Source organism: Dermochelys coriacea, chromosome 2 (assembly GCF_009764565.3).
Source record: "Dermochelys coriacea isolate rDerCor1 chromosome 2, rDerCor1.pri.v4, whole genome shotgun sequence".
Classification (NCBI taxonomy): domain Eukaryota; kingdom Metazoa; phylum Chordata; order Testudines; family Dermochelyidae; genus Dermochelys; species Dermochelys coriacea.
The window spans coordinates 260,795,595-261,372,310 of NC_050069.1; the positions used below are offsets into that span (position 1 = coordinate 260,795,595).

General features: G+C 44.0%; 1 protein-coding gene and 1 long non-coding RNA gene across 3 annotated transcripts; both read right to left on the reverse strand.

The window, feature by feature from the left end:
• Positions 1-40,215: 40,215 nt before the first annotated feature.
• CRHR2 (corticotropin releasing hormone receptor 2) lies at positions 40,216-293,292 on the reverse strand. Of its 2 annotated transcripts, XM_038390646.2 has the most exons (13): positions 293,169-293,292; positions 267,902-267,995; positions 218,863-218,982; positions 150,219-150,304; positions 135,785-135,891; positions 114,946-115,063; positions 112,635-112,788; positions 108,067-108,127; positions 102,694-102,766; positions 72,710-72,795; positions 67,647-67,782; positions 61,750-61,791; positions 40,216-41,343 (listed from the first exon to the last, which is right to left on the reverse strand). In XM_038390646.2, exons 1-13 carry the CDS (start codon positions 293,271-293,273, stop codon positions 41,203-41,205), a joined length of 1,323 nt encoding a protein of 440 aa, XP_038246574.1. In that variant the 5' UTR covers positions 293,274-293,292; the 3' UTR covers positions 40,216-41,202. The 2 variants fall into 2 exon arrangements, with proteins under 2 accessions (XP_038246574.1, XP_038246575.1); XM_038390647.2 differs by lacking the exons at positions 267,902-267,995; positions 293,169-293,292 and adding an exon at positions 219,124-219,398.
• A 72,819-nt stretch (positions 293,293-366,111) lies between these two features.
• LOC119851690 lies at positions 366,112-380,259 on the reverse strand. The gene is made up of 3 exons (XR_005291332.2): positions 380,125-380,259; positions 369,221-369,340; positions 366,112-367,587 (listed from the first exon to the last, which is right to left on the reverse strand). It is a non-coding gene; the product is annotated as an uncharacterized LOC119851690 (long non-coding RNA).
• Positions 380,260-576,716: the final 196,457 nt, after the last annotated feature.

The window sequence follows — 576,716 nt, forward strand, 5'->3', positions numbered from 1 at the left end:
GAAAAGATACAAGCAACAAAAGCTTGCTCATTATTTAATGAGTTTATATTGGAGTACATAACCACAGTGAAGAATGAAAGGGGAAACAGCTGTTATTATAAAGTCTATGGAGGCCACACCCTACCTGCAAATATCAGAATCATTCCATACTTTAATGCAGTCCCCTTAGTGAAATGGGGAAATGAGAAGAGAGGAAAGTGATGAAGGCACTAGGCTGGGACTCAAGAGATTTGGGCTCAGTTCTGTACAAACCCCTTGTGTGACCGTGGGAATGTCACTTCGGCCCAGCTCCTCAAAGGTATTTAAGCTCCTAATGCCCATTCAAATCAATGGAAGTTAGGCACTTGAATCACTCTGGGGACCTGAGTCTTCATCTCTTCATGTTTCAGTTCCCTAATCTGTAAAATGGAGCTAATCACTCTGTCCTACTTTGATACTGGGTCATGAAGCTACATCCATAAATAACTGGGAGATGCTCAGATACTGTGGTGATATAAACCATATAATTATAAAGAGAGGAACTGTAAATGCATGCCTCATTTTCACTGGAAGCCTTGTACTGAACTGAATTAAAGGCAGACTAAAAAGGTTTGGTAAAAATCAGTACCATCTCTTTTGCTCCATTTTAAATTTCACCATTCAGAGTCTGAGTGATGTTAAAAAGTGCTGCTGCTTTCAGTCTGGATTAACCACTTTTTTTGCAGGGGATATTTTTTTATAGAGGTGGAAGAATTCTAAAGGAAAATGGTCTTTGGTAGTGTAATAATATCTAACAGTATGGCTGCAAGGAAAAGGTCTTTTGGGCTAATGTATATTGGAGCCAACATAGGCCCTGATTCTGCAACGCTGTTAAGTCCACGCTAAGCAGGTGCGTAAGTGGCACTGACTTTAATGCTTATGTGCTTTTCTGAATCAGGAATGGAAAGAAAGACTTTGAATAAAATTAAGTGTGACAAGTTAATTCTGGTGTCTGTGCATTTATACATAATAATAATAGCTATACATAGTAACTGTATTCTAGCCGTAGTTAGCAGTGATGCTAAACAACAGGAAATCATTAAAAGCTATTTCTGCATATATCTACATCGGTAAATAGTTTTATTTAGGTATGCATTTATTTTGCTATTTCAGGAAATATTTTTCCTTCATGCAAATGAATTCTACTTGGTCTGGAAAGAGCCAGGTAACTGTACTCATCCCATGGCAGTGTTGGGTCTGACTTTGTAGTACAACAAAAGAGGCTACAGGTGTGCAACTAAGACTGTAGGACACATTGTATATGATATTGTATTATTTTCAAATTTGTATAATTAAAGACTGTCTCATAATACATCCACACAAGGGGGCAAAATTAAGATATCGCATACAACTAACTTTTGTTCCATAGTACTTAACTTTGCAACCTTAACATATTTGTTTGGCAAGAAACAGGATTATTTTATTACATTTAATTTGCTGCATAAAGGGATCAGTGTTCAGCCCTGAGTAAGTGGGTCGTTGGGCTACCCCAGGTGCAGACCAGAGAGCTAATTTCAACCCTTTTCCATGGAACAACTTACTCCATTCTGTGCACCTGCCCACACTCGGGGCGGTATATGAGGACACCGTAAAATGGATCCAGATCCCCCTCCCTGCCCGCTTGCAGTCTTTGGATGCAGCAGGGAGAACAGCACTCCGAGCATGTGTCAGCTGGGAGGGTGCTTCCCAGCACAGGCAGACAGACACGGGCTAGTTCTGCATGTGCTAGCATGCTAAAAATAGTAGAGTGGCTGCCATGGCACACGTGGCAGCTCAAGTTAGCCACCCTATTACAATCCTGCCCAACCCCCTGGGTACGTACTTGGATGTCTAGACCGTGCCACTGCGGCTATTCTGCTACTTTTAGGCACTAGCTAGAGTGTATATGTCTACCCAAGCTGGTAATGACACCTCCCACCTGCTGTGTAGAGTACCCATAAAGGGGGAGCTTGCGGTCCTGCTCTCCCCATTGCATCCTGAGTCACAATCAAAGAAGAGAAGAGCAAGAAAATAAGGCAGGACATTACTCCCCAGGTGTGACTTTGACAGCCTAGTCAAAGGTAAGCAGAGTGGTGGTGGAATACCTGAAGGACAATGGAAACTAGACTACAGCTGGCTCAGTGATAAATTCTCTATGTATCTCTGCGAGAGTTATAATAATCAAGACACAAAAACATTACAGTGTGAAAGAAAAATTGCATTATTAACATCAGAACATCAGAATGACCATACTGGGTCAGACCAAAGGTCCATCCAGCCCAGTATCCTGTCTGCCGACACTGGCCAATGCCAGGTGCCTCAGAGGGAGTGAACCTAACAGGTAATGATCAAGTGATCTCTCTCCTGCCATCCAGCTTCACCCTCTGACAAACAGAGGCTAGGGACACCATTCCTTACCCATCCTGGCTAATAGCCATTAATGGACTTAAACTCCATGAATTTATCTAGTTCTCTTTTAAACCCTGTTATAGTCCTAGCCTTCACAACCTCCTCAGGCAAGGAGTTCCACAGGTTGACTGTGCGCTGTGTGAAGAAGAACTTCCTTTTATTTGTTTTAAACCTGCTGCCCATTAATTTAATTTGGTGGCCCCTAGTTCTTATATTGTGGGAACAAGTAAATAACTTTTCCTTATTCACTTTCTTCGCACCACTCATGATTTTATATACCTCTATCATATCCCCCCTTAGTCTCCTCTTTTCCAAGCTGAAGAGTCCTAGCCTCTTTAATCTCTCCTCATATGGGACCCGTTCCAAACCCCTAATCATTTTAGTTGCCCTTTTCCGAACCTTTTCTAATGCCAGTATATCTTTTTTGAGATGAGGGGACCACATCTGTACGCATTATTCAGCATGTGGGCATACCATGGATTTATACAAGGGCAATAAGATATTCTCCGTTTTATTCTCTATCCCTTTTTTCATGATTCCTAACATCCTGTTCACTTTTTTGACTGCCGCTACACACTGTGTGGACGTCTTCAGAGAACTATCCACGATGACTCCAAGATTTCTTTCCTAATTAGTTGTAGCTAAATTAGCCTCCATCATATTGTATGTATAGTTGGGGTTATTTTTTTACAATGTGCATTACTTTACATTTATCCACATCAAATTTCATTTGCCATTTTGTTGCCCAATCACTTAGTTTTGTGAGATCTTTCTGAAGTTCTTCAAAGTCTGCTTTGGTCTTAACTATCTTGAGCAGTTTAGTATCATCTGCAAATTTTGCCACCTCACTGTTTACCCCTTTCTCCAGATCATTTATGAATAAGTTGAATAAGATTGGTCCTAGGACTGACCCTTGGGGAACACCACTAGTTACCCCTCTCCATTCTGAAAATTTACCATTTATTCCTACCTTTTGTTCCCTGTCTTTTAACCAGTTCTCAATCCATGAAAGGATCTTCTCTCTTATCCCATGACAACTTAATTTACTTAAGAGCCTTTGGTGAGGGACCTTGTGAAAGGCTTTCTGGAAATCTAAGTACACTCTGTCCACTGGATCCCCCTTGTCCTTGTTGACCCCCTCAAAGAACTCGAATAGATTAGTAAGACATGATCTCATTTTACAGAAACCATGTCGGCTTTTGCGCAACAATTTATGTTCTTCTATGTGTCTGACAATTTTATTCTTTACTATTGTTTCAGCTAATTTCCCCAGTACTGACATTAGACTTACTGGCCTGTAATTGCCGGAATCACCTCTAGAGCCGTTCTTAAATATTGGCGTTACATTAGCTATCTTCCAGTCACTGGGTACAGTAGCTGATTTAAAGGACAGGTTACAAACTGTAGTTAATAGTTCTTTCACATTTGAGTTCTTTCAGAACTCTTGGGTGAATGCCATCTGGTCTCGGCATGTCTTTTTAATTCGTCATGTCTTTCTTAGCATAATTTACGAGTGGTAACAATTTTACAGGTGCTTTTAATTTAATCTTAATGGAAAAGCAGTAGGCATAGAAAACCAATAGTTGTAAAAATATCAATGAGCTCAAAGGGAATAATCTCGTATTAGTTTTCATTGCTGACAATAATTTCTATGAGCATGGGAGCTTGACCATGCCATTTTCTGGTGTCATTGCAATCTCTGTCCAGGAATGAGACTGCAGAGTGTCAAGCCCTACTGTCTTATGTGAATAATATCAGTGAGATTGTCGGTGTTAATTCTTTCATGATTCTGTGTAATTTGTCTACTCATTTATATTCCCAACCGCCCCCTCCCCCCACTGCAGAATTGTGAAATGGATCACACATGACCCAGTCTCATTTCTATTTTAAGCCTGTGGTAGGCCAGGTTTTCAAATGCACTTGCTTCTGCTTGCTCCACTGTGCTGACTCTGGCCTGCTCTACACTACACAGTTAGATCAATGTAAGGCAGCTTATGTCGACCTAGTTATGTCAGTGTACACACTACAGCCTTGTCCCGCTGATATAAGTGCCCTACTACACCGACATAATATGCCTCCACAAGAGGCATAGGGCTTATGTCAGTGAAGTTAGGGTGGTGCAGTGTTTGGGTAGACATGGCTTTCCTTACATGGGCAGTTAGCTGTCTTGTCAGTTTCAAATTGGAATTGACAAGTAATCAAAGTGCCTGGCTCCCAGCTCCCCAGCTGGGCTTTCTCAAGGCTCCATCCCAAGCTGGGCTGCCACCCAGGCTCCTGGCTTGTGCTGCCACTCAAACTCCCCACTGGGAGCCAAGCTGCACCAAGGCTTATGGCTGGGAGCCCAGCTGCACTCCTGGCTCTTGGCTCCCCGCTCCCTGTTGGAAGCATGGCAGCCAACCAGACTGTGCATTGATCTCCCCTTTGGGAGCTTGGCTGCCCCCAGGAGTTATCGATTCCCCGCCGGGAGCACGGCAGCTGACTGGACTCTGGGCGTAGATCTCCCTGCCAGGAGTCTGGCTGCCCCCCGCCCCCCAGGCTCTCAGCTGGAAGCGGGGAGGTGAGAACTCTGGGCAGCTTCCCTCACTCCCAGCAGGGGGCAAGAAGCCCCGGGCAGCTCCCCCGCCCAGGGAATGACATAAGGTTGTAGTTTGGACATGTCCTTAGTCAGCACCAATGTGGAATAAGAAACAACTCTATAGAACATTTCCCCAGCCACAGTCCCTTTCTGGGCTATAGAAATCTTCATTAGGAAATGAAGGGAAGAAAATAAGTAGGTTTGGCAGAATTCAATGTTTATATTTTTATAATTTTGACCGATAATATTGATGTTTATTTTAAGCATTTTTTATTTTTACTGATTTTCTCATTTGCACAAAACTATGGATTAACCATTTTTTTGAATTTTATCAATCAAAATGTTCACAGTTGTGGGACATTATGGGGACCAGTCAGACAATGGAGAGGGTCAGATACTTATTTAGTGACAGTAGACATGGAGATTCAAAAAGTTAAAGCTTTTTAAACCTTTAAAACACAAATTGTCATCATGGGATGTCAAAACCCAGAAAGCAAACTGCCCTGACCAAGTCCCATATCAGCCATTCCATTATTTTGCCCAGGATCGATGTCAGTCTGACAGGCCTAAAATTACAGATCATGCCATTTCCCCCTTTTTTTTCTTAATTTAATTGATTTTTATTTAAAAAAAATGTTAAAAGTACTAAACGGTGAACAACACATAGCTTGTATGTTTCCAAATACTACATGCTTCAGAACTCACCAGTAGAATTATACAATTGTGCTTTACAGCTCGCCAAAGTGGTGAGAACAGACAATACTGCATAGAAATACCATGATAGGATGGGGGCGACTGTAATAAAATAGGAAAGAGGTACATGGATAGGGAGAGGAGGGAAGGAGGGGACCCAGGAGGGCTGAGAGGGAAAAACAAGGCAAGATTAGGTGGAGTGGAGGTCTGGCATTCTTTGAGCCTCTCAACTTTTTTCTATCCAAATGTATCTAGAAAAGGGGTCCAAATTTCCGCAAATTCATGTGATTGATCTCTCCAGCAATAAGCTATTCTCCGGCTGCTAACTCACACAGGCCCACTGCTCTAGTTGACGTGTAAACCTACTCTTCCAGTCTTTGTAAAATTTTATGCTTGGTGATCACTGTAGTAGCCCTGGAGATCTAAAGCTTTTGTGGTAGAGCTAAACTCAGCTTAGCAGGTAACATCCTAGGGTACACTTTTTGGCAGAGGTTGGGCTGTTGAAGTCAAGCACCATTTTAATTCTTGTATCCAGCTCTGTCCACTTGACAGCTACTTGACTGCTGGACCATCCCATGGCATATTCATTAGGGTCCCTTTTTCGTTCCATTTACCCTTTGTAAATATAGCTGTCCACAATGCACCGCTCCCAATGCCGCGGCAAGTGCCACAGATGTGGACATGCCAGTGCGCTTGCAGCTGTCAGTGTGGACAGACTGCAGCGCTTTCCCTACTGTGCTCTACAAAGGCTGGTTTAACTCAAAGCTCTTTACATTTCCAAGTGTAGCCATGCCCTAGCTCTTAGTGATAGACTCAAGGAGTTCTAGTTATTTAGCTTAACAAAGAGAATGTTAAGGGGTGGCTTGATTATAGTCTATGTGTACTTAAATGGGGAACAAATACTTGATAATGAGCTCTTCAATCTAGCAAAGAAAGGTCTAACATGATCCAATAGCTTGAAGCTAGCCAAATTCAGATTGGAAATAAGGCATGAATTTTTAACAGTGAGCGTAATTAGCCATTGGAACAACTTAACAAGGGTCGTGGTTGATTCAACATCACTGACCATTTTAAAATCAAGATTGGATGATTTTTGAGTGCCGTCTTAGAAATCAATGGCTATTAGACAGGAGGGCAAGGATAGTGCCCCTATTCTCTGCTTGCCAGAAGCTGGGAATGGGCAACAGGGGATGGATCGCTTGGTGATTACTTGTTCTGTTCATTCCCTCTGGGGCACCTGGCATTGGCCACTGTCGAAAGACAGGATACTGGGTTAGATGGACCTTTGGTCTGACCCAATATGGACATTTGTATGTTTTATATTCTAAAGTATATGTGCTAGGAATTATTTTGGGGAAGTTCTATGCCCTGTGTCATAGAGGAGGTCAGACTAGATGACCACAATGGCCCCTTCTGGTCTTGGATTCTGTGAAACTATGAATCTACTCACCTGAACAGGGAACTAAATTTCCTATTTCTAAGTCACTGACAATGCAGAAGAAAATGATCTTGAATGCTTATGGATCAATGTCCTAAAGCAAAAGTAAAAGATGGAGTGCTACCAAGTCACACTAGGGAAGAAGATGATTGGATATTGGGAAAAACTTTTTCACTAGGAGGGTGGTGAAGCACTGGAATGGGTTACCTAGGGAGATGGTGGAATCTCCTTCCTTAGAAGTTTTTAAGGTCAGGCTTGACAAAGCCCTGACTGGGATGATTTAGTTGGGGATTGGTCCTGCTTTGAGCAGGGGGTTGGACTAGAAACCTCCTGAGGTCTCTTCCAGCCCTGATATTCTATGAGTCTATGACTGGCTCCTTAAGCACCTATCTATAATGTTTAGGGGGGGAAAGATCATGGGGGACTTCAATGTGAATAACATATGCTGGAGGTCGTGTGCTTCCAGTACTAAAACATCCTCGGAATTCCTAAATATTGTTGATGACAACTTCATAACTCAAAAAGGGTTGTATCCAACAGGGGGAAGTCTACATTAGTCCTTGTCTTCACCAATAAAGAGGAACTTATCACAGAACTAAAAGTTATTGGTAGCTTAGCTACAAGTGCCTTGATCACATTTGTTGTGTGCAACAGACTAAAGTCAAAATCAGTGCTATATACACTTGGTGTTTTAAAAGAATCACTTTCACGCTGGAACAACTATGAGATAAGTCAGAATTTAAACAAACAAATGTGAATGATGATAGGGAATTGTTTAAGAACATTTTACTACATGCCCAAAAAGTCACAATTCTACTTATCAAGAAAGAAGGCCACGCTGGTTAAAAAACAACCAGCCTTAGAGAGGAAATAAAGGCAGCTACCAATAAATAAATAAATAAATAAATAAATAAATAACAAATAGAAGAAAAGAGGGGGTTGATAATAATTGCGATGGGCTGTACCAGGCCCCTTGAAACCCCCGGTGGGAGGCCTTGCAGTCCTACCACATCCTGCCCCAGAAAAGGAGCAGTGAAAATGGGTCTTGCAGGACTGCCTAGACAGGCTGAAGGGAAGCAGCCAATCAGAACACAGCAGGCTCAAATAAAAGGAGCTGCCAGGGCTGAGCAGGGCAGTTGCTGGATGGGATCAGAAGGGTGAGGAAGACTCCACTGGAATGCTGAGAAGCTCTCCGGGCACAGAGGCCTGGGAGAGAAGTTGAGAAACTCTCCAGGCAAGGAGGCCTGGGAGATATCTGACTCAAACATGGAACAGACAGAGAATTCAAGAAGGTAGTGGGGTGGAGTGGGAAGCAGCCCAAGGAGTGCAGCAGCAGATATTAGAGACAGCAGGATGTAGCTGCTATTTGTAGGGTCCTTGGGTTTGGACCTGGAATAGTGGGTCCAAGTTCCCCCACAAGAGGCTGGGGAAGTGGCCTAAGTCCCAATAAGGGGATAAGACTCAGTACCAAAAGTTCAAAAAAGGGGCTAGAATTTACACAGGAACAGAGATTAACTGAAGACCCTGGAGATAGCCAATCATTTGTTGGACTTGGTTATCCCAGAAGGGGTTCCTTCATGTATTAGACTATGTGTGACATAGCCAGAGGACTGAGTCACTGAAGACCCACCTGACAAGGTCAACAGGAAAAGAAAAGAGTACAGGTTTACACCCCACTGACAGGAGACACTGATGAGAGGTGAGTGTACACTGTCACCGTAATGAATATAAATTACAAGCTAGGAATTGTAGAAAATTGATAAGGGAAGAAAAAAAAGCCACAAAGAGAAGTCTATGGCTAGACTAAAAAGCGTTTTAAATATATTAGGGAAAAAAGAATCCTAGTAGTGGTATTGATCCATTATAGATGGAAATAATAGAATCGTCAATAATAACGCAGAAAAGGCAGAAGTGTTCCATAAATATTTCTGTTCTGTATTTGAGAAAAAAGATGAAGTAGTAATATCATATGAAAGACTTTCCATTCAAATAGTAACTCAGGAGAGTGTTAAACAGCAGCAAACTAAAGTTGACATTTTAAAATTGGCAGGTCCAGATAACTTGCATCCAAGTGTTTTAAAAGAGCTGTCTGAGGAGCTTGCTGGACCATTAATATTGATTTTCCATAAGTCTTGGAAAACTGGGAAGTTCCAGAACACTGGGAAAAAAGCTAATGTTTTGCCAATCTGGAAGCTGGCAACTCCAGACAGCTACCAATTGGTCACTAACCAATTTGGAGTGGGAAAGTCGACCATTGGAATCGTGTTGATGCAAATTTGCAGGGCCATTAATCGCATCCTGCTCAGAAGAACCGTGACTCCGGATAACATGAATGACATTGTGGCTGGCTTTGCACAAATGGGTTTTCCTAACTGCGGAGGAACGATAGATGGGACACATATTCCAATTCTGGCATCAGCCCACCTAGCCTCTGAGTACATTAATTGGAAGGGCTATTTCTTTATGGTTCTCCAGGTGCTTGTGGATCACCATGGGCGTTTCATTGACATTAAGGCAGGCTGGCCTGGAAAGGTGCATGACGCACGCATCTTTCAGAACACTGGCCTGTTCAGGAAGCTGAAAGCCGGGACTTTTTTCCCAGACCAGAAGATCACTGTAGGGGAAGTCGAAATGCCCATTGTGATTCTTGGAGACCCCGCTTACCCTTTAATGCCGTGGCTTATGAAACCATACACCAGGAGCTTTGACAGCAGCAAGGAGCGGTTCAACAACAGGCTGAGCCAGTGCAGAATGACTGTGGAGTGTGCTTTTGGCCATTTAAAGGGCTGCTAGTGCTCTCTGTCTGGGAAGCTGGACCTGGCTGATAACAGCATCCCCGTGGTTATATCTGCATGCTGTACCCTCCATAACATTTGTGAAAGGAAGGGTGAAAGATTCACTCAGGCATGGAACTCAGAGGTTCAACACCTGGAGGCTGAATTTGAACAGCCAGAGAGCAGAGCTATTAGAGGGGCCCAGCATGGGACCTGCAAGGATTAGGGTGCCTTGAGGGAGCAATTTGAGGCTGAAAGCCACCAGTAACATCTGGTGTCCTGTATGGGAGTGAAGTGCAGTGGTTCCAATGTTAGTAGGAATCTGTGTTTGCTACGTATGATACACTGACTTGCAGTGCCTGTTGCTTTCCTGGGCATAAGGTATCTTTTACATTATGCAATAATAAAGCATGCTTTCAAAGCAAAAAAAATCCATTTCATGAAAAGAAAATGCATTTATTGAAAAGAAACACAACTGCTTGGGAAACACAAAGGGCAAGAGGGTGGGGAGGGGAACGGTACAACCACAGGTTTGCGTATGTCCTGTTATCATACTCAGCCTTTCTGTCTGGAGTGCTGTGCAATGAGTGCTGCACTTCAGGGTGGCTATACTGCATGGTGATGGGGCTTGAGTGCAGTGGGTAAGTGTTGTAGTTTTCAGGGCTAGGTGGTGAAGCTACAGGTGTTGGAGGCAGCTGGTGGTGGTAAGAACCCGGATGTTGGGGAAAGTGAGTTGGCGGTGACATGGGGGCACAAGGGAAAGAGTTTTGGGACAAGGGCTGCGGGGACGGGGTAGTGCTCCGCCTGCATGGCTACGAGCACCTGGATTGAGTCCGCTTGATGCTCCATGATGCTTATCAGCCGCTCCGTGCTTTGGTGCCGGCGATCTGCATTCTGCTGGCGGACCCTCCTTTCACTCTCGTGCCACTCCTGCACTTTTTGATTTTCATTAAGGGAGTGCTGCATGACTTCATGCAGCATGTCCTCTTTGCTTCTATATGGCCTCTTCCTGATTCTTTGCAGCCTCTCGGCCAGTGATAACACGGACGGCTGAGATCTCAAGGTTGCATCTGTAAAGGCAAAACACAACACTTAACAGAGGCAGCATTGTTCACACCAGACAGAGCAATGATTCCTTTATACTTAAGAGCAAGCACAGTCTACACAATAGCATAATTTGCCTGTCCCAAAGCGAGCACACATAACCCACAGGAGCCCCAAAATGGTGAGTAAGCACAGGGTCAAGGGGGACTGATTGTTTCACAGCTCCTTCACTTTAACCCTGCAGTGTAGTGCATCCTGGTCATGGCCCCTTTCCATACTGTCCTCTGGGTCTCTGTGCCTTGGGGAGAGCCAACAGCAACAGGGGGCCCCTATACTGAACACTGTCCCCACATTTTCCACAGGAGTTTGTCCTGAAAGATATCTCGCTGCTGAAGGTGACCTGGGAAGCAAGGGAGGGTCTTCTACTACAATGAGGCTTCCGTCCTGGCCCATATGCAGCTTGCCTATGTGCAGCAATGGTCCCCCCGCCCCTCCCGGCATAGTGGAGCGGACAAGTGAGCCTTACTGGGACAAGGACCACATTGGCTCTCCCGAGAAACCTGCACAAGAGCATTGCCCAGGTTCTGGCTGAGACCTTTGAAGAGATCACTGAAGCCGATTACCGCGATGTGAGAGAGCACATCAACGTCCAATTCCGCACCTAGGCATGCATGCAGCCCGCACCGAATAACTTACTTCCTAAAATAAAAGACGCTTACCGGGCACCTCCTCTGGTGTTTGTCCTTCCCCAAGCACCGGCTGCCGCGATTTTGCTACCTTCCTCCTGGCTTGAGAACAGCTCCTGGCTGCATCCATCTAGGGATGCCGGGGTGTTTTCCTCTGCCTCAGCACCCTCGCTCCTACTTTGCTCCTCCTCTTCCTTCTGCCTTGTTGTACTGGGCTCTGAAGTGTCCATGGTGGTACTCGGCGTGGAGGTGGGGTCACCCCCAAATATTGCGTCCAGCTCTTTGTAGAAACGGCAGGTCGTGGGGGCAGCACCGGAGCGGTTGTTTGCCTCGCAGGCTTTGCAGTAGGCATTCCGCAGCTCCTTCACTTTAACCCTGCACTGCAGTGCATCCTGGTCATGGCCCCTTTCCATCATGTCCCTTGATATCTGCTCGAAGGTATCGTAATTCGCACAGCTGGGACTGGACAGGTTCCTCCCCCCAAACACTGATGAGGTCCAGTACCTTGCCATTGCTCCATACTCTGGATTGCCTGGCGTGTGGAGGCATGGTTGTCACACCCCAATGCCCCCCCCCCACCCACCAGGGAGTCTCCAGGGAAGGCAGATCAGCACTGTATGTGGCTAACACTGTTGCAAGCACCGCAAAGCATCTTGGGGAGGGCTAAAAGTGTGTGAGTGAAAGTTTCCTTTACAAGAGGCCGAGAGGGGGGGGAGAGCAGAGAATGGGTTAACTCAACACTGCAGCTAACAAGCTCAGTCCAGAGATAAGAAGCTAACTTCAGCCCAAGGCCAGTGGCTACCTGCCAAGACAGAAGGGGGAAAGTCCAAACCCCCCACCAGCCGTAAGAAGAGAAAAACTAAGTGGAGCAGAACTGCAAAGATAACAGCAGGAACAGTGAGAGCTGGAGCCATTACAGCGAAGGCCAATAGAAGGGAAAACAAAGTCTCCAGAGCCAGGGATGTTTTGGGAAACTGAGAAGGACACAGCAAGCCAGTTTGGACTTATGTTACACCCAGGCCTGGCCAGTCTTGGGTAGCATATGTGAGTATGAAAGTGGGTTAGGGCTTGGGGCATTAACACTTTCTTTCTTCCCCTGAGTGATGTGGGAGCGTTCCCAGCACTCTCTGCTGTTATTTTATTACTTTATTGATAAAGCTTTAAAATTTAGACACTTGATGTGCCTTGTCATCTCCTCCCCAAAAAAGATCCTGTGGCCCCAGCCTGATCAACTGTGGCCCAGGCCGATTGGTAACAAAAAATCTGTCACATGGTCACCTGGAAAGATTCACTGAGAGCACTCCACGCCTGGGGGCGCATCAAATGTTATTCCACTCGCCGAGGTGGAATACCAGCAGTGCTGTAGCCGCGGAGACAGAGCGCTTTATGTGCTTTGCCAGTGTGGATGCATCGTGAGTTAGAGCGCACTGGGCTGCGTTAATGCGCTCTAACTCACAAGTGTAGCCATGCCCTAAGTCTACACGAGGGGTGTAGCTCCCCGTGCTGGTGAACTGTCTACATTGGCACTTTACAGCTCTGCAACTTGCTGAGCTATGGTGGGTGTTTTTTCATCCCCTGAGGGAGAAAATTGCAGTGCTGTAAATTTCCAGTGTAGACAAGCCCTAAGACAAGGGCATCCATTCTCTAGCCCTATATTTGCAATTCAGATCTCATCAGGTTAATCTACCTAGAGTTTCAATTAAGGGTTGATGGTAGAAATGAACTTTTTTTTTTACCAGTATAATGTAATTAATTATCAGTTAATGGGCAGCATCCATTTTGAAGTCAGCCATTTGAATAACCTAAATATTCCATTGTCTCTCTCAAAGACTTAGTGTTATTCAGAATGACAAAAGCTGTGTATTGTAACTCTGAGAGGGTCCCTAGTTAATGACGCTTCTTATTATCTGCTCTTGTAGATTGTCATTATTTCTTGAAACTGGCAATTCATTCTAAAGAAAGGAAAGCGGAAATACTTGATAAAGTGGATGCTGAATACATAAAATATATTATTGCGGAGCTCATGCTAGTCATTGGTGTAGTGCTGCTGCCGTGAAGAGAAAAATCAAGCTTCATTCAAATGGAGTAAAATGGTTTTCAGGAAGGAAAATGTTGCCATATAACATGGCATGATATCCTGTCATCCATTATGTAAAACTGCCACAGAAGCCACAGGAATCTGGAGTCACAACAGCTTTAGCTACCGTTTCAGAGTAGCAGCCCTGTTAGTCTGTACTCGCAAAAAGAAAAGGAGTACTTGTGGCACCTTAGAGACTAACAAATTTATTTGAGCATAAGCTTTCATGAGGTACAGCTCACTTCATCGGATGCATTCAGTGGATCCTCTGAATGCATAATGCATCCGATGAAGTGAGCTGTAGCTCACGAAAGCTTATGCTCAAATAAATTTGTTAGTCTCTAAGGTGCCACAAGTACTCCTTTTCTTTTAGCTACCGTTGTTCTTATGCGGTCGTGTGGGAGACTTTGTACAGAGAGATCTTGGCAGAGCAGCAAAATGCGTGGACCACTACCAGTAATTGGAATAGCAATTATCATGCTTATTGCCAAAAGCAGCTAAGTCAGTAGGTCTTAGAAGGCTCTGCAAAGGCCTTAGCATAACTAAGTAAGCAGCTGGGGGGTGGCGGAGGGGAGCCTGACCCTCTGTCCTTCCTGATAAAACAGGATGCTTACCCATATTTGCCCTTTGGGATGTGTTTGTCAGGGCCCTCAAAACATGCAAGTTCTGGAAAAACACACAAACAACCAAAAAAACACCCCCACAAAAAACACACCCCCCCAAATAAAACCCCCTCATCTATCTAATTCATGGTTTAAGAAAAAACTTCTTGCTTAACCTTTGAAACTTGCTTAACTTTGAAATGGCTTGCTTTACAAGTAGTTTTTTAGATTTACATGTTATTATTACACTAACCTGAATCAATTCTTGATTTAGTCCTAAGTAGAGCACAGGATCTGGTCCAAGAGGTGAATATAGCTGGACCGCTTGGTAATAGTGACCATAATATAATTAACTTTAACATCCCTGTGATGGGGAAAACACCACAGTGGCCCAACACTGTAGTAGTTAATTTCAGAAAGGGGAACTACTCAAAAATGAGGTTAGTTAAACAGAAATTAAAAGGTACAGCATCACAAGTAAAATCCCTGCAAGCTGCATGGCAACTTTTTAAAGACACCATAATAGAGGCTCAACTTAAATGTATACCCCAAATTAAAAAACACAGCAAGAGAACCAAAAAAGTGCCACCATAAACAACAAAGTAAAAGAAGCAGTGAGATACAAAAAGACCTCCTTTAAAAAGTGGAAGTGAAATCCTAGTGAGGAAAATAGAAAGGAGCATAAACTCTGGCAAATGAAGTGTAAAAATATAATTAGGAAGGCCAAAAAAGAATTTGAAGTACAGCTAGCCAAAGACTCAAAAAGTAATAGCAATTTTTTTTTAAAGTACATCAGAAGCTGGAAGCCTGCTAAACAACCAGTGGGGCCACTGGACAATCAAGTTGCTAAAAGAGCACTCAAGGACCATAAGGCCATTGCGGAGAAACTAAATGAATTCTTTGCATCAGTCTTCATGGCTGAGAAAGTGAGGGAGATTCCCAAACCTGAGCCATTCTTTTTAGGTGACAAATCTGAGGAATTGTCCCAGATTGAGGTGTCATTAGAGGAGGTTTTGGAACAAATTGATAAACTAAACAGTAATAAGTCACCAGGACCAGACGGCATTCACCCAAGAGTTCTGTAGGAACTCAGATGTGAAACTGTAGAACTACTAACTGTAGTCTTTCAGAGTAGCAGCCGTGTTAGTCTGTATTCGCAAAAAGAAAAGGAGTACTTGTGGCACCTTAGAGACTAACAAATTTATTAGAGCATAAGCTTTCGTGAGCTACAGCTCACTTCATCGGATGCATTTGGTGGAAAATACAGAGGGGAGATTGATATGCACACACAGAGAACATGAAACAATGGGTTTATCATACACACTGTGAGGCGAGTGATCACTTAAGATGAGCCATCACCAGCAGCAGGGGGGGGGGAAGGAGGAAAACCTTTCATGGTGACAAGCAAGGTAGGCTATTTTCAGCAGTTAACAAGAATATCTGAGGAACAGTGTGGGGTGGGGTGGGGGGAGAAATAACATGGGGAAATAGTTTTACTTTGTGTAATGACTCATCCATTCCCAGTCTCTATTCAAGCCTAAATTAATTGTATCCAGTTTGCAAATGAATTCCAATTCAGCAGTCTCTCATTGGAGTCTGTTTTTGAAGTTTTTTTGTTGAAGGATAGCCACTCTCAAGTCTGTAAGCGAGTGACCAGAGAGATTGAAGTGTTCTCCAACTGGTTTTTGAATGTTATAATTCTTGACGTCTGATTTGTGTCCATTCATTCTTTTACGTAGAGACTGTCCAGTTTGGCCAATGTACATGGCAGAGGGGCATTGCTGGCACATGATGGCATATATCACATTGGTAGATGTGCAGGTGAATGAGCCTCTGATAGTGTGGCTGATATGATTAGGCCCTATGATGGTATCCCCTGAATAGATATGTGGACAGAGTTGGCAACGGGCTTTGTTGCAAGGATAGGTTCCTGGGTTAGTGGTTCTGTTGTGTGGTGTGTGGTTGCTGGTGAGTATTTGCTTCAGATTGGGGGGCTGTCTGTAAGCAAGGACTGGCCTGTCTCCCAAGATCTGTGAGAGTGATGGGTCGTCCTTCAGGATGGGTTGTAGATCCTTGATGATGCGTTGGAGAGGTTTTAGTTGGGGGCTGAAGGTGATGGCTAGTGGCGTTCTGTTATTTTCTTTGTTGGGCCTGTCCTATAGTAGGTGACTTCTGGGTACTCTTCTGGCTCTGTCAATCTGTTTCTTCACTTCAGCAGGTGCGTATTGTAGTTGTAGGAATGCATGACAGAGCTCTTGTAGGTGTTTGTCTCTGAGGGGTTGGAGCAAATGCGGTTATATCGTAGAGCTTGGCTGTAGACAATGGATCGTGTGGTATGAGCTGGATGAAAGCTAGAGGCATGTAGGTAGGAATAGCGGTCAGTAGGTTTCCGATATAGGGTGGTGTTTATGTGACCATCGCTTATTAGCACCGTAGTGTCCAGGAAGTGGATCTCTTGTGTGGACTGGTCCAGGCTGAGGTTGATGGTGGGATGGAAATTGTTGCAATCATGGTGGAATTCCTCAAGGGCTTCTTTTCCATGGGTCCAGATGATGAAGATGTCATCAATGTAGTGCAAGTAGAGTAGGGGCATTAGGGGACGAGAGCTGAGGAAGCGTTGTTCTAAGTCAGCCATAAAAATGTTGGCATACTGTGGGGCCATGCGGGTACCCAGTGCAGTGCCGCTGATTGGAAGGTATACATTGTCCCCAAATGTGAAATAGTTATGGGTGAGGACAAAGTCACGAAGTTCAGCCACCAGGTTAGCCGTGACAGTATCGGGGATACTGTTCCTGACGGCTTGTAGTCCATCTTTGTGTGGAATGTTGGTGTAGAGGCTTCTACATCCATAGTGGCTAGGATGGTGTTTTTAGGAAGATCACCGATGAATTGTAGTTTCCTCAGGAAGTCAGTGGTGTCTCGAAGATAGCTGGGAGTGCTGGTAACATAGGGCCTGAGGAGGGAGTCTACATAGCCAGACAATCCTGCTGTCAGGGTACCAATGCCTGAGATGATGGGGTGTCCAGGATTTCCAGGTTTATGGATCTTGGGTAGCAGATAGAATACCCCAGGTTGGGGTTCTATATATGCCATCATGTGCCAGCAATGCCCCTTGCCATGTACATTGGTCAAACTGGACAGTCTCTATGTAAAAGAATAAATGGACACAAATCAGACATCAAGAATTATAACATTCAAAAACCAGTTGGAGAACACTTCAATCTCTCTGGTCACTTGACTACAGACCTGAGAGTGGCCATTCTTCAACAAAAAAACTTCAAAAACAGACGCCAACGAGAGATTGCTGAATTGGCATTAATTTGCAAACTGGATACAATTAACTTAGGCTTGAATAGAGACTGGGAATGGATGAATCATTACACAAAGTAAAACTATTTCCCCATGTTATTTCTCCCCCCACCCCACCCCACACTGTTCCTCAGATATTCTTGTTAACTGCTGGAAATAGCCTACCCTGCTTGTCACCATGAAAGGTTTTCCTCCTCCCCCCCCCCCCGCTGCTGGTGATGGCTTATCTTAAGTGATCACTCGCCTTATAGTGTGTATGATAAACCCATTGTTTCATGTTCTCTGTGTGTGTATATAAATCTCCCCTCTGTATTTTCCACCAAATGCATCCGATGAAGTGAGCTGTAGCTCACGAAAGCTTATGCTCAAATAAATTTGTTAGTCTCTAAGGTGCCACAAGTACTCCTTTTCTTTTAACTGTAGTCTGTAACCTATCATTTAAATCAGCTTCTGTACCAGATGACTGGAGGCTAGTTAATGTCACACCAATTTTTAAACAGGGCTCCAGAGGTGATCCTGGCAATTACAGGCTGGTAGGCTGGACTTCAGTACCAGGCAAACTGGTTGAAACTATAGTAAAAAAACAAAATTGTCAGACACATAGATGAGCATGATATGTTGGGGAATGCTCAACATGGTTTTTGTAAAGGGAACTCATGCGTCACTAATCTACTAGAATTCTTTGAGGGGGTCAGCAAGCATGTGGACAAGGGGGATTAAGTGGACATAGTGTACTTAGATTTTCAGAAAGCCTTTGACAAGGTCCCTCACCAAAGGCTATTAAGCAAAGTAAGGTCCTTTAATAGATCGATAATTGGTTAAAAGCTAGGAAACAAAGGGTAAGAATAAATGGTCAGTTTTCAGAATGGAGAGAGGTAAATAGTGGTGTCCCCCTGGGGTCTGCACTGGGCCCAGTACTATTCAATATATTCATAAATGATCTAGAAAAAGGGGTAAACAGTGAGGTGACAAAATTTGCGAACGATACAAAATTGCTCAAGATAGTTAAAAAAAGAAAAGGAGTACTTGTGGCACCTTAGAGACTAACAAATTTATTAGACCATAAGCTTTCGTGAGCTACAGCTCAATTCATCCCTGGCAGACCCCGAAGGACTACAAAAGGATCTCTCAAAACAGGGTGACTGAGCAACAAAATGGCAGGTGAAATTCAATGTTGATAAATGCAAAGTAATGCACATTGAAAAACATAATCCCAACTATACACATAAAATAATGGGTTCTAAATTAGCTGTTACCACACAAGAAAGAGATCTTGGAGTCATTGTGGATAATTCTCTGAAAACATCCATTCAATGGGCATCGTCAGCGTCAAAAAAGCAAACAGAATGTTGGGAATCATTAAGAAAGGGATAGATAAGAAAACCAAAAATATCATATTGCCTCTATATAAATCCATGGTACACCCACACCTTGAATACTGCATGCAGATGTGGTTGCCCCATCTCAAAAAAGATATATTGGAATTGGAAAAGGTTCAGAAAAGGGCAACAAAAATGATTAGGGGTATGGAACGGCTGCCGTATGAGGAGAGATTAATAAGACTGGGACTTTTCAGCTTGGAAAAGTGGAGACTGGGCGGGGGGGATATGATAGAGGTCTGTAAAATCATGATGGGTGTGGAGAAAGTAAATAAAGAAGTGTTATTTACTCCTTCTCATAACACAAGAACTAGGGGTCATCAAACGAAATTAATAGGCAGCAGGTTTAAAACCAAAAAAAGGAAGTATTTTTTCACACAACACACAGTCAACCCGTGGAACTCCTTGCCAGAGGATGTTGTGAAGGTCAAGACTATAACAGGATTCAAAAAAGAACTAGATAAATTCATGGAGGATAGCCATTGATTTGCCTATTAGTCAGGATACGCAGGGATGGTGTCCCTAGCCTCTGTTTGCCAGAAGCTGGGAATGGACGATGGGATGGATCAATGCTGATTACCTGTTCTGTTCATTCCCTCTGGAGCACCTGGCACTGTCCACTGTCAGAGGACAGGATTCCGGGCTAGATGGACCTTTGGTCTTACCCAGTATGGATTTTCTTATGTTCTTAAATAAGGGGAGTCGTATGGAGTGGTCTTCAGGAACACTTCATGGACATATTTTAGGGTCCCCAACAGCAGCTGAAAGACTGGCCAATTGGACGACTGTTGTACCACTTGAAAATCACTCCAGATTTTGATCATTATTGATTTCGGAGGTGTTTTACTAACCAGTTGCAGATGTGTGCAAATGCTTGAGACAAAATAAAGTGCAGCTTTAAGTGAATGTACTCTTGCAGTCTTCTGTTTGTGCCAGCCACCTATTGGTCGAACTGCTGTGTCTCCACTGATTTATCTCCTGCCACCATCTCGCTGAGAGTAATAGCTACCGAGAGCTTTGGCTTTTAAGAACCATAGTAACAACTTGAGGGGCAGCCAAAGTTAAAAGGCAATTACAGTGCTTAGAGAGGTTTCAAATGGGAGTTGGACCGTGTGCTCACACAAAGCAGTAGTCCTCCCGATCCTGGCATCCCTGAGTGGGCTACCTGGTCGCGGCATGCAGGAGTCAGTAAGTGCACTCCCCTGCCATGCAACAGTGACACATTTTCCTATACTCAATTCTTTTGTAGTGAAGTCAAGTCACACTTTCAGCTCCCTTACTTGTGAAAGCAAAATAATGGTACTTATTATTTTATTATTTAGGAGCCAGGACCCCATTGTGCAAGGTGCTGTACAAACACAGAACAAAAAAGATGGTCCTTGACGCATGGTACTAACAATCTAAATATAAGACAAGAGGCAGATGGATACATACAGAGGGGGGATTATTGATTCTTCTGCATAGGTAGCACCACGGTTCCCCAGTCATGGATCAGAGCCCAGTGTGCTAAATGCGGTACAAACACAGAACAAACTACACTGTAGATATTGCTGCACTGACTCATTAGTCTCATCAGGTAAAATTTTCAATGGGATTTAGGCTCCTAAGTCACTTATGAAAATATTACCCATTATGTTGCCTTCTCCATACAAGAGCTATATCAGCAAGCAGATCAACTGGAATTGACTTTTCCCCCCCCACTCTCTTCCGTGCCAGTCATTTTAAGGACAGTATTTTCTGTCTGCAGAGCTTTTTTGGATGACAAAAGTAAATGCAGCAATCCATTTTACACTGAGAGAAGAGGGAAGTGCTGGAAGCCTCATTGCTTCAGATACTTACAAGCCTATGGGATAAATCATTAGAAAATGTACTGTAGGGAACAAACATTCATTGGCAGCCAGATAGACTTAGATGACTTAGTAAGTCGTTTTCAACTCTGATGGCTAAGAAAGAATGGAAGAAATGTACAGAGTACTATGATCCTCATACAGGCCTAGAATTAACCTTTGCAATGGAAGACAGACAATTGTTTCCCAAGGCTACATACTGCACATCTCCATTAAGAGCCATAGAAATCATAGGTGTTTAAATTAGCAGCAGCAGGACTCTTCTATTATTACCTAAATGCCATCAAACTGTGAAAGATACAAGGAGAAACTATTATATACACAAAAGATGTAGACTTCACACTCTGCCATTAGCATTTAGAACTGATACTGGGTTTGTATATTCAAGAGAGCTTCAGCACGGATGAATGAATTCTCCCAACACCCCTGCTGAGGCAGAGAAGTATTATCATTCCCATTTGACACAGGGAGAAACCGCAACACAGCTATTAAATGACATCTGAGCAGCAGATTCAGGATTAGAACACAGGACCTGCCATTCACCTCCATGCAGCCAGGATTTCACTCCTTCCTGCCCTCCCTTTGGTCATCATTACTGACTTCCAGCTCATACCAACAGCTACCACAGTTTAAGATCCAGTGCAGGGCCTTATAGTCAATTCACACATCCATCTTCTGCAGATACAATTCTGCACCTCTGCAGATGCTTAGACTCTAACAACCTGATTTGAGGACACATTCAGTTGGTTTGGTGTCTAAATGGTGCCATTCACAATTAACTGAACGCACAAAATTGCTCCTACAAAAGGGCAGGCCCCATTGAAAAATCAAGCCTTAAATCTAGTAATCTAAACTGAAAGATAGACAGGAAAGAAGGGGTCTCTGTCTAGACTTGAGCGATACAGGCCTCCATAGATGGGGCTTCCAAGTCAAATGGCTTTGAGGAGAGATGAAACCAGTCCTCCACTCTCTACAAGAGCTTCCCACAGAATGTTGAATCAAGTTCAGAGGAGCGCCCATGGAAAAATTTAGCAGGTAATTGGCACCCACCGGCAGCCAAGCTCCCCTCCCCCCAAACCTCCCACCCGCCGGCAGTCCTGCCGATCAACTCCTCCCCCTCCCTCCCAGAACCTCCCACCCACCGTGGATCAGCTGTTCCACGGCATGCAGGAGGCGCTGGAAAGGAGGGGGAGGAGCAGGGCTGGGGCACGCTCGGCAGAGGGGGTGGAAAGAGGCGGGAAAGAGGCAGGCCAGGGGTGGAGCGTGGGGTGGGAAGAGATGGGACTGGGTGGAGGCCTGGGGGAAGGGTTGGAGTGGGGGCAGGGCAGAGGGGTGAAGCAGGGGTGGAAAGAGGTGGAGCGGGGATACGGGCTTGGCAGAAGGGGTGGGAGCAGGGCCTGGGGCAGAGGGGTGGGTTCGAGTACCCCCCGGGTAGAGTCAGCACCTATGAATGGAATGATCAACCATAAGGTTAAAGTTCGTCCGTGCAGGAGACAGAGCGTTCTCAGGGGCTGCTCAGAGACAGTGCAATGAACTTTGGTAGTAACTAAGGACCGTCCTAAACCTCACCACCTTCCACTCCAAGGGCAGGGTGGATCTTTGACCTTGCCTTCTCTAACCTGAATACACATCACGATGTGTGTGTATTATGAAAAAAAAATTCCCAGACCCCACTCCCATGTACACTTTTCTCCACCGGAGGAGTGGATGAGAGAACAAACACATGACGGATATTAGTCATCGCTTAATGCACAACTAGGAGGCACTTCACTACTACACTGATGAGTGTGGTATAAGAACCTATGCAGAAGAGCTGTTAAAACATAGCACAGAAATCTGCACAAAACACAGATTTCTGATCCCATCCGAGAGACAGACCACAGGGATGCCACGTGTTATTTACGTTCTGAAAAACACTTTCCAAGAAAGCTGTCATCTAAAGACTAATTTTGGAACTGGGATCACTGGGCCCTGTCCAAATCCCATTGAAGCCAATGAGTATCTTTCCATTGACTTCAGCGGGCATTTCCATCAAGCCCATAGGACCAGCGTTTCAAAGGTATATAGGCGCCTAAAGATGCAGATAGGCAGCTTGTGTGATTTAAAAATACTTAAGTGAGTTAAGCACCTAAGTCCCATTGATTTTCAGGTGCTTTTGAAGATTCCACTAGGTGCCTATCTGCAAGTTTAGGCTCCTAAATGTCTTTGAAAATCGAGCTCTCAGTGCATGGAGGATGAATTGGGTCTGAATGGTTGTTTGGTTAACATTGTATTAGGTAGTCACCTGTTGTAATGGTTATTCATCTGTAAAGCACCTTCCACTTCTATAGTGCTTGTACTAAATAGTTGTCAGTAAAAAACCCCCCCACCAAATTGAATGGCCACCATCTTGGTTGCCACTGTGGATTGATCTGGGGACCTCAAAGATCATTATTATTTGTATTACAATTTTCCTATTGAGATAAGTCCCACATGGTGCTAGGTGCTGTACAAACATAGTGAGAGACAGTCTCTGCCCTAGAGAGCTTCCTATATAGATAGACAAGACAAATTGCAGGAAGGGGAACAGAGAAACTGAGCGGGGAAGACACTTGGCCAGAATAGTATCCCGGTCTCCTGAGTCCCAGTCCAGTGCTCAATCCACTAGACCACGCTGCCTGTCCTGAAGCGCTGAAAGCATAAGCCTCTAGCAGGGCTGGCTGGAACAAGTCGAGAGTAGGTGAGAGCTGTTTTACTTCTGCCTTGGAATGAAACCAAGACCCTTAGAACTGATTTCTGAAAAAACATCCGAGAGGGAAACCCAGCCCAGAATGGCCAATAACCTAGTGGTTAGGACACGCACCTGCTTTGTAGCAGGGACTTGAATTTGGGTCTGCCACGAGTGTCCTACCCACTGGGCTGGTGGCCATTCTCATCCCCTACTCCCCCAACCGTCACCAGAAATTCCATCCTGGAGCAGAGAACCAGTTTCAACACACTGGCATTTTCAGAAGAAAAAAGACTCTCGCTGACAAATTCCTGACCTGCTGTATCCTCGACAGAGTGAGCTAAAGGACTACCACCCTTAAAGGCAGAGGCCTGACTCCTGTCTGCCAAGGGTCAGGCCTACAGTGGCCATGTGTTATGCACAGTGGGCTACGCAATCAGACAGGCGTTCCAGCAATAGGCATTATTAACAGGTTTCACTGTTTCACTTTGATGGCTTAAGATGCTATTTAGCCTGGGCCTGCCTACCACTCAGCTCATTAAAAAGTGACGTCCTCTTCAATTACTGCAGATTTCAGATGCAATTTGCTACCCCGTTAACCACCGCCTAAGTGATCAGTAAAATGCCATTAAAAGTCGGAGAAAACCATAGAACCCGACTCTGCCATCAGCTTTACTGGCTGTCATTTTCCATCCACAGAATACTTTGTCACTCTGCAACCCGAGTCACAGGAAAATTAATCAGCTCACCCTTCAATGTAACTCATACGCCGCATGTAGCCACGCAGGAGCCATGTGATTATAGGGTCAATGGGTTCCCGGGGTCAGCGGAGTGCAGGCTGGCTTGGTCATTAGTGGCTGGGAAACTCATTAAAGTTTTATGCACGTTTAAAAAAAAACAAACGCTTTTGCCTCTTACAGTTTGATGTGAGTATGGCCCAACTCCCAGGCAATTATACTGATCAGAAACATTTTCTTCCTGCCACACGAATTAGCAGGTGGAGAAACTTGAGAAGCAAGTGTAGGCACCAGCCATATTAAGCAGCTGGTGTATGTTTTTCAACGACATATGTTTAGTAATCGATGCGTAGTTGGCAGATACATTTAGTTTCTTTCCTTTGTTCTTTTCTACAGTTTCCCCTCAGGAACTTGTTAAATTCTGATTTTTCTATGTTAAATATGGACAAGAACTAGAATAGGGATGACTGAGCCAGGCTGGTGCCTGCCTATCGTCTATCTATCTATGTATCTAAATTATTATAGCATAGCATCTGAGCTCTTTTAACATATTTATCCTCACCAGGCCGCTCCAAGGAAGGATAGCACTATTATCCCCATTTTATGGATGGGCAACTGAGGCCCAGAGTGACTTAGGGCCAGATTTTCAAAGGCATTTAGGTACCCAAGGCTGGAGACAGGCAGCTAGTGGGATTATCAAAAGCACCCAGGTGCCTAACTTCCATTGATTTCAATGGGGTCAAGTCCCTGCTTCATCACAAATGTCGTATGTGACCGTGGGCCAGTCCAAACTCCAAAGCTAATGGCCTAACCCCTGGACCATCCTTTCTCTTAATGCAAACCTAGTGGGGCTTATGGGAGCCCAGTCAGTGGTGCAAAAGTTGACTTCTGCAGACCTGTTGCCGGTCTTTAGCCAGACCTTCAAATGATAGAAAGTGACTTACTGACGCCAATGGCGCTATGTTTCTTTTCACCACCTGAGGAGCTGGCCCCAATCTTTGTGAATATACGTTTAACACTTCTGCCAGGTGGAGACGGAAGCAACCAGGACCAGGTTCAATATCTAGGGGTTCCTTTTCAACAATGCAACACAGAATCAGCTCGAGCCCCCACCCGGTAACCTGAGAAAATTACACACCACCCCTGGGTGCCTCTGAAAGGCAATACTTGCCCAGTGGTAAGCACAGAGTCTGAGTGTAGAAAAGGCACTTTTAATGAAAGGAGGGAAATCACCTGAATAATTAGGGAAAATGCCACAGGTAGGATTCATAAATCAAACACTGTGAGCAGGACACCCACCCCAAAGTGCGTGGGGCAGTGTCTTCTGCTTCACGTTCTTGAGTTCTACAACCAAAAGGTTCTTTTCTGTGCCCACCTCTGCTCCTTCACCATACCCCACTTACAGTGGTTGTCCTTGGTCCATGAGGACCCAGGGTTCAGATATGCATCTGTGAGTTCACCTCCCACCCAGGGAAGAAGGCCCCTGGCTTGCTCCACCATCTGAGCACTTGCTCTGGCTGGCCGCCCAGGCAGTCACTATTCCTCTCTGCTGGCCGCCCCACCAGCCGCTGTTCCTCCCTGCCTGGCCGCCCTGCCAGCCGCTGCCCCTCTCCTCCTGGCCGCCCCCCCAGCCGCTGCTCCTCCTCACCTGGCTGCCCCCCCAGCCACTGCTCCTCCCCACCTGGCCACCCCACCAGCCGCTGCTCCTCTCCTCCTGGCTGCCCCGCCAACGGCTGCTGGCTGCCCTGCCAGCCTCTGGTCCTCCCTGCCTGACTGTCCCGCCAGCTGCTGCTGGCTTAAATCCATTACCAACATGGGATCCTGTCCCACAATCTGATCTGATTTGCTCTTCATGGCTGCATGAAGCCACAGTGAAGACAGTGGGAAAGCATAGAGGCACAGGGGGTCTGAAGCACATAGATTGTGGGATCAAGACCCAAGGCCATTACTTTAACCAAGAGGACAAAGGCTCCCTATCTCATTGCCAGCCCCTGAGCTGTCCAGTCAGCAGTAAATGTGTTGCTAGGAAGCACACACTGAGAGCAGAGAGGGTCACTATATCTTTTATTAAGGGACTCTCAGCAGACAAGATGATGTGGCAGAAAGACTCAGTCAAACTTTCTAAAGACTGATTCCCAGTTGTGTAAATCAGCATCAGTTTACAGATGCTGATGGCTGACCAAACAGTGAGCTCAAATGCTGGCAGGCCGCGTGGGAATTCCAGGCCAGATATCTGGTGGAAATCAGCATTTTCCATCAGCAGAGGAGCCGGGTCCGAATTCCCATGCTGTTTGCCAGCATTCAGGCTGGCTGTGCAAACCCACGCTTCCATCATCTGCACACGCTGTTAAATACATCTCCCCAAGTCCTACTTTACAAAAATTAAATAAATAAAAACATCCTACACCACAAGGAGCCAGAAGCTGTGCACGGTAGCTTCTGTTTGACATAAGCTTGCATTATTTATTTAATTGCTAAGGATTTGGCAGGTTTTCGAGATGACAGATATTTTCAAGTGAGAGCATAGGAGATAAACATTTTTACTTAATGTGAGTTTTAAAAAGAGCACAAGGGAAGTACCACAGCAAGGATACAGAACACAAAGTGCATCTGTAAGTATTGCATTAAAGAATATCTAGGCGCTTATATATAAATATTATAATATAATGAATTATTAATATAATTAATAATAGTATATTATATATTAAATTATTATAATATTCATATATATTAATTAGGTCAGTATCATTACCCCCCCATTTTAAAGATTTGATTTTACCAAAAAGAAACATTTTGATCAACCCAACACTAATTTTCCCTTCCAGAATTTCGTTTTGCGGCCAGTTTAGAAGAAAAAAAATGGTATTTCGTTTCAAAACAATTAAAAACAGTTACAGAAGTTCCTGTGAAACAGAACATCAGAATCCCGTCCAGCTCTAGTGCGAACCTTCTCGCTTTCAGGCAATGGCAAAGAGTGGGAACATAATGGGGTCCAGAACTTGAAGCTCCATTAAGGACATTTGTGCACTTCTGTTAAGCATGGAGATGTGACATATATTCCTTCAGCTAGTCTAGAAAAGGGAAACTTTGTTTCTTCATTTCTAGTTTCCAGCATGCAGTGCTACACAGCTCCTGCTGCTGTGCTCTGCCTGACAGAACCAGTGACTATTCCCCTGTTTCCAGGTCCCAGTTATAGGGCACTGAAGGAACCAAAATAATAATTATCCTCTTACAAGTCCCACTCAGTACAATCCTCTGCATTCTCCGGTTCTACTCCCAAGCACATTTCTCGCATGTTTCTGTGTGGGTATCAATGAAATGAACAAAGCTCTCAACAATCTTCAGCCTGTCTTTTGAAACCTCATCATACCTTAACACCAAGGCATTTGTTCTGCTCAGGAGAGGTCTGGAGTGCAGTCAGATGTAAGCAGAATCTGAATGAACTATCCCCTGACAGCTAGTTCGGGAATGGGAGAGACTTCACAAGCAAACTGTATTTATATGAACACACCTACTCTGCATGGGTATATAGCAGACAGGAGTTGTGTTGCTCCAAGTGATCAGCTTTGGCTGGTGTTGGGTTACAAATCACCTTAGTATGGAATGCAGGGGTAGTGAAATGTTGTTATCTTCATTGTATGACTAAAGGGGAGCAGACCTGTGCTGAGCTTGTCCTGATTGAGGAGTCACCCTCAGCTAAAAGGAACTCACTAAGCCAGGGGCTCGAATGCCAGATTCCTGTGAAAGTAAGAGGGGTCAGGACAGATATCCCAGCCAGGAGGTATGGACTTTCCCTAAGGATCCCTGGTCTGGTTTAGCCTGTTCCTCACCACTGTTCAAAGACTGAGCTAAATAGGCTTCGTAAGGAGCCTTTTGTTATGTTAAAGTGCTCAAATGAGAGCTGAAACAACTTGTGGTGGGCAGTGGTTCTACCCAGTCTGCAAAGAGCTGACAATCACTAAGAGACTGATGTGCGGAGGTGGCAGCAGAAGGTGACTGACAGTCGGCCGGCGAATGAGCGGCTAGCACAGTGGCGAGCAGAATGAGCTGCTGGTGAGACGGCCAGTGGAGAGGAACCGCGGCTGGTGGGGCAGCCAGTGGAGAGGAGCAGCGGTTGGAGAGGCGGCCAGCGGAGAGGACCTCCGTTGGAGAGGCAGTCAGCAGAGAGGAACAGCCGCTGGCTGGGTGGCCAGCCAGAGCAAGTGCTCAGATGGCAGAGCAGACCAGGTGCCGTCTTCCCCGGATGGAAGGTGAACTCACACAGATGCACCTCTGAACCCTGGGTCCTCATGGACCAAGGACAACCACTGTGAGTGGGGTGTGGTGAGGGAGCAGAGAGGGGCACAGAAGAGGAACTGTTGGTTGTAGAACTCAAGAACATGAGGCAGAAGGCACCTCCCCATGCACTTTGGGGTGGGTTTCCTGTTCACAGTTTTAAGATTATGAATCCTGCTTATGGCATTTTCCCTAATTAGTCGGGTGACTTCCCTCCTCTCATTAAAAGCTTCTTTTCTACACTCAGACTCTGTGCTTGCGAGAGGGGAAGTATTGCCTCTGAGAGGCACCCAGGGGTGGTGTGTAATTTTCCCAGGTTACTGGGTGGGGGCTCGAGCTGGTTCTATGTTGTATTGTTGAAAAGGAACCCCTAGATATTGAACCCGGCCCTGGTTGCTGCTGGCTCCACCTGGCAGAAGGGTTACACAAACATAACAGAAAAGTTATTAGCTTTCTTAACCCTGTCAAAAATAGTCTGCTATACTTTTCTTGTGATCCTCCCTATACATTCACTTTGAATTGCATTTGAGAGGTATGTCATGTTTGCAGCACCGGCCTTAATAGCTTGCAGATGATCTCACAGCACACTCTCATACCTTGCAAACAATTCAAGGAAACCCCCATAATTACATTCCTAGGACTGTCTAATTTTACAGTTTGCAAGGGAAGATGAGGAATTTGGTTGGAAAAGCAAAGAAGTGAAACAAAACAAGAAGACGAGTTGAATTGTTCAACCAAGATAGCTGGCATAACTTCCTGTTAGGAGTTTGCCAAAGAACCACAATTTTAATACTTGTCTTCCTTTGAGTTTGCTTGGTGAAAAGCACTCTTGTGCATGTAGGTATCCATGATGGAAATCATGGCTGACTGGAAGAATTTGCCCACCAAGCTCTTTACAAATTAATTCCTAGGTTTGGAAAGGTGCTGTAGCGGGTGAATGATCACACTATTATCTCTGTGAAACTCTGGAGGAAATCAGGTGAATAGCCAGTCCCAAAACAGCTCTGTAAAACTCAGAGTGCTAGTTCAGGGGAAACTAATGAGCCACCGTTCAGGAATGCAGATGAGGTCAATGAAGGCGAGGTCACACGAAGGCAGTAGTTACAAAGACGGGCCTCAGGATGGAAGAAAAGAGAAAGAAGTAAAAAATTTAAAAAATAGAAGGCTCTTTCTGGGCCTGAGACCACTGGAACTGTTTGAACTACCCTTTGCACAGCCTTGCCTCTGCACTCCTGCTTGCTAACTCTTCTCTCGCTCACTGGAGGTGTTCTAACCCTACCTGCAGCATTTCTCAGCTCCAATTAAAAGCTCCAAGGGTAACTGAAGTCTACGGTCATCTGAGGGCTTCTCTAGCAGCTGCTCCAAGCCTAGAGGAAAGATTTCATGCCTTTTGAGTGCAAACTTCTATATTGTTGTTTGACTTCTATATTGGGGGGGGCAAGGGGTGCGGGGTGATGCTCGGCACGGAGGCTTCTGAATGCAGGGAGGGAGGCTGGGTGGGGTAGGGATTCAAGTGTGGAGGAGGCTTGACAGAGGGGTCCTGGTTGATGGGGGGGTCAGTGGGGAAGGTTTTGGCTTTGTGTGTGTAGGGTCTGAACGCAAGGGAGTTGGGCAGACGCTGGGGGAAGTGACCCCTCCCCGCTGTGGTGGAGGTGAGATGGGGGCAGGAAGCAGGGGAGAGGTGCAGAGCTTCCTGCAACCAGGGAAGTTCCTGGGAGTGGGTCTGACCTGGCCCCAGTCCCGTTCCTCCGCCTAGCAGTTGAGCCAGGTGCAGAATTCCAGTTCCCCCAGAAGTAATTTACCCCGTCACTCACCTGGGCTGCACACTGCACAGACACCTGGGAAACAGCTCAGCCACCTGGCTCTCCTAGGGCACTGCTTGCCTGTCCTCCCGTTTCACAGCCCATGAGGGGAAACTGACCAGCGGGCACAGAGCACCTCGCATCACTGCTGGCCCTGCTCCCGCCACGTTCCTCCATGGGGAGGAAGCCGGGCTAAGGGAGAAATCTGGGTGCCCCCCTCTATGCATCACCTCTGTGATGTACCCAGTTTGGGGGGGCAATGCTCATGCTCCCTCCTTGATGGGGAAGGAAGCGTGGCCATCCTGCCCTTTCTGCTTCCTTCAGTTCGGGGGCCTTCCTCTTGATCCAGAGAGGTTTCTGAGGGTATGTTACAGTCCCCAGCTGTGCCTGACCCACAAAGGGTAGGAGTTGTGCCAATCCCAGTTGGACAGCTTTCGCTCAAGCTGCAGCAGCTCCTGCTTTGAGCTCCAGCGGTTCCTGAGTCAGTAGTCCCCCGGGTGTCAGCCGAGATGGTGGCTGTCATATCCATACAGATTTCGTGGCTTGTGGGCGCCTGGCTCTCTTTGCAAGGAATCAGCCCTTCCCTTGCTTGGACAAGTGCGAGGCGCACCCACCCCACCACACAGGCATGTACCCACACTTTCAGCCAGTTCTGAGTAGGAGCACCTTCTGTGGCTTTTTACTAGCCTAGGGGCTTCCCTGTCAGTGTCTCTGCATGTCCCATGTACTCTCACCTTGCCCACTCCACCATCCTACCATTTCCTGCATGGTTTCACCTCTTGCACCTCTGCTCATAACTGCACTGGGGTGCTGAATGCTTTAGGGCAATTTACAGCAGCCTTCAACTATCTGAAGGGGGATTCCAAAGAGGATGGAGCTCGGCTTTCTCAGTGGTGGCAGATGATGGAACAAGAAGCAACGGTCTCAGGTTGCAGTGGGAGAGGTCTAGGTTGGATATTAAGAAAAACTATTTCACTAGGAGGGTGGTGAAGCACTGGAATGGGTTACCTAGGGAGGTGGTGGAATCTCCATCCTTAGAGGTTTTTAAGGCCTGACTTGACAAAGCCTTGGCTGGGATGATTTAGTTGATCCTGCTTTGAGCAGGGGGTTGGACTAGATGACCTCCTGAGGTCTCTTCCAACCCTGATATTCTATGATCCCTTTATTTTCTGATTCTGTATCAGAGGGAAAATGCTGCCAACCTCCAGAGCCAGCTACAGTAATCTGTAACCCTGCCTGGCAAGTTGGAGGGGGTGAGAGAGGGATGAGGACAGCAAGGAGAAGAGGATAAAGTATGTGTGTGTGTGTGGGGGAAATAGGAGAAAGAGGAGAGATGAGGCAAGGGAGCGGAAGCACATGGAGGGAGGACAAGATGGGGTAAAGGGTAGGGAAAGCAGTCTCAAGACCATTTATGACAACTGGACAATATGTACCCCAAGAGGCTAGCAAATCCATTACCACCAGGAACTTGATAGCACTAGCGGGGATAGACCTCAGACCCTTCCCTCAAAAGCACAGCCCCTCACCACTTGAATGGAAAAACAACACCCCTCCCTTCTGTGTTAACAGTACAGAGTCTATGACACACAGCAGAGCAGTTCTGATAATATATAGCAAAGGGCAGCTGTTCACATATACACAAACTAATGAATGACCGTGCAGTCTCCCTGCAGACCACTGCATGAAGGCAAATTGCCATTATAAAGCACACACTGCAGTTCAGAGCATGGAACATGTCCATGGTATTCACGGGTGGACCTGGAAGGGATTTCTTGGTGCTAAGCTCAAGGTCGATAGATAGAACTCAGCTGAAAACAAGCTTAGGAATTGGGATTTGATAGCTACTTTGTATGCTTGGAAGGGAGGACACCACCATGCAGCCCAATGAAGCTCTGCCCTAGGACATGCTTCTACGTCATGGGACAGCATCTCTCTGACCCCTTACGTTCTCTTGCTTTTGTTCAGTCATTCATTGCAGCTGCATTCTAGTCATTACCAGTAACCACCACTAGGGGTCAGATTTTGACCTCTTTCACTATTCAAGGGGGCATGCGGCTTATTTTGTCTTATACTGTATTGAAAATGCTCAGGATTTAACCAAAGGGAGCCTCATTATTTCAGGCAGCGTCATATGGGGGAAAGGAAACTCTCTCCCTCTTTTGTTCCTATATTGATTTTCTCCTGAAGCGATGCTCTCAGGTGATGTTGAGATTTGAACCTCAGCTCAGTTTAGGGCAAACAAATTCAGTGTTGAGTCTCCCAACAATTCCTTGAGATACCCTCCTCCACGAAAGGATTGGTGGATGCCAATCTAACGATAAACCAGGGAGGTGGCTTCAGAGGCTGCGTTTGTTGGCTGCCCTGGGACAGTAAACATCTCTGCATTGATCTCTGAAGCTATCAGAGACTCCTACGTGTGGCATCTCACTGGTCCTTGACACTTGCTTTTCTCCATCAGGTCTGGATGAGAATTACAGACCGATCACTGTTATAAATTAAGGAAGAACCAGGCAGTTATAGTTGTGCCTAGCGGGGACATTCGGTAGAACCCGAATACGGGTTTTTTGTTGCTGTTGTTCGTTAATGGCTGGCAATCATAGAAGAAAGACCTACATTTTACTTTGAAAACTGCCTAACAGCTCAGAAAGTGGTAAAAAAACACGTTAATTGCCCTTGGAAACATGCCCATGGTAAACTTTGAAAACGTAGAAGTCTTTTTTTTTTTTAAACTAGCTGAACAGCCAGGCAAAGTAAATCTACCAAAGTAAGCTCCCACATAACGCAAAACTCTGGGCCAGACCCTCAGCTGGTGTCAGCTGGTGTAGCTGCATAAATATAACTTTGGGAAGATAAGACCTGATTCTGCTTAGAAGAAAGGCAATAGCAAAGCACCAGTAGACTTCAATGGTTGCAGACCTAGGCCCACTGAAATTAACCAATGCAATTTTCAGAGCTATAATTTGACAGGGTGCAGGGAATTTGAGACAACTGAACTTGTAGTGTGCTTCCCTTTCCCTGGTTTCTCTGTCTGCCTTCCCCCTCTTTCGGTGGCAACCGCCATTATCTGAGGCCTGTGTAAGATAACAAAGCCCCCATCACCCCCATAATATCTGAGCATCTCACTGTCTTTAATGGATTTATCCTCACTCTACCTGTGGGAGTAGGGATGGGCTAGTCTCCCCCCAACCCCCTGTTTTATAGATGGGGAGGTGAGGCACAGAGCAGTTAAGTCCTAGACAAATTGGAAGATTGGGCCAAAAGAAATCTAATGAGGTTCAATAAGGATAAATGCAGGGTCCTGCACTTAGGATGGAAGAATCCAATGCACCGCTACAGACTAGGGACCGAATGGCTCGGCAGCAGTTCTGCGGAAAAGGACCTAGGGGTGACAGTGGACGAGAAGCTGGATATGAGTCAGCAGTGTGCCCTTGTTGCCAAGAAGGCCAATGGCATTTTGGGTTGTATAAGTAGGGGCATAGCGAGCAGATCGAGGGACGTGATCGTTCCCCTCTATTCGACACTGGTGAGGCCTCATCTGGAGTACTGTGTCCAGTTTTGGGCCCCACACTACAGGAAGGATGTGGATAAATTGGAAAGAGTACAACGAAGGGCAACAAAAATGATTAGGGGTCTAGAGCACATGACTTATGAGGAGAGGCTGAGGGAGCTGGGATTGTTTAGTCTGCAGAAGAGAAGAATGAGGGGGGATTTGATAGCTGCTTTCAACTACCTGAAAGGGGGTTTCAAAGAGGATGGCTCTAGACTGTTCTCAATGGTAGCAGATGACAGAACGAGGAGTAATGGTCTCAAGTTGCAATGGGGGAGGTTTAGATTGGATATTAGGAAAAACTTTTTCACTAAGAGGGTGGTGAAACACTGGAATGCGTTACCTAGGGAGGTGGTAGAATCTCCTTCCTTAGAGGTTTTTAAGGTCAGGCTTGACAAAGCCCTGGCTGGGATGATTTAACTGGGACTTGGTCCTGCTTTGAGCAGGGGGTTGGACTAGATGACCTTCTGGGTTCCCTTCCAACCCTGATATTCTATGATTCTATGATTCTAAGTGACTTACCCACTCTCACACAGGAAGCTTATGGCAAAGCTAGGACTTGTACCCAGGCCTCCATGGTAGCACAGTCACCACTGGACCATCCGTCTTCACTAATGAAGTGAAAGAACATGTCCCACGTAAAACGACTGCTAGTATTGCTAGATAATGCAGCTACTCTCCCCATCCTTGCACTTCAGCACGACAGGATATTCCCAACCTCCTCCAACTGGCTCCAGTGCCAGATTAGTACCATTAATGAGCTGTGTTATGGTAGCGCCTACAGATCTCAAGTAAGATTGGGGCTTCATTGAGCTAGGTGCTGTACAGACCCATGGTAAGAACTGATCCCTGCCCAAAGCATTTACACTCTCAAGAGGCCAGGCAGACAAAGGGTGGGGGAAAGGCAACATGGTGCTTTAGAAAGCAACCTGGTCTTTTTCTAGAAAATGACAATTACAGAGCTGATTTCTAGAAAGGGGGAAGCAGACTCAATAAAATGAGTTCTAAAGGTGGCGTAGGTCAAACTCCCCCTGTAACACAGCCACCTTGCTGCATCACCCCAGCCCCATCCAAGTCCTTGAGGTCTGACTGCTCCATGCAATGCACAGCTGGAGCATGATGCCAACAGTGACAGCTGCTACCGTGGCTCCACTGGGGTTACTTCCATACGCACTGCACTGCATCAGCCACAGTTCATTTGGGACCCATCAGGTATGTCCACACTGCAATTAAACAGCCACTACCGGCCTGTACCCCTTGACTCAGGCTCTGCCTGCTGGGCTGTTTACATGCTGTGTAGACGTTCAGGCTTGGGCTGGATTCTAGGCTGTGAGACCCTGCGAGGGGGCAATGCCCCATAGCAGCCACAATTAAACAGCTCCATCGCCCCAGCCCTGCGAGCCCTGGCCAGCAGGTGTTTAATTGCAATGTAGACAAACCGTTGCTGCCAATGGAATCTTCCGTGCTCCAGAGCTCACTGACTTTGCATCTGGCTCAATGGGAGCTGCTGGTTAACAATTGTTTTTCCTTTCCGGCTCAGCTGCTGGGATGAACTGGTAGATTAAGAAGGATTTGCTCTGTAATAAAGACAGCAGTCAAATGCCTGCCTCTTTAGCTATCTAATCCCTTCATGGTAAAAAGGCAATGCTGGGGGAGATCTTAAATCCGCACGTAACATTTAGACCACTTCAAAACAAGGGAGGGCAGGGCAGCACAGAAATGGCCTCATGGGCACTGCTACTAGCTGAACACTTTGGCTTGCAAAGTATTATTAATTATTATTATTATAGATCAGTGGTTTGTAATAAGGACAGTAAATCAAAGCTACACAGGGCTCCAGGAAGGAAACTCTTCTTGAAGACTTGCATTGTTGGTGCCAGAGATTTGATTCATTCCTAAGGATGGCTGAGACCTAGACTGTCACTTGGAGTAACCACTCCCCTTACACCGCTGCTTGGATTCATTACTTCCTGCCATGTGTGTGGGGAGGGGGTGGGGGGGGAGTGAACAGGGCTTTGGCTTGCTGTCCAGAGTAGCAGAGCCAATGTTGTGTGGAGTGGCAATAATGGATCACTGATGCAGGCTGGCAGTGAGTTACTACCTCACCTGGGATTGAGGGGGAAGCAGGAGAGGACCTGAGGCACGAAACTCTGCAGTGCTACTCCTGGGAGAGGCAACTTACACACCAGCCTTTGCCTAAAGTCAGCATCTCATCCTAACTGAATAACGGGGCTGTGTTTTTCTCCAGCACCTGCCAAAGGGCATCGGCAAGCTAAGTGGGGAATGGCTACCTCCCTTTGATAAGTGGGGAAACTGAGGCATGGAGCAGTCAGGTGATTAGCCCACGGTCACGTGGCATGCCTGTGCCAGAGTTGGGAATAGAACCCAGCTCTGCTAACTCCCTGTGCTCTGCATCAGCCACTAGACAATGACCCGGGACACATTCCACTGACTTTTGTTGTAGGGCAAATACATTCTTTGTTCCCACAACTACATATTGTTTTAGGAGAAACCTCAATTCCAGTCAGACTCAGGCAGTGACCGAAACTGCACAGTCCGCAGAAGAAAGCCTCCATTTGTCTATATGGCAACCAGCTCATTAAGCTAATAAATCACAGCTTAGATTCCAGGGGTCGATGCAAGTGTCGACTTGCCCGCTCCTGAGCTGCCTCGGTACATTTCTGCTCATTCTCTCCGCATACAGAACACATTCAGTCTGGATTAGTATTCATTATCTGTACACAACACCTACCCATGGCGCAGAGACATGCTTGCCTAGGGTCACACAGGAAGCTGGGAACCCAACCTAGATTTCCAAGGTCCCAGTTCAGTGCCTTAATCTATAAAACATCCCATCCTCTCTGACCACACCAACATCCATTTTATCATTATTTGTATTGCCATAGTGCCTAGGGGCCGCAACCATGGACCAGGTCCCCTCAGCGCTAGGTGCTGGACAAACAACAAAGACACAGTCCCTGCCCCAAGGAGCTTATATTCTAAATATGAGCCAGACAACAGGTGGATATAGATAGACCGAGGGGGGAGCATGAGGAAACAATGAGACAATACTGATCAGCGTAACGGCATACCTTTTCTAGAGCAGTGGTCTCCAAACTGGGGTGTGTGAGATGATTCCAGGGGGTGTACAGCAGCAGGAGCGCTGCCGGACGGCACTCCACCTTTTTTTTTCTTCAGGGGCAGCTCTGCACGTCCACAGCTGGAGTTCCCCTCTGGCAGCCAGCCTGCGGCAGGTCTTCCATTCTTCTTCCATCGACCGTGCGTCTGCAGTAGGTCTTCCGGTCTGCACCCTGGGTGTGTGCGAGCCGGAAAGTTTGGAGACCACTGTTCTAGAGCTGCTATATTCCACTCCCTATTTCTACTGCAGCTTTCATCCGGGGATCTCGTCGGCTTGCTAATCAAAATGAGCAGATCTAACCACACGGTTTAGGCACTAATTGTTCTTTGTTTCTGGTGCTGGCAAGGAGTTCAGATGTTTTGGCTTCTGTGATGTCAATAATTACAAAACCAATTTGGGGCCTCATCCAGCGCCCACTGAATTTACTGAGAATCTTTCTTTCCATTGACTTTATAGGGCTTTGCATCAGGTCCTTCATAGCAAATGTCTTTTAGCTGACTGGCCAGGGAAAGACCCTCAACTGATGTAAATGGGCCTAGTTCCATTCGCTTCAATAGAGCCGGGCTAATTTATATCAGCTGAGGATCTGCTGGAGGTGGCAGAAATCTTGCCCTTGTCCTCTTTTTGTCAGATTATTGGCATTTATGCTCATGAAGACGTTTGCAGAGCTATGGTCCCCTGTGCCTTCATTGTATACGACACCCACTCCACATACTCTAGTAAAATGCCACCATCAAGACTTCTCTTCCTGCTCTTTGAGGAACTCTCGAAAATCTTGCTCTTAAGAAGGCAGCTGGCAGGGAAGCAAGACCTAGTCAGGTGGCATCGCTTTGGATAAATGTAACTCTGCCTTCAGGGCTCAGCGGGTGGGAATGGCTGACAGGTGCAGAAATCTTTCATGGGAAATCAAACCAAGGAACAGTGCCTTTGTATTTGCACGGTAAACCCAAAATAAATACAAATAAATAAACCTTTTCCCAGTTTGTATTACCTGTATGTGCTTAGCTTTAACTTGAAACAATTCTATGCTGAAGGTTTGCAAATCCATGCTCTGTACTGGCATTGGTACTAGCAGTGATGTTTTGCAAACATCCTCCTTGCATTTCATCCCGATAAAATCTTTCTGGGTATAACATTCTCACCCACTGTCAGGCCCCTTGACACTGCCAGCGTGGGCCAAAGGGGTCTAGTGTAACTGAAAATCAAGCCCCCGTTAGTAGTCTGTGGAGATGTATTGAAATCCATGGGACTAGCCTGTGAAGAGCATGCTGCTGCGGCTTTGCCAGTCTGGGACCCCAGCTAGCTAGATTAAAGCAGCCATGGGTCCATCCATACGAGCAGCAATTGCACTGCCTGATTGCAGCCCAGATACATCCAGAAAGCAACCCGAAAATTCATAAATCCTTTCTCAATGGCAAACCTATTGTTTCCTTCCACTGCTGCACCACAGAAACAAAATAGAGTTGATCTTTTCAGTATCTCCCCCTCTGCAGAGAAATGACACAAACTATTTGTCCCCTCAATAAATGATCCTAAAAGGCAACTGCGTGTTGTCATAATCTTGACACAGGAAATCAGATCAACTAGGTAATTCTCAGAATGGGAACCGCCACAACACATTGGACCTGATTCGGCAGCCTTTACTCAGGGTGAGTCGTGGTTACTGCTAGTAATTCGACCTGTCCCACTGGACTCAGTGGGATTATTACAAAAGTCTGACTATGAGGGACAAATATTCTGCTGGTGTAAGTGGGCAAAACTCTGTTGAAATCAATGGGCTTGCATCCCTTTGCTCCTGCAGATACTTTGGCCCAGCGTGAGTAAGGGCTGCAGAAAGGGGCATGTACCTATACATACATTGTACAATAAGGGAGTAGTTCTAGAAGTGTACTGTGACACTGGTAACAATATACTAGGGTTACTAACAGTAAACATTGCATTTACACTCATCTGAGCCCATATTTGGCTCCAAATGTTAAACCCTTTTGAAGGCCACATGGATGGTTTTGATGACACACTCATAATTATTGGGCAAACCTCTAACAGTTCAGCTCAAAGAAGCACCTACGAGACTTTCAGCTGGGTTTTACAGATCCTGGAAGTTCCGAAAGTTTGGATAAGCATCTGTACATTTGGGTGCTTATTTCAGCAGAACTGTTAGGGGTTTGTCTGGTCTCAATTCTTTGGAAAGCCAGACTACTTGAAATAGCCATTTACCTCATTGAAACTCCCCATGAAAATGGGACCATTTCACAGATTCATAGAATCACAGAATATCAGGGTTGGAAGGGACCTCAGAAGGTCATCTAGTCCAACCCCCTGCTCAAAACAAGACCAATCCCCCAACTTCTGTGTTTGGAAGGAGATGAAAAACCTAATTGACCTTGAATAGCTTTGCTTTTTGTTGCAAATATCTTGCACACCTCTGTGCTTTATAGCCTCAGAGGGACTGTAAGGATACGATCTAATTAGCCCCCACCACAAAGTGGGCGAGTACTTTCTCCAATCAGACACTCCCAGGAAGCAATTTCTTCTTGGCGCACACAGCTCATTCCCTGAAATGAATCTAAAAATTCAAGGTGAGGGCAAGTCATACCATTTTAATGGGCTAAAATGGTCCCAGCCTTTACCCACAACATGTTAGAACGTTCAAGGAGTCAGGCTCACTATAGAGGAGATGCCAGTTGGAAGAGAGCAGAGAGGTTTGTGGGCTTAGAGACCGAATTCAGCAGGGAAGTCTTTGGAGCTCCACAAACCCAAGAAGGAAAAACGCAACTTCCCTCCACGAAACCCCTGGCAGCTGTGTTGCTGCTAACCTGAACAGAACAAGTCACCCAGATGCTGGGGGAGATTCTTTTTTCTAGGGAGAGAAAGGATATTTTATAACCTGCTTTCTTCTTCACTACTGAAATTGAGTGTGATGAAAGGAACTGTGCACAGCAGTGGGATGTCATCTAGGCTCTGTTCTTCAGGGATCGGATGCAAAGAGAATACCCTGAGAATGGAGGAATTTCTTGTTCCTTTGAAGGGCCCTTTTGCGGTATGTTCTTTTCAAGTGGGTTCTCTTTGTCCAAGAGGTTTTGTTGTTTTCCATTTCCCATGCTTAGGTATCAAACGCTCTCACTAACACCCAGACCCCATTTCCTCTTCCTCCCCAACCTAAAAAGCCATCTTGATCAATAGAAACCAACCCAGAATAGTGTTTATTTTTGAAAATATACAGTATTTCTGAACATCACATAAAAAGCCTAGTAGATACGTTTGCTCTAGTTCAAAACGCAAAATAGAAACTCTTCGTGCAGCACTTTGCACATTCCTCGTAATTCAAATATCATCCCCGTCACCATCAGCGTTATGAATTTTTACACAGCTTCCCTTTTATTTTATTATTTTGAAACCCAAGCAATACAGCTGAGCAAATCGTCAGTTGTCCTTTCCATGCCACCAGGTAAAACAAAGAGGTCCGGTGGCTGCTTACACAGTTTCAAAACTATTCGGCTAAGCAGAGATGAAACACAGTAATTTATAGAGAGATCCAGAGATATGGCTGAGTTTGTCCGTTTCAAAACCTCGTGAACAAGGCTGGGTGCCAGCAGGACAAATAGCTGGCTGTTAAATAGACCAGTGATTCCCTAACCCAGCAGAGGGAGCAGTGGGGAAGATACACACATCCCGATCCCCCCAAACACCTGCCAGATCCCCTTTTGCCTGCTCCCTTGCTCACTAGGCAAGACTTTTACCAAGCTCAAAGAAGGAGACAGACAGACAATCTACAGAACAAACCTGTTGAAATCATTAGGAGCTGAAGTGTGGAATGAGGCGGGCAATTTGTCAAAACAGTCTCTTTAACCTCAATCCTTAAAGAAAAACTAAATTGATTGTTCCTTCCACCAGGTTTTTCCCCTTTGTCATTAGATGCTGAAAATCTCCGAATGGAGCTACCAGTTTTAAATCCCATTGTTCGTAAACCTGCTCCCCTCTCCTCCCCCCTGTGCTCCTTTTTTGCCGGTTGCCTTAAAGCAGCCTCATATATAAATGGACAAATGTCCACCAAGACACAAGGGAGCGTCTCGCTGCAAGAAGAGCACAGTGCCAAGTAAAGGAGAAAAGACAGACAAAAAGGGGAAGAGGGAAAAACTCTGAAGGTGGCTGGATGTCTGTGTGGTCAAACTGCTGCCGTCTGTTTGATGCTGTGGAAGCTGATTCTCGTTGGGGAGGTGGGAATCGACATAGCCCGAGCCACGCGCACCCGCAGGGCATGGTGGTCCTGCCAGCGATGCCAGCGTTTTCTCGCAGCCGAGCGGACCTGAGGGGAGAGAGGGAAGGGTGTGAGTATTCAGAAGGAACCCACTTCTCCTGTGAAGAGAATGCTGTCAACTTGAAATCAAGTCAATTTCGGAAAAGGGAGGTCTGAGTTCTGCAATGACCCACAGTCTCCTTTGCTAATGTTGGGGGCTTTATGGTCTAGCTTATGTGCGTCTACAGCCCCAATTACCGCAATACTAGAGCACCTCATAATTAAGGCCCCCATTTTGTCATGGGGATTTTTAGTACAAGTGACAGACAGGTCACAGGCAATAAAGAAAAATTCACAGAAGCCTGTGACCTGTTTGTGACCTATACTAAAAATAACTGTGACAAAATTGGGAGGGAGAAGGCTCTAGCACCCATCCCTGCTGCTGGGGCTCTGGGGTCCCCTGCCACCCGCAATGGCTGGGCAGTTGTGGGGACCCCGGCTGGGAGTTCCCAGGGTCCCCCAGCCGCCCATGACTTGGAGCTGCGGGGTCCCTCTGCCGCCTGTGGCTTAGCGCTCCGGGAGCCCCTGCTGCCTGCAGCAGCTGGGAGTTGCGGGACACAGGAGAGCCCACTGCCTGCAGTGGCTCAGAGCTCCAGGGGATCCCCGCCCTTGGGGATACTCTGCAGCTCCCAGCTGCTGCAGTCGGCGGGGGGCTCCGAGCCACAGTGGGTGGCAGGGGACACCACAGCACTGTAGGCTGAAGTCACGGAGGTCTCTGGAATTCACGGATTCCATGACTTCTGCAACCTGCATGACCAAATTGTAACCAGAAGCAGGGCTATACTGCAATGAAAAACCCATGGCTGGCCTGTGCCAGCTGGCTCAGGCTCATGGGGATGTTTCACTGCAATGTAGGCTTCTGGGCTCAGGATGGGGCCCGGGTTCTAGGATTCTGTGAGGTGGGAGGGCCCCAGAGCCTGGGCTCTAGCCCAAGCCCGGAAGTCTCCCCAGCAATGAAACAGCCCCACAGCCCGAATCGGCTGGCACGGGCCAGCCACGTGTGTCTAGCTGCTGTGTAGACGTACCCTTTGAGTCTCTTTATGCCGCTCCAGCCATTTTATCGGGTGTAAAGTGGCAACAAGGGTCTCATCCCTGGGTTCGATTCCTGTCTTCGCCACACACTTCTTGTGTGGCCTTGGGCAACGAGTGAGTGTCTCTGTGCCTCATCTCGCCCTCTGTTAAAGGGCTGATAATGCTTCCCTTTCCCCCACCCTTTGTCTGGTCTATTTCGAATGCAGGCTCTTCACAACAGAGGCTGTCTCTTACTCTGTGTGTGCACTGGCACAATGGGGCCTCGGTTTCTTTTGAAGACTTCAGGCGCCGCGCTAATACAAAATCATAATACTTGTATGTAACAATCATAGCCAAATGTCTTCAGACCACAGTGTGATTCTGAAGTTGATGTGTCCCTGTAAGCTGCTGCCCACTCCCAAATTTGCACATACTATAAATTGGGTGCTACCCACGTTCCCTGTTTTCCTAGTCCGATTTCCATACCATCATAAAAAGAGACTTGAATTATGAAATGGTGATTTTTACCCATATAAAATAGACTATTGACCCCTCCCTGGGGATGGAGTAGGTCTTCTGCAGTTATGTCAGAAGCAGGCTGATAATGCTCAGTTGTTAGTTGATTCATCGGTTCTTTTTATTGACCGTGTCTCGTACAAAAAGAAACCACTGGCCCATGGGAGCGGCAGAAAGACAGATGCTGATGTGTGCAACAGAGATGCAGAGTGGTGAGAAAGTCAAGTCACAGCCTGGGGGCTTGTATGCCTCTGATGTTGCCCATAGGCAGCCCAAGGTGGTTCAGTATAGAGCAGAGAAGGGATATGTTTTTAGGTGAACACACACAATAATGATATGAGCATCACCGTCATGGGAGGTTTTAAGAACAGGTTGGACAAACACCTGTCAGGGATGGTCTAGGTTTCCTTGGTCCTGCCTCAGTGCAGAGAGCTGGATTTGATGACCTCTCAAGGTCCCTTCCATTTCTATAATAACACAAGGATAGCACACATGCTGTGGGTCACACAGAATCTAAGGGGTAATGGGGCAGTTGGAACTATCCTGTACTGAACGTGGGCTTTCCCCTTCCTTCCTTTTGCAGCACATTCAAGATCTCCCATTGCATATTCCACGCTCACACATAGACAAAATATCACCAGATGCTGAGATTTCATTAGGGAAGTGTTTCCTCCCACAGTGAAATCCACCCCTGTGCAAGAGGCCAACAAAAGGTCTAGGTCCTACTTAAGCCCACCTAATCAGTGAATTTCACACACTCACCCACCCCGTGATACAGAAGGACACTTGTGTGGCTGTACTATGTAGCCTGATAATTATCTCGCAGACAGCTTGACAGTCCTGACATAACTAATGAATCCCAGGTGCTTGCAGAGCAGCACTCTAGTGGGTCATGGAAATGATGAGTTATTTCATGGCCCCTGTATGCTTCTGAGCAATCTGTTTTGACCATCTGGATAATGAAGCCAGATTAGGTTTATCAATTGAGCTTCAAGCCAATCAAGTCAAATAGAGTGACCTGGAGATAAAGACGTGAATCTGAACACGCAGTGGTTTGCACGCGTTCACGAGGCCACTCTTTGCTCTAGAAGTGTGAGACAGGACAACGGGCAATAACAGCAGTGCTGAGCTGTACAGCTGAAGCTGCCATTACGGGCCATACGTGTGTAAATATGCTGCACGTTTAAGGAGATGAGCCGACACACATTTGGCAGTGCCACTCTGAATCCGACGACGCTAAGTGTGGGTTAGAGTCACAAGGAAAAGTAGACATGGTGCTGCTGAGCATCACCAGGCCTAACTTTTAGGCACCTGAAAAATCACTGGGATTCACAACACCTGAGCTCCCTCTACCATGAATGGGGAGAGACGGGCACCTCAGAATGGGATTCATAAAAGCCAACACATTAGGTGAGGAGCCACCTCAGTTGGCCAATGGGCGATGCCAAGGGGAGGGATACATGATAAGCCCCACCCCTCCCAGAGATAGGCACCTAAAGCCTGGGCTGCCAGGAGGCACCTCCCTGAGCTTGGGATTCTCAACTGCAAACTCTCTTGGCATTAGGCACCTATGTCATTGTAGCAGGAGGTGATGGTGCCACTGTCCACCTTCTTACTTTCATCCCAGTGGTTACGGTGGGAGACACCTGGGTCAAGCCCCCCCTCACCTGAGGGGAAGCACAGGTGTGAGTTGGGGTCTGCCACCTCTCAGAGGGGCGCTCTCACCCCTGGGCTACGGGATATCCTGATGTGGGGCTGCCCCAGTCTCTCCTGTTGAAGCGGTTCCACCCTGGATTATTAAAAAAAGTCACTGGAGCAGGAGCACTGGATGCTGGGCCAGCCAGCTCCCAGGGCAGAGCTCTAACCAGGAGCCTATGGAATCGCTCTCTCAAACTCTCCCCGCTTCATCATTTTTACAGTGCTGAACATCAGAACACCCCAGGGCCCAGTGGGTAGAGCATACACTGGAGAGGTGACAGATCCCTGTTCAGACCCCTTCTTCTCAGGCAATGGTGGGACTTGAACTGGGGTCTCCCACATGCCAGCTGAGTGCTGTAACCACTGTGCTGAAAGTTCTAAGGTGGATGCCCTCATAACCTCTTCCTCTGGCTGTTTTGTGTAAGCTCACCCTCTAGGGCAGGGGTCCCAAACACGTGGCCTGGGTTATTTCCTGCAGCCCGCCAAGCTGCCTGGCAAGCTCCCTGAGTCCTCCCAACCCCCCTGGGTTATTTCCTGTGGCCCACCAGACTCCCCATCCCCTGCTCCCCCCCCGCAGTGCACCACGTCCCTACTCCTCTGCCTACCTGCAGGCGCTTCCTGCCACCAAACAGCTGTTTGGCGGTGCTTAGTGCTTTCCAGGAGGGAGGGGGGAGGAACGGGGAGCTGTGTGCTCAGGGCAGGAGGCGGAGAAGAGGTGGGGCAAGGACAGGGGTTTGGGAAAGGGGTTGGAATGGGGGCAGGGAAGGGGTGGGAAGAGGCAGGGCAGGGGCGAGGCCTCATGGAAGGGGTGAAGTGGGGGTGGGGCCGGGGCAGCGTGCGGGGGAGGGTCAGTGATGCGGCCTTTGGGCCAATGTACTAGTCCTCATGTGGCCCTCGTGGTGATTCGAGTTTGAGAGCCCTCTCTAGGGGCCTGATCCAGGAGGTGAGGTCTGACCACTTTTATGGGCTCAGGTCCCACAGAAGAATTAGGTGAGGAACATCTGTCTTCCCTCAGTTTGTGCACGGTACTAGAGCTCAGGCGTCCAGCTGTCTGGCATGAGGTTGCTGTGTGCATACTTGGAGGTGAAACATAGGCACCTAGGGAACTTTTACTGCAAAAGTCTAGGTGCCACACGAGTTTATTCACCTATGGCATTTGGGGGCAGCCGAGTGGGGGCTTTGTGCATCCCAGTGGAGCCTGTTTCTGGGATTTAGATACTTAAAGTGGCAGTTAGGTGCCTCAATCCTATTGTGCCTCTAGCCCGATGTGTCTAAAGCCCAAGCAGAAAAGTGTAATTCTAAATTTACCTCTCCTCACTATGCTCAGAACTGAAACTCTGGCAAGCACTCAGCTAAAACTGAACTTTTGTATGGAGCATTTCAGGGGAAAAATAGCTGAGGCAGGTACAGCAGCATGTTAAAAAAAACAACGAATACAGCCCATAGTGAAAGAACAATAGAAAAATAGCATCGACATTTAAAAGTAATCTGCTTGACATCTGAATTGATCTCTTCATGACAGATGCTGTGCCTCTCTATTTAGCATTTCGGGAGTCAATCATCAGCTCCTAGCAACAGCATTAGTATATCAATGACCTGACATTCACAACATTAGCCTATCACAGCACATGGAGGCATACAGACACAGACACCAGCGTCAATGGTTGAAGTGCACACAAACAGCCGGAGAAATAAAAATTACCACCTTTGTCCCTATAAATGTCAATCACTTGAGATAACAGAGGTTGTCTGTGCTATTAGATCACAGAGTCCAGTTCTCCAGGCTGCAACTGTTTGGTCAAACCATTTGTTGCAAACAATATATTCATGTGATTTGGCCCTTTCTACCCTTTGCAAATTGTGAACTGATCATGCCCTTCCTGAATTTGTTCATTCCTTGGAATTGTTTGTCAAATACTATTTATCAAACACATTTGGGCCTATGGGTTATCATGGGTTGTTCTTTGTGAGTATTCCACTATTCAGTTTGTAGAATCTGGGCTGTGGGATTGGTCACAGAAGTCACCTGGTTATGGTTTTGGATTCCTGATTGAATGAACTAGCCCAAACCTTTGCATACTATGGACCACATCTTATTGGAGAGACTTCTGTGGACACCTCCATTCCCACTACCAGCCATAAGGACCATCACGGAAGGGAAAGAGAGAGGGATAAAACCTGCAATACTCTCCCCTGACCATAGTAGTCGGCTAATTTCTTACAGCCATCAAGTAGAAGTGTGGGCTAAAAAAAAGTGGAAGCAGAAGAGTGTAGCTGCCTTCCAATTCTGTTTTGGGAGGATGTTTCATGTGTCATAGGCAGAATGAAAGAAAACTAGATATGTTTGTACCATCCTTGACACTATGGGGACCCAATCACTTGGGCCTCTAGGTGCGAGGGCAAAACCCATAAATAATAATAAAGTTGGAAAAGAGGTGGGAAGGGCTTTGGGTTGAAGACATGAAGCTTTAACATGATCTGGTGGAAAAGAGGGAGCACATGGATGCATCCAAAGAAGGGGCAGCTTGGTGAGATCAATGGGAAATGATCTTGGATAGAAGGGAGGTGATATAGGTGTTGGATAGATAAGAAAGGAACAGGCTGCAGTAGTTAAGATGGAATGACAACAGTAATGACCATTGTACCTGATTGTATATGATCCCGGACTGTTCAACATTGCTTTGCTAGTGGCTAGGTGGATACAGCTTCTAGACTCAGAGTGCCTGGTCTACAGGCCACTGAAGTAAATGGAAAGGCTCACACTGATTTCAATGGGCTTTGGCTCTGGCCAAGAGTTATCACAATGTTTCCATAAAAACAAGTCCAAGTGATGAATTCACTAACAAGTTCCATCTGCCTTCTGCATGGAATGAGCTCATGCTATGTTCCAGTTCTCAGCATTGTGCTATGAACTGAGATAACTGAATTTACAACTTGGATTTTTGGTAACAAATGGATTTGGGGGATGATTCCTGGAGAAGCTGGGTGGAAGTTCCATTAAATTCACCCTGTAATCTAGGGGAGAGGACAAAGTATGCAGCAGCATCAAGTCTCTGACTTTTTTCATCATTCACTCTGTGCACCAAAGAGGTTCAGAAGAGAGTCTGACAGTTATGCAGGAAGATCCCCTAGGTTAGAATCAAAGCTATTAACTTTCAGTTAGCGTCTCTTTCATCTCCCCTGGCACCCAACCAGATTGCCGCTTTATTTGCACGGACTGCAGCTGCAGCAGTCTGGGTGTTAGGCGGGCTCTTTTTGCCAGTATACTGTCTGTCTGTCTAAGTCCCTCACCATTGTATCTGAGGACCTACAGGAATTAGAAAAACAAGCAGGTCTTTGATTCTGGATTCTTGGTTTATGCTCAAAATTTCAAGTTTGGCTTAAAAAAACCCATTAAAATTATAATTACTTGAAATAGTCCCCTGCAGCATTACAATCTCAAACAGACACCACCTGCAGTAAATGAGACTCCCTGTCAACTGACCAGTCACGTTCACTTGTTCCAAACCATGTAAAGGGCAAAAAGTACACTAATTGCGCAAACAAGGAAAAGTGCAATTAGATTTGAAACATTCACTAGCTCTTGTCGATGAACATACACCTCTGTGGCTTCCCCGGAATCAGTTGTCCTGGGGGCTACCCAAGTCTTCTATTTGATAGTGCAGATCACTGCTGTTATGATGAAAGACAAACTTACAAGTCATCAAAGCCAATGGGTGTGCCACGCATACTGATTCAGGCTCAACAGTGGGAGCAATTAAGTCTGTTCATGTCGTAAAGATATATTGCTGCAAACAATGGAGGACTACTGCCCAAGGCAATAGGCCACATTACCGGTCAGAGCTAAGTGGATTGTGGGGCTTCCTTGGTTACAAAAGTTTAAACCAAGAACAGACCTGACTCATATTATTGATTTTTCATCTTATGGAAACAACTCTACAGGGTTAACGACTCAAGCCAGTGGGGCAACCTTATCGATAGATAACTGGGGCAGCCAGTTTATTCCAAACATCATCTCTATTTAAAGGAGCCCCCAATTAGATATTGCCATTGGTAAATAGCTCCACATACACAATAAATGTTGTAAGAGAAGTAACTAAATTTAATAAAAGTCAAAGCTCCTACATGAATCGATGCAGTTGATTATTTAATCTTATGAAAAGCAGCTCACATGGCCATTTTTTCATATCTGCAGAAGGTGTGACCCAAGAATTTTATGTCACATAATTCTTTCCTTTTTTTCTAATATTTTTTTCCAGTTCATCATATTACAATTAATCATTTTTCAGGAAACTAGCCTTTTGGTACCAATTTAGCAAATCCCGGTAATGAAAGGATGGGTGTTTGCCACTAATCAGACTGGACCTCTGGGGTTTATTTTCTAAGATAACTGCAGCAATGTATCTCTATGCATGAAAATCTTCATGAAGACAGTGTGGGTTTTGCATAGTTTTAAGGACACACAGCACACGGTGCAGACATCAGGACAAACCCAGCGCCCCCGCAACTGGAGCATGGAATGTCTAGCAGACAGCAGGACCAGCCCACGTCCACAAATGGGGGCCAAAAGCATAGGGAGCCTACTCCAGGCACTGACACCTCCTTTGGGCCACAAAGCTCCTTCCACCCTAGTACAGTTTGGAGCCACAGCGTCAAGGGTTGGGGCTCCACTAGTCACAACATCCCGGTCTAGGGGAGAGGCAGGATCTAGGGTATGTCTACACAGCAAATGAAGTTGTGATTGCAGCACAGGTAGCTACACTTGTGTTAGCTTTAATCTAGCTAGCGCGAGTAACAGTAGTAGAGAATATGTAGTGGCGTGGACACTGAGTATGTATCCAGCGTCCCTAGCGGGCTTGTACTAGGACAGATAAGATGGGGTAGTGTGGGCTCACTACCACTGTTCCTCACAGGGGCTAGATTTAAAGTTGGCATGGGTGTTCTTACTCACGCTGCAGTCATGCCTTCATTTGAAGGAGAGATTACTGCAGCCCTGAGGCTGTGCTGCTACCCTGGGGCCTGAAAGGGAAGATTTTGTCCCTCGCATGACCTTGCACTAAAGGGTAATCTCCAGTAGTAGTGCTTACATTCTCTTTGTAGGCCACCAGCTATCGGGCAATGAAACCAGTACTAGATACACAATTAAACCTCCACCACAGAGTCACATTCATTCAGCGGTTCTGAGGCACTCCCAATTCATGTCCCTCAGGTTCAGAATGAATATGTTTTGATAGATGGCCAGGTGGATGACTAACTATTTAGATGGTGATTCATAGCTGGCTGCTATAATGAACAGGCCTCCAAGCTGATAAATTCACTATAGGCTACTTTTAGCATAATAGAGTGTGCGGAGACAGACAGTGCCAGGGCTAAAAGGGGAAGATACTCTGAATCTAAAAATTGGACAAATTTATCCTTTATCCAAATTTGTACCTAATTCCAAGGCCAATGAGATTAGCCATTCCAACCCTCCCTGATTACCCTTCTTTGCTAACTCACCTGTTATCTATCTGTCTAATGATGTAATTTCTGAATCTGGTGCTATCAATTTATTAAGCCATCTATTCTATGGCACTCTACTGAAACCATCACTACTTTATGAGGATGGCATTGTTATTCTCCCAGGAGAGCTGGTGACACCCCTCCAAAGGGTTCCAGAATTTGTGGGATCGTGTTTCTCAATCCTTCCGACAACTCCTCTGATGGCTTTCTGAGACATTATAAACCCCTTAAACGCATGCATACATGTACTTGCATCTACAAGAGACATTATCCTTCCCCCTCTCCATCTTAGCAGGTTCTCTTGTCTCCATCAGGCCAACTAATGAGGCAGCCCGGTCAGAGGTGGAAAACTCATTTGGAGTCTGATCAATAGTTGCCCAGAGAGATTTTTCTCTTCCTGTGCTGTGGATTTGGGGGAGTCTAAGTTATTGTCTTCTCCTCTACCATCACATCCATGAGGTCTAGGTGAGTGGAACGGATCGGAGTAGTGGGCAGGCAGATACATTCAGAATATGATACATTCAGAGCAGAGTTTCTCTCCCTTTTCTGATTTTTCGACTTTCATTTGGGAGAAGACTGACTGTATTCGAGGTGGTCAGGCTGACACCATGTAGACAATGTTGGAGAAGAAGAGGGCAAAAGCTCAGCCTTATTATAGTAGGGTTTTATCTAGCCTCACTTAATGAGGCAGAAAATATTCTGGGAATTCAGTGTCTAATTGCTTGTGAAGGGACCCAAATACCTCAAGGATGAAAAAAGAACTCCAGGAAGGCACTGGGGACAATGTTTTGAAAGTCAACAGAATTTAAGCTTGTAAGTCACTGAAGTGCTTTTGACAGTTTTGTCCTGGGTTCTTTGTGGGTTTCCCTTCTTGCTTCCTTTTGAGGAGGCAAGACATCAGCTGTCTTTAATTAGCAGTACTTAGATAACCATATAAGAAAATACACAGACAGCATCATTTAACTTTGACAGTTTCGCCAAGTATTGTCGGGGTTTCAGAACTCCCTTTTTTATGGAAGATCATGGAGACAACAATTATGAGACTGTTCTGGTTGCATCTGGAGTCTATGAAGCTCCTGGATCCTTACTAGCTAGATTCGAGACCAGGCTATGACTTGGAGAGGAGTATGACATTTTTGTTTGATGATCCATTTGTAGAAGATGGATGCCAGAAAAAGCATCCACACTGATATTATCAGATTTATCAGCAGCCCTTGAAACCAGTTACTGGGAGTAGTTTAGCCCACTTGCTTACAGTTCCTCATTGAGGGGGGTGTGTGGTGTCCCCTCTGGCAGAGCCTAGAGGGCCGTATTGGGTATATTATTTTCTTCCCCAAGGACTCTCAAATGTGGGATAGAGCAGGATTCAGTCTTGTCACCTCTCCCATTCAATATGTAGGCAAGGCCTCCAGGAGATTACAAACACCTGTCAGGGATAGTCTAGATAATACGTAGTTCTGCCTCAGTGCAGCAGACTGGACTAGATGACCTATCAAGGTCCCTTCCAGTCCTACATTTCTATGCTTCACCTGCCCCAGGTGTAATGCCATCCCTTTCTATCTATCCAGCCAAGTCTTCATACCACTCTTCTCACCATGGTATACCTTTTCTAGTGTGGTTTACTGTCTCAAGACCTAATGGAGTCCTTGGGTACCTAGGTATGGCATATAGAAAGTAGTGTCCTTTTCCCTTTGCAGGTAGCCAGGAAATCAACTATCCTTTGGAACCCCCATGTGCATGGGGCCCATTGGTGCAGCGTGGCGGTGCCTGTGCCACATGACTGCACCCAGTCAGTGTGCTGTATAGCCTTCTCCGTCTATGGGGCCCATTGGTACAGTGTGATGGCGGCCTGCATGCAGCATGGTAGCACTTGTACAGCGTGGCCTGTAGGGGTGGGTGGGAAGCCTGGGGTGGATTGAAAAGCTGTTTCTCAGTGCACACTCTTCTATTTCAGGGCATCAACGGATCCCAGCTCTTGAACACAGTGTTTGCCATCCAAGCCTTCATGGAGGTAATGTTTCCTGTCATGCCAGCCTGCTGGGCTGCCCCCCACGGGACGTGGGTCTCAGACAGGCACAATCCTGCACTTTCCTCAGTGCCATGGCTCTTGGGGGCCCAGCTCCTATAGTGTATACTCAACAGCAACACTAGAGACAGGCTTCTTCAGCCTCAGGTGTCAAGACCAGACGGAACTGTGACGATCATCGAGTCTGACCCCCTGCATAGCACAGGCCAGAGAATGTCACCCTGAGCTCCCTGCACTGAGCCGGTAACTGGTGGCGCAGACTGAGTGAAGCTTTTAGAGAGAGACCTGCAGGCTTGCGATCCCAAAGGGCTCCGAATGTACGCTAAGAACTAGTCCAAAGCCATGACTGGTAACGTCACAGGGGGTCAACAAGCATGTGGACAAGGGGGATCCAGTGGATATAGTCTACTGAGATTTTCAGAAAGCTTTGGAAAAGGTCCCTCACCAAAGGCTCTTAAGCAAAGTAAGCAGTCATCAGCTCTCATCTTACGCTGCATCCACCTGAGGATGCTTATTTCAGCAGTGTAATATAGTTGCTCTTCTCTCTCCTTCATTGGCCAGCATTCCAACCCGTACATCATGGCTGGCCTAATTATGATCTTATACACTTTGCTCTTTAGTTTACTTGGCTTATCCTTATCGCAGAGAATTCCTTTCAACCCATACCATTTATACCAAGAGCTCTCCATGCGGCTCTTAACATCTGCATTTATATTTCCATCGTGACTCAATGCTGAAGCAAGGCATTGAAACTGTTGCAGAGTTTAAGACTCTGTTTCTTAAGGTCTTCCTTTCTGGAAGTTATGTTTTAGTCAAACACCAGTTATTGCGCTCAACACTGGGGTAACTGGGTGAAATTCTATGGTCTGTGTTATACAGGGGATCAAAGTAGATAATCTAATGGTCCTGTCTGATTTTAAAATCTATGAAACTATATATACATACATACACACACTCAATAAGTATAAAATATAGTGGAAGCATGCACCTGCCAGTATACCAAAATACATAGGTATAGAGAAGTCAAACACATCCCTGGGAAGTACAAGATGCCCACAGCTCCATCAATTAAAAAAATCAGAAATAATAAAGCTCTTTTAATTAAAGTACACTCAAATCTACCCTATAGAAGTGTTGCATGGAGAAGCAGTTCTCTCCAGAACAACCTCCTGCCAATCTGCCTACACATGCGGCAGTGACGTTTTAATTAAACAAACACGTTATATAAAATTAAATGTGCTGTTGTGACCTGTCAGTCAACTTAGAAGAGTCTTTCTGGAACATCTTGATCCATATTGTGATTGACAAATATAAAAGTTTGCAATCAAGGTTGATTGTTGCTAAGTGGTTTGTAACGTAAGTGCAGGCATCTGTGCATGCTGTGTCATTCTTCCTACACTCACAGCTTCTCAAAGGATGCATCAGACCTGCTTATCAGTTTAAAAAACTAATTTAAACACGCAGGGCTGAATCCAATTCACAGATATCAAGTACTGTTTGCATTGAAGTCTGCAGGTAGAATTCAGCTCCATGCACCACTTAACATCCTCCTGAAGTGCTGTTTTCAGGATTTAAGTGGTATTTAGGCCTTGTGCTGGGGTGAATTTGCACCTACATATTTGAGAGCAGCCTGCTAATTGAGGTTTGAAATAGCAGGCTTGAAATCCCACAAAAATGGGTTGTTTTAAGGGCCCCATCCCTGTGCCACCTGATTTCAGTCAGGTTTGAAATATCACAGGGTCATCTTTTCTCATGCTCTTTCCATCCCAGGGGAGGCCAGGATATGCAGAAAGCTACACAACTATGTGTTAAAAATACATTACCCAAACGCTTATGAACTACAACAGAACTTTGGATTCAGTTGGTCTAGTATTTTGGGTACAGGTTTGGGTGAGAGCTTGTTCTGTTTGAACTGCTTAACAGTTCTGTTTAGCCATCCCTAGTGCTGATGCATAGACATTTAACAATCCAACTTAGTCGCAATCTGTCAAGCCATGGCAAAATGAAGTTCTTACAAATTGTAAGCAGGGGAGAAAGGAAGGGGAGAGGCCCAGTGGGTGAGGCGTGGCGGGGCATGTGTCTGGGGTTGAAGAGACTAAGGTTCAATTCCCAGTGCTGTCATAGACTCCTTGTGAGATCTTGGGAAAGTCATTTAGATTCTTTGGCCCAGATCTTCCAAGGTACTTAGGTGCCTAAATCCCACTGAAATGCATACGTGTGCCTCTATACCTTGAGGGCAGGAGCTCTTCCCTATCGGCCATGGCCTTGTGGGGATAAGTACATTAAAGATTGTGAGATGCTTGGGTACTACAGTAAAGGGGCCCAGATGAATAGATAAGATAATTAGCCATATTTGGCCTATTTCTTGCTCTCAGATACATGGGGCTAGATCCCTATTAACGGGGCTATGCTAATTTACACCAGCGGGGGGATCTGACCCATGGACTCAATTCTCACTGTAGTCAATGAAACTACACCTGCCACAACTGGCCCTACTGTTGTCGGTGCAATGGTAGTTCTGTTCTTGGGGCACTGTCCCACTCTAAAACATGAGGAAATGGAGAAGTAAAAATAGACTTCCTTCATCTAATTCTAGGCCCTATTGACAGATAGTAATTTAATAGCCTAGCTCTTCCATATGAAGGATCTATATACACTACTGTCTACCCTAAGTACTGACAAATCATGAGTCAACCCACCCCCTCTGCAAACTATGAGTTTTTAGAAAAATAATGAAGTTGGGGTTCTTTTTATAGGCCTTCTGCTCTCTGAGCCGTTAGGCTATGCTTTTTCACATTTTCAAGTTTTTCTCCACAACCACAAGGGCTGGAAACTTTTTTTTAAAAGAAAGCTGAGATTCTTATGTATTCACATGACTCCAGTAGCTGGGGCTTTAAGAAAAGCACCAAATATTACATGAATTAGCAACACAGCATATGAAGAAGCTGCTGTAGTGCCCTGACTGGTGTAGTGAACATTCCTCTATGGAGGAATATAGCAGCAGTATGATGGTGGCAGAAGATGACTTGAAAGGGACCAGGGAAAAAGTTATCTTCCTAGTGACATGGGTTAGCTGCTGACCCCGCGCCCCCAACATGAGCAGAGGGGGCCAAAAGAGTGCTGCAAACAGGGTGGGGGAGGATGGAAAGGGGAAGCAGTGGCTGTGTGTTAAGCTCCCCCCCTCACACGCCGTCTGTGCAAACATCTGGGGGATGTGGCATGTCAGGAGGAGGGCGGAGTTAGGAAGCTTTCTCAAGAAGGAAGTGGTAATAAAGACAGGTCCTATTTGTGATGCTCTAAGTTACTGCTCAGGAGACACTAAACTCTAAGACGCAAGGACATAGTTGCTTAACCCAACTGTAACTACAAGATTTTAGCCTGCCTGGCAAAGGCTGTTATCCAGGCCTTAGGCTAGAGATGATTTCCTGCCACTTGCCTTTGCTCTTGTAACTTACAACAGAACTTGCTTTTCTTAAGAGGCTTTTGGATTCTGGCTGTTATTTGGACAACACTAGCGGGCTCTTCTTGGAGGCAAAGGAAATTAATTTCTGGCCTCTGGTCAGAAGCAGAAGGGGGGCACAAGGTACTAGATCACTCAGTCCCAGAGAGCTCCTAAAAGTAGGGTGACCACCTAGCAACTGTGAAAAAACAGGACAGAGGGTGGGGACTAATAGGCACCTACATAAGATAAAGTCCCAAAAAACGGGACTGTCCCTATAAAAATGGGACATCTAGTCACCCTACCTAAGAGGCAACCTGTAATGAGCAAGGTGCACTGGAAAACCTCATTGCCTGAAGAAGTGGCCATATGGATCACCAAAAGCTGCACTGCACTTGAGTCCATTTTATTTTCCATAAGGATTTACAGTTGATGCACTTGTTATTCTTATAGTTTGTGGTAGAGTAGTGCCACAGTGTTAGGTGCTGTACAAACACAGAGTAAGAGACAGTCCCTACCCCAAAAGGCTGATAGTTTAAATTGACAAGACAGACAGGGAGAGAGAAAGGAAGTATCCATTATTAGGATCCATAGTTTCCCAACATTATGCCGTTTAAGCTTAACATCTATTAATATAGCAAAATGAACAGAAGGCTGAATTGAAATGTCATTTTAACTGGCTTTTTAAACTTAAATTTGAACAAAGAATGAGTCTGGAGAGAAGAGATGAGCAAAAATAAGCATCACTTAAACTTCCTTTTCTAGCAAACTTTTGCTAAACTACCCACAGGATTATCTGGGCAGAAGATTGCCACAAAGCATAGAAAGGCTCAGCTCTGAGAAACAAAGCCCCAATCTACCTTTGATGATGCTAGTGTAAATCTGCAGTAATTTTATTACAGTCAACAGTGTTACTCCAGATTGACTCCAGAGTAACGAAGGCAGAACTTGCCCCCAGATGAATAAGGCACTAAGAGATACGCCTTTCTTTGAAAGCAGTGAGACCATCCTCCAAACAGGCACAAAAGGACCCTCATCTTAAAGTCTTTCTCAAAAAAAAATCCCAAACACTCTCTGAATTTGGAAATGTTGCAGCTGATGTTTGAAAGGAGAGAGTGGAGAGACTGCATTCTCTGAGCCTTTTCTCTATGATCTTTCCAGGTGTGCCTGTGGAATGAAAAAACAGCTAGAAGAGCTGTGAAAATTATCAGGAATGCGTACAGCAGGGAGAGAGATGGATAATACAAGTAATTGCATAAAGTCCTACTGGTGAGGAAGGAACATCTAGCTGCAGGCACTCTGGAGAGTACTACAGGAGCAAAGCAATATCCAGTACTTGTAAAGCAGACAGGATTTAGGAGTGATTAAACTTGGGATAAAATATTTTCGGGTGAAGAATCTAAGATTCAATGCTCTAGACATGAAAGAGAGCAACAGACACCACCATATCCACTTCAGCATCCAGCTTTGTATTCAAATACATAACACATCTAGCCTGATAAATCTCTTTTCTGCTGGCAAGTTTCACAGATGACAGATTGTCAACACATCAGGGACTTCATTCATGTTCATCTCCAGTCCATATTGCTTGATAATTGCTACAGACAGTCAGTAGCTCATCAGTGCTCCATGAGGACAGAGGAACAGATCAGAACACAGAATCGCAAGAGCTTTAAAGCAATGATTTTTCCATACTCCTGTCATTTCTAAAAGTGGGCTTGGCCATCTAAGGGATGGACTGTTTGTTGGATACAATAAGGCTCCCAATACCATAGTACCTGGGCAAGAATGGGCACATACGACCTTCTGAGATGTGATACTGTAAGTCCCATCTGTCACAGAAAGCAAAAAGACAGGTTTCAGAGTAGCAGCCGTGTTAGTCTGTATTCGCAAAAAGAAAAGGAGTACTTGTGGCACCTTAGAGACTAACAAATTTATTAGAGCATAAGCTTTCGTGAGCTACAGCATCCGATGAAGTGAGCTGTAGCTCACGAAAGCTTATGCTCTAATAAATTTGTTAGTCTCTAAGGTGCCACAAGTACTCCTTTTCTTTTTGAGAAAGCAAAAACAGACCAGCCAAGTAGCTGGTAATCCAGCAGGGAACAAAGTGACATTTAAAAAGGCTTAGGGCTTGTTTGTAGGGGAAATTGACTGCATTAACTATTCTGGAATAGCTTTTGGCAGGGACACATGATTCTGGAAAAAAAAGTTGATTTTACTTTAGAATAATTACTCCACTTTGGAAATGCACTAATTATTCTGGAATTAAGTGACTTTTATTCCAGAATAGACTGTCCACATGGGAAGCTATTCCAAAATAGCCTTTGCAGAATAGTTGATTCCACAATAGTTTTCCTGGTCAATTCCTCTATATAAACAAGCTTAGATATAGCAATTGAGAATGAGGTTTAATGCAGAGGTCACTGAAAAGAGAGGTGGGTGCAGCAATATCACAAGATTAATGAAGGATGTAATTAATATCAATCAAATGAGCAACCGGTGAGGGGGTGTTTTTGGTCTCAGTAAACTGGTGTAGCTCCACTAGTTTGAATGGAGTTCCTTTGAGCTACACTGTGGTAAATATGACACACTAAATATGTGGATGAGGTCAGAAGAATGCAAACAATATTTCTGTATTTCCATTCTTATGTCATTATTTTTGTTCACGTGCACTGAGAAATATGACATTTCTATAGTAGACACATGAATAATGTTGATATCAAGGTGTGGCCAATACAGTGAAGCAGTATGTGATATTATTTTCGGTCACTGTTTAGACATGGAAGGAATTAATCATAAGCATATATATATATATATATATATACACACAGCCAAAAAAAATGCATTACGGAGGGAATAGTCTAACATATGAAAAATTAGCATACTTTTGAATAGCTGACTATCTTTTGGCAATGATTAGGACAACCTGCTACAGCATTGCGATTCAAACTGTCCCAACTGCACTGCAGCTTTTGAAAGCCTAAACCTATCAAACAGCCTTACCAATAATGTTTTTCTAGATCTGGATTTAAATAATGGACAATACAAATTCAGAAAGCAGGTATAATAGCTATCATTTAAAAGAAGCACTCTTAAGGAGAGTTCAAAGAACTGAAACACGCATTATGCAGTCAAGATGGCAAGATGGGATGCATGTTGAATTTCAAACACGACTGGAATGAAATCTATCAGACTGGATTATGGAACAATATATTACGTATCTGGTTTTACATTATATATTCTTCCATCCTTTCCCTTCCTTCATCCTCTTATCTATACTTACGATATATAGGGCTAAATTATGCTCTCAGAGGTATACACAAGGTTCCCCTTGATCCCAAATCAACAAGAGTCTTACTTATGTCTTAGGGCACAATTCTAGTCATAGCAGGAGATGCTGTGGGATGTTATACAATTCTTACTGCTGCTACAGGATGAATGCAGTATCCATAAGTGTCAACAAGCACCTAACATGCTAGTGCTTGAGTATCCTAATAAAGGAGCGTGGTTTCCCAAAAGGTGGGAAGATTGCAGGGATGCCTACCACAACAAAGTCTCCTCAGGTTAGGATTTGCCTGCCCTGTATTAAAACAGATACGGTATGAGCTTAACTGGCTCATAGAGGACATCTGCAGGTCAATCTTGCCTGCCCAGTTTCAGAGTCACCAAGCGCCACTGAGCTCCACCCTTTCACATATTCCATGAGGAACAAGTTCACCCGTGATTCTTTTTATGAGCACAAATAATTTCAGGAAGAGGCTGGAATAAACAATGTGCAAAGAGATGATTTTGTCTTCCTTGTCAACAGGGGAGTTCTTTGCCTAGCTTGTGATTGTACATATTCCCCAGCTAACTTAGATACATGAATGTAAAACTGCATTCATTTGCCTTTCTAATACCAATCACCATATCTTTGGGCTCATCTCACCATTAACTCCCCCCCCCCCCCGAAAATAAAGCTGAACCAATGGCTCAGAGCAGCAGCCACTTGGGTAAGGAAAACTGATTATCTACAAGAGGAGGTAAAAAAGAAAGAAAGAAAAGGATCAAGGATGAGCTGACTTGCACAGAATTAAGTAATTTAATAGAATGGAAGAGAATCAGCACTCACAGGTGGATTGAAAGTGCAGGGCATCAATGGATTTGTGATCCTACCTGACTCACAGTGGGTCCTTTCAGCAACGAATGGATTATGCTCTGCCACACACTGAATGGTATTTTTTCCCCATCTGGGACATTCTTTTAATAGTTCAAGTGGAATTCACTTCAAGTTTATAGAAGCCTGAACTATTTTTCATTTTATTGGGTAATGCTAAGCACAAATGAAAGGCGAATGCTTGCACCAAGAGGAATAAGGGGTGTGAGAAGATCTGTTGTATGACATGCCTGCCAGTGAAGGGAAAGCATATCACACACTGGCTTGACAACTCAGGCCCTCCCACAGCCCAGGTGGCATGGCACAGCTGAAACACTAGCTTTCTGATAAGCCTTTCTCTTCACAAAGAGGCACTGCTGAATCCCTACTGCAAAATGCTGCAACTGATGTGGCATGCTTTAGTACTTCCATGCAATATAATCAAAAAGAGGCTCTTGAGAACTAGTGGCAAATATTAACACTTATAGTCATTCTTGCTCGTATCTAGGCTGCTTGGAACCTTCTGTTTCAAATGAAAAGTTTGCATTTGTCATATAATAATTCCTCGCCCTTATGCAGTCATTTCATGTTTCAATCTCAAAGCACTTTACAGCGTGGAAGTCAGTATCATTATCTAACCTGGTCTATGTTACATCTCACAAAGAAACAGTTAGGAAGCCTACTGGGGATTAGGCAGTCAAAACCAAGGCACACAGGAGACATAAAAAGACACAGAAACCCAGATAGGGACCCTAGTACTGATGAACCATAGTTGGGAGAAACACAGACCTGAAAAGCACACCAGATCTGGCAATAAACAGCTATCAAGACATACAGAGAAGAATATGGCAGCTCTTCTAGGGGCCAGGTCATCTTTGGTGTAAGCCCATTGAAATGAGTGGAGTTACAGGAGGAGTGAATTTGGCTCAGGGTCTGGAAAAAGGTCTTGGAACCCTGCTATAGCGAAGATGCATCTTTGTCCATGCGATATTGCTCCCACCCCAAGAAAACTGAAATATCCCCAGAATAATCTGCTAAAACAAACTACAGCAAGGACTGCCTACCTGCTCCTGGTCAAGGCCATAGGGTGGAAAGCTAGTTGGATACACAAGGCAATGGTAACATAGTGCACCAGTCAATGAGAGTCTGAGGTGTTTAATGAAATCAATAGGCCAGATTCCAGCCCATGTTCATTACTGCGGTGATGAGAACACTGTGGCCCCCTGGAGAATTTGCCCTGTGCAGTAGCAGCATAAAATTGTCATATATGGCCACAAAGTGATCAAAGGATATACTTTTATGCACAATTCAAAATTAATCTGTGGAACTCATTGCCACAGGATGTCACTGAGTCCAAAAACTTAGCTGGATTCAACAAAGGATTACACATGAATAAGAATAATGAGATCATCCACCATTAGAATAAGCAGGATAAGAAAAACATGGAGAAGGGATATAAATCCTCATACTTCAGGAACTAAGTCAGCCACTAACTGATAGGAGTTAGTAAGAAACTTCCTGTACGGGCAGCTTATTCCAGAATTGTGCTTTATGGGTTGCCACCTTGCTCCCCATGCTGCTTTCCTTCCCCATCTTTCTCTGAAGCATCTGGTACGGATCACTCAGAGACAGAATACTGAATAAGAAAGACCACTAGACCAGTTCAATAGGGCAATTCCTATGTGAAATGTGCTGTCATGTACTGTGGATTCTTAACCAATGCGTGGCACAAAAGATATTGAATCACAATTGAATAAACAAACAATCATCTATTGAACAAGCTCAGAAGTCATACACTGAATTAAATGCAATGAATTATTCAAGTGAAGAACAAAAATCATCATCTATAGGTACGTCAGCATTGCATTAACATGTCAACCTCTGTTTGGTAAAGGCATTGTAAGCAAAGGGCAAACATGTAGCGGGTTGTAAAGGTCAGAAGCACATCAATGGAGATGTCTTCAAGAGTACCAAAGGTGATGTGAATGCAAGGCAGTGCAAATGCATTTCATTTCCCTAAAGTCAGACACTCAAGCAGCTTACACTTTATGATAATTAATTGCACTAACAGCGTAGGATGCTACTTACCTCGCCATTCAAGAAGCAGTAAAATACTGACACAAAGAAACCCTGGAAAAAATGAAGGGAATCATTATTAGATCATTATTTGAACAAAGCATGGTGACACATGTTGAAAAGTGGGTTTAGATGTGTCCTAGAGTTGTACTGCCACAACGGCTGACAGAAACTTACCACCCATCTCTGTTTTCTGTTACTGCTCTTAGAGGAAGATGGCGGCAGTTTGTTACACTTCCTTGGGGTCTGCTTCTGCAGCCACAGTCATGTCGAAGAGCACTTACCAGAGTGGCCCCATTGCTACTTAGTAGAGTATGGGACCCATAGAGGTAAAGACGTAGGGTTGGAGTCTGCCACCCTCAGGGTATGTCTCTACTGCAAATAAAGATGTGATTCCTGAATGGGTGGGCACATTGGTGCAAACTAGCAACTCAACATCACTCACGGCTGGGCAATAGAATTCGATTTCCATGCAGCCATGGTAAGGAAAAGGGTATGCGGGGTTGGCTTCTTACGCATAACATGTGGGAATGGTTTCAAACTGCAGTGCCATCCTTTCCCATAGCAAGCAATGGGTTGGGTTTCACATTTAAAAGGAGGGGCTGTGGTTTTCGGATGCAACACACACTTCTCTCCACCCCACCGCGTGGCTATTCTCCGGGATGATCCCTTTTAGCCAAGCGCAAACAGCCCTACATGAATGGGGTACAGAGAAGGGCTACTAGGATGATCCGAGGAATGAAAAACTTGTCTTATGAAAGGAGACTCAAGGAGCTTGGCTTGTTTAGCCTAACCAAAAGAAGGTTGAGGAGAGATATGATTGCTCTCTATAAATATATCAGAGGGATAAATACCAGTGAGAGAGAGGAATTATTTAAGATCAGTACCAATGTGGACACAAGAACAAATGAATATAAACTGGCCATCAGGAAGTTTAGACTTGAAATTAGATGAAGGTTTCTAACCATCAGTGGAGTGAAGTTCTAGAACAGCCTTCCAAGGGAAGCAGTGGGGGCAAAAGCCCTGTCTGGCTTCAAGATTAAACTCGGTAAGTTTATGGAGGAGATGGTATGATGGGATAACATGATTTTGGCAATTAATTGATCTTTAACTATTCATGGTAAATAGGCCCAGTGGCCTGTGATGGGATGTTAGATGGATGGGATCTGAGTTACTACAGAGAATTCTTTCCTGGTTATCTGGCTGGTGAATCTTGTCCACATGCTCAGGGTTCAGCTGATCGCCATATTTGGGGTCGGGAAGGAATTTTCCTCCAGGGCAGATTGGAAGAGGCCCTGGAGGTTTTTTGCCTTTCTCTGAAGCATGGGGCATGGGTCACTTGCTGGAGGATTCTCTGCACCTTGAAGTCTTTAAACCATGATTTGAGGACTTCAATAGCTCAGACATAGGTGAGAGGTTTATTGCAGGAGTGGGTGGGTGAGATTCTATGGCCTGCATTGTGCAGGAGGTCAGACTAGATGATCATTATGGTCCCTTCTGACCTTAATGTCTATGAGTCTATGAGTACATACCCATGCTCACAGGTGGGCTTGTACTGGGCCAGCTAGCCTGTCCTGCAGCCCATAGCACCATGTTTTCACTACTGTTATTGTGTGTGGTAGCTAGATTGGGGCTAGCACAGGTATGTCCACCTGTGCTGCAATCACACCTTCATTTGCTATACAGACATACCCATGTTTGTGTTCAGTGGTGCTTTACTCTGCAAGTAGACCAACTGATTTTGGTGGGATTATGCTGGGAATAATGTACTACTCCATTAAATCAGGGTGGTAAAATATCACCCTTAATAAATAAGAATGCATTAAAGATAGCTGATCTAGATACACAGGATGAATTCCTTGCCCAGCTGAAATCAATGGCAAATCTTCCATTGACTTCAATGAGCCCAGGATTTCACCCATAGTTATGTAATCATTGACATTACAAATGGAAAACGCCTATTAGATCACCTGCAATCGCAGCATGAAGTTCACTGATGCAGGACAGAGCAGATAATATCCATTTTCTAACGGAGTATTTTAAATAGATTCATAGATACTAAGGTCAGAAGGGACCATTCTGATCATCTAGTCTGACCCCCTGCACAACGCAGGCCACAGAATCTCACCCACCTACTCCTGCGAAAAACCTCACCTATGTCTGAGCTATCGAAGTCCTCAAATCGTGGTTTAAAGACTTCAAGAAGCAGAGAATCCTCCATCAAGTGACCCATGCCCCATGCTACAGAGGAAGACGAAAAACCTCCAGGGCCTCTTCCAATCTGCCCTGGAGGAAAATTCCTTCCCGACCCCAAATATGGCAATCAGCTAAACCCTGAGCATATGGGCAAGATTCACCAGCCAGATACTACAGAAAATTCTTTCCTGGGTAACTCAGATCCCACCCATCTAATAACCCATCACAGGGGATTAGGCCTATTTACCATGAATAGTTAAAGATCAATTAATTACCAAAATCACGTTATCCAATCATACCATCTCCTCCATAAACTTACTGAGTTTAATCTTAAAGCCAGATAGATCTTTTGCCCCCACTGCTTCCCTTGGAAGGCTATTCCAAAACTTCACTCCTCTGATGGTTAGAAACCTTCGTCTAATTTCAAGTCTTAAACTTCCTGGTGGCCAGTTTATATCCATTTGTTCTTGTGTCCACATTGGTACTGAGCTTAAATAATTCCTCTCCCTCTCCGATATTTATCCCTCTGATATATTTATAGAGAGCAATCATATCTCCCCACAACCTTCTTTTAGTTAGGCTAAACGAGCCCAGCTCCTTGAGTCTCCTTTCATAAGACAAGGTTTCCATTCCTCGGATCATCCTAGTAGCCCTTCTCTGTACCTGCTCCAGTTTGAATTCATCCTTTTTAAACTTGGGAGACCAGAACTGCACATAGTATTCTAGGTGAGGTCTCACCAGTGCCTTGTATAACGGTACTAAAACCTCCTTATCCCTACTGGAAATAGCTCTCCTGATGCATCCCAAAACCGCATTAGCTTTTTTCACAGCCATATCACATTGGCAGCTCATAGTCATCCTATGATCAACCAATACTCCAAGATCCTTCTGCTCCTCCATTACTTCTAATTGATGCGTCCCCAGCTTATAACTAAAATTCTTGTTATTAATCCCTAAATGCATAACCTTACACTTCTCACTATTAAATTTCATCCTATTACTATTAGTCCATTTTACAAGGTCATCCAGATCCTCCTGTATGATATCCCGGTCCTTCTCTAAATCTCCCAGCTTTGTATCATCTGCAAACTTTATTAGCACACTCCCACTTTTTGTGCCAAGGTCAGTATTTAAAAGATTAAAAAAGATTGGTCCCAAAACTGATCCTTGAGGAACTCCACTGGTAACCTCCCTCCAGCCGGACAGTTCGCCTTTCAGTAGGGCCCATTGTAGTCTCCCCTTTAACCAATTCCTTATCCACCTTTCAATTTTCATATTGATCCCTATCTTTTCCAATTTAACTAATAATTCCCCATGTGGCACGGTATGAAACGCCTTACTGAAATCTAGGTAAATTAGATCCACTGCATTTCCTTTGTCTAAAAAATCTGTTACTTTCTCAAAGAAGGAGATCAGGTTGGTTTGGCATGATCTATCTTTTGTAAAACCATGTTGTACTTTGTCCCATTTACCATTGACTTCAATGTCCTTAACTACTTTCTCCTTCAAAATTTTTTCCAAGACCTTGCATACTACATATGTCAAACTAACAGGCCTGTAGTTACCCAGATCGCTTTTTTTTCCTTTCTTAAAAATACGAACTATGTTAGCAATTCTCCAATCATACGGTACAACCCCTGAGTTTACAGATTCATTAAAAATTCTTGCTAATGGGCTTGCAATTTCGGGTGCCAATTCCTTTAATATTCTTGGATGAAGATTATCTGGGCCCCCCGATTTAGTCCCATTAAGCTGTTTCAGTTTCGCTTCTACCTCAGATATGGTAATATCTACCTCCATATCCCCATTCCCATTTGTCACGCTACCATTATCCCTAAGATCCTCTTTAGCCTTATTAAAGACTGAGGCAAAGTATTTGTTTAGATATTGGGCCATGCCTAGATTATCCTTAACCTCCACTCCGTCCTCAGTGTTTAGCGGCCCCACGTCTTCTTTCTTTGTTTTCTTCTTATTTATATAGCTATAGAACCTTTTACTATTGGTTTTAATTCCCTTTGCAAGGTCCAACTCTACTTGACTTTTAGCCTGTCTCACTTTATCCCTACATGTTCTGACCTCAATAAGGTAGCTTTCCTTGCTGATCCCTCCCATCTTCCACTCCCTGAATGCTTTCTGCTTTTTCTTAATCACCTCTCTGAGATGCTTGGTCATCCAGCTTGGTCTACAACTCCTGCCTATGAATTTTTCCCCTTTTACTGTCTCAGCTACTATTGTTATTTATTGGTACTGTGGTAGCACCTAGGAGCCTCAGCCATGGACCAGGACCCCAACGCATGGGCCCTATACAAACACAGAACAAAGGCGTTGGTTACAGTCCCAACGAGCCTGTGACGGTTGCTCTCTTTCCACGAGAGCATCATGTTACTAAGAGTCCCATTCTGACCACAAAGGGAATGCGATGCCCAACTGATTGTAGGGCAACGGCTTACTTCTGTTGAAACCATTGACTTCAGTGTGCGCAGAATCAGATCCTTGCTCTACAAAGTGATAGAGAGAAATATACTATCTATTGCAACAATTGAGTTTTACTTTAAGCAATGGGGTGTACTACCTCATATCATAACACAGATCTACTTCCCAGCTGTTCTCTCTTTCACATACCCCACTGCAGCCTTATCATCATAAACCAACCATTTCTTCTGCAGGCAACGAGCATGACCAGGTAAAATATGCAATTTATTTTACACAGTGAAAAATGTAGTAAGTCTTATTGCTTAGGAACAAAATCTCTCCTTTAATAGTTTAAAAGGGCTGTTTTTCTTCTTTGCTTTTGTGCTTCTGTTACTGGAGTGACACTTCGGGCTTCAAATACAAATATGAAATCATTATCCATATCCGAAAGCTTTTAGAACCCACAGTCATAGACCCTGCCTTTCAACAGTAGTTCCCAATCACTGGTACGCATATCGGCACTGGTGTTCTTGGCTGCATCCCTGCTTTAGGGACTGATCCCATGGAAGTCGGTGGCAATACTGAACTTAGGCCCCTATTCAGGAAGGTGAATAACAAATGTCTAAAGTTTAAGCACGTGCATAGCTCCAGTGAAGTGCTTAAAATGAGGCATGCGCTGAAGTGCCTTCCTGAATCGAGGGTTCAATGATGAGTCTGTGTGCGGGACCAGGTGTGCTGTTACTACTTCTGCTCATTGCCCATTCAAACATGATCCTGTTCCCATCACAGCCACAGCAAAACTCCCACAGACTTCAGTGACAGGAAAACACAGTCTTCAGGGGTGCATGCTCCAATCAGCAACAAAGTTTGGGACAGACCAAGTTCCACTGCAGATAAGACCATGCGCCATTGCACAAGAGGTGGGGCAGGACTCCGGTTGGTACAACCAAGCTCTTGATCAAGTGAACTCATGCTTACTTAACAGGGGGTCTCTGCCACATGCAACATACTATATACAACCATGCATCATTAAAACAAACAAGCATTAAAAAAAATGACTAATTATATGTATTACAATGGCACCTGGTAGCCCCAGGCATGGAGCAAGGCCTCATTGCAGTAGGCACTGTATAAACACAAAAGCAAAAGACAGCTCCTGCAGCAATGAGTTTACATTCTAAGCCAACCTGTTTAAAGAGTTACTTCTACTAAGAGGTTCTCATTGCCCCAAGCCTCACAGCCAAGAGCATTGGGGATCCCTTTAGCAGTGCCCAATACTTGTGATTAAGTGTTCTTCCTACCTGAAAAGACTGCAAGAAGGAATTGAAGTAGATGAAGACTATCTGGGAAATGTCGTCTTCACCGGGGTTGACAAAGAAAAGCATGTAGGTAATACCCAGAAGAGGCAGAAGGACTAACGTAGCCTTGACTGCCTTCCTGTAGGGTGTAAGCAGAGAGGAAAAGTTATTAGGAGAGGAAAACCGGGCTGAGTTATGTAACCCTCAGAGAACCACTCACCCACAGGGAATTACAATGAAGAACTGGAGAGAGGAGGCCTGAGACCAGCATAAACCAGGCATGACTCCACAGTGCTTACTGGAGTCACACTGGTGCTAAACTGGTGTGAGATCAGTATCATCATTCTATCTTTTCCCAACAGACACTCCTAGACAACTCCCCCTCCTAGAAGTTATTCCCATCTTCTCCAACCCTCACCATGAAGGCCCTCCCCAAATCATTAGCACTCCCTTAACATCCCAGATTCTCCTCCCCAAGCCAGTTCCCCCTGTCTCTACTCTGCCACCAGGCCACCTCCATATTTTTCCTCCACACCAGTTCCTGCCTTAGACATGCACACTAGGCTGCTCTCCCGTACTGGTTTCCCACCAGGGAGAGCAATGGTGAAGATCGATGAGGCATTTTGGCAGCTGGGAGTGGTTTGTATTGGGATTCTCTCCACACCTGCTCTTCCTAGTGGTGGTGGGAAACCCGCATTGATACTGGTGCTTCTATTTACCTTCTCAGTGCTGGAAAATGAATTGAAAGGCCCAACAGACAAGTACATGCTACTCTACATGTTTCATGTTTACTACTACATTTACTAGGTAGGCGTTGCAAGTTCAATGGGGTTCAACGTTGCTAGTGATTAAAGATGGGCCTGGATTGACATCTGGATTGAAACTACTTTGAAGTTCAGAGGAATTGCTGGGAGGAGTGGTTTGGATCCAGTCCCATATTTTTAGCTATGTGTATTTTTAGGAGAGATTCCTAAACAGAGTCTAAGAACTGACTGGAATACACCACTGTGATATTTAAGAAAGCTGGCAGTAAACTGTGAAATGATTTGTGGTGGTGAGATTTTGTTACATGATCAAATTACAGTCTATTCCAGCAACTTTGCACTGTGATTAGTGTCATTTCCAGTCTGCTAGTTAATTAAGCAACAAGAAATTACTGATTTATAATTATAACATTAAGGGAGATTAAGAAGCATAAATTTAACAGCCAGATTGGATTTGCACTGCTGATATGCGACTGTCTCTTCCTGTCAGACTTCAGGAGTAAGATGCTGTATTTAAACAACTGTATTGGTGACTATTGCTGGCTATGCCTTGAAACAAGCCTTTTGATTCATTCTGGGATCACTAAACCACTCAAATAAAATGCGAGTTTCATTCAGTTGTTTGGGAGGTGCTGCTGAAAAGATGAAAATAACTGGCAGTCCTCACTTCATGTGATTGGCTGCATGCTCTGGGTTTGGGAAGTGTGCCCTGTACACCGCTGGACAGGTACAGCTGAATACAGGCAGCACGATGGAACATAAACGGGAGAATGCCACCCTGGTATGCCCGGGCACAACTTCAGCGATGTTAACAGAGCTGCCCCTGGCTGCACACTATCTTACATAGCTCCTGTCAGCCCGGTATGCGAGCACCTCACAGTCATTAATGTATGTATCCTCAGAGCACCCCTATGTGATAGGGAGCTGGAGTTTTCCCCCCTAACAGCGGGGGGACTGAGGCACGGAGAGATTAAGTGATTTGCCCACTTGCACGGCACAGCCAGGAAGCCCCAGTCCAGCGCCTTCACCACAAGACCATTTTTCCTCTCACCTCCTCTAAGACAGGGCAGGATTTGTCCCCCATATCCCTAACATTCTTGAAATAAGGATTAAAAGCATCCTTCTACTCTTTGATTTCAGGAACATTTGGGCTAAACTGGGGAAAGCTAGATAACAATGGATTAAAAATATGGGTTAACATCTAATCTTGCCCTGGGATTTCAATTGATATGAACAGATGATGGATTATTGTCTGCCAGGAGACAGGTAAAATCCTTCTATTTGCAGTTGTGAATTAAACTAGCACTTAACCAGCATGGGATTCCTATGTGTCTTTAAGGTCCTCAAAAATGAACTGAAGATAAACAGAAGGCAAAAGTATAATACTGTAAGAGGAGGACAGGCAGATGGCATGCTCCTTCACCGCAAGGAATGCTTGTCATTATGTACAAGAAAAAAAAATGAGAAGAAAATAAAGAATAACCCATGGCCATTTCTCAGTGAAAAGGAAGGGAAATAATAGAAATCCCTGCATGTAACAGGGTGCTGAGCCCCTACTCTGATCTGGCACGCAAGGAGTTAACTGTCTATTCCAATTACTGGCAGTGCGGTGTGAACAGAGAGTAGCAGGGGGCAGGGAGAATGGGAAAGAACAACTGCCACCGCAGGAGGTTATGAAATACCATGTGGCTTTTCTGTCTGCTGCTGCTGCTAACCAATGTGACTCAAACTCCTGGCCACAAGCACCTGGGAGAGGTGCTCTGTGAAAGGCTTTTGATCATGCTGGCCATCCCTGCCAGCTAACACTGCATTCTGAACCCAGCGCCACACTGCAGTGACACACAGATCAGCTGGAAACATTCATTACCTCCATTGCTTTCTCTCTCTAGACACTCTCTGACTCACTTTCTCAGTCGCACTAGCAAGAAGCCTGAGCACAGCTAATACCCTTTCTGGTTTAGCGAGTGATTTCCTTCCAGTACAGGCAGCTCACGTGCTCATTCAGTATCCTACCACTGGTACCTTGTGCTCCTGCCTGTTTGTTCTATTCACCAGTTGCTTATCATCTTATACTTTGATTGTAAGTACTTTGGGACAGGGGCTGTTTCTTTGGTGTATGTTTGTACAACATCTAGCACAATACAGCTACCACCATTACCAATAAACAGTACGAATATGGTGTATTCTCAAGTTTAAGCGACTATTGGGGCAATACTATTAGATATTACTTGTACTGCAGTAGCATGTAGGAGTTCCAGTCATGGAGCAGGACCCCCCTGGGTGCTGTACAAACACAGAAGAAAAAGACAGTCCCTGCCCCCGAAGTTCCAAGTGTAAGAAAAGAGACAACAGGCGTATAATAATAATAGTACCTATCTCTTACACAGTGCTTGTCACCAGTAAATCTCAACCTGCTTTACAAGGCAATATCATTCTCTCTATTTTACAGATGGGGAAACTGAGGCACAAAGCGGCAAGGTGACTTGTCCAAGGTCACCCAGCAAGGCCAGGCATAGCACCCAGGTCTCTTGAATCTCAGTCCAGTTCTTTCTCTACACAGACAGGGAGCACAAGGAAACAATGCTGGTCAGCATGCTAGGCAGTGGTCTCAACCCGCAGCTGCCAAACCATTTAAAAAGGGCAGTTTCTTTTATGATATTACTACTGTTAAGTTTAAAAGATTAGCTGAAACATGAAGGACCCCCAGTGCACTGCATGAGGCTTGCATGAAATTTTTTATTCAGCATGTGCAGAAGCAGCTTTGCCGCTTCATGAAAACAGTTTGTGACAAAAATCTGACCATCACTACCTGTGCAGGGATAAAGCCAACTCCTCTTATTCAAGCTGTCTGGGAATGTTTTCACATGCCCCACCATTCACCCCGGGGAGAGCAAGGAGCTGAGATCTCAGTCTTTTCCCCCTGTTGGTTTTGGAACCATTGCATGAGGCTTGAGCAGGGAGAACGGAATTTTTTTCTACCATGGGCTTCATTTCTCAGTGAATGTGCAGAGGGGAATCGAAGCAAGAGCATCAGGCTAGTGGATTAACCTCACAGCTTACCCTGAAACCATGTTTCAAGGACCAAAGCAAAAGGCAAGCAGTGGACCAGACACCAAAACCACGTTACGCAGGCAAAACATCCTTTCAAAACACAAGCAGGCCAGTTTACAGATTTCAGGGTTCAGCGCTCAGCTTGGGAGCCTGAGATTTCACACAGTAGTGACAGATGATTTGGGGAGTCCCAGTTGTGCCTGCCATAAAACCCATGCGGAGCTTGAGGGACCTGCATAACCATACAAGATCTCACTCTGTACTCTAAAGGCCCAGTCTTGCAAGGCGTTCAAGTCAGCATTTCCTGCAAGATGCTTACAGCCTCTACATTGCTCCTTGTATTTGGATGTACAGTAATCTGTGGGCATGAACAGAATCATTTCTGTGTCTACAAACTTGATCTCTGGGCTCAAGAATATGACCCAATCCTATACTCAAATGCCTACTGCCTTCGCTGGGAATTTAAGAATGCAGAAAAGGGATCTGAATTTGTGCCTGCACATCAACTATTTATTTGGCAGTCGAAGTATTATTACATGCACCCACAAAATTGTATGCATGAGCGGAGAGGCAATTTGTTACAGGTTGTGCATTTCTATACTCATCAGTCAACTAAGATACATCAATATGCTAGTCATCAGTGCAGTGGATTACAGAAAAATGTAATTTGTATAGCTATTGTAATATATTTTGAAACAGGTAGTTAAATGCTCTCCTCCCAAGAACCAATCATATTTTACTGGAGAGGAAAAAGTGGCCTTCTTGATGTATCACATTTTACACCAGACTGACCTAGCTAGTGACATTGGGCCAAATTCTGAAATAGGTACCTTTGCATATGTACAGTAGAGGCACATGAGCATCCTGAAGCATGTAGACAGGTTAGGAGATTCAACAGTGCATATCAATCTGCACATAAATCCCAACTGTGTGTATCTGATTTCATCCATGTACCTAAATGAAATGGGTGCAAGAATGTATGCAAATTTCTGTAGATGCATTTAAAAAAACCCCCTGAAAATAACTTGCCCCATGAACAATGATATTGTGCCCTAGAAGGGCATGCCTAAAGTATAAGGAGATACAGTTACCAAGCTGAGGTGTACAATCCTAAAATACAAAGGCAGAACAACATCAGGGCAAGCGGTGGAGTATGCAGTGTCTAATTAATAAAAGCCCGCAGTGCACATACTGCATAGAGGAGGTCAGAACATTTCTTATAACAACTGTGAAAAGCACTGGCCAACTTACCTGTATTGTATTGTTTCTGAAGTGGTTGAAGCTCTCAGTTTTGTCATTAAAATCCTAACGATGTTAAACAGAAATACAAAATTTATCTGGAAAAGGGAAAGAAAAGATCAATGAGCTAAAACTGGAGTTAAAAAATGAGATATACAGAGAAGAGACATCAATAGTCATATACAGTAAGCCTGATCCCACTGACTTCAATTGGGCCAGGATTTCCCCCATAATATCAGTGCGCATGGAGTCTAGTCACTTTTGAACAGCAGAAGCAGGTGCCATCTCAAAAGAAGTTTGTGAAACAGTCTGTGAGACCATGAATTCTTCCTGAGGCCGTGCTGGTCCAACCCTCCCATCCCACCCCCAACAAATAGAACCCAGATGAGATGCCAGGAACTAGTCAGAAATCTGGATGGAGGCTACAGAGCTATTTTCTAAGCCTGTAAACTCCTCCCTCCCTTCACAAACCTGCTTTCTGCTGGAGTATCATGTTTGAGCTCGTTGCGGATTTGGAAACACCTAGAAATCAGGCCTGATAAACATTTTTATGCATGTTAAGGAACTGGAAGCACTGCAGAATTTGGACTCAGAGTAAGAGACCAAGGACAATGCTGCAGTGACCTCATACAGGAAGTATCTGAAAAGTAAAATATTAAACAACAAATCTTCCCAAAATATCAGCGTAAAGCGTTTATAGTGCTCCACTTTAGAAAGTTTTCAGCCAGCCACAAAATACATTTTTCCTGATTTCGATCTCACTTATACAAGCTTGACACTGGTTCAACTCCAGTGGATTCGCTCCTCATTGACAATGGTTATTACTGTGGTAGCTAGAAACCCCAGTGATGGACCAGGACCCCATTGTGGTAGGTGCTATACATTTACAGAACAAAAAGGGATCCTCTGAAGCATCAGAGATAGTCACAGCTGGAGATGGGGCACTGGGTGGGGTGGTCTGATGATCTGAGATGTTATTGAAAATTCTCTCTCTCTCTTGCAGGTATTTGGCTGGTTTTTTTCTTGCTCACATGCTCAGGGTCAAACTGATCGCCATGTGTGGGGTCAGTAAGGAATTTTCCTCCAGCTCAAATTGGCAGTGACCATGGTGGTGGTGGTGGGGATTCACCTTCCTCTACAGCATGGGGCACAGGCTGCTTGCCAGGATCATCTGGGTCTACCTTACTTAATCAATTCAATTACCATTGAAGGGGCCTCAGGTATTGGCAACCTGTGCCCCTCCTGTTCCCTGTATGTGGCACACACTTGTTTAGTCTCCTGCAGGGTGTACTGCTTGGGTCTAATTTTGGTTGTTGGATTTAGTGGGTGGGTGGTGTTGGTGGCCTGTGAAATATAGGAGATAAAAATGCATGATCTGGCGGTCTCTTCTGGCCGTAAACTCTATGACTATGACAGTCCCTGCCCCAGACAGCCTTTGACTCAAATATTAGACAAGAGACAACAGATGGATACAGACAGACAGACGAGGGAGCACAAGGAAACAATGAGATGGTCCTGGTCAGCATCATGGGCAGTAATCTCAGCACACCAGCTACCTAATCGTTGCCAAGTGTTTTGTAGGCGTCGCAGCAAAGGAGAGGTTTATGAAGGGATGTGAAGGATGATGAAGTAGTTTTGTGGATGTTTATGAGTCCAGTAACATCAATAGGAGCTATAGGTGCTCGGCACCTTTGAAAAATCTGGCTACTTCCTTACTGGGCATTTACTTAGGTGCCTAAATATGGATTTGGGTGTCTAACCTCAGGCACCTACATTTGTACTTTTTGGCCTGTGACTAGCCTAAAGTCAGACAGCCAGTCAGTGGCAGAGTTGGAAACAGAACACAGGATTAGCGGCTCCCATCCCCTGCTCTAGCCACTAGAAATTCCTGTCTTCCTAAACCATGTGTGGGGTGGCAGAGTGTGGTGAGAACAGAATTCTTACGCGTCTTTCTGCTGGCAGCAACGTTCAGTTTGTAGTGGCTGGGGGAGGCAATGATGAAATGACAGCTCAGCAAGACCACACAGGCCTTATAAGACTCTTCTTAGATAGTGACCATAATGAGATCATGGGCAGGACAATAATCAGATTAAGTGTGTCCTCAGGAGCATACCACATGGATTTATGTTTTCCAAAGGCAATTGGACACTAAAGTCTTTGTCTTTTAGGCACTGGCATGCAATGGGGGTGGCTAAGAGACACCCACCCTCGCCACTCCAGTGGGAGCTCAGGAAGGTGCTGTCTTAGAAGCACAATGTTTCTCAGGTATGCAAGGGAAGTGCAACCCACGGTTATCACTCATGCTCAGTCAGTTGTCCAGCATGTGTGTAAAGGGAGAGAGATGAGGCTTTGGCCCTGCCTCCGCCATGCTCCTTTTGGGGTGGCTAGTTCTGCCAGTTTTGGTAGCAATGAGCGATGTAGTTAGTGGCAGAGAATCTCATGTTTGTTTGCTAGCAGCTTGGTCCCAGTTTGCCTTCTTGAGTCTTGGATTGGGTGTCACACCTAAAGAGAAAAGGAGTACTTGTGGCACCTTAGAGACTAACAAATTTATTTGAGCATAAGCTTTCGTGAGCTACAGCTCACTTCATGCATCCAATGAAGTGAGCTGTAGCTCACGAAAGCTTATGCTCAAATAAATTTGTTAGTCTCTAAGGTGCCACAAGTACTCCTTTTCTTTTTGCGAATACAGACTAACACGGCTGCTACTCTGACACCTAAAGAGGTCTCTCTGGAAACCTGACTCTCGTTCTCTTGTTCCACGCATCACACTACATCACGGAGATGGGTTCTGCACATTTTTTACACTGGCACAAGAATAAGGACTAGGATTTCACTCGGCCCCTGAATATGGTTGTGGAAGTGGTGAGGTTTTCTGTGCCCACACACAAGAGGCAGCACAAATCTGCCCACACACAAGAGCATCTTGATGATGTGAATTTATGAGCTTTTTTATCCCTAAGGAATTATGTGGTCATGAACATCAAGAATTTAGGATTCAAGTCAAATTAGAGAGTTGATCTTTATGACCAGTTTGAAGCCAGTTTTACCCTCCAAAAATTAAAGATCTAGTTAATCTGTTCACTTTAAGTGTTCACATAATAGCTAGATAAGCCCTAGCATGATCAGTGAGGTCACTTGTGTCACCTGTTCATCTTAACCTTCCCAAAGGTCTAACTCTGCTAACATTATCCCATGGAAAATTCATGTCTGAATACCCAAGAGTAGCATTTTGCTATCTCCCATAATACTCACTTAATGTGCATCATCCATGAGGCTACCAGTCTTTTCAATGTCAGTTACCTCCTGCACAATTTGTTATGAACAGCGTCACATTTGCCCCAAACACACTTGTCACGCTATATTCCTTGAAATGTGCCACCCAGCATGGGAAAAAGGGATGTGTTTCAAGAACATCTTTAAACCAGCAACTCAGCTGTCATGCTCATTAAGAGCTAGCAGTGAATCACAGACATACTCCATTTGTGGATTGCAAAATGCCAAAAGCCTTAAAACTCTGCACACGGGAACGTTGCTGTAGGTAACAAAGGGATACGTTCCTTATAAGATCCACAGATAGATCTCAGACATCTTGAGTCAAATGCACAGCAGCACTATTGAAGTGCTGGTGTTACAGAGAACCCTGAAAGAGACTGACAGATTGCAAGCAACTATGCGAGCGTGTGAACTCAATCCCTCTCTGTCTTCTCTGAAAAGCAGCCCACCCTTCTGCTAACTTCCACCTAGTGATCCCACCTTCCCCCTCAGATGTCTGACTCTCCCCCAAGTGTTGAGACAAAGCTCCAGTAAAAATTAATTAGTCTATGATGCCTGTGTTGAAGTAATTAGAGCAGACTAATTAATCTTCAGAGGTGAGTTTTTAACAGTGATGTAATTAACTTTGGAGCAGGGATGTGGTGGAGTCTCCATTGCTTGGAGTCTTTACATCAAGACTGGCCGTCTTGCTAAAAGGTATGCTCTGCTTCAGCCACAAGCAATTTGGCTGGATGCAGGAATTACTGCCAGAAGCTGGGAATGGATAACAGGGGATGGATCACTCGATAATTGCTGTGCTCTGTTCACTCCCTCTGCAGCAAGTAGCATGGGTCACTGTCAGAAGACAGGATACTGGGTTAGACAGACCATTGGTCTGATCCAGTATGGCTGTTCTTATGTTCTAAATTCTATGGTCAGTGACAGGCAGGACGTCAGACTAGATAATAATGCTATGCTTTTCATTCAGAGCTCTCAATGCGCTTTACAAAGGAGGTCTGTATTATTATCTCCATTTAATAGATGAGGATACTGAGGCACGGAGTAGTGACATGACTTGCCCAAGCTCATCCAGCAGCAGAGCCACGAACAGAACCCAGATCTCATGAGTCTCTGGCCAGCATGCTAGCCCCTTGGCCACACAATATATTCACATTGAAAGTCACTGACGCTTAGGCTCCAAAGTACCTAAGTCACTTTTTAAAATGGGACTTAGCCTCACAGGGTATGTCTACACTGCATTGCAAGCCCAGATCTGTGGGATCCAGGCTTGTGGACTCAGAGTTTCCAAGCCTGGGTTTAAGCGTCCACACTCCATTGAAAACCTGGTTTTACAATTGCTGGACCTAGTGGTCTCTGCTGTGCTACCACTCAATCTCAGCAGGACTTGGGCTCTGACCCACCCCCTAGCAAGGCCCTAGGACCTGGGTCCCGAGTGCTTGCTGAACCGAGTCAGACTGATTTGTATGTTGATGGAAGCAGGCTCAAACCTGAGTCAGAGCCCAGGCTTAGTGTGCAGTGTAGACATACCCTAGGGTTCTTTTGAAAATATTACCATTAGTGCACAGATACCACAATGATAGGACATACATAAGAACCATACATAAGACAGATTCTTCCAGTCCCACTGTTTGCATAAGCATTATTCTCTAGTGGTCTAAGATACTTACTCAGTCCCTGATCAGGCAAAATTCCCTTGACATCAAAGGAAGTTTGCCGGAGCAAAACTGCAACAGTTGAAGGATTTGACCCTCGTTTTTAGTCAGTGAAGCAGAACAATATCAGAGGAAAAGGAAGAGGTGAGGTACTGGTAGGAGGCAGCCCCATACCAGTCGATGCTTTTAAGTCTATACCAAAGGTCCCTGAGAAACAGAATTTCTGAGAAATTCTGATATTGGGATGAAAAGTCAAAATATCGAAACCTTCTGAGGAATGAAAAAGTTCCAATGAATTTCAATCAGCCAACATCAACATGTTTAATTTAGACCTTTGTTTTTAACTGAAGCAAAATGTTTTATTTTTATTTGCCTACTCCGAACAAAGTGCTTTGTTTCATTTCAAGTTGATATTAATTGCTGCATTCACCTGACCTGCCTTGGTCCCCCATAGGAGTTGTAATTTCGGGTCCCTTGTGCCTTCATTCTTTCCAATGGATCCATTTCCTTGGATGGACTATATCTCCCTTGATGCATGGTGGAATCTCCTCAAAAGGAAGAGATTGTGGGAATTCTGACACGAATTTGTCTACAACCTTTTATTTGATATGCAAAGCTCTCCCCCCTTCCTCTGATTAAAAGTGTGTATTTCTGTCAGGTCATGCCATATGCCAAATAGAGGCAACTGTTTTTTTGTGTAGAAAATGTAGGGGAAAAATTTTTGGGGGGGAATGTCCTGCAAAAGATTTTGGTTTGTTTTTTTTTAATGAAAAAGCAAAACTGAAAACCCTCAGATTTTTTTATTTTGTCGTTTTTACCTTTCTTTCTTCCCCTTTCCTCCTCCTTTTTCATTGGCAAAATGGTAACAAGGAGATAGGAAGGGAAGGAAAAAGGGGAGGAAGGATTTACAGACACCTACATGGCAACTGAACAGTTGTATTATAGATGGGCAAAACATTTCCATCAAAAACATTTTATCAATTAAAAATACATAAAAATAACCTTTAGCCAAAACCAAAAATATTTTGTGCTCCATTTTGCTTGGTCTGGTCTAGTTTTCAGTGTTCAAAGCAAATCCCACCTCTCTCATATTACCTCTTCCCCCAACCACTTATGTGTCATCAAAGACATCAGACTTGATGCCCCACTTGTCTTGTCCAAGGCCTTTATCCTGTGACATTACTCCCCCAATACTCATTTGTCTGAGCCGGCCAGGATCTGTTCCATCCCACTCCTTCTGTGACTGGGAGGAGCCAGGTTAGCATAAGGAGGATGATTTTCTGGCTAGGGAAGCAGGCTGTTACTCAGGAGCTCAAGGTCCAGTTCCCAGCTCTGCCACAAATATTCTGTGTGTCCTTGAGCAACTCACTTCAACTCTCAGTGCCTAATTTCCACATTTGTACACTGGAGCTATTTCTTTTCTCTTATCATTTATCTGTCTTGTTTTTTTAGATTGTAGGCTCTTTGAAGCTGGGGACTGTCTTTCCTTCACGTCTATACAGTGCCTAGCACAATGGGGCTCTGACCTCAGGTGCGGTCTCTAGACACTACTATGCTGAAAATAAATAATTATTAGTATTCAACAATCGTCTTAGCAAACTGGCAGGTTCATCAAGGGGTGCCGGTGCTCCAACTTTGCGGACATCAGCTCTTGCCACCTTGTATTCGGTGGAGGAGTCCTGCGTATCAGTTTGGAGTCGGTTTAGGTTGGACATTAGGAAAAACTTCCTAATTGTCAGGGTGGTTAAGCACTGGAATAAATTGCCCAGGGGGGCTGTGGAATCTGTCATTGGAGATTTTTAAGAACAAGTTAGACAAACACTGTCAGGGATGGTTTAGATAATACTTAGTCCTGCCATGTGTGCAGGGGACTGAACTAACTGATTTCTGGAGGTCCCTTCCAGTCCTATGATTCTATGAAATGCAATACCAAATTACGAATCCTGCATCACTACCCAAGCACAGTTAGTAGCTTGAGATCTCATAACTCATTCATGGTCCTTCTTCTTACGATCCTATTTGGAAGTTCTGAAATGAATTGTGAGGAATTCTACTGTGTAACCAAATTAGAGTTGGCACAGAATACAAATCAGCCCCAATATTAACTTTCACAAATCAAAGAAAACAAACCTGCCACAGAGGATATAATCTCTAGTGGGTGTTGACTGGGGTGGGCATGTTTCTTTCCCTATTGGTAAAAGATTAACAATGTATGCCTGCCTGTAGCATTTCGCATCTCTAACCCTGATCTGCTATAGCCACAAATCAAAATGTCTCACACAAGGGGGGCAAGGTGGGTGAGGTAATACCTTTGATTGGATCAACTTCTGTTGGTGAGAGAGACAAGCTTTCGAGCCACACAGAGCTCTTCTTTGGCTATATGGCTTGTCTCTCTCACCAACAGAAGCTGATCCAATCAAATATATTACCTCACCCACCTTGTCTCTCTAATGTCCTGGGATCAACATGGCTACAACCAACTGAACCACACAATGTGGTGGGGGAATGATACTGCCTCTTATGTAGGCCATTTTATACATAAGTGTTTTAAAGTTTAGTACTGTCAATGTAAGGCTTTGTGATAAGCTGGAAAAACAAGGAATGAGCATGGTGGGAATTCTTTTCAGAAATGCCCCACAACAGTGATATAGTGGCTGTCTGATATTCTACTTCACTCACATAGAAGGCCGTACGTGCCTGGGTGATGCTTGAAACCTCCCCAAAAACAACGGCTTCCAAACACAAAGTCACTCTGCCCCAAAAAGGGGCAAGGAGGCAAAAGAGGCAAGGAGAGAGAAAACACATTTCATTCAGCACATCAGAGTCTCATAAAAACAACACAATAAGGCAAGCGTAGTGAGTAGTGACAAAATGTACAAAGTGCTTATATACAAAGGCAAGTAGTCTAAATACTAAGATGGGGGAACCAGAGTGCCTGGCATTAAATGAGGATTTTGATATAATAGGCACCATGGAAACTTGAAGGAATGAGGATAACCAATGGGACATGGTAATACCAGAGTATGAAATGTATGGGAATGAAAGTAGGTCACGCTGGTGCTGGAATGGCACTGTATGTAAAAGAAAGCATAGAGTCAAATGAGGTAAAAATCTTAAATGCAACAAACTGCACCATAGAATTTCTATGGGAAGAAATTCCATTTGAGAATAAAAAGAGTCTAGGAGTAGGAATATACTACTGAACACTTGACCAGCATGGTGACAATGACTGTGAAATGCTCACGGAGATCAGAGGGGCCACAAAAGCAGAAAGCACAATAATAATGGGTGATTCCAAGTACCCTCATATTGACTGGGTAAATGTCACCTCAGGCCATAATACAGAGATTAAATTTCTAGACACCAATAATGACTGCATCTTGGTGCAGCTAGTCCTGGAATCCACAAGGGGAGAGGGAATTCCTGATTTAGTCCTTAGTGGAGCACAGGGATCTGGTCCAAGAGGTGAATATAGCTGGACCGCTTGGTAATAGCAACTATAATGTATTCAATTTATCACCCATGTAGGGGGGAAAATACATTTAACTTTAAAAAAGGAAGTATGCAAAAATGAGGATGTTTGTTTGATGGAAATTAGAAGGAGCGATCAGAAGGGTTAAATATCTGTAAGCAGCATGGGGACTATTTAAAAACACCATAAGAGAGGCTCAAACTAAATGTATATCCCAAATCAGAAGACCAAAAGAATGCCACTATGGCTAAACGGTGGAATAATGGATGCCCTGAGAGGCAGCAAAAAGGCATTTTTTAAAATTTGGAAGTCAAAATCTAGAGAGGATAATTCAAAGGAGCACAAAATCTGGCAGGTTAAATATAATAAGGCAGGCCAAGAAAGAATTTCTTGAAAGAAAGAAAGAAAGAAAGAAAGAAAGAAAGAAAGAAAGAAAGAAAGAAAGAAAGAAAGAAGCAACTTGCTAAAGACACAGAAACCAACGGTAAGAATAGTGTGAAGTACATCAGAAGCAGGAAGCCTGACAAACAGGTAGTGGGATCACTGGACAACGGAGGTGCTAAAGGAGCTCTTCTTCTTAGTGAATACACAACGTGTCTCAAGTGGCATGTGACCAGGATTCATCACCAACTTTGGTCTGCTGGTTGGATCATTAGCTTCCCTGACCCGGGCTGGGTACTGACAGGGAGCACGACATGAACGCTGATCCATGCCCCTGAAAGGAGCTCTCAAAGAAGACAAGACATTGCAGAGAAGCTAAATTCTGAATTCTTTGCATCAGTCTTCACTGCAGAGAATGGGGGGGACATTCCCACATCAGAGCTATTCTTTTTGGGTGACAAGTCTGTAATACTGTCTCACATTGATGTGTCAATAGAAGAGGTTTTACACCAAACTGATAAATTAAACTGTAATGTTGCCAGGACCAGATGGTATTGACCCAAGAGTGCTGAAGGAACTCAAATATCAAACTACTAACTGTAATATAAAGAAAAGGAGTACTTGTGGGCACCTTAGAGACTAACAAATTTATTTGAGCATAAGCTTTTGTGAGCTACAGTTCACTTCATCGGATGCATTCATTTCCACTGAATGCATCCGATGAAGTGAGCTGTAGCTCACGAAAGCTTATGCTCAAATAAATTTGTTAGTCTCTAAGGTGCCCACAAGTACTCCTTTTCTTTTTGCGAATACAGACTAACACAGCTGCTACTCTGAAACCTAACTGTAGTATGCAATCTATGGTTGAAACAAGCCTCTGCACCAGATGATTGGATGGTAGTGAATACAGTAAAAGGTTTTTTATCCAGCATGTTAAGGGACTGGGGGGTGCCGGTAAGTGAAAAATTCCAGTTAACTGAGAGGGAGGGAGTTGGGGTGCAGGAGGGGGTGCATGGCTGGGGAGTTGCAGGGCTGGGGAGTGAATTTGGGTGCAGGAGGAGGCTCGAGGCAGGGGGTTGTGGTGTGGGAGGGGGCTCGGGGTGCTGGATCTGGGGGATCCTTAATTGCTAAGACAAACAAGTTTGTTTACCCTTATGGGAGATAATCCTGCCGCTTCTTATTTACAATGTCACCTGAAAGTGAGGACAGGCATTCACAAGGCATGTTTGTAGCTGACATTGCAAGGTATTTATGTGCCAGATATGCTAAATATTCATATGCTCCTTCATGCTTTAGCCACCATTCCAGAGGACATGCTGATGGTGCTCATTAAAAAAAAATGTGTTAATTAAATTTGTGACTCAACTCCTTGGGGGAGAATTGTATGTCTCCTGCTCTGTTTTACCCACATTCTGTCATATATTTCATGTTATAGCAGTCTCGGATGATGACCCAGCACATGTTGTTTGTTTTAAGAACACTTTCACTGCAAATCTGACAAAACGCAAAGAAGGTACCAATATGAGATTTCAAAAGATAGCTGCAGCACTCAACCCAAGGTTAAAGAATCTGAAGAGCCTTCCAAAATCTGAGAGGGACGAGGTGTGGCGAATGCTTTCAGAGTCTTAAAAGATCAACACCCGATAAGGAAACTACAAAACCTGAAGCACCAAAAAAGAAATCCTGATGGCATCTGACTTCAATGATGAAAATGAATATGCACTGGTCCACACAGCTTTGGATCATTATTGAGCAGAACCTGTTATCAGCCTGTCCTCTGGAATGGTGGTAGAAGCATGAAGGGAAATATGACTCTTTAATGTCGCTGGCATGTAGCCGGTGTTGCTAGATATTTACAACAGTGCCATGTGAGCGCCTGTTCTTTCAGATGACATTGTAAACAAGATGTTCTCCCACACTGAAATGTACTTGTGGCCTAAGACATACAGACGCCACGCTCACCAGTGGAGATAGAACCTGGAGATAGAACCGCCCACTGCCATGTGAACTATAGGAATAAATCCATCAACTATGGATATATAGTGGGCTTTATTCCAGCCAGCAGGAGACATAACAACACATTCAAAGCCAATATATTACTTTTGCAACTCACCTACCTCGTGTAACATACCAGATCCCCTTATGGCCCTTTGTAAATAATAACAGTGACAGAGCTTTCAACTTCCCTAAGGTAAAAAATGATTTAGTGTAAGATTTCTGAAGAAGAATTATTTCTTTGCAGTGCCTATACATTCCAGTAATATTATAATTGCATGGGTTTCCCCTCTAGCCTCTCGATTGTCTATTTGGTGTAGATATCCATTCTGGTGCATTGTCATTGAATCAGTTATGTTTCCAAACCCCCAAGCTCCTTTCTACCCAGGAATAATTATTATAGATAACTTAATTGCAAAAATGTTTCCTTGAAACCCTTTGGGGTGAAATCAATATTTAGATATTATGCACACAGTTTAATGTCTTTTCCTAGTTCATAGCAGGATCTCCAGCTGTTTCTCTGTCCCAGGAGTATTGGTGTCATATGTTTTAATACAAAACTTGTTTGGTGACTTGACACAAATTTGCTGCTTTGTGATAAGTAGTATTGGAAATATATGTTATTAATACATGTTTTATTTATTGCTGCAAATCAGCTATTACTCGGAGGCACTTGGAGATTCTTGAGGGGAGGCACAGTAGAAGTTTAATAAAAATTAATCAAATGGTCTTGCCAAAAATTTAAGAGGAAGGGAGGGAGAAGGACAGAGGAGCTTTAAAGACTTGAAGCAGCTGCCGTGGATCAGAGAGAAAAAAGCACAGTGATTCAAATGACGTAGAGTTGCAGCCCATGGCTGTGTAAGCGGTTCTGTTCTGCACAAAATCTGCTTCTCCAAACTTTGTGGTCTGATGTATGTGGTGCCAAACAATTAAGCAATCTGTGTCTGAAAGCAAGTGACAGTGGAGCTCCTGGGATAGAGTGGCAGCTCCGCATATCACTATGAACCTGCGAAGGAGTTTAGATATTCAACTTGTGTGTAAAAGGCAGAGATTCACTTAACTCAGATGGGTCTCCAGGAGCCATTTTGTGCATACTGAAGTTTAGGCATCCATAAATCTAGGTACTTCCCCATTTTTTAATTTCAATGGGACTGACCCTCAGAAGTAAGGTCTGAGCCCTAAGGTAAGGCAAGACATAATAAAGGATGCCCGCCAATACCAGGGGTCAGAAGGACAACGGTTAACAGTAACTTCAGGCAGTTGCTTGGGTTAGTGTTGCACATGCGTTGCACTTGGAAAGGAAGGGAGGGTTGGGGCACCTCTTGGGATGCTGAACAGGACTTATTGCAGTAAGATTCAATCCATATCTTGTAGTAACATCTCGGGGCCATCATTAACTCTTCTGGCCAAAGTTCTCCTTTTTGCACAGCGCTATTGTTAACCTTGATTTGTCTTGAACTCCCTTGGGAAGGGGTTTCTTGGACTGAGCATCAGTTGAGCCAATAAAAGGAAAAGTCTCTCATAGTCGTGCTAAATCATCTCTCCACATCCTCACTAGCTTCTACATCTCACTGTATTTTTTCTCTGTGAATGTGCTTTCCTGTCCACATCCACTCTCCTATTTCCCAGGCTCATGATGTTAAATTGTCCGATAGGGCCCACAATGAATAGGTCCCCACAGTGGTCTGGTTTGGAACTCCACCTCCCATTTCAACTTCCCCTTTGAATTAGATGCTAAACTCAAAATAACATTGTTTGTCAAGTAACAGAGCAATGCCCCTCTGCCATGTACATTGGTCAAACTGGACAGTTTCTACGTAAAAGAATAAATGGACACAAATCAGACGTCAAGAATTATAACATTCAAAAACCAGTCAGAGAACACTTCAGTCTCTCTGGTCACTCGATTACAGACCTAAGAGTGGCAATTCTTCAACAAAAAAACCTTCAAAACCAGACTCCAACGAGAGACTGCTGAATTGGAATTAATTTGCAAACTGGATACAATTAACTTAGGCTTGAATAGAGACTGGGAGTGGATGGGTCATTACACAAAGTAAAACTATTTCCCCATGTTATTTCCCCCCCCCCCCCCCACACACACACACTGTTCCTCAGACATTCTTGTCAACTGCTGGAAATGGCCCACCTTGATTATCACTACAAAAGGTTTTCTCCCCCCCACCCCGCTGGTAATAGCTCATCTTCAGTGATCACTCTCCTTACAGTGTATATGATAACACCCATTGTTTCATGTTCTCTATGTATATAAATCTCCCCACTGTATTTTCCACTGAATGCATCCGATGAAGTGAGCTGTAGCTCACGAAAGCTTATGCTCAAATAAATTTGTTAATCTCTAAGGAGCCACAAGTCCTCCTTTTCTTTTTGCGAATCCTTGGTGGGAAATTCACATTTAAGGTATGTCTTCACTGCACAGTTAACCTGAGTGATCGGCGCCTTGGTCTGAGCACTCTGGTTAGCCTAGCCCAGGTGTGAGCATCGCCCCAGCAGGGCCCCACTGTGTTTACCATTTCTGAACTTACCTATGGTCATCTGGGGCATATCCCAGGGTTCTTTGTGCTGAGACACTCTAGGATTCTTTATCAGTCAATTGTCACAGTTGCATTTGAACTTGCCTATCCTTTGGGAGGAATTGTGAGAAGGGATTAGATGACTATCAGCATTTGAGGAATATTTGCCTGTGTCCTCACTGCAAGTGGGTGGGTTCCAGCCTGAGTTAAACTGGAGGCCAGGTTCTAACCTATACTCCCTGCCAAATCAGCTAGCTTGACTTAAAGCAGCTCCAAACATGTCTCAGAGGTTTTTCTGTGTGAGTACTACAGGGGTTTGGGGTAAGAACCTGTGTAGGTGTGCAGTGAAGACATTTTCTTAGACCTGGCTAACTCTGCCCCTGGTTCTGCTAATGGAGCAGCTGTGACCCATCTTTAAAGTACAAAACTTGTCAGCTCTGACTCACTATTCTACCTGACTTAATGATTCCATTTGTACTTGGCATAGATGCTACATATAAAACAGAGGGGGGCCTATAAAATGCAGGCTCTAGAACAACAAGATCTCTGGAATATGAAGAGGATGGTTCTGATTAGAATTCCAACAGTGAGGTGTTGTGTTGTTTAAAACCATCTATAGGAGAAGAGAACAAGGTTCCTACCAAGAACTAATTTAGAAAACTCCAATTGAAGGCTTCTGTGATGCAGATTCTTGTCTACATCGGAGGATCCCTTTCTGGAAGTCACTTGGTGACTCCTTCGTCAGTATCTCTGGCAATAGGGAATGGGAGAACCAGGGTTATTTCAGACAATTCCCCCACTCCCTACTAGAACCTTTGTCCAGTTTTAGAATCATCATTGAACTAAAACTTTTGGAGGTTCTGAAATTTTTTTAAATTCACTTCCTGATTCCATCCAGGATCAGACAGAAGGTACTTAAATAGCATGAGGCTTTTTGGTGAGATTTAATGGTGAGGGAGAAGCACCAGAAATTTTGCAAGAAAGTTTGTTTGCATGAGAATTTGAGCTTATTGGCGGAGTCTCAAATAAATAAATAAATAAATAAACAAATAAATAAATAAATAAATAAATAAAATAAGTTTAGTTAAGTCTCTGACCTTCTGGATGATTGTCTGAACATATATTCCAAAATTTTAAAACATGCTTTTCCCTCTTCTCTTAATTTTAATATTATGGTTTTAAAAATTCCATCAAACCTTTCAGAGTAGCAGCCGCGTTAGTCTGTATTTGCAAAAAGAAAAGGAGTACTTGTGGCACCTTAGAGACTAACAAATTTATTTGAGCATAAGCTTTCATGAGCTACAGCTCACTTCATCAATCAAACCTGCCACTACAGCTTTACCCAGATGCACATACAGCATCTACTTCCAGGCACCAAGATCAAGCAAAACATCCAACCTATGTTACACCTGTCTCTGGTACTTCTATGGCTCATATTACCACAGTATCTGAGCGCCTCACAATCTTTAATGTATTTATCCTCACAAAATCGCTGTGAGGCAGATAAGTGCCATTACCTCCATTTTACAGATGGGAACTGAGGCAGAGGGAAGCTAAGTAATGGATGAAAGCAAGTCTGTGGAGGAACTGGGTTCTGCTGGTCACACAATGGTAACTGGTTATGTGAATTCAAAACTACTCCAAATCTTTTGAAGGTTCATAATTTCTTAGTGTATAGCATGTCTGTCGATGCCACGCAGTTTTGTAATTTAACCCCATTAGACAAGCCGCAGAATATTCCTTGGTATTATTACAACCATCAGCTCTGTTTTGCTTACCTGGCTTTAGCTCTATCTTCAGTCAGGGTTTATCTGGTCTGATTAATCTAAGAGATTTCATTGTATTTTGTGTTCTCTCCTACAAACAGTGACCTATTTCGGATCACCGTTAAACAGTGCTGTACTAACCCTAAAAACTAGTAAAGAAATAAGCTCATTGGATCATTATTTTTCACAGTGCTGAAATGCTATAGATTGTGGCCAGAAAGGACCACTATGATCTTGTCTGACCCGCATAACAAACCACAGAATTTCACTCAGTGATTCCTGAACAAACCCAGTTACTTAGAGTTGAGCTACAGTGTTTCTTTTAGAAAGACATCTGGGCTGCTCAATTTAAAGATTCCAGATGATGGAGGATTTGCTACACTGCTCTGTACATCGATTAAACAGTCTATTTAATGTTGCTCTTGTCTTCTTACGTTATGACAAAGAGAGATTGCACACAGTAATTGATAGATCCGTAAGTCATTAAGACCACTTGAAAATGGATTTAAATTATCTCAAGCAAACCATGGAGAACAAGGATCAAATTCCATATTGCTGTACGCAAACCTGCCTCCATAAACGTAATAACACTTAGCTCATCTCTAGTGCTTGGCATTCATAGATCTCAGAGCACTTTACAAAGGAAAGTCTGTAGCATTAACCCCATTTTACAAATGGGGAAACTGAGGCACTGAACAGTGACGTAACTTGCCCAAAGCCAAACAGATGATCAGTGGCATAGCTGGGACTAGAACCCAGGTCTCCCTATATACTTACACCAGTGGTGAATTTATCCCTGTGAATTATTTTCAATTAGGTCCAAAATGCACAGGCAAGGAAATTGCTAAATTCTCAATCATAAAAAAACCTGTTAAAGCTAAAGCATGTTTTGAACAGTCTAAATGTTATAAACTAAGCAGCAGGGGAGCCCTGAGGTCTAGTGGTTTAAAATACTGAAAGTTAACAAACTCTTAGCTCCCAGAAATATTGCAGTTTCAATATTTCAAATCTGGGTCCAGGGGTTAGTTTACACCATCAGATGCTGAATCAATTAAATCCACTGCTCATTTACTAACTGTTAGCCATGTGTTTATTACAATATTCTTGTAACCTTTTGATGGTTCGCCTCTGAGATGGATTGCTTGGAAGGCACGATATCAAATAAAGTCTTACTACTTCTCAGGAAACTGATGTTGAAATGTGATGCGTTAGCATGGACTCTCAACCCTTCACCTCCTGTGCCATCCCCCCAGACAGAGACATTAGATTAAAACCAGACTAGGCTAGTCTGAGCAACAATAATGGGATTAGTATACACATTCCAACTGAAAATATTTAACAGGACCCTATTTTACAGCACCACAAGAAATTGAATGTCAAAGTATCGAACACTTTTTGCAGGGCTGCGTCTCTTTTGATATTTTGCCAGGACTGGAATGCATCAAGGGACAAAAAAGAAATATAAAATATGATGAACTACAATTTCTCTCTCATAATTTACTAGATGAAGAGATAGGCTATGGGGCACAGGATACAGGATATGCATTTTATATTCACGGGTTCCTTTGGCTTTGAGATCCAAACAAAAAACAAAGAGCAAAGAGTAATCTGGACCCCATCTTCCAAATTTTAATTTATGAAAACATTTCTATTGCTTCCAAAACTACAAAAAAGCATTTAAACAAGCATGATTCATGCACCATTCAGAACCATAAAAAGCAAAGGAGTACTTGTGGCACCTTAGAGACTAACAAATTTATTTGAGCATAAGCTTTCGTGAGCTACAGCTCACTTCATCGGATGATTCAGTGGAAAATACAGTGGGGAGATTTATATACATAGAGAACATAAAACAATGGGTGTTACCATACAGACTGTAACCAGAGTGATCATTTAAGGTGAGCTATTACCAGCAGGAGAGCGGGAGGAGGGGGGAACCTTTTGTAGTGATAATCAAGATGGGCCATTTCCAGCAGTTGACAAGAATGTCTGAGGAACATGGGGGGTGGGTGGGGGGAATAAACAAGGGGAAATAGTTTTACTTTGTGTAATGACCCATCCACTCCCAGTCTCTCTTCAAGCCTAAGTTAATTGTATCCAGTTTGCAAATTAATTCCAATTCAGCAATCTCTCGTTGGAGTCTGTTTTTGAAGTTTTTTTGTTGAAGGATTCCCACTCTTAGATCTGTAATCGAGTGACCAGAGAGACTGAAGTGTTCTCCAACTGGTTTTTGAATGTTATAATTCTTGACGTCTGATTTGTTTCCATTTATTCTTTTACGTAGAGACTGTCCAGTTTGGCCAATGTACATGGCAGAGGGGCATTGCTGGCACATGATGGCATACATCACATTGGTAGATGTGCAGGTGAATGAGCCTCTGATAGTGTGGCTGATGTGATTAGGCCCTATGATGGTGTCCCCTGAATAGATATGTGGACAGAGTCGGCAACGGGCTTTGTTGCAAGGATAGGTTCCTGGGTTAGTGGTTCTGTTGTGTGGTGTGTGGTTGCGGGTGAGTATTTGCTTCAGGTTGGGGGGCTGTCTGTAGGCAAGGACTGGCCTGTCTCCCAAGATCTGTGAGAGTGATGGGTCATCCTTCAGGACAGGTTGTAGATCCTTGATGATGTGTTGGAGAGGTTGTAGTTGATCTAGGATCTACAACCTAGTACTCCTTTTCTTTTTGCGAATACAGACTAGAATAACATGGCTGCTACTCTGAAACCATTCAGAACCATAGTGCCTTGAGACTCAAGAATCAAATATCATTGTCTCAGGATAGATCTGGGCACTCGTAACAAGAATCAGATGACTGTATTCTCTGTTGCTCTGCAGTCATTTACACCAGTAAAGGTAAATCGAAAATCAGAATGGTAGCAATTTGCATACTCCCTTTGCACTCATTTTGTACAGGTGTGATTGATTGCACATGGTACAGAACAATGGTGAATCAGGTCCAAAGGGTATATGTCTATACTGCAGTAAAAAAAAAAAACACCGGCACCAAGTCTTAAAGTCCAGGTCAATGTACTCAGGCTCACAGGGTTTGAGCTGCAGGACTAAAACTTGCAGTGTAGATGTTCAGGCTCAGGTTGGAGCCTAGTCTCTGAGATCCTCCCACCTCACAGGGTCCTAGAGGCCAGGCTGCAACCCAAGCCTGAATGTCTACACTGCAAATTTTAGTCCTACAGCCCATGAGCCCGAGTCAGCTGACCATGTGGCAGATCTTTTATTGCAGTGTAGACGTACCCAAAGTGAGTTAGGAGCCTAAATCCCATTGACTTTCAATATGACCTTGGCTTGGTTTACACTTAAAAATTAGATGGATCTAGCTACATCACATGGGGCCGTGAAAAATTTTGCACCAAATGCTATAATTAGGTTGACCTTAGTTCCAACGTAGATGCGGCCTAATTCTTCAGTAGACCTAGCTACTGCCTCTCAGAGATGGATTAGCTACAACAACAGAAAAGCCCCTTCCATTGATGTCAGATGCGTCTACACTATGGCATTACAGCAGCATGACTGCAGTGCCATAGCGGAGCTGGTGTAGCAGCTGTAGTGTAGACATGCTCTTAGGAGCCGAAGTGCCTACATCTCTTTTGAAAATGGGTTTTAGGGCTTATCTGTGGAAATTTACCAACAGAACTGTACCTGTATAATCATAGCATTATAGATATACCAGTGTAACACCCCATTTGGACACTATTCTTTGGGAATAAGAGCACATTTTCCAGATACAGTTTATGTGATTTTACACCAGTATAATTGTACTGCTGTAGTTCTGCTGGCAAATTTCCCCATGTAGAGAAGCTCTTCGGCTTTTAAGTCACATAGGAACATTTTACCCAAAGTCTTTAATTCATCGTTTCCAGTCCACCTCTCATCAGTAATGACTGAAAGTTGTCACACAAGTTAATGGTGATCTGTGCACAACTTTATTGTGGTCTCTCTTCCATTTTTAGGGGGCCAGGTATCCACATCACACACAAAGACAAGACTGAACAGGCATGGAGACTGAGCCATGCTTTCATTCCTATCTATATCAGGGCAAAGGCACTCCAGCACATTGCTAAGGAAGCTTCTCCTACCATTACCTGCACAGCACCCACTTAGATGAAGGACTTCAATCTTCAGGGCTGTCAATCCAGCACTTCTCACAATGGCCCTTTAAAGGTGCAGTGATAAATTATGTTTGAGCTGTGATTTGCTTGAATTGACTTCAATATACATCATATAATGACAGGTTTCAGAGTAGCAGCCGTGTTAGTCTGTATTCGGAAAAAGAAAAGGAGTATTTGTGGCACCTTAGAGATTCATTGGATCCGATGAAGTGAGCTGTAGCTCATGAAAGCTTATGCTCAAATAAATTTGTTAATCTCTAAGGTACCACAAGTACTCCTTTTCTTTTCATATAATGACAGTATATTTAGTTGTTCTAGCACAATTTATGGCTACATGTTTTATGAGAAAGACTCATTAGATATGGGGAAAGCAGTGGATGTGATATATCTTGACTTTAAGCAAAGCTTTTGATATGGTCTCCCACAGTATTTTTGCAAGCAAGTTAAAAAAGTATAGATTGGATGAATGGACTGTAAGGTGGATAGAAAGCTAGCTTGATTGTTGGGCTCAACGGGTAGTGATCAATGGCTCGATGTCTAGCTGGCATCCAGTATCAAGTGGAGTGCTCCAGGGGTTGGTTCTGGGGCCGGTTTTGTTCAACATCTTTATTAATGATCTGGATAATGGGATGGATTGCATCCTCAGCAAGTTCGCAGATGACACTAAGCTGGGGGGAGAGGTTGATACACTGGAGGGTAGGGATAGAGTCCACAGTGATCTAGACACTAGACAATTGGACCTAGACAATTGGAGGATTGGGCCAAAAGAAATCTGATGAGGTTCAACAAGGATAAGTGCAGAGGCCTGCACTTTGGAAAGAAGAATCCCATGCACCCCTATAGGCTGGGGACCGAGTGGCTAAGCAGCAGTTCTGCAGAAAAGGACCTGGGGATTACAGTGGATGAGAAGTTGGATATGAGTCAGCAGTGTGCCCTTGTTGCCAAGAAGGCCAACGGCATATTGGGCTGCATTAGTGGGAGCATAGACAGCAGATCGAGGGAAGAGATTATTCCTCTCTATTCGGCACTGGTGAGGACACACCTGGAGTATTGTGTCCAGTTTTGGTCCCCCCACTACAGAAGGGATGTGGAAAAATTGGAGAGAGTCCAGTGGAGGGCAACGAAAATGATTAGGGGTCTGGGGCACATGACTTACGAGGAGAGGCTGAGGGAACTAGGCTTATTTAGTCTCCAGAAGAGAAGAGTGAGGGGGGATTTGATAGCAGTCACCAACTATCTAAAAGGGGGTTCCAAAGAGGATGGAGCTTGGCTGTTTTCAGTGGTGGCAGATGACAGAACAAGGAGCAATGGTCTCAGGTTGCAGTGGGGGAGGTCTAGGTTGGATATTAGGAAAAACTATTTCACTAGGAGGGTGGTGAAGCACTGGAATGGGTTACCTACGGAGGTGGTGGAATCTCCTTCCTTAGAGGTTTTTAAGGTCAGGCTTGACAGAGTCCTGGCTGGGATGATTTAGTTGGTGTTGGTCCTGCTTTGAGCAGCGGATTGGATTAGATGACCTCCTGAGGTCTCTTCCAACCCTAATATTTTATGATTCTATGACTCAGCTGGGAATAGAAACAAAAATCACAACTTTGCAATCAGAGGAATATTTTAGCAAGCATGTTAAGAAATATATTTTAAGTTCCAAGACAACACACCCTCATCTCTTGAGCAAACGAAGGTGCAGCTGTGGCCTCTTATGTAATTAACAAAGATGGCAAGTTTTTCTCTCTTAATTTCCTAAAATGTATCAAACTTTCTCAGCTATACAATGAAATTAGTCTTGTATTCACCTGGGCCTTAATTAGAGCTCTAATACAGGCCAATGAGAAGAGCCCAATTTGCAGGAATATCTGAGCTCTATCTAGCATGGCACTCCCCAGATTCATGGTCTGTATGATGGCGAGGCTGGCCTATGGCTCAGTTTAGAGCAGTCTCAGGACTATTCTAAATTTCAGCCAGCTGCAATGGACACCAAGGGACTATTACGGCAACAAGAGTAGGCAGTCTAGCTACATCCCCACTTCCCTGACTATGCCCCAACATGCTGATAGATGCGAGGGGCTATTCCACTCACTCTCTGCTGCACAGGGCATTCCACAGGCAATTTACAGCCCTTTTACACTTAGGGTGACCACCTTTGTTGGATGGAGTTCAGGGAAAACCACATGAAAAACAAGAGACAATGCTTTATTTTAAGGGACATGTCTGTGGGCTGGCTTGTGTTGTAGTGATTAGATTGACAAGAGTGGTGAATCTGTGCTGGGGCAGAGAGGCTGTAGCTTCCAAAGCGTTTAGGTAGTCCTGATGAACTCTAGTCTCTGCACAGGGGATTTTTGTGTAGCTTCCAATGCCTCTTTTCTAGTTGAGGCTTTGAGTAAGCAATCATCCCGATAGAGGACTATAATAACTGCTTATTTGTGGAGGTGAGCTGCCACAACCACAAGGACCTTTGAGAATACCCATGGAGCCATATATAAACTGAAAGTGAGTACTTTGTACTGGAGATGATCTGTTCCCAGAACAAATCAGAGAAACCTCCTGAGTGAGGGATGTATCATTATGTGGAAGTATGTATCCTGGAGGTTGAGGGCTGAGAACCAGTCCCCTTGTTCTAGGGCTGGAATTATCATAGTGAGACTGATCATCCTGAATTGCTGGGTCTTCACAAATTTGTTGAGTCTCCTTAAGTCAAGAATGGGCCTCCATCTTCCGTTTTTTTCTGGGTTAGAATATAATGGGAGTAGAAACGCTTCCCTTTGTGTTGTGTTGGTACTAGTTCTACTTAACCTAGGAGTTTGGGATGGTTTACCTCCTGTTGCAGTAGGTGTTCATGAGAAAGTTCCCTGAAGAGGGACGGAGGTAAATTGAATGGAATAGTCAATCTCGATGATTTCTGATACCCGTTTGTGTGATGTGATATTTCACCACACTGGGTGGAATGGAGTCAGATGGTCTCTGAATGGATGGATGGTGTTGGATGGGTCCAGCAATAGAAAAAGTAGGAGATGTGTCGTGTCTCGACCCTGTTTTTTAGAGGGAGGTTATTGAGATGTTGAGGGCTGAGAAAGGAGTGTTCTCCATCTTGCCTCTGGGGGTCATATTGACTATGAGATGGGTGTTAGGCACAGATCTAGATATTTGCATCAAGTAATCCTTCCCCTGTTTTTTCTTTAGTGTAGGCGTGCATATGCCCAAGGATCTCAGAGTCACCCTGGAGTCCATCAATGTGTGAAAGGATTCATATGTTTTGGCTGCAAACAGCTGGAGGCCTTCGAACAGGAGGTTCTTGACAGTTGATTGTACATCTTTGGGGAAACCCAAGAGGTGGAGCCAGGAAGCTTCTCACATTACTATGGCTGTGGAAATGGAGCATGCTGCCGTGTCTGTGAAGTTCAGTGAAGCTTGTAAAGCTGTGTGAGCTAGGAGTTGACCGTTGGATATGAAAGCTTTAAATTGTTCCTTTTTGTCCTCAGGTATGTGTTCAATAAAGTTAAAAATTTTTGAGTAATTGGAATTATTGTATTTGGCCATAAATTCTTCATAGTGTGCAATCCTGAACTGTAGGGTCGCTGAAGAAAAAGCTTTATGACCAAAAAGGTCTAATCTCTTCCAGTCCTTGTCATATGGGGTGGATCTGGAATAGTGTTGTCTGCCCTGCTCATTCACAGCCTCTACCACCAGAGAGTTTGGCATAGGGTGTGAAAATAGAAATTCCATCCCCTTAGAAGGGACATAGTATTTTTTATCCACTCTTTTGCAGGTGGGCGGAATTGTTGCTGAGGTCTGCCAGATGGTCTTGACTCGTTCCATAAGGGCCTCATTTATTGGGAGGGCAATGGAAGAGATTCAAGTCTGGAAGATGTCCAACAACTTATGCTAGGATTCCGCAACCTCTTCCAGCTGAATCTCCAGTGATGGCAGGGATGTGATAGCTTCTTCTGGAGAGAAGGATGGAAAATTGGCAGCCGGCGTGACTTCCTGATCCAAAGTCTCCTCCAGTTCCTCGACTGCCTCTTCTGGAGGTTCAGAGGTACAGAGGGGGATGGAGAATGTCTCAACCTCTTCCTCTGTGGATTGGGAAACTTAGGATAGTGTTGGCAGTATGCTGCCCATTGGTCCCAATAAGGTCACTGTGGGAATGGCATTGGTGACAGCATCAATGGGTGTTAGTATCATTCTTGAGTTTCTGGTCTGGGATGGCATTTATGTTGCTTTAGTGGACCTGGTCTGGTAGTTGTGTGGATAGGCGAGAAGTGATGGGAAAAGTAGATTTCCCCTTCATCCTCCTCCTCCTCATTGTTGGATAAAGGATGAGCTGATCTGGGTGGTGTGGTAAGTTGGCACGGTACCGAGCATGCTGGAGTGAGGTCAGTACTGGGGAGTGGAGATTCCAGTGCCAAGGAGATTAAAAAGTCTTTATGTTGGAGAAATTGCTGCGGTACCGAGAGCACTGATACTGAGGAGGGTGTTGTTGGCAGTACCGGTGCCTTCGCTATAGAGGCAGAAGGTGGCACCATAGATTGTAGCGCTGCCAAGCTGATCGGTGCTGCATGTTTGAGCGGCTCAGGCAGTACTGTAGCAGGGATGTACGTTTCCCTTTTTTGCCTTTTTCCGAGCCAACCTGCTTATGGTCTTTGGCTCGCATGGTACCCATGATGCAGGATGGTCTTGCTACCTCAGAGGTGGGCAGTCTCAGTACGGTCGGTACTGATGGGGTCTGACAGGTCGGGGAACATCTCTTTTTGACAGGTACCAAGAAGAGGAGGTCAGAGCCTGTTTCTTTGCCACCGTTTTGGAGGAGTGCTTCTACCTCAGAGAGTTATGGGGAACCTCTGTCAGATGCCACCATTGGAGACCGCTATCCAGGAGGGGTTCGTGATCCCAAATTGGACACCGGGCGCAGAGACTTCTCCACCATGAGGAATTTTAGCTGTAGGCCCCTTGCTTTCCTGGCATGGGTCTTCAAATTGTGGCAGTGGGAGTACTTTTTGGTGTGTGTGTCTCACCAAGGTAGTGAACACACTGTGAATGCCTGTCAGAAACTGGAAGTGATGACCGGCAAGTGAGGCAATGTTTAAAACCCAGGGAGCCAGGCATGCCTCTTAGAATAGGGTTTCTTCCATGAGGGTGGGTAACTATACTGCACTAAGGGGTATCCTAATAACTGAAACTTAAATTCATAAGAATTTTTTTAAAAGAAATAGATAAATGGGGAAGAGATAGGGTAGTTAACTATTAATTAACTAACCAGTTCTCTAAAGTTAAAGCTAGACTAAAGATAAAGATAAAGATGTGCTGCCAATTGCTCCGTTAAAGCTGAGGGTGGTAGAGAAGGACCTGAGGGAGGACTGGTCTCACAGCACTATGTAACTCCCTGAGGTAGCGCGGGACGGGGACAGCGCATAGGCAAACCAATGAGGCACTGCTACTAAAAATGTCCAATTACAAGAGCAGGGGCGCAGATTCACCTAAAGTGGAGCACCCACAGGGAGCCTCCTTGTAGAAGAACCTGCTATTTTGCACTGTACTTGACCATCCCAGGTTTCGTGTTTGCAGCAGGGTGTAGTGTATGTGGGAGAGCAACTTGCTAATGGTCAATCAAATGAGCATGGAAAAGTCAGAAATGTAACGTTAAACCGTAATAATATCTTTAGTTCTTTTATGGCACTTTTCCTCTGTCGGCCACAAAGCAATTTATGAAGGAGGACAAGCTTCATCACAGAAGAAGAAACTGAGTCACAAAGAGATGAAGTGACTTGCCCTAAAGTCAGCAAAAGAAGTAGGAACTTACGTCTCCAGACTCCCAGAGCAGTGTGCTATCCACACGACCACCCTGCCTCCCAAACACTTATTGATTTGTTTTTATATCAAGCATATAATTGTGCCAAAAAGCACCAGGGAGATGGTATAAAAATCCACGGTGTGGGGAGGTTTATATTCAATTAAGATTGAGCCAGAGTGTAACACCAGAAGGAACCACCAGATAGTTTAGTCTGACCTCCTGTATGTCACAGGCCACCACCACCATCCAGTATCTGCACACTAAACCCAACAACCTAAATTAGACCAAAGTATCACAGCCCACAGGAGACTAGACTATTATGTACCACCAGGCAGGGAATAGGAGGCACCGAAGTGCACCAGTCCCCAAGGCCACTGCAATGACAGGGAAATAATTAAGTGAGCTATACCCAGATAATCCTGGCAAGTCACCCACACCCACATGCTGCAGAGGAAGGCACAAAAACAAATCAACCAACCAACCAACCCCAGGGTCACAGCCAGTCTGACCTGGGAGAAAATTCCTTCCTGACCCCACCTATGGTGATCAGTTAGACCCCGAGCATGTGAGCAAGAACCAGCCAGCCAAACACCTGAGAGTGAGAATGTTCAGTACCATCTCAGAGCTCCAGCCTACCTCACCCAGTGTCTCAACTCCAGCTGTGGCCATCTCCCATGCTTCAGAGGAAGGAGATTAAAAACAAAATAAGAAAAAGAATACATGTGGGGGGAGGGGGAAATCCCCTGATCCCTGCAGGTGACCAGCTGAAATCTTGAAGCATGAGCTTTTAGGAACATAAGACAAACCTTAAAAGAATCCCAGGCTTGTTGAGCCCTCCCCCTACCACTACAAGCAATCCCATCATACAGCCGCACCCATGAATTTGTCCAGCTCTCTCAAAGTTAATTAAGTTGTTTGCCCGCCACAGCTCCTATTGGGAGGCTGTTCCAGAATCTCACTCCTCTGTTGGTTAGAAACCTTCCAATTTCCAGCCTGAATTTGTTCATTGCCAGTTTGGCGTATTTAGTTTTGTGCCAATATTGTCTTTTTGCTTAACTAGCTCTTCACCCCCACTAAACAAGCCAAGCTTTTCCAGTCTCCGCTCATAAAATAGGCCCTCCATTCCTCTGGTCATCCTAGTAGTTCTTCTCTGAACCTTTTCCAGTGTGAATTCATCTTTCTTGAACATGGGTGACCAGAATGCCACACAATGTTCCAAATGAGGTCTTACCAGTGCTGTGCACAATGGTATTAATACTTCCCTCTCTCTCTTCTTGCCTGATACATTCTAGGATTGCATTTGCCTTTTTCACAGCCACACTACATTAGTGGCTCATAGTCATCTTGTGATCAGTCCACACACCCTCTGTGTCTCCTCCTCTGTGACTTTCAATGGATAAACCCCCACTTTGTAGCAGAAATTTTTATTATTAGACCCTAAGTGCATGACTTTGAATTTCATCCAGTTTCTGTCACTTCAATCTTCAAGGCCATCCAGATCTTCCTGTAGAACATTCCTATCTTCCTCTGTATTGATGATACTTTCCACCATGGTATCATCAGCAATACTCCTACTTTTTGTGCCAAAGTCGTTAATAAAAATATTGAACGACATTGGTCTCAAGACTGATCCTTCAACTTCACTAATAACCTCCCTCGAGTCCTACAATTCACTTTTCACCACAACCCATTGCTATCTTCCCTTTAGCCAGCTCCTTCTCCACCTTACAATTCTTGTACTGACCCCCATCTTCCCTAATTTAACTAATAATTTCCTATGTGCTACTGTGTCAGATGCTTAACTGAAGTCCAAATATATGAGATCTACTGCACTCCCTTATCTAAAAACAAACAAACAAAAACCACAACACTTGTGAGTTTTAGTTATCACTTGATTAGACATCTGTAAATGCAGTGCAATAAATAATGACTTAATTGCTTAATTACCAGCTGAAAACTCAATTTTAAATTTCCTATTACATCTGTCAATTTATAATTATCCACTTTGTACTTGCCAAAGGCTATTAAACAAACCATACAAAATACCAACAAAATAGACTGCACTTATGTAGTTGCTTTCATCAGAGGATCTCAGAGTGCTTTACAAATGGCAAGTAAGTATATTTTATATAGGGGATGGAGACAAGAGGTGTCAATCTTCTAATTGTCACAAGCCCAAGGCATTGATCCTACAATTGACTACATGTGGCCAAACTTCAGAGGGCTCTGGACAGGCCAAGATGTGCATCTGCACATAGTCAGCTGCAAGATCATGACCCATCTGAGCATTTACAAATGCTGTCAAAGTAAAGATAATAAAATGTCACAGTCTCTGTTTAAGACACTTTGTCCTGTGCCATGCTTGAGCTACAAAGACACATTAGCTTATTCTGCATTGTCTGAGAGATACTAATTAGAGAAGGTTGACATTTATCGAACAAAGCTTTTTGTTGTTGTTGAAAAATGGACTTCTCTAAATGGAAATAATTTGCAAAAAAAAAAGTGACATTACTGTACAGGAGAAGTGCGATGTTACAAACACCAGTCTTATGAATGAAAAAATAGTAAAAATAAAACCACATAGCAAAAGTGATGTCAGTGAACAACAAATTGACATCCCTTCAGATTCCGATGCCTTCCATGCATTGGAAATAGCTTTGCACTGGTCTGAAGGACAAGAAGAAAGTGATGCAGTGCACCATATAGCAACTTAAGCGCCGCATCTACTATAATTTTGAGATGTTCGTAACATTGAGAAATTCATAAAATCGAAGTCCTCAATCAGTTCAGAAAACGGGGGCTCTACTATATGAAATTCTGTCAAGTTTTTGTGATTTTGGGTGTTATTTCTCCAATAGAAATTTTTAATCAAAATTGTTCATTAACGAAAAAGCTGTTTTTCAGTAAAGAAAAATGTGAACATTTGGAAAAAGTTCTCAAACTGCTAGTCAGCTAGCAGCTCCCATTGTGACTTCTACGGCCAGATTTTCAAAAGAGCTTGGTATACTGGATGGGAAAATATGGCCACAAATGTTGCAGTGAGAGCTTTGAGGCACTGAACACTTGCAGCAACTTCTGCTAAGTTTTGACATTTTCCATTTAACAAAAAACAGAGTTGTAGTAATAAAAATGTTGATAAACATTTCTATTAAAACACACAAAAAAGTCATGAGAAATCAAAAATTTATAATGCCAACAACAAATGGAGGGGGAGGGAGAACTTTGTTTTTAAAAAAAGACATTTTCCAAAACAACTTAGCTACTTTGTTTCAGTGTCTCAATGGGAGCTGAGAGACCTTGTCAGGAACTGGATTTTCACAGGAAATGCTGCAATTTTGACTTTTTTTCCATCCCGGAATGGAACAAAACCAAAAGTTTCATTATTTCCCACATTATCAAATTCTGAAAACATTTAGTTCTTTATTTTGACTTTTTAACAAAACTTGACTTTTTATATAAAAACAACAAATTTTGTTTCAAAACAATAAATCAAAAAGGTCCGTTTTGAAAACACTGAAATTGGATGCTTTTCACACTATTCGAGTGTTTCATTTCAGTTTTTTAAAACACAATGTTGTCTAAATGGACACAGTTTTGAAAGTTTCGATTTCCCCCAAACCAGCATTTTTTGTTAAAAACCGTTTAAACTAAAAATTTCGAAGCAGCTCTAAAAGTGCGCTCCTTAGAAACTCTGGCCCAATGTGTCTACAGTGTGATGATACCCCAGTTACAACTAAGTGGGAAATATAATGTGAACACTGTTTGCATAAATAACATGAGGAAACCTGAACAGGACATGGACAGACACCTGAATTAGAGGAAGTCATTTCAGGGAGATTAATTGATACTTTATTTAGTATAAAAACATATTGATGGGTGTCCAGAGACTACTTGAGAGAATTTCTGATATTCTTTGCCCCTCAGGGAATGGCCACACTACAATCAAGGAAGTAAGGGAGGTTACTGCCGGTCAAGTGAGCTTAAACCTAGCTAGTTCAGGTACAGGTAGCAGTGAAGCTATGGCAGCATGAAGTTTAGAATAGGTTGTACAAGCCTGCTTGGAACCCTGGGTAGTTACTCTGGCAGCTAACCCAGGCTGAAACAGCCTGCTGCAACTTCACTGCTGTTGGTATGCAAACTAGCTAGATCAAACCTAGCTCAGGTATGTCTACCCGAGTGGCGATCACACCCTATGATTGGAGTGTAGACATACCCTCCAATCTTAACAGAAATATACTGAGCTTCATCACCTACACTGCGGTGTGGCTTAAGCAGCATGCGGCGCCCACACGTGACCAGTCACATAATTCTAAGTGCTTATTCCAGCTCCCAGGGGATAGGTTCATTACAGACACAACTGCCACCAGCGTGAAGATGCAAGAACTTAGCATTTAACTGATGGACACAAACGAGGGACTAGATTCATCATGGCTGGCACAGGCAGGTGCCAGCTGCATCTCTTGGAACCATCCAGGCTCCCTGTGCATAAAGCGGAATTCTCTCCCAGCACAGGGCAGGTGGAATTTCCATGGAGGGCCGGACGGAAGCCCCACCCCAAGAGGTGTAGCCGGGACGTGATGAAACTGCACATCACTGTTACCCTGGCTATGCCCCCTTCCCGTCCAGTGCCACCTAGCCTCATGAGTATGTGGAGGAGAGGAAGAGAGATTGTTCTATTTTTGTCAGGCAGGACTCAACCCTGTTTGCACCAGCTGCTGCATAAACCAAGGGTAACAGCAGCAAAAGGTATGCAGGTAGGAAGCACTGTAAGGCAGCAACAAACTAGCCTGTTAACAGTACATTGGGTTCTTCATTAGCCAATCAGGTGCCAGCTCACAGCACGTTACCTAATGCAACTGCCTTCAGAGCTCTCTTCTGAAACCCTCAGATCATTTCCCCAGGTTTTGTTCACGTGTTGTTTTATTTTAGTTAATTACACATGCAAGACAGCAGGTGCCTATAAGATCATTTCACTATTGCCAATAGCCATCCCCTTAGTCCCACGCACAGTCTTACCAGAAGAACGAGGATCACTGGGCCTTGATATATGTAGTCTATGTATTTCCCGGGTTCCTTTCCAAACCAGCATCTGTAAGAGAAAAACTATGGTTTACAAATGTTAATGCATATCCCATATTCAGATTATGTACACCTTAGGGAGTTATGCACTTATACCCCTGAAATGCTTTTGTGTTTAATTACATAACCAACATGCAATTGAGCCATTTTTCTCTTCTCAAAGCTTTCACTGGACACAGATCCGAGCCCCAGTTTTTGCTGAGTGTAGCCAAGTCATGTTCCCGCTCATTTTCCAGCTGCCAACCCTATAAACATTTGCCTGGAAACATGAGAATGTTTCGAGATCAGCTATAAAGGAGGATGTGAGCATCCTTACTGCAGATGCAGAACTTAGGCTGCAAATTGTAACCCACTATGTCAGAAAGAGGGCTCTTACTTTGAATGAAACCTCCTGCCCCCTGAACTTTCCAATGCAGTGCTCACAAATGATTCAAGGAAAGTCTGTTCATGCAAAGGCCTCTAAATCCACAGGGAGACTTTTCCAAACCCTGTTTATGTGTAAACGGGAAATCCATCCCATGGGTCTTGAACAGGCAAGGTTTCCAACCACAGAGCGCAACAGAGAGATACCCATTTAAAGCTAGCTTTCTGACAAGCATTCTTATCCAATATTATCCCAGGGAAATTCACTGAACTTGAGTTAAAAGGCAATGGGAGTTAACAGAAGTTCAATGAACCAGAGTCACGTACTGCAGAGGGTTTATTGTTGCAGAGGGTTTATTTTGTCTTCATTTCTGTTATATGATTATGTGACAGGATTGCCTTAGATAGCAAGGGACTGGTCTCAATGACCCAGGAGCTCACTTCCAATCCTATGTTAATGACGAACAACTCATTTCTTTCTCTGATACATGGCAAACTAAACCTGTGCTTTCATACTGCCATAGACTGGCTTTTGTGTATACCTTTTAGTGGATGGAATCCAAGTAGCCCAGTTCCTGTTTCCAGTGACTAACATACAAGAGGGTATGACATCTTGAACCCTGACCTCAATGTGCTACAAGCCCTTTAAGGTCTCCTACATGGGTAACGGGAGTTTGTAACCCAAGTCAAGTGATGTGTTCTTTTTGGAGTTCAGAGTTATGACTTCTATTCCCTTTTGCTATAGTGATTTCATAGATGGCCACATTGTCAATTGGTGTATGGCCATGGTGCCTTGCAACATCTCATTATGTGTAAAGCACAGACAATGTGCTTGGTCCTACCCAAGACATAAAAATAAAGACATTCCCAGCCCCCAAGGAGTTTACAATCTAGATGACAGAGACAGATCCAGGTTGGGGCCCCAATCATATAGTACAAAACAGTCATATAGTAAATAACAATCTCTACCCTGCATCTTGGCAGGGAGTTAGACTAGATGGCCCTTGTGGTCCCGTCTAACCCTGTGGTTCTATGATTCTAACCCGAGGAGCTCATAGTCCAGGAGACAAGAAAGAAATAACAGGCAAATGAGACAAATGACCAGGTTTGAAGGAAAGCATGGTTCAAGCAGAATTACTTTAAGAACTACAGTGGCAAAAAAATCTTCTCTAATATGGGGGAGGCCTGCTAATGACTCCTAGGCTAAGAGAATACATTTTTCGATGGCACAGCATTCGTGGCACACATCGAGAAGAACATTTTCTTATTAGAGATACATTACAAAATGTAACAGGTGAGATAGTTCTCAAATGCCAGAATTCATGCTGTCCTACAATTACTTGCCTTTTCTCAGCTTGATATCCACAATAAAATCAGATTGAATGAGATCATTTTGAATCATTTGCACTAAGTTGTCTGATAAATTATTAAAATGTTATTCCTGGTTGCACACAATATAGCTTTGTGCAACCTGATAACTACTTGCAAAAACATTTCCAAAATTTGACACTGAGAGAAGCAATTGGAAAGAGCTGTTTCTTGCTGCCCAAATTATTATCCAACTAGAAGTGAGACCTCTCACTCCCCTCAAAAATGACATGGAAGACAAAAAGAATGACTTGCTGGAGCAGTGTGGGACAGAGAAGGGTATCGTGGGATATATCAAGGAAAGGAAACGTAAGAGTTTCACAAAAAGAAAAGGAGTACTTGTGGCACCTTAGAGACTAACAAATTTATTAGAGCATAAGCTTTCGTGAGCTACAGCTCACTTCATCGGATGTAGCTCACGAAAGCTTATGCTCTAATAAATTTGTTAGTCTCTAAGGTGCCACAAGTACTCCTTTTCTTTTTGCGAATACAGACGAACACGGCTGCTACTCTGAAACCTGTCATAAGAGTTTCAGTGAAGCTGCCAAGACCTGGAGGAGTTTGGGGAACCTACCAAGGAAAAAGAACTGAGACCTTCAGGAAAGGACCTTCTGGAAAGCAGGCTGTGCTAGCTGAGGAATCCCAGTGGGATTAATAATGAGTTTGACTGAGGAATATGAAGGAACTCCAAGACCAAGGAGCAGCCTCTGGAGAGCCAGCAGCTAATGCCCTGAGATTTTGGGGGAAGAAGTTATTGTTGATGCAACTGGTCCAGTTCTTTGGAACCAATACATCTATTCTAGTGTAGAATTCATATTTCATAGAATAAAAGCATTATCTACACTGAGGTAGTATCTAGGATCCCCATTCACTGATCAGGACCCCTCTGTGATAGGTGCTGTGAAAATACAGAACAAAAAGACAATTCCTGCCCCAAAGAATTTATAATTAAGTGGATATCAGGTGACATATAGCAATGCAACTGATATAATTCAGTGACCTAGACTTTCTCCCTTTAAATACAAACTAAGGCCCCAATCCTCAAATGAAAGCCACATAGCTTTTTTTTTTTTACAACAAACAAACAACCCACCTTGGAACCTCCACCTCCTAATCCCAGGAAAGTTATTATTTGTTGATTTGGGTTTTTCGATAGGGTGTGTATGGCAATTATATCTGTAGTGGAGAGCCATGAAAAAACTGCTAAAACAACATATGCATTCCACCCATTCCCCGCCTCCTTCCAGCCTCCTCCAAGAACAAACAAAAGCTTTTTCAATGTCGGGGAGGACAAGCCATTGAAGTAGATTTCGTTAAGATGAAAGAAATTGGAACACCTGCACACTGAATAATGCTAATTAATATTCCCCCATGCTTCCCTGATAGGACTTTACATAACTCAAATATCACTGTCCTTTCATCATTGTTAATGAGACTTTTATTACTGCTTTTATCCTTACAGATTGTCCATCTCTGAAATTGCAATAGAAGTAGCTCTTCATCACTTGTTGATTGTTTTTACAGGGTGCAAAAAGTACTTCTCTTCTGGAGGGTAGCCAAATTCTACCACAGAGCTAACCACTGGACAAGATGTTCTCAATAATCCTAAATTAGATTTTTCCCTATATTGATCAAAGGTTCTAATGCAGGTGAAATCAGGAGCTTTTCATTTGGTTTAATGGAATCATTCATTATTTAAGCATATCTATTCTTCCTTGTGGCTGCAATCTTATTGATTTTATCTTTAGAGCTATATAGCTTGAACCACAAAAGTACTTCCAATCTGCCTTGGTTGTATTTCAAATTGCTTCCCCAAACTAATAGCAATATGGTCACATTTTGTCCTTGACTTTGAACAGTCCATAGGAACTTTTGGAGATTCCCCCCCTGGCCATCTGAATATTTTTGGAGGCTGCTGTTTGTTCTGTAGTTCACATCTGAATTTGGTTTGTTAGGTTAGATCACATGGAAGAAGTCGCATGTTATTTCTCTATGTCTGAATAGGCTGAGCATATCCCATGTAATCATAAGAGTTAGCCTGGCTTGGCAGAGCTGATTCCACTTAGTTTCTCAGAAACAAGAATCAAGTTTTACTCTTAGCCTTACATTGGCACAGATATATATAGTTCACATTTCAGCCATTATTTCTGTATCTTTTTGGCACATGGAAAGACTTCTGGAGCTGTCACAAACAGAATTTAATCCGAACATTTGGGCTGACTCATCTAGAAGGAGTTAGAGTTAAGTAGACTTTTGATTAAAAAACGTTTAGATCTGTGCTTTAATTTTTCTGTTTAGTAGGCATTATTAGATATACCACCTGATTAAACAAACGTAATATCCTAGAAAATGTGTGCATATTTATAGCAATCAGCAAAGCACTGGCAAACAATTCATCTCTTGCTTTTGTTTTAGTTCATTAAAGTATGCTAAGTCTTATCCTCTGTATAACATTAATATAAATGTGAAGAAAAGAACAGCTTTATTTCCTTATCAGCTATTCATTTCTATGAGCTTTATTGTATCTGTATGATTGTATGGGTAAGATCTTCTGGAGAACAGCACCCGTGGTGCCCCTGATATCTCAGTCTCTGGTAGAGTGCAGAAGTTCATGTATCCTCGGCCTCTCTGATGAGTGCCTGACATTACAAAATATTTCACGCTCCAGCTCATAAGCATTTCCGGATACTAGTAGGATGGGCAGATGACTGGATGCTTTGCGGTCTTGCCCAATATAAAATGATTTGGCATTGATCTCAAAAGTCTGTTCATGGGGCATAGCAGGTTGTGCAAGGTTATTGTTCGCCAGTGCAAATGTGAATGGAAGCTAGCTATATCAGGGTGCAAGAAAGGCTAAGCACTAGGTATCATCCTCCATACTGAGTGATACTAATGCAACCCTCTTGTGTGGCCACTGCCTTATTTGCTAGCATACGGGGCAAAAAGGAATGGAGCATGGGCAGGGAATGGGTGCGTCTGTGAGGACAAGGAGCTTAAGCATGATCCCTATTTGTTAATGTAGCAGAATTATTTCTGCTACTTGGTGGCTCTGTACAATTGCTCTCAGTGTAAAATCAGATTCCCTTATGCTTCATGCTCTGCCCGTCACATTTTACCTTGTCCTTATATGTAGAACACCTGCGCTGCGCGGGATCAAAGTCAGTATGTGGGCCCTTTGTTTAATATGATGAAGCTGCAATACTACGAAGACTGTTCTTGGAAGCTTTACAACCCAGTTCTGTGATCTCAAGAGGCCAAATCCTTCACTCAGGAATTTTTAACCCAGTCCCACTGGAGGAGTTTTGCCTGAATAAAAGCTATTCAGGAAGGATTTTGTGATTTGGTCCAGGAGTTTTAGATAAGCCTTTGAACTTTGGGGTGTTCACTCAAGCTGATCTTGGAACTTTCTGAAGTTGTCAATTCTGAAGATCAATGGGAATGAGACAGCCAATCTGTTAGTTTTCATCTCCATAGTCTATGTAACTTTTAGCACAATTTCTTCCGGCATTGGATATGTCTATGCTGTCTGGTATCTTGTTTATGTAGACACACATAAATAAAATCGTTAACATTACTTACTGTTCATTTTCATAATAGAGCTTGCCAATGGCCCAGGCAACAATGATTGGGCAAGGAATACCTAAAAAAAAAAAGATCAAAAGTCACAATCCACACACACATAGAACACTGTCAGTCAGTGTGTGTGTGCTGGGGGTGGGGAGTATAAGAAATAATGTTGACACTTGCCTTTGGCCATGGGCTATTGACCTCATACATCTGCTAACTAGTTTTATGTAAAAGAAATAGAAGTCCTAACAAGATGAAATCTTTTCACAGCTTTAGTGCCATAGTTCTATAAGAGGCAGATTATTAAAACAATTACAGAAAAAATTAAAAAGCTACTTAAGAAACAGTAGGAGATTCTGGGTGAATCCTAAAACGTTTTCTTCATTCCGCACAATACCTTAAAGGCAGGTTGAGCTTTCTAGGGGGTTTATTATCTGAGTTGTATTACCAGGCTGCAGTCTCCTTATGGTTCTGCTGCACCATATGGATTGGGTGGGAAGTTCTGAAATTAACCATCCCAAGGTAGGGGGCAATGTGGAGGAATTCTCTCGAGGTTTAACTCTTGACCAGTTCAGATGTTATTCTGGCAGTCTCTGAAGAATGCAATTTCTCCCAGCTCCACTGGTGTGTTCCATGACCTCCAACACACCATGTGTCCTGTTGGTGGCTTTTTTAAAATAAATGATTCTGAAATCCCATTAAGCCCACGTGTTTGATATGCATGTCTTTCTCCCACTAACCTGGAATGCATTAAGGCAGATGCACCATTGCTCACGCAAATTTAATCTCCTTGCATGTGGCTGGGTACATCTGTAAGCTTCCTGTCCCTGCCGTGCTGTTGCCTCTGCTTTCACTCCTGCTCAGTGGGCCAGATCCTCATCTTCACAATGTTTATTTTGTACCAGTCCCTTGGCATAAGCTGCTGAGTAGCTGGCTGGTGGAGAATTCCCATCACATAGAGGGAATTCCAAGGGGGTGTAGAGTCAGTGTAGTCAGCTCTGTGCCACTCCCCTCCCAAAGCAGGTTCCCAGGGAAAAGGGAACATAGCTGAAGCATCTTATGCTCCAGTGACCCCTTGGTTCCAGGAAAGATTCTTGGAGGAGCTGGCACAGTTTACAGCAGCTCTGCGGCTCCTCTGACCTATGCGGGACAGGAGGGGGACAAAAAGAGCTGCAATATCGGAGGAGCAAGCAGCTGATTTGTGACCCTTCTTATCCTCAGCTGAACCCAGCTCTTAGTGGGAGCAACTCAGAACCCAGCCCAGTAACACAGCTGGACCACAGTAATGTCATGCTAGGACTAGCTCTCCTCTCACTCTCACTCACCTCATGTGTCCATGCTCCCTGAGATTCCAGGGAGTGAACTCTGGAGTCACACCCGTGTAAGGGAGAGTAGAATCAGGAGCATTTTCCAACCTGATTTGTACATTGCTTTCAAATGGGCTTCTCTCAGTCAAACATCCCTGGTAAATCAGGCAAAAAGGCATCTCCAGGGCCACCCAGTGTGCTGGCTACCAGGTCAGCATTGCACTGCACTCCAGGTCAGCCTTTCCAAGGCAAAGCATGTTCTTAATTCCCATGGAAGTGAATGCGATTCAGGTACATGCTTATGTGCTTTGCTGAATTGAGGTCTATAGCTTGTGACAAAGCTCTGTCCTTGCCTCCGTGGGTCCCGTGTTTCCTGGCGGATTTTGCTAGCCTCAGAGGCTCACTGTGACCCTCCATGTAACCCTTTTTCCTCTAGAGACAAGGGTCACAGTCTACTGAGCCATTTTCATCATAAGCCAGCGAGGAAGGTGAGGAGAAGTTATCCTTCCTTGCACAGTCTCTGTTGTCTCCCAGTCTCAGTGATTAATCAGGGGGCAAAGGTGGGGAGGGGGGAGCCCGGGCCCACCCTCTACTCCGGGCTTCAGCCCAGGGATCCTAATAGCCCTATCAGCCCTATCCCTTCAGCCCAGGGACCCTATCAGCTATGGTAGCTGACCTTTTAGAAACATGACATGTACAATTCCCTGGGCACTTCCCCCACAGCAGCCCTCACTTCTTCAAGCTCCACTTCACCCTTACCTCAGGGCCTCCTTCCTTGTGCCTGATATGGTGTGTACTACTCAGCCTCTCCAATAGCACAACTTCTTCCCACAGCTCCTGACATGCACACCCACCTGACTGACTGGGAGGCTTTTAACTAGTTTCAGCCAGCCCCTGATTGGCCTCAGGTGTCCCAATCAACCTAGCCTTCTCCCTGCCTTCTGGAAAGTTCTTAATTGGCCCCAGGTGTCTTAATTGACCTGGAGCAGCTTCCATTTCACTTAACCTGGTACCAGGGATTGTTTAGCCTGGAGCTAATATATCTATCTCCCACTACTTTTTTATAGCCATCTGGCCTTGCCCGGTCACAAGATCCACATTGACCTTCAAAATCCTGAGATTTCAGTAGGCTGTGGCCAATGTAGAGAGACATCGTGGCGTAGACTTTGCAGTGGAAGCCAGCAGGGATGGGATTAAGGTGCACACGTAAAGATCAAACTATGCTTTGAGCTGTGATTCTGGAGATCTGCCCTGCCCTCCTGAGAAGACAGATTCTCCTTATTCAATGACTCAAGAAGACATTGTGCTTTCCGTTGTCACGGGGATGGAATGGGATGGGATGGAAGCGTACATGCCCTTGTTACTGGATAAGGACCTTTCTCTATTCCTGGCCAAAGCCTCGGTGGAGATCAGAGAACTGGACGTGAGATTTGCCAGAGACGAAGCAGAAAGTAGGGCAGAGTGACTGGCACAGGAAAGGATCCAAAGGGGTGAGAGGAAGGGTGTGCTCAATATGTGGCACTTGCGCAGTTGCAGTCAGAGATCTAGATGTCTCAGGACTACAGTCATGGACCAGGCAAGCTACTTGGACCTGTGATCCAGTCACAAAGCAGTTAGGGCACTGCTTGATCAGCGGTGTGGGTGGGGTAGGAGGATTGGCAGTGGCCAGGCCACCTCATGCTCTGGCCAGCATAGCTGAGCTGGGGGTAGTAATTTAATTAGGACACCCATAGATTACTAATTCCTGGGAACAAGCTAGGAGCCACATTTCCTTCCCCGTGCATCTCCTGGGGTTGCACAGGCACATGCCACCCTTTATTAAAGGCTGTGTTTTAGAAAGACAATCTAGCCCCTAGTGACCTCAAATGCAGCTGAAACATTGTTCCTGTATGGAAAGAGGCTCAATTAACTCCATGCTGAAATGTTTTTCCTTGTGTCCGTTTTGTTGCATCTGTCTTAAGGCTGTAAGGGCCTGTGTCATAAATATAAAGGGAAGGGTAACTATCTTTCTGTATATAGTGCTATAAAATCCCTCCTGGCCAGAGGCAAAATCCTTTCACCTGTAAAGGGTTAAGAAGCTAAGGTAACTCTGCTGGCACCTGACCAAAATGGCCAATGAGGGGACAAGATTCTTTCAAATCTGGAGGCGGGGGGAAAAGGCTTTTGTCTGTCTGTCTGTGTAATACCTTTGCCGGGAACAGATCAAGGATGCTAGCCTCCCAACTCCTGTAAAGTTAGTAAGTAATCTAGCTACAAAATGCGTTAAATTTTCTTTTGTTTTTTTGGCTTGTAAAATTCGCTCTGCTGAATGGAATGTATATTCCTGTTTTTGTGTCTTTTTGTAACTTAAGGTTTTGCCTAAAGGGATTCTCTATGTTTTAAATCTAATTACCCTGTAAAGTATTTACCATCCTGATTTTATGAGGTGATCCTTTTACCTTTTTCTTTAAATAAAATTCTTTTAAGAACCTGATTAATTTGTCATTGTTCTTAAAATCCAAGGGTTTGGGTCTGTGTTCACCAATACCCAATTGGTGAGGATATTATTATCAAGCCTTCCCCAGGAAAGGGGGTGTGTGGGGCTTGGGGGGATATTTTGGGGGAAGACGTCTCCAAGTGGGCTCTTTCCCTGTTCTTTGTTTAAATCGCTTGGTGGTGGCAGCATATCAGGGTTTTAACTAAGCTGGTTTCCAAGGCAAGAAAGAAATCTGTGCCTTGGGGAAGTTTTAACCTAAGCTGGTAAGAATAAGCTTAGGGGGTCTTTCATGTACCCTAAAGTTCAGAGTGGGGAAGAAACCTTAACCGCCCATAAGGTCAGGGACAATGTCTCCTGTTTCCTGCTATGCTGAGCCCACTGTGGTGTTAAACAAATACACACTGAAGAGACAATTTAGGGATGGTTGATCAACCTGAAGCAAAACCACTGTGAACTGCTGCAGCCTGAAATTGCTGAGTCATGCACATGGCACCTGATGCTCCTGCCTTCACCCCAGCCATGGTTGGGAATAAAATCACAATGATCCGAGTAAAAGTCGCAGACCTCAGCCATAACCTTTCACTCATTGGCCCGTGTTGAGCTGTCTCATTAAAGTATATTTAAATATCAACATTTAACTCAACCTGCTCTGATATTTGCATTTGTTAAATGGGGTGAGCTCTGAATGACAAAAATATCACTTCTCTCAGATTTTTGTGTGTGTCAATCTTGGTTATATCGCGTCTTTAACGCTGACAGTCATACAGTACAATAGTTTTTAAGCACACGGCACTTACACCATCCTATGAAGAGGAAGACCCATTTCCTCAGCTTATCTGTGGAGTAAGTCATCACTATCGCAGTGTGTAAATAGCAGCCTTCCACAAACATCCAGAAGAAATTGGTCACCACAAAATAATTGTAGATTGTTGTAATACACCGACACCAGGGCTAGAACAAAAATATACGAGTGTATTTTAAACCCTGGGTGATTTGTTGTTTTTAAATCACTCCGCATTGGACGAACTCTACTCCCATGAAGTCAAAATTCAAATTCCAAAAACAGAAGGGACCATTGTGATCACTGAGTCTGATCTCCTGTCTAACACAGTGCAGAGAACGGCCCCAAAATAATTCCTAGAGCAAATCTTTTAGAAAAACATCCAATCTTGATTTAAAAATTGTCTGTGATGGAGAATCCACCACAACTGTTTCTAAGTTGTTCCAATGGTTAATTACTCTCACCATTAAAAATGTACATCTTAGTTCCAACCTGAATTTGTCTCACTTTAACTTCCAGACATTGGATTGTATAATACCTTTCTCTGCTAAATTGAAGAGATTATTAAATATTTGTTCCCCATGTTGGAGTTATAGATGGTAATCAACTCACCCTTTAACCCTCTTTGTTAAGTTAAATAGATTGAGTTGTTTGAATTTATTACTATAAAAGCATGGTTTCTAATCCTTTAATCATTTGTGTGTCTCTTCTTTGAACCATTTCCAATATATCAACATCCTTCTTGATTTGTGGGCCCCAAAACTGCACACAGGATTCCAGCAGTGGTTCTACCAGTGCCAAATACAGAAGTAAAATAACTTCTCTACTCCCACTTGATACTCCCCTCTTCATGAATGCAAGGATTGCATTTTCTCTTTTGGCCACAGCATCACACTGGGAGCTCATGTTCAGCTGATTATCCTCTATGACCCCCAGAACCTTTTCATTGTCACTGCTTTCCAGGATAGAGTCCCTCATCCTGTAAGTATGACCTACATTCTTTCTTCTGAGATGTGTATATTCACCCATCTTAAACACACTGTTTGCTTGAGCCCAGCTTATCAAGTGATTCAGATCGCTCTCTATCAGTGACCTCTCCTCTTCGTTTTTACCACTTCCCCCAATTTTTATGTCATCTGCAAACTTTATTTTATGTTTTCTTCCAGATCATTCATAAAAATTTTAAATGGCATAGAGCCAAGAACTGACCCCTGCAGGACCCCACTAGAAATACACCTGTTTGATGATGATTCCCCATTTACAATTATGTTTTGAGGCCTATCATTTAGCTAGTTTTTAAACCATTTAATGTGTGCCATGTTAATTTTATCTTTCTAGTTTTTTTAATCAAAATGTCAGACGTATCCAGTGAAATGCTTTCCAGCAGTCTAAGTATATTATACCAACACTGTTACCTTTATCAACTAAACTTGTAGTCTCATCAAAGAGAAGTTGACTGGCATCAATAATATTACCCTCCTTTCATTCTATATTAATCAAGTTCCACATCAGCTGCTCCATTATCTTGCCCGGGATCCCCATCAGACTGACAGGCCTATAATTCCCTGGGTCATCCTGTTTACTCTTTTAAAATATTGGCACATTATTTTTCTTCCAGGATTCCAGAACTTTTCCAGTGTTCCAAGCCTTACTGTAACATGGGGAGAATGATACCAACCTCTTTTATAAAGCACTTTGATGAAAATCCCCATAAAAGAGCTACACATTATTATCATTCAAGGGCTCAATACTCCTACTCTTGTTCACATTGAATGACTCCTAACTCTGCAATCATCCCATTGATTCCAAAGATTAAAGTCCTTCTCAAAGTCAGTCACGAGAGGAGAATCAGGCCCCGAATGACCAAGCTGATAAATGTCACATCACTTACGGTCATGACAATGTCTGAATTTAATGCAGATTTTTGCATGAGCCAGGGTATGAGATAATTTGCTAAAGACACAGGAGTAAATACAAAATCACTTTACTCATTAGAGGCATCAATGCTTCAATATAATGGGATAGACAGATGGACAGGGTATACTGGTCTCCGTAATCTGTTTTCAATGCACTAGATTGTATTACATTCCCTTAGACCATAATGCACTATATGAAGTTACTGAACATCAAGGTAACCAACAGTGGAAAGATATGAATATTTATCTAATCAACACATGTTTTTTATGCACTCAATCTTTTTAAAGTTATTTTAAGGGTGCAGAGAGCATATGGATACTACCCTCTGTAGTATTTTTATACATCTAAATAAATAATTCATATTTTTACCTATACCCATGACAAGTGGATACCACAGCCACATTACATACCTCATTGCTTTCATGTATGTTATGATCAATCATCTGAAGCAGGAACCACATCACATTCCTCAGTATGAATGTGGTGATCAGGTTCCAGTGGATAATATTTCGCAGGCATCTGATGCTCCTAACAGGGGAAGGGGGCAAAGATATGAGTTATTATACACCACAAATCTTCATTGTTTGTCTTTGGTAAGTTGTGGCATGTGTCAGTAGCACATTTGCATTAATCCTGCTTCAGCTAGGGGGTGGACTTCTTGAGATCCCTTCCAGTGAAACATGTCTATGATTCTATATGAAAACTACCGAGGGAAGTACAAAATGAAAAGCCATTTGAATAGCTGGCCATGGTAATAATTCAAACAAATTAAAGAATCAGTTGAACAAACACAAGCTACTTGCCTTTATTTTTGAGACCCTCCACAGCCTATCTCAAGCTACCTATCACTTCTCACACGCTACTGAAACATTGATTCCTGCCTCTGATCAGCCAACAATGCCAGCCTTCAATGCCCACTTGTTAAACCTTCAAACAAACACCTTTGTGCTTTCTCCCATGCTGTGTCTCAGGCTTGGGAGGAGCTCCCCAGAACCATCCACAAAGCCACCTCATTTCCCTCTTAAAATCCTTCTTAAAACTCCTTTCCCAAGATGCCTGCAACAAAAAACCCGACAATTGTTAGACAGCTGGGGTGCTAAGACCACTCCCTATAATGTCCATCAGTGTCATCTCATTTTCCTAGTTCTCTTCTGTCTGCCCGCCTGTATCGACCTGTTGATTGTCTCTGGGCTGGTCTAAACTGGAACTTACATGGGCATAGCTATGTGTCTCTGGGATGTGAAAAAATCCGCATCCCTGAGAGACGCAGCTATTCTGACCTAATCCTCCGGTGTAGACAATACTAGGTCCATGGAAGAATTCTTCCATTGACCTAGCTACTGCCTCTCGGTCTGGTAGATTACCTACACTGATGGGAGAACCCTTCCCAGCGGCATACATAGTGTCTACACTAAAGTGCTACAGTTGCACAGCTGTGCCATTGTAGCAATTTAAGTGTAGACATACTCTTATACTTAGATTGCAAGCTCTTCTGGTCAGGGAATGTCTTTGTTCTGTTTGTACAGCACCTAGCACAGAGGGGTCCCGACCCATGACTGGGGCTATCCGATGCACCCACAAAAACATAAAATAGTGAGACTTCTCCCCTCTCTATTTTCAAAACACATCCTGTTAAGAAAGGATGCGTACCGAATGAAAAGTTGGTGCAGGGATCTGTAGAGAGAAAAAGCATGAGTGGGCATGCCTGGAATTGTAGTGTGGTGGGGAAGACGGAGAAAGCAAGCACCCACATGAACACAAGACAAACAATGTGCGGAGACTTCCATTTTTTTCTGGTAAACTCTTCACTGTTACCTCATCCTCCCCACCTGCCTGTCCACTTTGTCCACCTGCTGCCTCTCAGACCATAAAGTAGAGTCAGTGTAGTCAGCTCTGTGACCCAGACCATAAAGTTCTGGGGCAAAGACTATCCTTGTGAGTAGCATACTGAATCTCTGATCCTTCCTCTTCCTGGGTGCTAGCCCAGTACAAATCATAATGAACTAACTAAACAATATCATCAAGAGTGCATGAGCATGATTAAGGCTCTGATCATGCCTAACTTTAACCATGCTGAGTAGCTCCAATGACATCAGAAGGGCCACTCACATGCTTTAAGTTGAGCATGTGAACAAGAATTTAGCAACAGCTGGGCCTTAACAAGACTGAGAATGCATTTCGGGGAATGGAGTTTCGGTAGCATGTGTTGCACACTCACAATCTGCTGGAGAATGTCGCAGTTAGGATCTTTACAGAACCTGCTGTGTATTTAGAGTGATAAACGTTTTTAAAAGCAGCACAGTCTTTTAAAATATATGTATGTGAGACACAAGCTGGGGCGCTGAATATTTTTATTCCTTTATTGAAGGCATGGCGTTTATGTCCCCAGAGGTTCAGAAGCACTGGCGTTTTTAAAAATTCAAACACTGCTCCATGGAAAGTCACAGGAGCGGAAAGACAATGCAACATGCATAGCCAGGGCAGAAAAAGATGAGAAATAGTAGTGACCGATTAGCACGAGGTAGCAAGCATCAGGGGAATAAATAGATTGTATAGAGATGGCAGGGCAGAACAAGAGAAAGGGAATGAAGTAAAGTCAATCATAATAGTACAGAGGGAGTTCTGTTCCCAGATACATGCAACAGGTGCTCTCATTTATTACAATTGCATTGAATGTGATTGTTATTTATAGTACAAAGAAAAGGAGGACTTGTGGCACCTTAGAGACTAACAAATTTATTTGAGCATAAGCTTTTATGAGCTACAGCTCACTTCATCGGATACATCATGAAAGCTTATGCTCAAATACATTTGTTAGTCTCTAAAGTGCCACAAGTACTCATTTTCTTTTTGCGAATACAGACTAACACGGCTGCTACTCTGAAACCTGTCATTTATAGTACAGTAGCACGTAGAGGGCCCAACTGAGAGAAGGGCCCCAGTATGCTAGGTGTCATATAGAGACACAACGAGAGAAAAACCCTGCCCCGCTGAACTGACAGGACTGCCAAAGGGAGTATTATCATCACCATTTTATAGATGGGGAACTAAAGCTCAGAGATTAAATGACCTGCCCCCAAAAGTCTGTGGCACAGCCATGAATTGAACCCAGATCTCCTGAGGCCTAGCCTCATCACCCGGGTGCTCCTGCACAGACCTGTACATGGAGGACAGCATCTGCTGCCTGGCACAAGGGGTTAAAGATAATTAAATTAAATTTTAAAAAAGAAACAAGGAGATCCAAGGGGAAAAAATTGGGTTAATCCAGCAACGGATGGTAGATCACAAAACCCTGTGCATGAATGACATGAAAAAAAAAATTGAAGCGCCATGGCAAGCTACGTCCCTTTCTGTGTCAATAGGAAGCACAGCAAATTGGGTAGACAATTGGCCGTTGTGCAGGATTTAGGTCAGCTTGCAGATACATAGGAAATCAGGATAGCGGCACAGAGGAAATACCTTCTCAGGATGACAGTGGACGTGTCAGAGGGAGGACTAGGAAGAAATAGGAGATCAGGGGCTTGTAGCTGAAATGCCATCTCAGTCCCTGCTGCAGAATTGTTAGCACGCTGCTATGATTTGCTGATGCATAATTAACCCCCTTGGTCTAACATAAGGATTAAGAGGAAAGCTGCCACCATTATGTCAGAGTGGAATCTCTTGTTCTAACTGGTAATGCAGCTGCTGTGCTCTCCACTTCGTTTACCACCCTTCATACGTATCCACAGGCTAGTGGCTGGAACAGGAACTGTACGACCCTGTCAATATGGAAACTAGATACCATTAACTTGGGTTTGAATAGAGACTGGGAGTGGCTGGGTCACTACACATATTGAATCTGTTTCCCTTTGTTAGGTATCCTCACACCTTCTTCTCAACTGTCTAAATGGGACACCTTGATTAACACTACAAAAGTTTTTTTCTCCTGCTGATAATAGCTCATCTTAATTAATTAGCCTCTTACAGTTGGTATGGCAACTTCCACCTTCTCTGTATGTGTATATATATATATCTTCTTACTATACGTTCCAGTCTATCCATCTGATGAAGTGGGCTGTAGCCCATGAAAGCTTATGCTCTAATAAATTTGCTAGTCTCTAAGGTACCACAAGTACGCCTGTTCTTTTTGCAGATACAGACTAACACAGCTGCTACTCTGAAACCTTTAAAATTACAGAAGACTGGCGTGCGATTATATCTCTCCTTTCCCTGCACCAGGGACAATCCAGTGATCTAGGTTACTCATTTCTTCTGCCTAATGCCACCCTTATATCCATGTCCTTTACTGCTCCTTCTCAGTCAAGGATAATTAAGTCAAGGTTTAGATGCACTCTCCTCCCTTCACACTTCCCTGCTGCACAGTACTAAGAACGGTAGGAATCAGAAAGGAGGTGATCCACAGACTTCAGGAATTTAGGTAGCATCACAGCAGAGACTATATGAGGAGGACTATTGAGGAGCTGGGGGGGAAAGTCTATCGTAATAATAGACTATGTGTAGGGATCAGACCAGATGATCTGAGGCCAGGTCTTTCTCGCCACAGAAATCGATGAATTCAAGCTCTCTGATACAAGTGACATTGCAGAACCACTTCATACCAGTCCACCAGGCTCAGTGGAATGGTGGGGTGGGCAGGGGCACCCTAAGAAGCTGTTCCCATGGTACACACCTTCAGCCCTGTGGAGACACTCCCACTGCAGCTGCAGTCCCCAGCACCTTGCCTGCTGAGTCTGTATCACCCTCAGCCCCTGCTTTCGCCCCCAGGCTGCCCAAGTGCAGCATCACTCCCCATCCCTGAGAGGCTGCAAGAATTGGTGCAAGGCTGCACAGGCCCTGGGGGAGAGCCCTGACGCAGGAGCCAGTCCCACGGCAGCGGCAAGGAACAACAGCTCTAGCTGCCCCACTGCCCAGTGCGTCCATTGTGGTTTGGCCCCACAGCTCCTTTGTTGTAATGGAGAGGGGGAGGGAGGCATGTACAATCAGTGAGTGGAATTGTGACCTGGTGCACAGAAGCCACGGGGCCAATCCTGAGCAACACAGCTCTGAGACCTCCTTTAACCAGATCGCACCACTCACTCAACTTTGGCCCTGCTATTCCCCCCGGTCATGACAGAGGGCTGGCCTGGCCAACCTGAGCAGGAGCAGGGTGGCCAGCGTGGCTGCTCCTCACTGCTGCCAACGGTACGCACCGCACGCTAAGAGCGTAGAGCTGCACGCACCACAAGGGCTGGGAACAGAACCCAGGACCAGAACCGTGTTAAAGGAGGAACTCTGCTAGCTGGTGACAGTAGTTGTCTCATTCCATATGAGCAAGAGCCACCTGAGGGACAAAGTTATATGCACTCAGACTGAGGTCCTTGTGCCTCACAGTGGTGTCCCAACCTCGCAGCATCGTCTAGCCGTCATTTTGTGCTCGCAATCTGTGCTCACGGAGGGGTAGAGAGTGACTCGGACTGCATACCCATGCAGGGGAATAAGAACCCCTCTTACAATGCTACACAAGCCACCCAGACCGTGGCTCTCCCTGGCACGACTTGTCTGCTTTCTCCCCCTGCTCCCAGGAGCAGTTTGGTGGGGAGGAACACAGCCTTGACTCCCTTTTCCCCACCCAACTCCAAGTTGAATAGATCAGCAGTAAGTCACTAACAGGAGGAAGCAGGGGAGGAATTGCAACTCTAGAGATGCAGCTCTAGTTACTCTGCCTGCTGGGCTACTCCTGGTGTGGTGTAGTTTATGCACCCGCCATTGCTCGCGTATGCGCCTGAAGAGACAATCCAACCCTGGGCTACCCCAATGAAACACACATACTTGGCAGGGCACACAGCAATCTCAGCTGAGCAGGGTAAAGTAGCACATAAATGGACAATGCAAGGCCCTCAATCTGTGACTGCAAACAAGTCGGAGAGATGGCAGTTCCAGGCAATGTTATGCTGAGAAGAAATCTGAAGGCAAGGGAGGAGAAAGTTCCCTAACACTAGTCACCACTTGTGCTTGGCTAGCAGGAAGCAACACCTCCCTCACAGCCCTGAAAAAGGAGGTTTAACACAGGGTATGTGTAACACAGGTTGCTGTGCACCAGCTAACCTGCCCAGCTAACCTGTATCCAGCTACAGGAGGTAAAAAGAGCAGCGATGATAGAGCAGAGTGGGTAACACAAGCCCAGCATGGAGCCTGGCTCACTAGCCTGTGCCAAAGTCCAGCCCTGCACTGAAGCAATGAAAGGCAAAAAGGCATCTTTTAAAAAGTGGAAGTTAAATCCTAGTGAGGAAAATAGAAAGGAGCATAAACTCTGGCAAATGCAGTGTAAAGATATAATTAGGAAGGCCAAAAAAGAATTTGAAGTACAGCTAGCCAAAGACTCAAAAAGTAATAGCAACATTTTTTTTAAGTACACCAGAAGCAGGAAGCCTGCTAAACAACCAGTGGGGCCACTGGATGATTGAGATACTAAAGGAGCACTCAAGGATGATACGGCCATTGTGGAGAAACTAAATGAATTCTTTGCGTTGGTCTTCACGGCTGAGGATGTGAGGGAGATTCCCAAACCTGAGCCATTCTTTTTAGGTGACAAATCTGAGGAACAGTCCCAGATTGAGGTGTCATTAGAGGAGGTTTTCGAACAAATTGATAAAGTAAACAAATTGATAAACTAAACATTAATAAATCACCAGGACCAGACCACAAGCAGGGGGTTGGACTAGATGACCTCCTGAGGTCCCTTCCAATCCTGATATTCTATGATATGTTAGAGGTCTATAAAATCATGACTGGAATGGAGAAAGTAAATAAGGAAGTATTATTTACTCCTTCTCATAACACAAGAACTAGGGGTCACCAAATGAAATTAATAGGCAGCAGGTTTAAAACAGAATGCACAGTCAGAATTTTTTCACAGAACGCACAGTGAGAACTCTTTGCCAGAGGATGTTGTGAAGGCCAAGACTATAACAGGATTCAAAAAAGAACTAGATAAGTTCTTGGAGGATAGGTCCATCAATGGCTCTTCGCCAGGATGGGCAGGGATGGTGTCCCTAGCCTCTGTTTGCCAGAAGCTGGGAATGGGCAACAAGGGATGGATCACTTGGTGATGTTCTGTTCATTCCCTCTGGGGCACCTGGCATTGGCCACTGTCAAAAGACAGGATATTGGGCTAGATGGACCTTTGGTCTGACCCAGTATGGCCGTTCTTATGTTCTTATGCTATTGTTACCCACACTAGTTGGACTCAAGGTCGCCCAGGTAAGCCAGACCGTGCTCAGCTTTGGCTGAGTACCCATACCCATAAAGGCAAAGCAATTGAGGTGAAGGAAGGCACATGTTTCATGTTAGCCCCAGTAATATATTATTTCCCTCTTTGTTGAAATACTAATTACTTTTTTTATTTCATTAAATATGCCTATTTTTTATACTCCCATCCAGATTCCTTCTTTTCCAACTATGTTATATTTACAATGTCCAGCACTGTGCTGAGTGTCTTAACAAGGATTTTCGGTGCCCACAAAACTGCTAATAAATGCAAGCATAACGCACACAAAATTCTTCCAGTCCATCTTCAAGGTGGATAGATGGCAGAGTATCAGGCTGGCTGATGTAAAGCCACAATCAGGCATTTAAGACATCTAACTGACCTAAATTTTATGAGGAAAAGTGAAGCCAGAGTTGGCAAACCCACTATTACCTGGCATACCCTCTGGGTTGGGAGCAAAATGACTATACTATTTCTGTACAGGCCTTTCCTGCAGCTGTTGAAATCAATGGGGAAAGCTCCCATTAAGTTCAATGGCTCAGAATCAGACCCCTAAAAAGGATTTACATAATAATGTTTATATCACACACATATTCTTCTAATTCATTCCCGGTTCCCCCCATCATTGTATCCATACATTTGTGGTTTTAATAAGGAGCCTGTGAAGCCCTTGTTTTCAAATGAGCCCGATTCAGTGAGGACACACATAATTAAAATTAGCAATCATACTAATGTGCCAGTGATGTAGAAAGCTAGTTGAATTAATAGAATCATCTGCATGGAATTAATTGAAAACAATGACTTTACTGAAGGCGCCTGGTGGCCTCCTATTAATTCATGTACTGTTCCATTAATAATGATGACCAATTAAAGCAACTGTTGAAAAGTCTGCCATGAAAAATTTGGCAGGAGAAACCGAACAGAGCTCTGCTGGACTTTCACGTTTGCTGAATGTTACAAGCTGCTAGTGGAAGTCTTCAGCAATATTTAATAAGCCACTTCACAGATGGAACTCTGGCCTCTTTTGCTTTTTCTAAGCTAATGGGCAAACCACAAATGGCTCAGATTGAGAAGGCTGCCTTCAAATCCATCCCTTTCCCAGGCTCAACACCTGTTTTGGACCACTACTTTCTTTAACCTGTGTCCGCATCCTCGAGTACTCTGGGGCTTCCCCAGGGTATATATGTTCTGATCTGTCTGTGTATTCTGGTACTCCTAACAGCTTGCAGATGGGGAAAGCATCTGAGTGGTTCGAAAGGAAAATGGCCGTGTTGGTGACAGTTGTCTAGAAGAACAGAAATATTCCCAAATGTAAGGCTGGGGAGCCATGTGGGAAGCACTGCAGATGCTCATTCTGGATACTTTCTCTATTGCAGGAGAATAATGGGCCAGTTACTGAGGTTAGAGCTTAATGTGCAGGAGGAAGGGAGAGGGAGCCAGTCAAGTCAAGGGTTAATATGTAAATAGACTAATACTAAACAAGGCTTGGGTTCAGTTGCAACACATACACAGGACAGGGCTCAACATACTTCATATTTACAGTATTTTAAACCACTCCCAGCGAACAGGACCTGAGCTCTGCTGCCTTTTCTGAAGCTCATTTCTTCTGCATTCTAGCTGATTCTTAATCGCCACACGTGCCTGTCCTCAGGGCTGCCTGAGTAGCTAGCTCTGGGACCAGCTACTTGGGTGGCCCTGGGGTCAGCCACACTGGCTACTGCAGAAGTCCCGGAGGCCATGGAAGGTCATGGAATCCGTGACCTCCATGACAGACACACAGCCTTAATTATGTGATTAAGTACTTTAATTCTACTTTAGTTTTGTTTGCTTATTTAATCATGAGTTTAAATCTTTCAAGGTTGTTACCTTTATTGAAGATTTTTCTCTCCTGGATATTTGTGAAAAAAAGAATTAGAGCTTTGGATTTTGGCAAATGCGGGAAACAAAACAAGAAAATTAACTTACAAAATAGTGGGTATGTTCAGTAAAGCTACAGTATAAAATGCACATGAAGAAAGGAAGGGAAGAAAAATGGAATTTTAAAAAGGGAAGAATCTAGGGATTTGATAAAAATACTGGCTCCAGTCCTCTATGCATGACAGGAAATGCCTTCACGTGTACTTGTTCCATGGTATAGCGTTCTCACATAAAGCTGGCTTAGTTCATGGTCTGATCCACTGATCACTTTCTGGTTTTCCTGATTCCCAGTGTCTCAAATTGTGGCTGTGTAACTATCATGCTTATGCTTATTCAGATTCACCTCCTCGCTCTTGATTTTAATTTTCTGGGCCTGAAGGTTGGGAGGCAACCTCTGGCAGGAGGAGGAGTGGAGGAAAGAAAGGAACAGGAGCAGCTGGCTGGAGGAAAGAAGGCACAGAACTGGAACCCTGAAACACGTGCAGAGGAATGGGTCGGGAGCTAAGAAGCCAGGCAAGGAAACCCAGAAGAGCTGCTGGCTCTCTGTGACAGACAATAGGAGAGCACAGGGCCATGTATGCAATAGGAAGAAGCTATGTGCCAGCAGCTAGGAGGACAGTGAAGGATGGTGAATAATGAGGAATTCAGCAGTACAGACCATTGGGGATGGCTATACATTGAGGGTTTCTGCTCTCTGGAAATGAAAGGGTTAAATTGCCTTTCAATTTTCCCCATAGTTTAGGCATTTCATACATAGTCCAACAGAGGAGTATGGCTCCAGTAGCAATTCCCAAACAGATGGATTTTTACAATGGGAAATGCTAAGAAAACACGTTCACAGTCACCACACGAGCAATCAGCCTGGGAACACAGTCCCCAACTCAGCACAGCACTTCAGCGTGCATGTAAGTGGTTTCCTGAATAGAGAAGGACTCAAGCAGCTGCTTATGTTCAGTGCTGAACCAGGGCCATGATCTATTCAAAGCAAACCAACACTACTGAAACGGCCTAAGTAACTCTATCGAGCAGAATCTATGGCACTACAAAATCCTGACACCTCCTCCAAAGTCTCAATTTTTGTAATCACGAAGTGTATAAGGAGTTTTAACGTATCAGGGTCATATAGGCAGCATTAATGGGTGTACTCCAAGATACTTATCTAATACATTACACTGTTGCGGTACTCTGTAGTCACCAGTCCAGGTAGGAGTCATTACCATATATTTTTAGAAAGCATGATTTATAAAGCTGGACTAGACAAGCTGTAAAGCTGGAAATTCAGTATACTAACACTGAGACTGATTTTGCCCCATGGCTGACTTAATGTGCTGCATCTGAGTGCATAACATGGCACTGCTTCATTATCCTTTCCTCATTCTGTGCAGAAATGGATCAGAGAAAGTTAATTTAACACTGAAGCAATGATTGCACAAATGATGTTTTTTTGCTCTCAGTAAGTACATCACTAATTATATGATAACATCTCATGTTTTTATGACACACACGTCCCAGAAAATTCTTGCATGTGTCATCATCTGCTTTATGATTTCTACTAAAAATATGGCACAATTTTAAAAGGCTGCAGAAGAAATTTGTACAAGGTAATTCTTCACACTGATACCCCAGTGACTCAAACACACCCTGCAAAATAAAACTGAAACACTAACACAAATAAATCAGGCAAATAAAACAAGCAATATATACCCTAAGTAGTTTTTTTTTTACCCCGTAAAGGGAGAAGTGCCAGAGATGCTGTAGTGTCCAACAGGGACTTTGCAATTGCTCTTAATTTTACTTGGAAGGCATCCAGATACTATGATGATGGGTGGCAGGACAAAACCCTAAAATTAGATTAGATAAAATAGAAAACTGTGTGCACACATACACTGAACATCTACATTTACACTGACGTCAATGAGAGTGGCAAGTGCTCAACATTTCTGGGAAAAAAATCAGGACTTTTCTACTTAAGTGTCTAATTTTAGGGACCCAGGTTTGAAAATACTCATTCTGGTTACTCTTTTCATAAATACCTTATGTCATTGGTTCACAACCTTTCCAGACTACTGCATCCCTTTCAGGAGTCTGATTTGTCTCAAATACCCCAAGTTTCACCTCACTTAAAAACTACTTGCTTAGACAAAAATACAGAACTGTCACAGCACACTACTACTGAAAAATTGCTAACTTTCTCATTTTTACCATATATTTACCAATCTATTGGAATAAAAATATTGTATCTACATTTCAGTATATAGAGCAGCATAAACAAGTCTGTATGAAATTTTAGTTTGTACTGACTTCACTAGTGCTTTTTATGTAGTCTGTTGTAAAATGAGGCAAATGTCTAAATGAGTTGATGTACTGTCTGGAAGACCTCTGCATACCCCCAGGGGTACACGTACCCAGTAGAGAACCACTGCCTTATGTTAGTGTCTTTTGTAAAGTAAATGATGCTCACAGGTGCCGATTTACCCTTCCCACTATCATGGTAAAAACTGAAATTTCGACTCTGTCTACAATAGGGAAATATTTCCCAGCATTTCCAAGACTAGTTTACCTCCATGGTTATTAGCAACAGAGGGAGGACTGGTGTAGATGGGCTGCTGGCATTTTAGGAAATGTGTAATCTAATCTTGCACAAAACAGACCTATTCAATATGGTGCTTAAAAGGCTGGCACCCCTGTCTACGCTAGGGCTCCCAGTGTTGCTACTACCCGTAGAGCTGAACCAATGTTAGCAATAACAGGGAAGTTTAAAAAAAATCTGCTTGTTTTAGACTTGGCTTATAAGAGCTTGTAGTCCATTAACACAGCCCTGCATATATACACTATTAATGATTTGTATTACTGTAGGATCTAGACACCCCAAGTCTCTTTGGAACCCCACTGTGCTAAGTGCTGTACATAATAAGAGGCAATTCTCGCTCTGAGAAAAGTACAGTCTAGACAGACAAAGGATGGGAGAGGAAAGAGAAAGACAGTGAGTTGCCCAAGGTCCCAGAGTAGATATGTGGCAGAGCAAGTACTAGCACTCAGGTTTCCCAGATCAGTGCCCTGGCCACTAGACCACTCTGCAGCTTATGTACTATAGGAACTTCAGCTGTTTCTTTCCCAAAAAAAAAGGCTGTAACAACACCTCTCTAGTATCTACTTAGGTAGCATTTCTTTGCAGAGATCTTTCCTTCAGTCTTGCAGCAGGAAGGGAACCTTTAACATAAACACACAATGGACAGTGCAGAATTCTGCATTCTTAAACCTACAGTCTGAGTGCTCAGCTTCACCCTGTCCCCAAGCATCTTTTTTAACATATCTTGGCACTGCCAGTTTTTGCAACAGAGTCTCAAATATGCCACTTGTTTAAGTTACCATTTAAGAGTATTTTTCATTTTTCATGCCCTGCTGTGATAACTGGCAGACAGAAGTGGATTAAATGAGGTTAGCGAGAAAATGGAATAATGCACACACCTGCTACATTGCATTCATCACAGGGAATTGTTCTTTTCCCTTGCAAGCATGAGTACAGAAAGGTATATTCAGATGCGTAAATCTCTGAGCCTATACTGCTGTGATCACATCAAATGCGGCGAACTTTTAAGTCTCAGTCAGTATTAATTGCGCAAGGTCTCTGCGCAATTTGGTAAATTCCCCAGTGTTCAGCATTTGCTATTGCAATGTCCTAGTACTCCATGTTATTAAGCCATCTTTGCAGGGATGCGCTACATCTCTCGACTGGTTTCTGTATGCCACTTAATCATCCTCTTTCATCCTTACCATCAGCTGGCACAGTTTTCTCAGCAGCGTACGGATCAAGAGACAGTCAAAGGTACTCATGAGATTTGGGGGAATGGAGATCTGGACCTTCTTCTTCCAAAAACACAGGCTCCTACCACAGGAGCTAAAGGAATCTTGGTTAGTCCCCTCATGAGGTTTCAGAGCCCAGACTGCTGAGTGCATGACTACGCGAGCCCAAATGTGTACATTGCAATTTTTATTTCTGCCGCCCAAGCCCACTGACCAGGCTAGCCGCAGAAACGCCATGGGTCTTTTATTTTAGTGCAGACATACCCATAGACACTTAGAGCTGGTTGAAAAACAGTAAACATTTTCATGAAAAACATTTGAAAAATATTTTGAAAAAAAAAAAGGCAAAAATTTGAAAGTTAGAAAAAATGAGACCAGCTCTACAAATACTTAAAGCATCTTATTTCAACCACTGGACAGCCTGGCTACACTTACACCAACCTTGTAAACTTCTGTTTGCCCCAGGTCAGTAACTTTGTCAGGCAAGCAAAACCTCCTCCCTTCCCCCCAGTCACAACCACAGCATGAAGGGTGGTCTCAAGGAGATTTTTGTGTCTGGGCTGATAAATCCTCATGATAATATTGCAAGGCTGCACTTATATAGCAATGAGCGCATTAAGATTTTCCTCATTTTCATGTAAAAACCTGTAGCTTGACTCATTCAAACACGAGCTCATGTTTTCCCTTTTCCACAGAGTTCTTAAAATTCACAGATTTTTAACATCCACACTTGTCACAGCAAAGATGCAGGCTTTCCCCAGAGCAAAAGTTATAACAACATTGGTTCCTGGTCATGGGGTCTCAGTGATCATGGCGATGGGGTTGGTCAGTGCTAATAATGGTCATTGACAGCTGTCTAGCTGCAAGCTTTCACAGCATCCTTGTATTACAGGAAAGAAAGCATTTCACAAGGGAGTTAAATGACTGCCAAACCCCTCAGGGTGCCCGTCACATGTCAAATGTACTACCACTTGAAGGCAAGCACTGTAGGTGCTAGCTCTGCTGAGTCCCAAAAACCACTCAGACACATGGCAAAGGGAAAGGGTCATTTACCAGGGCTGCTAGGAAAAGGAAGGGTGCAAATACCCTGGCACAGAGGCAATAAACAGTCACAGCTCCAGGTGAGCAATAGCGGCTCTGGTTTGGGCCCCTATGGCAGTCCAGTGGAGATGGGACTCTTCAGGCATAGTGCCTGGGGTGCCTGCAACAGTCCAGTCTCCAGTCAAACAAATAGGAGCTTGCGGGTTTCTAAGCCAGGACCACTTAGTCTCTCTCATTGGGGCCCCTCCCCACTGGCTCCTTGCGCAGCCACTGCTGCTCCCACCAAGTCCCACACAGACTTGCACCCAGCCACAGCCTGGTCTACACGCAGCTCTGCATATGGTTCCTGAGGATTCTGCTTCGAATTCAGCTTCTCTCCAGCTCCTGGCTACTCGGGAAGCTGCTGCTCTCATAGGGTTGCCAACTTTCTAATCGCACAAAACTGAACACCCCTGCCCCGCCCTTCCCCGAGGCCCCACCACTTCTCCAAGGTCCTGCCCCTCGCTCTCTCCATCCCCCCTCCCTCCATCACTCACTCTCCCCCACCCTCACTCACTCACTTTCACCGGGCTGGGGCAGCGGGTTGGGGAGCTGGGGGGGTATGGGCTCTGGGCTGGGGGTGCAGGCTCTGGGTGGGGCCAGAAATGAGGGGTTCATGGTACGGGAGAGAGCTCCAGGCTGGGGCTTGGAGTACAGGGAGGTGAGGGCTCTGGCTGGGGATGTGGATTCTGGGGTGAGGCTGAGGTTGAGAGGTTTGGGGTTCAGGAGGGGGCTCAAGGCAGGGGCAGTGAGTTGAGGTATGGGGGAGGTTGCGGGCTGCGGGTTCCGGGAGGATGTTTGGGTGCAGGAGGGGACTCCAGGCTGGAGCAGGGGGTTGGGGTGTGGGAGGGGGTGTTGGGTCCCGGTGGCGCTTACCGTGGCTCCCAGGAAGCAGACACCAGGTTCCTGTGGTCCCTAGGCACATGGGTGGCCAGGGAGGCGCCGCGCGCTGCCCTTGCACCCGCAGGCGCTGCCCCCACAGCTTTCATTGGTCGTGGTTCCCTAGGGACTGCAAGCGCCTAGGAACTGCAGGAACCTGGCAGCCATGTTCAGGAGCCACATGGAGCCAGGGCAGGCAGTTTAGCCCCGGGCCCACACAGCGCTGCTAACCGGACTTATAACGGTTCCAGTCAAAAAAAGATGCTTGGCAACCCTATGCTCTCAGAGCCTGGCCACTTCCTGGTTCAGGATCTTTCCCTTTCCCTCGCCAGGAGGAAGGGGATGTACAGCAGGGAAAGGGGCTGACGGCAACTGTCGTCACTTGCTTAGCAGAACCATCACATCACGGTTCAGGGTACTATTAACCACATTTTAATGAGTGGAAATTAGGAGATTTTCCCTTCTGATCAACAGCAAAGGGATACATACCAACTCATTAAGAAAAGGAGTACTTGTGGCACCTTAGAGACTAACAAATTTATTAGAGCATAAGCTTTCGTGAGCTACAGCTCACTTCATCGGATGCATTTGGTGGAAAAAACAGAGGAGAATCCAACTATACTCTTAGCCCAGGAGAAGAATCTGTCCTATCTCGGGGCCTCTCCTTTTGCCCCTCCACCCCCACGAACATGATACAGTTCTGTGGTGACCTAGAATCCTATTTTCGACGTCTCAGACTCAAGGAATATTTCCAACACACCTCTGACCAACATATTAACCCACAGAGACCTTCCTGCCAACACTACAAAAAGACGGATTCTGGGTGGACTCCTCCTGAAGGTCGAAACAGCAGCCTGGATTTCTACATAGACTGCTTCCGCCGACATGCACGAGCTGAAATTGTGGAAAAGCAGCATCGCTTACCCCATAACCTCAGCCATGCAGAACACAGTGCCATCCACAGCCTCAGAAACAACTCTGACATCATAATCAAAAAGGCTGACAAAGGAGGTGCTGTCGTCATCATGAATAGGTCGGAGTATGGACAAGAGGCTACTAGGCAGCTCTCCAACACCACTTTCTACAAGCCATTACCCTCTGATCCCACTGAGAGTTACCAAAAGAAACTACAGCATTTGCTCAAGAAACTCCCTGAAAAAGCACAAGAACATATCCGCACAGACATACCCCTGGAGCCCCGACCTGGGGTATTCTATCTGCTACCCAAGATCCATAAACCTGGAAATCCTGGACGCACCATCATCTCAGGCATTGGCACCCTGACAGCAGGATTGTCTGGCTATGTAGACTCCCTCCTCAGGCCCTTCATTACCAGCACTCCCAGCTATCTTCGAGACACCACTGACTTCCTGAGGAAACTACAGTCCATTGGTGATCTTCCTAAAAACACCATCCTAGCCACTATGGATGTAGAAGCCTCTACACCAACATTCCACACAAAGATGGACTACAAGCTGTCAGGAACAGTATCCCCGATACTGTCACGGCTAACCTGGTGGCTGAACTTTGTGACTTTGTCCTGACCCATAACTATTTCACATTTGGGGACAATGTATACCTTCAAATCAGCGGCACTGCGATGGGTACCCGCATGGCCCCACAGTATGCCAACATTTTTATGGCTGACTTAGAACAACGCTTCCTCAGCTCTCGTCCCCTAATGCCCCTACTCTACTTGCGCTACATTGATGACATCTTCATCATCTGGACCCATGGAAAAGAAGCTCTTGAGGAATTCCACCATGATTTCAACAATTTCCATCCCACCATCAACCTCAGCCTGGACCAGTCCACACAAGAGATCCACTTCCTGGACACTACGGTGCTAATAAGCGATGGTCACATAAACACCACCCTATATCGGAAACCTACTGACCGCTATTCCTACCTACATGCCTCTAGCTTTCATCCAGATCATACCACTCGATCCATTGTCTACAGCCAAGCGCTACGATATAACCGCATTTGCTCCAACCCCTCAGAAAGAGACAAACACCTACAAGATCTCTATCATGCATTCCTACAACTACAATACCCACCTGCTGAAGTGAAGAAACAGATTGACAGAGCCAGAAGAGTACCCAGAAGTCACCTACTACAGGACAGGCCCAACAAAGAAAACAACAGAACGCCACTAGCCATCACCTTCAGCCCCCAACTAAAACCTCTCCAACGCATCATCAAGGATCTACAACCTATCCTGAAGGATGACCCATCACTCTCACAGATCTTGGGAGACAGACCAGTCCTTGCTTACAGACAGCCCCCCAATCTGAAGCAAATACTCACCAGCAACCACACACCACACAACAGAACCACTAACCCAGGAACCTATCCTTGCAACAAAGCCCGTTGCCAACTCTGTCCACATATCTATTCAGGGGATACCATCATAGGGCCTAATCACATCAGCCACACAATCAGAGGCTCGTTCACCTGCGAATCTACCAATGTGATATATGCCATCATGTGCCAGCAATGGCCCTCTGCCATGTACATTGGCCAAACTGGACATCTCTACGCAAAAGAATGAATGGACACAAATCAGACGTCAAGAATTATAACATTCAAAAACCAGTTGGAGAACACTTCAATCTCTCTGGTCACTCGATCACAGACCTAAGAGTGACTATACTTCAACAAAAAAGCTTCAAAAACAGACTCCAAGGAGAGACTGCTGAATTGGAATTAATTTGCAAACTGGATACAATTAACTTAGGCTTGAATAGAGACTGGGAATGGATGAGTCATTACACAAACTAAAACTATTTCCCCATGGTATTTCTCCCTCCCACCCCACCCCCCACTGTTCCTCTGATATTCTTGTTAACTGCTGGAATTAGCCTACCTTGCTTGTCACCATGAAAGGTTTTCCTCCTTTCCCCCCCCTGCTGCTGATATAAATCTCTCCTCTGTTTTTTCCACCAAATGCATCCGATGAAGTGAGCTGTAGCTCACGAAAGCTTATGCTCTAATAAATTTGTTAGTCTCTAAGGTGCTACAAGTACTCCTTTTCTTTTTGCGAATACAGACTAACACGGCTGCTACTCTGAAACATACCAACTCATTATATTTCTTTTTGCATGAATGCTGTCTTCTAAAAGGATTCCTCTAGTGGAAAAACCCAGCTTTAATGGCTTCTGCACTTAGTTATGTGTGGGTAGGATCTGAGCCTGCAGAGGGATGACCTAGGCCTTTAATATCCGTGCCTAGAATATGCAGCCTTTGCGTTAACGCAGTAGCAAGGCACTATGCAATCGGCAATGAGTCATACTCCAAAGCACACTGCAGACAAAGAGCATCATGGAACAAATGCACCTGTCCCCTGCGGAGAGAGCCTGCTGCTTCTTTTAAATGGCTATTATTCCTTGTGAACAGATGTCAGACTGGCAGCACCAGGGAAGGAGGTCCTCTGCTCTGCTCATAAAACAGCACAGGTTTACCCGGCGCTGCCTCAGCCTGGACCTTGAGGGACCACCTTAAGGAATGAGACGGTAGTTTAACCTCTTTGCCAGTTAGAGCATTGGCATCTCTGATAGGGACATCTGGTTCACTGGGTACTCACTTGACAGTCCCCAGCCCTGTTTCACACAGGCCATTAAAGAGTCATCAGGTAGTAATGACTTGTAAGTCCACTACTAGCTTTGGGACTGATGCTCCCTTCTACCTGCCCTGCCAGAGCAAAGGAAAAGCTGACAGATTTGGGATGAGAAGATGGAGCAGCAGCTCCACAGGGGACTCCCCATCCATGGGAGCCTTCCTTCCATGGCAACTGTGGCTTGGGAGCAGGCATGCCAGAGTAAGGAGGGTCACAGAGCTAAGGACATGGCTTGGGAGGGGGAAGGGGAGAAGAGAAAGATAGTTAGACATGATTAGGTCTGGTTCCGGCTGATTCTACTGCTGTTTGTAGCATTTAGTCCTGCTTATTTTATGAAAGAATATTCTGAGTTCCCTTATTTTTTCTACCTAATCAGTGCCCTCATCCATCCAGAATAAATACATAAATAAATAACCGCCCCCACGCCCCCCGAAAAAAGCCATTGCTGTTTTTCTTGTAGAATAAATTTTTAGGCAAAATGTGTGAGATAATTTTGGGGTAAAAAAAAAAAAAAAGAACCGTTGCACAACAGGGACCTGGCTCATGGACAATGGACCAGATCCTCAGCTGCTCTGATGGCAGCTCCACTGAGATCAATGGAGCTTAATGCTGATTTACACCAGCCAAGAATCCGGCGCAATGTTTATAGGGACTTTTGATACTAAAATGACCCAGATATGTGCTGTATGGTACATTGGATGATCATTTTAAGACACTTTAGTATTAGGTAATATATTAATTCATGGCATCTATAAAAGAAGCAGATACTACAGTGATGAACATGGTATAAGAGACTATCTAGAACAGAACCCACTGAAATACTGCAGTCATTTTTAATTCAAAACCCTGAAGTTGACTGCTGGGCTTAAGGCTTGCATTCAAGGTTTACAAGGCAAAAACTAATTTAGAAAAGAGCAACTAGGTTACTTCTATATTAGAAGCTAGGCAAATTATACATTTATAAATAATTATCTAACAGCAGCTTCCTTATTTACTTAGGCATTTATAAAAGATTTAGATTCAGAGATGGAATGTAGTTAAAATGAATTATTTGCATCTTTTATTAGCTATAAATTAACCAAGGTGCCCAGACATTATGGTGATTAATGATATTGAAACAGTAAAGAAAGAGTCTGGAAGGTTGAAATGTCAGATTTCCTTCTTGGAGAGCTCTCAGACATATTGGACATTAATGTTTTTTCTTCCACTACTCAAGTATGGATGTTCCATGAAAGAATTTTTTTTTGGGGGGGGAAGGGGCAGGGGAACATGATGGGTCAGATGCTGATAAATTTGTTGCTCTTTGTAGGGTGGCCCAAGAGCAGGGCCTTGAGTAGGCTCTGCAATATGATAGGCCAAATTCTGCAGCAATGTTAACTCCCGCCGTCTTCATCCCTACATGTCCATCATGTAATCCCTACAAAAACCACACACATCTATGGCTCCCAGCTGAAAATAGTCAATGACGTAAAATTAACCAGTGGTAATTTTCAACTGTTTCTCCCCCAGCACATGTGTCCCCCAGCAGTCCCATATCCTCTCCCCGGGCCTTGCTCTCATGGTAGTAACTTCTCCTGCTCCCAGCATAGAGGAGAGCTTGTATCTGGTTTCAGTGATTCACCTCCCCTTAGTCTGGGGCCGTGGCTGCCCAGTGATGAGGGTGGTATAAGAACCTACACAGAAGAGAAATCTAAAGGTCCTTATTCAGTTTATGCACAGTCCCTGTTTAGGTGAACTCCTAAGGATTTCAATGGGAGAAAGATCATTTCTGAGCACTGTAAAAGGTGAAGGAAGTTGATAGTTGTCATGGTGGGCTTGATCCACTGAAGTCAATGGAAAGACTCCACTGACTTAATTGGCTCACGCCCAGTTCGCACATGCAGCTCCTGACCACATGCAGACGATTATGCGCACACCCGTTCAGAAAGCTGGCTAGGCTGCTGGAGGGACTTAGCAGAAATGAACACGGATGGTGCTAGCAAGGGTTTTCGTCAAAGGACAACACATGTGACCAAAACAGAGATTTAGTCCAGTCCCAGGATCCTGAGTGGAAGACTCCCTTCCTTTTCACGGGCAGGCTCCTGCATCTCTCTCTCAAGAGCCAATGTATAGTGCTTCCTCTGAGAGCCAGTGCAAGAGCCAGGGGAGCTGCAATTAGGATCAAGGTTTATTCTTTGCAGGCTGGTCACTGGGGGTGACAATCCCAAACACTTAGCGAGTTTTTGTCCCATCTAATGGGGGCGATGGAACAGGTAAAACCTGATCCAAAACCCACTGGAGTCAAGGAAAGACTACCACTGACCCCAGTGGACTTTGGATCAGGCCCTTACTCATCAGATAGCATGTAACACGCCTCATTTCCATGCATTTGCATAGCAATTTGCAAGATGACCCACTCAAATACCAGCTCACCTATCCTTCCCTTATCAAGTGTTCTTTGCATTCACAGGTTCTCTGCTGTAGCATTTAATCATTCAGTTTTACTTCTGAATATAAATAGGGCTCTTAGCCCTCAGAGCAGTAGCACATCACTGATATATTATATGTTCACTAATCAGTGGAAACTGCATACACAGTAAGAAGAATTAGATCTATATAGTCTTTCAACACCATACACAATCCGGGGGAGGTTATCACAGAGACTGAGTAACGTGAGATAGTCACACACTCAAGAAAATTAACCGAATATGAATAGATTACTCACCTCAAGCACAAGAAAAGCATAAAGGCAACAATAAGCGCTCCTATAGATATACAGTGCCCCAGGTAGTTTATGATGAGAGCAATCTTGTAATGGAGTGCATACTTCCTCTGGAGGTAAAGAGATAACATGATTAAATCAGCATGAGTCTCTGAGCACTGACATTAAGGAACAGTTAATCAGTTTAGGAAACTATAATTACTTTTCTTGATTTTAAGATGATGTTATTATAATAACCCAAGGGCTACAGTTTATGGATTAGCCAAGCATATTGTCCAGACATAAAATGCAGTTCTTCTAACCACAACGTATGTTTCAGTTTGGAATTTTTTCCATATACATCTGGCCAAACAGAACTTTTCTGTGGAATTTCAATAGGATTCAGTATTACCTGGCTTATACCGCTTAAATCTTCACACCTTAAAGCCAGCCAAGGTGTCAAAGGCATGGGAAACTCTGGAAAGACAAACTTCTCATGATTCCGACAGGAAACGAGACGGCAAAATTAATTTTCTTTGTTAGATGTCCAGATATTATTTGTTCAGTAGCCAAGGTTAAGGTCAGGCTGGTTTCCCTAATATTAATTCTAATGGTTAAAGTTGTTTCATGAAAATAAATAATAATAAATAATATTCTGTGTCACTGAAGCACTTTGCAAACTAAGGGCATGATTCTCCAAGCTCGTATTTGAATTCATAAAGATTTGAAAGAGCTGGAATCTGGTGATCTGAGCACAGGACTGGGAGCCCACAAATTCTACACCCAGTTTTGACAGTGACTTGCTCGGAGGCAAACTTTAATGTACATTTCTCTCTGTCACAGGTATTGTAAGAATAAATCAGCTAGGCCCTGATCCTGCAGACATGGGTCTAGTTTTAAGCACATTAATACGCCCATTGAAATCAAGGGGATTAGTTTTGTGTTTAACTAATTAATTCTGACAACAAATACATAAAAGATTGTCTGTGAGCTGCAGTCAGAAAAAAGCAGTCCATACCCCATGCTAGCAGGTATTAGGAATGCAGTATTAAAATGAACAGTAGCACTGGTAGAAAACCAGCAAGGATTTTCCACTGAAAAATCTTAAAATAAAGAGAAACATTTTCCTTTTGTTCCAATTTTTCATTGAGTTTGTAAGTTTTTTGCTTAAATGCCATTTGAGTGCTAAGCACTTTCTGGAAATAATATAATATTTCCTCCTGCCCAGAAGAGCTTACATTGTAAATTAGATATTACTCATCTCATTTGCGTCATGCCTATTATTTTAACTTTGCACATATTACAGTTACAGTTACAGTTTTGAAGACAAACTTTATAAATATGCAAAAAGAAAAGGAGAACTTGTGGCACCTTAGAGACTAACAAATTTATTAGAGCATAAGCTTTCGTGAGCTACAGCTCACGATACATCAAATGCATCCGATGAAGTGAGCTGTAGCTCACGAAAGCTTATGCTCTAATAAATTTGTTAGTCTCTAAGATGCCACAAGTACTCCTTTTCTTTTTGCGAATACAGACTAACACGGCTGCTACTCTGAAACCTTTATAAATATGAACTCCCTTTTCAAACACTGGCACTGGAGAGGAAAAAGGACCACCTTTGCTGTCGGTGATTTTTTCCCCAAGGCAAACTCAGAACCCATAGAGAGAAGCATGGTATTAGTGCCTGTACAACACTGGGCTGCTATGGTGGTAAAGCCACCCACGGGTCCGCCTATGCTAGAGTTCACATCACGTTAGGGTGACCAGTTGTCCCGATTTTATCGGGACAGTCCTGATATTTGGGGCTTTTTCTTACCCCCCACCCCCTGTCCCGATTTTTCACACTTACTATCTGGTCATCCTACATCATGTGTAGAAACTGGAGCAACAACACCAGTGCTGCAAAATGCTGACACATTTTTTCCTACAGCCAACATACCCACCCAGCAGTCAATGAAAGCTCTGCTAATGTATCACATTTGTAAACTCTATGTTGCAGCCCGCACCCTGCCCTTCCCAATGTCTTGTTCACATAGAGGATAACAATCTATTGCTGCTGCCAGACAGATTATGTCTTCAGTTCAAGTAGTTGATGTCAGTTTTGCACTTCTGAAGTTACTGGGGTAAAATCCTGGTGCTAGCTCATGAGGAAGCTCCTAACACTAACAAGTGGATAAAGAGTCACATGGTATACAGAACAACATGGCCATGTCATATCAGTCATGTCTACCAGATAGGAACAGCTCCTGCTACACGCACTAGAATGGGACAGATTGGCTGATATGACATAGTGACAATCGTTACCAATAATGTGGTCATGCTGCACATATAGCAACATTGTTTCACGTCAGCCTCTATCAGTTAAACTGGGACCAGGTGCAGGAAAACCGATTCAGTGTCTTGAATTCACAGGGCTGGTCCAAATGGTCTCTTTACAGTCAGAGTTCAAACAAATGCAAGACTCCTTTCTTCCTCCCAGAGGCTCTCCCTGTCCTAGCTGAAGTCTGATTCCCTAACTCTCCAAACCATCATGGCCAATGACTCAACATCTGCCTGTAACCGAGCTCCTCTTAACTGAGCACATCTCCCCACCCTGATCTCATTTTCTGCTGGTTGAGTCCCCAGACAGTTCCTGCAGAAAGGGCAGGTATCTCTAGCAGATTCCCTACTGAACCCCTTTGCAGGCTTTGCAGAGTGTCTGGTCAGTCTAGATTTCATCCTGTACCTGCACTGAACTATCATGTCTAGGAGCCCTGACTGTTAGTGCTGACACTGTCCGCAGCCTTGGTCTTACTGCACACAAGACACAAATTTTCTAGAGTCCCTTGAAGGCCTGGTTTGAATTGACCTGTGAGACAAAGGAAACTAGGAACCCAATTGTCTATGCTAACTCAAAGCTTCTGTATTTTCTCCCAAAATATTCCTTTAAGCTCCTGGGGGCTTTGACATCCCTTGTTCCATTTTGATACACAACCACATTCGTTGGCTCCTGCTCTGTCTCCTAACACAGCTACTTCTCGTCCCTTCTCTCTTAGCAATGTCAGAACATGGTCGCCCACCAAGCGTATGCAGAACAAAACCAGACATGCCCTGTGCGCAGATGCAGTCACAGAAAGTCCCCCTTTTACAGCTCCTTGTGCACTCTTGCACAGCCTCCAAACGAGAATGTTACTTTGGGCCAGGTATGGGGAAGGTTTCCATGAGGTGCAAACCTGCTGAGCTAAAACCATACATCAATTTCCCGGGATGCTACCGAACAGTCATCAGATGATAAGGAATCCTGGTCACCTAAAAGTGCAGGGAGAGGGGCACTGCCCATCACCCGGGGGGAATTTGGAAGTTGAGTGGCCAGAGTATGATGCGTTAGCCATCCCTATTTACATAAGGGGCCCCACTTCAATGGGACTATTCCTGAGAGTAAAGTTAAGCCTGTGTGTTTGTGGAACGCCCTCGTGAGTGTGTGCCAAAGGCCACCCCTTTCCCCGCCGCTCCCTGTGCCCGTTACTGCCCCAACTAGGAGCTAGCTTTAGCAAAAGCTGTAGCAGCTTCTGCTTTTGGCTCTGAAGGTTTCCAGTTCTGCTCCTGGTGCACCAGTCACATTTGAAGAATCAGGGCCCAGCCTGCTTTGACGATAAGAATTTAGGCTCCCGAGCCTAAGCATCCAGGTCTGAAAATGGCACCTTTTTATATTAAAAACAGATTAATGGATGCGGTCACTTGGCACCAACTCACCAACCTGTGGCATCTGTTATGATTATTCAGTAACAATAGGGCACGCATGTGGGTGCATCTCACTTTTAATCAAAAAAGGGGATTACAAGGAATCTGTGGGGAACACATTTGTTCACAAATCAACCCAAGTTTTATTCTGACATCTGAGCGTTGGTTAGGTATTTCAGGAATATTCATAAACTTTAATACTTGTAAAGTTTGTCATAACCCTTTAAGGATCTACTAAATGAGTTTTTAAGCTTTTGCAAACACAGAAAGTTCTGGGGAGTGGGAGAGGAGCGGAGAAATCACAGCTTTCATATACTTAAGGAATAGGTTTAAAAAGTTTTATCATATTATCATAGCTGTAGTATTTTAAAGCAAACAGCAAAGGAGAAAATCCCCTACTGCAGTGGCAACACCTATCCAACCCCTGCAAACAAAGCTCATCCGCATTTGCCTTTCTGAGAATGTTAATTGTTCAAAGTCATGCAAGAAAAAGGAGAAGTGGGTTCAGAATGTGTTTCCCTGGACAGGCACAGCAAACATTACTATTTGGGCTTGAGTGCACCACACCTGCCTGACCTAAGTTAAAGGAAACATATTTCTTGCACTAAAATCACCTTCAAGACTTTGTTCCCGCCTCCATCTGAATATCGGTTCCCACCTACCCTCTCTCCCGGTGCACTAGACTCTACTAACTCCTTTAATCTTAATGAGTCCCTTGTCTCCTTCCACTGGTGACTGATTTTTCCTTATGCTATCCTCGATGCCTTGAACGGTCTCCCCCGTACAGTGCGCCAGTCAGTCTCAGGATAGGTCTACAAAAGTCATGCGTTGTGACTGCACTACTAGTGCAAATCACCCCCCGTGATGGCACTACAGACATACTCTCCCATGCCAGCTCCAATTTCTGCCTTAAATCTCATCTCTTTTCGCTAGCTTACCACCACTAACACCTCTCCTGCTGCATTATGTTAAGGAAAGTTAGTATATGTGACTCCATTTTGGTTTGGGGCCCACCATTGTCTAAAATGCACCACAAGGAGTGTTCCTTAGATACTGCATTCCTGTGAAAACCCTCCCCCTGTTTCCAGCCTGTCTCGACTTCCGGTTTCTGTTCTTTGTCTGTTCCTAACTCCCTGCCTCCTGGCCTTGTGATGTGGGCCTCCCATCCTGATAAGAATGGTTACTGATGCATTGCTTTAGAACCATGTTGTGTAGTTGAAGTAATAGTTTAGCATGGGGAATGTACCTAGCAGGGATAGGTGGTAGATAAGGGAAAGATTTGTCTATTGGCTAAGGTTTCCGATGCACGAGGGCAACATGCTTTGCTAAAAGGTATATAATCTTTGTAAAACCTGCATTCGGGGTCCCCTTCTGACTAACAGGGGGCACCACGCTTGAGCATAATAATCTTAATATCTTTGGGAACTCTGCAGTTGTGGACTTTGTTTGTGTGCCTCAGCCTAGACTCGAACTGCGCGTGACCTATCAGGTATAATTCGCAACAGTTCTTGGCGACCACGAAGGGACTCTAGGCTTGCCCCAATGAGCGAGACTGCTCTGCTCCTCTCGGACAACTCCAGCTGGCACAGGGTGAGTTCACCTTTGAGAACTCCGAGGAGCATGAGCGTGAGCTGTCGCTTAGGCGATAAGGTGGCACATTTGATTTCCTTTTTGGTAGCCCATTTGGGGCTCTGGGCAGAGTGTAAGTAAGGGGACCCCTTTGGCTGAAATTCTTGAGAATTGGGGGAATATTTCTGGTACCCATGGGTAAAAAGAAAGCTGTAATCTTGTGCAAGGTTGAGTGGCCAGCACTAACAACTCAAACTCCTCTCGAATGGCCACCGGATGGGTCCTTTGCTGGGGAAAAATTAACAGCGCTTAGGAAAAGGCTGGAGGACAAAGCTGCAGCCCAGATGGATTATTGGTATGTATGGGACAACTGGGCTTATGTGCGTGCGAAAGGACGTCCTCTTTCCTCCTCCTTTTCTTATTTATCTCAGGGGTCTCCAGCCCCGCTTTGTGCTATGCCTGCTTCTGCCCCTCCTCTGGCTTACCCTCGGCTTTCCGACTTATGCCCGTCACCTCCTTTGACTTATGCCCGTCACTTATGCCCGTCACCACCCTCCAACCCATACAGGCCCACTATTGACCCCGCCAGTTGCTCTGCAAGCTCCCCTCGTTCAACAACCCCTTGTTAGCCATGGTATGGACGGCAGTGAACAGATAGTCTTCCCCCATGTTCACCACCCCTTCGGCCCAGGCGATTTAGAAATATGGCAACAGCAGATACCCCGCCTCCGTGAGAATCCAGAGAAGGTTCTGCAAACCATTCGGTCTGTATTTACTGCGTTCAGTCCTACATGGGGAGATGTTCAGGTAATCCTGGACACACTTTTCACCCCTGACGAGAAAATATTCCATTCTGGATGCCAATTGGCGCTGGGCAGGAGAAGATAATACCCGGACTTCTTGGCTCCTGACTGATCCTAATTGGGACCCCAACAGGACCGACCAAATGGGCCTTTTAAAGCCTGGTAGAAATGGCCTTTTGGAGGCTGTACACAAAGCTGGTAGTAAAACGGCTAATTGGTCTAAAATTCGCGAATGCCAGCAGGAGCTTAATGAGCACCCCTCCGCCTTTTTGACTCCGTTGTTCAAACAGGTTCGTGTGTATAGGGGTGGTATAAACCCTGAAGCAGAGGAAAACTGTCCTATGATTGTCTCTTTCTATGTTGATCAGGCAACGTCAGATATAAAAAAATATTTTTCAAAGCATGTTCCCGATTGGCCAGGAAAGCCCTTACACGAAGTAGTGCGCCTGGCCACTTTTGTGTTTAGTGGAAGGGATGAGGAGAAAGCTAAAGAGAAACATAAACAAAAGAAAGAGGAGGTAAGTATGTTGGCGGCTGCATTGCAGGTCCCTCTGGGAAACCAGCATTGGCAGGGACGTGGTAATATGAGAGGCAGAGGGCGAGGACAGGGGATGGGACAGGGCGGAGGCTGGGGTGGACCACAAAATGGGAAATGTAATTATTGTAAGCAACCAGGGCACTGGAAAAGGAAATGCCCCCTACTTCCCAGAGGGCCCCCTGGGCAAAGTCAGCTTGAGGCTGGCTCTTCCCTTTCCCCTGCTGCTCCTCAGTGGTTTCCCCCTAATGCTTCCCGGGACCTTGTTGACCCCCAGTGACTAGAGGCGGAGATTTTGGGAACCTTGGGAGAGTTGGAATGGGATTTGGGGTTATAGTCACAAATTTATTTAAAAGTTGGGGAACAGCTTGTGCCTTTTTTAGTAGATACCGGTGCCACCCTCTCCACTTTAACTTTTGTTCCGGGCTCTCTTTCCGATACCAGAGTTTGGGTGCAGGGTATAAAGGGCAATCTGTGCCCGGCTCCCCTATCCTACCCTGTCCCTGTTGAGCTTGGTTCTTTAAAGTTGTCACATAGATTTGTTGTAATGCCAGAGGGCCCCACGATCCTTCTCGGGCGGGATGTGCTGAGCAAACTGGGGGCACACATATCTTGTGCCCCCGAGGGGCTCCGCATATCTGTCCCAGACTCGGCTGTTGCTTCTCTTATGGCACTGGTTGCCCCCTGTTCCTGATGTCCCCTCTGAATTGTCCAGTGTTCCACACAGTTTGTGGAGCACGACTTCTACCGATGTAGGCCTTCTTAAATCAGCCGTTCCAGTTAGTCTGGAAACAAGGGACGGACCGCCTCCCTCCGTAAAACAATATCCCTTACCGAGGGAGGAGGAAGAGGGCATTTCACTTCTTATTGACAGCTATTTGACTCAGGGGGTTCTAATCCCCTGCTGTTCGCCCTGTAATACTCCCATTCTTCCTGTAAGGAAGCCTAAACCAGGACCGGACAGGCGTCCAGTCTATCGGTTTGTTCAGGATCTATGGGCTATAAATGGTTATGTTATAGCACCCCATCCGGTTGTCCCTGATCCGAGCACCATTCTAACACTGATTCCTCAGTCATCCCCTTTTTTACTGTCGTAGATTTGTGTGCGGCATTTTTCAGTATCCCTTTGCACCCCGATTCTCAATATTTGTTCACGTTCACCTGGAAGGGCCAGCAGCTAACGTGGACGCGTCTTCCCCAAGGGTTTTCAGGATCCCCCACTATTTTTTCCCGGATTCTCACTGAAGATTTAAAAGATATTGTCTTGCCTAGTTCATCTGTCCTAGTTCAATATGTGGATGATTTGTTAATTGCTGCCTCTGATTATAATGCATGTTTAATTGACTCCGTTGTTTTGCTTACTGCCCTAGCCAATAAGGGTCATCGTGCATCCCCATCCAAATTGCAGCTGTGCAAAGATCAGCTAATTTATTTAGGCTTTGTGATTCGGCCCGGCGAGCGTTTGCTCTCTCCTGACAGGGTGCAGGCAATCCGGGATTGCCCACGCCCAATTACAAAAAAGCAGTTACGGGCTTTCCTGGGGATTGCGGGGTTCTGTCGACCCTGGATAGTGGCCTTTGGGGAACTGGTCAAACCTCTAGTCCAGGCCACTACAACATCAACCCCTGATCCTGGCTCCTAGACCCCGGAAATGGAAGCTGCTTTTGAATCCACCAAGAAGGCTCTGATCTCTGCGCCCGCCTTGGGATTCCCGGATTACGGTAAACCATTTTCTCTTTTCACTTACGAACACCAGGGGGTGGCCAGCGGCGTCCTTTTGCAATACCTGGGGGATTGCCCATACCCCATAGCCTATTACTCAGTGCAGCTGGACCCTGTCATTCGGGGCTCTGTCTCCTGTGTGCGATCCATTGCCACTGCCATGGTTGAACAGTCATGACCTATTGTTTTGGGGCACCCTCTGACTGTCTGGGTCCTTCATGAGGTTGAGGTTCTCTTAAAACAACATTCTACACAGGCATTGTCTCTACAGCGGGCTAAGAAATATGAACTAATCCTGTTGGCTGCTGACAACGTTACTTTACGCTGCTGCAATGTCCTCAATCCAGCCACGATGCTACTCCTCCCGGAAGACGGTACCCCTCACCATGTATGGATGGATGTCGTCGCACAGGATGGTAAGCCCCACCCGGATTTAGCTGACTTCCCTTTAACCAAGCCCGATTTACTCCTTTTCACCGATGGGTCCTCGTACTATTTAGATGGCCACTGGGTCTCGGGCTATTCGGTTACCTCTCAGGCAGACGTTATCAAGGCTGCCCCCCTACCACCTTCCTTCATCGCCCAGGGTGCAGAGTTATACGCGCTTACCAGGGCTTGTTTGTTGTCTTCGGGAAGGACTGTTACTATTTACACAGACTCTAAGTATGCTTTTGGTGTTTGTCATGCTACGGGCCAGCTCTGGAAACAAAGAGGATTCTTAACCTCCTCAAGCAAAAAATCGCTAATGGCCCTCTAATTTCTGCCCTTTTGGATGCCATTCAGGCCCCTCGCTAGGTGGTGGTGGTTCACTGTTATGCACATAGGCAGCCCAACACTTTTGTATCCCAGGGCAATGCATTAACTGACTCAGCCGCGAAGGCTGCAGCTCGACAGCCCCTCCTGGTTTCGGCTTCCCTCCCCCGGATATGCCCTTCCCGCCTGCTGACTGGACGCTGTTGTATGCTGACATATCCTCGGAGGAGCTTCGAGACTGGAAACGCTGGGAGGGATCTGAGGGCCCCGATAAGGTTTGGCGAATTGGGAACAAACCTATTCTCCCCCGCCGTTATCTACTCCCAGTTGCTTATTATTTTCATTCCTTGGGTCACGCTGGTATCCAGGGCACGGTGGCTGCTATACTAAAATCTTGGGCGGCGCCCCATGTTTATCCAGCGGTGAAGCGGGCTCTCGGTTCCTGCCCTACTTGCCTGGCCTTCTCTGCTAAGACTTGGCTCGATGCCGACTCAAAGGGGGGGAGACCCTGGGCAAACTTCCCGTTTCAACATTTGCTGATGGACTATGCAGAAATGCCTAAAAGCTCAGGACTTCACCACCTCCTTGTCATAGTGGAACAACTTTCCAGATGGCCTGAAGCAATGCCAACCAGAAAGGCAGACGCAAGAGTTGTGGTAAAGTTTTTAATGAAAGACATTGTACCCAGGTTTGATGTCCCTGAAGTCATTGATTCAGATCAGGGCTCACACTTTACTGCAAAGATTTTGGAGGAATTGTACCAGTGCTTGGGGATTATCCGACAATTACATATTCCGTACCATCCCCAGTCTGCAGGTCAGGTGGAATGCATGAACTAAACAATAAAAACAATGGTAGCGAAGTTCTGTAAAGAGACCGGACTTAAGTGGCCAGATGCCTTGCCTATAGTCTTATGGCACATAAGACGAACCCCACGCATGCCCCTAGGCCTGTCCCCATTTGAGGTGTTGTTTGGGAGACCAGCTTTAGTCCCGGGAACTTATGTTCCTGCACATGATAGCCTCTTGGATGGAGATGAAACTTTGGCCAGATATGTTGCCAGACTGCAAAAGGAGCTGACTGACAACCAGTCTGAAGCTCAATAGTTTCAAACCGCACCTTTAGGGTTACAGGTTCATTCTTTTAAACCAGGGGATTGGGTAATGGTAAAAAAGATCCCCCGCATTGACCCCCTGGAACCCCAATGGGAGGGGCCGTACCAGGTTCTGTTACGTACTTATTCTGCTTTAAAAGTTGCAGGTAAAGGTTCCTGGATTCATCATAGCTACGTTAAGTTGGCAGTGGGACCCCCACCTGACCCTGACAAACCATCGGACAAGCCCCTACCATGAATGAACGCCACTACCAACCCATGGACTGAGCTTTCCAGCTATTGGGACCTTTACAGCCCACCAGGAATTTTTGTGTTCCTGTTTATTTGACTTACATTGGTGGTGTTGTTTTCTGTATGGTATAGAGGAGGATGCTGACATTGGTATGGTTTGCCCGGAGGTTCCTCTCCCTATTCCCAAGTCCCGTACAAAGATGGGAGGGCAATAGCTTTTTGAATTTAGCCCGCGCCATAAAACAGGGTGTAAATCAAACGCAGTGTTGGATTTGTATTCATACCCCCACATATTTGGGTCAGGGGGTCCCGTTGGTAGGGGTACCTATCTCTCTTAATCGAACACTCCAAGCTAAGCTATGGGCAAACACTACATTTAACTGGACTGTTACGATTCAAAGATGGTCTATTGATATGATGGCCCAGGGTAATTATGCTTTATGTGTGTCACGACGTAAGGGCATGGAAAAAAAAGTTTTTGTGGGGAACTTGGTGGGGTGCAAGGACACCACCCAGATCAGCTTTGGTGTGGCAGGCCCCTCTACCTACTCCAGGGCCCCGTGGCCAGTCCCTGAGGGGTCTGGCTGGTATTGGTTATGCAATCACACAGCCTATAAGGTTCTCCCGGCAGGATGGTGTGTACCTTAGAGGCTATAGAACCTGCTGTGACAGTACACCAGACCCTGACCCAGGGAGAGATCCGCAATCTAGTATGGAGAGACCGACAAAGTATTCCTTTAAACCCTCTTTCTCAATGGCCCACAGGCTTTCACTCCTTTGTGCGTTGGTTTCTCCCATGGTTAGGAGTAAGCGAGCTAGAAAAAGCTATAGTTAACATTTCAGCTGCTTTGGAATTAATGGCAAATGCTACTGCAGATGCCTTATCTGCCCTTCAAATTGAAGTAACTCAGCTATCTCAAACTACATTGCAAAACCGCCTAGCACTGGATTATCTTCTTGCAAACCAGGGCGGGGTTTGTGCTCTGGTTAACTCAAGCTGTTGTGTGTTTGTAAATCAGCACCAAAGGGTGGAAACTGACATCCACATCCTCATGCAGCAGGCAGCCTTATTCCACCACGTCAGCCTTGACAATACCAGCACTGGATTCCAGGAGGTCTGGAACTGGCTCACCTCATGGCTACCGGATGTGGGTGTTTGGGGACGGCATATTTTGTATTTAATTCTTTTGGCTGTTATCACTTTTGTGTTATTTTTTGTATGCCTACAATGTTGTAGTATGTGCTGTCGGCAACTGCTCACCCTGCATCGCGGTTACTCAGCCCCGATATAGCTTACTGACGTATAAAAGAAAAGGGGGAACTGTTAAGGAAAAGTTAGTATATGTGACCCCATTTTGGTTTGGGGCCCACCATTGTCTAAAAGTAAGCACATCATGCACCAGGAGGAGTGTTCCTTAGATATTGCATTCCTGTGAAAACCCTCCCCCGTTACCAGCCTGTCTCGACTCCCGGTTTCTGTTCTTTGTCTGTTCCTAACTCCCTGCCTCCTGGCCTTGTGATGTGGGCCTCTCATCCTGATAAGAACGGTTACTGATGCATTGCTTTAGGACCATGTTGTGTAGTTGAAGTAATAGTTTAGCATGGGGAATGTACCAGCAGGGATAGGTGGTAGATAAGGGAAGGGTTTGTCTATTGGCTATGGTTTCCGATGCACAAGGGCAACATGCTTTGCTAAAAGGTATATAATCTTTGTAAAACCTGCATTCGGGGTCCCTTTCTGACTAGCAGGGGGGCACCACGCTCGAGCGTAATAAACTTAATATCTTTGGAAACTCTGCAGTTGTGGACTTTGTTCGTGTGCCTCAGCCTAGACTCGAACTGCGCGTGACCTATCAGGTATAATTCGCAACAATTAGTAGGTCTCACAATATGCAATGCTTTTCTTCAGGTCCCAATTCCTGGAGTCATGGGATGTGAGAGAAGCTCAGGGTTCATTTTTAAAATAAATCTAAGTGTCTAGCCCACATGGTTGCAGGGAAGAGCTTGAAAATGTGACCGGAGGGTACTCTAAAGGCTCGGAAACCAACCAAAAGGGAAATGAAAAGCAGCCCATTATTTAAGTTTTTAAACAAATCATGATTTCTAAGGCACTCTCAGGATTTTGGGGGCTCTGTCTGACTCATGAATGTTGAATACTTGGGGTTGGCAATACAGGGAGTCCTGTGCAGTCTATTCTTGCTTTCACACCTGCTTTTAATCCACCTTAACATACAAGTCACATTAAACAAAAGCAAAAAGTTGGAATGAACAACTGAATTCTGAACATGAGCCAGCTATTTTGGGTGCTTCCTTCCCTGTCCCCTCTCCTTTGCTAGAACGAGGGATAATTTAGATTATAAACTCTTCAGGCAGGTGGGACTTCATCTTGACATATGTTTGTAAAGGGTCTTGCACCTCGCACCAGGAAAGGAAAGAAAAAACAAAGAAGAATCCGTAAATCCCTGTGCTTCTGAAGTGAAATTCACCCCCTGGGCAGAGAGCTAGCACAAAGCCTAGGTAACACTTACAAACTACAAGTTGGAGAAACGAAAAGGATTAAATTAGCACATGGGCACTGAACCTGTGCTCTGTGCAAAGGTGAACTTCCCTTTCATCTACGAGGCGAGCTGCCAATCTGAGAACACAGGATTTCCCACAAAGCTTCCAGCCTTCTTGAAAGAGTCTGTAGAATTCAACAAAGAAGAATAACCTTTCCGTAAGCTCTCGTGTATTACAGGGTGTGCTGGCTCTGCTAAAGGCAGGTGCAGTCCAACCCTTCTGTTACAGGACTACATTATTGTCAGTTCTCCCTGTGTCTGCTGATGATAAAATGAGGTTGAGGATTAGGAATGTTTGGGACCGAAAGATGCCATGTACCTTGCGGGACCAGGTGGTAAAAACCCATCAGGCAGCAGTGAATAGATTAGTACAGTAGTAGTAGTAATAATAGTATTACAGTAGCAGCTATTGGCCCCAAACGACATTCAGTCCCCATTGCGCTAGGGACTGCACAAGCATGCAGTAAGAGGCAATCCCTGTCCCAAAGAGCTTACAGTCTAAGTAGACCAGACAGACTGAGGGTACGTCTATGGCTGCACGTGTAGACCTTCCTGAGCTAGCTTGAGCAACAATGGCAGGGAAGCCGTGGCAGCACGGACTGCACAAACCCACCCAGGGGGTATGCAGAGAAGGGGGCAAGCAAGGGCATGGTCTCCCCCGCCCCCGAAAAAAATCTCCATGTGTCCCTGCAGCCTGGGGAGGGAGAAAGCTGAGCTCCTCACCCCCTGCTGGAGTCCCTCATTGCCTCTGCCTTCACACACCCACCCACTCCCCACCCCACTCACCTCAGCAGGGGTCTGCAAAGCAGCCAGCAGCACTGGGACAGCAGCAGCAGGATAGGTAAAGCAGCAGGCTGTAGATGTAGGAGTGTGGGGAGGAGGAGCTCAGCTGACAGCCAGTTGCTCTGCTGTTTCCTTCCTCCCTGCAGAGACAGGGAGAGTGCTGCTGCCTGGAGGAGCTGCTCCTGGGTGTCCCTGTTAGAGATGTTCTGAGAAATCTGGGGGTGGTGGTGTCACGTGAACCTTTCTTTCGTGTGTGTTTAATGTGCCCCTCCAAAAACTTTCATATTTAAATTCCCATGCACGCCCCTGAACCCACCCTGGACTTAAGGTATGGACTTGAGTGGCTATTTGGTGCTGCTGTGGCTTCAGTGCTGTTATTTGAGCGAGCTGGCTTGATGACGTCTACATGTGCTGAAGTCACACCACTGGTTGCAGTGCAGACATAACCAAAGAATGGGAGAAGTACTATACCCCTCCCCGTTTTTAATTGACACATACAGTAAATGACTTGCCCAAGGTCCCACTGGGACTTGTGGCAGAGCCAGAAATAGAATCCTAATCACCCGAGTTCCAGACTAGCACCTTAACCACAAGACTCTCCTTCTTTTCCAGTATGCTGATAAAAATGACAACACCTAGAAAAATGGAGAGAAAGAGAGATACAGACCTTGTCGTCCAGAATAGGTTCGCACTGAGAGTAGTTGATCTTGGAAGCCCATGTCCCGTTTCCCATGCATTCTCTGTAGGCGTTTCCTAATAGGGACCAAAATAAATAAATAAATGCACACGTTAACCAAAAAAAACCCAACAACAACAAAAAAACCGCCCCCAGTGGTAGCTTTATAGGTACAGATGTTAAATGAGAGCATTTTCTCTGGATAAATAATGAATTCTGTCTCTATGGGCTTTGCAGAATAGGTAACTTGCCACACTCAGTAAGACAGGAAAGGACTGTGAAGAACACAGAAAAAAGAAGCTTAAAAATAAGGTACATTTTTGCATGTGCCTGTATCTAGGCTCCTGGTTCCGTAGCTGTCACCTCTTTTGAGCAGAGACCTTTGTCTCTCTCCTTCCTGACTGGGACTTTTCCAGTCTGCACAGTTCCCTGTCCTCATGGTGATATTCCCAGTAAACCAGACAGCGTAAACAGGCCAGAGTCTGTGCTTTGCTCTCTCTCCAAAGGCTATGAACAGCTGTAATTGCCAGCAGTTACAAGTTACCACACAGCTCTTCCTAAGCAAGCACATTTATACTAAAGGTGAAAGCATTACAGAGAAAACATTAAAAACAATAAAACTTACATGCATGCTAACTAGCTTATCAGAGATCACCCACCAACTCCAACAAGGGCTCTGATAGGAGTCATTCCTTCAAACCCCACCACAGGGTTTATCTGTGATTACAAGTTCTTAACAGCCTGAGCGCCGAACTATCACTCCCATGCATACATTAGTTTTTCTTTTATGCAGTTGGACCTTTGATATTGAGACTCTGGGAACAGATGATCAGCAGACAGTGGTCCCATCCTCAGACCATAGCTTCAAAAGGTTGGTTTTTGCATAGCCAGGAGGTGAGGGATTTGCATTCACCTCTCCCTAGAGACTCCAGAAGCAAACAGCTTGATACTGTTTGTCCCAAGAGTCCAGTCACATCTGGTACATTGTTCTCAGTACAGTCCTTTGAAGTTCAGAACACTTCCCAGGGTTCACAGCACATCTCCCCCCACAGAATTTACATACAATCCCACCCATTAGAATACACAAACTGTTCATTAAATACAACAGACCCAGAACATATTTAAACTCAATTCAGTAAGGTTTCCCAAGGATACTGCAGGAAATTGCCATATCTCTCACACCCTTATGAAAAGGAGGTTAAATAAATTGTGCAAAAATGTTAGTGAAAGTTTGGGTGCCTAATGTCACAACTTGGAGTGTGTCATGTAGTTTACAAAGTTGTTACTATACATACTAGGGCCTTGTTCCCCTCTCCCTTACACTGGTGTAAACTGGAAGTAAGGTCAGGTCTACATTGCGAAGTTTTGATGGCATGGCTGTCAGTCAGGAGTGTGAAAAAACCACACCTCCTAGCTGACATAGCTATGATGACAAAACTCCCAGCATAGACACAACTACTCTGACAGAAGAGTGCTTCCGTCAGCATAACTAATGTCATTCAGGGAGGTAGTGGTCCTACACTGGCAGGAAAGCCTCCTTGTGTTGGCATATGCCCTGTCTACACTATGGAGCTCTGCTGACAGAGCTACACCAGCAAAACATATGTAGTGTAGACAAGGCCTAACTCCTTTGGAGCCACTGACTCTTCAAACATGCTGCCTTCTTATACAGTAGCATATAAAGCAAACGACTCAACGATTCAGGATTTGGATCAAGCTTTGTGGCCTTCCTAACAAATCAGTCACGCAGGCTGAATTCAGGCCAGCTGGCTTTCCCATTGGTTGTTAAAATTCTCATAGTCAGCTGCATGAGATGCCACAAGTGGGGACAAAACAACATTTCAGTGAGGCTGGGAAAGCAACACATGAACTTTGTCTGAATTGATTTCAGTTTTAATTGAGCGTTGTTCGGGCCCAGCCAGCCGTCCTTCAGAAAACAAACCGCCCACAGCAAGAGTCTGAATCTCCACTTGGGAACACGGGTGCAAAGGAGGACTTTCCGTGGAGTTCTGCCGGCACAAAACTGGCCTGAGCGGACTCAGAATGAAGCCCAAGCTGCTTCTGCCTTTTTGCCCAAACATTCTGGATGTCTCAAAGGCCGCCATTTGGTTAATGAGAGTTAACACAATACAGACTCCAGTCACTCTGTTTTTTTCTTCCCCCCTCTGTTATAATTGCTTTCTCCTCACTGACTTCTCTGAAAGCAGATAATAATATCACCTAGCCCCTGTTCGACCTCCACTGAATGACTTGCCAGTTCATCCGGTCTCCTTATTTTAAAAGCATTGTGTCAACTACCGGAACTACAGAGCTCCTGCTCAGCACATCATTGGACCGGAGACCATTCTGTGCTGTGAAAGTAACTCTCTCTCACACACACCTCCTCCCCACTCCCGAAGGGGTACCGGTAAATTAAATGTTTGAAGTCCTTGCCGAGAAATGAGTTCCTAAATTCAATTTCACTTTCATTTGAAATATAGCCTTAAGGGCTGTGCAAAACAGCACATGTCTATTCTAGCTTTGGGGAATACGCCAGATAATCCTGGGGCATCTTGAGAGGAAACTACTGGCTTTGAAGTACAAATTGTTTTATTGTATATAAATTCAACCACCTCCCCACCGCACACAAAAGCGTTGTGTATCAACAACATTTCCCCCCTTTGTCTGTTGCAGGCTATAGCCTATGAGAGAGACACTGACAATTAGATGAGCATAAAATAAAGAATAGACAATTAATTAAAATGCACACAGGACAAAGCTAAGCAACTGCATCATCTTCTCCTCATTTCACCTTTCTCCTCTTTACCCCCATCCTTCCTTTTGTCTTCATCATATGGTGCCAGGTCAGCCCAGCTGCTACACAGCTGTGCAGAATGGATGGTGGGAATAAGGAGCAAACCAAGAGCCCAAATGCTTACATGCTGCTTAAAATGCCTTTAAAAAAATCTCTGAAGCAGTTGCTAGGACAGAGTAAGTTGGGTCTTTTTTAGTATTTTTAAATAATGGAAGTTTATGCCAAGAGTCTCTTTAAACCTACCAGTACCTAAGTTAACAATAGGATAGTTCACAAAGGGCAATACATGTGGCTTAGAATCCACATGTATTTGTTACAAGACATTTATGATCATTTGAGAGGTGATGCAGTGGTGGGGGGAATCTCCCGGATGGCTACTGACATCTTGTGTTGATGCTAATGGCTAGTTAGCATTACTGACAACTTTCATAGGGTTCAACAGAGCTGGAATAAATGATACCTAGACACAAACTTGCCACAAATCTGGGCGTGAAGTGACACACAATGGATCACCTCATTGCTTATGGCATGTGCTACATCTGTAGAAGACCATTCAATTTCACACAGTGTTGTATGCAGCTGAAACTTGGCTACCTACTTGTGCTGATTCACTGCTTCCTCCCATAGCAACAGAGTTGGATACAATGGGTATGAAACATTGCCAGTGCATTAAGCCAATGAGGCGGGATGATTTTATAGCTCTGAACTCAGCTCTCAGCCTAAGCATTCATGTTATTCTCCATTCCAGCACACATATATTGTATGAAGTGGCCTTACTATACAAGTCAATGGAAGTTAATTTTATCCTTCTGTATCTGCCCCTAACACCAGCTGGGATCACCTGAGAGAATGAGCCATCACTATAGCAGGCACTGGTTGAGAAGATACATAACAGTATTCCATTACCCTCTGTTTTCACACCCAAGTACTGAAAACAATCACTTTTGGGGATGAAATTTTCCATGCTTATTTTTGGACCAAAGGAATTTGGGATGTACTGAAAATTGTGTTAAGAATTACAAGCTATCACTTTAAGTGAAGGGGTTTCCAGGTCCTGCTTGCATGCTAGGGAAGCATGTGATCTGGGGCTCCAGTCAGTCAGTCTTCAAAGAGCCAGCCTACAGCAAGGTGGGTCCCTCTGCCTTAGGAAGCAGTCTGTTTTGTTTGTTTTTGGTTTCTTGTGGGTTATTTCTAAGAAATAAAGTAGTGTTACATTCCAATGTCCAGAAAGAGTATTTTATGTTTTTTATTTACATTTGTATGCTGTACTCATAACGGTGATTAGAGTATATTTGTTTTATTTTCTGAAAGTTTGAACAAAAACTTTGGCAATTTTTGAGTTATAGGACAGTAAAAACATGTACATTTTCCTTTGTAAATAATTCTTTAGCTTGGAATCTGAAACCTGACATGACCATATCCTCACTGAGAACTTCTATTTTGTGCAGTGTGGAAAAAAAGCTGTCTTTGGATTTAATAATTACATGATGCTTGGACAACTGTGTCCTGAACATATTGCAATAGACAATATTTTTTAAGTCTTTATGGAAGCACTTAAATGGTTTGAATTTCCATTCCCTGGCTCTGTGTGTGAATACACAACATTGCACACGCACTTTGTAGGTGCAAGCACTGAATGGTTCTCATACCTATGCATATACGACTGAGATTTTTCAGCTGCAAAACCCACTTCACCCAATACACTTGATGAGTGAAAATTCTCGCACTTGCTCGTGTTCAGATGCTGGAATATTTAAAATGCAGATGGCAGGTACCCACATCTGCAGAGATCAGGTGCATGCACATTCTGGGTATGAACAATAAGTCCACGAAAAAGCTCAGTTGAAAGTCTGGCCTCAAGTGCCATGTCCCTCCTGCACTGCTAGGGGGAGACAGTCAGAGAGGAGCATTTGTCCCCAGGCAAGGCAGCTTTAAGTTTTCCCTGAGGTCTGTAAGAATTCTGCCAGCAGAGGCTGCACCAGGGATTTGCTTAGTAATAGCATCTCACAACTGCCATAGTCCTGCCCCGCTCGCAGCCAGCCCCACTCACTTTTTGGTTGCCTATGTTAAAATTGACTCCAAGAGCAACGTTAACTCAGCCGCAGGGCACAGATGTACCATTAAACATACAGCTGAAGATGTTCATTTGTATCTTATAGGATGGACAGTGCAGCAGAGTTTGCTTTCCTTATGGAAGCCGAACTTCCCACCCATCAGCCCATGTTGACGAAGCCTGAAGTCTCCAGCAGGGCTCGCTGCCGCAGCTGCAGTGACCCTATAAAACCCCCTGCTGTACTGTGCTGCTGGGAAACTGTTCAGTATTGCACATGCCTGCCACTGGCTTCAAGGGTTGCCAGGCACGTGCACCCAGGGGGCAAAATGTTAAAGTTCTAGCAGATTATCTCTATGTTCCCTTAAAAAGAGAGAGGCAAAGAGAAAGTCACGCCGGAGACCTCACCCCTTCATCCTTCTATTTATGGCCCCATTACCACAGTATCTCCACAGTAGCCAATATAGCTACTGGGGGAAAAGTAATAAATTGTAGAAACACAGAGACACCAGGGGTGAAATCCCAGCCCCACTGACATCAGTGGGAGTTTTTCCAGTGATTTCAATGGAACTAGGATTTTATCCTAGAACTTTATTAATGGTTGGAAACTAATATCATCACGTAGGATCAACATTAACCCTTAAGAGGATGGATGGCCCGGTGGTTAGGGTGCTAGCCTGGGGTGTGATGACACCCCAGTTCAATTCCCTCATCTACCAGAATGACCTTGGGCAAGTCACTTAAGTTTTTCCATGCCTCGCTTCCCCACTTGTAAATATGGGGATAATAGCATTGCCCTGCCTCACAGGGGTGTATGAGGATGAATGCATTAAAAAGAGCCAGGGGGCCATATAAGTACCCAAAAGAGAAATGCACATGACGGGTGTAGGAGTTACATACTCATTCAAAGGCCTGATTGAAGTATCCCTAACCATGAATCCTCCTCAATCACATACAAACTTCCAGCTAATGAGCACAAAAGTCCTTCAGATATTTGACCCTCGGCTTAAATGCACTTGTCTTGATCAGCCACAAAACTATTTCACAGGGTTTCTTGCCTGCTGGAGGATGGCTCAAGAGGACACTGGCATGGGGGTAAAGTATTTTTCAAAGATTCAAACCTATGCCTAGGAGATGTTGCTTCATTTGTCACATGCGAATCTCAGAGAGAAATTTATTTTATTAATGTCAGTGGGTTAAAGTTCAGCTAACAAAGCTGAAAATCAACCTTGGCCTAGCAAGTAATGACCCTCGTAAACAAGGCCCTTAATGAGGGAAATGATCGTTGAAGAAATGTGATTTTTTTTTCTATTTTCTTCCCCAAGCGGTTCCTGTGACAAGTATAAAGAAAACTCTTCTAGGAACCGGAAGTGATCCCATTTGAAAGCAGGGTATGAAGTAGTAAGGGAAAGCACTCTAAAAGTAATGAAACAGAGGCTTAGCTGTACAGCACCTTCCATTTTGAAGGACCTCAAAACTACAGCTGGTCAGAACTTTGTTACTGAACTGTTTCAGGGAGATATATTGGTTCCCAGATCTGGGGTGACAGTTTGTGGCAGGCTAAGGCACCGAGAGGGTCCCCTGTAAGCCAGATCCAGTCCACGAAGACCTTCCATTTTGCCTGCCAGGCATTAGCTGCTCCATCCAGGTCCCCACTGAGGGCTCTGCAGCAGGGATGGGCCCTGGTACCTGGCTCCAGCAACTATGTTCCCCTGCCCAGCCTGCAGCATTTCCATGCTGACCTGCCTGATTGCCCCCCAGTACTGCCAGTTCCAATGACACTCTGCAGCCAGGAGGGAAAGGGCCAGAACTACTAGGAGCCCAGGGCCAGCCGGAGCTAGGTACGGGGGCTGCCTTTACAGCAGAGCCCCTAGTGGGGACCAGGAAGGAACAGTGGACACCCATCAGGCCAAATGGAAGGCCCTCGCCTGTGGCTCCAGCTCCTGTATTCCCATGCCAGGCGCCCCCTTTCTCTCCTCTGCGGATATTGGGCCAGGAGTGGTGGTGCTCAGACGCGGGTCAGGACAGGGACACTGCAACCAGGAGAAGGCTAGAGAATGGAAGGACAGAGCAGCTGAAAGCCCAGGGTAGATCCAGAGCTGAGTAGTGGGGCCACCCAAACATCAGAGCCCCAGCTGGGAGCAGGAGCTAGGCAGTGGGCAACAACAGTTTGGGCTCCAAAACTGAGCTCTTCAGGGGGCAACACTGCCACTGGTGACAGTGATTCTATAAGCTAGTGATTAGGGCACTGGGCTGGAATATGGGTGTTTCAAGTTCAACTCTCTTGATTTAGAGCAGAGAGTTTTATCCCAGATCACTCCAAATTAGGCAGACCAGGGACTTGAACCTGCAGCTCCCACAGCCCAGGCCAGTGCTCAAGCCACTAGGCTACAGGTGCCTAGGCGCGCGCGCACGCGCACACACACACACACACACAGAGTTAATCTGCCTTAGGGAATAAAACACCGTAAACCAGGCGTTCAGTAACAAGAATACAAAGTTTAAACTAACTGCCATATGCCTCTATTCCATGTGGAACATAAGGCCTTCACCACGACACTCCATCTTTGATGGTTTCTTGCTGCAGTCTTTGCTTCTTCCCAGGTAATGTTGATAGCTTTCAATTCTCCTTCTTGTTTGCATGTAAAAAAAAACAGCCACTGGGGGGAGCGGGCAGATAGTTAAATCAGGAGATGTTTGGCTATCTAGTTTTAGGTGTATTTGTGGGTGGCAACGGCAGGAAGTGGGGTGCCTACAGAGCTACTGCAGACCTGTGTGTATATCTGGCCTGAATGAAGACTCTTAATACCTAACAAGGCTGACGTATGTATGGTTTTACACTACAACACATGGCAATGGTACAGAGCTGAACTTACAAAAATGAAAAAAAAAAAGGAAAGATTTGTGAAGTCATCTGTAAGTCAGGCCTACAAACCTTTACAAACATATGGGAAATGACTACAACCCTTGGGACTATTTCACCATGATTTAATCCACCACACCAAACTTGGGAAGAATACCACGAAAGAGCTTATTTTTTCCACTGCTAATGGTATTTCAGATGATTCTAAGAGGAAAGCTATCACAGTCAACAGCGTAGGGATCAAGACTTACAGTTTAATGAGAAACCTGTTAATCCCTGAAGAGCCTGTAGACAAAAGCTTGATGAGCTAGGAAATCTGTTAAAAAATGTTTCAACCCAACACCTAGTGAAACAGTAGAATGATTGAAGTTTAACTCTCAGTCAAGGGCAGTAGGAAGACAGTAACGGAATTTGTGGCAGAACCGAGGAAGCTCTCTCAAGATTGTAGTTATGGTGTGTCCCTGACACATGTGCTAAGAGACAGATTAGTTTGTTTCAGAGTAGCAGCCGTGTTAGTCTGTATTCACAAAAAGAAAAGGAGTACTTGTGGCACCTTAGAGACTAACAAATTTATTAGAGCATAAGCTTTCGTAAGCTACAGCTCACTTCATCGGATGCATTTGGTGGAAAAAACAGAGGAGAGATTTATATACACACACACAGAGAACATGAAACAATGGGTTTATCATACACACTGTAAGGAGAGTGATCACTTAAGATAAGCCATCACCAACAGCAGGGGGGGGAAGGAGGAAAACCTTTCATGGTGACAAGCAGGTAGGCTAATTCCAGCAGTTAACAAGAATATCAGAGGAACAGTGGGGGGTGGGGTGGGAGGGAGAAATACCATGGGGAAATAGTTTTACTTCACAGTATACCAACATTTTTATGGCTGACTTAGAACAACGCTTCCTCAGCTCTCGTCCCCTAATGCCCCTACTCTACTTGCGCTACATTGATGACATCTTCATCATCTGGACCCATGGAAAAGAAGCTCTTGAGGAATTCCACCATGATTTCAACAATTTCCATCCCACCATCAACCTCAGCCTGGACCAGTCCACACAAGAGATCCATTTCCTGGACACTACGGTGCTAATAAGCGATGGTCACATAAACACCACCCTATATCGGAAACCTACTGACCGCTATTCCTACCTACATGCCTCTAGCTTTCATCCAGATCATACCACTCGATCCATTGTCTACAGCCAAGCGCTACGATATAACCGCATTTGCTCCAACCCCTCAGACAGAGACAAACACCTACAAGATCTCTATCATGCATTCCTACAACTACAGTACCCACCTGCTGAAGTGAAGAAACAGATTGACAGAGCCAGAAGAGTACCCAGAAGTCACCTACTACAGGACAGGCCCAACAAAGAAAACAACAGAACGCCACTAGCCATCACCTTCAGCCCCCAACTAAAACCCCTCCAACGCATCATCAAGGATCTACAACCTATCCTGAAGGACGAGCCATCGCTCTCTCAGATCTTGGGAGATAGACCAGTCCTTGCTTACAGACAGCCCCCCAATCTGAAGCAAATACTCACCAGCAACCACACACCACACAACAGAACCACTAACCCAGGAACCTATCCTTGCAACAAAGCCCGTTGCCAACTCTGTCCACATATCTATTCAGGGGATACCATCATAGGGCCTAATCACATCAGCCACACTATCAGAGGCTCGTTCACCTGCGCATCTACCAATGTGATATATGCCATCATGTGCCAGCAATGCCCCTCTGCCATGTACATTGGCCAAACTGGACAGTCTCTACGTAAAAGAATGAATGGACACAAATCAGACGTCAAGAATTATAACATTCAAAAACCAGTTGGAGAACACTTCAATCTCTCTGGTCACTCGATCACAGACCTAAGAGTGGCTATACTTCAACAAAAAAGCTTCAAAAACAGACTCCAACGAGAGACTGCTGAATTGGAATTAATTTGCAAACTGGATACAATTAACTTAGGCTTGAATAGAGACTGGGAATTGATGAGTCATTACACAAAGTAAAACTGTTTCCCCATGGTATTTCTCCCTCCCACCCCACCCCCCACTGTTCCTCTGATATTCTTGTTAACTGCTGGAATTAGCCTACCTGCTTGTCACCATGAAAGGTTTTCCTCCTTCCCCCCCCTGCTGTTGGTGATGGCTTATCTTAAGTGATCACTCTCCTTACAGTGTGTATGATAAACCCATTGTTTCATGTTCTCTGTGTGTGTGTATATAAATCTCTCCTCTGTTTTTTCCACCAAATGCATCCGATGAAGTGAGCTGTAGCTCACGAAAGCTTATGCTCTAATAAATTTGTTAGATTAGTTTGTGGCATTAATGATGACAAAAAGGCAAAGGAGATTACAGTCTGGACAACAGTTAACATTTGAGACAGCTCTGAAATAGGCGCAGGCTATGGAATCAGCAAATAACATTTTACAGGATTTACAAACACAAACCACAGGGCAGATGGAAACAGCACACAAGAAATAGAAGGTAGGTGGAAAAAAATATGCAAGGCGACCTGGGAAACAGATCCAGTCAGTTAGCAGAAAGTGTTATAGTCATGGAGGCAAACGCAACCCAATGGATTGCGGATTGAAATAACGAGAAACGTCACATCTGTAGGTGGACAGGAGACATCTGAAGTATGTCAAAACAATACCAGGAAAGCAGAGACACAAAACCATGATAAAAGCAGCCTCATAGCCTTGGTACTTTTCATGTACTTTAGGTGAAAAGTAGTGAAAAAGAAGATGAAGTAGCAGCTTATACTATCTATAGGTATAACAAACCAATATTCCTGAAATAGGTCCCATTCATATTGGGCTGTCTGTAAAGGGAAACAAAACATATGATTTGCACTGTACATGGGAGATAATGTAACTATTCGCAAAAAGAAAAGGAGTACTTGTGGCACCTTAGAGACTAACAAATTTATTAGAGCATAAGCTTTCGTGAGCTACAGCTCACTTCATCGGATGAAGTGAGCTGTAGCTCACGAAAGCTTATGCTCTAATAAATTTGTTAGTCTCTAAGGTGCCACAAGTACTCCTTTTCTTTTTGCGAATACAGACTAACACGGCTGCTACTCTGAAACCAATGTAACTATTATAAGTCAAGAAGCATTTGGGCCTTTGTGGAAAGATAGTGAGCCATCTTCACTGCAGAAATGTAGGACAAAATTATCACCACACTGGAGAAGCCATAAAGACACTGCAAGCCACCAATGTGAATGTTTGGAACCAGAGACAAATAAGGCATCTACCATTTCTAGGAGTCTCAGGCACTGGCCCTGACTGGCTCAGAAGAGGGTGACTGGCTGACCTTTCACTGGATTCATTGATTTCACTTGAAATCAGAACATGATCTAGTTCTGGAAACTTTTAAATACACATACAGAAGTATTTAAAGATGAACTGGATACTTTAAAAGGCAGTACTGCTAAAGTCTACATAAACCCAAATGTCATGCCTTGTTATTTCAAACCCAGATCTGTACCCCGTGTCATGAAACAAAATGTCGAAATGGAGTTAAAAAGACTATAGGCAACTGGCATTATTGAACCTGTAAAGTTTTCTAGATAGGCTGCCCCAAGAGTCCCAGTGAAGAAGCCGATTGGCTCCATATGCCTATATGGTGACTATAAGTTGGCTGTAAATAGGATCTCAATTAAAACAGCACCCAATTCCAAAAACTGAACTGCTCTTTGCAGCAGGAGGGCAATTGTTCACAAAGTTACATCTGAGCCAGGCCTGCCAACAGATCATCCTGGAAGAAGACTGCAAGCAGTATGTCATTGTAAATTCTCCAAGACTGTTCAAATATAATCAGTTACTTTTTGGTATGTCCTCAGCCCCTGCTATTTTCCAAAGAACCGTGGGGGGATTGATTCAGGGAATTCCACTTGTGGCAGTATATCTGGATGATATATTAATCACAGGTCTCACAGAAACAGAACATTTACAAAATTTAGCAGAAGAGCAAAACAGGTCTGCATCGAAAATGGAGTTAGTGTTCCTTCCTGGCATACAAAGTGATATCCTTGGGCTGTAAAGTGGATGCCCAGGGACACCACCAAGTGAGAGATAAAGTCAAAGCAATTAGGGATGCTCTGGCACCTAGGAATATTTCAGAGCTGAAGGCTTACTGAGGCTTGCTGAATTTCCTGAGTAAGTTTTTGCCAAACTTAACACTTCTAATGCCTCTGTATATGTTACTTAAAAAGGTATTGGAAATCAGCTCACGAACAAGTGTTTCAGGATTCTAAACTATTGCTGCAGTCCTCATAAGTCCTGGACCATTATGAGGCTGACAAACAACTGATATTGATTTGTGATGCATCTTCGAAATTGGAGCCGTTTTAGCTCACCGGATGAAGGATGGATAAGAAAAGCTAACTGAATTTGCATCTCAGACTGTCTTCTGCTGGTCATAATTATTAATAGCTAGATTGAGAGGGATTAGCTGTTCTTGGGGTGCAGAAGATATTTCTGTTATATATAGGCACTGATTTATAATTTGCACCGATGAAACCCCTACTCACATTGTTTAATGAGATGAAAATTATGCCACAGATGGCATCACTCAGGATCCAGAGATGGCCAGTGACACTAAGAGTCTATGAATATACCATTATATACAAAACTGGCCAGAAGTTGGGAAATACAGATGCTTTAAGCCAGTTGCTTTTACTAAAGACAAATGAACAAGATAAAAAAAAGTGAAGAGAGTGTTACTAATGGACTGTCTTCATACACCTCCAATGACACCATTACAGGTAAAAGTACTGGATCTGTACCAGTCCATGATTCACAAAAGTTTGAGAATTTGTGCTAAGGTGATGGCCCCAGACCAAAGCTGATCAGAAGCTCACACCTTATTATAAGTGACACAGTGAACTCAGTGTGCAAGATGGGTATGTATTATGGCCAGCATGGTCCTCATTCCAAAGCAAGGATGTGAAGTAATAATGGATGAACTCCATCAAAACACCCCATGTGTGCCCCCATGACCCCAAGAATTATACTGGCAGAAGCATAATTCCTGGTTGGTCACCCATGACAGACAGACCAAATGCAGTCCACTAGCTCTCCTAGTAAGGGGTTGGGATTGAGCTAAAAAAAGTAATTACAGAAACCTACACTTCTGTTCAGCTCACCAAACCAAGTCATTATTAGACATATAATACAAATACAAGTAGATCTCATTTAGATGAAAACTTTGGGAAGTACCTGAAAAAAATCTCTCATTATGGTGTGAAGAAGAAAGCCCCGAAAAAAAACACATTTTTTGAACATTACATAGAACTCAAAAATTGCTAAAACTAAACCCCGAAAAACAAAAGCCCCATCTCCAATTCCTCAATCCTGGTGCAACATACAACAGCCTCAGGGGTGCCCTAAGTTTCACACAGCAGCCTATGGCCAAAATGCCCTGCTTTAGCATCTGGACATTGCTGCTCAAGAAATGAGAGTAGTTAGTGATAACAGGCAAGGGATGTGAGAAAAAGCAAGGGAGAGCAGGAGGTGGGAAGAGAGGCACAGGGATTCAGGAGGAAGGAATTTAAGCAGGACTGAGAATCAGGGAAGGCCAAAAGTAGGGAGAAGAAGGAGAGAAAAGTAATTGGTCACCAAAGCTCCCTTAAAAAAATATTTGATTTGGACTAGAATATATGGATTGTCAGAGGTCAACCCAGTTAACTGGCTAATCCATGTGCAATGTCATCTCTTCCTTCACTGCTTTCACACTCAACATCCCTTTGGGGCTGCTTCTCTTTATAGCAGCAAATGCCCTTTCCTTTCAAAATACTACAGCACCATAAGTGTGGCTTGAAAATCCGACTAGCCTTCAAATGGACTCAGCTTGCACAAGAGTGGCCTACTTTTAATTAGTATCAAAATTAGCAAAACACTGTGTATGTGCAGAATTTGCAGTAAGTCATTAGGTTTCTAAAAGCTTCCCTTCCAGTCATCTTACTGTCCTCTTATCTCTTGTCTTACACTTACATTGAAAGTTCTTTTGGGCATTTGTTATGTTTTTACAGTCCCACCCAGCACAACAAAACCTTGGCTGCTAGGTACTACAAATACATTGTATAAACAACAAAGTCCCATTAAAGGTCATGTAATTTTACATCCATCTTACTATCATGATTATTTGCCAACTTGTAGGGCCAATTTGTGATCTCTTGATGAGTAGTTCCAGGGAAAATGGAGGAACTGCTCACCAATGGGAGTCAGGGATTCACAGTATGTATCACTGAGCGCTTTGATTCCCATGTATGTTATCATGCTGTCTCAACAGGCAGAATAAGAGAAAAAGATAAAGATCAATATAAAAGAGAAAAGGCAATTAAACCTAACATTCAAATACATGAATCTTCCACTTAAGGTTAGAAAGAATAAAACAGGCCTTTTGCTATATATTCAGAGAAAGAAAATGAATGAGCTGGAGCACCTAAATCCGTGCAGTTCTTCTTTGAGTACTGAGGGCTGCCTGTGAGATGCCCAGTGCTCTTGATCTCTTCAATGACGAATAAACAAAAGAATTAGAACATTTGCTTTGCCAGACTAGATCAGACCTGTGGTCCATTGGGTTCAATATCCAGTGTCCGACAGTGCAAGAAAACATGCAACAGGCAGATGTGGGATAATCTGCCCTCCCCGACGGTCTCATTCCAATCCCTAATAGGTAAAGGTTAGTTCATATCCATTTTACACCATCCACAATGCCTTTTGTTACCACCTTCATCACCGTCTATTGCTAATGCAAAGAGTTTTGGTGACACCACACATCCCTATCCAACTCCAGTCACAACATCAAATCCCTCACCCAGGTTTGTTTCCAATCTTACTATGCATCTAACTTCCATCATATGAACTCTGTATTATATTGATCAGTTTGCCTTGCATCTCTTAGCTGCTAGCAATATCCACAGGGTCTCTCTGGGGACACCATTGAATATCTTCTTTAAGTCAATAAAGTTGATTGAGATGGATTTTTTCAGGCAGTGGCTTTTTTGAGGATCTACCTGGACAGAACCCAGTCTGTTCTTCTAGTAATTTTTCATCCACCATCTTGTCCATTCTGTTCAGCATAACAGTAGTCAATATTTTACCTGAGATTGATAGCAGTACAGTATCTTTCCAGTTCATTCACTGAATAAAGTCACCCTTTTCTGGCAATTCCACAACACCACCATCTTTCCAGTCTTGGGGCACTTGTTCTTCCTCCCATATTTCATTAGAGTTTTGTTAGCTGCTCCATCAGAATTTCACCTCCTGCCCTTGGTACCTCTATTTAAATTCTGGTAGTTCACTGGGTCCCAGCTCTCCCCTGTCTCCAGCATCCCTCACCAGCTATCACTTCAATGTGGTGGCAGTCCACCATTCGGTAGGTAGTGATCGGGTCACCAATTAAGTTTGCTTCCTTCCAGGGTAACAGAGTCCAACAAAATACACATTCCCCCCCCCCCCAACAAAGGGGTTGCAGCCCATCTCCAGATCCCTATGGATGGCACGCCTTTCAATTCAGACTTACAATGTTTTTATCCTCTCTTCCTGTCCAATGGGGAGTGGGAAGAGGTTTACACCCCTTCCACAAAAAGGGCGATTGGTAGGGGAGCTCAGGCCCTCCCCATCTACCAGGCTCAGACCCAGGGCCCTATGAGAGGCAGTGATATCCAACACCCTGGAGTGCTTTGAGACTGCTTTCCTTGGCCACTTCCTACCATTTGCTTCTTCACAAGGCTCAAAGTTCTTCACTTAAAGTCCAACAGAAAAATAGCAAAAAACCAACTGAATCTTCAGCCCAGATGATAGTCCTCTTTCCAGGCTATTCCTAGCTTCCAACTGGCCCAAGTTCCCGAGTTTCACTCCCGACACCAAGGTGGTCACAGTCCCCCTCTACCAGAGTTTCAGGCAGGCTGTGGTCCCTGTTTGGGTCCCATCTCCAATCAGGATTCCAGCTCAGCCTCCCAGGCATATCCCAGCCCTCAACCTAAGGGAGAAAGCTCCCTTTACCTCTCACTTGGTTCTCTTCCCTTGACCCTACCTTTAGGGTCTGGGGTAGCTGCCACTTGCAGGCCCTTCCTTGCAGTAAGGACTGCTGCTGTCCCCTTATTCAGGATCTCCCAAGATAAGCCTCTCCTTCAGACAGTTTAATACGGAATGAAAAATGTTCTGTCCATTGTCTGGCTTGTTTCTCATTAGTGTTCAACATCTGTTCCTGAAACCCCCCTGACAGGCTTCACCTATGATAGTCTGGTTCTTCCTGAGATGTCTTCCACTATTCTATAGAGCTGCTTCAAAAGTTTCCCCTCTGTGCTGCTGCTTCTGCCTCTGCAGCTTTCATGTGGCCCCAGGTGTTTCTATTTTGCTTGCATCTCTCCTTTATTTCTCTGTCCCTCTGCAGCTTCCTTTCAGAGCTCTGCTGGTGTCTTGCACAGTTCTTTTTTTCCCCTTCAGAACTTTCCACTTAATCACTGCCCGGATTCCAACTGTATTTTATGCCTCTTTTTTCCACCCTGTTTGATGGCCCATTATTTCCTCTGCTATCTCAACTACTGTCTTCTTCCAGTTTGACCATTTGTCTTCCAGACTATCATCAGCTTGGTTCGGTAAAACACTGGAACAATTGCTAAGTGCAATCTTGAATCTGATCTCCGTTTCTTGGCCCTTGAGCTTCTCTACTGCTGCAACAGTCTTTTTGTCAGTCTTTGTGAGCTTTCTGAGTTTAAGCAGTAATGCGGCCACTAAAAGATAATGATCTGAGACAACACCTGGTCCTCTGCTGACTGACATCTCATGATCTCCATGTCAGCTTGTGAATCCTGAAGAAACTGTCTCCTTTGAACTGGACTAGGAATGCACAGACTTTCTGTGAGGAACTGCAAAGAAATGCCCATATGGAAATTACCCCTGCAGTTGGGTGGGAAGTTATGAAAAGGAAATTATCTTGGAAGGGCTGGAATGTTAAGACAGTGGAACTGAGCACCCTTAATGAGCCAAAGGAGAGTGGCCTAGCACAGGGCAGGAGTCAGGATATCTGAGTTCTATTCCCAGCTCTGCAATCATGGGTAAGTCACACTGCCTTGAATGCTGAGTTTGAATCTTCCTCAGATAGTCTAGGTGGTGGAAAAGACTTCCTAAATTCACATCCCACTTCAGAGTAACTTTGCAGCACAGGGAAGGCAGAATCTGACGCTTTGATCTGAAGCATCAGGTGCCATAAGAGACTGAATTAAATTTGCATATTCCTGAAGGATACTCATAAAAATAGCCACGAAAAAAAGAGGTGCAAGGGAGAACTCCAGTATGAAAAAGACAGTGTTTGGAAAGTTCAGAGTAGGTGAATGTGTCCTCTAGGGTGAAGATAGTTACAAGTAGCTATTCATGTGGTTTCATTCCAGTAAAACAGACTATTAGTCATTTTCATGTACTTACAGTGCTGAACTACAAGACATATTCAAGCTGGGAGGGTTGCAAGTGCTTTGGAGGAAAGGATTATAATTCAGAATGATCTGGACAAACTGGAGAAATGGTCTGAAGTAAATAGGATGATTTTCAATAAGGACAAATGCAAAGTACTCCACTTAGGAAGGAACAATCCGTTGCAAACATACAAAACGGGAAATGACTGCCTAGGAAGCAGTACTGCGGAAAGGGATCTGGGGGTCATAGTGGACAACAAGCTAAATATGAATCAACAATGTAACATTGTTGCAAAATAAAAAAGCAAACATCAGTCCGGGATGTATTAGCAGGAGCATTGTAAGCAAGACACGAGAGGTAATTCTTCCTCTCTACTCCGTGCTGATTCGGCCCCAACTGGAGTATTGTGTCCAGTTCTGGGCGCCACATTTCAGGAGAGATGTGGACAAATTGGAGAAAGTCCAGAGGAAAAACAACAAAAATGATTAAAGGTCTAGAAAACACGACCTATAAGGGAAGATTGAAAAAATTGGGTTTAGTCTGGAAAAGAGAAGACTGCGAGGGGACATGATAACAGTTTCCAAGTACATAAAAGGTTGTTACAAGGAGGAGGGAGAAAAATTGTTCTTCTTAACTGCTGAGGATAGAACAAGAAGCAATGGGCTTAGCAGTACCTTATTCCATTAGTAGTCTCACTATATAGAAGTAGCAAGAAGTGTTGAGCATTTCAAGCCCCCACTGACCACAATGGGATCTGTGGGTATTCAGCAGTTTTGAAAAAAAAGATTAGACCACCTATACTTAGGTACCCAGACTTGAACATGTTTGTGATGAATCTTTATCAGGGACAGAACCCACAACCTCATGCTCCTTACCCCAGGCCACCTATATGTGAATTAAAGGAGAATCTCCATTCTGTAAAGCAGTATTAGGAACGATCCTTGCTGGACCAGCCTTTAGAGGGTGATATGTACATACCAGATCTGTACATTATCCTGTCACTCTTAGGCATGCACTCAAGTAGCTCCTACCTTAAGGGCCAAAAGATGTATTTCCCTTAAATTTCCGATCATGTGAAGTGCGGGTCCATTCAGCGGATGAGGAGGAGCTAACTTGAGTCTGATCAAACACGTCAGGAGTGTCATGTGAAGCTTGCTATCATTAAGTTTCCAGAGATGAATAATGAGACAAGTATAATGCAGGAAATAATAAAGCTCCAGTCCATTTACAGTTTTAGCACTTTAGGATGCTGTGGCCAACACAGGACAGTGTTTTATGGCTCTTTGGTGAATTAAGTTAGAGAAACAATCAGGTAATAACAGAAATCGCCTCATAAAAATTATACAACTATATAAAACCTTCAAGTTGGTTCGATGGAGCATAATCATTTAAGGGCCAGTGAGATATTTCAAAACATAGATTAAAGGCATCTTGAATGGCAAAAATATTTTTCTTTAATTATGCTTGTTATATACATGTGGTCATACTATCCTCAATCATATTTAGGGCAACGGAAAACTAAAGAATTTTCAATTGAGTTTAAAAAAAATAGACCAAGGCTATTAGTTCTTGAAATTCAGAAAAGTTGGTTAACCCAGAAATAAGAAAGCTACCCAAATAGCATCCCATTATCCAGTGTAGCCAGCTTGCCATGCAATTCTGATCTCATTTAGAAGGATATCTGAAAAGTGTGCAGGCTTGAAGCCCTCTTTTTCCAGCCGCTCTGCACAGCCTCAATTCAATTCAGCCTCAATTCAATTCTGCCACAGACTCACTGAAAGACCTTCGTGTAAAGTTCCTACCATGATGGGGGCCATATAAGTACTGGAACAAGTAATGGAGATTCTATCTATGAGGTCTCTCACAGAAACTACCAATTTCCATGCAAGAACTGGATGAAAAATGATTCACTTCCTGACAATACAGCTCCTAAACTGATCAAGAATCCCTGTGCCTTTTCCAATGGGCAAATGGAAAAAAACAACTGTATTTGTTTCAGAGTAGCAGCCAAGTTAGTCTGTATTCGCAAAAAGAAAAGGAGTACTTGTGGCACTTTAGAGACTAACACATTTATTAGAGCATAAGCTTTCGTGAGCTACAGCTCACTTCATCGGATGCATCAATAAGCCTTTTAGCTAGGAATAATCCAAAATGTATTCATTGGGGTGTTTTTGCTTATATTTATTCAGTGAACCCCATCAAAGACATAAAACAAACACAAAGCTGGCTCAAGGTTGTTATTTGTATGTATGTAATTCTGGGCATTCAGTTAAGCACATCCTTCCAATCATTAGCAGGAGATAGACAAGTCCAGACAATGTGCACTAGTATTACAGCCATGGATCTTGCATTGTTGACAACAGGGACTAAATTAATTTTGAATTGAGTTTAGTCATCTTGTTGTGTTATACACAGATGATTTTCTGACAGGGTTTCTATTTCAGGTCATCACAATTAAAATGAAAAGTGTCTTTCCCAGTCATTTACCTCCTTTATTGTGGATTCCATAAGTATGGAGAGCAATGCCCTGCAAATACTGGGGCAGATTCATCCCCAACATAATCACCAGAGTTACTCCAGGGATCAAATGCAGCCCATTAAGTAAGAGCTTTGTACATATTAAAGGACAACCATATGGTTTGACAGCTGGCTGACAATGGCCTCAGGAAAGCTGAAAATAAAGACTTGTGAAGAAAATCCAGCTATTGAAAATGGAAAGTTTTGGAAAGCGGAGTTAACTGTGGCTAAGGCGATCTCAGAGAGTCAGATGTTACAGATGGAAGAGCCCACAATGGGTTATTTAACCCACTCTCCCTGCCAACCTGAATTATTCAGCCCAGATGTCCATGGCTTCCACAGTTGTACTTTCCAACAGTATCTTTGTGAGACCATTTCACAGTCTTAATAGCACGCATGGTCAAGAATATTTCCTGATAGCCCAAATGAGTTCTTCCTTTTAAAAACAAATGTCAACCCATTTCTCCTACGTATTCCCCTTCAAACTAGGCTAAATAATTCCTCTTCCTTCTTGGTGGTTACACCCTGTTTGTAGACAGTCATCATGTCCCACTTCACCAAATTAAACTCTCCTTACAAGTCAACCACTGATGGCAATGGGAGTCTGGATCCCATGCGCAACTCACTGGAAGTGAGTGCAAGGATCTGAGGGGAAAATTTTGCCCTCACAAGAAGTAGCTCTAAGACATTGCAGAGCTAAAACTAAAAAGGGGGCCAAACTATATTGAAGCATCAAGTTCTACACTACACATGAATCACCAGCCCAGAGAAACTAGACTGAAAACAGCTTATTTGTAAACCCATCATAAGGAAAATAAAATCAGAACAGAAAAGACTGCTTAATTAATTCTCTTTCTTTTGGCGTGTTCAGTGTTGTGCGAGAATCTTTTCTCTTGAGGTGGGTCTGCATTTGCAGAGTCAGGGCACCAATCCATCTCTGGCAACATGAATGCTATGAAGCAGTAAAGCAAAAGATCAGAACACAGCTGGGATGAGTTTTTGATTTGGAAAATTGACAGATTAACTCTCTTCCTTTGGCTTTAATGTTTCCGACTGAAGATAAAGGAATCATTTTGGGTTGAAATTTCTATCACATGAACCACCACAGGTTCCATTTACACTAAGGCTCCTTTAAGCTTCTCAGGTAGCATTATGGGGCCTTAAAAATCAGGCATAAATTCATTTACTGCCGAAGTGCTGTAACGGGACCTTCGCGTAAACGAGAATCAAGCCTCATATGCCTAGAATTGCCGCATTCTGCATTTATACAGCACCTTTCACCCAAGCTGCACAAAATACTTTACAACAATTAATTCATTCTTTTAATACCATCATTCAGGATTGTTAATGTTATTTTACAGATGGGGAAGCTGAGACAAAGAGGTTAAAATTCCTCTAGTCCTGGTTTTTGAAAGCACTGGACAGGCTGGGATCAAGCTACTTCAAGGACCACCTGTCCCATCCAATCCTCCAGGACAGCTGTTATCCACAGGCACACTTTCCTTGCATTGGCAAAGATAAAACTCTGAAGGTATGTCTACACTGTATTGTAAACCTGATTCTATGAGATCCAGGCTTGTGGACTTGGTGTTTCCAAACCCACATTTGAGCATCCACACTGCATTATAAGTCCAGGTTTACAATTCCTGGACCCAGGACTCACAGCTGTGCTAACACAGCCACACTGCACTACTCAGACCTTCTGACTTGGGTCTGTGGCTTGAGCTGCGTCCACACTGCAAAGTGACAGGGCTTGGACCTGACTCTCAGTGGGATCTGGGTCCTGACGCCACTCTCAGGAGGGTCAGAGGACCTGGGACCTGGGACCTGGGTCCTGGGCACTTGCTGACCCAAATCAGACTGATTTGTGTGTGGACGGAAGAGGGCTTGCGCTCAAATTGGAGTGAGACCCTGGGCTTAGTGGGCAGCATAAACATATCCTCAGGTGCAAAGGGTATCTCCAATGTCAGGATCCCAGCTGACCCCTTTCCAGCTCTCAGGAAGCCAGGCTGAGTTTGAACCCGACCAGAGGAACATAGGATGGGCGGGGACCTCCTGGGTCACTGAGTACAAAGCACTACTACTGCAGACCACCCTGTCATACAATCCCATTCATAAAACTTATCAAGTTCATCAAGATACATCTGTGTCTTACCACCATGTTCATGTCTAAATGCAAAACCTCTCCCCACCTTCAATAAGGTCTTCAAACAGTAACGGCATCTTTCCAAGACCAACACGCAATTGGTTGCTGGAGTTCTCAGCTCCAGCCACATTAGGATGTCAGCCCTTTAACTTGCTACCACCTTTATTCAGCACACACTCCTCTGTTGCCAGAGCGTGACAACTTCAGCTCAGCACATGCCACAGCAATATACCAACCTATGACCCCTGCTTCACCCCTGTATTCAGTGGTGAGCTGGAGCCGATTCACACCAGTTCACTGGAACCGGTTGTTAAATTTAGAAGCCCTTTTAGAACCGGTTGTCCCACGAGGGACAACTGTTCTAAAAGGGCTTCTAAATTTAACAAATGGCCGAAAGTGGCACATTAGGCGCCAACTCCATGGATGCTCCGGGGCTGGAGCACCCACAGGGAAAATTTGGTGAGTGCAGAGCACCCACCAGCAGCTCCCCACCTGGCCCCAGCTCACCTCACCTCCGCCTCCTCCCCTGAACGCACCATGCTGCTCTGCTTCTCCGCCCCGTCCCCAGGTTTCCCGCGAATCAGCTGTTTGCGCAGGAAGCCGGGCTGAGAAGCAAGCGGCGACTTCGCGCTAAGGCCCAAGGAGGCGGAGCGGAGGTGAGCTGGGGCAGGGGGTGTGAGGAGGGTCTCCCATGCCACAGCAGGTAACCCGAGGGGCACGCAGGGGAACCGTTCCCCACCCCAGCTCACCTCCGCCTCCCTGGGCCTGAGCACAAAGCCGCCGCTTGCTTCTCAATCGTCCCCGGCTTCCCGCGTGAACAGCTGATTCACGGGAAGCCGGCGGAGGGGGGTGTAGAAGCAGAGCGGGGCGGCGCATTCAGGGGTGGAGGCGAGCTGGGGCCGGGCAGCTGCCGGTGCGGGCTCTGCACACACCAAATTCTCCCCGTGGGGGCTCCAGCCCCAGAGCACCCAGGGAGTCGGTGCCTAAGGCACCACTTTTGATGTGATCAGTGGGGGGAGCGACTGCTCCCCCTGTTTCCCCCAGCTACGCTACCCCTCGCCCCTAGGAGCCAGAGGGACCTGCCAGATGCTTCCTGGGAGCTGCCCCAGGTAAGCACCGCCTGGACTCCCTACCTCGCCCCCTGGCAGGTCTCTCTGGCTCTTAGGGGCGGGGTGCGGTGGGCACCCACTACGGTGGCCCACAAGACCCTCCTGCCCGGTTCTGGGGGCAGTCCGGGGACAGGGAAGGGGGGTGGATGGGGCAGGAGTCCCGGGGGGCGGGGCTGGGCCACAACCCCCTTGTGGGGTGAGGAGGGAACCGGTTGGTTAAGATTTTGGCAGCTCATCACTGCCTGTATTACTGAAATCAATTGAGTTGCTGCACCATTGTCAAGCAGTTGTAACTGAGTGGAAATCCAGTCCTATGATAGGTAACACTAACCACTGCTCCTCAGCCTAACAGGGGGCAATGAGACAAGCTGAGGATAGCAGAGAAGATTCGAGTCGCTAGTCTCGTGTGAATAAAAGTCATAGCTCTCATTTGTAACAACAGGCCCAATCTTGCAAGATGCTCAGCAAATACTAACTCCAAATGAAGTTAGTGGGGCTTGAGAGTTACGTGCACCTCGCGAGGGAGGCTCATATTTTAGCAGGATCAGGCCCAAAGGGAGATTGAAATAGGAAATTGTATCACATAAAAGGATCTTGCACTCCCCACTGTATACTATTCTTGGCAGGTTTTTCAAAGCCTTGGAAAAAACTGCAACATCTGTAGGCTAAAAATAGGAACCAAATCATGTTCTTTCAGTTGTTTACACAGGTGCCATCCTCCCCACATGATATATTTAGTTGGGTTCTTTTTATTTTTGGAACAATTGTGCATATCCAAATAGGATCTATAGCTCCAGTCTGTTACTGGCAATTCCAGGAGACAGAAGGTGAGGGAAGCAGCATCCTACCATAATTGCAACAGCTGGAAGAATTGTCTTGATTTGATTATTTCTTACAAAAGGTGAGGAGTTTGGACTTAAAGGGCTTTTTTTTTTTTTTTAGTTGTGGATGGGGGAAATTTCCAGCAGCTATGCAAAGTAGTCGTATCAATAATGCACACTCCCTGCATTTAATATGCTGCTACCCAGAACCCATGCTCTGCACAAAGGAAGGGATGTTATAAATATATTCTAATTTTGTTTTACAGTGAAGTTAAGAAGAAATCATCAGCTCGCAGAAACGAAGAACTGCGTAGAAGGCAATTAAGTAACGTAAGCAACACATGATCCCCTGCAGTATTTCCAACCACAACATAGCTTTACACTTGCACACACCTGCAGATTTTTTAAAAATCTAAGAAAAAAATAAAATAAAGACTTAATCCTTCTAGAGTGCTTTTCCTCCACGGAGTCTAAATTCTTTACCCAAAGTAGATCAGCATCATTATCCCCATTTTAGAGATTAGGAAGAACTGAAAGGACTTACCCTAGGTTGTATAGCACATCAATAGTAGAGTTAAGACTAGAACCCAAGTCTTGCGGTTCCTAGCCTTAGCCTTATTCCATGAGGCAAATTACTCAGAGTCCTGATCTTGCCAACACTTATGCACATGCCCCCTTGTACTCACTTGAGCAGTCCTATTGAACTCAATGGGACTACACTCACTAGTAAAGTTTAGCGGACGCATAAGTGTTTTCAGGATCAGTGCCTAAAAGCATGGAAGCCAAATTTCCAAAGACCTATAAAAATGGACCCCACAGTATTCACAGTCATACTAGGTTATGGACAGAAAAAGACACCCACCCCACAAACAAGTGCTCAAATGCAAGAATGCTCACAGTAATGCCCATAAAAATTGTGAGTGAATTTTAAGGGTCCTTCAAAAACATGGCCTCTAAATAAAGTGTCACAGAAATCAGAAGAGCGGGTCAAAATGTTTTAAAATTAATTGAAAATAATCTAAATTCATCAAAACTCTAGTTTCAACTACCCTGTCTCCAAACAAAAAACCCTAGAACATTTTTAACAGAAGTAATCCAAATAGTTTTGGTTTTTTGATCAACTCTCAAAACCTGTTGTCATTGCAAGATTGTGCCATAAAGATTGTGCCACACTTTGCAGTTCTTTGCAGTTAATTTTAAATGCTTCCAGATTTGGGGCTCCTACAGTCATGTGGCAAAGGTAAAGAATCACAGAAAGAGTTGCTTTCTCCCAGCACTGAATCAGTGGTGGTTGGTGAACTTTGGGGCAAGTGGGGCATTGCAGAAACCCCTGGGGCTCCCCCACACCAGAACTCCCCTCTTAGCCCCAGATCTCCGGGACCTCTTCCCCCTAATTCCCATGCTGCTTAGCCCTGGCAGTCTCTCTCCTCCCTTCACCCTAACTCCTCTCTTCTCCCAGACCCTGGGGCTTACTCCCTGACCCTTCCCCGCACAGGCTTCACACTTCCCAAACCCCCTAGGTCTTTCCCTGCCCTCCTCTGGGTCAGGAGTGACAGATTTCCCAGCTCAGCAGAGTGGCTTTTTGACTACCCATCTGGCCTTTCTTCCTGCTTCCCCAGGGCAACCCCCAGATCCTTGTCAATTTGTCCTCCAGCTTCTCTTCCTCCACAGGCTGTGAAGGCAAGGACGGATCGGAGGCAAACCGCAGGGATGTGGAGTGGAGTCTGGGGCACTGGATTCACCACCCAAGCCACAGGCTGCAGAGACCGTACAGCACATTAAAGTGTTACACTCCAACTGCCCCAGGTGGACAGAGTATCTATTCTGTGTTCACAATTTACAGCCCCCCCCCGCCCACACACCCCCCCCGACACCCATGTGTGCTTTTGCGTATTTTGGTGCGGGATGGAGCCCCAACACCCTCTGTACAAGAGCTGCCACTGCATAGAACAAGGGACATTTGAACAAGAAAAACAAATTTATCACTAAAGTGATTCTGTCTCTCTCCTCACTCTACAGCTTCTGCCTAGAACCTTCTCCAGCCCAGTTCTGGCTCACTTCCTGTTACAGATTTAAAGAAACCATATTCCTATCCTTACACACTACCAGGTGCCTTGAGAAATTATTCCACAGCCTAATAGAAGAAGGATCTAATGATAAAGTTTCAAAGCCACCAATTCAATGGACAAAAGCCCTTTGGGAGACACCCAGATAGGCACAATTACAGTAATTCCACCAAAAGAATCAGGGAAATGCACTCTGTAGTAGTTAGGTGCGCTGTTAAAACCTGTGTGTGTAAGTACTTGATCACAGCAGCCATGCAAATACACCCAGTTTTGGTGTGCGTTGATATCCATAAATAGTGTGAGCAAAGATGTCTGAAGCATTAAGGAGATTTTTAAAACAGCATTTAAAACAAAAGGCACCTTCTTGAGTCTGGCAGAAAACTGCCATCTCTTAAGATGCTGGAGTGCTCTCCTGACAAACAGAGTCAACAATGCCTTGCAAGATTCATCTTCCACTAATGAATGAAAACAATCTGTCTTGCTATTGTGCTAAAGATACAGATATACACAGTAACCATGCCACTTTAGCTATTATCACACCCCACCGTAATTCACAATTCCCTACTGCATTAGCGCGTTTCCAGCACACATCAGGGCATCCTATTATTAAACTAAAACCCGGGAAAAGAAAAGTAGTCAGCAACTTATTGTAGCTGGTGTATTCCTCATGCCATTACCTCTTCCCATTGCCTCACTGTAAACAGTTGAAAGCCAAAGAACCATTCTCTGCACTCTCAGCTTTAACCGATGGTCTTTCAGAATCTATTTAACCCGCCAACAGAGCTCTAGCCTGAGAGTAGTTTTGATAGTCCAGACCCCCACACATGCCTGCTCAAATCAAGTCCACTTTCTTGGTCAATACTTGCCAGGCACAAAGAGTCAACTAACTAACCACCACCACAAGGAATCAGTAATATTTCCCTAATTCTTTTGGTCTTGTTTTATTCCATGATTATTAGGCTAGGCGACAATTTCAAAAGCAGAAAGGTCTGGTGTGGGAACGTGCTGAATTAGCCCACTCCCTAGTCACTGTGGTTGTACTGCTCTCCCCGCCAGCGCTGGCCCCTTTTGGCCTGTACCAGTTCCTCACACAGGAGGGAAAAGAGGCTTTCTGCTGCCAACATCTCCATCCCTCTACTGGACTTTTGCCGCTAGGGATCCCCCACTAAGATCGGTTCCTTTGCTCCCCCTACATTGCTACCCCATCATGACCACATCTATGTAGGTCCACGTGGCTGTTCCCAAGATTCATTCTGGATAAAGTCCATGTTACTTATTTCTATTTGAACAACAACAAAAACTTTATTGGCCTTAATGTAAGATGTAAGCGGGGGAATAGTCCCGCTCTTGTGGGGAACTTTCCTGGCTTCTGCATTACCCCGGTGAAGTGGGCTAGAGAAAGGATCTGAGCCCTCACTCCCACTTCCTTTACCCAGTGGCCTCCCTGCCCTTGAGGACTCCCCTTCCACTCTCCTGTCTGGCAGAGTCCTCGTAACCCCAACAAGGCTGGGCCCAGGACTCCTGGGGGGCTCGACCCCCAACCCTGCTGTGGTCACCTAGGACAGGGGCTAGGGTGTCCCCACTCCGGGTACTCTCTCTGCACTGGGCACTTCTCTGACCCACTGATCATTACATACAAGTTAAAGCAAATGCAAGTTATTTAATCAACAATTAATTTTAAAAAGAATAAGGAAAAATGGCAAAGGTTAAAGGAAACACATCACCCCGCTCGGTAGCAGGGAACATCACAAACAGGGTCTCTGGAATGTCTGGGCAGTTCACAGTCTGCTCCTTGTAAGTCCCAGGCCTTCTTCTCCGGCCCTGGCTGGGCTGTAGGGATGCTGTGGGTTGGACACTTGCTCTGATGGTGGCCACACGCTCTCAGGCTCTAAGTGGTAGGACCCTTCTTCCCAGTGTCGCCCCCGCCCTGTCGGGGTTATGATCCAAGCCTGGCCTCCAGAGCCTCTTGGCTGAGGCGTCTCCCTGTGCTGGGCCTGCTGCCCAGGGTCCCCCTCGGCCTCCCCAGCTGCTCACCGCACCCAGCTCCAGCCCGCTCCAGCCCCAGCTCCACCACTCTGTCTCTGTACTGCTGTTGCTGCTGCTCTGCCTCCAGCTCCCTGGGCTGCTTCTTTGGCCCCTCTGGCTCTGGTTGCTACAGCTCTGCTCCCAGGACAGGTCTGCTCTGCAGGCTGCTTCTGTGACTCTGCTCCCGGGACTGACCTGCTTCCTGGGCTGCTTTTCTGGCCCCTCTGGCTCTGGTTGCTGCAGCTCTGCTCCCAGGGCAAGTCTGCTCTCTCTGGGCTGTGCCTCTCTAGCTTTGGGGCTGCAGCTCTGCTCCTAGAACAGGATCTGCTCTCTCTGGGCTGCTTTTCTGGGCCCTCTGGATCTGGCTCAGCTCTGCTCCCCAGCTCAGCCTGGGCCCCTTTTTTCTCCTTGGCTCGGCCCCACTCTGTCTGACCGAGGCAAATCCAGCTCACAGGGAGGACGGGACCTCCCTGGCCTCCTGACTCCCTGATTAGCCTGCTCGCCCTGTCATTCAGGCTGACCTGGAGCACTGGCCTCTCCCCATTGTTCCTGGGGACTATCAGTCTCAGGGTCCTGATTTCCCATAGACCCTTCCCCTTTTAGTACTGGGAGCTAGCAACTAAAACACCCCCACTGACTGTTAGTAAGGGGGCAACAGTCCCCTTAAATAAAGAACAGTTCCTTCCCATAGGAACAGTAACCCTCCACAACAGTCAAATTCCTGGATCCCAAAGAAAGATTTGGAAAAACAGATTTTTAGAATATTGAGCCTTGATTTAACCATTCCGTCACTTGAAGATGGGATCGCTTTCTAAAAAGATATGCCTTAGCTCAAACAGATGTTACGGGTTTGATGCAGAAATTACTAGTTGGGGAAGCTCTTTCACGGGAGGTTTTCAAAAGGAGGCTGGATAGCTATCTGTCTTGGATGGCTTAGACCACAACAAATGCTGCATCTTGGCAGGGGGTTAGACTAGATGGTCCCTTCTAACCCTATGGTTCTATGATTCCATGACCTGTGTTGTGCGGTCAGACTACGTTAGTGTTTTTCAACCTATTTACCATTGTGGTCTGCATATGTGGCCCTGAATATGTTATGTGGGCTTCATCCAATACTACCTCTATGGCCCTGAGGATATCACATGGGCCGCATCTCTGTGTTGATTGGGATGGAGGTTGAGAATCACTGGATTAGATAATCACAATGACCCCTTCTGGCCTCAACTATCTACGAGTCTCTGTCTCACAACTTTTCAAATCAACACTGGGAAGACTGTGGAACCCCTGCTGGCCCCACAAAGGTCCCCCTTCTTCAATTGTACATATCAATTAAGCACCCGGGGTGTTTCTTTCAGGTTAATGCATTGGATTTGCCCCTGCCATAGCAATATGGTTATAGGCTAGCAGTTGAGGTCCTGATGTTCACCATGACTGTAAGTTGCAGGTAGGTCTCCTTTCATTTTCATGAACAAGATAAATATAAAATTGAAAATTGATGAGATTAAAATCAAAGTAAACAGTTTTCCCACTGGCCCAGTATCTCATTAACCTTCAAAATTTTCAATTAATGGTGTCGGGCAATTACACGGCATTAAAGCTGGGAGAGAAAAATTCATTATCCAGGTTTCGAGTGCAATTCAGACTATTTTTTTTTAATCTCGCTCCAGTCCCGCCTTATCAACAAAACAGTCCCTTCTCCCAGACCCTGGGGCTTACTCCCTGACCCTACTCCGCACAGGCTTCCCCACTTCCCAAACCCCCTAGGCCTCTCGCTGCCCTCCTTGGGCCAGAAGATGTCTAATTTACTGACTAACCCCATCCCTAATGTCTTCAAGCCCTTGCCTGATAATGATGTTGGATCTTTATAGTAATTGCCTCTGTACTGAAATTCAGAATTCAATTAGTCATTTCCGGCAATTGCTGAACACAGAGAGATGAGTGGCAACAATGGCAAGCATAGCTGTTCTTTATTACCTGCCGATAAAGCAGAACAGAACGCAGGCAAAACACGCCGATTCACACAGCAGCAGGGAGAGAGGTGTGTGTGCTGGAATTCTATTAGGGGAGCCTGACCTAGAAAAACATTTGTACTATCAAGCCTGAAGGGAATGGGTCAGAGGCTGACGTCGCTACTCAGAAAAACTTCTACTGAGGTCAATGAGAATGTGACCATGTCAGGACTTGAGCAAAGCACTGGTGCTCAGTGGAAATAAACTCTCATGCTAAAGCTCCACAAAAGTCATCTGTATTGCAAGGAATGACAGAGGCAAGAGTGGAGAGAATAACTTAGGCCGGTGTCTGGGCTGACTTTTCGTCTGGTGTCGCTCAGTAGGTAGCACATGTAAGGAGTGAGCCGTGGCTGGGGATTAGACAATGAAGAGAAAGAAAGGAGCAAAGGACGCACCTGAAGCCAAGATCCTCAAAGCTATTTAGGCACCTATCTCTGGGAGTTAAGCACTCAATACCTATAAGGAGCTGGGCCTGAGTGATTTAGGAGCACAAGGTCACATTTACCAAGTCAGATAGCAGCCAGGGGGCTAAATCCAGTGAAAGCCAAGCATTGGCTTGGTTGCAGCACTTGAGCCTTTGAACATCTCCCACCCAAGTCCCGTTGACTTTCATTGGTTTGTGTGTTCCTTACTCACTTAACCGTGGTTTGAAATTCCCATTCCAAAAGCAGGAGAGAGGGAAGGGCTGAAAGCAGAGTGTGTGGGTGTAAACCCATTGTCTGAAATGAAATGGAGTTAGTCCCTATTTATACCAATGCAAGATCAGAATTGGGCCCGGGCACTGACAGCAGGAAGGAAAAAAAAAAGGATAAAGTCAGATTCTGATCTCAGCTACACACCGGTGTGATTCCAGAGCAACTTGACAGCAAAACCTTGCCTGTGACATTAAATCTAGCAGCCACTGGAAGCTGCTCCCTTTTAGAAATTGAAACCCTTCCTGGAGGTCACTCACATCACAAACAGCTCCTGTAGCCTATACTGTCACGTCACGTTTTCAAACACCGGGATGTCAGTGTACGGACACAACTTGGCAGACATTTCAGTCAGGTTGCTGCTGAATTTGGTAGGCACACGTAATCGCAAGTATAGTTTTGCCATCCATATGACCGACTACCCAAATTGTGAATGTAGCCAGGTAGCTTGCTGTCGTAGCGGCAGGCACAAAAAATGAAGTTGCTTGTCAAAATCATGCCTCCAGAGTGAAGAGTTAAATATTCAGGACTCTTCTTAGCCTATGCCTGCTTTAAAGCAGTCCGATATCCTGATCCACAGTTTTTGATTTCAAAATGTAAACTTTAAGAAGGTTTTATGTAAGGAAGGGGTCATTTTTTTCCTTTTAACACTCAATTTCTGTAAGGTCAAGTCTGTTTTCCTGTTATAAAATCCCCCATGTTATTATACCACAGGATGAACAAATTATTCAATAACCCAAGAACACGGGGTATTATATGTCTGCTGATTCAAAGATGGATGGAAGAATCTTGGATATAAGCGAGTACTTTACATGGTCATAGAGGATACTCATGGTTTGTAGAGAAAAAGAAAAGAAAAAACCCTACAGATTCAGGGAAATGCAGAAATGTAATTCTGAACATTAAATTCTATTAAGCATAATACAATATAAAACTTTCTGTTGATATTCTCTCTCTTTAAATACTGTAATTGCATCATGTGCTTTCAAGAATGACAGATCATAAGAACGGCCATAGTGGATCAGACCAAAGGTCCATCTAGCCCAGTATCCTGTCTTCCGACCATGGTCAATGCCACGTGCCCCAGAGGGAATGAACAGGTAACCATTAAGTGATCCATCCCCTGCCACCCATTCCCAGCTTCTAGCAAACGGAGGCTAGGGACACCATCCCTACCCATCCTGGCTAAGAGCCATTGATGGACCTATTCTCCATGAATTTATCCAGTTCTTTTGTTGAACCCTATTACAGTCTTGCCCTTCACAAAATCCTCTGGCAAGGAGTTCCACAGGTTGACTGTGCATTGTGTGAAAAAATACATCCCTTTGTTTGTTTTACAGCTGCTGCCTATTAATTTCATTTCATGGCCCCTGGTTCTTGTGTTATGAGAAGGAATAAATAACACTTCCTTACTTACTTTCTCCATTCCAGTCATGATTTTATAGACCTCTAGCATATCCCCCCTTAGTGATCTCTTTTCCAAGCTGAAAAGTCCCAGTCTTATTAATCTCTCTTCATACGGCAGCCATTCCATACCCCTAATAATTTTTGTTGCCCTTTTCTGAACCTTTTCAAAGTCCAATATACCTTTTTTGAAATGGGGCGACCACATCTGCATATTTATGATGTGGGCATACCATGGATTTATATAAAGGCAATATGATATTTTCTGTCTTATTATCTACCCCTTTCATAATGATTCCCAACATTGTTTGCTTTTTTGACTGCTGCTGTACACTGAGTGGATGTTTTCAGAGAACTATCCACAATGATTCCAAGATCTCTTTCCTGAGTGGTAACAGCTAATTTAGATCGCATCATTTTATATAAAAAGAAAAGGAGTACTTGTGGCACCTTAGAGACTAACAAATTTATTAGAGCATAAGCTTTCGTGAGCTACAGCTCACTTCAAAGCTTATGCTCTAATAAATTTGTTAGTCTCTAAGGTGCCACAAGTACTCCTTTTCTTTTTGCGAATACAGACTAACACGGCTGCTACTCTGAAACCTATCATTTTATATGTGTAATTGGGATTATGTTTTCCATGTGAAATACTTTGCATTTATCAACATTGAATTTCATTTGCCATTTTGTTGCCCGGTCACTCAGTTTTGAGAGATCCTTTTGTAGCTCTTCGCAGTCTGCCTGGAACTTAACTATCTTGAGTAGTTTTGTATCATTTGCAAATTTTGCCACCTCACTGTTTACTCATTTTTCCAGATCATTTATGAATATGTTGAATAGAATTGGGCTCAGTACAGACCCCTGGGGGACACTACTATTTACCTCTCTCCAGTCTGAAAACTGACAATTTATTCCTACCCTTTGCTTCCTATCTTTTAACTAGTTACCAATCCATGAGAGAACCTTTCTTCTTTCCCATGATGGCTTACTTTGCTTAAGAGCCTTTGGTGAAGGACCTTGTCAAAGGCTTTCTGAAAATCTAAATACACTCTATCCACTGGACCCCCCCTCCCCCAAGAATTCCAGTAGATTGGTGAGGCATGATTTCCCTTTACAAAAACCATGTTGACTAGTCCCCAACAAATTATGTTCATCTATGGTGTCTGACAATTTTGTTCAGAAATTGATCAGAAAGCCAGATAAATTATTATTTACAGGGATAACATATCAGCCCAGACTGGCATCTTGAATGGCTTTTTATAAAAGCCACGTAGGTGGATGGTGAACAAGGCCTCAATTGTGCCTTTTAGGAAAGGCTCGGCATTCCCTCCATGCAGCAGGTTCCTACCTCTTGTGGGGGGTCCTGGGACACTGTACTTCACTATCAGTCTGGAATGGTGCTAAACCCCCACCACTTCCACATCCCCTTTGGACTCATCCTCACACCAGATCCAAGAAAAGGGGCAGGGAGTCCTAGAGACAATTGCACAAAGCATGCAAGTGGGGAGACAAGGTGTGTGTCGGAGACCGCTGAGGGAGTCTCCCTGAGCCTCTCATTGTTCCTACACATCCATGAAGAGGAACAGGAAAGAACACATCTACAATTACAAACAGACAAACGGACAGGTTTCCACATGGTACAGAGCTTGAATTTCAGTGTTGTTTCCCTCCTTTACTCAGGATCACACCCTGTCTGTTCAGCACATAACAACACCTAGTGACTACATAGTCTACTGCAGGTAAATAAAGCATTACAACAAAGGACGATCTCCCCCTAATTGTTCTAGAACAGTGATTCTCAAACTTTTGTATTGGTGACCCCTTTCACACAGCAAGTCTCTGAGTGCGACCCACCTTATAAATTAAAAATACTTGTTAATATATTTAACACCATTATAAATGCTGAGGCAAAGCAGGGCTTGGGATGGAGTCTGACAGCTCGTGACCCCCACATAATAACCTCAGACCCCATGAGGGGTCCCAACCCCCAGTTTGAGAACCCCTGTTCTAGAACATAAATAGCTTGTATATTATAACCAGGGCCAGCCCACAACATTTTGGCACCTGAGGCGGGGAGCTCAAATGATGCCCCCATGCCCCCTCGCTTGGGCTTGAAAGGTCTCAATTCTGCCTTCTTCCTGTTCTACTCCTCTCATGGTACTGCTCTGCTACCTACCCCAATAAAGGAGAACTAACAACTTAAAATGCCTTGTTCAAAAATTTTAAGTAACTTTCGAACGCCTGAACAGCAAATGTAACTTTTCTTGTCTGCATAGTAAACACTGGCATTTTTATCTGTTTGAATAATCAAAGTGGTGCTTTCCATGCCTTCTTGCTTGCAAAGATTTGAACTGCTTCCTGAAGGTCCACAGTCTGGGCCAGCTCATGCTCTGTTGAGATGGTTGCAAGGTCAACCAGCCTCTCCTGTGTCATTGTGGAGTGTAGATGTGTTTGTATTAACTTCAGCTTGGAGAAGCTGCGTTTTCCACTGGCAACTGTTACAGGAAGTGTTAGAATTATGCACAGAGCAACAAAAGCATTTGGTCATCTTATCTGTGCACATATATTCCAGAACAGCCTTTCGAGTTGATCCTGCTGAAATATATCTTGAAAGGGCTTTCAGTTCATCACCTAAATCACTTGCTGCCTCACATCAATATTGAGCATGTCATCATGTGTCAACACTGTCTCTAGTGCCGCGCATTGCTTGTGTAGGTCGTCTTCAGGTATAGTGAGGAGTTTTGGAATATCACCCAACATCCCAAATATACTGCTGTGTTTCTTGAGCTGCATGAAACATTCTTCAACTGACTGTATTGCACAATCTAGCACCTGGTTAAAGAATTCAACTTTGAATTGTTGTTTGGGGTCTCTTATGGAATTATCCCGTGCCTCATAATCAAAATGTCTTCTTCTTGTATTCTTGAATGGGTGGGGTAGAACTTCAGTGTGAAGTTCCTCTGTCAACTTCTGTGCACTCTTCAGAATGCTTTGAAATCCCTCATCTGACCGGTAAGACTGTAGGTATGACTTTGCTTTATCCAGTTGTTCAATTGCTCCAGATATATCAAGGTCAACACCTTGGAGTCTCTTGCTTACAACATTTATTTCAAACAGTATGTTATGCCACAACACTAAGCCACACACAAATTTGAAGTTATGTATGTTTCTGGTGATTCCATTTCCCTCTGCCACTGTTCTCCCATGAACAGTTCCTGTCATAGCATTATCCTTCATAATGGCAACTATGGCATCATCTATCTTCCCAATTTGGTGTTTGATAGACTTTATCGCCGCCACTCAACTTTCCCATCGTGTGGCACTCAGTGGTTTCCGTCAGAGAGGATGTTCCCAGATGTTGCTTCAAAATTTGCCATCGATGAGTTGATGCAGAGAAAAATACATAGATGCTTTGAATTACATTAAAAAATTCATCAGCCTCACTAGAAGCTGCATCACTGACCACGCAATTCAATGAATGAGAACTGCATGGGATATAAAAAGCTCAAGGGTTTAACTTTTGGATCTGTGTCTACACTCCTCTGTTCTTTCCTCTCATGTTGACACCATTATCGTAGCCCTGACCTCTCATGTCAGCTATCACAATTCCCGTATCTTCCAGCTTTTTAAGAAGCACATTTGTCATACCAGCTCCTGTAGTATCATTAATGTCAATAAATTCTAGAAAATGCTATCTGCCAGTCACCATTGCAAGGACATTTTCAGTAGGTTCTGTTGTTGTTACAAAATGCACCATTACAGTCATTTGTTTCATATGGCTGATGTCAGGTGTGCAGTCTAGAATAACAGAGTAATATCTTGCTGACTTCAGATCTGCCACAATCTTCTGTTTGACTTTTGTTGCCAGTAACTGTATGATCTCATTTTGAATTGTTTTTCCAAGGTAGTGGTGTGTGTACATTTCTTGGGTGGTGACTCTTCTTAGATGCTCCTGGAGCACAGCATCACACTCAGCCGTTAGCTCCACAATTTTAAGGAAGTTTCCATTGTTTGGCACATACCGCTGATCTGAAGTGCCAAGCAGTGCTAGGTTTTGGGTGGCAAACATTCTCACAACGGCAATGAGCCTTTTCAGAACATTTTGCCAGTAAAGAAACTCTGATGCAATCTTCTCTTGATGCTGATCATCTATGGTGGCTTTAACCTTAGTCTCATCTCAAGCTCTTTCCACTTATGGAATGCTCTCTGGTGATTTGCTGCCTTCTCATGGCATGCCAGATTTCTAGCCAGATTTTTCCAGTCCTTTGTTCCTGTAGAACCCAATGTGCTGGAACATTAAACTGGAAGAGTTTGCAACAAAAACAGTATGGAGTATTCTGGGTTTTTGAGTACATAAGCCATGGCCTCTCCACTTTGTCACCATTGGGGATTTCAAGCCAGTAATGGGTTGGATGGAAACTTCTATTTTCATTGTCTTTGGGGAACATGAAGTTTTTCACTTGCTGTGTCCCATGCAGTACAAGGAAGTCCCTCAGGCTACTGCTCAAGTGGGTCCACAGTCCTGGGTCATCTAGACTTAAGGAACTAAACTGAGCACCAGCTGTTTCTTGCACCTCCACCACACTCTTCTCTGATCTACACTTTTCTACAGGAATGTGCAAGGTTACATCCATTTGAGATAGAGATACGGATGCTGCAGTAGCCGCCAGGTCACCTGCACTCGGACTAACTGGAAGATCAGACAACTGATCTCCTAGCCACTCACATCCTCACTGGGGCCAGAAGGCTCACCATGAACATTTGTGTCTATGTATCTCAGGAGAGCTCCTTCCTGCTTAGATAGAAAAGCATCCTTTGCTTTCTTTCTTTTTCTGAATGCTGCCCCAGAGGAGCGTTTTCTTCTTTCACTCATGACTGCTGTTCTGTGCCAGCTATAGTGGCTGTCAACACTCAGTTGAAGGGGACAAATAAGCAGGCTGGTAGCAGGGCCTGAGTGAGGAAGATATCAGCGTCTTAAAGGCCTAACTGGCTCCTACTACTTCAGCTGACTGCCTGTTCTCCTCAAGTGGGTTCAGGGAAGCAGCAGGAAACAGGAAGCTCCCTGAGAAGCTGGTGTTAATCAGTCCAGGCTCCTGGGGGTGCTATAGAGGTACATAAGAGGCTCCTCATCCATGGTACGCCCACATCTTGAATAATGCGTACAGATGTGGTCCCCTCATCTCAAAAAAAGATATACTGGCATTAGAAAAGGTTCAAAGAAGGGTAACTAAAATGATTAGGGGTTTGGAACGGGTCCCATATGAGGAGAGATTAAAGAGACTAGGACTTTTCAGCTTGGAAAAGAGGAGATTGAGGGGGGATATGATAGAGGTATATAAAATCATGAGTGGTGTGGAGAAAGTGAATAAGGAAAAGTTATTTACTTGTTCCCATAATATCAGAACTAGGGCCACCAAATGAAATTAATGGGTAGCAGGTTTAAAACAAATAAAAAGAAGTTCTTCACTCAGTGCACAGTCAACCTGTGGAACTCCTTGCCTGAGGAGGTTGTGAAGGCTAGGACTATAAAAGGATTTAAAAGAGAACTGGAGAAATTCATGGGGGTTAAGTCCATTAATGGCTATTAGCCAGGATAGGTAAGGAATGGTGTCCCTAGCCTCTGTTTGTCAGAGGGTGGAGCTGGATGGCAGGAGAGAGATCACTTGATCATTACCTGTTCGGCTCACTCCCTCTGGGGCACCTGACATTGGCCACTGTCAGAAGACAGGTTACTGGGCTGGATGGACCTTTGGCCTGACCCAATATGGCCACTCTTATGTTCTCTCCCGGCAGCTCCTGCTGCTTTCTGTTATTCCCTCTCACCTTTTCTCCTGCCTGCCTGTTACGTCTCTTGTGCCCTCCTTCCTCCAGCACAGCACTCCCCCACCTGTGTGCATCTAGAGCAGAGAGAGAATACAGATGCACCAGCAGCAGACACAATTTTCTACACTCTGGGTCCTAGTGGGCACCCCCCCCAGAGTCTGGCGCCTGAGGCAGCTGCCTCCGTTCTCCTCATGGTAAGGCCAGCCCTGATTATAGCTATAAAATCATACTGCAAATAAGTCATTTAATATGTTCATTTTGTACCTGCCCCCAAAGACTTTAGCAATTGGTGTGTTTTAACATTGACACACAAAGCCATTGATCTTCTGCCATGGTGGCAGTAGAGAGGAGTTGATCTTGGCCATGTCCCGTAGGATATCCGCAATGGTGTCCTCAGGTGTCTGCTGGATGCGAAAACCTGTGGGCATGCCAAGGTGTGATTTGCAACCCAACACCAGCCAAAAAGGATCATTTTGGCAAAGCAGCTCCTTCTGTTTAGTTGATTTAGTTGGGGTTGGTCCTGCTTTGAGCGGGGGATTGGACTAGATGACCTCATGAGGTCTCTTCCAACCCTGATATTCTATGATTCTATGTTGCTCATCTAGGCAGAGTAGGTGTGTTTATGAAAATACAGTCTGCTCCTGTAGTCTTTTACGCCTGGATGTCAGAGGAGAGCTCATTCAGACCCTGCTTACATTAACAAAGCATTGAACCTTTTAGCAAATGGGAAATGGTTGTGAGTGAAATGCAAAGAACCAGCATACAAAACAGTAACATTTGAGATGTGCTGATACATTTTCATACATTGAATGCAACATTTAGCCAAGAACGGGTCATTTTGTAAAATTACAGAGCTTAACTGTGAAAGACAGAACACAAGCGACCTGGGGTGGAAACTTCCTGGACAAATGTTATGGACTGTATGGTAATTCTGGAGAAAGTTGATGAGGCTACATTAACTAAGCAACGGCAATCAAGGCAGATGATATTGTCTGCAGGATTAATGACCACTTGGGAGGAACTGAAGGACAGAGCTTAGCAAATCCCCCAGATAAACCTTGCACAGAGGTTACTACTGCTATAATAAAAAGAAAGATAGAAGCGGTATAGATATTTCCCTCTCCCCCAATAGATTATGTCACTTCAGACTTGATACCTAGAGAATATTTCTGTGTAACCAATACCCATAACATTAGCCAGCAATCTTTTTGTCTCAACATTCATCCAACTTAACATTATGCTTAGACTGCAAACTGCCACCTTTCTTAAGAGTCTACCAACCACAGAAAGGAAGCAGCTTGCATACGCTATCAGGGTGCTATGCCTGGCAGCAGTATTGCATTGGGGGCTCAAGTAAATTAAGGGCATGTATTAGGTGTTGCTCAGTTGGGGTCTGAGCCTCCAAGATCCAGAGAATCTCTTGCAGGATGCTATCTGTGGTATTTCTTGGTATCCAAGGGCTGGAGGCAAACTCCATTGAAGTCAATGAAATTTTCCACTGACTCGGATGGCCTTTTGCTAAGCCCTTAAATACAGAACTGATCAATTTCAGAGAGCTAAACCCAACTCTGCCATGGCCAAGGAAATGGATCTTGTGAGAAATTCAACTTGTGCCTGCATGACATGCAACAAACCGTACTTCCAGGATAAAAAGGCGGGAAAGAGCACTTACCAAACGAGTCATTGGTCCTGTGGAGGAAAAATTCAGTGGACCCAAGTTTTAACTTTAGTATAAAAATTCTCCATAGGCTGCCGCGCCATACTGCAGAAGGTCTTTACTCATAGGAATTTTTTCTTCCATGTGGACAAAATTGGTTGTTGGGATTTTGTGTTACATACAGTAATAATGTATGGGATTTTTCAAAGGGGCCAAAGAAAGCTGGGTGCCTAACTCCCTTAGGTCCCTTTGGCAATCCCATCCAATGCCTTGAATATATATAGTCTCTTCACATCAGCTTCACTCATGCCTCCCCTTTTATTCTCCTCTCCCCTGCCCTGTCCTCCTCACCCTCTTGCCTTCCCTATACTGCTCCCTGTTTAGCTGATGCTCGCCTAATTTAACTCTCTCCCCACGCTACCCCCCAAAACAGTGGCATTAACATGGCCTTTGCTGTCACCACATTGTTCACTGTGCTTCTGTGTTCTACCCTTTCCCCCACTCTGGGTCTGTCTGGTCTATTTAGATTGTTAAGCTCTTTGGGACAAAGCTTTTTCTTCTGTGTTTGTACTGTACCTAGCAAAATGGGATCCCGGTTCATGACTAGGGCTCTTAGGTGTGACAATAATACAAACAATAAATAATAATAATAATAATAATTTCTTAACCCAAAGTATTTTTTAAACAGACTATGGGCTCCATTCTCTTCTATTCAAGAACAGACCATAATGGGAAACCATAGGAAACTCTGAAACATTTAAACTCTAGTATAATCTGAAAAATTGGCTCATTGTATCTATGTGTAACATCACATCCAGGCAGAATGTTGTGGTTCAATTTTCAATCAACTGAATGCTGAAACTCACATATGAAAATGACTAACTTAATATTATTGTTTGTCGAGGATCTATCACATTCTATGGGAAGTGCTAACATGTCAGTTTTCACATTTCCCAGTTAAAAACAAAAACAAAATAATCCCAATTCCTCAGTTTTACCACTTATACCGAAAAGCAAAAATATTCAAAAACATACTTTTACTTTAGATATTGTCTCCATGTATTCTGCATAATTTCTCCCTTCCTCCCTTAAAATATTATTGTATTTATACAGTAGATCCAAGCTCCCCCCAAAACAGGAGTGCATTGGAAATCAGAATTATTATGCATCCAAAAAATTAGGTGCAATAGACCTGGGCAAGGATATATTTTTATTATTATTATTTTGTGAGCCACATAATAGCACCAGTATGTGTAGTCTTGAATGCATCATTATTTGGTATAATGTATTATTATTCTGCATGTAACCCATGCTTACACAGTATAGCTCTGGCCCACTCTAGTGGTGGGTTCATGAGTCTGTTACTGGCTTTGAACTAACAAATGAGGGTCTTTTAGCTCAAGCAGGAAAGGCCCAAGCTTATAGCTCCCCATGTCTCAGGTTCAATCCCCAGTTCTGTCAACCTATCCAGAGATGCAATGTTACAATTATGTAGCATAACATTTGCACAAGGTGCATTAAAACCTAATTAAAAATAGATAAACAGGATCCCTACCTCTAGAAGTGTACAATTGTAGGGCCAGATCATATTGGGATTAGCCTAAATCTCCAACCATTTCACTATAAGAGAGAAATCCCCACATGGACCACGTCTCCTTCCAACCCACAATTCTACAGTCCTAAAATTTTTCATCCTACGGATGATCAGAAAAGGGCTACAAGACCTCAGTTTGAGACCCATTGCTCAAGCACATCCAGTGTGTAGCTCCATTGACTTCAGTTTGTGCCAGCTCAGGATCAGGGCCATAATGGGGGTGGATCATCAGGTAAGAGAAGAATCCTCATACTAGAAGGCGAAGCATGCATTGCAGTCTTAAGCCATGCAAATAACCCTTTTACTTTCATATTATTGCCTCTTTTCTAGATTCATTGATTGCTTATTCAGCCCGTATCGAGATGAAACATCTAGATCAAGTGTGGATAGATAAGTGGTCCATGCATTTCTATGTCAGTGTTACTTCCTTCTGTGAAATTCAGAATGCCTTCAGAAGAGACACAGCTGATTAAAACGAATATCTGCAAGAGTTTAACCACCAGCCCTTTACAATACCCTGTGAAACTACAATGCTAAGGACAATTTGTCTGGAGATAAAGGCAACAGAAGCAGATTCATAAATGCTGCTGAAACAGAAAGCTGAAGTTCATCAAGAGCAGTGAATGAAGCAGAAGTACTGAATCAAAGGCTAAACTTATCTCACTGCAATTTGTTTACAACGTCTTAATAACCAGCCAATGGCACCAGTCACTATGAAAACAGAGTATTTTATTTTTGGAATAGAGGTCAGACAGAACAGTAGAGCATGTTAAGATTGCACAGCCTCCGGAAATTTTAGGGATCAAGTTACGTTTTTTTAGGAATGCCACTAAAGTTTGAAAGCCCACTGTACAGAACAATGGTGTGGCTTGCAAGGCAGTCTGGTGCAGAAGCATGAATGTTAAAGGGACAGCAGGTTCATCGCCAACAGCGTCAGCACCATACAAATTACACAAAGAAACAGATTTTGAAATGAAAGTATTAGGATGGAAGTCAATGTCCGTGATGTGGCTGACAAAATCCAGGAAGCAAAACTTTGCTGTTTCAGACACATGCAGAGGATGAACAAAGGGGACCTGCAGAAGATAGCATGTCAGGAGAAGATGGTAGGAAAAAGACCCCAAGGAAAGCCAAGGAAGTGATGGATGGATTGCATCAGAGAAGATGGTAAACAGGTGGACCTTAGTGCTGCCTTGGACAAATGAAGATGGCAGATGTTTGTACAACAACCTGGCCCCAGTGGATGGGATCAGGAGAAGAAGTAGTAGTTTGAAAGTACTTTTAGGCAATGGTGATCAGTACCGATAGGTGGGCTGGTTACAGAGAAATAAGAATTGACTCCAACCTTTGGATTTCAAGAACAGAAACTGAACTCTGAACTGGTACATAAAAAGCAAGTGAATTTAGCTTAGAGTCTCCATTTTGAGAAGGAACATGAGTGCTATAGGCAAGGGGCACTTCCACCTGTGTCCTCATTAACATGCCAATTGATGTAAGTGCCAGCCAGTCCCCATGCTCTTTTTAGCCTTGGTCTCTTTCCTGCGTCTGGCAATAAAGGCACCATTGCTACAGTAGTTCAGGGCCAGTTTGTGATGGTGACACCTGTCCAGTGAAAAATGGAAGGAGACCATAAATGATTTCACGCTAGCCACCAAAGAGCCAAGCCTCCCTTGTATTTCAGCCTTTTGCTAAGGAGTGGAAGGCTGTGTTCTGCAACCAGTACATGGGATCACAGAGTCCCCTTGAATTTATTTTTAAGATTTGAAAAAAAGAGTTAGAATAACTTTTGTTTTGATTTTTTTTCTTTTCATTTTCTTCCCCCTCCATGAATCTCCTACATGTTACATTCTGCTTTCCACATTTTCTGGGGTGGACTAGCAGTGAAAACCGAAGCAATTAACAGCAAGGCAATTCTAGCAATTAACAGCAAGGCATTTCTAGCATGGGGCTGTCTTTTTTGTTGTTTTTGTACAGAGCTTAGCACATTGGAACCCTGGTCCATGACAGGGGCTCCTCGGCACTACTGCAATGCAAATAAATTCATTAAATCATAAGAAATATCAACAACAATAATTTCCAGCATGGACAAAAATGGAAAATCTTCCCTGATGATATGAGATTTGCAGTCTCATCTCCAAGCCAAAGATGATCACATACCTTTCAAATTTGGATACATTTTAAGAGACTCATCCAAACTTTTGGACACTTGCTGGTATCAGAGCTGAACACTTGGGAGTTTGCCCAACCATTTGTAATTATTTGACATTTCTGTGCATATATTATCACTTACTTGCTTGAAAAGTGCCTGGAAATGTCTGCAAATCCTTTCCTTCATCATCAGCTTGAGTGAAATTTATTTTCTTCACATAAAATGACTCGTGGGAAGCTTTCTGCCAGACACCTCCTTTTACAATCACCCAAAGCATGTGTGCAACATTATTTCCAATATAGATGTCTGGGTCCAGTTCTCCCTTCTGCCTTGTACCTTGTGTAATATATATCCCACCTCTCACATACATAGATTGATAAGAGTGTGTGCAGAGAGATCTGGCCACCGTCTGTTTTTCCAAGGAGGGAGCCTGTTAATATGGGGTCTAATCCTGCAATCCATAGCCTTGCAAACACTTCTCATTCATGCACATAGTGGTTCCACTGAACATCAAACTTGTGAAGTGCCTTCAAATCTCATGGCAGAATTTTGCCCGTAAAGACTATGCCCACAACTACAAATAACCTGTGACATAGTATTTTCTTCTTGTTTGTGACATTAAAGCCAAAAAACATTGTTTGGGCAAGAAGAGCAGCCCTGATTCTCCTCTGTCTTGCAACTTGTGCAGTGATATATATCGATGCAAAAGTATGTGGAGGACACAACCTTTCTGACTGGCTAGCATTTTACATCACCTCTGGCACAAGTGAACATGATTAGGAAGTGTGGTGTAGCAGACAGAGCACTGGACTGGATGGTAGAGACTGATATTCTTGTCCCGGCCCTGCCATCAGCCTGAGTGATCCCAGGCAAGTCATTTCACCTCTTTGTGCTTCAGTTTGCTCTGTCCCATCTGTAAAATGGGGATAATGTCCCTGACCTACTTTGCTAAGCACTTTGAAATCTACTGATGAAAAGTGCTCTATAAAAGCTGGGTATTATTATTATTACTACTAAACAAGGTACAAGACAAAGGATACTCAGACATGGAGTCTTTTAAAGATACTATTCTGATTTAATCTATCAGATTTAATATGGCTCATCCCTGTTTTTGCAACCTTCACAAATACCCCGGATGCTCCGCTATTTCCAGAGCCGCTGCCATGATCAACATAATTGAAAAAATTAGCATCTGGAAAAATTGAATCTGAATAAATACAAAAGGTCAGACACCTAAACTCTGAATCTCAAGCAAGACTTTAGTGGTAATAACTATTCCACTGTTTAGAATTACTGGGAACCCTTTTATATTGAAATAGCAAACCACTAACTCTGCATCTCTGGGTGTGATTCAAAAAAATGTTTGATCCAAGTTAACTGAACACTGTGGTCAGTGCCAACAGGATTAGTTCAGAAGGTTGAAGAGAAGGTAAAGTCTGCCTAAGGTGCACAGTAAAAACTTGATGCCCCAATTTTTTCTCATATTCCCTTCTCTCACAACCCACCTTCGTCCTGAACGTACCACAAACCAAAATCTATTCTTCCACTAATTGCATGAGCCCAGACATGCCCTTTATTTTATCTATATTCACCCCGATCCATTTCTATTCCTTTCTTCTGCCTTTCAGCATCCCCGGTCTTTGATGTATTACATCACTCATCTGCACTGCTCAGAGACAGACATGCTGCAGCTACATTAAACACACCAGATACTTCATGCAGGCAGAAATCTGTAGGAGAGTCAACATACTGGAACTTGTTTTTTTCTTGGCACTAGAGTGCCATTGTAGAGGAAAAAGAAAATAGCCTTCATAAATTCCTACCATAATAATCCTTACACCTGCATGTGGGTTCCAGAATTTATGTTTATCATTAACATGCTACAGTGTTTCTATATCTGAAAAGTCATTTTCATATTGCAATGTTACTATATTAGTATTTGCAAAACTAAACTCTGTTCGCCAAAAATATACCTCCATTCCCAGTCAGGGTAGTTCAAAGGCTCCTCTCTATTGCACCATGGAAAGGGGCAGAATCTCTACTTTGTGGGATATTTGAAACCAGGCTATACACAGCACTAGAAAATGTAACATAGGAACCACTATGTTAACTAGGGTAACTGCACTGCAGCAAAATAGACTGGATAACTTAAGAAACCAGATTTCTTTATAATTGTGCATGCACTTTTGCACATGGAAAAAATTGCATGCAATTGGCCTATTAATTTGTATGCAAAGAGGTGATAAGCCATGCAAATTCATGGTTATGTAGCCAAGGGATCATTTGCATATAACTATCATGGTAATTACATGTGCAGATTAGACTTGCAAGTGTGTGCATTTCTGTTAATGCAGTTATGAAGATCTGTCTCATATCAATAGCTATTTTCCAAATCCATCTCTAACTTTAATGACGGTTTCTAGACCATAACAGGAATGCTTATTTTAATTCACCTTGCATTGACATTCAGGGAGTAAAAGTACCTTTTACTATTGAAAGAATTTAATCCTGGCTTTTTATACTCCCAATGATGGCAATAGATTAAAAACAAATTCTACATATTATAGCATTTCGCATTTCTCTAGCAACCTTCTAAAAGGATTTTAAATGGTATTATAAACATTAAGAGCCAAATTCTGTCCTCTGAGGTATCCTATCTAGACCCCACTGAAATCAAAGTGACCCAGGGAATAAGTTAGAGTAAAATTTCACCCTAAGTAATGAGATGTCTCCCACAATGCCCTTGTGAGGTAGGTGACTACCTAATACAGATGGGCCTTAGCGACAAAGTTTGAAGGGTTTGGTTGAAGTTCTGATTCAGGCTCATCTCTAATTATTGTTATGCCCACTTACAGGTGGCTAGGTTGAAGGACAGAAGAGTTAAGTGGCTTGCCCAAGGTCACTTGGCAGGGCATTTGCAGAGTTGGAACTAGATGTAGTTGGTTCTAGCAGTCGGTTGCCTGATCCAGGCACCAGGACATGCAGTCACAAGATCAACAGGATTCTCTAAAAGCAAGACAAACACAGGCTAGTGAAGATCAAAGAGGAAGTGTCAAACATAAGCTGCTTGTCTTCACTTTCAGGGGCCTTCACAGTCAATCCCCACCTTACGTATTGGCTCATTTGCTCATTGAGCTAGTGATGTTTTTCTCTGCCTAGCCTACAACTCCGGCCTCCACTTCCTACTTACTGAATTTTTAAATAAATACCATTGTGCTTTTTCCTATGCTGCCCCTCGCACTTGGGAGGCTCTCACATGAAGCACCCAACAAGCCACCTCATTATCCACCTTCATAACCCTCCTCAAAACTCTCCTTTCCTGTAACGCCTACAAAACACTTTCCAGCAGTTCGGCTGCTGGCATGCTGCTGCCCATCCTGCAGACCAATATTGTCTTATTGTGGTCGCCCTTCGTCTCTACCCATCTGTCTCTGGATGTATAGTTAGACTGTAAAGCTCTTGGATCAGGGACTTTGTTTTTGTTCCATGTTTGTACAGCGCCAGCACGGCGGGGTCCTGGTCCATGGATGGGGCTCCTTGGTGCTATGCTAATACAAATAATAAATAATAATGATGTAACTGGAACAACTCCTGCCTTACCTATTACCCCACACTATAAGAAAGGATGTGGAAAAATTGGAAAGAGTCCAATAGAGGGTAACAAAATTATTCGGGGCTGGAACACATGACTTATGAGGAAAGGCTGAGGGAACTGGGCTTATTTAGTCTGCAGAAGAGAAGAACGAGGGGGGATTTGATAGCTGCTTTCAACTACCTGAAAGGGGGTTCCAAAGGGGATGGATCTAGACTGTTTTCAGTAGTACCAGATGACATAAGAAGGAGCAATGGTCTCAGGTTGCAGTGGGGGAGGTTTAGGTTGGATATTAGGAAAATCTTTTTCACTTGGAGGGTGGTGAAGCACTGGAATGGGTTACCTACGGAGGTGGTGGAATCTCCTTCCTTAGAGGTTTTTAAGGTCAGGCTTGACAGAGCCCTGACTGGGATGATTTAAATGGGGATTGGTTCTGCTTTGAGCAGGGGGTTGGACTAGATAACCTCCTGAGGTCCCTTCCAAACCTGATATTCTATGATTCTATGAGAAGGAGAAAGCATTCTGTTTGAGTCCTAGGTGGGAGTCCATTTCACTCGTACGAGTGCCAAGTGATCAAACTAAATTACACGCCTCCCTTTGCTTCTCACACAGACACGTTCGCTTCAACACGGGATTCTTTATTCATTGCTTGGAGACTTCGGCTGTGCTGCAGTTGCTAATTGTGGCTATTTGCCCGGCCCGTGCACCCCCAACTGCAGTAAAGCATTTCTTGCATTCGTTCTTTGCATCCTGAGCTTAACTAACAATTTCCCCTTCCCATCTACTGTTCTTTTGAAATTGCAATTCGGATGATTGTGCCTTCATTGTCTCATTCGCCGTTGACAGGTTGCTTGCCTGACCCTTTGTACTTTCTCCATTGCTTTCCTTCTGCTTGCCACGCTTGCTGTCAGTTCTCTCATTCAGCTCCCACACACTGTTCCTCTACACCTCTATCTATCTCCCTCTCCCACGTGCCTTCCTCCAGCCTACGCCTTCCCCTAATTACCACCTCTTCACCTTGCTCTTCTTATAACGCATTAAGCACTCCTTCTCTCTGCTCCTCCAGCCTCTCCATGACCCTGAGAAACCCACTGACACTCCTCTCAATTGCTGTGCTTTCCCTGTCCCTGTACGTCTACCCTTTATCCTCCAAGTCATCCATATCAACCATATTCTGCGCCTATGATACTGTTCCCAGATACTACCCTAGGGTGCCCATTTTCTACTCCTAAAATATTCTACAGCAGACCTACCTTCCCTCACCCCTCATGTATGAACCCTTCCACATTCCTAGCTTATATTTTCCTCTGTATTGCTTTCCCCTATCTACCTCGCTTTCTCTCCAGGTTCTAGCAGTCAGTCTCCTCTGCGTCTCCGCACGCCCATTCTTGCCACTGGAGTGGTCCGTCATCTCTTGCCTTTCTGCTGCATCCAATTCCACCATCACCCCTCTGCCTCTCATTGCCAATCCCTGTCTTTTTTGCAAAGAAGTTAGCTTTGGAGACCAGACAAGGGAATCACTTTTGAAAAAAAGCAGACGCTTAAAAAATATGTACCACCAACCTCTAAAAATCATACAACTAACGCATCTCAAGTTGAGCTCTCAAAATGGAGGTACCAAAATAACTATCATCTTTTCAAAATCTTGACCGAAAACTTTTTTTCCATTCACATTACAGTGCCACCAGAAAGTTACCTGTATAAAGGCAAGATCGCATTTGTCCATTCTCTATGCTTTCGAGCCACACACACACACATTCTAAACCGTCTACTGCTTACCTGGACTGTGTATTAGTAGAAGGATTTTAAAAAGCGCTGAAGACCTTTGCAAGTGTACAAGCGTGGAAATATTTTTATCATCATTATTACTGTTAAACTAAGTTTTACAAGATACAATACATGTGCATGGAAAATTAACAGGAACTGACGCTTAGAACTGGTCAGGATGAACATAATGTAGACAAGGAAACTTGATCAGAGCTAACAAGCCATGAAGATTTGCTAGGCTGGTTCTACGGCTTAGCCAAATTAACATTGTACTCAGAGTCGTCCCTAGGCACGTGTCAAGTGACCAGCTGTACAGAGCCCTGTGGCATGGGGGCCATCGACTGTCAGCGCCCCAGCTAGCTCATATCCAAGATCTGGCCTTCTGCGGCTTCCTCGCTTTGAAACAAGACCTTCGGCCCTGCAGTGACACAGGTTTCCACAGACAATCTTTTGTCACAAGGTGCTGGCATTAACTACAGTAACCAGGGTGCAGAAACCCCACCCGGGTGACAAACGCTCCTGAATGTCCTGTGGACGGGCACCTCCCAACAGCTGAAACCTGCAAAACCCAGTGCCAGCCCCAAACATATAAAAATGAAGAGAAAAACAATCAATTTTACCCAGTCAGACTGCCAACAAAACGGACTCAAGAAAGTTTACTTCCGGGAAGCCTAATAATGAATTCACTCAATTCTCTTCACTCTCCTCAATCCCCCCCCATGTCACCTCAGCGTCCCTGCCCATCTCACTCCCCTCAGGAAGTATTTGTGGAGGCTGTTCTGTGGAGCATACACCCTTAACTTCCCTGCCATCTCATCTCTCTCTTGCTGCATGGAGTCCCTTATGGGTTGTGTACCACTGCGGTCTCAGAGCCATCCACCACCTATGATACTGATAGGGGAAGCGTGCCCACAGCTGAATGGGAAGCAGGTAGCAGCAGATCACAGAGGCTCATCATTAAAAATGAAGGGATGTAGTCTAGTAGTTACAGCATGTCCTGGGAATTTTTAAGGGTGAGAGTAATTAACCGCTGGAATAATTTACCCAGGGTCGTGGCGGATTCTCCATGACTGGTCATTTTAAAATCAGGATCGGATGTTTAACTAAAAAAGATCTGCTCTGGGAATTATTTTCGGGGGAGTTCCCTGGCCTGTATTACACAGGAGGTCAGACTAGATGATCATAATGGTCCCTTCTAGCCTTGGAATCTATGAATCAGCACTCTGGGTTCTATTCTCGGGTCTGGATGCTCTGGGTAAGTTTCCTAGGTCAACACTGAAAAGCATGTACTAATTCTGGGTACCTCAATTATTGAGGGGTCCCAGCTTGACATACCCAGGGCCCAATTTTCTACAGTTCTGGGCACCCATCACTCCCACTGATTTCAGACAGGAACTGCAGGTGCTCAGCACCTCTGAACAACCAGTTTCTAGGTGTCTTCAAGTTAGGCACCCAAAAGCCAAGGCCCTCAAAAATCAGCAGATGTGTTGGAAAATGTGGGCCCTGAGCTCTGTGTGCGTCAGCTGCTCCGCTTGGTAAAATACTGAGCACCCTTACGGAGCTTGCAGAGACATGAGAATTAATGAATGTTCCCTGTGCTCTTTAAGATCTGCAAACAAATGGGGCTGCAAGAGTGCCACGGACTATTATTATGCCCACTGTCACACTTCTGCAATTAGAAACTGATTAGTAGTAAATTCCCAGGTTTTTTTTTTTTTACATCTGAGATTGGATAGAAAAATCAATTACTAATCTCTTGTTTAGCACACCTGCCTGCATGATATCCAGACTCTGGAGTAGGGCTTCAGTTTCTCAAGCCTCTCTTCATTCCCTGTCTGCCACAGAGGAACACTTTGGGGCCAGCCAGCAGCAGCGAGCGACCTGGCCCCAGTGCACCACGCGTCGCTCGGGGGAGGAGGCGGGTCCAGAAAGAGGCAGGGCGGGGGCAGGGACTTGGGGGAAGGGATTGAATGGTGGCAGGGAGGGGCGAGCTGGGGCCGGGTTGCTTGCTGCTGCCGGCGCCAGGGCCCCTGCTAACCCCCGGGGCTGTCCTGGATCCCGTGTCCCCCAGAAGCGCGGGGTCCCCCAAAGTGTGGTAAGCTCAAACATTGGTAGAGCTGGGTCCACATTCTTAAATATTGGTGGAGCATGAGCACCACGGGCCCATATAACTCACCGCCTATGCTTATAGCAGGAGAATAAGTCCCCAGGTGCCCATATCAGAACTGAAACGAATCCATTTGTCTGAGAGGCCAGGTGATGAATTACCCTCACTCTAGAAAGCGCAGGGTCGATTCACTGCTGTATTACTCCAGTTTTCCACCACTGTAACTCCACTGGACTCAAGGGCAGCACAGAACTGGAGCAATGCAGTGGTGAATCAGGACTTGTGCCTCCACTTGAAAGAGGAGGTGGGGGTAGCAGAGGGGGAGCTACCCTCCGTTGCTGTCCCCATAGTATATGCAGTGTGACAAAGACAGGACCTCGTTCTCAGTGAGGGTGCTGAGCCCACTGCTTACCATGCTGGCCAATACTGTCTCATTGTTTCTTTGGACTCCCGGTCTGTCTGCCGGCATCCACAGGTTGTCTTTTGTCTCATGCTCAGATTATAAGCTCTTTGGGGGGCAAGGAACATCTTTTTTCTGCATTTGTACAGTGCCTAGCACAATGGGGTCCTAGTCAATGACTGGGGCTACTAGGATCTACTGCAATACAATACAAATAGATTATTATTAAGAGTTATCCATGCCTGGCTGTCAATAAATATATGTAAAGTAAAGGAGAAAGTGCAAGTCAGCATTTTCAGTGAATTTTCCGGACTGTTTCTTTCCAGCCTTACATAAACATAAGAACGGCCATAATGGGCCAGACCATCTAGCCCAGTAGCCCGTCTTCTGACAGTGGCCTTTTAGAGGGAATGAACAGAACAGGTCATCATCAAGTGATCCATCCCCTGTCGTCCACTCCCAGCTTCTGGCAAACAGAGGCTAGGGTCACTCAGAGCATTGTGTGGCATCCCTGCCCATTAGCCATCAATGGACCTATCCTCCATGAACTTACCTAGTTCTTTTTAAAACCCTGAACCTTCAGGATAATTAGGTGTATTTTGTATCTGTGAAATCTATTGTCACATCACCATGGTTCAAAAATGAATCCACATCCTAATTCCTACATTCACATGTTTCCCTCCATTGCTTCTCTGTCTCTCTCTGTCAATCCCTGGGCTTGCCAGAGCAACCCAATGCCTTTCGGAAAGAGCAGATTCTCTTTCTAAGCCACGTTAACATCTTCTCATCAGAGTATTTACTCTTCTATCAGAGAAATTATCCTGCCTTTGCTCCCTTTTATCCTTGACGCTGTGTGCAATTGCAAAAATTGATCTAGCTCAGTGTCTAAAAGCCATTTTCCAGTCCAGCATGATAGTGCTGCAGCATTATACAGCACTGACTCAGGCGCAGAAAGAAACTCAGACCCTGGCCTCCTAGGGCCAGATGCGGAGCTCATTTGTACTGGTCTAAATCCAGAGTAACAGCACTGTTGTCAGTGGAATTGTTCCATATTTACAGCAGCGTAAACTGAAATCAGGGTACGGCCCACTCTTTAATTTTCATTGCTGCACAGAAGGTAGTATAAATCCTTCCAAACTTTAGTGGATTTGGGGAATTTTTCCCAAGAGACGAGGATTAAAGAATGTACATTTTATAGGAATTAAAATGGAGCTGAACAGCAAAAATATTCTGTGTACTAAAAATAAACCCCTCTGCAGTTTCCATTAGACACTGGGCTTTTCACTGCCTACCCCAAACTAGCATGAATAGCTGAACTACTTCGCTCCAGAAGTGGCTGCATTTCAGTGGTGAGCTCAGTGAGCTGGATTTCAACTGGGCAGCAAGGTTGAGGCTCCTGAATGGGCTGGCTGGAAGACCTGTATAAGGCTCACTATGAAGACTCATGGGAGCTACAGGAGTTTACATAACCTAAGGCAAACCTGCTAATATTTGTGAAGCTGACAGGACCACTGGGAGAGGCCCTGAAAACCAGGCTTCCTGCTGGTCAGGGACACTTGGTTACCCTGAGCACGCTGCATCTCACAGAATCTGGCCCTTTGCTATCAGAGGAGCCAATCATAAAATATTGGCAGTGATGAGCAAGCACTGGGTTCGTGTGCACATTCAATGCCAACAGTCGCTGGTCATCGTCAGCTGGGATCAAACCTGAGACCTTCGGAGCTTAACGTATGTCTTTTAGGCAAGGCTGTAGCAGGCTCATCAATCGCTAGCTTGTCTAGCTGCCACTAGAGAGGGACAGAGTGCCACACCAAGCAGGCATGGATTACACACAGACAAAATCGACCCATAATCGATTCCCAAAAGCAAAGCACACTTTTTGAGGCAATTGACTCAGACTGAGTGGGAGGAAGGCCGCGCTGGATTATATCAAAGAGAGAGAGAGAGGAGTGATACCCCTAAAAGAAATTCGGAGGAGCAGAACTGAAAGGGAAGGTGATGGATCCACAGCACTCAGTGAACCTGTTTCTCTCTTCAAAAAGAGAAGAGAGAAGAGAGGGTTAATTTTCAAGAACAACATTCTCCATTCTAATACATACCACAGGTTGTTGGGACATGCTCCCTTCCAAACAGGGAGATCAAGAGAGTTGCTACTTAAAGGTAAATGACAGTAAGGGATGGGCTGTAGGGAAGATGGTTCAACTTTCTGCTCTTGTTACACATCATTTGAATCAGGAGTATTTGGAAGGACTATATCCTTCTTTGCCTGAATTTAAGAGGGGAGCAGTGAGACGAGGAAAGGGAGATCTTCAACAGGGCCTTAGATTAGTGGTGTCAGGGTTTCTCACATTACAGCTTTCAAAGTAGCAGCCGTGTTAGTCTGTATTCGCAAAAAGAAAAGGAGTACTTGTGGCACCTTAGAGACTAACAGATTTATTTGAGCATAAGCTTTCGTGAGCTACAGATGAAGTGAGCTGTAGCTCACGAAAGCTTATGCTCTAATAAATTTGTTAGTCTCTAAGGTGCCACAAGTACTCCTTTTCTTTTCACATTACAGCTGTGTCCCACTCTGTGCACAGAGCTGGGCAGCAATGAAAGGCAATCCAACTGGCACTGGAGCGTCTGCCTCAGAGTCCAGCACAGGGAGATGTTGGCATTGAGAAACTTGTCTTCCCACCCCATGCAGGAGGAAAAATTAACTTCCTCTTCCGCTTGCTTGAGTAAGTCTTCATTATTTGGCATCCCATTGGTAGGTCTCCATGACCATGTAGCATTTTCACAGTGACTCAGGCTTACAGTTGTGGAGCCTTGACATTAATTGGGATTTCCTGCTCCGCAGGGTGAATTCCAATGAATAACACTGAGTTCCTATTACAAAAATAAATAACTAAAAATAACCCTGCCTCCCACAGAAGAGAGAGAACTTTAAGACTTCAGAGATTATTTTAAAAGTTTCAACAAAACAAAATTTGGATAAAACACTGGGGGCTCATTGAATGGCACAGAACAAGTTTCTTTTCATTGCTATCCCCAGAAGTCCCGCTGAAGAACAGACTAAGGGTGGGACTCTTAGTCCCCAATTCCACACCGACTTGCATCCTGGTTTGTTTTATTCCCAGTCTGCACAAGGCCATGGAGAATGAGGCCATTAGACTTGCGTTATTGAAGTGAACAGGAGTAGCCCCTGCAGCTTGTCAAAGGAAAACACCAGAGCACGGGTAGACTGAATCTGGAACTGATCTTAATCCACGATTACCTGACATTCCAACATGGATAAAACTGAAAGGAAGAGGAAAACAAAACATGCTTGAAGAGGACCGTAAAGGGAAGAAGAATCTATTAATATTTAGATCACAGCTGCCAACCTTCATGTGGTAAATAAGCACCCCGACTTTCACAATAAGCCAAAAAACAAGCTAATCCCATTTCAAAACAAGGCTAAAACAAGTCAATCCCTAAGAACCCCAAGACTCTATGTGACTTGATCCCCCTGGCGTGCAGTTTGGGACTGTGGTGGGCCCACTGTGCACCCCTGATTCTCTCCCATGCTTGCCTCTGCTTGCCCTTCCTTGCCAGGAGCCAATCAAAAAAAAAGAAGCAACAAGCGACAAGCCAAAAACTAGCCAACAAGCAACTCACAAGCCAATTAAGCCAAAAACAAGCCCAGTTTCTGCATTTTTTTTACGGGTTTAGTATGTCTGATTTAGATCTATAATTTAGACATATAATGACAAGGGGGAAGTGCTCTGTGGGATCTGGGCACCTTTGATAGGTTAAAAAGTACAACAGAGAGACCCCAGCAGCCTCCTAAAACCTGGAGGTGACCACTGATATCAGATCAAGCTATGTTCGACATGGCCCCATCACTGTCACCCACAAATGCTGGCCCTTATCATGGGCGTTTCCACCTCTTCAATTCCTGTTTAAAAACGGATCTTCTAGCATCCCTGGAAGGTCAGCAGGTTCAAGAGTTCATTGTGTTTATTTAGGGATCTCCCATGACCGGGGTGTTGCTAAATAGACTCAATTAGGTTTTCCCACAATGCCGAGTGCTTTGGTAGGACTCATTCCTTCTTGGTGCCCAAGGAGAAGTTCCTCCTCATCCATCCTGTATGCCTAAGCTTTCCTGCGATCTTAACTGCAGTTTTCCAATAGCCTATAGGGGAACAGCTCTTCCCGGGACTCAGGTAGGTCTCCAATGCAACTGGAGGATATAACTGCAGCATGTGCAGACATACCCAAGCTAACTTTTCCTAGCTATCTCCCATACTGATAGCAGTAAAGCCACAGCAGCACATGCTCCAGCATCGGCTAGCCACGTGAGTAATTACCCAGGGTCCCAGGCAGATCTGGATGGCCTGCATGGCCACGGCTTCACCGCTATTGGGTCTCATGCTTGCTAAATTAAAGCTAGCTCAGGTACGTTGGCAAGAGCTGCAGTTACCCCCCACCCCCACCCCCTTGTCTGTAGTGCATATCCTCAGGGTGCTCTGGGGGAGTTCTCCCTGCTTCTCCCACAAGGAGCAGCTCCTCGGAGGTCAGCAAGCACAAGACTGGAGTTCCTTCCATATCTTTTTATAAGTGCTCCCTTTCCCCATTGTGGCCCTTGATTTGGATTCACCCTCTCCCTTAGCATCCCTTTTGCCCATCTTTAATGGCAAAGGCAGCATGGCCTATTAATTAGAGCAGAGGACAAAAATCAGGACTACTACTCAACGCAAGTGTTCTGACCCACTTTTACACCACATGGCATTTACACCACAACTGATGTCACCAATACATTTGGCTTTAGGAGATTGACTTTACCTGCACTCTAAGTGACACCTAAGGGCCAAGCAGAGAAATTGCAGGTGTATATTCACCTTGAATATACTTGTCTTTAATGGGGCTCCCTTTTCTATTACATTAGAGGCGGTGGCTGGAACACACTCATTGTCAACCAATGGTTGTCAGCTGATTTCACTTGGCAGGCCATTTCTTAGGAGAGAAATTGTGTCATGGCCAGCTCCCCTCTTCATCCCAATTCCAAAGCTCCTCTCAGGCAAGTGCTGGATTACATGAAATAGTAGGGGAGGCTAAGAAAGGAAATAAATGTCACGCTCAACCTTCCCATTAAACTCAATGGGAGATTTGGGATCAGGAGTGTAACAGACTGGGTGCAGCTACTTGGTAATATCCACTCATTTTGTTCTAGGTAGGTTCTTATACTGCCCTCATCAATGTAATATCAGCAGCTTTCACTAGTGCAATAGGGGTGTATCTACACTGTGATAAAAACCCTGCAGCACCAAGCATCCGAGCTCAGGTCAGCTGACTCAGGCTTGCAGGGCTTGGGCTGCGAGTCTAAAAATAGCCGTGTAGAAGTTTGGGATCAGGCTGGAGCCTGGGCTCTGGGACCCTCCCTCCTCGCAGGGTCTCAGAGCCTGGGCTCCAGACCAAGAACGAACATTCACACTGCAATTTTATAGTCCCACAGCCCAAGCCAGCAGACCTGGGCCAGCTGCAGCCATGCCATGGGTCTTTTATTACAGCATAGACATGCTCTAAGCAAGGTGACTAATATTGTCACATGTGGTTCATTCTCTCATTGTCTCCCCAGCGAGAGTTGTGCGTGTAGTGTTTGGTTTTGCTTTGATAGGGTTTGGTTTGGATCCTCCCCCTCCTCCCACACTCCTTTTGTATCTATGCTGCTCATTTCCTATCCCTCTGGGTAGGGATTTACCTTAATACCAGATTAGACATCAGCACAGAATTGCCCTCAGTGCTCCACTTCCCCAATTTCTTGGCTGCTTTGCAGTTTGATTCTAGGTGTCTGCTGCTCCTCCGGGATCAATCAAAAAGTGAAGCACCATTCTCTTTGCACCAAAGAAACACCCAACAAAGGAAGATATGAAGCAGCCATGCAGAGTGCAGGGATGGTTTGCTACACGCACTGAGTTGTCCCAAAAGCCTCTGAAAACCAGAAGGGTGCCCTGGACTGGCTAGTGACAAACACTGCTGCTTGACGACTGACAGATATTTCACCAATGTGACACAGACATCTTCCCTGGGACTAGTGGGAAGTGATCCCTGAGCAACCAGTTGAGAATCACTTCTCTAAAATATTTGGATGTCTGAGTCAGAGCAGCCAAGGACAAGTCTCCCAGTGAAGTCAAGGAACCAGTTTCTCAGCTGGTATCCATCAGTGTTATGCCATGGAAGTTGATCCTGATTTACATCAGTCATAGCTCAAGTCCAATGAGAGTTTTGCCTGAATCCTAACTACAGGATCAGGCCCTGATTTTGGAACATTTGCCAAGTCTGCACGACATCAACAGAAACCTAATCATGCATGATCTGATTAGCACACGGAAAGCCCTCCTAATAACCCAACACAAAACCACACCAATTAGCATTTGATTAGCTGGAGAAAATACTGAAAAAATGATTGAAACCCATTATTAATAATCTCCTTAGTGTACTGCATGCGATTAACTGCAGTTTTATACTGAATGGGGAGATTACACATTTCAAAGGGTGATGATTGAACAAGGGTGAAAAATTGGTTGTTTTCATTCACTTTTTAAATGTTGCTTCCAACATGCGCTTTCCAAATTGCAGCACCATCAGGACAATCTCTTAGCAAAAATTATGTGAAAGAAAGAAAGAAAGAAAGAAAGAAAGAAAGAAAGAAAGAAAGAAAGAAAGAAAGAAAGAAAGAAGCCTTGGCAAAAAAATGACACCCAACGTTTGTGCATGAATTCAAACACATAGCCTCAGACCATCACAGCCAGGGTACAACCTGATCTAAAACTATCCAGGGGTGGTGACCAAAGGGAATATCCATGTGATAGATCAAGTCCTCAGCTGTGCATAGCTCCATTGAAGTCAAGCCAACTGACACCAGCGGAGGGTCTCTTCTCAGATCTTAACCCATAAATCTCATCTGCCTAAGAATCTACATCCCCTTTCTCCATATCTTTGTTTACTGACCTCTTCTCTGCCTCATTCTCTTCTCTGTTTCTCACCCATCTCCTTTATTACCCCCCCATTCTCTCATTTACTTTAAGGTACCCAAATTTACTCCCCAAACTGCAGTAATGACAAGGGGCACTGGAACAATTTGTATAGTTGGGAGCTGAGAGCCATTGAACCAAACTGTAAACCCTGCCTATAATGGAAGCCACTTCAAGCCAGGGGTGCGGCAGCATTCCCAGCGCTGCTAGTTCCAGCACCTGTGGTAATGATTTTGTTGGGCTGAATCCTGGTTGCTGTAGGGCTGATGCGTGGCAGGAGGCCCTTCCTCCATCCCTAATACAACCCCTGGAGAAGGCAGCCCTTGTTTGGATTGGATGCACAGTGGTAAGCAGGCTGGGCAGCAATGCCAATCAAGCAACCTACCCTGCGGGTGTATTATCTGAGAAGGGCTTTGCAATGGTTCTGCTGTTCCCATCCTCGCACACCAGCCAGCGACTGGAGAGCGGTAATGAGTGCAGCACAATTGATACCTGCAGAACAGGTGTCCCATAGGTAGCATCCCAGCAACATCCTTGGAAATGAGATATTATGGCCTGATTCTCCTCTCACACCAGTTTCACACGGATTCCACTTCACTGGACTTTCTCTTGATTTATATAGCTGTAAATGAAAGAAGAGCCTAATTCTATAGCTGCACCTGGTTTCTCTAAAGGTGTCCCCCTTATGTAGGCTGCTCTCAATGCCACTCACCCTGAGAGCACTGATAGTGTATGGTCCCTTTAGCTAAGCACAGGGTAAACTTATCTTTCCAGTAAAAGGAGTGCATTCTGTAGGGTTGCTGGAAGTCAACTTTTCTTATTGCACTTCTGTTCATTTTCCTGTCCTAAAATCCAATGAGAAACACTCATGGGATGGCCAGAAGCATGACAAGAATGACAGAGGGACTGTGTGGGGTCTCTGTAGAAATGTTTTATGTCCAGTGGATGCATTGACTTTGCAGGGTAAAGAGAAGAAAAACATTATCTCTAGCTCTCTCTTGGCAAGGCCCTACTATTCAAAATATACTTTAAACAGATAAAAAGACTCTGATATATTGTCATTCTGATTTAATTTCAGGTTGGCTTTCAGGCATGGATGGCAGCTCTTGCCTTCCCCCTCTCCCTCCAATCCACACATCTTCTGTATCTCTGCATTGCACCCAACTGTATTTAAAAGGCACCCGACTAACCCTAATTGGTCAAGCTGCATTGATGGGTATTTCATTTCTCTCCCTGACACAGAGTGAGGCTACCAGAACATAAGGTGCAAAATCTCTTATTATGGTGCTCAATTTTCAAAGAAAACTCTCCATTAACCAACGGAAGAATCTCTTACAAAAGGAGACCAGGCAAAATTGAAATAGGAATAGAAGGACTCATAGTAGCAACTTCTGGGCTAAAGGGAGACTGGGGGAGCATAAGCAGAAATACCAGGACAGCATTCAGAGCACCACTTATAAAATGTACAGTTCTATAATTACCTGAACAGGTACTGTGCTATAAAGCATGAACATGGCTCTAATACTGATGATTTCCTAGAATGACTCCTGTCTTTATGCACTTAATTACAACCTACGTTACAGAAACATTTTCAGCAATTCCTTATTCAAAAGAAAAGCAGCAACGATTTGTTCCCATTCAATGTGCAGTTGCTTAACTGATGAAAATTATCCAGGTGAGTCTCTTTGGCCCAGTTAAACAATACATTTCCTGCATTTTCCTTTGTAAAGGTGAAGAAAAGAGCCCTTAATCCCCTCCTACCCCCCATAAACACACACATAGAAGATTATTTATCTATGCTCAAGGCAAAGGTGAAGAAACAAAGCACTGTGGAAAATTCTCTATGGAACATGAAATAGGTGATGCCTTTAATGGCTGAACTAATTTCTGATAAGAAACCAACAGCCATCTGCAAACATCTTGTTTTGTGGGTGTGCAATACAGACAAGTTCTCCTGAGTCCCTTGAAGGGCTGGTTTGAATTGAGCTGTGAGACAACGGAAAACAATTGTACTTGCTAAGACCCCAATTATCTATGCTAACTCAAGTCTTCTGTATTTTCTCCCAAAATACTCCTCTAGCCTTCTGGAGGCTTAGACATCCCATGTACAATTTTGATACACAACCACATTTGTTGTCTCCTATTATATCTCCTAATGCAGCTACTTAAGCAGAGATGCCCACTAAGCTTAGTGCAGCTACAGAAAGTCCCCCTTTTACAGTGCCTTGGGCACTCTCGCGCGGCCTGCAAATGAGAACGGGTTCTTCGGGATGGTCATGGAGAAGGTTTCCAGGAGGTGGAAACCTGCTGAAGTGAAACCATGAATCAACTTCCGAGTATGGTACAGAGCAGTCATCAGATCATAATGACTCTAGGTCTGTGCCTGCCCTTACAGCGGTGAGCAAAGTACAAGTAGTACATGTGTAGCTACACGCTGCAGTGAAAGACTTTGGCAGGGGAGAGGCCATGGGTGTTAGAATAGCAGTGTTAGAAGAGCAGTGTAGACGTGGGAGGCACTGCTTGGGTGTGAAGAGAGCCTATGTAGGGTGCATACCCTGGGGGTTGTGTAAGGCACTCTACTCGCCTAAGCTGCCTCACTGTCTATATGCTATTTATTTATACCCATGTGTAGTGGGGCGGTCACCCTGCTCCGGCCCAGAAGGGGTTAAAAGCCAACCCTTGGAGAGGGCCGGGGCTGAGAGAAAAGGCTAGGCTGATGAGGAAGGCAGCCACAGCTGGTGCCATGCCCCAATTAGGCCACAGCAGGCCCTATAAAAGGGCTGTGAGCCAGGAACTCAGGAAGTCTCTCTCTAGTTGTAGAGAGAGAAGGACCTGGCTGCCTGGGAGAAAAGGGTACCTGGAGTGGAGCAGGGCTGGGGGAAGGCTAGAGGAGCTGGGGAGCTCCAGCCTGGAAAACCCCCAGGCTGCAGGCCTTGCTAAAGGCAGAGAAAAGTACTGGGGCTACAGAGGTGTAGCCTGGGGTTAGGCAGAAGCAGCTGGTCCAACCCCCTTGCCCGTGATGAGTGGTTTACAGACTGCAGTCTGCCCCAGGGAGTGGGGGCTAGATGGTTACTGGCAGTTGCCACGAGGCAGGGAGGGGATAGAGGGTTGGGGGTTCCCCTGAGAGGGGAGACCCAGAGTGTGGGGGCACTGCCAGGGGGCAGCACCTGAAGGTAAAGGGGCACTGGGGCCTGGGAGGGACATGGGCGGCCAACAGCAGGCAAGACACTGGCCTGCAGAGGGTGCTCAGGGCTGGAAAGAGCTAATTCCTGAGACAATCAGCAGGAGGCGCTGTGCTGGTGAGTCTCACCACGCTACACCGTGCTAGCTAGCCTTGCAGCGTCTGTACTCTACAAGCCACTTCTAGTGTAGATGTACCTTTAGAAAGATGGACCTTTAAACAGATGTCTTGATGCAACCCAGAGCTTTGCCAGTGCATCCCAACCAACCTGCACCTCTTGCTTTGCCAGTGCACCCAACCACCCTGTACCCTCAACCCCACTGCATCTCTCAATGTCTCTGAGGAAAAAATAAGACCTATGAATGGTTCCTGGGAAAGGAGGGGTAATTAGGAGGTAGGGAGTGGGGGAATACGATAAAGAGAAGTTCGGGCTACAGTGAGAGGAGGGGGGCTATAGGGAGGCAGATAAAAGGGGGAAGAGTGGTAGAGAAGAAGAGAGAGGTTGGAGACTCAGGAGATGGAGCCTTGGGGTTAGAAGGAGTGGAGGGGTGGGACAGTGGCAGGGGGACTAGGGAAGGATAGAGGCAGGGATATCTGTCAGCACCACATTCTCCCTTCTTGTGTGTGCACCCAGCTCTGGGGGCCTCTTGATCCTGTAGGGGGTTCTGGGCCCCCCTCCCTGCCCCTCTCATGTGGTTGTGATTTTTCTAAGAATTTTGACATAGTCCCACATGACATTCCCATAAGCAAACTAGAGAAATGTGGTCTAGATGAAATTACTAGAAGGTGGGTGCACAACTGGTTGGAAGACCATTCTCAAAGAGTAGTTTTCAATGGTTCAAAGGGTGTGGGGTCCCACAGAAGTCAGTCCTGGGTCCAATAGCATTCAATATTTCCATTAATGACTGGAAAGAATACTTATAAAATTTTGAGATGACACCAAACTGCGGGGTAAGGGGTTGCTTGCACTTTGGAGGACAGGATTAGAATTCAAAATGACTTTGAGAAACTGGAGAATTGGTCTGAAATCAGCAAGATGAAATGCAATAAAGACAAGTGCAATGTATTTCCCTTAGGAAGGAAAAATCAAATGCATAACTACACAATGGGGAATAACTGGCTAGGTATTAGTACTGCTGAAAAGGATCTGGGGGTTACAGTGGTTCACGAATTGAATATGAGTCAACAATGGGGTGCAGCTGTGAAAAAAAGCTAATATCTTTCTGGGGTGCATTAACAGGAATGTTATATGTAAGACACAGGAGCTAACTGTCCCGCTCTACTCAGCACTAGTGAGACCTCAACTGGAGAACTGTATCCAATTCTGGGCACCACAGTTAGGCAAGATGTGGGCAAACTGGAAAGAGTCCAGAGGAGAGCAACCAAAATGATCAAAGATTTAGAAAATCTGACCTGGGAGGAAAGATTTTAAAATGGGCATGTTTAGTTGAGAAAAGAAGATCGGGAGGGAGGAGGAGGTGGGGACTTGAAAACAGTCTTGATATGTTAAGGAGGAAGTCTTGATATGTTATAAAGAGGAAGGTGATCAGTTGTTCTCCATGTCCACTGAAGGTAGGACAGGAAGTGATGAGCTTTATCTGCAGCAAGAGAGATTTAGTTAGATATTTGGAAAAACTTTTGAACTATCAGGATAGTCAAGCTCTGGAATAGATTGTGGAATCCCTGTCATGGGAGATTTTTAAGAATAGGTTGGACAAACACCTGTCAGGGATGGTCTAAGTTTACTTGGTCCTGCCTCAGTGCTGGAGGATGGACTAGAGATGTTCTCTTGAGGTCCCTTCCAGCTCTACATTTCTGTGATCTGGGATCAGGGGGCTATACCCATCTGGGGATGTGTGAGCCCATTTCACTGCCCCCATGTGAATACCAAGATCTGGGGCTCCAAGTCCATCTACAGGGGTTGGAAACCTCCCCCCCCCCCTTGCTCCTCTCATTTTGAGCCAGGTTTGGGGGAGGTTGTCCCTTTGGGAGGGTCTGAGGCCTCCTCCGTGCCCATCCACCCCCCATGTGAATCAGGATCTTGGGACATTTTGCCCTTCTAACTGGGGAGTTGAGAATGGGTATACTTTTTCATGTCATAGGCTCTAAAGCGCTCAGGACAGGGATAGGAGCCCCCATTGAGATGGAAAATCTGTATTTTCCACCAAATGCATCCGATGAAGTGAGCTGTAGCTCACGAAAGCTTATGCTCAAATAAATTTGTTAGTCTCTAAGGTGTCACAAGTACTCCTTTTATTATATTGGATGGGGATGAGTCTAAGGCAGAGGACTTGCGGGGTGGGCAGCACGGGAAGAACAGTTGTGGAGGGGTAAGGCAATGAGGTCAGATGGTAGACAAGTCTTGGACGGGTTGTTTGAGGAAAATTTTCCTGGCTCTCAGGAGGGAGGGGAGCGTGTAGCAATTGGCTACGGATCAACGTAGTGTTTCCAAAGACACCCGGTGTAGAGGTTTGGATTTCAAGCACAGGCACCTTGATGGCTGCGGGAAAAGAGATGCGTGCAATGCCAGGCTGGCTGTGGATTCTGGGCTATTCCTGGATCACGCGGTTGCAGAACTTAGTGGGAGAGCACGGAGCACCCCTGGCCTAGGGATGACTCACTACAGGTTGATTTGGTTTAGTATGCAAATTGCAGGACACGATACCTACAACTGCCTAAACAACTCTTACCAATACCACATCCTTTCCTGTTTAAAAAAAAACCAAACGAACTAGGAAATTTAATGACAACCCCCACCTCTATTAGTTCAGAGTTAAGGTTGCTTGGTGACATGTTGTCTCCTTGCAGGAACTGAGCTGAGCAAAACTCAACATCTGAAAACTAGGAGATGTACAGGCAAGGTCACCCACGCAAGCTGAACTCTGTCCTTATTCAGCAATGTGCCCATATATCCCCTTCCCACACACATCCATTTACAGCCTATTCACTCTCCCTTACAGGATTCCACCCAACACCGTTAAAGGACAGACAAGGTGTACGCTCACCATTAGCCATGTCCTTAGAAATAATACAATAGACGGACAATTTAAGAACCACTTCACGACCTCTTACAGCCCCCTCACACTTCTTCACAGGATACCTTCTCAGACTTACACCTTCATGTCACCATCATTAAAGCATTCAGATCCTGCCATGTTCCACCTCACTGCTGATAGCATCCATTCAAATAAAAGTCCTATGCCCCGCTACTGACAGAACCTGCCCGATTCTCCATAGAAATGAGGCATGCTGAGTTCTGAAAGCAAACAGCATCGCTTCCCTTTCCCCCCCACCACACAGTTTGGAGGGTGGAAAACGTACATCTCATATCACAATCACAGCTCTGTCACACACCTCACACTAATCCACACATCTCCCACACACCCTCTACCAACCAGAGCTAACTACTGCCTCCTCCATTCAGTATAGCTACACCTAACACCGACCACAGTCACTTTACCTGGCATTTATGTTGATAATAAATCCAACTCATATCCCAGCTTGCTAATGACAGTTCCCCCTTAATATTCTGCAAGAGGATGACATGCCATCAAGCTAGCTTAACTCCACATTAACATAGCTTTTTTGCCATTGAATGAATATATATATATATACACATACATACACACACACACACACACACACACACATATTTAAATGGATAGGGTTTTTATTTTAATTTTGGGGGGAGGGGAGGTTTTATTTCTTTGTAAATTTGACGGTAGCTCAGTATATGAAAAGCAAATTGGCAATGGAATTTCCAGAACCCTGACCACAGAATTCACTCTTATTTGTACTTATTGGTGAGTCAGACTCAAGGATGAGTAGAACTGTGTTTGTTAACATGTCTTTGCTTCATGAAATACGTAGGGAAAAAAGAATTTGCCACCATAATGGAGCATACAGGATAACAAGAGCAAACCTGGACCTGCTGCTTTATTATCCCATCTGAAAGTTAGCAATGCCACTTGATAGCTCTCAGGAAAAAAAAAATCACAGGGTAGCTTACAGGAGAAGATTTTAGTTACAATCACAAGCTGCTCTCTCTGTATCATAGCTGAATGGAAATCTCTGTGTACTGACACTTGGTAGTTTTCATCTTCTTGTCTGTAGTGCCTTTGGATCAATTCTGCTGGATCATTTGAGGGTTTCCATTGTTACTGCATCTGCCTGCCTGAGTGCATGGGTTTTTGTAATAGGCACAGCTGGAGTTGAGGCATTAGGGTTCAGGAATATGGATTATATATTGGAGTTCCCAATGTTTCCTGCATGATGTTTCTTTTGGTGGCAACTAGGGGGTTAAATTTACCTCTGGGGTAACTCCATTAAGACCAATTTGGCTCAGAGGATCAGATGCTGAGCTGGTGTTAAGTCAAACTCCACTGAAGTCAGCGGTGCTTCACTGATTTGAGCCAGCTGAGGATCTCACCCACTGTGTTTAGAAGACCAAGATCCACTACTTCATCATTTGATTCCCAAGACTTTACAGAGATTAAATATGCGACACACAAATATGTAATGGTTTCTAAAGGGTAATTGCCCTCAAACCAATAACCAAGTATCTTTCTTCTTCATGTCAACAGGATAACAGCTAAGACAAACATTTGACGTAGTTAATTTTGCAGTATGAGCATTTTTGTCTATAGTCCAAGGAACCAGATAAGAGAACAGAACCAGCACTTACTGGCGAATAACATCAAACTATTTCTTATCTGTACCTCTTGGTTCTATTTAAAATCGATCATAATGTTGTGCCACAAGCAGAAAAGAACTGAACTAAGCATTTTAGGGTAGAAATAACTTGCATTGACAAGAGATCTCCAAATCAATCCTTCACTCTAGGGTCAGGTTATCTGCCCTTATTCGTGAGATTGAGTTACTGTTATATTTAGTTGACTATGTTTATTTTACTATTTGCATAATGTACACAATCTATTTCCAGACTGGGTTCTGCTGCAAAGGGCGTCCTAGTAAATTTAATAAACTATCTAAGTGAAACATCTCAAGTAGCCCAAGTGTGGGAAGCAGAGGAGTCTCCAGGAATATCAGACGTGCCCTGACTGTTTTCATTGACATCTCTTCAAATTACAGAAGTAATTGCATCTCTGCATTAAAATCTTAACTGTAGCAGACTGGTTAACAATTAACAGTTTCCTGTTGAAATATATTTAGAAAAGTCTGCAAGCTGGTTATTAAGCAATTGATTTTACAAGCTGTCTTGAACCCAGACCTCGTCCTGCAAACTGTCTTTGTTCATGTGAGCAAGGAGTTGAAGGATCGGGTGCATAGCTAAATACATGGAAGAGTCGAATTTCTCTAGACATCTGCTACAAGCTGTCATTGATGCTGAACCCTAAAATCTGTAGGCATTATTGAAAAGTGGTGCAAACATACCCCAACTATACTATACACACATATAAATGTTTCCAACTTAGACACAAGTTTGAAAGGAAAAAATCATGATCCATTTCACATGACAATTGCAACTAGATTTTTCCCATGCAGTATCTGAATATTTATTTGTGAGCATGTTATCCTGGCAACAGCATGTAGCGAATGCGGGGCAGTAATAACTGTGCCATAGACCTTACAGCAGGGTATTTAGGGAAAGTTTACTGTGAACGCAAGGTAAATAATCACCACCCAGAGACATTATTTAGAAAAGACCAACCTTCCAATTAAATTAAGAAATATTGAAAACACAAGTTATGAAGAGTATCCGCATGAAAAAAAAATGATTTTTAGGTCTTTTTGTTCAGGGCACGGGAACTCCATTTAACATCTCTCCGGTTGTCTTTAAGGATGCAACTAGTTAATAACCATAGCATGTTGTTTCCATCAAGTCCTTTGGGAAGTATAAAAACTCAGAAAAATCAACGAAACCAACTTCCTATACACACAGGGAAAACAGAAGCTTAATATTGCCCGTTCTTCTTTTACATACACTTACACAGAAGGCACATCGGCAGCTTTTAGGGCCAGATTCCTAATACCTCCACTCTTGCTGAATTGTGCCTGGCTCCTTGAATAGTTCCATTGATGTCAATGGTACTTGCTTGTGAAGTAAAAGAGTATTCATTCTGAGGAAGGATGGCAGGATCTGGCCCCTGGAAGGGCATAGCATATTTCACCACAAAGAGCACAGCTTGCAGAAGGTTAATCCTGCAGCCCTTATCCAGGTGAACCTACTGCTGACTTCACTGGGTGGTTTGCCAAAGGAAGGGTTGCAAAATGAGGATCCTACACTGATTTTCAGGAGTTCTCAAATGAGAGATGCTGAATGCTGCTCTCTTTTGCAAATCTGGCCATTAACCCATGGGGTGGGGGGGAATCCACTTCCAACAAGTTAAAATCAAGCTCTAAGAGAGACCCAAGGTTCCCTGAGACCTTCCCTCTTCAGATTTACTGACAGAAATCCAAGTGAATTTGGACCCTAAGAAAATACTAAAGCCTTATTAACATGAATTAATTCCCTACAAGGACAAGGGCACAGTGAAACTTCCAGGGATGCAGAAAGACACATTAACAATGTTCTGAAAAAGGATGCTAACCAAAGTACCCCACATGGAGCTAGCATTCAGGGCACTTAATCATCCAAAAGCTCCTAAACGGATTGATCAATATTGACCAGAATGAGGGGAAATGAATGCCTGAATCTAAGCCTGAAAACAAACCCCTGTCAGACATGTGCCGATGACTCACTATGGTTTAGTTATGAAAATATTTATAACCAGCTGCAAACAATTTGTACAATACACGTAAGACTGCACTTTACCATGCTGGTAAATTTGATCCGTCTAATGACATCCTAGTACAGGCTTACCTGAGTTCCTGATGCAACCAGCTTAAAGCACTGCATCCATTCCTGACTTATAAGCAAACTGCCAGTGAAGTTAAGTAGATTCGGCACCTCAGCCTATGCTGTCAGAACAGGACTTCAGGGCGTTCCAGTCCACTCTAATCCCTGTTCAGACACACATTGTTCCCTCCAGAGGGTTGGTTGTTCCCAAGCACATCACCAATTTATTAATTAAGACTGAGGACCGAGCAAGCCAGAGAGATAATTACTTTAATTGAAATGTGCACAAACCAGGATCACGCTTTAAAAAAAAAAAAAAAATATTAAAAAAAATAAGAAATTCAGTGGGCATGTTTAAATGTCCTTGTCTCCTTAAAAGACATGGAGTGTTCTTCTCCACATCTGCCTGAAGAAACATATACAAGTGATTTAAAAGGCCAAGTTTATGTTAAAATCGGTATCACTCAAGACAGGAATTTGTATGCATCACTCAGAATGTGCAGGATGTGTCAATTCCCAGCCAAACACTTAAGAAACTGCTTTTTATGAGGACGCATTCAGGGCCTTCATAAGAGCGCTTTTCTCAGCACAAGCTGCAGACAGAGAAGAGGGGAGTTTGTACTTACGGGTGGTGTTGTATTTGATCCCGTTGAAAAACTCCGGGCAGGGTCTCTCCACCAGTTCCCCAGCAGTGGTCCGGGGCCAGCAGGTCCCTATCTGATCGGTGGTGGCATTGCAATATGGACCTTCACATTAAAAAAGAGAAACGGGAGAGAAGCGATTGAGAAAGCCCTGAAGCAACCCGTTCACATCACAAAGCAAAGTGTGACTCTAAGAAGCTTAACCCCAGGGTTTTCCAAGCCCTGTTATAGGCTAACACATCCTACCATCAAAGCCAAGGAAGGGAACAGGGGAACTCTTGAAAAAAGTATCCTGCAAAGCATCTAGGAGGCTGCAGTTGGCATCAAATTCGTCGATGATGATCTGAAATATGGTCGCATCCATGATTCGCCCCCTGGGGCTGTGGGATCTGAGCTCTTTTTCTGGGATCTTTCCCTCCCTTTCTTTTCTCTTTCAAAGAGAAATCAAAATCTGAACACTCTGCAAGCTCCTGTGTGCGCCTTGCACAGAAGGGTGGGCTGCAATCCGGTGTCTGGCTCTGCAGCTAAATCCTCCGAGCGCTTCTGCTTTAAACAGCAACTCGGTAACCAATAGAATCCCAGCAAGTGCGGAGTAAAGGACAGACCTCTCTCAGCTAGCCCCCCTCACTTGGCAGCTTTCCAATTCCTGCTGGCATTGTCAGCCTCCCTATTCTGCTTCTCCCCCCCTTCTCTCCACGCACCTAGGTTTATCATCAGCTGTTACTGGCTTGATTATTACCTCTTAGCAAGAACATTTAATGTGCATTAAATCAGCAATGAAATCTCAAAGGAAAGTGACACAGTGAAATTAACCTCTCGTCCATCTGCAAGTGAAGCAATTCCTGCCTTTCCTGTGTGGATGGGTGATGGACAATATAGACAGAACCATGGGGATGGGTCGGTCAGAGATAGTTTGGGAAGGCAGAGTAATATCTACAAAGGGGCCAGACCTTGAGGAAAAGTGACAAGAATTGGGGGTGTGGGTAGAGGAGAGGGACTTTGGAGGAAAGCCGGGAGGACGGGAGATACTGGAGCAGGGGGTTGGACTAGATGACCTCCTGAGGTCCCTTCCAACCCTGATATTCTATGAAGCAAAGGGGATGCATAGATCTACAGGCCAGAAGGGACCACTGTGACCATCTAGTCTGACCTCCTGTATAACACAGGCCGGAGAACTGCCCCAAAATAATTCCTAGAACAGATTTTGTGAAAAACATCCCATCTTGATTTTAAAATGGTCAGTGATGGAGAATCCACTACAATTCATGGTACATTGTTCCAGTGGTTAAATAGCCTCATTGTTAAAAATCCACACCTTATTTCCCGTCTGAATTTGCCTAGCGTGGATCCAGCCATTGGATCGTGTTAAACCTGTCTCTGCTAGACTGAAGAGCCCATTATTTAAAAATTTGTTCTCCATGTAAGTAATTATAGACTGTGATCAAGTCACCCCTTCACCTGCTGTTGGTTAAGCTAAAGAGATTATGCTCTTTGAGTCAGCCACTATAAAGCACGTTTTCTAATCCTTTAATCAGTTTTGTGGCTCTTCTCTGAACTCTCTGCAATGTATCAACATCCTTCTTTAATTGTGGGTACCAGACACAGTATTCCTTCCTCGCTCTGCTATGTTCTGCTTCCCCACCTTGACTGCTCCAACTCCATGCACGAGCGAAGCAGCCAAGTGCAGGAGGAATATGACCATCACCAATGCATTTGTATGCTTCAGAAGAGCTTTCAGGACAAAACCTTAGTGGGCACTCCTTAGTGGGCACACTGGGCAGGAGATAGCTTTCCCAGTCTACAAAACTTTTAGATTTCACACTACTTCCCATTCCACATCCCGCAAAAGCCAAGCTCTTTGGAATTTTTTTTGTGAAACCCAGGGAATGGTTACCAACCCCAGAATAGTCAGTAGCCTGGTGGTTAGGGCACTCACGTGGGATGGAGGTGACTTGGGTTTAAATCCGTGCTCCAAATCTGGCAGAGCAATGAGCTGAAGCTGGGTATCCCACATCCCAGGAGAATGCCCTAACCACCAGCTTGTTGGCTATTCTTCTGGGATAAATCTCTCTTTCATATCCTCAAACTGTGAAACATTTCCAACAAGAGTTTAATCAAAACCAGACCTTTCCTGCAAAGGATTTCTGCAAATTGACATTTTCCAAAGAAAGAAAAAAAAAACTTTTCCATCTGCATACTCCCAACTTGCAGGCTGCAGTACTCCTGGGTCCTCAAAAGTGATCTGAAGGCAGACTGAAGAATGTTGTAAGTAAGAACACTTAACTGAGGCTCTGCACTATTTAACCCTCAAGCTGAACATCACTGATCTGTAGTTAGTGTTTTTTAGGCCATGCACCCTCAGAGGAGAGAGTGTGTGTGTGTGTGTGTGTGTGTGCTTTTAGTTTGTGAGAGGAAAGCTATTTGTTTGCGGCAGTGTAGTCTAGGAGATACAGCATTGCTAGATTGCTAAATCTGGGATTTATGAGATGTAGATTCCTTTTGTGCTTCTGCCACAGACCTGCTGTGTGACCTTGGGCAATTCACTGTAACAGTGCCTCTGTTTCCCTGCCCACCTGTCTTGCCTGTTTAGATTGCAAACTCCAGAACCTAGCTGGGATCTCTAGGCGCTACTGACTACAAATAAAATAAGAAGTAATAAAGAAGCAGGAAAAGAAATGGTGAATTAATTAACTACAAGTAAATATGAGTGAAAAAGGGTAACACTGATGATTCTGAAAGCACGTTAGCATCATCATTCGGAAATCTGAAATAAGCTCTAAATTGGTTTCTTATCTAAAAAACTGCTCTCGGATACCATCCCCATATAAGACAGGACATATGTTTGCCTCTTCTGGGTCTAGTCTAATCTTGGTCATTTCATTCTGACTCCATCAGCAGCAGGATGTTGCTATAAAAGAATGTACAAAAAATATAATCAAATGCTGGCATCAACCGAGTTATTTAAATATCAACACCAATTTAAAGGGAGCAAGAGAAGCTGCTGATACAGCACCATTCTGTGGTGCACCTGATGCCCTCAAAAAGGTTATTCAGATCTCACTAGTTGCCAGGGGACAGCATCCTGCGCTCAGAATTGCCAATCAGCCAATGCAAGTTTGTACTGCTTATCAGACCACAGCCAGAAAATACTTTGTACACTTAAGGTTGATGCTCTGTGTCTATATAACGGTTTAGGAAAATGACACATGAGAGTTGGAAGATAACAATTAAGAAATATCCAGATACACTCATCACAGTTCACAGCTTCCTGAATAGGAGGTACACATGTAGAATTTCACAGTGTATATCCCCCAAAAATCCTAATTCCACCCCCACACCACAGCCCAGCAACAGCCTATAGACCAGAAACCTTTTTACCTGCTCTCATCACTACATGCATTTCCATAGTAGGAACACAAGACATAGGACTGGAATATGAACTACAATATTGTGGAACCTCCCCTCCGTACCCCTGACCTCCTATAGTCTATAAACTCTGAGCAGCCTTCAATTCATGCACCCCATTATTAGACAGACACGCCAACCTCTTGTCTTCAAAGACTCCGCTCTTTCCAACTAACCACCCTGGTCGAGAAACCACAAATCTCATACATTTTCTATATACAGTCAAGAAACAACTCCTTTGCCATCCCACTATTTAGCACTCCTTCCCTACCCTACCTCACTATTAAGTAAAGCCCAATTCACCCCATCTAACCTCCTATATAGACTGCACATATCATTGTATCTTCCTTATTCCCCTTCCCAATGTAAGTCAACGAATCGATCTTCCACATGCACACAATCTTCCAATCCGTTCTTCACATACAGCCTAGGCTACAGACCAGCATGTACACCAGTCATCAAAACAGACCAGCATGTTACCCTTCTTTAATAAATTAAATATGTACTATATTTTCATGTGTTCTCAATGGATTTTCCAAACCAGTATAATCGTATCGCTGTTAAATAGTTGATGGGCACCTGTTCAAGGTTGATTTTGGAAGCGCAATGTGAGACTGAATTGCAGGTATAGTTGGATCTTTTACCTATCTTTGCTGGATTGTTCTCTTTCATACATTTAAATACTTGGATTCTTTTAAATGTAACAAGGGAGATTTTTAAAGGCACCATGGGAACCTAGATCCCCAACTTCTCCTTTGTGGCTTTTAAAGTTTCCCTCAGCATTTGTTGTTTATGTCCTTTAGAGCTCACAGGGCCTGATCCTGATATCAGTGCTACTCCTCACCTGACTAATGATTGCAGGATCAAACCCTTAATAAAAACTATTACTTTACTGACTTGCCTCTAGACCCAATAAATGTGGTGGTTGCATCACAATGAGGATTTCAGGACTGGTCCTATTACTCTGAGCTCAAACTCAAGGGCAACCTGATGCTAGCTGGTGAAGGACTTGCCCCTAAGTTTTTTCTTCAGACAAGCCAACAATGATACAAAACGCTAGAAGACAAAACTCCTAGACTTAAAGGCAAATGGGGCATGCTCAGATGGCACCATGCAATACACTCAGATACCACAGTGATGGGCACCATTAATGAACCTTGAAAGGTCATACACCCACACATCTAGAAGAGAAGCATTCCTGATGATGCTAACTTAGGGCCACATTTTGATACTCTTACTCACACTGAACAGCACCATACTTTAAGAGTATGCCCTTGGAAATAAACAATTACAGTGCTACTCATTTTATCAGAATCTGGTCCTTACATTCATTCACAGAAGCTACACAGGATCCAGATTTGCGAGTTTTGTTCTAGACAGTTGGATATTAAATGTAGATAAATACAGAGCTCTGTTTCAGCTGATAGGGTCATTTTTAAAACAGAAGACAATTTCCTTATTAGTAGAAATGAAATATGACTGTAGCGAGCAAGAAACCAAAAAAAAAACCAATATGCAGATTTACAGTGATGAATCTGCAACTTCATTGAAGTTGGAAATATTTACTGCAAGTGTAAAAAGATCCTAACAGCATAAATAATATATGGCTCCTAACTACATGCTGATATATTTCATCCAGAACATTAATGCAGTTGTCATTCTCTACAGCTATAAAAACTGTACAAGTGAATCATGAGACATGAGGAAAATGATGAGGCATTGCAAGAGGATTAGAAGAAAACACTTAAAAAAAAAAAAGGCTGCCGAAGCACATTTGTGAGCTGTCAAGATTTTTTTTAAAAGGTGATTTGGATCATCGAACACAGGAAAAGACCACAGTGACACTCATTTCAACAGAATTATTATTTATTCATACCGTGCCAACAGCAAAGTAGGTGCTTCACAGACAAGTATGAAAACAAGGGGTCAGGTAGTGGAAGTACTCTTATTTACACCAGTTGTGGATCTAGCACAAAAGGTTAAAATGTAAACAATGTACAGACAAAAAGAAACACAGGATGGGTGGTCCCAGAGCAAGTAAATGAGCCCCGATGATTGTCAAGCGATTGGAAGTTCCACTATTTTTTTTTTAAGCACACTGGAGTGTTGTTGGATAAAAAGCTCAGGATCAGACAGTCTTGGTCCATGTACAGTTTAAGTGCAAATATGGCTTTGTTACCGGGTTGCACAACACCCATCATAACACGCAGAGGAACTGTGTGCACATTGCAGCTTGTTGCACAAGGACACGGTGTCAACTGCGTTTCTGTTGTCTACACCTACCCTACGACTTGTTTGTATCAATGCAATCTGGCCAGCTATCCCATGTGGCATTCTGTCCCCTTCTGGGGCACTGAGGACACATTTCAGAGTAGCAGCCGTGTTAGTCTGTATTCGCAAAAAGAAAAGGAGTACTTGTGGCATCTTAGAGACTAACAAATTTTGTTAGTCTCTAAGGTGCCACAAGTACTCCTTTCCTTTTTACTGAGGACACAGACGCACCCAGCAGGACGTGAGGCAAGATACTCTAGGATGCTTTAGTGCTCAGAAACCTGGGAGGAAAAAAGGAGCTGACAAAATCGTAGGAACATAAGAATTGCCAAGCTGGATCAGATACATGGTCCATTTTAGTCCAGTATTTTGCCTCCAGCAGATGCTTCAGAGGAAGGCACAAGAATCCTGCAGTCCACTGGTTACACAGGCAGTTAGGGCATCCTGACTACACATGTCATGATCAGGCAGAAAATCCTGTAGCAAAGGGCAAGGCACTGTCAGCTGCTATGATTACTAAGAAATAACAATACTGCGTGTGGACAAAAACCAGGCCACTCCCTGGTTACAAACTCAGAAGTAATAGGGTGCAATGCTTCTCAAAATCTATTATCCCAACCAGTTCAACTTCTCATTCATAAATCTAAAAGCCAGAAAAGACCATTCTGACCTGTAATTGCCTAAAGAGGTTCACAGACTGCATTACAGGTGGGTGTTCCAGAATAGGGCTGGGACATATTGGCAGAGCATTTGGGAAGTAACACTAGCTGGTAAGTCAGTAGGTGCCACATTCCCTCTGTCAGTACTAACCTATGCCCTTACAGCTGTGCTGGGGCATTACACTGCCATCATCAGATTTGCTGGAGATGTTCTTACAGGTGCCATCCAGGATACAAGAGGTCAGGACCAATTGTTGTTATTAAAAATGTGATGACACTTTTTGTAAAGCTAGAGGTGTAAATGCCGGTGTCCTGGCCAAATTCCAATTTAGCTGATCCCATCCTCTATGTCTAAATTCCTTCCCTCCAGCCCCAAGAGTTTTCAACTTGATAGAAAGCACTGTATTCTCCATTCCCTGCCCTACTCTGTTGTAGTGCTGCTGTTCACTGGACGATAAAGTGACTCTCGTATCATTTGTATGTCATTTGTACATCAGTCTACAAAGGACTCTGAGGTAACAGGCTATAAGCAGAAGTCTGATCATTACACAAGCCTGCCACCTGCTAACATTCTACCTACAGAACTGGAGTTGGAGATTATGGCCGTGTGTACATATTAGAAACCAATCAAGGATTCAACCCTGATGTGACCATTCACCAGCTGATGAGATGAGGCCATTCACCAGCTGGTGAGATGAGGCCATTCACTAGCTGGCATAGCTCATTCTGGGTCCACACTGAACCAGTGCCTTGGCCAGTCCCTCCCAATGATTGAAGACTTTGGAGAATTTAGTTTTGCTGCTCGCCACATGAGGATGTTCTCTCAGAGAAGGGAGAATCTGAACCTGAGCAATTAGCAGAAGGGTGATAAAGCCTTTACAGGGAACACCAGGGTTTCAAAATTCCAGGCCATTTGTAGTACTGCTAATCCCAAGCATTCAAAAATCATGTCAGGCCTCAAAAAATATTTTTAAAATAAAAATATGCTAGATTTTCTTTGCTTTCTGTGCATTTAGGGCACACTTGGGTCCCGTTTGCAAGCTTCTCAGTAACCGTGAGGGCTAGATGTTTGCTTTTTTTCCAAAAATGAAAGCAGCCAGTCTCATGAGATCTCTTGACTCCATCAGCTGGTGATTTAAGAAAAACATTAAATATTGCAAGAATCACGATAAAAACAACAAGCGTTTGCACCAAATCAAGCACTGATGCCATCTAGTGTCTTCCAAAGCAGCAGCAACGACAAATAACAGGCCACTCTAAAATATCTTTATGAGCCAAAGTTAAAATTTATCTTTCATCAAGATGACTTAACGTTATCCAGAGTGGGGATGAATTGCATTGAAAGCCAAGAGATCCTGCCTATCTCTCTGAATGCTGTCTACTACTAATTGTTATGATGATGTTTCCTCAAACATGCACACATATGCTCACTCAAGCATACACAGATGTACAGAGGAGCTCAGCAGATTTTGAATGAACTAGCTGGTATGATCTCATTTGCTTTCCATAGGCTGCATATCAGAGAAAACACACTATAAATCTTTAATTATCTAAAGGGCACAGCTTAAAAATCTTATGTTGTAAACAAACATTGCTTTGCTTATGTTTCTAGTAACACTTTAAATTATTAAAAGTGAAAATAATAAAGAAATCCACTTATCACTATTTATATCTTTTGTTTACAGTTTGCATTTCTCTCAGGCTGGACAATCAAAACCAGTAAGTCCCTTTCCCTTTTATTTAGAGTCAATTTCACTTTCAGGTCAATCTTAGATGCCAACTGAGCAAAGAACTTATAGACACCTGCTTAATTTTAGGCATGTACTTCATTCCTTCCATTGACTTCAAGGTTAAGTAAGCGCTTCAGAGCACTGGTGAATGGATATGTACTGCTGAATTGGGGCCTTAGTGCTGCAGTGTGTGGGTTGAAAATGCATGCATATTTACTTGAAAATGATGACTTTCATTGGATATTTAATTTTTTTAGATTTGATCTTGCAATAAGCTTTAAAGAAGCTTGTTATTCCAAAACGTGTAGTTTGGCCAAATGTAAGGTGACCGTGTCAATTTAATTAACACATAACTTTTGCCGTTTAATGTGTCTCCGATTTAGTTTCTGTAACTCAAGAGACATTATGAATGACTTCAGTGATAGCTTTCTGTCTAGTGCTTAGACATGAAGGGCCAGAACCACAGGTGCTGTCAATTAGTGTAGATCAATTGCCTTCAACAGAACTAAGGTGATTTAAGCAAGCTGAGGATCAGACCTGAGGATTCAAAGGCAGGACATACCTCCTCACCCTTTGTTTGGGGACAAGGGGGCGTTATAGCCCTGGGGCAAAGTCCAAATAACCACCCTTAGCCTCAGGGCAGTTTGGCCTAATGGCCAGAGTTAATAACACAGTCTCCAGCCCCATGCAGGGCTGCATGGCCCAGTGGCCAGAATCAATATAGCTGCCCTCCTATGCAGAGCTGCATGGCCTAGTGGCCAGGGAGGAAGTGGGCCACCACCTAGGAGTGGGTGGCAGTTAGGGTAGGGGGACCCAGGCCCTCTCTACTCCACCAGGTCCCATTCCAGGGCCCTGTCAGTGATGGTTTTATTCACCACTATGTCAGCAGGGATCTATCCAAAACATGCTGACTTTGCCCCGGTTCTACAACCGGACCAATATCTAGTTCCTGGGGGCTACTTCCTACCCTGTTTTCCAAAAATGCCACCCACGGGTCTTCTGGGCCTCTGGGGTCATCGGCCAGCAAAGCTCCCAATGACTCTGTCCCCTCATGGGCTTCTGCGGGCAGTCGGGTATCTGCCCTGGGTCTCAGTTCGCCTGGCCTCTGTGGTCTGGGGCACCAGCAGTCCCCAGAAGGTAGCCTGCAATATGCATCCTCTCTCCTCAGTGGTCAGCCCAGACTGAGTGCTCCCTTTTATACTAAGGCTCCAGTTGGCACATGCTTAGCAGTGGCGAGGGGGTATGGATTCCTTAGCCCACAATATGGAGTTAACTCCTTCTGGTCCAGTGTGGGGCAGGTATACCCCATCACACAGATATTAGAAAAAATGAAATTAAAATATAAAATTAAAAATAGACAATGGTGTGCTGGAATTTTTAATAACAGGTGCTGCAAACAGTTATCTGCTCCCAGAGACTGACAATTTCAATACATTTGACTGATTATCTCATGCTGGCTTTTATTATGATGAATGGGCTATATTTGCATTTGATAAGCTGTTTACCTCGCTCCAATGAATATTTTTAAAAATATCAGTTTTCCTTAAATGTGCGATAGTGTGATTTGAATGTTTCACCATTCAATCTGTTCTCACACTGAATTACAAAAATAAGACTTATAATTTTATTGCTAGAAGACTGCTGCTGTTCTTAGAGATTCTTCAGATTGATGGCATCTTTATTAACATTTTCAGAATGTTTTGCAAATGTACCTGCAACCAGGGAAGCCTTCGTGACTCCGCTAACTTGAAATTGCCATTAGCAGATGACTCAATAGGTGGACTGATGCCCTGAAAACTCCACTTTTCAGCATTTCTTCTCTTCCGATGGCTAGTAAAATTATCCAGATCATCATTTACAGCAGTGTTTATATGCAGCACCCGCTTGCCATAAAGTATAGAAATTTTAGTCGTCACAATTTTACTCTTTTCCACAGTCTATTTAAAGAAGAATTAACTATGGTTTCTGAGCTGATTTATCTGAAGCTATTAAAGTCTGTAAACTAAGAATTACTGCACAAGCAGCAAGCTTGCATCACTTATATTCCACATATAAAAGTCTTAACTATAACCCACTCTGGTTTAATGCACCAAGTATTTTTCCATTCCTCATATAAATAATCCATCCCTAGAAAGGATGAAAAAATACATATAAAAATACTCATCCAGCGATATAGATACAGTTTAACTTCTCCTTGATTAACGGCAAAGTCACTCTTACTAGCATTTGCAGTGGCTACCTTTTAAATATTAAATACATACTTTTCCCACTAGACTACACATTGATTTGGCTCGTCTCTGTGGAAACTTGTATTTGCTATGTTGGCCACTGTAGGGCTCCCATAATTCTTCATTAATGCGAAAGAAACATATTGGAAATGACTAGAATAAATTATTCCCTGCATAATAAAGACTACAACATTCAAAGTAGGCATTTCCTAGCTCCTTCTTAGATCTAGATATGTGCAATGGAGATTTTACTTTCACTTTCACTTTCTGTTTCTGCAGCCAAAACAGCGCAACAAGAAGGGGAAATATTTTCATTGAACAGCAAGTTTCTCCTTAAGCACGAGATTTTTACTTGCCAGATTCAGCTGCGTTATGGAGTCAGGAATGGGGAATAGCCCCCCTTGCCCACAAAATGCACCAGCCTCTCAGTCACAAATCACTGTATCATTCTAACAGTTTTCAGAGTAGCAGCCGTGTTAGTCTGTATTCGCAAAAAGAAAAGGAGTACTTGTGGCACCTTAGAGACTAACAAATTTATTAGAGCATAAGCTTTCGTGAGCTACAGCTCACTTCATCGGATGCATTTGGTGGAAAAAACAGAGGAGAGATTTATATACACACACACAGAGAACATGAAACAATTAACCCACAGAGACCTTCCTGCCAACACTAAAAAAAGAAGGATTCTGGGTGGACTCCTCCTGAAGGTCGAAACAGCAGCCTGGATTTCTACATAGAGTGCTTCCGCCGACGTGCACGAGCTGAAATTGTGGAAAAGCAGCATCGCTTACCCCATAACCTCAGCCATGCAGAACACAATGCCATCCACAGCCTCAGAAACAACTCTGACATCATAATCAAAAAGGCTGACAAAGGAGGTGCTGTCGTCATCATGAATAGGTCGGAGTATGAACAAGAGGCTACTACGCAGCTCTCCAACACCACTTTCTACAAGCCATTACCCTCTGATCCCACTGAGAGTTACCAAAAGAAACTACAGCATTTGCTCAAGAAACTCCCTGAAAAAGCACAAGAACAAATCCGCACAGACACACCCCTAGAACCCCGACCTGGGGTATTCTATCTGCTACCCAAGATCCATAAACCTGGAAATCCTGGATGCCCCATCATCTCAGGCATTGGCACCCTGACAGCAGGATTGTCTGGCTATGTAGACTCCCTCCTCAGGCCCTTCGTTACCAGCACTCCCAGCTATCTTCGAGACACCACTGACTTCCTGAGGAAACTACAGTCCATTGGTGATCTTCCTAAAAACACCATCCTAGCCACTATGGATGTAGAAGCCTCTACACCAACATTCCACACAAAGATGGACTACGAGCCGTCAGGAACAGTATCCCCGATACTGTCACGGCTAACCTGGTGGCTGAACTTTGTGACTTTGTCCTCACCCATAACTATTTCACATTTGGTGACAATGTATACCTTCAAATCAGCAGCACTGAGATGGGTACCCACATGGCCCCACAGTATGCCAACATTTTTATGGCTGACTTAGAACAACGCTTCCTCAGCTCTTGTCCCCTAATGCCCCTACTCTACTTGCGCTACATTGATGACATCTTCATCATCTGGACCCATGGAAAAGAAGCTCTTGAGGAATTCCACCATGATTTCAACAATTTCCATCCCACCATCAATCTCAGCCTGGACTAGTCCACACAAGAGATCCACTTCCTGGACACTACGGTGCTAATAAGCGATGGTCACATAAACACAACCCTATATCGGAAACTTACTGACCGCTATTCCTATCTACATGCCTCTAGCTTTCATCCAGATCATACCACTCGATCCATTGTCTACAGCCAAGCGCTACGATATAACCGCATTTGCTCCAACCCCTCAGACAGAGACAAACACCTACAAGATCTCTATCATGCATTCCTACAACTACAATACCCACCTGCTGAAGTGAAGAAACAGATTGACAGAGCCAGAAGAGTACCCAGAAGTCACCTACTACAGGACAGGCCCAACAAAGAAAACAACAGAACGCCACTAGCCATCACCTTCAGCCCCCAACTAAAACCTCTCCATCGCATCATTAAGGATCTACAACCTATCCTGAATGATGACCCATCACTCTCACAGATCTTGGGAGACAGGCCAGTCCTTGCTTACAGACAGCCCCCCAATCTGAAGCAAATACTCACCAGCAACCACACACCACATAACAGAACCACTAACCCAGGAACCTATCCTTCCAACAAAGCCCATTGCCAACTCTGTCCACATATCTATTCAGGGGATACCATCATAGGGCCTAATCACATCAGCCACACTATCAGAGGCTCGTTCACCTGCGCATCTACCAATGTGATATATGCCATCATGTGCCAGCAATGCCCCTCTGCCATGTACATTGGCCAAACTGGACAGTCTCTACGTAAAAGAATGAATGGACACAAATCAGACGTCAAGAATTATAACATTCAAAAACCAGTTGGAGAACACTTCAATCTCTCTGGTCACTCGATCACAGACCTAAGAGTGGCTATCCTTCAACAAAAAAGCTTCAAAAACAGACTCCAACGAGAGACTGCTGAATTGGAATTAATTTGCAAACTGGATACAATTAACTTAGCCTTGAATAGAGACTGGGAATGGATGAGTCATTACACAAAGTAAAACTATTTCCCCATGGTATTTCTCCCTCCCACCCCACCCCCCACTGTTCCTCTGATATTCTTGTTAACTGCTGGCATTAGCCTACCTTGCTTGTCACCATGAAAGGTTTTCCTCCTTTCCCCCCCCTGCTGCTGTTGATGGCTTATCTTAAGTGATCACTCTCCTTACAGTGTGTATGATAAACCCGTTGTTTCATGTTCTCTGTGTGTGTGTATATAAATCTCTCCTCTGTTTTTTCCACCAAATGCATCCGATGAACTGAGCTGTAGCTCACGAAAGCTTATGCTCTAATAAATTTGTTAGTCTCTAAGGTGCCACAAGTACTCCTTTTCTTTTTGTATCATTCTAGTCATCATGTTTTTTTAGCTAAGTGTCCTTCCAGACCCTTGCTTTCTTATTTTCCACTGTATTCCCCCACCCAATGTCCCACCTCTGTCTGATCCTTTTGTTTCCGGTTAAGCACTAATAGGTTGGGTTCCATCTTTCTCTTATTAACACTACTCCTGCGTAATCAGGAGGAGATAGCATAAGAAAGTTTCCTTCAGGGGCTAAGAAAATCCACAGTGCTCCCAGCCCTTACAAACCCAGGAAGTTCAAGGACCCAACCATTGCTCTGGATACAGCACCATTTGCTGTGAGTCTGTAACTGGATCCATTCTATGCATCCGATGAAGTGGGCTGTAGCCCACGAAAGCTTATGCTCTAATAAATTTGTTAGTCTCTAAGGTGCCACAAGGATTCCTGTTCTTTTTCGTAACTGGAGAGGGGCCCCAATTTGGCTGTTAACAGTGGAGTAATGTCAGCTGAGTCACTTCCCACTGACTCGAATCAGAGCACGATTTAGGTGCCCCCTGGGTCAGGGTTAGCCGATGACGTTTTCTTTCCACTGAATGTGAGAGGATAGTTCTGAAGAGACAGTCCTGAGCAGGAGAGCTCTCCCACGGGATATCCTTGCATCAGTGACAGAAAAAAAACAGCCACGCTGGGTGTGTGTGTTCTGTGACATCTACTTCCACCACAGATGAGCAATGGCTGGGCTTGGGTGCACTCAGGGCAGTGCTAATTACATATTAATTAGTTTATTTTCAAAAATCACATGGGGATATTGGCTTGCCAGGTGACAGAGGAATGTGCTTGAGATGAGGAGAATTAAAAATGTATTGTTCAAGACCTTGACTGGGAATTTACATAAATTATCTTAGTATTATTATGTAACTGATATAGTACATCAATGCAATGAGATGGTGCTAGCCTTAAATTTCAGCTGCTGAGCTGCTTAAGCTATTGGCATTAAATTGAAGTCAGTGACAGGAGTAAATAATATTTATTGTTTGTATTGTGACCGTGCCCCAGTCAGGGACCAGAGCCCCATTGTGCCAGGTGCTATACACAGTCCCTGCCCCAGAGATCTCACAACCTACTCCTTGTACATTCTGCAGATCAGCAGGTATTTTCTTCCTTGATGTACCTGCAATGCTTTAGCTGCACTCCTGGCAGTTCAGGGATAAAATTTTGGCCTCATTGAAATCCCTGGCAAAACTCCCATTGATACCACTGGAGACAGGATTTCATTCTGTATGCCATCCTCTTCTATGGTGTGAGAAGATTTGACCCCTTTTGCTCAGTCTAACTTTTTTCCCTATGCAAACATTAACCTCCTTATAGGAGACACCTGAGGATAAGAGGGGATTTGTATTTTTGAGCAACCAGCTGCATTCCAATGGCAAAAGATATTGCTTTTTCAAAAGTGTTTTTATTGCCTCTAAACCGTGCTAGTTTCTGTGGATCCTATTCTCGGCAAATCTTTGCCATCAACAAAAAACATAGGAGAAAACATAAGCAACCTTGTTGACTAGGAAGTGAACAGATTCATGTCCTGTAATACTCGGGCTGAATTCACTTACACACAGGTAGAGATGACCAAAAAAACCCCACTATATGCATAAGATTTTTTGATCTAAAAATAGCCTCTTTTCTAAAAGAGCTTTCCTTGGACCACAATCAACTATTACATTTTTTGCTCTTTGTGAAATTTCCCATTCCAATTTTTATTGACATTTTTATCATAATCTTTTTTACAGTCAGTGTTTTATTTACCCAAGACCTGGTTTTCAGTAAACAAACAATAAAAAGGTAGAAACGGAATCAATCAAGAACCCTGAGAAACAGAAACAACTTCAGCATTTTTGTAGTTGAAGTTATGAATATTGGCTATGTATTAGTATCTCAATGTGTTTTAATTCTAAGTAGCCTCAGTGAAGCATTTGGTCAGCTTCATGAGAAGGGACTATTCTCAGTAAGTACCCAATCAAGAAACACTTAGCTGACAATGAACTTTGGGAGATGCTAATTCAAATCTGAGCTTTCCTGGGAACGTTCAAACTAACATATAAACAATGGCATCGGCCTGTAAAGAACTGAGCCATGCATGGACATGTGGCTTGCCCATGTGACTCCAGACTCCATCTTGCTGCTGTGATCATCCATAGGGCAGAGGATATAAAAGGCTGCTGCATCTCCTCCATTTTGTCTTCAATCCTGCTTCTTACTTCTGGAAAAACCTTGCTACAAATTGAAGCTCTAAACAAAGGACTGAATGACCCATCCCAGCTGTGGATGTACTCCAGAGACTTGATTTGAACCTGCAGTTTCACCCATCACTGCTACAAGCCTGAACCAAGAACTTTGCCATTACTGTATGTAATTGATTCCATTTATCCAGTTCTAGCTCTCATCTATATTTCTTTCTTTTTATGAATAAACCTTTAGATTTTAGATTCTAAAGGATTGGCAACAGTGTGATTTGTGGGTAAGATCTGATTTGTATATTGACCTGGGTCTGGGGCTTGGTCCTTTGGGATTGAGAGAACCTTTTTTCTTTTACTGGGGTATTGGTTTTCATAACCATTCATCCCCATAACAAGTGGCACTGGTGGTGATACTGGGAAACAGGAGTGACTAAGGGAATTGCTTGTGTGACTTATGGTTAGCCAGTGGGGTAAAACCGAAGTCTTTTCTGTTTTGGTTGCTTTGGTTTGCCTTGCCTTAGTGTGCAAAGGAACTGTAACTGCCCCGCTTTAAGCAATTTGTCCTGTATTGGTACTCTCAGTTGTGTCCTGCCAGAGGCAGCATCGTTACAAAAGGCTACACCCCAATTTCTAATGTCATAATAATGCTTTGCAGTTATACAGTGCTTTTTATCGGCACATCTTAAAGCACTTTACACGGGAGGTAAGCATTATTAGGCCCATTTCTTACACATGGGAAAACTAAACTGAGGCATAAAGGTGCAGCAACTGGCTCACGGTCACGCAGCAGGCAGGAATGGAACCCAGTTCTCCAGAGTCCCAATTCAGTGGTCTGTCCATTAGCTCACAGTGCATTCCCCACATGCCACATGCATCTTACTCTTCCATCTGCTATGATGTGACTGGGCCCTCTTTATGTTTATCACATGGGTCACAATTAGTGTGAAATATGCCCTTTTCTCTCTAAAGAATGTATATATTGTGTCATGTTATTTAAGCTAACCTATATGCAGGCTAATAACTATTACATTCAGGGCAAATGGATGATCAGCACCTAGGTTTCCAGGTGATGTTTCTGCCCCTGAGCGGAGTGAGATAAATGTTTATGTACCATATAATCTACCCCCTAATGTATTGATAGCGGGGGGAGGGATAGCTCAGTGGTTTGAGCATTGGCCTGCTAAATCCCGGGTTGTGAGCTCAATCCCTGAGGGCGCCATTTAGGGATCTGGGGCAAAAATTGGGGATTGGTCCTGCTTTGAGCAGGGGGTTGGACTAGATGACCTCCTGAGGTCCCTTCCAACCCTGATATTCTATGATTCTATGATAGGATCTTCACAAGCCTTAATGTAGATTGCTTCATGGTGAATCACTGGCTACAATCCTCAAACGGCACCGAAACAGTGGAATATTTGAACAGAGCAGGTAGCAATCACAGAGCAAAAGTAAACTCATCCTTAGCACTCTGTCTGTAGCTTACATGACTGAATCACACAGTTCTTCCAAACAGTAGTTTCCTTGGATAATTATGAACAATTATGTGAGAAACACACAAAGAGTGAGACCCAAGATGACACAAACACAACATTTATGCTGGTCTAATACCAGTGAAATGAATCTCACAAGAGAGGATCCAAGCTGGATCCCAACACTTCCAGGGTAGGTCTACACTGCAAGTGAAGGTGTGATTGTAGCACAGTTGGTCACAATCTGACCTCCACTTGCTGTGCAGATGTACCCTCAGACTGAGATCGTCATGGAGCAAGGGAGAGAGGATGAATAGGGAGTAAGTTCAGAGTGGGGAGTAAGCATGGAACTACTTTCACCTCTTTTAATGTGCCCTTCTGGCCTCTGCACAGAGCTGCATGAACCACCACGGCCAGGTGACAGGTAGCTACACATTGGGATTTTGGAAGCTGTGGTCTAACCAGCCAATCATTCATTTATGACTGAGGTCAGGTCTACATGGTGCTTTTCCTAGTACTCTCTCTGAGTGCAGACACAAAGCCAAACCTGCTCTCGCTGTCAGCGCAGACTAGGAAAAACAGCAACGTGTCAGCAAACAGTCCCCTGGGCTGGGGACTCCAGCTCAGTGTTGAATCATATTGACAGGGCAATGGGTGGAAAGCTCGCAGTCACTGCCCAGGATACCTCTCTCATAGAGAAATGGATGGTCTCAGGCAGTGATGAGCTGCCAAAATCTGAAGAACTGGTTCCTTCAGTCGCTCCGGGTCTTAGGCAGCACTGAGGGACCCACCCTGAAGTGCCAGCGAAGACCTGGAGCGAGTGAAGGACCCACCGCCGAAGACCCGGAGTGCCGCTGGGTGAGTAAAAAGGGATTCTCAAGAGGAGCCTCCCCAGCCGGGAGCTCAGGTGGGCCGGACAGGATGGTCCTGTGGGCCAGATGTGGCCCACGGGCGGAAGTTTGCCCAAGCCTTTAACAACCGGTTCTAAACCAGCTTCTAAATTTAACAACCGGTTTGTGCGAACCGGTGTGAACCAGCTCCAGCTCACCACTGGTCTCGGAGGTGGGTGCGGGGGAGGGCACAGAAGTGAACCTTTCACCAGCATTAACACCTGATTAAAAAAATTAAGTAGGATATATTTTATTTCGTGAATGTTTTGAGATCTTAATATGTTAAAATTGAGTCTGCAAAACCATTTAGAACTTAAAAGTATGAAATTCTCATAAAGGTAGCATTTCTTTCCTTCTCTGTTAGCAAATCCATTACTAATCAAAGCAAGTGTTAAGTTTCGGTTGTGGGTTTTTTTGTTTTTTTTTTTGTAACTTATAGAGGGTTTTACATTAACTGGTTCTGACAATTTCCAGTTTGCTTAGATGCTTCCGAGCGGACAGAAATAGCAAGTAAATTGACAGCAGATGCACACTGTTGTTGAGAAATATTGTATACACTATGGAAAAGAGAGGGTTCGAGACAAAAGGATATCTTCTAAAAAACTGGAATTCAAATCTTATTGAGGAAAATAGAAAGAAGCATGAATTCTGGCAAGTCAAGTGTAAAAGTATAATTAGGCCAGCCAAAAAAGAAGTTGAAGAGCAACTAGCACAAGAGAAAAACAAACCACATATTTTTTTAGTGCATCAGAAGCAGGAAGCCTGCCAAACAATCAGTGGGTTCACTGGATGATTGAGATGCTAAAGGAGTGCTCACGGATGACAAGGCCATTGCAGAGAAACTAAAATAATTCTTTGCATTGTTCTTCATTGCAGAGGATATGAGAAAGATTCCCACATCTGAGCTTTTATTTGTAGGTGACAAATCTGAGGAACTGTCCCAGACTGAGATACCAGTAGAGGAGGTCTTCAAAGATATTGATAAATTAAACAGTATTAAGTTACCAGGACTAGATGGTATTCACCCAAGAGTTCTGAAGGAACTCAAACACAAAACTGCAGAATTACTAACTGTGGTATATAGCCTATCGCTTAAATCAGTCTCTGCACCACATGATTTCAAGATAGCTACTGTCATATCAATTTTAAAAAAGGCCCCAGCAGTGATTCCAGCAATCACAGGCCAGTAAGCTTCAATTCAGTACCAGGCAAATTGGCTGAATTTGTAGTAAAAAACAGAATTATCAAACCCATAAATGAACACGATATGTTGGGGAAGAGCCAACAAAGCTTTTAGAAAGAGAAATCTATTGGAATTCTTTGAGGGGTCAAAAAACATGTGGACAAGGGCGATCCAATGGATATGGTGTACTTGGATTTTCAGAAAGCCTTTGACGAAGTCTATTACCAAAGGCTTTTAAGCAAAGTAAGGAGTCATGAGAGAAGAGGGCAGGTCCTCTCAGGGATCAGTAACTGGATAAAAGATAGGAAACAAAAGGTAGGAATAAACGGTCAGTTTACACAGTGGAATGAGGTAAATAGTGGGGTCTTCCAAGGATCTGTACGGGGACCAGTGCAATTCAACATAATGATAAGTAATCTGGGAAAAAGGGGTGAACAGTGAGGTGGCAAAGTTTGCAGATGGTTCAAAACTACTCAAGATAGTTAAGTCCAAAGCGGACTGCGAAGAGTTACAAAGGGACCTCACAAAACTGGGTATCTGGACAACAAAACGGCAGAGGAAATTCAATGCTGATAAAATGCAAAGTAATGCATATTAGAAAACTTAGTCCCAACCGTACAAAGTGATGGGATCTAAATTTAACTGAGAAAAAGATCTGGGAGTCATTGTGGATAGTTCTCTGAAAACATCTGCTCAATGTACAGTGGCAGTCAAAAAAGCGAACAGAACATTGGGAACCATGAGGAAAGGGACAGATAAGAAGACAGTAAATGCCACTATATAAATCCATGGTACACCCACACCTTGAATACTGCATGCAGTTTGTAGGATGGAGGGAAGAGAATAGGCCTAACCTGAGGGCAGCCCTCCCTTATTCAGAGGGTGGATCTTGGTGTGTATTAGAGGTGCCAGGACTGACCAACTTCTGGCAGGCACATACTGCAGGGAGGAACCTAGTAAACCTTTTTAAAAAAAAAAAACAAAAAAAATCCCAAAATCTAAGGTTCTACAGCACAATTTTGCAACAAGCTGTGGGATTGCAGAATTGTGAGGAACACAGAGCCCTGACTCTGGACAGGTTCTACAGGAGAGGGTTCAAAAAAGAGCCACAAGAATGACTAAAGGATTAGAAAACCTGCCTTACAGTGATTGAGCAACTCGAGTCTCTCTCTTTAGCTTAATGAAGAGAAGGTTAAGGGGTGACTTGATCACAGTCTGTAAGTACCTACATGGGGGACAAATATTTAATAATGGGCTCTTCAGTCTAGCAGAGAAAGGTCTAACACGATACAATGGCTAGAAGTTGAAGCTAGACAAATTCAGACTGGAAAGAAGATGTAAATGTTTAACAGTGAGAGTATTTAACCATTGGGACAACTTACCAAGAGTCATGCTGGATTCTCCATCACTGACCATTTTTAAATCCAGATTGGACGTTTTTCTAAAAGATCTGCTCTAGGAATTATTTGGGGGAAATTCTATGGCCTGTGTTATACAGGAGGTCAGACTAGATAATCTCTCTGGCCCTGGAATCTATGAACCTACAGTACTGCTGTTTCTCAATGCAAAAAATTATAACACTAGGGGTTATCCAACTGATTGAAGAAAAACTATCTTGACTTTAAGTCCAGCCTAATTAATGCAGCCAGAGGCCTCAAACAGAAGCACCTGTGACCCTAGACATGCTATAGTAAGCACCACACCCATGGACACTTTCTTTCCATCCCCTAGCAGGGGGAAAAGAAGCCCATTACCAAGGTCAATGAGCATTTGCAACAGAGTAATGTAAGGAAAGATCGTCTCAAAAATACATTTTTGTAATGAAGGGATCTTTTTCCTACTTGTATCACATTAGTAGCTAAGCACTGATTTACAAAGCACTTTTTTATATATCTACCAGGCTAGTGCGCAAACCAAATATCAGCTATGAGAATCCATGCGACAGCAAATCAAAAAATAAAACTAGAGAACAGGAAAACATTTTTTGTGTGACCTTGAAAATAATAAAGGAGACACAGGGGAAAAAAATCAACATGTGAAAAGAAATTCCACCAGCCTAGAGTCAGAGGACTTAAAGCTCTGAGCTGGATTCTGCTGTTGAACACCATGGCATAAATGCAGAGTAGCACTGCTGAATGCAGCAGGCTCTACCACAGATTTCATGCTTATGTAATGGAACAGAATTCAGCCCCCTATGTTTAGAAAATGCACATGGCACAATAACAGGCAAGTTACCAGAGCGTAGGAGGTGAATGAAAACATGAATCAAATTGCATCGTTAAGAGAGGAGATAATGAGGGAGCTTAAAAATGAACCATTTAAAATACAAGTTTCTAGGAAGAATAAGTGCCCTATTTGTTGAGGGGTTGTGTCACAATTGCAGGGGTAGTTTATTCATAGATTACAAGGCCAAAAAGGATCATTGTGATCATCTAGACTGACCTCCCGTATAACATAAGCCTGAGAACTTCCCAAAAATAATTCCCAGAGCAGACCTATTAGAAAAGCACCCAATCTTGATTTAAAAATTGTCAGTGATGGAAAATCCACCACAACCTTGTAAATTGTTCCAATAGTTAAATACTCTCACTGTTAAACATTTACACACTATTTCCAGTCTGAATTTGTCTAGCTGCAACTTCCAGCCATTGGATTGTGTTAGCCTTTCTCTGCTAGACAGAAGAGCCCATTATCAAATATTTGTTCCCCACATATGTATGCATAGACTGCAATCAAGTCACCTCTTATCCATCTTCTTGTTTAGCTAAAGAGATTGAGCTCCTGAAGTCTATCACTATAATTTTCTAATCCTTTAATCATTCTCGTGGCTCTTCTTTGAATCCTCTTCAATTTATCAACATCCTTCTTGAATTGTGGACATCAGAACTGAACACAGTATTCCAGCAGTGGTCACACCAGTGCCAAATACAGGAGCAAGATAAACTCTATTCCTACTCAAAATTCTTTATGCATCCATGGACCACATTAGCTCTTTTGGCCAGAGCATCAGACTGTGAACTCATGTTCTTCTGATTATCCACCATGACCCCACTGCTTCCCAGGATAGTATGTAAATGTGGCCTACATTCTTTGTTCATAGATGTGTATATATTTAGCTGTATTAAAATGCATATTGTTTGCTTGCACCCAGTTTACCAAGCAATCCAGATTACTCTGAATCACTGACCTGTCATCTTCGTTATTTACCACTTCCCCAATTTTTGTCCCCTCTGGAAACTTTATCAGTGATGATTTTAGATTTTCTTCCAGGTCATTAATAAAAGTGTTAAATAGCATAGGGCCAAGAACTGTTCTCTGTGGGACCCTACTTGGAACACTCCCATTCGATGATGATTCCCCATTGACAGTTACATTCTGAAACCTATCAATAAGCCAGTTTTTAATCCATTTAATGTGTGCCATGTTTATTTTATTTTGTTCTACTTTTTAAATCGAAATATTGTGCTGTACCAAGTCAAACACTTACAGAAGTCTAAGTATATTATGTCAACTTTGTTACCTTTATCAACCAAACCTATAATTTGAGCAAAACAAAATATCAAGTTAGTTTGTCAAGATCTATTTTCCATAAAGCCATGTTGATTGGCATTAATTACATTACCTTCCTTAAATTCTGTATTGATTGAATCCTGTATCAGCCACTTCATTAATCTTGCCTGGGATTGATATCAGGCTGACAGGCCTACAATTACCTGGGTCATCCTATTTATGCTTTTTTAACAAATGGCACAAAATTAGCTTTCTTCCAGTCTTCTGGAACTTCCCTGTGCTCCAGGACATATTGAAAAATCAAGATTTATGATCCAGTGAGCTCCTCAGCCAGTTCTTTTAAGGCTCTTGGGTGCAAGTTATCTGGATCTGCTGATTAAAAATGTCCAACTTTAGTAGCTTCTGTTTAACATCCTCCACAGATACAGTTGTGCCTCTGCCCTCTTTGTGATCTCTCTCACTGCACCCCATCATGTGTCAGGCCTCATGCATTTACCTCTCTCAGAGTGGAGTCCTGCAATTCTCCCACTCTTGATCCTGTGGTGCAGTATCCTATCTATGCACTGTGCTTCCCCTGCCAGTCTGACTGAGTTTCAGGCACCAGTGGTTCTTCACTTTGGGACTCTGACCAGTAGTATCCAGTGGTCTAACAGTCTTACTGAAGCTAAAGTGTTGTTTACATTGCAGTAAGGACAAAGCTTTTAGAGGGAAAGATTGATTGTTGATTTAAAATCCTACACACCATTTTATCAACAGCCCAGCCATCCCCTGATGGTGACTTAAGCAGGCCTAACTTTTCCAGCGGGGTCCTGTGTCTCTCTCTGGTTCCCTTGAACAATAGCTTCATCTTTTGAGAGAGTGTCCCTTTTAATCCTGCCAAAGTTTATCTGTCCTTCTGTGCTCACCGTTCTCTTCCTATCCTGTTCAAAACCGTCTGGCTGGTGACGGAGGCAAAATCCACCAGAGCTAGTATTTCTGGCATTGTCCCTTAGCCACCTCTCAGCAAACTCTTAAGCCATTCTTCCCTTTCCTGCCTGCTTTTCCAGACAGCCCCCTATGGACTATGCAACTATAGTCAGTAAATATCCCAATAACCAGGTCAACATACAATGCTCATAAATCATCACAAGGCAGCTCCAAATCCATCAGACTGTACAAATACATATATGGAAAGGAATGCAAAGTGCACAATTTGGGGAAGGGGAAAGAAACACCCACTGCTTTGCATGAAAGGCTTAGATGCATGCACAATATCTGTAAGAGACTGTAGGCCATATCTGGATCTGCCTAGTAATTAGAACATCACATTCTGTTGCTTTATCCCAGAGCCTCAACAATAAATAAAATGGCAGGATGTCACCAGGAAAATGCAGCCATGCGCACATGTAACCCACACACCTCCTGGGTGTGTTGCTTTGTCCCATCTAGTGGCACCGAGACACTAGAGAGAGAAAATATGAGTCTGCTCTACAGCCTTAGCTAAGAGCCATATGGTGTTTACCTCACGCAGTAGAGGCTCATGACAAAGGTTCCAGGTTTGATCCCAACGACCGGGGTCTGTCGGTGTTACACACACACATGCCTTCCTCCTCTCTCCTAAACAATAGCAAGCAATGTGACATTCTACAAGGCTGTTTTAAGGAGAATGGTAGTTAGAGCACAGAACTAGGTATCTCACATCACTAATGCCAACTATGGAGACCCTGGCTAAGTAACCTCACAGTCCTCTGCCCGCTTCCCCATCTGTAGGAGAAGAATAATTACAAGCTATTGTCACTTCCAAGCATGTTTGAGTCAGGCCCCCAATATTCATGATTAGTTTATGTAACGCCTTTGGGGTCTAGCGAGCATGGCCCCTGTAAATCATTGTCCTGAGGGAAGGAAGTGCTGATTGTTCCAGGAAAAGACAGGGCTGTTTTGTGGGAGAGAGGGAAAGCAACAGGGTGTGTGTCTCTGGAGCTCCAGGCAAGCAGGCCCACACAGACTGAAGCAGCCAAGAACCTGCCCAAAGCCTGGGAAGGACAGGGCGGCCAATTGGGAACATCCCAGGACAGGAGCCAAGAGAAGAACTGTGCCAGGGAGGAATCGCCCAAGAAGGACAAACCGGAGCTGGACCCAGTATCACTGCTGCCCAGAGCTGCATGGGGAGGTAAGTACTGGGGCTTATGACTTTGCATTGGGAATAAGGAGGGAGGCTGTAGCAAGCTACGTGGGGAGGTCGTCGCTCTGTGTGAGACTTTGCAGAGAGTAGCAGAAGAGGGCACAAGAGGAGTTTGGGAAAGTTTCCTGACAACCAGGAGTACCCAAGACTCACCACCAGACAGGAACTTTGTCCTGGACTCCTGAACTCTGAGTACAGACACACTACTCGGCGCCTGCCCTTTCAGACCTTTTGGTACCATGGGGCCTGTGGGACCTTGTGTTGAATCTAGCCTCATTGTACTGCTCCTCCTATCTTCCCCGTTGTTTTTCTCTGTTCATCCCTGTGAATAAACATTTCCCTTTCCTGTATTCCTTGTACTGTTCTGGTGTGTGTGTTCAATCTGGGGGGAGGGTTGGAACAGGTGCCCCTCAGGTGAAAGGGACTTTCCCTCCTGCATGTGCCTTTTCTTGGCCAGAGTTGCCTGCAGAGCAGACTCCATCTTGGATTTGGGATTCTTTTTATCTGCTTTCGGGTTTTGATATTTTAGGATTCATCATTGTAAGTTTTTCTTGGCAACCATGAGAACTAGACACCATTTTGTTTTTTAAATGAGAGCAGAGATTCTTATGTGTTTACCTGATTCCTGGAGTTCAGACTTTAAAAAAAGCATCAAATATCAAGAGACTTTTGATAAAACTGCAAGCGTGGGCAGCATAATCTATTTTAGACCTCTGTTGTGAGGCTTGATCAGTTGGGATTCAGGGAAAATTTCTAGAGGCATAAATAGGAGTTAGGCACCTAACTTTTCAATACTTCCTCTTTTCAAAACCTCAGAAGCCCACCACCATTCAATGAAGGTACATTTTAAATTGCTTGCATAGTTTGGGTATTTGCAACAGCAAACGGCCGCTGGGATCTCCAAACAGCCATTTGTACATGCAAGTAGCCAATTTACTTCCACATTTTTGCATGGAATCATGAGCTTCCATTTGATGTCTGCAATATTTTTAAAGAGCCTCAAATGGAATTCCTAATCTAGATTAGCCTCCCATTAAAAGCAATGATTAAATCAGCCAGTTAAAAGTTGTTGTTAAACTGAAGATGAATATAGGCGACCAAGCCACGCCCTATTCCAATGTAAAAGATGTTCTGCATATACTCTTATCTGCCATGTTTATGGCACTGATTCTGAGCACTATGAGTAGCCTGTCTGGAGATATGAGTGCCGGATTGGGAGTTAGTACAACTCAAATTCAAATCCTGGCTCAGATGCTGGTTTGCTCTGTGGCCTTGAGCAAGTCACCTTGACCTTTCAGTCTCATTTTCTTCATGTAGAAAATGGAGATAATACTCACCCACTAACTTCACAGGGGCATTGGGAGCATTAATTAGCTACATGGTGCTTTGAACATGCAGAGAGCTATGTACAGCTGCCCAAATTATTTCAATTACATCAGCATAGCTCAAAGTGAATGGCGTTAGAGTAATTGATATCAAAATCAGGACCTATACATCTGGGGCTTATAGGAGAAGCCAGATGAAGAATAAAAGTTTGCTCTGAGTTCTGCAATGCAGATCTGAAATCCAATATTCTGTCTTACTTCCTGTGTGGACATAGAAAGAGCAGAAGAGTGAAGGCTAGTTACACTATGCAACATACCAATTGCTTAGCATAATTTTTCCCTTTCTCAAATAAATGCACACATTTCTTTTTCAACATTATTAACGCCAGTGAAATTCTAGTATTGACAACAGGAAACTAGAAGAGAGGACTATTTCTGTCCAAAACTACTGACTTCCTGTGTAATTTTTGCCTATGTAAAAAGATCAATGATACAGTTGGTTTAGGGAAGCGTTCCCCAAACTTTTTTGGCCACGAAATACTTTTTAGCCTATTACGGAACACTTATAATATTATTTTGTAGTCGTTTGGTTTTCAAATAAAAAATTGTGTTATTTATGCTCAAATATATTTTATTTTATACAACAAAGCAAAAATACAAATTTTGTGTAACTTGAACTAACATTTTCTAACTGGAAAGCACGTATAAAGTAGTACAAAAATCAAGTGCAAGAGTCAAAATTAAATTCTAGATTCTTTCACGGAACACCTATTCACATTGTGCGGAACACCAGTGTTCTGCGGAACACAGTTTGGGAAATGCTGGCTTAGGGAAACAGTAAGGTTTAATTAGCTGGATTGTGCGATAGCAGCAAAGAATTTTAAAAAAATTCCATCACTTTGTTGGTTACCAAGTTATCAGACACCTTTTTTTAAAAATGTCAGTACCGTGCAGAATATCTACATTGCCTGTCTCAGAGGCTTTGACTGTAACTAGCAAACTTTTACATATTTTTATAACCAGAAAATTTGCATATTTTTGTAAACAGCTGCTGCCAGAAATCTTATATTGAATAAAAGATTCACTGATGGAGCCTGACAAGGGAATATATTGAAAATCAACTAAACTGCCAGAGAACTAAGGTCTTAGCAAACAGCATAGGCTGCCTCATTATGCGGAAGTGTACATTATGTTACAAGATGAGCACATTAAGAAGCTACTATACACTTGATACCATTTTCCCTTCTGGAAGTCGAGATGTTTAAAAAACGACACAAAAAAACGGTGACAAGATTTCTGCATACATTATTTTCGGGGTTTTGTTGTTTGTTTTCAGAGTAATTCCTTAAAACTAGAGACTTCAGTGTGAATTGTTAATGCAGTTCAAAGGAGAGATTTCATGTTTTCCGGAGGAAAAAAACCAAAACAAAGCACTTTTTTTTTCCAAAATGCACCTTTTAAAGCCCTCAAGATGATTCTGCTTTGGCACCAATGAAAGGACATTGCCAATAAGGACATAAAAAAATCCCCAAACAATCCTCATGTCAATAATTGTGTATCTAAAAGAAAAAAAGAGGACACAATTCAGATGTGAAGACAAACCATGTTTGAAGTGGAGAGTGGACTAGATGATACATCCGAGGGAAGGGAACAGAAGGAGACTCCGCTGATTGGAAGGCATGAGATGCACTGTCCTAGGGATGGGAGTTCCACGACCACCACTTCCAAGAGAAGGAGGCAGGTGGTGGTGGTCGGGGACTCTCTCCTCGGGGGGACTGAGTCATCTATCTGCCGCCCCGACCAGGAAAACCCAGAAGTCTGCTGCTTGCCAGGAGCTAGGATTCACGATGTGACGGAGAGACTGCCGAGACTCATCAAGCCCTCGGATCGCTACCCCTTCCTGCTTCTCCATGTGGGCACCAATGATACTGCCAACAATGACCTTGAGCGGATCACTGCAGACTACGTGGCTCTGGGAAGAAGGATAAAGGAGTTTGAAGCGCAAGTGCTGTTCTCGTCCATCCTCCCCATGAAAGCAAAAGGCCCGGGTAGAGACCGTCGAATTGTGGAAGTCAACGAATGGCTACGCCGGTGGTGTCGGAGAGAAGGCTTTGGATTCTTTGATCATGGGATGGTGTTCCAAGAAGGAGGAGTGCTAGGCAGAGACGGGCTCCATAATATCTAGCTCTGACAAGCTCTTTTCATCAGTAGATTTCAAAGCAGGTCAGGATCATCACCCCCATTTTATAGATGGGGAAACTGAGGCACAGAGCAGTGACGTGACTTGCCCAAGATTACCCAGGAGGTCAGTGAGAGAGCTGGGAGTAGGACTCAGGTCTCCCATGTCCCAGCTCAGTGCTCTGTCCACTAAGCTGCACTGTCTCACTGCTTGATATTATGAATATTCCAGTAGCATCTGGAGGCCCGAACTAAAATCGGAGCCCCCTTGTGAGAGAAACTGCACCGTACTAACACAGACCAAGAGATAGGCCCTGTCTGAAAGGGCTTACAGTCTGAAAAGACAAGACACACTAAGGTGGGAGTAAAAAGAAAAGGAGTACTTGTGGCACCTTAGAGATTAACAAATTTATTAGAGCATAAGCTTTTGTGAGCTACAGCTAGTGTAACCATGCCTTAGTGGGTCACAACTGAGGATGCCACATTCAGGACGAACTGCTGAGAAATAGGGCAAACACAACCCTAAACTGTTGGTTCTTCTTTTATAAGATATCTCAAACCAGCCACAAAAGTAAACTCCTGTTTCAGCACACTGGCTAACAAGAAAACAGAAAGGCAGTTTCCTCAGGCATTCCAGTTCTTATATCACCACCAAAACACTGGATTCAGAGATGAGTGGTTCTTTACAACCAGTCTCATCAAATAAAAGGTACTTCTGATCCTAAAGGACTAGCCACACACCTAGGTCAATATATAACATAGATCTTACCCAAAATCATGCTGATGCCAATCCTTTAGTATCTAAAATCTAAAGAAAGAAAGAAAGAAAGAAAGAAAGAAAGAAAGAAAGAAAGAAAGAAAGAAAGGTCAGAGTTGAAATTGCTTAAAAGAATCAATTACATACAGAAATGGCAAAGTTCTTGGTTCAGACTTGTGGCAGTGATAGAAGAAACGGCTGGCTTAAGTCAAGCCTCTGGAATACATCCACAGATTGGATGGGTCATTCAGTCCTTTGTTCAGAGCTTGAGTTTGTAGCAAAGTTCCTCCAGAGGTAAGAAGCAGGATTGAAGACAAAATGGAGGTGTTTCCGCTGTTATATGTTTGCAGCAAATATATAACAGTGGTTGCAACAATGATTATATGGTCATATTTTAATCAGATAACGTCACAGGGAGAGAGGAAGTATTATCAACCCCATTTTACAGCTGTGGAACTGAAGGACAGAGAGCCCAAGTGATCTGCTGAAGGGTCACGAAAGGAGTCTGTGGTAGTCCCAGTGCAGGGCACTAACTACCCAACCTTCCTTCCTGCCACCCAGCTGAAAGAGGAAAGTCACTGCTGCTGCTGGAGAGCACGGTCAACACAAAAATGTCTGAAGAGGTTTAATAATCACAGACATTGTAGATTCCGTGTTGAAGAAGACAGAGTCCTGCGCTTCTCCCCATGTAGCAGCCTCTGTTGTTGGGAGCATGCAGCCAAGTCCAGATTCCATCTCCCCACATAGCAGCGATACCCGGAACTCAGGGTAATGGAGCCTTCTCTGCCTCCGGGGGTGTTTTAGGCACACAATAGAACAAAACAATCCAGAAAACATGAGACCCACCACAGAATGCCCCACCTCAGCTCCCGTGGTCCCTGCTCCACTACCATCTCCCGCAGCGTCCGTTATAAAGTATGTAAAATAATAATGTTAACAATATCATGGAGGAGTTACCTCTTGTAATGTGGCCTGTGGGCCAACAAGCTAGATGTGGGTGGGCTGATCTAAGCTCTCAGGAAAGGTCAGCAAGTTCCATGTTTTCTATTGGATTAATTGAGAAAGTAATTTGGCCTCCTCCCAACCAAACAGTCATTTGACCCCATACAAGCATACAGCGCATACAATGATAGTTGTGAGGGGGTGTTTTGTTTCCTTTTCTTTCCCCTCAAGCCAGTCAAAGAGGGTTCTGTCTGCCCCAAAAAGTTCTTCCTCTAGACCCCAAAGGCCAAATACAGCAATCACAGAGCTACCACATCTAGCAGTTGGCAGCAAGCTTTTCCAAGTCTTCATATGGTGAGAAAAAGGCACCATGCATCTATTAGTTCCTGGTGTCCCCTATAAGCTCGGTATATATTGAAACACTTATAGGTCCCACGCCAGTGTATGGATTTCACTGCCAATAGTAAATTAAGGCTATTCAGAGCAGCAAAAGCCTGGATATCAGTCATTCATATTGTTTTTTTCAGAATATGATGTAGTCCTGCGGCTGTGGCAAGCCACACCCCTTTTTGGGAGTTTGCCAGGTTCCTGAGCGTGATGCTTTTGGTGCTGTAAGCTGCTAAGCAGCATATGCCAAAGGAGGCTTTATCTTGTGCATGGAATTCGTAAGCAGGTACTGTAAGATGCTGCTATGCTTTTCAGTGCATGAACCATGAGACATATGCCCCAAAGGACTTAGAGGTAAATCCTCTATGTCAAGGTTCCTTCCCCAATCTGAACTCTAGGGTAAAGATATGGGGACCTGCACGAAAGACCCCCTAAGCTTATTCTTACCAGCTTAGGTTAAAAACTTCCTCAAGGTACAACTTTTGCCTTGTCCTTGAACCCAATGATGCCACCACCAAACGTGTTAAACAAAGAACAGGGAAAAAGCCCACTTGGAGACATCTTCCCCACAAAATATCCCCCCAAGCCCTACACCCCCTTTCCTGAGGAAGGCTTGATAAAAATCCTCACCAATTTGCATAGGTGAACACAGACCCAAGCCCTTGGATCTTAAGAACAACGAAAAAGCAATCAGGTTCTTAAAAGAAGAATTTTAATTAAAGAAAAAGTAAAAGAATCACCTCTGTAAAATCAGGATGGTAAATAGCTTACAAGGTAATCAGATTCAAAACATAGAGAATCCCTCTAGGTAAAACCTTAAGTTACAAAAAGACACAAAAACAGGAATATACATTCCATTCAGCACAGCTATTTTACCAGCCATTAAACAAAAGAAAATCTATTGCATTTCTAGCTAGACTACTTACTAACTTAACAGAAGTTCTGAGGAGTTCTGAAGAGCATTCCTGATCTGTTCCCGGCAAAAGCATCACACAGACCCTTTGTTCCCCCGCCCCCTCCAGGTTTGAAAGTATCTTGTCTCCTCATTGGTCATTTGGGTCAGGCGCTAGTGAGGTTATCTTAGCTTCTTAACCCTTTACAGGTGAAAGGGTTTTGCCTCTGACCAGTAGGGATTTTATAGTTCTGTATACAGAAAGGTGGTTACCCTTCCCTTTATATTTATTACAGTCTACATTTGACTTAATCCATTCATGTAATAAATTTCCCTGAAATATTTCCTAAAAGTCTAAACCAAAAGCCCTTTAGGCAGTCTCAGAGAGAATTAATGCATCAAAGGACGGGTTGGTGGCTTCTTTTAGAGCAGTAAGGAGGGCACTTCCCGGCTTGGGTAGATGTACAAGCGCTAATCCTGATCTACCTTGCCCACTAAAAATAGCAGTCTGGCTGTGGCAGTGTGGACAACAGCTTGAGCTAACTGCCCAAATACAAATGCGTTCAACCCTCTGGGTAGGTACATGAGCATCTAGCATGAGCTGCTGCCCATGCTGCCATGAGCACACTATTTTCAGTGCATGAGCTAAGCACAGGTATGTCTACATGAACCGGGAAACAACCTCCTAGCTGTTGTGTAGACGTACCTTATATGTATAGGTTGAAAATCTTCCCGCTGAGAGCATTACAAAAGGCACAGATGGGAGACAGGTCAAAATCAAGAGGGAATTGTTGTCTACCTGGCATTTGTGTCTGTAAAAATCTCCTTCTCAGTCTTTAGTGAACATATACCAGTGTTTATTTCTCATGTCAATTATAATTAATAAATGTATTTGTCAACAGTATTTTACACTGGTAAGACATCTGATCATGCAAATCCTTACACTCATGAGTAACTTTACTCAGTGGAGTTAATCATTGCAATCAGTGGCACTGCTCACTTGAGTAAAATTAAGTACAAAGTTAAATATGTGCAGGATGGGGCCCATACTGCCTCGCAAAAGGTCCATATTACAAATTCCATGAGTCTCTCCAGAGAGATCAGATGTGGTCTTTGCAGACTGCATGGTACAGTAGTTGATGGGAAAGATAAAAGCCTGGAGGAAAAAATCATAGATCTTTTAATTTTTAATAGAATATAAGATCTCAGAGGCTTATAGCAGGCACTCTGGGAATCAACTGTGTTTTTGTTAACTACAGTGCTTTGATATTTTATCATGAACCTGACTTTAAAATATGGTATCTGCATTTTAGGTTTATAGGAGTCTGAAACATCATCCTCAAGCAAAATGCTTTGACTTAGATGAGGGTCAGAACCCGAGGCGCATGTGCTCTGTTAAAGAATTGAGCAGGTGCAGAATAACCATCAGTGACAATTTAGATGACTTTGAGCTTCCCCCATTTATAGCAGCTAAGGATTTTATCCATTATGCCCAAGGCTGAAGGCAAAAGTAAGAGGGCCACCGACTCTGCATCAGCATTGTATCTCTGTGCAACACCATGCAGCATCGACGGTCGTATTTCTCAGTTGGTGAGTCGCAACCCGAAGGGAGGTCACGAAAGGCAACTGTGGGGAGGTGAGGCATTGAAAATGTCATTACAGTTAAATGCAAAGAAAATATTGCTCCCCCTCCCTCTGCACACCCTTATCCTGTAAGATCAACTAATCTTTGTCAAAAAGAAAAGGAGTACTTGTGGCACCTTAGAGACTAACAAATTTATTAGAGCATAAGCTTTCGTGAGCTACAGCTCACTTCATCGAATGTGCTCTAATAAATTGGTTAGTCTCTAAGGTGCCACAAGTACTCCTTTTCTTTTTGCGAATACAGACTAACACTGCTGCTACTCTGAAACCTATTCTTTGTCAAACTCTCAAAACATGCATGCCTCCAAAGGCATTATCATTGATACATTTTTTACTCTTACATTTACTATCAAAGTAAGGTGATCATGAAAATTTTTGACTTCAAAGAAGGGGTCACCAACCTGAAAAGGTTCAGAAACATTGATCTTGGGGGAAGGACAGTACATGTTTTGATCCAAGACCATGATTTCCTTTAAATGAAAACCACATCACATCTGTTTAGCCGAACTCTCCAGAATTAAGAGTTTCGCAGAATCTATTCTTATCCATGCAACAGCAAAATCTAATTTATAAGACGCACTCAAGAAATGGCTTATAGCATGCCAGATACACTCCAATCTTTGAATTCATTTATTTGCACATTGTGCTTGGTGATGTGTGCCATCATAATATTTTTATTGCCAGGAGTTTGGGGAGAACAAATCACTCATAAGCGGCAGAGCCAGCATTATGGAATACAACTCTTCCTAAATAAGAGGCAATAAAAATTCAATAGTGTTCCCCCAACTATTGCGTGTATTCTTTATGACACATACCCACCTTTCTTTTCTTCTTACAAACTTTTGCCATTTTTAGTCTCTTTCTGCTTATTATCTTTAGAGTCCCAGGGAGGTTCAGGCAAGCAGAGTGAAATCACCCATGTGGGAAATGTTGCCTGCACACAGTGGTTAATGCTGCCATTTTACAAAAAAACGCACCTGGAATCTTTAACGGGCACAAGCAGTCAGCAGTGCTGTTCTACATCCCTTCCAAAAGCCAGCATGTGCCACATCTCAGCGCCCCCAGCTATCATTGCACCGGCAGGGGTGTGTTACAGACTTGCTCTTGCAAACAGCTGCAATTTGGCAGAGCCCTGTGCCCTCACGAAGCTCCACTGACAGGCTCTGAGCATGCACAGGGTTTTGAAGGATTGTTACCTTCAAAGAAGGCACAGAGTGTGAGTGAAATATTGACCTCCATTCAATGGGAGTTTTGCCATTGACTTCCATGCAATCGGCAATTCAAAGTGAAATCCTACCATGATGTCCTGTGGATGGAGGTCTCGTCTGTCACACAGCCAGTTCGTTTTATTATTTCTTGAGGTTTATAGAGCAAAGCACCTACACATTGGCGCTAGGCACTTTTTACTTAAACACACTTCAAAAACAGAACCAAAACAATGGAAACAGCCCTCAAACCATACCAATCCATGTAACAAAATCACCATTCTCTCAATGATATTTACATGGCGCTCATTCCGGCAGCACTCCCACAAGAATCTACCCTCACGCTCCCAGTGAGGCAAGGCATTGCTATTAGCCTCATTTTATAGGTGGGGAACTGAGGCACAGTGAGGCTACGGTCACAAAGGAAGTCTACAGCAGAGCCAGGACTTGAAGCCAGATCTCCCAAGTCTTGGGGCTGGTCTACACTGGGGGGGCGGGGGGGAGAATCGATCTAAGTTACACAACTTCAGCTACATGAATAACGCAGCTGAAGTCGACGTACTTAGATCTACTCACTACGGTGTCTTCACTGCAGTGAGTCGACTGTTGATGCTCCCCTGTCGACTCCGCCTGTGTTTCTCGCCCTGGTGGAGTACCGGAGTTGACTGGAGAGCGCTCGGGGTCGATTTATCGCTTCTAGACTAGATGCGATAAATCGATCCCCGCTAGATTGATTGCTGCCCACTGATCCAACAGGTAGTATAGACATACCCTTAGGCTACTGCCCTAACCACTGAACCCTCCTTCCTCTCTGGAATTAGCGACATACAAAATAAATAAAACAAATACCCCACCCTCCCCAAGAACCCAACGTGATATATATGGCAATTTCCTAGACAGTCCTCACTGAATTAAGCTAAACCTTACTGAATTAAGTTTAAGTATCTTAGGAGTTCATTGTATTAAAAAGGCAAATATATACGTACTATTGCAGGATTGTCTGTAACATCCCTGAGGAGGTGACCTGACTAATGTAAACTCCAGCAAGTGTTACAAGCTGCAAAAGGAATGGTTCACAGTCATACTGGAAGGACATAACAAGCGGGGTCCTTCAGGGATCAATTCTGGGTCCGGTTCTGTTCAATATCTTAATCAATGATTTAGATAACAGCATAGAGAGTATATTTATAAAGTTTGTGGATGATACCAAGCTGGGAGGAGTTGCAAGTGCTTTGGAGGACAGCATTAAAATTCAAAATGATCTGGACAAACTGGAGAATTGGTCTGAAGTAAACAGGATGAAATTCAATAAGGACAAATGCAAAGTACTCCACTTAGGAAGGAACAATCAGTTGCACACATACAAAATGGGAAATGACTACCTTGCAAGAAGTACTGTGGAAAGGGATCTGGGGGCATAGTGAATCACTAGCTAAATATGAGTCAACAGTGTAACGCTGTTGCAAAAAAAGCAAACATCATTCTGGGATGTATTAGCAGGAGTATTGTAAGCAAGACATGAGAAGAAATTCTTCCACTCTACTCTGTGCTCATCAGGCCTCAACTGGAGTATTGTGTCCAGTTCTGGGTGCCACATTTCCGGAAAGATGTGGACAAATTGGAGAAAGTCCAGAGAAGAGAAACAGAAATTATTAAAGGTCTAGAAAACATAAGCTATGAGGTAAGATTGGAAAAAAATTGGGTTTGTGTAGTCTGGAGAAGAGAAGACTGAGAGGGGACATGATAACAGTTTTCAAGTACATAAAAGGTTATTACAAGGAGGAGAGAGAAAAATTGTTTTCCTTAACTTCCGAGGATAGGACAAGAAGCAATGGACTTAAACTGCAGCAAGGGCCGTTTAGGCTGGACATCAGGAAAAACTTCCTGTCAGAGTGGCTAAGCACTGGAATAAATTGCCTAGAGAGGCTGTGGAATCTCCATCATTGGGAATTTTACGAGGTTGGACAAACTCCTGTCAGAGATGGTCTAGATAATACTTAGTCCTGCTTTGAGTGCAGGGACTGGACTAGATGACCTCTCGAGGTCCCTTCCAGTTCTATGATACTATGAAACAACGAGCTTTTTGGATTTCCCAGGAAGCCGCTTGGGGAAGATGTATGCAAATGTAAACTCCTCTAAGGAGGGAACCACTGAGTGCTCATCACCTAGATCATGAGGACAGATTAATAAGGTCTAAACAGGAGAAAAGAGTGACTCACAGATTCATGGGTGTACTTTTCTGAGCCAAGACAGTTATGAACTTGTAACCACTGAAAAGCCCCAGGGTGGGGTTTGAAGAACTGACTTCTACCATAGGTGTTGTTGGAGTGATCTCTGGTAAGCTTATAGGCATGCATGTAGGTTCTCTTATTGTAGTTGTAGGTTTTCTCTGATGTTTTCACCTTAAGAATAAATGTGCTTGCTTAGGAAAAGCTGTGTGGTAACATAACTGTGGGAAGTTTTGCTGTTTATAGCTTCTGAAGGAAAAGAAAAACAGGCCTACTTAGGCCGTCTGACCTGCTGGGGAATTCACAGTGTAGGCAGGGAACTGGGCAGCCTGGAAAAGCCCTGGTCAGGAGGGAGAGAGGCAAGTCTTTGCCCAAGAGATGTGACAGCTGGGGATCTGGGAATCTAAAAGTGAGTGCGATTGCTAGACCATAGATGGAGGATACAGATGCAGTTGTCCTGAACTCTAACACCCTAACCACCCAAAAACTCCAACCATCACCAAATGCCAAAACTGAAGGGGAGTTGCTGCATGACCTGAAGATCAATAAATGGGCTATTTTGAACCAATCTGGTAAAAAGTTGGGGGAAGAGAAGCAAAGATTTCCAATTTGGAGAACTTCACAGAAAACACCCTGCCAGCTTCACCCTCCCTTTTAAAAACCATGGGAACCTGCAGCTAGAGCACCCAAGCTGATCACAAAGGAGGAGGACTCACATGCAGAGAAGGGGGAGGGGCAATATCTCTAGGAGGTGGATCCCAGCTTAACTTCTGCAGTCAGTGGTTAAATCTATGAGGTTTCCACCCTTTGTTTCCAGTTGTTTTTAAATCGGGGAGGCCAATCACTAGTTTGTATGGTACGATAACCCTAGACGACAACAAATGTCAAGTCAAAAATTCACCAGTTTATTACTGTTCTTATTAATCTAAATAAATTAAAACAACTTGGAAGACAGTGTGTGGTTTCTAATAACCAAAAAGCAGATTTAAAATAACTTCATCTTTGCTTTTATGGCACCTAAAAATATTAGACATATTAACTTCCTAGGAATACATCGCTTGCAAAATAAGCAGCAAATGGTTTAGAGAGAGATGCTCCAAAATATAAATCAGTTACTGTCAAACAACATTCTGGAAAGTAAAATGAACTGTCAATGTTGATTTTCAATCTATCACATAGTTTAAACAGCAGTGATCACTTTCCCCCGTATGTTTCCCTGAAAAATGTCGCTATTTTTGAATTGCCCAAGGCTTAAGAAGTGTGGGCTTTTTTCCTTTCTTAAAGTCATAAGAAACAAGATAAAAAAAAAGACATTGATATACTACGCACACAGATTATAAATACACTTCAGAATTAACTTTATATTAGGAAGTGCAAACTACTGCGGCCTATTTGAGACAGATGGCCTGGTAGATAGTTTGAGGCAATGAGAAAGTAACTCACTGTTATTGCTTCACTTTTAACTAGAGCTATCCTGGCATCTGAAACTGGAAAGTGCCATAGGCTGCTAGCTCTCACCCTAAGCCCTGATCCTGCAAATGCTTACATTCATGGTTAACTTTATGTACATGAGCAGTAGCTTAATTTTATGAATGTGAGCAAAGTACATGCCTAAATGTTTGCTGGTTCGGAGCCTTAGGATGTGAGAAAACTGCCAATCAAACTACCTTGACATACGGGTATCATAAGAAAAATGACTATCATGTGACCTTGTAAAGTGTCATATTTATTCTCTTTCCACAGCATCTAGATCAAATTGGCTCCATTTACAAGTCGAAGGTTGATTTTTCTACCTACCAGAGCTGCAAGCTCACCAAGGGCAGCCTGTATTCAGTCCCTTCCATCAGAACCAATAAAGATTGTTCAGCTGGAACTTAGCTATTATTTTTGTTGTTGATGAACAAGGCACAGTAGAAGCCAGTTCATTCATCCAGAGGAACAAGAGGAGTTCCTTACTCACGTTTGTCAATAAACTAAGCATGTGTGCCTGACAGCGTTTAAGACGCTGACCTGGGAGATATGGGTTCAAGTCGCTGCTCCACCACAGACTTCCTGTGTGATCACAGGCAAGTCACTTCGCTGCCTGAACACCTTTTGAAAATCTGGCCCCAAGAACCTTTGAAAATTTGGCTCTAAGGATGGAACGCGCAACAGGAGTTAAGTTTCTCACTTCCATTGATGTCAGTGTGACAAGGTGGGTGTGAGATGATCTCTCTTATTGGACCAACTTCTGTTGGTGAGAGAGAAGTCCTCAAGCTACACAGAGCTCTTCTTCAGGTCAGACCCCTCTCTCTCACCAACAGAAGTTGTACCAGTAAGAGAGATTCCCTCACCCACCTTGTCTCTCTCATATCCTTGGCCCAACATGGCTACCACAACACTGAACATTGAAATCAATGGAATTTAGGAACCTAATACCTTTTGAGCATTTGAGTCCAACTGTGCCTAAGTTCGCCAACCGTAAAACAGGGATAATAGCACTTTCTTGCCTCCCATGGGAGTTGTGAGGATAACTACACTAAAGATTGTGAGGTGCTCCGATACTACAGTAGGGGGGACATATACATACCTTAGATGGATAGAGATTGTCACCATTCAGGGCAACGGAACTTGTGTTTCCCCCCTCCATGGGCCCTTGAGGGTACCCACTCTAGGGTCCCAGTTCCTCAGCCATCATCTCATTTCACTTCCTCCTGATTGGGGTTTTTCCAGGCTACCTTGTACTCTGCCTACACTGTGATAATCCCAGCAAGACAGACTGCCTAACCCAGCTAGCATCTGTGCTTTGCTTTCTCTCCAAAGGCTAAGAACAGCTGTAATTGCCAGCTGTTACAAGTTACCACACAGCTCTTCCTAAGCAAGCACATTTATTCTTAAGGTGAAAGCATTACAGAGAAAACATTTAAACAATAAAAGAACCTACATGCATGCTAACTAGCTTAGCGGAGATAAGCCCCAACAGCAGCAAGGGCTCTGGTAGAAGTCAGTCCTTCAAACCCCATCCAGGGTTCTTCTCTGTTATACGTTCACAACAGCCTTAGCTCAGAATTAACCCACATACATAGGTTAGTCTTTCCTTTATACAGCTTTGGCCTTTGATATTGAGATTCCATGAACTGGTGATCCCTAGACAAGGGGTCCCTCCTCAGGGCGTAGCTTTCAAAAGACAGGGGTTTTGCATAACCAGGAGATGGGGAATTTACATTCAATTTGTGCTAGAAGTTCCCCTTGCAAACCACTTGATACTGTTTGTCCCAAAAGTCCGTTCTTGTCTGGCATACTGTTCAATACAGTCCTCTGAAACTAATAACACTCCCCAAGGTTCGCATCACATCTGCCTCCTAGAGAGATTACATATAACCCCATATAACACATAACCTTTGGATTTAATACAACAGACTCCAAAGATACTTAAACTGAATTCAGTACAGGTTTTCAAGGATTCTGCAAGAAATTGCTGTCTCTGTCACAGACACAGGGCTGGATTTTTGAAGGTATTGAGCACCTCATTGAATTGGAGCACAGAAGTTGCACATCTGAAAAAAAATCAGGGCCACAAAAAGCAGATGGGTTGACTAATGTGATATACACCATCATGTGCCAGCAATGCCCCTCTGCCATGTACATTGGCCAAATTGGACAGTCTCTACATAAAAGAATAAATGGACACCAATCAGACATCAGGAATGGTAACATACAAAAGCCAATTGAAGAACACTTCACCCTCCCTGGATATTCAATAACAGATTTAAAACTAGCCATCCTTCAACAAAAAAACTTCAAAAACAGACTTCAAAGAGAAACTGCAGAGTTACAATTCATTTGCAAATATAACACTGTTAATTTGTGCTTGAATAGAGACAGGGAATGGCTGGCTCACTACAAAACCAATTTTCCCTCTCTTGGTATTGACACCTCCTCACCAATTATTGGGAGTGGACCACATCCACCCTGGCTGAATTGGCCTTGTCACCACTGGTTCTCCACTTGTAAGATAACTCCCCTATCTTCATATGCCAGTATAATAATGCCTGCATCTGTAATTTTCACTCCATGCATCTGAAGAAGTGGAGCTTTTTACCCACGAAACCTTATGCCCAAATAAATGTGTTAGTCTTTAAAGTGCCACCAGACTCTTCGTTGTTTCTGTGGAAACAGACTAACATGGCTATCTCCTGATACTAAGAAAGTCTTGTATTTATGCAGGTAACTTCCCAGTTACAGCCACCCTCATTTCACCATTTTTTAAAGAAGAAATGAGGCACAGTGAGGCTGAGAGAATGGCAACAGCATTCTTGCAAGCAACAATCTTACTAGGTAAATTCCTTTCCTGTCCTTTCCCTTGGGCCCCCTCCCTAATATACTGCACACAATTACAACAAGACAAATTGCTGGGATGTGTTAATTACTATTATGCAGTGCAGAGATACAGGCACAACATTTTTATTAATCTGGGCAAGTGCTGCCCTCTCCCCACAGTGCCATCTTGCGGGACCTATGAGAGGCAGTTGCCTAAAAGCACCAGCTGAGGTAAATGACAATGTAAAATGTTTGCCTGGCAATGCTGACAATCCGTGGCTTCAAAGAGAAGAAAGATCCTTCCCAGAAGCCGCCCCAAATGTCTGCCTAAGCTGGGGGTCCGACAGAGACAGCTGATGGGGGCCGGACCCAGGAAGAGGAGAAAGTAACTGTGTCAGGAGCCTGAGAGTGATGCGCTAGGGGAAGTAAATGCACTCTCAGGATAAGCCATCACATGGCTGAGGCTGTCCAAATACTTCCACTAAGCCAGGACAAACACAGTAGTCAGAGGATGGGAGTTTGCAGCAATGGCTGTTACGTGCCAAAATAACTTGCAGGATCTGGGCCTCAGCTTCCATGTGAGTTCAGAAAGCAGGCAGAAACCAAGAGACTTCTCTGCCCTCAGTATGTGGCTAGTTAGGTCATTCCAAATGGCCACATTGTCAGAAATTCTCACCCCGTGCGAAGTGCAGCAGCTCCTGATCAGTCAGATGGGGACATTGCTATAATCAGGGCAGTGCCATTGGAGCGCATGATGCTTTGTAGACATGTAAGAAAGCCAAGTTCCCTGCCCTAAGATAGCTGATATCATGCAATGTACCAAAATAAATAGAGTTTCCTTGACAGTCTTTCCTCTGTGGTTATAAGTATATGGCAAGTTACAGAGGCCTGGGAATCATGATCCACTGAAAAACTGGAGCAGTCTGACACTAATAGTGTAGCAGATGACAGAGAGCCACCATCTCTTTTAAGCCGTTTGGGGGAGTAAAACCTTTACACTGCATCCTGCATTCACAGCACTAGTGAAGCCAAAAGAATCACACTGAGATTCTCTTTTCTGGCCAGCGCATCAGTCTCCAGAATCTCTTGCCATAGCAGGTTTCAGAGTAGCAGCCGTGTTAGTCTGTATTCGCAAAAAGAAAAGGAGTACTTGTGGCACCTTAGAGACTAACAAATTTATTAGAGCATAAGCTTTCGTGAGCTACAGCTCACTTCATCGGATGCATTTGGTGGAAAAAACAGAGGGGAGATTGATATACACACACAGAAAACATGAAACAATGGGTTTATCATACACACTGCAAGGAGAGTGATCACTTAAAATAAGCCATCACCAGCAGCGGGGGGGGGGGGAAAGGAGGAAAACCTTTCATGGTGACAAGCGAGGTAGGCTATTTCCAGCAGTTAACAAGAATATCTGAGGAACAGTGGGGGGTGGGGTGGGGTGGGGGGGAAAAATAACATGGGGAAATAGTTTTACTTTGTGTAATGACTCATCCATTCCCAGTCTCTATTCAAGCCTAAGTTAATTGTATCCAGTTTGCAAATTAATTCCAATTCAGCAGTCTCTCGTTGGAGTCTGTTTTTGAAGCTTTTTTGTTGAAGGATAGCCACTCTTAGGTCTGTAATCGAGTGACCAGAGAGATTGAAGTGTTCTCCTTCTGGTTTTTGAATGTTATAATTCTTGACGTCTGATTTGGACATATGACCAGGGAAGAGTATAAAAATATTGCTCGGGCATGTAGGAAAGATATCAGGAGGGCCAAATCGCACCTGGAGCTGCAGCTAGCAAGAGATGTCAAGAGTAACAAGAAGGGTTTCTTCAGGTATGTTGGCAACAAGAAGAAAGCCAAGGAAAGTGTGGGCCCCTTACTGAATGAGGGAGGCAAGCTAGTGACAGAGGATGTGGAAAAAGCTAATGTACTCAATGCTTTTTTTGCCTCTGTTTTCACTAACAAGGTCAGCTCCCAGACTGCTGTGCTGGGCAACACAAAATGGGGAAGAGATGGCCAGCCCTCTGTAGAGATAGAGGTGGTTAGGGACTATTTAGAAAAGCTGGACGTGCACAAGTCCATGGGGCCGGACGAATTGCATCCGAGAGTGCTGAAGGAATTGGCGGCTGTGATTGCAGAGCCCTTAGCCATTATCTTTGAAAACTCGTGGCGAACGGGGGAAGTCCCGGATGACTGGAAAAAGGCTAATGTAGTGCCCATCTTTAAAAAAGGGAAGAAGGAGGATCCTGGGAACTACAGGCCGGTCAGCCTCACCTCAGTCCCTGGAAAAATCATGGAGCAGGTCCTCAAAGAATCAATCCTGAAGCACTTAGAGGAGAGGAAAGTGATCAGGAACAGTCAGCATGGATTCACCAAGGGAAGGTCATGCCTGACTAATCTAATCGCCTTTTATGATGAGATTACTGGTTCTGTGGATGAAGGGAAAGCAGTGGATGTATTGTTTCTTGACTTTAGCAAAGCTTTTGACACGGTCTCCCACAGCATTCTTGTCAGCAAGTTAAGGAAGTATGGGCTGGATGAATGCACTATAAGGTGGGTAGAAAGCTGGCTAGATTGTCGGGCTCAACGGGTAGTGATCAATGGCTCCATGTCTAGTTGGCAGCCGGTGTCAAGTGGAGTGCCCCAGGGGTCGGTCCTGGGGCCCGTTTTGTTCAATATCTTCATAAATGATCTGGAGGATGGTGTGGATTGCACTCTCAGCAAATTTGCGGATGATACTAAACTGGGAGGAGTGGTAGATACGCTGGAGGGGAGGGATAGGATACAGAAGGACCTAGACAAACTGGAGGATTGGGCCAAAAGAAATCTAATGAGGTTCAATAAGGATAAATGCAGGGTCCTGCACTTAGGATGGAAGAATCCAATGCACCGCTACAGACTAGGGACCGAATGGCTCGGCAGCAGTTCTGCGGAAAAGGACCTAGGGGTGACAGTGGACGAGAAGCTGGATATGAGTCAGCAGTGTGCCCTTGTTGCCAAGAAGGCCAATGGCATTTTGGGTTGTATAAGTAGGGGCATAGCGAGCAGATCGAGGGACGTGATCGTTCCCCTCTATTCGACACTGGTGAGGCCTCATCTGGAGTACTGTGTCCAGTTTTGGGCCCCACACTACAGGAAGGATGTGGATAAATTGGAAAGAGTACAACGAAGGGCAACGAAAATGATTAGGGGTCTAGAGCACATGACTTATGAGGAGAGGCTGAGGGAGCTGGGATTGTTTAGTCTGGAGAAGAGAAGAATGAGGGGGGATTTGATAGCTGCTTTCAACTACCTGAAAGGGGGTTTCAAAGAGGATGGCTCTAGACTGTTCTCAATGGTAGCAGATGACAGAACGAGGAGTAATGGTCTCAAGTTGCAATGGGGGAGGTTTAGATTGGATATTAGGAAAAACTTTTTCACTAAGAGGGTGGTGAAACACTGGAATGCGTTACCTAGGGAGGTGGTAGAATCTCCTTCCTTAGAGGTTTTTAAGGTCAGGCTTGACAAAGCCCTAACTGGGATGATTTAACTGGGACTTGGTCCTGCTTTGAGCAGGGGGTTGGACTAGATGACCTTCTGGGGTCCCTTCCAACCCTGATATTCTATGATTCTATATTCTATGATTCTATGATTTGTGTCCATTCATTCTTTTACGTAGAGACAGTCCAGTTTGACCAATGTACATGGCAGAGGGGCATTGCTGGCACATGGAGGCATTCCTGGGTTGGTAGAACCTATCCTTGCAACAAAGCCCATTGCCAACTCTGTCCACATATCTATTCAGGGGACACCATCATAGGGCCTAATCACATCAGCCACACTATCAGAGGCTCGTTCACCTGCGCATCTACCAATGTGATATATGCCATCATGTTCCATAAATGGAACCAGCAGCCAGAATGCACATTTAACCCACTGGTGGGTGTGTGCTACAGGTCCGCCTTCTGTACCTGATCTACAGAGGATAGGACGCTAATACAGCCCCAGGTAGGGAGTCCTAGCTCAAGCAACAGCGACTCTTGCTTTGAGCTCGAGCAGTTCCTGGTTCAATGCCCAGAGTGTTAGCCAAGATGAGGGCTACCACAGGTAGCAGAACTGAGTAAAGGAAGCCAGCACTGTGAATTTGGAGCAAATCTGCACAGTTCCATGCTGGTCTGGGACACAATGCTACACTGAGCTATTTGCTGATACAGGTTTTTCTTACATATTTCCAAGCTGGTGATATTTGATGCCAGTGGATGCTGCAACCAAATGCCTAGAAAGAACGACTCAGGGTGCGGGTGATGTACACCAATCAAATCAGTGGTATATTAGTCAAGTGTTGGACAGAGCAATGTAATTTTAAATATATTTGGTGTGCATGAACAGACTATAAACTGGATGATTGTTATTTCAAAGGGGCCTTTGTATCACGCGGACCCTAAGAAAGGACACAAAAGTAAAAGTATACACAAGTGTAAAAAAATTCATATGAAAGAATAAAGTTGTTTGTGCTGTGGGTGAAAGATTCCCAGACAGTGAGGGTGACTCCACAAATAAAACTGGCAGGGACGGGTATGCAATAAACAAAGCCCAGCTACTATTTGGATAGAACTGCGAGTGGCTGGGAATCCCTTAAAACTGGAACTGGACACAGGATCTGCAGTGTCAGTTATCTCCTGGAGAGATTATGAAAGGCTATTTAGAACCGTCCATAGTTGTGCACAGCTATAGTCTGTCTTGGGACATATTCAAAACAAGACACACAGCTAGTGCAAGTCCTCTACATGGAGGCTGAACACAAAGGTCTGAAATGCTGGTTACATCTATTTGTTGTAGCGTCACAAGGACATCTGGCTCTACCTTCTTAAATTAGATTGGAATGACATTAAAGCAGAGTTGCAAACACGCAATTATAGTAATACCTAGCTCTTACATGGCATTTTTCATCAGCAGATCTCAATGTGCTCTACAAAGGTCAATATTGTTATCTACATTTTACAAATGGGGAAACTGAGGCACGGAGGGGCAAATGACTTGTCCCAGCTCACCCAGCAAGCAAGACGGGAATAGGACTGAGGTCCTCCAACTCCATTGCTCTACCCACTACTCCACATTGCCTCCCCTCAGCTCTGGAAGTGATGATCTACTGTGAAGGGCCAGAGGGGTGAATATATATGCCTTCCCTCGCCATTCCATAGTCCATGGAAGGAACTGGCCATTCACAGTGGCTACCAACTTATGTTGGAAGAGCTGTGCTCCCGGCCATCTAGAACAAAGGAGCTGTTTTTAATAGCAAAACATTGATAAACAAATTGAAAAGTTGCCCAAAGGACGGATAGTGTAACGCTGTGTCCACACAAGGGGGTATGCTAGCATAGGCTCTGTAGTGCAGGCAAGGCCACCATTCAGCAGTGTCAATACACTTCCCTCAAGAAGTCAAGGACGGGTCACTGAGGGATTTTTTCCAAGAAGCAATACCCACTGAGAGAGAGCCATTTACCCTCCCCTCTTTGGTCAGATAAATACACTTAGACTCTACTTACAGTGCCATTTATTCAGCGTAGCGCTGAACTTACACCGGGGTGATGTTACAAAAAGGCAGTTCTCAGCATTGGTTCATTATACGTAGTGTGAAATTTTTTTGAAAGCAAAGCATAAAGGTGTTGGCAGAGTGACATTCCGGCCCCCCCCCACCCCCAGCAGTATGGTGCCATGGGAGTGACCCACCTTAATTCCGCCCCCCATATGGGGCAATATTGGGTGCAATTTTACAGCCAAGGCCAAGGAGAAGCCAACACATCCTAACCAAATAGCACATCCCCTTTCACCAGGGTTTCAGGACAGGAACAATCACAATACAGTTTACAAGCGCCTTACCACAGAACACTTGTGCAGCATTCCCAAACTTAAAATTCACCAAGCAGAGTAGCTGAGTTTAGTAGGACTAATCTCCTGCCGCCCAGAAGAGGAAACCCCCACACGTTACACCATGCACAACTTCTACTCCCCTTCAGCTTCATCTTCCAGTCTATATAGCCCAGCCCTAGGGCAGGGCCTCCTTGAGTACAGTCAGGCTGACATAGAATCATAGAAGATTAGGGTTGGAAGAGATCTCAGGAGGTCACTGAGTCCAACCCCCAAGCTGAAGACTCCAGCTTGTCCTTTAAAAGGGCAGTACACAATTTTATGTGTAGTTAGCAATTCTGGGGGAAGGAAACTAAGATACTGGACTGAGATACAGAGTTCTTATGACTGAGCAACAGATAAGATAGAACAAACAAGGATTTTCATATGGATTGTTCTCCGTGGTTCTTAATAAAGTTTGTTCAAGATATTTGTGTGGTGTATGTGTGTCTGAGTGTGTGTGTGAGTGAGAGAGAGAAAGCACACCCAAAGAAAGTTTAAAGAGTACATACTAGGGCCAAGGGTGATGGTTACATAAAAGTAGTAAGTTGGATGGCTTCATTATAGATTGAAAGTCTGGTTAGTTCTGAGATTGGTGTTTTCCTGATACCTTACAATGAGGATGCATGGTCAACTAGGGTCTCCCGTTTTGCCTTCTGTATCTTCTGTTGTCCCCTCTCTCTTTAAAATGCTGTTTCATTAGTGGAAATCTGCTTTATAAGTTTTGCTATATTCATGCATTGCATAAAGAGCCCAGAACATTACGTATGCCAGCAATTAAGAAGTGACTTGTTTGCCAGCATCTCAGACTAGCTGGTGTGAAATTTAATTTGTGCAATTAAATCCATGGATGGGGAAGCATGAAATGCACATTATGAATTAATGTCAAGTTTTATCGTAATATTTAAAATAATATTCAAGAGGCAAAGGACACCTGAATGAAGTATTCAAAATTATGAAAGATATCAAGAAAACTGATCGGTCTTTCCTTTGTACTTTGTCTCATACTATGGAAGAGTAAGGACATTTGATGAAATAAATGACTGGTAAATTGAAATTTTAAAAAAAAGCAATACATTGCATAAAGCCTAGAAAGTAATGCCACAAAGTGCAGAATTCAATGTCGCTGCAGTATGCAAGTCATTGCACACATTTATATGCAAACTACGGTACAGCTAAGGCAATAAGTGATCCACAGGATCACCTGTTACTGTCAGGAGGAAATTGTTGGCCGTGCAGGCACACACAGTGAAGCTATGTGTATTATAGAGGGGATTTTACCTTCCTCTTGACCACCAGGTGTTGGTCATTTCCTGAGGCATGAGACCTGATTAGGCGCTGGTCTACGCTACCACTTCAATTAATGTAACTTATGTCACTCAGGGATATGAAAAAGCCACCCCCCTGAGCGACACAAGTTACATCGACGTAAGTGCTGTCCACACTAATGCTATATTGGCAGCAGACGCTCTCCCTCCGACATAGCTTCTGCCTCTCACTGAGGTGGAGTAATTATGCCAACAGGAGAGCTTGCGCCAATGTAGCAAAGTAGTGAAGACTAGCCCTAAATAGTAACTTCTATGTTCCTCCACATTTAAAAAAGATTCTCATATCATTTCAAACTTCCCCATTACATAGGTGCCAGCTTCGCCTCTTCCCCGTGGGTGCTCGACCCCCACCCTAGCTCCGGCCCTGCCCCCACTCCACCCCTTCCATGAGGCCCTGCCCTTGCCCCACCCCTTCCCATCCCTGCCCCACCCCCATTCCAACCCCTTCCCCAAAGTTCCCGACCCAACTCCGCCCCCTCCCTGCCCCTATTCCAACTCCTTCCCCAAATCCCCACCCCAGCCCCACCTCCTCCCCTGAGTGCGCCACATTCCCGCTCTGCCCCTCCCTCCCGGAGTATGATAATGCCGCCAAACAACTGTTTGGCAGCAGCCAGGTGGGAAGCGCTGGGAGGTAGGCGGAGGAGTGGGAACACAGCGTGCTCAAGGGAGGGGGAGGAGGGTGCGGGGAGCTTGGCTTCCAGTGGGTGCAGAGGACCCACTAATTTTTCCCCATGGGTGCTCCAGCCACAGAGCACCCTCGGAGTTAGTGCCTATGTGCCATTATACTCTGTCTTGGTGCATGCCTCATTTTGGTCCTTTGTCACACACTGAAAAGCTAGAGTTAGAATCTGAGGGCTGAGAACTGGCTCACCACATTTAGGTTCTGAAGTTACAGAAAAGAGAGTCAGCTGCAAGTTTGCACCACAGTTTGGTGTCCAGGAGGAAGTGTGGGCACTGTTTACAGCTCTTCAGTGTCTCACTGCTTGGTTTGGTACAATCAGACTAACAGACGTTTAAAGGCTATGAAGTCCTCCCAGAGTGATTGGTACCTTCCAAATGATGCCTGCAGTTGTTTCCAGGAATATAAAATCTGAGGGCCTGCTCAAAACCCAAACCCTTAAAGACTGTCCTGCTAAGAGGACCAGGTGGCTCAACTATGTTTATCTCAGTAGGGATATACCATCATGGATTGAGGGCACTTTGAGAGTGCTCTCTGACGGCAGTGATAGGCAGCAGTGTAAAAACGGACTGTTGATAGAAGTGAACGGAGTATATACCTGTGACATTGTAGAGAGCTGACAATGCTTCACAATACCTTTCCAGCAGAACAGACAAGGGCAGGCTCACAGAGGATTCACAGTGCAGAACTAACTGGATGAACAAAAGAAAAGAAAAAAACACACAATAAATATTTATACTTAACAAGCAGCAAGAGAAGGACAGAATTCTCTTTCCCGGGTGCGTGATAATAATATTTGGCACTTTTATAGCAGTTTCAACCGATCAGTTGTGCAATTGTGGGTGAAGACACTCCTGGGAGATAGCAAATGAATACAGGGATCAATTCCGCCCCTCAGTAAAATCCAGCCACCTCTGAAGCAGAGCGTGGCAGCTGTTTAACAGAGCACAGCAACAACACTACACAACAGTGTAGGATACGACATGAAGAATATTGTATCCCACTGAACCAACAGGGAGAACTTAATGACTGCAGAATGTAAGTACGACAGTTTTTATCATGGAGTCTTTAATGTCGACATGTGGTCCGAGCTTCATCCGAATGAGCGTTCCCTGACATCACCAGCCTGCTGTCCTCCATACATATATCCTTCTCTTTGAAAATATGACTATCTGCCTATTTCCCCCTTGAGAGTGATAAAACTGTCTCCCCAGTACTTAAAATCCCCAAGGACAAAGTCAGGATTACTGCGCTCATTTTTTCCCTACATCGTAACTCAAGCAGTGATACTGTCAGAGTCACTTTCAGGAAAAGTCACAGGTTTGTTATGGGGGAAAGAATAAGAGTCACGGGATGGTACTGGGAGACCACCAGCCCTCATGGCCATTCATCTATCTTCACTTGAACAAACAAAAGCGCAGTAAGTTACAGTTAAGGAAGAGCTTGGTGTACCACACAAGCAACCAACGCAGCTGAGATATGATGTAGAGAGTAATTTCACTGTAAGTCTTCTTGCGGCAAGAGGCACGGGGTTGTAATAAATTCCTTCTCCATCTCACTATCCCCATGTAAACTAATGCTGCACGGCACTCTCTTCTCTAATAGGTCACCTGTGACTTAAGTAGCAACCAGAGGGTGTGAAAAGGTAGCAACAAGTGGATCTCTTGCACTGATGAATTTAGCAAGCTAGTATCCATTGGTAGATATTAGCTGAAGTGATTTAACTTCAAATTGTTCAAAGCCATACAACATGGGATAGAGCCTTGCTTATCCTCCTAACAAGACAATATTTCTTTAGACAGCTGAGAAAAAAACTCATAGGATTTTAAGGAATACACGTAATACTGAGGCCAAAGAATCGAATCTCATTTTCAGCCCCAAAAGGGAAATGAATTACTGCACATTGCAGATTTAGCAGAGGTAGCTCACAGAACAATACATCTAAATGATCAGTAGATGGCAGCCAGTTTTTAAGACTGCAGGGAATAATACCATTGCTACTGAATGCCATAACAGAAAGGGAGAATTAAAATATTCAAAAATGACAAATTACTGACAGACACCACTGGGCCATGAAATCAAACCTTTTTGACTCTTTATGAGGGTCTATAATGCCTTGATAACTCACAAAATGCTTTTGATCTTCTATTTAAGCTGAAGACACACACAGCTCTGACTCAGGGAAAATAACATATCCGCTGACGGTTTACATTACATTTATGAGCTTCAAAATGTGTTCAGTGATTGTAAAACACCATCTGTATACCGACTTCCTTGTTGCATAACAAGGAGAAATGGAATAAATGATGGAGAAAATATAAACTCTTCAGGACCATTAATAAGTTAAAAACTTTCATGCTTTATAAAATAGTTTTATATTTTTTCTTGGTATTTTTCAAAATTCTTTAAACAAACCAACAAACACACACACACAAACAAAGCCCTTCCAACATTTTTATTCCCACTGAGAAACATAAGTATGGTCTGACTCTGACACCACTAAATAACAAAAGTTATTCAGCATCAACAACAATAATAAATACTTTATCCAGCGCTTTCCACCAGTAGATCTCAAAGTGCTTTACAAAAGAGGCCAGTATCATTATTAGGGCCCTACCAAATTCACAGTCCATTTTGGTCAATTTCATGATCATAGGATTTTAAAAATGGTAAACTTCATGATTTCAGCTATTTCAATCTGAAATTTCACAGTGTTGTAATTGTAGGGGTTCTGACCCAAAAAGGAGGTGTGTGTGTGTGTGTGTGTGTGTGTAGGGGGGGTGCAAGGTTATTATGGGGGGTTGTGGTACTGCTACCCTTACTTCTGCACTGCTGCCGGCAGTGGTGCTGCCTTCAGAGCTGGAGAGCAGTGGCTGGGAGTCCAGCTCTGAAGGCAGAGGCACCGCCAGCATCAGCGCAGATGTAAAGATGGTGCAGAAGTAAGGATGGCATGGTCTGGCATTGCCACCCTTCTGGCTGCTGCCTGCAGAGCAGGGCCATCAGTCAGCAGCTGCCACTCTCTGGATGCCCAGCTCTGAAGGCAGCAGCACAGAAGGGTGACATGGTCTGGTATTGCCACCCTTACTTCTGCGCTGCTGCTGGCAGGGCGCTGCCTTCAGAGCTGGGCACCCAGCCAACAGCTGCTGCTATCCGGCTGCCCAGCTCGGAAAGCAATGCAGAAGTAAGGGTGGCAATATTGCAACCCCCCTAAAATAACCTTGTGACCCCCCCTTCTAATCCCTTTTGGGTCAGGACCCCCAATTTAAGAAATACTGCTCTCCCCAATGAAATCTGTATAGGGTAAAAGCACGCAAAAGACCAGATTTCACGGGGGGAGACCAGATTTCATGGTCCATGATGCCTTAATCATTATCTCCATTTTACAGATGGGGATAGTGAGGCACAGACCAGTGAAGTGACTTACCTAATATCATCAGGAGGGCAGTGAAGGAGCCAGGAATAGAACACAGGTCTCCTGAGACCCCATCAAATAGGCCACACTGCCTCCCTGTAGTGGTACTGGAATAACTGAAGCCACACAGGAAAGCTGGGTTTTACTTCAAGGGCTTGGTTTAGATAGTATCAGAAGGGTAGCCGTGTTAGTCTGTAGCCACAAAAATAATGAGGAGTCTGATGGCACCTTAAAGACTAACAGATTTATTTGGGCATAAGCTTTTGTTGGTAAAAAACCACCTCTTCAGATGCATGGAGTGAAAATTATAGCTGCAGGCATAAATATATAGGCATATAAAGAGAGGGGAGTTGCTTTACAAGTGGAGAACCAGTGGTGACAAGGCCAATTCAGTCAGGGTGGATGTGGTCCACTCCCAATAATTGAGGAGGAGGTGTCAATACCAAGAGAAGGAAAGTTGCTTTTGTAGTAAACCAGCCACTCCCAATCCCTATTCAAGCCCAAATTAATGGTGTTAAGATTGCAAATGAATTGTAGCTCTGCAGTTTCTCTTTGAAGTGTGTTTTTGATGGTTTTTGGTTGCAGGATGGCTACTTTTAAATCTGTTATAGAATGTCCAGGGAGATTGAAGTGTTCTCCTACTGGCGTTTGAATGTTACCATTCCTGCTGTCTGATTTGTTTCCATTTATTCTTTTATGTAGAGACTGGCCAATGTACATGGCAGGGGGCATTGCTGGCACATGATGGCATATATCACATTAGTAGATGTGCAGGTGAATGAGCCCCTGATGGTGTGGCTGATGTGGTGGGATCCTATGATGGTGTCACTAGAGTAGACATGGGGACAGAGTAGGCAATGGGATTTATTACAGGAATTGGTTCCTGGTTTAGTGTTTCTGTGGTGTGGTGTGTAGTTGCTGATGAGGATTTGCCTCAGGTTGGCTTTTCAGGTTGAAAAGCAATTTTCCCTCTCTTGGTATTGACACCTCCTCACCAATTATTGGGAGTGGACCACATCCACCCTGACTGAATTGGCCTTGTCATCACTGGTTTTCCACTTGTAAGGTAACTCCCTTCTCTTCATGTGCCAGTATATATTATGTTTGTGTCTGTAATTTTCACTCCATGCATCTGAAGAAGTGGTTTTTTACTCATTAAAGCTTATGCACAAATAAATCTGTTAATCTTTAAGGTGCCACCGGACTCCTCGTTGTTTTTTTGGTTTAGATAATGTACTATAAATACACTGTATGTGCAGCTGTCCAATTTTTGTGAGACAATGCGATAGTCCAGACAGCATTAAGGATTTCACAATATGTGTAGGAACAAAAAGGTTGAATGTCAAGTTTGTTTTAGGATCAACTTTTGGTTCACTTGGGCTAGTGGGGAAAAAATTCTTGCACAGATGTTATATTACTGTTGCTTTCATTTCTAGGCCACTTATCCTAATAAATGGGCTTCTTGTGTGTGACTTTGATTTAGCAATAAATAAATTAAAAAATAATTAAAAGAAAAGTATAAAGTTTGCAAAGGAACACAGAAAAGTACAGATGGGAAAACTGGTAAAATAACTCATAACTTCATGGGAAAAAAGTCTTCATCTGAGTAGTATTTTAAAGATACAGAGGGGTGGGAATGATTGTATGAACAGCCAAATATTAAATGTTTTCAATGATTAAAATATTAATCTGTTCAAGCCCCATTTTAAGAGAGGAAGCAAATATTGAAATTCATTTCTCCACAAAAACATTGCTGAAGACTCTTGCCTATCTTCTTCGCAATCCACTCCAAAGATAATTGGAAATTCCTGTCTTAACGATTCTCATAGTCACAATGGACACTTGTGAGGAAATCTATGCTTGACAAGAAGTCCAGTATTTTCTGACCCATGCTGTTCATTACTAAATAAAATCTATTTCCTATGAATCTGTAAAACAGGGTTTTAAAGTTTTAGGTCCTGACCCTGCCACCAGATCTGTATGGATGGAATCTTGTTCCCACACAGTCACTGGGGCTCCCCACAGGCACAAAGGCTTGACATGTGCCTGGCATCTCTAGACGTGCGCCCTGAGTAATATATTGGACTCCCTTACCTATCCTGCACTGTTGGTCTATAAATGGTGATGTAGCTCCTACAGCCCTCAAATTCACCATCCCAATCCCTGCATTGCCATATCTCTAGCTATTACTACTAGTCTGTGAATCCACAAAAAGCCTTGTTTCCATTCAGATTATGTGCCACTCACTGACATCTTTACTGAAACTAGCAGCCAGATCACAATCAGACACGACTGGTGGTGGTGAGGACTACTCTAGGACGAAGTGACATGTTTTGTGAAGTTAAAAGGCACTTGTCGAGGCAAATCCTGCTGCTCTGACAATGCACACTAAGGCCCCAATCCTGCAAAGACTCATCCTGCTTTGTACTTAAAAATTAGATCAAGGTAGCTAAGTAGGTCAGAGGTATGAAAAATCCTCACTCCTTATGAACATAGCAGTGCCGACATAACCCCAAGCCTAGACACCACTAAGTTGAGATGGAGTTTCTACAGCGATGGAAAAATCCCTTCCGTCAACGTAGGCTGCGTCCACACGAAGGTGTTGTGGTAGCACAACTGTAGCACAGAAACTCTGCAAGCATAGTTCCCATAGCATAGACAGACCCTTATTCATGCATGACCTTCACTTTACTCACATGATTATTCCTATTGACTTGAAAGAGTCACTTTAAGGATGTGCATAAGCTTACAGGTTCAAGGCCATACTCAACCTAATTCTGCAATGAAATCTGCTAGAGCTCTGTACCCATGCAAGTGTCCAATCCGGCATGGTGCTGCGTGCCCTCAACCGCAGCGCTTCTCAGGGCTAGCTTATCTGTGCAGATCAGAGATGACATGTAACTCTTAAAACTGATTTAGACACAGCTTAGGCTGCTGATCTGAAAGCATATCTTGACATTCTGGATAGCACCACTGGGGGAAAAAAACCCTGTTATCTGGAAAAGTTTCTCTTCTTTTTTATTAAAACCCATCTGTCACAGGCTCATGCTGAGCCAGGTGTCCATGGAGCAGACTCATCTTTATTTTACAGAAAGTGAATTAACACTTTAAATGGCCACCTGGGTATTAAAGATGATAACAGTCCTCCACTGAGCCAGAGAAATACTGTCAGAATGAAGCCCTGATTAGGTTAATTTCTTAGGTTTGAGACAGGGAGATCCTTCCTTCCTTGTCACAGCCTCTCCCAGAACTTTGCCTCTGAAAAAGCAGCAGCCAGCCCTTTTCTATCTGGCCTGCTGGGTCCTGACTGGTCTCCGCTTTCTCCCAGCCCCTCTAGCTGTTGGAGGACCAAATCTTGCTGGTTCCACCAGCAACTGATCCTGGAAAGCCTCTTTAGGTAACCCTTGGAGGTCTGAACTCACTGCTCTTCTCTTCCAAAAGGACAACTTCATGGGGCATGTGCGCCACAGCAGCAGAGCCACTGGGTTAGGGGCAGCAAATACCTGGTACAGTCTGTCACACCACTCCAATTCTCAGCAGAACAAACCTACTCTCCATTCACCTTCTTCTCCCAGCACCTGGCACCTGCATTTACCTTTTAGTAGCTTACACCTAATGTAAGAAGCTCATCTGAATAATTACAACTAAGTTCACTGCTGTATATCTGGAATGGCAGAATGTTGCCAATGATGAGTCCCTATGGAGTAGGTGAGGGAGACAGGGGAGTAGAGAGAACATGCATCTTCATTCACAATCCCATTTGTTTATGACTATCAGTGTATTACATTCCTCACCCAAATTTTAGATGCTCCTGAGTTTTCAGAAACAGGCCCCTCCTTCACCAAGAGTTAAATATGACAAAATGAACAAAAAATCCACACACTGAAAGGCTCTTAGACTCAGACCCATTTTCTTTGTATTTTGAAAAACTACCCTTCCCTGGGTGCTTGGGCAGATACAGTATTTTCTATCCTACAAGACAGAACATTTATGCAGCAAGTCCAAGAAGAGTGTTAGTTTCCAGTGTTCAGACTCTTCCTGGGAGTATAGATTGAGTTCAGTTATTTTTGAAAGAGTGGAACTTGAATTGGCTTGGTCCTACAGCTTTTATTGCTCCACAGAGAATATTTGAATGCTATAGATATTGACTGGAAGGTCTAGTTTAATAGGCTGTAGGGGAAGATTTTGACAGCCCAGCAAAAAGCCTCAGCCATTGCCAGTAACTGGAATATCGACTGTTACGCTTATTGCCAAAAGCAGCTATGCTATAAGGCCTTTGCAGCAACCTTAGCATAACTAGGCAGGCCAGGAGGAGATGGGGGTGACCATAAGGTTGACTTGTGCCATCCTGTCTTGCTTCTTTTAAACTACTGAAGTATGCAGCTTTGAGAAACAGGAAGTCTGTTTATATTTGACTTCTGGTCTGTGATTGTCAGGGCCCACGAGACTGCGGACTTTGCAAAAACATATCTGTTCAACTAACGGCTGGAAACTTCCTGTTTAACTCTTGCTTAAGATTTTTTGGGGGGAGGGGAGTTGGGGTTCTTTTTTTGGATTGACAACTATGTCACACTAACCTGCATAAAAGTGTGGGAAAGTCTGAGTTAGATAGACTTCATGGACACATTTTAAGATCGCCAGCAGCAGATGGAAGGCTGGCTACCAGAAGCCTGTTGCTGAACCACTCAAACACCACTCAAGACTTTGGGGTAAATCTAGGTTTGGGATGCTTTACTAGCCTGTTGCAGATGCGTGTATGTGCTTGAGATTAAATAAAGTAAAAGCTTTAAGTGAAAACACTCTCATTTGCACTGTTTATACCAACCACTTATCAGATGGACATGCTGTGTCCCCATTGATTTATTTCCTGACACTGCCTCGCAGAGAGTAAAATTATCAAGAGCTTTGGGTTCAGAAAAGCCCCAGGTAACAAAGCCAAATTCATGTTTGATGCACTGCCACCGAATTTGACTGCTTATGTTTCAAGATACATGGCTGTGCAGCCTCAGTGGGAGGCCCCATGGGGCTAGATCCAGCCCAGTGAGATCCTCAGTGTTGCCCACCTTTACATTTTGAATATTTTTAGCCTATTGAAATTCCGCTCTCTGAAGACAAAGACAATTCTGAATTCCTCCCTCTTTGTACTGCCATAGGAATATCTGAGTGCCTCCCTCGCTCTGGGACCAACAAGGGCTCCCCTTAAGCTTCAGATATTAGCGTATAAGATTAGGTAGCAATCCTGATGCTGGATCTATGCAGGCAGACCTCTGGGACCATGTGGAGTTTCACTGGAGGCAAAGGAGCTGTGCGCAGATCCCAGTGCAAGACTGGAGCCTTCAATGATCAAAGCGCCAACTGGCAGTACCCTTCCATTTGTTACAAATAAGATATTTATACTGTACTATATGCAAAAAATATAGATCATGATTAGAATTGGGCAAATAACTGATTTTTTGGATCAGCCTGAATAAAAAAAAATCAATTTTTTCACCAACTGTAAAAAAAAAAATCAATTTAAGGTTGAACAAACATAAAAATGGCACTAGTGGTCAGACCAATGGTCCATCTAGGCCAGTAGCCTGTCTCTGACACTGGCCAGTACCAGAGCTTCACTGGGAGTGTACAGAACAGGTTAGTTTAAGAGAGTCACCCTGTCTTCCCCTTCCAGCTTTTGGCAGTCAGAGGTTTAGGGTCGCCCCAAGCATGGGGTTGCATCCCTGACCACCTTGGCTAATTTTCATTGATGGACCTATCCTCCATGAACTTATCTAGTTCATTTTTGAATCCAGTTATACTTTGGCTCTCCCAGCATCCTCTGGCAATGAGCTCTACAGGTTGACTGTTCATTGTATGAGGAGGTACTTCCTTTTGTTTGTTTTAAACCTACTGCATGTTAATTTCATTAGCTGGTTTTTGTATTGTGGGAAAGGGTAAATAACATGTCTCTATTTATTTTTCCCACACCATTCTTGATTTTATAGAATTCTATGATATTCCCCCTTAGTCGTATCTTTTCTAAGATGAAGAACCCTAATCTCTTAATCTCTTCTCATATGGAAGCTGTTCCATAGCCTTGATCAATTCTGTTACCCTTTTCTGAATCTTCCTAGTTCCACTATATCATTTTTTTGAGATGGGGCAACTAGAACAGTACACAGTATCCAAGCTGTGGGCACGCCACAGATTTATATAGTGTCATTATGATATTTTCTATCCTATTTTCTATCCCTTTCCCAGTAGTTCCTAACTTACTGTACTCCTGAGGGAATTCTGCAACAAAATATTAAAAATTCTACACCAAAAAATAAAAATTCAGCAAATTTTGTCAATAAATAAATGTGGAGGCTCCAGCATGGCAGTGGGGAGCAGATTGCCCTGCGGCCCTCTCCCCCTGGGATATGGAGTCTGCAGTAAGATTGCACCTGACCCTGACAAGCGCAAGGGCCAGTCCTGCCCCAGAAACACCAGGGGCCCTGCCCCTTCACACCAGGTGCACCAAGATAGTAAGCGAGAGGGACAGAGTCTCACATGACTGCCCAACCCAGGCTGCCCATCTAACGGTGGAACAAGTAGGCTCAGCCTGGCAGGATCCAAGTGTGGAGGGGCTTAGTGTGGAGGGGATCCAGCTGTGGGTTGAGAGGGTTCTGTGTGAGGCAATCTGGGGGCGGACGGTTCGGGGGAGGGGTCTGGGTGTGGGGGGAATCTGGATGCACAGGGGCTTGTTGAGGAGTTCCGGGTGCATGGGAAATGGGACTCTGTGGAGTGTCCAGGTGAAGGTGGTTGGGGCTCCTTGGGGGGGGGGGCGGGTCCTGAGTGTGGGGGCATTGGGCTTGGCAGGGGGGTCTGGGTGCAGGGGACTCAGTGCGGGGATCCGGGTCTGGGGCAAGTGGGGTTTGGTGGAGTGGAGGTCTGGGTGCAGCTGGTTGGGGCTCAGTGGGGTGGGAGTTGGAGTGCAGGAGGCTCAGCAGGGGGTGGTCTGGGTGAAGGGGGGCTCTTGATGCATGGGGGTTGGGCAGATGGGGGAGCAGCTCCTCATACAGAGATCTGTCCCCCCACGGCTGAGGAGCAACGTGTGCAGGAAGCTGGGGGGCAGAGCTTCCTGCAGCTGGGGAAGGTTTCTGGGGTAGATCTTACCCGGCCTTGGCCCCGCCCCTGGACACTCCTTGCAGGGGAAGAGGAAGTCCCATCTTCCCCCTCCCCCAGCCCAGCCAGGACTAGCAGCTGATCCCAGCGTAGGAGCCACCTGATAATGTGTCCTCAGCCCTGCCCTCTCCCTCCCTCCCTCCCACAGTGATTTACCCCTTTGCTGGCTGCTCTAGGTGCCCAAAATGACACGCCCGCACTGCTGGGGAGGGGCACATGACTGCTCTTGCGGCTTTCCTTTGCTTCTCCTTCATTTTCTGCTGGAAAGCAAAGAAATCTGAGGGGGGCATGACTGCTACATGCACACAGTGGTGCAGAATTCTCCCCGGAGGAATACTGTTAGCCTTTTGGACTTCTGCTGTGCATTAAGCTGAAATTTTCAGAGAACTATCCACTAACAAAACATTTTGTTTGACCCAAAATGAAACATTTCATTTTGTTTGGGCCTTTTTATTACCTTTAAAAAAATGAAATGGAAGTAAAGTTCTAAACAAAAAGACATAGTAAAAGTTGAAAGATTTTGTTTCAAAAATGTCAACACAAAACATTCAAACTTTTTCAGAATGTTGTTTGGTTTCAACCGAAACAATTTGATGAATTCAACATGAAATTGAAAAATGTTTCAGCGTTTTACACCAAATCTGCATTTTGCAGTGAAAAATGTTTTGTCCACATTTTTTTTTGCCCATCTCTAATCATAACAGTTCTTTGGGACCTCTGCAGTTTATTATTTTGGCAAAACAAGATCAATTAATCCTCTGTCCAAAGCAATATTTTTGGATGGTTTTAGGTCACAAAACATGCAATAATCATAGTCTCTGTGGGTCTACTTTCCAGAAGGTCCTTCACTCTCAGAAAGTGAAAAGAGGTTTTGTTACAATCGCTTTACCAGGTCTATAGATTGAAAGTTGTTTATCAAGCTCTCGTTCAGCTTTTCAAATCCACTTACTTCCTGACAGCAACACTTTGGTGTTATAATTCAGAGAGGACCCCCTCAGAGAGAATGGGATTGGAGATGCTTCCGTTCAGAAATCTTATCAAAGGGGTGAGCTCTGTGCATCTGTAATGGATTGTGAAAAGGCTCGTTTCTTATCTTTCACAAACTGAAGATTCCTCTTCCCCTTTCCAGTTGCTACATTTGGATTCCCTGCTTCCCATTGGAACAGGCCACTGGACAGGCTCTGAAACGCTGCAGATGCCAAAGCCCTGTCTCCAGACAAAAGCCCTGTACTTCTACACCAGCCATGTGTCCCTGCTGACTCTCCTCCCCCAACTCCCATGCAGTCGTGCTACATTATCATGGGGTTCGCCAGCCAATGGCTACCTCTAGGATCCACCCATAGGATCGTATTCATAGCACGTAATTTAACATAGCATCTGGCTGTCTTACCTGTTAAAGAAAATCTCCCCTGAGTGTGTGTGTGCATATGAGGGAGAATGATGTGAAATTCCCCTCATCCTGGCTATCCACTCCTGCAGCCCACCCACGACCTGCCCTTCTCTGTTCTCTCATTGTAGAGTCCCTAACCATCTTCCCCGAGACTCTGAAAAACAGGTGGAAGAGCTCCTTTCAGCATCGGCGGTAAAGAGCAATGCATGGAGCAACACCCTTTGTGGTGGAAAGACCTCAATGATGATGCAAAAATGATATTAATAAAATCATTATAATTAATTTTTTTAATATTAGGTTGTTACAAATTTGTTTGCACCTTTACTGAATATTAAGATATAACTACAAGTATGTTAAAGGTAGGATACTTGGAAATATGCCAATACCTGTGTATGTTTTAGTTAGTTATGTTATAAAATGTTCAGGCTGATTAAAGATATTGCAGGAAGTTTCTGTTTTCTGTCACCCCAAAACAATCCAAATATCAGGGCGATCACCCTTCTTTGCCATAAACCCATGTTTATATCTGCAAAGAGTTTCTTATCTAGAACAGGACAGCTAACTCTTGTATAAAATACCGGTTTGGTACAGCTGGTACCAAGAAAACAAACCATGAAAAACATGAATGTTTTAGGAAAGGATGTGATTGTGAAAAGAAATGTAGGGTTGTGTTGTCAGAACAATAAATTTAGGTGTGAAGTGGGCTTTTTCATCCTCCCAAGAAAAACAAAGTAAACCCACACAAAGAATTGCAGAAATATATTTGTTGAAATGAATTTTATAATTACTGTAAAATTTTCATTCAGAATAGCTTCTAGGAAAACATGTGTCATTGGAAGTGTTTTACACCTTTGTTCATTTCTTCAATGGTGAATCATTTTGAATGGCATATTTGCAAGTATTTTAACTAAACACAAAGCATTTAATGTAATTTCCTAACATCATTGTTAAATAAATGGTAAAATGCTTTCTAATGATTTTTCTAAATTAATTACTCATGTAAGAAGCCATCTAAGTATATTTGTATTAATTAAGACTTAATTAATTACTGGCCGTGCTCAAGCCACCCCCTCACCCAACTCAGGATGACAAAAAGAATCATCTTTCCAAAAATTGTCATATAGACTCAACAACTTCTTTAATAACTATTTAAGCTAAAGTCTTTCTTTAAGAATTATTTAATTTTAAAGGATTGTTTTGAGAATTGTTAAACTCTAATAAAACGGAAGGAATATCAGAGAAAATAGACTGAATACAAAGAAAGTTAAATTCTAAATTTAAGGGTCTTCTGTGAATCTCCTTCCTCAAAGACATAGGAAATAGAACTGGAAAGAAAGAATTACAACCCTAATGAATATATGCATTAACAAACTACATATTCATAGGATGAAGAAGCTCCTAAGGACAACCCACGAAGGTACTTAAGCAAAAAAAGAATGTCAGCAACCAGCTTTGAATCTAAACAAGCCTGAAAGAGATGTGTTTTCCTATAGTTTCATCAAAATAGGAAGAAGGGTATAAAAGCTCTGAAGAGGGCACCCATCTCACATGCTCCTGCTACCATGCTCAAACATACACATTGCTCATCAACTTATCCTGTCCATCTCTACAAGCACGCTACAGCAGACAGCTCAGAAAAAAAGACTCAAGAAGAAACCAATCCAAGGAAAACTTTGACAGGACTTCAACATGGATTGGTGAGAAGTTAGTTAACTAAGACACTGCCAAGGGACTAGATTTAAAACTCTTATAAAGATTTTAGTAGGATATGCAAATACTATTGTAACTGAAGACACTAACAGTTCTGCCTATTAATTAACAAATGGTTAGATCAAATATCTTGGAGAGGATACAGGAGTTAAACAATGGTAAAGAGAGAAACAGTGGCATTTAATTAAAGATTCTTAATATTTGTAATTGGCCTGTCTCAAGAGAGCTCTTTAAATAGCATCTTCTAAATAATTGATTGAAATATTTCCTTCAGTTTCATAGGATCTAGTTAAGATAGCTTACTTTGCCCAAGTATAAACTGTTTACATTATCAATGAAATGCCAAACAAGACCCACCTGCCCTTTAACAAATTATTTTACCCCCTTATAAACAGTTTACGTATCAATGAGATACGAAGCTGGGCTCACAGTAAATGTAGGAAATAATATACTTTGGTCTTAACTTCCCAAACAAAGAACACCCCAAGAAGCAGTTCATTCTCAAAGGTGTAATGTCTCTTAAAACTCTCTGGAGAGACACACAGACAAGACTGTAATGGGAGTAACTAGTTTATCACTTGTGTTCGGTCATTTGTATTGGTTTAATGCTTCCCCCCCCCCTCGACCTTTAATAATAAAATAGCCATGGTTAAAAATTGTGATCATTTTGCTTTGTTTTAATTGTGGTGTCCCCTAGGTATGTGAAATACTGGCAGTCACATCCCTGAACTGGCAATAAGAGAAACAGTTACTAATAAGCGTCTACCCATTTCTTGTTTCTCTAAACTAAACATAGTTGGTAATCTTTAAAATAAAATTACTTGGCATCCAACAATTTAAAATTACCCCTTTCTATTCCACACTTTGGTCAGATCAAGAGGCAACAACTGGAATAACTTTAAGTTGACAGAACAAGGAGTAATGGTCTCAAGTTGCAGTGTGGGAGGTTTAAGTTATTATGGTTTAGGATATTAGGAAAAACTTTTTCACTCGGAGGGTGGTGAAGCACCGGAATGGGTTACCTATGGAGGTGATGGAATCTCCATCCTTACAGGTTTTTAAGGCCTGGCTTGACAAAGCCCTGGCTGGGATGATTTAGTTGAGGTTGGTCCTGCTTTTGAGCAGGGGTTGGACTAGATGACCTCCTGAGATCCCTTCCGACCCTGATATTCTATGATTCTATGAAGTGCATGCAACCTATGTTTTAATCAGTCAGCTGATGCTTTTCATTTTCAAGGCCGCCAGCTGCAGCTATTCCATATGCAGAAATTCCATTGGCTGTAGTAATATTTCCAGAGGTGGCGGGGCTTCTAACTTGAGCCCTTTATTTATATTTAAGCTCCACTGAAATCTCGCTTTAGTACAGAGCAATGTGTTATCTTGTAGGTTTGATCTATAGGACTCAAATCAGGAAGGACTTTCTTTCTCTCTTTTTTTTTAATAAACCAAGTAATAAGAAATTAATTCAAGAAAGTCCCTTAAATCAAAGACAGCTTTTAACCTCATTAATGCTAAGCTCTCCAGTCACAAGGAGATCAAGTGTTCACTTGAAGAAAAGTACCTGTTTTCTGAAACACATAGAGGCCAACAAAATCCTAAAGGAGCCACTCAGAGCAACTGCCCAATTAAATATAAAAATGACTAGTTTATGTCCAGAGAAGAACAGGTTAGTGGAGCACTGTCTTCCTTCCCTCTGAAAACACAATTAGTTAAAGAGTGCAGTGCGACAAAAGCAAAGCCAAGCCCGCAGATTGAGCAGTTACTCTTCCCCCCATGAGAGCAGAGCTGCAGTGGTCCATCTGCCTTTTTGCAAAAGTCTAATGAGGTTTATACCACCCCTATTTCCGTTAGGCACTTATGTTTTCTTTTACTGAACACCTGTGTGGGAATGAGTGACTTGTTAAAGTGCAGGCCATACACCAGTAGCCCAGCATAGGAAGTCTTCCTCACATGGCCATGTTGATGTACCTCAGCCCTGGTTCCAAGAATCCCTGATCCTTCTGAACCTACTAACCCAAGTTTGCTAATATAGCCGCATTTTGCAGTACGTAGTCGTTTGTTTCTGTAAACCAATGGCCTGCTCAACCTCACAACTCATTTTGATTTGTGGCCTAAGACTCAAACTCAGCTTCTCAGAGAGGAAAAGCTAGTGAATTAGCTCCCTGTGCCACTCAACCTTCAAAAGATACTCCAAAAAAAAAAAAGGAAGAAGAAATGCCAGTATAGTTCTCTTAAGAAAAAAAAATCCATCATCTCTTATCTAAATTCCATCAACTCATGCAACTTCTTAGGAAGGGAAGGATAGTCCAGTGGTTATGGCACTGCCTTAGAACACAGGAGAACCTGATTCAATTCCTGCTCTGCCATGGACTTCCTGTGTGACCTTGGACAAGTCACTTAGCCTTTCTGTGCCTCAGTTCCCCATGTTTAGAGTAGAGACAATAATGCTTCACAACGGCTTTGAGATCTGCTGATGAAAAGCCCTCTATAAGAAATAGGCATTATCATTTTCAGTTGTGCCTCTTCTTCTCATTTACATTCAACTAGGCAAACTACTGGCTAATGGGTGTGTTACGTTCTTACAGTCAAGCCAGTGTTCTTCAGTTCTCACACAGGATCGCCACTGTGCAGCCAGGCAACACAGAACAGAGACTATAAACCTGCCTGGAATGGGAAGATCTTATGTAAGGTCACCATACAGCAAAGCAAGTAAGCACATGCTGAATTATAAGCACATTCTTTAGATCCCATTAAAAGCTGTGGGACTTACCACCACGGGCTTACATTAAGCATCTGCTTAAATATTTCCCTGAAGAGGCATGGAATACCTAACATGCTTAAAATTAAGCATGTGCTTAAGTGCTTTCCTGAATTAGAGCCTCTAAAGTGGAACTGTTCTGACTGATCCCTATATTGGACTCATCCAATCAAGTTTCCCCCACCCCCAAAAGTTTCATCATACTCTGCCTGCTGGGGGTATAGGAGCTATGCTCTTTTCCTGCCAACACTCTAGTGGAAACATGGTGTGCTGTTGTAACCCACACACCTCCTGGGTGTGGTGTTGTGTCCCATCTAATGGCACCGTGACCACTTAGAGAGAGAGAGAGAGTTAAATGAGTCTGCTCTACAGCCTTAGCTAACAGCCAGTTGGCTTTTAGCTCATGTGGTAGAGGCTCCTGCACTAAGCTCCAGAGGTCCCATATTTGATCCCGCCCACTGACCTGGGTCTGTCAGCGTTACACTGGCACGTCCTTCAGGAGCCTCGTCCTTCACTCCATGGGCTGGTGGGGTCACGTTCAGCACCTGGAAGGGTTGCGGGTCCTTCACAACTTCCCTGAGCAATTTCCACTACTTTGAGTTATGTTCAGGGGTTAAAGAGCAGACCCTGAACAATAACTAGCAACGCTCGCTTCTTTAATTCTTCATAATAATACTCTGTGCTTTATTCAAACAAGGCAGAGACTGTAACTTGGTGCTAATGTGGAAAGCAAATACCATGTTCCCATGCGTTAAAGATATTGGCCCTGACCCTGTCCCCAGCTACAGTGTAAAGAGGCCATAGGAAGGTCAGCACAGCCCCCTTGGGACTGCACTCGGTGGCATAGGGGCAGCACGGGTGGCCCTGCGTCACCCTCATTCACAGCTCTAGCAGAGGGACGTGGTGAAGGCCTGGGGCTGCTTTAAGTTGCTCTAGGGACTGAAATTCAGAAAAGCTGCACCCATGCTGTCCATTCTGCAAAGCACAGCACTGGATCTGGGCCAGCAGGTATAACTGTTTATTTGATTGCGTAGCCCACATTAAACCAGCGTGGGTCTTTGCTCCTCTGTAGTGGCCAGACCATAGAAAAGCTTTTTAAGTCTGCCACTGCCGCTAGGTTGATGAACCTGATGCGTTAATTCAAGCAGCAAGCCTCATGCTTCTAGATCCTGGGATCAATCCCCACAGCCTGTCCAGGGTGTCGTAATTGGTGTCCACGTGCATTTTAGCACTGATTAGGAAAGCAGGTTGCTCTGCAAAAATCACTGTTATCAATTCAACTATTCTTCAGCCACTCCACTTGCCTTTCCATCTGAAAAGACAATCCAGCAGGAGGCAGCCTCCACACAACACAATGCAGAACTACACAACACAATGCAGAACTATACTACTCAGAACACCTCCACCATCCCAAGCACTCATGTAATAGTAAGAGAAATTACAACACAGCCCCTGGGGGAAGATGGCTGCATTCCAGCCCCGGCATATTAAACTAGCAGTAGCAGGGCAAGAGTTTAATATTGCAGTGGGAGAACAAATGTCTTTTAAACTCCATTTACATTGGTCACTATTTATTTTCCTTGCAAACTCAACCAAGAGAGCTGTTACTAATTCAGTCAGGATTACTCTGAACTTTACAGAGTTTTAATTAGTTTTGTTTTCTTACACCATTTAAATAGTGCTGTCAAAGGAGTACATTTAAGCACCCAAAAATGCCAAAAGCATTTTCTTTTTGTTGGGGGCAAACACACAGAATTGTATCCCAAACATTGGTTTTAATTAGATCATTCCAAAATGATGACAGATGCCAAGCGTTTTGTTCTATAATGGGGCTGCCAGCCTCAAGAATGCGACTTGTGTGAGCAGTTCAACAACTGACTCTCAAATCTGGAACTCACTCCCAGATCCGGACAATCACGAGTCTCAGCCCTTCAGGACAAAATGGAAAACCCACTAGCATCCCCAAATCACACATGTCTAAAGTAACATGAATTCTGTCCATGCACACAGAGCAGACAGGACCTCTGTTTGTAAGGTCTGATCCAAATTCCCCCAGACTCAGAATGCTACTGAATTTACCCAGCTAGGAAGCATGATGTGCTAAGACACCCCTTTTTAATCAACAGAAAGAACACTGCAAGAAATGTCTATCAACCCCTCCCTGCTTCAGAAACTGAAAATATAATCTGCATAAATGTAGACACCATCTGATGACATTAACCTGCAATTTTTGCCACCAATGACAGGAAAGAGAAACTCTTTTATTCCATGGTAGTCACACTGTTAACTGACCAGCTTCTGTTTATTCACCTATACATAAATAGCTTCTCCTTAGTAACAACGGCTAAGGCTAAGTTTATGAAACTTTTCTGGAAAATCTGTTTATCCAAATCTAGTCTGATTCTAAATAATACAGATATTTTCAACTCTACCAAGACACAAAGGACTTATCAGTAAATACATGAATTATATTTTATTGGGGGGTTGATCAGGATATCTAGATGAAAATGCATAACTTCCAAGGCTAGATTTGCGGCACTTATAAAAAGGCAAAAACGTGATGTTAATGTTTATGCAGTGCTTTGAAGATATAAAACCAGGAAGTGCTAGGGATTTTTGTGTTTTGTTGGACAGCTCCAACTCCTTAGATACAGGAATCGAGTTAGCCTTTAAAGGGCAATCTGCAGAATACAAGTATGCTCAAACTGGTGTAGGTTATTAGAAAAAGAGGGTAGAAAAAGATGTGTGTAACAGGGGAAGGTCCACTTAATTCAGTGTATAGGTACTGAGAGGAAGAAGAAGCTTTTGCAAAAATACTTAACCCAATGGAAAAGCTGTCTTTTTTTTTTATTCCAAAGGAGACAGTTTATTTTCCCAGACAAAAATTCCCTGCTGTGTTTGCAATCCAAACATGGCAGCAACATGACAGCTGAAAGGGTAAGTCTACATTGCACCTGAGAGTGAGCCTCCCAGCCCAGGTAGACAGATGCTTGAGCTAACATGCTAAAAGCACCAGTGGGGAGGGAGCTTGGTCTCTCATGCCACTTGAGAGACCACGTGAAGCCTGACCACAGTGTCCAAACTGCTATTTTGAGTGTACTAACTTGAGCCCTGCTAGTGCAAGTCCATTTACCCAGGTTGGCAGTCTCACTCCCGGCTGCAGTATAGATGGACCCAAAGTGACATTAATTAGAAACTGACCAGATTCCAAAGTGAAGCTAACTACTCTATTTATACCATCGGAGCTCAGAACAAAAATCAGAAAGTGAACAATTTACCGACAGAGGGAAAAGGTCATATCCATTATGATATTTCTAAAATTCTTTCAGGTTTCATAAACTAGGGGGCAAACGTGACTTTTTTAAAGTTGACAGTATCCCATTAACTTATCATTTTTATTGTGAATCATTTTCAGAAATCTAAAATAATCAGATTCATAGCAGACTTCTGTACTAATCATTAACACATGAAAGGATGATGATTAAGTTTAGAAATGCCTTAGAATAATGCAGAATTCACCTTTGGGGCAAAATTCTTCCCTCAGATACACATGCACAATGACTCTCTGATACCAGTAGGGGCTGTAAGTATGGGGGGTGTGGGGGTGAGGACAAATCTGTCTCTAGAGGCTTTGACCCCACAATGAGATCTAGACAGAATCCTGCTCCTGAACAGAGCTCCATTGATATCTGTGGGGTCCCCTATGGGTATAAAGATTCACACATGGGAATCAGTTTGCAGGACTGAAGCCTAAGAATTTAGAGGGTTTACCAATTATTTTTTCTCTCCAAGTGGTTGTAAATTTTTGGCAGATGCCTCACAAGGACAAAGGCTAAAGGTTATTTCCCCCCTGGCTAAGTGTACCCATGGATTTCATTCATGCACTGAAACATTTCAAAGCAAAACTACTGATTGATTTTTGCAAACAATTGCCCCCCACTTAAAACTGTTTTCTGTGAATGCACTGTAATTGCTATGCTATGGCTACAAAGGAAAACCCTGCCAAAATATTGTAGCAATGCTGGTTAAGTAGTTGCCAATGTTCTTATTATAAAACACTTATTTTACATTAATTCAAACCTAGACTGAAATTTGGAACTCAGTCTCAGAATGGTTGTAAACCACCATCACTTACCAGATATTGTTCAAATTGCTATGGCTGTTTTTCAGTTACAGGAGGGCATTTAAATTTTAAGTTTAACAGACCATCATGTTTTCTCTTCTGATTAAAAATTGCTTTGTTGGGTTGTTTTAAAATGAAAACTCTCCCGAAAACCATGTGTGCTCTGCAAAGGCTTTATATCAGAAAGGTCACAAGGACTTAGTCACCATTTTTTATTCTTCTTTTCATTGCCTTTATGTATATAAAATTTCTAGTATATCATATATAAGAGTTTCTTAGAAAACATAAGTATAGAGTTGCATTCCCAGCTCCACCACTGACTTGCTATGTGACCTTGAATAAATCATTTAAACCATCCTTTTTAAGTTGTGTGCCCAAATCTATATCAAAAGTGGCCTCATTTTAGAAATGCTAAGAACACACAACTCTTGTGCAAATCTGATTGCTCCATCCTCTCTGTAAATCGCACTTTTATTTAGGAGTGTAAGGTCCAGATCTTGCAAACAATTATACATGTACTTAATTCCCCAAATGCAATAGTCCTCTAACTTCAGTAGGACAACTTAAGTATTTAAAGTTAAGTATATGCTTAAGGGCTTTGCTGGATTGGAGTCAAAATTTGAAATGGATGGTCATAATCTCTCTATGCTACAGTTTCTCCATCTGTAAAACAGGGATATCCAGTCACACTTTTGTGAAATACTTTGAGATCCAGAGATTAAAAAAATTAAAACACCTGTAAGTGCCATGTATTAATTATTATTTTGGGACAGCAGCAGCCATTCCATAGTTAAGGTTGAATTTAGCTCTCCATTATAAACCCAGTTTTCTACAGATCCGAACCTCTGCTTCCCCCACAAGAAACACAAACACACACACACACACATACACGCACGCACTCAACTTCCCCACCAAAGAAACTAATCTTCCAGAAATTTTGCATTCTCCTCCTCAACCTAAGTTACATTTTAATATTATTTACTTACATACTTATGGGAAGTTTGGCAAAAGAAAATAAATCCAAAGATAGGGTGTTCTAAAAATTTGGCTATCAATTACTTTGGGGAACAAACAAATACTTTTTTTTTTTGTGGCTTATCATATCTCTAAAATGGCTTAGTCTAGAAACTTCAGATTTGTTGTGTTCTGTTAGCCTTGCTGAAAAGAAGTGCCTTTGAGAGTTTTCGGGGTGGATTGGTGGGACCATTAAAAAAAGAAACAGTGATTAAATGTATAAAAAGCAACATTTACAATATAAACATGTATAACTGTAAACTGACCTCACTGCAGCTAGTTGGCTGGGCTAGAGTTTGGGAGGTGGGAGATGAGAGGCAAATGTAGCACAGAAGTCTGGGAAGGGGTATGGAATGGAAGGCAAAGGTCAGGAGAGATTAATAGATTCATAGATATTAAGGTCAGAAGGAACCATTATGATCATCTAGTCTGACCTCCTGCACAATGCAGGCCACAGAATCTCACCCACCCACTCCTGCAATAAACCTCTCACCTATGTCTGAGCTATTGAAGTCCTCAAATCGTGGTTTAAAGACTTCAAGGAGCAGAGAATCCTCCAGCAAGGACCCATGCCCCATGCTACAGGGGAAGGCAAAAAACCCTCAGGGCCTCTTCCAATCTGCCCTGGAGGAAAATGCCTTCCCGACCCCAAATATGGTAATCCGCTGAACCCTGAGCATGTGGGCAAGATTCACCAGCCAGATGCCCAGGAAAGAATTCTCTGTAGTAACTCAGATCCCATCCCACCCCATCTAACATCCCATCACAGGCCATTGGGCCTATTTACCATGAATAGTTAAAGATCAATTAATTGCCAAAATCCCGTTATCCCATCAAACCATCCATAAACTTATCGAGTTTAATCTTGAAGCCAGATAGGTCTTTTGCCCCCACTGCTTCCCTTGGAAGGCTATTCCAGAACTTCACTCCTCTGATGGTTATAAACCTTCATCTAATTTCAAGTCTAAACTTCCTGGTGGCCAGTTTATATCCATTTGTTCTTGTGTCCATATTGGTACTGAGTTTAAATAATTCCTCTCCCTCTCCGGTATTTATCCCTCTGATATATTTATAGAGAGCAATCATATCTCCCCTCAACCTTCTTTTGGTTAGGCTAAACAAGCCAAGCTCCTTGAGTCTCCTTTCATAAGACAGGTTTTCCATTCCTCGGATTATCCTAGTAGCCCTTCTCTGTACCTGTTCCAGTTTGCATTCATTCTTCTTAAACATGGGAGACCAGAACTGCACATGGTATTCCAGATGAGGTCTCACCAATGCCTTGTATAACGGTACTAACACCTCCTTATCTCTACTGGAAATACCTCGCCTGATGGCAGGCGGTCTATAGCACACCCCAAGCACTATCACAGGGGAGGATCTAGTAGTTTTCTTCCCCAATGTGATTTTTGACCAGACGGACTCTATCTTATCCATTCCATCACTTCTTATTTCTTTACATTCTACCTCATCATTGATATACAATGCTACTCCACCATCTTTACTTTTATTTCTGTCTTTCCTAAACAGCACATACCCTTCAATACCTGTAGATCAGTCATGACTACTATTCCACCATGTTTCTGTTATCCCTATAATATCTGGTTTCACTTCCTGCACCAGTAGCTCTAGTTCCTCCATTTTGTTACCTAGGCTCCTTGCATTGGTGTACAAACATCTTAATTTTTGCTGTTTGGCCTCACTCACATTCTTTTCCCAAATAGGCACGGACATTCTACAGCCAGTATGACCTATTAGACTGGTATCTACACTGCCCTTCCTCCTTATGTCCATTCTCCTACCCACGGCTGTATCCTTTCTTACTTTGTTTTCTTCCCTCTCAATGCTAAAATCCGGTGTGGAGATTACCTGGACATATCCCAACCATCTCCCCCAAATTCCTAGTTTAAAGCTCTCTTAATCAGTTGTGCCAGCCTCCATCCTAGAAGTCTATTTCCTTCCCTGCTCAGATGAAGTCCATCCTGAGAGAACTGTCCTCTGTTCATGAATGCCTTCCAGTGGCCATACATCCCAAAGCCCTCCTTATAGCACCACTGCCTGAGCCATCTGTTAATAGTCATAATCTTGTCACACCTTTGTTGCCCTTCTCTAGGAACAGGCAGAATCCCATTGAAGATCACCTGAGCCTTGATTTCCTTAAGTGTCTTCCCCAGCCTAGCATAGTCTCCCTTGAAACGTTCAAGAGAGAATCTACCGGTATCATTTGTTCCCACATGAAGGACAATCAGTGGATTCTTTCCCGCTCCCTTTAGGATCCTTTTCAACCTCAGGTCCACATCCCATATCTTAGCACCTGGATACAGCACACCCTTCTATCTCTGGATCAGCTCTGGTTACAGTCCTGTCTATTCTTCTCAGTAAGGAGTCCCCGATCACGTAGACCTGCCTTTTCCTGCCGATGGTGCGATTCTCCAGTCTATCTCCTGTTCCCTCTGGCTGCAAGTTCTTTTCCATTTCTATTCTCCTTTGTAATCCTCTTCAACCAATCCTGTATCCTTTTGGGGCTCATATTTGGTGTATTCTCCATTGACTCTTCCCCTTTTCCTATAGGACTAGCCGCTCTTCTCTTCTTCCTTGCCCTTCTACCTTCAGTGACCACCTGCTGAGCCCCTTCTTCATTTTCCAACTCTACAAACCTGTTCTTGAGCTCTATTTCTCCTTCTCTAGCCTGTCTTTTCCTCTGCCTGGCATGAAGCCGTGCTTCCTGGACTCAGAAAGGAGAGCATGGAGGCAGAAACTTAGATAATATGCTTGTACCTTCCCCTATTTGTATTCCAATATCAATAAATGCTTTTCAGTGCACTTTACAAACATCAACCATATGATTCCATTGTATAATTTTCTTCAAATATACATAGTGTTTTTTTCCTGGGAGAGGCTGAATATTAAAATAAAAATAGAAGACAAAGCAAGAGGCAACAAACCTATCTTAAAGGAATGTTAAAGATGAACTTAGAGAGGTAGGAGATAGAGTGATCATTTGTTTTTTTTCTCACCATGGGGACTGCAATGCAGAATCATTGAGGGGTTTAATCTTTAAAAATTGCTCTGCGGGTTATAGGTCACAGTTTAATGCACTTTGCGGGTGGAAAAGGAAGCTGGCTGGCAAAGTTTAAATCCAGGATGAGCTAGTTCCCTCATCCGTCCAGCAAAGCATTTGCAGTATGGGATGCTTATTATTAAGGGAGGAAAAAATCCGTGTAAATATTGCCCAGGGGAAAACTCTGAGCAAACATTTAGAAGGATTTACTGAATTAGCCCAAATGCTATTTCTGATTCCTACTGTGAGAAAGTGACCTGGCACTCCACAACCAGGAATTAGGGAAGCAGAGACTGAATTTCAGTTATCTGGACCAGCTATCACTGTGTTAGCCTATTAAAGATACTGCAGTGAAATAAGCTTGGTAGGGCACTGTGACTATACCGAAAAATGATGGCAGGATTATTTGAGGAGGGAGCTTTTCTGATCACTTATTTCAAGATGGTTACTAGAGAAAGTTACTACAGGACTGTCTACATCCTGGAGGAGGATTGAGGGCCAAATCCTGGGCTCCTTGGTCAGTGGGGGGAATTGAGGGGAAAGTGGCTGAGACAAAATTGTGGCTCTGGGGAGGTGTTTGGGGGCTGAGCTGCAATGGGGGGGGGGGGGTGTCTGATCACTTAGTGTTCAGGGTTTGTGGGGTGATCTGTGGGTGATTTTCCTGGAGGGAGGATTAATTGAGGCAGAGAAGGGTCTACTTGGGAGACAGCAGGTGAATTGTGAAGCCAGCGGGTCCTGCTGGCTTAGTGCCAGGGCTTTGCTGGATGATCGGAGGGCGGCTTTGCACGGGGAAATTGTGTGTGGTACAGATGGGCTATTTAGACCTGGAAGGGGGTAAACTGCAGTGCCAGTGGGTCCTGCTCATGCAGTGCCATGGCTCTGGGGATGGTCGGGCGCAGGGGGGGCTGTGCCCGGGGGAGGGGGCATTTGGGGTATGGAGGCTCTGTATGGGACTTGGCGGTCCCGGTGGGTTCTGTGCCATGGATCAGAGGTTTCAGCGTCGCAGCCGCCTTAGTCTGTATTTGCAAAAAGAAGAGGAGGACTTGTGGCACCTTAGAGACTAACAAATTTATTAGAGCATAAGCTTTCGTGGGAGCTAGAAGGGGGCGAATCGCACCCCCAGGGGCTCCGCTTTGCCCGGCCTGGATGACTCAGGGGCTGCGATCCCAGCCCCACGCGTGGCGGCTCCGGAGCGGGGCCAGGGTCTGTCCCCCCCCCCCCACCGGACTCCCCGGCCCGGCCCGGCCGGACACTTACCGGGAGGAGCAGGAGCGCGGTGGCCGCGGCGGCCGGGACGCTGGGCTGCGGCGCCGGGCCCCGCACGGGGCTGCGGGTCCCGGGGCGCTCCCAGGGCAGGCGCATCTCCCCGGAGCCAGCCCGAGAGCCCTGCTGCTGCCCCGGCCGGGAGCTAGCGGCGGCTGCCAGCGGGGGGGGGGGGGGGGCACCAACTCCCCGCCTCCTGCCGCCGCGCCGGGGCCGGGACAGCCCCTCCCCGCGGGGCCGCCGGGGGGCACCCTCGGCCCCGGGCGATCCCCCCGCGGGGAGGGGTGATTCCGGGACCTGGCCTCCGAGCCAGCGCAGCGCCCCCTCCCTGCCCGGGGCAACCGGCGCTCCCGGGAGCCAGCCCTGTCCAAGGGCAGCCAGGGGGCCGCTGGGGGGGTCTTGGGACACCTGGGGCAGGAGACAGGAGCTGCAGGGCACGGTGGGAGGGCTGGCACCCCAGGGCCCGCGGGGTGGGTCCTTTAGCCCTGTGCACAATGGGTGCCATGAAGCGGGCTCCCGGGAGCCACGGGCAGACAGAGAAATGTAGCCAGGTTCCCTGTCTGATAGTCCTTGCTTTAGGAACAGGCGTACTTGGGTTAGAGACTAACACATTTATTAGCCCATGAGCTTTCTCGAGCTGCCGCTCACTTCATGGGATGCATAGAATGGAACATATAGTAAGAAGATATAGATATACACATACAGAGAAGGTGGAAGTTGCCATACCAACTGTAATTAATTAAGATGAGCTATTATCAGCAGGAGAAGAAAACTTTCCTAGTGATGATCAAGATGGCCCATTTAGACAGCTGACAAGACGGTGTGAGGATACTTAATGTAGGGAAATAGATTCAATATGTGTAATGACCCAGCCACTCCCAGTCTTTGTTCAAACCCAAGTTAATGGTATGGAGTTTGCATATTAATTCAAGCACAGCAGTTTCTCCTTGGAGTCTTTTTTTTTTTTTTTTTGGAGCTTTTCTGTTGCAAAATTGCCACCTTTAAGTCTGTTACTGAGTGGCCAGAGAGGTTGAAGTGTTCTCCTACCAGTTTTTGAATGTTATGATTCCTGATGTCAGATTTGTGTCCATTTATTTTTTTGCGTAGAGACTGTCCAGTTTGGCCAATGTACATGGTAGAGGGGCATTGCTGGCACATGATGGCATATATCACATTGGTAGATGTGCAGGTGAACGAGCCCCTGATGGTGTGGCTAATGTGATTAAGTCCTATGATGGTGTCACTTGAATATATATGTGGACAGAGTTGGCATCAGGCTTTGTTGCAAGGATAGGTTCCTGGGTTAGTATTTTTGTTGCCTGGTGTGAGGTTGCTGGAAAGTATTTGCTTCAGTTTGGGGGGCTGTCTGTAAGTGAGGACTGGTCTGTCTTCCAAGATCTGTGACAGTGAGGGGTTGTTTTTCAGGATAGATTGTAGATCTTTGATGGTGCACTGGAGAGATTTTAGTTGGGGGCTGTAGGTGACGGCTAGTGGCGTTCTGTTATTTTCTTTGTTGGGCTTGTCCTGTAGTAGGTGGCTTCTGAGTACTCTTTTGGCTCTGTCAATCTGTTTTTTTTTTCATTTCAGCAGGTGGATATTGTAATTATAAGAATACTTGATTGAGATCCTGTAGGTGTTTGTCTCTGTCTGAGGGATTGGAGCAAATGCGGTTTTGTCTTAGAGCTTGGCTGTAGACAATGGATCGTGTGGTGTGTCCTAGATGGAAGCTGGAGGCATGTAGGTAAGTATAACGGTTAGTAGGTTTCCAGTATAGGGTGGTGTTTATGTGACCATCGCTTATTAGCACAGTAGTGTCCAGGAAATGGACCGCTTGTGTGGACTGGTCTAGGCAGAGGTTGATGTTGGGATGGAAATTGTTGAAATCATGGTGGAATTCCTCAAGGGCTTCTTTTCCATGGGTCCAGATAATGAAGATGTTATCAGTGTGGCGCAAGTAGAGTAGGAGCATTAGGGGACGAGAGCTAAGGAAGCTGTTATAAGGAAGTTGTTATAAGTCAGCCATAAAAATGTGGGCATACTGTGGGGCCATATGGGTACCCACAGCAGTGCCGCTGATTTAAAGGTATATATTGCTTTGTTATTCTGCTTTATTATATTTAGTAGTAATGCAAGGAACCTCCAGGCTTTTATCCTGTAAGATTTGGCTTTAGCAGCTGGCGTGAGGCTTGAGACCTGTAACCTTTAGCAGAGATAAACTTAAGTAACTCCTAAGTTATAGGGAACTGAAAGTAGCATGCCAAAGGGGGAATTTTATCCAGCATACCGACATCAGTCACCTACAAAACATAGCTGACACTAGCATCTGTAAGGTTCTGGATAGAATGTTGGACCGCAAAGGCACCAGGGCACAAAATTGACATGTATGCTAATAGGGTAACATCATACATATACTAACCTATAGAAAATGGATGATGATGAGAAAGATAATGGTTAACATTCTAGGGTGTAAGTCTAACCGTCCAAATGGACTTTCTGTATTATCTCTATCTGCCTAGTTGAGTTTAAGTGTGTGTATAACATTACTAAATTATGAATAAATCATTTATTTGTGTGTATATATATATATATAAAGACTTCCTATAGTGTGAGTGTTGCACCTGTGCACATCGGGATTCCGAAATTATATGATAATTTTACAATAATCTAACTGCGTTTGATCTTGGGACAAGAACCTGTTAATCCTCAAGTTACAATTGTATATACTCAACTTTGGGTCAGGCTACAAAATACATACATGAGAGTAACAATCCCCCTCAGCTGGCACCCCCCCCATGTGCCCACACAGCTGGTGTCCCCCTTCCACTGGTGGAAGAAGTGGTTGCCATCAGAAATCAAGGCTCACCCCAGGGAGGCAGTAGCGGCATTTCCATTGGAGTGAAGGAATCCCACCAGATTCAAATTGCCCGGAGTAAATAATTTGAGTGTGTGCCCCTCCCTTTGGGTCTTGGGTAAAGGCCACACCTCATCTTTTGCCAATGGGGAGGTATTCTACACTCCGGACAGAGCAGTGCAGTAGTGAACCAGGTCGTGTAGCCAGCTTAGATAACCCAGTGAAGCTCTTTCAAACTCCAGCTTCTTCCTAATGCCCTTTAGAACTTTAGTGGGAAACATTTTCACAAGGCAATTCTGCTTCCTCACTCTGCTCTCCCTTTATTTATTCAGCTGTTATTTCTATTTCTATTTGCTTGCTTGGCCCCAGAGGAGAAGTCTGTGTTCAAGGAGCCCTGTTGGGTTAAACTCAATGTTTGTTTGGTTAAAATAAAATTGTGCACTGACTATTAATAGAAAAGTTTTCTTAAAAATGGAAAGAAATCAATTCATAAATGAAGGGGAACCAAATGTTTTATTGGGATGTAAAGATTCCCTGACCGGGCGGGAGACACAAACACAGCAGGATTTGCACTAGTGGATGAGAACTTAAAGGTGTACCTGACTGTAGCCTGGAGCTTTCAATTGGATTTTGATCTGGGTCCCTTCTCAGACTGTGCTCATGGCTGGAATATCAAAAAGGAAGTTGATACATTGGAGAGGCTCCAGAGAAGAGGCATAAGAATGATTAAAGGATTAGAAAACATGCATTATAGTGATTGACTAGAGGACCTCAATCTAGTTAGTTTAACAAAGAGAAAGTTAGGGCTTGTTTACTCTGGCACTTTACACGGTTGCAAGTTTCTCGCTCAGGGGTGTGAAAAAACACCCCCCTGAGTGCAGCAAGTTTCAGAGCTGTAAAGCTCCAGTATAGACAGTGCATCAGTGCTGGTAGCTGTTCCCCTCATGGAGGTGGTTTTTTTATAGCTCTGCCATGACTACACAAGCCATGTTAAAGTGCCAGTATAGACTAGCCCTTAGGAGTTAATTTCATCGCAGGCCATAAGTACCTATATGGCGAACAAATATTTGACAATGGGCTCTTCAGTCTAGCAAAGATATAACACAATCCAATGGCTGGAAGTTGGAACTAGACAAATCCAGCTGGGAAATAAGGTGGACATTTTTAACAGTGGGGGTAATTAATCACTGGCACAATTTACCAAGGGCTGCAGCGGATTCTCCATCACTGGCTCTTTTTAAAGCCAGATTGGATGTTTTTTTAAAAGACCATAGAATCATAGAAGATTAAGATTTGAAGAGACCTCAGGAGGTATCTAGTCCAACCCCCTGCTCAAAGCAGGATCAACCCCAACTAAATCAACCCAGCCAGGGCTTTGTCAAGCCGGGCCTTAAAAACCTCCAAGGATGGAGATTCCACCATCTCGCTAGATAACCCATTCCAGTGCTTCACCACCCTCCTAGTGAAACAGTGTTTCTTAATATCGAACCTAGACCTCCTCACTGCAACTTGAGACCATTGCTTCTTGTTCTGTCATCTGCCACCACTGAGAAGAGCTCCATTCTCATTGGAACCCCTCTTCAGGTAGTTGAAGGCTGCTACCAAATCCCCCCTCACTCTTCTCTTCTGCAGTTAACTTAAACAAGCCCAGTTCTCTCAGCCTCTCCTTGTAAGATATGCACTAGTCCCAAAAGGAATTGTTTTGGGGAGTTCTCTGGCCTATGTTATGGAGGAGGTCAGACTAGCTGATCACAGTGCTCCCTTCTGGCCTTGGAATCTATGCATCTGAGCACCCTCCCGAGAGACAGATGGGGATGCAGCAGTTAACAAGACAATATTGATCAGCATGATGGGAAGCGGTCTCCATGTGGGATCAGTGTGGAATACACTGTGTGGTGCCAACTCCATGAGTGTGGCCGTAGTGAGTTTAGGTATTGTAACAATGACAGGTAAAATACTTGCAGGCAGAAGAGTGGTTATTTTAAGCTCCCAAGCCTGAAGAGATTTCTACTTTTGCTTCCTTTGCAGTAGTTCCATTGATTCAGTGTCCAAACTGAGTGAAGTGCATCCTTTGATTGTAAACTCCTTGGGGCAGGGTCGGGGTTTTTTTGTTTGTGTGTGTTTGCACAGCTCCTAGCACAGTGGGGTGCTGGGCTATGCCTGGTGCTCAGAGGAACTACCACAGTACAAATAAAGAATATTAATAAACACAGAGCATAAACAGGGGAAAGTAAGTTTGATTGTTTAAAATCATTTGGGTTTTATTAATCTGATGTGTTAATAACAAAATTATTTTTAGAGATGATTGGTAACCTAACAGTAGCTGAATCAAATAGTTATGGTTTAAGAACTAACACAAGAACTAGGGTTTAAGAACTCAGGAAGTCACTAAATGAAATGAATAGGCAGCAGGTTTAAAACAAACAAAAGGAAGTATTTCTTCACGCAATGCACAGTCAACCTGTGGAACTCTTTGCCAGAGGATGTTGTGAAGGTCAAGACAATAACAGGGTTTAAAAAAGAAGTATATAAATTCATGGTGGATAGGTCCATCAATGGCTATTAGCCAGGATGGGCAGAGATGGTGTCCCTAGCCTATGTTTGCCAGAAGCTGGGAATGGGCGACAAGAAATGGATCACTTGGTGATCACCTGTTCTGTTCATTCCCTCTGGGGCACCTGGCATTGGCCACTGTCGGAAGACAGGATACTGGGCTAGATGGACGTTTGGTTTGACCAAGTATGGCCGTCTGATTTTCTTATGTAAGAACTCTCCTGCACTGCCTGAAATGTTGCACAAAGGAAACTGCATTTTCCATCCTCACTTTAACCTCCTCTGTTTCAATCTGGTTGCAAAGGCACCTACCTGACCAGGCAAAGCTGCTTACACTAGGTCTGAAAATGGCAGTTCCGGGAAAGAGAGGTGCACACATCTGCTGTGCAGAGAGAGAGCATGCAATGGAAAAGGCACACAATGACATTTGAAACCAAGAACATAATAATAAGGCCGGTAAGGAAAGCTAGCTTGAGGGCTCCTATTAATAATGAATATAAGGATTTCCAGAAATAATGACAGGTTTCAGAGTAGCAGCCGTGTTAGTCTGTATTCGCAAAAAGAAAAGGAGTACTTGTGGCACCTTAGAGACTAACAAATTTATTAGAGCATAAGCTTTCGTGAGCTACAGCATCCGATGAAGTGAGCTGTAGCTCACGAAAGCTTATGCTCTAATAAATTTGTTAGTCTCTAAGGTGCCGCAAGTACTCCTTTTCTTTTTTCAGAAATAATGGAAGGTCATGTTCAATAACTTGTGTCTCATTGGATATTTTCCCCACTCTGATAATAGACAGACACCCTGGGTTGTTTTTTTTTTCACCCCCATCAATAAGCCAGCACTTGCAATTACACTTCAACAGTGACTTTAAGTGGAAAGGAAGAGAAAAATGATTACCCTTAAAGAAACATCCGTAGCTTGAAATAATTCCTAACTGTGAAGACTGGAATTTAAGAGACTAGCAGAAGCATCGTTACTATGTATTATAAAAGGCTCCATTCACTGGGTTTCCCTGCCACCCTTCCCTTGTGGACATTGTCGTCTCACAGAATAGACCCGGGGTTCTGCCTCAGAACTAGGCAATGCTCTGAGATTCCCACAACTCCCTCTGCCTGTGGCTGTGCATTGGCTCTGTGCCCAAAACTGGGCTCCTCTCCTGGCTCCCCAGCAGTGCAACTTCAGAGCCACGCCAGCCTGGGAGCTCCATCCAGCTAGCGCTCATGGGCACATCTTAAAGAAGGGTTCCACGGTGCCTTGGTGGAAAGTCCAGTTAATACTGTTTGGGGTGGGGTTAAGCTGGACTGGTCTCATGAATGGTGACATAAATCCTGATTCAGGAAAGCGCTTGTAGCATATGCCTCCGTCCATCCCGACTCAGGAAAGCACGCAAGCATCGTCGTATCTTTAAGCACATGCTTAGTTCCTGTTTACTTCAGTGGGACTTAAGCATGTGTTTAACATTAAACATGCTTAAAGTCTTTCCCTGGGGATGCTTTCCTGAGCGAGGTGTGGCAGGATGGGAGGAAGGAGATGTACTGTTGCTTTGTGTCGCCTAATGACATGGTGGGTCTAAGGGCTCCGGAGGGCCACCCCGAGGTGTGGAGTTTGTTTTAGGCTGAAATCTTAAGATATACGTGAAATTACTCTTATATCATTCTAACAAACTAGGCATTTGGTTTGGAATTGGAATTGAAGCCACCTCGACACCTCATCAGTGGAGCTGTCATTTCAATGAACCATCAACAGCTTTTGTCTGAAGGAAGAAATATGATCCTGGACTGGATCCTGCCCAGTCAGTGTCATTTTTGCCCTTGACTCAGTAGGATCAGAGTTGGGCCCTTTAATTAGTTGAGAGGAAGATCTTCCTTTCCCTAATAAGTGTATTGCACTTCTGTGTTTCTGATGCTATATTAGCCTCAGTTTCTGCACAGCAACACTGAAAAGACCCTGGGCTAGATGTGTATTGTAAAGATCAAGTTCTATGTCTTTTACACCCTGCTTTAAATTCCATTTTATTATTCTCAGGCTTGGGATTGGTCCCTTTCCACGCCACTGATTTGCAGGTTGCGGTTTCTAAGGCTGCTTCCCAAGTTCCATGCCCATTCTCCAATCACACACATAATCTGTTCAAATAATATTCATTTTTCAAGGGTGCTAGTGTGGAACTAGAGGGCTTTAAAAAAGCCTGAGGGTAAAAATGTCAGTAAATATGTTTCTAAGGAAATAAATGCCTTAAAGGTCAATTGCAAAACTTAAAAAAAGAAAGGGTTGAATTGTAGCATTTCCTGCACCGTGTGCTTAAGGAGTAGAGAAGGTATGAAGAGCATGTCCTATAGCCCTTCCTAGCCTACACCCTGCCATGCCCCCTACGTTTTGCCAAGCAATTCACCCAACCCACCTCTTCCTCCTTTCCTGTTTCCTCTTTGCTTCACATACTTCATTTTTTGAAGGATACTTGTTTGGCTCAAATAACTGCTTGAACTGGCGGGTTTATTTTTGCCTTCCTGATTCCTTTTTTGTTTGAAGGCGTGTGTGGCTGGTTTGTGTTTAACTAGCTTCCATGCTGAATCAGAGGATTTTGATTTTCTCTCTTTTGACTTTCAGGTCTTTTTGGACAAGCTTCATCTTTTTTCTTTTTTAATCCTGCTTTCTAAAGTGTTATGTCACAAGGCTAATTTTTGGTTGGATCCCTCCCTAGCAGATGCTGAACAGAATTATATTGTGGTCTCAGTTACTCACTGACTCAGCAACAGTTACTTCTCGATCCAAGAATATTGATCTGTTACCTTACACTTTCCTCACGTGCGCTCTAGCTCAGTGGGTCTCAACCTTTCTAGACTACTGTACCCCTTGCAGGAGTCTGATTTGTCTTGTGTACTCCAAATTTCACCTCACTAAAAAACAACTTGCTTACAAAATCATATATAAAAATACAAAAGTGTCACAGAACACTGTTACTGGAAAATTGGCTACTTTTCATTTTGTCTGTATGAAATTTTAGTTCACACTGACTTCAGTATGCTTTTTATGTAGCCTGTTGTAAAACTAGGGAAATATCTAGATGAGTTGACGTAGCCCCTGTAAGACCTCTGTGTACCCCCAGGGGTACACGTATGCCAGGTTGAGAACCACTGCTCCAGCTGTTCTAAGAAGCACTTGTTCAAGATGTAGAAAAACTGACTCTCTAAGCCTTCTGCCAATGTGCCATTCATTACGTTTATTAGTTTTAGTTGCCTCTTTGATCTGACAACATTGCAATTACAAATTTATATTTTTAAAACAAAATATTTGAATATTTCATCTCTCATTTAAGATTTGCCTTCAGCTCTTCATGCGCTCATACACCACTGCAAACACATGAAATGACCCTCCTATTTTCATATAGTTGTAGGATGCTTATGGCGTTAGCAAAGGAACCACAGACATTTGACTCAGTACTTGGCAGGTAAGTGCAGGAGGAACAGCTTGACGAATATTTATATAATGCCAATGCTCCTGGGTGGTTTCTGTCAGTAGGGGGGAATCAAATCTAGTACCTCTGGATCTTAAGACATGAGCCTTTACTGTCCGAGCTAAAGGACTCAGCTCTTTTAACCATGGCTGTAGCAGGCTAATCAATCTCTAGTTGGCCTACCTACCACAAGAGGGGGACAGAGTCCCCTGTTAATTAGATATGGCTTACATTCTCCCAGAGAGAGAATTCTGGCCAGAGAAAGTGCCTCCCAAGCTCCAGAGACAGCTCACTTTGGGCCACCACTTATAATGCTGATGACAGTGGTTAGATTGTCAGCAGCAGGGATCAAACCTGGGACACCCTGGATCTTAATGCATGTGTCTCTACTGCCTGAGCTAAAAGACTCACCTCTTTTAACCGAGGCTCAAGCTCCAGTGAAGGTATCCACCACTAGAGGGGGACAGAGTGTCTAACCAAGTAGTAATAGCGTACATTTAGTTTTATAGTTTCACTCGTGGCCCTGATGTTCCAGTTTTACACTCTGTAACACCATTAAGTCAGTGCAGTTACACCAGCAAAACACAAAGGTAACACACTGGTGAAGCAGACCTGTAAAATGTAAATAAATGAATCCTGCACTTTCGTACTCTGATAAAATGCTGCTACAAGCATCATCTCTTTCTCCTCATCTCCACACCCCAACTAGAGCCAGTGGGATAATAGATTTTCTGACCTGTGGAAAATTTCATTGTTTCAGGGGGGAAAAATCATCCCAAACCATGACATACCCCCACAATTTCAATTTTTTGGCAAAATGCAATTCCCCTGAAAAATGTAGATTCAGGTCTGTTGAAAGTTATGTCTCAAGAGTGCCCCCTTGGGGTGAAGGTGGGCAGCACCTCACTTACCTCATACACCATTCCATGGGTGATAGCAGACCTCTGGTCTGGTCCTGGAATAAGGAGTGCAACCCTCCACCTGTATCTTTTAGTAAGTCCACCCCCTTCTGGGGGATGTAAACCAGTTCAAACAAAAACGGATATAGTTCCAAGGTCCACAGTGGGCCAGGCAAAAGATGGGAAGCAGTCTTTCAGGCTTCCCATCTCAGCTCTTACCTCATAGGTGCTGGAACTGAGGGGGGGGGGTGCTGAGCACCCCCTGACTTGAAGTGGTTTCCATGATATCCAGGGTTTACAGTTTGGTTCAATGACTCTCAACACTCCCATTATAAAAATTGTTCCACACTCCTGTCTTACCATCCTGTGCAACTAAAGGCAAAGAGTTAGTCCTGGGGATTGCAACAAAAGAAACAAACCAGTCCATCTTCCTTTCTTAAAGGGTACAATAGTCTCAAACTGTTTCTCAGCAAATAACCTGTGTCCCGGTCTGAGAGCTCTGGCTGAGCGCCTTTCTTTCCAGTGCCCACCCTCAGGCCTGACAAGCCACACAGGTGTGGACAGGATGGGACTGAGAGTGACCACAGGAGTTCTTTAACCCTTCCTTGACTGGCGTGTGGGGGGCAGGATCTGCCCCACCACAAGGTCACTGGAAATGTTTCATTTAGATTTCGACCCTTATAATTTTTTTAAAAATTTTACTATCAAGTAAATTTCAACATGAAAAGTCATTTGAAAATGAAGCACCAGAACTTTTTTCAATTTTGTTTTTAAATATTGTCAAAATCCAGACAGCTTCGCAGAACATTTTGGTTTCATCCCAATGGCATTTTCCGATGGAAAACTGTTTTAGCCCAACACCCCTGTCCCGTCCCTACAGATGGGCAAGCCTTGTCTCTTATTAATAACTGCATTATATATTTTGTTTGGGTACATTTTTCCAATTTGGGTGCCTAAAACTGGCATCTAAAGTCATACCAAGTGCCTGCATACATGTCTTACTTTCAGATGTCTTTCAATGACTTCAGGCAGTGAGCTTTGCACACAAGCAAAAAGTATAGCACTGGATACATTTGTGAGATACAGTTTGCCTTGGATCAGACATAAGGCTAAGAAAAGCTATCTGTGCTGTTTGATATCATGAGTGCATAGGTGGGATTTGAAGTGTTCTTATTAGTATATAGTAATTTGGGCAAACGTTATGGTATTGTGAAGAAACTGACAAATCTTTTGTTAGGAAAGCAAGATGAGCAGCATTGTTCTTCCTTCCCTTCTCCTGCTAGACCCTTGGCCAATTTTGTGTTGCCAACTGCCAGGATCAACACTACAATAGTTACACCAGCTGGCAAGTGATAGCTTCCTTAATATTTCAGAAACTGTGTCCAATAGAGGACACACATCTCAGGATCCGGCATGGTTTGTTTGCTTAAGCTCTGTGTTAAATATGAAGCTAGTGCCTGAGAAAGTTGCTGGATTGACGCTCAGCAAACTGAAATCCCCTGTCCACAGAGGAGGCACTGCGAGGGCAACCACATTGCAAGTCTCATCTCCCACTGTCCCAAATCTTTCGATCATGTAAATTAGTGTAAGCACTATGCTGATTTACACCAGCTGAGGATCTGGCCCAAAGTGCCTAAAGCCCCACCTAGAAAGATCATCTTAAGGAATGAGAGCGCTTTTCATTTCCCATGACCATTTTGTTCTTGACCACTCTGCTGAGCTTTCTAACATGAGTGCCAATTAATGCTACTTCTCCAAGTGGTTTTCTGACATGAACATCTGTCCTTCAGGAACTGAGCCAAGACCACCAATAAAAAGAAAAGGAGGACTTGTGGCACCTTAGAGACTAACAAATTTATTTGAGCATAAGCTTTCGTGTAGCTCACAAAAGCTTATGCTCAAATAAATTTGTTAGTCTCTAAGGTGCCACAAGTCTTTTTGTGGATACAGACTAACACGGCTGGTACTCTAAGACAACCAATGTGACTTTTATTTTCTATAAGAGCTGGCACTGGTTAGAAAGCAGCAAGCACTTTCAGTTGCTCCTATTGTTGACCGTTCCTTTGTAGATGCTACGGCTATCAATTACAACGTTTTCAAACATGGTGCCTTTGAATATGAAATTTTACTTTGTATGGCTGTGTGCAATCCAGTCCCTCTCTAATTCAAATACATGCTGGAAGCCCTATTTCATTTCACACAGGAATCAGGATTCGCAATCCTGTAGTCTTGCAGTGTAACGCACACAATCCATGTTGATTTCAATGGAATTTCCTTGCCTCAGGTCTGAACAGCTCTAGCAAGTCCCCTCTCCCTTCAAAGGTCACTGTCAAAAATGATTTATTTTAGAAAGAAAAAATGTTCTTACCCGTGTTCCCTTAGACTATTAAACCTGAGTGAAATTTAAACATCTACTGAACTTTTCATTATTTTATTTATTTAGATTTAAAATAATAAAAAGATGTATATCTAAGGCTGTAGGCATCCTAACACATCACTGAAAATACAGTAAAATCTCAGCAGCATTAAAATAATCATTTCAACAGGAATCCAGCCAGCCAGCCACCTACAGAAACCCCTTTCTATGCCTTCATTGTTGGGGGAAGCATATTTATGTTGATTGTTTCCATTTTCCTTTTCTCTATCCATCTATCCAGCCAAACCTCCATTTCTGTCATGTCCATCTTTCACCCGCTTCTATGGTACCTGAGTGCTGAGCTATTGTCTTAGCTTGTACTAGCCAGTTTCTCTTTTCTTTATATGTCCGTTTTTAGTCAATTTCACATGTCAGCACACAGAGGCAAGGGAGCAAGCCAGCTGGAGCAGCTTCAGCCCAGCCCAACCATATAGTCCCCCAGTGCCCTGAGTTGTGCAGACCTGATGCTGTGGAGTTACCACAGAGGACTGTGAGGAAACAGAGAGCATGCCACCAAGCTGTTCTTTTCCCTCTTCTGCTCCTTTTCTGACTCTGCTGTCTCTCTTATAAAATAACCCTTACTCCCCCATGGGTTCAGTTTTGAATCCCAAACCTTCCACATCACAATACAGATCTCTACCACTAGAGCTAAAGGAGTAACTCCATTGGTTGATAGCAATAGAAGGCTGTTATAGTGGACCAGCCCCTGGGACAGAGGACACAGTGCACACTCTGCTGTTGTAGTTGCTTCCTTGTGTCTCACAGTGGAAGGAGCCTAGGGCTCAATTGTAACAGAATCAGAAATGTAATTCTATTGACCAGACTGTATTGAAATGAATTAGTACCAAGCCATAGAGCTTTCCCTTCAGATCCGTTTCTCCACCTTCCTTTTTTGAAGAACAGCCTGACAAATGAACTAAACTTTGAATGGGAATCCAGGGGTGAAATCTTGGCCTTACTGGAGTCAATGAGGGATTTGCCATTGACGTCAATGGATCCAGGATTTCTCCCAGGGCTTCAGCATCCCGTAAAATAGTCAATGAGATGAAGGATCAACTCTGGTAGTGAAATGCACCTTTTTGGACCCATAGTTCTTCACAATGCTTTACTCCTGAGTAGAGTGTGAGGCGGAAGGGTCTCATTACAGACAGGCTGAGACATTAGAGAATGTAGTCAAGTCTGTTACTCCTAATTAGTAAAAGTGGTGAAAGAATGGGTTTTGGTAGTAGAGCGGAGGAGCTTATGCTAATTATCAGATCATTGGCATTTAGCAATTTCCTGTCTGCACTGATAGATGAAGTCCCCTGGATATTGGCTTAAATAAAATTGTCGTTTGCCAACAAGGGCACTGTCTACATAATGGGGTTGTGCTGAAGGTATCTGAACTTCAAATGTCTTAGTGTGACTCATTCATGTCACGGATTTGTCTTTATTATCTAACAAAAAGCAAAGATAGAACAAAACAAAGGTTAAAAGCAACTAACGAAAAAAAGAAAAGAAAAAGGCAGGGAAAGAGATGGAACAAAGGGAGGCACAGAGGGGAAAAGAGCAGTATCTCTGTTTCCATCCACTGGAATTAATCAAATCCAGACCAAATTTTTTTACATTTGTGTGAGATCCGTCTTCTCCAAGATATTACCGCTCTTTAGTTGCCAGGTCAGCCAAGTCGCTACACCAAGTTTCTCTCCTTGGAGACAGTCTGCTCATCCATCAATCAAATTTGAGTTGTTTGACTACAAGCCTTGCTGCAGAGAACCCAGCTTTCCATGAGCTGGAGAGTTTACAAGATGATGGGATCTATCCCAAAACACAGTTCTGAGAAGTAATTTTTAAGGAGGTATCCATTATCATATTAATCTTCCGGCCTACTTCTAGCCAAAAGGATTGTATAGAAAACATGCACCAGACTCTGTTCTTAGTTAAATTGGTGACAAATCAATGACAGATTGGAAAGCAATTGTTGGAACCATGGACATCTTCCTTGAAAATCAAGGCCTGGATTGTGACTGATCATACTTCAAAGCTAGTAAAAGGGTTTCTTTCCCTTTAGACCCAGACAAGAAGGGAGACGATATTTGATATATTTAAATGAGGTTTTTCCAGTTCTGCCTTGAAATCTTTTAGAACCACTGGCTAAGGGATGTAAGTTTCCAAACAAAATTGATATTTCCCCAAGTGCCTACAATTAGGATGCTGTTCAATGTCCTGGAGGAGTGGATGACCAAATCGCAGTCCTTATCTTTCTTGGCATCCCAACTGAAGAAGTTAGGGACAGAGGCAGAACACAGGAGCCTTCATCTCAGGGATGAAGAAATTGACAAGTTATCACCTAAACACACAGTGGGAAGCAAAAATTAATATAACCATGAGTGACATAACTGACATTACTTTAAAGATTGACGCCACCTCCTCTCATCCACTGTGGAAAGATCTCCAGTGGAGTCTACCCATAACGAAGAAAATGGATCCATATAGTGTTGGCCAGGATTATGGGGGAAATAACCTATTATTGTCACATTTAATTGTCATGCCTCACAGTTGTTTTGGATTAGAGGAGGATGGCTTGGTAGGAGGCAGGAATAGGGCCAGCAGGAGCATGACCATCTACAAAAAATCATTGGTAGTGCCAGGTGGATCCCTTCAAGGTTAACTGATCTATTGAGTTCTTGCAGGACTCTTGCGGGTGGAATAAGGTATGCCTGCCACCAAATATTGATACACAGAGATGTTTGGAACCTGGCTTTCCGCATAACACGTTGAGTGTCGGATCCTCCATTTGGAGCTATGATGGAGTGGGCTGTCTCTATTGCTATCAGGTTCAGGAGTGAAACAGCAGGGAAGCTGACCCACTGCGCCCAGGTCTGGTGAACAAACCACAAGAGATGGGCCTCTTACTCAAGGAAACTTTATTGCCTCCTGAGTTACAGCCATGCCAAGGAATAATGCCAAGGCTCTACCCTTCCCCAGCCTTTGAGGGGTTCAAGGCGCTTCACAGATACACAAGGACAGGACTTCCAACATAGGTGCTGGAACTAGGAGTGTGGGGCTTGCTGCTGCATCGCCTGGCTTGAAGCAGTTTCCATCATATGCAAGGTTTACAGTTTGGTTCAATGGCTCTTGGCACCCCTACTATAAAAATTGTTTCAGCACCTGTGGCTTCAGACACCACCTGCGAGACCCCTCTCATCAACTCTTCTCTTCTGTCCAGACTTCTCGCTTTTCATCCCAGGTCACGTCTCTCATCCCTCATGGCCTCTGTCCTCATTCCCATCCCTCATCTCTTGTCATCACTGCTCCTTCCTTGTTCCCCATTCTCTGTCCCCATCCCCACTGACCCCAATACATTCCTGAATGATTGGATTAAGCTAACCAGATACAAGGCACTCCTATTGTAGAACTGGAGTTTCCACACATGGAGTTTGTCAGGAATAGTTATTCTGGAATAGCATTTCCTGAATAACTCCATGTGTAGACAAGAAGTAACACAGGTTTCCCGAGGCTTGCTTGGCTCTGGAATATTATAGAGCTGCTACCCAGCAACTGAGAGTGAACTGTTGACATCACAGGATATCGGCTGACTCTAACTAGAGCTGGTTGAATTTGTTTTGCCAAAATGTTATTTTGATGAAAAATGGCTTTAAAAAATTTCTACTGGGAAAACTGGGGGGGGGGGGAAGGAGGGAGTAAAAATGTGGAAAAAGTAACCAGGGGACTGGTTATTGTTGGGTTTGTTTGGAAAAATTAAAAAATTCTTCAAAAACTTGATCAAAACCAAACTTTTTTTGCAAAATTTTCAAAAATTTGCACCATGTTTTCACAAAACATGCTCACCACTTTTTAAAAACAGTCTTACTTCTAATCTGTTGACCAAGCCCCCACTTCCATTCCCAGTTACTTCACTGATTACTGGCTTTAGAGCAAGAAGGCAAGAATCAAGCAAGGCACGGTTGTCTAGTGAGGGTTTGTGAATTAGGACTCCTGAGTTCTATCTGGGTCTGCGGCTGACTTGCTGTGCAACTTTGGACAGGTCACTTCTTTCCATTTTGGTTTTCCAAGCTGTAAAATGTACAGCACCTAGCACATTGTGGGCATGACCACAATATAAGTAATACCCAATAAGCATTAACCCCGCAGAATATGGAGTGCATGCCTATTGCAGATTTAAACTACACAAAGCATTTTGATTCAGAGATAGAAGGTAAGTATACAGATATGCCCACTGCACTGGTAAGAAGCTGATTGGTAGGTTTCATGAATAGTAGACTAAAGGCGACCATGTTGTCTTTATTAACTAGTTAATAGGTTAAGGGTGTAGAAAGTATAAAATAAGTGGATTTAATATGACCAACTAATGCCAGCTTAATGAGATTTTTAAAAGATCTTGAAAACAGTTCAAAATTATTAGGCATATGGTTTGTTTGGAATCATTGAGGCATGCAGAGAATGTTATTAATAGGCCTGCATTCAGCTCTTTAAATTAGATTAATGAAGTGGCAGGTAATGGTATTTTAAATGAGCAGAAACCTGTAGCCCTTTCAGTCACAAAGATGATAATCAGCTTTCCAAAAGCCGAAAGGGGAATTGGAGAAATAGATACAGATAATAATATTTTTGATCTACTTACATTAGTTTTACAGTTATCCCTGCTGTAAATACACACACACACACACACACACACACACACACACACACACACAAACACACTTTTTTCCGGAATAGGACCTTAAAGTTGTATTCAAGTGAATCATAGAATATTAGGGTTGGAAGAGACCTCAGGAGGTCAGGAGGTCATCTAGTCCAATCCCCTGCTCAAAGCAGGACGAACACCAACTAAATCATCCCAGTCAGGGCTTTGTCAAGCCAGGTCTTAAAAATCTCTAAGGATGGAGATCCCACCTAGGCATCCATTTGTTAAAATCTTGGTCACAATATTCACATGCAGTGGACACAATTGAAATCTGGACATTTAGATCACAATTCTGATGGCAGTAAAACTGCTGTAAAATTAAGCGTATCATCAATCAAGTCACAACGGAGTTAGTGTAGTAGTAGAGTAAGGAAGGTCAGAATCTGGCTGTAAGTGTCTTCATTTGTTATCCCAAATGCCTTGGTATGTTTATTTTCTATTGGAAGTCTAGGGACTATGGTAGTGAATGTGAATATAACAGAGCAGTATCTGCCCAGATTTTAATTATGTTCACAACATATATGTGAAACACCTTGGCCAAGTGTAACTGTGTCCCCCTCTGGGGGATGGAACATGTATAGCAGTTTGGGAGTCTGCTACCACTTCCAGCTAATTGGCTTCATAGTCTAGAACAGAGGCTCATGCTTTCAAATCACAGGTTCTCAGGTTCAGTCCCTGCAGATGACCCAACCAGGTTTGTCCTTAAAAGTGGTGGTGTATGCAAGCAGAGGTCTCACTAGAGGTGAAAAGAAGTGTATATAACATAATGAAACATCATTAAAATGGTGCATGCTTATGTAGGGAAAAATGATGCATGTCAAATCAACTGGAAAGCGATCATAGACCACACTCTGCTTATAGTTATGCTGGTGTCAGCTGGAGTAACTGATCTGACCTCATTAAAGCTATTCTGGTTTCACACCATTGTCAATGAGAGCAGTATTTGCCTCAATATTGGGTCAGATTGTACCATCCATTTTGAAGCAGAAATTCCCATTGATCTCAAAGGTGATTTCTGTTTCAAAACCAATGACCCAGTCTCATTCATTAAACTTAAAGAAATAAGTTTATCTCCTGCTTTTCAGCTGATGGCACCACCCATCAAAGGAGGATTTAATTTGCTGAGATTCTGAGCAGTTATTGAACACTAAAGAGTAAACACATGAACAGGGAGAGCTTGTTTAGAGTCAAGAAGTGAGTCTCTCCAAGTACGTTTCATAGTGCTCCACTCCAGCATAGAGAGGTATTAGATCACCCACTTTGTTAAGCCCCAGTGCTTGTTGATTTCATTCATTAAGCACAATGCAAAATGCCTGCATGATCCAGCTCCTTCTGAAAATCCTCCTGGAACACCACCATCTGCCAGTGTGGGTGTACCCCTGCCCTGAAAGAGATGCCCGGCACCTCAGCAGTGTTATTGCCAGTTACCTTAATGGAAGCGGGACAGGTAAAGTTCATGAGGCATTTTGAAAACTTACTGGGAGAAAGTCATGGAGAGATGAGAGGACCTGCCATGGTGGATTAACCTTTTGTGGGTCCGGCTCCAAACGTATTTGTGGGCCCCTATGGGGAACAATTGTCAAAGGCAGGAAACTGACACGGGAGTTGTCTTTGACACAGCACACAGGTTATATTTACAAGTTTAAGTTGCAGATTGAGGTGGTTGCCACCAGGGTATCAGCAATGGTAGCCCTGGGGCAAAAAGAAAACACACAAGAGCACATAAAATACATTCTAAAAGAAACAAAAATACATACTAAAACAGAGTGGGTAAAAACCGTCAACAAAAGCCAAAGCTGGCCAAAGCATGTGTGCTGCTCCCACTAAAAGTAACCATCACACTATCTCACCCTTCACATTTCTCAGATGAACTACCAGGGCTTGAATTAAATGTTTGTATGAAATTGGGTCAGATTAAAAAAACTGTTTATTACACTTAAAAAATAAAAATATGAAAAACTTTCAGATATTGTATTTACAGCATCATTATTCATACTAGTCTTGCTTGTAAAGAGGCACAATGATCAGGGATCAGGACCAGGTGCGCCCCCAAAAGACCGGGCCAACTCTCCAAATTGGACCAGGCCCCCATCCCCCCCAGAGTGAACCCCCCAAACTGGACCAAACTGACATCCCTCCCCAGACTGAACTGGATCTGACCCACGACCCTCCTCAGACTGAACTAGACCAGACCCACATCCCTCCTCAGACCGAACTGGACCAAACTAGACCAGATCCCCATGCCCCCGAGACCAAAACCCCCAGACTGGCCCAGATCACCTTCCAGCCTGAACTGGAACAGACTCTGCTATGAATTGATCCTTCTCGACCTAAACCTCCCCACTACCTACCAGAACAGGGCTCCTCCTGAACCTCTATTCCCAAATCAGACCCCCACAAATCCCACCATACCACTCTCGGGCCCCCCATTCTAGAGCCACTCTTGCTGTTGATCTGCCCCTGTTCTCCTCCAAACCAAACCAAACTGGGTTGGGCCACACCTGACTGCAGCTTGGCCTGGTGTGGCTCCCCACCAAGTGTGGAGCACAGGTGGGCCAAGGGAGCTCAAGGGGTAGAGGGCTCAAATCTCCCACAGTGGTGCTGGTGGGGCTATGGGGCTATGCTGGGGGAGGTCCAGTTTCCCCCTGGGGTGCTGGTGGGGGGATGGATGATAGTGCTCCAGCTGATCTGTGGGACTGAGGGGGGTTATCTGGTGCAATGAGCACCCACTCCTTGGGATGCCCGTGCACTGGGGGCTGCTGCCGCTTCCTGCCCAGCATGGTCCGGGACCCCCACGCTCCCTGGCCTCCGCATTCAAATAATGGCAGGCACACGGCGGCGTGGGAGCTGGGTTGCTCCAGGCCCGGCAGGGGCCTTAAAGCCCAGGGACGAGGTGGAGGCTGCACGATCTGCGTGCGGGCACCATGGGGGAGCCCAGCTGTCCGCGTGGAGCCAGAAACCCCTAACCTGGGCCTGCCGAGCCTCCGCCTCCCACTTGCTCCACCAAGTGGTACGAGCAGCTGTGGGGAGGTAGGGCCGGATACTGCCTCCCACTCGCTGCCCTCTGCGCGCTCTGCCTTTAGATGATGGGCAGACAGCTGCTGCCCTCGCCACACACCTGACCTGGGATTATGAGCCCTTTCCCAAATGTGGGCCCGGTGCCATGGAGCCACTGGCACCATTATAAACCCGGTATTGTGTGGGATACAGATATTCTAAGCAGTGGTGCAAGTAGAAATCATTTCTTGCCAGTACTGCACTCATGGGAGGGACACAACAGGGGGCCTGTGACCTCCCCATGTGCCTCCTCTCCACCCCACCCCAGCCCGGGGCTCCCAGGCTCTCCCCCTCCCCTCCCCTCTGACCCCCCCCCCACCTGTCTAAGCTTTGACAACTGCATCTGTGAAACAGATGCAGAAGTAAAATGAGGCCTTGGGCCCCTGGTGCCACCTGTACTTCCAGGTGTCATTGGGGAGCCAGCAGCACCCCAAATTGAAAACTTTCTTAAATGAAAGAAGGATAGGAAGGACAAGCACCCGACTTTCCCTTAACACACGATCAGTGTCTCCCTTATGTCCAGACTAAGCTTCTGCCACCTTACTGTGATAAACTCAGGACAGAGGGCTGCAAGGGACATGTGACTACAGGTCAATCAGGTTCAGCTGAGAAGGGGTTGCCAGAGATCAATTAGGATCAGCTGAGAGGGAGTTACCTGAGGTCAATTAGGATCACTGATTCCCAATAAGGGCTGCCTGAGACCCTTGTAAACCCTCCCCTGTTGGGAGAATGGAAAGAAAGAAAGAAAGAAAGAAAAGAAAGAGGGAGGGAGGAGGAGGAGGAGTCAAGCTACCAGTAGGCAAGTAGCATCAAGGGAGCAAGCCTCTCCAGGAGGGGAGGCTGCATTCCCTGCTATAAGGAAGAAAAACAGGCCCAAAACACTGGCTGAGAGAAGGACGGACTGTCCCTTTGCAGCCAAGAGGGACTGTTTTACCCCAAGCCTGTCTCACCTAGACTAAAAACAGCTGTGGCTGGTGAGACTGAGAAGGTGCCTTGTCACATTACCTTTATCTATGGGCATGTCTTCACTACCAATGTTAAAGCACTGCCATGGCAGCACTTTAACGTGGCTGCGTAGTTGCGGCACCAGCGCTGGGAGTGAGCTCTCCCAGCACTGTAAAAAAACCCACCCCCACGAGGCAGTAACTCCCGGCCCTGATGAACTGGCTACACTGCCACTTTACAGCGCTGAAACTTGCAGTGTTCGGGGGTGTGTATGTTTTTTCACACCCCTGAGTAAGGAAATTTCAGCGCTATAACGTGCCAGTGTAGAGAAGGCCTAAGTATTGCTCTCCGCCAGGCACTAGGAAAGCAAAGGTGCTGAGCCATCTGGGTTTGATGGAAAAGAGGCATAGAACTGTGTGTGCCATGTGCACCCCGATAGAACTACTGCCCAGATTGTTTTACTATTTTCCTCAGCATGACATACAGGAGGGGCAATCAAAACCAGCCTGGCAGAACATGCATGAGAACTGTTTCTGGACAGATCAGCAGTTGATCAAAATCACATTCTCTGATCTCTTGGGGCTAAATCCTGAGATCAAAAGGAGTTTTGCTATTGAGTTCAATGGGAACAGACTTTGTCATTTGGAGAGGAAAGAACAAAACCACTCAAGCAAGGGCTATGTTGCTTATACCACAAGCATCAAAGGCTGCTGACATGTGAGAAAGTCAGCAGATATCTGATCTTTGTCCATTGCAAGGGAGAAATCAGCAATCAATGAGGCTAGAACAGTCTTTGTACCATATCCAACTCATAAATCCATCTGCAAAGGACCAAGAAAATATGAAGGCTCCAGATTACCTTAAAGTCCTCAGTCCCTTGGTTAGAATGCTCCCATCAGTATATGTTCATAATCCAGAGGCTGGAGCAGGAATCAAAAATACTTTTTAAACACCTTCTGTCCCCTGCACCTTTCCCTTCTTGAGGACTCCTGATCAACTTAACAGCACAATATATATGCTAACAAATTTAAACAAAGCCTTTGTTTAAGTTTGTTAGCATATGTATTGTGCTGTTAAACCCATATGAGGAATGAATGTCCTCCCTAGCCACCTTGTGCTCCTTTAAGGAGCAGAGTACAGCTCCACCCCCTTCTGGGGGGCGGGGAGAAGGCTAGCCTCCCCAAGTCTTTCCGGTACCCCGTACCCATTAAAAATCTCTTGCTGGTACTGCATACTGGAGGGTACCACCCTCCTTGCACTCCTGACTATAAATGAGATTAGTGCATGCAGCAACTCACAAGCATATCAGAAAGTCCAAACCCTAAACACATTATTATGAACTTAATATCTATTTTAACAATGCTACCGCACAGGTGAGCCAGACTGGTTTCCAATTCTGCCTTTCTCAGTGTTCATTGAGACATAGGGGCCTTGGCATGAGCTGGCACCTGGTCTGCCAGCGCCACAGTCTGCACTAAGATTTTACATTGAGATGACAATCTTGATGTAAAAAAGCACACCATTTTATGCAGTAAAGACACAGCCTTACTATTCATAGAGTCTGCAAAAATCGAGGGCCAGCTCGGACTCTGGGCCATGTTTTGCAATGGACATCAGCCTTTAGGAGCTTAAAGATCCTTATTTAGTCTCCCAGCATGTAATGTCTTAGTGGCCAAGGCCCTGAGGCTGTAGCAGACTGTAACTAATGACTCTTCCAGCCAGGCCCTGCCTGTTTTGTAGCAAAGTAACAAAAAATCCTTTATTTAAGGGGGGGAGGGAGGGGTCAACCGAAAACCAACAACTCATAATGAGTCACATAAAATCGGATTAAATGTTTTCAATGCACAATACGCAGGTAAAATCAAGCTTCAGGCATGGAGCATTACCAGCCAAGGAGATTGCTAAGGGAACCCTTATGCAATGGTCTTAATTTGCATGCCCTGAAAACTGGCAGCATTCCAAGCAGCCTCAGGCTGATATTCACATCTCATACTAGCAATTTTCCCCCCTACATCATAATCCAAAAAGCTCTATTGATAAAATGGCCACAGAAAAAGGCCTGGCCTTACAAGGTGCTGAGTGCCTCATGAGATGAGTTTATTCATAGATTCTGAGGCCAGAAGGGCCCACTGTGATCATCTCATCTGACCTCCTGGATTACACAGGCCAGAGAACTTCCCCAAATTCATTCCTGTTTGAAGTAGAGCAGATCTTTTAGAAAAACATCTGGTCTTGATTGAAAAATTGCCAGTGATGGAGTATCTACCATGACCCTTGGTAAATTGTCCCAATGGTTAATTACCTTCACTGTTAAAAATTGATACCTTATTTCCTGTCTGAATTTGTCTAGCTTCAATTGCCAGCCATTAGATCGTGCTATAAATTTGTCTCCTTGACTGAAGAGCCCATTATCAAATATATATTCCCCTGGTACATGTTTATAGACTGTCATCTAGTCAGCCCTTAACCTTCTCATTGTCAGCTAAACAAGTTAAACTCCTTGATCCTACCTCTATAATGCACATTTCTCCTCAACTTCGCTGACACTGAAGCATCTAAACCAAGGTCCAAATGCCCTGTAATGCCTATGTGAGCAAATAGGTCTCCAAGAAATGCTGCCCAATAAAATACTCTGACATCAATATGTTTCTTTAAAGGAAACAAACCAACCCCTAAAATGTTTAGGTCACAATTTTCAAAAAATGGTCTCAAATTTGGGATGTGTCTATTTTTGGGTGTCCAGTTTGAGTCCCCCAGGACCTGATTGAAGATGCTAAACACCTACAACTCCAGTTGAAGTCAAGGGGAGCTGTGGGTGCTCAGCTGCTTAAAGACAGGTGCTAAAATGTGGAAGCACCCAAAACCAGACGCTGAACATCTGGCTCTTGTACTTTTAGGTTTGACAGTCCTGAGGGCAGAATTTCTTGATCTATCCAGGCAATGCAAGCACAAGCTTCTTCACACATTCCTACCAGTGTATCTCCACTCTAACCTGAAGGAAGCAGCTTTGTGCCCAAGAGAGTGGTTCAGTCTGTGTGTAATCATTCAGGCCTTGGCCTATGTCCTGACACTGATCAGGTTGCTAACTATAGTGGTGATTCTGTTGTGTGGACAATTGTCCACTACAAACTCTTCACAGAGGCTGCCACACAGGCATAAGAAGGTAGCAATTTTTGTTCCTCTGAGATCCAGCCTAGTTTCAAACCAGTGACCACATGTAGAAAGGCTTTAGTACAAAAACCCCTCCTCCGCTGAGCCATCAACTCCCTCCTATGACTAATGGTGATGGGATAGAAACACCTTCAAATACTGACTAAGGTAAATGAAGGGAACACAAATTGACCTGTGGAACTCACTACCACAAGATATTACTGAGATCAAGATCTTGGTGAGATTCATTAAAGTCTAGACATTTATATGAATAATAAAAACATCCACAATTACATTTAAATAGGGTAAACTTTTATAAGGGATATAAACCACGCTTCAGGGTACAAGCCAACTGCTCACTACAAGTGGGTCAGAAAGAAAGTTCCTCCTTGGGCACATTATTCCATAATCATCCACTACAGTGTTTCTTGCACCGTCCTCTGACGCATCTGGTACTGGCCAGTTCCAAAGACAGTAGACAGTGACTAGATAGATGGGCCCTTGATCTAATCTGGTACGGGGGATTCCCAGGCAACAGCAAACACAACAGGTGAAATCCTGCCTCCATTGAAGTCAATGGCAAAACTCCCGTTGACTTCAATGGGGCCTGGATTCCACCCTGTAGTATTTATCGTACTCTGCAGGGCATCACAGGTGGAGTTCACTGCTCCTCTCATGCTTTCCTGGATACCTATAATCTCCTGATGATCACTCCACAGTAATATCACTGTTGGCTTGACATGCATTTTAATAAATGAACATCATTTTAAGCATCTGCATATCAATTGCTGTGGGTTATGGAGTTTTCCACTCCTGGCAAAGTCTTTATTTCTTTGTTACAGAATCAATGACTGAGTTTAATTTTAAAATCAAAAGCCTTTCACAATGAAGATGGAGGACACTTGCCCAACTGTCTGAGGAGAGGCTGTTTCGTCCCGCAGGCTCCTTAGGTGGTGCAGAACCTATCATACAGACTAGCATTTGTATGATCCGATGGGAGGACATGGCACATCCAGTGATGATGTTGGCATTTCTGAAGGGCTGGTGGCGGAGGGTGGTTAATAGGCACTGATTACATCAATAATTGAAAAGCCTGTTTTCTAAATACTGGAACTACCATGGCAGATTTTTAATCTCCTTGGGAAACTGACAAAATGGACTATGTGATGGTCTGAAAAATTGCATCCTCGCCATTGTTCAGAGTTAAGGTGCTATAGCGACCCTGAAATATTCAAGCTTTCTCATTCAAAACCAGATATTTTGGTATGTTTTATCCACGTTAATATATCTGTTGAGCTGAGAGCCCAACAGCCATATACCCACAATACACTTATCTCTCCTTAGGCCTTTCCTCAGAAAAGTGCTTTCATATTAAGTATTGTCACTCCTTTAAATAAATACAAATCAGGGGCTATGAAGCACCATTTTAAGCCTGGGGAGGATTTATCCCCGACCCACCTCTTCACCATACCCCATCAGTAGCCTGACCTTCCTAGCCCATCAGCCCTACACCCTTACCCTCCAAATTTTATTGAGTGATGTTGTGACCTGGTGCATAGGATCACAGTGCTGCTCAGGTTTGCCCTGGCCAAAAAGTACAGAAAAGAGTTGGAGAGCAGAGGAGAGAGAGGACAGAAACACTCGCCTCTCTCTGAGTTGAGTATTTTCCCTTCTGTTATTTATTTGTTTCCCCCGTATTCTAAGTGGTTTTTGCCTTAGATCATAGAGCAATGAAAATATAAGGGGAGTCTTTGCTTGTTCTGCCTACCCACAAGCAGCCTCTCTAGCAAACCCAGCACTAAAATAAGCCCGGCTTCATACACCAAATGTGTAGTATCAGCCCTTCTTAATTGGGATGTCAGCACAGGAGCCCTGATCCTGCAAAGTTCTGAGCACCCTTCACGCCATATAAAGCCAACTATCAAGTAATTGTAGCAACCTGCATGGAACTTATAAGGAGGTGCCCAGGTTACAGGAGGGAGGAGTTTGGAGGCGGCAACAGGGAGTTAGTCTGTGTGGACCTGGCTGGAATGCTAGCTGCAGTTACAGCATCTCCATAAATAGTTCTCTTAATAAAGAGCCAGTTAGTTTCACAGGCAGTTATTACCCAGCATGCAGTAGATCAAACATGGTGGCAATAATGAAGACTTCAGCTGGAGTTGTGGGTGCTCATCCTCTCAGGATCAGCCTTTGGCTGCGTCACAGTGGAAAAGGCCAACACCATGCATTTGGTCTGAAGTCATTGTTGACTTTATCTGAAGTTGAAAGGTATTTAGTACCTTTTAGGACTGGGCCAAAAGGTGGCAGAATAGGGAAACCTGAAATGTAGGGAGCTTCACACGCCCCATTCCAACATGTATTTACACTTTATAACCTCAGTGCTAAGACTTCACCTTCCCAGTGTCAGCAACTGGCAGGAATAAACCTGCAAAGAAATGTGAGACAATAACACATTTGTATGAGACGGAGGTAAATTTGGGGTTAAAATGGATGAGATGCAGTAGAACAATGTGGTAGAGAAGCCAATATACACTCTGTAATTATAATGGGCTTTGCAAAGAAAAGCAGCAAGGCAAGAAGAGGACTTCAGGTGGGTGTTTACTCTTTATTAATGCCACTCACTACCCTGGTTGACGTTTGGCACAACTGCCACACAATTCCTCTCCCTCTCTGCGCTTGACAGATAGTTTGCTGGAAGCAGTGGAGCAGCTTGCAAAGCAAGACACAGGTGGAAAACTTCCTAGGGGCAGCAACCATTTTATTGGAGTGTTTTATACCAGGCCTACAATAAATTACTATCCACATCCTCATTTCATCTATCTCTGGCATGCATTCTCCAACGCTAATCAGAACTAGCCCAAAGCTCCTGCAGCTCCTCCAGCCAGATGTCTCCTAGGATCCATCATGAATAGATTTTAAAAAAAACCCTGTGATTAAACTTGGCCCCTTCTTCACTAAATAGGAAATAAGAATTGCACATTAGCAGTAAGTGAATATTTTTTCCACACAATGTGCCTTCTTGCATGATTCTTTGCCTTGAGAATTAATTAGCACTTACTGAGCACTATGCGCTGAGTTAACTTTACCAGAAGTTTGCCAGGTGAAATTAACTTCATCACCAATCAATGTACATGCCGTGCCACACTTTGGCACAGTGGGCTGTTTCTGTTCAGAAGGTGGAACATGTAGATTATTGATAGAGATGGGTCTTGTTATAGGCGGGCTGGTAAACTGCTTTATTAGGAAGAAATTTTCCATGTTGGGGGTCTGCCTTGGGTGGAATGTTTTCAGAATCTTTCAGCCAAAACAATGTCTCTGTTTCTGAGAACGAGGCTAGGGGAAAATGCGTTGTTTTGCCCATGTTCAAAAATGCTGGCCACTTTTTCTTTTGAGAAGCTCTGGCACGCTCATACTTTGGAGCAGGGATTTGAATTTTAGCAAGGTGGGGTGGCCTTTAGCCATCCCTTGGAAAACCTGCTCCCATGTGACAAAGTTATAAGCCTATAAAAAATTTACAGGTCACACATGCTCAGTTAAGACGTCCTAGCACTGAGCAGCTAAATTCCCTGAAGATTCTGTCTGAACTGAGCATGTTCCAGCCTGAGGCTGAGCAGGTTGTTTCCTGTAAATGTAGCTCTGGGCTGCTGCAAACCAGGCTGGGTCTGGGTCCCTGAACTGAAAGCAGGGAACCTGTCGCTTCTGTGCTCTCAATGCCTCCCCTGCTGGGTCCACGCAGCATGAGGAGGGAAGCTGCCCAATTTGAATGAAGAAGGGACAACACCCAAAGGTGGGTAGGGGGAGTAGGTTGGGACAAGGTGCCAGGTGGGACGGGATGGAGGCTCAGGCTGGTGTGTGTGGCGGGGAAACTGGAACTGGGAGTTGGGATGTGGGGAGATTAGGACTGTCTGGGCAAGAAGATTGGGACTGGGAGCTGGTGGTAGAGGAGAGATGGGTTGGTACAGTGTGTGTGGGGGGTGATGCTGAAATTGAAAGATGGGGAGAAGGGAGTGGCTGAGCAAGGATACAGAGATTGGGAGCCTGTGGGATGTGGGGAAGGGATTACAGAGGAGGGAAGAGAGATCTGATGAGGAGCCAGGGTGTAGAGGGAGAACACGGACTGGTTGGGTCAAGGAGCTGGGGAAGGGGACACTAAGATTGGATGAAGAGTCTGGGGAGGGAGTTGGGGTTGGTCCTGCTTTGAGCAGGAGGTTGGACTAGATGACTTCCTGAGGTCTCTTCCAACCCTAATCTTCTATTCTAATTCTATTCCATGATTCTATGATTGGCATGGGGAGTCAGTGGAGATTGGGAATGTGGGCAAGGATAGGGTGGGGTGACTGAAGGCCAGGATGTGGGAGAGAGAGAGATCAGATGAGGAGCTGGTATGGATGGAACTTGGACTGGCTGAGCAAGGAGACTGGGGCAAGGAGCTGGCATGTGGGGGGGAGGGAGAGTTGGGAATGGCTGGACAGGGATATTGGGACTGGGGAGACTGGGAGGGTGAGTCTGAAGAGGTGAGACTAGGACTTCCTGAGAAAGGAGACTGGGCTTGGGATGAGAAGCCCGAGAAGAGGAGATGGGGTCTGGGTAGGCAAGGAGAATGGGGCTGGGACAAAGAACCAGGGATCATAGAATCATAGGGTTAGAAGGGCCCACAAAGGTCATCTAGTCCAACCCCCTGCCAAGGTGCAGGATTTGTTGTGTCTAAACCACCCAAAACAGATGGGTATCTGAGGAAGACAAGGAAGAGACAGGACTGGTTCAGGCTGGAAGGGATGGGGCAGAAGGGATCACACTTGTGGGGAATGGGAGGAAGAGTTTGTGCCCACTAGAGCAGTGGTTCTCAAAGCCGGTCCGCTGCTTGTTCAGGGAAAGCCCCGGGCGGGCCAGGCCAGTTTGTTTACCTGCCGCATCCGCAGGTTTGGCCAATCACGGCTCCCACTGGCCACAGTTCACTGCTCCAGGCCAATGGGGGCTGTGGGAAGGGCAGCCAGCACGTCCCTTGGCCTGCGCCACTTCCTGCAGCCCCCATTGGCCTGGAGCGGTGAACTGCGGCCAGTGGGATCCGCGATCGGCCAAACCTGCGGACGCGGCAGGTAAACAAACCGGCCCGGCCCGCCAGGGGCTTTCCCTGAACAAGCGGCGGACTGGCTTTGAGAACCACTGCTGTAGAGAACAGTCCCCTCCAGAGCCTGGAATGGAATCCAAGTTACCTGAGTCTCACCATTCCTCTGCTCTCAGCAAATATCTGTGAAATCTAGTGGCAAAATGTCCATCCCCCTTTAGCGCTGGTCCACATAGCAGATAACAACCTAACATTGCTATCAATCATTGCATTAGCTCCAGTGACAGAGGTCTGTGGGGCAGAACTGAAATTTCCTACTCTGATGATGAACAATGTGGAGGGTCAATATGATGCCACGTGATGGAATTTCTGTTTTGTCAGTTTGTTTAAAAAAAAAAACTAGGAAATTACACATCCACAAAAACTCTGTAAAAGAACATTATTGAGGTTGCAATGTCAAGCACTCAGAAGTTGGAAAATGCCAGAATTAAGGTTTCTGGGGCAACCTTATTCATATGCACCATGATACGGTCTTTCATTACACAATAACAGTTTTTTCCACCAGTCACATGCCTCATTCAGTGCACAGGATGGACCTGCTCTGCTCCATGTAGTGCAGGAGACTGTTGTCTGTAGGATCCCTACCTCTTTTATTACAGAAGTTGGACAGGTTTCAGAGTAGCAGCCGTGTTAGTCTGTATTCGCAAAAAGAAAAGGAGTACTTGTGGCACCTTAGAGACTAACAAATTTATTAGAGCATAAGCTTTCGTGAGCTACAGCTGATGAAGTGAGCTGTAGCTCACGAAAGCTTATGCTCTAATAAATTTGTTAGTCTCTAAGGTGCCACAAGTACTCCTTTTCTTTTTGAGAAGTTGGACAGTGTGCCGTTAATAAGGCAGGGGACTGCAGGAAGAAAAGGGAGGGTCTCCTAGATAAGTCAGTTGAATGCTGCCCTGGAGAGCTAGATTCTATCCCAGCCTCTGCCACAGAGTTCCTGCGTGTTGCTAGTAAAGTCATTTAAACCAATTTTTTCACAGATGCTCACTAATTGTGTGTCTCCTTTTCTGGGTACCCATCTTGAGACCCTGGGGTCTGATTTGCAGAAGTGCTGAGCTGAAGTGAATGGGAGCTATGCCTTGAACATATACATTACTATTTAATGCAAAGTGCTCTGAAAAAATCAGGTCCTAGATGCCTCAAATCAGTCACCCAAAATTAATGGAAACTGTTGACCTTAATCTCTGTGCCTCAGTTTCCCATCTACGAAAGCGGGATAACAGCTTCCCCCCCACCTTATACACACATACATGGATGTTGTGAAGATATATTCATTAATATTTTGGGGCACTCACATACTACAGTGATGGGTGCTATGGAAAATCCCACAAGGAAATTAATAATTCTGTCTTCAGAGCAAGGTTTGAATAGTGTGCAGCAAATAAAGCCTGGGGCCACACATGGAACAAGGAGGAGAAAACAAAATATTGAATAGCTGCTCATTATGTGAGCACTGCCCATACTGTGCACTGAATGAGACACAGATGCAGTGGGGAAAATAGGATGTGCCCATGTAAGTAAAGGCTACATCAAGGCTAGGTGCTAGTGCTGGTGAAAAGGATCTGGGGGTTACAGATTATCACAAATGGAATATCAGTTGATAATGTGTTGCCACTGTGAAAAAGGCAAAGGGGGACCTGATAATAGTCTTCAAATACATTCAGGGCTGCTATAAAGAGGACAGTGATCACTTGTTCTCCATGTCCACTGCAGGTAGGACAAGAAGTAATGGGTTTAATCTGCAGCAAAAGAGATTTAGGTTAGAAATTAGGAAAAACTTTCTAAGGCTAGTTAAGCTCTGGAACAGGTTTCCAAGGAAGGTTGTGGAATCCCCGTCATGAGAGGTTTTTAAGAACAGGTTGTACAAACAACCTGTCAGCGATGGTCTAGATTTACTTGGTCCTGCCACAGTGCAGGGGACTAGACTTGATGACTTCTCAAGGTCCCTTCCAGCCCTACATTTGTATGATTCTATAATGCATACACAAAAAGGGGGCCAAATGAAGGTTGCACAGGCAACCTGAATTCTGCCATTAATGAATTTTTGAGTGCTTCACTTTGCATTCTTAATAATGTTCTTTTAATGTAAGGTGTTTTGTGTGTAAATATTAAGATTACCATAATGCTTCAACTGTGCTAGGCACCTTTCAAACTCAGAGGAGCCAGACTGGGGAAACAATCAAATAATAACAATAATAGGAGGACACAGTCCCTGCAGTCTTTTAGGTACCACAGGACTCTTTGCCGCTTTTACAGATCCCGACTAACACGGCTACCCCTCTGATACATTCTAAAAGACAAAGATAGATGAAGAGTGAGGAAAAATAGATACAAGTTCTAGGCAAAATGATCAGCATGATAGACAGCCATCTTATTATTATTTATCATTATTATTATGGCAGCATTTCAAATATTTAAATTGCAAGCTCTTTAGTGCAGGGACTAGGTCTTTGTCTGTCTTCTCTGAAGCACCTCGAACACTCAGAGGCAATAGAAAATAATAAATGAATAGTCATAGTTATGACTAACAACAGTTGATCTCCCTGAGCGTGAGGCCAAGTTTTGGTCCTAGTTGAGTCAGTGGGCCAAATACAGAGGTGGAGTGTAAGGTGATGCAAACCAGACTCTTCGAGCACTATGACATACTCTGTTTAAATGGACCAAGATTTCAGTTCAAAAATGTATTAATTGCCATCCTACAGATTAAAAGCCATGTACTATCTTTCGTGTCCATTGTCTTTCATAGCCACAAATTCACTATTACCTATCAATCAGAAATTACAGTTGTTTGCTTGTATAATGAATTACATGTGCTAAGTCTCAAGTATCTATGTTGAGTCAGAAGGTATAGTTTGCAAGTCCAATCAAGCCTACCATTTCCACAAAGCAGTTAATATGAAATTTGTGGAAAGATGCTCTTCTCTCCGATAGATGAATGACTTAATTGACAAATGTATAGTTAACTAAATCTACTGTCTCAGAAGAGTATCCATGGATGGGAAAGACAAACAACTCACTGATTTGGCCCTGAGATAACAGCCAGGGGATATTAATGACACCAAATCCACAAAGGGATTAGTCAGTCAAATAAAAATAGAAACAAAGTCAGTGCTTTATATGAAAAGACAAAGAAGGTTAACAGCAACTTGGCTAGGACAGTTCAGAGAGAGAGACAGAGAAAAAGAGAGAAGAAAATTAAAGCATGTTCAGTAGAAATGGGTGAATAGTCCTAAAAGACTAATTAGTTCTCATGTTCCTGTTTGCAAGTTGACTGTGACCAGGTTGTGATTACTTATTGTTCATCAAATAATTCATCAAAAACCTTCCCGCAAATAATGCTTGATCTGTAGATTGTTCATGAACAGTTTATTGCAAAACTGGGCTCCTAGGCACTTCAGTAATACAAATAAATAAATAATAATGATATTGGACATTCAAAATTCAAGCCATTTTGATTGGGCACATAGGTCTCATGGTATGTTTCTCTTCCCTGATTGGAGATGGATAACTCTCAGAATGAATCAGGTGTCTGGTGCAAATAGGCTCATGTACAAATCTAAAATCAGAGATTACCAGTGACTTCTTTTCTATGAATATTTACAACACTGTTCTGCAATATTCATGCAAAATGTGCTATTTCTGCAGCCATGCTTGCCAGTGATCTCATCTGAGCCTACAGTGACTCTTTTCAGTCCCCCCTTGTCATTCTCTGGTGGCATATTTCACAGGTAACCAATGATTTCTTGGTTGATCCCAGTGGTTGCCACACTGAGGCATTTGGTGATGGTTTTGCAATGGATGTAGCCACTAGACTGTAACTGTATATCGGTGTGGTGCAGTCTGCTTGACTCTGCCCAGCTCTTGCTTTGCACCTCCCCTTAGTCACACTTTTAGGAGGATGAATGTTTGCCACTCTGTTCAGTTTCACGTGTGCAGTTTTCCTCCCAATGGGCTTGGGAAAGACAGAAAGAGGGTACAAGTTATTGGGCCACAATTTTCTGCCCCATAGCAGGGGCAGACTTAGCTGGCAATCAAATCAGAACTTAAAAGTCAGCTGGTGGTTAAGTACAGTCACAGCTCAGTGTGTTATTACAATATCTCCTCTAACATACTTCCCTCAAGGGAATTTCAGCTTGGACCTAGTCAATGCCATAGCATGCTATAATTTCCCATGCCAAGCTGAATGTGTGTTGTCCCAGTGAGCCTTTTTTACATGCAATATTCTTCTGTAGCTTATGCACCCATGAAATTGTGGTACCACTGTTTTCTGTGGATGGCACCTTTGTGTTTCTAAGAACTCTGCCTGATGGGAGAGAGAGAAGCCATCTTTGTCTCAGAGTTACTGGGGCCTGCTGAAGAGAGACATACACTGTGCTGTCTCGTGGGCATTATATTTGGTTTTTGTTTTTGTTTTGGCTGTTTTTTTTGTTCAGCTAACACAAAAGGCTGCTGGTGGGAATTCAACAGAAAGCCAACACTGTTTTGGTGGCTGAGAAGAAAGGTTTAGAGAAGAGTGAATAAACAAGGGACCGAGCATTTGACAGCTTGTTCTTTTTAAATGCTCTTTGATGATACTGGATAGTGGCTAATGGGACGCCAATTCTGCTGTCAGTTACACAATGTAAATCCAGAGTATTGCCATTTACTTCAGTGGATTACACCAGATTTACACCAGGTAGCTGACTTCATCTGTTGTGCAGAAAGCTCAGAATATCACCAGGCACTTTTCTTTTTTGTAGATTTGTTTCTAGATCTATTTTATTTGCTGCTGTTAGTTGATTAATGATAAGGACTTGGATAAGATTCTGTTCCAGATATAGTCACTGGGGAAGCTGTAGCACAAATAACAAAGAGTTCTGCCAGCAAATCTATAAATGCAGGAGTTAGCTCTGTTCTCATGCAGCCAAAGAGGGAATTTACATACTCAATGTACCCCAGTCTTATCCCGTGAACTTTGTATTGGCCATTCAGGGAAACGTCTGGACATCAGGAAATCTAGGATAATGATAATCATATGGCTTCATTAAGACAGGTTCACAGAGGCACTACGTAGTCTGGGATGGCGTAAGTACAGATGGTATGAGGATAGTGTTACTCAATGACACTGGACTGCAGTGATTCTGAAAGCACACAGTACACAAGAGGCCTTCAGAGCAAACTGATCAGAGAGCAGAACTACAGTTCTCTCTTGAGTAGCCAGTGGAACAGGATTAGTGATCTAGTGTACAATCTCTTGATGCTTATGGACTTGTACTTTGTCAGGCAAAGCCAGAGACAGGGAGAAAAAAATCCTGCTGATTGAAGCCTACACCTGTTCTCCTGACGCCAAGAACATTATGCACATTTGTCTGGCTGGGTGTTAATAACAGTGCAGGAGCCTGTTGTGTTAGCAGTTGCCCTGTTCCTTTGGATGATTCACTGTTTTTAAGCAGCTATGCCAATAATGTGCAGCCTGAAGACCAGACAGTCTCCTGAGAATGGGGTGATTCAACTGCCTTCTTGCTGAAAGCTCACCTAGGGCCAGGTTTTCCAAGTTATTTATGCCCCTAACATGCAGATAGGCAGCTAATGGAATCTTCAAAAGTGCCTAAGTAAACACCTAACTCCCAGTGACATCAATTAGTTTGAATGGTTGTTAGGTGCATAACCCTGCTTAGGTGCTGCTGAAAACGATAGGGGACGCCTACCTGCATCATTAGGTGGCAAAATACCTTGGAAAATCTGGCCACTGGGACTTTTCAGCATGATTCTAGGTATTTTATTTTGATAAACCAGTGCCATTTTGTGAAACATGGACATACAATAACATAGATCTGGATTTTGGTCAAATGCCTTCGTGCCTGATCTCTGCTTTAATCACTTACCCCTATGAAAAGTGGTTATAGACCACTACCAGATCACACCAGTGGTAGCGTTCTACACTCACATTGCACTGGTGTCAAGGACTAGGGATTCTAACCCATAATCTGAAAGATGCTTCAGGGGTAGCTAAGAAGTTGAGGCCACTGTAGGGCAAAAACACTTTCTTTTTAGGCATTGGAAGATCAGTGTCCCACCAAGATAGAGAGAATGATTGCATTTCATGGTAGATATGGCAGGACTAACTGTAATATTAGAGAGAAATGTTTGAGGCAATATCAAAACTTGTGGAATGAAAAGTCAAATGCAAGTTTTAAAATTAAATGCAAAAAGTGAAGTTTGCCGCCACTTTCTTTCCTGGTTCCCAATCCAAAAGTTCGATCCAATGTCCGGGAAGTCAATGGAAAGACAAGCATTGACTTCAGTGGGAGCTGGATCAGGCTTTAAGACTGGATCATCTGGTTTAAGGAGTTTCTCCTGATCTCCAAAGCACTCAGTGGTTTCAGACATGCTCTCTCAATAGCCACATTTTCCTAAGTCCCCACCACAGCTATGATCAATGGGACATTTTGGTCAGGTCCTCCAAGTGAAAATAGCTGAGGCTGGGAACAAAAGGTTCCTGGTGGAAGAGCTTCTGGCAGAGTTTAGATAGCAGGGTAAGCCTCATTTTTAGGGCACATTGTAAGGCCACTTTGCGCAGGTCTTCTCCAGTTGCAGAATGTCCAGGAACATCCTCCTGGAAAGACACCCACCGTGCACTCAGCATGCTGAGGATACCAGATAAATCCAGGGATGGAGAGAGAGTTTGGGGCCTTTGGGGACAGAACTTATGTGAATCTCATTTTTCTACCTAGCCACTAAATTGCTAGATTAGAGGCCTCCTTTTCTGTGTGTGGAATGCAGTGTTACTCTGCATAAGTGCTGTTTTGCTGAGATTGTATCCTTAGGATGATGCGCCCTTAGCAACGGCTGCAGCTATAATTAACATTCTCTTGCATGATCTCATTTTTTCATAGAAATAGAAGCTTCACGAAAATAAGCAGAGGAGCGAAAGCTGATTGAGCTGTATGGTTCATTGCACTGGTTGCTCTTCAGTGTTGCAGTCACTGGCTCCCCCAAGTTGCCCTGTCTTAAGAATCAAGAATCCCTTTGAAACCAGTAGTCTTTCACAACGGCAAAACTTGTGAAAGTTGTTCACTTTGTAGCCTGATCTATAGATTATGAATAAAAATTCCCAGTTATGACTTTGAGGGTTGACACGCCCTTGTCCCAAGATCAAGCCCAGTATTATTAAAATCATGATATAGCTGGGAACCTCAATGTGCACAGGTGCAACACTCACACTATAGGAACTCTTCTATATCTACAAATAAATAATTTATTAATACATTTAGCAAAGTCATACACACACTCTAACTCAGTAAAGTAGATAGAGGTACTATAGAGCCATAACAGTAGTTCCCTTAACCCACCCAACAATATTCATAGAATATCAGGGTTGGAAAGGACCTCAGGAGGTCATCTAGTCCAAGCCCCTGCTCAAAGCAGACCAATCCCCAATTTTTGGCCCAGATCCCTAAACGGCCCCCTCAAGGATTGAACTCACAATCCTGGGTTTAGCAGGCCAATGCTCAAACCACTGAGCTAACCCTCTCCCAAATATTGTTAATCTTTCCAGCTATACTCTTAGCCCGGCAGAAGAATCCATCCTACACCAAAAATACTACAGAAAGCACATCTGAACATCCATACTCACACCATCCCTTGCAGAATAACCTGAAATGCTAGCCATTATCTTCCTCGTCACTGTCACCTTCCTCATCTTCACCAGTGGCCATCATCCTGGCCCCTCTCAAGGGCTGGTGAGCTAGAACCGGTTCTTAAATTTAGAAGCCCTTTTAGAACCGGTTGTCCTGTGAGGGACAACCGGTTCTAAAAGGGCTTCTAAATTTAACAACCAGCCAAAAGTGGCACCTTAGCCACTGACTCCATGGGTGCTCTAGGGCTGGAGCACCCACGGTGAAAATTTGGTGGGTGTGGAGCACCCACGGTGAAAATTTGGTGGGTGTGGAGCACCCACTGGCAGCTCTCGGCCCCGCGCCCGGCCCCAGCTCACCTCCGCTCCGCCTCCACCTCCTCCCCTGAATGCACTGCCCTACTCTGCTTTTCCGCCCTCCCCACCCCCGGCTTCCTGCGAATCAGCTATTCACGCGGGAAGCCAGGGAGGGCTGAGAAGTAAGTGGCAGCTTCACGCTCAGGCCCAGAGAGGTGGAAGTGAGCTGGAGTGGGGAGCGGTTCCCCTGCGCGCACCCCGGGTTACCTGCTGCAGCGCGGGCGGCCCTCCTCGCAACACCCCCCACCCCAGCTCCCCTCTGCTCCGCCTCCTTGAGCCTGAGTGTGAAGCCGCCGCTTGCTTCTCATCCTGCCCCGGCTTCCCACATGAACAGATGATTCGCGGGAAACTGGGGTGGGGGGCAGAGAAGCAGAGCAGGGCGGCGCGTTCAGGGGAGGAGGAGGAGGTGCAGTGGAGGGGAGCTGGGGCCAGGTGCGGGGCAGGGCAGGGAGCTGTCGGTGGGTGCTCTGCACTCACCAAATTTTCACCGTGGGGGCTCCAGCCCCAGAGCACCCACGGAGTCAGTGCCTAAGATGCAACTTTTGAAGTGATCAGTGGGGGGAGCGGCTGCTCCCCCGCTCCCTCCCTAGCTATGCTACCCTGTCCCTAGGAGCCCGAGGGACCTGCTGGATGCTTCCTGGGAGCTGCCCCAGGTAAGCACTGTTGGGACTCCCCACCTCACCCCACGGCAGGTCCCTCTGGCTCTTAGGGGCGGGGTGGGCACCCACTATGGTGGCCCATTAGATCCTCCTACCCGGTTCTGGGGGTAATCAGGGGTTAGTGGAGGGGGGTGGATGGGGCAGGGGTCCTGGGGGAGGCATCAAGTAATGCAGGGGGCTGGGTGGGGCAGGAGTCCTGGGGGGCAGGGCACGACCCCCTTGTGGGGTGAGGAGGGAACCGGCTGTTAAGATTTTGGCAGCTCATCACTGGCTACATCTCTCTCTCCTACTGCTGGGGTGACCAGATATCCCAATTTTATAGGGACAGTCCCGATTTTTGGGTCTTTTTCTTATATAGGCTCCTATTACCCCCAGTCCCCGTCCCACTTTTTAACACTCGCTGTCTGGTCCCCCTACCTACTGCACCCAGGCTGGGATGCCACTTTTATAATATGTTATGCTGATGTTACCATGTCTAATGCATGTTCAATAGGGGTTTCTCCCCTTTTTCTTATTTGTATTTCCTCCCTTTGCCAATGTTAAGGTGTCTTTCTTCTGTAGGTTAGTATATTGATGATTTCACCCCATTACCATATATGTCAATTCGTTGCCACGGCTCTCTTGTGGTCGGATGTTCCATCCAAAACCCTCCAGAAGCTGGTGTCTGTTCATGTTTTGTGGTTGGCTGATGTCATCATGGACAAAATTCCCCCCTACACCCTACTTCCAGTTCCCCAAAACTTATGATTTACCTGTTTATCTATGCCAATGTTCGTAGGCCTCAAGCTGAAGCCAATGCCTTACAGGATACAAGCCTGTAGTTTGCTTGCATTACTGCTGAATATAATAAAGCAGAATATAATGCAAAGCAGTGAATATAACAGCGGTAAGCTGGCCCACTGGGCTACCTCTTAAAAGGTAAGGATAAGAATCTTCATAGCCCTCTGTCAAGGTTCCTTCCCCACTCTGAACTCTAGGGTACAGATGTGGGGACCTGCACGAAAGACCCCCTAAGATTATTCTTACCAGCTTAGATTAAAAACTTCCTCAAGGTACAAATTTTGCCTTGTCCTTGAATCCTATGCTGCCACCACCAAGCGTGTTAAACAAAGAACAGGGAAAGAGCCCACTTGGATATGTCTTCCCCACAAAATATCCCCCCAAGCCCTACACCCCTTTCCTGGGGAAGGCTCGATAAAAATCGTCACCAATTTGCATAGGTGAACACAGACCCAAACCCTTGGATCTTAAGAACAATGAAAAAGCAATCAGGATCTTAAAAGAAGAATTTTAGTTAAAGAAAAAGTAAAAGAATCACCTCTGTAAAATCAGGATGGTAAATACCTTACAGGGTAATCCGATTCAAAACAAGGAGAATCCCTCTAAGCAAAACCTTAATTTAGAAAAAGACACAAAGACAGGAATATACATTCCATTCAGCACTGCTATTTTACCAGCCATTAAACAAAAGAAAATCTAACGCATTTCTAGCTAGACTACTTACTAACTTTTTACAGGAGTTTTGATCTGCATTCCTGATCTGTTCCCGGCAAAAGCACCACACAGACAGACAGACCCTTTGTCCCCTTCTCCCCCCGCTCCAGCTTTGAAAGTATCTTGCCTCCTCATTGGTCATTTTGGGTCAGGTGCCAGCGAGGTTATCTTAGCTTCTTAACCCTTTACAGGTGAAAGGGTTTTGCCTCTGACCAGGAGGGATTTTATAGCACTGTATACAGAAAGGTGGTTTCCCTTCCCTTTATATTTATGACACCCTGCATGGGAGATGAAATCTTGCTGCAAATGAGGCTATGCTGCTGAATGCACTACCACGTCTATCTCACAGAGAAAACTAAAGAAAAAAAAGAAAGAAGACCAGGGACACCTCCAACAGTCCTGACACGGGGAAAACTGGAAGGGACTACAAAATTAGGCCCATAGCCAGCAAAGTAAACTATACTATTGCAGCTCCTTTCTGCACAGAAACCCCGCCAGCTAATAAACAAATTCAGCCTTTGTCCAAAAATAATAATTATTTATGACATAGTAAAATATTAATAGGAATACGGAATACATGGACCAGCTCCCTCGGCTGTAGCTTATGGAGCTATGCCAGTTTACACGAACGGCGGATCTGACCTAATGACTGAATCTGTCATCACTACAGCATGTGAGTGACACAGGGTGGGAGTGAAAGGAAAAGTTCTTGAGCAGAAAATACCCTGTACTATCAGAAAGAACAAATCAACCAATACAACTCTATATACTGCAAGCTTTAATTTACAGGGGAATCCTGTTTATCCATACTGGTGGATTGCAGCAAATATGTTTGGCTAATTGGATATTCAGATATCTGGGAATTAATAGACCAAAGAAATGCACTGAGGTTCCTTAGGCAAGGAGGTTGTATCGTGGGAGTTCAAATAACTGAAATGATACTTGATCTCTATGTGAAAAGGCGTTTGCAGGGGCTGCTGCTGAAGACTACAACTCCATAGTTTAAATAATAGAGTATCATAAGCAGTCAACTCTGATTCCATTTGCTGCACGGGGTTTGCCTCTTGAATGCCCCACTTGCATGCCTTGTGTCTCAGATTGCCTCTATGTTTTGGGCAAGGGTAAGGTTTAGGCTTTATAACAATATCAACAACAAAATGTGCAGATTCATGGAGGGAAAGGTAGAGAGGCCATTTGTATTCAGCACTAGATCACATAAGCAAACAGTTTCCTAGAGTGCAAACAGCTACAAACAAGGTGCATCACTGCGATGCTTGGATATTCCAGGGGAAACACAGAAACATATGAAAGCAATGATCCTGCCAGTCCCTTGGGGGCAGAACACGTAAAAAGTCCTGCAGTCTGCTCTTTGCACTCTGCTAACCTGCTAATCCCAAATACCTGGCTGAGCAAGCAGCACCTAGATAATGAACAGGATGACACAGACCTGGACTCGGAGAGTACACAACATGCTGGGGAACAGCATTAATTGATTTGCTCTGTGGCAGCCACGGTCTGTCTGCTCATCCCACAAGCATCTTCGCTCATGCTTTCTTCTATGGAGCCCATTATGCATGGAACAGCCTCGCCAAAGTAATCTGTAAAGTCACTACCCTGTCTTGCTTTGTGTTGTTCCCCAGTGTCAGAAACATGCGTTTGCAAGGTTTTCTGAGAATCTCTCACTTGGTGCTTCAAGGTCGATGGATCTATTATGTGCTTCTCTTCTAAGGCTCTCTGAGTCTAAAAATAAAAGATAGGTGATAAACAAGAAAGGTTAAACAGACCTGGGGAACTCTGAACATAAATTCTGTCTGGAAGTAGAAATCATCACATCAGAGGTGGAAGCCAAACTCAAACATCTTAATGGAACCAAATGGGGTGAAGAGGGGGAAGATAATTCCTTTAATATTCTTGGATAGAAATTAGCACATGAAATTGCAAGCCCAATATCAAGGATTTTTAATGAATATGTAAACTCGGGGGTTGTGCCCCATGACTGGAAAATTCCTCATATAGTACCTATAATTAAGAAAGAAAAAAAAAGTGATCCAGTAAACTAGAGGCCTGTTAGTTTGACGTTAGTTGTATCAAGGTCTTATAACAAATTTTAAAAGGAGAGAGTAAGACATAGAGGTAAATGACAATTGGGATTAATACAACACAGTTTTACAAAAGGTAGATCATGCCAGACCAAACAGATCTCTTTCTTTGAGAAGATAACGGATTTTCTAGACAAAGGAAATGCAGTCGATCTAATCTATCTGGATTTCAGTAAGCATTTGATACAGTTCCAGATGGACATGATTAGTTAAATTGGAGATGATGTGGATTAATGTGAGAATCAAAAGGTGCATAAAGAACAGATTAAGGGGAGACTAGAACGGGTCATACCGAACGGTGACCTGCCAGGCGTGAGGGGGCCTACTAGTGAACTTTCTCGCAGATCAGTCTTCGGCAGATCTTATTTAACATTTTCATTAATGATCATGCCTACATACAATATCGTACAAGAAGATTTGGAGAGCCTTGAAAACAGAGTAATAGAAATGGGATGTTTCAGAGTAGCAGCCGTGTTAGTCTGTATTCGCAAAAAGAAAAGGAGTACTTGTGGCACCTTAGAGACTAACAAATTTATTAGAGCATAAGCTTTCGTGAGCTACAGCTCACTTCATCGGATGCAAGTGAAAGGTCATGTACTTAGGGACTAACAAATTGTAGTGTTATAAACTGAGGATTTACCAGTTGGAAGCGACAGAGGAGAAGACAGACCTGGATAAATTGGTTGATCACAGGATGATTATGAGCCAACTATGTTATGCAGCCCTGAAAAAGGCTAGTGCAATCCTCAGATGCATTAGGCAAAATATTTCCTGTAGAGATAGGCAAGTATTATTATCATTGTACAAGGGAACTAGTGAGACCTCATCTGGAATATTGTGAGCAGTTCTGATCTCCCATGTTTAAGAAAGATGAATTCAAACTGGAACAGGTGCTGAGATGGGCAACTAGGATGATCAGAGGAATTAAGAACCTGGTTTATGAGAAGAGATTTAAGGTGCTTGGCTTGTTTAGCTTAAAATGAAGGCTGAGGGGAAATCTTATTGCTCTCTATAAATACAAGGGAGGGACAGGAGTTATTTTAGTTAAGGGCCAATGTTGGCACAAGAACAATGTATATAAACTAGCCATCAACAAGTTTAGGCTTGCAATTAGATGAAGATTTCTAATCATAAATGGAGTGAAGCTCTGGAACAGCCTTCCAAGGAGAGTAGTGTGGGTAAAAAACCTAACATGTTTCAAGACTAGCTTGAAACTTTTATAGAGGGGATGGTATGATGAGGTTGCATATAATGGCACATGATCCACAACTGCTATTAGTAAATATCTCCAATGGCCAGACATGGGACACTACATGCAGAGGGCTCTGAGTTACTACAGAGAATTCTTTCCCAGGTGTCTGGCTGGTGGATCTCGTCCACATGCTCAGAGTCTAACTGATCACCATATTTGTGGGCAGGAAGGAATTTCCCTCCAGGTCAGACAGACTGGCAGAGACCCTGGGTTTTTTTTTATCTTCCTTTGCAGTGGGGGGAGGGGGGGGGGACGGGACAAGTCTCTTCCTGGTTTGAACTAGAGTAAATGGTGGATTCTCTGTAATCTGGAGTCTTTAAATCAAGATATGAAGACTTCAGTACTCAGCCAGAGGTTATGGGCCTATTGCAGGAGTTGATGGGTGAGCTTCTGTGGCCTGCGATGTGCAGGAGGTCAGACTAGATGATCCTGATGGTCCCTTTTGGCTGTAAGGTCATAGAATCATAGAATATCAGGGTTGGAAGGGACCCCAGAAGGTCATCTAGTCCAACCCCCTGCTCAAAGCAGGACCAAGTCCCAGTTAAATCATCCCAGCTAGGGCTTTGTCAAGCCTGACCTTAAAAACCTCTAAGGAAGGAGATTCTACCACCTCCCTAGGTAACGCATTCCAGTGTTTCACCACCCTCTTAGTGAAAAAGTTTTTCCTAATATCCAATCTAAACCTCCCCCATTGCAACTTGAGACCATTACTCCTCGTTCTGTCATCTGCTACCATTGAGAACAGTCTAGAGCCATCCTCTTTGAAACCCCCTTTCAGGTAGTTGAAAGCAGCTATCAAATCCCCCCTCATTCTTCTCTTCTGCAGACTAAACAATCCCAGCTCCCTCAGCCTCTCCTCATAAGTCATGTGCTCTAGACCCCTAATCATTTTCGTTGCCCTTCGTTGTACTCTTTCCAATTTATCCACATCCTTCCTGTAGTGTGGGGCCCAAAACTGGACACAGTACTCCAGATGAGGCCTCACCAGTGTCGAATAGAGGGGAACGATCACGTCCCTCGATCTGCTCGCTATGCCCCTACTTATACAACCCAAAATGCCATTGGCCTTCTTGGCAACAAGGGCACACTGCTGACTCATATCCAGCTTCTCGTCCACTGTCACCTCTAGGTCCTTTTCCGCAGAACTGCTGCCGAGCCATTCGGTCCCTAGTCTGTAGCGGTGCATTGGATTCTTCCATCCTAAGTGCAGGACCCTGCATTTATCCTTATTGAACCTCATTAGATTTCTTTTGGCCCAATCCTCCAATTTGTCTAGGTCCTTCTGTATCCTATCCCTCCCCTCCAGCGTATCTACCACTCCTCCCAGTTTAGTATCATCCGCAAATTTGCTGAGAGTGCAATCCACACCATCCTCCAGATCATTTATGAAGATATTGAACAAAACGGGCCCCAGGACCAACCCCTGGGGCACTCCACTTGACACCGGCTGCCAACTAGACATGGAGCCATTGATCACTACCCGTTGAGCCCGACAATCTAGCCAGCTTTCTACCCACCTTATAGTGCATTCATCCAGCCCATACTTCCTTAACTTGCTGACAAGAATGCTGTGGGAGACCGTGTCAAAAGCTTTGCTAAAGTCAAGAAACAATACATCCACTGCTTTCCCTTCATCCACAGAACCAGTAATCTCATCATAAAAGGCGATTAGATTAGTCAGGCATGACCTTCCCTTGGTGAATCCATGCTGACTGTTCCTGATCACTTTTCCTCTCCTCTAAGTGCTTCAGGATTGATTCTTTGAGGACCTGCTCCATGATTTTTCCAGGGACTGAGGTGAGGCTGACCGGCCTGTAGTTCCCAGGATCCTCCTTCTTCCCTTTTTTAAAGATGGGCACTACATTAGCCTTTTTCCAGTCATCCGGGACTTCCCCCGTTCGCCACGAGTTTTCAAAGATAATGGCCAAGGGCTCTGCAATCACAGCCGCCAATTCCTTCAGCACTCTCGGATGCAATTCGTCCGGCCCCATGGACTTGTGCACGTCCAGCTTTTCTAAATAGTCCCTAACCACCTCTATCTCTACAGAGGGCTGGCCATCTCTTCCCCATTTTGTGTTGCCCAGCACAGCAGTCTGGGAGCTGACCTTGTTAGTGAAAACAGAGGCAAAAAAAGCATTGAGTACATTAGCTTTTTCCACATCCTCTGTCACTAGCTTGCCTCCCTCATTCAGTAAGGGGCCCACACTTTCCTTGGCTTTCTTCTTGTTGCCAACATACCTGAAGAAACCCTTCTTGTTACTCTTGACATCTCTTGCTAGCTGCAGCTCCAGGTGCGATTTGGCCCTCCTGATATCTTTCCTACATGCCCGAGCAATATTTTTATACTCTTCCCTGGTCATATGTCCAAGCTTCCACTTCTTGTAAGCTTCTTTTTTATGTTTAAGATCCGCTAGGATTTCACCATTAAGCCAAGCTGGTCGCCTGCCATATTTACTATTCTTTCGACTCATCGGGATGGTTTGTCCCTGTAACCTCAACAGGGATTCCTTGAAATACAGCCAGCTCTCCTGGACTCCCTTCCCTTTCATGTTAGTCCCCCAGGGGATCCTGGCCATCTGTTCCCTGAGGGAGTCAAAGTCTGCTTTCCTGAAGTCCAGGGTCCGTATCCTGCTGCTTACCTTTCTTCCCTGCGTCAGGATCCTGAACTCAACCAACTCATGGTCACTGCCTCCCAGATTCCCATCCACTTTTGCTTCCCCCACTAATTCTACCCGGTTTGTGAGCAGCAGGTCAAGGAAAGCGCTCCCCCTAGTTGGCTCCCCTAGCACTTGCACCAGGAAATTGTCCCCTACGCTTTCCAAAAACTTCCTGGATTGTCTATGCACCGCTGTATTGCTCTCCCAGCAGATATCAGGAAAATTAAAGTCACCCATGAGAATCAGGGCATGCGATCTAGTAGCTTCCGTGAGTTGCCGGAAGAAAGCCTCATCCACCTCATCCCCCTGGTCCGGTGGTCTATAGCAGACTCCCACCATGACATCACTCTTGTTGCACACACTTCTAAACTTAATCCAGAGACACTCAGGTTTTTCCACAGTTTCGTACCGGAGCTCTGAGCAGTCATACTGCTCCCTTACATACAGTGCTACTCCCCCACCTTTTCTGCCCTGCCTGTCCTTCCTGAACAGTTTATAACCATCCATGACTGTACTCCAGTCATGTGAGTTATCCCACCAAGTCTCTGTTATTCCAATCACGTCATAATTCCTTGACATCACCAGGACCTCCAGTTCTCCCTGCTTGTTTCCAAGGCTTTGTGCATTTGTATATAAGCACTTGAGATAACCTGTTGATCGCCCCTCATTCCCAGTATGAGGCAGGAGCCCTCCCCTCACAGACCTTCCTGCCTGTGCTTCCTCCCGGTATCCCGCTTTCCCACTTACCTCAGGGCTTTGGTCTCCTTCCCCCGGTGAACCTAGTTTAAAGCCCTCCTCACTAGGTTAGCCAGCCTGCTGGCAAAGATGTTCTTCCCTCTCTTCGTAAGATGGAGCCCGTCTCTGCCCAGCACTCCTCCTTCATGGAACACCATCCCATGGTCAAAGAATCCAAAGCCTTCTCTCCGACACCACCTGCGTAGCCATTCGTTGACCTCCACGATTCGACGGTCCCTACCCAGGCCTTTTCCTTCCACGGGGAGGATGGACGAGAACACCACTTGCGCCTCCAACTCCTTTATCCTTCTTCCCAGAGCCACATAGTCCGCAGTGATCCGCTCAAGGTCATTCTTGGCAGTATCATTGGTGCCCACGTGGAGAAGCAGGAAGGGGTAGCGATCCGAGGGCTTGATGAGTCTCGGCAGTCTCTCCGTCACATCACGAATCTTAGCCCCTGGCAAGCAGCAGACTTCTCGGTTTTCCCGGTCAGGGCGGCAGATAGATGACTCAGTCCCCCGGAGGAGAGAGTCCCCGACCACCACCACCCGCCTTCTCCTCTTGGGAGTGGTGGTCGTGGAACCTCCAACCTCAGGACATCGCATCTCATGCCTCCCAACCAGCGGAGTCTCCTTCTGCTTTCTCCCCCCAGACATATCATCTGGTCCACTCTCCGCATTGGTACCTGTGGAGAGAACATGAAAGCGGTTAGTTACCTGTGTCTGTGTTACTGGAACCCGGACATTCCGCTTACCTCTTCTGGAGGTCACATGTTGCCAAGCTTCTTCACTGGCCTCTTGGCTCCTCTGTGCAAGCTGCTCTACATCTTTAGAGCTTTGTGCCCCTAGAAGGCTATCCTGAGTTTGGTCCAGAAAATCCTCAGTCTCTCGTATACAACGCAGGGTCGTTACCTGTTGCTCCAGACCTTCAATCTTCTCTTCCAATATGGAGACCAGCTTGCACTTTGTACAGACAAAGTCGCTTCTGTCCTGTGGAAGAAAGACAAACATGGCACATCCAGTGCAGGTCACAACAGCTGAATTCCCCCCTTCCATATCACCTACCTACTACGGAGCTTCCTCAGAGACGTTGGCAAGATGTAAGCCTCACTGGGCTCACTCCAGGCGAACTCCCAGGCAAACTCCTGCTGTGAGCTGCTCTGCTGTCCCCGCTGCTCCGCTGCTCCGCTGCCGCTCTGAGGTCCATGAGTCTGAGTTATTCATAGAAAAATGAAGACATTTCTGTGCTATGTAGAATAAGCTCTGTAAAGGCCTTGAAAAGTCAAACTTGTAGTTGTTTGTCCTTGTGGTATTTGGTGTTCTATCAGGGGGTCTAGAGGCAGGTAGGGAAGGAAGAGCTGAGATAGCTACGTCACTGAAACTCATACAAGTAAGATTTGTCTCCACCAGTCTAGTGTTATTTGCCTTTTTCTACTCTTTCCAAAATACTTTGCTTGCTATCACTGCAGCAGCATGACTGAGGGGTGCACAGAGTGGGCCAGGTGCATTGTGGGGGGACTATATCATCAAGGTACAACTCTCCAGCTTCACCAGGCAGTTGCGAAAGGGATTCGGCTCCCCAAAGGCAGATTCCCTCTTTGAACTTCCACTTGGCTTCCGATCGTCCCAATGCAGGCCTATGCTTGAATGGCACAGTCTAGCTATCGTGATCATTTACTACGTGCTGTGGTAGCACATAGGATGTACGAGGCACCTTCCAAATATTCCAGAACAGAGACCTGAGAAGTTCACATTTTAGGCAATCCAGCAGAGGTTAGGGGAAGGGGAGCAAGAGGCAATTTATATACAGTTCTCCTCCACTCACTGAAGTCTATTAACATCCTTATTAACAAACCCACCAAAGGTTCATCCCTTCTTCAGCTGTACAACCAGTCATGCAACCTTGATATTCCCATTTCCCCCTCTTGTGTGTGACAAAGACTATAATGAAAATGGCACAAAACGAATGAATATTCAAGACACAGGAGCTGCAGCAAGGCCAGGAGATGTCCAGAACCCCTCATTACCATTTGAAAGATTTATTAAAATCTTTGTAATCTTTAGGGATGAGCCAACTGCTCCAGATAAAATAAGAACTGATGCAAGATGCCCAAAACTTGATCTAAACTAAGGGCATTTTTTAAGTGCAAAATAATACAGTTAATTTTTCCATTAATCTTTGGGCAGCTCTCTTATTATTTATAAGTCAATTGCGGTACTGCTTGACTGTACTGTACATACAATTAACAAGATCTCGGGCTTTACCACAAACAGTTTACACTCTGCATTGGAAATTTACATAGGGCTGTCCCGGAAACAAGAAAATTTGCGAAAATTGTGAGGTTTTGACATTTGGTTTCTTTCCTCATCAAGAAAAAGCCAAGACCTTCTGAAGTATTTTAAAGAGACCAAAAGATCAATTCACCCACACACCCCAAAATAGCCAATAAACCAGCAGTTAAGGCAGTCACCTGTAATACCTGGTTCAAGTCCCTGCTCTGAAACAGACTGGCACCTAGATCTCCTCTAGGTCAGCTGAGTACCCTAACCACTGAGTTATTTCAGACTCTCTCTTGCTCTCATTTTGATCAGAAATTTCATCCTGTACCCTAGGGAACGTTCATTGGACCCAACATATGTCCATGACAAGTTTTGGTTTCAATGAAAAAAATTGTTTCATTAAAAAATTCCTGACCAGCTCTACATTTACATGGCTAAAAGAATATCCAGGGTTATAATAGTTACTGATAACACACATTTTGGAAGCGATATCAAGTCTCATGCTTCTGGTTTTAAACCGATTGCCAACTAGCAGGAATTAGTGGTGCTGGCCACTGTTGGAGACAGTTTATTGGATTAGATGTGGCATTGGTCTGATCTAATATGGTAATTATATTCCTTTACCAGATTACATTGTGTTGTACTTCCTGGATTCTGCTGCCACCAGAAGCAGCTGAACGATGTTCTGGTATTTCAAAAACCAGATGAGAAAACTCACAAGTATTTGGCTTGTGCCCCTGCATTCTTGTATTGAGTGAGTTCAAGTTCTCCATAATATCCACCATGAAAGCAAGGTCTAGAAGCCATTCAGTGTCCTGTAACTTCGTGACAATTTTCTATTCCTGATCCAAGAAAAGTTGGATCTCACCAGACAATTTAAAAATGTGCTTCAGCACAGTTCCCAGCTTAGCCACCAAACTTCAATGTGATACAGCAGTCCACAAAGAATGTCACATTCTCCCAAGAGTCAGCTGACCGGCTGGTGGCTGAGACCACTAGCTAAAATAAAATGTAGTTTTAACAACCACATCCATCACGATTCATTTTCAAAGTTTTACTACGGAGAACTTCTTGATGTAAAATGCAGTGAAAAATTGCTAAACTGCTGCTTATGGTTGATAGTCTGCAATCTGGCCTTCAGTTTTGTCACAACTCCCGCTTTCTTGCCCCCTAGAGAGGGTGCGCCAGCTGTGGCCAGAATCACAACTCTTGTCCAGTCCACATCCAATTTGTTCACCTAGTTGTTGAAGAGGTCATTTGCTGTTGGTGTTTCTCTCATCAGCACGAATTTTACAAGCTCCTCTGCTACTCACATGTTCTCAGATTCCATGAATGAACACTGCTAGCTGAGAGACACACCATTTACATCTGTGCTTTCATCAGTTGCAGTTGAAAAAGCAGCAAAGAATTTTTTATCCCAGAGTGACTCTTCAAATTCTCAGCTCTACCATTGATCCTTTCAGCAATTGTGTTTCCTGAGAGGCTGATATTTGCAAATAGTTTACCGCTTATCTGGGCAGCTTTTAGCATGCAGTTTCCTCAAAAGTTCTCTATCAGAAAATGGTTTCAATTACACAGCTATTTCATGGCCCATCACATAGCTCACCTTAACAGCAGCATCGCTCATATGACCCGTATTAGTAAATACCAATTGCTGCTTTTTTCAGACAATGTGGTAATTCAGCATATTTAACTTCATGTAACTTTCCTAGGTACTGATCACATTTCTGACCATGGTTTGCTTCATAGTGCCTTCAACTGTTGTAGTTTTTTATCACAACTACCTGTTGCTTACAAATCAAGCATGTGGGTCTTTCCATTCATGGCCATAAAGAAATATAAAATTCCCCATTTCTCTTGAAATACATGATATTCTTGATCTACCTTCCTCTTCTCATATAAAGGCATAATGGTCACTTGTCACAAGCTGAATAAAAGAAATGAAAGAAGGAAAGGATATCTCCCACCCTTTCCTTTTTTGTTTTTTATTTAAAGGAGAGTTTGCTCGTCTTCTGGCTGCAATCAACATTCACCCTTTGACTTATCTGAAGTTTCCTTTTCTTTGGCTTGCCAGGTTGGGGTATGTACTCTCCAGCTGGCAGCTAAGCATTCTTCAGTGCCATTTCCCCTTGCCTGGAGACATGCCAGCTTCCACCAGACGTATACCTCTCCAATGTGTTTTAAACGCACCCAAGTACATCTAGGCCTGCACGTGAAGTTTTATTGGATGTCTGACCTGGAGTCTAGACTACACTCGTAGCACACACCGGTGTTTTGCACTCTAATTCCCACATGCTCACCCTGCTGGCACGCACTAAATGTTTCTCAGTGCACATTGATGTTGTCCTGTTTGAAATAGGGCTGCATCAATGTACACAGGCAGGGTCGACAAGGGGGAGTTCGAGCACAACCCACTGGTGAGCTTTACAAATCACAGCTCCATAGTGCAGACTCTGGGGTTGTGTCGACAAGCCCAAAGATTTATGGGAAGGCCACAGGCTGGATGAAACAGTTCTGCAGGCCAGATCCGGCCTGCAGCCCGTACATTGGACACCCTTGCTTTAGATGCAGAACTCTGATGGAGACCAAAGGAAGTGCAGTAACATGGAGCAAATGCAGAATATGCAACAGGAATCTGCAGTGCAGATCAGAGAGGGGAATGGGAGGCATGAGAGACTCTAGTTAGCTGGCTGGGTGGTATTTATTGGGGTTTAAAGGCTTGCTATAATTATGGTGTCCAGTAGCTGCCTAGATTGCGTATTAGATATGCCTGGGACAGAAAATACAAGTCACTTCCAGTATGTGTATGATTAATCATTTATACCACAGCAGTGCCTCTGGGTCCCAACACAATCGGGGCACTGCTCTTCTAGGTACTGTAGGTGCACATGGTAAGTGACAGTCCTGCCTTGAAGAGCTTACAATTTCAATAGATAAGCCAAAGCAAGGGTGGCAGGACAATCAGAGAGGGGAAGTGACTTGTCCAAGGTCACACATGGATTGGCGCAGAATTGAGAATAGAACCACAGACTTCAGCCCCGAACCCAAGGCTTTATTCACTAGACTATGCTGCTTTGCAGGGCTAGAGACATGTAAAATATCACTCCCTACCAGCAGTCATTGTTTACACCATTGCCACTGGCATACATGACAGGTCCTGGCAACCCCCCACCACTAGACCTCCTGGAAGGTTTGTTCTACATCCAGTTCTCAGGCTCTCCCTGTTATTTGTGGACTCTGATATCAAACTGTAACCCATTTACTCCTATATACATCGAAGCATCCCCGCCACAAGGACACTACCAAAACTTGCAGTCCTCTTCAAGATACTCCCTAGCCCTCTCCCAACACAACCCCTTCCTTAAGCTTCCCCCTTCTGGATCCTTTTCCTCTTCTAGGGCCCTCTCTTGCCCTTTAGGACATGCCCTCTCTGAGCCCCACATATTCCCCCTGGCCCAGACACCCATACCTGTCTCTGAGCCAAGCATCGGTGCATGGGGGTCACCATCTGGAATGAGTGTGTGGGGACTTACTCCATTCCTTTTCTTTTCCTGGTCAGCAGATATTTACTTTCTTTTTGGTGTGGTCTGTGGGAATCCTGAAACATGCTGATCTTACTCTGAAATAGGACACATGTTGAGGAAAGAGAGCTATTTCTTGGATGCTTGGGTATCAAATGAGTTATTAAAGGAGTTTTCTTTGGGAAAAGTTAAGAGGTCAGATATCTAATTTTGAAAGCAATGGCCTTAAAGTTAGGCGCATGCTTAAATACCTGGCTGAACTGGGGCCCGGAGGAGTTACCCAAACTATGCAGTCATTGCCAAAAAGGTGTTGTTGAATTTTATACCTTGGCTTCGCAGAATTCAATTTTAATGTTTATATAATCTCAATGGATAACATCAACAGTTATTTTTAAACTTTTTTTTAATTTAAATTTTCACAGTTGCAGTAAATAATGGGATATAGGTCAATGGGGGGGGCAGGACAGTAATTATTTAATGAGAGTAGATGTTGATATTCAACAAGTTAAAGCTTTGAACTGTTGAAGCGTACATTGTCGACATCACATGTCAAAATATATATGGCAAATATCCTTAAATCAAACTCTAGCTCTCAAGCAGAATTTTTCTTATTTTGCCTCTCTGTAAATTTAAATTATTGATGGAAATATTTTTTCAACCTATTTATACCAAAGCGGATACACTATTAACCATCCTGGGTGTTCCTATTGCAGTAAAAACTCCCTACTATAGAAGTATGCCTCAATGTTGGAGCTTTTATATTTAAGAAGGAGGCAGACGATGAACCTGACTCCAACTCTGGTGTTCTAGGAAACAAAGTCAATGGAGCTCCGCTGATTTACACTGAATGAGGATATGGCCTTTGAGATATTGCTAGCCTCTAATTTAGAAGCATTGCTCTCAACCCCCTGCTGGAACGACAGCTTATACTGTTGTAACCCAGGCCTGCTTGGTGTGGTACTCTGTACTCCTTTAGTGGCAGCTAGAGATTAATGAGTCTGCTACAGCCTCGGCTCAGAGAGAGGCATCTTTTAGCTCACATAGTAGAGTCTCATGCGTTAAACTCCAAAGGTCCCGGGTTTGATCCTGGCCGACAACCAGGTTTTTTCAGTTTCTGTCGGGACACACATTCCTAGAACTAATTTCTCAGTTTTCTTAAAAAAAAAAAATCAATGATCATTGAAATCATAGCAATTCAGATGGGTAAAGAAAAGAGGCAAAAATCTATCTCCATAGGTTTATCTTAATGGAAGGGGCAATTTTACACTGGTGACCTACTACATACATGCAGCAAGAATTTCTGAAACTACTCTGAGAATATTACCCATCACCATATGGCTTCATAATAGATTAAACTAATTCATTCAGTAAACATCCTTTGAGAAACAATAAAGGACTAGTTTAGACTTTAAATGTAAACATGCCCCAATGTATTAGGTCCCTTGGGAGCTGCTATTTGAGTCAGTATCATGCCAGTGTCTCAGTGGGGGAAAGCAAGGCAAAATACATAATACTAGCCCAGGAATGACCCTGCTATATGACCCTCAGTTTAATCGAACTGACAAGATCAAAGCCAGTGCATGACTAAAAGCAGTTCCAATGGCAGGCTGACATTTCAGCTTTACATTTGTTCCCAATCCAGGGTTTATTGTGCGGTTCCAGCCCTCGCTGGCCCTGGTCTTTTCTCAGGTTGCCTTTGATGTCCCTTTGTTATTTTGTTATTCTATGCCAGCACCTCTCTGAGTAACAATGTTCCCAGAGGCCTCCATCAGAAATCCACAGAAGGTCTGGGACCTTGAGTATGAGTCAAGATACCACTCCACCAGGCAGGCTTCTCTTTAAGGGGGCAGCGGGTCAAGACGGGCCCTGTTTTTTGTTTGTTTGTTTTTTTTACATTAAGCTTGATCATTATTTCAAATCCAACAGCATAGTTAATGGGATCTATCTGCCTTGTAGCTGACCTTGTGCACACTAAGGGAAAAGACAATCTAAGGAGAGGGCAATAAAAAGGCTGCCGAATAAAGGAATGCAAAGGAGCATCCAAATGATGAAGAAGGGAGTTAAAGGCTACTATAAAAGATGTTGAGGGAGATGTTAAATGAATGAGATCACACACAAGAAAACAATCTGAGCAACAATTCATCACAGTTTTGGGCAAACTACTTCAATACAGAATTAGCATCCTATTTCACTAATTGACTATATTCTCTCTCTTTCATTTTGATCATCCCTACATTCACAGCTTGATCAAATGGATGCTGTCCAGTTAAAAATATATACATATTGTTACCTGTGACACTAATAATCTTTAAATGATTAAAGCTGATTTTAAAAAAAATCTAATTTGTTTTTCACCTTTTTTGTGTTGTTTCACTTTTTGTATTGAACTCAGTTTGAACAACACAACCCATGTGACCTGTTCTTCTTGGAACATACTATTGTGTTTGTATTCCCAGTCTTATAGGGAAATTTTTAAATTTAAAATAAAAATGCACTGATTTTTAAAAAAAAATCATAAAAATATTGTTATTTGTATTGGGTTTGGCAGAACCCTTTTGTTTGAAAACTTCATTTTGAAGCTAAGCTACTTGCAAATGCCCCGTAAAGTTTCTGTCTGGACACACATTCCTAGAACTAATTTCCCTGTTTTCTTAAAAAACTCAATGATCATTGAAATCACAGCAAAGCAGATGGGTAAAGAAAAGAGGGAAAAAAATCTATCCATAGGTTTATCTTAATGGAAGAGGCAATTTTACACTGGTGACCTACTACATACACACAACAAGAATTTCTGAAACTACTCTAAGAATACTACCAACCACCATATGGCTTCATAATAGATTAAACTAATTAATTCAGTAAATATCCTTAGAGAAACAATAAAGGACTTGTTTAGACTTTAAATGTAAACATGCCCCAGTGTATTAGGTCCCTTGGGAGCTGCTATTTGAGACAGTATCATGCACTGTAAGATCCTTGGTAAATACTTGAAATATTCATGAAGTGTCTGGCTAAGGTGCCTTGTGACGGGCTGTCAGGGTTCCTTCCCCTTTCTGAACTCTAGGGTACAGATGTGGGGACCCGCATGAAAGATCCCCTAAAATTATTCTTAGCAGCTTAGGTTAAAAACTTCCCCAAGGTACAAACTCTGCCTTGTCCTTGAACTGTATGCTGCCACCACCAAGCGTTTTAAACAAAGAACAGGGAAAGAGACCACTTGTAGATGTCTTCCTCCCCCCCAAAAAATATCCCCCCAAGCCCTACACACCACTTTTCCTGGGGTGGCTTAAGAATAATATCCTAACCAATTGGTTACAAAATCATCAAAGCCTCAAACCCCTGGATCTTGGAGCAATGGAAAAATCAGTCAGGTTCTTAAAAGAAGGATTTTATTAAAAAAAAAAGAAAGGTAAAAATCATCTCTGTAAAATCAGGATGGAAAATACTTTACAGGGTATTCAGATTCAAAACACAGAGGATCCCCCACTGTGCAAAACCTTAAAGTTACAGAAAACAGGAATAAACCTCCCTCTTAACACAGGGAAAATTCACATCAAACAAAAGATAAACTAATCCTCCTTGCCTAGCTTACCTATACTGGTTGCAATATTGGAGACTTGGATTAGGATGGGTTGGAGAGGATGGATTTCTGTCTGGCCTCTCTCAGTCCCAAGAGAGAACAACCACGTAAACAAAGAGCACAAACAAAAGCCTTCCCCCACCCAAGACTTGAAAGTATCTTGTCCCCTTATTGGTCCTTTGGATCAGGTGCCAGCCAGGTTAGCTGAGCTTCTTAACTCTTTACTGGTAACAGGATTTTGCCTCTGGCCTGGAGGGATTTTATAGCGCTGTATACAGAAAGCTATCAGAGTAGCAGCCGTGTTAGTCTGTATTCGCAAAAAGAAAAGGAGTACTTGTGGCACCTTAGAGACTAACAAATTTATTAGAGCATAAGCTTTCGTGAGCTACAGCTCACTTCATCGGATGCATTGAGCTGTAGCTCACGAAAGCTTATGCTCTAATAAATTTGTTAGTCTCTAAGGTGCCACAAGTACTCCCTTTTTCTGTAAAAAAAAAAAAAAAAAAAAAAAGGGAGTACTTGTGGCACCTTAGAGACTAACAAATTTATTAGAGCATAAGCTTTCGTGAGCTACAGCTCAATGCATCCGATGAAGTGAGCTGTAGCTCACGAAAGCTTATGCTCTAATAAATTTGTTAGTCTCTAAGGTGCCACAAGTACTCCTTTTTTTTTTTTTTTTTTTTTACAGAAAGCTAGTTACCCTTCCCTTTATATTTATGACATGGGCCTCTTCTGTTTTCCCCACAAACTCACAATTACCTCTGTCTGATGTGGTCCTCTGAGGACAGCTCCAAATGGCTCTGATATGTCCCACTCCTGCTTTAGTTCCTCACAGACCATCTGCATTTCACAGCTGAGTTCTGCTGCTCTGGCTGCCTTTCCAATGCCTTAGTACAGAAAAACCATTACCAGCATTGGTAGTGCTTTAAACACTTTAAGGCCAAGTGAGGCCAAACAGCAAAAAATAAGATGTTTGTACACCAATGCGAGGAGCCTAGGTAACAAAATGGAGGAACTAGAGCTACTGGTGCAGGAAGTGAAACCAGATATTATAGGGATAACAGAAACATGGTGGAATAGTAGTCATGACTGGACTACAGGTATTGAAGGGTATGTGCGGTTTAGGAAAGACAGAAATAAAGATAAAGGTGGTGGAGTAGCATTGTATATAAATGATGAGGTAGAATGTAAAGAAATAAGAAGCGATGGAATGGATAAGACAGAGTACATCTGGTCAAAAATTGCATTGGGGAAGAAAACTATTAGAGCCTCCCCTGGAATAACGGTTAGGGTGTGCTATAGACCTCTGGGATCTAATTTGGATATGGATAGAGCCCTTTTTATTGTTTTAAATAAAGTAAATACTAATGGAAACTGTGTGATTATGGGAGACTTTAACTTACCAGATATAGACTGAAGGACGAGTGCTAGTAATAATAATAGGGCTCAGATTTTCCTAGATGCGATAGCTGATGGATTCCTTCATCAAGTAGTTGCTGAACTGAATAGAGGGGATGCCATTTTAGATTTGGTTTTGGTGAGTAGTGAGGATCTCATAGAAGAAATGGTTGTAGGGGATAATCTTGGTTCAAGTGATCATGAGCTAATTCAGTTCAAACTGAACGGAAGGATTAACAAAAATAAATCTGCAACTAGGGTTTTTGATTTCAAAAGGGCTGACTTTCAAAAATTAAGGAAATTAGTTAGGGAAGTGGATTGGACTGAAAAACTTATGGATCTAAAGGCAGAGGAGGCCTGGGGTTACTTCAAGTAACAGCTGCAGAAGTTATCGGACGCCTGCATCCCAAGAAAGGGGAAAAAATTCATAGGCAGGAGTTGTAGACCAAGCTGGATGAGCAAGCATCTCAGAGAGGTGATTAAGAAAAAGCAGAAAGCATACAGGGAGCAGAAGATGGGAGGGATCAGGAAGGATAGCTACCTTATTGAGGTCAGAACATGTAGGGATAAAGTGAGACAGGCTAAAAGTCAAGTAGAGTTGGACTTTGCAAAGGGAATTAAAACCAACAGTAAAAGGTTCTATAGCCATATAAATAAGAAGAAAACAAAGAAAGAAGAAGTGGGACCGCTAAACACTGAGGATGGAGTGGAGGTCAAGGATAATCTAGGCATGGCCCAATATCTAAACAAATACTTTGCCTCAGTCTTTAATAAGGCTAATGAGGATCTTAGGGATAATGGTAGCATGACAAATGGGAATGAGGATATGGAGGTAGAGATTACCATCTCTGAGGTAGAAGTGAAACTGAAACAGTTTAATGGGACTAAATCAGGGGGCCCATATAATCTTAATCCAAGAATATTAAAGGAATCGGCACCCGTAATTGCAAGTCCATTAGCAAGAATTTTTAATGAATCTGTAAACTCAGGGGTTGTACCATATGATTGGAGAATTGCTAACATAGTTCCTATTTTTAAGAAAGGGAAAAACGTGATCTGGATAACTATAGGCCTGTTAGTTTGACATCTGTAGTGTGCACGGTCTTGGAAAAAAATTTTGAAGGAGAAAGTAGTTAAAGACATTGAAGTCAATGGTAAATAGAACAAAATACAACATGGTTTTACAAAAGGTAGATCTTGCCAAACCAACCTGATCTCCTTCTTTGAGAAGTAACAGATTTTTTTAAACAAAGGAAATGCAGTGGATCTAATTTACCTAGATTTCAGTAAGGCATTTGATACCGTGCCACATGGGGAATTATTAGTTAAATTGGAAAAGATGGGGATCAATATGAAAATTGAAAGGTGGATAAGGAATTGGTTAAAGGGGAGACTACAATGGGTTCTACTGAAAGGTGAACTGTCAGGCTGGAGGGAGGTTACCAGTGGAGTTCCTCAAGGATCAGTTTTGGGACCAATCTTATTTAATCTTTTTATTACTGACCTTGGCACAAAAAGTGGGAGTGTGCTAATAAAGTTTGCAGATGATACAAAGCTGGGAGGTATTGCCAATTCAGAGAAGGATCGGGATATTATACAGAAGGATCTGGATGACCTTGTAAACTGGAGTAATAGTAATAGGATGAAATTTAATAGTGAGAAGTGTAAGGTTATGCATTTAGGGATTAATAACAAGAATTTTAGTTATAAGTTGGGGATGCATCAATTAGAAGTAACAGAGGAGGAGAAGGACCTTGGAGTATTGGTTGATCATAGGATGACTATGAGCCGCCAATGTGATACGGCTGTGAAAAAAGCTAATGCGGTCTTGGGATGCATCAGGAGAGATATTTCCAGTAGGGATAAGGAGGTTTTAGTACCGTTATACAAGGCACCGATGAGACCTCACCTGGAATACTGTGTGCAGTTCTGGTCTCCCATGTTTAAGATGGATGAATTCAAACTGGAACAGGTACAGAGAAGGGATACTAGGATGATCCGAGGAATGGAAATCCTGTCTTATGAAAGGAGACTCAAGGAGCTTGGCTTGTTTAGCCTAACTAAAAGAAGGTTGTGGGGAGATATGATTGCTCTCTATAAATATATCAGAGGGATAAATACCGGAGAGGGAGAGGAATTATTTAAGCTCAGTACCAATGTGGACACAAGAACAAATGGATATAAACTGGCCACCAGGAAGTTTAGATTTGAAATTAGACAAAGGTTTCTAACCATCAGAGGAGTGTAGTTTTAGAATAGCCTTCCAAGGGAAGCAGCGGGAGCAAAAGATCTATCAGGCTTTAAGATTAAACTTGATAAATTTATGGAGGAGATGGTATGATGGGATAACATAATTTTGGTAATTAAATATTTATGGTAAATAGGCCTAATGACCTGTGATGGGATGTTAGATGGGGTGGGATCTGAGTTACCCAGAAAAGAATTTTCTGTAGTATCTGGCAGATGAATCTTGCCCATATGCTCATGGTTTAGCTGATCGCCACACTTGGGGTCGGGAAGGAATTTTCCTCCAGGACAGATTGGAAGAGACCCTGGAGATTTTTCACCTTCCTCTGTAGCATGGGGCACAGGTCACTTGCTGGAGGAGTCTCTGCTCCTTGAAGTCTTTAAACCACGATTTGAGGACTTCAATAGCTCAGACATAGGTGAGAGGTTTTTCACAGGAGTGGGTGGGTGAAATTCTGTGGCCTGCATTGTGCAGGTCAGACTAGATGATCCCTTCTATAAAGGGATCCCTTCTATAAATAAATGGTCCCTTCTATAAAGTGACGGAAGGAGATAGTTCTCGAGCTCTGTATGGAAGCAAATGGGGTGACTTCCGTGGGAGAAAATTTGGGTCAAATCTGAGCACTTTTGAAAATCCTACTCTTTGGGTCTGTTCTCTCTCTGCTACTACAACATTAATGACCTTCTGTTGAGAGTCACCTGCTGAGAGTGAGAGCTTTTAGGATTCTAGATACCACCTCATAAGGCCTGCCATGCTTTCTGAAAGGTTTCAGACCTAAACCCCTATATTCTGCTTATTTTTAGTTTCTGCATCTTTCCATCACAAGCTGTGCAGCCAGCACCAAATGGGGAAGCGTAATATTTTTCTATGTTTCTGGTCTGATTTACATCTGGAAGGAACGGGTGTCTATTGTATTTTTCACTCTCCTGATTGTCTTTGGATTGTTCTCTGTGCTCCTTTATAGATTTATTGTTATTAAAATGAAGCTTAGTGGTTTTGAAGATAATCTGATTCCATCTGCCGATCACATGCATACAGTCACAGTCACTGATATTTTATTTTCCAGGATTTACATCCATGCCCCATGCTTTCTTCCACTTCATTTCTCTGCTAAGACAAGGCCGTATGCCAGGAATAAGAAGCTCCATGCCATGAGATCACATGATGCACTGTGCTGATAAATTTCAGAGTAGCAGCCGTGTTCGTCTGTATTCACAAAAAGAAAAGGAGTACTTGTGGCACCTTAGAGACGAACAAATTTATTAGAGCATAAGCTTTCGTGAGCTACAGCTCACTTCATCGGATGCATTTGGTGGAAAAAACAGAGCCTCTGTTTTTTCCACCAAATGCATCCGATGAAGTGAGCTGTAGCTCACGAAAGCTTATGCTCTAATAAATTTGTTCGTCTCTAAGGTGCCACAAGTACTCCTTTTCTTTGTGCTGATAAATTAAGTTACTTCAGCTGAAGTTTGCACAAAGAAAGGCATGTGGGAACACGATCGACCGGTTTTTCTCATCAGCTCTGGTTACATACATTTATAGAAACTTGACTCAATAGATCAGATTTTCCAACCCAACAGGCATCAGGTCTTGAACCCAGATTTGACAATGGGGAGGATGTAACAATAGCATAATCCTTTTCAGCTCACATATTACCCAATAAGATGTAGACAAGGTCTGCTTGATTTGTCTCAGCATAGGCTGGAGAGAAGAATACCCTCCCTCCAAGATGAAATATATGTCTGTAGTGCCTACATGTCTCAACCAGTGCTGGGACCGATTGTGCTCGGTGCTGTACAATTATATACTAATTGACAATCCATGTGCCAAAGACCTCATACACAGATTACAAGTTACTTCCAACCAAAGCTGACTATATGTGAATAAGGTAATTGATGGCTTCAAAATAGAAACAAATAGCATCTTGTGGCATCTCCATTGTCAACAGCATCACTTACTCTATTTTCTTTGTAAGTCCAGGCTTTGATCCAGCAAATCCTTGCACAGTATGCAGCATTGAGAACAAAGCAATTGTGCTCCTTTGCAAGTGTTAGTGATGCCAGAGGTGGCTGCGAATAACTGAGGCACACCTGTCTGCATGGACAGCATTTTCTTGGAGAAGTGCAAAGCGCTTGCAACAAAACCCAACACTCTACAGCATCCGCTTGGTTTCAGGGTCTGTCACAAACAAAGCTCCGAGCAGGGTCACCGGAAGCTCTGCTAATGTGCATGGTATTTTCAAGTGAGCCTGAGCCAATATGTGAATTGGTACTAAAGTAATTTGAACTTGACTGCATCACATAATTTTAGCCCTGGTCTACACTAGATGTTGAGGTCGAATTTAGCAGCGTTAAATTGATTTAACCCTGCACCTGTCCACATGATGAAGCCCCTTTTTTTTTTTTTTACTTAAAGGGCTCTTAAAATCGATTTCCTTACTCCACCCCCAACAAGGGGGTTAGCGCTGAAATCGGTTTTGCTGTGTCAAGTTTCAGGTACTGTGGATGCAATTAGATGGTATTGGCATCCGGGAGCTATCCCAGAGTGCTCCATTGTGACCGCTCTGGACAGCACTCTCAACTCAGATGCACTGACCAGGTAGACAGGAAAAGGCCCGCGAACTTTTGAATTTCAATTTCCTGTTTGGCCAGTGTGGCAAGCTGCAGGTGACCATGCAGAGCTCATCAGCAGAGGTGACGATGATGGAGTCCCAGAATCGCAAAAGAGCTCCAGCATGGACCGAACGGGAGGTACAGAATCTGATCGCTGTATGGGGAAAGGAATCTGTACTATCAGAACTATGTTCCAGTTTTCGAAATGCCAAAACATTTGTCAAAATCTCCCAGGGCCTGAAGGACAGAGGCCATAACAGGGACCTGAAGCAATGCCGCGTGAAACTTAAGGAGCTGAGGCAAGCCTAACAGAAAACCAGAGAGGCAAACGGCCGCTCCAGATCAGAGCCCCAAACATGCCGCTTCTATGATGAGCTGCTTGCCATTTTAGGGGGTTCAGCCACCACTACCCAAGCCGTGTTGTTTGACTCCTTCAATGGAAATGGAGGCAACATGGAAGCAGGTTTTGGGGACGAGGAAGACAATGATGATGAGGTCATAGATAGCTCACAGCAAACAAGCGGAGAAACCGGTTTTCCCGACAGCCAGGAACTGTTTCTCACCCTGGACCTGGAGCCAGTACCCCCCGAACCCACCCAAGGCTGCCTCCCAGACCCGCCAGGCGGAGAAGGGACCTCTGGCGAGCGTACCTTTTAAAATACTATACAAGGTTTAAAAGCAAGCAAGTTTAATGATTAATTTGCCCTGGCATTCGTGGCTCTCCTGGATATACTCCCAAAGCCTTTGCAAAAGGTTTCTGGGGAGGGCAGCCTTATTTCATCCATCATGGTAGGACACGTTACCACTCCAGGCCAGTAGCACGTACTCGGGAATCATCGTAGAACAAAGCATTGCAGTGTATGTTTGCTGGCGTTCAAACAACATCCGTTCTTTATCTCTGTGTTATCCTCAGGAGAGTGATATCATTCATGGTCACCTACTTGAAATAGGGTGCTTTTCTTAAGGGGACATTCAGAGGTGCCCGTTCCTGCTGGGCTGTTTGCCTATGGCTGAACAGAAATGTTCCCCGCTGTTAGCCACGCAGTGGGGGAAGGCAAAATGTGACCTTGTAACGAAAGCACATGTGTTATGCATATAATGTTAACGCAAGACTTACCATGAAAGAGTATACCCATTGTTCTATAAAATGTGTCTTTTTAAATAACACTGTCCCTTTTTTTTCCTCCACCAGCTGCATGTGTTTCAAGGATCATAGGACCTTCTCCTTCCCAGAGGCTAGCGAAGTTTAGAAGGCGAAAAAAACGCACTCGCGATGAAATGTTCTCTGAGCTCATGCTGTCCTCCCACACTGACAGAGCACAGATGAATGCATGGAGACAGACAATGTCAGAGTGCAGGAAAGCGTAAAATGACTGGGAGGAGAGGTGGCGGGCTGAAGCCAGTAAGTGGTGGGCTGAAGAGAGGGCTGAAGCTGAAAGGTGGTGGCAGCGTGATGAGAGGAGGCAGGATTCAATGCTGAGGCTGCTGGAGGATCAAACTAATATGCTCCAGCGTATGGTTGAGCTGCAGGAAAGGCAGCAGGAGCACAGACCACCGCTACAGCCCCTGTGTAACCAATCGCCCTCCTCCCCAAGTTCCATAGCCTCCTCACCCAGATGTCCAAGAATGCAGTGGGGGGCCTCCAGCCACCCAACCACTCCACCCCAGAGGATTGCCCAAGTAACAGAAGGCTGACATTGAATAAGTTTTAAAATTTTAAACTTTTAAAGTGCTGTGTGGCCTTGTCCTTCCCTCCTCCACCACCCCTCCTGGGCTACCTTGGTAATTATCCCCCTATTTGTGTGATGAATTAATAAAGAATGCATGAATGTGAAGCAACAATGACTTTATTGCCTCTGCAAGCGGTGATCGAAGGGAGGTGGGGAGCATGGTTAGTTTACAGGGAAGTAGAGTGAACCAAGAGGTGGGGGGTTTCATCAAAGAGAAACAAACAGAACTTTCACACCGTAGCCTGGCCAGTCATGAAACTGGTTTTTAAAGCTTCTCTGATGCGCACTGCACCCTCCTGTGCTCTTCTAACTGCCCTGGTGTCTGGCTGTGCGTAACCAGCAACCAGGCGATTTGCATCAACCTCCCACACTGCCATAAATGTCTCCCCCTTACTCTCACAGATATTGTGGAGCGCACAGCAAGCAGTAATAACAGTGGGAATATTGGTTTAGCTGAGGTCTAACTGAGTCAGTAAACTGCACCAGCATGCTTTTAAACGTCCAAATGCACATTCTACCACCATTCTGCACTTGCTCAGCCTGTAGCTAACAGCTCCTGACTGCTCTCGAGGCTGCCTATGTATGGTTTCATGAGCCATGGCATTAAGGGGTAGGCTGGGTCCCCAAGGATAACTATAGGCATTTCAACATCCCCAACGGTTATTTTCTGGTCTGGGAAGAAAGTCCCTTCCTGCAGCTTTTGAAACAGACCAGAGTTCCTGAAGATGCGAGCGTCATGAACCTTTCCCGGCCATCCCACCTTGATGTTGGTGAAACGTCCCTTGTGATCCACCAGTGCTTGCAGCACTATTGAAAAGTACCCCTTGCGGTTTATGTACTCGCTGGCTTGGTGCTCCGGTGCCAAGATAGGGATATGGGTTCCGTCTATGGCCCCACCACAGTTAGGGAATCCCATTGCAGCAAAACCATCCACTATGACCTGCACAGTTCCCAGGGTCACTACCCTTGATATCAGCAGATCTTTGATTGTGTTGGCTACTTGCATCACAACCACCCCCACAGTAGACTTGCCCACTCCAAATTGATTCCCGACTGACCGGTAGCTGTCTGGCGTTGCAAGCTTCCACAGGGCTATTGCCACTCGCTTCTCAACTGTGAGGGCCGCTCTCATCTTTTTATTCTTGCACCTCAGGGCAGGGGAAAGCAAGTCACAAAGTTCCATGAAAGTGCCCTTACGCATGCGAAAGTTTCGCAGCCACTGTGAATCGTCCCAGACCGGCAACACTATGTGGTCCCCACCAGTCTGTGCTTGTTTCCTGGGCCCAGAATCAGCATTCCACCCCATGAGCCTGCCCCATTAGCATCATGATGCCCACATTGCCAGGGCACGTGCTTTGAGAGAAGTCTGTGTCCATGTCCTCATCACTCTCGTAACCGCGCTGACGTCGCCTACTCGCCCGGTTACACTTTGCCAGGTTCTGGTGCTGCATATACTGCTGGATAATGCGTGTGGTGTTTAATGTGCTCCTAATTGCCAAAGTGATCTGAGCGGGCTCCATGCTTGCTGTGGTATGGCGTCTGCACAGAAAAAAGGCAGGGAACGATTGCCCACTGTTGCCCTGACGGAGGGAGGGGTGACTGACGACATGGCTTACAGGGAATTAAAATCAACAAAGGGGGTGGCTTTGTGAGAAACTGAATGGCCCCCTCAAGGATAGAACTCAAAACTGAGTTTAGCAGGCCGTTGATTTCACTAAGGGAGGGAAGGAGGAGAAAATGAATACAAAACAAATCTGGTCTATTTCTTGTTTTGAGCCACTTCATCCATCCTTTATACATCTTGCTGGCAGCAGACTGTGCAGTACGACCGCTAGCCATCGTCACCTCCTGGGTGCTCGGCAGAAGTCGGTGCAGTATGACTGCTGGCCATCATCTTCTGCTGGCTGCAGATTAAAAGACAGTGCACTGCCGGTAGGACCCAATCACCATGAGACGAAACAAGGCAAACGACCTGGCTGAGTCACTCCCATGTTTGCCCAGGCACCCGGTTAAAAGAGCACCCAGGACTATGTCGATGACGGCTACCAGTCATATTGCACTGTCTGCTGACAAAAGGCAATAAACTGCTGCTGTGTAGCAATGCAGTACCACGTCTGCCAGCACCCAGGAAACATACGGTGATGGTTAGCTGAGCGGGCTCCATGATTGCTGTAGTATGGCGTTTGTACAGGTAACAAGAAAAAAGGTGCAAAACGATTGTCTGCCCTTGCTTTTACAGAGGGAGGGAGGGAACGGGGGCCTGACGATATGTACCCAGAACCACCCGCGACAATGTTTTAGTCCCATCAGGCACTGGGATTTCTACCCAGAATTCAAATGGGTAGTGGAGATTGCGGGAACTGTGGGATAGCTACCCACAGTGCAAAGCTCCAGAAGTCGATGGTTGCCTCGGTACTGTGGACACAGTCCGCCGACTACATGCACTTAGAGCATTTGTGTGGGGACATACACACTCGACTGTACAAAAATGCTTTCTACAAAACCGACTTCTATAAATTCAACCTAATTTCGTAGCGTAGACATATCTGTAGTTGCAAATCTACTTGAAACTCCCCTGTTTAGACTGAATATTTCTTTGAGACATTGGACTTGTTTGGAACTGAAACTCAAAGCCATATTCAGGAGTATCAGCTCCCGCAGATCAAAATCAAAGAAATATTTGCATGAATCCCACAAACTACTTATTTCCTCATGGCCCTCTACTTTACTTAGACACATACCTGATACTATTTTTCTTGATACACTACATCATCCAGGGTGTATGGAGAGGCCAAATTGAAAAATAACTGGTTTCAGAGTAGCAGCCGTGTTAGTCTGTATTCGCAAAAAGAAAAGGAGTACTTGTGGCACCTTAGAGACTAACAAATTTATTTGAGCATAAGCTTTCATGAGCTACAGCTCACTTCATTGGATGCATTCAGTGGAAAATACAGTGGGGAGATTTATATACACACACAGAGAACATGAAACAATGGGTTTTATCATACACACTGTAAGGAGAGTGATCACTTAAGATGAGCTATTACCAGCAGGTGGGGGGGAGGAAGAAAACCTTTTGTGGTGATAATCAAGGTGGGCCATTTCCAGCAGCTAACAAGAACGTCTGAGGAACAGTGGGGGGTGGCGTGGGGGGGGGAAGAAATAACATGGGGAAATAGTTTTACTTTATGTAATGACTCATCCACTCCCAGTCTCTATTCAAGCCTAAGTTAATTGTATCCAGTTTGCAAATTAATTCCAATTCAGCAGTCTCTTGTTGGAGTCTGTTTTTGAAGGGTTTTTTTTTTGTTGAAGAATAGCCACTCTCTCAGGTCTGTAATCGAGTGACCAGAGAGATTGAAGTGTTCTCCAACTGGTTTTTGAATGTTATAATTCTTGACGTCTGATTTGTGTCCATTTATTCTTTTATGTAGAGACTGTCCAGTTTGACCAATGTACATGGCAGAGGAGCATTGCTGGCACATGATGGCATATATCACATTGGTAGATGCACAGGTGAACGAGCCTCTGATAGTTGGCTGATGTGATTAGGCCCTATGATGGTGTCCCCTAAATAGATATGTGGACAGAGTTGGCAACGAGCTTTGTTGCAAGGATAGGTTCCTGGGTTAATGGTTCTGTTATGTGGTGTGTGGTTGCTGGTGAGTATTTGCTTCAGGTTGGGGAGCTGTCTGTAAGCAAGGACTGGCCTGTCTCCCAAGATCTGTGAGAGTGATGCATGGCTGCTTCTCTGAAACCTGTCATTAAATCTATAAAAAGAAAAGGAGTACTTGTGGCACCTTAGAGACTAACAAATTTATTAGAGCATAATTTGTTAGTCTCTAAAGGTGCCACAAGTACTCCTTTTCTTTTTGCGAATACAGATTAACACGGCTGCTACTCTGAAACCTGTCATTAAATCTATACAAATTCATGAAACATTTCAGCCTGACAAAGGAGGTGCTGTCGTCATCATGAATAGGTCGGAATATGAACAAGAGGCTACTAGGCAGCTCTCCAACACCACTGTCTATAAGCCATTACCCTCTGATCCCACTGAGGGTTACCAAAAGAAACTACACCATTTCTCTCTCCCCCCCCCACCTGCTGGTAATAGTTCATCTTATGTGATCACTCTCCTTACACTGTGTATGATAAAACCCATTGTTTCATGTTCTCTGTGTGTGTATATAAATCTCCCCACTGTATTTTCCACCAAATGCATCCGATGAAGTGAGCTGTAGCTCATGAAAGCTTATGCTCAAATAAATTTGTTAGTCTCTAAGGTGCCACAAGTACTCCTTTTCTTTTTTTGAAAAATAACTGGAGACCTCTTTGATCCACAAAAGGATTAGCAGTGAGTGGGGACTTCATTTCTAAATAGTGCAGACAGTTAGACTCCCAGACCCACCATGTTATGCTTCTGGAGGCATTTATAAATCAGTTCTTCTGTAATGAGGTTGTGCACATTGATTCTCAGTGAGAAACCAAGGGGTGGCCTGCTCCACTTCTCAACTGACAGATGTTTGCCTGGTGGCGTCAGATCACATTCCCTAGCAGGCCAGGGGCTATGTAGCATGTTTCCAGATTAAACAATCGATTTGCCAGTCACCTTAGACACATATCAGTGTGTTCAGAAGAACAGCCATGTTTGCCCCCCCCAAATCAGGATAACCTGATATACTATAGCAATTCCACACAGAACTAGATAAGAATCATCTACTTTCAGCAGATCCTGGACTAATGACCAACATGTACAAAGTATTTGTTTTAATCAAACAAGTGGAGGGTGGAGAAGAAAAGAATAGAGTCAGCTCTGTGATTATACAGTACACGCAACATAAATATTGTCACTGTTCAGTACACTTTGTCCCCTAGCAAAGCGAGCCCTGCATGCATAACTACTTTCTGCAGAAGCCCACATTAAAACAGAAGGCTGTTGAATGATAAGTAGTTACAAAATACACTGGTGATTTCATGCTGGTACACTCCATGGAACACCATTCCGCTGAGAGCACTTCAAAAGCCTGAATCTGCCATACAAGATGAGCTCAGCACAGCTAAGGCTCACATTATGAGGGATTTCAAACAATCTGATCATTCATAGTCTTTCCCTGGAGACTGCATCTTGATGCGATAGGGAGGGTTACGTGTTCCAGTGACCCTGAGAGCTCTGCCAATGGGAGTTTTAATTCTACCCAAGCCAAACAGGTCAAAGTGCAGGGACCAGGTGAAAAGCTGGTCCCTCAGGTTGGGGGTTGAGCGATAGAGCTAAGTGACAGAAACACAACAAGGCAGCCACTCAGAGAAAGAGCAAATAGACAGGGATGGCAAGGGCCTTATTTGTGCCCTAAATGATGTCTGCGAGCATGGGGAGGATTCAGATTCAGACAGTTACAAGGGGAACTTAAAGGCATCTTTATGTGCTCGCTCCTCAATTCTAAATTTTGTGTTTCCTTGGAAACATCATTGCCACCTGGAGAGAACAGGAAGCTGGACACTTTACAATGCTGTTGTTTCTATCGATGCCCAAGAATGCTGAACTTAGGTGAAGGAGTAATGGCTTTTTAAAACCTCAGGCTGTTGATCGTGGCTGGGGAACATACAGATCCTCTATGGGTGTTGGAGGAGCGGGAAGCAACGATGCTGTAACATCATCATTGGTGTTCCCTGATCTATGACCATCTATGTGCTCCTCCAGTTCTCTGCACACCAGTGGCCACAAGCGACATGGCAGCTGGGGATTAGTGGGTGCAGGGGAGCCCTACCCCCCTTTGCAAGAGCCTCTACATCAGGAGAAGTGTATCATTTGAGTGACTATGCCAGCACTATGCCCTGAGCCAGGCCAGATTTAAAGATGTTTTGCTCCAGCAGTACAGGCTGAGTGATCACAGAGCATGGGAGACTCTGGCTCTTAATCTGTAACTTTCAAACGTAAAGGTTTTAGGATGGTTTAAAGTTTGTAACCATCTATGTTCCTTTTATGAACTGGGATAACCCAATAGGGCCCAATCCAAAATCCATGGATGTCTTTATGTTGACTTCAGCAATAGTTGGATCCTTCCATTTAAAAAAAAAAAAAGGGCGGGGGGAGCCCTCTCAAATCCTTCGACAGTGAAAGCTAAACCATCACTCAATTTTCTGCAGGATTAAACATTCAGCCCTTTAAGGATAAAAAGCTCATTGTCATGAAGGCTTGCTTTCTGAGGTCTGATTATTACATTATTTTTTATCTTGCAGACAGACCCAAACAGAGATCAGGGCCCCTACTGCTTGGACCCCTACAAATATGTAGTAAGGAGCCAGTCCCTGCCCCCAAAGAGTTTATCATTTTGGTTCACGACAGGTGGATGAAATAAACACATGGGTGGAGGTACGGGTGAAGGAGGGTGAAAGCACCCTAGTTAAGAGAAGGAGCCCTTCAGCACTCAAGGATGTAGCATCCCATTGTTTTCCTTCCTTAAAGTAGTGAAATACCAGGGGAGCTTCTTCATCATGCCCAGTTACCGTTGGCTCATTCAAAGTGTTTTCATGTTTATTTTTTGATAGAAGCAGAGATTTTAAAAGGGAAAAGGGAAGATCAGAAATCCTTTCTGCAGAGATGGAGATAGCATTCAAACCTCACATTGGGTATTTATTTAGCCAGCAATTCAGAATCGCAGGATCTTGCCATATGTCCTCAGGGTTGGCAAAGAGCTGAGACTTGCAGTTTGAGTCAATTGCTATTTTAATTCACTTCCAGTCATTATGGAATTGTAAAAATGAGGGCATGAACCTATCATTAATGCTCAGGGAAAGCTCCCATTGGCTTAGCACACCCCTTGGCTTGAAATAAACCAGAAGATCTAGTGTTAGTTTAAAGTATATGTGGGGAAGTGAATGGATAAAACTCTTAGGACCAGAATCCCTGGGTGCATCAGAGCAGACTGTGATGCACCTGGGGACTGGGATGGGGGAGGTATCCACAGGTGGTTTTATGGTATCTTTTCTCATCCCACTCCCAAATCCTTGGGGCTGCTGGAAGGCAAATTGACTCATAGGGCAAGTTAAAGCAGCCTCCTATAAAGCTGGCTGGAGAATCTTCAATGAAACAATGTCCAGTTGGAATGTGGAGTTCCGGCCAAATCAAAACACTTTGGGAAACTGGGCCAATTTTGTCAATTTCATCTCTGAAGAAAACTGGGGGGAAAGTTCCAACAATATCAAAACATCCCATTTGGACATTTTCTGAACAAAACATGTTGTTTTGAAATGACATTTTGTGTTGCTGTATATATATTTCCAATCATATTATTGGAATACAAAATAATAGTTTTAAAAATCACAATAAAAATGAAATGTTTCAATTGACAAAACTGAATGATTTGTGTTGCAACCCGATGCCCGCAGGTCACGATGCTGCTGAGGTTTGGCCTGTGGCCTCGTTATCATGATGGGGAGGCTGCAGGGTCAAAATTGAGTGAGCAGCACTGCAACCCCCAAGCACCAGGTCACAATGCCACTCACTCAGTTTGGCCCTGCCACCTCCCCATTGTGATGGAGTGGCCACAGGGCCAAATCTGAATGGTGCTGTGACCTCCACACACCATGTCACAACATCATTCACTCAACACATCACTCAATTCCCTCCCCTCCCTCACATCTTAATGGAGGGGCCAAACCTGAGCAAGCAGTGGGGCAGTCAGTAATGCCCCTCCTCATTCTACTGTTGAGAGGGACCAATCCTGATGGCTCCAGGCACTGCTGGGAGTGAGACAAGGATGCACGCTATGGCAAATTTTGTTCAACTTGGTACTGGAAGCAATAATGGCTATAGCACCAAGAGATGAAACAGGAGGAGTCATGTTATGTGGGAGGAGAGTGAATAACCTTAGATTTGCAGATGATATTGACCAAGCAGGATTTACAGAAAATAACAAAGGTAGATGGAAAGCAGAAAAATTCTGATTGACAATCAGCATGGAGAAGGCAAAAATGTCAGTCAGAAGACAAGACAAAGAGATAAAGACCAAAGTTGGAGACAGAAGTAAAACATGTGGAAAAAAGTGTGTACTTTGGAGAATTAATATTGAAGCATAGCAATTGTGAAGATGACATAAGCAGTATTGGATTAGCAACTCCTATATTTGGAAAAGTCTGCAAGATCTGGAAATCTAAACACATGATAAAAATGAAATCAGCATGTATGAGGCAATTGTCATGCTGATACTCCTGTATGAGTTGTAATTTTGGAGCATGAGGAAAGCCGACAAACAAAAGATATTGATAGCTGACATGAACAGCTGAGGGAAATACTGAGAGGTTCAAGATCACAGACAACGAAAAAGGGACCCAAAACCAGCTAGGGCAAGAAATGACACTGTTACAGACGAGTCAAAAAAGATGACTGAAAAGGTTTGAACATGTGTCAAAAAGGGATCTGAAAATGATACCACACATGGTGATATGCTCTAGAGTGCAAGGAACTAGAAACAGAGGAAGGCCCAAGAAGTGCTGGATAGACACAGTGAGGAAGGACATACAACAAAATGGTTTAAAGATGAACAAAGCTGTGAAGCTGGTAGAAGACAAAGTAGTGGAATGATTTCATTGAACCCCATTGTTGCTGCTGAGCTCATAGATGGGAATCCAAGAATTATGGCCTATAATAAGAAATTTAAACATATGTTTTAAATGTACTGTTCCATTATGCAATACAATAATCCACCCGCACTGTTGTAATAATAAAGTTAAATAGCTAGTCTCAATTGTAAGGCATTCTGGCTAGCCCAGCCGTTGATTAAGCTATTACTTACCTATGCTTTATTTACTATATGAAACCAAAGGACATTCATTAATGTATTGTGAAATTGTTATTTGATTGGCTTGATAAAAACCTAACTATATTAGAGTGCTCATTAAAAAGATCCAGACTTGGATAACAAAGTATTAACTTTCAGAAATTAAATCAGACATATAAAGTATCTGCCAAGCTAATTCCTTGTTAGACTGTGTCTGCCTCCGAGGCCCAAGATTATTTTAAAAAAGCAATGAACAATTATTCCATTTTATACTGAAAATTGAGATGAGTAATTTCATGTTTATTTAATTAATGTGATTCTATAGGACTCCTGTCCCCAGGTTATTCCTTGGTAGGCAGGGATGACGTTTGGTGTCAGGGTGGGATATCCCTGAGTAGGGAGACAAGAAAGGAGATGGAAACCAGAAGTCAGAGGTTACTGAGGGTTCAGGAGATTGTGGGGATACAGGATCTCAGTCTAGAGGAACTGCATACACTCCACAGGAGAGAAAGGACAGGAGAAAGGGTGAGTGGAGAAGAAATCTCAGGAAAAGAAAGACTGGCTACTCCTGCATTGCATTTCAAATTAGTTTGGGCAGGAGAACATCATCCCTCAGACTGAAGGAATCATTTCCTGACTTGAGCATCCTCTTCCAGCAATTTCAGAGTCATCAAGAAAAGAGGGATAAAGAGATGGAGGCCGAATTTGGGAAGCTACAGTCCCTGTTTAGGGAAATGAAGTGGTCCCATAGCTCAGAGCAATTGTCTAGAGCCCAAAAGGAAGATGTAGAAGGTTTATTCCTGGGGCTTAGTCAGCTGAATTTATAGTACAAGCTGATGCTTCAGGAGTTATCTTTGAAGTAGCTTATTTCAAGAAAAAAAAAAGGGGGTGGGGTACAACACACAGTGATGTATTTGAGCAGGAAGTTATTTCCACAAGAGGCTAATTGTCAGAGATCTCTCAGAGTTCGAGTATGATTGTCTTCCATAAAATGATAGCCAGTTATTGCTGATGGATCCACAGGTGGCTAATGAGACTGATCCAGGATCCACAGATCTTGTCACAATTGGGGCACAATTTCCCAATGAAAGGGGGGGTTCTGGATTGTTGAGTCAAGCTGTAGTATGCTCTTTCCCCCTTTCCCGTTTCTCTGTTGGATCTTTCAATACTGGGATCCTTGCCACAAGGTCCTTTTCCATTTTGGTTGGTCAAGGGCTTGGGTTTCCCATGAGTTTATGTCAATATTGCACTTCTTCATGTTGGCTCTGAGGGCGTCTTTGAAACACTTTTTTACCTGCCCCTTGTCTGTTGGCCATGGCTCAATTGTGAGAACATGACCTCCTCTGGGAGTCTATTTTCTGGCATTCGAAGAACATGACCAACCCAATGGAGTTGGTGATGGATGATCACGGATTTAGTGCTGGAGGTTTTGGCATGGGACTAAACATGGATGTTGGTGCGCCGGTCATCCCACTTGAGTCTGAAGATCTTGCAGAGGCACCGTTCAAGAACTTTGAGGTGTCTATTGTATGTGACCCAGGTTTCAGCACCATACAAGAGAGCAGGGATAACAGTGGCTTGGTTTGATTTTTGATGTCATGATCTTCAAAGGCACATTTTTCAAGTGTCTGAAAGCAGCACAGGCTCAAACACAATGTTGAATTTTCTCATCAATGTCAGCTTTCTGGGACAGATAATTACTGAGGTAAGGGAACTGCTAGACATTCTGAAGGATCTCTTTATTGATCTGAATTATGGGAGCAGGATCCTGGTGATTCAGAGCCTGTTGGTGGAGTACTTTTGTGCTCTTGGTATTGAGCATGAGGCCAAGTTGGTTGTAGGTCTCAGAGAATGTATTGACTATTTTTTGAAGATCTTCTTCCGAGTGGGCACACAGGGCACAACCATCTGCATATTGGAGTTCAGTGACTGATTTAGTGATAGTCGTAGAGGTTGAAGAACTTGCTGTCCATTCTGTCTTGGATGTCAAGTCTGGAGTGGAGCTTTTCAACAATGAGGAGGAGGATGACAGCAAGAAAAATGGAGAAAAGGGTTGGAGCTAGGAAGAGGCCCTTTCCGATCCATTGCTGACAACTGTCACAGATATATTGTTGTGGAGGAGTCAGAGGATGGCAACACATTTTGGCTGCTGGGAATGGGAGGGGCCTGGGACCTATATAAATCAGTCCAGCTCACTCTGCCAGAAGAAGAAGGGAGTCAACTTCAGGAAAGGTGCTGGTGCTGCTAGAACTAAGTGAAATTTTTTTCCTGTGAAAAACAGATTTGGTGTAAATGAAATGTTTCATGAATTTGTATAGATTTAATGACAGGTTTCAAAGTAGCAGTTGTGCATCACTCTCACAGATCTTGGGAGACAGGCCAGTCCTTGCTTACAGACAGCCCCCCAACCTGAAGCAAATACTCACCAGCAACCACACACCACATAACAGAACCATTAACCCAGGAACCTGTCCTTCCAACAAAGCCCGTTGCCAACTCTGTCCACATATTTATTTAGCGGACACCATCATAGGGCCTAATCACACCAGCCAACTATCAGAGGCTCGTTCACCTGTGCATCTACCAATGTGATATATGCCATCATGTGCCAGCAATGCCCCTCTGCCATGTACATTGGTCAAACTGGACAGTCTCTACATAAAAGAATAAATGGACACAAATCAGACGTCAAGAATTATAACATTCAAAAACCAGTCGGAGAACACTTCGATCTCTCTGGGCACTCGATTACAGACCTGAGAGTGGTTATTCTTCAACAAAAAAAAACCCTTCAAAAACAGACTCCAACAAGAGACTGCTGAATTGGAATTAATTTGCAAACTGAATACAATTAACTTAGGCTTGAATAGAGACTGGGAGTGGATGGATCATTACACAAAGTAAAACTATTTCCCCATGTTTATTCCATCCCCTCCCCCCCCCCCGCCCACTGTTCCTCAGATGTTCTTGTCAACTGCTGGAAATGGCCCACCTTGATTACCACTACAAAAGGTTCCCCCCCCCATCCCGCTCTCCTGCTGGCAATAACTCACCTTAAGTGATCACTCTGGTTACAATGTGTACGGTAACACCCATTGTTTCATGTTTTCTATGTATATAAATCTCCCCACTGTATTTTCCACTGAATGCATCCAATGAAGTGAGCTGTAGCTCACAAAAGCTTATGCTCAAATAAATTTGTTAGTCTGTAAGGTGCCGTAAGTACTCCTTTTCTTTTTATAGATTTAATGCAATTGTTCATTTCCAGACCCCCCCCAAACACACACACCTCGCCTACCCTCCCCCCAAAAATGAGAAAAAAATCAAAATGTTTCGTGTCAACATTTATAAAAAAAAGTTGAGTTTTCAATTTGTAATGTCTTTGTCTCAAGATTTGCTTTAATTTTATTAAATAAACATTTTTAAATGTGTAAAATAGCTTGAAATGAAACATTTTGTTCAACCTGCAATAATTTTTTTTGACTTTTCATGTCTCCAAAAACTTAAAAGATTGTTTTTGATTCAACCCCAAATGATTTTTAACTCCGATTGTTGAGACTCGCCAGCAAACTGAAAAATTCATTATTCACCCAGCACTAGCTGTTGCATCTTAAGGGCTGGCTAAGTGAAATCTATTGAAATATGTATGGAGACTCACAAGTGACACAGGAAGGCCAGAGTGGCGCCTAGGAACAAAGGAAGACTGAAAAACAGGACAGACCCGTGGAAAGTTCTGACCCAGAGAGATTTTGGGCACAGGCTGGGCCTGCTTCCCTTTCTATTTCTACAAGGAAAAAGGATTTAATTGCACTTGAGAAACTCAGAGCATGTGGAATTTATAGGATCCGAGACTAAAAAATAAATAGGGTGTAAAACTCTAGTAAAATAAATACCAACAAACCTTTGTTTTAAAGTACTGCTATGTTCTCTGGCTTCCTTCCTCCCTGCTTCCCCTCTTTCTGTGGTCACCAGGCAATCACCTCATGACATGTATTAGCTTGCTCATTGAAGAGATCCAGACCTAGACAACAGAGTATTAACTTTCAGGAATAAAATTAGCCAGCCAGCCAGATTAAATATCTGCCAGGCTAACTCCTTGTTAGAGACAGAGATGATCGGAGTCTTGAGACAATTCTAAAATAAAGCAAATGGGAAGCATCAGAGCCAGGAATCGTTCTGTTTTTAAACTGATGATTGAGATGTATCTCATGTTTCTTAGTAATGTACTTCCATAGGGTTCCATTCTGCAATCCTTACTTGTGCTGGTTAGCAATGACTTGACTTGGTCCCACAGACCATTTAAGAAGTGAATCGTACAGAACTTTTGTTACTCCAGCCTGACTTGTTGCCAAACCATTTGTTTCTGAAATGGTCTCACAAACAAACCAAAATCATTCTGGGAGCATCACATTTGAATTTTTCATCCTGGTCAATCATCTACCCTGATTCTGTATATTCATCATGTACCCTCAGGGCAAAAGTGGGCTGTGTCCAGCCAAAGTTTCTATATCACCTTCCCCTAGACAAGATAATCTATTCTTCCTAAACTCACGAAGATGACTATGCCAGCAAAAAGCCCCATGTCTGTTCTGCAGGAGGAAAGACCAGAAGTGGCTACTTTTGCTTACTGACTTACAAAATGCAACCTCCAAAGCTAACATGTGAGAGTCCAAAGAAGAGCATTGCTGTAGACTTGCTTAGTTTGCTTAGTAAATGCATCCGATGAAGTGAGCTGTAGCTCACGAAAGCTTATGCTCTAATAAATTTGTTAGTCTCTAAGGTGCCACAAGTACTCCTTTTCTTTTTGCGAATACAGACTAACACGGCTGCTACTCTGAAACTTGCTTAGTTTGTGTCATTCAGCCTGAGAAAGCCATCTGCGATTTTACAGTTCAACCCTAGATTTCCCTCTCATTTCAAGGGACTTGGACTATTTTCTTTTCACACTCACAGTTTACGCTCAGAGTTTTACTGTCCGCATGGACGCCATCGCTACAGCTGCTCAAAGTTACCACAAACAAGATGTCAAATAAAAATTAAAATGCAGACATACCGGAGGCAATGTGGTCTAGTGGATAGGGCACTAGGGTGGGACCCAGAAGAGCTGGGTTCTATTTTCAGCTTTGCCACTGACTTGCTATGTGATATTGGACATGTCACTGTGCCTCAGTTTCCCCTCCCATCCTTTACCACTCGTCTGTTAAGATTCTAAGCTATTTAGGGTGGGGAATACAGCTAGCTTGGTGTTTGAACACAGCTAGTGCGTGGGGCATTTGTTGTAGTCCTGGGCCTCTAGACACTATGGTAGTACAAATAGCAGAATTCCTGTAGAGACATAGGAAATGTAAGTTTGAAGAGCAAGAGCGTAACTGACTTCCTCGAACTGAATGCTTTCAGCTAGGTAACTCAAAGGCAGTGCCATTCTCTGGCTCATACATGGCTTGTCAAGCACTAGCTTTGGAGACTGCCTCACACACATCAGTAAGCAGCTGGAGCCATTTCGAGTCTCCTCTCACAGAGTAGGACTGGAGCATTTGACTAGCATATTTGTCTGCTGTGGGGACTGGAATCCTGCTGAGGAATTGCAGAAGCTCCTGAAGTTACTGAGCATGAAAATCCGTTCAGTTTGTTAGGTGGAAGTTAAGAAAAGAAAATGAGGATGAATTTCTGTAATGATTTCCTGATAGTAAGATCTACTGTAGAAGGTCCACAGCTCCTGTACACAGGAATCAACTGCTTAGGGGAGCGTGCAGCTGCTTTGAGCTGTTTTAACAGTGCAATGTAGCTGCTACTTGGGGATTTCATTAACATGGGGGGATCCCTCTGCGATGGCCAGCTGTCACGGGGTAGCACAAAGCAGCTTACTCCCCATTCCTAGAACAAGGGATATTCCCAGGGAGGGAAATTCTCAGGTGTCTTTACACCTTGGTCATCTCTGGCAGCCAGAACAGCCCCTTAGGACTGCTCTAAATTATGCTGAGGACTGGACTAGTTCCCACAATGATCAAGGAAAAACAAAGGTGGCATAAAGACATCTTTGCGCCCCCCCCCTTCCCGTCTTGTGCCAACCACAGTTTGGCAAAACCAGAGGATCTGGCCCTAAGTCAGATGTCAGTAATTTACAGGTATGTTGGGTGGAAGTGAGGGAGTTAAAAACTTATGAGCACTAAAGGAATATTCTAATCTGCTAAGAAGCAGAGTGCAGAATGGGAAAACTCCCATTCCCTGGGAGCGCACTACTAATATGCCCGAATAATTCCCCAAGAGCTGGTCTATTGTACTTCTTGATAAGAAGATTGGGGGCAGGGCCAGATTAAGACCTTTAGAGGCCCTAAGCACTGAAATGATTATGGTGCCCCCCATATGTAATTCAAAATAAAAACAATACTATACCATAAAATAAAATTTTATTTTTCAAAATGACAAAAAACTTACATGTATGTTGAAATTAAAATAGCTTCTTTCTAGATTTTCTGATTGCAAAATTCTGGATAAGTTCATCAAAGCTGACTCGACGAAGCATGTCCGCTTCCATACACAATAGGGAAAGTGAATCAAGTCTGTCCTGACACATTGTTGTTCTCTGAGGGTTTTTTATTCTTTTCAGCTGAGTAAAAGAGCGTTCTGTGGAGCAGTTAGTAATCACCAAGGTTAGAAAAACACGTAGTGCGATCTCTACATTTGGAAATACAATTGTATTCCATCTTTCAATATTGTGTCAAAGATCAATGTGACTGAATTTCATTTTTCCTGTTTCATTAAACTTTGCGCGCATATAACAGTGGAACTACCGCACTTCTCCACAGAGATTCATGTTCAAGTCAACAGGGTATGGGTCAACTAGTTTTTGGGAATCTTGTGAATATTGTTCATCAGATAAGTCCATATCGTTTAGAAAAGAAAAGCTACTTGATACTACTTTGTACACTTCACCTCTCCTCTTCATATGAGCTTCCAGTGTATCAATTATAGCATAGTAAGTAGATATACAAAATGTGTCTTTGGATTCAATGCTGTTTCTGTTCCACTTCTATCATTTGCTTGTTTCTTCCTGATTCGCTTGCAGGACTGGGCTTCTTTGTAGTTAGTATCAGGCAAGATATCTTCTGATGTGTCTTCAAATCTTTTGAAATCATTCCTCAAAGTGTGTAAGTGGTCTGCTAATGATTGACAGAGGTTTGCACATATTTTCAAATCCAATTCTTTTTCTTGGAGAGCTTGACTTGTGTGATAAAAGTGTTGTAAAATGTCATTTCACATGGTCAACATGAATACAGACTCTAGTTTTTGCATCTTGTTTGCAATGTTTTCTGCCTCTCGTATAGTTTCTCCCTTTTGTGATTGGTCTTCAGCTATACTTTCTAATGAATCCACAATCTTTGAGTAAGACTCCAGAATTGCACTTGTTGCCACTGCATGTGCCTCTCAGCGAGTATTACAAAGAGATTTCAACACACGATCATTGCCCAAATATGTTTTAAGAACTGCCCATCGGTGTGTTGAGGCAGAGAAAAATGTATAAAGTAACTGGACTGTTGAGAAAAAACTTACTGCCACCGGACAACAATCAGCAGCACTGCGGCCAACAAGATTGAGAGAGTGAGTGTGCAGCACATGGTATGAATATAGCATATTTGTTCTGTTCTAAAAGCTTCTTCTGCATTCCTTGATAACACCCTGACATGTTGGCAGCGTTGTCATAAGATTGACCTCTGCACTTTGAGAAATCTATTTTGCAAACTTGGCACAGATAATGCAGTACTTGATTTGCCATTTCTTCACCAGTGTGGCTTTTCAAATTGAGGAATGTTAAAAATCATTCAACTGGTTATCCAGCAGTACTTATTTCGTCCACAATAGCTGAATGAACTTTGTCACTCATTAGACCAATGAGTTCATCACATATTGTCTTGGATAAGTATGATGGGTTACCTTTGCCAGCATTCCCATATTTTGAGATGTGGCCTGCTAAAAATGGGTCAAACTGAGCCACAAGCTCCAACAATCCTAAGAAATTTCCATTCTGTAATGATCCAAATGTGTCATTTGATCCCTGAAAAGGCAGACCACGTTTAGCTAATGTTTGAACAGCCATAACACGCTGCAAGACATGTTGCCAGTATTCACGCTCCCCTTTAATTTGTTCTTCCAATTTGTGTGTCAATCCAAAGCCCTGTCTTTGATTTAAATATGTTAATACTGAATCTCTCCGACTAGTGCTATTTTCATGTATTGCCGCCAGTCACTAAATCCTTCTGCAGCAAACCGGGATGTTGAAGGCTTTTATGCAGAAAGTTTGCAAACAAAAAACAGTACACAGACCCTGTTAATAGTGAATACAGTAGCCATTCTTGAGTGTATTGCTCACCATTCGCTTTCATGCCAAAAATATTTGTTGTGGAGAATATCTTGTTTGTTTGCCATTGGTAAAAGTCTGACGTGATTTCTCAAATGGCCCAGTGTGGTGTTGACAGTCATTTGGTCTACGATCTATCCAGTAAGCTACATCATCGGTACTGAAATCAACCCACATACCAGGACCTTTTCTCCTATTATTTACAGCATGAGCAGGTTCAGTCTCTGTCACATCCACACCTTCTAGAACAATTTCTGTTTTACCACCAGGAGTAGAATGATCAGTTACAGTCTCTGACACATCCACATGTTCTGGAATGGTGTTTGTTTCATCAGTAGAAGAAGGGTCAGTCTCTGAAATGCCTACAGGTTTTGGAATGATGTCTGTGCTACTGAGAGAAGATGTTGCTTCTGATGGATTCAGTTTGAAAAATGATGTCAGCTTTGCAAGATTTTTGAAAATTTCACTAGTTTTTTGTTTCTTTTCTTCCACCAGTTTACATTTCTGTGCTCCACTGAGTTGGTTACGTTTCATCCTGCCCCTTATCTCAGTTATCTGAACTTAAAAAAAAACAAATTACACAATGTACACTATTTTTATGTATATATGAAAGAAAAAAAAATGAATCAAGTACATATACCTCAGAAGAATATATCAATATTAAAGCAAATTTATTGCAATACATGACAGGATCTGATTTCCTCGCATTATTTCGATCTATGTTAATAGGATGCCCCCCATGGGTTAGGTGGGGATAAGTAATAAAAAGAGAACAGAAAAACAGGGGAAGAGTGTGTAGTGGAGTGTAAGAAAGTCTAACAAAGTTCTGATTTTTCCCATGATGACTACTTCGATGCTTTTTTTGAAATATTAAATATCAAATTTTTTCAAAAAAAATCTTTTTTTTGGTGCCCACTGCTTTGCTGGTGCCCTAAGCACGTGCTTAGTCTGCCTATTGGGTAATCCAGCCCTAATTGGGGGTATTCAGCACAAATTAGATATGATGCTTCATCTTTGCAGGAGCAGCAGCCCTGTGGATCTGGAGGCAGCTCTGAGGCAGGCTGAATAAGCATTTTTGCAGGGATCTGCAGGTCCCCTCCTGTGGAGAGCCGCTAGGGATTAATAAATTTAATCCAAATCTTCTCTGCCTTCTCCACTCAACACTAATAATCCTATTTCACCCAGTCTGAGAACTCAGCATTAAGTGGCTATAGGAGCTATTTTTCACTCTTTAAAGTAAATCTGTCCCCGAGCTAGCGAGGCAATGGCACATCCCTTAAATCATAGGTGTAGGAGCTTCCCACAGGCTCCTATTCTGAAATTCCTGGAGAGGAATCCAGCCTTCTAATACGCAGACTTGCTTAGCTCACTGGTTTTGCTGGCACATCAACTCTGCTGGCCATCTGTTGGGATGCCATTATGCCAACTCACAAGGTGGCATGCTAGTTTCAGGAAGGCTTGGTAGTAATGAAATCTAGATTGAAAAGGATACCATAACCTGTGGGTTGTACAAAGTGACATCCTAGCTGCAAAAATAGTCTGGTGGCAAGCCAGCCTGATTTAGGAACATGTGCTTATTGTAAGAGAATGTGTTTGTTGATACTCGCAGGCTTTATAGTAGCAACACGTGTCTATATCCTGGCTTTTGTTTTTAAATCTGTCTCAGTGCTGGGAAATTGCAGAGAGAGAAATCTATCCACATGTTGTCCTCTAGTTCAGTGTAAGCTCAGACTTTCCTTGAAGGTCTCTTACACTGAATCCCTAATTGTAGTTTCCCAGTGCTGCATTCCTCTAGCTCAGAAGTCACATTTGCACATACAGGATATTTCAGGGAAATATGTCAGAAGTGGTGCCAGGCTAGGAAATGGGTGCGACACCCCAGAATGACCTTGGAAGAACTCCAAGGCCACCAAGCTCAGTATCCCCATTGCACAACTCTCCATGTTCCCTGTTACAATTCAGGGGTGAGCTGGTCCTTTGACCTCTCTCTTTGTGGGCACCTTTCAAGAGACAGGCCCACACCCTTGGGTGACAGGTACCATAGGCTGGGGAGGCTATGCCTCCCCAAACAGCCAGGCATAGCCCTGCCCATGCTCTGCCCCCAGACCCTCCCACCCTGCTTCCCGCTCTGTGTGCAGCTCCAGTCCCTCTGACCCTGTCTCAGGCTGGGGCTGCACCATTTGCCCTCCCCATGTTTCAGGGCAGGGGAGGCTGCGGCTGCACGCTGCTGGCCCTCCTGGTGCTCTGGGGTGGGGGCCAGCGGCCACAGGGGGGCCTCACGTAGAAGGGGCGGAGCTGGGGGCTAGTCTCCCCCAGTGGGTGGTCCACATGCCACCCATGCCCACACCTGCACTTCTCCCAGAGTGGAATACTGTGATTCATCCCACTTTTAGACTAAATCACCAACCTAAAGCACCCCATTAGTCAACCCTATTATATTAGCAGGACCAACTGGCTTTGGCCCCAGATAGCTACTGCCTCTGGGAGCTGTGACCACCTGGTAAACACAGTGCTAGAGAACAGCTTGTTCAAAACAAAGTGATTTATTAAGCCATAGGAATGTGCAAAGACACCAGCGTTAAAACAACAAAAGCCTCAATGCAGAGTGTCTGACCTCACCTAAGCATTTGCCTCATGCAAATAGGTAGGCTGACTTATCCTTAAGCTCCCCCTCCCCGCTTTCTGTTCTCCTGGGGACAACTTGCAGCCTGTTTTTCTGCAGACCCTCCCAACTCCTGTCTCCTCAGGGGTTCAGGTTTTTAACTGTATTCCAGCTTTGTTTGACAGCTGCCACTTAAAAGCCCCTGTGATTTCAAGCTGGAATCCTCTCCCCACTGTTATCCCCCCAGTGGGTTCAGTCAGACGTTTGATCAGAACGTGGTGGGGATTCCATTAAGGGAACTAACACTTGTATTGTGTGTCCAGTATTAGTGACTGGGATTAAGTGCACTCATTGTCTGCATTCCTCCAGAGCCCTCAAGGACTGAGTTAACCCGTAGTATTCCATATACCACTCAAACACAGGGAAAATAACCCGATATCTGTAAAAATGATATCAGTTGGTCTCATATTTTCCCCACTCCCCTTACTTTTACTGAAGTGTACAAACCAGTCCCTGCATTGTTATTTTTAGATGCTCTTTAATTACTCTGCCGTTGTTCTGGATGAATACTGCATAAACAGAGTTCATGGATTGTCGTTTGAATCCTGAAAGAGTCTTCTGCTTGCCCAGGTACTGACCCATTAGTATTGATTATGCTCCAGAATCAGAGGAAATAACTTTTTTGTTCACACAGATATTCAGGAGATGGTGGATCTTTGTGTGAACGTCCACATACATACATGAAAAAGGTTATCTGAGTGTGAACAAGAGTATCCACTACTTGTCATCTGCTATTTTCCTGCTTATAGCATTTCAGTCAGAAACAATACTAGGTAATTTCAGTGACATGTTGTTTGCTGACATGCCTCATTTCAATTGTCTCTCCTTGTTCCTGGGTTTGTCTGTATCCATCAGTTGTCTGTCTCATACTTAGACTGTAAGTTCTTTGGGAGCAGGGACTGTCTTTTTGTTCTGTTTGTACAGCACCTAGCACAATGGGGGTCTGGTCCATGATAGGGGCTCCTAAGTGTCACGGCAATACAATTAAATAAAGTAAGTGTTGAAATCCAAGCTTGAGCAATTATGCTCAGCCTGAACAATTGCCCATATAGTTCTGAGAGAGAAATTCTTCTTTTCTCAACCAGTTGTGTTGTGTTACTGGGTCAGGAGGCTGCTTTGCTGCCACCCCAGAAATGGCTGTTTCAGGGAACCTTACATGGATTCTTCCATCTGCATGGAACCCCACTCATCTCAAAGTAGCATTATTCTCTAAGGGCTACATTGAGTTTTTGGGGAAAGCCCTACATAAGGGGCAGCACATGGCTTTACTTCCCCATGAGGAGTCTGGGAAATGAACGGTGTCTGAGCCACAAGTCTATCCCTTGCCTTGGCTGCAACAGAAAACACAAAAGCGGGACATCCAATTAAATTGAAAAGGTGTCACATTCAGAAGCAATGAAAAATGCTTTTTCATTCAATGTGTAATTAGACTGTGAAACTCAATCCCACATGATGTCATCCAGGCAAAGATCTTAATAAGATTCAAAGACAGACCACACATTTACATGGAGAAGATCATCATCCAGAGTCATAAGAGCTAATGCAAACACAGTCTGGAGGGGGAAACCTCATGTACAGGGTTTAAAAACGATCTCTATTAGGAATTAGAATGGGGGGGGGGCAGGCTCAGATTATCCCAAATCGGTCTACTATGGGGCTGCTTGAATCTTACTATGATGCATCAGGTGCTGGCCACTGTCAGAGACAGAATTCTGGACTAGATGGACCAATAGTTAGATCCAGTATGGCAATGCCCGTTTCTATGCAATTTGCTTCTATGCTTTACAGCTACCCAAAGCCATGGATAGGGAGGTGGGCCAAAAGCAAGACTCCGCCCACTTCCTACGTCTCTCCTTCCTGCCCACAGGGTGGGAGAATAGTGGGTGCACTATTAACTTGGCTGGGTAGGGATGAGAGTGGAGCTCACTACCCCTTGTACTCCTGCACAGCTGCATTAGGAATGGTCCTGTACATTATCTGGAGCCTCTGTCAACTGACAGAGTCGCAGCTCCATTTAAAGAGAAGAAGGAGGACCTGTGGCACCTTAGAGACTAATACATTTGTTAGTCTCTAAGGTGCCACAAGTCCTCCTTCTCTTTTTGCGACTACACACTAACACGGATGCTACTCTGAAAGCTCCATTTAACAAGCTCCTTTGCATTCTCTGGTTCCTCAGCATTTTTCACTTCCCAGGCTCACTCCTCAAGGGGAGCCAGAGATGGACCATTTAGATGTGCAATTAAGGCTGTAACCACATCAATGATTCACAGACCGCCTCTAGAATGAGTGCTTGGAGCTCTGCAAGGAAACTCAGCAAGGGACCTCGGCATCCTGTTTACACATTTTTGGGGGAGAGGGGACAAGTGCGATGTCTATTGCCAGAGGCTCTCTTTGTGTCTGACTCTGTCAGGGAAGGGTAGACAACAAAGAGGCAAGAGCATGAATTCAGCACCGAGGCCTTAAGGATCTTTGTGCTGACTACGGCCTGATCCTGGGAGGTGCTGGATGGTCTCAATTCCCAGTGAACAGAGTGATTCATTGTTACTAGTCTTGGTATTGCCGTAACACCAAGTGGCATAAATGCCCCTGAGAACCTGAGCACGAGAAACTAGAGGGTATGTCAGAGATCTGGATGAGCTCCAACTGCTGGAGGCGCACCAGGCTGCTTTGAGAGGATGCAGACACTGAACCTCTCCCCCTGACATGCTTAAAGCTTCCCTACATCTCCGTAGGCATCCAGCTGCTGGGTCCCATGTGTTTTAAGTCTCTGGATAACAGAACCCAGACATTTTCCCTGCCTTGGGGTCCCTGGACCCACTCTCAGGATGAAGACCCTCTACCTAGCACCCTGTGCTGAGAGTTACAACCATTCAGTCAACTGCCAAGCCTCTGGAACCAGCACTGACTCCTCAGACTCCACCTGTGGCTTAAAGACACCATCTCCCAGAATTCCACCCAAAGAAGTGAGTGTGACGTACCAGGGTACATCCCAGACCAATGAGCAGCTTTGTCACCCCTGCCATGTCACCTCAGGTGCCCTTTGCAATGCCTTCAACCTAGACTACTCACAGACAGCCTCCAGCGTCTAAGTCAGTCCCAACCATGTCTGTGTGGGTGCTGCAGCCAGCCAGCCACACCTTGGCTCTTACCAGCCTTAGAGATTACCATAGGGTGACCCCAACACATTCCCCATCCCAGATTATCCCCCACAAACATACATCCTATACTGCCCAGCACAAATATACTGAGTCTGTTATTCTTTCAAGGGAATAATATGCACTCAACTTGTTACCCCAAATGAAGTTACCCAGACACTTCAACACACTGGATTAGATAAAACAATACAACAAGATTAACAACAACAAAAAGAGATTAAGTGAGTCCAGGTAATGAGGCATACAAGTCAGAAATGGTGCAAGAAAAATAAAGAGAAAACGCTTACTGGTGCCTAACTTAAACTCTGTTAGATTCAAAGCAAAGTTCTCTCACCACGTGCTTTCAGCAGTCTTCCTGACCAAACTCTTTAGGTCAAGACTCCTCCCCCAGAGCCTAACAGGCTGGGGGGGGGGGCGGTATCTTGGGTTGTTTACCCCTGTTTACTATAGTATATTCTGTTGCAATAAGTCTTCTGGGTTTCAGTTTGGCTCTCTCAAGCAGCACACAATAGGTGCAAATACACAGGTTTTGCACAGAATTCTAATGCCATTGCTCTTTTCTTAAGAAATAAAACACAAGAGACTTCAGATCATTTAGAGAGCAACAAATGCAATGCCCCACCCTAGCTCACCTTTCCACTGGGAGTCCCTGGGGGACTATCTATGTCCAGGAAGGCAGGGTTCCCCCTGCCTCATGAGGCTCCCACATGCAAGTCCTTAGCTTGAACTGGTAAAAACAGTCAAAGACATCAGCTCCTGCCTTTTATAACCTCCCAGCCCCTCTGTCAGCTGACTCCTAGATTTGCCTCCTCAGGTGACCTCATTGCCAGGCCTCCTCTCCTAATTAACCAGTTCTCCCAGCTGGGAGCCAGTTAATTGTCTAAAGAGTCAGTATTTCAATAGAGGACTATCCTGATTCAATGACTCTCCATTGTAAGCCCTGAACCACTTCTCTTGAAATTTCAGCCCAACATGGAGGTAAAGGGACCACAGAGAAGACAACTAGACCTCTTTAAATAAAATCACTCACTGCTAGGCATCCTCTCATGGCCAGGTGTGGTGCAGCAGCTCGTACTTCCCAAGCCACCCTACTGCTGATGGTTGTTCTGGCGTGGCATTTTTTTCCTTCCATTTACTCAGCCCTCGCACTGAGTCACTGCCTTAAGTCCACACCATTGGGGGGTCACAATTACCCAAACTAAAAGTCCCAAAAACATCTTAAACACAAATTTTTTCTGCTCTCACTGGGGCTATTCCTCAGCCTGTAGTTCCCTTGCTGGGCTTGAAAACCCTTGTGGTAGACTTGTACACCACCTTCCTTGGGGCTATTAGGGGGAATGCAGTCCCACCCTCTACTCTGGGTTCTAGCCCAGGGCCCCGTACTGAACACCAACATCTGCTCCTTTATCTGTGCTGTAGTTTTCCCTAGGCCACTTCCTACCCCATCTTAAGTTCTCCTCTGGGTCACTCTGTCTCGTCCCTGCTTAAGAAATGTCTCTCCCTGACTGGAGAGGCTTCCTTACTCTCTGAGCTTTCTGCCTGTCTCTGTCTCCAGCTGGGCTTTATCAACACTTAAGCCTGGCTCTCATTTCCATTTCTTCCTCTTCTTGTGTTTTATGACAAAGCAGACTCACTTGCTGAGTCTATGACTGCCAAACACTGGACACCATAAACTCTTTCACCTTTCCCTAGTATTTTTAAAGAATTGCAGTATTGTTAGGAGTCCAGTGGCACCTTAAAGACTAACCGATTTATTTGAGCATAAGCTTTCATGCATAAAAACTTGGTGGGGTTTTTACCCACGAAAGCTTATGCTCAAATAAATCTGTTAGTCTTTAAGGTGCCACCAAACTCCTTGTTGCTTTTGTGGATACAGACTAACATGGCTATCGCCCGATACTTGCAATATTGTTTTTTTTTTTTTTTTTTTTTAAAAAGAGCTCCATTTTCCTGATGCTCTTATTAGGGTGTTGCAGTGAAATTCCCATTACTACAGCCATCTTCTGCTCTTTATGGGGAATTTCCCTGATTACCCTCCGGTGGGGCTCATTCTGTAATCAGGTTGGCTTAGCTCCAGCTCACAGGGCAAGCCACCCTGTTACACCCTCACACTGAAAATGGAGTTTGCAGCTTGGTAACGACACACACACACACACACACACACACAGAGTTCCTAATCTCACACAGAATTCATATGTTGTACAGACACATTCCCAAATCATCACAGGTGAGTGCTAGTAAGAGTGAATAAACTCAATACAATGGGGAGAAAAAAGGTAGACTTTTCCAGAGTAATATCTACACAAAAAATGGCAAGTTGTCATTAATGAATGATTCTGGTGCCCTTTAGTATGGCAAGTGTTTATATTTTCCTAGTGTTTGATATCTAGTCCCCTTGAATATCCAGTTATCTCACTAACAGTTTTATTGGTGAATTATTCTTTCCTTGTTTTTTTTTATGTTCTTATTTATCTGTGCTTTGTCACACACTTTTCTTTGACCTTGTGGCTTGCATGTTGTGTCTAGAGTATATATTTGTGCCCACAGGAGATCCTAACACGTTAGTTCTTCTATCAGTAAACAGGGGTAGATATTTGTGGTCTAATTCATCTGATGTCAGTAGGAATGTTGCCATTGACTTCAGTTGCAATTGACTTCATTGTTATGTGGCTGGAGAAAGAATCAAGGTCTTCAGCTGATCATAGAATCATAGAATATCAGGGTTGGAAGGGACCCCAGAAGGTCATCTAGTCCAACCCCCTGCTCAAAGCAGGACCAAGTCCCAGTTAAATCATCCCAGCCAGGGCTTTGTCAAGCCTGACCTTAAAAACCTCTAAGGAAGGAGATTCTACCACCTCCCTAGGTAACGCATTCCAGTGTTTCACCACCCTCTTAGTGAAAAAGTTTTTCCTAATATCCAATCTAAACCTCCCCCATTGCAACTTGAGACCATTACTCCTCGTTCTGTCATCTGCTACCATTGAGAACAGTCTAGAGCCATCCTCTTTGAAACCCCCTTTCAGGTAGTTGAAAGCAGCTATCAAATCCCCCCTCATTCTTCTCTTCTGCAGACTAAACAATCCCAGCTCCCTCAGCCTCTCCTCATAAGTCATGTGCTCTAGACCCCTAATCATTTTCGTTGCCCTTCGTTGTACTCTTTCCAATTTATCCACATCCTTCCTGTAGTGTGGGGCCCAAAACTGGACACAGTACTCCAGATGAGGCCTCACCAGTGTCGAATAGAGGGGAACGATCACGTCCCTCGATCTGCTCGCTATGCCCCTACTTATACATCCCAAAATGCCATTGGCCTTCTTGGCAACAAGGGCACACTGCTGACTCATATCCAGCTTCTCGTCCACTGTCACCCCTAGGTCCTTTTCCGCAGAACTGCTGCCGAGCCATTCGGTCCCTAGTCTGTAGCGGTGCATTGGATTCTTCCATCCTAAGTGCAGGACCCTGCACTTATCCTTATTGAACCTCATTAGATTTCTTTTGGCCCAACCCTCCAATTTGTCTAGGTCCTTCTGTATCCTATCCCTCCCCTCCAGCGTATCTACCACTCCTCCCAGTTTAGTATCATCCACAAATTTGCTGAGAGTGCAATCCACACCATCCTCCAGATCATTTATGAACTCATTCACTGAACTGATTACCTTTTTAGAAATGACACTATACTAAACAACGAATTGATATATAATCACTGTATGGAATAGGTAAGATTTTCAAAAGCACACAAGTGATTTAGGAGCCAAAGTCCCTTTTTCAAAAATGATGTAAGCACTTAGGACCAGATTGCACCAGGTGTTTAGGTGTCTAACTGCCACTGAGAAAATAGGTGCCTAAAATCTTTGTGTATTTGGGCCCTAGGCTCTTGAGTTCCATTGACCTTCAATGAGACTTAGGCTTCTAAGACACTTAGGTGCTTTGGAAAATGTGACCCTGACAACTTCACCTTTTGAATAATACCTTACTCCTGGAATCATCCCACTAAAGTCCAATTACTACCAAGAGAATAAGGAACTATTCACTGGAAATAGCTATGGCAGAATTGGTCTATATGTGTTCTAGTTTGCATGTTTGTTTATTTTTTAAAAGTTGCCTACAATTCAATTACAAATATAAAAAGGTACAGTACCATTAAACTTAACTTAATACAGACCAGCTTGGATACTGATGTTTTATAAACAGCAGACTAGTCTTAATACATAGTTTAAATAATGTAATACCAGAGTGGGAAAGTTAATTGCATTTGGACCTTCCTCATACTGAGTATTGCATATTTATGGAGTTTAATGTCAATCAGTAGGTTTTCAATAAGAGTTTTTATGTAGCATTTCATTTTCCCCCATGTGAGGAAAGTCTGAAAGTCAGCCAACAATAATCACGCAGACATTTAGGAGGAGATTTTTTAAAAAGTGTTTATTTTTCAGAATAGAAAGAAAGGAAGATGCAAATATAACCACACGTGTTATTTCTTAATTACTGAGGAATGACCCATGGCATTGTTTTTGGTGATGTATTCATTACCCAAAGTGCAAGATGGAGAACACAGAACATAGCAATAACCTTTCTCACATACTAATCAAGAGCACTGAGTCCTGTAATTCATTTGAGTCCCATTCCCCATTTGTCTTGTTGAAAAGAAATCAAAGTTCCAATAATGTCAAGGTCGAATGTCATATTTGAAAGGCTAAATCATTAATGCCTCAATCCTATGAGGATTTACACGTGTCCTTGAGTCCCATAAGCTTAAGTTTATTTTCAAGTGTCTTGACCCTTCAAGTAGCTTCAAAATTTCTTCCAGTTTTGTGATTTGTCAAGCTATTCTGCTACAATGTTATGAGCTAGATCCTGTAAACCCTCTCATGTCAGCAGTTCTTACTCACCTGAATAGTCCTGCTGAAACTTACTTGATTGAGTAAGGATGACTTACATAAGTAAGGAGTTGCAAATTCAGGCCTCAGGTCTGTTTCCTGATGTAGCAATAGTTATAGTTTGTATGCTGGCTAATAAGCAGAGAACCAAAAACACAAGTCCTGATTCTCCTCTCCCATATAAAGGTACACATTAGGAGTAACTTCACTGAAGACAATTGGTGTAAGTGAAGGAGAACCAAACCTATTAGATCTGAATGTTGACAGTTAGCTAACACAACACTCAACTCACCAAAAGCATGTTACATGTTGGTGTTGTAGGTGGGAACGGAGTGCAGATAACTTTGGTTCCAGTCTTCATTCCCTGATGACTCTGATCTTTCTGCAGAATAAACCCACCCACCAGAAAAAAAAAGATTGTATTCCTTTCTCTTGTAAGGGGTCCTATATTTCTGCAATAGCTGTAATGTCCAGCCTGCTGAGCACTTAGTAATTATGGATTCCTTCATGCATTTAACAAAAGGCCTCAGTAATGAATGGCAATAACAAAGCTTACTCTACCATTTGAGAACTCCCTATAGAACCAATTCTAAATACTATAATTTCATCTGCTCATGCTCATTCTTATATGCAGATGAGTGGGGTTTCTATGGCTCATATTGGCGTGTTCGAATATTAGTAGTTTGTCTCCACTTTAATGATGAGATTATCACAGAACCGAGTAACATAGATTTGAATTCCTTTAGGGTGCATTTTTTTGGCAATGGAAATAGGCTCCTATGGTACTTTCACATTTGAAACTAAAAGAAACAATATAAAAAATTGCAAGAAGAATAATTAACCATGGAGATTTTCTTAATTACTGTAGCTACTTGTTCAAAATCAGCTAAGGTTGTTACTGCCCACAGATTGTTAACACGTGAGGGATTTTTTGATGGCTGAGCAATGTATTGGTTGTTTCAAGCCCACTTCGTAAATATCACTGCATCCAATCCTCCTTGCATTGACATAAAATCTGTCTACAGAGCCAGCCAGCGCTTTTGTATACAGCTCAGCACAGACCATTCCAGCGAAGAAACACACTAGTCTCTCCAGGAGACATTATTTTTGTTCCTTCTTGTTTGTTGTTTTCTTAATATACATTAAAGATAATTTTGACTGAAATTAAGTGGTTGCTCTTTGTGTAAGGAAAATATCATACTAACTAGAGCTGGCCAGGGAATAGCAATTCCATTTTGCAACAACTTTTGAGGTTTCAGAATTTCTTTTCATTCTGCATTGGGAAAAAAAAAACCTTTAAAAAGTTGTAACAAAACAGAATTGTGTCACAATGTTCATTGTCAGAACAGAAAGATCAGGGCTCAGTTAGTCTCTCTCTCTCGAATTGCCCATAGAGTCAACACTGGACTCCAGAAAACTTCCTCAAAATTGATACGTCTCCAGAAAATGTTTTAGTTTCAACAAAATGGCATTTTTCCAACAAAATACAAAAAAAAAAATTTAATTAACAACAACAACCTCTGGGGATGTCATATGGGATACTTCCTTCCTTTAAGGAAGATTCATGCTGAAGCATAAACAAGTTGACAGCATTGCGTTAAGCCTGACAGAAACAAAGACTATTGTATTCAACGATGAAAAGGTGCCTTACGAGTATCAGAGAGGGAGTGGACTGCAGGTCAGATCAAAACTGAAGCATTTAGAAAGACACAGCTAAATGGACAGAGAAATGCAGTGATACAGGGAAGCTGTTTCCAACTTACAGAACATCAGGGCTGCTGTGGTAAAGTGTATTGAACACGGAGCTGCGAGTTGGATGACTTAGGTTCTACTCCTCATTCTGCTGTGGATTGTTGAGTGATGCTGGACAAGTCATTTATCCTCTCTGCAGCTCAGCTACCCCATCTGTAAAGTGCAGCCCTCCGACCCCCTTTGTAAAGTGTTTCAGATTCCACAGATTAAAGATGTTGCATATGTACAAGGGGTTATTTATTACTGTGACCCTGTCACGGGTGTATACTGGGAGTTGAGGAATGGGACTTCTGAGTCTCTTATGGATGGCAGGGGAGGAGAGGCGCATGTGTGTGTGTGTGCTGGGAGCTTAGCGACCAACACAGTCAGTGGAACAGACATTCTGGGTATGATTCTCCACGGCAGCCACACTCAGCTTAAGCGCAGTGGAGAGGGGAGGCTGGTGGGAGCTCCCTGAATCTCAGCTGCCTGGCCCCAGCACAAGTCAAAGCTGTGTGTGTGTGGGGTGGGATTTTAATGTACAGGGTCCTTCAAGGACCTAACTCCATGAGACTTGGGCATAGTGGAGATTCATGCTGCCTTGGCCCTGTCTCTTCCCATGATGCCTAGGAGGAGACTTCCAGCATAGAGGCAACAGAGCCAGCAGTAGAGCTGGCCCAGGAGGCATCAAAGCCATTTTGCACTGGCAGAGATTCCGCCTACACATTCTCTAGTGGGAATCTGTGGCCATTTCAGTTGACTTTGTGCCATGTGAGCAGCACAACGTGACCTTGATGGACTGGAGTCTCCAGCCCCTTGGACTTGATGGTGGTGTCAAGGATAACAGCTGGAATAGAGACTCCTGAGGGTATGTCAAGGCTACACCTGCAAGGCTGGCAATGAGGGTGCTGGTGAAAATGTTCTGCCGGCCTTGTATGGAGCTTGGGTTTGCTCTCTCTGCAGACCACCTTCTCCAGTCATAGTCCTCAGTCTGCATTTATGCTTCGTGCCCCATGTATATCAGGACATTGTTGTTCTTCATTAGCTCCCTCAGGAGTTTCATGTCTCATGCAACACACTGGTGTTTTCCCCTTCTTGATACAGGGGTTATCCAAACTATCTCTAAACCTCTGACTGCCAGATGCTGGGACTGGACGACAGGGGATGATGATGATGATGATGATGATGATGGGAGGCTGTGCAGGAGGCAGCCAATAAGAGAGGGACTGAGAGGAGCAGCCAATCAGGGCCGGGCTGGCCCATATAAGGAGGACTGCAGAGCAGTTTCAGTCACTCCCTAGAGCTTGTGGGGGACTGGCTGCCTTGCAGGCTGAAGGCTGCAAGCCCTCTGGATAGAGTAGTGCTGCAGACAGAGACCTGGGAGCTAAAGGCAGCTCCTGACAGCCTGCAGATTCCTGCAGCCTGAGGCCCTGAGGCAAGGGCAAAGAGTGTGCTGGGGCCACAGAGAAATGGTCCAAGGAGGTCTACAGAGGAGTTGGAGGGGCCACAGCAAGTGGCAGCCATCTTCAGGGTCCCTGGGCTGGGACCTGGAGTAGGGGGTGGGTCTGGGTCACCACAATCACGGTGTTACATGACCGGAGGGCTGTATCACTGAAGAGGATGCCAGGGACTTGGAAGTGATGTCGGGCCCAGAGCAGAAGTGACAGTGGTGAGGCACCACCAGAAGAGGGCACACTGGTGAGAAGAGCTAATCCCAGTGACAGCCGGTAGGAGGGCTGGTGTGGTGGAATGTCACACCGTTCTTATGGTCTTAAGGTGGCAGCTTCTGCCACAGGGTTATTTGTTTTTATCTTATCTTTCTGAATGGGAGATGTGCAAAAGCCTGCTGCTATGAGGGATTTATTTTTTTAGATCTCATTATTTTGTGGCACACAACTCATGATTTTTCAGCACTTTGGATTGGAAGCCCTGTAAACCCAGTGTTCTTGATAACTTTAGGATCAACTTTCCTGAGAAAAATGGAAGATCAGAGACCAACTGGTTAACCACATTAACAAACTCTACAGAGGAGTACACATGTGTCTGCAGCTGGGTACAGAAACAATCATATGCTAGCCCTGGTTGTAAGCAGATAGTTACAGAAAAAATCCTGTGTGTAAACGCAAAGCACATTGAAACCACATTTGCTTACAGGTAGGCTATGCCCTGGTAACGGACACAATGAAAAACTGCCCAAAGTTAAGTGGTCTAGATGTCACTCAAACAATTCAGTAAAGATTTAAAACTAAAAGTAGGCCAATGTCTTCCCCCCTGCATACATTTTTTCCCTGCAATTACCATTTTTGTATGTTTTCACCTCACTGAAAGGTTTTTATAATGAAACCCTGAAAGAGGTTGGCATCTTGATGTTAATAGCAGAGTTGTGCCCTACTAAAATGATAACGAGAGCAATTAGATCCAGGAATTCATCACACCCAGAGGTAAACAGAGAAATGAAAATTACACAAAAGAATGAGATTTGAGGGCCAGTCTTTTAAAGGAGAGTCCAAGGAGATGTTGAGCCTGATTCACCAATGTGCTACTCCTGTTTTATGTCAACATAGCACCATTGCAATGGAACCAGTGGCTGATTCCAATAGTTACACCAGTATAAACCTGGAACGGCACAGTGGTGAATTGGATTCTTTTGTTTCTTTTCCACATTGGTACTGAATTGCTTTGTGTGACCCACAGCAGACAGTAACCACTCTGTGCCTCAGTTTCCCCATTTGCAAAATGGGGATAGTGATGTTTACCTATCTTTGATAAATCCCTTTGGGATCTATCGATGAAAAAGTGATAAGTACAAACTCTTATCATTTAACAATAAGAGGAAAAACAAGACAATTTAAGTTAAGTTAGTTAAGGAGATGCATGAAAAATTGTGGCTTTGTGCTGTATTCTGGCTTAGGCTAGTATAAAAGTAGGATCACATCCAAATCCTCAGATATTTCTTTCTGATATCATGTAAAGTGATTCCAAAAGTCTGAATTCAAAAGGTATTTACTGCTTTTAACTGAGACTGTAATAAAATGAGATAATGGACTCTAGAGGACATATTCAGTTCACAAAGTCAAAAGGGGTGGCCACATTTCCATTGTCAGACGTAAGCATTTCCTATCTCTTGCTCTAGCCTTGTTACATTTTCTGTATGAAATTTATGGCAGTGAGCTGTTTGATCTCAGAATTATTTGGGAGGGAGAGAAGAAGTAAAGCACTTTAACTAATCCTGTTGATATCATGAACTTGTAAAGACAATCTGAGTGTGGTTATCATTTCTGGACGATTTACGAAGTGGTAGGCATAGTCCAAAAATGCTGGAAACTTATCTTCACACTGAATTTCAAAGTTGGAAAAAGAAGGCTAATAAAAATATATGGGTAAGATCTTTATTAGGTCTGGACAAATTCAGAAGAAATAAGAAGTCCAAATCTTAGCCCATCCTATGAACCCAAGCCCTTTTCTTTTATAGCATACTTTTTTTTTAAATTAGAAGCTGAGATTCTCACATAAACACATGACTCCAGGAGCTGGGGATTTAAGAAAAGCATCATATTGTGACTTCTGATAAACTGGCAACACCACCAGCTGTTTATACAGTTTCCACTCTCTATGTAGGGAACAGAAACAGTGCTGTGTAGTTCAGGTGACCAAGCACTCAAGGGATGGTGAATAATCAATGGCATAGTTGTAGCAAACAGCTTGTGGCTACATTTTTTTTCTTAGTCTTTGCTGAACAATTACAAATAAAAAATAAATATGGAAGGATTAAAGGCAGCTTCAGTGGTAGTTAGGGGTGCCAGCACCAGGCATGATTAACTTTCAATATGCACTTAAGGTTTGTTAAATCAGCTGGTCCAGAAAGCTTATTATTGGGTGCAAGTAAGGAAGTAGATACAGAACAGAAAGGATGTAGGACCTTGTGGTTGAAGCACTGGCATAGGACGCAGCTCAGTTCCTGGCACTGCCCATGGCTCTCTGAGTGGGCAAATCATTTAATTTCTCTGTGCCTTACTTCCCAAGCTGTAAAATAGAGATTATGATCATTCTGATCTCCCACCCTTGGTCTGTCTTGTCTATTTAGTCTATAAATTCTTTGGGGTAGGGGCTGTCTCTTACCGTGGGTACATGCATTAAGGTCCTGATCTCAGCTGCAGCTGTTAAGTACAACCAGAATATCAATAAATAATAGAATGAGATTAGCCTCTTTTCTAGCTTCTACCCCCTTGTGCTAGCATATTATGGAAAGATGAATATGCTCCACTTGGTAGAGGTTGACTGTTAAACTGCCCACGGACAAGCTGCAGACCAGCAGAAAAATCTTAAGACATGTTGGGAACAATGGAGGATAGAATCACGTGCATATAAAGGATGAAGATTCTTAAAAGGTTCAGTTGTGAGGAAGGAAGACATTTCTCATTATGCCTCTCTGCACACTGAGATCACTGGCATCAAGACAAAAAAATCCTTACTCTTCTCAGGGTTTTTTCTGCTTGCAGTGTCATTACATAATAGTCTTCTGCTGTGAAGGCATGGCTCCAAGGAGCCTTTGATCATTAGGGGTCTCCATGTTCTCTCTCTGATACCAGATATACATTTATATCCTGAGCTGTGAAAACACTTCCTGCATGATCATCAAATTTTAATGTCTGACTTCCAAGAGTTTGGCACCTATGCAAAGTGAATGTGAAGTCCAATGAGAATGGCAGCATATTTCATTAGTGCCAATGACTACATAGAGTGCAGATATAACTGACCATCATGAGCCAACAGTAGGATTTGAACCTCAAATCTGGAGGAGAATCAGGCCAATTATCTCCCAAACGTAACATTGCACACTGACAAGATGTGATGAACACATGGGATTATTTGCCATTGAGCAATTCAACCCTGATGTGTGGGATTGTTTAAATAAATTGGATTGCTTCTGCACCAGATGAAGTCCCAGAGAGTAATTATCAGTAGCTCATAGTCATGCTGGAAGGGCATAATGAGTGGGGTCTTGCAGGGACTGGTTCTGGGTCAGGTTCTGTTCAATATCTTCATCAATGATTTAGATAATGCCATAGAGAGTACACTTATCAAGTTTGCAGACGATGCCAAGCTGGGAGGAGTTGCAAGTGCTTTGGAGGACAGGATTAAAATTCAATATAATCTGGACAAACTGGAGAAATGGTCTGAAGTAAACAGGATGAAATTCAATAAGGACAAATGCAAAGTACTCTACTTAGGAAGGAACAATCAGTTGCACACATACACAATGGGAAATGACTGCCTAGCAAGGAGTACTGCAGAAAGGGAACTGGGGGTCACAGTGAATCACTAGCTAAGTATGAGTCAAGAGTGTAACGCTGTTGCAAAAAAAAGCAAACATCATTCTGGGATGTATTAGCAGGAGTGTTGTAAGCAAGACATGAGAAGTAATTCTCCCATTCTACTCCGTGCTGATTAGGCCTCAACTGGAGTATTGTGTCCAGTTCTAGGTCCCACATTTCAGGAAAAATGTGGACAAATTGGAGAAAGTTCAGAGAAGAGCAACAAAAATTATTAAAGGTATAGAAAACATGATCTATGAGGGAAAATTGAAATAATTGGGTTTGGAGTGTCATTAATGTAGTAATTGGAGACTGAGAGGGGACATGGTAACAGTTTTCAAGTACCTAAAAGGTTGTTTCAAGGAGGAGGGAGAAAAATTGTTCTTTTCAACCTCTGAGGATAGGACAGGAAGCAATGGGCTTAAATTGTAGCAAGGGCAGTTTAGACTGGACATTAGGAAAAACTTCCTAACTGTCAGGGTGGTTAAGAACTGGAATAAATTGCCTAGGAAGGTTGTGGAATCTCCATCATTGGGGATTTTTAAGAGCAGGTTGGACAAATACCTGTCAGGGATGGTCTAGATAATACTTAGTCCTGCCTTGAGTGCAGAGGACTGGACTAGATGACCTCTTGAGGTCCCTTCTAGTTCTATGATTCTAAGTCTCCTTTGATTTCTTCTTTGGCCTCCCAGCTGTTATTAGTCCAAATACAGTGTCTGGGAGAAGAGCTATGACAAGCAATGCATCTTTCAAACCCAACCCTCACACCTAGATAGAAATTTCAAACCACTTTTTACATATAAATTTATATTTCCCTTGCAGATACCCGTGGGTGCTGTGAACATGTTGTTTTAAGCACTGTGGGAAGGGTCCATGTTCATATATACCACCATAGTTGATGCAGAACTGCATTATCAGTATTATTACTATTATTCCTGCCTGTGGACTGTTCCTTTTCATCCTGTGAAACAAAGAATTACTGGAAGATTCCCTCTAAAGATCTGTCCCATGGTGCACTGAACCATGTACTAGGCTGAAACACCTACAGACATGGGCCAAATGTTCTAATTAATGTTAGATACCTAAAGTCTCAGCTAGATACCCAATGTGTCTACCAAATTAGGTCTCCTGGTGAGTAAAGTATCCAAGATTCTTACCTTCACCTCCTTGTTTGACTTTCAGCTTCCCGCATTCATCAAAATGGCCACTCCCTTGATCTTGCCCTCACTAAGTGCTGCTCCTTCTCTAATCTCTCAATATTTTCATTCCCTCTCTCTAACCATGACCTCAGCTCCTTCGACACAAGGCACTCATCCCTCTTCCCACCTCTTGCACGATCGCCAGTCCATCAATGTCAATGACTCTCCACCCAACTCCCACTACCGTTTGAGTTCCTTTAAAATTAGGGTAAAACTTCTTACAGGAACAGGGAAAAACTCAGTTCTTAGATGCCAAGCAGTTCTAGTCTCATTCTTATTCCCTACAGCCATGAAAATAGCTGCATCTTTAGGGAGAATAATCTACCAGTCAAAATCCCAGGGTAGAAACTTTCCCCGCATCTCTTCCTGCTTTCATTCCGGACGCCCAGGATGCTTGAATTGAGATCATTTTCTGTTCCAACTATATATATATATTGTGACAAAGTTCCTCCTCTACCTTAGTGGGTCTTGTGTCAAGTGGCAGATTTGCTCACCTTGGAGCTTCATGGAAGCCCTCAGTTTGGCCATTTTTGTGAACCCACAGTCCAGGTCAGCTTCTCCTGTGTCTGACCAGGAGTTGGGAGGTTTGGGGGGAACCCAGGCCTGCCCTCTACTCCGGGTTCCAGCCCAGGGCCCTGTGGAATGCAGCTGTCTCGAGCGCCTCCTGGAACAGCTGTGAGACAACTACAACTCCCTGGGCTACTTCCCCATGGCCTCCTCCCAACATCTTCTTTATCCTCACCATAGGACCTTCCTCCTGGTGTCTGATAATGCTTGTACACCTCAATCCTCCAACAGTCTGTGTTCTCACTCCTAGCGCCTCTTGTTCCCAGCTCCTTACACGCACACCACAAACTGAAGTGAGCTCCTTTTTAAACCCAGGTGCCCTGCTTAGCCTGCCTTAATTGATTCTAGCAGCTTCTTGATTGGCTGCAGGTGTTCTAATCAGCCTGTCTGTCTTAATTGTCTCCAGAAGGTTCCTGATTGTTCTGGAACCTTCCCTTTACCTTACCCAGGGAAAAGGGACCTACTTAACCTGGGCTAATATATCTGCCTTCTATTACTCTCCTGTAGCAATCCGGCCCGACCTTGTCACAATATATATGCTTCAATGTCCTAAGTGCAACTCATAATTCAGTTAGCCATGTTCAGCACAGCAAAGCCATTTGAATGGTGATCTCAATGTTTCATTAAGTTTGGTGGCTCTTTGTTATTTGTCAGCCCAGTGGTAAAGGTGATGTAGGTGGAAGTCAAAGTTCATTTACGTTCCCGTGTTAGTTTGTTTCTCCACATGACAGATTTCTCTTTGGTACCCATTAACTTGTATAGTTTGTCCAGAGCTATTTTACACTGTGCTGAACACAGCGTTTGATACAAATGAATTTGGGATGTTTAAGCAGTTTCAAAGGTATATGAAGGGAAGTCACATCATCATGGTATTCCTCAGTGAGCAGCTAATGCACATCTAAATTGTACTTTTCTAAATGGATTGCATCCTCCAGAGGCAGCTAAATGGTGAACTCTTACTTTTAAGGGACATTGTTTATATGTTTTGATTGCTGAGAGAGGCACAGGACAAATAGGATAACTATCTGGGCAAGGAAAGGGTCAGGCAAAGACAACAGAGGAGCCTGGGATGGGCTGCACTGAGCTGTCTTTTATCAGGGAGGCAGTGGAAAGAAGAGCAATAAAAGTGGGTTTGCAATCAGAGGGGGAGGGCATGAAAGGAAGAGTGGCTAAGTGGAGCAACAGAACTAAGATGCCAATCTGAGGTTTGGTGGGTGGTTATATCTTACATGAACCATACAACAATGCTTTGGGAGAAGGAGGCAGGATCAGGGACAAGTACACGGATGAGCTGAGCCCAAGAACTTGTCTACATTAAATTTTCAGCAAGCTGGGGTGTTAATCTACTCTGCATTAGCCTGACATGCTCTAGATGCCCATGGGTACCCTGCTGACATGCATTAACAGTACATTAATGTGCTCTGATCTAATCCTGTTTCAAAGAGAGATTGGGTCTGGGCTTTCTAATTATAGTCAGATATAGAATCATAGAAGATTAGTGTTAGAAGAGACCTTAGGAAGTCACCTAGTCCAACCCCCTACTCAAAGCAGGACCAACCCCAGCCAAATCATCCCAACCAGGGATTTGTCAAGCAGGGCCTTAAAAACCTCTAAGGATGGAGATTCCACCGCCTCCCTAGGTAACCCATTCCAGTGCTTCACCACCCTCCTAGTGAAATAGTTTTTCCTAATATCCAACCTAGACCTCCCCCACTGCAACTTGAGACCATTGCTTCTTGTTCTGTCATCTGCCACTACTGAGAACAGCCAAGCTCTGTCCTCTTTGGAACCCCTCTTCAGGTAGTTGAAGGCTGCTATCAAATCCCCCCTCACTTTTCTCTTCTGCAGTCTAAATAAGCCCAGTTCCCTCAGCCTCTCCTCATAAGTCATGTGCCCCAGCCCCCTAATTATTTTCATTGCCCTGTGCTGGACTCTCTCCAATTTGTCCACATCCTTTCTGTTGTGGGGGACCCAAAATTGGATGCAGTACTTCAGATGTGGCCTCACTAGTGCCAAATAGAGGGGAATAATCACTTCCCTCGATCTGTTGGCAATGTTCCTACTAATGCAGCCGAATATGCCCTTAGCCTTCTTGGCAACAAGGGCACACTGTTGACTCGTATCCAGCTTCTTGTCCACTGTAATCCCCTGGTTCTTTTCTGCAGAACTGCCGCTTAGCTGGTCGATCCCCAGCCTGTAGCAGTGCATGGGATTCTTCCATCCTAAGTGCAGGACTCTGAACCTGTCCTTGTTGAACCAAAGGCAGTCAGTTATTTTGCCAGAAAGGCAACAGTTTAGTTCCTAGCCAAGCGAGAGTAGGCTGTGTAGAAATGTTTAGAGCCTTGGAAGTGGCCAACTAAGCAGAGACAGTGCACTTTAGTTTTAAAAACGGGATAAGGCTTGTAAGCTTGAGACCATATCAGAGGTATCAAAAGCAGCTGTTTTTGCCAGAAAGTCAAACAGTTTAGTGCCAATCTGTATAGATTTCAAATTATGTAGACATTATTCACAATGTTATATATGTTTTTAGAATTTTTTTTACTCAAGATTGAGACAAATTATTACACAGTCTCGCCTCGGTTCTGATTCAGTCTCAGCCTGGTAGTGGCAATGACATTTTAATTTATATTAAAGAAAGGACAAAACTAAGCATGCACAGAAGGGAGAGGCTGACACACTTAACACAAGGGCATAAAAATGAGAAACCTTGACAAAATAGATCAGGATAGAGGAAGCAGAAGGCAGAGGAGTCCCTTTAACAACCACAGCAATGACAATATTTCATTTAAATTTACCTGAGAGAATGAGACAAAATTGAGACAACCACATTTTCTTACTAGACAACCATATTTGTGGTCTTAGCTGCCCATGGACAAGTGATCAGAATATCCCGCCCCCTCCCCAGCTTGTACAGATAGAAAACAACGGATTTGGGTCAACCTGCTATTTTTCTGGGAGGCACCTCTGTGATCTTAACCTGGCCTTCCTCTATTTCAGCTATAACTTCTGCCCTACCCATCTATTACTAGATACAGACCTACCTTTTCCTAACTGACAGGTTTCAGAGTAGCAGCCATGTTAATCTGTATTCGCAAAAAGAAAATGAGTACTTGTGGCACCTTAGAGACTAACATGTACTCCTTTTCTTTTCCTAACTGAAACCCCATGCTCCTCCTTTAAATAAGTTCTCCAAACCTTGTTAACTTTCTGTCCGAGCAGTCTGGTTCCACTGTGGTTAAGGTGAAGCCCATCTTGGCAGCAAATATGCTCCCTTCCTGTCAAAGATCCCCTGTGCCTAATGTAGGTCTATGTGTACTTGGTCCTGCCTCTTGAGGAGGCTGGACTTGATGATCTCTTGTGGTCCCTTCCAGCCCTACATTTCTATGATTCTGTGATAGTTAACAATCTTGGCTGAGATGCTTACCCCAGTTCCAGCCCCTTCCCCGAGGGTAAGAGGGCTGGAGGGGCCTTAAAAGTTGTGACTGTAGCCAGGGGAGGATTCCCTCAGCACAGACATTGTGGAGAGCGGCTGTAAGGCTGGTATAGGAGGCATGTTGGAAGTGGGGACAGGTGCACAACATGCCATGATATGGAGATTGAGCGGTATTGCTGCACATGGGGAGGCTACCGTAACTTCGACAGGCCCACAGGGCTGTCAAAGTTTTGCTGGGGGTGGTGGTTCTCCTGCCCCAGGTGCAGACCAGGATTGCTAGAGCACAAAGGTGGCTTCAAACCACCACAGCCCTCTTCCACTCCCCTGGCCAATGAAGTCTGTGCTGTGACTCTAGGAACCTGTTAAAACTACGAATTCCCTTATCTATGAGGATGTTCACACGTTACTTAAGATGTTAGCTACTGTGTTAAAAATACACCTTCTGCTAGTGAAGACAAGGCCAAAAATACCCTTTACTGCTAATGGTTTTGATTTTGAACAAATCTGGCACTGAGTTTTTGCATCAGAGTGACTAGTGATCAAACAGGCCCCAGCTATCTTTTATTCATCCTTTTATGTCATTTGGGTGATGTGAAAGGAGGGCACTGATAAGGCCAGCGCGTCGATTTCTTAATTCATACTTAGAAATAATAAACAGAAGCCGGCAACTAATAAATCAGTAATAAACTTATGAGGCATCCCCAACAGGATGCAAATACAGAGCTAAAATAATGCTGGGGTAACAAAACTCCCACTGGTATCTATGGAAGGGGATAAAACTTTTAATCCAATGCATCAAACATTTACATTCCATGAAATTTTCTTCTCAGTTTGACTTTGCCAATGGCATGATCTCTCCTGCCTCAACCTTGCAATGCATGTTACTTGCCAAAGGACACACCTGTAATATATTTCACAATGTTCTGACTATCCTTGAAGGTTAATGGCATCTGCCAACCTTCTCCCCAGTAACTTTTCAAAAACATGAGCTTGTTTCAGGGAGATTTAAGAGCTCATAGGATTCTTAAATCAACAAAACTATTTCAGATCTGTGTATCTTTGTTCTTCTCTCCTTAAAGGCTTATCTGTTTCTCTAGCAGCCAAGGGCTACAGTACCTGAACTACAGCTGCCCTGAAAAAAAAATTGTTATGAAACCTGAAATCACACAGAACTTACTTAGTTTCAGATTCTGATACAAATACCCATGTTCTTATGCTGTCTGTTCATCCAGGGTTTATGTATAGAATCTATCTATCGACATGGTATCTAAAGGCTGAACATTTCACTGAATGGGTATGCAAGGATTTATTAGCCTTTCAAGAACCTGGGCCCATGTTGAGTGGCTGGTTTATGGTAACACATTGAAACCACTCGGAGCTTGCCACATTCTCATGGTTTCTGTGCAAATCCTGATGAAACTCAGCCATTTCCAATCAATTTTGCTTTAATGTTTGGGTTTTTTCAAACCTGAGACTCAGGGTACATCTACACTGCAGTTGGAGGTGTGAATGCAGCACATGTAGACATGCCTGAGCAAGCTTTGATCTAGCTAGCTCCAGTAATAATAGCAGTGAAGCTACAGCAAAATGGGCTGGCACCACTCACCAGGGACCTTGGGTTCATAGTCAAGTGGAGGATCAAAACTAGCTCAGGTGTGTCTACACATGCTGCAATCACATCTCCCCTGGGGAGTGCAAACACATCCTCAGTGTGAAACTCATTGGGGGAGGGGAAATTAAATCCCTGCAGATCAAAATTGACAATATTCATATGAATATCAGACTTTTGCGCTGAGAGTCCCCTTCCACCTGGCCAACACCTTCTCTGAAGGACAGAGGGTAGCATGGCTTTTTGCAGTTACCCAACAGACCTGACGTTTGGGAGACTGGTGAAAATAGCAAATACAAAAGTCTTTCTTTTTTTTCCCGCAGGAATCATAAAGAGAAAACCTGTTCAGTCCTCAGAAGAGTGGAAAGGCACAAATAGAAACCCCTGCTGGTGAGTTAGTTAACTTCTCAGTAGGGAAAGCCAGGGAACTTTTCTTGGTTGTTATAATCTTGGAGCTGTACACAGCAGAGTCAAGCCTCTGCTGGGGATTACATGAAGATAGCATCAACTATTCACACAATACAATCAGACACAGAAGATATATTTGTTTCAAGCTCAAAGCTGTCCGATATAATCTTCTATCAACAAAGCTGCCGGGTTGTGTACTTATGTATAAACAAATGGTTGACAAGAAACCAGGAAGTGCCAAAAGGCTGGCAGGTGTCCAAGTTACATCGCTGGTTCTCAGCACCGGATATACCTCACATCTCACTGCCCTTGAGGAGAGACCTCTGCGTAGGCAATGATTGCACACGCCAAAGCACATGGGGCAACAAAAGTTAAGGCTCAGCTGACGTTGGGGAACTAGAAAGTGCAATTCTTTTGGGCTGTTTTTTAAACTCCCATTAAAAGGCATATGGCCTGAATTTTCAAAAGTAACTTCTGATTTGGGGTATCTTGCACTGTGATCTTGTGGGTACCACAAAGGGGACTGGTTTTCACATGGCACTGAGCACTGACCCTCTGAAAACCACACCCTTTTAAAGTGTCTCAGCTTGGTCATCTATAAGTGGAGGCACCCAAATTCACATGGCACATTTAACAACTTAGGCCATGATTAGTGGTTCAGCAAAAATATGAACAGCAACACAAAGGAAACAGCACTTCGTTTCATTAGCATAGCGCCCGTGCAGTCACAGATTTTAAAATAAAGCATGATAGATTCTTAATTTGTAAAACAGTAGATTTTATGACTACATTATGGAAACTGTTCCCTTTTCACTCCAATGCATATTTTGCATTAACAGAGGCTACAGTGGTCTCATCTGCAGCATGATCAGGAATGAACATTTTACCTCAAGATTTTTCAGTTGAGGATTTTCCAGCCTGTTGCACAAGGGCCACATGACTCCCACTGACATTCGTTAGGTGTTGCTGGATGAGTCCTCAGGCTTGGCAGGCAGCGGGGAAGTATAAACTCAGCACTAGCAAGACACCAACTGGTAAAGCTCCAAAAGAACAGGGTCTTCCATTCTGATCTTGCTGCCAAAGGACAGAGACCAGGCAGTAAATAGAGAGGCTACACTGAGCCATTAAGAGTGCAGGAACCCCAGATACTTGCTTGTGAAGGCTGAGCTTGGAAGTCCCTCAAAATAAAGGATGTCTAAACTCTGGTTCAGTGCTAAGTAATAAGATTATTTTGCATTTACAAAGTTCTTCCAGCTCTCAAAGTGCTTTATAGACTATGCACCACATTCAATCCTGAAGTACACCCCTTGGGATGGCGAGGATTATGAGTAAGAGCAGAATTTGGTCCTGTATTAATACACGAGCACTGAAAGTCTTCTGCCACTGGGGCTGACTATTGCACACAGTATGTTGCATGGGCATGTGTGTGAGAGTGTTTGAAGGGGGGAAGCCTTGGCCAAGATATTTGGGCAAAAATCTGCTCTTAGGAAGAGGGCATCCATCAGGAGACAGATATCGTTAGCAGTTACTTTCACTGAAACAGGTGGACAGCTCAAGTAATGGAAGCAGTGCTGACATGATGTGTGATACAGCCTGTGGCTGCAAGGGGTCGGGATCACTGAAAGGAGATGCCACTGTTCCTGCTGACACTTCGTACTGATGCTGACAGCTGAGATGGGCATCTGGGATCTTCATCAGGTGAGCCTAGAGGGCTTTGTCCCTTTTAAATGTCATCTGTCTCCTTGATCTGTATTTTCAGCACGGAAGGAGTAGCTACAGTGTAAAAACAGGTTTCAGAGTAGCAGCCGTGTTAGTCTGTATTCGCAAAAAGAAAAGGAGTACTCGTGGCACCTTAGAGACTAACAAATTTATTTGAGCTTAAGCTTTCGTGAGCTACAACTCACTTCATTGGATGCATTCAATGGAAAAAAACATTCAATCTTGATTTCAAATTTCCAGAGATGGAGAATCCACCACAACCCTTTGTAAGTTGTTCCAATAGTTATTTACCCTCATTGTTTAAAAAACTGCCCTTTGTTTCTAGGCTGCATTTGTCTAGCTTCAACATCCAGCCATTGGATCTTGTTAGCACTTAGTGCTAGTGGTAACAACAGCGCTGCCTTAGGAAGATCCTCCATATCAGATGGGAAGACTGTCACACCAATACCTGCGTTCTCTCTGCAGCTAACATCACCAGTGTTGAGGCGAAGATCATGAAACATGAACTTTGCTGGGCTGGACATTGTGTGCATATGGCTGAGACTTGACTTCTGAAGCAAGTCCTCTTTTGTCAATGTTGTCATGGTAAGAGGACTTGTTGGGGGACAAAGGAAATGCTACAAGGACACCCTGAAAGTATATCTTACGTATGCAGTGTGGCAAATTGCTCGCATTACTATGATGGGTCCTGCGCTTTCTCTTCTTGTGGGGGCAGTTCAGGGCACCGTTTCTCACCCCTGATCTGGGGTATTAACTGTCCCACTAGTATCCCAGAGAAGGGGAGTGGAGAGGGAGGGACCCGGGCCCGCTCTCTACTCCAGGTCCCAGCCCAGGGGCCCTAGAGATAGCGGCAAATCATTTGAACTAGCAAGCGATTCCTTCCCCTGGGCTCCTTCCCTCTCTGGCCCTTCAGCTTGTGGGGCTTCCTGCCCTCTCTCTGCTTGGGCCAGGTTTCTCCCAACTCCTTGTGTCTGTGGAGTCCCACTGCTCTGCACAAGCTGGGTTTCCCTTTACCTAGATCTTGGTCTTCTTGCCCGCCACAGCACTTCTCCAAACTCTCCTCTGCTTCCCTCCACACTGCTCTCTGCTCCAACACCAAACCACTCTGCTGCAAATCCTCGAACGGTCTGACTGAAGCAGGGGGTTTTTATCAGGTGACTGGCTTCAGGTGCTCTAATTAATCTATAGAAACCTCTCTTTCCTCTACAGGGAATAAGGCTCTCATCATCCTGGGGCCTACATATCTCCTCTCTATCACCTTCCTGCTGCCCTCTGGCCATGTTGTATCACAGGAGCCATTGACCCACGAATTGGGAAGAGCTGGCTGGCCACATACTGTAATGGCTTTGCATCATACACCAAGCCTCTCCCCATTTTGAAGAGAATCGTCTTGCTCAAGAGTCTGAGAAACAGCAGAGGAGGAAGGAAAGGGTACAGTGTCCCAGTCAGCAGTTGTGCTTTCTCCAAGCAACCACCTGTTACATATGTAGAAAAATCTATAGAGCACGAACTGAACTCCTTGGCCATCTTAAGTGAACTCAACTGAACTCCTTGGCCATCTCATCAATGACTTTTCTCCTGGCAGACATCATCCTCGTTTCAAGGGATAACCACTGCCACCAATCTTTGTCTACTAGGTTGAAGGGCCAGTTATCAAATTTTTGGCCCCCAGGTAGGTACTATAGACTGTGATCAAGTCATTCTTTAATCTTCTCTTTGTTAAGATGAATAGATTGAGCTCCTTGAGTCTATTATTACACAGGATGTTTTTAGTCCTTCAGGCATTCTTGAGGCTCTTCTCTAAACCCTGTTATCAGTATCCTTCTTGAATCACAGACACCAGAACTGGATGCACTGTTCTGATAGAGTCATTCAATAGAATGGATGGCAAATGGAGATGACAGAGGATGGAAAGAACAGTTCGAAGTAGCTGCTAAAATCAATGTGTGAAAGAAAGGATATCGTGTAAGCCAGAGGTTCTCAAACTGGGGGTCATGACTCCGCAGAGGGTTGCAAGGTGATTATATGGGGGGTCACAAGCTGTCAGCTCCATGTCGCTGACAGCCTCAAGCCCCGTTAAATTAAATTAACCCCCCATTTTTAATTTATAAGGGCGGGGTCACACTGAGAGGCTTGCTGCATGAAAGAGATCACCTATACAAAAAGTTTGAGAACCACTGGTGTAAGCTACCCAATTCTGTTAAGCGAAGGACAAGCAGGAGATGTGTACAGTAGCTATCAGAGGAGAGAAATGAATATGGGAAATTAAAAGATGTGGTAGAACAATCACCTGAGCTACAATACATATGTATGCATGCTAGAGCTGAGGAGCATTCCTGTATAAAACACAAACCAAGCAAAAGCATCCTTTCGAGTATATAGGGTCAGCTAGGCCAATCAGAGCACCAGAAGCAATGCCAAGTGACTTCAACCATATGACTGTCACCCTACCATCAGTCCTGGCAACAAATTTAAAATGAACCTCACTTGGCTCTGCAGCATAGGGCATGGATTGCCTGCTATGATCATCTGGGCATATCTCTCTTCATCAAATTCCTGCCATTGCAGGGGCCTTGGGGCCTGGCACCTTGGTCTCTCCTGCTCTCTGACTGTGGCACACAAATAGTTTAGGCTCCTGAGGACTAAAATTAGTCCAACCTAAGTAACTGGACTCAACACAGAGGTAACTGGATGGAATTCTCTGGCCTGTGGTATATAGGAGGTCAGGCTGGATGATCTAGCGGTCCTTTCTGGGCTTAAAAACTATGAAACTGTGAAAAGCTGCATGGCCATTTTTATGCACATCCCAAAATGCCATTTGTGCCGGATAGCCATAATTCCATATGACACACTGCAGGTTCACTCACACTGTGCACAGTTTTTAAAATGGACAAATTCAGAGTCCTCCCAATCTGTCCCTTTTAAATTTAGAGTCCCACAGCTGTCAGTGGGCTGGCATGTTGAGAAAGTCAGATTACAGATTTCAAACAATACTTTCAATATGATCTTCTGCCCCTTTTAGCCAGCAGTTACCTGATTTTAAACAATCAACAACTTCTCAGCCAGAAGATAATTTACACCCATTCCCTTTGATATATTTTATGGTTTGCATTATCACTTGGTAAATACACTACAAGCCTCTATTGACCAAGGTTTGAAGCTTCAAGACTTCTATTCTAGGTATTATATGAGTCTGATCCAAAGCCACTGAAGTCAATGGGAGTTTTCCCATTGACTTCAGTGGGCTTTAGATCAGGCCCTATAACTTGCCCATCCCTACAGAATCTGAGTGCCTGCTACTGGCTTCCCCTTAGGTAGTTACTTTATATAACTGAATATTTTAAATAACTGAAACTCTGAAGGGCAAAAAAAAAAAAAGGGTATGCTACCAAAAGTTATTTGCACAAGGACTCTCTACCTTGATGTAACATACGTCACTGTCCCTTTTTTATTACTATTATTTCAGATCTTGGTAGAGGTATCTTAATGCAATTTAATTTGCTGTGAGATGCATATGTATGAAGCTGCACCTTCCTAAATTGCAGCTTCTTATTATATGTTTCATCCATTCAAACTGATTTGTATGGGAGATTGACTATAAACTGAAAAACCTCTTCACTAAACTGAATACTGCAAAAGAAATCATGGACCTGGAGGTGATTTTTCTGATAGGGGCCAGATCCTGGGGTGGTGTAAATGGGTTTAGATCCATTTAGGTCAATTGAGCATTGCCAGTTTACACCAGCTGAAGATCTGTGTTGTTTAATTTTTCCCTTTCATAGTGTATTCTAAAGAACATAGAAATTCCTATTCTGGGACATACTAGCAGTCTTACTAGGCAGGGAATCCTGTCTCTGATTTATAAGAAGGCACAAAACTCCCAGGCCAAAGTTTCAAAAGTGGCCACTAATTTTGGGTGCCTCAATTTTTGGGGTGCCCAGCTGGAGATCCCAGGAACCTAATTTTCAGAGGTGTGGAGTCAGCTGGATTTTGAGTGCCCATCTCTGAAAATGGGGCCCAAAGTGCTTGAGGTGGGCACCCAAAATCAGAGGTCACTTCTAAAAATGGAGGCCTCATACTTTGGTTAGGGGGATGTTAGGAGTGTTAGTGACAATGTAGGATTCAGGCCGGTATCTTCACCTTGGGTTTTGTTTCCCCGTTTGAGTATAGATACTCTAAAACACAAGAAGAAAGAGAGGAAGACCACAAATAACATGGAAATGAACAGTTCTGAATGACATTAAGCACCTCAAAACAAAATGAGAAGATTTGAAGAGAAGGGCAGTTAACAGGCAAGGATGGCAAATGTAGATAGCCCAATATGCAGCAAAGCACGAGATGGTCTAAGGTCTAAAGTATATCTATATACTCTTAGATCTTATAGTAATATGTGTGAACAAAGGACAAAGACACTGTGTGTTGCTTATACCTGGCCAGATGGGTTTGTTAGTATAATGGAAAGAGATAAGGTATGGTGGGAGTGTAATACATGAGCATACACCAGAAGAGTGCCTGGCTCTTCTCTCAAGCCAAGGTCAAGCAACCAGTTAGGAGGGGCAAGGTGGGATGGTAGGGTAGGCATAAGAAACACTAAAAGCCAAAGAAAAGCCTGGCCTTGGCCAGAACACAACCTTACTCTTTATCCCTCCCATGGGATACAAAAGAGGTGGAACAGAGACCCCAGACTCATGATCCCCCAAAATGGAACATGACCATAAATTGTAAGGGGTGGGATCGAGGGTGTACATTTCAGGTTAATTATGCCTGCTAAGGAGGGATGGAATGGGACACTTGGAAACAAGGCTCTGTGATGTCAGAGTTACGGACATACTTGCTGGAAACTAACCCCAATAAACATCACATTGCCTGCACTTCGGACTTCTGGTCTTCTGCTTTCTGTCTGTGTGACAAGAACCAGGGGAAAGGGTGAAAGGAAAGCCCTCTAAGAAGGGACAATCCTATTCTCGATTAAGTAAAATTGCAAAACCCCTTTGATTTCAGTGGGAGTAGTACTTGGTCTTAATTGTACAAAATATAGCAGGGAGGGAATTTCTTCCATACTCCAACTAGTGATTAGCTTATGCCCTGCAAAAGAACATAACCCGTATAATTCCTGCCTTTATGAACCCTTAGATAAATTATTTGGCGCACCTGTCAAATCCTTGACTTGCACAGACAACTGGTAAGACTTAGTCCATGAACCTAATAAACAGTAAGGAGCAGCTGGACAGTAAGAGCATATAAGACCAGATCTTCTATTAGGGAAAGGTTTCAAACACCGATTCTAAAGCTGTCCTGCCAGAGAATAATACTAAACACCCACTAACAGAGAGCATGCAAATTAACAAAGTATATGCCATGCTACTCACAATACCAATTTCCAGTGTTGTGATCAAATTAAATGGAGTGCTGCTTCTTCCAATTGCTAATTTATGTATTTATCTCCCACTTTTAGGTCTGCCATGCACAGGCAAGCCAAAAATGTTCATGCTTTCACGGAGACACATGAGTGATGGAGACAGCTGAGGCGTAATGGTGATTGCTTCTTGTAGCATTGTTGTCTGACAAGGGTTTTCTGTCCTGATGGTTTATTGTGCTCTGGAAGCTGCTGTAATCACTGAGCTGTACAGGCTTGCACATGGAGAGCATCATATCCAAGGCAGAAATCTGTACAAATCCCTCATCCAGATGACATCAAGTCATAGAGTTTGTTCTCGTAACTGAGTTGCTGTCATTAGCTACTTCACGAGTCCATTTGCTGGCATGCTTACACAGGTGGGCAGTGGAAGGATAGGAGGGGGAGCAAGACGAAGACAGAGACTTGGGGGTAGTTGGCTTCAGGCTGGAACGAGGCATCCCATTCCTGAGCAGCTGGTGACCAGTGCCTTGTGCTCCCCCCTCTCTCTTGGTTGGCTGGTGTCCTGTTCACCAATGCCTCCCTGCCACACACTCACATGCCAGTGCCCTGGCCTGTCACCCATCCCACCTTGGCGGCTGTGTGCAGATGCTCTTGCCTCTCCCATGGGCTGGGGTCTCCACTGGGACCTGCAGGGGATGGAAGGTAGGACCAGGCTGGCCCGACTTCCTGCACTGCAGCAGACACTCCAGCCCTTTCTCCAGATCCAACTCTTGTCTCCCCACACTCCACCCGCAATCCCCAGCATGTGTATGGGGGCTGACCATAGCCACCTCACCTCCATGAGAGCAGTGGGTCAGAAAACACTAGGGAGAGGCAGCATCATAGATCTGCTCCTTCCCCCAATATTTCCATGGTGGGAGCTCTAATCCCCACCCCTGTTCTCCTGCCCCTGTGCTTCTGAACTTATTAGCAAATTCAAGTTTGTTTGCACAACATGCTCAATCCAGTGCAGCCTTTAAAACTACAAATAAAGGGGGTCATCAATGCAGTTTCAAGTCACTTTAATTACAGTAGTGGGTGGGCAACGGGAAAGATTGTGTGCACTGTGTTACCGTGCACACAGCCCCAGTAAATAGGTGTTGTACAGAAGAACTGCACAGGAATTGAGAGCATAAAATCCACACTACACCAATGAGGTCTAAACCTCACAGCCAATTATATACAGAGACCAAGGTGACGTATACAGCAGACCTACTTAGGAATGAACATAGGCTGGACTGATGGAAGACAGAAAGTTACCTAGGCAAAACCCCCACTCTCAAAAGGACTGATAAAGTCTCCTCCCTAAGGAGGACAAGTTGCTTTATATCAATTGTAAACTCTCTGGGGCAGGGACTGTCTTGACAGTATATGTTTGAACTATGAAGTTCTATTCCTGACTGTGGCCCCGGGCTGTTATTGTAACAGAGGCCATGTAGCCTCGTGGGTAGTGCCATAGATGCTGACTCCATGGGTGCTCTGGGGCTGGAGCACCCATGCAAACAAAAAATTGTGGGTGCTCAGCACCCACCTGATGATCAGTGGTGGGCGGGAGGGGAAGGGTGGGGCAGGAAGGGGGAGAGAGAGTGGGGCCTTGGGAGAAGGGGCTGACTGGGGCAATGGGTCAGAGGGGAAGTAGCACATCTATCCAGAAAAATGAAAGTCAGCACCTGTAGGTAATGCAATAGACTGGGACTCAGAAGGTCTGGGCTCTATTCCTGGCTCTACCGTAGCCTGCTGGGTGACCTCAGGCAAGTCCTTGTAACCTCTCTGTGCCTCATTTTCCCATCTATAAAATGGGGATTATGATATTGAACTCCTTTGTAAAGCATTTTGAGATCTAGTAATGAAAAGCACTATGTATTAGCTTGGTATTATTTTTAGTCTCATGCCTTGATTTGAACCTTATACTGTGAGTAATCCTATTGAAGACACTACTCATTAGGAGTTCAGGGTGGCAGAATCTGCCCCATAAATCCTGACCTTGCACCACTGAAATCAGTGGGAGCCTTTGTCACTTGAGTTCCATGAACACAGGATCAGGCCCATTGCATGAGGTCTTCTTGCTCTGTTGGGGCATTGTATGTTCATTTTTCTTGCCCCTTAATTTGTGGCAGTTCCTATTGTGTGCTCCCACAGCTTCACTGCGTCAGTACCTCTCAGTGATTGCCAGTGCCAATCACAACCTGTGACTGCGGAGTAGATATAACGAGAGACTGTGGTAGTCTTCGCCACATTTCAGGAAAGATGTGGACAAATTGGAGAAAGTCCGGAGATGAGCAACAAAAAGGATTAAAGCTTTAGAAAACGTGACCTATGAGGGAAGATTGAAAACATTGAGTTTGTTTAGTCTGGAGAAGAGAAGACGGAGGGAGGACATGATAACAGTTTTCAAATACATAAAAAGTTGTTACAAGGAGGAGGGAGAAAAATTGTTCTCCTTAACTTCTCAGGATAGGACAAGAAGCAATGGGCTTAAATTGCAGCAAGGGTGATTTACACTAGACATTAGGAAAAATTTCCTGTCAGGGTGGTTAAGCACTGGAAAAAATTTCCCAGGAAAATTGTGGAATTGCCATCATTAAAGATTTTTAAGAGCAGGTGAGAGAAATACCTGTCAGGGTTGGTCTAGATAATATTTAGTCTTGCCATGAGTGCAGGGGACTGGACTAGATGACCTCTCAAGGACCCTTCCAGCCCTATGATTCTGTGATTCTGTCGACCTTTTTCAATGTTTGTCCTGAAGGGCAACGTCTTCTATTGTGATATTGTGTGGGTCCCATCAGTTATTTCTGGATCTTCTATCCTCTTACAATTTAGATGGTGATAAACCTCCAGGCATGCTCTGTGTTAAGGCTGCTATTGCTATTATAAGGTGAAAATGAACAGGCTATTTGTACGGATGATGACAAAATTTCAACTGGACACGCCTGGATATTAGAAAGGCAGTGTTGTCTTCTAGACTGACAACAAGGCAGGAAGCCAGGAAAATCTGTGCGTGAATCCTGCCATGCCACTGATCTGAGGTCTGGCTTTAGATGTTTCTTACCACAGCCTAGTGCTGTCTGCTCCCACTGAAGTCAGGGCTCTCAGCATACTGCAGGACTGGACCCTTAAATTCTCTGCTCAAAATTTCCCTGGTGTATCTTTATCCACTTCAATACCCTTACACCAGGGTTGAATTTGTGTCTTAGTTACCTTATCTGTGAAATGGGAATAATACCTACCTACATCACATAAGGATTAGCTAGCCGATAGCTGTAAAGTGCTGTGTAAGTGTCTTATTATTAATTAATGCTCCATGCATTAGTCAATTATAGCTTGCTTTCAACACTCCATTCAGCTTCTAATTACTTTTCTAAAAACATGACATTGCCCTCATGCAACAAGAATTTTTCAGGAGATAATGACCACTGGGACAGAACACATTTTCAAGCTAATTTTAACATATCCAGAAAAGGGTGATTAAATTGGTATCTCACTGAGCCTGTTTTTGTACTAAAACATAAATCGCAAAGTGGGTGGTGCCATTCTTCTGTCCGAGATTTTACAAAGTTCTTTTTTTTACTTTTTAATCATTTGCAATGTTTTCATTAATCCTTGAGAAGCCTTTCCTAGGAAACAGACAGTTCATTAAGAATAACTAAACTTGAGTGGATTTCAACATGCCACGAAGGTGCCTGTAGGGATGAAGGGAACTAGGGAGGCATAAATTTCCTACTTAGAGGGTGCATGATTTTGTATGCCCGTATAGTCTAGCTATCCTAGGTACCGATATGGCTCCCATCGCCATAGTATCTGGGCCTGACTTGCTTTAATGTATTTATCCTCACAATACCCTTGTGAGGTAGGAAAGTACTACTGTCCCCATTTTATAGCTGGGAAACTGAGGCACAAAGCTCAACCAAGAGCTAGATCTGCACAGGGACTGGTGCCTAACTGCCACCCTAGCTGCCTAAATCCATCATTTAGGTACCATGGAGATTCTCAAAACCCCCTTTGGGCTGCCACCTAAATGCCCATGGCACCTAAATTTCTGCCTGTGGACATGCGCAAAATCGCCTAAGTCTTGACACGACCAAGCTGTTCAGTGCTTAATTCACGCTCAAGTTCTAGCAGTATTCCTAGACTATGCATTCCTCCACCTGCAGGGCCCAATCTGGTTGTTGTGCTCACTGCATGCCTCGCCCAGCTGGAGGTGAGCAGATCGGGAATTTTGGTAGGGGGGCTGGCTGGCTGGTATTCTTTCCATTATCTATTCATGATAAAATTAGTTGTTCTAAATACATTTCCAGAATAATAACTTGACAGCCAGGCTGCCATTTGTTAAACATCTGTCTTAATTGCATTCTTCCCTGGATATTTAATTCACCGAGTGTTTGCCAGAAGTCTGCTTTCATTATTAGCCTGTAGTTATCAGGTACACAGTTGTCTTCAAAGATTCAGTGTTGTTTTCTCTGAACATATGTCTTTAAGTCTATTTCAGGGTTATTTTGCAGGAGTTAGTCCAGGTATTTGGGACTCAACCTTCTTGATGAGTCTATGTGGACTGGTTAGAGCATTCAGTTCATATCCTCTGCCATGCTACAGGAACTGGAAGGTGGAGGAAGTCGTTTTGCTGTGTACCCGGGTGTCTTAAGGAAAACTGCATCACTTTCAGCCAAATTTTGATATCTGTACTAATGATGAGTGCCACCTCACTCTGTGAATAGTCCTCTAGTACAATACTTCTCAATGTTAGTTAGAGGTACTGCAGTCTGGCCCTTAAAGGCTGACATCAGTTCTGTTATCATGTCAATCAAGAAGGGTCAATTTCTCTCCCATATCCTTCTTCCTTCCAATGCCATATCAACAAGGAAAAACTTCCTGTCAGAAACTAGGATGGAGATGGTCAGGCCTAGTGGTTGGAGCTGGAGCAGTGAGGCCTAGTGGTCAGAGCTGGAATCAGGAGTCTGGGGAGGGGTTAGAGCAGGGCTGGCACAGGACTAGGAACAGGGCTGGAGTAAGAGCAAGACTGGAGCAGGCTAAGGCTTGGGAAGTCTGTTGCCACCGTCAGGCAAGACAGAGTTCCAAACCCTGGAGTGACATTGAGCAGACTAAGCTGCTGTTCCTCCTGTGGGTCTTATATATCTGGTCTGGGAGTCACATGACCAGTACCTGGCTTTTGGATTGGCTGGAGCCTAGCACAGGAAAGATTCATCACCTCACACTTCCCCTCAGTCCTGAGACATTGGTACTTAAGAGACAAGCAATACTTGACATTGCCCAATCTTTGTAGTTCTGATCCTCAGCTCCCAGGGCCAGATTGTGCTATTTAGGCCCATCCCTAAGAAAGGGATGGCACAGAGTGACACTGATCCAGAGTCATGAAGACAGAATGCCTCTTGGAGCTCCCATGAAATCAATGGCAAGACTCCCATTGACCTCAATGGACCTTTAATAGATTCATAGATTCCAAGGCCAGAAGAGACCCCTGTGATCACCTAGTCTGACCTCCTGTACAACACAGTCCATAGTAATAATTCATGTTTGAATTAGAGCCCACCTTCCAGAAAAACATCCAGTCTTGATTTTAAAATTGCCAGTGATGGAGAATCCACCACAACCCTTGGTAAATTGTTCCACTGGTTAATTACCTCACTGCTAAAATATGTTACCTCTCCAGTCTGAATTTGTCTAGCTCTAATTTGTCAGCTCTTGTCATCCTTTTGTCTCTTAATTTGAAAATTCCAGTATCAAATATTTGTTCCCTATATAAGTACTTACTGACTGTAATTAAGTCACCCATTAACCATCTCTTTGTTCAGATAAATAGACTGAGCTCCTTTAATCTATCAGCATACGGCAGGTTTTCCAATCTTTTACTCATTCACCTGACTCTTCTCTGAACCCTCTCCAATTTATCATCATCTTTCTTGAATTGTGGGCACCAAAACTGGACCCACTATTACAGCAGCGGACCTCACTAGAATTATACCCACTTTAAGATGATTCCCATTTACCATTACATTTAAGACCAGTCCACTAATGTGTGCCATGTTAATTTTGTATCATTATAGCTTTTGACTTGGCCTATGCTGAAGCTACATGACCACTACTACACATCCATTACTATCCCCACATACGGCCAGCCAACTCCTCTTGCCAGTGGGCTGGGGTTTTTTTGGGGGGAGGGGGTTCCTCCTCCCTGCTATCTATGGAGTGCTGAGTTCCTTCAGAGAAATAAGGAGGGAGCAATTCCTGCACTACAGTGCAATTCTAGGCAGGCCTTTATGTAAGCCATTTTTTGTTCTCCTCACACCCCACTCCCAACACACATACACACACATAGACAAAGAGGCACACACATTGCACAGCCATGGAAAGGGCTCCCAGTGATGTTTTTCCTATCAAGATGCCTTATACCTACTCCAAATTCACATCAGTGATTCGTTCCTTCCCAATCATCTCCATAATAATTTTCAGTGCCCACCTGGATCTGAAAATTGGTTGAGATAAATAGCACTATTTTGTTACTCTTCTCTTTCAATGGACCGATCTTATTCAAAGCTGTTGAATGCCTGGGCACATATTTCAGCCACTAAATATCTTCTAATTTATCTTCTCACTCTCTCTTCCTCGTTCTGCAGCTTTCTTACATTCTCAAAGAAACAGCTCCATTGAATTTCCCAGTGGACAATGCAGTGATCAAAAGCCATCTACTGTTCATGGGCAGCACTGGAACATGGAGTCCATTTCTGATGGGACATAGCACATCCATTTTCATTCATTATTCTGCTGCCATATGCTCCCGTTCTCAACATTTTAAAAATAGTCTATAAGGATTAAAAATAATATTGAAAACTTTGCAATTGGGCTGAAGTTAGAGATGGAAAAAACCTACTAAGTCCTCTAGATCATGCAGGACTATTGTCTACAGAACATTTTACAACATCCAGTCCAGGGTCAGATCCTCAGCTGGTGTAAATAAGTGTAGCTCACCTGACTGAAATGGATCTCTGCTGATATGTACTGGCTGAGGATGTGGACCCTAATCTTAAACATTTTCAAATGATGGGGTTTTGACTTTCCGCTTAGAAAGAACATTCTGCAGCCTCATAGGCAGTAGAAGCTGGCTCTGATACCTTCTCTTGGAAGACAGAAGAAAAGAAAGTATTCAGCATCCATCCTCTGAAAAATCAGGCGCCTGCAAGGTGTCTCAAGGTGGGCATCCAAAAATGGAGGTGCTCAGAATCACGCTTCACTTTTGAAAAATTTGGCGTAGAAGTCCCAACAGAGCTTCCTAACAATGATGATCTTGGAACACTGCATGGACATCAGATCATTCTAGTTTGGCTACAAATTAATATGTCTCTGTAGAATCAATTTTCAATTTTAATGTTGTCCAGTCTGATAGTATTATATTATCAGACTGGACAACATTAAAATTGTTGATCAGAAGCTTGCTTCATGAGCAAGATCAGAGCACACAGAAGCGGGTGAAAATGTTGAATTGGAAATGTGCATGAAATTTGTTCTGTGTTTTGCAATCCCTGAAATTTCAGTGTGTACAGAATTTCAGGGATTGAATATTATTCACAGGGAAGGACGTGGTAATGTAAAAATCTGTGAGTTTAGATGTAGCAACAGTGCCACACAAACAGCAGATTAGGTACGTTACTGAGAACCGGGAAGTCCTTAATTCTCTTCCCTTCTCAGCCATTGACTGGCTTTAAGTCTTATAAAACACACAAAATGTAGGAACATAAGCAATATGACTGGAAAGGACTTCCTGAGTCATTGGGTCCAGTGTCCTGCTATTACAGACAAGTCCATCAAATTATCCTGCTCATGAATTTATCAAGCCCATCTTAAAACTAGTTAGGTTGTTTTCCCCCCACTACTCCTACTGAGAGGCTGTTCCAGAATGTCATTCCTCTGATTATTAGAAACAATCTTCTAATTTCCAGCCTAAAGTTATTCATGCCCAGATACCACATAGGTGGGTGCCACATAATTTGTGTAATAATGACTGAAATAATGACATTAATACCACCCACAAGAACCAAAAAGAAAAGGAGTACTTGTGGCACCTTAGAGACTAACATGCCACAAGTAATCCTTTTCTTTTTGCGAATACAGACTAACAGCTGCTATTCTGAAACCACAAGAACCAGCCGTTCATACCTAAAGATTCCAAATCACTTCACATTCTATGTATGAATCAGTGGCGATGTCACTAAATGCAGCCACTGCTTAGAAGAAACGTAGCGGCTCTTTTAAGAGCACACTACACACCAGTTTACAACAGGAAGTGAAGATGAATGCCATGCCCCGCTGAAATAATATATAATCAAAGTCTGATTTTAGCCCTGACAAATCTTGGTTTTGAATATTATGTGTAGGTGCCATTCTTCAATGTTATTTGCATACAAACATGTCTGAAAGATTCATTCATTTTCACACTTGTCAAGGCAGAATGAAAATTCCTAGAGTACTACCATGCCAGTGATGTTAGAGGAGCAAGAACAGCAGTTATTACTATTTTGATATCAGCAGTTTGCTGGCAGCACTGCACCTGGGGACACAGATTATCCTCAAGTAATTCTCCTTTGCCATGCACATGCATACAGTTAGAACAGTAAGGCAGATTCTGCTCTTGGTTACAGCAGCCTAAACCTGCAATAACGCCACCGATGTGAATGGAGTTACACTAAAGTTACTGAGAACAGAATTTGGCCTGCTATCCATGTCTATGCATCACACTGCCTCATTCTTCCCCGCTTTCTCTCTCTCTCTTATCATTTCACTTGTATCTATTCAAGAATAAAGGAACCTACTGAGCAGCAGAGAGATAGAAACAGCTGGATCTGCCAACAACAATTTGCATGGACTGTCATGCAGTTAAGATTGTGTGGATGAGACGCCACAGAGTGGCTTCCCTCATGAGCTGCTTGGAAATGTTGCCCTGTTTAATCACTCTCTCTCACACACACACACCGTCTTAAAATAGCACTACGTGTGCTAATTTTACTGAGCACTAAAAGCCCTTTTATTTGAGGCCTCCCTGAGCCCACTATGCCACAGCCTGAGTAAACGGAGGCCACATCATTCTAGAGGGAGCTATGGGAAGAAATAGGTCTCCTGTAGTTACTGCTGTAAATATGATACGAGATCATACATGGCTCTGGTCTCCGCACCATGTTACTACCATGGAGCAAATGAATGGCAGAGTCAACCTGCAGCCTGAAACCTCACTCCCTGTGTGCCTATAGATTTAATTCAGACCTTTACAGTGATAGGCAGGCATGTGACCGAGTGGCTACTGCACTGGATTAGGACTCAGGAGACCTGGGTTCTTCAATTCCTGGCTCTGCCACTGGCCTGCTGGATGATCTTGGGCACATTATTTCACCCCTTTGTGCCTCAGTTTCCCCACCTGCAAAATGGGGCCAATAACTCTTCCCTCATTTGTCAAGCATTGTGAGAGCTACTGATTAAAAGCACTATATAAGAGCTTGCTGTTCTTATTGTTAGAGCTGGTTGGGAGCTGGAATATCCGTTCTAACTGAAATTCCGACATTTCCACATTAAGTGTCTTGTGAAATAAAAATTCTGAAAAATGGTCTTGTGATGGCATAAAAACATTTGGTATCAGTGCTGTTGCTTCAATTCATTTGGTTTCAATGACGATTATTTATTAAAATGTGAAATGCAATATATAATACACAGTATTACTTATAAATATAATATTAATAGACTATTAGAATGAATATAATCTAAGAAGTTGAAATGAAATGAATCTAAATGACACTATTGAAATGAAACTTTTCATCACTGTTCTCAAAAACATTTCAGTTTCAATGAAATTACGTTTTGATAAAAAACTATTTAGACAAAAGACTTTTGACCACCTCTAATTAATACTATTACTCCAGATCATTCCTTCTGTCTTAATTTCCTTTGCTTTTTGTTGCTGGAGCTTTTCAAGGTCAGTTTTAATGAAAATAAGAAATCTTTCTCAGTTGGTTATAAGCATGGGCAGGCAGGTTATATCTCCTTAAGTAATTTTTCTTATTCAGATCATTTTAAAAATGACTAATCATCAGGTTTTGACTTCTGTTGAGGAGAATAAGATTTATTAACCCAAAAGGTAAATATTGACAGCATTTTCCTTGGTCAATGTTAACTCTGAGAGACACTTTCATGTCTTGATGTTCGCAGAAAGATGTAGTCAATAGATGCAGTTCAATGCATTCTGAATGGCCTCATTAGAAATCTAATTTTATATGCGCTTTTAACACGCCTTTAACCACTGTATCTAAAATCTCCCTGTTATGAATTTCAAAACAGTAACATTTTTGCCTGACTCCATGAAGTCCACTCAGGACTTAGTTTTGCTTTGCTATTGATTTTACATGGAAGGTCCTCGCATTCTGTTGTGATGGGTAGCAGTATAAAACCCTAAGACAGATAGATAGACAGGAGAGAGTTAGGGCATGGATACACTCGAGAGTTTACAGTGGCACAGTGTAAGTTCTCTCTAAGCTGACAGGAGAGAGCTCTCCCGCTGGCTTAATGACTCCACCCCCAACGAACGGCAGTAGCTATGCAAACAAGAGAAACTTTCCCGCCGACATAGTGCTGTCCACACTGGTGCTTATGTTGGTGTAACTTATGTCGCTCAGGGGAGTGATTTATTCACCCTCCTGAGTGGCATAAGTTAAGCCGACATAAGCTGTAGTGTAGACATAGCCTTAGAGTTCCAGAAACAGGCTATTGGGGTGGAATCTGGATTGTCCACAGACACATTCTGATTGGCTGGTTGGGCCTTTTTGACCATGTCACAATCATGCACCAACTCCCAGTAGTGGACAGCTGGGCACCATCACTGAAACAGGTCCAAAAAAGTCTCTACACCCACTATCTGAAGTGGATGTGTGTTCATGGAACAGGGGAACAAATAAAAACAAGCAAAGAGTTTTATAATAGCCCCATGGAAGCCTATTGAAAGATCCAGGTTCCCACATGCTGAGCATGGGGTGGCATTCCAGATGGATCTGCAGACCAGCGGTCTTTGAGTGCAGCCAATGTCCCATGAGCTTTTACAAACAGGGTTGCACCTGGCCATTTTTAACCAGCCTGGCTGGTTTTTCTACCGGCTGGTGGGTTGCCAATCAAAAAATTTAACATGCTGGGTTTTTATGCTCCTTGTGCGCAGTGATCTTGTAACTACTAGCGGTTCATGAGAGAGCACACCATGGCCAGCGCCCAGGTCCTGCTCTGCATGTTGGGCCCTCAGCTGCCAATGTCAAATGGCTCCTCTCAGTGCCACAGACTGGGAAGCAGGACAGACCTGTCACCCAAGGCTCATGAGCACGGAGGGGAAAGGGCAGCAGGGTGGAGGAGACAGAGGCTCCTTACCCTCCCCTGCTGGCAAGCTTCATGTCCATTCCACTTCTCAGAGTTTTCAAGGGAGCCCCCCTACCATCCCAACCCAGGCTCTTTGAAGGGCTGAGGTGTTTTGGGGGACTGGGGTGGTGGTGTCAGTGGCCAGTTTTTCTGTGTTCCAGAGTTGGCAATCTTATTTACAAACTGATCTGAAGAAGAGCTCTGTGGAGCTTGAAACCTTGTCTCTTTGACCAACAGAAGTTGGCCCAATAAAAAAATAATACCTCACTCACCTTATCTCTCTCATATCCTGGGACCAATACAGCTACAACCACACTGCACATAACTTTATTTGCAATTTCATTAAAACATGGTCCTGACAAAGCTGCAGCTCTAACTATGACCAGGACTTTGGCAAACTGGAAGGAGAACATGGCTTTTTTCATTGTTATGTCTGGCATTACTAATATTACTGACTTCAAGGGAGATGAAGGCCTATGCTAGAACATGGTTTCAGTATGGCAATACTGGCAAATCCTTTTAGTATAGTTGCAGCTTACACTGGCAAAAAGTAGTTTTGCCAGTATAGTTTATACCAGTTCCCCAAATGAAATAAGCTATGCCAACCTCTTGCTGGTATAACTGCGTCTACACCAGAGTTTTGGCTGGTATAGAATTGTTAAAAAAAAATCACACCCCTCATTGACATTACTATATTGGAGAGAGGTTCTACTGAAGACTCAGGCTGAGATTTTGAGAATGCTGGATCCAGTGGAAGTTGGTGAAATCTGAAAGTGGGCAGATAATATTGATAAGTAAAGACCCAGTCACTCAGTGTGCAGTTGTGAGTGGAGAGCACTGTATAACTTACTCAAACCATGAAGAGGGACCACCGCTGACTGACGCCACCAATGCTATTATTGCACACAGTGAGTGTTGGGGGGGGGCTAAAAGTCACTCTCACAGGGCGAAATTCACCCGTTTAACCAAATTAGTCTCTCTCACTTACAGCCCAGTTTAAAATAGAAAAACCTGCTGTGAAAATACACAGCACAAGGCCTATGCATCACCATTTTGAGGATTTAAGTGGCATCGTTCTGAGTTTGTACAGGCCCTAGCACAATGGGGTCCTGGTCCATATGTAAGGCTCCTAGGCATTACAGTAATACAAATAATAAGTAATAATGGTAACATAGGCCTCTGGCTTGTCCTCTGCACATGGGGTGTACAAACCCCACCCAGGGCCTGAAGGATTTAAAAGACAATGCTGGCCCCAGATAGCCCTACCCCTCTGGGCCTGCCCCGCGCACTCTCCCTGGAGGAGCAGGTTAAAAGGAGCTCAGAAACCCACGCAAAGGGTGGTGGGCAGATTGCAGGAGAGATTAATACTCTGGGAAGCCAGATCGAAGGTTGAGCCTCAGAGTGAACTACAGAGGCTGTCAGGCCCACAGGCAGTGCCTTCTACAACTACCACCCCCTTTGAGAAACAGCAGGTCCTTCAGGGCCTTGTTCAGTTGGACCTTTTGTTAAGCTATTGACTGTTTGGATATAGGGGCATGCCCCAAACTGAAGGAGCACATAGGTAAGAAATAGCCCAGGGTGGTAGACTTAGACTCTCTGCAGGAGGGACCCTGCTGATGTTACTTCCCGCAGAGGCCTGAGCTGGGACCCAGTGAAGAGGGAGGGCCCAGGTTCCCCTACTACGCCCCACTGAAGAGCAAAGGTCCAATGTGGGTGAAGTCCCAAACATACCGGGCCTGAGGTCAGGAACTGGGCATCTCTACCACCCCCTGACAGAGAGACAAGGGGCTGAAGGTCAGTTGTACTAACCACTAAACCACCTGGCCCTTTGAGCACCCCATCACAGTGCCCTACAGAGATCTGTTTAGATAGTATGCAAGTGCAATACCTTAGTTTTTTCACAGTACATGGAGATATACACCAGACGATCTGGGAACAGGTACTAACACAAAATTCCCTGAGGCTGGGACACAATGAACTGATTATTTTTGGATTTATCAACTGACACAGTCTGAAACTTTATTGAAATGCCAGGCAGAATCAAATCATCTGGCATTTTATTATGACCAATCATATTTTGCTGCAGGTCTTTCTTGCTGAACTTCAATTCACCTGTTATAACAACAACATGCTCAGTTACTTCATTGAACAGCCAATCCATTTAATACCTCCGAAAATACACATGCATTTTGGCTCAAGACATCCTGAATTGTCAGGCTCAGCAACAGATTATTGCAACTCTCTCTGACTTAAGCTTCTAGACCATAATTGTGGAGATGAGATAATGAGACTCCACTTTACTTAAGCAATGGAGATTTTACTGTAATGACTAAGAGAAACAGAATTACTTTATTGTGCTCTAAGTAATCTGTTTGAGTGAGGATTAATTTGTCACAGCATCCATCACAGACAGACACTAGAAAGATGGAAATTAAACATATGGTAGTAATAACCATCATAATAATAGCCTGTTTGCAGCCCAAGGCATAAATTTTATGTTCAGCTTAGCTAATAGAAATTCCCTCCATTTAAAACAAAAAGCAATTGTGGTACTCATGAAAACACCGGATACTGAAGTCCTTGGTTTGTCCACAGAATAAGTACAAGCGCTAAAAGGTTCCCTTCCTTGACCCCATTAGCCTCTTAAAATCTGAGTTGAAGGGACAAACTCCAGGATGAGAGGAAGTTTTCAGTGCTTAGCATTGGCCAAACTCTGCTCCTATTGAGGTGTACGGTAAAACTCCCAGGGATCATAGAATCATAGAATCATAGAATATCAGGGTTGGAAGGGACCCCAGAAGGTCATCTAGTCCAACCCCCTGCTCAAAGCAGGACCAAGTCCCAGTTAAATCATCCCAGCTAGGGCTTTGTCTAGCCTGACCTTAAAAACCTCTAAGGAAGGAGATTCTACCACCTCCCTAGGTAACGCATTCCAGTGTTTCACCACTCTCTTAGTGAAAAAGTTTTTCCTAATATCCAATCTAAACCTCCCCCATTGCAACTTGAGACCATTACTCCTCGTTCTGTCATCTGCTACCATTGAGAACAGTCTAGAGCCATCCTCTTTGAAACCCCCTTTCAGGTAGTTGAAAGCAGCTATCAAATCCCCCCTCATTCTTCTCTTCTGCAGACTAAACAATCCCAGCTCCCTCAGCCTCTCCTCATAAGTCATGTGCTCTAGACCCCTAATCATTTTCGTTGCCCTTCGTTGTACTCTTTCCAATTTATCCACATCCTTCCTGTAGTGTGGGGCCCAAAACTGGACACAGTACTCCAGATGAGGCCTCACCAGTGTCGAATAGAGGGGAACGATCACGTCCCTCGATCTGCTCGCTATGCCCCTACTTATACAACCCAAAATGCCATTGGCCTTCTTGGCAACAAGGGCACACTGCTGACTCATATCCAGCTTCTCGTCCACTGTCACCCCTAGGTCCTTTTCCGCAGAACTGCTGCCGAGCCATTCGGTCCCTAGTCTGTAGCGGTGCATTGGATTCTTCCATCCTAAGTGCAGGACCCTGCATTTATCCTTATTGAACCTCATTAGATTTCTTTTGGCCCAATCCTCCAATTTGTCTAGGTCCTTCTGTATCCTATCCCTCCCCTCCAGCGTATCTACCACTCCTCCCAGTTTAGTATCATCCGCAAATTTGCTGAGAGTGCAATCCACACCATCCTCCAGATCATTTATGAAGATATTGAACAAAACGGGCCCCAGGACCGACCCCTGGGGCACTCCACTTGACACCGGCTGCCAACTAGACATGGAGCCATTGATCACTACCCGTTGAGCCCGACAATCTAGCCAGCTTTCTACCCACCTTATAGTGCATTCATCCAGCCCATACTTCCTTAACTTGCTGACAAGAATGCTGTGGGAGACCGTGTCAAAAGCTTTGCTAAAGTCAAGAAACAATACATCCACTGCTTTCCCTTCATCCACAGAACCAGTAATCTCATCATAAAAGGCGATTAGATTAGTCAGGCATGACCTTCCCTTGGTGAATCCATGCTGACTGTTCCTGATCACTTTCCTCTCCTCTAAGTGCTTCAGGATTGATTCTTTGAGGACCTGCTCCATGATTTTTCCAGGGACTGAGGTGAGGCTGACCGGCCTGTAGTTCCCAGGATCCTCCTTCTTCCCTTTTTTAAAGATGGGCACTACATTAGCCTTTTTCCAGTCATCCGGGACTTCCCCCGTTCGCCACGAGTTTTCAAAGATAATGGCCAAGGGCTCTGCAATCACAGCCGCCAATTCCTTCAGCACTCTCGGATGCAATTCGTCCGGCCCCATGGACTTGTGCACGTCCAGCTTTTCTAAATAGTCCCTAACCACCTCTATCTCTACAGAGGGCTGGCCATCTCTTCCCCATTTTGTGTTGCCCAGCACAGCAGTCTGGGAGCTGACCTTGTTAGTGAAAACAGAGGCAAAAAAAGCATTGAGTACATTAGCTTTTTCCACATCCTCTGTCACTAGCTTGCCTCCCTCATTCAGTAAGGGGCCCACACTTTCCTTGGCTTTCTTCTTGTTGCCAACATACCTGAAGAAACCCTTCTTGTTACTCTTGACATCTCTTGCTAGCTGCAGCTCCAGGTGCGATTTGGCCCTCCTGATATCTTTCCTACATGCCCGAGCAATATTTTTATACTCTTCCCTGGTCATATGTCCAAGCTTCCACTTCTTGTAAGCTTCTTTTTTATGTTTAAGATCCGCTAGGATTTCACCATTAAGCCAAGCTGGTCGCCTGCCATATTTACTATTCTTTCGACTCATCGGGATGGTTTGTCCCTGTAACCTCAACAGGGATTCCTTGAAATACAGCCAGCTCTCCTGGACTCCCTTCCCTTTCATGTTAGTCCCCCAGGGGATCCTGGCCATCTGTTCCCTGAGGGAGTCAAAGTCTGCTTTCCTGAAGTCCAGGGTCCGTATCCTGCTGCTTACCTTTCTTCCCTGCGTCAGGATCCTGAACTCAACCAACTCATGGTCACTGCCTCCCAGATTCCCATCCACTTTTGCTTCCCCCACTAATTCTACCCGGTTTGTGAGCAGCAGGTCAAGAAAAGCGCTCCCCCTAGTTGGCTCCCCTAGCACTTGCACCAGGAAATTGTCCCCTACGCTTTCCAAAAACTTCCTGGATTGTCTATGCACCGCTGTATTGCTCTCCCAGCAGATATCAGGAAAATTAAAGTCACCCATGAGAATCAGGGCATGCGATCTAGTAGCTTCCGTGAGTTGCCGGAAGAAAGCCTCATCCACCTCATCCCCCTGGTCCGGTGGTCTATAGCAGACTCCCACCATGACATCACTCTTGTTGCACACACTTCTAAACTTAATCCAGAGACACTCAGGTTTTTCCACAGTTTCGTACCGGAGCTCTGAGCAGTCATACTGCTCCCTTACATACAGTGCTACTCCCCCACCTTTTCTGCCCTGCCTGTCCTTCCTGAACAGTTTATAACCATCCATGACTGTACTCCAGTCATGTGAGTTATCCCACCAAGTCTCTGTTATTCCAATCACGTCATAATTCCTTGACATCACCAGGACCTCCAGTTCTCCCTGCTTGTTTCCAAGGCTTTGTGCATTTGTATATAAGCACTTGAGATAACCTGTTGATCGCCCCTCATTCCCAGTATGAGGCAGGAGCCCTCCCCTCACAGACCTTCCTGCCTGTGCTTCCTCCCGGTATCCCGCTTTCCCACTTACCTCAGGGCTTTGGTCTCCTTCCCCCGGTGAACCTAGTTTAAAGCCCTCCTCACTAGGTTAGCCAGCCTGCTGGCAAAGATGTTCTTCCCTCTCTTCGTAAGATGGAGCCCGTCTCTGCCCAGCACTCCTCCTTCATGGAACACCATCCCATGGTCAAAGAATCCAAAGCCTTCTCTCCGACACCACCTGCGTAGCCATTCGTTGACCTCCACGATTCGACGGTCCCTACCCAGGCCTTTTCCTTCCACGGGGAGGATGGACGAGAACACCACTTGCGCCTCCAACTCCTTTATCCTTCTTCCCAGAGCCACATAGTCCGCAGTGATCCGCTCAAGGTCATTCTTGGCAGTATCATTGGTGCCCACGTGGAGAAGCAGGAAGGGGTAGCGATCCGAGGGCTTGATGAGTCTCGGCAGTCTCTCCGTCACATCACGAATCTTAGCCCCTGGCAAGCAGCAGACTTCTCGGTTTTCCCGGTCAGGGCGGCAGATAGATGACTCAGTCCCCCGGAGGAGAGAGTCCCCGACCACCACCACCCGCCTTCTCCTCTTGGGAGTGGTGGTCGTGGAACCTCCAACCTCAGGACATCGCATCTCATGCCTCCCAACCAGCGGAGTCTCCTTCTGCTTTCTCCCCCCAGACATATCATCTGGTCCACTCTCCGCATTGGTACCTGTGGAGAGAACATGAAAGCGGTTAGTTACCTGTGTCTGTGTTACTGGAACCCGGACATTCCGCTTACCTCTTCTGGAGGTCACATGTTGCCAAGCTTCTTCACTGGCCTCTTGGCTCCTCTGTGCAACCTGCTCTACATCTTTAGAGCTTTGTGCCCCTAGAAGGCTATCCTGAGTTTGGTCCAGAAAATCCTCAGTCTCTCGTATACAACGCAGGGTCGTTACCTGTTGCTCCAGACCTTCAATCTTCTCTTCCAATATGGAGACCAGCTTGCACTTTGTACAGACAAAGTCGCTTCTGTCCTGTGGAAGAAAGACAAACATGGCACATCCAGTGCAGGTCACAACAGCTGAATTCCCCCCTTCCATATCACCTACCTACTACAGATGACAGAGTAGGTCAATGCTAAGCACTATTGAAAATCCCATTCTTAGTCTCTAGGCACATTCAATCCTCTAATTCTCTGCTGAGGCTGCCAAGAAAGGTTAGTTTGTTTTTGTGGCATGGAGTTTCCCTCAAGATTGAGAACACCAACTCACGTGACATAAGCTGATCATCAGTCCAGCTGGTTCCAGTTTCTGGTCACTACTGATCTGGGTTGAGTTTGGACTGAAGGTGCCATAGAGATGAAAGGGTCCATAGTCCAACCTCTGAGCCATTCAATCCATCTCATGGCTGCGTTTCACTATGCATAGATTATGGAAATGTTTTGTCATGAGGTTTTGATTAAACAAATAACAGTAAAACCAGTAAAACAGCAACTGGACTCTCTAAGCTACATGAATGCTAGATGCTAACATGCTTTGTCATTTAAATTCTTCTTGTTGCTAATTACACAAGGCTAACTTTTTTATTTGCAAGGGGGTATGTGGGCATTTATCTTACTCACATATAAGAGTGTAAGGCTACAAGTCGGACACATGGATTTGCTCCTTCCCTGAATTTGAATCCAAACCATTTCAGAGATTGGAATAATGTCTTGTTTTTTATGGCTCTTCCTTGGAAGTTACTGCTGTCAGTTATACTGTCAGTTTTCAAAAGCAGCTTCTAATTTTGTTTGTTTTTCCAACTTGTGACTCCCGTGGCTGGTTGTCAGTCATGCTGATCACCAATGGCTCAAGACTGATGGGAGCTGGAGTTGTGTCAGTATCTCAGAAAATCAAGCTCTAGAACTCTCAAATTGGGCACCCAAAAACTGAGGCACCAAAATCTTGAAACTGTGTGCCACTGAGCCTTAAAATTGTGCATTTATTGCTTATATGGGTACCAGGATAATTGCTCATGCACACACATATACCCACAAAAACAACCAAAAAAACCCCTCTATATAATAGAGGTGGATTAGCAGGAAACATTAGCTTCATCCACCTTAATTTTCTGGGTAGAATATTATTCTCTGATCTGCAGGGTGGACCTTTGATGCACAGGGGTGCACAGAATTTCCATTGGGAATATGGGATAGGTATTACATAGTCAAGTGGAACTCTCTAGTGGAACTCAGTAGAATGAGCTCTGGCTGCAATGACCATTGCTTCTCTTTGCGGGGAAGTACTGCATATCGGCACACATTTCAATTAAAAAAAAATTAAAGCTGGTGGTTCCACATGAATTCAGATGACGAAATGCAGCAGAGATAGCAATTGGAGGGCTCCTTTCAGACTGAAATATTGCTAATTAAATTTTACAATATACCATACAATGTATCCTACAGCACTTTCAGATGGAATGTCATGTGTGAATAATGTTGCTAACACAAATATTTTAAAAATGCATATCATTAAGTAAGAGTTTGCTCAAGTCCCTGATTGCAATCCTGAACAGAGAGACTCTTCATTATTTGCAAAGAGGAATGATTTCTTGTTGACTGGGACATCGGGGTATAGAATGTGCATGTAGTTTTGGTAATTGGCTGGTGGTGGTATAATAGGTAGAGGATGGAATTGAGATGGTCAGATACGTGTCTCTTAAATGCAGAGGGATTTACAAATTTGATTGCTTTTCAAGAATACAAAGTGATCTACAATAGAGAAGTTCAAACACTGGGCCAAGTTCAGAGGGTAGTAATAGCATGTTGTTCTCCATAAAGGCTCTTAAGCTTTGGAATTTGCTTCTCCAGCTCAGTCTGCCGGGGTCTGGATTTACTAACTTTTTAGATATTGTGCCAAGGTCGTCTTCTCTCAGGCATCTGGAATAGGATAGGAGGATAGGGTGTGATTTGAAGGATGGAGAGGAATTTTGGTTATTAGGTCTAGAGGGAGTCTTATTACTGATGGGTAATGCTAGAAGCATGTGGATAGCTCACTATACTATGTTTGCGGTGTCTGATCTTGATACTGTAGTTTTAATTACTGTAAAAATGCTCAGAGCACTTTTGGATGGACACTTATTGTGATCAGACTATCGAAGAAAATGAGGCATGTCTTGACAAAATGCAAGCTAATGCTTCTAGGGAACAATAATTGAAAGGGCAGATCTGCAAAGAGAGGGAAAAAATCCTTGAGAAACTAATGCTGAATGAGAACTTGGAGTGCAAATGGGGAGCAAACTGCAGCAGATATGTTTGCAGAGTGGTATGGTCACAAAAAAAGCGCAAATGCTGAGACTTCAAAACACCTGCAGATAATGCTCCTTCCTTTATAAGACTCTGCTGAGACCAGACTTAGAATATTGCGTTCAGTTCTGAGTACTACGATATCAGACATTGGAAGAAGATCAGAGAAGAGCAACTAGGTTGAACATTATAAAGATCCAGAGGGTTAAACTTAGAAAAGTTAAAAGATAAAAATATATTTAGCGTGTCAAACTGATTACTAAGGTGGGAGCATGACACCAGTCTACAAATATCTGAGTGGGAGTGTAAGATACGAATGTACACTTGAAGGACAGTCCTGCCTCAAACTCCTCTCCAGAGATAAGGTCTCTCACAGTTGGGAGGGACGAGCGGAACAGGAGGAGAGGGAGGTATAAGAAACACTAAAAGGCCAAAGAAATGCCTGTCTGTGACCAAAGCACAACCTCATTCTTTACCCCACCCATGGGATACAAAAGTGGTGGTACCAAAGCTCCCTGACCCAAGACCCTCCAAAATGGAACATGACCATAAATTGTAAGGGCTGGGCCCAAGGGCATGCACTATAGGTATAATTATGCCTGCTAAAGATGGGGAAACTGGGAAACTGGGGGAAAAGGCTCTGCCAGCATACAGAACAATGGATATGCTTGTTTGAATTAACCCCAATAAACATTGCATTGCCTGCACTTCAGACTTTTGGTCTTCTGCTTTCTGTCTGCGTGACAAGAACCATGGGGTAGGGGGGTGTAGGGTGAAGGGAAAGCCTTTAACAACCAGGGCAGGGGTGTGTATGTTCCAGGATATCCCAGTGGTAGGGCACTCAGCAAGTCACAGCAAGAGACAGTCCTAGAAAATGCAAGTTTATCAGCAGATCTAGAGACAATTAGATTTCGATTTTAAACAAAGAATTGGAGTGATGATTATAATCAGATGTAAAACACTAATGTAGAAGGTTATGTCCCCTACCATGTATATTCTTTTGCATTTATGGCTTTGGTTAGGTTTTACTGGATGAAAGAACATGCTGTCTTGTTACACTTTTTTTGTTCTTGCAGTTAAAACAAATAATAAAAATGTTTTAAGATTAAGAAAATCTATTTTGGGAAGTTAGGACTGGATAACCCTTCCCTCACCCCCAAAAACTCTAACTACCAAACAAACAAATCAACCAACTGCCACAAAAATACCTGCCAAACAAAGGTTTTTACCTAATAAAGGAAAAGAAGATGTCACAATTCAAGGCAAGTGCACCTGTATTCCCCCTCTAAGCTCCTGACCCCTCAGCCATCACCTCTCCTGGGTAGAGACCCACGTCTCACTCCCTCCTGACTGGGGCTTTTATAGGCTGCAGTTTTCTGCCTTCACTGTGAATTCCCCAGCAAGTCAGACTGCCTAAGCAGTCCTACTTTGCTGTCTCTTGAGAGGTTACAAACAGTGTAATGGAGCACAGTTAAATTAACACCCAGCTCTTTCTAAGCAAGCGCATTTATTCTTAAGGTGAAAACATTAAAAAGAAAACACTAAACACAATAAAAGAATCTATACACCTGCTAATAAGCTTACCAGAGATCACCCTGAACTCCAACAAGGGCTCCGATCAGTCCTTCAAACCCCACTATGGCAGGGCACTAAGCAGAATGACTGCAGAATCAGCCCCCTGCCACAGCAGCCCCATTTAATAATAAAGTGGAGCTGGCTGGAAAGAACTTGCCCTAATTAGGGAATGAGAGCCAGCTACCAACCCAATGGGCCCAGGGCTGTATAAGAGGCTGGGAAGAAGGAAGCCAGGGAGGTGGGATGGAGGAGAGTGAGGGAGTGCTGGCTGGCTGGCTGGCTGGCTGGCTGGCTGGCCAGCTGGCTGGCTGGCTGGCTGGCTGGGAAAGAAAGAAAGAAAGAAAGAAAGAAAGAAAGAAAGAAAGAAAGAAAGAAAGAAAGAAAGAAAGAAAGAAAGAAAGAAAGAAAGCCTGCCCGCCCGCCCGCCCGCCCGCCCTTCACTCCTGGTTTCAGACACAAGGAGCCCAGAGCTGTGTACACTGTATGGTGAGAAGGTAGTGAACACAGACTTGTAAATAAAAGCACCAGTGGTTTCAGAACCAGAGAGTCTCTGAGTGATTTTATCTGTGCCTGGCTGAAGCCAGGAGGGCCAGCTGCACTCTGTTACACCCACCCACAGGTTTTTGAGAGGTTATAAGTTCATGAGAGCTGTTAGCTCAGAACAGACAGCCCCATGAACAGGTCAAGTCTTTCTAACCCTTCCAGGATGGTCTGTGGCACCTCTTGGACAGCAGGTCCTGTCCATTTACTGGAGCAGAAAGAAGGGCCTAAGTCTGTTTAAACTGAGGCTATTTATTTTTGTCTGTTGGTCTCTGGAGACTCCAGTTTGAACCAGTGTATGAGAGCCTTTCCATGAGATGGTGTCTCTCTCGGGGAAATGGTACAACCTGAATGAATTTCCCTAATCACCCCCTACTGTTCTTAGTTCCTGGAGAGCTGTGGTCACCATCCCCCATGGAATGACAGACAGTCCATGACCCACAATGATACATAAACTTTAATACAGTGAGCACTCCCAAAAGTACTGCAGGAAATTGCCATAGTTGTCACATGGCAAGTCCACTAGGGACTTTGCTATTGGTATCAATTTTACATAGCAGGCAATCAGATACTATGGTGATGGGCAGCATTATAAAAGCTAGCTAGCTAGCTCAACAGCGAGTATTTCATTTAGATAGCTGGTGGATGAGAAGACAAATGCTTGCATTAGAGTTATGAGCTTCCCCAATTTATAATGTAACGATTATGGCAGCAAAGCCTTGTGTATTATGGTGGGAGACTGAATTTTTTTTTCCCCCTTTGTCAGCACAGGTCAGCTCAGTGTTCCCGTGGTAGTTTCCATCACACTGCTGGCTTTTATGATTACTGCATAGGTCCATACTTGCCAGCCTGAAAGAAGCCTTTTCTGGATTTCTGTGCAACCACTGTTTAGAAATAGCTGCAGTTACATTGCTGCAGCTTTAGTCAATTGGTGCCCTATTTATTGCCAGGTTTTATGATTGTAGAATTTTTTTTTATTAGCTGCTCCGGCTGGAATGTAGGTGTTGCGTGATTTATTACTGGTGTAGCATAGTGATAAATTGGTGCGATGGTGTTTGTAGAGACAAGTGCTGAGCCTGAAAGAATTACGAAATGAAAGTGATAGGCCCCAACCAAATCCTTGGAGCCAAACAGTCCAAAGTATCATGAAAGTTTTGGGGCAAGAGATTCTCGTGGTTGTAAACTAGCATAAATCCACTAACAGCAATGGAGCTATGCCAATTTATACCAGATCTGAACTCTGTTCTTCTTTCTAAGGGCTTGATTCTGTGCCCACTGAAGTCAAGCATAAACCTCACACCAAGTTCATGGTACTCAAAGGATGGAACTGTAACTCTGGGTCAGAAGCTGCCTGAACTCTGGTAGAGGTTTGCATCTAGATGTTCATCTGGGCTTTGTGACTATGTGCCCATCTTTATTAAGCCCAAGTGTCTACTAAAAGGACAGGTCTATACCCTGTGCCCATTTTATCTTTCAAATCTGGGGAGACCTAGTGATTTTGTCTGTAAAATAATGTAAAAAAGTATTATTAATGCTGATCAGAGGACATTTTGTTTAGGACTATCCTTCTGTGCTGGGAAATATATATGCCCCTACTATCTATGGTATACGATATTCTCAGCAGGGTTTGGGTATCACTTGTCAAGTCTACTGAGCTCAAGCAGGTCCAGAGATACGTTGGCTCTGATTTGTCATAATACAGCAATAAAGGCATTTTGATTCTCTTGTCCCAGTTGTGACATTGATTGGCATTTCGAGAATCTAGAGGAATCCAGTCTGATGATGAGCAACTCTGCTTAGAGTGATGTGGAATGGAAGTTTCCAATTGTTGCAGTGTGTAAGCTGCAATTCTAATGAAAGTGAAGTGTCTCTTGGATAAAATTACATTGCTCTAAGCAGGTCACATCACATATATTTATTTCTAAAACTAGATGAAGGTGAGCCATTGTTTCAAGAGTCCACTCCACAATTAGATCAGTATATGCAAAGCTACCTCCCATGCTGATTATTCTAATTGGATTAGCTGGAGGCTGAATCATTTGTCATTCAGCAATCCTATGTTCAGACTCCATTCAAGTGAGCCATATTTCACGGGGCATTACACCTCATTCAGCAGCTTAGTTTTTGGAGATCCTCTGAAGGGAGCCACTATATCTTGTGATACACTCACATCAGGTTTAAGATGTAGGCAGAGTAAGAGACTGGTGAATAAATACTAGTAGGTGCAAGTGGCCCAGGACCGCACAAGGATCTTTTGAAGCCACAGGGCAAACATATTGGGCCTTATCACTAAGTTCTTCAGGAAAACCCGTGGGCAGGGGGTAAAGGGGAAGAAATCACTGTGATATTCACCCCACCAATCAGAACAGACCAATGGGTTGGCCACCAGTTCCCATGGATCTATGATAGGTGGATCCTGAGAGGTGAGGAAGCAGCTCTGTGTGGAAGCACCGTGCATCTGCTATGGCCTGGGGCTAGCCATAGATTGTAAGCTCCTTGAGGAAGGGACCAGCTTTTTGTTCCATGCTTGTAAAATGCCTGGCACAACGGGGTCCTCATCCATGACTGGGACTGCGAGGTGCTACCACGATACAAATAATAATATTATACCACCTTCAGTTCTGCAGGCCAGGTGAGCAAAAGATGTGCATGAACACACACAACCCTTCACCCTTCCCATTCCAAAGATGCACGGTGTAGGGACCAGGGGAGAGACGGGATGCTGCTGCAGAAGTGTCTGACCTTGCTTCCATATTGGACAGAGAGATCAGCTCACAGAAGCTCCCCTCTTCACATGCATCTCAGGGGCACGACTGGGCCCTATGTTATTTGACTGAGAATAACACTTTTAGAGATGCAGGATCAAACTGGGAATTTGAGGGTTACCAGCCCACCTTCTGGGCAATAAGGGATTTAGTTTAGCTGCTCTACCTGTAGACAGAGGCAATTGTTCTTGGTTGAGATCAAGTGTACTTTTCACACTGTGCCTGGAAGCTTTATTGTGACCACAACGAGGGTGATCGGGGTGATACACACATGCCCAGTATTCTCACTGGGGCTGCCTGTATTACTGTCCAAGGCAGTGAAGGCCTTTGATCCATCCTGGGAGCTGGTGGGGCACAAGTATGTGGTGTCTGTGGCAGTCCTTACCCGTACAAATATCACGATTGTTATGGAGTAGAATTCTATCAACATGAAATTGGGGTGGCTCTTCCTTCCGGGGCAATTGGGACCACAGTGCTGGGATGCCAGATGCCCCCACACAAAGGGGGAATGGCTCCCATTGTCTCTTCTCTCTGGCTCTTATTGCTTTACTTACAAAAGCCTAGAGGGAATGTTTTCTGTGGGGCTGATTATTTTGCTGTTGTTCAATCTGGACACATGGGTTCCTAAGGCTGGAGAAATACATCAGGTGATTTTTTTCCCTTGTGGAGAAATTAGAGCAGTCGGAGTTGTTTTCCTCAGAGATGTGGTCTGTATCTAATGACAGCAGGCTGCTTTCACTGGACAATCTCCATCAGCCTGCAGCGGGGCACTGGGGTCAGCAGAGAGAGCTTTTTGGCATATTTTCACAGAAATATGTAGCTTTCATTTTAAAAACCCTTGGGTTTTCAGTCTGTCGACCTGAATCACCATGGCATCAGCACAGTCCTATTTGCATATTATTGGATTCAGAGTAGCAGCCGTGTTAGTCTGTATTCGCAAAAAGAAAAGGAGTACTTGTGGCACCTTAGAGACTAACAAATTTATTAGAGCATAAGCTTTCGTGAGCTACAGCTCACTTCATCGGATGCATTTTTTTCCACCAAATGCATCCGATGAAGTGAGCTGTAGCTCACGAAAGCTTATGCTCTAATAAATTTGTTAGTCTCTAAGGTGCCACAAGTACTCCTTTTCTTTTTGCATATTATTGGAGTAACTACAGAGGTGAACGAGACTCTGTGATCTTAAAGTCCTGTTACACTCCCCCTAAATCCCATGCAGTTTCTAGTCTAGTACATCAGCATTGTAGCTGCCTACCTCCTTGAAACTCTGGTCATAGCCTCAGGAGCCAACCATAAATGGATGTGACTAGCTGACTAAGAGCTCACATGGACCATTCATCTGGGGCTACCTTTCATCTTCCAACCCCAAAAGGGAGGTAAATTCATTCATTCCTAAAATTATCTCCCATTAGTGAACTCTTTTTCTGACTCCTGCAGCAACTTTGCAACCTCCATGGGCTCCAAAGAAATGAATTACAAGGCAATTTTCCATCCAAGTGAGCCAAGGGACATATCACTTATCTTGGCCTCCATATCTCTCCTCACATATACAATGAACATAATGGCTGCTATTAAACATGCCGTGGAGGATTCAGAGAAGGCCACAGCTCTGCCTTCCTATACTGGACAGAGGCTAACCCAGATGTTGCTATTTCTATGTGTATCTTCCCAGGACAGAAAGGAATAGGAAAGGAAGGTTTCAGAGTAGCAGCCGTGTTAGTCTGTATCCGCAAAAAGAAAAGGAGGACTTGTGGCACCTTAGAGACTAACAAAGTTATTTGAGCATAAGCTTTCGTGAGCTACAGCTCACTTCATCGGATGCATGGAAAGGAAGGAGATTCAGACTGATTTGCCTGAGGGACCAGCCAAGGTATCAGAAATTACCAGAGACATGTTACAGCATGCTTTCAGGGAGTTAGACACCAGTCTTGCTGAACTACATGAGGTCAAGTAAAGTGCACTCCAGCCTAGCTGTCTGAATATGTCAAAGCAAATGAAAATTATGACCCTTCTGCCTCATTAAGATTCCCCGGTTTATTTTGCTGCTGCTGCCTAGTCTATATCCAGGGAAATTGAAATTAGGGATGTAGGAAATTGGCTCTTTTTGAAATTGCTGGACACTAAATACTGCATTCTGATGCAAAAAGGGTCTGAGAAAGCCAGGGGTGCTGCACCAGTTTATAATGACAGAGTATCTGGCCTTGTTGACTTCAGTTGAGGGCTTCTAGCCCAAGGAGTGTTTAAAGAGAAAATGTGGTGCTTTTTGAAGCTTCCAGGCACCTGATTTCAAAATACTTCCTCATGGCTGATCTAGACTGGCCAGACACAGGATCACCTTGAGAAATGTCCTGCTTGTCCAACACAGTCACCTTCAGCAGGTGACCTTTACCCACAAAGAGGGTCCCAGGGATTCTCTGTCACACATGCTCAGAGCAATTCAAAATTCCATCCTTCCTCTTCCTCCACTCCAGTTCCCAGCCTCGGTTCCAGCATTAAATCCTATGTCTTTTGAGCCCCCTTTCCCCATAAATAAGCAGTTTACTCATCGGGGATATTCGTTAAATAGTTAAGCAGAGAAATAGGTTCTGAATGCTCATCTATGCAGTCACAGGGCGGCCTGCTGGAATAGAACAGATGGCGACATTGGGGCCTTTGTCAGCTGTTTTCTTGTAACCCTCACAGAAGACATGAGTCGTTCTGAGAGATTGAAATAATTGTAGTTTTATTTTGAAAATGTCAGTGAAAACAATGTTTAGAAAATATTGTCACAGAAAGAGAGATAAGAAATGAAGATGACCATTTAGTGCAGACCAGCCTGTCCCTTTCTCAGTCTAGCGCAGGATCTGTACAGTATGTTCATGGCTCAGCTCAGTTTTAAATCTCCAAAGTGACGGAGCATCAACCACTCCCTTGGAGAGACAATTCCTCAGCCAAATAGATCTCACTTTTAGGCAGTTTCCCACTTCTCAGTTTAATTATAGGACCCCTAGTTCTCTCCCAGCCCACTTAAATAATCCCGCTTTCTCCTTGGCCTTTACACTCTTCATATACTTGACTCTTACAATTTATCTGATGGTTCATTAGCTCTGCTCAGATCCCTCAACCCACCACTGCTTCACTGACATCAATGGGGGTCTGTCCGCATGGAACCATTTGCAGGCAAATATGTGGCAGGATTTCTATGTGAATACATGACAGCAGTCTGAAGCAAGGACCTTGTCTCTCTTTCTCCTGCAAGCAGGGCCGGCTCACAACATTGTGGCACCTGTGGCGGGGAGCTTAAATGATGTCCCCATGCCTCCTCGCTTGGGCCAAAACTTTGAAAGATCTCAATTCTGCCTTCTTCCTGTTCTGCTCCTCTCGTGGTACTGCTCTGCTACCTACCCCAAAAAAGGAGAACTAACAACTTAAAATGCCTTGTTCAAAAATTTTAAGTAACATTTAACTTTCAAATGCCTGAACAGCAAATGTAACTTTTCTTGTCTGCATAGTAAACACTGGCATTTTTATCTTTTTGAATAATCAAAGTGGTGCTTTCCATGCCTTCTTGGTTGCAAAGATTTGAACTGCTTCCTGAAGGTCCACAGTCTGTGCCAGCTCATGCTACATTGAGATGGTTGCAAGGCCGACCGGCCTCTCCTGTGCCATTGTGGAGTGTAGATGTGTTTTTATTAACTTCAGCTTGGAAAAGCTGCGTTCTCCACTGACAACTGTTACAGAAAGTGTTAGAAGTATGTGCAGAGCAACAAAAGCATTTGGTCATCTTATCTGTGCACATATATTCCAGAACAGCCTTTGGAGTTGATGCTGCTGAAATTATCTTGAAAGGACTTTCAGTTCATCACCTAAATCACTCACATCAATATCACGCATGTCATCATGTGTCAACACTGTCTCTAGTGCCGTGCATTGCTGGTGTAGGTCTTCTTCAGGTATAGTGAAGAGTTTTGGAATATCATACAACATCCCAAATATACTGCTGTATTCCTTGAGCTGCATGAAATGTTCAACTGACTGTATTGCACAATCTAGCACCTGGTTAAAGAATTCAACTTTGAATTGTTGTTTGGGGTCTCTTATGGGATTATCCCGTGCCTCGTAATCAAAATGGCTTCTTCTTTGGTGACTCTTGTATTCTTGAATGGGTGTGAAAATAGCTTCAATGTGAAGTTCCTCTGCTGACTTCCTTGCACTCTTCAGAACGTTTTGAAATCCCTCATCTGACCAGTGAGACTGCCGGCATGACTTTGCTTTGTCCACTTGTTCCATTGCTCCAGATATATCAAGGTCAATACCTTGGAGTCTCTTGCTTACAACATTTATTTCAAACAGTATGTCATGCCACAACACTAAGCCACACACAAATTTGAAGTTATGTATGTTTCTGGTGATTCCATTTCCCTCTGCCACTGTTCTCCCATGAACAGTTCCTGTCATAGCATTATCCTCAATAATGGCAACTATGGCATCATCTATCTTCCCAATCTGGTGTTTGATAGGCTTTATGGCCTCCACTCAACTTTCCCATTGTGTGGCACTCAGTGGTTTCAGTATGAGAGAGGATATTCCCAGATGTTACTTCAAAATTTGCCATCGATGAGTTGATGCAGAGAAAAATACATAGATGCTTTAAATTACATTAAAAAATTTAGCAGCCTCATAGAAGCTGATGCTGCATCACTGACCACGCAGTTCAATGAATGAGAACTGCATGGGACAAAAAAAGCTCGAGGGTTTAACTCTCGGATCCGTGTCTGCACTCCTCTGTTCTTTCCTCTCATGTTGGCACCATTGTCGTAGCCCTGACCTCTCATGTCAGCTATCACAATTCCCGTATCTTCCAGCTTTTTAAGAAGCACATTTGTCATACCAGCTCCTGTAGTATCATCAATGTCAATAAATTCTAGAAAATGCTATCTACCAGTCACCATTGCAAGGACATTTTCACTAGGTTCTGTTGTTGTTACAAAATGCACCATTAAAGTCATTTGTTTCATATGGCTGATGTCAAGTGTGCAGTCCAGAATAACAGAGTAATATCTTGCTGACTTCAGATCTGCCACAATCTTCTGTTTGACTTTTGTTGCCAGTAACTGTATGATCTCATTTTGAATTGTTTTTCCAAAGTAGTGGTGTGTGTACATTTCTTGGGTGGTGACTCTTCTTAGATGCTCCTGGAGTACAGCATCAAACTCAGCCATCAGCTCCACAATTTTAAGGAAGTTTCCATTGTTTGGCACATACCACTGATCTGAATGCCATGCAGTGCTAGGTTTTGGGTGGCAAACATTATCACAACGGCAATGAGCCTTTTCAGAACATTTTGCCAGTAAAGAGACTCTGATGCAATCTTCTCTTGATGCTGATCATCTATGGTGGCCTTTAACTTAGTCTCATCTCAAGCTCTTTCCACTTATGGAATGCTCTCTGGTGATTTGCTGCCTTCTCATGGCATGCCAGATTTCTAGCCAGATTTTTCCAGTCCTTTGTTCCTGTAGAACCCAATGTGCTGGAACATTAAACTGGAAGAGTTTGCAACAAAAACAGTATGGAACATTCTGGGTTTTTGAGTACATAAGCCATGGCCTCTCCACCTTGTCACCATTGGGAATTTCATGCCAGTAATGGGTTGGACGGAAACTTCTATTTTCATTGTCTTTGGGGAACATGAAGTTTTTCACTTGCTGTGGCCCATGCAGTACAAGGAATCCCTCAGGCTACTGCTCAAGTGGGTCCAAAGTCCTAGATCATCTAGACTTAAGGAACTAAACTCAGCAGCAGCTGTTTCTTGCACCTCCACCACACTCTTCTCTGATCTACACTTTTCTACAGGAATGTGCAAGGTTACATCCATTAGAGATGGAGATATGGATGCTGCAATAGCTGCCAGGTCACCTGCACTCTGACTAACTGGAAGATCAGGCCACTGATCTCCTCACCACTCACATCCTCACTGGGGCCAGAAGGCTCACCGTGAACATTTGTGTCTATGTATCTCAAGAGAACTCCTTCCTGCTTAGATAGAAAAGCTTCCTTTCTTTTTCTGAATGCTGCCCCAGAGGGGCATTTTCTTCTTTCACTCATGACTGCTGTTCTGTGCCAGTTATAGTGGCTCTCAACACTCAATCGAAGGGGACAAATAAGCAGGCTGGTAGCAGGGCCTGAGTGAGGGAAGATATCAGCATCTTAAGGGCCTAACTGGCTCCTACTACTTCAGTTGACTGCCTGTTCGCCTCAAGTGGGTTCAGGGAAGCAGCAGGAAACAGGAAGCTCCCTGAGAAGCTGGTGTTAATCAGTCCAGGCTTCTGGGGGTGCTAGAGAGGTACATAAGAGGCTCCTCCTCCTCTCTCTCCCTGAAGCTCCTGCTGCTTTCTATTATTCCCTCTCAACTTTTCTCCTGCCTGCCTGTTACATCTCTTGTGCCCTCCTTCCTCCAGCACAGCACTCCCCCACCTCTGTGCATCTAGAGCAGAGAGAATACAGATGCACCAGCAGCAGAGACAATTTTCTACACTCTAGGTCCTAGTGGCAGCCACCTCAGTTTGCCTCATGGTAAGGCCAGCCCTGCCTGCAAGCACACTGGCTCCCAGAGCCTAGCACACTTTTCAGAGCTATAAAATAACGAACAATGGTAATATTGAGGCTGTGATTTGAATTCCTGGGTTTGGAGATTGAGACCATCCTGGAAAGACTTTACTCAGGCATTTCTCAATTGACTTAATCACAGAATTGCTTAAAACCACCTCTTGGCAAGGATCCCAGATAACATCCAACACAACTGGATGTAATCAAGGAAGATTAAAACTGTTCATTCATATTGTGCTTGGAAATGGAGTTGCTTTACTCTATAATGCTGACCCCAGGAGTGAAGCATAAATATGCGTATTGCAGTTTAATGATTTTGATTTAGGATCTACAGAGTCAAGGTAAAGGAGCAACAAAGTAATAAGTTCTCAGATAAGTAGATATTTTATATGCACAACCAGTTTAGAATCCTACTCATGATGGATGAAATTTAATCAATAAGATACTTCCTTCCAATAAGTGAAAAGCTATGTGGCGCTAGATCCCCAGCTAGTGGTAAGTGGTGTAGCTCCATTTACATTAAAGGAGCTCCACCATTGTGATGAATGCAGAGGAACTCACTACCGACTACTGATCTGTATCCCAGAAATGTGATTCCTATATTGGATTTTTAAGACGGTGTGCTCGGTTATTAGAGGTTTCACAGTAGCAGCCATGTTAGTCTGTATCAGCAAAAAGAACAGGAGTAGTTGTGGCACCTTCGAGAATAACAAATTTATTTGAGCATAAGCTTTCGTGGGCTACAGCCCACTTCATCGGATGCATAGAATGGAATATATAGTAAGAAGATATTTATACATACAGAGAACATGAAAAGGTGGAAGTACCCATACCATCAGAGGGTAGCTGATAGTTTCAATCACCTTGCCTAACGGTAGAAACAGCCACAAGACCAGAAACGACAAGCTATTACGATGTGTAAATGGTATGTTTACCTGCAGGGTGATAAGTAGTTGGTATACAAAGGGTAGAATAGACAGATCTTGGTCTAAGAATGGGAGAACCACAAGATTCCAGCCCAAGACAGGTAAGGACGAGAGGCCCAAGATCTGAGGTGGATGCTGTCAGAGAGACCAGCAAAGGGGCAGAGGTGCAGCTAGCTCAGTAACTCAGACAGCCACCAGCTGAGGGTTTGGCTCCTTGGTGCGGCATTGTTGTTTCCTTAATATCCCTGCCCCTGCTAAGCTTCCAGCTGAGAAAGCAGAAGATGTGCCCTCATATTAAGTAGATCAGAACATCTTGGCTGTTTCCTGGCATTTGATGCGGCCATATGTGCCCTCCCGAGATATATGTAAGGCCGTTGGGGGAATAAAACCTCACAGTAGCAAACTGGCCAATGAACTCTTGGATTTGTTGGAGAAGATTTCCACTGGCTCGGTTAAGTGGACAAAACAGAAGTTTTCAGAACTCTCGCCTCTGTTTCCACCAGCAGATTCCTTTACAAACAAGTTTACTTTGATCAGTAGTAGATTCATAGGGTTTACAGCTAGAAAGAACCATTATGATCACCTAATCCCACATCCTACATAGCACACAGGTCACAGGATTTCACCCCACCCCCAATGCCTACAATGGTAGGAACTATTTTTCCTCAATACATTAGTGAATGCTGTCTAGCCCAACACCTCAAGCAGAAGAGAAATACTAGGCAATACTAAACCTAAGATGAAATCCTGGCCCGACTGAAGTAAATGGAATTTTCTCTCATGTTTGTGCAGAGCTGCTGGGGGCGAGAGAGGTAGGGAAGATCCTGGCTGGTAAAAAAAAAAATAAATCTTTTGCCGTTTATTTGAAATTCAACATTTTAAAAAAAGCTGAGTGGCCAGTATTTTTGAATGGCTGTGGATCAGATACCAGGAGTTAGCATATTCCAGGCACTGGTGTTACTTTCTTTCTCTTTTAATTTTACTTATTTATTTCCATGATGAAGCTAAATTTCTACATAAATAAATAAATATCTGTGATGGGGTGGGACTCACCAGTGCGGTGCCCCCTGCTGGATGTCCCAGGGATCAGCTCTGCTAGCCAGTGTGCCCTCTTTTGGTGGCTTCTCGCCGCTGTCACTTCTGCTCCAGGGATCCACGTCACTCCCAGGACCGGGACATCCTCTTCATGACACAGCCCTCCGGCTGTACCACACATTATGCTCCCCCCTTCTGGGGGAATGTCCCAGTCCCTTAGTCCAGCCACTTCCTCAGTGGCAGGTGGGGACACGGGAAGGGGGTTGGCATCTGGGCTTGCCCACTACTCCGGGTCCCGGCCCAGGGAACCTGTAGATGGACAGCTTGCCACACCCCCTCCGACTCCTCTGTAGATCTCCCTAAGCCACTTCCCTGCAGCCCCAGCACCCTCTTTGTCCTTGCCTGCAGATCCCTGCAGCCTGCCAGGAGCTGCCTTTAGTTCCCTGGGTCCGTGTCAGCAGCACTGCTCTGTCCAGGGTGCTGGCTGCCCTCCGCCTCCAAAGTAGCCATTCCTCCACCTTCCTCAAGTTCTGCGGCCCTTCTTATATGGGCCAGCCTGGCCCTGATTGGCTGCTTCTCACAGCCCCTCTCTGATTGGCTGCCTCCTGCACAGCATCCCAAGGGCTCTATTAACCCCTTAGAGCCCACTGTGGGGCAGGTGTCCTATCACCACATCCCTTTTAACTATGTAGATGCTAGCATGACAGACACTAGTGCTGACTTCTATTTTATGTAGCTACATGAACCACCCCCCCCCCATCACTACAGGTTCTGAGCCTCACCTCTGCAATGCATTCATCCTCCCAACAGCCCTGTAAGGTAGGGCAGTGCTACTATCCCCAGGTTACCAATGGGGAACTAAGGCACTGACAGGCTAAGTGACTTAGTCAAGGTAATACAGGACATCTGTGATGGAGCAGGGAGTTAGACATCTCAGAGCCCCAGCTAGTTCTCTGACAATTGGACCATCCTCTTGTATTGCAGTAGTACCTTGGAGCCCCAGTCATGCACCAGGATGTCCTACATGTGCTAAACACACACACACACACACACACACACACACACACACACACACACACACACACAAAGACAGTCTTTGCTCCAAGGAGCTTCTAAGGGGAACTTGCATAATGCAGTTAACAAGGATCAGTCTTGCGATTTGCAGGGACACAGCATTCTGGTAGGCATCCCATATCCTCCTTTATCAGCCCACAAGTGACTATCCTGAATGGAGCCTGCTTTGCAGAGCTCTGCAGTGGAATGACACCCATGCGTATCACCATTTGCTCACTGGTCAGACCCGTGTTGTCTGCACATGGTTGTATTTTCCACAGTGGTGTCAGGCCCCAACCTGTTACTTCCACAGCAATAATACTTTTTGAGTGTGAAATATGGGCAATCGGGACAATGCTTCTGCTGCTACAGGGACTCTTGTAAATGCTCCCTCTTCCCAGAATAAAAGCATCACTACTTAAAACCACGCAGCAACTCCTTTCAGCAAGTGGACTGTGAGCAAGCAGTTCTGGCCTATATAAGGCTAGGGCCAGTTTCTGCCAATCTTGTACTGAGTAGTAGCTCATGCCAGAAACAGTCCCATTGAAATCAGTGTGAAACCTCTGGCCCAGGTGCAGCTAAGGCCCTCAACCTGCCACACAGACCCCTGCACTCAGGTAGAGCACCACTGAAGTCATTTACATTGTGAATTAAATTATATTAAGAGCTTCCCCTGCAAATTAAAATGTGTTCTATGTGCCACTGAAACAGGAGTCACCAAGGCTCTGCACAAACATTGGGCATTCTACTGGGCATTCTGTAACAACCAACAGCAGGTGCCCCAGGGCATGGATCAACCAGAAAAAGTGGACTTGCTGCTTCCTGATAGCAGAAGTGCTGATCTTCCAGGAGCCCGACAGGTCCGAGCGACAACTCAGGGCATCTCAGAGGCTGAAGACTGTTAGCAAGTTCAGTAGCTCTAAGCACTTGAAACTATGTACCACTTGTAACACCAACCCACACAGGGGTATTGACAGCGGGGATAAAAACCTGGGACCTCTGAAACTACATGTGTGAACCTCTAATGCATGAGCTAAAAGACACCTGTCTTGCAGCCAAGGCTGTAGCAGGCTCATTAATCTCTAGCTGGCCTAGCCACCACTAAAGGTGGACAGAGTGCCACTGTTTGGCTGGGGAAGGAAGATGTGGGGAACTGTTCCTTTAAAAAGCTCTGGTCAGGGCCAGTTGAAACCGTTTGTTATGCAGTGGCTCGTGTTATGCAATGCTGATCAGTTAGAACTCAGACACTGAAGGACACAAACCTTGATCAAACTCCTTGGTTCCAAGCGATTACGGGACACTGCAGATCCAACTGCAGGATTGAAGTTTTAGTTGCACACAGCTAGAGGATTCTCATTCACCCTGCCTCACTCTTCTCCAAAAATAACACTCTCTTGAACTGAAATCATCTGTGTCAATGTTTAGGCCTGGAGCAAATTTTTATAACCAAGTTATGGTGTTTATAATGTAAAACCTGGCAGATCCCTGCCTATGAAAGAAATACTGACTTAATACCTAGCGAGTAACACACAGGGAGGTATGGAGAATACAAGACCACCAAGCACAAACATAACACATCAGTCTCTTGCAGATGATCGCTATGAGACCTCGCCAGATCACTGTTCTCTCCAAGTGGCAGAAACAGAGATGTTATTTTTACTTTCCACAGGGGGAAGCTCTTATATAAATATTTTTAAAAAATCTAATCTTCTATGAAACTTATGTAGGTCAGTGTAGAAAAGAGAGATACTGCCACATTTGATGGATTATCATGCAGCAGAGCAATTACATTATAAAGAAGATTTTCTCTATTTTAAATCAATTATACCCAGCTGGTGTAAGCTTAGCTGCCTTAATAAGGCCAACGATGAAATTACTGGCCTTGTGTCAATAATGTATAAACTGAGCATATTGTTTTAATTTGCAGCTGTTTAGCATGGCCGTCCATTCAAATGAGTCAGTCATTTGTTGGGGACACTGTTCTTGTGAGATCTTCTTGGCTTGGATAGCAGACATACATTTTGTAAACACCTGCCCCTTCCCCATTGCTTTTCCTTGGGCAGTGGTTAAAAAAAAACAATATTTTGGGTCAAATCCTCATTTGATGCAAATTTTCATAGCTTCTTTGATTTCAATGCAGCTATACACCTCCTGAAGATCTGGCCTTTTTTGTTTTCTGAGCCGAATATTTTTGTGATCCTTTATTTCCAAAACATGCAGGTCACAGGAGAAATATAGCTGAGCCCTACTGACCAGTCACTCAGAAGCGGTTCATCTTGCCATAATCTGCATACTCCAATAAAAAGGTAAGTAGCTACTGCCATCCTGTTCCTAAGACAAATGAGCTTGGGCTTTGTACTCTTAATCAACGAAGCAATGCTACAGCTCAAAAATTGATGTGTTTTGGCAATTTTGCAAACTGCCATAAACATCTACAACATCTGAGCTGCCACAGGCTAATGTGAACACTGGTATAACCATTACATTAAGTGCCATGACCAGTTAGGAAGAAAAGGAGTTGAAGGGGGCTGGCAGTTCTTAAAAGGTGTAATACTAGAGGCTCAACATCAAGCTATTCTGATGGAGAGCAAAGATAAGAAGAGCCAGAGAGGCCAATGTGGCTGCACAAGGAACTTTTTAGCGATCTAAAAACCAAAAGGGATACCTACAGGACATGGAAGGAGGGGCATGTCACCAAGGAAGCATACATGGGAATAGCGAGAGCGTGTAGGGACAAAAATCAGAAAAGCCAAGGCAAAGATTGAGTTACAGCTGGCAAGAAATGTTAGCTACAACAGGAAGGGGTTCTTCAAATATGTCAGACAAAAAAGAAAGTTCAAGAATGGCATGGATCCACTGGTCAATGGAGAAGGTGAGCTGGCAACGGAAGATGATTGGAAGAAAAAGCTGCTCAATGCCTACTTAGCTTCAGTCTTCTCACAAAAAATAAGATTGGACCGGACGACTAGTAAAGTTACCACAGACAATACAGGGGAAGGGATCCAGATTGGGATAAGTAAAGAACACATCAGAGATCTTCTGACCAATTTGAATGGATTCAAGTCAGCAGGACTGGATGCTATTCACCCCAGGGTACTGAAGGAATTAGCTGAAGAAATCTCAGAGCTACTGGCAATAATATTTACAAATTCATGGATGACAGGAGAAGTCCAAGAAGGCTGGAGAAAAAGAGGGCAAAGGAGGAGCTGGGAAACAATAGACCAGTCAGCCTGACTTTGATACCTGGGGAGCTACTAGACAAACGGATAAAACATTCAACTAACTGTGTGATTGCCCAGAGGAGGAAGGGGTGATCACTAGCAGTGAGCATGGATTTGCCAAGAACAAATCATGCCAAGCCAGCATGATTTCCTTCTCTGACAGGGTAACTGATTTGGTGGACAGGGGGAATGCAGTGAACATAATATACTTGGCCTTCAGCAAGGCTTATGACATTCTGATATGTAAGCTGGAGAAATGCAGGCTTGACAGAACTACCATTGAGTGGACACATAACTGGTTAAACAACTGCGAACAAAGAGTAACTATTAATGGTATGATGCCAGATTGGAGTGAGGTCTCAAGTGAGGTTCCACAGGGATCTGTTCTGGGTCCGATGTTGTTTAACATCTTTATTAATGACCTGGATGCAGGTAGAGAGAGCATACTGATTAAATTTGCAGATAACACAAAGCTGGCAGGGGGGTTGCCAATACATTCGAGGATAGAACTAAAATTCAGAAGGATCTTGATGAATTGGAGAACTGGGCTATAGACAACAAAATGAAATTCAACAAAATGAAATTCAACAAAGACATATGTAAGGTGCTACACTTAGGGAAGAAAAACCATGTGCATAAATATAGAAGGGGGGGGAATGGCTTGGCAGCAGCACTGCTGAGAAGGATCTGGGAGTTGTGCCGGATCACAACTTCAACATGAGTCAGCAACGGCACAACTCCCAGACCCTTCTCAGCAGTGCTGCAGTCTCTTACTACCATAAAAACCATCCAACTTTGGGTCATAGTTTATCAGCTCCCCAATAAAACCTGCACTTAAGGAATGTTAGAAATGGTTTCAGTACAATTAGAAATGAGCCAGACATGTTCCCCAACATACCCCAAACTGGGGGAAAATTCTGCTTTCTTATAATGGGAGCCTCGGATGTTTGAAAATTCATCCTGAAGCTCAAAGAAAAGTTTAACTGCTCATATGAGAGAGCAGTCTAACAGAAGACCCAAGTGGGGAGAACTACCCATTGACAGGTTAAGGCAGAGGTTATATGAAACCAAAGCTTTCTCTGAAGTCTAACACAAAACCCCAAGGAAACAATAGAGAATTAAGAACCCACAGCTCAGTGCACAATCCACAGCTGTTGTTTCTTGCCTCATACTTGAATTGTAAGCTTTTTGGGGCAGGAACCATCTTTTATTCTGTGTTTGTACAGCACCTAGCATAGTGGGGTACTGATCCATGGCATGATGGTAATACAAATAATGGATAATATAGGAAGACAGGTAATACTACCCTCTTAACCTTGGGGTACAATTTCCCTAGGGTTCTTAAACTGTGGATTCAGGGACACAGGTCAAAAAAAAAAAAAGCAATGCCCTCTTACCACTGAGAACTACCATCTTGGAATTATGCAGGAGGTCGTAAGTGTGCTTCTAATTTAGTCTATCAACGCACCACAAGGTGGCAGCAATGCAGTATTACAGTCTCCTATCAGGATGAATGGGAAACAGCAAATGCCAGTAAAGCTAGGAAATTGAGTCACAAGTCCACCCAACTCAGACTTAATTTATTTTCACCTCTATTTATAAATTTTCAGATGGAATTATTGTCACTTATAGTGTCTGAGCATATATTTTATGCCAGTCAGTAAACAGATAAGATGGAACAATTTACCAAGTCTCGGGGTACTGGGAAGCTCTTCCGTACTTCATGATGATTGTCTCAACCTCTGATCCCTGGTTTGGTCCTTTAGCCTTGTTCCTTCAATTTGCCTCTCCCCTTTCCCTTGGATTCTTATACATTTCTACATTACATATTCATTAGCCCTTCTCAAATCAGCATAAAGCATTTGTCTTATGTAATCCACTCACTAAGCATGCGCAAGCTCCAATTCACACAACTTTTGCTATCTGCCTTATGTTTGTGTCATTATGTCTTCATGTCACCTCTCCCTTGTGTTTCCTAGTAAAGGGGATTTTAGCATGACAGGTTTGTGGATTTATCATACTAATTCACTTTACCTTTTACTTAAAATCTTCCAACACAACATAGCACCTTTGTCCTGTCAGCAATAGCAGTATTTAAGCAAATCAGCAAATCTATGTAAGAGAAAAAAATTGGCAAAGCAACACTCATACCAGGCAAATTTAGGCTGAGGCCTTGGCCGCAAAGTTACCTCATCCACACTATTCACATTTATAATTATAAAGTAACAAAAGCCTTATTTTTGCCGTTTAACAATTCTTCACCTTTATACTTCCATATTGTCATTCAGTGTCTATGTATTATCATAACCTCTCATTTTTATTTGAAGGGGGAAATTATGTGGGTTACCATGCCTTTAATGTCAACATTTTTATCTTCTTCAACTTCAAGCATAGGTTTTCAGGGGACTTTCTGCTCAAAGTCCAGCATGATGTCAATAAATCATTTTAAAAATAATATTGTTAGCGATTTTACCTGTTGCATTTTGAAGGGTGCTTTATTGTAGGGCCTTGATAATCATTGTTCCACAGCAGTGTGTTTCTGACTTGCCTTGCCTTTGCATGCCCGGATGATGCTGGCCTCCCCTTGCTTCCTCTTAACCAATGGCAGTGAAGGGGCAAATTGTCATTCTGGGAGTGACTCACAGAAAGTTGGAAGGGGTAGATTGGCTGAAGGCAGGAAAGCTGGTCTTTGTGGCTGAGACAAGGTAGCTGAGATCAGGACTCAATCCATGTCAGGGCTCTGCCAAAGCCAAAACTGTGCTCTTGATAAGGAATAAGCCAGCTTGTGCGTAATCAGTTTAAAACAAGAAAAGAAAAGCCAATGCCTAGATTGGCCTCCATCTGTTCCCGCCCCTCTCCCTGCAGTTCCCCTGCTTCAGCTGCAGTGAGACAGGTCAATAAGGAAAGTCAAAATTCAGAAAGAAGACGCAGGAGATAAAAATACCTGCATATCATCTGGGTACAATGTTACTTTCTTCACACCACCATCCACTGCCATAGACACGATGGAGTCAGAGCACTGAACCACCCCAGTTAGCATCTTGATCACTACTCCTGCCAAAGTCTCTGCAACTTACATCAGAGAACAGCCTTCCCTGCAGAGAGCAGTTCTCACTTATTTCTTGCCAAATGTGAGTGCATAACTGATGCAGAGGTACCTTCACCAACAAAAACAGTTTTGTAAAAAATTTAAATTCTTTGCTCCCGTGTTCCATAAGAGTTCCAAATGAGTTCCTCGTTCTGCAGCATGGTCATCACTGCCAACTGCACCCAATGGGAAAGGTTGTGTACATATTTCTGATAAGCAGCTACATTACACAGAAATAAACATAATGTAACTTTCTTATTTGGAAAGGAAATATGTGACATAAGGATATCGTCTTATTTCAGTGCAGTTGAAAGCAAAGACATGCCAGTCCCATTGGAGCCTGCCTTACAGTTTGACTTTGCACCATTCTTTGCAGATCTTATATTTTAGCTGGGCTTCTACTGTCTCATATGTGTAGTGATAGAAGAGGCAATCTCAGAATTCTTCTTGTTCTGGCTATAGTAATCCACAAAGCCTCCTTACATTCTTTCCCAGAGGAAAACAGTCCAAGCAGCAGTCATCTTTGGTGCCCATAGGCACTTAAGATGAAGTCTCAAGGGTTTGGATCCATTTAAAAAAAATTATGCTCCAGCACAAACCACTGAATTGTTAGAAACAAGTATCCCCACCATTCTATGCAATTGAAGACCTTTTTCTTATTCAGAGAGGCTGCAAAGTCATGGCAGAGTGCCAGGAATATCCCCAAGCAATTAGAAACTGTTAATTGGCTCTTTGAAAGAGCAACATGGAATGTAATGCTATGGTACAACAATATTTTTAGATACTCATCTTCTGAAAAGTGGACGAGACCACCATTCATTTTACAGTTCTCTGGGATCTAGGCCAGATTTGATCTAGTAGCCTGAAGGTGGGAAAAAATTACATATAACAGCCACTTTGCTCTACTAACAAACAAAAAAAGGTAACCACTCATGAAATTAAACCATGCCACTTCTACAGAAACTCCTTTCCTAATACTACTATATTAGCATGGGTTCTCTTAATTATTACAGTCATTTAGTCCTACATTAGTTATGATGACTTTCGCTTTGTGGTATTTTACTAAGCGCAAACATTCTGAGTCACAGCTTGCTCTAATACTTGCTTGTCTAGTTCCATTTTGTTAGGGCAGTCATACATTATGCCTGGTTCTTTCACATACCAGACCTCTTTTCATTTTATTTGATTTTAGAGATGTGCACATAGGAAAGGAAAGGAAACAGGGGGCACAGATCTTTGCAAATTAGAGGTTTTTTTTGTACAAATCAGGTCTATTTCCCTTGTACCAGAACCAGATACAAGAAAGAGATAATATTCCCAGTGACTTGGTTCCCGTATGTGTGGGATTGCAGGTAGTCGTATACCATCAGTGCTGAAGTCGGGCAGCTGATTACTCATCACCCATTCTACAGAGGTTGAACCCTGATGTGCTGCAGAATTCCCGGGCTCAGAGGGTACTTTGCTGCAGTGCATTACAGGACAAGTGGCTGTTGAAGCAGGTGTCTTCCTCTATTGGCTATGCAGCATATTCATGCATGAGCAATTAATTTCACAATAGAACAATTGGATGGAACCAAAATATTATAATTAGAACATGAGACTGGCCATACTGGCTCAGACCAATGGTCCATCTAGCCCAGTATCCTGTCTGAAAGTGGCCAAAGCCAGATGCTTCAGAGGGAATGAACAGAACAGGGCAATTTTGAGTGATTCATCTCCTGGTGTCCAGGCCCAGTTTCTGGGGGTTGGAAGCTTAGGGACACCTGGAGCATGGGGTTGCGTCAGTGACCATCTTGGCTAATAGCCATTGGTGGACCTATCCTCCTTGAACTCAACTAGCTCTTTTTTTGAGCCCAGTTATACTTTTGGCCTTCACAACATCCCCTGGCAATGAGTTCCACAGGTTGACTTTGCATAGACGCTATCATATCCCCTCCCTGTACCTCAGTCATTTCTTTTCTAAGCTAAACAGTCCCAGTCTTTTTAATCTCCCTTAATATGAAAGCTGTTCCATATCCCTTATCATTTTTGTTGCTACATGAAAGTTCACCACACCAGTGCTGTATGTTTCCTTCCCACTAAGAGTTTTTAACCATGCTTTATCTCAATTTCTTCATCTATGGTACTTGCAAATGGATAAAAGCAGTAGATGAATTTATTGGTCCTAAAGCAGGTGACCCCATTTACCCTTATTTCGCCAATCACATGCCTGCTGGTAGTAGTTGGCAGTAGTGGGCAAGACAGTTGGGGAATGCACCAGCTTAAACAAGATATGGTCACCGAAAATCTACAACTTAAAGACCATGTTACGAATTTTCAGCTCAAATGGTATTTCAGCTATGACCTGAACATATGGGCAGGAAAGCTGGAAACCCTTCTAGGTATAGATAAAAAGAAAAGGAGTACTTATGGCACCTTAGAGACTAACAAATGTATTTGAGCATAAGCTTTTGTGAGTTACAGCTCACTTCATCAGATGCATTCAGTGGAAAATACAGTGGGGAGATTTATATACACAGAGAACATGAAACAATGGGTGTTATCATACACACTGTAAGGAGAGTGATCACTTAAGATGAGCTATTACCAGCAGGACAGCGGGGGAGGGGGGGAACCTTTTGTGGTGATAATCAGGGTGGGCCATTTCCAGCAGTTGACAAGAACATCTGAGGAACAGTGGGGGGTGGTGGGGGAGGAATAAACATGGGGAAATAGTTTTACTTGTGTAATGACACATCCACTCCCAGTCTTTATTCAAGCCTAAATTAATTGTATCCAGTTTGCAAATTAATTCCAATTCAGCAGTCTCTCGTTGGAGTCTGTTTTTGAAGCTTTTTTGTTGAAGGATAGCCACTCTTAGGTCTGTGATCGAGTGCCCAGAGAGATTGAAGTGTTCTCCGACTGGTTTTTGAATGTTATAATTTTTGATCTCTGATTTGTGTCCATTTATTCTTTTACATAGAGACTGTCCAGTTTGACCAGTGTACATGGCAGAGGGGCATTGCTGGCACATGATGGCATATATCACATTGGTAGATGCGCAGGTGAACGAGCCTCTGATAGTGTGGCTGATGTGATTAGGCCCTATGATGGTGTCCCCTGAATAGATATGTGGACAGAGTTGGCAACGGGCTTTGTTGCAAGGATAGGTTCCTGGGTTAGTGGTTCTGTTGTGTGGTGTGTGGTTGCTGGTGAGTATTTGCTTCAGGTTGGGGAGCTGTCTGAAAGCAAGGACTGGCCTGTCTCCCAAGATCTGTGAGAGTGATGGGTTGTCCTTCAGGATAGGTTGTAGATCCTTGATGATGTGTTGGAGAGGTTTTAGTTGGGGGCTGAAGGTGATGGCTAAAGTCACCTACTACAGGACAGGCCCAACAAAGAAAATAACAGAACACCACTAGCCATCACCTTCAGTCCTCAACTAAAACCTCTCCAACGCATCATCAAGGATCTACCACCTATCCTGAAGGACGACCCATCACTCTCACAGATCTTGGAAGACAGGCTAGTCCTTGCTTTCAGACTGCTCCCCAATCTGAAGCAAATACTCACCAGCAACCACACACCACACAACAGAACCACTAATCCAGGAACCTATCCTTGCAACAAAGCCCGTTGCCAACTCTGTCCACATATCTATTCAGAGGACACCATCATAGGGTCTAATCACATCAGCCACACTATCAGAGGCTCATTCACCTGCACATCTACCAATGTGATATATGCCATCATGTGCCAGCAATGCCCCTCTGCCATATACATTGGTCAAATTGGACAGTCTCTACGTAAAAGAATAAATGGACACAAATAGGTCGTCAAGAATTATAACATTCAAAAAACAGTCGAAGAACACTTCAATCTCTTTGGTCACTCGATTACAGACCTAAAAGTTGCAATTCTTCAACAAAAAAACTTCAGAAACAGACTCCAAGGAGAGACTGCTGAATTGTAATTAATTTGCAAACTGGATACAATTAACTTAGGCTTGAATAAAGACTGGGAGTGTATGTGTCATTACACGAAGTAAAACTATTTCCCCATGTGTATTCTCCCCCCCCCCAACATTCCGCAAACATTCTTGTCAGCTGCTGGAAATGGCCCACCTTGATTATCACTACAAAAGTTTTCCCTCCCTCCTCCCTGCTCTCCTGCTGGTAATAACTCACCTTACCAGATCACTTTTGTTACAGTCTGTATGGTAACACCCATTGTTTCATGTTCTCTGTGTATATAAAATCTCCCCACTGTATTTTCCACTACATGCGTCCGATGAAGTGAGCTGTAGCTCATGAAAGCTTATGGTCAAATAAATTTGTTAGTCTCTAAGATGCCACAAGTACTCCTTTCCTTTTTGCAGATACAGACTAACACGGCTGGTACTCTGAAAGGAATACTTTAGGAACTTTTAGGAAATAGTAAGGATATTGGGAATTTTATTAAGTACTTTAAATATTAGGAAGTGTTCCTACTATGAATTAAAGAGAGATAAGAATACAGCACTTGGACCAGAACCTAAATAGGTTTAGGTAAGCATATAAGTGGTTAGAGTTAAACACCAAATCACGTCTAAGGTTCAGGTACAAATTCAAAACCACTGAAATTTCAGAAAAGTTTGGTCCATAATGGCAGAAATAATCAGGGCAAAATTGTCACTAATGAGCATTTCAACAAGCCATTAAATCTTTCACCTGCATCCTAGCTGCACTGCAAAATACTTATCCAGCTGTGAATACATCAAAGCCTATTATTTCCAGTCTGATCCCCGCTAATGAACACCCCATTGATCAGCATAAACACAGATAAACATATCAGCTCTAATAGGCTTTGGATAGGAGTTTAGATTTGCTCCATAGAACTTGAGCAGTCTCTGCCAGAAGCGATTGATAAAACCAAATTCCATTATGGTATATGAATATGTCCATATAAATTAGCATAAGCACATGTATGAGCAATAGCAGTACAGCTAGTTGGACAATTGTGATGATTCTGTGGAAATTTTTGAAATAATTTTCCATTCAGGTTTTTAAAAGAGAACAATTTTTAGAGTGGAAAAATGGAATTTTGTCCTATAGGAAATTCTGATATTTTGAAATTTTATTTTGCCCAGATTTGGAATGAAAAGTAGAAATCTTGGAATTATTCATGAAGCTAAATATTCCAAAATATTTTGGTTTAACCTTATCAAAATGTTTTCTTTATATAAGGTGAAAATGCTTCATTTTGATAAGATTAAAATGTTTAATCTTGAATTAATCATTTACATTTGTATATTATAACAAAATGTTTAAATAATTTTTCATACTTTTTGGACAAAATCAATATGTTCCCGTGAAACATTTTGATTTCATTGAATCAGCATTTTCCAGGGGACAAAACGCTGCCATAAAATTATAAAAAAAAGGTCTGCAACTTTTCATGTATTCAAAATGTTCAGGTTTTGAAAATTTTCAGCTTTAAAACTCCTTTTTTTCCAGGTTTAGGATTCCCCACCCCAACACACACACGCTTTCTCTCGCTTGTTTTCCTTTCCCTCATTTTTCTTTGTTCTCATTTTCCCCTCTGAGAAAAGGGTGGGGTGGGGTGGAAGGAAACAGGAGAACTGAAAATTTAAAAAAAAAAAAAAAAAAGGAGGACTTGTGGCACCTTAGAGACTAACAAATTTATTTGAGCATAAGCTTTTGTGAGCTACAGCTCACTTCATCGGATGCATCGGATTCATCGGTTGCATCCGATGAAGTGAGCTGTAGCTCACGAAAGCTTATACTCAAATAAATTTGTTAGTCTCTAAGGTGTCACAAGTACTCTTTTTCTTTTTTGCAAATACAGACTAACACGGCTGCTACTCTGAAACCTGAAAATTTTAAAAAATGATGTCCGAAAAATAAAAAAAATTGAGCAACCAAACATTTTTTGATGTTATTAAAAAAAACAGAACATTTTAATTTTTTTTTTAAAAAGTTCATGTAATTGTTTTTAAAAGCCTATTTTTGATCACAAAAAGTAGTAACAAAACCAAAAAACAAACATAAACCGTCAACCATCTCTAGCTAGCATTGATTCTTCAGAGTAAGCAGGGAATGCATTCAAAATGTTATTCAACAATCGTAGGATTTCTGAATCAATTTTACCTTTGGTTTCAGGATTTCCTGAGTCCCATATTAGTCACAACTAAAATTAATTGTAATCAATGAATACATGTTGGCCAGTTACCGTGCTATTGTATAATGACTCTTTTGGAACACAAACTCCTCAGGGCAGGGATTATGTCTTCAAATACTATATAAAGCAAAATATGTGTAGCTATCACAATGTTAATACTATGGGAATTGGGGATTTTATATGTAATTCTAACTATCTTTTTAATTTAAAATCTTCTTCTCCTTCCTTGCATTAATTCCATAAAATGGGGCCCACTCTACGAGACCTCTCCAGTTTAATTTAAAATTGATTTGTTTTTATGACTATGTCCTTGTTCAGTGGTTTGTTCCATTATCACCAAGTGATTTCTTGGATCATCCATGGCTATTAACTGGATGGAAAACTCCAAATACACAAGGAATGAAATGTAAAGGGAGCTGTTCAAGGATTACTTGGATCTCATATTTATTTCTCCAGCAAGAATATGTGGTTGTAACAAACTACCCATGATGTTGGGGGGGGGGGGGGGTGTATACAGGAGGTCACACACACACACACAAAGATTTTAGGACCAGAAGGGACCAATAGGTCATTTGTGTGACTTCCTGTATATCACAAACCTTAGAATTCGAATATTAGATATTTGTCTGTTTCAGTCATACTTGCATGTCTCTTGTATTATGGATGGAGGATTTTATTGAGTGGGGCCAAAGGAAGAAAGTAGCAAAGTAAGTGGACCAAAACAGCCATTTGTACTGCTCTTTGTTGGCACAAGGAAGTTATGAGAGAAGTCCCAATTTTTGGCTTGGATGCAGCAGGCAATGCACCTGGTATTTTAAAGAGTTTACTGTTTCTCTGCCACACAGCAGACAATGAACTCTGACTTACCCAGATTGGAATTTCACTTGTCATGGGCTCCTGGAAAATGGCCTTTTTCTAAGCCTGCCACAAAGGAAAAATAATATTTCACATATATATTTGCTTTTATCTGAGGATCTATACACTCTTTGCTAACATTAATTAGGGCCAAGAGTCTTGAGTATTCTGCTTTAACAGTACACTGCAACATTATGTGATGGTTTAGGATGAGAAGGGATGAGTTCCCCATCCAAATGAAATGACAGATGCAATTTTAAGCAGAAAGGCTGCAGCTGCCCAGCCTAGAATATGATCATCTGCCTTCAGTGTTGCAAAATATCCCATGGGATCTTCTGATCAAAAGCCACCAGAAGTTGGTTTTTATATCTCATCTAACAGACGGTACCTCCATCAACAGAGTGCTCTGCAAGTATCTTGCTGGAGCATTTGCTTAGAAATAACCCAGAGAGGACGCTGGCTCTTCTGAATCCTCAAGAGCACTTCCTGCACCATCTCAGCCAATTCCTCTGGTGCACTCATGCTGTTTTGCACCACACCATGAGTGAAATCTAACCCTGGAGGAACCACCCCTGCTGCAGGGGATCATATGGTTGCGTAGAGCTTGTGTAAAAGGACTCCTATCCTGCCCCTTCCCTGCTGCCATGATAGAAGCCTGGCTGGAGAAAGGAGTTCTGGGTGGATCCCCCCTACACTGTGAAAATTCCCAGGTGCAATTTTGGACCTGGCAGGGGGGAGGGGGGCGGCACCGGTAATCTGCATTAGGGCATGTCTACACTGCAATCACAGGTGTGATTGCCTCAAATGTAGACATAATCAAGCTAGCTTTGATCTACCTGCCTCAAATAACCACCACAGTGAACCCACAGCAGAGCAGGCTAGCCACTTAAGTATATACCCAGGGTTCTGGGTGGGTAGGACTGTACAGACTTCAGGCTGCCCTAAATTATGCTGGAGGACCAGCCTGGTACACAGAGGTTCCAATATCAGGAGAGTGCAAAGGTGAGCTTTACAGTACCTTTGCAATTCCACTGATCTACAATACAGCTGGGCTACACCCAAGGATCTGGCACCCTAGGTCTACCCTAAGACACTACCTGCTATGTATTCACCTGGCCCAGTCCTGCTTGGTTTAGGAAACGTAAGTTCACAGCTGGAAGTGGTATAGCTGAAGCTGCTAATCAAATTACTACGTAATTCTGTAGGAGAAGGAATAGCGTATAAAACACCCTAGAAAATAACATATAACCATGCACATAGGACATTAACAAACATCAGAACGCCCCCCAGCGAAGCTACAGTCTGCAAGGACAATTAGCATTGCAAAAAGATACCAACAAACCAGCATGATAGCAAATACTGCATCGCACTGCTCTGCACTTCTGCGTCCCTTTATAATATTTTGAAATGGAGGCGTTCAGAAATATTGCAGTGTCAGCTTTGTGAATAAGGTTGGATTTCAGGAAATTCAAGAGCACTTAAATGTTTCTGAGATGTAAACAAACAGAATGTGACAACAGAACAGTCATTAACCAGAATCATCATTATTTATGCTGCTAAAATATGATTTATTTGGATATAATCTGATTCTCACCATTTCTATTTATCTGGGTTTTTTTCATATCTCTCTCCAGCCACATTCCATAGGAGATAACACTGTTCTAGTTATTGTGGGTATTACAGTCATGCCCAGAGGCACTCAACTCAGATCAGGGCTCCATTGTGCAAGGCACTGGGTGCGCACATACTAAGAGGCAATCCCTGCACCCAAGAACTTACAGTCCAAATAGCGAAAACTGACTGAGGAAGTGTTACTAAGCCCATTTCACATCTTGGGAGTAGAGGCACAGAGAGATTAAGTGGCTTGCCCAAGACAGCTGGGGATTGAAGCCAGACCTGCTGAGTCCCAGTCCAGTATCTCACTACAAGACCATTCTTCCTCACCACACTTAGGACATCTGGGCACGTTGCTCCCTACTGCAGAACAACTTGCTGTGGGGAGGCTGCTCCTTTCCAAGATCTGTCCAGATTATTCGGTCGGAGTGAAATCTGATACCCTTGCCCTGCAGAATGGGCCCGGGGCTCAGCCCCCAGAACCTCTGAATCCTGAAGCAATGCAAAGGGAACGTCATAAGGGCCTCTCTCCTCATGCCGCACCACCACAGCTCTGAGCAGCAGAGACCCTGGAGCTGGGTCATTAGGAAAGAGAAAGGGTCGCTGGCAGGATGTTCTCTGTGAGGGCTCCGGGACTCTGGGACTTGCTCCCCGACTTGGTCCAAAATAGCCCCAGATTCGGTGACCTTGTAGGCAGGCAGGAAAAGCCATAATTTTGTGTGATAAGGTTTTTTCTGGAGTAGCTGACAGTGTGAGGCCCAGAACCATGAAGGATTGTTTTAATGTTGCTGGAGTTGTGCTGTAATATTCATTAAGAGCTAGTGTGCCTGAGCCCTTTATATAGACATCGCTTTTATTATTAAAATCAAAATAAAGAGTGGACGGGTCTCAGCAGAAAAGCGGGTATAGCCTCAGGCTGAGCCTCTTAATAGATTCTCTCGGGGGCTACAAGTGTACTGTTGTTATCAGAGGGCGTAGAACTTAGCTCAAGTCCTGCAGCGCAACGATGTGTAAGAGTCCTGCTGCCGGAGATGGAGAGCTTGCGTACATCGCAGAGCTGGTGTGGTACCTGGGGCATCGAGAAGAATGGCACGTCCAGTGGCCACTTGCGTTGCTTGAGCTAAGATGCAGCCCACTTACGTGAATGACCAGTAATTGAATATAATAGTAACACAGCCCTCAGTGTAAGATCTGCTTACGAACCTCTCAGTCACTGCTGCCAGTGTTACACATGTAAGCAGGGTCTGAATGAGCTCTCCCCTGACATCTAGTGATGGACTGCGGGCAAAGACCTCTGGAGCAGACTGTGTGCATAGACACTCCTTCTCTGCCTAGAGGATCAGCAGACAGACTTGCATTGCCAACAGGGGCATGTGCAGGAATTTAAATGTGACTGCTTTTGGAGGGGCAGGTTGGAGCAGTGGCCTGGAGCTGAGAAAGCGGCTGGAGCAGCGGCCCGGGTCAGTGGCGGGGGCCGGAGCAGAAGCCAGGCCTGGGGCTGGAGCTGTGCATGGCCAGGACTGGGGCAATGAATGGCAGTCAGCAGCCAGGGCTGGAGCAGAAATACATATTTTTAATGTATATTGGGGGGGGCTGTGCCCCTTCTTCCCCTCCCCACCTTGTGCATGCCTCTGATTGCCAAGGGGATCCATTTTGGCTGTTTCGAGTTACACTTTACTTTCGTGTTGCATGCAGGGGTAATGGAATGTTGCTATCCTGATTGTATGAGAAAAGGGCAGCCGGGCTCTACATAGCATTAACTCATGGAGGGGGTCACCCTGGCTTAGTCTTACTCACTAAGCAAGGGATGGTGATACCATATTTAAGAAAGAGGCCAGAGAAGTGGGGACAGATTGTTGTAGCTGGTGATGTGGATCTGTTTAAAAGGTCATCCAAGCCACTTGACCCTCCACCCGTGTACAAAGCCGGAGCTGACTAGATTCATGGGAGCGTCCTGGTTCTTTCTCAGCACTCACTAGAGTGTGGAAAAGGCAGCAGCAGAGAGGTTCCCACTCCCCAGAGAAATCACTGAGAACTGGGCTAAGTGTTGGATCTCAGAGCACAGTATTGCCACCAGAGGCGGCTGTGGAGGTGCCAGCTGTGAGCAGTGGCAGTGACAAGCAGTGGCAGCGACAGTGACAGCAAGTCACAGCAACACACAGCGGCAGAGACAGAGACAAACAGTTATGGAGACTGCGGAGACACTGATGAGCATCACTCAAGCACCTTCTCCCCTCTGGGGCGAAAAGAGAACCCTTGTTGCTGCCTACAAGGGGACAAGGGGGATCCAGTGGACATAGTGTACTTAGATTTCCAGAAAGCCTTTGACAAGGTCCCTCACCAAAGGCTCTTACGTAAATTAAGTTGTCATGGGATAAGAGGGAAGATCCTTTCATGAATTGAGAACTGGTTAAAAGACAAGGAACAAAGGGTAGGAATAAATGGAGAGGGGTGGAGGGGGGTAACTAGTGGTATTCCCCAAGGGTCAGTCCTAGGATCAATACTATTCAACTTATTCATAAATGATCTGGAGAAAGGGGTAAACAGTGTGGTGGCAAAGTTTGCAGATGATACTAAACTGCTCAAGATAGTTAAGACCAAAGCTGACTGTGAAGAATTTCAAAAAGATCTCACAAAACTAAGTGATTGGGCAACCAAATGGCAAATGAAATTTAATGTGGATAAATGTACAATAATGCACATTGGAAAAAATAACCCCAACTATACATACAATATGATGGGGGCTAATTTAGCTACAACTAATCAGGAGAAAGATCTTGGAGTCATCTTGGATAGTTCTCTGAAGATGTCAACGCAGTGTGTAGTGGCAGTCAAAAAAGCAAACGGGATTTTAGGAATCATTAAAAAAGGGATAGAGAATAAGACGGAGAATATCTTATTGCCCTTGTATAAATCCATGGGACGCCCACATCTTGAATATTGTGTACAGATATGGTCTCCTCATCTCAAAAAAGATATATTGGCATTAGAAAAGGTTCAAAAAAGGGCAACTAAAATGAATAGGGGTATGGAACGGGTCCCATATGAGGAGAGATTAAAGAGGCTAGGACTTTTCAGCTAGGAAAAGAGGAAACTAAGTAGAGGTATATAAAATATATATCTAAGATAGAGGTATATAAAATCATGAGTGGTGTGGAGAAAGTGAATAAGGAAAAGTTATTTACTTGTTCCCACAATATAAGAACTAGGAGCCACCAAATGAAATTAATGGGTAGCAGGTTTAAAACAAATAAAAGGAAGTTCTTCTTCACTCAGTGCACAGTCAACCTGTGGAACTCCTTGCCTGAGGAGGTTGTGAAGGCTAGGGACTATAACAGGGTTTAAAAGAGAACTGGATAAATTCATGGAGGCTAAGTCCATTAATGGCTATTCGCCAGGATGGGTAAGGAATGGTGTCCATAGCCTCTGTTTTTCAGAGGGTGGAGCTGGATGGCAGGAGACAAATCACTTGATCATTACCTGTTCGGCTCACTCCCTCTGGGGCACCTGACATTGGCCACTGTCAGTAGACAGGATACTGGGCTGGATGGACCTTTGGTCTGACCCAGACCTTTGGTCTGACCCAGTGACAGTGTCCATTGACAAGCACAGACAAGGTGTCAGTAATTACCTTAACTATCACAGAAGTGGCACCTGAATATGGCTAACATCTTGGCACATGTCTGTGCTTCACAATGACTATCCTCTCCTGTTTGTGTTGAAAACAGAGATGATCTTGCATTTAAGATACTGGTGCTCAACTGATCAATTCCCAGTTCTACAACAGATTTCCTGTGTCACCTTAGGCATGTCCCTTCATCTCTCTGTGCATCAGTCTCCCCATCTGTAAAGGAGAGTTAGCAAGCCTTCTTTTGTCCAGCCAGTCTATTTAGACTCTAAACTCATTGGGGCAAATAATAAAATAAAGTTCCAAATCACAATGAACCAAAAAATGTAAAGCAAAAACAAGTTGTGGTTAATCTGGTTTTGGTGTCACAACTCTGCCTGTTTTTTAGCACCAAACTGTAAAATGGTCCGGGTTGGCTTGAAACTGTACCCAGATTTGCTAGAAAAGTTCACAAAGCTTAGTAACACCTTTGACAAACCTGGCTTGAAGGGAAACTCTAAACCAAATCTGCTTTAAGTGCCCACAGGGTGTGTTCTCATAGCTTTAGTATTAAGGTCATATCTGGAGGGTATAAATTTACTGCATCTCAGCAGCCTCCCAGCACTTCAGGGGATTAACTTAAAATCCTGTCGTTTTGGGATAAAATTAAAAACAACCACTCGAATGAATAAAATTATATGTCAGTGACATTAATTTATAATTAAAGTTTCTCTTGCTGCTGCACACACTGCCCATCTTACCCGTTCTCCTCCCCTCCCTAGTGCGTATTTACCCACAACTCATTGCATCAGATTTAACATTAGTTGGAAAGCTTTTAGAGGCTTTTCTATTTGTCTTTTACAGAGCCCAGCAAAAATCACAGAATCGTAGAATATCAGGGTTGGAAGGGACCTCAGGAGGCCATCTAGTCCAACCCCCTGCTCAAAGCAGGACCAATCCCCAACTAAATCATCCCAGCCAGGGCTTTGTCAAGCCTGACCAAATAATGATGGCCAAGGTTTTCAGAAGTGACTAGGGAGTTTGGATGCCCAATTTGAGACACCATAAGGGGATCTGAGTTTGAGAAAGGTGGCGCACCCACTCTGCTAAAAATCAGACCCCTATAAGGTGTCTCAAGTTCAGCACTCAAAACCCATCACTGCTGAATATTAATAATGCCTTTGTTAATAAGGGACCATATTCTGCTACCCATATTCACGTTATTATCTTACTATGCAGATAGCCCACAGATTTCAATGGAGCTACTTGGTGAGTAAGCTACTACTACAGTGTGGCAAACTCTCTTGATGTATTTAAAAATGTGTAACTTTTTTTAAAGCCCCAGGTCCTGACTTCATGGCATGATCGGAAAATCTCAGCTTTCATTTAAAAACAACAAACAAGGGAGTTTCTAACCCTCTTGGTTGCAGAAACAAGCTTGGAAATGTGACCCCTAAAGAGTCCAAAAGCAGATGACAATGAAAAAGAATCCCAACGTTGGTTTGTTCATTTAAAAAAAATACATTTTATGATTTTTAAGGCAATCTTATGATTTTGGAGGGCCTGACTGATGATTATTTAATATCAGGGGTTGGCAATTGAGTGTAAGGATGGTAGAATTGGACCCATGAGGGCTTTCTGCTGAAGGAATGATTTTGGAGTGCCGGGGATATTTGAAGATTTCTGCCTGCAAATAAAAGAGGCCAATTTTCTTCCTCCTATAATACACCTCTTCCCGTCTCCCCTTTTTACTGCATCCTACTCTTCTTTTCTTAAATTGTCTAATCTATTTCTTTCCAAAGCTGTTCTTCTTGTTCTTGCTCAGTCCTTCCAGTTTTTCCTTCATCCTCCAAAGGCTTCAGATAGTGGCAGTAAAACCATCTCAACAGAATCATGTTAGAACTGCCCAGCATAGACCAGGAATAACCATTTTATAATTCGTGGAATAAAAGAAATGATTATGGCCTTGTTTACACGCCCCCCTAGGTAGTTGCTAGTGTTATTATATATAAAAGAGATTTCTCTCTCTTTCTCTGTGTGTACACACACACACACACACACACACACACACACACACACACACACACACACACAGAGTTAATAAACAGATTCGCATCTCCTGGCTCATACGAATATGTAATTTTGTCTCTAAGTTAGTAGAGTTAATAAAGTTGTTACATGCTGCAAGAGGCATTTGCTGAGCACCTCTTACCAGGCACCTCCTAACAGTGAGTGTACTGAAATGACACCCTGTCAAGGGACCCACTGCCCAGGGTCCATTGCTGCTGTTTGACAGGGTTTTAAACATATTCCTATAATTGTGTTTGGGCCTGACTGAACCACTACTGGACCGCATACCACATTCCTCCCAACTTCCCACCATGAGCCTACTTGCTTTGCAGGAGTAGGACAGCTCTAAGACTACTTTCGTGGCTGGCAAGGTGCCACTCACGGCTGCACAGGGTAAGGAGAGGATTTAACTGAAGCAGTGAGAGTGGAAATTGCTGTGGTTCAGGAGAAATGTTATTCTTTGAGCACAATCAGTGATGGGTTGCAGGTTTATTAAAATATTGCCAATGCTGAAATTAAAACAGTTTAAAAGAACAAAACAGAAATCAATGACACAAAGACATCTCTCTTCTCTTATCTCCTTGTATCTGTCTCTTGTCCAGTTTAGAGAGATTCCAGGCAGGGACTCTGGGTTGTTTCACTCTTCCTTATTACTCACAGGGAAGTCTAAGACAATGAGGAAGATAATGATTATTATAACACAAGATAAGCTTCACTAGGGAAACTTTAAAAAAATCTCTTGTGACCTCGTAGTGTGTGTGATGTGCTGCATGCCTTTTCCCATAGTGTTATTTCTGAGGAGTCTGTTTAGGGTGAAGAAGGGGCTGGAGAAGGATTAAAGGACAACAAAAAGAAATGGTGAATTCGAACATGTGGCCCAGCACTGATGAAACAGCCTCTTCTGCTTAGTTTGCTTAGGAAGAGTTCGGATCATTTTTCAGATGCAGAGAGTGTTTTGATAGCTCAGCAATGACAAAAGAGCTTTGATGATCTCCCCCACGTGAAGTCATTGGAGCCCTGTTATAAACCAACCCCTCTTCAGATCCACGCCAGGTCTGCCACGACTCAGCGGGACAAACTGAAGCCACGTCAGCCAATAGGCCCTCTTTACTCTAATGCCCTTGTGGACCCCCGTAAGCACTACAGCACACCACTCCAGTGCAAGGGTGGTTTACCGGGGCTGGCAGAAAAGGTCACAGATACCCTAGGCTCTATGGCTTCAACAGTTATATTCAGCAATAAGTGCAGTTCCTAATGGGTAAACCAAAAGGATGCAGGTGCATTACAGAGCAGCTTCAGAGGACACAAATTGCTCCACAAGAGTTCACAATCTAATTTCAGATGTAATGCCATGAGTGAGAGTAAACAAGCAACAGGCCTGATCCAAAGTCAATGGAAAGATTCCCACTGCCCTGGATCATGCCCGATGGGAACAGGGGAATGGGGGATGAGAGGGCTACAGTAATAAGGTCAGCTGGTTACTCATTTCTGGTATGCGCACATCCTGATGCTTCCATTCATTTATTATCTTCCCCTTCCCTCTGTGACTTCCAGTAACCTTTGTGACTTCAGCCTGTGGTGGTGGTGAGCTGCAGGGTCCTCCACTGTGCGGGGGGGGAGGGGGGTGTCAGAGAGCTGCAAGGTACCCCCCTACCTCTGTGGCCCCTGGTGCTCCTGGCTGCCATGGGTGGCAGGGGAACCCCTGAGCTCCCGTCTGCTGCAGGCAGAGGGGAACCTCCAGAGCTCCCGGCCATCGCGGACAGAGGGGAACTGCCAGAGCTCCTGGTCACCGAGGGCAGTGAGGAACCCCCAGGCTCCTGGCTGCCTCAGGATCTCAGAGCTGAGGGCAGCAGGGGTACCCCGCAGCTTCCAGCCCCCATGGCCGCAGGGGAACCCCCAAGCTCCCAGCTGCTGTGGGCTCCCAGAGCTGGGGCGGTGGGGGTACCCTGGAGCTCCCAGATTACATGGGAGGTGGCACCCCACAGCTCCCGGCCCTCCACAGGCAGCAGGGTACCTCTGGATCTGCAGGCAGAAGGGTTACCCCGCAGCCCCCAGCTGCTGCAAGCGGCTCCTAGCTCCTGCGCAGCTGCGCCACTTCAGTGGTATGTGGACCCACAGATCCCCATTTTGTCACAGATATTTTTAGTAAAAGTCACACACAGGTCACGGGCTTCCATGAATTTTTTCTTTTTTGCCCGGGACCTGCCCATGATTTTACTAAAAATATCTGTGACAAAATCTTATCCTTATTCATAATTGCAGGAAGTATCTCAAGTGGTATCCACATTAAGAGCAGCTAATAGGAAGGTCTTGCATCTGAGCTGTAGGACAGGAGTGATGGCACTGAGATTGTCACTGCTAAGAACAACGTCGGCCATGGCTATAAAAAGAATCCCTTTGCACAGATATATCAAGGGAAATATAGTCTGAAAGGCTCACTCCACTTGGATGGAAGATAAGGTCACCATTTCCATTTAGAAGCAGCATATCTGTAGTGAGGCTTCTGTTAGAGAAACCCTGGGTCTGCAATATCCAGGGGTTACACCCAGGGGCTAGAGGCCAGATCTTCAGCTGGTGCAAACCAGCACAGATCCACTGAAACACAATGAAATCAATGGGAGTTAGGCAACTAGAAGTTTTTGTAAATCCCATTGGGTGACTATCTGCATCTTTAGGTGCCTAAATACCTTTAAAAGTCTGGTCCTATGTTATTATTGAAAATGGGACCTTGGAAAATTTTACCATAGATCTAAATATCCAACTGCCTATTTTCCTGCCTATATCATGCCCAACACTGTAGTGACTGAGATATTTTAGCCTAAGACAGTGAGGACTTAAGTAACTGCACCTGGAATGAGTCTTCATCTAAAATCTCCCAGTTTAGTTCCATATTCTCCTGCAGCTGCTCATTTCCATATAAAACTGTGGTCTCAAGCAGACACAAATATGGGAGTTCATCCCCATGAAGTATGAGTCAAGAAATATCATGGCCTTATAACTTATAATCATAGAATCATAGGACTGGAAGGGACCTCAAGAGGTCATCTAGTCCAGTCCCCTGCATTCATGGCAGGACTAAGTATTATCTAGACCATCCCTGACAGGTGCTTTTAAAAATCTCCAATGATGGAGACTCCACAACCTATGTAGGCAATTTATTCCATTGCTTAACCATCCTGACAGTTAGGAAATTTTTCCTAACATCTAACCTAAACCTCCCTTGCTGCAATTTAAGCCCACTGCTTCTTGTCCTATCCTCAGAGGTTAAGAAGAACAATTCTTCTCCCTCCTCCTTGTAACAACCTTTTATGTACTTGAAAACTGTTATCATGTCATCTCTCAGTCTTCTCTTTTCCAGACTAAACAAACCAATTTTTTTCAACCTTTCCTCATAGGTCATGTTTTCTAGACCTTTCCTAATTTTTATTGCTCTTCTCTGGACTTTCTCCAATTTATCCACATCCTTCCTGAAATTTGGTGCCCAGAACTGGACACAATACTCCAACTGAGGCCTAATCAGTGTGGAGTAGAGCGGAAGAATTACTTCTCATGTCTTGCTTACAATACTCCTGCTAATATATATCAGAATGATGTTACCTTTTTTTTGCAACAGTGTTACTCTGTTGACTCATATTTAGCTTGTGATTCTTTCTGCCGTACTCCTTCCTAGGCAGTCATTTCCCATTTCATATATGTGCAATGATTGTTCCTTCCTAAGTGGAGTACTTTGCATTTGTCCTTATTGAAAATCATCCTATTTACTTCAGACCATTTCTCCAGTTTGTCCAGATCATTTTGAATTATAATCCTATCTTCCAAAGCACTTGCAACCCCTCCCAGCTTTGTAATGTCTTGAATTCACAGACTCACTAGTGTACTGCTGATGAGCGTGATTAGTGTGGATTTCACTGCTATAGAAACCGTTACTCACTAATAGCAAATTCATACATCATGTCTCAAGAGAGAGGAAACACTTATCAGGCAATCAAAGGAATTTGTCAGCCTCATTCACAAATTAATTTGAGAGTAAAAACTCAGATGCCTAGATCACACTGATATTGAAAGGAGGCTAATGAGGCTAAAGCCAATTATGTTCAAAGCCATAAAAACTCACAGGGGTTACAACATTTTTCATACAGGATTCTCCCTAGGAGGCTGAACTGAAAAGACAGAGGAAAAACATCTCATTGGAATTATTGTGTATACAATTCTGGATTTCAACTATAAAGATCAATACAAGTGTTATCCAGATGACTTCAATTTACAAAACAGCTTTTCTCTAATTAAAACAAGATGTGTTGAAATCCCTGGAGCTACTCCAGTTTACACTTGCTAAAGGTCTGGCCCAGTGATATTAGTTCTTGAGAGCAAGCACTATACAGATCACTGGAGGTGTATTCCCACAGAAAACCCCTTGTTAAGAGGAACTGAAAGTTGTGGGTACATAGCAGCAGGTAAAGGACTTAGAGGCTATTTCAGCCAAAAACCAGAAATCCTTCAAAATGTGTTAAATCTGACTCTAGTGAAGCCAATAAAGCTCAAGCAGGCTACAAGAAGGAAAATGAGAAAGGGCCAAAATGGATTTTGAAGAAGAACCAGCTAAAAGTGTAAAACCAAACAAAAATACTCTTTAACTCCAGCAGAAGCAGAAAGCCCGTGAAAGAATCAGTGGGCTGCTCCACCCACAGGGGCTAAAAATAGTGATTAAGATAAGGACACTGCTGAGAAGTAAATGCGTTCTTTGCATCAATCTTCACCACCAAGAATGTTGGAGAATTTGGATGGGACTTTGATTCCCGGTCAGAGCCAAGTCCAAAAGGTTCCTGTTTTCTGGATGTGGGTCAGATAGAGCTCACAATGGTGAGAATCAATTCCCTATATCATAAGACAATGGGAATCTTGCAACATCAGCACAATTTCTTGAGCTTTATGTCATTTGGAGATGAAATATCATGAGTATGACACATGTGGAATCTGGTTTTAGCCTTGGGGTGAACTTTACCCTGAACCCCAGTCTATGCATAATCAAGATCCAAATCCACACATCGTCACATTAGCCCTTCTCCAATATTTTGTGCTGGATAAATAAATAATATAAGCCAACTACTTATTGGTTGGGTTTAGCAAAAGACTTCCTCAGTATTGCATAATTGTCCATCCTGGGGTTTTTACTCTTTCTTCTTGTAACCTTTTTGCTAGGTGGTGTCAGTGGAATGCTTTTCCACTGCATGCATCCAATGAAGTGAGCTGTAGCTCACAAAAGTTTATGCTCAAATAAATTTGTTAGTCTCTAAGGTGCCACAAGTCCTCCTTTTCTTTTTGCGGATACAGACTAACATGGCTGCTACTCTGAAGCAGGAATAGGGTTGAGGTTCAGTGTCTAGGGCTCTCTGTTAACATTGCAAAATAGAATTGGCTCAAGCCCCTACCCAGTTATTTGGGTGCCTCTAAGGGTACATCTGCACCGCAGTAAAAGACCTGCAGCATGGCTGTAGCTGGCCAAGGTCAGCTGACTGGCACTCACCTGGCTCAGGCTGCAGGGCTAAAAATTGTCGTGTAGATTTTCAGGCACACGCCTCGAGTGCTTGTTCAGCTTGGTCCTGGAAAGAGATGAGTCAAATGGTTTCAAGGACTCTTTAAACAGAATCCCCAGTCCCAGGTAGGAACATCTGTCTCATCTCCCATCCTCCTTTGAGTTTCACTTGGATTTGGCATCCCTGTCCCCTGCTTAGAGAGAGAGAGTGACTCAAGTTAGTGTGACTCCCCCCACACCCGCACACCCTTCAGTCAGGGCAGGCTAAGTACAGTTCTGCGGCTCTTCACTCATGCAATCAGGACAACCACATTTCATTACTCTTGCATTCAATTCAATAAAGTGAATTTTAACCTTGGACAATCCAGACTGATCACTTTGGCATAGCAGCTCTGTCTGCTGAACCCCCAAGGCAGAGCAGGTGTGACCATGCACATATGGTCAGCTCCTGAAGCCTTTCCCCCCCGGTTCATAAGAGGACAGAGGAGAACTCATTCAGACCCTGGTTTACACTCTGAAGCAGCTAGTATTGACTATTGCCATATACAAGACACTCGACTATATGGACAACCAGCTAGATCAGTATGGCAACTCTTATGTTTAAAGTTTTAGGCAAGTGCAACTTCGGTGTCCACACTGGAGAATTTTGCCCAACCTGCTACACAAATGGAGTATATCAACATCATAGAATCATAGACTATTATGGCTGGAAGAAACCTCAGAGGGTCATCTAGTCCAACCCCCTGATCAAAGCAGGACCAACACCAACTAAATCATCCCAGCCAAGGCTTTGTCAAGCCGGACCTTAAAAACCTCTAAGGATGGAGATTCCACCACCTCCCCAGGTAACCCATTCCAGTGCTTCACCACCCTCCTAGTGAAATAGTGTTTCCTAATATCCAACCTGGACCTCCCCCCACTGCAACTTGAGACCATCGCTACTTTTTCTGTCATCTGCCACCACTGAGAACAGCCAAGCTCCATCCTCTTTGGAACCCCCCCTTCAGGTAGTTGAAGGCTGCTATCAAATCCCCCCTCACTCTTTTTTTCTGCAGACTAAGGTGGACCAAGGTGCCTTTGATCTCATGGAGGTAACAGTGAAATCTATAAAAAGCTGAGCCTGTCATGTCACTATGTGTAAAATTCACTGGAGCACAGAGGCCACATGCCCCTCTTAAGATCCTCTCCCAGGCTGTGTACGGTCCTTCTGCACAGAGATCAATTCCAGACTATACCAATGCTATCATTAGCCGCCACTGAACTCTACTCAGCAGTTGGCAGCACATGTCAATCTCTTTTGACAGATGGCTAATATCCGCAACACTGTCAATGCCAACATAGCACAGATTCCACTGATGATATCACCAGTTTAGTATTGAAAAGTGTTTGCGGCAGACCATAGAAATCATCAAACATAAATGAGCTCATGCAAACTCCACCACTCCAGACAAAGCCTCCTGGATAACATGATTATAAATATACTAAATATAGAGTATATAAAATATAGACAGTAGCATATAACGATATTGCATCACAAACATTTGGAATAATCTAGCAGCTCTTCCCATAACCGGTCTCCCTGCTGCAGTGGGAAAGTCTACTTTGTGTTTATTTCTTGGCCCATGCTCTTCCATTTGTGACATTTGGCGCCAGGCCACGCAAATCCCAGCATGCAAGCACTCAAGGACAGAGGCCTGGTTTTTCACCTTTGATAGATGGGAACTAAAGTTGCTTTTGGCAGCTGCCTTAGAGCTTCTGTCTGGAAAACTATGGGCTCAGTTGTGGAACTGCCAGAATTTGTAGGTCTCAGTGACAGGTTTAGTTAGGATTACCTGGTCTCAATTCTAAACCTGCTGTGGAGAATATTGTTTTCATATTATTTGCTGAAGTGCATTTGGAAATGTCACAGCCAGTTTAACTGGATCATATTAACAGTAACTCCACAGTCAGTAACAAACACTGAGTCCATTAAACATCAACCCATATGTTTCGAGCAACAGGATTATATATTAAAACACAAAAGTAAGGGCACTCCGACTTGAAAAGAGAGCAATGCTTTATCAGAGAGACCTACCTTATCCTTCCCCATTGTGCCCACCTACGTTAGTTCATATCATTGCTAAATCACACTCTACCTTAATATAGCTTCTGGGCATACATAACTGGCATTTGCAGCATGTGTAATATATTTATAAAGCACTATTATGCATTTCTTTGAGATGTGCTATAAATTATAATAAATAATACCATCTAGCTCTTATACAGCATGTTTCTCCAGTAGATCTCAAACTGCTTTACAAAGAAGGCCAATATTATTCACCCAATTTTTACAGCTGGGAAACTGAGGCACAGAGAGGTTAAGTGACTTGCCCAAGGTCACCCAGCAAGCCAGTGGCAGAGCTAGGAATAGAACCAAGTGTCACAGTTCAGGGCAACTGCACATGTATTTCCCCTCAGTGGTTCAGCAAGGGCACCCACTCTTGACTTTTAACTCCCCAGCTGTTGCCTTTCTGGGGGTGGAGACCCTCATCTCTCTCCTTTCTGATCAATGTATTCCTAGGCTGCACCGTTCCCTGCCTTCACTGTGTATTGCCCAAGGACACCTGCTTGCTTTCTTTTCAGAGAGCAATTGTCAACAGTTATAGGTTACCACAGAGCAGTTCCTGTGCAATCCAACTTTACTCTTATGGTAAAAAGCATTACAAAGCACACATATTAAAAACAATAAAAGAACCTATGCATGCTAAAAAGCTTACCAGAATTCTGGCAGGCCCAGTCCTTCCAACCCTACTCTAAGGATTGGGGCCCTTTGCAGATCAGGGGGTCCTGCTCCTTTGTGTATCAGGAAGAAGGTCCTGAGCCAGTTGAAAACCAGGCTATCTATCCAAAACCCCTTTGCTTTATGTCAGTCCCTGGAGAATCCAATTTGAACTAGTATATGCATAACTTTCGGGGACGGCGGGCAGGATTTCTCCAAAGATGTTACAAGCTACGTGAATTTCCCTAATCACCCCCTGCAGTTCTCCTATTTACCGTTTCCTTGGAAATACATAGAATTCCACCATAAGGCATACACAATTGCATTTTTAATACAAAGGTATTAACCTAATTCAATACAATTTAACTTAATTCAATAGAGTTCATTCTCAATATTGCAGGAAATTGTTAGATGAACAGATGCCATTTTATCACCGATTAGGTACTGAGCCAGGTCCTCTGGGGTTTTACATGAGTGTAACTGCACTCATGTCAACAGAGCTCTGACTGTTTTCACTAGCTCAGAATCTGGCCCACTGTATTTCAAAATAATGTATCTCCACAACATTTAAAAAATGAGGATTCCTTGTGGCACCTTAGAGACTAACACATTTATTTGGGCATAAGCTTTCATGGGCTAAAACCCACTTCATCAGATGCCTCCTTAAAGTGCCTCTTAACCATTTATTATTCATATAAAGTGTTACTAAAATTCCCATCTTCGTGTACATAATTCACACCCTTAATATTATTTTAACACAGTGTTCTCTTTCTTAATGGGGCAGTATAAAGAAATGTTCATGGACAAGTGTCCTGATCTTGCTACCATGGAAGTCAGCGGTGAAACTCCCACTGAGTTTCACAGAGAGGAGGCATCCCTAAATGCTACTACTGTCTCGTAAAATGCATCCTCAGTTTTATGTATTCTAATTCATCCTCTGCCCATGCGATGTTCTATACAGTTATTACTGTACCAGACACGTTCTCACAATGTTACCAAGGCCACGCAAGAATCACTCAGGCAGGGAAGGGAATGATGCACGTTTGACAGCAGGGCAGCCAGTGAACAATTCGTCTGTGAGAAAAATGAGCCATGCCAAGGGGCATGTCATGCATGGGTCCAAGATAGCTTGTGTTTAATTAGGGACTGTCAAGGTTCCTTTCCCACTCTGAACTCTAGGGTACAGATGTGGGGACCTGCATGCAAGACTCCCTAAGCTTATTCTTACCAGCTTAGGTTAAAACTTTCCCAAGGTACAAACTTTGCCTTGTCCTTGAACTGTATGCTGCCACCACCAAGTGTTTTAAACAAAGAACAGGGAAAGAGCCCACTTAGAGACGTCTTCCCCCAAAATATCCCCCCAAGCCCTACACCCTCTTTCCTGGGGAAGGCTTGATAAGAATCCTCACCAATTTGTATAGGTGAACACAGACCCAAACCCTTGGATCTTAAGAACAATGAAAAAGCAATCAGGTTCTTAAAAGAAGAATTTTAATTAAAGAAAAGGTAAAAGAATCACCTTTGTAAAATCAAGATGGTAAATACCTTACAGGGTAATCAGATTCAAAACACAGAGAATCCTTCTAGGCAAAACCTTAAGTTACAAAAAGACACAAAAACAGGAATATACATTCCATCCAGCACAGTTTATTTTACCGGCCATTAAACAAAAGGAAATCTAATACCTTTCTAGCTAGATTACTTACTAACTTAACAGAAGTTCTGAGGCTGCCTTCCTGATCTCTTTCCGGCAAAAGCATCACACAGACAGAAAAACCCTTTGTTCCTCCCCTGCTCCAGACTTAAAAGTATCTTGTCCTCTCATTGGTCATTTGGTTCAGGTGCCAGCTAGGTTTCCATAGCTTCTTAACCCTTTACAGGTGAAAGGGTTTTGCCTCTGGCCAGGAGGGATTTTATAGCATTGTATACAGTAAGGTGGTTACCCTTCCCTTTATATTTATTACAGGGACTGATCCAACTCCCAGTGAAGCAACAGCCAGAATCAAATCTCCAAATCTAAACTCACCAGTTTGTGGGGTTTGAGATCCTGAACAGAATTCTGCAGCTTAATGCGCAAAGGGTTTCAATTTTTAAATGCACTTAGGTGATTTAGGTGCCTAATGGTGCTGGTATGCACATTGTAGGATTTTTCAAAATGTCTAAGCAGGTTAGGTGTCTAACTCCCATTGATATTAAAAAGTCAGTTGGTTTTGAAAATCCCACTAGGTACCTACATGCATTGTTACACACACACACACACATACACACACCACACACACACACACACACTCCAGATTGGATTAAAATGCCCCCTTTTCTTCAGCAGCAAGACTTTGATAAAGACATAAACACCAAAGTACCCCTGAAAATCTGTCCCTAAAGATGCAGCTTACATGCTTAATGAGATTTTCAGAAGTGCACAGGTGCTTAAGTCCCACTGATCTCAACAGTAGTTAGACACCTAGGCACTTTTGGAAATCTCACTAGGCTCCTATCTGCATCTTCAGGTGTCTGAACACCTTTAAAAATCTGGCCAAGAGACACCAATCACACTTTGCAAAGAAAACTACACATTTATCCCAGGAGTTTCTTTTGATTTTCCTATGAAGGGGGAAAATGTATATTCTTCAATATAACTCATACATTTCAGAGAATAAACACACAAAAAGGCAGACTAATATCCATAGAATAAAGTTGAAAGGGGAGCACTCTGTCTTTACAATATCCAGACACCAGTTAGCTACTTCTTGTGTGTTTGATTCTTTGTTTACGTAATTAGAACAATGATCTTTTGGACCACATTTTCAAATATAAAGCCGATTTCTCCTTTTATCCTATATAAGTCCATTGAAGTCAAGGGGCTGCACATATGAAAGAGAATAGTTTTTCCCATAGACACCCAATTTCCCCCTAGAAATTATGCATGCATAATAATAATAATAATAATAATAATAATAATAGTACCTAGCTCTTATTCAGCAGCTTACATCAGTTGATCTCAAGGAGGTCAGTATCATTATCCCCATTCTACAGCTGGGGGAAACTGAGGAACAGACAGGTGAATTGAGCTATTTTTCAGACTTGTTTCCAGATGAACAATCACCATGAAATAGGCTACCAATTCATTAAATGAGTTTCCTGCAGTTTAAGAAAATATTCCCCCACTCCAAAAGGAAGAATGCCTCACAGTGCTGGTATCTCTCCAGGGACAGAGTTAAGGTTGCACGGTTAGGTTGTGTGCAAAGCAGCACCTTAACTGGGCATTTCCTAGTGTTTCTAACTTTGGCATGTGTTTTCTTCCTGTTACACTTTAAAATTCTTTTTGGGGAGACCTTAACTGAGCATTTCCTGGTTTCGTAGCCTGTGAGTTTGTAGTTTGAAGCCCTACATCCCAGAAAGATTTGGGGAGCATTTCTGACAGCTACCTTAGCTCCCTTTGACACACCGCTGCTGTGGTCTGACTGCATGGCAGGCTCACACTCCAGCCAGGCCAGGCCTCTTCTTCATACTGGGCCAGGTCTAGAGTTGAGGGAGCAGAGGGTGCTTCTGCAGGTGGTTAGTGCCCCCTTGGTGGGGCAAAGAAGGGCGCATTTTTTATCAAAAATTAGGGAGCAGTCACAGTACATTTAGTAACCCAGGACTTTTACTAAATTGACCATGACTACTCTGTGATATTTGATAAAAATGCCATGCCAAATCTGCAGCCCTACTGATGAGTTTCTGGGGGTGACTGGCAGGGGAGACCATGGACAGGGGCTTCCCCTATCAAAAAAGAAAGGAGATGATGCTGATAAAGAAGCCCCACCAAGGCAGAGATGAGAACAAAGGTACTTAATCATGTAGCCAGAGAAACCATACAGCAACCTCAGGGAAGACGTTGTGGAGAGAGTGTCAATTTCTTTTTTCATTATGTTTACACCCAGTGGGTTGGAATCTGAACACAGTTATACCGTAGTGATCAATAGACTTATCCAGAATATGGTCCACTGAATTGAATTACTGTACATTTGTCCAGGAACAAACGGATTGATAGACTGAGTAAGCTGGTCTTCTAGGGCAGGGTTTCTCAACTCATGGGTCAGGACCCAAAATTGGGTCATAGAATCATAGAAGATTAGGGTTGGAACTGACCTGAGGAGGGCATCTAGTCCAACCCCCTGCTCAAAGCAGGACCAACTAAATCATCCCAGCCAGGGCTTTGTCAAGCCAGGCCTTAAAAACCTCTAAGGATGGAGATTCCATCACCTCCCTAGGTAACCCATTCCAGTGCTTCACCACCCTCCTACTGAAATAGTTTTTCCTAATATCCAACCTAGGTAGCCAGAATGTTTCAAAGGGTCGTGTGGCAGGTCCTGTGGCTCCTGCCCCACGGGGCTGGCTGGGCTCGCCTCCCTGTTCCAGGTACTGTAACCTCTGAGGTCCCAGCGCCACTCAGGTTTGGCCCAGCTGCCATGATGATAGGAGTCCAGGTAGGCCAAATTTGAGTGAGTGGTACTGCATCCCCATGAGGCTGGTCACAACTCCACTCAAACACATTTGATCCCGTCGGAAGGGGGTGGCCAGGCAAACCTAAGTGGCACTGCAACCCCAGAGGATTCAATGCCCCAAGTGAAGAGCCAAGCCCAGCCAACCCCACAGCACCACTGAGGGATGAGTGCCTGGAGGGGCAGGACCCAACCAAAGTCACCCCAGGGCCTCCACCCCCTGATTTTTTACTTAGTCATGGCAGGCCATAAATACAAATGGGTTCTGAGCCCAAAAAGGTTGAGAACCACTGCTATCAGAGTTTTCCTTGAATTTTCAAAGCAATGCTATGCATTTCTATGGTGCTTAGAAGCCCCAACAGAGATTAGGGCTCCATTGCACAAGGCACTGAATATACACATGGGGAGACAAACCCTGCCATCATGAGCTGGCTCTATCTAAGTTAGACAAGCCAGACACAGGGTGACAGAAAGGAAGTGTCATTTCCTCCTTTTACAGATGGGGAATGGAGGCACAGAGAGACTGAGTTACTTGCCCCACTTAACCACAAACCCATCCTTCCTTTTCTCTACTGGGAGTTCACTTTAGTTTGATGAGCTCCACCATGAAGTACATTGTTTTAATGATGTATGTTATTTAAAAAAAATTAAAACACGACCTGGATTAAAACTTTGGGAACTGAAAGAATAGCGCAGAAGAGATGTACGGGCCCTGCTGCTAAATGTCCTGCATCTGACATAACTGTCCCATTGTCCAGAATCACCTGGAGGTTCACACAGACTGAAATTCACGCACTGAATTAGGTTTAGGTTGGGGGAATATCTGCAAATGTAATTGTAATAATGTTAAGTTAACATATCTGGGAATAACCAGCAAGTTCTCTCAATCCCCATCAACAACCATCTTTCACCACCCTGCAAAATTATGATCTGAGCTGTCGGATGTCTCCTTATGGAATACAAGACAGGTGCAGCATTGGGGGAAATAATGTGAATATATTAAAATATAACCCATTGTCCTAAAAACTCCACATGTCATGCCTTTTCCTGCTTCTATATTTTCATTTAATTTCTTCTCTCACTGCTCCTCCATCTTCCTTTCCATTTACTGTCTGGCTTCCATTTTGTCTATTGTTTTCTGCCCATCCTTTTGCTAAGTCCCTCCCTTTTGTGTCTTTTCTTCTTTCTTTAAATAATTATTTCTTCTCTTTTATTCTCACTTAAGGGCATAAGCCATGCTTTAATTAATGGAGGTTAAGAGGAAACTTTTGGTGAGCGTGAGTTATCCTACAACTCTGCATTTTCTGCAGCTGTTGGCCCTGGCCCCCATAGGAGACAGGATACTGCACCAGATGGCCTGCTTCAACTTTTGTTTAACTACTTATTTTTCAAATTATCTTTGTGCTGTTTGTTGTATATTCATGTGCCCTTGGATTTTGCAGAGTTAGCAGAATGGAGCATGTGGACTTAGGCCCATATCCAGCAGGCAGTCCGTAAACTACCAACATTCCAAACATTACCTCGTAACTAGATTGCAGAAGGAATTGATTTTAAAAGAGAGTGTTAGATTTTGGTTGCTATGCAAGGTCTTCTGGGCAAGAGCAGTCTTGGTTTTCTGTTTATACAGTACCTACCACAATGGGGCCTTGGTCTCCTAGAGGGATCATAAATACTCTTATCACAAAAAGGAGAATGAAAAAATCTTTGTCTGAGACACTGGTGAATAAGTCTAGTGTAGCGATAAAAAATTGGTAATTACATGTAGTGACATTATAAAAAGAAACTTATGCGACTTAATCATATATTTAAAATGTGTAGTTGTACCGGGCACATCCAATTCCTGATCCACTTAGTTTGTCTTGGTTAGTTTGTCTTGGTTTAGTGAGGTGGCAAAATTTGCAGATAATACAAAATTACTCAAGATAGTTAAGTCCAAATCTGATTGCGAAGAGTTACAAAGGGATCTCATTAAACGGGTGACTGGGCAACAAAATGGCAGCTGAAAGTACATATTGATAAGTCCAAATTAATGCAAATTGGAAAATATAACTATACATGCAAAATGGCGGGGTCTAAAATAGCTTTTACCACTCAAGAAAGAGATCTTGGAGTCATTGTGGATAGTTCTCTGAAAACATCTGCTCAATGTGTAGTGGCCATCAAAAAAGTGAACAGAATGTTAGGGGCCATTAGGAAAGGAATAGATGATAAAACAGAAAATATCATCAAATATCTTAATGCCACTATATAAATCCATGATATATCCACAACTTCAATACTTCATGCAGTTCTGGTCATGTCATCTCAAAAGAAATATGTTAGAATTGGAAAAGGTAAAGAGAAAGGGAACAAAAATTATTAGGGGCATGGAACAGCTTCCATATGAGGAGAGATTAAAAAAACCAGGGTCTGTTCGGCTTGGAAAAGAGATGACTAAAGGGGGATATGATGGAGGTCAATAAAACAATGGTCTGGAGAAGGTGAATAAGGAAGTGTTATTTATCCCTTCATATAACACAAGAACCAGGAGTCAACCAATGAAATTAACAGGAAGCAGGTTTAAAACATCAAAAAGAATTATTTCTTCACACAAAACACAGTCAACCTGTGGAACTGATTGCCAGGGGATATTTGAAGGCCAAAAGTATAACTGGGTTCAAAAAAGAATTAGGTAAATTCATGGAGGATAGATCCATCAATGGCTATTAGCCAAGATAGTTTGGGAGATAACCCCATGCTCTGGTTGTTCAGAAGCTTCTAATTGCCAGATGCCAGACTGAACGATAGGGGATGGCTCACTCGATAATTATCCTGTTCTGTTCATTCCCTATGAAGCACCTGGAATCAGCCACTGTCGGAAGGCCGGATGCTGGACTGGATGGACCATTGGTCTAACCAAGTATGGCCAATCATATGTTCTTATGTTTAACTATTAGTCTGGGAAAATTCATGAATGACAATGGCACTTAAGCTCCCAATTCCTGCAGTCTGGCTTGGTGCTTTAGCACCAGGGCCCCAGGGTTGTTCCGTGAAGTTTGTGGGAACAGTGATGGAGGTGTTCAGCTTTCTGCTTACTGATATCCTTGCTTCTGAATTTATTTGGAAAAGAAGCTGAAGAAAGCATATTAGGTTTCAGCTCTGATCCTGGGAGCAGGGGGCCAGTTGTGAATCCATAATGCAGTCACCCCCTGTGTCATGGCAGTGTATATATTCAAGTGCTCTTTGGAGGCAGTGTATGAATGGAACTCAGAACAATGGTGGGTGGTTCTTGCCAGTAGAGGAACATTTTGCACCCCGAAATGAAAAGGTAAAATCAAAGTCAATTGCATTCTGCAATTGCAATTGCAATTGCAAACTGGAGATGTTTTTTTGACCTTTCACCACAACCCAAATATTTTAGCCAAAACCAAAATGTTGCCACAGAAAATTAATTGGTTTAACAAATCCCCTTTTTTCTGCAGATAACCTTGTAGAAAACAATCTCAACCGGCTGCCGCTTCTGACTGATGGATACTTTTCAAAGTGCCCTCAGTCAATAAGTTCACAGTCAGGTACAGAAAGCTCTGATGCTTCCTCTCAAATGTTGACAGTTTTGTTATTTCTATTATGGCAGTGCTTAATCCCTCCAAATGAGATCAAGGCTTCCTAGTGGGAGTGGAGGCAGTTCTTCCCCTGAAGAATGTACAACCTCAGTAGAAAAGTCAGGGAATAGGAGGGATTATCAACCCTGTTCAACAGAGAGGGACCTGAGGCATACAGAAATTAAGACCCTTACCTAAACACTCACAGGAATTCCATGTCAGAGCTGGGAATTGACCCTACATCATCACCTGAATTTCACCACAAGGCTACCCTTCCTGCATATAACACTGCCACTGGCAAAAACTATAAAAGGGTTTTCTGTTCTTTAGCCTATGTCAGACAGAAAATCCTCTCAACCATAAATTATGCACAGCCAAGCAGCTGCTAACTTTGGTGCATATAGACAAGGGATGGTTTGCCACCACCAAACTTGGTACCAAGGCGGTAGTGCTCCACTGAGGTAGTATAGTTTGCTCAGCATATGTGGTCTTGCCAGCCCCACTTATGCAACAGCTAGGTCCCGTCCAAAGTCCGTTGTGAAATCAATGGATAGCCTCCCACTGATGGACAGTGCAAAATCTTCAAAAGGACCAACAAATGATGAGGAATGTCAAAGGCTGGAGCACACGTGTTATTCAATGCTGCTGCTGCCAATAAATGAAAATGGCAGTAAAAAGAGTACAAGTGTTCTTGCCTTCCCTTCACTGTCATTCAATCTTGGGATAATCTGAAATATGATCTTAATTGGGACAAACTGGGGCATCCAATCATCTGTATGGAAAAGAAAGCAAGGCGACTGCCACCGTTTCTATATTGATTAATTTGATCCTTTGACACAGGTGTTACTGGATAATCAATCACTGCCTGCTGCGTTTGAATGAAAAAGAGAACAACACAACATCCATGCCGTGATGATCAAGAAGTACAACTCAAGAAGTACAACTAAAGGTTGCATTAGTCAGACATTGTGACTGACATCATAAGCACCAACATGAATTCTGCCAGCCAAGACAGGCCGTCTGAAGTCATAAGGAAAATGAAACCAACTGATTAATCAGAGCGATAGGGAACTGACTTCCTTGCAGTATTTTCAGAAGTTCTGATTTAAGGGCTCTTCTACACAAGGACACTCAGGAAAGTTAAGAAGAAACAGCTAAAGGTGTGAAGTCAATACACACTAATTAAAGTGTGTTCTCCCCAGGGGGGTACTCTCCTTACCATAGTCCCCTGTAACTTAATCCTCCTTGGAGAACGAATGCTCTCATGCCAGAGTAAAGTGGTCATAGTTTCTTGTAAATTAATTCTCAAGGAGGAGAGACAAAGTGGATGAGGGAATAGCTTTTATTGGACCAACTTCTGTTGGTGAGGGAGACAAGCTTTCGAGCCACACAGAGCTCTTCTTCGGGGCTGGGAAAGGAACTCGTAAGATGGCACAGATTGTTTAGCATCATTAGTTAGCACTTATGTAAGGCAATGGTTCTCAGCCAGAGACCTGGGGCCCCTTGGTGGGCTGCGAGCAAGTTTCAGGGGGTCTGCCAAAATAAATCAGAGAGCAGGGCCTGCGTTAGACTCACTGGGGTCCCAGGGCAGAAAGCCTAAGCCCGAGCCCCGCCAAAGCCCCATCATTTTAGCTTCACGGGGTCCCCTGTGTCATGGCACCCCGGGCAATTGCCTTGCTTGTTACCTCCTAACGGCAACCCTGGTTTTTAATCTACTGGGTCTGGGGAAAAAAAACAGTGTTGTGGCACAGGAAGGCTGTGGAGATTTTATAACATGTTGGGGGAACTCAGAAGAAAGAAGATTGAAAACCCCTGTTGTAAGGGACCATTCAACACAGAGTGGCCTGTTAACACCTCTGCAGTCACAGGATATAAAGAGGGAGCTAGTGGGTTACAGATTGGTGTCATAAACCATAAATCCAGTCTCAAGGAGGATTAAGTTATAACAAACTAAGGTCACTTCATTCTTTAAGGAGGTGAAGAGGAGATGGAGGGATAAAATGCACATTGACTTCACACTTTTAGTTGTTTTACTTTAACTTTCCTGAGAGTCTGCGTAGACATGGCTTAAGGCTGTGACTCTGAACCTTTCCAGACTACTGTACCCCTTTCAGGAGTCTGATTTGTCTTGCATACCCTGGTTTCACCTCACTTAAAAACTACTTGCTTACAAAATCAGACACAAAAATACAAAAGCCACACAGCCACATTGTTACTGAAAAATTGCTGACTTTCTCACTTTTACAATACAATTATAAAATAAATTGATTGGAATATAAATATTGTACTTACATTTCAGTTCATAATATATAGAGCAGTATAAAGAAGTCATTGTCTGTATGGAATTTTAGTTTGTACTGACTTCACTAGTGGTTTTTCTGTAGCCTGTTGTAAAACTAGGCAAATATCTCAATGAATTGATGTACCCCCTAGAAGACCTCTGCTTACCCCCAGGGATACTCATACCTTTGGTTGAGAATCACTGGCCTAAGTTATACATGATCTCCAATACCATAGTACCTGAGCACCTGACCATCTTTACTGTATTTATCCTGACAACACCCCAGTAATAAGAAAAGGAGTACCGGTGGCACCTTAGAGACTAACAAATTTATTAGAGCATAAGCTTTCGTGAGCTACAGCTCACTTCATCGGATGCATTTGGTGGAAAAAACAGAGGAGAGATTTATATACACACACACAGAGAACATGAAACAATGGGTTTATCATACACACTGTAAGGAGAGTGATCACTTAAGATAAGCCATCACCCACAGCAGGGGGGGGGAAAGGAGGAAAACCTTTCATGGTGACAAGCAGGTAGGCTAATTCCAGCAGTTAACAAGAATATCAGAGGAACAGTGGGGGGTGGGGTGGAAGGGAGAAATACCATGGGGAAATAGTTTTACTTTGTGTAATGACTCATCCATTCCCAGTCTCTATTCAAGCCTAAGTTAATTGTATCCAGTTTGCAAATTAATTCCAATTCAGCAGTCTCTCGTTGGAGTCTGTTTTTGAAGCTTTTTTGTTGAAGGATAGCCACTCTTAGGTCTGTGATCGAGTGCCCAGAGAGATTGAAGTGTTCTCCAACTGGTTTTTGAATGTTATAATTCTTGACGTCTGATTTGTGTCCATTCATTCTTTTACGTAGAGACTGTCCAGTTTGGCCAATGTACATGGCAGAGGGGCATTGCTGGCACATGATGGCATATATCACATTGGTAGATGCGCAGGTGAACGAGCCTCTGATAGTGTGGCTGATGTGATTAGGCCCTATGATGGTATCCCCTGAATAGATATGTGGACAGAGTTGGCAACGGGCTTTGTTGCAAGGATAGGTTCCTGGGTTAGTGGTTCTGTTGTGTGGTGTGTGGTTGCTGGTGAGTATTTGCTTCAGATTGGGGGGCTGTCTGTAAGCAAGGACTGGTCTGTCTCCCAAGATCTGTGAGAGTGATGGCTCGTCCTTCAGGATAGGTTGTAGATCCTTGATGATGCGTTGGAGAGGTTTTAGTTGGGGGCTGAAGGTGATGGCTAGTGGCATTCTGTTGTTTTCTTTGTTGGGCCTGTCCTGTAGTAGGTGACTTCTGGGTACTCTTCTGGCTCTGTCAATCTGTTTCTTCACTTCAGCAGGTGGGTATTGTAGTTGTAGGAATGCATGATAGAGCTCTTGTAGGTGTTTGTCTCTGTCTGAGGGGTTGGAGCAAATGCGGTTATATCGTAGCGCTTGGCTGTAGACAATGGATCGAGTGGTATGATCTGGATGAAAGCTAGAGGCATGTAGGTAGGAATAGCGGTCAGTAGGTTTCCGATATAGGGTGGTGTTTATGTGACCATCGCTTATTAGCACCGTAGTGTCCAGGAAGTGGATCTCTTGTGTGGACTGGTCCAGGCTGAGGTTGATGGTGGGATGGAAATTGTTGAAATCATGGTGGAATTCCTCAAGAGCTTCTTTTCCATGGGTCCAGATGATGAAGATGTCATCAATGTAGCGCAAGTAGAGTAGGGGCATTAGGGGACGAGAGCTGAGGAAGCGTTGTTCTAAGTCAGCCATAAAAATGTTGGCATACTGTGGGGCCATGCGGGTACCCATCGCAGTGCCGCTGATTTGAAGGTTCAAAAAAAAAAAGCTTCAAAAACAGACTCCAACGAGAGACTGCTGAATTGGAATTAATTTGCAAACTGGATACAATTAACTTAGGCTTGAATAGAGACTGGGAATGGATGAGTCATTACACAAAGTAAAACTATTTCCCCATGGTATTTCTCCCTCCCATCCCACCCCCCACTGTTCCTCTGATATTCTTGTTAACTGCTGGAATTAGCCTACCTTGCTTGTCACCATGAAAGGTTTTCCTCCTTTCCCCCCCCTGCTGCTGGTGATGGCTTATCTTAAGTGATCACTCTCCTTACAGTGTGTATGATAAACCCATTGTTTCATGTTCTCTGTGTGTGTGTATATAAATCTCTCCTCTGTTTTTTCCACCAAATGCATCCGATGAAGTGAGCTGTAGCTCACGAAAGCTTATGCTCTAATAAATTTGTTAGTCTCTAAGGTGCCACCGGTACTCCTTTTCTTTTTGCGAATACAGACTAACACGGCTGCTACTCTGAAACACCCCAATAATGTAAGGAAAGTGCTATTCTCCCCATTTTATAGATGGGGAACTGAGGCACGAGACTAAGGTCTAGTCTACACCTAAAACTTAGGTCAACCTAGCTACATCGCTCAAGGCCATGAAAATCATCACACCCTGTGGAACATAATTAGGTCAGCCTAGCTCCTACTGTAGACACAGCTAGGTTGACAGAGGAATTCTTCTGTTGTCCTAGCTACCTCCTCTCAATGGAGTGGATTTACTACGGCAACAGAAAACCCCTTCTGCAGGGTGATCATATGTCCAGGGTTATCACACATTCTGTTTTGGCCGGACAGTCCCCCTTTTTCAGCTCTGTCCTGGCTGTTCCTACTTTTTCGCCGAAACTGGGCATTTGTCCCAGCTGCAAGGCAGAGTGGTGATGGCTGCCCAGGGGGTCAGTGGAAGGCAGCACTGCCTGCCAGCAAAAGAGCGGAGAAATCTTCTGCTGGTGGAGAGCGCTGCCTTCAGAGCTGATCCCTGGGTGGCGCAGAGCTTGGTGGGTCAGCCCCGGCCCCAGCCACGGGCAGCATGGGGCTCAGGCACTCAGCCCCAGCCCCGGAAGGCGTGAGGAGGGCCGCTCTGGTGAGCCCTGTGCATGGGGAGGAAAGGGGGTTTGGACGAGCCCTGGGCCATCCCATTTTTACTTTAAGAAATATGGTCACCCTACCCTTCTGTCGCTGTAGTAAGTATCTACACTACCATGGCACAGCTGCAGACACGCCCTAGGGCCCGATTCTCAAAGATACTTAGGCCCCTAATTCCTATTGATTTCAAAGGGCATTAGGTGTCTAAATACCTCTGAATATCTGCACCTAAGTGACTTGCCCAGGCTCACACAGGAAGTCTGTAATAGAGCAGGGAATTGTACTCCAGCCTCTTGAATCCCCAGCTAGGGTCCTAACCACTGGACCATGCTTCATCTCTGCTGTTTACATCTCCATTTGACTTGCATGGGCGGTGTGAGCGATCTGCACTGACTCTCTGATAAAAACACCAGTTCACCTCTAACCTCAAAGGAAGAATCCTGTACAACTGAATGTAAAATGATAACCTTTCTATAGGTCTTTTTGCACCATCCTGTGAGATTTAATAAAGAATTATACCCTTGCTAAAGAATTCTATAAGTTGATTCAAAAAGCTAGCAAAAGGTTATGGTCGATTAACATCAATTAAGTTCTATAGACTTTTAAACTTATTTCTGTAGCATCACATTAAGGGTCATTCCTACATGGCTGTAAATTTAGAGTAACTGCAGCAAAGACAATGGAGTTATACAAGTGTAAAACTGATGAGTGAGAAAAAAAGCAACTATGATTTGTTTTACAGTAGCATCTAGATGAGATCAGGACTCCAGTGTGCTAGGCACTGTACATACACATAATAAGAGAGAGCCCCCTACCCTGAAGAACTTATAGTGTGAAGACTGACAAAGGGTGGGAGAGGAAACTGAGGCACAAGGAGGGGAAGTGACTTGCCCAAGTTTACAAAGCCAGTCAGTAGCAGAGGCAGGAGACCTGGGTTCAATTTCTGAGTTGCAGCCCAATGGCCTATGCACTGGGCCACTGCTTCTTCCAAATTCTAAAATCAAACCCTAAAATTCCTATAGAATGCTATAGGATTTATCCACAGTATTTTTCCATATGGGGGCGTCATAGAATATGGCTGGTGTTTTCAACGCCACATGAAATATTTTCACACCAAATTTCCATTAATTTTAAAGGGGAAGGAGCATCTACATCCCTTTGGCAGCTGTGAAAGCCTCAGCCTAGATGTATTTTTGCTATGCCTGGTACCAAATTGCATTAGTATGTGAAATATTACAGAAATCTAGTTAGCATGTGCAAGAGAGTTTGAAGCCATTTATATGAGCAATGTCAGCAACAGCCAGTCCTCTCTCTGTGACTAGAAGATGTCTTCCTAAATCTTTCACTGAGGACGACTTGTGCTCTGCTTGCTCCTACTGCCATCTCTCAAAGATGGTGTTTCATTGCAGAAGCTGCTGCTGTTTTGGCCACAAAGAAAAGATTGTCACTGAAAAGCATTGCTCCCATTGTATTTGAGTTGTCAACAGCTTGCGATGGTACCCTCCTCAAAGTTTACCTATTCAGTCCATGCCAGAAATCATTAGTGCTTTGAGATTCCATACCCAATGAGCTACTCACGGGGAGACCAGCTGTCCTCCAAAAATAAGGAAGGGAGGAAACAACTGCAGCTTGTAAATTTTGGTTCCATGCATCACAGCATGTGTCCATGTTATACAGATGCACCCATGTTGTATACAGTAAATCCCCAAGCAAATGGTTCAAGTGATACCCTGGAGTAGCAAATGAAGCTGTGGTTTATAAACTCTTGTTTTGCAGATTACTCTAGTTTGCTTTTTGATATCACCCAGCAGGGTTCAATTCCAAATGATGTTGGATCATGTTAAAGAAGTTCTGTATTAAAATCACAAATGAGTTTGATTCCCCATAGTTTAAATTCCAGGGTATTACTAATTAAGAGGTCTCTTGGTTTTTGGTACTGTTTCTCTCCCTCAATGTGTGAAACTTGCAAGCTGCTAATTGTGTTAGTACAGATTTAATAATTTTATTAAGATAATGTTGAAGTAAACATAAAAAACGGTACAGAGTTTAGGCATAGAAGTTTCTGGTTATCAGGAAATAAGGTACAGATTATCAAGGGGTGAGAAGTTCAGTTTAGGAGCAGGTGGCGTAAGGAATACATAGTCTGCAATCTCCCCGATTGGGGGTAAAAGTTTAATGGATCAAAGTACAGACATTGAGATATGGGGGTATGTTGTCCATATAATGGCTATGTTCAGTGTGGAGTATAATGAGCGGATACGATGATGAGGATGGATCTATCCTCATTTGGTGGGATTTAATGTTCAGTGAGTTTATGGTTCCAGTTCATATGGTCCAATGAAAAAAAAGTCTCTCAGTCCCTTTCCCATAGTTGATGCACGATGTTGTACCGGCTCACACCTCCTGGTACTGTTGGTGGCCGGTGATGTGTTCGATGGAGATGTCCCTGGACCATCGGATTGTGTCTGAGACCATGAGGCACCGCATGAGCCGTGCGTACCGTCGACCAATCCCGCAGGTCCACAGCACACACGTCTAAGACAGAGTCTGTTCTCAAAGCAATACTCTGTAACAACAGAAACAACACCCAGAGACTCCCCACCCTTTTGTTGTATTCATCTCGCTTTGTTAACAATTGTGATTAAAATAGAGATAGAGGATGTATGTGGATGGATGCTTGGTGTGGATAATAACTGAATGATCATTGTCAGCAAGTAATTGTCAGCAAGTTAAGGAAGTATGGGCTGGATGAATGCACTATAAGGTGGGTAGAAAGCTGGCTAGATTGTCGGGCTCAACGGGTAGTGATCAATGGCTCCATGTCTAGTTGGCAGCCGGTGTCAAGTGGAGTGCCCCAGGGGTCGGTCCTGGGGCCCGTTTTGTTCAATATCTTCATAAATGATCTGGAGGATGGTGTGGATTGCACTCTCAGCAAATTTGCGGATGATACTAAACTGGGAGGAGTGGTAGATACGCTGGAGGGGAGGGATAGGATACAGAAGGACCTAGACAAATTGGAGGATTGGGCCAAAAGAAATCTAATGAGGTTCAATAAGGATAAGTGCAGGGTCCTGCACTTAGGATGGAAGAATCCAATGCACCGCTACAGACTAGGGACCGAATGGCTCGGCAGCAGTTCTGCGGAAAAGGACCTAGGGGTGACAGTGGACGAGAAGCTGGATATGAGTCAGCAGTGTGCCCTTGTTGCCAAGAAGGCCAATGGCATTTTGGGATGTATAAGTAGGGGCATAGCGAGCAGATCGAGGGACGTGATCGTTCCCCTCTATTCGACACTGGTGAGGCCTCATCTGGAGTACTGTGTCCAGTTTTGGGCCCCACACTACAGGAAGGAAGGAAGTCTCTGAGGAAGCTCCATAGTAGGTAGGTGATATGGAAGGGGGGGATTCAGCTGTTGTGACCTGCACTGGATGTGCCATGTTTGTCTTTCTTCCACAGGACAGAAGCGACTTTGTCTGTACAAAGTGCAAGCTGGTCTCCATATTGGAAGAGAAGATTGAAGGTCTGGAGCAACAGGTAACGACCCTGCGTTGTATACGAGAGACTGAGGATTTTCTGGACCAAACTCAGGATAGCCTTCTAGGGGCACAAAGCTCTAAAGATATAGAGCAGGTTGCACAGAGGAGCCAAGAGGCCAGTGAAGAAGCTTGGCAACATGTGACCTCCAGAAGAGGTAAGCGGAATGTCCGGGTTCCAGTAACACAGACACAGGTAACTAACCGCTTTCATGTTCTCTCCACAGGTACCAATGCGGAGAGTGGACCAGATGATATGTCTGGGGGGAGAAAGCGGAAGGAGACTCCGCTGGTTGGGAGGCATGAGATGCGATGTCCTGAGGTTGGGGGTTCCACGACCACCACTCCCAAGAGGAGAAGGCGGGTGGTGGTGGTCGGGGACTCTCTCCTCCGGGGGACTGAGTCATCTATCTGCCGCCCTGACCGGGAAAACCGAGAAGTCTGCTGCTTGCCAGGGGCTAAGATTCGTGATGTGACGGAGAGACTGCCGAGACTCATCAAGCCCTCGGATCGCTACCCCTTCCTGCTTCTCCACGTGGGCACCAATGATACTGCCAAGAATGACCTTGAGCGGATCACTGCGGACTACGTGGCTCTGGGAAGAAGGATAAAGGAGTTGGAGGCGCAAGTGGTGTTCTCGTCCATCCTCCCCGTGGAAGGAAAAGGCCTGGGTAGGGACCGTCGAATCGTGGAGGTCAACGAATGGCTACGCAGGTGGTGTCGGAGAGAAGGCTTTGGATTCTTTGACCATGGGATGGTGTTCCATGAAGGAGGAGTGCTGGGCAGAGACGGGCTCCATCTTACGAAGAGAGGGAAGAACATCTTTGCCAGCAGGCTGGCTAACCTAGTGAGGAGGGCTTTAAACTAGGTTCACCGGGGGAAGGAGACCAAAGCCCTGAGGTAAGTGGGAAAGCGGGATACCGGGAGGAAGCACAGGCAGGAAGGTCTGTGAGGGGAGGGCTCCTGCCTCATACTGGGAATGAGGGGCGATCAACAGGTTATCTCAAGTGCTTATATACAAATGCACAAAGCCTTGGAAACAAGCAGGGAGAACTGGAGGTCCTGGTGATGTCAAGGAATTATGACGTGATTGGAATAACAGAGACTTGGTGGGATAACTCACATGACTGGAGTACAGTCATGGATGGTTATAAACTGTTCAGGAAGGACAGGCAGGGCAGAAAAGGTGGGGGAGTAACACTGTATGTAAGGGAGCAGTATGACTGCTCAGAGCTCCGGTACGAAACTGTGGAAAAACCTGAGTGTCTCTGGATTAAGTTTAGAAGTGTGTGCAACAAGAGTGATGTCATGGTGGGAGTCTGCTATAGACCACCGGACCAGGGGGATGAGGTGGATGAGGCTTTCTTCCGGCAACTCACGGAAGCTACTAGATCGCATGCCCTGATTCTCATGGGTGACTTTAATTTTCCTGATATCTGCTGGGAGAGCAATACAGCGGTGCATAGACAATCCAGGAAGTTTTTGGAAAGCGTAGGGGACAATTTCCTGGTGCAAGTGCTAGGGGAGCCAACTAGGGGGAGCGCTTTTCTTGACCTGCTGCTCACAAACCGGGTAGAATTAGTGGGGGAAGCAAAAGTGGATGGGAATCTGGGAGGCAGTGACCATGAGTTGGTTGAGTTCAGGATCCTGACGCAGGGAAGAAAGGTAAGCAGCAGGATACGGACCCTGGACTTCAGGAAAGCAGACTTTGACTCCCTCAGGGAACAGATGGCCAGGATCCCCTGGGGGACTAACATGAAAGGGAAGGGAGTCCAGGAGAGCTGGCTGTATTTCAAGGAATCCCTGTTGAGGTTACAGGGACAAACCATCCCGATGAGTCGAAAGAATAGTAAATATGGCAGGCGACCAGCTTGGCTTAATGGTGAAATCCTAGCGGATCTTAAACATAAAAAAGAAGCTTACAAGAAGTGGAAGGTTGGACATATGACCAGGGAAGAGTATAAAAATATTGCTCGGGCATGGAGGAAAGATATCAGGAGGGCCAAATCGCACCTGGAGCTGCAGCTAGCAAGAGATGTCAAGAGTAACAAGAAGGGTTTCTTCAGGTATGTTGGCAACAAGAAGAAAGCCAAGGAAAGTGTGGGCCCCTTACTGAATGAGGGAGGCAAGCTAGTGACAGAGGATGTGGAAAAAGCTAATGTACTCAATGCTTTTTTTGCCTCTGTTTTCACTAACAAGGTCAGCTCCCAGACTGCTGTGCTGGGCATCACAAAATGGGGAAGAGATGGCCAGCCCTCTGTAGAGATAGAGGTGGTTAGGGACTATTTAGAAAAGCTGGACGTGCACAAGTCCATGGGGCCGGACGAATTGCATCCGAGAGTGCTGAAGGAATTGGCGGCTGTGATTGCAGAGCCCTTGGCCATTATCTTTGAAAACTCGTGGCGAACGGGGGAAGTCCCGGATGACTGGAAAAAGGCTAATGTAGTGCCCATCTTTAAAAAAGGGAAGAAGGAGGATCCTGGGAACTACAGGCCGGTCAGCCTCACCTCAGTCCCTGGAAAAATCATGGAGCAGGTCCTCAAAGAATCAATCCTGAAGCACTTAGAGGAGAGGAAAGTGATCAGGAACAGTCAGCATGGATTCACCAAGGGAAGGTCATGCCTGACTAATCTAATCGCCTTTTATGATGAGATTACTGGTTCTGTGGATGAAGGGAAAGCAGTGGATGTATTGTTTCTTGACTTTAGCAAAGCTTTTGACACGGTCTCCCACAGCATTCTTGTCAGCAAGTTAAGGAAGTATGGGCTGGATGAATGCACTATAAGGTGGGTAGAAAGCTGGCTAGATTGTCGGGCTCAACGGGTAGTGATCAATGGCTCCATGTCTAGTTGGCAGCCGGTGTCAAGTGGAGTGCCCCAGGGGTCGGTCCTGGGGCCCGTTTTGTTCAATATCTTCATAAATGATCTGGAGGATGGTGTGGATTGCACTCTCAGCAAATTTGCGGATGATACTAAACTGGGAGGAGTGGTAGATACGCTGGAGGGGAGGGATAGGATACAGAAGGACCTAGACAAATTGGAGGATTGGGCCAAAAGAAATCTAATGAGGTTCAATAAGGATAAATGCAGGGTCCTGCACTTAGGATGGAAGAATCCAATGCACCGCTACAGACTAGGGACCGAATGGCTCGGCAGCAGTTCTGCGGAAAAGGACCTAGGGGTGACAGTGGACGAGAAGCTGGATATGAGTCAGCAGTGTGCCCTTGTTGCCAAGAAGGCCAATGGCATTTTGGGTTGTATAAGTAGGGGCATAGCGAGCAGATCGAGGGACGTGATCGTTCCCCTCTATTCGACACTGGTGAGGCCTCATCTGGAGTACTGTGTCCAGTTTTGGGCCCCACACTACAGGAAGGATGTGGATAAATTGGAAAGAGTACAACGAAGGGCAACAAAAATGATTAGGGGTCTAGAGCACATGACTTATGAGGAGAGGCTGAGGGAGCTGGGATTGTTTAGTCTGCAGAAGAGAAGAATGAGGGGGGATTTGATAGCTGCTTTCAACTACCTGAAAGGGGGTTTCAAAGAGGATGGCTCTAGACTGTTCTCAATGGTAGCAGATGACAGAACGAGGAGTAATGGTCTCAAGTTGCAATGGGGGAGGTTTAGATTGGATATTAGGAAAAACTTTTTCACTAAGAGGGTGGTGAAACACTGGAATGCGTTACCTAGGGAGGTGGTAGAATCTCCTTCCTTAGAGGTTTTTAAGGTCAGGCTTGACAAAGCCCTGGCTGGGATGATTTAACTGGGACTTGGTCCTGCTTTGAGCAGGGGGTTGGACTAGATGACCTTCTGGGGTCCCTTCCAACCCTGATATTCTATGATTCTATGATTCTATGATCAGGGAGGTGTCAGCCTAAGAATCCAGTGTCCATCGGCTGAAGAAGGCATCAAGTGGCAATAACCAGAGGACCCCCCTGGAGGGCAGACTGGAATCCACCCAACAGCCTCAAGAATGAGAGAACCAAAGAACAAGATAACATCTGGCAGCACGGAGCCGCCAGGAATGTGCCATCTGCTGATTGATTCAGTAACAGCATGATGAAGCAATTCCCATAGACTGGCATAGGAAGAAATTCCTATAAAAATGGACTCTAGAAAGGGAGAACTTTGGGGTCTGATTCTGCAAACCAACTTCCAGGAGCATCAGATGAGCATCTGACTAGGCCCTGCTCCCTCCTTATGTCCAGGCCACCTGGCCAGTGGCTTGGCATGAGCAACTCTACGGCTTGTAACTATGATAACAACCTTGCAGAACCTGTGTGTGTGTGTAGGAATGAATGTGTGAATAAATATGAGATTGAATGGAATGTTATAGCTATAACTAACTGCTTACTATGATTCTTTCTGTATTCACAATAAATGTGGTATTTTGCCTTTTCCCCTTTAATAAGATCCTGCTGGTTTTTATTTTATTGGTACAACATTTTGGTGGAGAATTGCGAAAGGGGGTAAAAAGCCTCGGTAATTGTAAATATTGGTGTGCACACCGCCAGCTCTATTGAGCTAGGCATTTCTATTGGGTTAACCAGACCTGCTGGCCTCTGGGAAGGTAGCAGGGGACCTGCTGGCCTCCGGGAAGGTAGCAGGGGAAAGTGTATAAATTAAGCTAAGATTACTAAAAACAATCAGGTTAACCAGACCTGCTGGCCTCCGGGAAGGTAGTAGGGGAAAAACGCATAGATTAAGCTATGATTACTAAACCTAAGTCCTATTGCTCACTGAGGTATCAGGGGCAGCAAGAAGGCCTAAGGGCCAGGCTAAGCTACTCGCTGGAATAAGGAGTAGCAGGTTCAGAGAATCTAGGCTGTGTCACTCACTGACCTGTGCCAGGTGTGACGAGGAAATTTGATAAGCTATGATTTCAGAATCTAGGCTGTGTCACTTGCTAAGTAATACCAGGAGTGACAAAGAGATTGAAATATCCGTGTTAAGATGTTTAAAAGAAAACAGGGTAAGCCGGTACCAGAGGGAGGAATGGAGTCAGAAGGAACTCCAACCTCACCTTTTGTTAAAAAAAATTATACCTTTTAAACAAATCCTTCAAAAATTTGGGCACAGTCCTTGGACTAAACAAGCCCTAGCTGATGTCTCCACTATTTTACACCTAGAGGATAGATTGGCTCAGTATATCCTCATATACAAACCTTCTAGTGCTGCCAAAAGAGATGCAGCAGCAATTTGGTTGTTGTGGGAGGGATGTAGGGATTCTTACCTCCGATTGTCTTCATGTAAAGAGGAAAAGGCACAAACGGAAAAGGGAGCAGACAATTGGAAGGTGCTGGCTACAAATACCCAAAGTCAGTTGAAAATAGTGAAAGTGGCACTCCAGGAATGCAAAAAGAGAGAAAGATTCCTGGCAGACGAAGCTAAAGCCTCTGAGAAAATTGAAAGAGAGAATCATGTGCTCCAAGGTATAGTAAAAAGAAAAGGAGTACTTCTGGCACCTTAGAGACTAACAAATTTATTTGAGCATAAGCTTTTGTGAGCTACAGCTCACTTCATCAGATGCATTTGGTGGAAAATACAGAGTGGAGATTTATATACACACACAGAGAACATGAAACAATGTGTTTTATCATACACGCTGTAAGGAGAAAGAAAAGGAGTACTTGTGGCACCTTAGAGACTAACAAATTTATTAGAGCATAAGCCTTCGGACGGGGGAGGGAAGGAGGAAAACCTTTCATGGTGACAAGCAAGGTAGGCTATTTCCAGCAGTTAACAAGAACATCTGAGGAACAGTGGCGGGTGGGGTGGAGGGAGAAAAGCCCATTGCCAACTCTGTCCACATATCTATTCAGGGGACACCATCATAGGGCCTAATCACATCAGCCACACTATCAGAGGCTCGTTCACCTGCACATCTACCAATGTGATATATGCCATCATGTGCCAGCAATGCCCCTCTGCCATGTACATTGGCCAAACTGGACAGTCTCTACATAAAAGAATAAATGGACACAAATCAGACGTCAAGAATTATAACATTCAAAAACCAGTTGGAGAACACTTCAATCTCTCTGGTCACTCGATTACAGACCTGAGGGTGGCTATCCTTCAACAAAATAACTTCAAAAACAGACTCCAACGAGAGACTGCTGAATTGGAATTAATTTGCAAACTGGATACAATTAACTTAGGCTTGAATAGAGACTGGGAATGGATGAGTCATTACACAAAGTAAAACTATTTCCCCATGTTATTTCTCCCTCCCATCCCACCCCCCACTGTTCCTCTGATATTCTTGTTAACTGCTGGAATTAGCCTACCTTGCTTGTCACCATGAAAGGTTTTCCTCCTTTCCCCCCCTGCTGCTGGTGATGGCTTATCTTAAGTGATCACTCTCCTTACAGTGTGTATGATAAAACCCATTGTTTCATGTTCTCTGTGTGTGTATATCAATCTCCCCTCTGTATTTTCCACCAAATGCATCCGATGAAGTGAGCTGTAGCTCACGAAAGCTTATGGTCAAATAAATTTGTTAGTCTCTAAAGTGCCACAAGTACTCCTTTTCTTTATGGAAGGAATGTGCATTTGCCCCAGAACATGTGCAGGGTATATTGTAGAAGGGGCAAAAGAAATGCAAACATACCGTGCTACTTAATTAAAATGCTATTGGGGCTCCAAAGGGAGCCACAATAGGTTGGGTTTTCTTTTTTAGATTGCTGTGTGTTTTGGAAGCAGAAGTCAAAAAAGTGATCAAAACTCTGGTGAAACTTGATTGTGTCCCTTTTAAGACAGAGTCTCTGAGCTGCTGATGCCTTTAAATCCAAAAGCAGGAAGCGTCTGTGAAAATGCAAATTATCTAAATGATAAAGGAAGGAAAGAACTAGCAGCACAAAGGAGCTGCAGATAAAGGACATACCTGGTCAGCAAACAAATTTTCTAAATAAAAGGCATGGTATAACAAGATAATTTTAATAAATTTAATGATAATAAGTACCCCTGTAACAATGTATAGTGTGTATAATTTTTGGAAAAATCCATTAAGGTCATATGGTAATGATGCTTCTCAGCTATTACCTGTAAATAAACTTAAAGCTTAACACAGCAGGAAAAACGTTATAAACTTGGTTTCAGAGTAGCAGCCGTGTTAGTCTGTATTCGCAAAAAGAAAAGGAGTACCCGTGGCACCTTAGAGACTAACAAATTTATTAGAGCATAAGCTTTCGTGAGCTACAGCTCACTTCATCGGATGCATCCGATGAAGTGAGCTGTAGCTCACGAAAGCTTATGCTCTAATAAATTTGTTAGTCTCTAAGGTGCCACGGGTACTCCTTTTCTTGTTATAAACTTGGTTTGCTTTATAAGAAGGAAAACTGAGGTACCCCACCTCATGGATTTACTCTGGTTTCTACTCTGAAACCAAGTTTATAACGTTTTTCCTGCTGTGTTAAGCTTTAAGTTTATTTACAGGTAATAGCTGAGAAGCATCATTACCATATGACCTTAATGGATTTTTCCAAAACAGTGGGATAATTTCCCCATAACCCTTAAAAGATAGAAACCATTAAAACCTGGTCTGCCTATAGAACAAAAACCAGGAAAATATGGGGGTAATTCCTGTGTTTTGCCTGCAATCAGCAAGGGTATTTGTAGAAGAAATATTTTAAGTAATAATCTGCCACCCCAAAAGGGGTAGAAACATGTTCTTTTGTCTTTCAGAAAATCAGGAAAAGCTGATGCCAGCTGAAGAGCAACCCAATACCATGAATGTACTGTCACAATAGAAATTGTGTTTTGTGTTCTATGTTTTGTCTTGTTGCTAGCACTGTTGTGTGTTTAAAAATAAATTAAGCTCTCTGTCCCAGCTACAGGACAGCCTGATACAAAAACAACTACATGCCAATGTAGACTTGGTCCAAATTGGTCTGGGTAACCTAAAAGGCCAATGGAATCTTTGGCAATGGCTTAATACTACCACAAGGCTTATGCATAAGAAAAAATTTAGAAATAGGAAACTACACAGCCATAGCTATGGGATGCACTGAAATGCAGATACTTGCCCTAGCTACTTTGGAACACGAAATGTTCTGGGTCACATTGAGAAATATTAAGTGTTTGATGCATTTTTTAAAACAAAGAAAGAGATCATTGTTTGACACTTATCAATATGAATGGATGCAATATGTTTCCAGTATTGTAAAACCAGACTTGTTAATGGGAGAAATTGTTGTCAAAATTGCACACAAACAGTCCCTGGAGGCAAAGGTATTGAAGGTTAGCCCACTCCCCATATTACACATGGGATCCTTCTGGCTACTCTGGACCTCGAGCCAGTGGGCTGGGGAGGAGAGGGAAGCTATTGGACACTAGAGGGTGTACCAAATGGACTCCTCAAAAGTGGGTGTGCCTCACCTTGCCTGTTGCCCCAGAACCTTGTAGTAAAGATACATCACTAGGATCATGTATGTGGGATGATTTGGAATCACAAACTCAAATTGCCTCACCAGTATCTTCTCTTGAATAGGCTACATAGAAAGTGATACTGACGATTATAAATCTTAGTGTCAAAAGGGGGATTATGTTGGATCATATTAAAGAAGTTATGTATTAAAATCACAAATGAGTTTGATTCCCCATAGTTTAAATTTCAGAGTATTACTAATTAAGAGGTCTCTTGGTTTTTGGTACTGTTTCTCTCCCTCTATGTGTGAAACTTGCAAGCTACTAATTGTGTTAGCACATTCTAAGACAGAGTCTGTTCTCAAAGCAATTCTTTGTAACAACAACTACTCACACAGAGAGAGACTCAAAGCAATACTCTGTAACAACAGAAACAACACCCGGAGACTCCCCGCCCTTTTGTTGTATTCATCTCGCTTTGTTAACAATTGTGATTGAAATAGAGATAGAGGATGTATGTGGATGGATGCTTGGTGTGGATAATAACTGAATGATCAGGGAGGTGCCAGCCTAAGAATCCAGTGTCCATCGGCTGAAGAAGGCATCAAGTGGCAATAACCAGAGGACCCCCCTGGAGGGCAGACTGGAATCCACCCAACAGCCTCAAGAATGGGAGGACCGAAGAACAAGATAACATCTGGCAGCACGGAGCCGCCAGGAATGTGCCATCTGCTGATTGATTCAGTAACAGCATGATGAAGCAATTCCCATAGACTGGCATAGGAAGAAATTCCTATAAAAATGGACTCTAGAAAGGGAGAACTTTGGGGTCTGATTCTGTAAACCAACTTCCAGGAGCATCAGATGAGCATCTGACTAGGCCCTGCTCCCTCCTTATGTCCAGGCCACCTGGCCAGTGGCTTGGCACGAGCAACTCTACGGCTTGTAACTATGATAACAACCTTGCAGAACCTGTGTGTGTGTGTAGGAATGAATGTGTGAATAAATATGAGATTGAATGGAATGTTATAGCTATAACTAACTGCTTACTATGATTCTTTCTGTATTCACAATAAATGTGGTATTTTGCCTTTTCCCCTTTAATAAGATCCTGCTGGTTTTTATTTTATTGGTACAACAATGAGATGTGTGAAATTAATATATAGAACTGGAGCAACCCTCATTTTGTTCTGTGATTCTCAGCAGATAATAAAAGGAGGACTTGTGGCACCTTAGAGACTAACAAATTTATTTGAGCATAAGCTTTCGTGAGCTACAGCTTACTTCATCGGATGCATTCAGTGGAAACCTAACAGCAGATAATGAAAACTAAGCAGGATTCTGCAAGGTCAGCAGATCTTCAAGGAACACTGAACAGGTGGTGCTGGCAATTTAGCTGGTTGCTTTCTTCCCCTGACACCGAACTGAATTAATGCCCCAGCATGATGAAATCAATGGAAGACATCTGAGCATCTGGGCCATTGTGCTGCTGGAGATGTTGTCTTCCAGAAGAGATACAAAACTGACTAATCAGTTATGGTGATTATCTTATGACACTTTGCTCCCCCGCGCCCAGAGTAAGGTTCCTATGCACCTCTGGTGCCCTGTCCAACTCCAAGTGATCACACATTCTGCTTTAAGCAACACTGCATTCTTTTTACTTCCTGTCCCTATCATGGTGTAGTGTTAAAGAGTTGTCAGGTGTCATCCCACGGTAAATCAGTTTAAGAGTCCCAACCTGAGAGGTGCTCAGCACCATTCAGGTTCAGACCCTTATTCTGAAATAAAATATACACAGAAACTTCGATCTTGAAATACCTGCTATAGTCCATTGAATTACCAGCACTGATTGCTCCTGGGGGGATTCTGCAGGACTGCGCACATGCAGAAAATGTCCCCCCTGCCCCCCCGTTTCCCTGCAGAAAACAGCAGGGAAGCCACATGGGGGGACTGCCCCCCCCAACAGAGGTGAGGCATGGGAGGGCACACAGAGTTACATGCCGCTCCCTCTCGCATTTCTGCAAGTGCAGAGCTGCCCAGCTGAAGGAGGCTGTCTCTGGGCTCCCCTGACTCTGCAACTGAATGCCACCGCCTGGATCCTAGTGCCAGTCGTGCTCCGCTTCTGGATGCTGGGAGCCTTCCTGTTTTCTGTGCAGCAGTGAGTACCTGCAGTGGGGCTGGGTAAAGAGGAGGTGGGGAAAATGAGGGAAGGGGGGTGAGGGGGTGGAGGAAAGAGGCAGTGGGAAAGGAAGGGGGGGTAGAACAGGGCAGGGGGAGAGGAATGTGGGAGTTAGGGGAGGGGGATGGAGAAGAAAAGGGTATAGGGAAATCGCAGGGGGGAAGTGGGAGCCCAGCATACAGCATCCCCTCAGCAGCAACTGGGGCACCCCTGTTAAGCAGGCCCATTGAACCCTCACCCACAAGCCCTAGCCCCCCACACCTGGACCCCCACTCCTGAGCCCCAACTACCTTTACCTGGATCCCCTGCAGAGTCCCATTGCCCCTGAACCAGAACTCCCCAACAAGCCCCTGTGCATCCAGATCTGCCACTGAGCTACCCACACCTAGATTGCCTGACACAGAAACCTCTCACTTCACACCTGGATCCCCCCACACCAAGCCCCTCCACACTTGGATTCTGCTGGGCTGAGCCTGCCTACTCACATCTGGTACAGAAGGGCAGGGCCCCGGGGTTTTTCTGGGGCAGGCCCAGCCCTTGCACTCTATCAGGGTCAGGTGCAGCCTCACTGCCGAGTCCCTGTATTGGGGGAAGTGGGCGCTTCAGGGTGATCTTCCACCTCAATACAACCAGTGGCCTGTGCACCCCAGTGCCATGCTAGATCCACATTTATTAACTGACAAATAACATTTGCAGAATTTTAAAATATTATGTGCATCATTTTTATATTTTTGGTGTATATCTAACACCGACAGACCCCAGTCGTCAGTGGGTGGGATCGAACTTGGGATCTCTGGAGCTTAGTATATGAGTTGCTACTGCATGAGCCAAAAGCCATATGCTCCTTAGCTACGGCTGTAGAGTAGACTCATTAATCTCTAAGTGGTCTCGGTGCCACTAGATGGGACAGAACACCACACCCAGGAGGTGTGTGGGTTACACTTAATTTTTTTGGCACAGATTTCCCCAGGAGTAACAGGAAAACCCACAAAGGCCATGCTGTTTTCCCCTGAGGTACGCCATTAAGACAGACCTCAATGGGACCCCTTTTACTACTCAAGGGGTCAGATCCTTAGTCTTGTAAATCAAGCTTCAATTGAGCTATGCTGATTTACACCAGCTAAAGATCTGGTCCAAAGTGTGCAAGGGTAGCTAAATCTAGCCCTAAGTGAATAGTTTATAATGATATGAATTTGTGTGCATAGACAAAGGTGAGTGAAGAGGGTGAGGGAGAGGTATCTCCTATATTGTAACTGTACAAATCTAATCAGTACTATAGAACATGTACTTGGTTTATAGTACTATTGGACTCATTTTCATTGGACTTTTTCAAACACTAAGGCGGCCTTCTCTATATACAAAAGCATTGCTGCTCTCACGATACTGGCATAGTTAAAGAGGTACAACCCCTGTAGTGTGAACAACAACGTTATATAGTAATAAAGGTACTTTTTATATGTATAGCTTATCCCTATATGGGAAAGTGAACCAACTTTGCCAGTATAACTGCATGCACCCTAGCAGTTGTACTGGTAGAATTATTTCAATAAGAAACCCGTACCCCCAACTAAAATAGCTATGACAGCACAAAATTTGTGGATAGACCAGACCTAATGTACATGTTGATATTTTCACACCATTTCTGTGAAATAGCGATTATTGTTTCCATTTTACTACTGGGAGAAAATGAGGCAGAGAAGTTAATTGACACGCCCAAGGCTGTCACACATTAGGATTTAGTAGTTCTTCGTCCAGTCTTGGATTCAAGCCACTCAGTCACAACTGTCTCTGGAATAAGACTATCATACTATGCATTATTGGGAAAACTTTTTCTTCAAATGGTGGAATAAAATAGTTGCATCTCTAACAAACTTGTTCTGGAACAAATTACAAAGATAATTTCTTGATATCATTCATATTTTATTTCTTAGATTTGTTTTAATGCTTTCTTTTCGTTTATCATAAAATCAATAGGAACTCTATGTATGAAAAGGAAATGTGATTGATATATGAACCTGTTTTATTCTGAGTATCACTCCTAGTTGAGATTCGTCAACAAAAATACACCATATATCTGGCAAATCATTGCATGGCAATAAAGTATTGTATTATGACAACATAAAAGTATGTCATTAGGTAGTAATTTCCTTTTAAAATTTCAATACTAATCACAAGATTAGGAATTTAAATTCAGAGAGAACAAGTTTTGTTCTCTCTTAGCTGAATGATGAAGTGTAGACTCTTGGGGCATGGACTTCTCACACTTACACAGGGTTTATACCTGGGTAACTCTTCACTTCAGTGGAGTTACTCCTGATTTACACCAGTGTGAGTGAGAGGTGGGTTAGGCCACTGAAGAGAAGGATTCACTTTTAGGAAAACAAAATAGACAAATGTTTTCATTCTTTAATTTTTTTTTGTAAATTGCCACCATTAAACTTACATCCGTTTCCTGGGTTAGTGGTTCTGTTGTGTGGTGTGTGGTTGCTGGTGAGTATTTGCTTCAGGTTGGGGAGCTGTCTGAAAGCAAGGACTGGCCTGTCTCCCAAGATCTGTGAGAGTGATGGGTTGTCCTTCAGGATAGGTTGTAGATCCTTGATGATGTGTTGGAGAGATTTTAGTTGGGGGCTGAAGGGGATGGCTAGTGGCGTTCTGTTATTTTCTTTGTTGGGCCTGTCTTGTAGTAGGTGACTTCTGGGTACTCTTCTGGCTCTGTCAATCGTTTCTTCACTTCAGCAGGGGGGTATTGTAGTTGTAAGAATGGTTGATAGAGATCTTGTAGGTGTCTGTCTCTGTCTGAGGGATTGGAGCAAATGCGGTTGTATCGTAGAGCTTGGTTGTAGACAATGGATTGTGTGGTGTGGTCTTGATGAAATTCACTTGACTTCAATTGGCTTTGGATCAGGCCCTATATACACATTATTCCCACCACTGCCAGAAATGGATATATTTTCTTCTTACTACTGTGAGGTGCCATAGATGGGAGAGGAGGATGGAGTGAAATTGATAAGTTGACCTCTTTGCAATTTGTAGTCCAGCATGGCACATCACAGCTCATGAGAGTGATAAATGACTGCAGGTCTCAAGGTGAGACACTTTATATCCATGCTAACACAAGCAAGTTTCATTGCTGTTTTTATTCTGCCCTCGCCCCTGCCCAGTTCACACTCTCACTTTCCACTTGCTCCTTCTCCTCTCAATCTGATCAAAGCATATAGCAGCGTCATCCCAATGGGCAGCAAACTCTTAGAGCAGGAACAGGTTTCACACCAAATAAAGACGTGTGAAGAATGCGAATGGGCTTCCTGACATGGTTGCTGTTTTGTAAATGAAGCCACCTGGAGGCTTTGAATATTATATAGATTGGAAACAGTCTCCCACCTCAGTCGTGATTATTATAAAGGATGAGTGAATTAATTCTGATCCCCTTGAGTTGATGATTTACAATCCCAATTTCAGCTAAATCCTCTTGTAAATGACTAAGATAAACATCCTATGGAGAGGCTTACTATGTAAAGTTTACATTTAAAGTAGTACTAGTTTAACATTAAAAAGAAAAGGAGTACTTGTGGCACCTTAGAGACTGACAAATTTATTAGAGCATAAGCTTTCGTGAGCTACAGCTCACTTCATCAGATGCATTTGGTGGAAAAAACTTTTTAACATTGTAACACAGCTCCTGACAACTCTTCAAAGGGATGGGGTGTTCTGCTGCTCTGTTTTGAACCACCCTATATTTAAATTCCACCCAGAATACAGTCTTGGATATTTTCAGAGATATTTCTCCTTCCCCATTCTTGTGCCTCTTCGTCCAGACTGACTTTTGATTGCTTGGGGGGCACACTGCTGCCATGGCTTCTGTCTATATTTTGATTTGGTCTGGCACCAGTGGGCATATAAATGTGTTATTATTAGCACACAGTCTAAGGTCAAGTGCTAGTGACTGCTCCAACATTTTGTCTGGACAGAAATATTCTGCAGAAATAGTTAACAATATTCCTCTGACAGATCTGGGAACTATGTGAAGCTGCTTGGTATATACAAACCTCATATCCCTGAGTCCAATTCCGCAAAGTGCCAGAGGGGTCAAACATGCAAAGCATCTGGCAGAACCTGGCCCATGATCATGGTTGCTGACAGGAGTTAGAACTTTGTGGCTGACAACCCCTGAATTTTCAGATGGGTGTTGTGGCCTTACTATCTGGATCAGAACATGGGTTTTCCTTGGTACTGCAAGAAGTGAAATGCTTCTGTTTTTATGCCTATATACGATCAACTCAAGGAGGTTTCTCTATTCACAGTTCCTGTATCTTGTTATCTGAATAATAAATTAAAGATGTAATTACAGGACTTGCAATATGATGACAAAATCTAAAGTTATTGCTTGTTTTAAAACTGAGAAGGCCATCATATCCCAGAATGCTGGCCAAAATGAATAATGTTTAGGGCATGGAATGTGTGCCAGAGGGTGCCTAAGGGAACCAAATTTCAAGTCTTAGCTAGCTACAGACCCCCAGCAAAGCAAGAGTTATTGGTGCCTTGCCCTATTTTGATACCTGTGGGTGGTCTTTTTATCACAAGACCCAGGACCAGAAGCCAGCCAAACGATTTAGGGTGAAACAAGCCCACTGTGTTTATTAAGACTCAGGAGTATACAATTTGCTGTAACTGATCAGTCCATTGTTCCGTAAATGCTGGTATCTCAGTTTCAGCAATGGCCAGTACCTGATGCTTCAGAGAAAGGCAAAACACTGTCATAGTTCTTCTAGCCAAAAACATAATGCTGCAAGCGGAAGAAAAAACCTGCCTGGCTCCTGCAGTGAACAGCTTATACCACAATGCCTGGGATATAATTAACCATATTTTGACTACCTTCTGTATTTTAATTACTCTTATTATAGCATCCTCTGCATACTGTAACAGTTTCTGTCTAAATTAATATCTTTTAGGGAGAGAGACTTACCCAGAGTAATATATTTTTCCTTTAATGTGCTCTGTTCATTTCTTAATATGAGAGCAGCGAAGGGAAGTTGTGGGCAGCTGGTGGTTTCTGCTCAGCTGCGATCCGAAGTCCACATATCTGTCCATCCTCTGTCATTTTAAATGGAGCCATTGTCCCATTAAAACACCATCAGCCCTTTCTGTTCTGTTCCTGTAACTCCTTGGAGCATTTCCAAAAAAGCAACAGTGCTGTGCACATCAAAGATGTGACAGCTTTATGAGAGCTAAGTACCCAATGAAGTGAATGTGTCTGCATTAGTGTGGAGGTGAGTGTGCATTTGGTCAGCTGGATGAATGGGTGGGAACTGGTATTTGTGAACATTTGGGCAGATTACAGTTCTGCAGCAAGAACACTCCTGATCTGCAGAGTGAATTCCATTAAATAACACTGAGTGCCTGTAAAAGAGGACAGACCGACAAAAAAGGTTTTAATGCTGCAGGGCTGTAGAAACCATTTCCCTTTTGCTTGCTTGCTAGCTTGCTTGCTTTACAGCAAAGATTCATGCAAGTGATGCTTTGCTCATGCTAACATATGTACAATGTGAATTTGGGGCCACACATAGAGCTGATTTGGTCCCAAAACAACGTTTGTGTCAGGCAAATGCAGAAGTAACTTTTGTGCTTTTTTTCATTCTGTTTCTCTAAGAGACACAGCTGCTTCTTTGCAACAAATCACCATGGGCTGCCACTAGCAAAGCGACAGATTATGGTGAAGAACTGACAGATTAAGACTCATGACGGCCAAATATCTGTGTTGGGCCCAGACATGTCTTTTTATTATTCCCCCTTCTCCCGCTCTTTTGCATGCGCTAGTCATTAATAGAGAGAGGGACAGACCCATTGAACGGTTTCCCTGGGATTTTTGCTGGAGAGCTGACACAGGTGCATTACCCAGAGCCTAATGCTCATTTCTCAGCTGGGACTGCTGCAATTGCCATATGTCTGTGAGCATGGTGAATGGCAATGAATGACAGAAAACTGGAGACCAGGGAGTAGAAAGAAAAGCCTGTGCGGTAATTGTAGTGAAATACCATAGCATATGGGACACAGTACCATGTTCCTTCCCAGACTCCCAATCTGAGCCTTGACACAGAGGCTCTTAGAGGGATTCCCAACATGCTCTTTTCAATTAGGACAATGCTGTTACGTCCAGGCCAAACTTGTTGTCAGATGTTGGCTGCGTGTGTTCTCTCTGCGTGCTGCACTGGCTCTGGACAGATAGCGCGTTCAGCAGGCTCTGACTGAACTGCCCAATACCACAGACTCGTGAGTAGCAAAGGCACTTGGTCAGGTTCATTGTCGATGAAACACAGTAATAGCACCTGACAGACTCTATAGGGATCCTAAAGACACGTATGCCCATGACAATGGATGCAGCTCAGTCAGAGGCTGGATTTTCCACTTCCCCCTAGGCTGGACAAAGACACTCCCTCTGAGTCTCTATTTTATACACCGATACAAACAAAGTACATATTGCCCCTCTGACGTGGTCAGTTACCACTCTCTGACATGGCTAGCTAGCACCCTTTACCTTGTACATGTTGGTTTGATCAAAACATCTCTATCCATCCCACCGTCGTCCTGAATTTATCTTTAAGAGAGGTCAGCGTGTTCCTGGTATCGGGGTGTTCTGGAATCACCAATCTGGAATGTGTTTGCATGAGTGTCCTCTGCTTAGTATTCCTCAGGAACGTGTACATTTTTGCAATACCATCCTTGTTCTTACCAGATTCTCTGAGCTTGCACACAGGCAGGCAGAGCCTGACTTCTGCTCACAGCCTGTCTCTTGCTAATGTTGCTTTATGTTAGCAAAGCTTGACCACTACTTTAGTTCAGGCCTCACACAAGGCCTCTGATACAAGGCCTTATGACTCAGGCTCCCTTTCTACTACTATAATTACCGGTGGATTTGTTACAACAGCCGTAGTGAATGGTGACAGGTGACCGGCAACAACCAGTGCAACTGGTATAACAGCACTTCATTACACCAAAGCACTGCAGGACGGGGCTCAGTCCAGAGACCCTGCATTCTCATAGTAAAATGAGCAGAAGATGGCACCTTTCTGCACTAGAGCAGCACACCACTCCTAGCCAGAGCCTTGACGCAGAGACAGTGGAATAAACCAGAGAAAACTGGGTGCATCTTTTGCCACTGACGCCACACGTGGCACTTTGTGCGAATTTGAAGAGGAAGTTGTGTTTTAAATCTGGCCCCAGATCATAATGTACAATAGACTCATTTCTCCATCAGTACTCTCAGCCATGTCTGACACAGGCAGCATTTAGAAACTGCCCTTGTCTTGTTGGCCAATCTCCTAACTCCAGTAAGGGCTGTAACTAGGGCGAGGTGAATGGGGCAGCTGCCCAGGGCGCAAAGCCGGGGGGAGCAGAAAAATGGGGCGGACAAAAAAAGAATGGTGGGGACTAGAGCCCTGCAGCGGGACTGGGAGCCTATGGGGCCACAGGTGTAGCTTGACTGCTACATTTGCGGGGGCAAAGCGCTCTTGCACACACACATGCATGCTGAAGCCCGTTCCCTTGGCTCACTGGCTGTCTCCCTGCACCTGGAAGGGTACCTGGGCTGCTGGTGCTGGGGGGAGGGGACAGACTGGCTTAACAGTGGAGCCCCAGCTGCTGCAGGTGGCCACTCTGGACCGGCTGCTGCAGTGACATCGCTGCTTTGGCACTGCTGCAGCCACCTCCCTGCTGGGGCTGCTGCTGCCGAGGGGACGCCCCATGCTGGGCTTCTGCTTCCCCCCCCATTCCTTTATCCCCTTCTCTTTCCCATCCCCTCCCCATTCCTCTCCCCACAGTCCCCTGCTGCATTCCATCCCCCATCCACTTCTCTCCTCCCTGCCCTATCCCACTAGCTCTTCCCCCAGCCCCACCCCACCCCCCTTGCCCTGTCCTCCCCCGGGGGTACTCACCATTGTACAGGAAATAGATGGGCTCCAGGACCCCGAGGCAGTGACCCAGAGCACAGGGAAAAGCTGCTCCATCCCACCCCTCTGCTCCCCATGAGACAAAATGTGGGGGGGGAGGGGAGGGTACAATGCAGGAAGTACAGAGCCCCTCTCCCAGGCTGGCTGAGCAGAGCAAGCCCAGCAGGACGCTCGGTGCTCGCAGAAATGGAGGAGGGAAATGGCATGGATTCCCCCCCTCCCATACCTCGCCTCTGTTTTGGGGCTCAATGCCTCCCTGTGCCTCCCCAAACTAAACCTATGCACTGGTCCCGTTACCATACCATGCCCCCCTTCCTTCTGCGCTGCTGCTGGCGGTGGCACTGCCTTCAGAGCTGGGCACCTGGCCAGCGGCTGCAACTCTCCAGCCACCCAGCTGTGAAGGCAGCGCCATGCCAGCAGCACCACCAAAGTAAGGGTGGCAATACCATACCATGCCCCCCTTCCTTCTGCGTGGCTGCTAGCGGTGGCACTGCCTTCGGAGCGGGGCGGCCAGAGAGCAGGAGCTGTTGGCCAGGGGGGTTCATGTTGTTTGCAGCATGGGAGGCCTTTTTTTTTTAATGCCGCTCCTGCCCGACCCTGCAATACCCTCTCCCACTCACTCCCGCATTGTTTGTTGAATTTTTTATCCCGTTCCCGCTATTATGGCACCCGGTCCTGCTGGACATGCAGGATCCCAGTCCTGCCTGGGGCTCTATTAGGGGGTGCAAATATGCTTGCTTGCCTTGGATGCTACACTGCCTGAGTTTAGAGCACCGACTGCTCAAGTCTTCCCTGAAAGAATCAAGGACTTAGCAGCGTGGTCACACCCTCCCCATCCTTAGTCATTTTCATCCAATCAGGGAAGAGAAACAAAACCAGGTGACTAAGCTGATGAATCAGACTGCAGCAATATTGAAGAATGAATGGTGGGGACATTGTCCAAACCTGGCTTGTGAGCAATCCATAGGCTGAAATGTGTTGGCGTGAAAAACTGATTGAATAATTCAGAACAAGGATCAATATCTGTTAGCAAACTGAAATAAAGGACAACAACATTTGTTGAATAAATCTGCTGCAAATGGTTCACACAACTCTAACAGTGTATGAGAAGGAAGAGGAGTTGTATGCATCTATACCAGGGATCACCCAATGAAATTAGCAGGCAGCAGGTTTAAAACAAACAAAAAGAAGTACTTCCGATGAAGTGAGCTGTAGCTCACGAAAGCTTATGCTTTAATAAATTTGTTAGTCTCTAAGGTGCCACAAGTACTCCTTTTCTTTCTTCACAGTGGGAACTCTTTACCAGGGAATGTTGAGAAGGCCAAAACTATAATAGAGTTAAACAAAGAATTAGATAAATTCATAGGGGATAGGTTCATCAACAGTGATTAGCCAAGATAATCAGGGATGCAACCCCATTATTTGGGTGTCCCTAGCCTCTGATTGCCAGAAGCTGGGAGTGGACAACAGAGGATGGATCACTTGATGATTGTCTGTTCTGTTCGTTCCCTCTGAAGCACCTGACACTGGCTACAGTCAAAAGACAGGATTCTAGGTTAGATGGACCATTGGTCTGACCCAGTATGGCAGTTCTTATGTTCTATGAATGTATACAAGTCTCTCTCTTTTGCTGTGGTCTATGCACCAGATGGACGTTGTCAATTTATATTTAAATTGAATCTCCATCATTCCATGGAGCAAAATCCTTGTCATTTCACTAAACCAACTGTTTCTTCAATGTGCTTATTGTTATTTCTTATCAGCAACCCAACAGTTTCATAAAGTAGTAGCTTCTCTGGCTATGCTGGAAGCAAGGCAATTAAGCATGTGCTTACATAAATGATGTCGTCCTTCTGTAATAACAACAACCCATACACATGTGATGATATGTAAGCCTCATTCTGATTAAAAAGTCATTGTTTTCTGATCAATGAGGCTTTAATACAAGCTTAGAGGCATGCTTTTGCTGTTTACTTTTAGAATTGCTAAACCCCTTTGTGGGTGCTAACTACATTTTAGTAATTGGGTCTTATCTTACACTTTTAAAGTTGCTATTCCCTGCAATCCCTGCCCATCTTCCAGGCAACATGGAGTGTTTCCCTCCCAGGAACAGAATTTTTTAAATGCAACAGCGGCTCTATAATCATGAATCACAGATTAATTCCATCATTTGTGCCAAATCAACAGTGCTGAAATAGGCTATACAATCACCTTCCAGTCAAACATATGGGCAGCATCGCTGTAATAATCATTGGACTCGAAGAAGCAACATTTATATTTTAATTGATTTCCAAGATGCATGGGCAGAATGTAGATTGGCTCATAATGCAGAAGTTTAAGAAATGTTTTATTAAATAAGAATAATTCATATAATTTGCAGTTACTCTGTTACATTGTAAGTAAGTGTTGTAAGTAAGACATGAGAAGTAATTCTTCCGCTCTACTCCATGCTGATTAGGCCTCAACAGGAATATTGTGTCCAGTTCTGGGTGCCACATTTCAGAAAAGATGTGGACAAACTGAAGAAAGTCCAGAGAAGAGCAACAAAAATGATTAAAGGTCTAGAAAACATGACCTATGAGGGAAGAGTGAAAAAATTGGGTTTGTTTAGTCTGGAGAAGAGAAGACTGAGAGACATGATAACAGTTTTCAAGTACATGAAAGGTTGTTACAAGGAGGAGGGAGAAAAATTGTTCTTCTCAACCTCTGAAGATAGAACAAGAAGCAATGGTCTTAAATTGCAGCAAGGGTGGCTTAAGTTGGACATTAGGAAAAACTTCCTAACTGTCAGGGTGGTTAAGCACTTGGATAAATTGCCTAGGGAGGTTGTGGAATCTCCATCATTGGAGATTTTTAAAAGCAGGTTAGACAAACACCTGTCAGGAATCATAGAAGATTAAGGTTAGAAGAGACCTCAGGATGGTCTGGATAACAGTCTAGATAATCACAGGTTTCAGAGTAGCAGCCGTGTTAGTCTGTATTCGCAAAAAGAAAAAGGAGTACTTGTGGCACCTTAGAGACTAACAAATTTATTAGAGCATAAGCTTTCGTGAGCTACAGCTCACTTCATCGGATGATGCATCCGATGAAGTGAGCTGTAGCTCACGAAAGCTTATGCTCTAATAAATTTGTTAGTCTCTAAGGTGCCACAAGTACTCCTTTTCTTTTTAGTCTAGATAATATAGTCCTGCCATGAGTGCAGGGGACTGGACTAGATGAGCACTCAAGGTCCCTCCAAGTCCTATGGTTCTATGATTTACATACTGTAGCTGTAGTGATCATAAAGTTCTGGTGAACTCCCACCAAGGGTCTCCACAGACACATGGGTTCTCCAAATCAACTTTGATTAAAGATGATATGAAAATATCACTGTCCAATACATAAGATCACTAATAGTAAAACAGTGATACATTAAACCTTAAACAGTGTATTTAATTTGAAGAAAAGCACTTTACAGAGTTCATTCACTCTATTTTCATATGACACGTTTAACTTTGAGCATTTTAAGGATGCCCCTGTTAAGGATGTCTCAGATAGAATCTGAGTTTAGGACACCTTGGTTTGTGATTTAGTAGAGAGATTTAGGAAAGCTGATGTAACTTAATAGATATTGAGCTCTGAGGAGGCACAACTAAAATGCTGTCGCATTTGCAAAAGGATTTAAAGGAGAAGGGTTTTTTTCCCCCTCCAACAAAAGCTAGGAAATTACATGAAAAACTAATCTTTAGTTTAAACAATTAAATGGTAAAAAATCTGAACCGCCCAAAAGTTAATCTGCTACATTGCTTAGTAGTGGCTTAAATTTTCAAAAAAAGACTTGTGACTAATTTCTAAATGCCCAATTTAAGACACCTTAACGGAATTTGATTTCAGAGTGTCCTGAGCACTCTAAAAACCAGGCCCTTAAAGCGTCTCCGAAGTTGGGCACCCAAATATCACTAGTCGCTTTTGAAAATCCAGGGTATTTTCTATCATTTTCTTCTTGTTAAATGTAAAATTTTAGAGTGTTATATTATGTGATCTACACCACAAAATATCCAGGAGCAGGTTTATGAAAGAGTTAAAGCAGCTACATAAACCTTAACTTTTGAGAGCTTGATTTCTCAGCTCTCAAATATATATTGCATTAATGCTAGATTTTGCATTTATTTACCAATTAACAATAATAATGCTACTGCTGTGAGTGACACAAGGACTTGGCAATAAAAGACTGCTGGCTGCATAAACAGGATATTTAATATTGAATTAGGATTTGTCATTGTTGTCCAAATGGACTCATTCTTCTCCCAGCCCATCATTAGCAAATTACCTGCTTGTACCTCGTTGGTTTCCCTATGTACAGCTTTGATTACTATACTTTCCCAGGAATAGCTACTGAACCACTAAACTTTCATATCTTTGTGATCCTCATTGCTACAGATTCCACTATTTACTCTTTGTGCTATGTTATATCTAAAACAAGGTGGTGCAATTGCTTCTGTTATGCACTTATATTCTTCTGTTAACCTCTAGGGGACTATACTGTATATCTAGCCAGTCATTCTAATCACAGCTTGGATAATACCCACAAGTCTGTAACTAAACTACTGTAGGTCTCCTTGTGAGTGTGCAAATGAGGCTCTCATTGCTCTTAAAATGGAAATTATGCACCAGACCATCAGCTGGTGTAAATCCATGTAGCTCCATCGTTTTCCATAAACTGACATTTCACATGGACTTGGGGACATTTGGTTCTCTTTGCAGGAGGACAGCAGCAAGTCCAGGTTCCCAGAATACACAGTTTATATGATCTGCTTCATTAAAAGCTCCTGAGGCAGGAGCATACAAGTCTGTCTTATTTTGAAAGATAGCTAAAGAGTCTGCTGTCCCATTAGGTCCAGCTAATGCAAAACAATCCTCTGTCTGCAGAGCTGTCATGCTGTGAGAATTGAGATAGAGTCCATTAAAAAGTTGCCTTGAAGGCAAACCATAGCACATGACCAAGTGCCATTAAAACACTTTAAATGAAAGAAAAGTCTGTTAGAAGAGTTTTGAATCAGACATAAATTCTTACACCAAGTTGAAGCTATCTGGGCTCCTTAACTCATCCTGCTGCATCAAATGTGGTGCTGAAAACACGGCACAGCACCAGTATGTGAAGTGCCATGATAATCAGAAAAGTGGCAATGCAAAAAAGGCACCTTTCTATTCCACAGATCCTCCCTGCATTTCTATTTTGAGTCATCCTGTATCTGTGTCCTTTACTGACATACATCATATAGAATCTGCACGTTGACTGTCCACATCCAGTCCTCTAGCCTTACTCCATTCAGATCATCATTAGGATATTGCCACAATAGACTACAGGTCCTGAGAAGATGGATAAGACAGGAGTTGGCCAGCTGGCAGATGAAGTTTTTTAGATGTTGATAAGAATTCGGTCCTTTACTTTTATAGCCTGCCATTTGATGACATCATTTGGACCTGATGAGACTGGAATACATTCCCTGACATAGGATGCCTGCCCATAACGCCCTATGAGATGAGACACAACGACAAACCCAGGAATGGGTAGCTAAGTGTCAGTAGTGGAATGGGTTATATAGGGTTTCCTGAAGTAAGGTGACATGTGCTTCGTGGTGTATGGCCAACAGGAGGAGGATATCCCTTTTGGGCACTGAGATTTCCTCGATATTGGAAGTACAACACCTTGACACCTGACCACAGATCTCAGGTTTGTGATGCCCCAAAAGAGACGTCATTGGAGGACTCCTTTGGGCTGTACAGGTCTCTCTCTTTTTACAAAAAGAAAAGGAGGACTTGTGGCACCTTAGAGACTAACAAATTTGAGCATAAGCTTTCGTGAGCTACAGCTCACTTCGTCGGATGCATCCAATGAAGTGAGCTGTAGCTCACGAAAGCTTATGCTCAAATAAATTTGTTAGTCTCTAATGTGCCACAAGTCCTCCTTTTCTTTTTGCAAATACAGACTAACATGGCTGTTACTCTGAAACCTCTCTTTTTACAATGAGAACTTGAGCTCTGATTTTGCATTTTCTCGACTTTAGCTTTGCTTTTCGCTACTGAGGCAGGGGTGCCACATGAAGGCAGTACATTTGTTTCCTTTCCTGACTTACCCAACCAGAGTACATCAGGAATTTAAATCTGCCAAGAACAAACAGGAGCTTTCTGAGAAAGGTAGAAATCTTCTTCACCTTGTAGATCAAACCAGGCAAGAGTGCTGGAAAGAAACTGTTTTCAAATTGATAGGCTTTGTAACTGGAATGTGTGAAATTCAAACTATTAAGAGACTGAGCTGACAGTCTAGTCTGGGCAAAAAAGAATACCGAGTCACAGCAAACTCCATTGCATCCTCAGCTAGTGGTCAATGGCAGAGCTCCTAATCAAGACAAAGATTTCAGCTGTACAGTTAAAATGGCGGCTGCTGAGAGATGGCTCCTTTTACTGAGCAAGAGCTCAACCTGACTATACATCAGCTGCAGCCTAATGGGGCTCCTGGTCTAGAAAACATCCACCACAAGTTTGTCTCTCACTTTGGGCCAATCGTCAAAAGTTGGCTGTCTTCTGTTTTTGAATCATTGTACCCAAGATTGCAGAATCCCAAATATCTGGGGCAGGACAAACGTCAAAGCTGTTCCCAAGCCAAGGAAACGGACAGACCCCAAAAGCTACCAGCTGATCTCTCCTGTGTGTGTTATCTGCAAGATGATAGAAAGAGTAATCCCAATGTAGATTTAATGAGCTGGCCAAGCCTCACATGCCTTGTATTCAGCCTGGATTCAGGAGGGAATGATGCACACAAGATATGGTATCTCTGTCTGACTCAATACAAAGAACCAACATGCTTTCCAAACTGAAATGCATTTAAGTCCTTATTGAGCTGTTGGCCACCTAAGACACCATGTGGCACATTAGGCTGACTTCCAAGCTGCTGCACGTTATTCCTTGTAGGGCAATGGTGTGGGTCATTCAAGAAATGATTAGCAACTGAAGCTTCCCCCTGCAAGTTGGGGAGAAAAATCAGTTGCCTTAAACATCCTCATAATGTCTTTCCATACGGAACAGTTTTAGCTCCCCTTCTTTTCAATATATACACATTCATCCTTCCTGAAATGCAGGCCAAATGGTATGTATATGCTGATGATATCTGCATTGCTGACACTGGAAAGATATTCCATATCAGCACTGACCCTGGTGTTTGGTCCAGCTGAACACTGCTCTGACGTCAGGGGGTCCAGTCACCACATTCAGCTTGTTGACCTGAAGCTGCATTTAGCCACTTGTCTTGTCTTGTTAGTGGCTGGTTGAATTATACACCAACCTCCAGTCTGTATGTGCTAGTGCACATAGCTCCACCAGACCTTCAATGAGATGCCATTATGGTCAAGTCTACCTGGAAACCCGTGACAGATGAAACAACCTATTACATATTTGGTTGACTGGTGCTCCATTTTCAGACAAGAAACATGCAGCACAACTTGAAGGTTTGCTCATATTCAGGGGAGGAATTTCACTCCTTCAGACTGAGATGACACACCACAGCTGATCTCCTGACAACTCTTTGCTACAGCAGCTCATGTGCTCTTTGGACAAGAGTGCTACCAGCCCTTTTTTATGCGCAGGCAATCAACCCCACCGAGGAGCAGAAAACTCCATTCTTTCAAAGTGGAAAGATCAGTGGGAAATAGAATTGAACAAACTAAGTACATTCAGGAGACCATCAATGCACATGCTTCATTGTTCACTTGATCGCAGATCATGGACTAGGCTCAATAGGCTATTCTCTGGATCGTCCAAAGTTGCTACAACTATGTACCAGCTTGGCCTGGTTTCCTTCCCACACTCTGTGGTTGGGACAGAGCTGCAGACAGTAACTGATGTGGTGGAAGAGTGCCCACCTGACATCTGGAGGGCATTTTACAATCTCTAATGTCTCTTGATACAGAGGCTGTCCTGTGGTTACAAACCTGGATATTGAGCTCTAATGTATGGATACAAAAGAAGAAGACTGACATAAATAAGCTTTTACTCCTTAGAGACTAACAAATTTATTAGAGCATAAGCTTTCGTGAGCTACAGCTCACTTCATCGGATGCATCCGATGAAGTGAGCTGTAGCTCACGAAAGCTTATGCTCTAATAAATTTGTTAGTCTCTAAGGTGCCACAAGTACTCCTTTTCTTTTTGCGAATACAGACTAACACGGCTGCTACTCTGAAACCTTTTACTCCTGTTAGCCTTGCAAGACCAAGACAGCTAAGAGTAAGCTGGATTCTATTCTAGCTTGGCTTCACGATAACTACTGTTAACCAAGGGTTCAGAGTAGCAGCCATGTTAGTCTGTATCCGCAAAAAGAAAAGGAGTACTTGTGGCACCATAGAGACTAGTCTCTAATGCTCAAATAAATGTTAGTCTCTAAGGTGCCACAAGTACTCCTTTTCTTTTTACTGTTAACTAAGTTTAGTTGCAGACTGCATCGTAGCTACATCTATCATACTATTCTACTATGTCAAGTTTGCGGGTGATGGATGTGCAAGCCAGAAAAAACACAAGGCAGGGAAGGAAATTGAGCAAATATAGTCTGGAATCACTGAGAGAAACAGATTCCCCATAATGACAATTTTATTGAGTCTCTTTTCAGATCAGAACTGCACCTTAAGGTCCACAGTTGTTTCTAGTCAACCTGATAGAGGCCTATATGTTCTGTAGTATCTACAAACAATGCATCAGATTCTTCCCTGGAGGAGCGCCATGGAAGTCAACTAATTTGTTTTGAATAACCTTACACCAAATTCATTTAAAGTGGTCAGAGCTCCATTGAAGATAATGGGGTCTGACCCCTTGTAATAGGGTATTTGGCTGCTTGTGAATATGCGGATCGCTATCCTTAGTTGGATGCACTGACCCCTACATCAACATCAGGTCCCTTTATAAGGCTCAGCTTGGCTCACTAGCCCTCTAAATCCCCTGCCTGCTCCCCGCACCTGATTTTCTCTCCAACATCCGTTTTTTTAGTTTACACTACAATTCTGAACAGCAGAACTTTCCTGCCTCATTCCCAGTCCTGCTACTCCTCTTTGTCTTGGCTGTACAGCTGCTGGTGTGGTCACCATGACTGAAATCTTATACTGGCCAGCTGATACACTGACCCCTCCTCCCCCTATGAATGACTTGACATTTCTCAGCTTTTACTGCACATAGTTCAGTAAGTTACTTCTTATTATAAGATAATATTTGGATCAATTATGTTTATTTTTTTCTACTAAGGCTTCATCATAAAACTAAGCAAATTCCAATTGTAAAGCTATCAGTGCTGGAAGTAATGATCTCATTTGGAATAATAAAAAAAAATACAGAAAGTTCTTCAAGTTGGGAGGATTGGGATCTGTGTGTGTTATCTGGTGCTTAGAAAAAGTAGCTAGGGAACATAGGAAGGTAGGGGAAGGAAAGGCATTCAATTAGGTGGAAACTCTGATTAGAGCTGGGTGAATGGTATAAAAATAAAATGTAATGCTATTTGGTCAGTTTTTAAACAAATTTGCTTTTTAGTTGTATAAGCAGAGTCTGAATGAGCTCTCCCCTGATATCTAGTGGTGAGCTGTGGAAAAAGACTTCAGAAGCTGATCTTGTTTGCATGGACACACCTACTCTGCCTAGGTCTCGGCATGATGGGATTGCTTGCCCAAATGATCACTTGTGGCTGGTGATGGATCCTCAGTCTTCTTGTTATTCGGACAGGCGTAATAAAGCACTGATATCCTTGTTGTGTGAACTGAGGGCAGCAGAACTGTACCTGGCATACCCCAATGGAGGGACTCGCCCTTAACTGAACAGCACTTGCTAGGCAGGAAACATGGGTTCCAAAGCACAATGAGTTGAGAGAAGGTGGGGATAGGTACTTGTAGATGTGGGCCCTGTTTAAGGGTCCTTGATACCATTTAACCCTCTCTTCATGGTATAAAAAAATTTAGACACAATTGATAGTCTTGTTACATGCTGCAGAGCTGAAATCATGGATACCCAGGTCTAAGTATTAGACCTACTTTGGGACAGTATCTCTATTTCAAGAAGCTGCCGCACTAACAGCTGAAATCACTGAGAGCTGTGTTAAGTCAGGGGGGGCTGAAAAATCTTGGCAAGTGGCTAGCAAGGCGGCTGGGGGACAGGCATGGCAAGCGGCCAGCAGAGAAGCTGGTGGAGAGGGCCAGAACCGAGTCCTGCAGAGGCGTGGCAATTGGGGCGACAAATGAGTGCCTGAGCAGTACACCATGTAAGGTGCCTCATTACCACCCCCTGCCTTCCACACAGGATGGAAGATGTGTGACATTATTGACATGAACTGTGACCATATAGATTATTGTTGAAACCAAGGTCCTATAGTTGCACCAAATCTTGTACAAAGGAGGTCAAGTAAGGTGCCTATGGAAAGGCTGTAATTTGCTGGTTATGATTATGGTATCTGGATGTGTGTATCATTTTTGTATTTGAAGTTATGAATATTGGTTGTGTACTTGTATCTCAATGTGTTTGATTCTAAGTAGCATCGGTGAAGTATTTGGTCAACTTCTTGAGAAAGAACTATTCTGAGTAAGTGCCCAATCAAGAAACACTTAACTGACAATGGCTTTTGGGAGACATCCACATCTGAGCTTTCCTGGGAACATTCAAACTATCATGTAAACAATGGCGTCAGCCTGCAAAAAGCTGAATCATTCGTGGACATGTGACTTGCCCAGGTGGCTACAAACTCCACCTTGGTGCTGTGATTTTGCACAGAAGAACAAAGGGGTTTCTACCCACAAGAGAGAATATAAAAGGCCCTAGAAACCTCTCCATTTTGTCTTCAGCTGGCTCAAGAGATGGTGTCTCCACCCCCAAAGAGATGCCTGAGGAGAACTGGAACAACGGACTGTAATTATGAGTGTGTGTGTGATTGCTGGACACAGACCTTAAACTACAATGTTGGTCTGAAAAGGATGGACCCAGACTAGAAAGGAGTCCAATCTGTGAAAGAAGCTTATTGGAACATTGCATGTGTTTTTTTTTATTTTGCTTGGTAACTTACTTTGTTCTGTCTGTTATTATTTGGAACCATTTATATCCTACCTTTTATACTTAATAAACTCACTTTTGTTTATTAATTAACCCAGAGTAAGTAAGTAATACCTGGGGGAGCAAATAGCTGTGCATATCTCTCTATCAGTGTTATAGAGGGCAAACAATTTATGAGTTTACCCTGTATACGCTTTATACAGAGTAAAACAGATTTATTTGGGGTTTAGGCTCCCAGAAAGACTGAATACTGGGTGCTAGGAAAGTCCCTATTAACTGGGCTAAGTGAATCTTAATTTCGGTGAACTGCAGTGGGGCATGGCCCAACCTCTTGGTCTGTGCTGGAACAGACTGGCGTGTCTAGCTCAGCAAGATGGGAGTGGAGAGAAGCCTTTTCTGGCAGCGGGGGTTGTTCTCAGTGGTATCCCAGCACATCTAGTGACAGTCTTGAGGGAGTTTCTGTGATCCAACCAGTCATAGGGGAACTTTGTGGATGAACCTCTGAACTCTGGGGCTGCACTGGCCAAGGACAGCAACGCTGAGTGGGATACAGAGAAAGGACGGGCATGCTGAAGGGACTTTGTGGGTTGCTGGAGTTAAGATCCTGAAGGGGAAAGGACACGCACAACTTACTTGGGGGTGGGTCTTTTGCTCATGGTTTGTGTTTATGAAGCCTAGTTGTGGTGTTTTCCCAAATTAATGCTCAGTTAATTCCCTCCTTTTATTAGAAGTTTTTGTTATACTCAGTCTGTGCTTGCAAGAGGGGAAGTATTGCCTCTTAGAGATGCCCAGAGGGTGGTGTGTAATTGTCCCAGGTCACCGAGTGGGGGCTCGGGCCAGTTTTGTGTTGTATTGTTAAAAAGGAACCCCCAAGTTACTGAACCTGGCCCTTCTTGCTGCTGACTCCACCTAGCAGTTGTGTTTCTCTTTTTTTTTTTTCCTGAGACTACACCAGTGAGGGAGTTGACTGGCATTAGTGTTTGCATAAACTGGGAATTTTAAGTGATCTTTGCAGAACCTTCATGAAAAGAAATTTTCAAATTCATAACTGTGAGCATTTGCAATAGAAAACTGATTCTAAGAGTGACTGTAATCCAATTAGCAAACATGAACAGGCTATGGAACCGTGTCAAATCAGAACAGCTTGGATTGGAATCAATGAGCATCACTGAGCATGTTGGTCTCAAACAAATCACATGTGTACAGTATCTATTGTGTACAGTAATTCCAATTAAAGTACACATTTGAAAACAGGGCCAGACTCCAAAGCCCAGTGAAGTCAATAATCTACTGTGATCTGTTCACTGCCAGTTCACAGAAGAAAAAAGGTGAAATAAACTGAACAAGTTATACATTACAACTTCCCCCTCCCCCCATCCAGTTTTAACACTGCAGAAAAACTAAGCACAAAACTTTGAGGCTGCAACTGAGCCTATGAAGTCTAACTCAAGCACAATAGGGAAAGAGTAACATGCTGATTAAGCCTACAAGCTTTGGGCCTCATCATGTGAACTGCATCTCTATGGGTTTCGTAGCCCACCTTAAAGGTGCCGGATTTTAGCAGGTAGAGAAAGCAACCCCCTCCAAAAACCAGACCTCTTCAAGTTGCCTCAAACTGGGAACCCTGGCACCCTTAATCACTTTTCGTGAGGCCTAACATTCAACTCAGTGGCACTTCAAATAATTTGTCATTCTGTCCTGTCTCTTCCCAGCCCCTGTATTTAGCTACTAATGAAACACAAAAAAGTTAATTTTTTATATTTGCTAAAATTTGAGTGATTGGTCCTAGACAAAATATGAAACTATTTAAAAGACTGTATGGAAGCTTATAACAAGCCCCAGACATAGGACAGAAGTGCTTTTAATCAGATAGCCAGAAGCTAATGAAAATTATTAGTGCTGGGTAGGGCTGATGGAAAAAATGGGACAAACTTTTTATGAAAATGTCACCACTTTCCCCTGCTCCATCAAAATTTCAGCATCACTTATACAAATGGGAAATTGTGATGTTTTTCTACCAACCCTCATGCTGTGTGGACTGCAAAGGGCTCAATTCCAAAGGAATGCTTATCTGAATTTGGGATGGGCTTCTGGCATAACATTCAGATCCAGATTTCACACACCCCAAGGAAGAGACGCGAGGTTGAGGTTTTATCCTAGATTCAGCTGAAGATTCTTATTTCAACCAATTATTTCTGCTCTAATCCTTATTACAAACCCAACAGTGCTTTCTGTCAGGTTTCAGCTAAACAAGCCCATAAAAAACACATTGAGATGAGCAGTGGGGGAGAGAAAGCTTTAACAATTAGACAAAGGGATGCTATTGTCACATCACACAATGGTAAGAGAACTCATAATTGCCCAACAGAGGAATAGCATTGTTAGAAGAAGAGTGCTCTAAATACAGAGGAGGAGAAGGAGGAGGAGTAGAACAGACCAATCAAAAGAAACAGCATGCACAGAGATGCTAGCAGTAACTCCAACCTCAGAGCCCCAAGATGCTAAAGTGGAGTGAACACCTAATTGCCTGTGCATATGAAATAGGAACCTATTAGGATTTTTTTTAAAAGGATCAGACGTGTATATGGATTATGAGAATATCCACTGTGATAACAGTGAGGATAAATATATAACTAATATAAACCCTTATACTTCAGGGAACAAATCTACTAAATGACAGGGGTTATCCTGATTTAGGGACCTATTGCACTATTCACCCCTCCCTTCGCAGCCTTTATCACCCACCATCCAACTTAAATGCCCCTGTGCCTACTCCCCTCACTGCCCCTTCTGTATGGGGAAAAACAAAAGCAAACCCTGATAAAATCCGAACAGCCACTACCTTATATTCCTTCAGACTCAAGACTCACCTCTGCTGTGCTCCCTGGAAAACCCAGCCTTATGACCAAAGGTGATGAGCGGTGATTATTCCTCTTCCTACTTCTTTTCTCTAACTCCAACAAACAATATCTGCAATCTCTGTAACTACCCATGCTGGGCCAATTTCTCACCAGATTCATTGTCTTGTACATTGTATCTTCATGCCTTACCTTGCATCTGTTTTGAATTGTAGGCTCTTTGGGGCAGGGAATGACATTTCTTTATTTGTACAGTGCTCAGAGGAATGGGAACCCCACTCTCAATTGGCGCCATTGGGTGCTATCAAATATATTTACTACTACTATCAATACTTCTTAAACAATATGAACATCTCTTTCAACCCTAATCCTGCAATAGGATCTGAACACGCAGACACTTAAGCCATGTGGAACATCACTAAAGTCAATGCAGGTTGCAGGATCATTTGCAATAAATCCATGGCCGTGTATTGGATACACAACCAAACAACTCAAATTTCAGAATATTTGTAATCAGTAGACAGTAAAATAAATAAATAAATCATATATATATTTGTCAAATTCTGCTAACAAACAAGAGAAATCTGTGATGTTATTCTCAGGAGAGCACAGAAAGGAAAAAAAAAGTGCATGTCAAAAAATCTCAAAAACAAATACCAGTATATTGTCAGTTGCTCATGGCTCCTCCATGAGCAGAAAAGGGCTAATTTCACCAAATAAGTTACTGGTTGCAAATTATTTAGTCATGTATGACTTGATCAGGTGAGTGAAACCTAAGTGAGGTTTTACCAGTTCATCACTGGGGATATTTTTAAAGCTCTGTATTAAAGTTCATTTTAACTTCACTTTATTTAGCCAAAGAAAATCCCTGAAACTGTGTAATAATGTTTAGCATTTCTCATATCTTTCATTTATGTTTAGTACAGAGTAACAATACCAAGCAATGGGCATCTGGAAGAAAAGTGAACCATGAGCACAGCCTGCTGTTTTTGAGCAAGACTGCAATGGAAGATATTATAAAGGAGGAGTATGTGCATTTGAAAATGTATATGGTTTGGTAATTAAATATTCTTACATTTCTGTGCTTTGCACATTAACCATCATCATCTCTGCTGCAACTTTTGTTTATTTGGTTGGGTCCTGGATTATAGTCCCTGGAGCCTAATTTGGTAGGCACCTGTGGTCTTAGATTAGCCAATTTGATTTGATTTGATGTACCATAGAATAATGAACTAACTCATCACTTCTCTTGTAGGGGTGTAAAATTTTGTTGTGGAAAAATTAGTTTAGCCTGATTATGCGTTTTTAAATCTACCTTCGCAATTTAGTAACAAAATTAAAAATAAAAAACAAAACCACCACACCAAGAGTTACAGCTAAAAGTCTAGAGGGTTTTTTTGTGGGATTTATCATCTGGTTCTTCATGGGATACAGAAACTAAACTCCAGGGAAAAGGAGGAGTCTGGGGATCATCTCCACTGAATTTTGAAACCATGTCCCTGATTCTGCAATCTGATATATGCAGACTGACTAGGGTGACCAGACAGCAAGTATGAAAAATCGGGACCAAGTATGGGGGGGGTAATAGGTGCTCATTTAAGAAAAAGCCCTGAATATTGGGACCGTCCCTATAAAATCGGGACATCTGGTCACCCTAAGGCTGACTTTTACACTTGCAGAATCCTGAAGTCCAGGTCATTTCCCCATCAGCTCCATGCCCTTCCCACAGCATCAGAGAGTGTCCACGTGAGTGTTATGTGCTCTCACTGATGAGAGAGGTGATTTTAACAGACCATCATACAAAGCTACTGGACTACCCCACAATACTCCTGGACCTCCAGTCTGGAGAACCTGAACACCAGTGTCTTCAAAACCATCAGGAATCTACAGATGCTCGCCACATCCAGGGCTGGATTAACCTGGCTTGACAAAGCCCTGGCTGGGATGATTTAGTTGGGGATTGGTCCTGCTTTGAGCAGGGGGTTGGACTAGGTGACCTCCCGAGATCTCTTCCAATCCTACTAGTCTATGATTAGGCTAATAAGGCTATAGACTTAGGCCCTCCTATTTTTTAGGCCCTACTGGTCAGCGGGGGGGTGCAGCTGGTGAAGGTGGGGGAGTGAGCTTGCTCACATAGCCCTACTGGGGCACTCCTGCCAGCAGGAAAGGCAAAGCATCCAGCCTGCTGTATCTCCTGGCGCTGCAGGAACACACTGCCGGGGATCCGGTTAACACTGGTGACCGGACAATAAAAATCCAGTTACCACAGGAATCCGTGCCAGCTGTGGGTGCAGTTTAAGCAGGCATTGTCCCCCAGCTCCCCTCTGATTTCTCCAGAGCTCTGCTTAGCTGTCAGGGAGAAAAGAGGCTCCCTCTATCCCTCTCCCCCTCTGAGGCTGGCAGGCAGCTCCAGGAAGCTGCCTCCTGGGTCCTAGTGCCTGTCATCTCCATCTTCTATGTGCACTGGATCCTGTTTCTGGACAACTGGTGAGTGCCTCTCGGAGGGCAGGGCAAGAGGGTGGCAGGGGAAGAGGCAGTACCAGAGCAGTAGGGTGGGAAGCTTGTGTGGGTGGGCCAGAGTTCACTTCATTTCTCATCTCCAGTGCCTTAAAAAAAAAACAAAAAAACAAAAAACCAACTCCCATAGAAAGTAGCTGGAGACCCAGAGTTCAGGCTCTAAGGATTTTCAGCAAGGATTGCACAGACTCAGCCTCCCCACATTCAAGTCCCAAAAGGAACTAAAGAAATGAATGTCATTAAATAACTTTACAAAATCTTATGATGAAGAAACAAATCTATTTTTTACGACAAATGAAAATCTGAACAGTTCAGTCCCCACAGAAATACAGTGAGAAAAAACTGAGAGTTAACAAAAGCTTAGGTTTTTTTCACCTAAATCTCAGTTAGTCTTTGATCACCAAATCTATACAGTCTGCTGCGTCTAAAACACCTTCCCTCCACTTGCCTGTAGGAATCTTCAGCTGGAATCCATGCAGACTCTTCCTCTGCTGAAATCACTGCTAGCCAGTCAGCAAATTGATTTACCCATCACTCAGTTAAGTTCATAGATTTAAAGAAAACCCTGCTGCAAAATGCTGCAGAGTTAGGGCCAACAGCCTGCTTTCTGCTCCTGGGCTCAGCTTCTCCCAACCCACACAGGGCACATGGCCTTCTGCAAAGCAGCTGCCCTGACTGCTTGCCCTCATGGAGTCTGACCCAACAGGGAACCCATTGGAGCAGACCCAAAACTACCACCCCCCGATTCCAGAAGTTTCTGGGTGTGGCGTGCTTAATCTGCCTAGCAACAGTGACCCAGACACAACTCACTCCTGCCATCCCCACAATGGTTCTCTTAAAGAGATATCTCCCTATTAGGCACATGGGTTACACTTACACAGAACCCGCACACACTTTGTCCAGCTCCAGCCAGAACTATTGCCTCTCCCAGGTATAAGGAACAAATTCCCACACATCTGTAGGAAAAACAAAAACAAAACATCCCATTCTGGATACCAATCCTTTAATTTTTACAGTACCTTCCATCGAGGGGCTTCAGATTGATGATGAACTGTGTTCAATACAGGTTTCAGAGTAGCAGCCGTGTTAGTCTGTATCCGCAAAAGAAAAGGAGGACTTGTGGCACCTTAGAGACCAACAAATTTATTTTGAACTGTACTAAAAATCAAAGAAATCCAATTTTTTTTTAATCTATTTTTCTGTTCTGGGATGCACAGGCAACCAAGTTCTCTCCTTATGCTCAGCCTAATTCCACAGGTCAACACATCTGTTGCCAAAGCACAGGAGGAAGCTCAACATACAAGGTTGTAGGTTTCTCCCTCCCCTCTCCCTCAAAGATTTTAAATCCACTTCTTAGCAGGCTATGATAGAAAAACTGGCTGAATACGCTAAAGGCAGGTTCTGTCCATTTGCTGGTTCTCTAGCCGTTCAATCCATCATAAAAGTACCTCACATTTGGTTTAATTTTGAGTTTCATTCCAAAAACTTAAAGCTAAATAAACCTGAAGTTAGTCCTCATTTTTCTGCCCCAACTCAAAGCTAACTTCTTCCCAAGTGGGAAATGTTGGGTAAGCATGGGATGTGATTCGAGAAGGGAATGAGAACCCAGGCCGATTCCTGCTGACCGTTACACCCCTGGAGTCTTGTTGACTTCAAGGAGAACAGATTTTTGCACAAGAATAGATTTTGGTCCCTTCTGCTTTTTCACACCTGGTATAAGCAGAATATTATTCACTTTCCTCCCCTAAACTCTGAGCACAGTTAAGAGCTCCTTAATGGTTCTTTTAAGATGCTGATTTTCAGTGAAGTCTTTTTGTTCAGGGGGGCAGAGAGCACAACAGGAAATAGCTGTTTTGTCAACTCCTAGACATTCAAAAGCTGAAAGACTTTAGATTAAGTTTGTTTAACGTTTGTACAATGATTCTGAAGAGCGAACCTAGAACAGAAGTGCTAAATTTATAGCTGGGCAACCATCTAAAGATCTGTGTCACTTCTAGCTGTTATCTTTTTCTTACAGAAAGCTTAAAATAAACAAACACAAACCGTAGGGAGCTGGTGCACACAGAACTCATGCTTAAAAAAACCTCATGTCACAGCTGCTGATCACATATTCTAGAATAGATAATACTTAGTCCTTCCATGAGTGCAGGGGGTTGGACTAGATGACCTCTTGAGGTCCCTTCCAGTCCTATGACACTATTCTATGATTCTAATTGTGGAAGAGCTTGGTGACAGGATGGCCTGATGTGGTGAATCACTGGAGATTAACTACACAAACGGGGTATCATCCCAAAAATATTATTTGGGTTCAATGTGAAAACAGTAATTCATTGTCCTCACCCAGTGCAACACTGGGAGGCAAGTTTCAGAGCAAACCATCCTAAAATACAATGCCACCAATGTAATTTTCCCACAACTACTTCCTCTACTCCAGTGGATTACACACCTGAGTGGTTTTCTTTTATAATAAAAAAAGGACTCCAGTCTATTGCCACTGCAGGCAGTCTTACTCAAAGTATATGTTTCAGAGTAGCAGCCGTGTTAGTCTGTATTCGCAAAAAGAAAAGGAGTACTTGTGGCACCTTAGAGACTAACAAATTTATTAGAGCATAAGCTTTCGTGAGCTACAGCTCACTTCATCGGATGATGTGAGCTGTAGCTCACGAAAGCTTATGCTCTAATAAATTTGTTAGTCTCTAAGGTGCCACAAGTACTCCTTTTCTTTTTTCAAAGTATATGCTCTGCATCTGCAGTGCCAAGGTCCTGCCACAGTGCCTAGCAGAACCAGACCACCAACAGCTTTCCAGTGCCGGCACATAAGATCTAGTCATCTCCTAGCTGCCACCCATGCCATGGCCAGAAAATGGCCACAGTAGCTGCACTGGCCTACACAGCAATAGGGAAGGAAAAATGGTCTTACCGCTCAGGTGACACAGGGCACTCCACTTCCCATCCTCAGATGAGGCTACAGCACTGCTAGAGAGCATCGGGCCTGCTCAAGGTGAGGTTCCAGTGTTTGCATAACTGGAAGGTTACTGTGTGCCTCTGTGGAGGTCAATTAATATTCCTGGTGAGCTGTATGTTGTACAACATTGCCATCTTCATTGGAGTACCACCAACCTGAGGGAGAAAACCTTATGAGGTCCCTGAGGAAGAGTCTGAGGACAAAGGGGTGAGGAAGCCCAGGGGGACCCAAAGGAACTACCAAAGGATAGCCCTGCAGGACCAAAACAATGAACTTGAGCAGCAGGTCCCAACCCTAGGGTCATCCAAGACAGGCTCATTGCCACTAACTTTGCAGGTGAACATGAGAGAGAGGATAGAGATGGCACAAACCATTCAGTAATGACACATGCACAGAGGGACAAAACAATGTTCTACTTCAGATATTAATGGCATGCCTGGGTCAAATAAAAAGATATGCAGGCTTGGTGCAGAGCATTAAGCAATAACCTGTATAAGCTTTCTACTACCAACCATACAGCAAGAAAGAGACCAGATAACTGAGTGGGTGGTTGTTTTTTAAATGCACATGCAAAGTAACCAGTGACATGTCAGCATCCCTCACCCTTGTTACATCTATGATGTCAGGGGATCTGTGTGTGGTGTTAGAGGGAACACTGTTTCAGTCTTGGCTGAAGTGGCTGTGAACCACACCAAGACCCTCTGTGAGTCACATAGCTAACCTGGTCAACAACCCTGTGCCAGGCAGACACTCAAACATCGATATTGGAAGAAATATGCGCTCAGTGCTTTTTTGGAAGGACCTGGGGAATAGAACCCAGCTCTGTAGAGCTTAGGGTGGCCAACATTCCCACAGTGCCACCAGAAGACCTCGCAGAAGGACAGCCAGGGACCACTGTGGAGACTAGGTGCCACAGGACGAACCCTCTACAAGACCCAGAGTGACAGTACCTGTGGCCCTCTGATTGGCCTAGTGCCCCTACTTAACCCCAGGGGTTACCCCAGCAAGTGGTCTGGGCAGCCACACAGACCATGCCTTCTGCAATGCCAGATTTCACCTTGTCTCCTGATCTCTGGTCTCTGACTACAGCCTGACTTCAACTCTGACTCCCGCCTCTTGATTCTAACCTGGTACTACCTCTGATCTCCGACCTCAGCCCGACTCTGACCCTGACCCTTGTTTATGGAACATGGCCTTGTGATTCCTCCAACTCAGGCCCAGCAACTCCCATCCTTGGTGGACAGACCTCAGCCCAGCTGCAACTACTATGCCTGGTCCCTTATACTTCTGGACAGTTATTTTCATAAGAATGCCATGGAATCTTGCAGGGGCCCATTGATCTTCACAGTCACATTCTCTGTTCGTGTTGTTACTGGAAGAAAGAAACGTAGCCCACATTTTAACTGAATACCAACCTTTGTCCCAAGGTTCAGTGTTTACTTCAAGTATTTCTGATAGCATACCACATTTTTTGTATCTCATGCCAGTGATCTAAATAAAACCAAAAGTAACAACCCTATTCAACCCAAGCTAGATACCAAATGAAGACAGTTTCCTGCTCCGTTTGCTGACACATCACAGGTAATTTTTTGCAAATGGGTGAAAAAGAAGGGAAACAAACATTTATTCATGCTGGTTTTTGACGTGGAAAGATGCAAATGCTTTTTTTTCCAGCAGCTTGCAGAAAGCACATACCACAAACACTCAATTGTCTCATGGACTGAATTTAGTACAATTCTAGCAAAAGGAAATAGATTGCTTCAAAAATTTCAACAACCAGATCAACAGAAGCTCAGGAGAATAGGAATCACATGAAGGTTCTTCTTTGAGCAAGAAGGATATCAAGGGCTTGCTTTCCACCGATGAATCCAAAGGATCAGGAAACAAAGTAAACTTTGTTGAGTTCCTTGAAACTTTATCAGAGACAGATGCAAGCCTATGCTCAAAAATGTAGCATTGGTACAGTCATTACTTATCTCACAAATATCAGAATGATCTGATTTGGGCTTTTGGCAAACGGATAGAAAAATGACACCACTTTTTTGCTGTTTTAGTTGATGACACTAAGGACATTTCTAAAGGATGAGCAGCTTGCTCTTTTTGATACCTTCATGAATAGTTTGTTAAAGCAAGAGCTATTGGTACTTACCACATGCAAAAACTTGGTGCTGATTCCTTGGCAAACTTCACCTATGACAAAGTATGCAACATGAGACTCAATTGGCAGTTTTAAGTGGGATTCTCCGATGGTGCAAGTATTATGAGTGGGTGGGCTAATGAGAGTTCAAGCAAGAATTAAAAAAAGGCACCTCATGCTGCCTACAAAAAAAGGCACTTCACTGCCATGCCCACAAGCTAAGCCTTGTTCTTTTTTGAGTAATAGTCCCTACCTGTATTCCAAACATGGGTGCGCATCCACACCATGCGCCTGAATCCAGAAGTTTTGTCCATGCAGTGTCCATTGACCCACACATGTGCAGTATGTCTCCTCATGCTCCCAACTAAAGGCATAAGGGGCAGTGCAGGTCGACATCACTCCAGTTCCCTCTTACTGCCGCATGACATCAGTCAGAACATCTATTCCTCCTTCGCTCTTATCCAGATGAGAGAATTGCTTTTCTCTATTATACCCTCCCCGCAATTGATTCTTCAGCAGGAAACCGACTCCCTGTGCTGCAAGGGTGCGATAGAGGGCGTCGGGCCACAATACTGGGGAGGGGACTCTATTCACCATATTTCTCATCCTGAAAAAAGGCAGAGGGCAGAGACCCATCCTGGACTTTAATCATCTAAATACATTAATCAGGAAGCTGAAATGGAATGCTCAAAGGAATGTGAAGAACTAGAACAAGCAAGATCTGATACTGAGTGGAAAAAATAATGGAAAATTCATAAGAGTTTGCTGTTGGTATTGGTAATGAATTGGATTTTGGGACATTTGAATCATCTAAATGCCATGCAAGAATTCAGAAGGTTTCAAAGTTTCTTGTTTGTCTGTTGAACAGTACTTCTGGAAAAAGAAATATCAACGAGATGAGTCTCAATTATAGATTTGGAGCATATTTAGGACATATTTAGCTGTTCTTGACCATTTCATTTCTGAGTTTGACATGCTTTTATCAGACAAAAAACAGTTGTTGGAATCTATGGAGGCATTTGATGAAGATTCCTCGAACTACATGGATTTTAAGAAATTGGAAGATTTTTCACAATTTTACAATTCATACATAGATGAAGTACTTTTGAGATAGCAAGTCTCTGCAGCAAAATCGCTCATGGCACCAACTGAGAAGCAGAAAAAGAGTGGAGATATTTTTTCATCTCTGCTGCAGATTGTCTTCACATTGCCAGTCACTACAGCTTTGAAATGAGTATTTTTCCTCTATACTGAAAAGAGTCAAAACTTACATCTGGTCAATGTGTTGAGATGAGAGGCTGAGCCATTTGATGCTGATGGATGTATGACAGTCAATAGTAAAATCATTTAATCTTCAGGACTTGGTGGATGATTTTGTTGTACTGTATGATCATCGCTATCCTCCATCCGATTGAACTATATATTGTATGTAAGCTAGCTATTTTCAGTTACGATGTAAAAAAATCAATCCAAAATTGTCTGTTAAATAGACAATAAAAAACAACTTAAGTTCAGCTCTGAAAAATTTGCCCACCCAGAAATATACGAGTTGGTGCCACTGCTTCCCAGGGCTTTTGCACCCAGATGATTCTATGAAAACATTTGTGCATAATGAAGTTTCCTTGGTTTAACAATTTTTAGATAATATTGATCAGGACAATGTATGGAGCAGGTTTTAAAATGCTACACAGAGAGCTCTGAAGCAATTCAGCACTGAATGATTTTGTGTAAATTTATACTGGCATAAATGCATTGAAATTTTTTTTTTAACATTTCATAGAACATTTAATATCCAGTAGCCAATATAAAAACGCCCCCAAGGATGAGCCATATGCACAGGGACCGCCATACTCAGACACCATTTGTCAGGGAACCTGGGACATTCAGCACTTAAAGCACAAGATTTTTTTTTTTAAACTCATTAAGCTATGCGTAAGCAGATGCCTTAGCTAAGAAAGGTGACATCTACATACTAGAGTTAACCTGAGAGGATATATTTCCCTCTCTCCATATCTGATGAAAGCATATGAAGTTGTTCAAACATATATCCTGAGTTTAATCTTCTAAATCACTAAATTCACATGGCCCTGGGACCTTTTCCTGGTATAATTAAATCTAGAAGTAAGAGGGAATTGTAAAACTTTGACCCTATTTCTCATCTTGTGGTAGCAGCACAATGTTCTTAAAATGAAACAAAAAGGCACCTGCAGTTGCTTGCTTTAAAAGGGTATAGACTCATGCAAAATACTGTAGACGGTACAACCATACAGAAGGAGGCCCTAATGATTTCAATACAATGTGGCTCCTTTGTAAAAAAGCTTGAATAAAACAGACTTTTCATGATACCGATACAGTTTCCTCCTGTATTCCTGCTTTCTGGGCTCCCCTTCTCTTAGTGTGTGAGAGATTGAGACTGATTACTTTTTGAATATAATTATGCTGTAATGCCTCTCCTATCTTCTGTGATTCATGGTTTTTAATTCATTTCTGAAATGTACAACATTTTTATGTCTTCAAAACAGGAAACCAGTACAATTTAAACATTAGCACCAATGAAATGCACCATGGGAATCAATTCATTCCCTCCAAAGACTGCTTCCACAAAGCCACTAATGCTAATCAATTATCAATTCATGTCATCCCCCAGCCCTACATTAAATAACTATGAAATAGTTAAAAAAGAACCCCAGTAAAGCTTTTTCTATAGATTTCCCAGTAAGGCTAAAAGATAAGATTGAACTCCTTAGAGCACAGGCTGTCTTGATATTTCCCATATACAACGCCAAGCAGACTGGCAATGCTCAAACAATATAGTGCATTTTAAATGGCACACACTAAATTGGAATTCAAAGCTCCAAACTCAAGTTTCAGCAGCCAGGGGAGTTGCAAATATGTTTAGTTAACAAACAGTCTAATCCCCACAATAGCAACAGAGCTGGTTGCCATGGCAGTAAACGCTCACAGGTACTTGCATGCCTGAACAACCTTTGCAGCAAACAAAGGATGTGTATCAAAAGAGGAGAAATAGGTTTAGATGAATGTAGTTATGGAAAATACACTGTGGTGAAGTGAGGTGAGCTGATATAAAACAAAACACCTTGGACAAAGAAGTGCATCTTCATGGCTTCTGTGCTCTGTCTCTGCCTTGTATATTACATGGCAATAGCATTGATCAGCACAGATCTCGGCCCACATTAGCACAATTGTCCAAGTATGGGCATACAAAGTGGCAAGGACAGAAAATTTTTAAAAAGGGTTAACAACTGAAAGTGTTGCAGGAAAAATCAACACTACCAAAATGCAGATGTTCTGAAAAACAGGATACACTTTCCAACCTGATCCCCTGCATATTGAAATTGTATCACTCATTATCTAGCATTCAAGCCGATAATTCAAGCACTCTTCAATTTTCAAATACTTTAGAAATACTGGGGGCTAGATTATGGTCCTCTTACTCAGGTTGTGTAGTACCTTACTCTGGGAATACTCCCAATGATTTCAATCCGGTCCTAAGAAATTAGCCCTCACAAAAATTTAAAGTATGCTGTTTATAAGAACATGACAGATTTAAGCAGGCAGAATGAAATTAGATTTGAAACTGAATGCTACCACCCATGATGATCATCAAATGCTATACAATCTTCCTAAACTGCAACATACAAAATAAATACAATCTTAGGCCTGGATATGCAAAGGGACTTACACATGACAGAGCCTAAGAAAATGCCTTGAAAAAACAATGGAACAATAATGGAATCCTCAGACCTGAGGTAGAGGAAAAGAGCCTCTGTGCCCTGGGATAGACATAGCCTGAGCCCTCCCTCCCACTACAGAATAGGACCTCACTGCTCCACGATGGCCAGGCACAGGAGGGTTAAGCGGGGACTAACAGGTCCATGTGGAGGAATGTGCAGCCAGAAATCCTGGGGCTCCACAGGGAGCAGTCCTTTGAATCAACATTTCTGGGTATTTCCAACTCCCTTGCCTTTTCCCTTCTGGGACACTGGCCTAGGAAGGTGGCTAGTCACTAAGCTATGTAATAATGCAATAAGATGGGGCCCAGGCTTCCATGCAGCCAGCCTTACATCAGAGTTAGGACCCTAACTTGCTGGGAGTGCCACAACTACAGAGGCACCCATGTCTGAGTGTGATCCACAAGCCCAAAGAGGGATCCAGAATTAGGTACCTACTCAGTAGCCCTGGCTTGAGCAGAGATTGCTTGCTAGATTGGCATCCATTTTCTACGACGAGGGTGTTAAATGCAGATGCCTAGATCTACCTTATTACATTTTCACTGGACTGTTCTACTTCATCTCATTCCAGCTAATTTAAATCAGTGCTGCAAACTACTGGCCAAAACAACTTCCATCATGCACTGAAATACTGGCCTCACTAGAAAGAATTTTGAAAATGAAGACATTTTTGTGCCAAATGACCAGTTCAAACCAGAAGAATGAATAAGTCTGGTTTATAAGAACTCTCTAGTATGTTTTATTTCCAGTAATACAAATGAGTTCTCTCTTTACACAGGATATATTATATTATAAGTGCTGGTGAATGGCTTGTTGCCAACTTGTCCAGTTATTCAAGTGCTGTTTAGCTGACTTTCTGTGAAGCATTTTTGCACTAACAGGACTGACAAGTCACTTTCTCTCAAAGACAAATTACCTAATCCTGCATTTCTTGGACAGCCAAGACACCCCATCAATTTATGTAGGATATGGGGGTATGAGAGGCACGAAGGATAGAGCCCAAAAGCTTCTTAATTCAAACACTGTATATGCAATTGATCTCATTCCCTTACATGCTCATTCAGCATGATCTATTTTGCATTTATAATCATGGAGGGAGTACAGCTGGCAGACTCAGTTTGAAGTCTACAATCCTTAATGGAACACCTAATTAATGAATTATTGGGTTTCTTCAAACCGGGTCTTCATCCATCTGTCTTGGCATTTACTGCAATTGTTTCTTTTAATAAGACTTCAGTTTAATGAAGGGTTCAGCTTTGTCAAACAGAAGCGGTAAGATAATCGGGAAAGTATTGTAGAGTATACTAATTACAGCTAACTAAAAGTACCATTCCACCACAGAGTTTTGCAATTAAAGCAAGTCCCAGGGATGTAGGCAGACACGCAATTTTTATTTGCATTGTGGCAACGTTTCTTATGGCAATTAACAGGTGCTTTGTTTTTCATCAGACTATCGATTAACAACCTGCTGGATATCTTGAAGTGTGCCTGCTCTGATAGGATCAATGTGTGTATGTAAAGGCATGTGTACCAGCAAAGATTACAAAGATATTGTATAGATGTGTCAGGGCAGGGTATATAGTTCAGATGCTTAGTTGTAATCCTGGTGAGAAATAAGGCCCAGATCCACAAAGGGTCTTAGGTGTTCAAGTCCCAGATTTATGCCCTCCCCGTGATACACACAAAAAACCCCACACTCAGCTGCTGCCTTATTATGCCTAGTGAGTTTAGGTGCTTCAGTTTCTGCTACTGGGCAAGCATACAACAAGGCAAGGGGTGATCCCCACCCAGCAGATGGGAGCCTACATAAGAACATAAAGAACGGCCATAATGGGTCAGACCAAAGGTGCATCTAGGCCAGTATCCTGTCTTCCGACAGTGGCCAATGCCCAGGTGCCCCAGAGGGAATGAACAGAACAAGTAATCACCAAGTAATTCATCCCCTCTTGCCCATTCCCAGCTTCTGCCCTAATTCATGCCTCAGCACCAGAGTGATCTGCAATACTAGCACTCCCGCATGTAGCCCAGCTTCACAGCCCAATGTGGTAGGTGTGCTGAGAGCATACCCAACACTTGCCATTCACCAACCCCCGGCAGCACAGAAAGGGGGCAGGATGCAGGGCACCAATGGATACAGCCCATGCAGAAAAGGCACATAGGGGTCTGTCACAGGGTCCACTCACCACTAGGGGCACCTCCTTCTGCCCGCTCTGGAGATTAGCTCTTTCCAGGCTCAGGGCCCCTTCTGCTGCTCACTGCATGCCCTACTTCCACTCTCTCTCTCTGAGCCTCTGCAACTCCAGGTGCTCCCTCTTCAGGACTTGGCCCTCTGGCCTGGTCACAATACATATTTCCTCCTTCCAGGGTATCAGAGTCTCCTCACTATCAATCACAGGCAGTCTTCCCATTCACTGCCCCACGATTCCACTTCCTCAGTGGCTGGCAAGAAAACCCAGGCCCAGCTCAGGGATCCATTAGTCAGAAGCCAAGGTCTGTTCCCTCCTGGACCTTACTGACTTTTCCCTACCTTCTGGCTCTCCAGCCCTGCTTGGGGTTTGCCAGCTTCACAACTCTCTCCTCCCATGCATCCGATGAAGTGAGCTGTAGCTCACGAAAGCTTATGTTCTAATACATTTGTTAGTCTCTAAGGTGCCCCAAGTACTCCTTTTGTCCTCCCAGGAAGTAATTGTGGGCTATTTGCCTCTGTAGCCTCAAGCACTTCTCCCATAGAGTGACTACAGCCTACATCTCTACAAACCCTCCTCTGCTATCAGCTTCCTGCCTTTATAAACTCAGCCCAGCTCCTTCCCTGTCAGCTGGGCTTCCTCATTATTCTGTCAGGGGATTACTTAGCCACCTGATTCCCCTCAGGTGTGCCCTGTCTGATTAATTGGCTCCCTTCTTAGCCTACATTAACCCTTTCAGGGCAAATGTGGGGTGAACACCCCATCACAGGGCCACAGGAAAGTGTAGGTGAATATTGTGATGAAGCAGGGAGGGGGGGAGTATAGACCTGGGAATGGGGCAGGGGAGTTTCACTCCCTAAGGATGGGATACCTGAGAGCATGTAACCTGAGCCAGGAGGGGGAGGTAACACCTCTACCCTGGGAATGTAGACAAAAAGGCTGCAGAAGAGAGTGGGGGGGGATTAGTTTCACTTTAGTGCTGGAACACAGGGAACCCCAGGGCTGGGGCCTAAGCTCTCTGCTGCCCCAGAAGGACTTGATTGAGGGGTCTTGGTTCTACCCCCAAGCTCTGTTTTAGACTGTGTTCCTATAGTCCAATAAACCTTCTGTTTTACTGGCTGGCTGAGAGTCACAGTGAATTCCAGGAAGAGGGGTGCAGGCCCTAAACTCCCCCACACTCTGTGACAACTGGTGGCAGCTGTGAGATCTACTGCACCCTGTGAATAGCACTTCCTGCAATAAGTGACTGGGGAACAGTAAAATGAAGGGGGATTGATGGGGACCAGGTATGCTGAAGATTCAGAGAGAGACGGTTTCAGGGGGTGGTTAACTCTTGGGAGTGTGTGACCAGAGAGAAAGACTTTTGCAGTAACAGGGTCCCCCAGGGGATTGCAGCGAGCAGTCCCAGGGGTGGAGGAGTCTGCAGCTCGACCCTGGCAAAGAGGTGGTGACTCAAGAAGGACTGGCACCCTAGGGGTTCTTCCTGGAAAGCTGCCCATGCCTATGAGTGGCCAGCAGAGAGATGTATGCTAAACGCCTTAAGAGCGACCTGGTGGAGCTGTGCAGGCAGAGGGGGTTGCGCATTGGGAGGTTCACCAAGGAACAGCTGAGTGCACAGTTGGAGGAGAGGGATCGCTTGGATGACCCGATCCCTGTCCCTGAGGGAAGCTGCCCGGTGGATGCAGTAAGGGCCCTGGGGCCTGACCGGGCTGAGAGGGGTCAGACTGCTGCTGAGGACATCCCGAGACCCTGCCTACCTATGCCTGGGGGTGGGGTTGGGGGAAGCCCAGAGAATACTGAGGGCACCCTGACCCTGGCAGCCAGCAGGGGATCCTCCTGGAGGAACTCCCTATCCCTGGAGTGGAGGCGGCTGGAATGGGAGAGGGAGATGAAAATGAGGGAGCTGGAGGATCATGAAAAACAGCGTCAGCATGAGCAGGAAGAGAAGGAGAAACAGAGGCAGCATGAAGAGAAGCAGAGACAGCATGAACTGGAACTGGCCAGGCTGAGGAGCAGTGAGGCCCTGGCTGTGGTGAGTGAGGGGGGACCCAAGACTGCAAGGAGCTTTGATATGCGCTTCCTGGCCCAGCGTAAGGAGGGGGAGGACATGCATAGCTTCCTGATGGCCTTTGAGAATGCCTGCGAGATGCACAGGGTTGACCCTGCAGATAGGCTCCAGTCTCTCACCCCTTTACTGGACCCCAAAGCCATGGAGGTGTACAGCCGAATGAAAGGAGAGGAGGCAGGGGACTACGAACTGTACAAAAAGCCCTGCTCCTTGAGTTTGGGCTGACCCCTGAGATGTTCCGGAGTCAGCGTAAAACGCCTGAGATCACATACCTACAACTGGTCAACCGAATGCAGGGATATGCCTGCAAGTGGACAGCTGGGGCCCAAGCTAAAGAGGACCTGCTTGACCTAATTGTACTGGAGCAACTGTATGAACAGTGCCCTTCCGACCTGAGGCTATGGTTGGTGGACAAAAAGCTAGAGAACCCACAGCATGCAGGGCAGCTGGCCGACGAGTTTGTGAACAGTCGGTCCGGGGGTAGCAGGGAGGAGTCCCAAAAGAACAGGCCCCCCACAATGCAGAGGGAGAGCCCCCATGGGACCTCCCAGTGGAGAAATATGGAGAACCCCCTCCCAAGAGGAACGCCTGGCGTTGCGACCCTCCAACCAGCTCAAGGAGACCAACGTGACCTGAGCTGCTATCACTGTGGCCAGAGAGGCCACGTATGGACCCAGTGCCCCAGGCTCAGGGACAGACTGAGCAGACCCAACCTACCCAGGGTTAACTGGGTAGGGACCCAGCTGGATGAGGGGCAGATGACCCAGGCAAGGGGGGCTGCCAGCTTACCACCTGCTCAGGAGGGAAGAATACCCCCAGCCAGCTCTGCCAGAGGGCTGGAGGCTCTGGACTCGGGGGTTCTCGGTTTACAGGTTGGGCGCGGGGCTGTCCCTCCGGAGAGAGTGCCTTGTTCCCCTGGAGGTGGATGGGAGGAAGGTCAATGGATACTGGGATATAGGCGCAGAGGTGACGCTGGCCTGGCCCAAAGTGGTGGCCCCAGATCGGGTGGTGCCCAACACCTACCTGACCCTGACAGTGGTGGATGGGACCCCATTCAAGGTGCCCATGGCAAGGGTACACTGAAATGGGGGGCCAAGGAAGGCCCAAGGATGTGGGGTACACCACCATTTGCTCACTAAGGTTTTGATGGGGGGGACCTGGAGGACTGGCCAAGCAACCCCCAGACCGCCCTGGTTGTGACTCGTAGCCAGAGCTGGCGAGGGGCACTGCACCCTGACCTTGGGGAGGGTACCACACCCGAGGTGCAGGACCCTACCCTGGAGGGGAGGGAGCACCAAGGGGCATGGCTCAGAGAGGCTGTGGCCTCACACCCGGCCAATGAGAGGGAACCGGGCCCCATCCATTCCCCAGCCGCTGAGTTCCAGGCCGAGTTGCAGAAAGATCCCTCCTTGCGGAAGCTCAGGGACCTGGCCAACCTCAGTGTGGGACGGACCATGAGGAGAAGTTGCCAGGAGAGGTTCCTGTGGGAGAAGGGGTTCCTGTACCGAGAATGGGCTCCCCCAGAGGAAGTGGAGTCGTGGGGGATCCAGAGGTAGCTGGTGGTACCCCAGAAGTATCGCCGCAAGCTACTGTACCTGGCCCATGACATCCCCCTCTCAGGGCACCAGGGAATCCGGCGCACCTGGCAGAGGTTGCTACAGAACTTTTACTTGCCTGGGGTCTTTACCCACTGTCTGGCAGTATTGCCGATCTTGCGATCCCTGTCAGAGGGTGGGGAAGGCCCGGGACAAGGGGAAAGCGGCTTTGAGACCTTTGCCCATCATAGAGGAACCTTTCCAGAAGGTGGCCATGGACATAATGGGACCTCTCAGCAAGATGACCCGGTCGGGGAAGAAATACATTCTGGTGGTGGTGGTAGATTTTGCCACCCGCTACCCCAAGGCAGTGCCCTTAGCTTTCATTGAAGCAGACACTGTGGCAGATGCACTCCTGATCACTTTCAGCCGAGTGGGGTTCCTCAAGGAAGTCTTGACAGACCAAGGATCCAACTTCATGTCGGCCCTGCTCCGGTGCTTGTGGGAGAAATGAGGGGGCCGGCACAACTGGGCCTCAGTTTATCACCCCCAGTCCAATGGGCTGGTGGAGAGGTTCAATGGGACGCTAAAGATGATGCTGAAAACCTTTATGAACCAGCACCCGCAGGATTGGGACAAGTACTTACCTCACCTGCTGTTTGCGTACAAGGAGGTACTCCAGGAGTCTACTGGATTTTTGCCTTTCAAGCTGTTATATGAAAGGAGGATAAAGGGCCCCCTGGACCTGATGAGAGATGAATGGGAGGGGAAGGCCACTCCCGATGGAGAGTCAATGGTGGAGTATGTCCTGATCTTCCGAGAGAGACTTGCTGAACTCATGGGCCTGGCCAGGGAGAATCTGGCCAGAGCCCAGAAGAAGCAGAAGGTCTGGTATGACCGCACGGTGCAGGCCCGCGCCTACGCCACCGGGGATCAGGTGATGGTTCTCATCCCCGTGAGAGAACAAACTACAGGCCGCTGGGAGGGCCTGTTCAAGGTTGTCAAGCAGCTAATTGATGTAAACTATGTGGTGGAGCTGTCAAACCGGGCGCACCACCGCTGGGTGTACCATATGAATATGGTGAAGCCATATTATGCCGGGGGAATGTGGTGTTGGCCATGTGTGGACATTGGGAGGAGCAGAGAGATGACCCTTTAGTAGATCTATTTCCTGGGACCAGAGCTGGTTCACCCCGGAAACAATTCCCCTCTTGGATCAGCTAACCCCTGCCCAGCAAGCTGAGATCAGAGGGGTGCTGCATCCATACCGACAGCTGTTTTCCAACCAGCCTGGACGCACTAATCTGACTGTCCACTAGGTACAGACAGGATCGCACCCGCTGATAAGATACTCCCCATTCTGAGTCACAGGGAAAACTGCTCAGGACCTGGAAAGAGAGGTCAGGGTCATGCTGGCTTTGGGGGTGATCCAGCCATCTGTCAGCCCTTGGGCCTCGCCGGTGGTGCTGGTCCCCAAAAAGGACGGGTTGATCCGGTTCTGTGTGGACTATCGGAAGCTCAGTGTATCTGTATCTGATGCCTACCCCATGCCCAGGCCAGATGAGCTCCTAAACAAATTGGAAGGTGCTCGATACCTTACCACCATGGACCTTACAAAGGGCTACTAGCAAGTGCCACTGGATACAGATGCCCGGCTGAAATCGGCCTTTATCTCGCCTCTGGGGCTCTGAGTTCCTGACCCCGTCTTTCAGCCTCAAGGGAGCGCCGGCCACCTTCCAGTGCCTGGTGGATCAGCTACTGAGGGGGATGGAGAGTTTTGCCGTGGCGTATATTGATGACATCTGTGTCTTTAGCCAGATCTGGGAGGACCCTGTGTCCAGGTTAGACAAGTGATGGACCGACTCCAGGTGGCTGGGCTGACTGTAAAAGCAGAGAAGTGCAAAGTGGGGATGGCTGAAGTATCTCACCTGGGCCATCGGGTGGGGAGCGGCCGCCTAAAGCCGGAACCAGCTAAGGTGGAGGTGATCAGAGACTGGCCCGCTCCCCACACCAAAAAGCAGGTCCAAGCCTTTATTGTGTTAGCAGGATACTATCGAAGGTTTGTGCCCCGCTTTAGTGCCATAGCCACCCCCATCACCGAGCTATGCAAGAAGGGGAAGCCAGACAAGGCGGTCTGGACCGAGCAGTGCCAGGAGGCTTTCCGGGCGCTGAAGGAGGCTCTGGCCAGTGGCCCAGTTTTGGCAAACCCAGACTTTGACAAGCCCTTTATGGTGTTCACCAACGCCTAAGACATGGGACTGGGGGCAGTGTTAATGCAGAAGGATGAAAAGGGGGAGAGACACCACATCCTGTACCTGAGCAAGAAGTTGCTACCCCAGGAGCAATGCTACGCAGCCATCGAGAAGGAGTGCCTGGCCATGATGTGGGCCCTCAAGAAACTAGAGCCATATCTCTTCGGGCGACCCTTCACCGTGTACACCGACCACTCTCCCCTGGTCTGGCTGCACCAGATGAAAGGAGCCAACGCCAAACTCCTGAGGTGGAGCCTGCTCCTGCAGGATTATGACATGGATGTGGTCCATGTGAAGGGAAGTGCCAACATGATAGCGGATGCGTTGTCCCTGAAAGGGGGCCCTGAACATCCCTAGGTCACTGGTCAGAATAACCCTGCTCAGTTCAGTCTCAAAGGGGGGAGAGATGTGATGCAGCAGGGAGGGGGGAGTGTTGACCTGGGAATGTGGCAGGGGAGTTTCACTCCCTGAGGATGGGATACCTGAGAGCCTGTAACCTGAGCCAGGAGAGGGAGGTAACACCTCTACCCTGGGAATGTGGACAAAAAGGCTGCAGAAGAGAGCCTGCTGGGGGGGTTTAGTTTCATAGAATCATAGAATCATAGAATATCAGGGTTGGAAGGGACCCCAGAAGGTCATCTAGTCCAACCCCCTGCTCAAAGCAGGACCAAGTCCCAGTTAAATCATCCCAGCTAGGGCTTTGTCAAGCCTGACCTTAAAAACCTCTAAGGAAGGAGATTCTACCACCTCCCTAGGTAACGCATTCCAGTGTTTCACCACCCTCTTAGTGAAAAAGTTTTTCCTAATATCCAATCTAAACCTCCCCCATTGCAACTTGAGACCATTACTCCTCGTTCTGTCATCTGCTACCATTGAGAACAGTCTAGAGCCATCCTCTTTGAAACCCCCTTTCAGGTAGTTGAAAGCAGCTATCAAATCCCCCCTCATTCTTCTCTTCTGCAGACTAAACAATCCCAGCTCCCTCAGCCTCTCCTCATAAGTCATGTGCTCTAGACCCCTAATCATTTTCGTTGCCCTTCGTTGTACTCTTTCCAATTTATCCACATCCTTCCTGTAGTGTGGGGCCCAAAACTGGACACAGTACTCCAGATGAGGCCTCACCAGTGTCGAATAGAGGGGAACGATCACGTCCCTCGATCTGCTCGCTATGCCCCTACTTATACAACCCAAAATGCCATTGGCCTTCTTGGCAACAAGGGCACACTGCTGACTCATATCCAGCTTCTCGTCCACTGTCACCCCTAGGTCCTTTTCCGCAGAACTGCTGCCGAGCCATTCGGTCCCTACTCTGTAGCGGTGCATTGGATTCTTCCATCCTAAGTGCAGGACCCTGCATTTATCCTTATTGAACCTCATTAGATTTCTTTTGGCCCAATCCTCCAATTTGTCTAGGTCCTTCTGTATCCTATCCCTCCCCTCCAGCGTATCTACCACTCCTCCCAGTTTAGTATCATCCGCAAATTTGCTGAGAGTGCAATCCACACCATCCTCCAGATCATTTATGAAGATATTGAACAAAACGGGCCCCAGGACCGACCCCTGGGGCACTCCACTTGACACCGGCTGCCAACTAGACATGGAGCCATTGATCACTACCCGTTGAGCCCGACAATCTAGCCAGCTTTCTACCCACCTTATAGTGCATTCATCCAGCCCATACTTCCTTAACTTGCTGACAAGAATGCTGTGGGAGACCGTGTCAAAAGCTTTGCTAAAGTCAAGAAACAATACATCCACTGCTTTCCCTTCATCCACAGAACCAGTAATCTCATCATAAAAGGCGATTAGATTAGTCAGGCATGACCTTCCCTTGGTGAATCCATGCTGACTGTTCCTGATCACTTTCCTCTCCTCTAAGTGCTTCAGGATTGATTCTTTGAGGACCTGCTCCATGATTTTTCCAGGGACTGAGGTGAGGCTGACCGGCCTGTAGTTCCCAGGATCCTCCTTCTTCCCTTTTTTTTTTTTTCAATTTGGTGCTGGTGGAATGCAGGGAACCCCAGGGCTAGGGCCTAAGCTCCCTGCTGTCCCAGAAGGACTTGATTGAGGGGTCCTGGTTGCACCAAGCTCTGTTTTAGACTTTGTTCCTATTGTCCAATAAACCTTCCCTTTTACTGGCTGGCTGAGAGTCACAGTGAATCCCAGGAAGAGGGGTGCAGGCCCCAGACTCCCTCACACTCCGTGACAAATATGAACAAGAAAGACCATAGGTGCTGGAACTAGGGGTGCAGCTGCACCCCCAGGTTTGAATTGGTTTCCATCATACACAGAGTTTATAGTTTGATTCAATGGCTCTCAGCACCCCACTATACAATTTGTTCCAGCACCCCTGAAGGCGACAGACCTTTTCAGAGAGACAGACGAGGTAGAGGTACATATAGGTGGTAGAGTAGTTGGTCAGGGACAAGGAATGGGTTAGTGGAGCAGTAGGCTAGCTAGTGGGGCTCCTAGAGGGGCCCAAATTAGAGGTCAAGAAAGAGCTGGGCTAGCTACATAGAGTGGGGAAGAGGAACTACTGGTAGGCAGAGGAGGGAGGGTGTCCTGGGAAGGAAGAAAGGGATAGGGGATTGCCAGAGGCAGAGAACTATAATCATGCCCATAAGAAGGAAAGAAGTACTTGTGGCTACACACAGAGGAAGGGGAGGAGTGAGAAGAAAAGGCAGTGGTAGAGAAGACTGAGGGTAAGGGGGGAGCGAAAGCTCAGTGGTTTGATCATTGGACTACTAAACCCAGGGTTGTGAGTTCAATCCTTGAGGGGGCCATTTAGGGATCTGGGGCAAAAATTGGGGATTGGCCCTGCTTTGAGCAGAGGGTTGGATTAGATGACTTCCTGAGGTCCCTTCCAACTCTGATATTCTATGACTGACGCAGGTGTCCCACACAATTGTGTGGCGTTGCCCAAAGACAGCGCATCAGCAATTGACTTTGGCAAGTTCTGGTTTTCAAACTGTGGGGCATGCCACCTTGAGGGGCAGAATGTGGTTATCAGGTGAGGTGCATGGGCCTGACTGGTGATGCTTTTTTTTTTTTCTTGTTTCTTCAACATATCAGAAATAAAATAAGAATCTTCCTTCAGAAAGATCCTGTTGTAGCCATTCTACATGGATTTTCCCCCTCAAATCCAGAGAATACCAGTACATAGTAACAAAGCTTCACTGACCAATGTGCTCATGCTACAACAATGCCCCTACACTGTGTGGGGAAAAAAACAACAACAACAAAAAAACAAACAAACATGAGTGTGACATTTCATTCCTACATCCTTAGCATTTGATAGAGACCAGATGCTTTGGTGTCTGATAATTGTGAATGAATGGAGCACTTTTTGAAGAGTAAAGTGGAGGACACTGATCATGGGGAAGGAGCAAGTAGAGAAGGGCAAAAGAACAATAGGAAATATGATCCTTCCTACTTGGACTTGAGATTCACATTTACTGGTTCTGACAGAAATCAGGTTATAACTGGTGAAATCTGGTTCTAACAGTGAAATCTTCGGTGAGCTTAAACACAAAAAGGAAGCTTACAAGTGTAAACTTGGACAGATGACTAGGAAGGAGTATAAAAATATTGCTCGAGCATGCAGGGGTGCAATCACGAAGGCCAAAACACAACTGGAGTTGCAGCTAGCAATGGATGTGAAGGGTAACAAGAAGGGTTTCTACAGGTACGTTAGCAACAAGAAAAGGGTCAGGGAAAGTGTGGGACCCTTACTGAATGGGGGAGGCAACCTAGTGACAGATGATGTGGAAAAAGCTGAAGTACTCAATGCTTTTTTTTGCCTCGGTCAGTAGGGAGAGGAGTTGAGCAGCCCTCAGTGGTGGAAGAACAGGTTAAGGACTCTTTAGAAAAGGTGGATGTGCACAAGTCCATGGGTCCAGATCTAATGCATCCGAGGGTGCTGAGGGAATTGGCTGATGTGATTGCAGAGCCATTGGCCATTATCTTTGAAAACTTGTGCCGATCGGGGGAGATACTGGACGATTGGAAAAAGGCAAATATAGCGCCCATCTTTAATAAATGGAAGGAGAACCCAGGGAACTACAGACTTACCTCAGTCCCTGGAAAAATCATGGAGCACGGTCCTCAAGGAAACCATTTTGAAGCACTTGGAGGAGAGGAAGGTAATTAGGAACAGTCAACATAGATTCACCAAGGGAAAGTCATGCCTGACCAACCTGATTGCCAGATGAGATAACTGGCTCTGTGGATATGGGGAAAGCAGTGGACATGATATTTCTTGATTTTAGCAAAGCTTTTGATATGGTCTCCCACAGTATTCTTGTCAGAATGTTAAGGAAGTATGGATTGGATGAATGGATTATAAAGCGGATAGAAAGCTGGCTAGATCGTCGGGCTCAATGGGTAGTGATCAACGGCTTGATGTCTAGTTGGCAGCTGGTACCAAGCAGAGTACCCCAGGGGTCGGTCGCGGGGCCAGTTTTGTTCAACATCTTTATTAATGATCAGGACAGAAAATAATTAACTACCCTGATAGATACTATGTACTAGCTTGTCAAACTTCACAATGTGTCTTGTTACATTTATATGTTACTCGATCCTATTGGGTACTGCAAGCCTCAAAAAGAACCATGCTAGAAAGTATCTTTGTAAAGGATACTTTTGTTTGTATTACTCAAATATTACAACATAAAATTTCTATTTTTATGTTAACTGAAAATTTTAATGGGTAGATTAATAAAGTTCCCACTGAATTCCTGTAGGACACCTTAAAATTCAAATCCAAAAATGATTGCAAATTCCATATGCTTAACATGCACAACAAAATTACACAATTAAAGAGGAGTATGTTTTTTAAAAATGAATTCTCATGGAAAAGTACAAGACAGGGCCAAATTCACATCTGGTGTAAGCCTGTGTAACTCCAAAAATTCAATGGCACTATGCATTGCTTTAATTTGTCAAAATATAGAACTATGTAATTCATATCCATCTCAAGTAAATGTAATTAACTTCATGCTGTTATCTGCTATTAATTACGTAAGTAGGACTCAGAATCCAAAAATTGGGAAATAAATTCTGCTAAATTAAATGCATCATTACTGTTGTCAGCCATCCAAAATGTTACAATCACTTTGACATCAACACAGTGGAAAAGAAAGCTGGTGAAGACTTTTTGTGTTTATATACATGAGTCATGTTTAACAGAAGAGAGTGAATGGTGAATTGCTAATTGGGGAAAGTTTACAGATGAAAAGGTGATAGGTGGAATGAGGGATTCATTGACTAGCTTTGCATCACTTGGCACCTGGCTTTATGTATGTTTAAGTTCAGAGGCAAGAATATAGATGTGTTGCTTCCGACAGTTAGGGATGAGCTAGCATCATAGGTTCTATTGGAAGTCCTTTAATTCCACTACGGGTACTTCATCTCTCCCCGCTTGAACACAAGCCTAACTCTATGACATACCCATGGCCCTTTAGGTAAGGATCCTTCATTTGCTCCCTACCCTTTGCCATAAGCCTTCAGTCCCCTTCCTCTGCTCCATAGCTCCTACAGCTATGAACTAAATACCTTTTACAGTGTACCAGCAGGGTCTACATGGTGCAGCTATACCACACCCTTTTATCATGCTTGGCAATGACACCATGTAGACTACAGCTACTTCCACCACTGGCGGCATGTAGGACATGTGAGGCTACTACATGGCGCAGTGAAAAGCCTGCTGTGTCCACATGTGTAGTTACATGTCCATGAAAGGTTCTGAAGGGGGGGAGAGAGACAGTGGGAAAAAGCTTCAACAGCTTCTCCCTGCCAGCGCCTTTCCCTATGGAGGGGACAGGCTCTTTCATTGGGAAGCTGGTGGACCCTTTCCCCCCATCACAGCCTTTCCCTGCAACAGGGAAAAGGTCCTCAGGGGAGAGTTGCTCAAACCTTTCGTCACTGCTTCCCCCTATCCAGAGCCTTTCCCCACTCAGCAGTCTTTTCCTGCAGGGAAAGACTAAATGCAGAGATGAAAGTAAGCGTGTACTGTCCGGTATGGCGTACTGGCAAGAGCCAGTACACTGGACCGGACTGGCTTGCCCAGGCAGCAATTTAAAGGGCCTGGGGCTGCCAGCAGTGGCTGGAACCCCAGGCCCTTTAAATTGCCACCAGAGCCCTCCTGCCAGAGCCTCCAAATAGCGGAGGTGGCCGGGATCCCCGGCAGAGATTTAAAGGCCCCAGGGCTCTGGCTGTGGTAGCAGCAGCTGGGAGCCCTTGGCCCTTTAAATCACCCCCAGAGCCCTGCTGCTGCTACCCCAGGGCTCTGGCAGTAGGGCTCGGGGGGGAGGGGGATTTAAAAGGCCCGGGGCTCTGGACATCGCTACCACCCCGGGCCCTTTAAATCTCCGCCAGAGCCCCGAGCCGCAGGGTAGCGGTGGCAGCCGGGAGCCCCCAGGGCTCCGTGGGTGATTTAAAGGGCCAGGGGCCCCCAGCCGCCACTACCACAGCCAGAGCCCAGGGCCCTTTAAATATGGATGTAAAGGGCCCAGGGCTCTAAAGGCCCCGCCTCTTCCAGTCGAGGCTCCGCCTCTCTACTCAGGACTCCGGCGTACTGGTAAGTCCTTTAAGTTACTTTCACCCCTGACTAAATGCTAAACACAGTAGTGTAGACCCAAATGCAAAGTTTAGGCAAGTAGAGCACATGCAGGTTAGGTAATCACATACATACCCGCACTTTCCAGGCCGGTCTTTACTTTCCTAAGCAATGCCTTACTGGATACACTGCTATTTATACTTGTCCTAGGGGGCTACGAATGAATGTATTCTACGCACCACTGAAAGAAGTGTGTGCTGTAGCTGTACCATACATTTCAAAGAAAATTGCTCACAAGACTTTCTTTTTGTCATCCCACTTATAGTTAATATATTAGTCCCAGTCATTTGTGTGTTCTAAGTAAATCCAGACACACAATAATCCCCCCCCTCATTAAGTATGAAATCATCTTAGTCAAGAATAGTGGTTTGGACAGTATTATGAAATCTGTTTTCAGATCCCAGTTAGGCATGCTAAATTTGGCATGACTAGGAACCCTGGTAACAGTTTTTGCTAGACTTACAAATAATTCTAGATTTCAAAGCAGCTTTTATCGAGAGATGTAGCAGTATTTCCAAAAGGAGAAGACCTCAATATGAAATTACTAAGGGTATGTCTACACTGCCCATATTACAGCGTGGGCAGTATACTCATGCTTTATCACCGGGGGAGAGCTCTCCCGGCGATAAGAAGAGACCACCCTGAATGAGCAATGGTAGCTCCCAGTGATAAAACACTGTCTATACTGGTGCTTCTCAGCGCTAAAACTTTTGTTTCTCAGGGGTGTGTTTTTTCACGCCCCTGACTGACTAAAGTTTTAGCGCTGAAAGTGGCAGTGTAGACACAGCCTAAATTCAGCAGTAGGAGGTGCTTCCAAATCCAGCTGTTCAGTGTAGCATTACTGCCAAGTATAGCTGCCACATGTGGCAACTGTTGTCACATGTGGTGGTAATGCCAAATACTTAAGTACAGGTGTAGTTTCCTTAACATTGTTAATTTTTTTACAGTTCATTATCCTTGACAATGGAGAAATATGCCAAGTACAAGAGGTAGCCTACAGCTGAATGGGAGAAGATGAATTAAATGGGAGGATGCATGAAGCAAAGTCAAACTAATGAGGATTCAGCATGCTGTATTGCAGACAGAACAGAACTGTGACCCCAGCTAAATGACCTAAATATAATGCTTCTGCCAGGAGGAGTCAGCAGCAACAAAGGCCGGTTCAATATCCAGGGGTCCCTCTCAAGAGTATAACACAGAACCAGCTCAAGTCCCCCAGGGAGGTGATACACGCTGCATCCGGCATTTCTTGCCCCGATTGGGAAGACGTACCCTCCCCAAGTCTTTTATATTTGCCACCCATGCTCTCTCCTGTGACCTCAGTGAGTCAGTCTCTTGAGGTTCCACCCGGCTCTCAGTGATTTCAGCTCTCAGTGGGGGAATCTCGCTGCTTGTGTGGGCTGGGCTATCTCCTTTACAGAAACACTGTGCAACAGGAGGTCTAAGCCCTTACACCTGATGATCAGTGATTTCAGCTCTAGTGGTCACTTAACGAAACAATGCATGCGATGAAGTGAGCTGTAGCTCACAAAAGCTTTGGCTCAAATAAATTTGTTAGTCTCTAAAGTGCCACAAGTCCTCCTTTTCTTTTAACAAAACAAAAGACTCTCAGTGGAACCTAATGAGCTCTATCTTTAAATAGGGGAGAAGGGCAGGTCAAATGGTGCCTATAACTGTGAGGCAGAGCACATACCTCCAGGCAGAAACATTGTCCCCACCTGCTCTCTTTCCAGTGGGATTTGGCATCTGAACCCCCTGCTTAGTGAGTGCAGTTAAGTTGAGGGTGATCTACTCAGTCAGCACAGTTCTGCTGCTTTTTACTCCTGCAATAAGGAAAACAACATTTCATTACCCCTGCATTCAATATTAAAGTGATTTGTAACCCAACACCAGCCAAAATTGATCACTTGGGCAACACAGCTCTGTCAGCTGGATACCTAGGCAGAGTAGGTGTATTCATGTAAATACAGCCTGTTCCTGAAGCCTTTCCCCCCCTCCGCAGCTCATTACTAGGTGTCAGGGGAGAGCTCATTCAGACCTTACTTACATAAGAAAGCAAGCTGTTAGTTCAAAGCATAAAAGTCCTATGGTCCAAACTATACCACGGCCATCACAGCCAAGACTGGATGATTCAAAATTTGTAGTTGAGAAGGAAAGCAGCCGAACTAGTAACTTCTTCCCATATTCCATGTCATTCTTTTATAAGGACAGTTGACCACATGGTTGATGTGTTGAAGACAAAAATGCCTAGAGAAATTATATCTGATATGCAGATACCCAAGCCTAAATGCACTAAACTCATCAAAAGTGTGATTGGTCCTTGTGTTGCTGATGAACTGTCTGAGGATAGAAGAAATTCCAACTTTTCTAGCAGACGAATCTACTGATATTGCAGTTCTAAAGTGTGTGTGTGTGTGTACATCAATTTCTTATAGAAGATTATCCTATCTTTGGTTTGGTTTCCAGTCATCTAAGTTTGGTTCCAGTCATCTCAATAACACCAGTGTTTCATCTCTATGCTTGACAGTCATTGGAAGCAAATGAACATAAACATTGAAACCTGTGCTGGAACTGGTGCAGATGTTTGCTAATCATGTGTGGATCCAATCAGTATTTCACCAAATTGAAGAAAAAGTGTCCAAATCTGGTATTGTTCAAGTGTGTTTGTCACTCAATTCACCTCTGGGCTTGCAAAGCAATTGAAGAAATTCCCTCTTGTATTGACTTTTGATGAGGAAAACATATTATTGGTTTAAAGTGAGCACAACTGGTCATGAAGCATTCCAACAAATATACACACTTATCAATCATGGCAAAATTCCTGTAGCATTTGTTTATCCTTCTCAGACAAGATGGCTATCTTTTTCTGAAGCCCCAGATAGCCAGAATCCTTGATTCTTGGTCTGAAAACAAGATATATTTCCAGATGGCAAGTTCTCACAAGCATTGTTACATGGCTCAAACACTGAGTGAGATGCATGGTAGTAAGACAGGTTGTGTCTTCTGTTTCTGAAGCCAGTCTTATTGGAGGTCCAGTGCATTAAATTGCTTTTCCAGCAAACAGAAATAGATAATTTCTTTTTACTGAAAGAGCACGAAGCATTTTCCTTTTCCCTACTGAAGCGAATCCTTCACCTGTCACATGCCAGGCTGCATGTCAACCCAGATTTTGTTTTCATTTAGCTCCCTCTTGACAAGGTTGACTTTGGTTCACAGGGAATTGCAAGCAGCCAGCCTCGGTTTTGATTTCAAGACTACTTTGAAAGAAAGGTTTCTCAATTTTCTGGAAGAGGCTGTGGCAGAAGTAATGAAGAAACTTTCTTCAGCATTGACTGTACTTTACAAAATCAAACACTTATCTCTGGCTCCTGGGTTGAACCAAATCTGTCAAGTGATTTTCCCAAGATTTGCTTTGCCCGATGTGACCTGTCTAACCTGTAGAAGCAGTGGTGCAATTTAGCATTAGTAGATTGGACTGCAATAACTGGACCAATCCCAATGGATGTTGCCACTTTCTGACTACAAGGATCTGCTTGGCAGACATCCATTTAGTGAAATTTCACAGTATGCATGCCTGCCAATAAGTAATAGTATGGCTGAAAGAATCTTTTCTATCATGAATTTAGTAAAATGCAAGATTCAAAATAAGAGGTTGGCCATTTATTAAATGCCATCTTATATGATCAGAGTTTCCCCTCAACAACCATAGACTATACTGCAAATCATTTACTCCAACAAAAGAGATGATTGTCCAGTTTGAAACAGACATGAATGATTTAAAGCAATAATAACAATAGCAATGGCTGTAACACAAGTAATTTTACTCTAGCAGAGGACAAATTGGACAATTCTGAGAAGATATTATGTGTACTCGAACAGGGGAATGCAATACTTCTTTTCTAAACAACACTACTTTTGTACTTTTTTTTGCAGGGCAGTTGGTAGCTTTTGTATCTACTTTCAAATAAACTGAGTACTTGGTGGAAGTAGACATATTCTTTTGAAATGGCAAAAATTCAGGATTTTTTTACCAAACTGTTATTCATCAATTTTTAGGTTACCTTTCTCATGCGATTGGCAATAGTGGCCCTGAGGACTCACCAGCTGATAGAGGCAGAGCCAAGAATTGTTTCTGCTTTGAGGGCGGGTCCCAAAACCTGTTCTCTTTTGGATATAGGTGAGTGCCCTTCCAGCTTTATTTGCTACAGAAGCCCTACAATAGGGTAAAGTTTAATCCACTGTGGTGTGTTTTATGAACCTACGGGGGGAGAGGGGGGAAAGGGCATTTCTCACCCCTAGAGACTACAGAACCTGTGGAATTTACGTTTAGCTGTCAGCTAACTACTTTAAACTGGGATTCTGTCACAGTTAAAGGGAGAATGGGGAAGCACTTAGTGAGGCATATCAATGCTTTCACCACTTTGGAAACAGATGTACCAAGCGTGACCCCTAGGGTATTGAGACAGAGTCTCCAGAAAGTCCTCCAGCTTGTATATAGAAGGCCCAGAGCTGACACAGGGAGTGGCTGACTTTATGGCAGTCAGAGTGGGAGGGGTTTCCCCCTCCAGAGGCCTTGGCCCTAATGGAACAGTTTTTGAATTGCTGGTTCCCAGGGGGCAGGGGCTATGGCAATTACAGATGGTAACTTGGAAAATAGGTCTCAGGATACCTGATGCTCTTAGATAGGCGGATTACAGTTTGGTGGAGTCAGATGACAGTTGTAACTATGGGTGAGCAGCCCCTTTTCTTTTGTTTGGAAGTTGGTTCCAGGACTGCCCAGAGGTACCAGACAGCCAGGGCTGGATTACCTGATAGGCAGACTAGGCACATGCTAAATGAATTTTTTTTTGAAAAAATTTGATATTTGATATTTCAAAACAAGCATCGAAATAGTCATCATGGGAAAAATCAGAACTTTGTTAGACTTCCTTACACTCCACTACACACTCTTCCCCCGTTTTTCTGTTATCTTTTTATTACTTATCCCCACCTAAACCAGGGGGGCATCCTACTAACGTAGATCGAAATAATGCGAGGAAATCAGATCCTGTCATGTATTGCAATAAATTTGTTTTATTATTGATATATTCTTCTGAGTTATACATACTTGATTTGTTTTTTTCTCATATATATATATATATATATATATACATAAAAATAGTGTACATTGTGTAATTTGTTTTTTTTTTTTAAGTTCAGATAACTGAGATAAGGGGCAGGATGAAACGTAACCAACTGAGTGGAGCACAGAAACCTAAACTGGCAGAAGAAAAGGAACAAAAAACTAGTGAAATTTTCCAAAATCTTCCAAAGCTGATATCATTTTTCAAAGTGAATCCATCAGAAGCAACATCTTCTCTCAGTAGCACAGACATTGTTCCAAAACCTGTAGGCATTTCAGAGACTGACCCTTCTTCTACTGATGAAACAAACACCATTCCAGAACATGTGGATGTGTCAGAGACTGTAACTGATCATTCTACTCCTGGTGGTAAAACAGACATTGTTCTAGAAGGTGTGCATGTGTCAGAGACTGAACCTGCTCATGCTGTAAATAATAGGAGAAAAGATCCTGGTAAGTGGGTTGATTTCAGTACCAATGATAAAGGAGTACTTGTGGCACCTTAGAGACTAACAAATTTATTAGAGCATAAGCTTTCGTGAGCTACAGCTCACTTCATCCGATGAAGTGAGCTGTAGCTCACGAAAGCTTATGCTCTAATAAATTTATTAGTCTCTAAGGTGCCACAAGTTCTCCTTTTCTTTTTGCGAATACAGACTAACACGGCTGCTACTCTGAAACCAGTACCAATGATGTAGCTTACTGGATAGATCGTGGACCAAATGACTGTCAACACAACACTGGGCCATTTGAGAAATCACGTCGGACTTTTACCAATAACAAACCAACAAGACATTGTCCACAAAAAAATATTTTTCGGCAGGAAAGCGAATGGTGAGAAATACACTTGAGAATGGCTACTGTATTCACCATCAACAGGGTCTGTGTACTGTTCTGTTTGCAAACTTTTTGCATATAAACCTTCAAAATCCCGGTTTGCTGCAGATGGATTTAGTAACTGGCAGAATACTGTTGAACAACATAATATTGAACAGCATGAAAATATCATTACTCAGAGAGATTCAATGTTGACATATTTAAATTGAAGACAGGGCTTTGGATTGACACAAAAATTGGAAGAACAAATTAAAGGGGAGCGTGAATACTGGCAACATGTCTTGCAGCGTGTTATGGCTGTTGTTCAAACATTAGCTAAACGTGGTCTGCCTTTTCAGGGATCAAATGACACATTTGGATCATTACAGAATGGAAATTTCTTGGGATTGTTGGAGCTTGTGGCTCAGTTTGACCCATTTTTAGCAGGCCATATCTCAAAATATGGGAATGCTGGCAAAGGTAACCCATCATACTTTCCAAGACAATATGTGATGAACTCATTGGTCTAATGAGTGACAAAGTTCGTTCAGCTATTGTGGATACTGCTGGATAACCAGTTGAATGATTTATAACATTCCTCAATTTGAAAAGCCACACTGGTGAAGAATTGGCAAATCAAGTACTGCATTATCTGTTCCAAGTTTGCAAAATAGATTTCTCAAAGTGCAGAGGTCAATCTTATGACAACGCTGCCAACATGTCAGGGCGTTATCAAAGAATGCAGAAGAAGCTTTTAGAACAGAACAAATATTCTGTTATTGAATATATTCTGTTGAATATATTCATACCATTTGCTGCACACTCTCTCAATCTTGTTGGCCGCAGTGCTGCTGATTGTTGTCCGGTGGCAGTAAGTTTTTTCTCAACAGTCCAGTTACTTTATACATTTTTCTCTGCCTCAGCACTCTGATGGGCAGTTCTTAAAACATATTTGGGCAATGATCGTGTGTTGAAATCCCTTTGTAATTCTGGAGTCCTACTCAAAGATTGTGGATGCATTAGATTGTGGATTAGATTGTGCATTAGATTGTGGATGCATTAGAAAGTATAGCTGAAGACCAATCACAAAAGGGAGAACCTATACAAAAGGCAGAAAACATTGCAAACAAGATGCAAGAACTAGTTTGTATTTATGTTGACCATGTGGAATGAAATTTTACAACACTTTTACCACACAAGTCAAGCTCTCCAAGAAAAAGAATTGGATTTGAAAACATGTGCAGACCTCTGTCAATCATTAGCAGACCACTTACACACTTTGAGGAATGATTTCAAAAGATTTGAAGACATATCAAAAGATATCTTGCCTGATACTAACTACAAAGAAGCCCAGTCCTGCAAGCGAATCAGGAAGAAACAAGCAAATGATAGAAGTGGAACAGAAACAGCATTGAATCCAAAGACAAATTTTGCATATCTACTTACTATGCTATAATTGATACACTTGAAGCTCATATGAAGAGGAGAGGTGAAGTGTACAAAGAAGTATCAAGTAGATTTTCTTTTCTAAACGATATGGACTTATCTGATGAACAACATTCACAAGATTCCCAAAAGTTAGTTGACCCATACACTGTTGACTTGAACATGAATCTTTGTGGAGAAGTGTGGCAGTTCCACTGTTATATGCGCGCAAAGTTTAATGAAACAGGAAAAATGAAATTCAGTCACATTGATCTTCATGACACAATATTGAAAGACGGAATACAATGTGTATTTCCAAATGTAGAGATCACACTACGTGTTTTTCTAACCTTGATGATTACTAACTGCTCTGCAGAATGCTCTTTTACTCAGCTGAAAAGAATAAAAAACCCTCAGAGAACAGCAATGTGTCAGGACAGACTTGATTCACTTTCCCTATTGTGTATGGAAGCAGACATGCTTCGTCGAGTCAGCTTCGATGAACTTATCCAGAATTTTGCAATCAGAAAATCTAGAAAGAAGCTATTTTAATTTCAGCATACATGTAAGTTTTGTGTCATTTTGAAAAATAAAATTTTATTTTACGGTATAGAGTTGTTTTTATTTTGAATTACATATGGGGGGCACCATAATCTTTTCGATGCTTAGGGCCTCTAAAGGTCTTAATCCGGCCCTGCAGACAGCTGTACACAATAAAATGTTCTGCACCGTGGAAACAATTTCCTTGCACCCAGTTTCTCCAACTCTGGTTCCAGTCATCGAACCCAGAACTTCCCTGGGTCAACATCCACTCTGGCACCCGAGATCCCTAACCTTACCACACAGGGAAGAGGGAAGAAACAGATGTTAGTGCTGTTCAAGCTTAATTTACTAGGGAAGCCCTCTGTTAGGATAATGTTTGCTCCACCACAGTTTTTCATGTAAGGAACACTAGTAGATTTACTGTCTAATAGCAATTGTTTAAAAGTTATTCACAGTGTTCCAAACATAATTTACAATGAGCACCCCTCACCATCTAGTTACAAAGAGTCTCTATGTACAAAGGTGAACTTCATCTACAGTGAATTGCCTTTATTAAAGCAGTTTGAAAAATAAAAGTTGTTCAAATATACCCTGAAAGAAGAAGTGAGCAATAAGGGAGAAATGGGAGTGAGGGGAACTAAACTCACTCAAGTTTTCATTGGGGAAAATATGCCTATTTGGAAATTCTCCTGACTGAAAACTCCCAGTCATTAAAACAACCACAGGAGTTTGTGTTGTGTAAATCTAGCAACAAAAGTAAAAAGTTAACAAATGTACAATAGCAGAAACCATTAATGCAACCTACTTTGTGACAGCACGAAATGAAAAATGTTTCATTCTGTGCAAGGCAACATTATATTTATTTTGAGTGGCTAAAGTGCAGTAGTATAAAATGAAAACTTCTAATGCACTCCTTTCTCTATGACTGCTTATTTTAGCCATATGCAGTAATAGCCCATGAGAACTATCGCTGTGTCTGTTCAAACCACATTTTCGATATATAACTTTTTATATAGAAAATCTTATAAACTCGCTATGTTACATAAAACAATATTTAGTTTATTGCTGCAGAATTCACTGATGCAAGATATCATGGACACCAAGAGTTTAGAAAGATTGAAGGAAATGTTCAGATATGATTTTTTAAAAGGATATATAAGTCCTCCTGCATCAGGGCACAAGCTATCAACTGATGGGGTATGGAACTCGGGAAGTAACATTCCCTAAAGACTGGTTATAGGAGTTTACTTTGGGATTTCTTGTACCTTCTTCTGAATTACAGGACATTGGTCACTACGTCAGGATACTGGACTACATGCAGGAACTGGTCCATTCAGTTAACTACCCCAGCAGCCTTCCTGCCACCTGGAGTACACAACCCAACATCAGTCCCTTTCCTTTGCTCACACAGCTTAACATTGCTCCGGTAACCTGCCTTCCAAGGCTGCATCCCTCCTCCCAGTAGCTCTCCAGGGACCCAAATCCTGAGATGTGCCAGGCACCTCAGCTCATAGTAATTTTTCTTGTAACATGGGCAGTCTGTGCAATCAAATGTGATCCAACTGAAAATATGAAAATGGCCTTTGGAGAAAGAGTTGCATTAAGGCTAACTGTACTTTATATGAATAATACGAAGCAGCTGTCACATTGCTTTAGAGTGGGGTATATGCTCCATTAGTCCTCACCTAGCTGCACTTTTACAGAGGTGCTATGACATGTGCCTTCCCATTTTATCTCCACGCCTCCACCCCATTCACCCCCACTTGCTATTTGCATAATACTGCTGCTGCTGGTGAATTGAGCAGTATGAGAGTGGTCATTGTTGTAGGGAGTGCCCAGGTTAATGGAACTGTTGTTTGAAGTAGGCAGGCATTCTCTGATGTCAAGGGAGCAATGAGAGATACAAAGTGGTCTACAGTAACTACTTATCCCACTGCTCACATCTGAACACGCTAGGAATTACAGAATTGATTACTGGGTATTGTAGCACAGAAAATTGAGACAATGCTAGAGGGAGCTGCTTCCACAGGCATCTGATGAGTTGCCTGCCTCCTACTCATTTGATCCTTTCAATGCTCACTATAAAACACTTCAACAGAAGACAATGCATTTCTTTCTCTTTCTCTTACATTGTCCACAATCACCTACAATGGCTTTGAAGCCAACATATCAAATTATATCTATTTAGCCAAAAACTGAGCAATGTGGGCTGCAGGCAGATAAAAGACTATCAAGGTAATGGACCATGGCCTAATACATATGCAAGGCATGTACTGTTTGGGTATTCTCCTTTATATATATGTAATTGCTTCCCATGACCTCCAAAACCATCTATATTCCAATGGAATCATGAACCTGTTAACAAGGAGCAGGGGGTAGCGGAGAACTTATGAAGTGTGGGAGAGAGTGTTCAGAGAAGTTGGACCTAGATTATGGGATTCTGACTAGTAACCTTGTCAGTTTCAGAACTAAATGCAAACTTCATCTTCTACTGAGCTTCCTTTAGAAAAACTCTCACATACATGCATGTACACCTCCACACTAATTAAGCCTCAGGCGGGGTAGGAAGAACAATATGTTCAGACAAGCCGTGTGGCCCAGTGAACAGACTCCGAGACTTGGGGTCCATTCCCAACTCTGCCACAGACCTGCCGTGTCATTTCACCTCTCTGTAGGCCTTTCTGTTTCCCCCTACCATTCTTTGTCTCACCTATCTACATTTTAAGCTCTTTAGAATAGGGGTGGCCTCTTATTACATGTTTACATAATACCAATTACAATGGGGCTCTGATCTCACTTGGGACCAGTAGATACTACCATAATTCAAACAGTACATATTTCTATTTTCAAATTCTTGGATGGCATTCAGGAACTGCAGTGATAAGGGGCATAAATATCCAGATACAGGGAAAATGTCCTTTTACTCTTAATTAAATTCCCATCACACCTAGATGTCATGTTTGATACACACTTTATAAGCACAAAAATGCTTGATCTAAATATCGCAGTGAAGAACAAAGATTTTGAATTGACATCTGGCAGAGGCTTCTCCTTCCACTCACCAACAGGAGGAAGTATTTCCATTTGCTCTGATACGTCTTTCCTATGTTGCTGTAATGTGCTGTATTTAAGAGAGCTGATTAATTGATATTTAGAACAAACTCTCTCCAGACTAAAAGCTTGACGTCTTAACCGCTTGTTGTATGCAAATAGGATACATGTTGGCTCTTTTACCTTTTTGAAAAATAAGATGTTTTAAACCATTATAACTACTACTTTTGTTTGCTTAAATATCAATTGTGACATATTTTAGTCACAGTCAACCAGTTTTCCAGTATATCATGCTTATGAAGCCAGATTTTTGTTTTCTTTTTTTAAAAATGTCCCATTTTTGCCTATAATTTGCAGACACATTGCAGGCAAAATTTAGATAATTTATAGGCATGTCTACATTTACATTTGCAAGTAAAAACCTAGAAGCTGGATCCACATTGATCCTACCAATTATTCTCTCTAAGCCACTGAGTTCTACTGCCTAAGTAAAGAACATATCCAACTGCAAATAGCATGCCAAAAAGGTGGCTCTGGAATACAGATCATGCAGATTTTTGTGCCCACTCCCCCAAATTCCACTCTCTAAATAAAGAAACCTCTAACTGTTACTTATGTGCTAAAGTATTCTGGAATACTGCATATCTTGGGGCTGCGACACACTATTATCGATATCCAGACATGGATCCTGCCAATTTTTGTGGCCAAGTTCCCCAAACTGTTCATAGTTTAGTCAGCAATTTTTTCTAAAAAAACAAACAGGTAACTCCAATATGAGAGTATCATTTCAATGGAGTCTTTGTGGAAATGATACATTAACATCTCAACGACCATGTGTCAGACCACAAATTAGATTACACACACACACACAGAATATCTATCTCTGTGTCTTTTAATAAGTAATACTTAATATCTTTTATTGTACAGCACCTAAAGTGTGCTAGGCAAATTACAGATCACAGGAAGGGCATGGTACATTCCCTGTAGTGTCTCAGTCTCAGTATAGACATAATCTTCTGACCTCAGGTTGTAGTTCTAGTGGCCGGATGTAGAACTGGGGGATAAGCAGATGGCAGATTCATTACAAGAAAAGATGGCAGGTTCATTACAATAAAATTAAGATCTACTCTGAGGGAATGCTTATTTCTGGGAGGCTTTTAACATAGTGCCTGGTGGCATGATTCAATCTCCCCGAACATGCACAGATCCATTCAGCACTGTCTTCAGGTGAAAATGGGTATAAATATGGCCCCATCCACTTTTGGGAGTGAGGCAGAAATTCAATCCCCCCAGGCTGTTGTGAAGCAGGAAGAGCAAGGTGTTCTGGGGTTGTTTGTTTTTCAATAAACCAGAAAAACTGGGTCAGTAGTGGGGACTCGGGTTGGGGAGACGACACGGGGAGGCACTGCCCCCCTGCACTACTATCCCAGCAACAGGCCTATAGAAATGTGTTGGCTTCCCTGCATCTACAGAACGGTTTTGTACTGCAAGCAAATTGTTCCTTCTACAGTACAAGAGGCTTAGGAGATTTTATCATGTCCCAATCAAAAATTTAATACTCATCCCCATGTAAACATGTTTCTATGCTGATGTGTTCCTAGTCCTTTTAGAGGTTGGTCCTGTAAGGAGAATGAAGGATGTGATCGCTATTAACGGTGGCCAACATCTTTGGCCAAAATCAATAAGTGTCTAAACTCTGGACATTTAAAAATCACAGAATCAAAACTCAGTCAGGTACAGGAAGTTTTGATAGACATGGTTACAGGCTGACTGATTTGGAATCCAAAATAGCCCTTTTACATTATATAGAAGTGTGATGGGGCGTATTAGGCATTTGCTGCCTCCTGCTGGAGGCCTCACTGCATTGATGCATCTGGTCCTAAGGTTCCAAGGTAGAAGGAAAGATCAGAAAGTTCAGACCTTCAGGAGTTGCTTAGAGAGGCTTCCCGTGATCAGCTGCAGGCAGAACCAATCAGAGTTGTTCCTCCAGCACCTAGACAGACTAGCAGCAGGCAGAGGCCAATCAAGGCCCAGCATGCCAGATAAACAGGCCTACCTGCATTTCTAGTAGAGGCCAATTCTGGATGAAGCCAAGCCACAGAAAAAAGGTGTTCCCTGCCCTAACCCACGTAACCTGGGCCAGCAGTTCAGGGCTTAACCCTGATAGTATTTGTCTTGGATCTCTGTTATGGACTTCAATGCCAGGGGGGCTATTTTGAGTTCAGCATAAACTTGCTTTCCTATAAACCTGAGGCAAGCCTGTTCCACAGGTGTCCGGCTCAGACAAGCCCTTGACAAGGAGATAAAAAAGGATTCCACCCACAGCCTCAGAGAAACAGGCAGTAGTATTTAGGAAGCATACATGCACAAACCACACCTTCAATAATTTGAAAATGATTGAGGAAACTGGAAAGCCTGCTAAAATGTATCACGGCTTTGTAACAAACTAGTACCAAGTGCAAATCGTATACTTGTTAGGATAGTCAAGATACTTGGAAGTAAGGAACCAACAAACTGGAGAGTCAAAGCTAGAATAAAGTCATGATGACGTATATATTGCATATGGGCTCCCTCTCCCTACCTTCCTCCCTTGTGGGATTACAACAGAATGTTGCCAGCCTCAGCAGAAACCATGGAGGAGCTAGAGCACTTTTGATGGGGTTAGGTCCCTACTTCTCCAACCACTCTCTCCCACCTCCCCGCAATGGGGGTGATACTGAAGCAGGGGAGTGATGACCATTCACTTTGAAAAGGAAAAAATGAGGAAAGGAGAAATGTTCCTCAACTCTGACAGCGCAGAACTGAGGAAGATGACTGACACTTGTCTCCCAGCCCCTCCCTGCAGTACAGGAGCCACCTAAAAGATGCTACATCTCTTACAGGTAAGGGACACTGAGTCTCAGCCTGCTCTTTCAGTATTGGCCACTATCTTTTGGTCAGGGAGGCCCCTTTACTGCTGTAACTCACATGTTACTAAATGGTAAATACTATCTCCTTCCCCCAAAGTGCACTAGGGGTGCCATGACACATGGCAATGTCTGGAACCACTTTTTTAATTGACAGGTTTCAGAGTAGCAGCCGTGTTAGTCTGTATCTGCAAAAAGAACAGGAGTACTAGTGGCACTTTAGAGACTAACAAATTTATTTGAGCATAAGCTTTCATGGGCTACAGCTCACTTCATCGAATGCATTCAGTGGAAAATACAGTGGGGAAGATTTATATATACAGAAAACATGAAACAATGGGTGTTACATACACACTATAATGAGAGTGATCACTTAAGGTGAGCTATTACTAGCAGGAGAGCGGGGGTGGGGGGTGGTGGGAAGCTTTTGTAGTGATAATCAAGGTGGGCCATTTCCAGCAGTTGACAAGAACGTCTGAGGAACAGTGGGGGAGGGGGGGAATAAACATGGGGAAATAAAACTGGGGGGAACTGTAGAAGAAAAACAGTAAAGCAGGCATAAAGAAACCCGATACTAGACATCTACTATCTATCCACTGTGCAGGACCATTATGTAGGCATGGGCCTGAAGCAGGGAGCATAGACTGACGTGAACTAAGATTGATGAGGATAAGCACAAACATCTGTTGCTAATAAACTGATACGTGATGAAGCACCTGGCTGGATGATACCAGGAGCCCTCTGCTAGCCCACCTCATCCCTCCAGTCTCCCTGGCCTATGACAGACTCTGACAGGGCAAGAAGACAGACAGCACAACATTCATCTTCTCTGCAAACTAACAATCCAAGTGAGGTGCCTCAGGTAAGACAATTTCATTCAAATTCATTTGTCTAACAATAGAAGCCAAAGCTAGTCGATTTTATGCTCATTTACACACCAGTGCAGACTAAAGAATTCCTAAAAGAGCTCACTGATGCCTTTTCAGTGATGGTGATGAAATACCCCAAACTTCTGATCCGGTGAGATTTCAACATTCAACAGCTGCAAAAGCTCCAAAACATATCTCCACCTCTGCTTCCCTAACTCTCTCAGGTCATCTCTGATCCCCCCTGAATAGCTGGTCACACCTGGGACTTGATCTCCCACCTAGATGTCAAAACTGAGGAAATCACAACCCAGCCACTGTCTTGTACAGACCCTCGCCTCACTGAGGCAATGGCCAGAGCTCTCCCAGCTCCCAAGCAACAAAACCCATGATACTGATTTGGCCATGAAAACTCATGGAGTCCATCAAATTCCAAAGCCTGCTAGAGGACAACAGCATTCCACCTACAGGACAAGGAGTTGAGGATCTGGTGAATCATTAACACTGTACACTAGCCTCAACCACTAACACACTGTCCCCCAAATTGCCCCTCCTCCCCATCACCCATACAGATTTCCTTGGTTTTCTGACACCATGTGCCCAATGAAGAGAGAGAGGCAGAAACCTGACTGCCAGTGGTGGAAAACAAAGGCGGACACAGACAGAATGAAGCATAATGCCTGTTTCTAAGCCTATGCTGATGCTGTATTAGAGACCAATAGAATCTTACTATCAGCTTCCACAGAAGCTGCCAAATCCTGACCCAAGAATTTAACCAGGGTGGAAAATCACTTCATTAAGGCTGAGTGCCTACAGCCTGCATCAAAACTGAGCACCAAGCACAGCAAAGAGCTATAGTCCTACTTTGCTGAGTAGATCACATACATTTGGGAAGATGTTATGAATAAGGGAGCTGAACAGACTTGTGGACTTGGGAGCTAAACAAAAGAGGACAAAAGTGTGTCTGGTGTGAGGCCAACATCCAAGAGCCTGTGCCACTCTGGACCTAGGCTCTGGAGTCCATATCTCACTGGAACCTGAGGAGATGGACAACTGTTGACTCTGGGACTCCCATTGCTGCTGATTGCAAGTGTCTTTGGATTCTTTTGCTGAGGTGATTCTGAAGAGTTTGTAGGGGAACTGAGGCTGCCAACAGACAGGGAGAAACCTGATCTTCCCCATTCCGCCAAGAAGCAACTCCATTTTTGGAATTCTGTACTGTTACCTCGATAGGCCTTGAAGCCTCTTACCTTCCAATAGCAAAGAACAATCGGTCCATAGGAGACGTTGCCTGGGTTAAAATTGATCCCTTGATCCCAAATAGAGGTGATTCCAGCACCGGGCAACAGACATGTCTTTGTGTGCCAGAAATTGCTGCTGTGCCCAGGGGTGCGGCACCGAGGATTTGTGGTTAGGTGCCATTGGCTTGGGCGTCTTGTATTTAGCCATGGTGGGTGCCGGTGGGCCCATTGTGGTGCCGTCAGCTGGTGCTGGGTGTATTGGTGCCAGTGGTGTCATCGGTGCAGACGTCCTTGTTGGTGCCCAGATTAGTATGTGAAGGGCACCAACTCCAGCATGGGTGTCATCGCCTTTGGTGCCGAGGAGACTGTCCATTTTGGAATCTTGACTCCTTATTTTTCTGCACCATGTGCCCGATGCCGGGGTAGTCGTGGGTGCTGACTCCTGGGGCTGTCGGCATTACCAGCATTGACCTCACTGGGGACCGTTCCTTTTTACCTGTTTGTCTGTGTGGGGAGGTCAAGGCTCTCTTCCTCTTCTTGAGAGAGGGTGGAGCCGTGCTCTTGATTGATTCTGACCTGGCTGGAGAGCAGCTAAGAGAGGATTTTGTTATGCCTGTCTTTGGTCCTGGTTGGAGAGATTTCTCCATAAGGATCATTTTTAAACACAGGTCCCAGTCGCGGCGAGCTCTTGCTTTCAAATTGTTACAGTGAATGCACTTTGCTGGGAAGTGCGTCTCACCAAGACATTTCGCACAGAGTGAATGTCCATCCAAACAGGGCATGGGGTTCTTGCAGGAGCCGGATTTTTTAAAACCAGGAGATCCTGGCATCTTGAGAGTTTGTCTTGATAGAAGGTACAAGAACAAGTACTTATGGGGGGTTCACTCCTGAGGGAGCACAAAATTGGAAAACAGGGGATAAACTAACTTATTTAAAAATAGGGTAATAACTGGGATGTTTTTATCTAAATTTCTCTAATTATTCTCTCAATAGGGGAAGAGGTTCAGCATTACTCCAAGTTCTGTCTTCAGTCGAGGACAGTTGAGAAGCAACTGAGGGGGTCGGGATGTGTACGCGCCAAAGAGACTCCAACGATGCCACAAGACAACAACTGCGCATGTGTATCCCAATCAGGCACTGCTACTGAAGATCCCCGATCAACAGCACCAGGACGCACCATCATCTGGAGTGGAGCACCCACAGGGACAGCACTCGAAGAAGAACTGTTTACTTTCAGCCACGTATCAGAGGTAACATCCTTTACAGTGATGCTGTGTTTTAGCAACAGATGCACAGATGCATCTGTTACCACAGATGCAACACAAAGCCTGTCCACTTCAGCAAAAGCTCCAACCTCAGCAAAGGATGTAATGGTTGTCTGTGGTTGGTAAAGCTAGTAGCTGGTTCAAATACCTGGTTAGTTTATAGGATAATTCCTAACTTTACCCAAGTTGTCTATGTCATTACAAGGGACCAGATTTTTAAAGGTATTAAGGTGACTAACTCATTGAAATCACTTGGAGGTAGGTGCCTCAATACATTCAAAAATCTGTGTCCAGGTGACTTGTGAAGTGTCATTTATCACTACCATCTAACTGGGACATCTACCCTCCTCAGGATTTTTATGCTGAGCTGTAGATTAAAACTATTAGTTTCAGAAGAAAACAAACGGTGACAAACATGTATTTTCTTTAAGAAACAATTATTTTTTCTTACAAAAGCATGGTAATGTTATAAAATTAATCATGAATAGTTCTTAATTCTTTATATCAACATGCAATTACATAGTAATGCAATCAAGTTTAAGTGCTCCAATTCCATCAAACAAATAGGAAGTATTTACCACTTTAGCTTCTCCATAGGTTTAATACATCTGGTACACAAGATGTATTTTAAACTGGTTCCAGAGCTTCAATTTACATAATCAGTAAATTGTCCCATCATTAGATTTAACTGAATTAGTTATTTCTGAAAAGGTAACTGCATTTCTCATCTATTGATGTTAACTCGTCCAAATTATAACATGAGATTTTTTTTTTGCCAAAATGTTTTTCAGTGCTATTTATAATTCAAAATCACAACCACAAGATTATCCAAGGAACAGGAAAATAAAGCAATAAGAAATGCTTTAAAGTCAATACAGAGAAAAACCACATAAAACAGCAGTTCATTAAACCATCACTGTTTGGAACTGAATTTAAGAAATCAATTAAGAAGGAAAACTGAGTGGGAGGAAATAATTACCACTAATTGTCTCAGAAACTGTTAAATGAATCATCTATTAGAATACAAGATAGTAGACATTTCCCACCTAATAGGGATGATAGGAACAACAGAAATACATCATCTTAAAAGGATAGGTTTCAGAGTAGCAGCCGTGTTAGTCTGTATCTGCAAAAAGAAAAGGAGGACTTGTGGCACCTTAGAGACTAACAAATTTATTTGAGCATAAGCTTTCGTGAGCTACAGCTCACTTCATCGGATGCATTCAGTAGAAAATATTTTCCACTGAATGCATCCGATGAAGTGAGCTGTAGTTCACGAAAGCTTATGCTCAAATAAATTTGTTAGTCTCTAAGATGCCACAAGTCCTCCTTATCTTAAAAGGAGTCTGCTTTTTACAATGGCCAAGCATAATTTAAACAGATGCAATGGTAAACTACGTTACATTGGTTAAATTGTGTCCTTTGCTGTCCCTGTCAGGTCACTCATGGGTATTACATTTTTGCATCTGCTTCTGAAGATGAAAGATGAGTATTTTTCAACATTTATATTGTAATACAGGGGAGGGCAAAGTACGGCCTGTGGGCCAGATCCAGCCTGTCAGGGCTTTCAGTCCGGCCTGCAGGTTTGGCAGTCCCATAATGCAGCAGAGTTAAGGCAGGCTCCCTGCCTGCCCTGGCCCCATGCCTCTCCCTGAAGTGGCTGGCACCACGTCCCTGCAGCCCCTGGGAGAGGGGCCGGGCAGAGGGCTCCATGCACTGCCCTTACCTGCAGGCACTGCCCCCACCTGCAGGCACTGCCCCCTGCAGCTCCCATTGGCCAGGAACAGGGAACCGCAGCCAATGGGAGCTTCAGGGTACCCACAGGCGAGGGAAGTGCGCGGCAGAGCCACCTGCCCCATCCCACCCACAGGAGCCACTGCCGGACATGCTGGCCACTTCTGGAAGCAGTGAGGGGCCAGGACAGGCAGGTAGCCTACCTTAGCCCTGCTGTGCGCCACTGCCACTTCGGAGATGCTCAAGGTAAGCAGCACCGGGCTGGAGCCCGCACCCCGAACCCCTCCTGCACTCCATACCCCCTGCCCTGAGCCCCCAACCCCCTGTCCTGAGCCCCCTGCACCCCAATCCCCTGCCCTGAGCCCCCTAACCCCCTGTCTTGAACCCCCTCCTGCAACCCAACCCCCTGCCCTGAGCCCCTTCCTGCACACCACATCTCCACCCCACCCCGCACTCCCTCCCTCATCCCAACCCCCTGCACCAGCGCTATATTCATGGCCCTACATACAATTTCCCCACCCGGATGTGGCCCTCAGGCCACCCCTGTTGTAGTACTATCAAAAAGCCACAGCCACATTAGATCCCATTGTGCTGGTCACGATACAAATAAACAACCATCCCTGCCCCAACAAGTTTACAATCTAAAAACAACCACACACGTAATGTGGGTATGTACAGTAATTTTATCCAAAGTAGGTAGCTCCTTGGCAAACAAAAAAAACATTGCAAGCCTACACTGCCTTTCCACATCCTTCAGCCAGAGAATGTGTGACAAAACATGGTGGAGGAGGGGAAATTCTTCAAAATGTAGACACTGTGAACTTGTTTAAGTAAAATGTTTCCTATTTGTGTGAAATATTTATATAATAGCATATTTTAGTGGAACTTTTTTTTTTCCTAAAATTTCATCTCCTGCTTTTAATTCTCTTTTCTATCTCTCTGCAAAATCTTATTTACTTTCCCTTAAACTTGACTTTCTGTGAATTACATGCATTCTGATCACTGACAGGACTTTTACATTGCTTTACAATCACAATTGATCCTCAACACATCCGTGAGATAGTCGGTGATGTTAGCCACACTGGGAGAGAGTGTGGCTGCGAGAATTACAATCCATGAGTTCTTTGACTTAGTCCACATGCTAAGGAACTTAAGGAAAGGCTGGAACAGACAAATTGAAATAAGACAGAAAAACATTTTTTGCTGTGTAATAAGTTTTCCAAAAAAACTGGCTGCTTTCTGGAAGAGTAATACGGAATTTAACTGTTCAAGATACCTTCTGCTCTGATAAACCTATGAAAATTAAAGATCTTCTTTCAGAAAGTGGGGAGAGGATTTTTTCTGATCAGCTGGAGTTTTTTCTCTTCTCGAAGAAGACACTGGCTGTTCACCAAGTCAGCCTGAGGACAACAGATTCACTCAAGCAGAATCTTCCCTAGAATTAGTACTGCCCCTCAGTGCCTTAAAAATCGATCAGCTGAGAAAGATTGTTTGTTTCACTTTCACATAAATAATTCACAGAAGTTTGTGATTTATTTTAGCTTTGTTTGCTCCTGGCCTTGACAGGATTTGCTCAATATTAAAGATCTGAGACTGCCAATGGAACACACCTCTACAGTGTGAAAGGTACAGGCAGGAAAATATGTTGAAACACACATCTTTTCAGTGCTCTCTGTTAGTTCTTCATTTGTTTCCACTGCAAAAATGAAAAAAAGAAACTTTGGTCTAATTGAAATCTTTAAGATCCTAAACAGGCTGATCCCATCTACATCAAAAACCATCTCTCCATTCATGACCAATCAAGACAGCAGTATTCCTCAGGGACAACACGACTAACAGAATCTGGCTTGACTCTCACAAGTGCTGGACATAGGCTGTTCTCCTCCTAGGGTGCTCAACTGCGGAATGGACTGATGGAGGAGATTAAATTTAGCACAACCCTAACTGTTTGCAGAGACTTCTGAGACATACCACTTTTGCCTTTCTCCAATCAACATGAAAGGAACTGCAACACAATATGCACAAGCTGCCACTGTGGACATTTGTTCAACATCTTTTGGACTACTCTAAGGACCTGATCATGCTTCCATTGGTCAATGAAAGTGATGCTGTTGATGTCAGCAGGAGCAGAAATCAAAAGGTGGGAATCCAGAAGTTCTCAACAGTGCCTAAACTACACTCATTGACTTCATCAGGAACAGAGTTAGGCCAACACTAAACACTTATGAAAATCCCAGCCTAAAATGTTGAAGGCAAGTGTGGAAAATAATGTGATTGTGTAATTAATGACTGTTCTAAAATACATAATAGCAAAGTGGCAGAATTAAGGCTGAACAAGCAACTTTAACTTTCTTGAGCTTTAATCTTCCTCTTTGCTGACTTAACATTCCTCTAATGTAGTTCTTGTACAGAATTTTCTGTGTTGTTTTTAAATATGAAAACGGTGAAGGAAAAAAACTGCAGCATGCCAAACCATTTACTAACCATCAGTAGACTGCATCACTGAGTGCACTTCTTGTGCAAGAGAGAGCTAAGCTCCTGTGAAAGTCCTGCCTCATTCACTGCTCAAAACTGCACACACAGTGAGGCAAGGCAGAGCACACCAAACGACTGTTATTATGATTATTTATTATTTGTATTATCATGGTACTTGTATTACCATGGTACTTGGAACCTCAAGTCACCCACCATGCATGCCTCTGTACAAATGCAAAATACAAGAACACAAAGATGAGATCCCAGTGAGCTGACAATCTAAGTTTAAGACAAGAGACAACAGATGGATAAAGAAAGATGGGAGAGTATAAGGAAACAAACAATATTGGTCATCGGGATAGGCAGTACACCAGAAGCCTAAACATCATTGTACTTGTTGCCATGCATTTACACTAGAAGTGTTCTTGTGGTGATTTTGAAAAGCTCTTCATTATTCACACAGTAGATTAGAACACATTACCGATGTTCGTAAATAATTCAATTATAACAAGGACACCCTCATAGGTCATTTAATCAGGGAACAGGAACAATACTCTGACTTGGATGACAACAGCAAATACTCATAGCAACCATTTCATGAACAATCCTGAGGCTAAATTTGTTCACACGTGTGCATGCACACACACACTTCAGAATAACTGGGAATAGCAAACAAATTAATAAAAAAACCCACCTCCTCCTTATAGTTAATTCATGAATGTGAAAAACAGCCACATTCACACACTAAATTGCTGGTTGTGCATAGCTCATCAGCTGTGTGATGTAGCACTTGTTTAAACATCAGCCTGATCTGAAAACTATACTTAAAGAGCATTTAGTTTAATATGAACTAATTGCTTTTTATAGCTCAAAGCAAAATTTGAAATAAACCCAGGCTATTTATCCTCAGACTGCCACAACTGTTGCACGAAGAAATTATATTGCTTAAAGATTTCCATTGCTTACACGAAATAGATATTTACACCAGAGACCACTGCTCCCATCAATCAAGTAAATAACATGCTCTTTAAAACTTTCAGAATTCATATTTACTTGCAAAACTCCCCCTCAACAAGAGCTTTCCAGCTATCATTCGGAACTGTCAAAACTCATACAACCATGCACTTCAAGAAGGAAATATTTTCCTTTTCTGTTTAAAGTGTCTAAAACTGACTATATTGGAATTAATTTGCAAACTGGATACAATTAACTTAGGCTTGAATAGAGACTGGGAATGGATGAGTCATTACACAAAGTAAAACTATTTCCCCATGGTATTTCTCCCTCCCACCCCACCCCCCACTGTTCCTCTGATATTCTTGTTAACTGCTGGAATTAGCCTACCTGCTTGTCACCATGAAAGGTTTTCCTCCTTCCCCCCCCTGCTGTTGGTGATGGCTTATCTTAAGTGATCACTATCCGATGAAGTGAGCTGTAGCTCACGAAAGCTTATGCTCTAATAAATTTGTTAGTCTCTAAGGTGCCACAAGTACTCCCTTTCTTTCTCCTTACAGTGTGTATGATAAACCCATTGTTTCATGTTCTCTGTGTGTGTGTGTATATAAATCTCTCCTCTGTTTTTTCCACCAAATGCATCCGATGAAGTGAGCTGTAGCTCACGAAAGCTTATGCTCTAATAAATTTGTTAGTCTCTAAGGTGCCACAAGTACTCCTTTTCTTTTTGCGAATACAGACTAACACGGCTGCTACTCTGAAACCTATACAAAAATTGTGAGCCTCATCCTTTTCCTTTCAAATTGTTTGGAAGCATGAGCAGGCCCAGTGTTGGTTGCTTAGACTGATGATAGCTGGTATATTTCTACACTGATGCATCCGATGAAGCTCACGAAAGCTTATGCTCAAATAAATTTGTTAGTCTCTAAGGTCCACAAATACTCCTTTTTTTTTTGCAAATACCAGAGTTACAAACTGACCGGTCAACCACACGCCTCATTTGGAACCGGAAGTATACAATCCGGCAGCAGCAGAGACCAAAAAAAAAAAAGCAAATACATTACAGTACTGTGTTAAACAAACTACTAAAAAGGGGGAAAGTTTAAAAAAAAAGATTTGACAAGGTATGCATCCGATGAAGTGAGCTGTAGCTCACGAAAGCTTATGCTCAAATAAATTTGTTAGTCTCTAAGGTTAGTCTCTTTTCTTTTTTGCAAATACAGACTAAAACGGCTACTACTCTGAAACCTGGTAAGGAAACTGTTTCTGAGCTCGTTTCATTTAAATTAAGATGGTTAAAAGCAGCATTTTTCTTCTGTATTGTAAAGTTTCAAAGCTGTATTAAGTCAATGTTCAGTTGTAAACTGTTGAAGGAACAACCAGAATGTTTTGTTCAGCGTTAGGAGCATTTCAGAGGTGTTTGTAAGTCTGAGGTTTGACTGTACTTTCTACATGTACACATCTATGGTTTCATTCTCGTAATATTTTGCTGCTTCCCACCACCACTGTGTTCTGGGCTGCTTTATGTCAGGCCTCCGAGTAGTAATGGAGTCAACTGTGGAAAGTCTGACCTGAAGCTATAAAACCAAAAGAAAAGACCAGAGTTCAGAATCTGCTTGGACCTGTGCTGCCTGGCGTCCTAAATGCCTACAGTTTGCAATTTGATGTTTGCAGGATTATTTTCATCTAGACAATTTATTTGGCTTTAGGTACTTATATCGCGGCAGTATCTGAGCACCTGAAAAATGGAGAACTTTCTATACAAGCACCACAAATCAAATGATTTTTTTTTTTTACTAAACCTCTTCCAAAGCTTGGTTGCCACTGCCCTCTTCTCAGTATCTAATGAAATCCTTATCTATCTGTTCATCACACTTCTTACCCACTGCAACCACCTTCTCTATCATCCTTCCTGAACCCTAGCTTTCTACATCCCAGCAAGTGTAGGCTGCTGCTTCCTCTTTCTCACATGTATTACACATCATAGCCTTATCATCCCGCATCTTCAGACAGCTCCATTGGCTCCCTATTGATTTCAGGGTTAAGCTCAAGATCATCTCCCTCTGGGCTGTCCCCTCCTGCCCACCTCAGTGTGTTTTTCATCTGTTTGGTAATGACTGCTAGCATTTTCCTTCTTCCTGGAGCTTTCATAGGAGCCCAGCTAGGTCTCTTGCAGTTCCCTTGTGTACAAGCAATGCCATCACTTTATTAGATAGAAATCAGGGAGCTTCAGGCGGGTTTCTTATGTACAAATTGATTTCTGAAGAGTAGTAACATTCAGGCATGAGTACAAATCTGCTAGAATGCAATACCTTGCACGCTCCAGAAGTTCTTTTATGTTAGGGTTTGCCTGTCTTCTTTCTATCATGACTGCTTCACACCTCCCTGGGGGTTTGTCCCCTTTTTCTCTTGCTGGTTCTAAGGCATCTCAGTGCAAGGTATGGATTTTTCCCCTCCCATGGCTTGGCTTTCTCTCTCTCTGGTATGACATATCATCCTTAGTCCAAGGCTCTAAATTAATTGGCCACTAGCTTTTCTCTGTGGGTTTTCTCATGCTCTTCCAGGCATAGCCTAAAGCGAAGTAAATTGCAATTCCGATGAGAGCCTTGGCTTGTAGAGCTGCTGTGCTACTGGGGAGGAGATGGGGGAAAGCTGTGGGAAACAAAATGGATTTCACTAAAACAAGGCTCCACTGGAAAAAAAAATTGCAGCATACAGTATCTCTATTCTCTCCCTTTACATGCTTAAGTCTATAACCACAGACAGTTTTTAGACATTACTGAGTACAATCAACAGTTGAATGTGATGAAGCAAAATGATACTAACAAACTGGTATCCTGAATTACTCGCAGATACTGACAGCCTCACATATTTTGCCTTTTCTGATAAAAGCAAAGATTTCCTCACTTTTTTTCAGGAACGAAGAGATCTTTGAAAAGTGAGGCAACAGCACTGACTGGATGGTGAATATCTGTGGTATCAAATGGCTTATTAGGTCCAGCCACAAGACTTTTGCCAGCTAGAAATGAATTTTTAATCTGAATTGGGTTTTTGACAGTAGTTGGAGTGCTTATTTTTCTATGAGCATTTGGGCTTCTGGATTTTTAATCTGCCTTTACTTTGAAAAATGCTTCACAACTGGCCTTAAATAGAACACTTTCAAATGGAAAATAGTGGTTTATTTTTAAGAACAGCAGTTTCTCATCACTCCTTGGTACAATGTCTGAACTGTACAGGGGAAGGGGGTAATATGCCATTACTGACACAATAGTTTCAGTATTTAGGCCACTGTCCAACACCTTTATTATAATATTTGGCTGTTGTGCAAAGCTAAGGAATTTACATGTTGTACATAAGGCCATTTTACACATTTTAAGAGAACATTTTCCAGGTTTTACAAGCTTATTTGTTTCTTTTTACTGATTTTAATCTAAATTATGGATCACTTGATTACAGGAAAACACTAATTATGTTAAGAAAATCCAGTATATTAGGTAGATGTGTTTAATTAATAATAAACTAGTCTGAGAGTAAAATGCAAGGCTGTCATTAAACCAAGGCAATGTAGTAGAAGATATATGAACACGCATGCGTGTGCTCATGTGAATGTACTGTAAATGTCAATCCCACACCTACTACATACACATTACCAGCTTTACAGATAACTATCTGTCTTATGAACATTCAAAGCAAATATAAATTAACTCTTTTTCATGCTAAAATCAGTCAAAAACAAAAAAAACTGCATACAACTATGTTTCAAAACATAAGGTTGTTTTTGAAAGTTAAAAAAAAACAGGAAAAGACAATGAGGTTGAATGCACAGCAAAGTTGTGCCATGGAAATTGACATAAGGCTGACTGGATTAAAGAACATGTGGAAAGCAAACACTTAAGGAAAGAAGAAATTGAAAATAAAAGCAAACACATTGGAAGCAACATTCACACAGGCATGGGAGAAAAATCAAAATCAGCATGATGGGGGGAGGGATAGCTCAGTGGTTTGAGCATTGGCCTGCTAAACCAAACCCAGGGTTGTGAGTTCAATCCTTGAGGGGGCCATTTAGGGATCTGGGGCAAAAATTGGGGATTGGTTCTGCTTTGAGCAGGGGGTTGGACTAGATGACCTCCTGAGGTCCCTTCCAACCCTGATATTCTATGATGTAGTTTGTGAATTTGTCTGTGCCTTATGCGTCTCAGAGTAGCCCTAAGGCTTCACTGATAGTTCTTGGACAGAATTTTCACGCAAAATCCCTGCCAAATTCAATCAACCTGACCACAAAACACTTGGAAGGGAATGATGTTGCCCTGAACAACAAAATTAAAGAGAGGTTGACTGAAAACATGCTTAGTTCTTTTGAGTTTTGACGATTCACCAGGCATTCTTGATGGACCTGCAGTGGCCAATTGGTTTAATTTTTTTTATTTTGTTGTGGAGAAGCCTGTGCTTATTTTGGCAGATTGAGTTTGTCACCTCAGCAAATACAGTGTACTCCCAATTACCCAAATAGCATGGAAGGCCACACATTTTATTTGGATAATTGAGAGTTTGGATAATGAAGGAGGCAGGAGCACCAAGGGGGCCTCCCCTCCGTGACCAGGAGCTTGTCATCCTCCTTGCAGTCATGGCCAGTATTCTCTGCTCTGTCCCGGCCACTGCTCTCTGCTCTGCCCCGCCAGGACACAGACTCCCTGCACATTGCACCTGGGTGTCACCAGCCCTGCAGCAGCACAGGGAGCTCTCCAAAGCTCCTCTGTCACAGACCCGCTCACTCACACCATGAAAGGAGAGGTGCAGAGTGGTCCCTGCACTGCCGCAGGAACCATTCAGAAGCAGAAGGCTCGTCCTTCTCTTCACAGTCCTGGCTGGGGCTCTCTGCTCTATTATCCAAACTTCCGCAGTATCCAAGTCCCCTCCTTGCCCCCCAGCATGAGATATATACTGTAGAGGACATGTATCTAACACTGGGGGACAAGGAAGGGATTCAGATACTGCAGAAGTTCGGACAATAGGGTTTGGTATAAACTGGAGTGTACAGTAGTCAGACAGCTGCAGTTTGCATCAGGTAAAGTTTAAATGGGTATGTACTTATCTGGCAGGATGTGGCAGCAGTGAATTCCAACTCAGCCTCTTCCTGCGGGAAGTTCAAACAAGACGAAGCTGAATGAAAACCCGGATTCACTTTGTTTGTCTTGCCCAGCTCATCTATTGCACATTGCTGCCACTCATGCAATGGTTATTCTGGAACTAGCTAATTTAGAGAAGTTCATAATTAGGGCTTGTGAGGATTCCAAGTATTCCAGTAAAATGAAAAACAGCTTCTATATCTGTGAAGAGATCTAACTTGAACGCAGCCTTCCAAATGGCATACTGACAAGATGGATTAATCTGTATTTAGCTGCAGAATGTGGCTTTTAGATCAGGAAGAGGTCAGCAGCATAAAAGCTCAAAACTCAAGCAGCTATTCAAGAAATTAGGAAAATCCTTTGCACACAACTCAAATTTCTAATTCAAAGCCTTCAGCTATCATATGTCACAGAGAACAAATTGGAATCCTGATCTTCAACAGACACAATGTTCTCCAACACAGAGGCACATGGCATTCTGGTCAACAATGGTGTCTGCAGAACCAGTCATTACGCTGTTTGAGTGTGGCTTCTACTGATAAATTTAAAGATTATTTTCTCCCTTTGTGGCATCTAATGAAGAAAGGGCTAAACTGGAAAGTGAATTCCATGAGTGCATGGCAATGCCTTCTCCAAGCAACAGCAATATCGCTCTCTTGAATTTTGGAAAATCCACCGCATCGACCTCCCACATTTGAGCCATGCTGTTTCTTGTATCCTCAGTGTCTTGCTTGGTTCAGCTGATGTGGAGAGAATATTTTCTAAATTCAGCTACATCCAAGAGTGCAGGGGAACAAGCCTTGGAAAAGACACTTTGATGCTGTGAGCCTGTGCTATCCTGGAATTTACACTGAAGCTCCTTATAGCAAACATAAGTCACCAACTGTTCGTTAAAAAGAAGAGTTAAAATTTTAATGGGGGATTAAAGATAATGAGTTCATAAACTCAGACATGACATATAGTGTTTGAGTTCCATTTAAGTTCTACAGTGAACCACATTAAATTGTGTTTGGTACAGTATTTCAGGGCTCAGATAGATTCAGGCACCATGTAGTGGCACTACATATTAGGCACCTAAATACAGTTCTTCTTCAAGTGTTCTCCCTGAGGGTGCTCCGCTCCAGGTGATGGTGCGTCCCAGCGCTGTTGATCAGAGATCTTCGGTAGCAGGGGCTGGGTGGGACGCACGCGCTCAGCTGCTGTCTCGCGGCATTGTTAGGGTCTACCTGAGTGCACGCGTCCCGCACCCCCCTCGGTTCCTTCTCAACCATCCTCGGCTGAAGATGGACACGGGGCAGTGCTTATCTCTTCCCTGGTTACTGCAGGAAATAAGTAAAGAAAAATAGAAATAGTTAGCCAGCCATTTCCCAGTTCTCCCTTTCCTTTAGCATAGTTCGTTCATTTTAATAAATAAATAAACACATAAATTTTTCCCCTCAAGTTAGTCTCTCGTTGAGACTTCCCCGGACGCTCATACTTTCATTATGCTGGGGTCACCAGGCTTTAAGAAATGTGGCTCCTGCAAGGAGTCTATGTCGCGGTCTGAGGGGCACTCACACTGCGTTAAATGCCTCAGCGAGACACACGTCCCTGCAGTGTCTCCACTGCGCCAACTTAAAAACTAGAGCTCGCCGTGACAGAGACTTGCAGCTAAAAGTGCTCCTCATGGAGAAAGCTCTGCAGTCGCCTATGGAGAAGGGCAGTAAACCCTCTCCCTCATGCTCCCCTGCCAAGTCAGAACCGACTGGGAGCCTGACTTCCCCTTCTCACGCAAAGAGGCAGGAAGCCCTAGTGTCTCCCGTCAGAGACACTCAAGAGGGCAAAGGTTTCAGAGTAGCAGCCGTGTTAGTCTGTGTTCGCAAAAAGAAAAGGAGGACTTGTGGCACCTTAGAGACTAACAAATTTATTTGAGCATAAGCTTTCGTGAGCTACAGCTCACTTCATCGGATGCATTTGGTGGAAAATAGAGTGGGGAGATTGATATACACACACAGAGAACATGAAACAATGGGTTTATCATACACACTGTAAGAAGAGGTTTCAGAGTAGCAGCCATGTTAGTCTGTATTCGCAAAAAGAAAAGGAGTACCGGTGGCACCTTAGAGACTAACAAATTTATTAGAGCATAAGCTTTCGTGAGCTACAGCTCACTTCATCGGATGCATTTGGTGGAAAAAACAGAGGAGAGATTTATATACACACACACAGAGAACATGAAACAATGGGTTTATCATACACACTGTAAGGAGAGTGATCACTTAAGATAAGCCATCACCAACAGCAGGGGGGGGAAAGGAGGAAAACCTTTCATGGTGACAAGCAGGTAGGCTAATTCCAGCAGTTAACAAGAATATCAGAGGAACAGTGGGGGGTGGGGTGGGAGGGAGAAATACCATGGGGAAATAGTTTTACTTTGTGTAATGACTCATCCATTCCCAGTCTCTATTCAAGCCTAAGGTAATTGTATCCAGTTTGCAAATTAATTCCAATTCAGCAGTCTCTCGTTGGAGTCTGTTTTTGAAGCTTTTTTTGTTGAAGTATAGCCACTCTTAGGTCTGTGATCGAGTGACCAGAGAGATTGAAGTGTTCTCCAACTGGTTTTTGAATGTTATAATTCTTGACGTCTGATTTGTGTCCATTCATTCTTTTACGTAGAGACTGTCCAGTTTGGCCAATGTACATGGCAGAGGGGCATTGCTGGCACATGATGGCATATATCACATTGGTAGATGCGCAGGTGAACGAGCCTCTGATAGTGTGGCTGATGTGATTAGGCCCTATGATGGTATCCCCTGAATAGATATGTGGACAGAGTTGGCAACATCTTCATCATCTGGACCCATGGAAAAGAAGCTCTTGAGGAATTCCACCATGATTTCAACAATTTCCATCCCACCATCAACCTCAGCCTGGACCAGTCCACACAAGAGATCCACTTCCTGGACCCTACGGTGCTAATAAGCGATGGTCACATAAACACCACCCTATATCGGAAACCTACTGACCACTATTCCTACCTACATGCCTCTAGCTTTCATCCAGATCATACCACTCGATCCATTGTCTACAGCCAAGCGCTACGATATAACCGCATTTGCTCCAACCCCTCAGATAGAGACAAACACCTACAAGATCTCTATCATGCATTCCTACAACTACAATACCCACCTGCTGAAGTGAAGAAACAGATTGACAGAGCCAGAAGAGTACCCAGAAGTCACCTACTACAGGACAGGCCCAACAAAGAAAACAACAGAACGCCACTAGCCATCACCTTCAGCCCCCAACTAAAACCTCTCCAACGCATCATCAAGGATCTACAACCTATCCTGAAGGACGAGCCATCACTCTCACAGATCTTGGGAGACAGACCAGTCCTTGCTTACAGACAGCCCCCCAATCTGAAGCAAATACTCACCAGCAACCACACACCACACAACAGAACCACTAACCCAGGAACCTATCCTTGCAACAAAGCCCGTTGCCAACTCTGTCCACATATCTATTCAGGGGATACCATCATAGGGCCTAATCACATCAGCCACACTATCAGAGGCTCGTTCACCTGCGCATCTACCAATGTGATATATGCCATCATGTGCCAGCAATGCCCCTCTGCCATGTACATTGGCCAAACTGGACAGTCTCTACGTAAAAGAATGAATGGACACAAATCAGACGTCAAGAATTATAACATTCAAAAACCAGTTGGAGAACACTTCAATCTCTCTGGTCACTCGATCACAGACCTAAGAGTGGCTATACTTCAACAAAAAAAGCTTCAAAAACAGACTCCAACGAGAGACTGCTGAATTGGAATTAATTTGCAAACTGGATACAATTACCTTAGGCTTGAATAGAGACTGGGAATGGATGAGTCATTACACAAAGTAAAACTATTTCCCCATGGTATTTCTCCCTCCCACCCCACCCCCCACTGTTCCTCTGATATTCTTGTTAACTGCTGGAATTAGCCTACCTGCTTGTCACCATGAAAGGTTTTCCTCCTTTCCCCCCCCTGCTGTTGGTGATGGCTTATCTTAAGTGATCACTCTCCTTACAGTGTGTATGATAAACCCATTGTTTCATGTTCTCTGTGTATGTGTATATAAATCTCTCCTCTGTTTTTTCCACCAAATGCATCCGATGAAGTGAGCTGTAGCTCACGAAAGCTTATGCTCTAATAAATTTGTTAGTCTCTAAGGTGCCACCGGTACTCCTTTTCTTTTTACTGTAAGGAGAGTGATCACTTAAGATGAGCCATCACCAGCAGCAGGGGGGGGAAAGGAGGAAAACCTTTCATGGTGACAAGCAAGGTAGGCTATTTCCAGCAGTTAACAAGAATATCTGAGGAACAGTGGGGAGTGGGGTGGGGGGAGAAATACCATGGGGAAGTTTTTTTTCCACCAAATGCATCCGATGAAGTGAGCTGTAGCTCACGAAAGCTTATGCTCTAATAAATTTGTTAGTCTCTAAGGTGCCACAAGTACTCCTT

Coding starts and splice junctions, on each gene's coding strand:
- CRHR2 (XM_038390646.2), bottom strand. CDS start 293,273: ATGCGCCTGCCCTGGGAGCGCCCCGGGACCCGCAGCCCCGTGCGGGGC. Junction 150,305..218,862: donor GATCAAATACAACACCACCC/GTAAGTACAAAC, acceptor GGTCCCTATTAG/GAAACGCCTACAGAGAATGC. Junction 108,128..112,634: donor CTTCCTCTTCATAGGATGGT/GTAAGTGCCGTG, acceptor TTTTTTTTTTAG/GTATTCCTTGCCCAATCATT.